Source organism: Drosophila innubila (assembly GCF_004354385.1).
Source record: "Drosophila innubila isolate TH190305 chromosome 3R unlocalized genomic scaffold, UK_Dinn_1.0 2_E_3R, whole genome shotgun sequence".
Lineage (NCBI taxonomy): Eukaryota > Metazoa > Arthropoda > Insecta > Diptera > Drosophilidae > Drosophila > Drosophila innubila.
The window spans coordinates 15296873-15865786 of NW_022995380.1; the positions used below are offsets into that span (position 1 = coordinate 15296873).

The following is a 568914-nucleotide window of genomic DNA, read 5'->3' on the forward strand; positions in this document are numbered from 1 at the left end:
GCACAAATGAAATAGAGATTGTAAGAAATGTATTTCATGTTGCGCTTACATAGATATTAAGTATACGCATTCTTCAACCCCATCAACATAATAACATTTTGTATTCTTTTCATGAAAAGGTGAATAAACTGACCTAAAGCACTTTAGGACTTCAATTTCTTTTAACTGCATGCTCTCCCTCTCTCTTTCTGTTGATTTTCTCTCTCCCTCCCCCTGTCTCGCTTATATTTTGAATTGCCAAAAAGCTTTCTATGCTTTCAGCCAATTAGAAATAAATGCAACCCACTAAAAGTCTACCTAGCTTTCTCGTGTTGTATAGTAATATGTGCAATGGCTTTTTGCTTTATATGAGCCATAAAAACAGTTTGCTCTAGTCTCTTTTTTCTCCATTTTCTAGCAGTTTCTTTTTAGTTTTATGACAGTGCGCCTACAACAGGAGGTGAATGAAGAAAAAGTTGCTATTGGTATGCTAAATTTGAGATCGTTAAAGGACCATCAAGCAAGGCGCTTTGTTGTGCATTGAATTACACTGGCTCTTAAGTTTTTGGCATTTGACATGATGCTGTTGGCTTACAATAGTCATAAGTAATCTAAATTCACAGTTATGCCAATGTTTATTTGGCTCTCTTCCACTCTCTTTCCCTCCTCGTTTCTGCTCGTTATGCAGAGTGTATAATACTAACTTTTGGCAGCACCCGTAAAACTCAATCGTGTAATGGTGTTGCCTGTTTGCTAGTCAAGTGATGTGCAACACACGAAAATGCAACGAAAATGACTTCTGACTCTTATGAGTAAAGTATTGTAAAGTATAGTACATACAGACACTGCCAAGTACTGTCAGCTGTTTGTAATTCACATTTATGGCTATTGTAATTATAATTGCTTTGCGACTGCTTTACACAAACTTTGCTAAAATGTATAATTTTAGGCGCATAAATATTATTGTGTGAAGTCTGTGTATAAAAGCCTCTCCCATTTGTTTATAATTAATTAATTTTAATTTCCATTTATTATTTTGCATTTAAAAATATTATGATATTGTACAGTTTTATGTTTCATGGTAACACTTAGCTAGCAAATTTCTTTTGTTGTTTCATAAAAAGTACAGATTGATAAAATTATTTTTTCTAAATTTTTAATACAATGGAAAAATATAAAACAAACAAGCGAGAGAGACTATTGTGAAGACTCGAACTATAAAATACCCGATACAGATTTTTAACCGCTAATAGTGCTCAAATATTAAATATAATGATAGAATTATATGCGGTTTTGCGGAATTTTGGGATTTCAATCATCTTAGCTACCTGTTACATACATTTCAACGAATACAATATCGCCTTTTACTTTTTTTTAGGATCGGGTGTAAAAACATGCCATTTTAACGAATAATTTAACAATAAAAATAAGCGTAGGCACGTGCAAAAAGTGGTTAAATTGTGTGTGCTTTTCATATGCATATCAAATATTTAATTAATTAAGTTATGGTTGCGCTGCTCCTTAAAATCCTGATATATTCAAACATAAATGAATTACAACAAAATTGGAGAAATTTTCATAAACTTTAAAGAAATGATATTAGATAAAAGTCTGGCTACTTTAAAAATTTAATCAAAACTTAACCTAATTGCCAAGTAAATACATTATAGCTACTTAGGAAATCACTAAATATACGAGTATATAGAAATTAATTAGAAATAATATAAGATAACTATCGAGACATTTTATTCAAGGAAATATTGAACAGAAAATATTGTGCTGTGAAATAATCTGTATCGTCCATGGAGAACAAAATTACTAAATCTAAAAACATTTTTGTTTATTTCAAATAATTTATTTTGACTTTAACTAAGCCAATGTTCATGCAATCATTTATCAAATCCAAATAACAAACACTTTTAGTTTTGCCAAGCATTTAAAAATGACTCTAAAAGTGAATTATTTATTTAGATAAATAATAAAACTTGAAACAATTGTTTTTTTAATTAAATACTGCATTTGCCAAAACTAAGCTAAAAGACTTGGCAGGCTATTTATTAAACAAATATTTACAACATAAATTACTGCAGAAAAACATTGCCAAGGAATAGTAAAGCCATAAAATGAACATACATGCATACAAGCCAAGAAGTATAATATTTGATACCCATTAAGTTTATCAGATTTTAATAATGTGTTGCATATTTTTTAATTATTAAAAAGATGAAAAGTTCAACAAACGCCTAACCTTATTTGAAAAACTGTATATTAAATGGTATGCGATGAGATTATTTTATCAGAATTTCTCTAAAAATATGTTTTAATAATACTTTAAAAATCTCCAAGCTTAAAAAAACATTTAAGATTTTAAGATACTGTTAATATTATATCAATCGATGCGGACCAGTTCCTGAGCTTTTTTTTTTAAATATTATCAATTCGCTTCTATTGCTTCTATTTAGCCAACACTTTGGCCACTATGATTATTTGCTGAGTGAGCCAACTCAAACGATTCTAATGCTGCTCGATTTTCAAAAAAAATGACTTGAAAATTGTTTTACATTCAACTGCCGACTGCTTTGAGCTATTGTGAATTGCTAAATTATATTTACCTGTCTGCCTCCCCGAATTTGACTATTGTTGTGGTTGCAGTATTTGCAAAGTTTTCATTCAGTCGACATGGCCACAATAAATACAACTTGGTTTTCTCTGTGAACACGTTAGTGTACATGAAAACAAAAATATTTGCTTAGTGTCAGTGCTAATGGAAATTTAATGCTGTTTAATAAAACTAAAGATAAATGTCATTTAAATTCTAAATATTTATGCGCCATGGCGTCTTATATGCTATATTAAATATATGTACAATAAGACTCTAGAACTTAAACAAATTTATAATACTTTTGGAAAATAAATAGACTTTTTAAAAAGCTGGAAAATCTAAACTGAAATAATAATGTATGCTCATTTCAATTAAAGTAAGAAAAACTTTGTATATAACATAGATACACATAATTCACATATTCTGTGTTTACGTATTACAGCAAATTATGAAAGAGTAATAAAGTATTAAAATTACAATATATTCATATGTTACTCGTTAAAACCTTACAAAATTGTTCATGCCCCTTTCCCCAGTTGAATGAACGGGCTTGTAATTGCCCATATTTGGTTGCTGTATATTCTCAAGAGTCACATTATAGTAGTCTACATAATTAGCTGTTGTTTTTTTTTCGTCGTAACGCCCACTTGCCGCAGCTGCTGACACGCCCACGCGTCGTTCGTCGCTCGTCGTTTGGTTCGCGAGACTCTATCAAATGTTTTCGATACAATTTGTGTTGGGAGAATGGGAAATGTTAAGTTTAATTTAATTACCACAACAAAAGGCCAAAAGGAGCAACAATGTGGCCCAAGGCACAAGTGGATGGAAACACACATATGATCATGGACAGACACACACACACAGACACACACACTTGTAGTTGCTTGTCATTATTCACGCACAACAAAACAAACGCACGCACACACAAACACATACGCAATGCCATTATTATTGTTTCGCACATTTGTCGTTGTTATTGTTGCTCTTGTTCAGGATACGTGTATATGCATGTACATATGCATAACCCGTGTATATTGGCCAGACATTTCAGGTTTGTATGCGTATAGTATACATGTTAATAATCGTACAAACACACACTCTCTCCTTTACGTACACACACATATTCATATATACGCCCCAATGGATATTATTATTGAGCCGCATTTTTGGCGGTTGTTGGCGTAAACGTAACCACACATTTGGGAAAATTATTGTTAATTTGCAGCTGCGAATCAGCAATATATACGCTTTCCTGTATAAGTTGCTACAACGAATTCGAGGAACACCACAAAATACTACGCTTATCTTTAATAACATGATTTTGATGCCGCTCCATAATGCGGCAAAACCACCTTTACATCATCCAGAATTTAATGTTCCTAAATATTATATGCCACATTTTAATTGATAAAGATAATTTGACAAGAGGTTTTTAATGAGAAAATAATGACAACCCTATATAGAGCCAACTGAAACAATATAAATACTAAGTGCAAAAAATCAGATAATCTCAAACTAATAATATTATCAACTCTTTTAAAATCTTTCACATTTTGCGACTAAATTTTAATTTATATATAAAAATATGTGTAATAATTACGATTGCCATATTTAAGAATCTGTCAATTTACATACCTTTATATCCAATCATCTTAATTTAATTTTGATATTTTAACTTATACGTTTTGCGTGGAGTATTCACATTGTTATTTCAAAAGATAATTAACATTATAATATTGTTTACAAATAGGCAAACAAACATTCTTCCATACAAACTCTTATTCACAGTCGTTTCTATTGAAAAAGACGCCCAGTGAGGTGGGTGTGATCGACTAGGAGATTTTCTGTAATGACCATGTTATTTTTTTTTTTTTTGATTATGCTTATTAGCTGTCTCTTATTGACTAGCAAGTTAATGATTGAGTTTTAAAGTATTCACTTAATTGACAGTTTCTGTTTACAATTCAATACGCTCTTTTGTTCATTCTATACAGGGTATAGTAAGAGGCAATATGGAACTTGCAAATAGCGCAACGAGTGAAATTTATAACAGCCGACACACAGACACACATGCAACCGTGGCATAAAGCACTCGGTCACACACATACACGCACAGACACAGTTACATGGGCTCACATTAGCGCTTGATATCAACTGCAGAGAATTTGCATGTAGCTCCTCTCCGGCCATGAAACACTTTGGCACAAATTTGAATTTTATTTGCTACTTCCGTCCTTATATTGTTTGAGTAGGTGCAGCTGTGCATATGCATGTGTGTGTGTGTGTGGGTGTGAGTGTGGGTGTATGCATGAAACTGATGAAGTTGCATACGAGTATTATTGTTAGCCTTGGGGCACTTTGCTTTTGCCAGGCAGCAACTAAAAGTTGTAAATACGTCATGCTGCTAATGTGCCATAATTTCGCATAAAACCAAAGAAATAAGTAAAACTCTCCCAACATTTTATACCATAATCGTACAAGTCTTTTGATAGCTAGAAGGAAGCACATAAATAAGCACTTTACCCACATGAATTAAAGTAGAATATAACTTTATATTTGTTTCAAACTATTTATGATACCTCTACACTGATCAGGTAAAGCGAAAGTTTACTTTCTAAAAGACTAGAAACTAATACGAGTAATTGTATCAATTTTAATACTTATTTATCTTTGGCTAAAAGTTCAGGTTCATACAAATATTTTCTATAGATAAGGCAACTCCACGTCATTATGTTGGCAGCATTGCAATGGAGAGTTTTTGTGCCAATCGAAGAAATTATTAAATACCAATAAATTTCTGGTGAAATTTAAGTGAATACCTGATAGACCTGATTGACACACCTGTACCTGCTATCCATCCTTTGCAATAGGTAATAAATTAAGTTGTTAAAGGTTCGTCTATTAAATTAAAATTACGGCATAAATGTACTGCGGTAAATTGCATTTTATTTTGTGTAGGCAACAACCATAGAAAACGAGCAACGCAAAATATTTCTACAAATTATGCGACTAAAAGTAAGCCATCCAACGGACTAAAATGTTGGGTTTTTCAAATTCACTTTGACTTGCGTCATTTCCTGCAGCTAAATCACTAATTAAAAACCGTTGACCGTGATAATGTTTACACGCTAAAAGCCGCCTATTCAACGGCCCCAGCGGGACTTAAATCGTTGGTCAAAAAAAAAACACAAAAAGCTAAAATATCTGCAGGACTTCAGCTATGAAAACATGTATGTGTGTTTGAATAAGTATGTGAATGTTTAAAGGCGTGGTAAATTAAGAAAAGTGAATAAATAATGTGCAATTAACGGTCAGCTTAATTTAAAATGAGCGTGCGAACTTTAATATTATCTTTTATAGGAAATTATAACATAGAATAAATCATTAAGTAAAATTATTTTTTCTAATTATTTTCTTATTTAAAATCTGTAAATAAAATACATTTTAAATAATTAAAGAGTACCAAAAACCACAACTTCTTGAATATATTCAATTTATGTATACTACAGTGTACAGTCATATATTTTAGATTGTAATAAACAAGCATTTTACATTATAACTAGATATCTGCTTATACATCCACAAATATAAAATATAGAATGTTTTTCCGTTAGCTATGCCAGTTAAAAAAATATCTGTGCTAACTATTCTCCTAAAGTGAGCTAGTTAATAGTTTATACAAATCTGTGTACTTCATAAAAGCATTTTTGACAATTTATAGTGAACTCACTAAAACCAAAAAAAAATCGAAAAGTTGGAAATACAAATATGACTTTTCGTAGAAATTTTTAATTAAATCGCTCAAAAAATATATACAAATATCTCATTTCCATGTTTGCACAACTGCAAACAAATAAAGCAAAAAGGACTGATATGCCATATGACTGTAAGCTTCTGTAGAGGACATTTTATTTATATAAATATTCATATACCCTGTACAATGTTTACATTGACAGAAAGAGTAAACTAGCTTAATATTTACTTTATCTTCTTTTATTTATTTATTTACGTTGGCAAAATTGTTCTGGATTGATTAAAAAATAAAAACAAATAAATACGTGTACAATACAAAATGCAATTAAAGTGATAAAAGGCTATACGAAATTACAGTTACATCTGCATACATATGTAAATTAATTAACTGGCGAAAGGTGGCACTGATCCTATAATGCATTAATTATCGTATTCTAGATCATTATTGACCATTTGAAACTATCAATTATAATCAGTGCACGTTTCAATTCCTGAGACAGAGTAAAGGAAGAACAGCGTTGTGAGTCTTTCTGAGTTAAAAGATGGCAGCTTGTAGTCGATCACTACGACTGAATAATATGGGAGTTTATTTTATATAGTTTCCTTTTTATTTTGGGACTAACTCGCACAATTGAATTACAGCGGCTTTTCATATGTCAGTGCATGGGCGTATGGATATATAAGCTAATCCCCTTTTCCTCATCGTTTTTTTTTTTTTGTTTTTCGTTTTTTGCGAGAGTACGTAATTTGCACATACGATGCACTGAAATTCGCGGACAAATTACTAATTGAAAGCGCGCGGAAGCTGTGCATGTTGTCGCAGTCAGGTGGGCGTAACCAGCTCTGTTTCACCCACAGGGCTCTCAATATTCAGTCACCCGTACGGTCCACGTTTGTTTGCCCAAATGCACGACGTGCATGTGGTGTGCCTAACGTTTGACTATACTCATATGGCAACTACAACCAACTACTACTACTACTACATCTACTAGTTAACTAGTATGGCTCTGTCGCTATATGAAAATGCTGTTTGTGGTGCCCAAGGCTACTGCTAGCTGCCTGAACTGACTGCCTGAATGACTGACTGTATGGCTGACTGACCGATTTATATGCAAAACGCGACGAAATCAGTTTTTCAATTAAATTCGTTTGAGTTGTCGTCGCGGATTTCAATTTGAAAGCTACCATATAATTTATTAGCATTAGCCACACAACGACTTGAGCCGCGCTACCAAACAGACACACACAAAAATGGAAATAAAAATCCTACACAAAAAATATAAAAACCCGTATATAATGAAAGCAGAGCTTCATCAAATGCGGCTCAATCCAATAACACAGCAAATGAAATTGTGACAAATTTGCTTTTCACTTTGGAAAATTAAAAACGCGCACAAAAAATACACACAACGAAAAAAAAAAATTGTTCATTCATCATCACAAAATTTCGCATAATGCGCTCTTCAAATGGGCTGCTCTTTTTCTTCTGATTTGGGTCTTCTTGGCTGCGCCATAAAGTATTATGCGTAGAGAGGAATTTATCTGACATACATAGGCAAATAATATACCATAAGAGTGCTCGCAAAATGCAGAATAGAATAGAGAGGGAGTAACCCAAGTTAAAGGAAATCAACTGTTTTATCTATCTATTTAATATCTAAATATCTGATTTTGTCTAAAGATACACACGAATATATGAATATGCATCAGTTATCCTAATAATGAATATCGAGTAATCTATTGGAATTAATACCATAATTTGTATACAATATTAGAATTTTATGTTTCATTTAACATGTTTCAAAAACCACATACAAATTTTGTATTCCTTTAGGCTATTTTCACCAATAAATTCATCCCTGGCAGCCCTTAATTTGGAATATGTGAGTGAGGGCAATCAATTGTCGGCATGAATTTAATGAATTTCTCTTTCTGAATTTTATTCAGAATTTTTGTTGGTTTTTTTTTTTTTTTTCGTTTGCTTGGCAAACTTAAATCCGAGGCATTTGATATTGATTTACTTAAAAGGCAATATCAGTTTGCAAAGCAGCAATTGTTAGCAGTGGCAATGTGGAAGTAGCAACCCTTAGCTCAATATTCGGATTTCGAATATTACAGAAGGACCTCGTGCCCCCTGCCATATTGAAAAATGCGAAAATTGTACAATGAAAATTGGAGTGAAATTAAACTAAGGCCCGCAGGCGATAACGTCGCCGCTGCCATGGACTAAGGATGAGACACAGACTTAGACCGAGACTGACTTGTTGGCATTCATTTCGCTATGTGGCCGGCGTAACTTTGGGACACTTAGGCGGCATCGGACTTGAAAATGTCTGGATCTATGGAGTTGGGAGTAGGCAGCGAGAGTTGGGACCATCATGTTTCAGGGCCACAACATCATTGCTCCTGCCTTTTGTAATGAGACAAAAATTGCGATTTGAATGCAAATAACTGCAGGGCTGCTTCAGACAACCTTCTAGCCGGACAACAATTACATGGCATTGAAGTGGACTCCGATTGGGGTGTGAGCATTTGGGGTTTTTGCTTTGTCAACTGCCATTTAAATTTACAAAATGAAATGCAAAAGAAATTTCTGGGCTTTGGTTTTGTACGAGGCCGGTTGGCATTTTAATAAAGTTCTTTAAGGCCATATCTAGCAAGCAGCTACTGGCACTTGACCACAGAATTTTTGGGAGGTCAGGTAACGTCTGTTTGCATTTAATTAAATGCCAATATTTGAATCAATTTGCATTGTGAATGTGAAAAATGTTCGGCAGGTTGACTAATCAACTCTTGGTTGACATTTCTGCGTTACTTTGCATATTTGTATTCTATTAATTTTGGCTTGCCAAACTGCCGTTCCAACAGAGGCAGAATGTTGTATATTCCTGAACAGAAGTTGGTAATAGTATGACAAGCATTTCATTTAACTTAACCTAACCTGGCAAACATTTCGTGGTTGATTTTGATTGGAGTTGATAAAGTCTATGTCAATTTACCACACCAAGGAATTCAATATATCAATTAAATTTGACAAAATGTATCCGCTGTGAGAGTATGAAAACAAAAGGGATATGGATTCCAAAACTTTTGTTGCCTAGAGGGTATATTCTAGTCAAACATTTTTACTTGGTTTACTTTACTTAGTTTATTGCAACGGCAAATTCAAGATTCATACTCGATTTCATTTTTAGCTCTATCAATTAATTTGAATTTTTTTAATTTGGAATTTTAATAAAATTACTTACTTCCTTTTATGGTTGGAAATTTAAATAAAACATAAGGTAAATTCGCAAAATTGAGATTTTACTATTTACGTTACTTGACTTCTCATTTTAAAATAAAATAAACTTCATATTAATTTTATTAAAAAAAGAGCTCTTGTTTAAGGCCAACTAACATACATACGTGTAGATTTTATGCATGTATTTTATTATAACACAGTTTAATACATACTTGGCTAGAATCTTTTATTAATACTAATAAAATGGGAAAACCAACAAACCGTGAAATGGACAGTGTAATTTGATTTGATTAAAAGTGAACAAGTTAACGTTTGTAAATTAATATAAAATATACGTACGTTTTTTCTATGTTGGATTTTAAAAATGTATGCAAATCATTTGTAAATCTCTATAATTTAATTTACGAGTAAAATTCCCATGCATATGTCCACACGAGCGATGTTAATTTATATAAATGTTTTTATTAATCCAACTTTTTTCATAAGAATTTAACGACTAGTAACGATGGCCAAACAACATATTAAAACATTATTGGTTTTCTTCAACAAATTTAATTATGTTGATTTTCGTGAATTAATTACTAATTTGTTTACATGTTAAACAAAAATAAAAGAGATTTATAAATAATTTGAGTTCGCACTATGCAAACAAATAGCCAGTTATACACTTACTGAAAGTTTTCACCATTAATCATAGTTTTTTATTGATTGAACACTCTGTGCCAATGGATTCTAAAAGTTTTTATTCAAAACTATTTAAGCTCGAAACAGCTGCTGTCCAAATGCAACTAGAAGAATATAAATAGCTTTTTTAGATGCGGAAGGTTAAATACCCTTTAAAATTCGTATTTTAATACTCTTATTTTATTTATTTTTCCAGAATTTCCATTTCTTGAAAGAAAATAACTTAATATACTTTACTATAATTTCAGTAAAATAATTTAATAGCTTAACTGTTAGCTTCGACATTAAATTAAAATAAATGTTAGCCTAAAATAAATAAATATGAGTAAATTGCGCATACGATATGTGGTACATGCAACAAGAGAAATTAGTACATTCCAAAGAAGTCTAAGCAGAAAAAAGAAATTGCTCAACTGCGCATAAACTCGTTGGTTTCTGCTCAAGTTGGCTTCCATTTTTGCATGGCATTTGCTTTGTTGTGGCCTGTTGAACAACGGCCAACACTTTGGCATTTCTTTAAAATGATGTTTTGGCTTTGGCCAAAGCTATGTCTTTGGCTATGAAATAATATGCTCACCGCAGGCTTTTGCTGTGGCTTGATTGCCAATACGAGTATAGCACAAAGCACAATCAGTTCAGTCTTAAGAATCCATAAAATTCCCCACAGATCCCAATCCCAATACCATTCCCGATTTCAATCCCATTATGAATTCTTCTGTAAAAAGGCGTTTCAGCTGCATTTGAACAAAACTCTTCACAAGTTGTGACGCATGTCCTGTGAACGTGTCTCTATAACAAAATTAACAGAAAATCCAACATATTGTGGCAGGATGTACGACCGTTACGTGCGTATGTGCCTTCTACAACAAATTGCTGCAAAAGCCAACGAGGCGGTCAGCAACTGTGTCAAAAATGGCATTGAGCAACTTATTTGGTATTCGAATTGAAATACTTTTATTTATTAACAATTTATATAAGGCATAGGCTCACTTTGATTTCTAATAATTTTTTAATTGTTATAAAATTAAATAAATTAACGACAACCGAATTTGTAACTCCAAAAATATGAACCAAAAATGAAAATGCTGTTTTGTTATGTTGTTTTTAAAAAAAAATAATCATTAATATTCCTACGAATTTATGGAATACATCTATTAAATATGTATTATAATCAAGCTAATCTGCGGTTTAAAAAAATAGTTTATTTTTTTAAAGAATTCAAATCGCATATTGTGTAACCTGCTTAATTTAGCTGGCATTGCGGGCAGTGTAAACCACAATCAAAAACTTCAGATGCAACTTTTACACAATCCGGCACAGCTTGAGCTCCACAACAAGAACTACAACAACAACAAGACAAGTGCTTAATGAAGCGACTGCTGCTTTCCTCCTGCCACCCGTTAGGCAACAATGACAAAAGGGTCGCAGTCTTTGGCAACTGTTGCCTGAACACAAGCCAGGGACAGAGTTCGTTTCACGCCCATTCACACTGACAGACGGACAGACAGACAAACAGACGGATAGCAAAAGAGAGTCAGTGTCTGTATGTGGAGCATGAGGAGATGGTAGATGGAAGGGGATCAACACATGTGACCAACAGCTGGACCACTGGCATCACCAAAAATTGAAAGGCACCCATTGAATATCATAGAAATAGAAATACGTACGTGCAAAAATTTGTGCGCTTGATTAAATTTGAGTTGGTATTGGGTGAGGCAGGGAGAGAATGGCAGGACGAATGGCAGTGGCGAGTCCGTGACCAGTGGCAAATGCCACAAGTGTGATTCAAGTTGAAAGACAATCAGGCGGCAATTTAAACCCATTTTCACTGTGGGCAACTCGCCACCAGAAAGTCACCACCTGCCGTGGCACAATCAGGCGGCAGATAGTCGGAAACGAAAATTACCAGCTGATACAGTTGCAGTAACTTCTGCTCGATTAGATTTCATTTGGTTATTTGGCATTAGGCAATATGCTTTTTACTTGGCCCAATTTCTTTCATTTTCCCCATTGTTGACTTTCGCTGGCCTCGGCCAAACAAACTAATTCTATCGCCTAGATTGATCCCAGCTGGGTTTCGTGGCTAGCTGAGGTCTTGTTGTACCCCCAGTTTTGATACAAAGTTGTTCATTGTGCGATTCGCCATATGCCACACACACAGTCGCAGATTTCATTAAGTGAGACAATTTGGAAAGCTTTGCCCGGGTTGGAATATATTAAATGACAACGAAAGAGATTGATATTGATCAAGGCATAAACACAGATTTTAAAACCTGTCAAACTATTAACTTGAAAAAATGCAAATATAATAACATTTTTAATTTTCAATTATAATAAAATATTGGCTCTAATTTTTGACTTATTGTATATTTTCAGTGTCCTCTTATTGAATAAGAGCACATGGTACCCAATTGGATTTACAATTTTTGGATTTACGTGCGTTCTGATAATGTTGCAACTTGTTGGTCACACATGGCGTATACTTAATATCGGTTAGTGTCACGATTTTATGCCAAAATCAAAGCATCAAATTGTTGGATTGCTACGTGGCAATAGCTACAAATTACAATTCAGTTTTTGTTTCTTCTTTTAAGCTGGCAAGAACAAGGATTAAGACATTAAAGAGGCCAGTACGAGGTACATACAACGTGACCAGTCCACGTGCCTCGTGCTACCTTAACACCTCTGTAATTTGACATAAAACCAGAGCCAAGCTGAGAGCCGAGATCGTTTGTCGCGCGTGTTGTTGGGCCCTGAATGAAAGGCATTACACTTCCGTTAAATGTCGCTATTATTTAACAATTTTGTTTATGTAAGCTGCCCATGCAGAGACCCCTTCTATTTCATCCTCATACATGCATACATACAAACACTAAGTAGTATGAAAAAATATAATTTATGGTTACCCAGACAACCCCTAAAAGAGGGTGTCGGTGGGGGAAAACTAAATTGTCGTCGCCGTTGTTGTTGTTGTTGTTGCTTGAGTCGAAACAAAAAGTAGGAAAACAATTACAGCTGACTTAACACTTCCGTTTCTTGTTGGAAAAAGCCGCACACGTTTATCCAGCCAACGACTTGCTTCTTGCCACTTGCCACTTGCCTCTTGCCACTTGCCACTTGGGAGGGGGCGAACAAGAGTGCCGTTAACGCACTACCCGTCAAGCACTTGAAATTGTAATTTAACACGTGCACAATACACTTTTCTACTTCGGGAAGCGTTTTCCGTAACTGGCCAGTGATGGTTTAGGTCGGACTCACAAGTACCTGGTTGACCCTATTCAAATGGGGGAGCCCTTGACAACATTTCATTTTTTCTTCCTCAAAATATAGTGTTCAAATAAAGAATTATTTTTGCGCCCACAGCTATTAATATGTATGCGAAAGTAAACATGTATATATCAATACATATTCATTTTTAAATTCACTATATATCCACATGTCAACCCATTAAATAACACACAAATTTCTATTACCATAGTGTTCTTCACTTATGATAACATTTTATTGGCTCCATTGCGATGTAAAATCAAGAAAAACTTTCTAAAAATATTCACTGAATAATAATATAAAGCACCTTAACGAAATTATTTATATTACGATTTGATTTGTGCACTTACTAACTAAAATATTATCATTGTATACTAGCTCGTATACAGATTAATGCAAAGTTCGTTTACAAAATATATCGATCAATACTTTTATACTTAAAATCGTTTCAATAAGTACACAGTAGTGATGTAAATTCAAACTGTAAAACGAGCTTAAAAACGAAATGTAAAAATCGTAAAAAGAAAGAATCGTGTTGTCGATCAATCGGTATATAACACATCCAGTTAAAACTATCGAACCTTTCCAGATCACCATTTTTTTTGAAAAGTGTTTATAAAATTGTATTTTCAAGTTTTGATAATGATATAAATTAGAGTTGAGTTGTCAATTTTTCATGAAAGTCGATTAAATTTGCTTCATTGATCGTTAAAAATAATAATCGGGTTAAAGTAGTTGAAAATCGATTCAGCAAAATTCGAGTTTTCGGTATTTGGTTTTTTTTTTTTACATCACTACTACACATTAGATTTCTTGACATAAAGCATAAATAAAACTTAAATATTTGTCTATACAGCCGCATCGAAGTTATATTATTCGACTCAGAAATGATTCAAAAGTGAATTTCAGAACAATTGTCTTAGATAAAATGGATTTTAATGTGGCGCAAAAATAAATAAGTTCAATAATAGTTTTTTTATTGAAATGATGAAGACATTAAAATTAAAAGAGTATATGCCTGACATGAAAATGTTTTGTGACCTTAAGAAATGAATACAGAGCTACAGAGCTGTCTTACAATGGTTAAAATTGTCGATAATTCTATGCGCTTAATTAAAATAAACTTTTTAAAAGCTGTCACAATATTTTGTTTTTTGGTAAATTGAGTAAAAGTTAACACAATATTCGAGTCGATAATTAAATGAAAAGTATGATATCAATATAAAAGTTTATAAAAAAGAATGAGTGAAATTTACGAAAATTTATAATAGTTAACGATATTGTGTAAAATTCGTTTAACTAATTATTTAAATATTCAAATAATTTGAGTAAGTCTAATATTGTTTTTTTTTCTTTAGAATTGGAGCCTACGCCTAATAAATTTGGTAAATAACTTGTTAAGAATGAGAAATTCTTTTTTTGCAACGCCTTTTTCAAAGATGCGTCGTGCGAACACAAGATTGGCGTTAGTCTGAACGAGCCAAAAAACTACAAAAAGGCAAATCTATTGGCCAAAATAATAACTTATACGTTTTATCCAATTTGTGCAAAGTATTTGTGTCTAATGTAAACTTAATAATAAGTTAACTGATGAAAGTATAAACTAAATTCATGCGAAACTTTAATGCATAGTTTTACAACTGAGATGTTGTAAATATTTTTGATTAAAATGATGGCATTGATCGTTTAGTTACGGTTTGCTCATTCGAGATACAATTTAAGTATGAGTTCAGTTTGAGATACACAACTCGAGAAGTGATAGGCATGGTTGTAAGCTCTATAAAGTAAACCTGAAGCATTTATATGCAAAGCTTAGATATAACTGGGCGGCATGAACTACGTGTAGTGTGGAGCAGCGGAGACAGCTCACTTTGGTGACTCCGGTGGAGCATTGGCGCTGCCAAAGAGCTCATCATACGATGGAGCTGCAATAGAAAAAAGATTCAACATTCATTTGACCGCCTAATTAAATAAAACCACTTACGTAGAGCCTGTGATCCGGAGGCTCCGGAGGTGGATGGCAATTGGGTATAGCCACTAGCATACGGCATCGGTGGGTATGCGTATGGTGGGGAGCTTGATGTCATCAGATGGGGTAATGGATGCGGATGCGGCGGTGATGGGTATTCAGTTGCCGTTACCTCATGGGCTAATATTGAACGTCGATGCGACAATGCTGGGGATACACTCGACGGCAGCACATCCTCGGCTAATTGAGGATATGGCGCTGGACAGGATTGCACCATCATCGGACTGGTCGAATAAGGCATGTAGGGAAAGTTGGAGTTGCTTCGCAAACTGGTGCGAGCTGAGGGACTGCCAAATTGTGAGGATTGCGAGCCAGAGGTGTACGACATCTCCACACCGCCAACAGCCGGACTTAATGTGGAGTCCGATGTGGTGGAGTTCAAGGAACTACATTCGCTGTACTGCGAAGAATGCGATGGCGAGCCAATGGAAGAGTCTAACGTTGGATAGACAAACGATGCAGCAGCTGGCTCAAATGGATTGCCAGGAGCAGTGATCGCATCATCCGGTCCGGGCGGTCCATTATCGGGTCTAGGTGGCAGCGATGGCCGCACAGAGCCAAGTCTTGACGAAGTATCCTGCGAATAGACCTTAAATGGCAAATTAAGCACCAGATTCTTGAAGAAGCCACGCAGTACGGCCTCCACGCGCAGCTCATAGGATATGGTTATGACACCACTGTACTCTTGATCTGTCGGCTGTGCTGTGTCCGGCATGAGCAGCTCATGGGCAAAGCTGCGCTCGCTCTTCTTGTGCACCGAGCCCGTCTCCTTGCTGGCAATCCCAATGCACTCGACCTTTTGCACTCGCAACGGCACGTGGCTGTAGTAGGTGACATACTGTAAAATGCTAAACACATAAATACATGATTAAAAGTATTCAGTCACATCTTTTGTAACAGCGATCACAATTAATGTTTATTTTTCTTTTTTTATTTCAAGAAATCAACTACAAGGAATAAACAAGCAAGAAAAAGAATAATGATCGTTTACCGTTAACTTTCGCCCGGATTCTTAAATTTTTGATTTGATAAAATTGAAGTCAATAACAAGAATAAATTTTGAGAAATAAAAATAAAACATTTTATTTTTATGTGAAAAAATAATTTATAAATTTCATTTATTTTTAAGGTGGCTTCTTAGGGTTCTCTAAATAAGGACACGTTTGTACCGGTACGGTTGTGGTAAAGTTGCTAGATGTCCAACTTCCAACTGTCATAACTTGATCAAAACTGAACCGATTTTCAAACGGAATGTCATTTTGATCATGATTTGGCCTCTTAATTCATTCTATATTCAATTTTTGTTCATTTAGAAAATTTAATTATTTTCGACCAAGATTCGATTTCGATGCTAAGGGTCCCCCCTTTGAAATTTCGAAAATTCAAAATTTTAAATCTCAAGTTTTCACTTTTAATCAACTCCTTATATCGTAATTAGTATAAAAAAACACTTTAAACTTGATTCTGAGACCTTTCACTTTTTTGTAAAAAATCATGTGAAATTGAACAAAAATTTGGACTTGTAAAGTGGCTAAATCCGCAATCTGACAAACTTCCAACTGTCATAACTTGATCAAAACTGAACCGATTTTCAAACGGAATGTCATTTTGATCATGATTTGGCCTCTTAATTCATTCTATATTCAATTTTTGTTCTTTTAGAAAACTTAATTATTTTCGACCAAGATTCGATTTCGATGCAAAGGGTCCCCCCTTTGAAATTTCGAAAATTCAAAATTTTTAATCTCAAGTTTTCACTTTTAATCAACTCCTTATATCGTAATTAGTATAAAACAACACTTTAAACTTGATTCTGAGACCTTTCATTTTTTTGTAAAAAATCATGTGAAATTTAACAAAAATTTTGACTTGTAAAGTGGCTAAATCCGCAGTCTGACAAACTTCCAACTGTCATAACTTGATCAAAACTTAACTGATTTTCAAGCGGAATGTCATTTTGATCATGTTTTGGCCTCTTAATACAATCTGTATTCAATTTTTGTTCTTTTAGAAAACTTAATTATTTTCGACCAAGATTCGATTTCGATGCAAAGGGTCCCCCCTTTGAAATTTCGAAAATTCAAAATTTTTAATCTCAAGTTTTCACTTTTAATCAACTCTTTATATCGTAATTAGTATAAAACAACACTTTAAACTTGATTCTGAGACCGGAACCGAAAGAAAAACACTGAAATAGAAACCTTTTACAGAAATAGTTATTTCGGGACGTACCGGGACCGAAACCATAACCTATATTTGTTTGGGTTTGATTCCTCGATATTTATCATTGATGAAATATTTTAAAATTTATCAAATAATCATCACAGTCAAACTATAATAATATTAACTTATGATAGCAATCGATGGATAGTAATGGACTCACTTGAAGCGCAGCTTCTCCACATTTGTTGTGCTGTTATTCATGACAGTGACGCAGATGCGCAATGGTTCACCGCGCACTGCGAAGTCTTCGGGCAGCAGGGCGACCATTGTGATGGGTCGAGTGCCAAATAAGCTGATTGTCTTGGTGATTTGCTTCTCCAGCGGAGTCGGATTGCTGCGAAATGTCGCGGGCAGCGGCATATTCTTCACAACCGTAAATGGTATGGTGTGGCGTTCATTGAAGGTCCAGGGTCTTTGAATTAGAATACGCATCTTGTACTTGATGCTGCCATAGTTGCCGCGAAAACTGGATGGCAGTTGACGACCCAGTGCCACACTGAAGGTAAAAGTGTGCTCGCCAGGTGAGAGTTCCATGCCGAGTGGCTCAAAATCTGGAAGCGGTGTTTCGCTATGCTCGTAAATCTCTTTGCTTGTGTAAAACAGACTGCGCGTATATTCATTGTTGTTTGAATTTTTGCGTAAGATTTCCATCCACTTGCATTTGCCCTTGCCAGTTACTTGAATTTTGATGGCTGCAAGGAAAAAGACATTTAAAATTTCAACGGTTAAATAGACGCCCCTGGCGTAGATTTTACGAAACATCATAGAGCGTTGGCATATAATGGTTTGTGTATTGGCTTAAAGTATGCTTAAAGTTGGCTAGTTTTTAGCTATTTTTCCTCGCAGTTTCAGCTATTTTTCAGATGCTTTTTAGCCAGAAACAGCTGGCAGCACTTTATATATTTATTTACATATTGTCAATTAGCAGATAAATCCACGTAAATAAATAAACATTTATATATATTTTTATATTAATAGGAATTATCTTCGTGGAATAATCGCACCGGCTGGCCTAGCCCAAAAATATCGATATATATATTGAAGCAGCCCTAAAAAAAAACCAGAGTTGCCACGTAAATTGGGAAACAGAAAACATCATTTTTCATTCTGGCATTGTGGAAAAGTCTGATATTTAATTTAATTGTCTACTTTAAAACAGGCAAGTAATTGTTGAAAACATATGCGTAAAACGTTCCCTATAATTGAAAATCTGTGCAACAAAAGTGGCACAGCAAAGGCAAGCGTATTAATTTAGTTATTGTCATGCCGGATATTTTTCATGTGCTTTCTACAACTACATTTTTTTTTACAGAACGCCAGACAGTGAAATTCAAATGGAGTAGATATTAATATTCGTGGACTTAAAAATGAATGCAAATTATATAGCACGTGCACTGTGCTATCACGGACAGCCACTGCAAAAAATCTGGGACGATGAACGAGGTGTTGAGGATTTGCGGTGCCTGAATCTGACGCAGCCGAACTACGGCGTATACCAGGAGCGCCAAAAATTCTTTACGTTTCAGGAGCGAGCGAAACGCTTAAAAATCCATCAGTTCCTTGCGCGCAAAGCATGTGATCTGTATGACAAGCAGCTGGTGGGCAATGTAATGGAGGAATCATGGCTAGCCCAAATGAGCGACTGTTTTGTACCCCAACCGCCAATTGAGTTCTTCATGAATGTGAAGGACAAACGCAAGGCCTGGGCATATCGTATGGGCGCACTTAAGCAGGGTGACATCATATGTGCCAGCGTGCAGAAACTCATGACGAATGCCAATCGGATTGTGGTCAAGCCGCTGTGCACCGCGGAACCTCTGCACTTCTATCTGGCCGATATACCCATCAAGGTGAGTTTGTTCCGCTGAATCGATGGAGGATAAGTTAAAGCAATCAATGTTATTTCTTTCCTTCTAGGCAATCATATTTCAGGATCAATGGGGTCCACTGCCGCTGGACAAACAGGGTAATCCGCGCTCATTTGCAGTCAATGACTTTATACGCTGCGAAGTTTGTAGCGTGTCCGCAGATGTTGAACGTTTGACACTGGGTATGTTGGGTGTGTACAACAAAACACCCGATATCAAATTGGGTTTATGCGATCTGACTGATTTTCCTAAATACTATCGGTATGTGAATCAACCATGTATCCAATAAATTTATCACTTATTTAGTCTATTATATGCTCTTAGTCAAGTGCATAATCAGGAGCATCCGACTATGTTGCACTATGAGGATCAGTTGAATGCAGCCCCAGAATTTGAGAATCCAAACTATGATGTGCTCTTTCAGCTAAACGGATTGCAGCCCAATGAAAACCTATCATTAATAAACTATATCAAAGTTGGCTTCCCCGAATCGGACTATGCGCCTGAGCTGCGTCAGAAACAAGCCTCACAATGGGCATTTCGGTAAGTTTTACGGCTGTAATCACGACTGGCCGCTCATTGTCCACATTGTATCACATGTAACTAAAGTTTCGGCTCTATTTTAACGCTGATAAGAGCTCGGGTCATATAAGGCTATTTCTTTTTAAATGAGTATTCTTATCAGTTATTGTGTTGCTGAGCAGCCAGTCGTGAATGGAACATATTGTAGTTAAAATGCATTAAAATTTGTGTGTATAATTGTCCATATATATATTCATTGCACTCCGTTAAAAAACTCGAACAAAACTCACATATTTGACAATTAAAAAAAACATACAATCAGCTCCGTGGCTGATGGCATTGAGCACTTTAAGAATGGCCAACAAGTTGAGGCCTTTCAGTGTCTGAACAAGGCCCTGAACATTGATCCGCGCAATGTCGAGGGTTTGGTGGCGCGCGGTGCACTCTACGCGAATCGGGGCAGTTTCTTGAAGGGTCTCAAAGACTTTGAAAAGGCGCTATTGTTGAATAAATACCATGTGAATGCGCGTAAATATATGGGAGAAACGTTGGTGGCGCTCGGACGCAGCTATGAGGAAGAGAATCGCATACCAGATGCCATCAAGGCGTACAGCGACTGCCTGAATCTATTGCCACAGCATGAGCAAGCGCGCATATCACTGGATGCCTTGCAGCAGCGACCATCTGTCCTTATGTCCGTGCAACCAAACCCCGAGGTGCTCAATTTACCCAGTGCTGGCAACACTGCCGTCACAATAGTCTCCTCGAACGACTCAAGTTCATCTAGTGGAAGTGAGGATAACGAGGAACAGGGTAAGTGTCAGCCAAAGCTAAACTAAATTTACCAAAAACCAACCTATTTTTTATTTTAGCCGTCAAATCGCGCAACAAGCAATCGTTATTACCCATTGAACAGGATAAACGGGCTGTCAGTGATGCCCTGACCATCAACGAGTTCAAGTTGGACGACGATGAGACCATGAGCAGTGTGCGCAAGCTTCTACGTGAGGCTAGCAAGCACAAAAGATCCAAAAAGAGGGGTAAAAAGAAGAAGGACAAAGACAAGGACAAGGAGAAGAAGCTCAGCAACAGCAGAAATAGAAAGAAATCAAAAAGCAAGTCTTCGGATGATGGAACGATTACGGCCGCCGAGGCTGCTCTGGAAATGCTCAAAAAGATTGATTTCGCTGAAGCATTCAGGTAACTGCGTATGATTCATGATAAGCTGGCAAATGTAACCCTAGATCATTTAACTGCAGCTACTATTTGTGTAGTTTAAACACAATCCATTTCCATTCCAATGAATTTTGCTATAAATAAGTGTAAGAAACATGATCTAGGGTCATTTGCCTCTTTTAATGTGCTCGCAATCAATTGACAACTGCCTTGCGCTCTCCTGCATGCATGACGAATTAGCCGGGATAAGTATGATAAGTGAGTTGATTCCTTTTGTGCCCATTTTACACGTTTTCTTTTTACCAAACCTTTGCAGGGTAATGAGTACTAGCAACAGCGATGAGCAGCTCAAGTCTCAGCTGAAAAACTATTTCAAGCGAAAACAGCGCTCGGAAACGCCTCCGCCTCCACCAATTTCCACAGCAATGCGTAAACAGCCGTCGGCAACCGCTTATGACCTAATGATGGGGCCCAGCACCTCGAAACATGCTTTAGCTGCTGCTGCTGCCAGCTTCGACGATGAGCAGCCTCCGCCCGCGCCCAAGTTTCATCAAGAGGATCATAGTTCGCCACAGCAACCACAGAAGTTCTCCTTTCAAATTAATCAAAAGCAGCAACATCAGCAGCAGCAACATCAGCAGCAGCAACATCAGCAGCAGCAGAAGTTCTCCTTTCAAATTAAGAAGCGTCCGTTGCAAATGGACAAATTTGGACTGTTACGTTTGGCTACGCCGTTAAGCTCGCACTCGCACAGTCGTAGCCGGAGTCGCAGTCGATCAGTCAAACGACGTAATAGTCGCAGTCGTTCGCGTGGCAGACGCACATCGAGACGCCGGATCAGCTCACGTTCCCGCAGTCGTAGCAGGAGCAGTCGAAGTCGCAGTCCCAGTCATTCGCGACATTCAAGATCGAGAAGACGACGTTCACGTACTCGCAGTCGTAGCCGCAGTCGCAGTTATTCATCACCACGGTATGTAGGTGGATCCCGCTACAGGGGACGAGGTGGTGGCTCCTGGTTTAAACGCGACAGACGATCCCGTTCACGTTCGTTTGGCCGAGGACGTCGAACGCCTTCGCCGTTTGTGCCACGACGCTCGCCCTCACCCTTTGGGGCACGTCGAACGCCATCGCCGTTTGTACCGCGTCGAACACCATCACCAGCCACTCGTTATCGACGCACACGGTCACGGAGCATCAGTCCGCGTCGTCATCCAGCGACGCGTTTTCAGCCACGTGGACGTGGCCGAGGATATATCCGTGGGCGGTTTCAGAATCGCAGCTGGACCTTGGACAATCGCAGCAACGGTAGACGCCATAGTCCCGAAGAGGAGTTGCGACCACCAGGAGTTGAGCCCACCGTCGAAGAGGTGGATGAAATGATCAAAGAAGCACAAAAGGAACGCAAACAGGGTATTATCGAGGGCGACAAGGAGATACTAAAGAAACGGGCCACAAACACGTCTAGTGATACCGCCTAGAGATTAGGTTTAAGCTACATAAATCCAGTGTGGAAATATTCAGCGTTAAGTTTGCCTCCTTAATACGTAGTTCTATGTATACTTGAATATTCATGCGAAATATATTAAGTAACTGATAAAACTCAAACACAAACCTGAGCACCAAAATAAAGAAGCTTACGAAGCAATTTTGCATGGTTTGCATGCGAAACAAATTAATAAATCCGTACAGTTCTTATAATAATAAAGTGAACAAAGCTACAGAAAGTAAGTTTTGGCAAGTAAGAGCTACTAATTTTTTTAAATTTGTTTTGCAATACAAACTTTATTATGAATTTATAAAAGTATTCCTTTTTGAGTAGTTGTTTAAAGGGTATATTTCAAACAGCGACAGACATATCAACAGTTGATACAGTTTGTTGTGTTCTTAGCTAATTGGCAATTGCATATACCCATGCCGTACACATTATTTGTGTGTGTTTGTGTGTATACTTTCTATTTATACCAAAGCGCGTGCTTCGCTCCTCTCACGAGCAACAACAAAAATATTACTCAAACCGGCTATTCACAATAGTTGACGCTCTCTCACACTCACAGACGCCCACCAAAGTGAGAGTACGCAAGGAGAGCAGTTTTTTATGTATTGGTGCACCCTATGCAGTCGTTCAACTAAAAATCGTATGAGAATTACGCATAAAAAAATGTATGGAAGCCAGCTGAAGTTAAAAGGCTGCCTGAGATAAAGCGTCCCTAGCATTCAGTTTATATTTGCCTGCCGGCAACAGCAGAAGCAACTTTGGAGCCCGCTTTGGGGAAATGTGTGGTGTGTCTGGTTGACTGCCTATGTTTGTGTGTGTGAGTGTGTATTTGTTTGCGCACAAGACTTTGATTTAGAATAATAAACGCGTCAAGTTATTGTAATTAGTACGTGAGCTAAAATTAAATTTCAATTATCAAGCAAAATAGACGACGAGCTCAATTTGACAAATATTAAAATATAAGCACACACAATTTTTAAAAATATTATACAATTTTGACGTGTAAGTGAAAAAGAATGAATATTTAGTGGCATTGCCAATTTACATAACTGTTGCAATTCGTTTTACAATAACTATAAAGTGCATAACGATGAAAACGTTCCTTCAGCAAAAACGCAATTTGCACAAGGAAATTGCAAATAGAAAAGAAAAATTCAGATCAAAACAACACGCGGCGTCGGAACTGGCTTTTGTTTGGACTTTGAACGATAAGAACGCACCCACAAAAACAACTATAACGACAACAACTACACTGGTTCTACATGAAGACAAAGAACTTGAAAAAGCCACGCTTGTTGTTGTTGTTGTCGTTGTTATTGTTATTGTGACTGCGCTACAGTGTCAGTTGCCAAGTGAGTCTTATGGCCACACATAAGCAGAATGTTTGCTAGTTAAAATGTACTAAAAACTAAATTCATTTACCGCGATTACGATTTGCAATCGCTTGTTTAACCACGTAGTATGCTTATCTTTTAATAGCCTTTAAGAATTAGTTAGATATGCGATATCTAAAATTATAAATTTGTATACTTAATATTGGCAGTAACAAAATTTTCAAATGTGTTATTTTAATTCTAATTACAAATCAATAGGAACATTTTGAATTTAAGCATACACTCTTTATCTTAAGCTCTTGTCAAATAATTATTCTCTCTTTTTTATATGTTTTCATATTGTACTTATCATAAAGAAAGAATTCATTAAGACGCTTTATTAATATGTTATCAGCATTGATAAATATTGACTTTAAATTATTTATAAAACTGCTTTTTTATATCTCTTGCAGCATAAATTCAACAACATTATCAATTAATAATGTATACAAAAATCTTTCGTGCTGTGATAATCGGGGCTCCTGGGTCAGGCAAAGGCACAATCTCGGAGCGCATTGTGAAAACCTTTGGCTTTCTTCACATATCCTCGGGCGATATTCTGCGCCAAAATATAATAAACAACACGGAACTGGGGAAGAAGGCGCAACGCTACATTGCCGACGGACAGTTGGTTCCCGATGATATTGTGACAAAGACAATGCTAGCTCGTATTACCGAGGTGGGCAACAAGTCCTACATATTGGATGGATTTCCTCGTAATAGCGCTCAAGCTGATATTTTGTCAGCCCGTGAACAGATTGACGCTGTCATCGATTTAAACATTCCTCATGATGTAATCATTGAGCGATTGAAGAATCGCTGGATACACGTACCATCTGGTCGTGTCTACAACATTGGCTTCAATGATCCCAAAGTTTCCGGGGTTGATGATGTGACGGGGGAGCCATTGACTCAACGCGAAGATGACAAACCTGATGTGGTGGCCAAGCGTTTGCAGCTATTTGATGAGCTGATGAATCCTGTTTTGGCCTGGTATGCGCAACGTGGTCTGGTAACCACTTTTAAGGGTCGTGAAACCAAAGAAATTTGGCCACGTGTGGAGCGTTTTCTTAAGGACAAGGTCAACAAGGGTTAAACAGGGTATTATATAAAGTAGAGACAGTTCAATTAGACATATGCAGAAATGATTTTTTTTATAAATGGCAGCTGATGCTAATAACGAAGAAGTGTTCAATTAAGGCGAAGCATACATATACATATATATTGCGCAAGAGGGCGGGTTTAAGGGGGTACGGCTTATTGTAACTAATCAAATGTAATTGCGAAGCCTTACAAACTATAAACGAATCAAAAAATTGTATGTTTCCCCCACATATACATATAGTATATACATTAATAATGACATCGAGGCTGGCAATCTGAAACCATCCAAAACATTCCCCTCATAAAAGTGTTTTGTTTTGATATGATTATTATATACATATACATATATATATACTTGTACTTGTACAAACGCTCCTAAGTTGGTGCTCTGATAATAAATCGTTTTCTTTTATATTACCTACTGATAACATTTTGCTGCTAATTTTGACATGGAGCCATAAAATGTATGGCTACAACTATTTGTGGCCTTCGTAATACAACAATACTTGGTTTTTGACGGTATCTTTATTCTTCTGGCCCAGGCTTCCTGCTGAATTGTATAGAAATGCCCGACAATCTATTGAGTAGCGCAGTTTTATTTAAAACCCAACAACTGCCTCTTATTGCGCTCTCCACTGCGCTCTCGCTCTCTCGTGCACATGCTCATTCTCAATTGAGAATGATTTAAAAAAATACAGTGATTGGAGCTCATAAATGTTAATGAAGTTAAACTAATCAGAAAGACGCCACACTGTTTGCCTCTCCATGTGAGTGACGTCACACCATGAGATATGAATACAGAGTCGCAACTGATAAAACAAATGACAACAAATAACAATTGGTTTTATTTAGTCAGCTGTTTTTGTGGACAACTGTATCTTAACCAGCTGTTGTTGATTTAAAAGTGATTTAATTTCTTATTGGTAGATATTTTAAACAGCTTTAAAATAATCATAAAAGCATATGGTTTACAAATGTATTAGATTGGAAATTAACAACAAGTTAAGTGGCGCTTTTAATTGCATAAATTAGAAAGCTGGTAATGCTTCGCTAAAATGTGCGCAGAATTCTATGCAGCACTGTATAGAGAGCAAAGCTCTCTTTGGTATTCTCCAATGTTACCGCATTTTTGACACACATACACACGCACACATAGAGGTCTACACCTGCCCCCGCTCTTTAAAAATACTGAGACCGACCGCGCGTAGCATTTCCTGAATTAAATGACCCCAAAAAACAAAAAGAGCAATTGCTGAGCAATTAAACGCTTATCGATGAATGACAATTTAAAGAATGTGCAATCGAAATATCACACAATCCAAGTGCAACGTAAAATGGCTGCGGCTGCTGAATTTCACTTTTGTTGTTGTTGTTGTTGCTGTTGTTGTCAAACATCTTCTTTGTTTATGCCAATGCGGCCATAACGAAACCAACGATGACAATGGGCAAAATAAACTCAGAAAAATTCACTACTGACCATTACTTATTGAGGTCTGGTCTGAGTCACCCATGATGCAAGCCGGGCTTGTGAAATAAGATATAATAACAGCAAAAATAATTCAAATTTACCTCGAATTTTGGTTCGCTTATTTAGATTCATCCAAATTTCGCCGCGTATGACCTGGCCGGCATAAAAAATGCGATCTGGGTTGTCTAGTCGAATGCACAATCGTTCGCTTTCCATGCTGCCGATGATGCTATCAATGCTCTTATTAAATTATCATCCAAAAATAAAACATACATATAAATCGACACATTTGAGCGGCCGCTATTGTATCACAATGCAGAACTACAACTACAATTTTGGCCACTTTTTATTACTTCAACTGCCTAGATGTAGCTTAAAGTTCATTGTATTTACGCGCACACCACTTTGTTTAAATTACATTAACCACGGCAACTATTTTAATAATTAATAAAAAGTAACGCGAATCGTTGTTGCTTTTGTTTTATCTTGCATGATATCGATAATCGATTACTCTAACAACATCAGCTGACGCCAAAAACTGTGAGGCGTTGCCACACATCAGGAACTTGAAGCGCAGAAAGCTTTGATTTGAAATTATTATTTGTTACAGCTGCCACCTATTCTTGTAAACTCCCTTCTTTATAAGTACATATGTATGTACTTCCCCGCTTATACAAAAAATAGTAGCAAGGAACTCTCACACACACAGAATACTTCTTAAGAGCATATAATAATTTATTAATCGGATTCTGCTTCAGTATTAATTTGCAGCTGCTTGCGTTCAGTTGTTGTGGTCGCAACGCGTTTACTAGTCGTTGTGCCCTGGCCTCGTGTGTGTTCTTTGTTGCTTGGCACAAAACTAAACATCCTGACACTACCTGTCACCAAGGCTCTGCAATTATTAGCTTGAGATATTCAAAGTATAACCGTAGCGCTAAGGATGAGCAGTAAAGTAAATTTTACCTTTGATAACGTCTTGGGTGTCTACTATGCTGGTCAGGTTGTGTCCGGCACAGCTGAACTCATCACAGAACGCTCGAAGACCATACGCTGTAAGTGTGTAGTCCAAGACGTAATAACATTGGATTTGTGTCTGTGGATGACATGACGTCATGGAACCCTCCTCACATCCATTTCCATTGCGTATTCAGAACTCTCAGGGCTTGACGAGCATTCGCTTCATTAGTATTCGAGCCATCGTTGTTGTTATTGTTATTGCTATTATTGTTATTTCTTTTGTTATTGTGCCGGTGGCTAATGTTGTTATATATTCGAGTGTCGGCACTATGATATTGCTGGGAGAGTAAAACAAAACTAGTTTTTCTTTGAAATTTGTGGCTGCTGTTTATTATTGTTGTTACTGAATACGAGTAGTACCAGATATTTGTCGGTCTGCACTGAACTGCGGTTTGTAAACTACGATTTTATAATTTTACTACAACAATAAAAGTCAATTATAAAAAACTGCATAGAACATGATACAAATATTATTTGGTTAAGTTTATTTCCACAAGCTTTGCTAAACTCTGATCTAAATCAAAAAAAAAAATTTTTGGTAATGCCTTTATGTCCGTTTTCGAGTGATTGTATTAATATGACATGTGTTATACTTATCCGATTTTAACCATTAATGACCTCTGCAAAGTTATGAAAAAAACTGTAATGATGCTTTAAAGTTTAAACTGGTTTTTTAAGGGCCTAAAATAATGTGTGTATACACAACATAATCGTACATATTTATAAAAAGTCAGGGACAAGTCAAGTAAAATTGAATTAAACAAAATTTAACTGGACGGATTGACACGCTTGATCTATGGACAGACAGCCCACACAACATTGCAGCTTAATAATGCTACAAAGAAATTAAGTCAATTACTTTCATGCCCCTGTCACTGCCTCTTCCCCTCTAGCAATCTATATTACTGTGAACGGTTTTGTGGAGACGCGCTGGCAGGAAAGTGTAGAAAAGCCCGGAGCCGATGGCAAGCTGGGGAAAACACTGGAGACGCATACGGCCACAGAGATCTATTATAGTAACGATAAATATGTGTATGGTCAGAGTGGTGGATCGCAGCTTGAGTTGCCCAAGGGCAAGTACGTATTTCCCTTTCAGACCACCATACCACCGCAGGCTCCCACCTCTTTCAACGGGACTCACGGCCAGGTTAAACACGAAGTGACCCTTACCATAGATCGAGCCGTGCGTTACAATAATATATTTCAGCAATGCTTTACAGTTATACTGCCCAACGATTTGAATGTAAATCCGGAACTTGTGGTACGTCTTACATCAGATGTTAAATTTCTATAAATCTGTTAATTTATATCCAAATATTCTTTTAGCAACCATTGAAACGCATTGAGGAAAAAACCTTTTGGTGGGGCTCAATTTTTGGCGGCAAAAAGCCCATGGTTATGGATGTGAGTACTTCATACAGCGCCTATGTGCCAGGCCAGAAAGTACACTTTCACATTGTGCTGGACAATCAATCAGATGTACAGTGTCAGGATGTGAAAGTGCGTTTATTTAGGAACATCACCTATCGCGGCAAATCGAATGATCAGGAGCATCTTATGTCCACGGAAGCTCGGATAGCCGATAAGCACTGTGGCGAGGTGGACAAGCATAACAAGGCGCAGTTTGATGAATATCTACTGGTGCCGCCCACAGCTCCAACAACTCTGAGCGATCGCGATCCCGTTCGGATTAGCTACACACTGCGTTTCATTGCGAAAACCTCTCGTTTACATGGTGGTGGTGATCTGGTGATGGATTTTCCACTTGTCATAGGTACTGTTCCGCTGTTGGCCAGTGCTGATGACAAGGGACCCGGACAGAAAACCAAACCTAGCAGCACAAATGGAAGCCAGCGTATACTGTGTAAGTAGGGTAAACAAATCGAGATCGAGATCCGTGTTCGAATTTTTTTAAATCCTTTCTGCCTGCAGCTGAGCCCAACTTCCAGGAGGATGTGAGCAGTGAACATTTTGAGTCCAACACTTTTAAACCACGCTATCCGGTTTATCTGTTCGATGGGCAGCCAGGAATTGCTAATGGATCCGGCGCTGTCAAATCACCCGTCCCTAGTCTTTATCCAAAAGCAGCGGACACTCCACCAGCAGCTCCAGTCCAATATACTCCAAATCCTGTTTCGCCAGCAGGGAAACCTTCAGCCGCCGAAGCTCTAAAGGTGCCACCATATCCCGTACAAGCACCCGCAGCTCTGCCAGCGACTGGTAATAATTTTGAAGTGCTTGGCTTTAGCATTCCACCGGGCTATCAGCCCACGCCCAGTGCACCAGCTGATGCCACAGGTTCAATAGGATGGAAGTAGTTAATATATTGATCAAGATTTTTTGAATATATATTCGCGCGCACTCATTTAGTGGCAACGCCACGCAATTATATCGACAAATCGTTGGCAAACAAGTAGTGTTTCGTTTTCGTGGTATCTTTAGAAAAAATATCAAAATAAGATTTTTTATATTTTGCTTAAATACGCCACCCTATGGGTTTGATTTAATTGAACTAAATAACCTTCAATCAGGGATTTAGTTCGTTTAATTAAACATAATCCATACGAGTAGATAAGAACTCTTTCTTATTGGACTTTTATATGAAAAATTTAAATATTTTCGATTTTTTTTTACAAGTTTCATTGCTCTGAAAAAGAAAATGCAATTAAAAATAAAAACAAATCAGGTTCATCTGAGATGCGGATTAACAAATTTACAATAAATGTGTTAATATATAAAAATATACTTAAAATCTGATTAGAATATAAACAACTCGATGTATTGATGGTTATCAATGGCTACGATGTTACCGATGGTCAACTTATTTTGTCGATATTGTCGCTCATCACTGATAAAATCACAAATTTAAAACGCAAAAACCAATAATTTTAAGTAAAGTAAAAACTCAAAATTATATAAAATTAGGGAAAGCATTTTAATGAAGGTTTGAATTTGCAATTTGATGAAAATGGAAATTTTGCAGGGTGGCAACCTTTCGGTCGGGTGGCAGCCTTTCACACCAGTGCTGCGAAGTTTTTAGGAGGAACAATAGCTGTTTCTGTCTGGAAAGCATCTAAATGTTTTATTGTGGGCACTTTTGCACAGTTTACAAAAATAAATATTTGGAGCAAAACTTGGCTGAACACATATTTAAAATAGGCAGCTACTGGCAATTTTGAAATTTTTCTAGCAAACAAACTCTGAAAATAGCCAGATGCAGCTATAAAATAGCTAAGTTGGCAACAGTGACTCTGTTGGACATGCATGCACTTGACGTAACTTGGAGGCCAAGTTTTGTTTTCAATTTCAATCGTGAATAGCCGAAAATTGTTTCGAAACCGGTTTCTGTGAATAAAGTCTTTGGCAAACTGCAGCGGCATCAACACCACTGAGCCGAAACTAAAAGTTATTAAGCATACATATGAACGCGTTCGGTAAAAGAAAGTTTTGACGCAATAGTATTGCCGTTACTTGTAATTTGTAATGAAGAAGCGTCGTCGTCGAGCGACCGCTCAACTGAACAGTAAGCGCTGCACTCTGGCAGCGGACAGTCGACTTTGTTGTTGACATATGTACATATGTACAGTGAATATTTGTAATTTTTGTTGAGGTAAGTTATTCATTTGTTATGCATATCGAATGCATGTGCTTTATCTTTGCTTTGGTTTGGCAGCATCACCTTTAGCATCAGTGGAATACCAACGAAAAAAGTGAAATCGCTGATAAAGACAAGACTCCGTTGACTGAATGAATTTGTATAGCCTAGTCTATTTCGAGATATTGTCGACTACAACAACATCGGGAAGTGGAACTCGCTCCACTGGGCATGACACATGACACCATGTAAGTTTGGCCTACGATCTTCATTCATCTCATCAAACTTTTATTTCACACTTAATTTCGCCATAAATTGTTGCTGAAGACTACGGACTGCGGCAAAATTTAAGTCAGTCCGGGGCGCACCTTGAATAATTTTTCAGTAGAGTGACGACAAATTGTGAAGCTATTTTGTTTGTCTAACAGCAAAATTAATGCCGCTGTTTTGTTGTTGTTTTGTATGATTTACAGAAATGCCATTGAAGACGCAGCCGCAGCAATAAAAGTGAAATCAGCACGAATACCAACACACACACAAGCACAAGTACACAAAGTTATACTCAAGCAGAGGCATTAACATCGGTACAGACAGTTGAAAAGACAACAAGCGATATGACGCCAGCGGTAACAAGCACCACTGGCGCCGCCCCAGCGTCTGCCACGCCCACATCCACACCGGTCAGTCCACGTCGCACACACAGCACCAGGGAGCAACTGCAACAGATTGTGGCCGGCGGTATGTCGGCAGCGATAACGCGTTCCACCTGCCAACCCTTGGATGTGCTCAAGATACGCTTCCAGCTGCAGGTCGAGCCACTGGGAAGCAAAACTCAAAAGCTGACGCTGCAGCCAGCCGGACATATTGTCAGCAGTCCAGCGGTCTTGCAGTCCTCCAAATACACATCCATAAATCAGGCTGTGCGTACCATTTATCGCGAGGAGGGTCTACTGGCCTTCTGGAAGGGTCACAATCCCGCCCAGGTACTAAGCATTATGTACGGCATCTGTCAGTTCTGGACGTATGAACAACTAAGCCTGCTGGCTAAACAGACTCACTACCTCAAGGATCACACGCATCTATCGAATTTCATATGTGGCGCCGCAGCTGGCGCTGCTGCAGTAATCATTTCCACACCGCTGGATGTGATACGCACACGCCTCATTGCGCAGGATACCAGCAAAGGATATCGGTAGCTAATTGGCTAATTTATTTTGTATAGTCCTACTTTACTCCATCTTCCATTATTTTGCAGTAATGCAACACGCGCAGTCACAGCCATTGTGCGGCAGGAGGGACCCCGTGGAATGTACCGTGGATTATCCTCGGCTCTATTGCAGATTGCTCCGTTGATGGGCACCAACTTTATGGCATATCGCCTGTTCAGCGAATCGGCGTGCACGTTCTTCGAGGTGGAAGATCGCAGCAAGTTGCCAACATGGACGCTTTTGGTGCTTGGCGCCTCATCAGGAATGTTGTCCAAGACAATTGTGTATCCGTTTGATCTAATCAAGAAACGTCTACAAATTCAAGGATTTGAGCGAAATCGTCAGACCTTTGGACAAACCCTTCAATGCAACGGCGTTTGGGACTGTCTGCAGCAGACGGTGCGGCAGGAGGGAGTACGTGGTCTTTATAAAGGCGTTGCTCCCACGCTCCTCAAGTCCAGTCTGACGACGGCCTTGTATTTTAGCATTTATGATAAGCTCAAACAGGTGCGCTTCTAGTGCAAAGTGAATCCATTGTCTATATAGCACTTAAGTAGGGGAAAAGTTGACACCACAGAATCTATTTTTTATATGCAAATTTACAACGCAACAATTTAAATGATATTAAGGCTAGTTTATCTGTTAATTAGTTGTCGTTTCGAGTACGGGTTTGTTTTATATTAATTTGTATCTTATTCTATTAAGTTATTCATGTATATTTCAATATACAAATGTTTCCATCAATTCGCAGAGTATTCAAAAACGCATTTACGCATTTAGTTTAAATTTGCAGACGCTTTTAACAGCTTTTGGTATTTTTTTATTTAAAGCTGGTCTCACTGTTTTCGGAGCTTTCTTGTGAAATGGAATGCTTAAAAGCGTGAGTAATATCGTTGAATTATTTACTTTATTGAGATTCGTTTGTATATTGATTTGATCATATATCGTAGAAGAAATGGATCCACCATTGGTAATGGTTACATCGATAGATACCAATGGTACACCTTCTTTAATCTGGCTACCTCCAACGAGTTCAGCATCGACTAGTCCGAAAAGGTTTGCAGGTGTGCGGATTGTCGCTTTTCATTACTTTGATCACCATTACAAGAAGCTCAAGAAATGGACTGATTTAATTGAGAAATTGGCACTGGAATATGTTGGAAGGATCAAGTTTGAAGCTCATGATATAAAAACGGTTAAAACGTTTCACAGCTCTTTAAGTTCGGATGATTTTGGAAGCTTTCGTGCAGATGTTCCACCTCAGCTCTTTGGCGTGGACAGCGATGGATGCATTTATACGATGCACATGCTCTTCAGCTATAAATATATTAAGGATTTCTGTGAGAAACTTCTGAAGGGCAAAATGTTTGAAGCTGTTGTATTGAATCCAATTCAAGACATCGATTTCCCGCCACAAAATTATTATCAACTGCAAGCTCAAAATAACAAGGATCTGTTTGTAATGTTCTACGATCCGTCTACCTATTATTGGTTCCTACAAATAGGAAAGTTACGTAAGCTGGCTAAGCTATTGGCCAATGAAGATGTCAACGTGGTTATCGTAAATCGAGGTCATAATTATCTAGGTGTCGATTTCGACAAATGGTCCGAACTGAGCAGCTTTCATGGCGTCACAAAATATGCAACAAAACGATCGAATGGCTGGATATCAAATCAATCTGAACCGCATGATAGCACAAGGGGATACTTGCGATATATTGCTCAGCACAGAAATCCAGAACTACAAGATTACGACAGGAAGGGAGAACGCAGATATCCGGAGGAAGCTCTGGAAGACATCCAACACATATACGAAACCTGATAGACCTGATCTCTTAATATTAAGAACTTTTTTGTTAAGTTTTTTAAATGGGTATACAACAATTATAACAAAATTGAGGTATAAACTAAAATCCTCCGTCTGATCAAATAAAAGCTTTTTATACCAGTTATTTAAAAAATAAGTAAAAGGGTATATTGTGTTAGTTGGAATGCATGTAACAGGGAGAAGAAGGCATCTTCGACCCTATGAAGTATATATATTCTTGATCAGCATCAATAGCCGAGTCGATATAGCCATGTGTGTCTGTCCGTCTGTCCGTGCGCATGAACAAAAGGATCTCGAAGACTATAAGACAGTTTTTAAGATAAAACGTTTTTTATGATAATTAACTTTATATTAGTATTATCTGAATCGCATCAAAATCGGACAGTAGAACCGCAGATATGGCGAATAAAAGTTTTCAGAGCAAAACAAGTATTTTCTTTAAAGTACTTGTATATAAATTGAAGTAAGTAACGGATATCCATCCTATGGTCGGGATCTCGACTATAGCCTTTCCGACTAGTTTTTTGTTTTAAATTTGCAGTATGAACGTTCTTGCGCACTAATGGTGTAATTATTGAAGGTACTTCACCAAAGTGGCATTCGTTACCTTGGTGTGTTTCCCCATGGACCAGTTGGACGTCTGAGACTTACAATTTACTGCAAAATTTGAAAAGAAAGAAACAAGAATACATATATAAAAGTGTTTTTATTATTCTTATTTTGAAGTTGACAACAAAATCGATGTGATAATCATTAGCTGGCTTGGCATTGTTGATTTTTGATGATTTACAAGTAGCTCATGCTGTTGAATCCGTATCATCTTCATCATCTTCTTCCTTCTCGCTGTTCTCTGGCTCTGGCTCCGGCTCTGGTATGGGCTCTTTGCGTGGACGTCCGCGTCCGCGCTTTTCTCCGGGTGATTTCACTGATTTGGGCATCGGCTGCTCATCATTGTCCTCGTCTTCATCATTGTCGTTGTCTTCGTTAGCACTTGATACTGTAGCTGCCTTTGGAGGTCTGCCACGCCCCTTGGACTTAGGCGGGCGGCCGCGCTTTCTTGGGATTTTTGGAATGGTTTCAGTCGTATTGTCCACTTCTGGCTCTGCGTCCGTAGTCTTCGCTTTTGGCGGGCGTCCACGCTTTTTCGGCACAGCAATATCCTCCATTCTGGCAATATACACAAGTTTTCGCACAGTTATAAATAAGATTAATTGCTTCTTTTTTATTTTTTCCCAGTAGAAATTCTATTACGACTTTCAAATGGCAGACGCACTAAAAATCCCTCCAAAATGAAAATCGACTCGGCATCTATGTATTTGATTGATTCTCACTTATTTTGTTCTTCGTTGCAACGGTGTTGCAGAGCCTATCGATATACACACACTGTTACCGATTCTTACAGAAATCTAATTGAAAATGTAATTTGAAATACTTTGCTTACTCGACTATTTTTTTTCTTTTGTAATATGTTTTCTTTATTCAAAAGAATAAAAGGCAACAATCAATTCGTTCTGGTGCCGGCCGGCATATGTAATTAGATGTTATCGACGCTAGCGTTGCCAACGTATTGCAGCATTTTCCATATGTTATCGATAGGTGCAATAAAATGGCGCCAAATTACGAATGCCACATAAAAGTATATGGTTTATTACCAATAATAAATAAATTATTTGTCTTAAATTCTATGAACGTCGGGGAATTCGTAAAGTGCACCGGAGGAATTTTATCAGCACAGCTATTTTAATCGATTGCTTTCTATCGATATTATGTTGAGCAAAACAATTTCAACATGATAAAGTTGCAATCAAAATATAACAAGGATAAGCATGCTTTGTTGCTTAATCATAGACAATTAATTAACGAAGCATACAAAGCGGCAGTGGCTGATAATGAGACTTATCAATTAAAGTTGCAGTTGTTCAATTTTCAACAAAGGACAACGGAACAACAGCTGCAGCAGAAGCTAAAGAAAGGAAAACGTAAATTGGATGAGGCAGCCAATGATGACGAAGTGGACAACATTAAAGAGTACCTGGAGCTGTTGCCCAAGGCAACTGAGAACAATGCAAAGACAACATTGCCACGCCACTGGGAAGATGTGTACAAGCTGCCTCAGCTGCACGGCAGCAACATAAGCGGGAAATTTCAAAAGTTCCAAGTACCTGGAAGTAATTTCAACAGCACCAGCCGCACTTTTATTATACCACAGTCTGTGCGGTTTTACAATCACGATGTGGAACAGATGACTGCACTGCTACCGCAACTATTGTCTAACTATGATCTAATTATACTTGATCCGCCGTGGCGCAACAAGTATATCCGGCGGTTAAAGCGGAGCAAGCAGGAACTGGGATATGCCATGCTCGACAATGACAAGCTTGCACTGTTGCCGCTGCGCCAACTCACGCATGAACACACATTGGTGGCCATTTGGTGCACAAACTCAACTGCACACCAGCAGGCACTGGAAACGCAGCTGCTGCCAAGTTGGAGATTACGACTGCTCCATAAACTACGCTGGTACAAACTGAATACGGAACACCAACTAATTGGCAACTTGAATCCAGCTGATGCCACTCAAAAGCAGCCCTACGAGATGCTCTATATAGCGTGTCGTGCTGACAGCGATGTGACATATGCTTTGGGTGTGAAACAGACGGAGATGCTCCTCAGCGTTCCCAGCATTATACACTCGCATAAGCCGCCTTTGCTGGAATGGCTGCGTCAACACTTGCAACTCAGCGGAGATCAAGCGGAGCCCAACTGCCTGGAGCTCTTTGCCCGATATTTACAGCCTAACTTCACATCTATAGGCCTGGAGGTCTTAAAACTGATGGATGAGCGCCTCTACGACTGTATATTAACGAAAATATAGCAAAGGATATTTACATTCAATTTTTGTAATAAAAATTGCGGTCCCTGATGTAAATACATAAATAAAGAGTTTATAAGGTTTATTATCGTTTTTATTTGTGTACTGTTAATGAGAGCAAATGCAACAAAAATTTTGTATGTGAGGGTAGGCGAAATGTTAAACATTTGTAGTGTTGGGGGTGGTGTTGTGTGTGGTGTTTGGTTTTGTTGTTGTTTTGTGTGTTAAATTAAGTATTAAGATATTAAGCATTATTAATACACATGTATTTGATGTTGTTTGCCTATTCATGACCCTGAGCCATGGCTGCCGGGTTGGTAGGCTCGTTGCCACCACGCTTCTTTGAGCCGGAAACAATATCATCGATACGTAGAAGCAGAATGGCTGTCTCCACAGCAGTTTTGTAAGTTTGCAGCTTAACAGCCAGTGGCTCCCAGATGTTCTTGACATTCATGTCGACAATTTCGCCAGATTCGCCATCGATACCCCAGGCACAGACACCGGGACCAGTGTGGGAAGCGTGCTTGGCGCGCAGTGCAGTTAAGGCGCGAATGGTATTGGCACCACAGTTCTGGGCCAATGTGCGTGGAATGATCTCCAATGCATGGGCTACAGCAGTGTAAGGTCCTTTTACCTGTTTACGGGTGAGCAGCTGGGAAGCAGCCATCTCGACGGCGCCGCCGCCAGCGACAAGGCGCGGTTCAAGCACCAGATTACGAGCAACATGCAAAGCATCTTGGAGATTGCGCTCCGTTTCATTGAGTATGTCCTTGCTGGCGCCGCGCAGCAGAATGGTGCAGGCCTTGGGGTCCTTGCACTGTGTGACAAACGTGAAATATTCATCGCCAATTTTCTTGATCTCAAAGAGTCCGGCACCAGTGCCCACATCCTTTTCGGTAAGCTCCTCCGTGCGATTCACGATTGTTGCACCACAGGCACGCGCAATACGCAAGTTGTCCGTCTTGCGGAGTCGTCGAATAGCTGTGATACCTGCCTTGAGCAGATAGTGCTGTGCCAGATCAGAGACACCTTTCTCGGTGAACACCAGATCCGGTTTAACGGCAATTATATCTGCGCAAACTCGTTGCACAAACTCTTCTTCGATTTGCAGCATACGGGTAAAGTCCTGCTCGCCAATGATCTCCACATTTGTCTGGCTTTCACCCTTCTTATACTCCAGGGAGCAGTCCAACAGCACAATGCGAGGATTCTCAATGTAGCGACGCATTTTAGCATGTGTCACATCTTTGTTAATCATCACGCCCTTCAGCACGCAGGAATCTTCAATTGCGCCGCCGGGAATCTTCTCCACCTTAGCATAACTACATGGAAACAAATTGAGTATGATGCACACTTAAAATATTCATTCAGCACTTACCGCTTGATATCAACCTCCAAGCGACCATTCTCATTCAGTGTAACAGTCTCCACAGCATCCAAAGCGATTTTAACAGCCATATCCGACCACTTGCCAATGAATTTGGTGCCCACGCAGGCCTTGACCACATCAGCCATCTTGGCCTTATCCTTAACATCCAGCTGAACACTCAGATCGGACTGCAGGTAGTTGACAATGTCCTCGAGGGCCTCACGATAGGCACGGATGATAACGGTGGGATGGATTTGCTGTTGCAGGAATGGCTCGGCAGCGGCAAGCATTTCCCCAGCCAAGACAATGACAGAGGTGGTGCCATCGCCCACCTCTTCGTCCTGTGTGCGAGCAATCTCAATCATGCTCTTGGCCGCTGGATGCTGCACGGTAATTTCACGCAGTATCGCATTGCCATCATTGGTCATCACAATGCCGCCCATGGGATCCATTAACATTTTTAACATGGCCTGGGGGCCCAAGCATGTCCTTATCACATCGGCAATAGCCTGAAAGAGTCGTCATTAATACAAATCTTTAACAGATGGTCAAAAATTCACAACAAACGCAGACATGTGAGTCACAAGCGCTACACACACACACACAAAGTCTCACACGCACACTCATACCTTTCCGGCTTGAATATTCTCCAACTGCACTTTGCGGCCCGATTCTCTTTTTGTGTTTTGACCTAAGTGCACAGAATTAACTAGTAAATTGTTCAGGGTGTATTAAAAACATTGTACTTACTCAACACGAGGATTGGTTGCTGTCCACCAAACATGATTAAAGCGGTTTTTAATTAATTTCTATGTGAAAATAAAAGAACTCGTGCCTCGCGTTTTGCTGTTGCCGCTGTTCGATAGAGAATGATTGACGTTTATTTTTGAGGTTAGACACGATGACGCACGGTTCGAGAAGATTCGATAACATAAATTAAAATGATCTATTTTTTTAGATAGATAGCCTAATTATGACTTTAAAATTACCTTCGTAAATTGTAGATTAATTTAAAACAAAGTTTTTCAAGCTCAAAATATTTAAATAACGCGAAATCATTCGAAAGATATCGATAAGTAATTGGTAACTTTGCTCGGACTGGCAACGCCGGGACAACAGCTGTTGCGCTTTTTGTTTATAAACGTTTTCCAGCGGCATTTTACACAAACACTGCGTTATGGATGCCAAGAAGATATCCTTTGGCTTTAGCAAAGTTGCTAAGAAACCAAACATTTTGCCCATCAAAGCTCCAAAAGAAGAAAGCAAAGTGGAGCTCATAAAATGCCTCGAAGGCAAAGAAATCAAACTTGTCGCGTAAGTTTACTTTGTTTACAAATGCGCATATGTATATGTACATATAGAATAAAGAAATTCTATTTCCTTTCTTCGCAACTAGTGAGAAGCAAGAGATAGCACCGCTGGTCATACAGTTGGCAAGTAATCAGAAGACTTCAACGGCGCTAGCAAGTCTGATGAAAAGACGCGCTGTATTGCTTGGTGAAGATGACCCAGATCCCGAGGAGATAACAGCAGAGCCACAATCTATAGCTGAAGTCACATCCAATAACGACAGCACAAACCTGGAACTGCGTGCCGCACGTGAGCTGCTTGCAGCAGCACAGGATAACGGCAATGAAATTGTAGACGGTGAAAAGCTTGTATTACCAGCACTTAAAGCTGATGAACTGCCACTGGATGGTGCTAAGGAATCAACCATAGATGATTATGACTCCATTCCCATACAACAATTCGGTTTAGCAATGTTGCGCGGTATGGGCTGGGTAGATCCGCCGCCCGTGTCGAAGAAGAAGGGCACAGCTCCGGTGGACGATGCTCCATTCATGCGGCCCAAAGGCATGGGACTGGGTGCTGACAAGGCACTCAAGGCAAAGACCCTACTGGTGCAGCCGGAAAAAAATGAAGTGTTGGAGATTAAGAAACAAGCCTACGTACGGATCTTGGGTGGCAAGCAAAAGGATCAGTATGGACAAATTGAAGGTTTCGACGATCATGCTGGCCGTGTGATTGTCAAAATGGCCATCGGTGGCACAAAGGAGGCGTTCAATGAGTTTCTTTGCCAACCCGTATCGCGCAAGGAGTATTCCCAGTATGGAAAATGTATAAGTAAGCGACAATAAAATATATCCATGTTTAAACAAATTAACTATAATTGAAATTTCTTATAGATACGGCCAAGTACGAGCAGTTTAAGAAGCATGAAAATGAGCATGGTCAAATCATTATTAAACGCGAGAAGTCAGAGGAACGAAAAAGCACAAGGACAGAGCGTAGAGAAAGTCAACGGGAGGATGAACGTAAATCACACAGAACAAAGGATGAAGATCGCAAACCATATAAGAACGAGCAGCGCAGCATTAAGCTTGAGGAACGGCGACCTGAGAGCAGGAGTTATGCAGAGGAACGCAATTCTTACAAGCATGAGGAACGTAAACCGTACAAGACAGAAGATCGTCGTGACAATAGCAGCACAAGTCGTTATCATGATCGTAGACAAGAATCACGCAGCAACAGTTGTACTTCCAAATCAAGTAGCCGCCGACGACAACAAAGCACCTCTGACGAAGCGGATGACACGGGTGAATCAACAGAAAGTGATTCCGATTCAGCTTACGAGCGCAAGGATAAGAAAAAGTCGAAGAACCCCAGCAGAAGCAGCAGTAAATCGAAGAAAAAGTCGAAGAAATCAAAAAGTAAATCTCATCGCCATCGTCGGTCAAGCGGCTCTGAAGATTCCGATTGTAGTGCGGATGAACGCTCAAGACGTCGTCACCCAAGCAAGCATAAAAAGAAAACCAAAAAGAGTAAACACGCGCGCTCTCGCACCCGCTCCAGATCTCGGGAAGGGCGTGCCAGGTAGAACTAAGATAAAAAAAATTAGCATGCATCAGTTGTTGATTCATTTGAAAACTTTATTTAAATATGTATGTGTTATAAGTAGACGCCTAAGCTTGTATACTTATGCAGGATTATCATAAAATTTCAACTAACTCACAAATTAATCACAAAAATGTCTTTTCTTTGAGATTCTTAGGGCCCCATACAACATACACAATACAAACTTAAAGTTAGAAATGTGGTGACGTATAGGAATCCAAAATATCTTATGTTTAAGTCATGGCTTTACATTATTAGATGGATGATAATACTCTTAATATGCGCATAGTATACTTGGCTTTTATGATATTACTAAATATAATGTAATGTAATGTTTTGAAAATGGCAAGTATATATGACTTAGTTACGTGGTTTTTGGTCGAATGTAGGTGACTTATGAGTGTGTCTTTGTGCGTGTGTACGTGTGTGTATGTGTGTGTGCATACCAAGTTTTATTTAATAATGCATATTATAATCAAATAAATAATTAAAATCAATTTACTGTAGCTTCTTTTTGCCGTACTGAATTTTGTCATTGACTATTTTAGAAGCTTTCTGGATAATGGATTTGAATACATCCTTTTCATTTAATCCCGGCCACATGGCAACCAACACAGTGGCACAGTACATCAACAATAAATTGTTAATGATGGCACCAACCCAAGCCAGAGCCAATAGTCCAAGGCTTATGACAATCACAACCTAGTAAAAATATTCAAAATGTGAGTAGTGTAAATGTAACAATATATAAAGGGTATTTTCGGCACGAAGAAGATTTAATACGCTTGCAGAGATCTGTATTTAATTTTCGATATAGCAAGATTTGTGATGATATAAAAGATAGCCAACACATGAGACACAAGTTTGCATTGAAACAGACGGACAGAGGGACATGGCTATATTGACTCATATATCTATACATTATGGAGTCTGCCACGCCCTTTTAAGTGCGATACAGATTTTATGATATTCTACCCTCTGCAAGAGTATGAAAGCCTTACACAAATATAATACGCACCAATGTTGGTTTGCGCTCCTTGAACAGATAGTCATACCAGTCGGCGATACCGGACTTAATGCCGTACAATTGTCCACAGACTTCCTCAAACTTGGCCTCCTGTTCGCCATCCCATTTGCCACCGCTAGAGACCAAGCGCGATAGCACTGGAATAACAAAGTCCATGAAGAATGCCAGCAGTGCCAACAAAGAGAATAGCGTTATGAATGACAAATCCATGTACCAGAGCAACAGATACAAGATACTGATTGCTCCAAAAACAACACCGGCATAGTATTGCTTTTCCCAAGTTAGAACGCCATAGGCACCCACAATGGCATTGCGAAATGGTTCCAGGTCGTGCTTCAGCTTGATTTGGGCACGTTTCTGTAATTCAATGTTTGTGTTCTTTTCATGATGGCGGCATTTGTTGCGTGTGTAAATTATAAAATGCAATTGGAAATTGAGTCCTTGCTTACCTGGTCAACCTGAGAAGTTGTCATCTTTATTAGTCAGCCGCCTTCAAATATTCTTTCGATTGGGTATGTCGTTTACGAAGCAATACGCTACTTTTTAACGTTATTATTATTTTTTATTTTTTGAGAAAAATCAATTCGTTAGATTGAGCTTCCAGTAAGGATGTAAAAAGCATCGATAGCAACGATTGCCAACGAAAGCTATCGTCTTGACGTAGCAGTTTGGCCGAGCCGATTATACTCGATACTAGTGGTGAGCGATATTTAAATTCAATGATCCAGTGACTGCCACAATTGACAAGTACTTGAACAAATATCAAATTTTGTCAAAGGAAATTAAAATTATACAAGTAAGTTCAAATTATGTTCAAAATTAAAAAGTCATTGGTTTTCTGAAGGTATGATATTTAAAGCTGCGAAAAGTTATACTGTTACCTGCTATTTGGCCTTCCGTATTTGTAAGTGTGACAAGTAAGTTTAAAATACTTATCGACCGTACTTGATTGAAAATGACTTGAACAAAATTAACGCAAACAGAAACGTTTCGTTGTTTTTTTTTACAGAAAGCAACTTTTATTTTAAATAAAGCAAAATGAGCTGCCCAGGCTTTGGTGAAGTAAATATACCCTCGTCTCGCGCGTTTTGGGATGACTGCGAAGAGGATGAGTTTGACAGCATTGAACCGGCAGCAAAGTGAGTGTGAATTATTTTAATTTATAACAAGGTTTGGCTATTTGAATATATTAACAGGTTGCACCTCAAATTCAATGGTGGCGAAAATGAAGCACCCATTGCCAGTGAGCTTTTTGTGCTTGTCGAGGGACCGCATGCAACCGAATTTTGTAGCGGCTCGATGCTCCAAAATGCCAAACTTATCTGTGAAATACCGGCTAAAGCTTCGACTTTGCATTTAAATGGCTCTAGTGGACACTTGTTGGCCGCTCTAGAAGAGGATCTTACCAACAGTGGTGAAATTACAGAGTTGCTTATACCCTACGCTCAGCTGGCCAAACGGGTGTTAACAATCACACTGAAGCCAAAGGTCGACTATAAGAGCGAGGAGATCAACAGATACTGCGATGATATAGCCATTGTGCACAGCGTGGGTGGCAGTGGAGACGACAAGTCAGTAAGGGAATTAGAGGCGCCCAATTTCATAGCCGGAGTGGCAGCTGGCAGTAAGTTATATTGTAGCATTCACCAGATGAGACTTGATATATCTTCCTGTTTCCTTTCACAGTTGCGAGCTGGCGCAATCAAATGGAACTGCCTGTTAGTTCATATGTTATTTATGTGGATAGGTTGCCATTGGACGGAGTTGCTGCCCAGCCAGTGATCAAACTGTTGCAAAAAATGGGCGTGAAGTGCAGCGAACGCTATGTGCCGCCCACCAAGGACAGCTCCTACCTGTATATTTAAGCATTAATTAAAATAGACAGTAATATAGGTGGCTGATTATATTTTAATAAATTGGTGCGGTTGAAAACATATATTTCACTTATTTTAATACTTCAAATATACTCAAATTAAGATCCCTTCTGCGCTGCTCCATGTGCGCCTTGGCAATGGCTATGAATTGTGGCCGCGAGAGTAATGAATAAGCCGGAACCAGCAGCGAAGAGACCAACATGTGTAGCTCCTTATGTCCGCTGCTGAACAAATCGAGACCCAACTCCAAGGCTGTGCCAAAATCACATTCATCCACCGCAATGTTGGCCGCATTGGCAACCGGTTGTAACTTTTCGAGCACAGCCTGTTTGGCATTATCGCTGCCATCATTGAGATCCTTACGCTCAAATAGCGCCAGAATTTTCTTAAGCTCCGCATCACTAACAGTTAGCGGGCGGTAACCCTGCTGTGACTTCCGTTCATAGGGCACTACGATGCCAGCACGATGAAATGACTTGGCCATAACACGTTTGTTGCGCTCTTTTGTTAAATCATCAAGCTGCGCTAATCCCAAGGAATTATCACTGATGTACTGCTTTACAGCTTTCTTGGTAGCAGCCACTTGGGCCGCTGTGAATGGTGTGCCATGAAAATCATGCTCCAAATAGTAAAGGAACGCATCAAATACGTTGCCAGCGACAAATTGAAATTCACAATTCTGTGAGGAATCATTTCGTGCCAGTAGCAATCGCTCCTTATCCTGCGGCACATCCCGCCAGTAGCCATAGTGTACGCCAGTTCCTTTACGCACAAAAATGGTTTGAAACTCGGGTGGATCGTAATAGAAGCGCCAATGCCGCAGATAATCGCCAGGCTCACCGATCTTTGCTTTATGAAATTTACCAGCCAGAAACTCAAAGGGGCCAACCAATTGCAGTTGAAACACTGATTCAATGTGCTGAAGTGCGGCTTCTTTGGTCGTGTCCTTCTTCAGTGTGTTTATAAACTGCCAGAATTGATAGAAATCTGGTGGCATTTCAACTAGAAACTTATGCCTGATGAACTCATTGCTTTCACAGAGATTATCATACTCCTGTTGTACAGACAAACGAATGCGCTTTTCCAGTATTTCCATATAATTCTTGCCAGCTATATTGCCCATTGCCTCCTTGTGTAGTTGCGCCGTTTCCGACTCATAGTTGCCACAGTCCTTTTCTGCATCCATCATATCCTCAGTTTTATTGCTACTGCTGGTTTTTGGACTCTCTCCTACCTCTTCTTCCTTGTCAGTCGGCTTACGTTTTGGCGCCATTTTTGGCGTATCGGTTTCCTTGATTGGGTGATTGTATTTTTCTAGATGGGCCTCATTACGCTGATAGCATTTGTCCCAGTATTTACAGTCTTCCTTTGGCATATTTAAAAGATGCAATTAATCGGGTTTTCTTGTTGTCGGCAAATAGTTCACACTAAAAACAATAGTCAGCAGAGCTTTTTCTTCTTCTTGGTAACTGACAAACACCAACAAAAAACACGCAGGGTTGATAAGCTGCAGCATATATCGATGCTTTTTAAATTATCTGGACTACCAATGAGAAAAATACCCCCAGTTTACGCATTTTGGTCACACTTTCCACATGACTCGCATTTTAGCTTTTTTTGAACTGCGCGCGCAAATAGGAATCTGATAAAAATAATTCAGATATCTCGCTCGTCCCCTTAGTACATGTTTTAATGATGTTTGGTTTTAATTGTTGTAGTTCATTCAATGAATACAAAAGAATCAGTTTTATGTTGGTTAGTTAGTATTACAATAAATGTATGTATATGGGGGCAGGCGTTTCAAAAAGAAAACACAATAAAACTAAAATGCTACTAATCCTCGACAGCACACATAACTGAGTAGACGCACTCTTCCTTGTTGATCAAGTGACAGGTTTTGTTGACCAATGACATAAGCTGATTCACATCGGTTGCCCAATTGTTCAGTATATCGGATGCACTCTTCTTTGTAGTAAAGTAAATGATGCCAGCAGGTCGATCGATCTTGACACGTATTGTGTCGGTATTAGCCAACTTGGACAGATATTCCTCACAGCGATTTGTGGGCAAATTCAGGAGCTCACTCATGCGCGCCAAATGCAATCGTGAATAATACATCGCAATTATACGAATATTCTATTGAAATGTGATTAGTCGTTACAATTATAGTTTGAATTGAATTCTCACATTATGAACTTACATGCTCTATCAGACGATCTTTTAGCTCAGTGATGCATTTCTTTCCATGCTTGGTGCTATCCTTAAACATTTCGTTCTCGGCTAAAACCATGCCAAAGTCTGCATTAAAAGTATCGAAATTAATTAGCTCTTTTGACATAAACAGACGCAGTATTTCCCTAAAAATAGCAAGACACAATATTAATAAGCTCAATGACAAATCAGCTAATTAGGCATATTACTTATAGACAGGCACATCTTCCAGCTTTTTGTTCTTGGATAAATGCGCCATCATATCGCTCTGTTCGTTGTCATATGGAGCTAATACACAGTACAACACAGCGCAGACCAGCTTGTCTGTCAGTTCCTTTTTCTGTGCATCTGTCAGTTCGGTTTCGAGCTCAACAGCATTCGCGGTTTCCGACTTCTTATCATCTTCCTCCTTTACCTTCTTGTCCTCATTCTTTTTTTTTTCATCAGAGGTAGACGACTCCATGGGTACCGGGGCTTTTTTACGAGGTGGCTCGGCAATCGCCTGATAGTGACGAGATGTATTTAGGAACGATGTTTCCCGATTTAGCTGTATCATTAAATTGTAGAATTTTAGCTTGAGATCATGCTGAGCCGGATCATCAAAAAACTTAATGCTGATTTTCTTGGCAATGATCTGAGTAGACACATAGTCCTCCTTCAATAGACACAGGCGCATTTGCTCCAAAATGAGCTCAACCTTCTCACGCTTGTCCATGGAACCATAGGTCTCCACCTGTAGTTCTTCCATGACAGCCGCAGCGCCAGCGACATCGCCATCGGCTTCTTTAATGTCCGCCAAGATTTTCGTTAGACGGGCACGTTCAATTTCCACATAGATCTTGCCCTCGGTAACGGAACGCAGCGTATCGATCAGCTTCAGCTTGGTCTCCTTGTCGGGTGTCTTGTCTACATATGTGTAGCATTCCTGTATCATCTTAACCACCGCCTGCTTTAGCTGCGAACGACGACGCACCAGCAACGACACGTACTCGTTCAATGCATTCCAGTTGCCTGCCTCGAGACATATTTGGCAGATAGCCACAAGGACACGGGAGCAGGAGACCATGTCTGCGCCCAGACGGGTTTGTTTCTCCAACTGCAGCATCATTTCGATGGACTCGTGAAAGGCATCGGGATTCTTTTTGGCGAGTTCCTTGGCCAGTGGGATTTTCTCATTGCAGGCGGGTTCGTAATCCACCTCCATTTTGGTAATACGACCTCCATCAAACAAATATGTATCCATGATGAGCTGCAATGTGAAAATTTGCAGTTATTAAAGGATTTTTGTTGATGATGTTGTTGTTGTTGCTGTTCTTGAGTACTATGACAAGGCAACTTTTGCTGCATCGCTACTTACATTTTGTTACGTCGAACTCGAACGAAGCCTATTTATTAATATTTATAGAAGTAAATAAAACTTTTTGCCGCACTTTCCAGCGGTAGCTGTTTTAAAAATATACTTTTAATTCGGGCTGAAGCAAATAAATGCGGTGAATTTCGATTAAAACTCTGCAGAAATTTGCTTACAAATGATGTTAAGTTGGCTGCGCGTAATTTCAGTGTTGAGCAGTATTTGAAAAGCAATGCAGTTCAAAATTGAAATAAACATCAAAAATAGAGTGATTCAAATTTTTAGTATACAGATGAAAACGCAAAATATATATTCAGATTTTATACAATGACTACTAAATATAGAGATAAAATTTTAAAATTAAACAAAATGCGCAAACGTACGGTAAGTTGTGCAGCCCTAGTGTTGATTTTTTGTTATACTGTACAGCACTAGCGCTTCAGCCTTTGTTAAGCCGCGTAAAGTTTCGCAAAAATCACAATTAATAGCCAATTGTTTTATGAAAAACGTTTTTAAACTGTTTTTGTTACAAAAGACAGTGTCGTGCTATTTAATATTAACTCCTTTGTCAGTGTCGCAAGCGCTTGTTGTTTCAACGCTACAACTACGAACACATTTTACGCGCCAATTTGAGAGGCAGCCGAAAATCTAGCACCAAAATGGCACAAATTCAGGAATATCAAGACCTGGTTTTGGATGCACTAGAAACGGTGGAGTTCAAGCTGAGTAAGGAAAACATTAATAGTAGTTAACAGTGATAATTATCATGTGCTTGCTTGCAGTACGCGATAAGACGGACATCAACAATGACGCCTTGATATTTCACCCTGCGATGGCCCATCAGATATTTGGTGAGTCGGAAACCATTTTTGGCTATCAGGGATTACAAGTTCGCGTGCTGTACACGGCTGGACCGTTGCACATCTATCTGGGTATTGAGTATGAGAAGCGTGTAAATGAAATTTCCGGTGGGGAAATCAAAGCCGATGATGTTGTGGCTACCATTGCTCAAAGTCTGCCAGACGGCTGCTATTTCATCAATCTCGATGAGTTCCTGAAGACGCTGGATAAAGCCGACAAGTTCCAGCCATTTGGCGAGAAACTTAGCGAGTACACACAACGCGGAGATGATGGCAGCGAACGAGTTTTTGAAATCTATCAGTGCGACTACAAGATGTCTTCATTTTTGAAGTTCTTTGCACGCCTGCAAACGTTCATCTTGTGGTTTGTCGATGCTGCCTCTTACATAGACACCGATGATGCCCAGTGGTGTTATTTCATTTGGTAATTTCAATTTGGCTGCTCTATTTGTGTTCATTTTAACCTATAGTCTATTGCAGCTACGAGAAATATAAAAACAAGGATGGACAAGTTCAGTATGCCACTACTGGCTATACCACCGTCTATGAGTATTATGCGTATCCTCAAAACAAAAGGCCACGCATTAGTCAAATGCTTATACTGCCTCCATTCCAGAAGCTTGGCTTGGCTACACAGTTGGTGGAAACGATTTACAAGTTCTATCAGTCGCAAAATAATGTTGTGGATATTACCGTTGAGGATCCCTCTGAAGATTTCCAGCGTTTGCGGAACTTTGTAGATGCAAAATTGTGTATGGAACTGAAATGCTTTACACGCGACGAAATCTTCAAAGGCTTCAACAAGGAAATGGTGCGGGAAGCACGTGAAGCTTTGAAATTGAATCCACGTCAAGTGCGCAAGGTATACGAACTTCTGCGTCTATACTACACCAATGTGCATGATGAAAAGGAGTATAGAGCCTATCGCTTAGAAGTTAAAAAGCGACTTAATGCCGTTTACTATAAGCAGCTAAAGGATCTGCAAAAAATGGAACGCTACAAAATAGATACGGAAATGATGCGTGCTCGTTTGCCCAACATGAAACAACGCATGGAACAGCTTCAGGAGGAGTATGTCCTTATCGAGCAAGACTATAAAAATACAATTGATAAGCTGCGGGCTTAGACCTAACATACATAGTAAACAAATGCCATTTGGGTGTTGATTAATTTATTTACGTTTTTCGTTCTTCATATGTTGATTACAAAATACAATTTGTTGCTATAAGCCTACAGTAGGATTCTGTCGAATAAATATGTATTAAAAAGTACCTACAGGTGTATATGTGTTTGTGTGAGTGTGTGGATCAAAGTTTTCAGGCGTGTGGGCACTTGAGCAATTAGAAAAAACATATATATATGCAGTAAAAGTATAGCTAACATGTATTGTTTTTACATTAATTAAAAAAAGGAGGTTCGCGTATTGGAAGTACATATGGTTATAAATATAGGGGGGCATTATAAATCTGGTGCTGCAGCAGCACACAATCCATACAACTAGCATGAACCATACTCGTCCATCCACTTCTCGAAACGTGCAACATCGTCAGCGGATACGGACTTTTTGGTACGCAATTGGGCGTCCAGAAAGTCCTGCAGTGTTATGGGCTGGTCAACATCCTCGCGACGAATTTGCTTAATTTGCTGCGGCGTTCGGCCCGAGATCAGGCGTCGCATGGCCATCATGGAGGCGTCACGGCAAACATTGCTTATGTCTGAGCCGGAATAGCCTTGCATCTCATCGCCAATTATGGTCGGGTTAAGGTCTGGCGACAGCGAGACATCCTTGAGGCAGAGCTTGAGCAACGCTGCCCGAGTTTCCTCTGTGGTGATCGTAACAACAATTAGCTAATGCCTGGGAGCTTTTATGATTTCGTACTCACCATTGGGAAGTGGAATGTAGATGCGTTTCTCGAAACGTCGCCGAAATGCCTCGTCAATGTCCCAGGGATGATTTGTAGCTGCCAGCACCATGATGACCTTGTCGTCCTGCAGACTGGCATTGAGACCGTCCATTTGGATCAGCAACTCCGCCTTGAAACGACGGCTCGCTTCGTGCTCCGAATCGCTGCCGCGGGAGGCGCAGAGTGCATCGATTTCATCAATGAATATTGTGCTGGGAGCATAGAAACGTGCCATCTCAAACAGCAGACGGACCAGTTTTTCGCTTTCGCCTCGATATTTGGATGTTAGTGTGGATGAGGACACATTGAAGAAAGTGGTGCCGCATTCAGTGGCCACGGCTTTGGCCAGCATTGTTTTGCCCGTACCCGGTGGGCCTACCATAAGCACGCCCCGCCACGGTCGGCGTATTCCCTTAAAGAACTCGGGCATTATAATGGGCAACACAACGGCTTCCTGCAATATGGTCTTGGCCTCGTTGAGGCCAGCAACATCAGTCCATTTGATGCAAGGATGCCGCTGCAGTATATCTTTCTCCAGGGTATCGACCAGATGTCCCTCATAGCCGAGAGGCGAGAAATGCTTAGTCTTTGTCTTGGGTGAACATCTCGGTGTATTGTGCGTGGTGGATTGAGTGGCATGCGAGTTATCCTCTAGAGAAGTGGTCGCATCCTGGTCATCCGAATTCGAGTTCTCATCCAGCGAGTTCTTCTTCACAGCCTTGTGCTTCAGCGTCAGCTGTGTTGTGGTGCTCAGCTTGCGTGCCCGTAAACGCTCCACGGAGCGACTCTTCCGGACAGCCGCCGTTAGAGCAGATCCTCTGACCGGACGACCTAGACGCAATCCGACGCCGGCATTGCTGCCCGTGGAGCTTGCAGTGATGCCCACGTTGCCGGCACTACCATGATGACTCTGGCTGAGACTGTTGCTGTTCAAATTGCTGCTAATGGATGGCAGCGTTGGCTGCAATTCCGGATCCCGTCGACGCAATGAGGAAACCCAGCGACTATCCTGTTGCTGCTGCGAGGGAAACGACATTGCGGGCTGGTTGGAGCGTGGTTGTGGTGCTACCTCTGTTACGGAGACTGCGTTTAATTGTTGGGTGAGCAAGCAAATGAACATGTGATGGACCAACCTTGTGTGGGTAAACGTGGCTTGCGTAACGGCAGCGTACCGCCAATACCCAAGCCATTGGGTGCATTCGCTCCCAGATTGTTAATAGGCCGATAAGATGTCGCAGATGGATGTGAATGAGCACTCTCTGCCGCCGGCTTCTTGACGGCATTGCTCCGGGAAGGCCTGCTGGTGGTGGTGATTTTGGTGAAGGCAAATGGTGACAGCGAGTCCAATATCAAAGAGTCCATCATACGCGCCATATGCGAAAGGCTTGTGGGCGGCGTTGAGGAGCTGCAAAAGGGACATAACGGACATTGTTGCTGATTAATTTTATTGGCCAATGGCCATTGGACCGTTGGCATTCACATTCAACTTGGACTATGTTTAACAAAGGTCATTTGCTTTGCTTATCATCAACAACAACAACATGAATAACTCAAACAATTCATGTCCCTAGCGTTCAGTGCTGCCGTTTTGGCGATTTTCAGCTATGTATAGCGATTTAAAGTTTTTTTGGTTTCTTTTTTGTTTTAGTTATTATTTTCCACTATTTTTATTTAAACATCTTTGAATATCTGTATGTCCCTAGAGTGCAGTCCTGCCGTTTTAATGGGTATTAGCTATTTATTTTTTAAGATCTTCATTGTATATGTAACTTTTACCCGCACACGTCTGTATACGAGTGTATACTTGAGTGTATAGTGTATACGTGCAGTCAACAATTTTTTTTTAATTGTGGCATGTACATTAAATATGTTATATGTGTAATTTAATATGTTTCGATTTAAATTTCAACATCAGATGTTATAGCGATATTGCACTGTGTAATTTCATTAATCAGCAATGTTATGTAGAGTAAGATGAAGAAAACTTAAATTAATGTAATTTTCACACAATATTTTAATTATTAGTGTAAAATAAGTTTGGTGAATTTGTAGTTACATATGTAAGTATATAGTGATTGTTAGCGTTTTTTTTATATTTAGAAGCGGCAACACTACTTGCGTGTCTCGATATTTTGTGCTAGCGTTTAGTGCTTCAAGTCTGGCCAAAGCTTGTCTAAAGCTGTCTAGCCCTGTCACACACCCTTTGAGTTACACACACACAAAAACACAGATACTACTCAGGAATTTCTAGGAAGCCAAAGTTCGTGCGGCTCTAACAAAAACTACTGCCTGTCATATATGTAAAATAGTTCCGAGTTCAATAAACTTGAGTGGGGGAAAACACCGCCCAGGTTATTGACGTGCCGGCGACAATTGTTATTGTTGACATTAATATGCGTCATCGTCATTAACTTTAACTCATTTTCGACTACATACAATAGTGCAATTGCTATTTTTCTTTTTATTTTCAATTGCTATGTAAAGATTCCATCACGCTAAAAAGTATGCTACAAAGTTTGTTATTCCTTTTTGAGCTGCTGCCTAATTAAGTTGGCCGCAGTCGACCATATTTTTTCCGTTTTGCAGTAACAACCGGAAGTGTTCTTATTGCGCGCTCATAAATATTTGGGTTAATGTTTCTGATATGTGAGCTAGCAGGCACCCACGTTCCAGAGCTAGAGAGATTGCTGCTGATTAGCTGACCAAAACTGGGGCAACTTGTGTTCTCATTGAATCATTAAATTTGGCTGATCCGCCTTTTTGTCCTATTTATTTATTTATTGACTCTGACTTTCTGTCAATAGATTATTGTGTTGGCACACATTCGAACTAAAAAAGTATATTCATAGAACCGTTAAGTAATTATCCAACAATGGGCACAAGGCTGTTTTAGGAAAGTTACTGAAAACCACTGGAATCTAGATGGAACCGATAGCTCAAAAGCCCATTCTTCGAGTTTTTCACTTTAAATTTATGTCACTGAAAGAGGTGTTTATGCTAATTTCTTATAAGGTAAACCAGCGCGAGTGTACGTCTATTTATGCAAATTACTAATGGTAATTATGACAAGCAAAAAGTCCACTTCACCGGAAAAGCAAAGGTGTGGCGCACCTGATAATAGCTTACGGACTGGTAAAAGACAGTTTTAAGCTAGCATACTTGGCATATCGGTCAATTTTAAATTAAATAAACATACGCAATCTGTTAGGGGTGTAGGAAAAACACGCACCAGTTTGACGAAGGTTAAGGTTAAAAAATAAAATACTCGTATGCTTATCAAACTAAAGGAAATAAATTTAGTAGGAATTGTTAAGAGTCAAATGAATGCGGAAAAACATCGGTGATATATTTTAAGATTTAGTATGGTTAATAAAAGGATTGGAAATGAAGTCTTTTTCGACCCAAAAAATTCCTGTTAACTGCACGCAGATCATTTCGAATTTTGGATGCCATTAGAACAAAATGAACGATTTTCAAGAGCAAGTTTAAGTTCAAGCTCCTATGTACCTATCCGTGGTTCGATGTGTCTTGAAAATTGCATCACAATTGATCCCCCAAAATTAACTTGGTTTTCATATAATTACCACTGATGCAGATCCCATAGCGAATGATACGGCGTGTGTCTATATCCAGACATAAAGGGCACGGCTACTTCGTACTCCACTTGGACATTGGGCGGAGATTGTGGGCGTAGTGCCAAGGCGTTACGCTCCAGCTTCGGATTGGAGCAAGTCATCGAGCGTTGACGCATAAATGGATGTACATGGGAATGCGAGCTTCCATTGTCATTATTATTAGTACTGTTAATCAATTGGGCAACGTTGCCGCCAGTTGAAGCAGGTGCAGCAACCGATTGGGCCATGCCATACCAATTTTGTGCATTTGTATTGAACATTATTGCATGTCAGCATTAACGAAACTTGTAATTTATTAACGCACCAAAATTTCTATTGAAACTAAAGTTTGACGGAATTTTCTCAAACAATACGACGCAACGCGAGGTGGCATCCACCAAACGACTCAAGGGTTGTCCGCCAACTGACCACAAAACTGGACGACAGACGACGCGTCCACAACAAAAAGCAGCTCATTATTTACTTGGCGGGTAGTTTCTGTTATTTCTGAGTATGTGTTCTATGTGTGTGTGTTAGGTGTGTGTGCATGCGAAATGAGGTTAAAGGAAGTATTGCTTTGAGTTTTTTTGTTGTTCATTTATTGCCTCCACCTGAGTCCAGTGGTCAATGCACGCTAACCCAAGTGGACTCCAACTTAAACAAAAGATGCCATCGATTTCTATGGCAAACCAAGGCACTTTATATTTACATACATACATACATACATAGACACATACACCGAAAAAAAATTATTCTAAAATTCAAGTCTAAAATTCTATATTTTAGCATTTATTTAGAACATTATTGTTAAATTAAAACAATTAAAAAGTCTAAAAAGACTAAAATTTTTAATATAAATTAAAAATCCTACAGAATTAAGTATTTTGTACCTGGTTCAAGAAAATCCGCGATTACCGTACCTCTGACACGGCATTGGATTGAATATATCCCAGAATTTTTTCTCTCTGTACATATAAAAGTATACTTTGTAGTTTAACGTGCTTAAACGATTTCTTAATAATTATGAGTTTGTTTTTGCCGGCATTAATGGCACACTTGCATGAGGCCTAAGCAGCAAATTAAAAATCACAAAAAATGAATCATATAATAAACATATTTATGCAAATAAATTGATAATATATAAACAAAATAAATGCCTTGAGTGTCTTGTCAACAAAATATTTGACATAAGCATTTAAGCAAATGCTGCAAACGAAGGTCATTTTTATATAGTATAACTACTTATAGACAAATCAGCTGCCTGAGATAAAAATCGATATTACTGGAGAGAAAAATGCACTTGTACTTTTTTTGTTCTTGTGGTTGCCAGTCAAGGCACGTTGAAGTGGCCCGGCACGCCTTAAGAAGGCGGTATGTTGAATATGTGGAAAAATATGCCTCTAACTTACCCTGCTGCGTTCATCATAGGCAGATAAGTGGATGTGGAATCCACAGTGCGTATGGTGGTATTTCCACGCAGCACAATCTTTTCGCGTGTGGTGCGTCTGTAGGTCTCTTCGCAACGCATCTTGTTTTTGTTCTTTTTTTTTTAATTTTGCGAAATGGCCAAAATATAATAACGAAAATTTTAACAATTTTCAGTTTTTCTTTTTTTTTTTTTATTGTTAATTTTAATTTGTTTACTTTTGCCAAAATGATGAAAAAATTTTGCGTCTGCTCTTCCCACAGGCAATGTAAAACTGAGCAGAGAGCGAACGGAAACGGATGCTGCTGCTGCGGCTGACTGCTCTCTCTTTCGATTCTTTCTTTGCTCTCTTCGCTCAGCTGGCCAATTGCGCAACTTTGGATGTGCAGCGACGCGTCGCTGTTGCTGTTTGGCAGCACAAATGGTCACTAACTGGCCGCAATGTTGATGGTCAGCTGCATTCAATGTTTGGCCGAAAGTCAGCTGGTGCAAATAGCGAAAATTGGGGATGTTTTCAGGTGCAATCGTTTGTTGGGTATATTCACTCTTCCACTAAAAACAAACTATGGGAAAAATGTTTTTTATTGCATACTTTTAGTGAATTCCAGTGCAAAGTAATTATTTATTTCAATCATTTTTATATTTCAGCAATTATGAACTGTATATTGATAATGCAATACACCAATACAAAATAATCCCAATACACTTGTTGGATCAAGTTGTCTATCAATTTTTTTTAGTCCCTAAATACTTTCTTTTCTTTTTCCCCTTTTGAGTAAAAAGCTAATTTATTTTTTAACCCACTCAGAAGAACAAATAAATATGTATCTTTATTTATCAATTTAAAAAAGAACTACTTACAAATTCTGATAGTAAATAACCATTTGAAAATAGTTTTACATTTACAGTTTTACAAATTTGTTGTACAAATTAATGATTCAAACTTCGAACTTTGCTTAAACACTCAAATTGCACTTGAATAATCGTAATTATAAATATTTATGGGCAGTTTATGAAATAAATTGGACACAAGCATACAAGAGAATGCTGTGTACATTATGTAGTTGAATAATTCAAACAAAAATACACATATTAAAAACCATTTCAAATTTTCTTTAAAACTAATATAGTGTCAAATGTACTCATCCATAATATGTATCAATATAGACATATATTTTTACAAGTATTTTAATAAGTATATTAACCGTTTCTAACAAACACGAGGCACGTCAAAATGTAAGTAGAGCACAAAAAACAGAGAAATTGTTTATATCTTGTTGTTGTTGTTTTGTTTCCATTTGCTTGGGAAATTTGGTGGCTTCAGTTGCTTTGTTGTCGATTCGACTTTATAAGGTTGCACGTGTATCGTATTTATTTATGATAAATGTTTATAGGTTTTGCTGTTTCTAATATATGTAACGCTTAAACGTTGTAACTTTAACAATAACTTTAACGTTGATAGTTTTATTTTTTTCTCACGGAAAATATTAAGTCTGACTTTACTAAAAATGTGCGTGTATCTAACATTTGATTATTAATTCTTTTGCACTGTGCACTAGTTTCGATTTAGAGTTTTTCAATATCTTTTCAAATTATTTACAACTAGCCCTACAAATTCTTGCACTGACGTTTTACTAATTTGGCGAGTATTTAGTACTTTTCCACGACTCGATCAATTTACTGAAATTTACGCGTGGATGTGCGTGCCTTCCAGGCCTTGACTAGATTGTAGGCAAAATAGAGTGTAAATCCGTGTATCTGAAATCCCACAAAGCAGAAGGCATACCAGAATACGCCATAAGGGAATCCCTGAAACAGATATTAAGAAATATTAAAATTGTATTTGAATTAATCAGTTAATTGTTTACTTACATGCCACACAAAAATGTCTGTCTCCTCTAGTTCGACGGATTTGTCCATGGTCATAAATTCCCAAACGTCGGAAAAGTAGTAGGCAAAACAGTATAGTAGCGGGAGCATGGCCATTGTCAATATGGCAATCATATACTTTTGCATATCCCGCACCTTGTTGCCACGTGCCGCGGACAGACCCAGAAACGAGGTGAGCAGCGAGGCTGCCCAAACGTATTCCCACCACAGAGGCGGCGGTACCTCCAACTCTTCGATCTCTAGTACAAATATATCCAAGCGATCCAATATGTCCGACGTCAGCTTGGCCAGCATGACAAAGAATAGCAGGGCATGAAAGAAAATGCAGTACTTCAGGCGTGATTTGTTCAACAAGCTGTGAAAAAATAAATTTATGTTATGTAGTTTTGTCTTGGTAGTTTCCATTTGTTTCCCTTTAGATTGTTTGGTAGACCTTAAGCTATCCAAAATATGTACACAAACAATGTTGTTGTTGTTGCTATTGTAAACAGGCACACATGCTGAGTGTGTCTAGCTGGCACTTTGCCCACCCACTCTGCTGGCGCTGCCTGACTGGCTGGCTGCTTGTCTGGCTCATACACCTAATGCAGGAGCTGTAACTTTACTGTCTCTTGTCATGTCATGACCTTTTCATTTTTGGCACTGCTGTTGCAGCTACTTGTAAGTAATTAGATAATTTTGCGGGGAATTGATTAGAAAGTATTATTAACCTAATTTGATATGTGTTCGCCACTTTCTGCCTGAACTCGAAGTCATTGCCATCGGTGCCCGCGACCATTGGACCGCCGCGAGATGCCATTTTGGTGCGTCAATTTGATGCCGTTTTTTCACGTATTTTAACTATTTTAAATGAAACGTAGCTGTATTAATATTCGTAGAGCACAACATTAGAGTTGCATCAAATCGTTCGGGTTAGTTTTTTTTAGAGACGTTGCCACCTAGCTGAAAAAAGTTGCCGTTTATTTAAACACTGCCAGACCTTGGAAATTCATAAAAGATCCTGTAAATAAAGGCTCTTTTTGGCATTTAAAAATTTCGTTAAAATTTTGTCGAATTTCAGATATTTTATTCAGAATTGAATAATACTGTAAAATTTAAAATTTGTAATTTTTGTTTTTAAATTTAAATTTCTTAAGCTTAATTAATAAACTTTCATAGTTATCTTGACATATCGATAGCTTTAATATTGTGTGGTGGCTGGCCGATTATTAAAGTGCTGGAAAATTCGCTAGTGCTGTAAATCGCTGTCAGATTTAAAAATAAATTGCACCGAGAAATTACCTTCCGCAATTTATCCGTAAAATGATCATAATTGAATGCTTTAAATATGCAACTGCTTATAATAATGAGCTTTAATTTGGTCAGTGGGCGTTGTAATGACCTTGAACTCAAGCTCACTGGCGGGGCCACTGCGTCAACGGCACCTGTTGCTTGTTTGCTTTTCAATCCATAAATCAGTTCACAATAAAGAGTGCAACAAGCGCATATTTAAAAATAAAATCGTCCATTTATATATTTACATTTGACGCTCTTGCTCTTTGTTCGGTTCGATTGTGCTTGCTCTTTTCTCAGGTCTTCTCTCGCTTTATGCTCGTTGGGCTACAAAAGTCGAATATTCCTTAATGTGTCATCAGTTCATCGGCGGTATTCTTTACTACAACGTCTTGGTGCTAGTCGCATGCGATCGGTTACGAAGCTTTTGATTCGAATTAACTACACTCATACTATTTTAATGCCAGTTATTGATAACTATACTTTAACTGTATATGCAGAGATAGGCAGCTGAATTGACACCGCCCGCTTAACGGTAATTTTATGCCCTGTGCGAACTTATCTGTTAGTGACATATTTTATTTTTAAAATTATATTTATTATATTTGTGGGACCTATCATGTTTGCCTTTTAAGACTGACCTTCTTGGCTGACAGCCGATTTTGTTGATATTGTGCCCAAAATTTAAAATATTTCTAAGTATTTCGGTTTTATGCACCTGCGTCGATTTCCGCTTGTCATCAGTCAGTTTTGGCTCGAGTTTTTTCATTGTATTAATTTTATTCTTTTTGGCAACAATTATCAATGTTGAATAAATAGTACCATGTCAAATTATTTGTTAAGCTTAATTGCGCGCCAAAAATGTTGCTATTAAGTCATCGATCATAAGCTACAGATAGTAAATAAAATTCTCTTTTTGTCTCTTTGCAGCTGCTCTTGTGACAGTTAAAACATTGTACAAAACAAAGCGAATCAAACGAAACCCAAGTATATATAATTTTCAGACAAAATAATGTCTGCACTTGCCGCTGAGAAACGCGCCTCCTTTGCGCGTCGGGCCGAAAGTTTGGTGGAGCGGGTGAGAGTTTTGAATACCATCTATGAGGTAAACGGTATCAAGTGACCAAAATGCGTGAGATATAACAATTAGTTTGTTTGTCTTTGTTGTTGTTGTGGCTATGATGCTTGCATGGTTGTTTGCCGTCCAATTGAATTTTATTTACAATTATTACAAATGTGCTGCCAAATTAGCCAAGTCGTAAATTAACGCCAACCAGTCGATTCGAGTATCGGCCAATTTAAGCAAACAAAACAATAAAGGGGAAATGAAAAGTCATAACACTGACATTCGCACATACTATACATACGTAGTATATATAGAATTTTATTTGATTAGACGTTACGGGCGTGGGTGCAAGGCATTAAGAATTTAGACACTCAGGCGTGCCTAGTTGACTTGGCTCATTGCCCTGTCTTTGGTATGCTTTTTTAATTAATCTCCTATATGATATGGTAAATGCATATATATATTGTATAAATATGTTCAAATTTTACCCATGAAAAGTCTAAATAAAATTATGGAAAAAAAATTTAATTTCCCTAGAGTCGTAATTTGCTTGTAAATTTTTGACAAAATGTGAAATACTCTTAAAAATGGAAAACGAGTGTTCGCACTTGATATCAATATGATTATGTCAAGGATCTGCAATAAGCAGGTTGTTACCTTTAATATTTATATTGCTAGATAAATTACTTAGTATATAACATTTATGGGGCCATTGGCCACTGTGGCAACGAGTTTTTTTTTATCACATCATGTGTGGTTTTTCTTTGTTGCATGTAAAAATGTCGATGTACTTAATTTCTGGTCAAGCTAAAAATAATCGTCTAAATTTAATTTTAATTCTCCTATAATATGCTTAGTTATTGTAATTCTTTTTATCAAACTGCGACTCAGACTTACTTTGCAACGACATCAATTGGGTAATAAATATTTACATGAAAGTACATATGCAGTCCGAGCATTAATTAAGCGGTTGAAGCAACAACAAGTAAACTTACTGACAAATTATATACATATATGTACATTGTACATATATTGTATACATATATGTAGTTTGCCAATGACCGACCATTTAATTCACTTTGTGTAACAGAAAATTTAATTGAACACCAAATTGAGATAAACGAGGGCAGCTCTAACTGTTCATGTACCTAATATTAAACAGGAAAACGTGTGAGGCAGAAGCTCTAAAAGAATAGATATCCAAGGGAGCTGATCAAATATAAAGCATCAACAAATTTGCATTCATTTTGGGTAAGGTTAGGCATCCCCTCAACATTGTAAATAACTTTATCAGGCTCGAATATTTGCCTTAACAAAAATATCAGCACAAATAAAAGAAATTAAGCGGTAATAGAAAGAGAGATATATGAGCTGGCAAATAGTACGATGCGAACACAGCGAGTCAAATAAATGAACGATAAAAAGCTAATAAAGTGCAACATAAAAAATGTGTGCGTAAATATCGCGTGAATACATTGTGTAAATAAAATTCAAAGCGGAAAGAAGAAGAGAAAAGGAGAGGCGCGGGACTCGTATCTTGATTGTCAGCTACTGAGGAAGATGTCATTCTTTCGAACTTAAATTCTCTTGCTCCTCTTGTTTGAATCCTCGTAGTCCTGGCACGTGTGCTTGTGCTGCCCCTTGGGCTTAACGTGCTCTCTGTTTTTGTATGGGTGCCTGTACTTGTGTGTTTGCCTATAAGTAATTCACTTTTAAAAGCCATGCACTTGAATTTTCTCAATTTATTAAGCATTAGATTGCTTTCAATCATTTTTAGGGTATGATGTTACAACTAGCCAATGGTCTGTTAACGGTCAGTTACCAGAGATACTAAAATTCTTAACTTAAAATAACCCAAACTCAAATTCCATGGGTGACACATTAAATTTATACAAACTTTAAATACGCTTAAATTTTTGTAGAGAATATACGTACAAATCCGTAATCATTTCATGCGCTTAATACGTTTTATTGTTTTTCATATAATATTGTTTCAGCCTTGTTTACATTTTATATATGCACATTTTATTTGAGTTTAAACTGCTGTTGTTGCTGGCGTTGAGCTCAAAAAGAATTAAAATCGAAAAATAATGGATGTGTGAGACAGTGGATTAAAGAACACATTGCGTATACGCTGTTTGGTTCGCATTCATTGCATAACATTCGTTTTTATCAAGAGATAAACAGATAAACGCCAAGTAAAATGTTTTAATTTCGATTTAATTAAACAAAAAGCAAAGTTGGCCAAAGAAAGGGGATTGAGGATGCGTATGATTAAACGGACTGTGTGCGACAAGCGAAGAAAATAAGCACAGAAGTGAAAGTAAAACCACAACAACACAACAGCCACTGTGCACACACACGTATAAACAACACATTAACAGTATTAACAACAACGGCAACAACAATGTCGCTACAATTACATAGGCAGGTGTGCAGAACAAACAACAACAACGATTTATGTGCACAGGCAAATGGTTGAAAAACAAAATACAAAAGACGCATTACTTAAGCTTTAGGCGAGAGGCGTGTCAGGGGCGTTCGTAGGCAGGAGGAGGCGTGACAATAAGTCAACAGACAATGGCAAAAAGCTGCCTAGAGCTGTGTATTGCATACTTTAAGACGCCAAAGTGGCAAAACAATTGAAAACCCTGTAAGCCACTTGCCCTAGGCAATGTTAAGAAGTTTAACCAGCCGAGCTAGAGGCGTAGCAAATTCCTCGTCTCTGAATTGCTATTGAAATGTGTATAACAGCAGATAAAAGGGAATTGCCAAGTTAAACAGTTTAGAATAGAAAAAACAACGCAAATCTGCTGAGTAAATGAAACTGTGATTCAGTGTGAGGTTGATTGACTTGAATTCAATACCAGGGAATAGCACCGAATTGTACCGAAATCGGTACCGGAACCGTTAATCGAAAATAACCGTTTCAAGAAGAACCGAATACCGAAACCTTTGTACCGGTACGGTTGTGGTTAAGTTGCTGGGTCAAAGAGTTGTCCAACTTCCAACTGTCATAACTTGATCAAAACTGAATAGATTTTCAAACGGAATGTCATTTTGATCATGATTTGGCCGTTAAATTTATTCTGTATTCAATTTTTGTTCATTTAAAAAATTTAATTATTTTCGACCAAGATTCGATTTTGATGCTAAGGGTCCCCCCTTTGAAATTTTGAAAATTCAAAATTTTAAATCTCAAGTTTTCACCTTTAATTAACTCCCTCTATCGTAATTAGTATAAAACAACACTTTAAACTTGATTCTGAGACCTTTCATTATTTTGTAAAAAATCATGAAGAATTGGATAAAAATTTTGACTTGTAAAGTGGTTAAATCCGAAGTCTGACTATCTTCAAACTGTCATTACTTGATCAAAACTGAATCGATTTTTAAAGGGAGTGTCATTTTGGTCTTGATTTGGCCTCTAAATTCATTCTGCATTCAAATTATATTAAATTCTAAAAAAAAAATATTCTTCTCTAGATTCTACTAGATATTGATGTCGATGCTAAGGGTCCCCCCTTTAAAATTTCGAAAATTCAAAATTTTAAATCTCAAGTTTTCACTTTTAATCAACTCCTTAGATCGTAATTAGTATAAAACAACACCTGGCTTAGATTCTTTCTAAATATGTGATAAATTAATGTTAATCAACTTATTTAAGTTTATATTTACAAAGAGTACGCATATTTTTAAAGCACTTTAAATTTGTACACACTAATTTGAATTTTTCTCGAAAAACATCGTTAGTCATACGAGCGTGTTAAATTTTTTATGCAACTTTGAATTTCACTGCGTCGACATTACATTTTTGTGCTGAGTCAGTGTGGAAAAAAACTCATCAGACGAATGGCCAAGCTCATTGGCAGCCGCGAAACTTGCAGTGGAACGTGAGCAGCATTCATATTCATATTCACTATAGTACGAGTATTCGTATTCGTTTTCGTTATAAGCATCATTATTATTTAAAAAAAATGTTGCCAGTCGCTAGTAGTAAAAGTTAATATTTGAAATAATATTATAGTTAACAGATATAAAATAAAAATAAGAGAATTTTTAGTTTTGTCAAAACAATTACTTGACTAGCTGTATATACAAATAAATATAATTGAAATGCACATAGTTGTCATTGAGGCAGAGTGCACTTTCGGATCCGACTTCCGTTGTTGCTGTTGCTGTAACTGCTGCGACTGACTTTTGCTTGACCTACGCCACGTAAATTCTAAATGCGCATATCTGATGAATTTCAGGGCAGATGGAAGGTGGGAGACGGGATGGGTTGACTGTGTAGTAGACAAATGAATAGCTTTGGCATTCGAGCTTTTACCGCGCACGGCCAAATTAGCGCATCAAAACAAAAAGGCGCTCAGCACGGACAACAAGAACAACAAAAGCAGCAGTCGCTATGAAGAGTTGGCATAACAATGAAACCAAGAATGAGAACTAAAACAAAAGGAATTTTTCATATAAAATACACACACACACACACAGAAGCAGCCAAATAGACAGTCGACGCATACACATATAATGCGTGGGTGTCAAAAAGCATTGCGCTCGTAAGTAGACAACAGTATTTTGTAATGTACTTGGCATTTTGCGTGGGCGCTAAGGCCGCAGCGTTGCCAGAAAGTCTAAATAATAATAAAGATGTTGTGAGTGTTAAATTTATTTTGCAACAGCGATCATTTTTAAAAACTTTACATTTCTGCAGAATAATTTTAATATTTATTAAGTAATTTAATAAAAATAAATATTTTGTCCACTGTGTTTCGTAGATTTCAGATACAATTTAATCTTTAAATTTTAAAGTATTGTCAGCGTCAGTTGCATTTCCTTTTATTAAGCTGTGATTAATCTTTAACAATCTGGCAGCGTTAAGTAAACACCTGCCCAACGAACTGCCCTACGGCAACATATACACGCCCCCGCATAACAGAATTTAAAGCTTTTTTTTGCGTCGCAACATCTTGCCATACACAGAGAGTATACACTCTTGGGCCCACTTTCCCCTTACCCCGAGACACACACACACAACTACAGTAACGTTCACTACCATTACCATAACACTTTTCGGCATTTTGTTTTGCTAGCAGTTTCGTCGCATTCGCTGTCATCGTCGTTGGCACTCGTCGTGTTTGCTTCGTGCTGCTTACAGCGGCATCTCGTCCATCTCGGCCGCGTTGATAAGACCAGGCGGCGGCAGCAACAATAGTCGTTGTCGTACAGTCGAACGTGGTTGTTGCCATCGCAGTGCACCGAAAAGTTGACTCTAGAAGCATCCGCAGAGAAGTTAACGTGTTGTGAATTTCGTTGCAATTGCGTCTGAGCGCCTGATATACGCAAATCAAGAAACGTTTGTGTGTTGAAAGTTGAACGGTGCAAATTGTGTTGTGAATTTTAGGCATGTCTAAACCGGTAACACCACAGCATCGAGCCGCTGGCGCCGCAGCTTCCGGTTCGGCTGAAAAGATTAGTGTAAGTTTGTTGTTTGCAGACGTTTGCCATTTTTTAAATTGATTTGCTCAATTATTTTTGGCCGACTTTTTTTTGCACTTAATGTTGCCTACTTTGCAGCGTCATTTTGTTGAATTGCGCAGTTCTTGAGTCACTTCATGGGTTTAATTATATGTTGCATTCCCGTGCAATTTCTCAACTGCATCCGTTGCATATTTTAACCTCTACGTGACTTTACCAAGCTAACGACACATTTATAATGCTCACACCTAAAGCTGGGTCTAGCAAGATATATACGAGCATCAACTGCAGCGTCACAAAGTATGCAAAGGGTCCGCTGAATTCCTATGACCTTGTTCGCAGTTGGCATGTGTGTGTGGGTGTGTGTGTTTGTGTGGGTTGGTGGTCGCTTTGGAATTTGTTATTCGCTGTCTTTTGGTAGCTAGCAGATTGGTCTCAAAGGGCACAGCATACTTTTTGGCGTGCGACTCATAAAAATTGCATAATTGTCGCTACATCTGTGTGTAAGTATTAGTGTGTATGTGTGGATAACTGTAACTTTAATAGAGACATCTGTATGTGTTGGGTGACCATTACCGTTAACGGGCACATTTTACGTGCCATTTGCGTTCGCATCTTGCAGGCCAAGTAAATTGAGCAGCTCAAATGGCCAACGAGTGTTGCTAGCTGTTTATTATGTTTGTTATTAACGGCCTGAAATAATTGTCAGCCTTGACATCAGAGACTGCGCAATTAGGTATTGCAATAATTTACGGACTTTCATTTATTTCTTTACCTTTCCTAACGCTTCCTACCTTGGCATATAAATTCAACAGCAAATCTGTTATCCATCAGCAATAAATCTTATCGAAAAACTTATCAGTAAAATCGAATTACCGCTCATATGTTTCATTTTATTGTGCAGCTTAACTTGTGTTTAACTGAATCAGCAGCCATAAAGTATGCAGTGTTCTTGAAGCTTAATCCAGCGCAAATGTTGCATGCCTTGTGGCTTTTACATTCACATCCGAGTTCACATTCTACTTCAACTCCAACTATGCTGACAACCCAAACATATTTCAGTTGGCATCAGATTATAATAAAATTCTGCTTGCAGACATTTTTTTCGTGTTCCAATATAGCAACATTCCTCTTCTTTCTTTTCTTTTATTCATTTTTCCATCTTGACTTTGACTCTATTGTGTTGCGTCAACAACAAAGAATGCAAATTTAATTAAAAGAAGATTTCCTACAGACCCTGAAGTGATTTTTTTCAATCGAGTTAAGAGAGAGAGATAATTGAAAATATGATAATCTTTTGGTAATCATTCAATGTTCAATTCATTTCCATATAATGTGGTCTGATTATAAATCCATTTTGGAATGTGTTCAACCAAATTTGATTCATTTTCAGCAACAAGAACTTTGTTAAACAAATTTCCGTGGATATGGAATTCGGTCAAAATTAATATTCGAAACAAGTTTGCATATATGCGAGAGAAGCAGTAATTTTTTGATAAACAATGATAAAACTTTTAAATTAAACTTCAACCACATAAAATAACATTTCAATTTCGACTTCAATGCTCTTTATACGAGTATTATGCATAAAAGGTATATTAGCATTTATGAAAGTAAGAATATTAGATGGTATCTAACACTATTAGAGGTTTGATAAGATTTTAATACCGATCTCCGATGAAAATATATCATTGTAACATTGCCTACTGGGTATACGAATAGTCGATGGATAAAAGTTAAAAAAAGGATATATACTTTCATTTGTTTTTTATGTAATCCGGAATTACGCCGCAGGTTGCCATCATGGACAATGCACATACACACGCATAAAACGCATATTTACCCCCTCACATACATACTAGCACACACATAATCAAATATCTTCCATTTACATGAGTCTCGTTATTGCTGCATAAAAGAGAAAAAATATTCTGTCAATTTTTTGTGTAATTTGTTGACTTACACGGAAACCCAAAAGTGTAACAGAGATCAGAGTATTTCTGTTTTCACTCCTCTATCCCCTTTCCATACTCTTCGGCCACCATTTTTACGGGGTTTGGTTGCTTTTTGGATTGTCTAGGGCATCGGTTGGGCAACTTTATGACCTTGTGCATTGAATAAACTTTCATTACACCAAGATTGACAGTGTAGTGTAAAATGTGCCACGCCTCAATTGGAGTGTGTGTTTGTATGTCAGTGTGTTAGTGCGTTTGTTATGTGAGATCTGCTTAAAAGCATTTCTCTTTGTTTATAAATGTACACATAGTTTTGTTTGCCAGTGTACGCTGACTGAACATTCAACATTTCCTTGTTTTCTTATTTACTTGAATCCGCTTCAATATCAATTTGTTGATGTCCGTCATTTGATCAACAATTGCTGTTGGTTCTTTAATTGCATTTTTAATGAAGTTTTTTCAATTTCCATTAACGGCAATTGCCTTGCTACCAATATATATTACACATACGCAGCGTGGTCTCGACAATTTCTGGGCACAGCTGTTCCCGGGAAGCTGTCACATATTCCCACATTTTGTATTTCTGGCAAAATTTGCGACAACGTTGAGTATTTTTGTCTTTGGCGCTGGCTTAATTATTCACAAGGCAAAGTTACGAAAGTTTTCAAGGCTCTATTGCGCATACGACGCATAAAACAAGCAGCCTGTCAAATGCTAATGCCTGCCTGCTAATGCCATAGCTAGACTGCCAAAGACTGTTTAAGAAAATTTAAACGACCTTTAATTGTCGGGTTTTAGCTGGGTTTTGTCTATTAAAAACTCACTTACTGCGACCTTCAAAGTTTTTTCCAATTTATTGAGCTAAAAAACTTTCAGTATCACTATTACATTCTGTGATAGACACAAGTTTTGGCGTTCGTTTTCAGGAAGTTTTTTCAGTGGCAAAATTCTCGTTAGGATTCGTATTCACAGTTTTCCAATAAGCGTGCCGAAGCATATAAATATATCACGTATACGAGAGTTTGAACTTTGCAACCTTAAAATCAGCACATCGAGCATTTGCCATAATTCCAAACTGGGCTTAAAAGCTGAACTGCATGGCTAGATGGCGTAAAAGAGATATTTCCCAATTAGCGACGATTCCCATAATGAACAGTTAAGCTTTGCGGCGGTTAATCCAAATTATGCCGACGTTGCGATTAACGGCTTCCATGGACGAAAGAAAAGTTTATTAAGCTCACTAAACGATGCACTAAATGATTTAAATGCTCATAACACTAACACTTGAGAATAATTTTGTGATTAAGTTAATCAGTGAGTATTGAATTATCTGTGCTTATTGACATGGTATTTCAGCTTTTATCATGTATTTTAACTGATAAATATGTATGTAAATTATTGAAATAGTCTGTTTTGACTTATTTAAGTTTAAAATTCATTATCCATTTATTCATCCATTAAAATTCATTACATGTTAAATAATCTTTTTGTGCAGTTCAAATTCTGTGTTTTTTTTCGATTTATTGCAGTAATTATTTAGCCTGTGATAGACATCATATGCTGCATATTAAATACGTTATTTAATGATCCCTAATTGAATATTAATTAATATTAATGTGCGGCCAATAACTGTTAGTTAAGGGACTAGCTAAGGTTATATGAAAATGTTAAAAAAACATACAAAATAAATACGTGTTTATCGACTACGTATAAATAAAATGTTATTTTTGAAATAAAAAACCGCAAAAACCATTTTTCCTCTTTATGTCCATAATTAAATTTTCATTTTGCATGCCTCGGAGTCGTATAGAAATTTCCGCAATACTCTCTGGCATATCAGAAGTGAAACATCAATTTGATGTGCAAACCGATACATCCGGTTTGTTGGCTGGATGCTGTGGGATTGGCAGGCGACACATGACAGCACTTAACCAAATATAAGCACCTGTCGCAGTTGTCGCAGCTGAAACAGTTTCATTTTGTACCCTGTTGTGAATTAAATCGTAAAAAAAAAATGAAAACAAAGCTCTATAATAACTTATTGTAATGTTTTATTGTTTAAGAATCCTTTAAAAAGCTGTTTCTTGTAATGACAGCAAGATCATATATGCCTGATAAGACACATTTATTGTGCAGGGTATCTCCCAGTCGACAACACTCCTTGACAACATTCTTCCTTGTATATTTTGCCGGATGTCGCAAGTGCTGTGGGATTTCAACAATCCCTAAAGGATATGTATGTGTGTATGTAGCTGTATGTGTGTGTGTGGGTGTGCATGTGTTTACTATGAACCGAAAATCCATTTACACTTGAATACATATTGGTCATCATGAAGTGGACAAAAGCGAACAAACTTTGTGTTAGGCATAAACAAACAACATATGAGTGATAGAGAGAGAGAGGGAGTGAGGGAGGTAGAGAGACAGAGAGAGAAAAAGAGAGAAACTGAGAGAGGGAGAGAATGTTTGTTTAAATTATGAATGCAGTAAATGTAACTCAGTAAAGTCCGGGCGATTGAGTTAGGCGTGTCCGGCAAAGAGAACGCTGATTAGACCCACAACTACTGGACACAGAGGAAGCTGCGAATCAGAAGAGCGGAAAACTGTGGCCAAAACAAAGTAACAAGCACTTGGCTAGATTCACTTTTTGTGTTTAAGTGTTGCGCTCTTAGTCAACGACAATGCTTTCTAGAGCACTTGAAAGGATCTTAGCTTAACTTTGAGCCAAGTTGAGTTGAAGCAAGCATTCACAACAGATGGCGACTGTCTCTTAAGTATACGTAACTTCCATTTATCCATATATTTAGCTGTTGCCATATCAATAACAATTCCATTTGCAAATCAACAACAGTTTTTTACTGTCAGTTTTAACACGGAACACAAGTTTTCAAGAGATATATCTTCCAGAGCATAAGTTTTCATGTCATGTCGGTAGTATTAAAAACCAAAGCATTCATTTTATCCAAGGTGAACAACGACAACAGCATGCAAAATAACAATACAGTGAGATATAAAATATAACGCAAGAGCAATTGCATTTTCATGTCCACAAAGTTTTCCTTTGGCTTTGGGGGCTTGCCTGTTGTTTTCCACATTTCTATTTCTTGCCAGCTGTCGACAAATAAAATAACACAACAGGCTTAAAGAACGGCTAACAACAACAGTTGCTGTTGCACATTGAAATGCCTACATATATGTATATGTATGTGTGAGTATGTTGTATGCTGCTCCACTAAACGTTGCCTTTTGTTGCAGTAACTATGCCTGAATGCCTGGCAAACATGCATGAAACTGTATCGCTTGGTCATGATACACGTACATGAATACCTAAAGGTCTTTACACACACACATACAAAGTTCAGGCATTGCCCGAAAGCTAAAAGTTGCAGCTTTGTGTGAGTGTGTGTGTCTGTGTACGTGTCAACTCATTGACCTCATTGCTGTTACCCTCTGCCCTTGCCAGTTAGTGCCGATGCTGCGACTCCTGACTGACGTGTTTTATATTTTCATTTTCCTGACATCGTTGACGTTGGCAGTTTTCCTGCCACCTGCCTTCCCATTGCCTGTTTCCTGGCTGACTGCGCTTATACCCGTACATTCCTCCCCTTCACACATTCTATGATTCGCTGTGATTCTGTGCCATTACCATGCCCAGCTGACGTTTTAATGTCGTAATCGAATAGCATCAACCTCAGTGCTTGGAACTTCTGAGCTGACAGCAGTGTGTCCAGGTCTCTGATTCTGATTAGACTTCCCATTTCCAAGGATGTAATATCTGACATGTTGGGGCAATATAACAAATGATATTGGGCACACTTAAGATTGATTTTTTAAGTCAAGTTAGCTAAGTATTTCTTTAAATATGACTTTGTATTCCAAGTAAAATATATGTTTAAATATTTTCATTTAAATTCACTTTTTTAACATTGAATTTATATTTTAACAGCTCGAGACTTTTCTAGAAACACAAGAAAACAAACGTTTTTGGCAGTGCTCGTAATTAAAAAGTTTCAGTTTGCAACTCTTATTATATTACCTTAGATGTTCTATGAAATGTGTTTATACTCAAACCCAAATTGCTTACTTGACAGTTGTCAAACCTCAGAGCTTTCCCACACTCTTTCAATGAGTTGCATGCTCCAATTACCAATCCTTTCCGAATTTAATGAGGCATACATCAATTAGACGATTTCTCATCGTTAAAAACTTGTTAAACTCGTGTATATCAATTGACATAGAAGCACAAACAATTCAAAACATTGAACTATTGAAAAGTCAATTAAAATTCGTCCCCTACGGCAACGCAACTAATATAAACAAGTATTTGAAAATTGTTTGATACATGGAACAAAATATAAATCAAATGATTGAGCCACGTCGAGTTCTTTTTTAATTGATTGATGGCAATATTAAAAGTGCTCGTGGCAAAAGCGAAAATGCGAAAAAGAACAATTGCAATTTACAATTGAACAGAGGAAACCACAAAGAATACAACAAAACAAATAGAAATACGAGACACCTCAAAGAGCTTGAATGCCAGCAAAAGTTTTATTCATTACGTATACGACATGTACGGTTAAGAGTGCGTGCCATCGACTCTGACGCTGTTGCTGTTCTTGTTACTGTTGTTGTTACTGTGCCCGACAGCTCAACAACCACAACATCAATCATCGAATGCGTCAACCTCGTCGATAACAGATGACGTCGCGACGTCAAAGGGCTGAACGTTAGCTGGATAAGCATTGTCAGGTCGTAAAGTGCAGTCAGTCAAGTGGCAGGTGCTTGTACGTCAGCGCTCTTTGCAATTTATTACCGATTTCATAATTTACAAACGTTTCTTATGACATCACTCCAATGCTGCTTTATTTGATCACTTGTACGTTAGCAGCTTAAGGATATTTATTGCCAGCTATAGAACCAACAATTTGCATAACAAGCAACTGTTGTGTGTTGCAAGCAGCATATGATTTTAGAGACCGTAACTGTTGTAATATTTCAAATAAAAGTTTAAGTCTAGAAACTAATTTTAAAATTTTATTAAAAGTTACGAAATAACACTTAATTTTAATTGGCATTAAAAAAATGCCAATTCATCATTAAATATCTGTATTCATTTAATATAACGAAATAACATTTATAAAAAAAGTCAGTCTTACATTCTTTTTTTTTTTAATTTAAAAGTTATAGTCTTTTATTACTAAAATATTCTTGGTGTATGATTCAATACCTTTCATATGATACATATCATGTCCTTCAAGCACGAATATTAGGTATCTTTTTTTAATTTTCACTTTTCGTAACTTTTAAATAAAAAAATTATATTTAACTTTTATTTGGCATTTTTTAAATAAAAATTATTTATCGTAACACATTTTCTTCGCTATGATTTTTTAGTTATCTTATTTGCGGTTCTTGTATGATTTGATTTACGATTCCAACCGTGCTTGAAATGTTTCATAGCAAACAGCTTATAAATTCTGGTTGAATGCAATTATGAGTTTACGCTTCATAGCAATAAGATTTCCTTAACGCTCGCTCTGTTCAGGTTTTAATTAGTAACAATTATTGTCCCAGTTTAAAAAAGCTACCAGTTTTCAAGGCGCTCTTATAATTCAAAATTCAAACGATCAATTAATTGTAGTGGATTTCTGACGACAACGTGCGCAATTTCCATGTTGTTTAATCAGCAATAAATCCGGGTTGCGACTGCGACTGCGACACACTACAAACGTCATAGCCAGGCCTATTTTCATTGCCTGTTTCATTTGCCAATACCATAACCATCACTATCGTCATCGCCATCGCCATCGCACTATCCATTGTTAACGCCATTATTTGCGTTGTTTTGTTTGTTAGCACAGCACTTTGCAGCACAACTGCGTCCCCTGTGCAAGGACGTGCGCCTTAAAGGCGTGGCATTGCCATAATGTGCATTGCTTGTTAACGTCAGGCAACATTAAGGCTGAAACTGACTCTGGGCTCATGTTCACTGTATTTTTTATGGGACAACCAGCTACACGACCCGGAACAGTTATGCAAATTTACTGCAGCGGCCACAAACCACCATCAACATGTTTTATTTATGATTTTAATTTGAAAGTGCAACTTTTATTGGCATTTGACAAACAGATGACCAGCAGCTGCCTCTAACCACACCCACTGGGGCTGTCTGCTTTATTTGGTTTTGGTTTTGGTTTTGGTTCTGGTTCTCTTCTTCTTCTTCTTCTATTTTTATCCCTATGCTATGCGTTAACTCAACACATACAAATGCTATTCAGAGTTGGTGCCACATTAACATAATACTCATTTGTGTATCTAAATATCTATCTATTTACTGGCTTGCGAAAAAAATAAACACTTTAGACTACATTAAGGAGCTTAGGTAAATTGTGTGGCCCCTCTATGGGCAAAAGATATTGACGAGAGACCCTAGAAACGAGAAGCGCTATACTGTCTGGTCTTTTGACACTTTTATAGTTTCTATCAATTTCAATAAGTGTTTTTTTTATCAGTGTGTGCGTGTGTATCTGGGTGGGTTTGTGTGTGTGAAAAGGATGCTCGGTCTGTGGACAATGTCTAATGAATGAATTTGTGTGTATGAGGGGACTCGTTTACCTTAAGCTTAAATAAATTATAAATTTAGATAGCTATTAGTGCGGGTTCATTGTTTATCGTTTTAACAGTAAACATTGTCTAAATTACTGCAATAAATTAGCTGCAAGCCCTAAGCAAACTGAAAATTATATTATAATTGAATATATTATGCAATTTTATTCATTAATTTTAATTTATACAGAGCATTTCCGTTTTTCAACGCATCACAAATTCCATTGCCTACTTTTAGGTGGCAAATTGAAAATTCTAATTTGAATGTAAATGCAATGCATGTAATTGACAGTTAGCATTATCATTGAGCAAACATCACCCAGTTCCCTCTTATTTTCCTGCCTACTGACCTCGGTTTGCCTCTTTCCACTGTTTGTCGCGTTTTTTCCTTCTCAGTAACAAACACACAACAACATGAAAGCTTGTCGTTTTTTTTGGTCATTTCATGCCCAGTCATTTTTGACGCTTCAGTTTGTTTAAATGGCAACGTGGAAATGATTTTGCCTTTTAGCTTAATTTTTCCTGCTTTATGTAATTTATTTTGTGCCAGTAATGCGCTAACAGTGCATAATATAATCCAATTAGTATTTAATTCACAATGTCAATGGCGTTACAGAAATACAACATCAGCACGGAAAAATGCGGAGATCTGACCGTCATAGTACAGGTAAAATTTAAAATTCATTTAAATATGCACAGATAAAAATCGATTATTTTATTTCAATTTAAAGGGGGATCTGTCGCAGCAGGAGAAACGTGCTGTGTTCATTACAGTTCATGATCTGGGCTGTAATCGTATGTAGACAAGATTAGTTTAAATATTTGAACTTGAACTAATCATGCCGCATTGGCAGATAATTCGTTTCAGGAATTTGTGAGCAGTCCCTGCATGACGGAAATAAAGGAACGCTCTTGTTTTATACATGTTGATGTGCCCGGTCATGCGGACAATGCCGATGCATTGGCCGATGGCTTTCCATTTCCATCGCTTCAGGCTTTAGGCGAAGATTTGGTCACCGTGCTGGACTATCTGCATGTGAAGTATGTAATTGGACTCGGCGAGGGCGCTGGTGCCAATGTGCTGGCCCGTTTTGGCCTTGCCCATCCCAGCCGAGCACTCGGCCTCATTCTGATCAATGCCACAGGCAGTGCTGCAAGTGTTTTGCAATCCTTTAAGAGCAAGGTGCGATGAGGAAACTGTCTTTGTCTCTGTCTTTGCAATAACATACGTAATTACGTGTAATACATTTTGATCATTTGCAGTTCATTACCTGGAAAAGTGATGAGGTGGCCCAATCTGCTGAAAGCTTTTTAATTTATCACAAATTTGGACATGTAAGTTGTTGCATTTGCATTTAACAAACTCTTATATTAAGTGTGACTGTGTTTGTTGTGGTTTGTGTATTAATCTACGTGTTTTATTTCTATTTACTTTCCTTTTTGTTTTTGATCTGTTTTATGTTTAACTTGGGTGCATATTCCTTGCACTAAAGGTCATGGAGGTAAACGAGTTTTAAGTCTAATATCAAAGTCTCATCAGCTCTGTTTAGCCCTTTAATTAGTACAATGCTATCGTTTAGTCTCGAAAAATTTTAAATTTATTCAAATTTGACCAACCTGCAATTGTCTTAGGTCTTTGCAAAGCATGTTTATTAATATGTGTTTATTATTTACTTCTTTATTATCTTTCTTATAGCCCTCGGTACGTAAAGCTCAATCAACAAATTGGCCAATATGAAAATGCAAAATTCTTCCAAAACTTATAAAAATATTTTTGTTTAGCATGTTTTGTAAATTGCATTATTGTAGTATTGTAGAAAATAGTAGCTAATGTTAAAATGTTCTATTTGAAATTTAACTATTCTCTAATGCAAATATTCTGCTTACTTACACTGCACAACAAACAACACATAAAAATAATAACACATATAGCAAATTGTTGGCGAGAATCCAGATAAGGACAAGATTGTAGCCGAATATCAAAAACGTTTGCATCGATCTTTGAACAGCAAGAATGTGGGTCTCTATGTGAAGGCGTTTATGAAGTATGACCAAATGAAATATACTAATGAAAGACGCCTAGTTGATGTTATTTGTATCTTGTAGTCGTAAGGATTTGACACTCAAAGGATGCAAAGTAGATGTCATATTAATTACAGGCATGCTCAGCCCATATGCCTCAATGGTAGAGAAGTTGCATCGTGATGTGGAGAAAGAACGCGTTACCATCTTGAAGATTGAACGTGCTGGGGATGTTTTGGCCGATGCTGTATGTTTATTTGTTTCGACTCACGGATTTAAGTTCTGTTTTATTTTAAAAATGTTTAATTCCTTGACTTTTTCAGCCCTCAAAGGTGGCTCAATCTATACTATTGTTTTGCAAAGGACAAGGATTGCTTACTTCGATCGTCATGCCCGGCGTGGATCGTGGACGGTCCTACTCCACCGCCAGCTCAGGCTCTTTTGAGCGGCGCTTATCACGTGGCGTTTCTATGGAGGATTACGACAAGCCCAACATTCGTCGCCTCAGCATAATGAACAGTGAGTCGCCCAAAAAGGAGTAATCAACAGTACACAGTTACATACAAAAGCCAGGAGCAGTCAAATTCAACGTTGAGTAGAAAAATCAAGTTTAAAAAAAAATTATGCATATTTAAATTAAATAATTAAACTTGGTAACAATCCGTAAATAGACGGAGAGAAATGGTATTATATGTGAAACTAGAGGGCAAGCAATCATTCATGATGCAATCGTATTACTTTTAGCCAAATGAACAACATGAATTTTAAGCCAAATTTTTATTTCGTAGTCATTGTTTTTAATAAAAATATCTACAACAAAACACAAAAATGAAATTAGCAAATTAACAACTTGTATGTTAACGAACGTACTTTATTATGTAATTCCCATCGACCCACCTGTGAAAACCAAAGTAAAGCGATCATATCTCAAGTCAACTTCCAATTGCTCGAACTTCGACAATTTAACAACTACTTATACTGTATATGTATGTAGTATATGTATCTGTATAATCTATGTATACATTTAATATGTACAAGCAATCATCTATGTAATACCTCCGATTAGTACACTGTACCTAAGTAACAAAACAACAACACATTTGTGACTCCCATATTTACTTCGTTGTCCACTAATTTTTCTACATATTTATGTATTTGCAAACAGTTGAAAATTACTGTTTTAATAAACAATTATTATATACAATTATTATATAGCGTAAGTTCAAAGCACCAAAGCATTAAGCTGCTTATTTAAAAATATATATAACATATAAAAATTAAAAAGGCACACAAACTAAATATTGTGTTTATCAAACTAACGAAGCAATGAAAAATTAAATAAAGTTATTGTAGTCAAGCTTGAAAAGCTGTTTTTTAGCATAACGGTTACTATTTTGGCTTTTAAGTGTAAAGCTATGCTCTTTAAAAATAATCCACGCACTTAACAATAGATGTAGCAACCGTCAAATAATAAAGTTTAAAATTTAAAAAACCAACTTTTTAATTCTATTTCTCCACACAATCGGTCGGTTATTAAGCGCTGCCAATGTAACTTCCTTCCCCGAGGAGTAACGATTTTCAAACCTTCATTAAAATGAACACCTTTATTTTATATTATTTTGCATTTAAGATTTTCATTAAAATATTAAATTATTGCAAAGCTATTGAGTTTTGCAATTTTCATTAACTAAAATTTAAATTTAACATGCTGCGAAGTTACATTTCGTTCACATTTATTGTATTTGGTCACACTGGTAAGTGGTGCTGCCAGACTTGTGATTTTGCGACTCATTAATAAAACCAAAATAAAGGAAAACAACGCTGCCACACTGTTATGACCAGATCGGGAAGATCCCGAAAACGGCGCTCGATTGAAATTCACATTTTTAAACTACTAACAATTCTTTGAAAAGCAATGAGATTAATAAAAAGATAAGATAAAAATATATGTGATCATTTCTATGAATAATGGAAATCCGTCATCAAGGGGAGAAGTTGTATAAATTAATTCTAAATTAAAAATCCGAAATTCGTAAAAATTCTGGCAAGAATTTTTTCAAATATCCTTTTAGAAAAGTGCCAACATGAAAGCAAGGCTGCCAGACGTTCAAATTAACGGTAACTTTTTTAAGGGTGCCAGACGTTCATCGACTCAGATCAACGAACGAACTATGCAGAGATTTGAATCAACTGAACTAAGTGACCAGGGTCTAGTTCGTTTGTTCACTTTAGTGATTAGTTCAATTGAACTTAATCCGACTCATTTTATTAAAAAAAATAATAGAAAAATAAAACACTTTCAGTACACAATGTTTTAAAAATAATAAACACTGATATATTCGCTTGCAGTAAAGAAAACGTTCTCGGATAACTTTGAATTTAAACGCCTTTGCATGGACGCGCCACCGCCAACAAAGCCACCGAGAGGCATTAAATATGGAAAGGATGAGGTACATTTATTCAATAATTTATCGAAAATTCTTAATAAACCCTAAAAATTACCGTACAATAAAGATTTAAATGATTTCGAGATGTTCATTGCTTGCACTGAACCTTTAGATTAGTACTCAATGATGACCTGATGACGACATCGCCGCTGATGCGGATTCCTTTTGTTGTTGTTGTTTTTGCACGCCCTCTTTGAAATTTGATAATAACAAGAAGCGAATTCATAATTTCTGGGCGTGTTTTTTTCAGTCAGCTGGTTGTGGCTTCCTCGTCAACGTCATCAAGTCGCTGGGCTTCAGCGAGACCAACGAAGAGCGACAAAAGGAGAAGCAAAAAATTGAACAGGAATTCAAGCGTTCGGATTTACGTCTAAATGAGTTGGTCTCTCGACATGACCAGCAACTTACCCAAGTACTGCCACTATTCAGTCAGGTGTCCACAGAGGTGACTGCCAGTCGCGAGCGTATACATGCTGTCAAAGAGAACTTGGGCGCCTGTAAGCGCCTTCTTCAATGCCGTCGTGATGAGCTCAAGAAGATGTGGACGGACGCTGTGCAGCACAAATACGTGCTAGAAATGCTGGAGCAAATGTAAGTGGTTCCTTCAACTAGCCCGTAATGTGTGTAATTTATGCATTGTCTTCCAGCCAGGAGTTGCGCAAAGTGCCTCAACGTGTGGTCAGCTACACTGCCAAGCGACAGTATTTGCACGCCAGCAAAGCTCTGACGGATGCCCTGGCTACACTTAACGGACCCCTGTTGGGTGTCGATGGATTGGCTGATCTGCGTACCGACTTGCAAACGCGTCGACAACAGCTTTACCAGCGTCTGCACGAGGAGCTTGTTACTCAGGTTTACAAGAATTCGGCTAATGAGGCGTTTCAGCGAAGCAATTCAAGTCGCCTCAATTCGAGTTTCACTCGTGGCATTGCTGCCCGCCGCTCAACGGATCGCATTGAGGCCAATGCTCGGGTGCGCAAGGCATTGAGTGAAATGGCGCAGGGATTTGACTTGGACAAGGCTGAGATCGTTGAGGATGCAGATTTGATCGATCCAGAGCTCAGTTTGACCTACTTCATTGCCATTATTGTTGAATGCTTTGGCATGCTGCACAAGGTGCCCGATTCGCTGGAAACGATTCGAGTACACATTCAAACCGAGCTGCTAAATGTGGTACGTCAGACAACGCATCAGCTGGCCACTAGTGGATCACTTCAAACTGGAACTGGTGAAATCAATCCGCTGCTAACACTGCTGGAGATCATATTCAAGCAGTTCAAAGCTATCGCCAAGACGCACACTCTGCTGCTTAAGAACTATTTGGCTGTGGGTCAAAAGTATGCCGTTGTCGGTCCGCAGTCCTATGATCTTACAGACTTTTGGGCCCAGGCGCAGTCAGTGGTATTTGAAAATATCAAAACATCAAATTACTTTCAATTAACATGTTTTTCCTACAGCTGCAACTGCTACTGACGGACTATTTGGATATTCAGAATGTATCAGCGGATGAGGGCGCCCAAACAGGATTTGTGGAGCCTGCAAACAATATCAACTCTTACTTTCTAAGACGCAAAGTTCCAAGGTATGTGATTAATAGATACTTTTGTACACATTCATAATCCTTTGCTTGGCATTAACAGCACCAAGAAGTCCATGTTCAAGTTTGACAAATCCTCGCACATTGCCAGCAGCAGTAACAGCACGCATGAGAACTTCAAGGAGCATCGGCGAAATGCCTCTGACGCCTCTGTTGATGACAATTTAGGTGGAAATTTGCTTGGCAGCGGCAAGGGCTCCGTAACTGGCCTGCTTCCGCATGAGAAGAAACAGCGGGCAAAGCTATTAATATGCACTCCCGATCAGAATGTGATCACCAAAGTGTATCTGCCTTTGATGGGATACATTCAGGAAATTGAAAACTTTATGAAGTGCAAGCCGGGGTAAGTTAACAATTCTTTCACATTTATGTCGTATTAAATCCAATCCTAACTCATATATTTATGTTTTAGTCAACCCTGCAGCCTGCATGATTTTGTGGATAACTATATCAAGGACACATTCCTATCCAAGGGTCACAATCGGAACTTGCAGTTGACCATTGAGTCGCTGTCAAAGAATCAAGATGCATGGCGTACTATTATCACGCCCGAGGAAATGAAGTCACTAAATTTGAGCCGGCTACTCTTGCAGTCCACTGTCATGGTAGAGCGTCGTCTGGTGGAAACAAAGAATCTTATTGAAGATTTGCCCTGCTACTCAGAAGAGCTGCTCAAAATGGTGTGTGCACTGCTGAAAGCCTATCGCGAGATTTGTCAGTCGGCATACAGAGGCATTGTGCAGCCGGACTCGGAAGATAAGCGTATTTATAGCGTTGCTTGGTTAAAGGATGAGGATATCAGTAGATTTTTAAAGTAAGTACCCAGAATTGTATTACACCTATCTTTCAGTTTACAAACTTGCTCTGCATTCTTCCTGAAGAACACTTCCGAATTGGACTGATCTGAAGACATCGTGTCAGCGATCACGACACACACGGAAGCTGCAACATGGCAGCTTTGAGCCGTCCGAGGAGGAGAGCCCGCTGCAAGTGCAGCAGCGAAACATTCGTGAAGCCGAAATGCTAACGAGCAATTTGGGCGAAGGCGGCATAACCCAACAAGAAATATTGGCTGACATAAGCGTGCTCAAGGAGTTGGCTATACTACAAGAAAGCATGGAATGGTTCTCGGTTCGCGTCTCCGAGTTTGCCAACGAATTGCGACGTCCTTTGGTGAACGGTTTGAACTCGGCGACGGCCGAATGTGCGGCGAATGTGGCCATCAAGGATGGCACAATCAAAGTAATGACTAATCTGGCATTGGAATTCGATGAGCTGGCCAATACGTGCCTGCTGGTGCTGCATCTGGAAGTGCGTGTACAATGCTTTCACTATTTGAGATCGAAGTCGAGCATTCGAACCAATAGCTACGTCGGCTCCAAGGATGATATACTGGAGCCAGATCGCCAGGTGTCGGTGCTAACCAAGCGTCTGTCGGAAATGGATGAGGCATTCAGTTCTACGCTTCATCCGCGGAAGACGAGGGTAACTACTATCGACTATTTCGTTAAAATCTTTTTCTACATTTGGCTTTTGTAGTACATCTTTGAGGGCTTGGCACACCTGGCCGCACGCATACTTATACAGGCGTCCAATTATTTGGAGCACATTGATCAGATCACCGTTCAGCGCATGTGCCGAAATTCAATTGCCTTGCAGCAAACGCTTAGCAACATAACAGCATCCAGAGAGATTGCCTTGGATCAGGCGAAACATTTCTACGAGCTTCTCTGCATGGAACCGGATGTAAATACTAAAAATGATTCACAGATGATGATAGTTAAAATACAATTATTATTTTTTTAGGAAATACTCAATTCACTCCTGGAGCGTGGCACAGAGTTCTCGGAGATGCAATTGCTCAATGCATTACAATTATCCTGCAGGGCCTGTGGAATTTCCGATGCCAATCTATTGGCTTCCTATCAGCAAAAACTTTCCGATATACTGGGCACCAAGCCCTCCAAGGGTGTTGTCGTATAATAGTAACAAGCAAGTGAAATACCAATTTTAAATTAATTGCGCCTTGTATGCCCACTCACACATGCATACGTACATCAATAATAGTTTTTAACGTGTAAGTGCAAAGAGTATGGTAGTGTTAAGCCCAATTGATTATAAATGTTTTGAACATGTTGGCATGCACTTGGTGTCGCGGTATAGTCCTTTATAAACTTATATTCTAAAGTTCATGAACAATATTGTAATATGGCCTATACACAATAAATTAAATAGTAACAACGAATTCAAATTTTTCTCTAAACTGGTTTAAGAATTGGATTTGAATGGGGAAGTTCTGCGGCGACGTCTTAAACCGAAAGGCTGCCACCTTTTCCAGAAAAAAATTCCCTACATGGCAAGTCGTACCATTTTAGTTCAATAACTATTAGCAGGAAAGCCGTCTGTTTTGAATATATATTATGTTAGCTATGTTTTGCTATGAATATTTTTTTTTTAACTATGCAAAAGTGTATGAATTAGTTGAAATAATCGATTTTTTATATATAAAAAAAAAAAAAAAATTATGCTTAAAAGTTGGCTATTTTGCATTGCAATCATAGCTGTTTTTCGGATAGTTTCAAGCCAGAAACAGCTACTCTGTCGTCGAAAAAGTTGGCAACGCTGCATGTTTGTACTGTATAAAAAAAACATAAACTTAATAAAATGCCCGAGCAAATTGAGTCAAGCGCGAAACTAAATGTTAGCAGTGAGATTAAGTCTCCAACTTACGATTTAAAAAAGTTCCAGCTTAAGCGCATACTCAATAACAACAGTAAATCCAAGAGTATAACATTACTGGGCACTTTTCCGGATTTATCAGAAACTGACGCGGCAATTGTAGTTTTTGAGAAAAATGGTAAATGACATAAATTTTTAATTTAAAAAAATATCAAAAAGTAATATATTATTGCCTAGCTTACCGGGAGAGTGATGTGGCAACTGAAGTGCCAGTGGAAAAGAAGTCTGAGTCCGAGCCGAAGCCTACTTATTTTAGCACAGATTTGAAAGTACGGACTGATTTTGTTAACAATATCTATGGCAGTTTCCAGTGTGTACCGAACCCAGAGCTTTGTGGTAGGTTGAGAAACCATTAAACTGCGAGAAATGTACACAGTTCTACAATAACTATTTCTTAATTAACAGCCGTAAAGAGCACAGTAATCTACCCGGCAACCGAAAAGCACATTGAGAAGTATTCAATTTGTCAGAAGTACCTTATTAATGAAACTCCAGATCTCTATGAAACCGTAACGCTCCCTTATATTACCTCAAGCCAATTCTCACTGGATTGGGTATACAACATTCTCGACCACAAACAGGAAACGGAACGTATTGTTTTCGAGGACAAGGATCCTGAAACTGGATTCATATTGCTCCCGGATCTCAAGTGGGATGGACGTAATGTGGAGAACCTATATTTACTGGGGATAGTTCGTAATCGTGGTATCAAATCGCTTCGAGATCTCAACGACAGTCATCTGCCGTTGCTGCGAAATTTACGTGTGACGGCCAAGCAGGCAATACTCCAGCGCTACGGCTTAAATCCCTCACAGCTTCGAATGTACTTCCATTATCAGCCGTCTTTCTATCATCTGCATGTACACATTAATCCCATTAGAAACGATGCGCCCGGCATTTGGTGCGAAAAGTCGCATATGCTGGATACAGTCATTAACAATTTGGAACTAGTGCCGGACTACTATCAACGTGCCTCCCTGCCATTTGTCTTGTATGAGGGCAACAAGTTGTTAGACTTGTATGACAAGCAGTTGGCTGTGCGAAAAGTAGCAGCCCAGAAGGCAGATGATCCCGATACGGTTGCTACTGATGAAGCAGCAGAAGCGTTCACTGACGAGGAACCGGAAGAGGCTCGACAATGCAAGCGCATTAAACTGAGCACCCCAGAAAAGGAACCCGCTGACACTGAGCTCGTGGTAACACCGTGTGCCTAAGTTGGGAAAAAAGTATTATCAATGTGATTTGATAAGATAATAAATGAAATAAAGTAAAAATGCATATAAATTTGTCAGTTTTTTTTTTGCATTCTTTATTTATTTATTTATTAATAGTGTCGCTATGTCTGTTGTGTATTGTTTTTGTAGTTGTTGCTGCTTTACGCTACGGGTTTGTCTGTAATTTGCTTTTGTGGCCTTTGTGTATTCTCATATTTGTAATACGTTGAAATACATCCACTGCCTTTGAGAATTTGTTCTTTTGTTTTGCTTGTTAATGATCAAAAATGTATATTTATATATATATATATCATTGCAAATCATATACATATTTTGTGGGCGCCTAAATGCTATTTTTGAAATAGGTCGTTTTTTTTTTATTTGTTTGCATGGGATTTGTGTGGCAGCTGCCTTTGAAATGTTTTTTTTTTTTGTTTAGTTTATTATTTTTTATCATTGTTTTTGTTTATAGATTAAATTTTCTAGCGTTATATTGAAAAATGCCGAATTCAATTCGGTATTTTCAAAAGTCGTGCTAAGCGAATGCTTCGATTTTATAAGCTCGTCTCGGCTTACGAGTTACAGCAGCTGCGTGTGTGTCAGTGTCTGTATGTGTGTGTGTAGGTGAGAATGAGTGTAGGAGGATACACATCTTGAAAATCTCTAGCCTGGAAGCCTGTTACAACATCGTTTAAATATACATACATACATAAATATTATTTCAAATACATACATACATACACACATATATATATATATATGTATATATATATAGACATGTACATATGCAATACATACATATATATATATAAGTATATAAAAATAACAAAAATAATAGTAGCAATAAAATCGTAGTGTGTTATTTTTCCATTAATAAAAACAATGCGCACCCCGTCGGCTTTGCCCGAATACTCTCATCATCTTCAATTGCTGTGGCTGTGGCTGTTGTAGTTCTGCGCTCCCTCGGCATCAGCCTGTCCCTGTTGCACATACATCACCGCAGAGCTGGGAGATGTGTTCACAGACATACTGCTTGTCATCGTTTTGTCAGCATCAGAAATTGACCAATTGCGCTCTAGTTGCTCCAATGCAGCCATCGTTGCCGTTGTGGTTACACCGGCGCCGGAGCTTTCCGAGCCAGCGCCATCGTTTAGGACGCCTGCTCGCAGTGTCTCTCCGAGTAGTACCTCGATCTTGTCTTGATCGTCCAGATGCACAAATCCCAGGCGCACCAATTCGCTGGTCAAATCGGCAGCCGTATCCTCCTCGTTCACCTGACACGTCAGCTGCCTATTCATTTTGTCGTCCATGCGCAACAGTATTGTCATCAGAATATCGTTGCTATCTTCCTTTAGTTTCTTCACGCTGCACATCATGTTCACAATACGGCGCGACTCGGTGTCCACAGGCTCCGGAGTAGCCGACTTAACGGAATCGGCGCGTTCGGGAGATGCGGCGCGGGAACGAAAATGTGGTGGTTTCTTGCCGCTGTACGTAACTAAAGGATAGACACCATACTTCACGTCCTCCACAAACTTTTCCAGCTTGTCGGCGCCAGGCACATCTGACAGTCGAAATTGGAGCTCATTGCTGCCGGACATTTTGAGCTGCGCCATAATCACATCCGGGTGATTATAGCGCTGCATCAGACCATCAAAGGCTGTCTCGGAAAACATGGTTTTATTGGCGGGTGAGAAGACCAGACAGTGGGCGGCCAGTAATTTTAATGCATGCACCTGTGAGGATTGGCTTTTATCAGTCTTGTTTCTCATAAATAAATACTAAATTGATATCTAAAATAACTAATATATTTGTAATGATTCATAGGCATGATCATAGATAATACTTGAAGATCCTAGATCTTTGTTTTAATTCACTCACCTCAAAGAGCAGTGGATGAAACAGCAAATCACTGGCACTTGGTCGATCCTGCGGTTGCGGATTAAGACATTTCAGTATTAGATCCCGCTGCAGATCATTGTCCAGGCTATTGATTGTGCGCTGTATGGTCTCCTCGTTGATGGCAGTCGATTCGCTGTTGCTGGATTGAGGCTGTATCTCCAGAGCGGCCATTTCTAGGGCGCACATGCCAAAGGCGTATATGTCAACGGCGGCGGTCAATTGATCCGCCGCTCCATATTCCGGGGCATGGAAATAGTGACCGCCACGCTCCTGCTCCTGTTCCCGTTCTGTTGACCGTTCGGGCATCTGCTCCAGTTGATCAAGATGCTGACGTCGCACGCTATAATGCACCGCATCCGGGACCACAGAGCCAATTTTGACCAGGCCATTGTGCTGTATGAAAATGCTATCACAGGTTAGATTGCCATGAATGATGGGAGGCGTGCAGGAATGCAAATAACTGAGCGCGGACAGGATCTGTGTACACCATCGACGCCATGACTCAAGCGGCAATCGCTTGGCATTGCGCTTGGTGCGCTTGAGGAACTGTTTCAGTGAACCCGACGACATGTACTCCGTGATGAAGATGACGCGCGGTCGCTCTGCCTGTTGAATGTCCGTCCAATACCGATGGAACTTGACAATATTTTGATGGTCCAGCTGTAGCAGATTGTCAAACACCTGACGCATCTTGTCCTCCTGCGTTTTGAGCTCCTGCAGCTGCGCATATTGCACCTCATTCCAAACGACCTCAACACCCTCCTCGGTGTCCATAGCCAGATGCACACAATCGATACCGGGCACATCGCGCTGATCCACCTCTTCGCGTCGCTTCAGCCATCGTCCACATGGCGACTCTTCCAGTATTTCACTCTCATCCTCTGAGTCATCGCCAGACTCGCGCGGCGATGAGTCCACAGCCAAATTGGGAACAGCTCCTTCAACTGGAGTTGCTGTTGTGGTTGAGGCTCCCACTATGTGCGGTGCAGCGGACCCGGCTACAGCTGCAGACGACGGCAGCACTGAGGAGGACTGAGATGTACTCGATGCAGTCGTCAAGTTGATGCCGCTGACGGTGGCGGCGATGGCGCCGGCGCCCTGTGTCGGGTTAGCTGCATTTGGACTCGGATTGGGATTCGTTTCATCCACGATGCTACCGCTGCTGCCGGCATTTACTTGGCTATTTGACATTAGGGCGCGGTCGTCGCTTGTTATTCACAAAAGCAGTTCAACCGCTGTTTTATTGTTGTTGTTGTTATTATTATTGTTGTTGTTGTTCAAGTGCTGTGTTTAATCAACTTTAATATTTGAACTTTTTCACTTTTTGCTTAAAATCGTGGTTCTGTGTTTGCTCTGCTCTGCTCTGCTCCAACTAAACCTGCCGCTAACGCCGCCTCCGCTCCACAGCCACAACTTCTGCCCACACACTCACACACACAGGCACAGGCACACGTACACACACATACACAAGCACGTAGCTCACTCTCCGCCACCACCCTTCTCATACAACCACAGCCTCTTCAGTCGTTGTCCAATAACACACTCTTTGTCGCTGAGCCTTTTTATTGCGGTTGTCGTCCTCGATTGATAATACCTTCTAGTGCAGCAGTTGCGTTTAATAATTAACTACGCTTATTGGTCCTGATATGCAGCCGTTTTGGCTTGTTTAGGCGTTTTTTTCACGCTTTTAAAACACCCAAAAAATGTGAGTAAATCGATGCATCGATGATATCGATAATTACAATTCGATGTATCGCTATATCGATAATTTGAATGCAATATTTAGCATTAGATTGATCGATTATAGAAGGTTACGTCTATTCATGTTGTGACGTCAGCAACTCTGCTTAGACTTATTTTATTCTCTTAATTAGTGTACATAGCTATTGAATCTTAAGTCATATTTTACATGAAAAATATATTAATTAAGATATTTAAGAATCATTTTTCTTAAGAGACGAAGATGAAAATATATATATATATAACGATATTTGAGTTAGAGTTGTGTAATCTCTGAATTGCTTAGTTTCGATTTCGAGCACTTATCGCACACTTGACAGTCCACCTTTAGAGTTATCGAAAACTGGACTCACTCTGTCGGCTTGCACTCGCGGCTTTTAGAAATAAAAATTTGTGTCTAGAATTACTTGACATATGCGAAATGGATAGCATTATTGGACGCAGCCAGTTTGTTTCAGAGACAGCAAACCTTTTTACAGATGAAAAGACGGCCACTGCGCGAGCAAAGGTTTGTTATGGCTGTCATGCCGAAATTGATACGGCCGCCAATTGATACCAATTCTCTCTTCTTTCCATTTAGGTCGTGGAGTGGTGCAATGAGTTTGTCACAGCAAATGCTACGTTGAAATGTGAACTTCTCGTTAAAGTGCAGGAAATCGTGTTGGGCTCGTGTATTGAATTGGCTGAAGAGTTTTTGGAACCGGTGCTATCTCTAGCACACGATCAAAATCAAGAAGTACGCAAGCAAGTCGTCTCCTTCATCGAGCAGATATGGTATGTTGGGCAAAGGAGTAGGTTTGCAGAGCCAACAATTGCAGATACATCAATTTTGCACCCTTAATTAACATATTTTACTTACAGCAAGGTCAAAGTGGAGCTGTTGCCTTACGTGATTAATGTGATCTCTATGATGCTGCGAGATAACTCGGCACAAGTTATCAAACGTGTGATTCAAGCTTGTGGTAGCATTTACAAAAACGGTTTGCAATATTTGTGCAGTCTGACTGATCCAACCGATAGCGCCGAGCAGGCGTGGAGCGTGCTGAGTTTGATCAAGGCGCAAATTCTGGACATGATTGACAATGAAAACGATGGCATTCGCACAAATGCCATAAAATTCTTGGAGGGTATAATTATACTGCAAAGCTATGCGGAAGAGGACAGTATGAAGCGTGATGGCGACTTTTCATTGATTGATGTGCCTGAGAATTGCAAACTGATTAGACGTCAAAAGCTACAGGATGAGGGCACCAACATATTTGACATAATGCTGCAGTTTCATGGCACCACACACATCTCATCGGTGAATCTAATTGCATGCACGAGCAGCCTCTGTACGGTTGCCAAAATGCGGCCCGTGTTCATGGCCCCCGTGGTGGAAGGCTTTCGACAGTTGAATAACAATCTGCCGCCCACATTGACCGACTCTCAGGTGAGCTCTGTGCGAAAGAGTTTGCGAATGCAGCTCCAAACACTGTTGAAATTGCGAGGCTCCTTTGAGTTTGCTGGTACCATACGAAACATTTTAATGGATTTGGGAGCCAGCGCTAATGAGATACAAAAGTTGCTACCTAAAATGGACAAGCAAGAAATGGCACGGCGACAGAAACGAATCCTTGAGAATGCGGCTCAAAGTTTGGCCAAGAAGGCGCGTCTGGTTGAGAAACAGCAGTCGGAGCAGCCGCCACCGCGTGAAATGGAGTTGGATGAGGATGAAATTGAGCGACAGCGTCAGAAGAGCTCTCGTGTTAATGAAAAGTTTCTTACCGAACATTTACGTGTTACCGACACGGTAGTCAGTCTTGTAGTTGAGTTTTTGCCCAACTTGCCTGAGGAGGCACCAGAAAAGTTCCTGGAAGAGTACACACCTATCAAACAATTATCCCTACCGCAACAGGTGAGCAACATTGCACGTCAATTTGGACAGCAATTGACTGAGTTGCGCCTTGGACCAGGATCGGCTGCCTTCAGCAAAGAACCGCCCATGAGAATAAAGACTCATACTCAGATTGAGACAAGCATTGCTCCAGCAGAGCCATCACCTGTGGCTATGGAGGTGGACAACACGCCTGACAAGCTGAGCGAACAAGAGCTGCAACGCAAGGAGGAGGCCACCAAGAAGCTGCGCGAAACAATGGAGCGATCAAAAGGAGAACAGACGGTTATTGAGCGCATGAAGGAGCGTGCAAAGACGCTTAAGCTGCAGGAGATTACCAAACCCTTAGCACGTAACATTAAAGAAAAGTTTCTGTTGGATGCAATCATGCGTATACTCAACTCGGAGAGGCAGTGCATTATGGGTGGAGTGGCAGCCAGGCGACGCAAGTTGGTCACGGTTATTGCAGCCACATTTCCGGACAATGTCCGCTACGGTATAATGGAGTTTATTTTGGAAGATGTCAAGCAACGCATAGATCTTGCTTTCTCCTGGCTCTTCGAGGAATACTCTTTGCTGCAGGGCTTCACTCGCCATACCTATGTAAAGACGGAGAATCGTCCGGATCACGCCTACAATGAATTATTGAACAAACTTATTAGTGGAATCGGCCAACGTTCGGATTATAAGGACAAGATTATTTTGCTTCGTCGAGTTTACTTAGAGGCGCCTATACTGCCCGAGGAGGCGATTGTGCAACTTGTACAGCTGTGCCTGGTCGAGGAGTTTATGCCGCATGGCCTAGAGCTGGTCAAGGATCTGGCTGTGCTGCGACCACCGCGCAAGACTCGCTTTGTGCGCGTACTTCTTAATTATGCTGTCCACGAACGCGCTGATCTCCGCGAGCGTGCGTTGGCCCATCTGGTCACAATATATCATGTTCACAAGATTGTGCCAGCACGCATTGATGAGTTTGCCATAGAGTGGCTCGAGTTTGTGATTGCGGAAACTCCGCCAAAGAACGTATTCTCGGCGGATTACGGTAGGCCAACGCCGGAGGCAGCTTGGAAGGAAGATACAGCTAAGGTGTGTCTGTTGCTAGCTCTCACGCTGTTGCCATATAAGCCAGAACGTAAGTAGTAACAATCAGTTAAAGTAATTAACAAAATGAACAAAAACAAATTGTGACCATATTATTGCAGTTTACCTGGAGAAGATCTGTAAGGTATTTTTGGAGACCTCTGCGGAACTGAAGCGCACCATATTACGCAGTTTGGATGCACCTATTAAGAAACTTGGCGTGGAGTGTCCAGTATTGTTGAAGCTACTGGAAAATTGTCCTAAGGGACTGGAAACTCTGGTGATACGCATCATATACATTCTGACTGAACGCGTGCCCACTCTTCATCCCGACCTAGTTCGCCGAGTGCGTGAGCTTTATCAGAACAAAGTCAAGGATGTGCGTGTGCTCATACCTATTTTAAGCGGACTGTCGCGTTCCGAACTAATCGCCGTGCTCCCCAAACTGATCAAACTAAATCAGGCTGTGGTTAAGGAGGTGTTCAACCGTTTGCTGGGCATTGGAGCAGAATTTGCCCACCAGCAGATGGCGTTGTCACCCACAGATTTACTTGTGGCATTGCATACCATCGATACGAATGTCTGCGACCTGAAAGCAATTGTAAAGGCGACTTCCTTGTGTTTGGCCGAACGTGAAGTTTATACGCAAGAAATTCTAATGGCGGTACTGCAGCAGTTGGTTGAGATTAACCCTATTCCCACACTGATGATGCGCACAACCATTCAGAGTCTTACCCTGTGTCCGCGTCTCTCCAACTTTGTGCTGAATCTCTTGCAGCGTCTGATCCTGAAACAGGTGTGGCGCCAAAAAGTTATTTGGGAAGGCTTCCTGAAGACGGTGCAACGCCTCAAGCCGCAGTCGTTACCAGTAATGTTACAGCTACCACCGCCTCAACTGGCAGATGCTCTGCAGCAATGTCCGGATCTCAGGCCCCAGCTGCTTGAATACGCAGAGAGCATACAGGACGAACCCATGAGCGGCATCACCCAGCAAATACTGGACATCATTTCCGGTAAATCGGTGGATGTATTTGTTACGGTAAATTATTTGTAGTTATTTTATGTATAGCCAATTCTGAAAAAGTTTCTATTAATTTACAACAGGATGAAAGCGGCGGCTACATCAATCCAGACAACATTAAGAAGGAATTAGTGGATCCCTCAGACATCGGTGTGATTTCCACGGTACCCGTTCTCAGTTCCCTGCCAGTGTTGAATCCAATGCTTGTGTCCGCACCGCAGCCTGTTCCAGCACCGTCATTAAGCGAATTGAATCAACCGCTGCCACCTGGTGAAGATTAGTCTAATATACTTAGTATTAGTATCATTTGTTAACACAAATTGGAATAAACTCGTTGAAGCTTAAATTTATACAATCGTCGCGTACATAATTATTTTTCAGCTAATTCTTTCTAGGGTTTCAAGGGAATTTAAAGAACAATATAGTTTTAACTATATTTTTAAAATGGACACCCTTTAAAAGCTTAATGGCCGCCTTGGTCCCATTGTAAAGAAGCTTATCCTAACGCTAAAACTGAACTCTCTGCAGTCTGTGAAATGAAATAAGCATATCTGTGAAAGACGAATTCGGTAAAATCATTTGGACATTTTCTTTTGATTTTGAAAATTCTTAAAAACAATACCAATCAATATATTATGGGTAACCATATTGTGTGTGCAAATAATCATTTCTTTATTAGTGTGATTAATATAATCTTCGATGGGGGTAAGCGAGATTAACGATTAGTTAAGCATAGCTAATTTGATAAGTATGTGACGTTCGTTATTCTAGGAATAATTATAATGTTTGTTAGAAACAACAATTAGTGATAGAGATCTATACCCTGCTTGAATGTGTTGAAGTGTTACCACTTGACAGTGTTTAAGTGTTCGAGTGCTTTCTTACTTTGATCACTTCTTCTGATCCCCTTATTATTGTTAAATTAACAAACGTTTAAAAGATAAATACAGTTGTCATGAACTATGTACCTTAAATATTTTAAATGAATTATATTCTTCGATCTTTTGCGAAATAAAGTCACCTCAGTTCGTATGCCTTCCTGTTAAGAGCTATTTGTATTTTATTGGTGTTTTGATGTTCCTTCTTATCTTAAGATTCCTTATATATAAATATTCCTGATAGTCAGTGCCCACTTGTTGATAAGCCTTGATCAGGCTTTTACAAATATTAAAGTGCAACGTTTGACCAAATTCAGTTGTTGCTCGGACGTTATACAATGGAGAACAGATTTATCCCGGCGGTAGTCCTCCTGGTAGCCTCATTGGTTGCTGTGAGGTCAGCGGTTATAAATGTACAGTCAAGCGACATTGACTTTTACAAGCTGTATAATAACCCAGAGGCGCACATAAATATTAGATTATATTATCGGCGCACGACGCGTGATCGTATAGCTGCACATGGATATCCTGCGGAGCATCATCACATTGTCACCGATGACGGCTATATCGTGGGCGTATTTCGCATACCCTACTCGCACAAATTGAATAATCAGAAAGAACTCCGACCCATTGTACTTATTCAGCATGGTCTAACGAGTTCCTCAGATGCCTGGATCCTTAATGGTCCAAACGATGGTCTGCCTTATCTGCTTGCTGATGCGGGTTTCGATGTTTGGATCGGGAATGGTCGTGGAAACACATACTCCAGGAATCACACATCACTATCCACAGAGCATCCTTATTTCTGGCGTTTCAGTTGGCACGAGATTGGCTACTATGATATAGCGTCCATGATCGATTATGCACTTAAAACAAATGGACAGGGTCAGAAGTCCATACACTACGTGGGTCACTCTCAAGGCACCACTGTATTTTTCACATTGATGTCTATGCGTCCCGAGTACAATCAGAAAATAAAAACGGCTCACATGTTTGCACCTATTGCGATTATGAGCAATCTGCAAAGTAAATTGGTGCGCACAGTGGCACCTTATCTAGGGCCCCGGAATATCTACTCCTTGTTGTTTTCCAGCCAAGAATTTATACCTTATAATGAATTTTTGTTGTCGTTGCTGTTCAATCTATGTGAGCCGGATTTGAATTTGCGGCCGGTTTGTGACAAGGCTTTGGATCTGTTATACGAAGGTGGACGTGTAAACATGGTAAGGAGTAGCAATTAGAAATTCTTAATCATATCTCAATAATTTGTATCTTAAACAGACTGCCATGTCAGAGGGATTATCCACACATCCAGCTGGTTGTTCAACAAATCAAATGCTGCATTATCTACAAGAACATTTGTCTGGACATTTTCGGCAATACGATTACGGCACGGAGAAAAATCTGAAGGTATACAAATCGGAAACGCCACCGGATTATCCCGTTGAGAAAATAACTGCCGATCTGCACCTGTGGTATGGAGAGAGTGATGATCTGGCCGCGGTAGAGGATGTTTTGGCCCTGGCCGATCGGCTGCCTAATAAAAAGGTACATCGCATGGAGGACCCTTTGTGGAACCATGGCGACTTTGCGCTTAACGTGGACGTTCGCAAATATTTAAACGAACCCGTCATTAAGATAATGCAGACTTTTGAAAATGCGAATAATTAAACCAAAATATTTGGACTATAATGGACCTTAAAACAGACTTTTAAATGTGCTATTTAATCTGTAAAAATATTTGCACTTAGACCGAAGGTATAATCGTGTGTAAGTTATATTGATTTGGCACACTTCGTGGAGGTAACAGTAATAAAAATGTTTGAGACTTAATGGAAATTTTGCATTTATCAGCTAATTATACATACACATGTGAAACATTCCATTTTAAAGGCAACTAATTATTTTTTTTCGAGGTTTTCCCTTTTGTTTATGGATAAAACTAATCAATTTTCGAAATCAACTAGACTATTGTGCTTAAAACTGCTAGCCAAATGTCGAACTGACTGCAGTTGAAATCCACTTGTCGTACGTTATGCAGAAACAATTGATTTTGGCCTTAATTCTTATGGTAAGCTCGGTTGATGTAGCCCAGGTTTTGTACAAATATAAGCAAAAAACTACGGTAAGTCCTTGATACAAAAATTCCTAACTTCTTTTGAAGATTGACTACTAAAGAGGTTATTTTAACAGCATGACTTAATTGTTGAGCATGGGTATCCAGCGGAGCATTATAAGATTGAAACCGAGGATGGTAACATGCTTGCAGCTTTTCGAATTCCCTTTTCGCACAAGCTGCAGAATCAAAACACGAAACGGCCCATAGTGTTATTACAACATGGTCTGTTGAGTTCCTCGGATGTCTGGGTAGTCTCTGGACCCAATGATTCTCTAGCCTTCTTGCTTTCCGATGCGGGATTTGATGTATGGATTGGAAATAATCGAGGAAATGAATACTCAAAAGAGCTCAAAAAACCTTCTTGGAATTTCAGTTTTCACGAGATTGGTTACTATGATTTGGCAGCCTTAATTGATTTCGCACTAAAAACAAGTGGACAGGAACAGAAATCTCTCCACTATGTGGGTCACTCTCAGGGCACCACTGTATATTTCACATTGATGTCCTTGCGACCCGAGTACAATGCGAAGATCAAGACGGCACACATGCTTGCTCCTGTCGCGATTATGAAAAATATACATAATGAGTGCATTACCTGTGCGGCAAACTTAATACCTGTAAATGGCTGGATGGCACGGTATTTTTCCCACAAAGAGTTTGGAAAAATAATAGGATCTAGATCGTTTTCATTATGCTTCGATAAGGAATGCAAAAATGTGCTCGAAAAATTATCCTCAGAGCATTCTAATAAGGTTGGTACTTACAAATTAACTTACATGCGTACATGAATTTAAATTGAAATCCTTTACATATATGGCTAAAAAGACTGCCCTCATAGAGTCCGCAAAAATATCCCAAACCGGCTCCTGGAAACAAATTTTTCACTTCTTGTTCAACTATAAGTCGGGAAATTTTCAACAATTCGATTACGACACTGTAAGGAATCTGGAAGTGTATAAAGCGGAGAAGCCTCCGAAATATCCAATTGAAAAAATAACCTCTGAAGTGCACTTGTGGTACATAGATAATGATGAGCTCGTTCCTGTTGATGACGTCATAGCTTTGGCAGACCGTCTGCCCAAAAAGGTACTGCATCATATTGAGCATCCCTTATGGGCACATAGTGATTATTATTTACACAATGAAATTCGAAAATATCTCAATGAGCCCATCATTAAAATAATGCGGCAGTACGAACTGGACACAAAGTGATTATTAGCTGTTCTTTAATTACACAAATATGTATTTATATTTCTCTAAAAATATTTCATATTTTTTCGCGTTAGTCATTGACGAAAATTTGAGTGTATTATTAATATATTAATAATATTAATATAATCAAGAAAAATAATAAAGATACACTATCCTTCAATTGTGCCCTACAATTGACCACAATGTTAATATGTTTATTTACATTCTTACGAAATGTCACTAATGCATATGCTTTCGCAAAATCTTTCAAACTTTCTAGACGCGCACAAACATATGAAGTTAGTTTAACTTTGGTCGTGTCTGTCAAGTTCAAACACAGTTTACTTTAAAGATATAAATATAACTTCGAGAACCAGAACATCACTCAAAAAAAAAAGGCAGTTAATACTAAAGACTTGCGTATTTCGCAATCATGTTTGTCTTACTTTAAGAGCTTTTCAGACCATTTTTGCCCATTTACTTTTTCATACTTCAACATTTAGCTAAAGTTTACTAGAGCACATACAAGTTTTAAAATAGTCGTAGCGAAGTGCCAGCGATGCATAGCTAGTATAAAATACACGGAAGTGTTAAATTGGCGCAAGTGTGCACAGTAAAAAAGTCTAGATTTCTTTATTAGCCGATGCCCTCTAACAAGTAAAAGTAGAATCAGAGGACTGTCAAGTTATCTTAATGCCAGTTTTTATGGCTTGATATGATCTAAGAAAATCAGTTATACCCATTCAACTATTTTTGGATATAGGGTATAACAAGCAAACGACACAAAAAAATGGTACCAGTGTTAAACAAAATGAGACAAGAATAAGAGCAACATTTTTGGATCTTTTAGAACTGGAACAACAACCCAAAAAAAGGAGCTTAAAATAACAGTTGCGAGAGTAAGGTCAAGGTATTTAAAGTTACACAGGCGTTGATTGTATTCGGCACTTGCCATAAAGTAAAACTAAAGTCGACCCCAGACAAATTAACGCAGAAATAAGTGAGGTTATTCATTATTTTCCATATGCTTTCTCATTTTGTTTTTTTCATCCCGCTGGCGCTCATAATTTTATTTAGTTTAATTTTCATTAAATTTTAGGGAGCTTTTTTCATCCTTTTGATGCCCGTTAAAAATAAATTCGTTGTGTTTTATTGTGGTCGGCAAGTATGGGTCGCTGAGCTTAGTCTAAAGGCTGTAAATGATAACGCCTGGCAGATTAATATTTACAAAATTGTATACAAAGAATTTAATTAAAATTTTTAAACATGTGTTTGCTTATCTTCAATTACAAATTTACAAACATTCCATAGTAGTTAAGAGCTTGACGTAATTGAAAAAGTCAAGTTTGGTTGCAAAATTAATCTATACTATTCGTACTTGAATCTTTAACAAAAATTCTTGGGGAGTTGAGGAACTTGTTTACTGTTATTTACTTCATTTTAAATCCTTTCTATTTCATTCATAAAATTTCAATATTACGTATACGTCATGTTGAGCGCTTCGAGTGCTGCCAAATTGAGTTTCCGCACGAATTTATGTAATTCACGCAGAGTTGCGTGCAGCATAGATTAAAAGTAAGACATACAGCAACCACTGAAAAAATTCGACATGATTTTCTTGCCACACATTATTTATATCCCCATATATCTATTAAGTATAAATTAATACACAATTCATGTGCACATTGTGCATTATGCTATTGTACGGCCATTTATGTGCATTATTGCATTAGTTGAACTCAAAAAAAAATCACACTGAATACCCTAAGAATATTAACGGAGCTACAATTTTGGAATGAAGGCACTGTGTAAATATATTTGGTGTAAAACTCTTGTATTGGAGGAAATTTAGCGAAGTCTATTGAAAGAAATTTTCCACGTAATATGTTTAGAATATGTGTTGATTTTAGGAAATAACTAAAATGAATTGCTTATAAATTCGGTAATAATTATCACGCATACGCCATGTATGCATAATCCTTTTTAAGTAGATGATGCCAAGAATCATTTCATTCTGCAGACCCCTAAATTTAATCAGACATGGCAAATACAGCTGATTTTTGAAAACTTACACTGGTTAACAAACTAGAACAAATGAAGAAAACAATTTTTATTCTTAATTAAAAGAGTTTGGTTAAAATACTTATTGTTTTTGTGGGCCTAAGTGGTTCATAAAACTTTTAGCCTTTCGAAGAGACAACTAATTTTTTTCTACTTTTATTTTTATGTTAACTAATGTTAGATAAACCAGTAGCCACTTGTAAGCAGCCAGTTAAAACCAACTGTATATGGTATATATATTAATAGCAATCAAATCGCTATCAGAACTGTCAACACAACACCTGTCTGACGTTGAATGCCAAACTGTGAGATGAGAGGAAAAAAACCTAAAATAAAATAAAGATAATTATCTTATACCAGACGACTACTTCTAATCTAACGGAAGACCTAAGATTACAGACGACACGAGAGTCGGTCATGTTGTGGGGGTGTGAATTTATTTATCTTATATATGTACGTACTCGAGCTAAATCTGGTGATAAGTCTACACACAGACAGGCATTCTTATACGATTTACATGAATTATGAGATCGTCGTTGATAAGCGATGCTTATTTCAAAATCATTGAAGATGCCTCGCTTGTGTCGACTTTAAGTTTAGTTTTTTCTAGCGGTCTGTGCGGTTCACTTGTGTCAACGGAGTCAGGTTCATAATATAAAATTCCGAATTTACTTTTATCATTATCCTGATGATTGAGTTAGAAAAATATTTACTAAAGCAGTGTATGTGCTGATGTTTGTCAGCACATTGCTTAATTTAAATATAATTCTTATTTTTGTTATCTACTTACATTTATTCAAAAAATCTAAGCTGCATAACATTAATATTAAACACATTTAATTAGCTTGATGAAATTTTAACTTGCTTACAGTTTATTTAACTATTTATTATTTATAAAAAAATTATTGCAAGAATCTAAATAAGTAGAAATAAAATGGTTTAGCCATTTGCAATTATTTGAAATTACACTTATATGATAAAAGCAGTTAAAGCACAGTCGACTTATTAAATAGCTGAAATTTTATTTTGAAACAGATGATGAAAGTTGCAAGTGGTTGTCATTAGGATACACAGCGAACTAGTGGCAAAAACTTAATGAAAAATCGAAGAAAGCTGCAGCAATTGTAGTTTTGTCTATGCCTGAGTGTGAATGTGTGTATGGCTTAACTAATACAAAAGTAATCAAAGTTGAATGCTGAAAGTGCGCTTAGGCAACACGACAGGAAGTCAATAAAAATAAGCACATTAAAGCAACTTGCGGTCTACGAAATTATGTCAACGACTATTGAGAGGGAGGAAGCGACGGCCATGGACGCGTCGACGACTGATTCAACATCGACCGTGGGCAATGTGATTGCTAAGACAGTCCAGTTCATAATTAGCAGCACAACATCAAAACCAATGGCAGTAAGTGGCACAGGCTTATTCAGCACAGCCAGCACTACCATCTCTACGGCAACAACAACTACAACAACAACAACAGCAGCAGCTACAGGAACAACAACAAGCGGCACTGAGAAGCTCAGCGTGAATGATTTGAGCAGCGCTCTGCAATATTTTGGAATTGTTGATTACATTGTTTTCATAGCCATGTTGGTGGTCTGCGCCGTAATTGGCTTCTATTTCGGATTCATTGAGAAGAAACAGAAAAAGCAAAAGGGCCAAGTACCCACTGATGAAAAAGATGGCGCTGGTGGTGCTGGCAACGAGGAACGTCGCGGCTCGGAAGCATTGGATTACTTGGTGGGTGGACGCAAAATGAAAGTGTTTCCGGTCTCGCTGTCACTGGTGGCTAGGTGAGTTACAATTACAGCTACAGCTGCTCTATGTAAATGTGGTGGAGGGGTTCGTTCCTTTGGACACTAGAATAAACGACTTTCATTTAATTGCTTGTAGGTGCGTGAGATTGGTATAGGTGATATGAGTCTTGGTCAGGCAGATTTGTAATTTAGCCTTAAATTGAATTTTACACGAACTTGGCCCAATTAATACAAATTTTATAAATTAAGCCTTGAAAAAATAGGTAAATTTCTACCCAAAAAAAAAATAAAGAGAATAATATTTATTTTACAAAATAAATATAATTAAAATGTTCGCTGTAAATACTTTAGACCTTTAGTCGTCTGACTGCTTGGCCAATTTTCATTCATTTTCTCAAAAATCAATCAAAAATATGCGCCTAATTTCACTTGATTTGTTTCAAGAGGCCGCGTTTAACCGTGCGTATGCGTAATCTAAAGAAATCTTATAGAAGCTGCCTGCCCAGCGGCCGCCGTGGCGTCTGGCTTGCTGTTTGTCAAGCCAAACAATAGGATTTTATTTAAAGTGCCCAAAGAACCTAGAAAGCAAGAATATCATATATATGATAAAATATTCAGTGTCAGGGTCAATTTCATTATGCCTGATGATTATGCAGATAATGCTCTTTGATATGGCTCGAAACTTGCGGAACTTTCTCGGTAAATTCGAGAATCTGACGCATAAATACAAGTTAGCAGCTCGTTTCGCTGCAAAGCCGGGCCCACGAGCTAAGCCTGATTGAAGTTATTTAAACTTACGGCAGCCGCAAACTCAAATAATTTGCCAAATTACTTTTTTGTTTTGGCCCGACCTTGGTTCTAGGGGACATTCTATTTGACACGTTTGGTCAAGCACCTTTTAAGGCGTGCTTTTGTTGTTGCCATTGCTGTTGCCATTGCTGTTGCTGTTGCTTTGTCCTGGGCGTATTGTCACCGCATTAATGACTGGCAATAGGAATGCTCCTGATTCTCCTGTACTACTCTTGGTCATTTGCCTCGCCCGACAATTGTTTTGTGCGCCTTTTATTGTTATGGCATTCTGTTTGTAGTCGTTTGCTTTCTGCAACAAATTTGGGCGACGTGCTCTGAATTACAATTTGATGCCAGCATTTTTCACAGATTCTTTTGAGATGTTCCATTATGTTTTTCGTTCTCTCTCTCATTTGCCCTTTATTTATTAAATAGGTTCTGCATCTGCATACTTCAACGGCGCTCGTTATAAACTTTTAATGGTGTTTTGGGCCAGCAAAATAAAACTTTTATTTCACTTTAGTTTTGGCTGCAGGATATGCATACAGGCTAAGCTGTAATGATTGTTATGAACACTTATCATGAGACTCTGATTATGATTATGCTCGTCAAACATATATCAAATAAATTCAGATGTTTATTAAAAGGGAATGCCCAGAGAATTATAATATTTATATTTTAGTTTGTAAATTATTATTTTTATAGATATGTAATTTAAGTTATTAATTAATTTTGCTGTGTTTTAATTTTTAGCTTTGTTTCGGGAATTTCATTGCTGGGCACCTCGACGGAGATCTATGTCTATGGCACTCAGTACGCTTTCATACTCATTACGCTGGCCATATCGGGACTTATATCATGGTATATCTTTTTACCCGTATTCTGCAATCTACAATTGACTTCCAGCTATGAGGTAAGTTGAACGTTGTCTGATCTCTGTATTTTTGTATCTGTCTGTGTGTTATTCCGTTTATTTAAAAATGTTGTATAGCATGCGATGCTTAACAATTGTTATACATTTAACTCCTTTAAGCCTGGCTCTTGTCTGTAATTGTAAATTGTGATTAACTTTTGCATGCATGTGTAAATCGAAAATCTACATTATCTCATACTGCAATGGCATATTTATGGTGTCGTTATTTAAATCGTAGTGAGAAAGCATGCTTGGTCATAATGTTCAGACAGTTCAACTAGAGCTGTAGATGCAGCTTAATTCAAAATAGATGCTTCGACTAGGTTTTTGGAAAACAAAGCATAGACCAGAAACTAGACAAATATGTGTACAAGTTATTTGGCTGTCATATTGCAGAATTATTCGTGCCAGGAAAAGCAGAGCATTGTTTTCGCTGCTGTATTTGTTGTTTCATGTGAAATATTTTCGTGTGCGTCGCCAGAAATTTCAAATTGGACCAGTGTGTACGTAGTGAACCGAACAATTGTTTTGGGTGGATAGTCGGAAATTTGCTTGTTGCTCATAAGCTAGCTGGCTGCATGGCGTATGCGTAATATTCGATTATGCATGCGCCACGCTGTCAAGCTCTGTAGGTTTCTGTGCGTGCGTGTTTATGTGTGTAGCAAATGAAAAGCGAAAACAAGAGAAAACAAATCAAAATATTTACAGTACTTTGAGCTGCGCTTTAACCAAACCGTCCGTGTTGTGGCCTCGTCACTTTTCACCATTACTACGGTAAGTAAATCCACATGAATTTGCTTACTCCTTTTTGTATATAATATATTATTTAACTATCTAGTTAATCTGGCTACCCATAGTTATATATGTGCCAGCGTTGGCCTTTAATCAGGGTAGGTATTCAACCTGATCCTGATCCAAATCAATCGCTGAGTTCGTTACTTTACAGTGACTGGCATAAATGTACATATCATCACGCCTGTGGTTTGCATTGTCTGCATATTTTACACCACTGTTGGCGGTTTGAAGGCTGTCGTCTGGACGGATGTCATACAAACCGTAATTATGGTGGGCGCTGTACTCTTTGTTGTCATCAAAGGCACCATTAACGTGGGCGGATTGGGTGTGGTTATTCAACGTAATCTGGAAAGTGGACGCCTTGAATGGCCGGAGTAGGTGACAGTTAATTAACGTGCAAGATTAAGATCATTAATCTATGTTTTACATGAATATCCAAATAGATTCACACTCGATCCAAAAGTTCGCATGTCCGTTTTCTCTGTATTTGTGGCCTATACGGCTTATGGCTCATACAATTTGGGATGCAATCAGATCATCACACAACGCTATATGTCGCTGCCCGGCGTAAAGGAAATGAAAAAGGCATCAGTTCTGTTTGTTGGAGGTTATATCCTATTATCCGGCATTTGCTTATATAATGGATTGCTACTCTTTGCCAGATATTACGACTGTGATCCATTGACCACAAAGGTATGTGTTTTTTTTATTTAATTTAATTGGCGGATTTAACTGTTTGATTTGCAGCTGGCCAAAGCCAAGGATCAATTGGTGCCATTGCTTGTGATGGATACGTTGAGCATGATTCCCGGTCTACCTGGCATATTTGTGGCTGGTGTGTTCAGTGCAGCGTTAAGCTCGTTATCCACAGGCCTTAACTCACTGGCCGCCGTCTTTTTGGAGGACTACATCAAGCCGCTTTGCCGCAAACCTTTGACTGAGCGTCAAACAGCCATAACTATGCGTCTCTGCACTGTCATCATTGGAACGGCGAGTGTCGCCTTGGTCTTCGTTGTAGAGCGTATGGGCACACATGTGATGCAGTTGTCCATGTCGTTGAGCTCCTTAGCTCAGGGACCATTGTTTGCCCTCTTTGTTATTGGGCTATTGTGTCCACGCCTTAATGCAAAAGTTTGTATTTCAGTTTGCAAATGGTTTTTGTATGCAAATGTGATTAATCTATGGCTTGCTTTTTAGAGTGCACTGTTCGGGACCCTTTGTTCCTTCGTCTTCATGACTTGGCTGTGCCTAAATGCCCAGATGGCCATGAACTCTGGCGAGCTGCACTACGAAACCAAGCGTTGAGGGTTGTCAGTACCAGTTCGAACGGCCCTTGGTTACGCCTGCGAATGCCACTCTCACTGAACCGGCGTAAGTTGTGGGAACGGTCCTGACCTGATTGGATTCTAATCTCAGTTATTCTTTTCCATAGTTCCCTCAGCATTTTCCAGGAAATCTATCATATATCCTTCATGTGCTATACATTATTTTCTTCTGCCGTGGGCGTCATTTCTGCCTACCTGTCGGGTTTCATATTCGGGTTCCGTAAGCTTGAGGATATCGATGTGGAGTTACTAGCGCCCTGTGTGCGACGATTTTATAGAGTCAACTATACCAGCGTAGAACTAGATGAGACTCGACTTAAGTCAGGCATTCAGAAATCTTAAATTGTACTTAGCCATCAGACTTACAATAAACAATTTGATTAAGTATACGCCATGCTTAACTGTCACATGCAACCAAAAGCTTGACTAATATATATTAATTTTCATCTGTTTTAATTTTGGCCTGTCACTAACAGCTACAATTTATTTGCTCACAATGGATTAACTTGTGCTAAACTTTCATTAAACTTTATAATGTACCTATATATACTTGATTTTGGATGCATAACTGTCTATTGTGGGACAACCAATTGCATTTTGCATATTATTCTTATATGATATTTTATCTATTCTACAAGTTAAACATTATTTAAACTTCATTTAGTATTTTGAGCTACGTTTTGGTGCAAGCATTCGTAAACTGGGATCTGTTCTGTTTACTATAAGTATGGTAAGTCTAGCATATATTCTCCAGGCACTTGATTTACACACTCTCTGTGATCCTTAGTTGCTCTGGCTGCCAGTTGCAATGTATGTACCTGCCATCACCTACAATCAAGGTAAGTTTTGACGGGAGAATTTCTTGAGATACATGTGAAACTAAATGACTTGCAGTTACTGGAACGAGCATTCATGTTATTACGCCCATTGTGTGCATTATCTGCATCTTCTACACGTGTGTGGTGAGATTTAATTAAATTGCTGAATAAATGGAACCGTTTCCAAGAACCAAACACAATTCGTTACAATGCTAGGGTGGTCTGAAGGCGGTCATTTGGACAGATGTTGTGCAGAGCTTTGTCATGTATGGATCGATTTTGACAGTGTGCATTAAAGGCACCTATGATGTGGGCGGTTTGGGTGTGGTCCTGCAACGAAATCAGGACAGCGGACGACTCAATGCACCGGAGTAAGTGAAATGTCATCTACTAAGAATTCTTCCACTAAAATTGTATAATATGTGCATAGATGGACCTGGGATCCTACCGTTCGCTTGTCCATGCTGTCTGTCATTGTTGGAGGAACTTTGCATAAAATCCAAGGGTCGGATGTCAATCAGGTGTCCATACAACGCTTTTTGTCATTGCCCAGCTATAAGCATGCCAAGCAATCAATGCTCATCTTTACAATACTCCTCATATTTCTGCTGAGCTGTTGCTGCTACATTGGCCTCGTGAGCTATGCCGTGTACCACGATTGCGATCCCATCAGCACCAAGGTAAGCTAAGCATATAAGAATATTAGAATCAGAGAATTAGAAATATAAAGCACATACTTTCAGCTTGCCAAGGCTAGTGATCAGTTGCCCGCGCTGCTAGTGATGCGTACACTGGGATCGATTCCTGGACTGCCAGGACTCTTTGTGTCTGGCGTTTTTAGTGCAGCGTTGAGTTCACTTTCCACAGGACTCAATTCGATGTCATGCGTGATTTCACAGGACATGGTTCGACCAATGTTAAAAAAGCCACTGACTGAGCGTCAAACTGCTTTTCTGCTTCGCTTTATTGTCGTAATATTTGGCATATTCTGCATGAGTCTAGTTTCCGTTGTTGAAAAGCTGGGCATGGTTCTACAGCTAGGTACTATGACTGGGGCTGTATCAATGGGCCCACTGCTGGGCATTTATACCATTGGTGTATGCCTGCCTTGGATTAATGGAAGAGTATGATATATTCGTTCTTCAGTATACAGGGTTAAACTGACGTATTGTATTTTATAGAGCGTCCTTACCGGCAGCATTGTATCCTTTTTTACATTGGCCTGGATCTGTTTAAAGGCGCAATTGGCACAGATGAGCGGCGAAATTCGATATCCAAAGATGCCAGTTTCTATAGAAGGTTGCGACTACACTTTTGACAATGCCACTGTATGGGAGTCAATTCATAACTACACGTAATTATAAAAGTAAAAAAAAATAGGCAACTTCGTACTATCTCTTCCATTGCAGACCCTCTACGGATCGTAATATATATCATTTATCATTTTACTGGTACACCGCCTTGGGAGGTGTCATTTGCATTGTAGTTGCCTTCCTGGCGAGCCTTCTCTTTGGCTGGCAGGATGTGTCCCAGTTGGATCCAGCTCTACTTACACCCTGCATGCGTCGCTTTTTGCCAAAGAAAAATTATGAGGCAGTTGACTTGGAGGAATTGTTCAGCCTTAAGACTAAAACGGAAGCCAGAAAAATGACGGAGAGTTCTGAATAGTTTCTTTAAAAAATACTTAATGAGTTAATAGTTTAATCTAATAAAATCATTAATAAATCTTTCTTAAAAAAAGCGTTTTATTTTTTGTTGTTGTCGAATTTTATAATTCTTTTGTTCTTTATATTATGGTACATCTATTACGCTTCGATTGTATTTTGTACATTTGCCGTACTTCCAGTACTTTGAGAGACGCTTTGATCGACGGGTTCGCATCTTTGGATCTTGTCTATTCGTACTGATGAATGTAAGTTCTTAAAACGTATAGCTACACATAATTGTTTTCTGATATTAATATTTTTAATTGTGGCACTTTTACAGATACTTTGGCAACCCATTTGCATCTATGTGCCGGCGCTAACACTAAATCAAGGTGAGTGTTCAGACAACTGCAAATTAAATTTAGTTAGCATGAGAGGAAATAAGGATTTTATGGTGTCTGTCTCGACTCCTGTCTGTTAAGCAAATTGGGCACCACACTCACAACAGAATTTTTTCTTTTATTTTTTTGTTTAGTTTCCGGCATAAGTGTGCATACAATAGTGCCAATCACCAGCCTCATTTGCATTATCTATACCAGTGTTGTAAGTAACATTTTAATGTAAAGATGTATCTTTTCTAATATGTACATTTATGATATCTAATTCCATAGGGTGGCATTAAGGGTGTTGTCTGGACAGATGTTATTCAAGGCATTGTAATGGTTGGTGCCATGGGATTTGTTATTGTCAAAGGCACCTACGATTTGGGTGGCTTATCAGTGGTTTTGGAACGTAATCGAGAATTCGATCGTTTAGTGGGTCCTGAGTAAGTACAGTATAGCTAGCTTTTTTAATGTAAATTAACAGCAACTTTAGCTTACAATATATGTTTCTACTATATCCTGTTTGTTACTAATTTGTGCCATTAAAATTTTCAGCATGACCTTTGATCCCACGGTGCGTATGGGCGTCCTTGCCCTGCTTGTTGGTGGTGCATTTTTTAAGATGCAAGCTAATTGTATAAACCAGGGGGCAGTGCAGCGGTTTATGACTTTGCCGAACATTAAGGCAGTCAAACAAACATTAGTAATATCCCTAACAGGCTTCATCATAGTCATGGCCATGTGCATTTACATTGGAATGCTTGCGTTTGCAGAATTCTATCACTGTGATCCCATAACCACGGGAGTGAGTAACACAAATAATGTTACAAGGTGAGGGTGACTCAATTCTGTTTTCCTTTCTGCAGTTGGCACGCGCCAAGGATCAGGTAATACCGCTGTATGTCATGCAAAGTGCTGGTGCCGTGCCCGGCTTTGTGGGTCTCTTTGTGGCAGGAGTGTTTAGCGCTGCACTCAGCTCTCTCTCCACTGCACTCAACTGCCTTTCCGCTGTGGTGCTTAAGGATTTCATCGAACCCCATCGCAGTCGTCCGCTAACTGAACGCCAGACGGCTTATGTGCTCAGAGGAGTAGTCATTGTCTTTGGACTCATCTCGATGGCCAGTGTGCCCATTGTACAGAAATTGGGAATGGTCATGCAGCTCTCTTCTACAGTGGCTGCCATCACCTGTGGACCGCTTCTAGGCGCCTTCTCTGTTGGCGTGCTACTGCCTTTTGTAAAAACAGAGGTTTGTCCTAGCCTTAATAAGAGATTATCCAATTAATGACCACAATGACTGTTTACCATTGCAGAGTTTACTTATTGGCATTTCATTCGCTACGAGCTTTATTTCCTACATTGTGGTGCGAGCTCAGATTGCCATGGCCAACGGTCAGTTGAGCTCTCCCACAAAACCTGTGTCTATTGAGGAGTGTGACTACAGCTTTGAATTGCCCGATAAATGGAATGCCACTGGCCATAGCAGTCCGTGAGTTGTTGCTCCAGCTGGTGCTGGGTGTATTCTATTTGAGGATATTCATGATTTGTCTTTCAGTGATGCAACAAAGTTTAACGGCTTCAATCTGCACGAGATATCTTTTCTGTGGTACACTTTCATTGGCTCCATGGGAACTATACTTTGCTCACTGCTGGCAACATTTTACTTTGGAAAACAGGATGTACGACAGGTGGATATGGAGCTGGTTGCACCTGTGCTGCGCAAGTATTGGTATGGACACTATAAGAGTGTGTCCAGCGACGAGGAAATTGAGAAGGACATGGAGGAACTTAAGCTCCACGAATCCATAACACAACTCAAGCTCGATGAGAATTGCCCACAATAAATTTAATTAATTTACTACTAAATGATTAATAAATATGTTTAATACAAAAGCAGATACGGTAGTTTTCTTGTAGCTTTAAAATGTGTATCTAATCTACATATATATATCTATATCTAATCTTAAACTGAGTTTTGAAATTTCTCTATAGTTTATTAAACTAAACCGAAGGATTCAGAGTTCTTTCCACACATTTACTTACACAAACTCACTCTTTCAGTACTTTGAGAGACGTTTCAGCCGACGAATGCGTATATTTGGAGCCTCCCTCTTTGTCCTGAAGGCGGTACGTATTCTATGTACAACTATTCCGTATTGTATACAATTATATCGTTATGATTATGATTGCAGATCATTTGGCTGCCTATTGCTGTTTATGTGCCAGCTCTAACCTTCAATCAGGTCAGTGGTATAGGAATCCATACCATTACGCCGATTGTGATCATTATCTGCACTTTCTATACCACGGTCGGTGGCATTAGAGGTGTTGTCTGGACGGATGTTGTACAGAGTATTGTAATGTACGGATCGCTAGTTGTCATTATGGTCAAAGGCACCCTAGATCTGGGTGGATTTGATGTAGTCTGGCAACGCAATGCAGATGGCGGTCGTCTTAATCTACCCGAGTTAGTAATCTAAGCCTGAATTTATTAAATTATTATTATGTTCAATATTCCTTTCATTGTTGAACAGATGGAGCCTAGATCCCACAGTGCGTTTGAGCGTCTTATCGGTATTTTTGGGCGGTACTTTCTTTAAGCTGCAGAGCACATCGATCAACCAGACCACCATACAGCGTTTCATGTCTTTGCCCTCCTTAAAGGAAATTAAACAGACGCTTTTCATCTTTAGCATTGGACTGATTCTGCTTTACATGGGATGCATTTATGTGGGTCTTGTGTGCTTTGCCACCTACTATGACTGTGATCCAATGAGCACTGGTGTGAGTATGCTACTGATGATAATGAAGATCTGGGCAGTGTGATCTACAGTTCGTCCTCTGTAGCTGGCTGGGCGTCGGGATCAGCTGGTGCCGTTGCTGGTGATGCGGGTCCTGGGAGTTGTGCCCGGACTGCCGGGTCTCTTTGTTTCCGCCGTTTTTAGTGCTGCTCTCAGCTCGCTGTCGACGCTGCTCAATTCCTTGGCTGCCGTCATATTGGAGGACTTTGTGAAGCCCCGCATGAAGAACAAGCCCATGTCGGAGCGCACAGTGGCTTTGACAATGCGCCTGGTTGTGATTGTATTCGGTATCAGCTCTATTTTCATGGTGTATGTGGTGGAGCATCTGGGCATGGTGCTTCAACTATCCGCTACATTACAGTCCAGCTTGTATGGTCCCATGCTAGGCATATTTACCGTGGGCATGCTAATGCCCTGGGTGGACGAAAAGGTATCTAAATATACAACCAATAAATGGAATGTATTGTAATACCCTCTTTATTTCCAGAGCATGTTTATTAGTAGTATTTTCTCATTTGGCATTATGGCTTGGATCGCTGTCAATGCACAGATCGCCAATGTTACCGGCTCTTTTCGTCACACCAAGCTGCCGGTTTCTGTAGAGCATTGTGATTACGATTTCGATATGAATCGTTATCTTAATTCCACAGCCGAATAGTAAGTACTACTTGTTAACATTAAGTAACTGATTTTACACTAAGTCTTGATTCATTTCTTTGATAGTGAACCACACAGTGGGACTTCTGTATATCACATGTCATTCCTGTTGTACACCTTGATTGGCGCCTCCCTAAATATTTTATTCTCAAACCTGGCTACGTTCATATTTGGACGTCAGGATGTACATACAGTGGATGTGCAGCTATTGGCTCCAGTTCTTCAACGCTATATGAGCAAGAATAAGGATTATGAAGCTGTTAAGCTACAGAAGCGATTCATAGGTGTCGATAACGCGGACTGAGCAGTTGAAATAATTTTGGTCTCTTAAAAAGAGTATTTATTCTATGTCTGCTTTATTTTTCACAATTATTTTCTTTGATTTATCTTTCGTTTCACAATTATTATCAGTTATTTCTTTGATTTATCTCTCGTTTTATATCCATTTCCTTTTTCAAAATTTGAAAATAATGTTATTAAAATTAACCTAGCCTAACCCAACCTAATTAACCATTTACAAATGTTACCCATCTACTTCCTTCTTCCCAAGAAATTCTTTTTGTATTTGAGCCTTACGTCATGTCGATTCATGATATTTCGGAATGTCATTTTGATCATGGATTGGCCTCTTAAATTATTTTGCACTCAAATTTATGCAATGAGTCACCCTGTGTTTTTTAAAAATTCAAAATTTTAAGTCTTAAGTTTCCACTTTCAATCAAATTTGTAAGTAATAATTAGTATAAAACAACACTTATTAATTTTTATTTTTTTTTTAATTTACATTGCCATTGTTTATCAAATCTTCTCCAAGGTAGACCTACAATAAGCTTATCAAATCTTATGTTTAAAGCTTAAGCCGAGAAGATAAAACCGATAATAACTTTTTACCGAATTTACCGATGTTTCGATTCCTTGATTCGCCCTAGATATTCGATTTATTTCAATGTTTAAAGGCTAAGAAAAAATAAATAATGTAAAGACATGATAGATTTTATTATATTCGTATATTAATATTAAAAATGTAAGACATTCAATTTGCAAAAGACTTACAATTTTGTAAAATTTTATTATCTACAGAACTCCAATCAGCTATGGCTTCCATTTGTGCTCCACTTTCATTTTAATGGAGCACAATTGGAAGCAACAGATGATTGGCGTCCAAGTGTACTTCAGAATTTGGTAAGAGATTATGTGTGCGCTCTGTCATCTTCCATATTGGGCAACGTTTTGCTCAGAGTTCGCAGCTTCCGACCCAAAGAGCAGTTATTGCTCAGCAGGTAGTTGATATTCTGTGATGGGGCGGGTGAATGACATTGGCATCTGCACTTCTTAAAGTTGGATGATGTTGGAGGCGTTGTTTGATTCACAACACGCCTAGTACCGAATTGACTCCAATTACTTGGCGTGGGTGAGCGCTGCGGGCGTTGGGCTTTATTCTTATTGTTGCTATTGATGGGAGTGGATGATGAGAATGAAGCTTGATGCAGATTGGGCATGCTGGCGGTAGAGATTCCCTTGGGCGTTCGGCGTAAGATCGTACGGTCTGGTTTCAGAGACGACTTTTGGGTATTACAATTTTTACAGGATGGTTGCAGATATGTTAAAAGGTTTGCATCTTGTTGTTGCCACAGCTGATGCTGTGGTCGTTGAGCCTGTTGTTGTGGTTTGGCGTTGACATTAGCGTTCTGACAACGACTGCAACCACCCGTAGGTCGCTCCGAGCTGGCACTTCTTTTTGGATGATCCTGCTCATTTGAGTTTTGCTGCTTCAGCTGACGCTGCTGATTGAGGGATCGATAGTGAATCGTCTGACTGTCAATAAGCATCTGTGCAATGAATTTGAATTGATTGAGGTTCGTCTCATTAAGTTCGGAGATTTCTAAGGAAGTCGCTAGAGGATGAGAACCAGTTTCACTTAAATAGGTGGCATCTATTCACTTACTAGCCATCAGTTCGCTATTGATTTGCTTAAGCATATTTTTTTGAACTGTCATCTCCGAAGTTAGCTGATTCACCTTCAAGAGGATGTCCTGAAAGTGCTTCTCCACCGTTTGTTCGACAGCTCCATTCACTGCCTCCAAGACATTTTCGTAGATAATGTTAAAGAAATCTGCGCAGGAGTCTTGTAGGTCGCGAACAGATTCGGAGCCACTCGATGGCATATCAGTGGGTGAAGCTGATTCCGTTTGCTGTTGTTGTTGCTGTTGTTGATGTTGTTGATGTTGCTGTTGTTGATGTTGCTGATGTTGTTGCTGCTGTTTCCGGTACAACTCTCGCTCCGACGATGCCGATCCTCCGGGCTGACGCATTGAAAACTGTCGCTGCTTGTCCAATGGAGGCAAGCGGAACTCCACACTTCGAACCGGTGCATTTCCCTGAGCTTTCAGATTAGACCGTTCATTTTGCTCTCGAAGAGCCTGCAGCGTTATAAGATCTTCGTAGCACATTTTCGGGCATTGCTGAGCTCGCGTTCGAGATCTGCCATGAGAATGGTTCATTGGCCGGTTCGATTGAATTGTATTTGGGCCATAGTTGTTTTTGGGCATATACAATACCTCATAGCCAAAATCATCGGCACGTTTCTTAAAGCAATAGTTGGGAAACATTGTTAACTGTTAGAGCTGCACAGAAATTTAAAGAGTCAGATTCCAAAAATATGAAGTTACACTGTGATTTTAAGTATTTGTGACACAATCTACGTGTACGGGCGTATGGCTACAATTTCACTTTTATTACACAAATTTTGAATTAAATTCTGATCCTATATGTGATTCATAATCATTTCTGAAGGAAAAAGCCAGCATACGTAAATAATATGTAAGTGATAATAAATTAAATTGTTTCCTTATCAAAGATTCATGTTGCACATGGTTTACCATAATTAAAAATTCTCATTTTCTGTACGCCTTCAAGCAAATCGACTCATACCTAATGCTTTTGAGTTTGTTTACATTAAGAACATAAAGTTGGCTTTCACTTTTTCCTAAGTGTTGTTCGTCTCTAATGACTTTTCAATTAGAAGTTGTCAAGTAAAAAAGCAAAAGACTAATTGCAAAACGTAATCCAACCAATTGTGCTGAATTTAAATCGCATTTCAACAGCTTTTAATTTTAAATGTGACAAGATGCACTTTCTTATGGTAAGTAAATTGTTGACTGTCGATTTGTTAGAGAATAATTATTGATTATGTCAACCTACATCATAAGTTTCCTTTAAGCTAAGGAATTTAATACAGGGAAACAGCAAAGACTCAGATGAATGTATGTGTTGAATCAGTCCTAAGGTTATTTTTGTTTCTCTTAGATATAATAATATTTGCAAATTATATAACATAAGGAAAATAACCTTTGGCTGTTTGCAAAGCCGGCAAAACAGTATCAAATATGTTCTCATATTTTCGTCAGAAAGTCGCTCAATTTGTTGTGTTGACTTTTCGTATTTGCTCGTTGACGTCAAAAGCCGCAGTCCTTATAACAATTATAAATGAAGTGAGAATGAAAATGAACTGACTGCCTTGTCCTGTGATGCGCCATATGTCCTTTTGCCAGACTCGCCTAGCACTCTCTTGCTCCTGCTCGTCCTTGAGCCCATTGTGCGCTGAAGCATTGAGACTAAAGAATGAAATTTGTGGCGCGTGCCAGAATGAATTAAAATACTTAAAAGACCACAGATTCGACTATTTTGACCTTTATTCTTTGAATTCGCCTGCTTTGTACACATAATTATGAAATAAATATTAGCTTAAACCAAATTGACTACAACGTTATGCTCTATTAACTCTTATGTTTAAGTTTAATTTTAAATAGATTTTGGTTTTAATGCTTAGACAACCAATAATATATTTACAGAAGAAGAAATTGTATGTATAATATATATAGTGGGCAGAATAGAGGTACGATTAAGATTAGTTTGAAATATAGTATAAATACTTAGTTGGTTTAACATCTAGTTGGGCTTAAAAGAAATGCAGTTATTTTTAATTTCATGTAAATAAATAATATCAGTCTGGTAAATAGAATACGAGTAGGAATTGTTTCTATAATGTATCGAATGCCAATCTAACATCACTGAGTACTGGAGTCCATTGCAGAAGGATATTCATGTAGTATTTATTAAAAAAATGTGTTTTTTTTTTGTAGATCGTTATTAGAAGAGGAACACATTCTTTTGTTGTATTGGATGGAAAATAATGAAACACTTTTAAAATTGTGCAATTGAATTGTGATGTTAAATTGTCATTCATTTTACAAATGTATTGTTTAAGAATATTAAAAGAGCTGCTTAAAATCTAATGCATAAATACTTAAGATAAATTGCAATGGGAGATACTTGTACTTGCATTGAAATTCGTAGCATATCTACATATATTCGAATTGAGTTTCCGCTTTGCATACACACAAATATCGCACTTATTGTCTAAGCCTCGCATCACTTCAGCGATTTATTTAGAGGAACTCCGCATCGCTAAAAGATGTCGGACCATGGATGGCAAACGATGAACGTTTACGGGTCGTATGCGCCAGCTATCATACCTCTGACATGGCCGGAACTGTAATCACCTTTGTGGGCCGCTCGCAGATGATCACCCGGGCATTTGTCTTATTCGTGGAGCGACGTGACACTGTCAGGGATGTGGTCAGTGTGCGCATGGAATCGCAGCTATTGTGCAGACGTCGACCCACTGTATGACAGCGGTTCTGCTGTGAGTTGTTGCGATAGGACTTGCAGCAGCAGGTGAACCACTTGAAGGGCGGAAATCGGCTGAGGGGAGAGGTAGTTGAGTGGAGTTAGTTAAGGTTAAGGGTACCTTGATGATGGTCTGCTTCTTACCTGAGTGTGCGAAAGACTTGCGAGGAGAACAGACAGTATATAAGTGGATTTGCTGCCGAGTTTAGTGGTGCAAGACTCTGTATGAATGTGGCTATGGCAATGTTAGTCTGAGAGTGCGGTATCTGGCCAAAGACTTGCAGCAGATCAAATATGATATAGGGTGACCAACATATGATAAACACAAACACAATCGTCAGTGTCATCTTGACCGTTTTGACCTTGGCACGAGGTATTATTCCCCTGGAGCTGGCACGTCGCGTTGCAGCAGCACCGAAACCTACACGTTCTAGGCGAGATACCAAATGAGAAGAGAATACCAAGAGATGGAGTGAATCCACTCAACCTACCTGTGGGCACAAATATAGAGCCCTTGGCCCATATTGTTTTTACAATAATTGCGTAGCAGGCGGATATAATTAGAGCTGGGACTGCAAACAAAGTGGCGGACACGAGACTCATATAAATCTGCCAGGCCATGGGCGAGCCCAACTCAATCCAGCACTGCGGATGGCCCTGTATGAGCTTCTCCTCATAGAGCACCAATATTGGCAACGAGAAGAGCGCGGAGAGAATCCAGGCTCCAGCCACCAAATGACGAGCCCGTTTCCCTGCAAGAGAAGCACAAACATTTTGCTTGTTAAGCCAAGTGCCAAAGATTTTCCAATTAAAAAAGTTTTGTGACTGAGGGACTTACACGACTTTGAGAAGTTCATTGGATGCGTTATTGCATCGTATCTGTCAATGCTCATGGCCACCAGCACATAGGTGGAGGAGTACGTCACGCACACCTGTGAGAACCTAATGACCTTGCAGGCCAGATTCCCAGCCCGCCACGATATTGTAATGCGCCAAATAATATCCGTCAGCACGTTGAGCAATCCCACGCACAGATCTAAAACAATAATATAGTGTATACTTTAGTTACATTTTGGGGGATTCCCTCACACACTCACCTGCCAGCGCCAGTTGTTTGATGAAGTAGTTCATTCGCGACTTGCGGTTCTTATTGATGAACATGACAAACAACACCGCCGAATTGCCTAGCACAATAATAGTGAAAAGTATCCACAACACAGCAAATTGTTCCGTCTGCAAGAAGAGCAAAATAGGGAAGAGTAAGAGAAAGGAATGGACATGGAGAGATATGTTTGTGCATGATTTTAAATACGCTTCACTAACCGTCCATAAAATTCATCGTCAACAAAGTGTTAAGAGCGGAAATCACGCATAAAACTCAATTTAATATCAGAGCAATTTTAGGCACACACGCACAACAGACACATACATTGACTACCACACACAAGCGTCTTTGTTTATGGCCCTTTAAATAGCCATAAAAATGATAGACACTAACTTACGCGTAGGGGCATTGGGAGTTCGGGGACAATGTGGGCGTCTGGGAATCGACGACAGGATGTGCCATCGGAAGTTTAGTCTTCGAGCCAACAAGTCACGTCAACAGCAACAACAACAGCATACATACATATAAACATTGCCCGTGGTAATGATAGAAAGCAAACAACAAAAGTTGTTGCTATCAATTGAAGCCTTCACGTTCAGTTTGTGGAGGTAATTAGGTTTGCAATGTCCTCCTATCAGGAAATTGCTGCCGTAATGAAGTGCCTAGAATTCAAGAGCTTGACTTTTTCTATAGGCTTTTTTAATTAAACCGTTAATAATTTTATAATCTTTACATAGGTTCAGTCATTAGTTATACTTAAATTTCAAGGAACATAACATACTCGTACAGCTATTAGATATCAGTTTAACTTTAAGCTTGCCTTAAGAAAAACACCGTCTAAAGGGTAGCCAAAAGATAACCATGCGCTGAAAATAAACTTGCCCTCAGAAACTTGACAGTCATGACGTTTGCTTTTGCCTGCCGGCAGACTAAAGACGCCTAAGTTTATTCTACAACTTTTTGCCTGTAAAATATGGCACAGACTTGTATTTTTATTTTTGCGGCGTCCGTGAAAGAAGTATGTAAGTATATATTTGGCCAACTGCTTGACGCGTGGAAGCTGGAAAACAGGCCACGAGCTGCCCTTTTTCCTGGAAGTTGATCGTGTTGCGCAAATTGCCGCATAAATCAACCAAAACGCCAAATGAGCAGAAGTGTCCAGACAGACATTTATTTTTAAATAAGTCTGCTTGATTTTTCATTCTTATTTTGCATTTTTTTTAATGCATAATTTAAATGTGTATCGCTTTAAATTTTAAATTACATTTTAGGAACCTTTAAACATGTTGCAATGATTTTCATATTTTTTTATATTCTTGCATCAAAGTCCGTATTTAAATTCTTTGCTGCTTTGTGTCGTGAAGTGTTTGATCCTAGTCTGAAATTTTCTAGCATGACTTTGACAATTTTTGCTGAAGTCTGAACTCCAAGTAAAACCCGGCAACGCCAAAAAAAAGTTGTTGGAACTTTGGCCATTTAACGTACGCTCAGCTCTTATTTTTATTATAGCCCAATTTTTTGTTTTTGTGTAGGTTTATACATTTTCACACTCTTTTGGTGTTGTTGTTGGCAACTGTTTGCAAAATATTTGTGCTGTGTTAAAAGCTTCGCATATTTGCGGCTCGTTTATAAAAGTACATAAATACAAAACAAACATTTCAGAAAACAATTTCGCTTTTATTTCTCATTGAAAATTCATGAGGTTTAACATAAAAACTCCTAGTCATATGGATTTAAAAAAGAAACGTATTTCTTAATTTTATTGCATTAACTGAAGTATATTGTGTTATAGAGATATATACCTGTTGTTTTTTTATGGATTGACTTTATATTTTCATCGAGTAATTTTTTAAGAAATTAAAATACAGCTATAAATCTTTTTTAATCGGTTACCAATATTTTTTTTTTTAATTTCGTTATATACATACACTCACTTTTTTTTTTTTTTTTTTATGAAGAAATTGTTTTTCGAAACTCATTCGGGAATCTGCTTTTTATAACAATATTTCACTCAAGTTCCTAACTCAGTTTTCCGAGTACCATGCTGTTGGGTGTTATAAAAATGTAATAAATGGCACGTTCTAAGCCTTTTTTAATGATCAACCAATGCTGGTTTTGTGTGTGTTTTTTTGCGAAAGGTTCGTCCTTTTTTGTGCTTGTTTTTTTTAGCAAGTCATTATGCCTTTTTCAATTTCGCTTCGCACCTCAAGGAAATTGCTTTTTGTTAGGAGCAATAAAAGTGCCAAAATTTAATTTAGAGTCTAAAGAGTTAAGTAAAAAGCCTAAGGTCTAACAGCTTAACCGGTTGCAGATTAGACTGCTTGGTCAACCGTAAGTTCATATTAAAAGGCAATTTCGCAAGAGGGTAGAGTCATGATTCCAGTTGCAAGGGGCAAGCTGCAAGCCAACAATAGCTGCCACCTGTTGTGCAACGTTGCCTGGGCACCGCAACTATTATGTCTGGTTATTAAGTGTGGCAGCTATAACAATGGAAGGTACTTGAGACCGCGGCTGTTGTGGCCTTGTGGCTCTCAAGTGCCACATAGCCTGCATTATGGTACTAGCGTGGCTTTTACCCTAGTAGAAGTAACTTTAGTTGGAGCTGTAACTGTAACTGTGCCTGGGATTGTGGCTGTGGCTTAAAGTCGTTCCTAATCGCATTGGTTGACAAATTTCAGCAGCTACAAATTGTAAAGTGCAGCAGCAAGATAAATGTGTGGTCACAAAACACTGGCAATGCCAAATTAATTTCATTTCACTGCAAAGCAATTACAACAATAGCAACAACAACAACATCAACTACAATAACACTAATAACGAAAGAGAAAAAACAATACACTGTATTTGCAGATGCAGCTGCTCCTGTTGCGCTTATAAATCAGCAGCTGTTGCAAGGTCCGCAAGCAGAGTGAAAATAGAATATTTTCAGTTTAATCACACACTCACACACACACCCACAAGTGCCAAGTAACATGTGGGATGCTCTGATTACAACTGAAAAGTGAGACACTTCTGACTATATTTATTCAGCTAATAACTGTTTACAGCAAATTGGATTAAACAGATTTCAACCAAAAAATAAACCCATTTTAATATCATTATTTAGTGAATTAAATAATAATATCTTGTAGGAAGTTTTTTCAGACTCGAATATATTGGTGGAAAAAATATATCACATTTTTTTATATTGGTGGAAATAATTTAATATTTTTGTTTTTCACTTTTATTATGTGTGTAATAGGAAGGACTTTTAAGCTTTGTAGTTATTTAATTTTAAGTTTCCCATTGATAGCTTTTTAAAAAGTGCTTCATTGGAAGTAGTTTTCCTTTTCGTACTCGGAGCGTTGCATTTTCCTTTTTATTTCAGTTTCCATTAATAGCGATTACATTGTTTTCAAGTCGGCACTCGAAAGAAGCATAAAGTGAAATTAAATGTAATATTACGTATACGAAGCTTGGTAAGCTAGCAAGAATTGTCTGAGATAATAAGCTGAATGATGTTGTTGCCATAAAAGCGAAGTGGCAGCTTCTTGGCTTGCACGAAAGTTCGATGAACTCACGGCTTGTTGGGTGAGCAATGCTGTTTAATATTTAAGCAGCGGCATATTGTCCACGCACACACATACACACACACACACAGGCACGTACTCACACACACTCACGCGTGTGTCGTAAAGGAGATGAGACCGAAAAGGCAGCATATCTGTTAAGTAGGTATCAAAACATGCATTTGGGTCAAGCCGTGCGCATCAATCATGGTTTTTATTATAGCTGTTGTTTGGACAACAATGGTCAGTCGTTGAGTTTTATGAACTACGCTTGAACCAAAGCCACAAAAGCCAGACCCGTGCCACATTTGTAGAGTCACTGGATGGTGGCAGGAGCAGGAGCAGGAGCAGGAGCGGGAGGCACATGAGTGATGTGTACCACACAGCACACCACAAAAAATGCGCTTTAATTCGCCTAATGGGCAACATTTTGTCATCAGCTGGCTTAAATCATTTCGCTTGGCTCACTGGCTGCGCATATTTGGCACTGATGTTGACACAAATTGAAATTAATAAAGCGACCCCTCCATTCTGTACATTAACATTGGGGGAGAGATGAGAGAGATGCAAGCTGAGTGTTGGGTGCGTGCTTCTGTGAGTGTGTGTGTGTGTGTGTGTGTGTGTGTGTGCATTATGTTTGTTTGCATGACAAACTGTTGACAGCTCGAGTGCGAGTGAGAGCGAAAGTGAGACGGATAGAGCGTAAGCAACTGGCGGTTGTGAAAAATTACCAAAATTATGTTGGCCAAAATTTTGGTTAGTTTGTTGGACACAGCTGCTTTGCTGGGGCTTCGAAAATGTGGTTAATGCTAAACGGGAAATTGTAAATGTCGGTAATAAGCCATTATTAGCCCATTTTGAAGCTGGTCTGTGAGTTATTAAGCTATAATATTCTACAGGGTGCAGATTATGGTTTAAATGTGTTGCATAAGTTACAACAATTATTTGTTAAGTACATATATAAAGATGTGCAACTCTTTTAAATATTATATTGTTAAAGAGTCTTATAAACTATAAGCTTTATTTAATTGTGCAGAAAAGGCATTCTCTTAATTCTTAAAATTCAATGCTCTCCAAACAATAAATAAAAAGTCAATTTAAGAAACTTATTTATTAGAGAGCACAAAGCAGCTTGACAACTGACCCAAAAAGAACACATCAATAAATTTAAAACCTAAATATTACAATTTTGCACAAGCGACTGGTAGATTCCCCTACCCCACAAGGAGACATTAATCAAATGAGCCGTGCGTAAATCTAAACGGCATGAAATACAGAAAAAAGATAAAAGCCGCAAAAGAAATAGATAGATGACTGCAAAAGAAATGAAGGACATTGGACATCAGTGCTAAATGTTGTTGTTATGCAAAAAATGAGCATAAATAAATTAAGGAGCACATAAATATTTACCCAAATGGCCAAAGCGGTTCCTTAAATATCGTGAAAAGGCCAAATTAAATTTGGCCCAAAAATAGCAGGAAAATAAACATAACTTACGCGCAGGACGAGGCACATGCCGGATTGACCAGACAATCAGTTTGTTGTCGAGTAAACAATAAATAGGGACACGCGCCTAGAACTATGCAAAACAAATTACACACGCAGGAGACTCCAGCTGAATGGAGGCGTATTTAGTTAAAATTATGACCGCACAAGCACATACGAGTACGTGGTATAGCAATTTGCATATATAAAAACAACATATACCCATAGTCGTAGGCAAATCATGATAGCCATGTTTCGAGTGCCGTAGTCAAGACGGGCATAAATTTGAATATTTTCCTTGCCATTTGACTTTGAGTGAGGTCTTGCTGAGGATGTCCAGTGCTAATTAACACATAAGCAGCAGACACATGACTATCTTCCTAATTCTCTCTATCTTCTTGCTTTATCGCTCTTACCATGCATCTAAGTATTCTATTGTAAGTATATCTGCCAAATGAAGCAAGCGTGACAACAGATTTGGCTGTCGTTTCACATCGCGTTATGTGTTGGGTCAGCAGATAAACTGTTGGGCAAAGTTGAAAACAAGACTGAAGATGCTGAACTATTAAATACCCTGCATAAAGATCTAAAGAATTCTATATATACTGTTAGACATTTTAATATATTGTTTACTTAAGAATAAATAGCATATATTATTAATAAAACACATTTACAACCTACATTCTAATTGATAAGTACACAGTTTTATTATATAATACATAATACACAGTAACAAAATTCAGGGAATTGTCAAACTGCATTGTTTTTAAGTAAGCAAACTTTCTGCTTTGATAACCTAAATATCATTAGATGCCAACACCAGTTTCTTATCTATCTCACAGGAAACTTTCTTCGCGAAAATCTTTGAAACTTTCGTAACTACCAGAAAGTTGCGCGTAAACAATTTTTAGTGCAGATTATTTGGTTTAAAGCTGCCAAAATCAACAATAAAATGTATTGAGCTGTTCTTCAAGAGCTGTCACTCGCATTTTGGCTTGACCATCAAACAAATTTAATTAGTATTTGTTGCACAGCTGAATCTTATGATTTATCAAAGCGCAGAGAACGTGAATGCTACTAAAGACGGCTTTAAAGAAAAATAATAGAAGAAGAATGCTGAGGAAAACCAAAGCAGTGAGTATAAAAACGGTGAAGCAATCGGCATCATAATAAGGTTTTTTTTTAATTTGAAATTCCACAACTGACAGTTGTCATAGGACAAACATATAGACCAACAGACAGAACAACAGCAACAAGAATCTTGCAAATACAACTACACTAAAATAAACAAAGATACACACATACAAACAGTCATACACAAACGCAGCAGGAAAAACGGAAGCTGGAAACGCTGCCGGAAATGCAGCAGCTTTATAAGGAAACAGCCCGGACAAGTTGGCAATTCAGAAAAAGAGACAGACAGACAGACCAAACTGAGAGAGCTGTGCAGGCAAGAGAAGGCTGACAGAGTACAGTGAGTCCTCTGGCAGTCAAGTGGCCATGGTCGCAACTAAAACTAGAAGCCCGAGTTGTTATTTCTGATTTTGTTGGTTTAACAGTTAACGGACTCACAGCTGTGGCAATGGGCGGCACTTGGCGGCTGACTTTGATTCTATTTAAAGCAAACAACTCGCAAATGATGCCCGTCTTTGCCTCGTCTTTGCCTTGCCTTATCCTTGTCAGAACAAGTAATTTGGTGTGTAAATGAAAAGTGTGTGTTGCCAGCTCGTGTTATGCAAATTGCTGCAGTGTTGTTGCCGTTGAGGGATTTACTACGTGTTAGCCCTTGGCCAAAATAGTTATGTGCAAAAAACTTAACTTTCTTCAGTCTTAGGTACTTTAAATACATATGCTCTAGAGTCAGAGTTGCCTCAACTGATGGCACTTTCTGGGGACTGCCAGTTAATGACTTGGCTAAAACTTTGTATTTTGGATTATAATTAAATCTGTTTCGCAGTTGAGAGAATTTTGCATAAGTTTCAGTTTAGAAGTTCAACATGAAAGGAAATATCTATTTACAAGTACTTATTTTTTGAAGTTCCTTAGCGAGTTAAAATATATGTAGAACGATTATTTAAATTGTGGTACTAATAACAAATATGAAAATATTAAGCAAGAATCCCAACGTTAATTAAGCAACTAATAAATTTCTTTTTAATTGTTGTTACGAGTACGATACAATTTTACATGAAACCTCAAAGTGAATCAAACAAGCAATGGGTTAATTGAATAATGTTATTTTTTTCAATATTAAATGTGAATCAAATGTCTCAATAAGTATGTGTATAAGTGTGTGTGTGTGGTTGTGCCAATGTGTGTGAGGGAGGGCATTATAAAGTGCTTTGAGTCATAGAAAAAAATGCATGGAGTGTACGTGCGATGCAAACCAAATACAAGCACGCACTTCATCATTTATGCACTCAGACACACATACACATACACATGCACACAACCACACACATAGTGCTAGTATGTCTGTGTGAGTGTTTGTCACTTTTGACATTGCTCACGTACTGTTACTCGCGCTGGCAACATTTTGCTTTTAAGTTTCTATTTCTTTCTTTTTGCGACTAAAATACCATTAAAGTAAATTATGTGGCAAATGACAAATGCAACGTTGAAAGCAAAGAGAAAACCGAGCCAAATGATAGAACCACAAAACTTTGGAATGATGTATAACAGTTCATGTATTTCGACAATTGTTTAGTTTAACATGGAACGCACCGCAACGCAAAAGTTTCTTAAACATTTTCCACGCTCGTCATCTGTCAGAATGAGTAGCGCTCATAAAAACCAAAAAACACCTTCGGGCCAATGGAACTGTCAATGGCAATGAGCTCTGCCAAGGGGATGTTTGTTCCAATTTTATTGGAATTCCGTAAATGCTGCTCATATCGCATCCCATATGACGCTTTTCCGTTTTACATATTGTTTACCCCTGTTCTCTTTTTTTCACAGTTACTTCCGTCACTTTGATGTGGCTGCTGGCAAAGGCGTTGAAAATGCATTCGCTGAATTGTCGAAATTAAATTTCCACGAATTTGTTAGTGGTTCTTTTTTATGAAGATGCTGTTTTAATAAACAACTGATTGATGATGCTGTTAATGAATTATATGGATATTGTTGAGTGCAATATTGAAAGATATAAATTAATGAATTCCCTCTTCATGAGATGTACTTTTTTGTTTGTTTTCTGTGGCCTTTATTATAAACTTTATTTGAATATAAAATTTCAATAAAAGTACGGCGTGAATGAAATTAAATTACTATATCAAAAAATATGCTGCAGATTGCAGTGGTTCACTTGTTCCTCTCCCTCACCTCTGCGCTCCCTCCCAATCTACTTTCACGTTTTTTACTTCATTAACTTCAAAGTGTCGCACAATAAAAACAATATTCATCATCATGAAATTTTCTGAAGTCATTTAATTTAATTTAATTTAATTTAAAGTGCCACAATTCATTGCATACTTTGGTGCGTTGTCAACTGCTGACGCTGACCTAGTTCCGCTCGGACGACTAGCTGTTGTTGACGGGTTTCAGCTAAAGTCGAGTACTCGTATTCGAGTTGAAAACGAAGTTTTTGCCATAGTTGTATTTCAAGTATTTACTGAGCATCATTTCGTTGTTGGTTGTCGCCTTTGCGTTTTTCATTAAGCGCATTACGAGCTGACATAAAAGCAATTCAAGAAGGATAAAAGGATGAAAATTTGCCCACTTTAAAGCCATCCTCCAAGTATCTCATCTTTTATGCTTCCTCGCTTTGCATGCAATTTATGTTAGTATTACTTACGAGTATTATTACTGCAGTTCACATTCTGTTGCAATTATCTGGCTTGGTCTCGGTCCTTAGGCGCGGATTTCAACGCTTTTGCCATTTGCATAATTTACAATTTTCGCTTGCGTTTCGGCAACCATTTTTACGATTTTTTAAGTGCCCCTGGGTCGCGTCTGCATTTCTTTTTTCTCTTCTTTTCTCGTTCTTATTTTGTTTTTGTTTGTGTTTCAACGACCTTCTGGCTGAGTTTATTTGTATTTTTTTTTTTAAAGTTTCTTACAGCTGCATGCACCTAGACAAAACAGCAGGCGACTATGTCTGTTGTCTGTGAGTGTGTATGAGTGGGCGCTTCCGTTTCCGGCAAAAACTTGTAGCACACTTTGCTGGGCTTGCTCTTGCCTGCATGTAGCTCATACGCACCGTGGCCGCGGTGCATGGCAGTTAAAATGTAATTGACTTGGGTTATGTTAAATTTATTGCCTGGCAGCTCATTCGCTGTTGCCAATGCTTATGCATGCAAATTGTCATTGCAATGACGTGCAAGTGTTGCTCCTTTTTTTCATCCTCACCAACTAGTTTTTTTCATTTTCTCACATTTTTGTGCAACGCTTTCGTATTTGTATTTGGAATATTGTCAGTGCCTGCCACATGAACTGAGTGGCATTTTGTGCTTATGAAGTAAAATTAAATTTTGCTTTTTGCATTATATTTCTCTCTTTCCGGCTGACAAGTGTGGGTGTATGGGTGTGTGTATGGGTGTGTGCCAGCAGTTCCATTGTTCTGGTTGTACTCTTATCTTACCAGAGCTTATTGTTATCCCCGCCTACAGAACAATATGCTCTTGTGTCTGTCATTAGGACAACTTCCGCAATGATTACAAATAGCAAATGTATCTCAAAGACAAATGTGCACTTACTTTCAGTGATAACTGCCTTTTACTGGCTATTTAAATACCCATCCCGTGGTTTCTTTTGTGTATTTTGTTAAATGATTTGTACAAGAAGCTGAAAAATACATACAATACATGGAATTTACCAGAAATGTTTTCTATATCGATGTTAGAGTGTAGAAATTATTTAATGGAGTCAATGTTTATTTTTCTGCATATTGAGCTATTTGATACTGCTTGGATAAAACAGCATTGGTGCTCATCAATCGGCATAAATTATTCTTGAGAAACATTAGCAAAGGCAGATAGATAATACAGTATCATTACAACAATTTGTATAAATTTTAGATTTTTTAAAACCTATATATTTGAAGCAATAGCGATTATCTTATTGAGCAAAATGTAACCTTCGTCAATAATCGATTCATTTTTGGCATTTAAAAGGTTAAATTAATGAACAGAAAGCATAGAAGTTGCATACAAAAATAAACTCCTTTTTACCATAAATGTGTAAGCTTTATAAATATATTGTGTAATTTTATCTTTTTATAAAACTTGCTTAATGTCAAAAATATTGGATTTGTTTATTTAAGGTAACATTTAAGTATGTGTGTATTTAGGTTACCTTTGATTGGATTCTTATTTGTTGTTATTTTACAAAAATTCCCTTTGCTAAATACAAACATCAGAAAAATTATAAGAAACGAGTACATATTGTCAACAAACAGGACATCAGATATGCCTTTGAGCGCTGATTGTGTTTTGGCAAGCATTCCAAAATGATAGCAATAGCAACAATGGGCTGGCAAGAAAAATGTCAACTCCATGCTTGTGGCGTGTGGCATGTGGCATGTGTCATGTGGCAGTTTCCCCTCAGTTATCTTCATCCCCACCCTCCCCTGGCGACGTCTGCACCCGCTCCCTGGCGAGCTTGCAAAATACAAATCAATTAGGCGTTAAAAAGAATATACAAATGGCAGGGTACCAAAGACCCAATCCCTCTAGACGGACAAACACTCTGACATATGTACATATCTGTGCGTGTGTGTGTGCGTGTGTATGTGTGATTTTTATTTATTTGCTGCTCCAGATCTTTGTGGAAGCCCTTGGCGACGCCTACTTAATGGTTATCAGTGAAAACGCCATTAACGCCACGTTGATTTATTGCAATTTAATTTTGTTTCAATTTGGCCATGTTCGAGTATTTTATTTCACAAATTATGTGCAGACACGATTGGGGCGTGGCCAATCCCTTAGATGTGTAGGCGTGTAGGCCACTGGTTATTTATAGCGCCGGGCACATGATTTACTCTTAATGTGGACAAACTGCAAACTTTTCTTAAACTTTGCTTACAGATTACCCAGTAAATGTAGAAATTTTTATTGCCAGACAATAAAATGACAGACTTATCGTATTTCCAATTTGTCTTTAATTGATTTGCTTGTTTATTTTTTACGGCTTTTTTATAGCTTCACATTAAGTTTCCGATTACTTTGCAAATTTGGCACATTTATTGAGCAAATGCTTTCGATTTCTTCAGTTTGAATTTTAACTTCCTTTGTTTTATTCAAAAGCTAAACATTTCTTTGAGTTGCAGCTCAAATAGCACAACTAGCGTACAGCAATTTAAACTGAGAGAAAGTCGAGGGAAAGCACTAACTTTTCGCCTTTGTGTGCTTAACATATAAAGTTGCGCCTTTGTGTATACTACACATCTTGGCATGTACTTAGCATGTCCTCGAAAAGAAACATAATACGAGTATATGCAGAATTGTATTAAAGATTCTTGTGGTTTCATTTAATACCGAAAAGAAAAGTATTCTAGCATTTTCCCGCGATATTGATGGATTGTTCTTTTTATCTTTAATTATTTATTGCTTTTATTTCGAAACTTAAAGTATATTTAAAGCAAATATAAATTGAATCAAAATAATTTGCCATAATTAAAGACAGTAAAAAGGAAACTTTATCTATGGTGTAAGACAGTATTTATATTTGTTTACTGTGCACTCCATTAGCAGTTTTACAGTTTGTTACTCACACAATCAATTGGAGCTTTAATCACCACTCGGTATTTGTCAGAAAAGTTGAGAACCCCTTTTAATTGTGTACATTAGCCAAACAAAAATATGGGGTTCAAAGTTCAAGCATGACAAATAAACCAACAGTCATCTTTAATAGCCATTTCCCCCAAAACAGTCAGCAAGATCCATGGGAATATATTTGTGAAATTAACACTTTCACTCATTCTTGAAGTTATTGCCATTGTTTGTCTGTCGTATAATTTGACAAAACGTCTCAAACTGGCCACTGAATGGGGGCTGATGGGGTGTTAATGGTAGATGCCAAAGTCAAGTCGCAAATTATTGCAATTAGTTGGAGAAATCGTCTATTGATTTCGTTGGTCAAGTGACACTTGGGAATTTGAGCTATGAGTTTGTTCTTAGCTGAAAAGTGTCAAATATAAATGATAAGGGAAGACATTTCAAAGAATGATAGAGAGAAGATAAGAGAGAGAGAAGAAAGGGGTCATTGAACCAGAGTAAACGTGGCGTATGAGCAATGAACTATGGAATGTCAGAGACCGTGCTAATGCACGGTTAATGAGTTGTCAAAAATCAGTGAAGCTAAAGATAATGAACTCGAATCAAAGAAAATGAAAGTACACTTCAAGATACAACTGGCGGAAGTGCATTGACACTGAGAAAGAATAAATAATATCCGTAAGACGACTATTTCATAAGGTTGCCAAACAACAGCAACAACAACAACAACAATCATAGGTACATCATCGAGAGCACGCACAACCACAGAATCGAGAAGCTGAGCTGGACACGACCAGATCTTGATGGCAACAAATCCTAATGCTTATAAATCGCTATGACGCACATTCAGCTTGCCGAGGCGACGTGCCAGATAAAACTCTTGTCAAAATGTATTTTATGGCAAGCAGAGCCTTGCGGCTTGCCTCGTCCAATGTTGCACGTTGCCTGTCGTGTTAGTGTGTCTGTGTCTGTCTCTGAGGTTAATAAAATTGATGTTGCGTCCATTTCATTATTTGGCTAAGGGCAAATAATGTTGTTAACTCATTTTTCGCCTACCAGTGCACACTTCCCATGGGTAACATTGAACGCATTCCTAGCTTATTGTCCTTGTGGTCATCTTATTGTGTCAACAGAGGTACGGGCTAAATGCAATTAAGACCAACTATGCGAGTCTGTGGCTGTTGTCTCGAAAAATGCTTTAATTTGTGTTAAAGCACTGCAAGTGTAATTAATGCCACGCCCTCCTCACATATGCTTATTTACAGCTCCAAGTGCTGGCCAAATACTTCAAGCCCTGACAATAAACAAGATGCCAGCTCAGCTCAGCTCCTCTGTTCCTGCCTCCATCTCCGTGGCCTGCCCGTCTGTTGTCCTTGCGCAAATTCACGCTCACAAGCCGCTTATTTCTGCTGCCCACCAGTGATGACAATTTGGCCTTTTTTCGGATAGATTCGTACAATTTTTAACTGCTTCTATCCGAAAATCAGGCCAAGTTAATTTAGCAATAACAAAATTAAGAAATTTAAATGATATTTTGACCATAAAGTAATTGTTTATATCATACAATTTTCAATTATATATTAAAGTATATTTTATTTTCTGAAAATCTTCAGATTGCGTCGGCACAAGTCGTGTTGCCATCTTTGTCAATAACCTGATAAATACCTAAAGCAAATTGGAGCCACGGCGGCATATGACTTAAAAGAAAAGGCAGAGGGGAAAATATTAATTTCAAAATAATCAGGGGTACCCTAAAACTGTTAAATTAAATAAATAAAAAATTTTGTGCTATTTTCTGTTCCTATTTTTTATTTTTTCAGCCTTTTTTCCCTGGCATCACTGCTGCCCACTGCCACAGCATTGCCGACTTGTGGCAAATTAAATTGTTAAAATGGGACTAACGTCTCTTTCCCACTTTTTCAACTCACAACCTTCAGTTAATGATGACGCTTTGTGACCGCTAAGCGTTTAACCTTCAGACACTGCGTCGTCGAGACATGTGATATATATATATTATTATATTTTACATTTACTTTGCTTTCTGCTTTTTACACATGCTAAATTTTTTTGCTTTGCAAACAAGCTTAAGACACATTTTGATGGCAGATTAATGAGTTCTTGTGAGCAACGCCTTTCGTTTAATCTTATTACTTCAACAGACTAACTGGTATTATCGGTATAAAGAACAGTTTTTAAGCTGAGTAAAATACAAATTTCAAGTTATTTAAGATAATGATTTTGTAATACAATTTCATCTACTTGTAGATTATTATGTTAATATTTGCAAAGTCCAGTCTCTTAATTTTGAATCTACTTTTGCTGATTAAACGTGAACCATAAGTTCATTCGCTATTATATAAGCTGTCCTCAAATTTCGATAAACAGCTCAGAATGAAGCCCGTAAGAAACAAAGTATATTGAATGTGATGCCGTCTTTTGAAATATTAACAGGTAAACACATTTATTAAAATTTGCAATATTTTTTGTAATACTTGACAAAGCGCCAATTATTGTTGGCCTTTGAAAGCCAAGGGCCGTCCTTTGAATGGCCATTATTTACTTATATATCAAGTAATAAATGCATATACATATATATAGCACAATGTGACATCGAACATGAGCAGACTAAAAATAAATGTGGAATATGAAGAACAAGTACTTTAGGTCCTTGAGACATCTGACGGCGCAGAAGGCTCAGCAAGTCTGAGTATAACACCCCAGGAGGCGGCATTGAGTAACGACCATCAGGGTCATTAGCGCCACACACATATGTGATTATCTGGCCAAAAAGCCTGACCAGTGGGCGACTATGTCTGCTGATTAAACTGATAAAAATGGCCACTGGCAAAATTAAATTTTTAAAGTCAAGCCGAAGAGTTTGTGCGTGCTTAGAAAACAGTATGTAGCAACAGTATTCGCCCACATGCCAGTAAGTAATAAGCTTGGAAACGCGCTCGTCATTGGCCAGCGCTGGGAAAGTGCTACAAATGCTTCCAGGCCAAAGTATCCTATTTAAAGCTGGCGCTCAGCACACAAACAATACGAAGAGCTCTGTGTGCGTCTGCATAATATGGTTCGATTTTGCCAGCAAACAAACATAAAATGGCGCAATGTTTTCCTTTTTGCTGCTGGCTAATCGAACGTGTGTGTGCGTGTGATTGTGTTTGATTGAGTCGAGAGAGAGAGAGAGAGAGAGAGATAGAGTGAGAGAGAGCATGTGGAAAGTTACAGCAGCTAGCAAGGAAAAGCTACATGCACATCAAATGAAATTGTAGCTCATTCCACGCAGCCACCTTCATCGGGCTGGGATACGTACGAGTGTAAGCATTCTCGCACATTGGCAGCATTGCAGTACAGTATTTGAGTTGGCCATGGTCAAAACTTGCTCATGGATTTGGCTGCGAGCTGGCATATTTGACTTTGTGTAACCTTTCGGACGTCCAGCTTAGAGTATGGTGCAGTTGTAATTGGCATATCTGTGTCAGAGTCGTCAACAGCTCGATGTGTCAGGATTAGACCTCAGGGTGTGTGTCCTTGCAAATGCGTATGTGAAAATGGACTTGTTGATGGGCTACAATGAATCTAATATACTAAATCCAGCTACAGTTTATTGCGCTAATTTTAGCTACGCATCCATTTATGACAACATTTCCAAATTCAGGTTCCACGTGTCGTATACGCAATGTAAATGTTGTGTAAGCTATCATATACTGATTGTCTTATGATTAACTACTTGGCCTGTGCTTACATTGCATAACAAATCACTTCATAATGGTTGTAAATGTGTTAGATTGCCATAAAAGTGGTCAAGTATATCCACACTTAAACTATTTATATTTTAAATCTTTTGCAGCTGACAGTGGCCATCAAAGGCACCTCATCTTAAAAGAATCAAGTAAACAATACCGGTTCAGTAACCTCTTCATGCCAACAATTTTTATAACCTTTTATCCTGCAGTAGAGAGTTGTGTTGATAGATTATCTCGAACCCGTCACCTATAACCCGTTATCCAATTATGTGTCACACAGACGTTTTTGAAATTCTTTACTTCTTTTTCTAGGTAAAAAGGCGAATATAATTCTATTTATTTATTTTTCATTTTCTAATAGCAAATTGTTTAGTCTACGGGTTGAGCGTTGAGAAAGGATATATCAACAGTTGGGCCTTGCAATTTTTTCTAATAATGTGATACTTTTTATTTATTTGTTTTGCTTTACCTTCACAAAATAACTCCTATGTCTGCGCAGAAATCAAAGAAAATATTCTCTTTTTGGTAAATAAAGAACGGATTCTATAAAGCTGACAGTAAATTCATTTACCTTTACTTTGTAAAAAATATGTATTACCAACTGTTGACCTATGACCACAAATGTATTGAAAAGTAGCTGTTTCTTTTGACAAATACAGTATCTCAAAGTGTGAATGAAAAACCAAACTTGAAGAGCGTTGAGTTGAGATGAAGTTGAATTACATACATATATGTTTACCACTTGCGGTTCTCTTCAATAAAGAATATCCTCTCGGATAGGTCTCATAAAAACTATTACTCAAATCAATAAAGGCTTGTGTTCTGGACCATCTTTTTTTTTATAACTTTGTTTGCCAGACAGGATGGAGAGATCTGTCGGGTCTTTAATTTTACTCTGTGTTTGCCATATGTTGTCTGGATTTATATGTGGATACTGCCTCTCGTTTTCTCAATTTTTTTGTTGTTGTTTGTGGTCCTCATTTAAATAAACCCAAATTTATGGCGTACACACGCACACTCTTTGAGCGATTGGTGCGTTTTAACTTGGCTTACTCTGCATATATGGTGGAAAGTTGGAGACATGGATGTTTTTTTTGGGTTTGAGGCTATTTCCGTTCTAACAATGGCTGCTCGTTGGCGTGATTTATACGACGCAGCGTGTGGAGATTTCATTACATTTTCAATGCGTGCTACACTTACTTGGGAGAGTTTTTTCCCCATATTTTTAGTCACGCCGCCTCCGTTGCAAATAACGGAAGTTTAGCCTAATCGAAGTTGTTGTCACGACTTGCGACCGCTGATTGATTGCCGGATTGATAAGCCAGCCGACTGGCATGCAAATTGACTTAAAGTTAGCCCGAGATCGTATTGACAGTCTGCCCAATTTTAATTTGCAGCTGAGAAACAAATGACATTTGCCTTTTATTGTTTGTCGTTGCCGTTTTGTCTCAAATTGAAGTTTGTCTCTCACACTTACCCACAAGAAGTCGAGTAAAATTCAAATTTGTATCAAAAACATGGCAACATCTGCGTCTTCTGCTGTTTCTCGTCTTTTTCACTTTGTGGCAAACGAATAAAAATATAAACTTTGTAGTTTGAAATCAAAGTCATGCAAATGCATAAAGAATGCGAGGGTGGTATGAACAGTTTTTATTATTAAATACAAAAAAAGCCTTAGTTACGGAACTGTTTTCTTCAGAAATTTTCAAGCGACCCACGTAGCTGAACTTTTTGAAATATCAATTGAATTGATAAAAATTGACACAATGCGAGTGGGCAGCTGCACTTCCAGTTGGAGTAGAGTCTTCGTCTTTGACTTCTTTCTCGCATTCAATGCATAAATTATTGCTGGGGCAGATGAGCTCCCTCTAAAGACAATGATACTGTAGAGTTTTGCGACACTTACCTCATAAAAGTAGAACGAGTTCAAGTTGTCCAATTCGCCCGCATGTGGCGCTGTTAAGTTGTTGCCCACAGTTGCCGTCTGGAAGTCGCTACCTGTGGATGTTGTTGTAGCCGTCGCTGTTGTTGCTGTTGCTACTGTTGTTGTTGTCATTGTCGCCGCTGTCGTCTGGACTGAGCTTGCGGTCGTTGGCGTTGGCGCCAACATCACGTGTGAAACCGCAGGTGTGAAATATGTCAGATTAACTGCAGCCTCCACTGGCAATGGAGCTGCTGTGCCACTGAACGTCAACTGGCTGGCATTGGACGCTTGCGGAGATGGCAGCATGCCCGACGATACAGATGCCAATGTATAATAAAGCGAGCTATCGAATAGCCTCAGATGCAACATTCTGCCTTTGTTTGAAGCTCGACTTAAGTGTGAGCCATTGCCACCTAGAGATAATACCTGTAATGTAAATTAATGAAATATTTAAGATAATTGTCAGAGAAATATCAAGTAAACTACTAAGTACAATTGCTTTGCTTTAAGACCCCCATAAGTACTAGTATTTAAAAGGCACTCAGATGACTCAAATAAAAATATGCATAATAAACGATTTAAGTACTTGCCACATATTTGCCACTGCCAGCATGGCTTTCTGTTTATATATTTTTGCCTGTTTCGCTGGATTAATTTAGCTTATGACACCAACGGGCAGGTTGTGTACTGAACCTTGTTATAAACCTGGCGCCGTATGTGACATTTACAGGTGCCAAAGTTTGACGCCAAATGAGGCTTAGGTGCGATGAGGGTGAACATAAAAAAAACCCCAATGTTCAACTTTTGAACTTATTATGGTATGAGAAAATAAATTAATTGCTAAAATTGTTTCAATATTGTTTGAAGCTTAAAGAGCAACTAAATAGATTATGAGATTAAATTATTGAGAGAATAAGAAAATAAGAACTCTTTCATTAAAACAAATTGCTATATATGCTATTCAAAAGTTTCTTTTAATTTCTATATTTGCACCAGAATGATTCTGTAAGCATAATGCGTATGTTGTCCAATTAAACCCATATTATCACACACACCCACACGTTCATTCAGTGAGCTGGAATGGCACGTATCAGGGTAAATTATCAGCATGTCACTAATTGAATTAAACATGTGCAAGACTTGGGACCTTTGGCCATGCAACTGATTGTTAGATGTCCATTGCTGATAACAATAACTTAAACAATTAGCTTGTTACCAACAATAGCCATGTCCTGGAGACACGCACGTCTGTGCACCCCAACGTCAGCCAAATATATTCTGAACTTTTCTGTGGCCTCAAAACTTATGCATACATATGCGTCGCTGTCTGTGTATCTGTCTATCTGTCTGTCTGTCTGTCTGTCTGTCTGCCTGCTGAGCGCCTGTGTATAACTGTCTGGTGTGACCTTTGACAGCGGCTTAAAATTAAAAACGTTAGCGTTACAATATGTCAACTTATTAGCCACAAACTGTGGCTGTGGCTGTGGCGGCGCAGCTGCGGCGAAACGTGCATGAAGTTTGCAAATAAATTTTATTTTAAATTCAAACTTTGTAGCAAAGTATTTGGCTCACTAATGCGAGCACGCAACTATTTTGGCAATGATTTATTAGTACATACACCTCTTGGGAGGAGGCGTGTCTAAATTCCCTTGCACCCGAGGGCTTTTGTGCTGCCTGCCTTCGTTTTGACAGATTCAATTTAGTCGAGTGCCTGCCACTTGGGAGGCGGTTGGAAATGCTCACATGTCGCCACTTTCGATTCTTATAAATTTATCACTTTTTATTGCATTTTAGATGCGCATAGTTTCATTTATTATTTGTTTTTGTTTTTTTATGTCGTTGTACTTTCATTTTGGCGCATTGCCAAAAATGCTTTGCAGTGTCTGTTTTATGTTTTATTCACTCGTGCTATGTATAAATGTCATCCAAGTCGTTACCCATGTTTTATCTCCCTCCTCTCTCCATCCTCAATCTCCCTCTCTCTGTGATGTGGCGCCTTTGTGGGTGCTGAAAATGTGACGGGCTACCATTAAATCATTACACAAAATGCGCCACTAAAATGTCATTTAAGTCCAAACGCTTTGATGTGCTTTATAAAATATTGCGCATACGCAGAGCTGCATTTCATTTGCATTGTAATATTTTAAAAACTAAAAACTGAAACTTATAACATATAAACGAAACTTAGGACTGCAAATAGTGTAACTTTTTGTTTGACATTGTGTTGCGTTTTAACTTAGATAAAAAGAGGAGTTTTAAACTAAATAAAATTGTATTCAAAGTTAGTTAGTTAATTAAGCTTATAACACTTTTAATACACTCGTACTCTTCCAATTAGTTTTATACATTTAAATTTGATTGTTATGCATTATAAATCATATAGTGCTCACTTCTGCCTAAAACTAATATATAAACCTTTTTTTACCAATATTTTTTTAAGTGTGACTGACAATTGGCTATGCAAATTTGCAGACTATATTTCGACTTATATATCGCCTTACTGCGTGCATATGTAAATTGGCAAAATCGCTTTGAAGAATCATTCAGCTCAACCCATTTGGACTTTGCATAATAAGTTTGGCATTAAAGTTTCAGGCTGCTGCTGTTAATGCGCATTTAATTTGCATGCAAAATATAAGGCAAAGCTCTTTTCATCGGATAGACCCGATTTGATATTGGAGTGAAAAGAAATTGGTAGAGAGAGTTTGGGAATGATGCCAAGACGTGGTTGAGTATGAATTTTATTTTATTTGTTTTGCAATGCGCTTTGGTTCAAATTGATTGACATATTTTGACTAAGCTGTCAGCCAAAATGCAGACAGTTCCAGACTATAAGAAGTCAAATCTAAGCTACGACATTTTTTTATATTTTTATGTATATAAAAATGTTTTTTGGAGCTGCCTTTGGCAGCTTGTCGTTGTTGCTATCACAATTGGCGTTAGTGTCAAGAAGCATTCAATTTGATTGGAGAAATCAGTGCAGAAATTGCTCAAGTGAATGCAAGAGCATTTTGGATTTGTTAGCATTTCCACTGATGCTGAAGCTGTAACTTATGATACTACTGCTAGAGTGCTTTAAATCTAAAAACTTTAAAGAAATGCAGAAGGAGAAAGAGCGAGAGAGTTTGGTGTGTAATCAATGCAGAGATTCTCACTAGAAATCCGACAATCTGACTATCAGACAATCTGACAGCTTAAGAGCAGACACTTTTGCCTTGCTTTGTTGCAAAAACATTCAATGGAACACTGTGCAACGCTGCGTATGCGTCATAAAACTCCAATGCAGCTGTTGCTGTTGTTGCTTACTGCTTACTTTACTGCCACTTGCACCATATTTATATATTGTTTTTTGTTTGTTTCTTTTGAAGTCAACCGCTTTGGGTATGCCATTAAACCATTACGTTGTCTGCTGTTGTTGCTGTCGCTGCTGTGTTGTCTTTAATGTGTCCTGTGACAATTGTCGAGCACATATTGCTGAGTGGCGGAGGTCATGTCGTGGCGACGCCATTCTGCCTCAAAATGATAAATTGATTTCATTGCTAAAATATGACTGCAACATGGACGGAGTACCAACTTTATTGGGTCAACAGATCGTCCACGTTGTATCTGTTGTATTTCCCTTTATTTTCATTCTTTTTTTTTATTTTAACTTATGGCTTGCTTCGTGCACTTTACGTTATGTTTATGGCTACTACTCTGCAATCCTCATCATATGTGCAATTGCAGTTCATGGCAATAAGCACAATAACGACAAAAGCTTAGTATTTCATTTCAATTTTATGGAGCGTGACGTGTGTTTGCGGCATAAAGAATAATTGGCAGAGAATAAAACCATGGGGAGTTGACAGGACCGAAATCATTTTTTGTTTTTTTCGCTAGCTCTTCTCCAATTTCATTTATATATAAACTTACTTAATAAGTAACAAACCACATAAAATTTAAATATATTTACTTTGGTATCGGATGGCACCGCTGGCGTGCCTTTGTCTTCTAACTGATTTGAATACAGTCTCTAGAGTCTCTCTCATAGAAATTTGTATTCTTGTAGCGATTAGATAAATGTAAATTTTTAATGCTTTTAGCTTTATCGAAATGATCTTGAATCTACAAAAATGTTCATGTTTCAAAGTTAACGCAAATGACTTTCCATAATTCAACTTAATATTATATTATTATATAATAATATTAATATTATTATTAAACGAAGACTATAGATGATTAATTTAAAAAAAAATTGTATGTATTAAACTTAACTCAAATGACTTTATTAACATTTCAAGTATATTTTAATATTTCAATAATATAACCCATTATTATTATTGTTAATGGTATCTAAAATTTTATCTGTCTGTATTAATAAACGTGGTTTATGTATATTGTATAAGCTGTTTTTGGGATGATTTATTATGTGCTTCACGGCTTATCTCTTGTTGACCACAGTCTTTAAATACCAAAGATAGCACTCTCTTTGGTAATGGCAGATTTCAGTTTGTACTGGCAAACACTTAGAGCCTGTTAATGCGACTGTCGCGCGACTTAAGTAGCCACTAATTTGAAATCCAAATGACAGGCAGACATAGTTGCACGTTAAGTCGAACAAAACCTTTGGCTTATAAATGCTTTGGATACAGCCAAGTCGGCCCGTTATGCTGTCTCGACGGTAACAGCAAATGAAATTTGCTTATGCCGTGTATTCTGAGAGTAAAATGGGTATATTGACTATCATGAAACAGGAATTACTGATAAGAGAAGAGTTCGCTTATTTTCGGTATTTAAATATATGTAGCATTCTTTTAGGCGTTCAGTTTGTTAACATACCCAGCTAGTTCTCTGTAATACCTTAGGGTATCTCTGGGTTGTGCACTTAGTTACAGCAAATATTCTTAGTTGCTTAAATGGTAAATAGAAGACGCAACAAAATTGAAAAAGTCGTGGTAGGAGTCGTGAATGAAACTTTTGCGGCGCCTCGTCCTGTGTCTTAAACTTCGTTCGGTGTTCCCAATGGCCAAAATGCCGACGCGTCTTTCGATGTGCGGCATTGAATGGCGTTTTATTTTATTATTACACACAGGTGCTTGTGCATTTATATTCAAATTTGTAGCACCTGTAAAACAGTTTGCGAAACAATGATGCCACACCAGACCAGACTAGGTCAGACCAGACTAGAGCAGACGAAAGCCAGAGGACGAAGGGTACTCGAGGAGTATGGGTATGCCATCGCTGTCTGGCTGTCGGGCTGTCATCTACACACACCCAGCATGTATGCACACACACACGCGTACACACAAATGGTATGCGTGTGTGTCTGTTGCTACAGCTGATGCAAAGTTCGACAAATATAAATATGTAACACAAATCGCATCAAAACATTTGCCACTCGAGATTAAGTTTACATTGAGAGGCAACGGTAAATTTAAAGTTTGTACTTTTATCAATGAACAGACATTATGATTATGACTTGGCCGAAAAGGTTTTTGGCTTACACGTGTCTGGGACGTCGGTCCACTTGTGAAGTTCGGTTAAGGCGAAATACATGATTTTGCTCTCTAAGCTGACAGCCAAAGTTGGGAGCACTTAATATACCAACTACGACAATACCAATGCCAAAAGAGTAAAAGAAAACGAATATGCGAATAAGAAAATAAAAATACGTATACGACATGTTGCCTAGACATTCTGTGTGGGCGCTGGCTTTCTTTTTGCTTTGCCATGCATATTCCTGAGTTTATTTAAAGCCTGGCTAAACAAAAAAAAACAAGAAATTGATAAAGCCATGCCAGTGCTGATATGAAGCTGATTTATTAATAACTTTCAAAAAATATTATACTTATTATGTGCTCTTATTTTCGTCTGCCTGTCAAAACGTCAACAGCTAATGTTATTTTGTTTTCTAAAGACACTTGTGTGTCGCTCTAGGCCAAATAGAAAAACATACATTTTGTATGAATGACATTTGTTGAAATTTAAATGAAAAGCTCATGTAAATTGATACTTTAACAATGCCTTGAGCTATGCATAGACGTGTTTGTTTGATCCGAGCATTAAATGGACTTTGCTAGACAGTTTTCGAACAGTTTAAGCGCCTGCCAAGTGGCCAGCCATATAACCAGACCGAAAGCCAATTCCGAGGACGAGTTAAAGCTAAGGGATAAGAATGAGAACGGAGAGACACTCGAGTGTGGCCGCTAAGCGCCTGTATTGAATGTTTACATAAAAACGATTCGCACCTGCACGAGGTGGGAAAAAACAAAGGCATAAATTAAGTGAAATAATTTAATTCATAGGAAGAAATGAACAAATGAATGAATGTCGGTTGCGGGATGCTGCCCAGCCAGGCCCATTTGGCCAAGCCTCTTAAGTCAATTATAAATAAATTATGCTGCCTTTAACAAATACTTGACTGCTGAGACTGCTGAGGTATAAACGGGGGTCGTTAATTAGCGAGGAGTGGGTAAATGTCTGCCGAGAAGGTCTTATTATTATTATTTATGTATGTTTCAGCTATGCAGTGCAGTTAATTGTTTCACAATGCGAATGAGTTGTGAGTGTTACATTAATTTTCTCTACCCTGACAGCTAACAGAGCAAGTTTCCTTTAAGCAATTCCCAAACCTAATCAGCTTTATAAAATATGCAAGAATTCTATAATTTGCTAGTCCAGCCAATAGAAGTTGCTGTTGCTAATTAAACCAATGCCTCGAGCCTAGCCACTGCTCAAAGATGCCACAATCTGAGTCTCAACTTAGTCAGACAGACAGACAGAGAGACAGTTGGAAGATCTAAAAGATACTACCACCATTTATATAAATAAATAATTTATGCGGTACACACAGTTGGAAAGCAACGCGTTTTGTGTTAAGTAGAATTTTGAACTTGACTTAATTAGACATAAATGCATAAAATAGCAAATACCACACTCTGAAGACCACAGTTCCCTAGTGGCTTTCAGAAAGGCTAAAACTCTTGAATTTGATAGAAAGTTAATTAAAATTGTAAGAAATTTCGTGAAAGCAACAATGTTGAAGTAACCTTATTCAATTCTATCAACATATAGCTATAAATAAGCCAAATGAGCATCACTCAATGTATGCGTTTGTGGCTTTGACAAGCCCAGACTCCTACAACGACAACGACTGCGACTCAGACTCAGACTCAGACTCAGACTGAAAATCAGAGACCCATCCCCGAGTCATGCGTAAAAGGCCGTCGCACGTTAATTAATCAAAAAAACCGTTGATGGCGTTGCCAGCGGCTGCGACTGCTGATTTTTGGTGGTGCTTGTGGTGCTTCTGCTGCTGTAGAATGGCTGGTCAACGAACCTGGTGCAGAATCAGTCGCTGTGTGCAAACAATTAAGAGAACGGTAGCCAATCAAAGTGCATTACATTGAGTTGAGAGAGTGCGTATTTAATTAAATGCTAAATAATGACTATATAGCACGTGTTGTGCCAGGAAGTGTCACAATCAACTTTACAGTCAACATCGTAGTCTTCGTGAAAATATCAGAAAAGCAATTTTGCTTAACGTAAACAAAACTTGCAATTGTCGGTCAACAGGTCATAAAAAGCGCCAAAATCCAAATTGAATAGTCACGAAAGGAAATGAACGCGACGTGGCCGATGCCAAAAAGTTGAAAAGAAGAAGAGCAAAAAAGACAAGCCAAGCGACGGACAAGTCAACAACCAGCAATAGAGACAGTGAGACATCGAGACAAACAAGAAAGAGATGCAAATAGAATCAACACCTACAATAGCTGCGACAAAAGCAGCAATGGATAAATCACAAAATTCACTCGTTTTGAACTGTAATGCCAAAAAGTCGTCTTGCCACATGTGGCATGGGAATATCAAGCTGTGAGTCGCCGCCGTTTTTGGCAGACCTGTAATTAGAGCAAAGCGGGGACTGAGACGGAAGACTGGGCGTGGGTGTGGGTATGGGCGTGTCGAGACACAGCAGCAGGCAAACGTATTTTAATTTGACGAAATGTATAAATTTAGAAATCAAAAGACGATAAACCGAAACAGCGCTTTGTGTTTATATACCCTCTACTGTAAATATAATGAGGTGTATTCATCGTAAAAACTCAAACTTAGAAACGCTTTATACGTTTATTTTATAGCATACTGTTAAGCTTACGGTGAAGCTTAATAGGATAAAGCTTAGTGTGTATTTTAAGTTAAACTTGAACATGAGAAAGTGTCCATAAGTAATTGTGTTTCAGCTTCAGGTGCCAAGTATTTGGTTGTCTGGAAAAGTAGCTTTTCTTGCCCAAATTAACATTTTCTGCCAATCACTGTCAGTCAGTCAGTCAGTCCGTGAGTCAATCAAGCATATAGCCAGCTTTTAAGTCAGCCAAGAGGCAGACATGTCTCAACACCACTCATGTGTAAAATAATTTGCTTCGTTTTTGCTAGCGAATCGAATCATTAGGCGTTGCGGTTGTTGCAAATGTCATTTAACCAAAGAAAAGTAACCAAAATCATTTCCATTTGATGCCGCTGCAACTGGCACTTGACACTTGACACTTGGCACTTGGAACCTGTAGTTAATGTCGCTTAATTGCCATCGTCTTTCTCCTGCGATCGAGTCCTCTTGCCTGAGTCTGCTGCAACCCATCCTTGTCAATTTGATTTCTCTATGCCCAGCACGTACGCCTCGACGGGACTGCAAAGGATTTTACTCCTTTCATGTGAGCTTAGCGCACTTTTATTCCAACTGTTTGCATACCTTGGCATGTGGCATGTGGCTCGTGTGTAACCTTTGATTGCCGCACTTTATCCCTAGACAAAATCAACTCGAGGTAAATAGAATTGAGTGCCGAACGTGAGCACAGCATTAAAGGAGGAATCGGTACACATATGTTTTTTAAATTTGAGATTACATTTTTATTGTTATACGAGTAGAATATGACATTAAATTATCCAATTTTACCACCAATTTTTAACAATATTTTCATTTAGTTATGTCAATAAAACTATTAAATATATATATTTATATTGCTATAGCAATCATTTACAAAAATTCACTATCAACATTTCTAATAAATCAATATATAATTTATAAACACTTTTGCAGATTATTTGAAACCCGCTCTGCCAATTACAGAAGTTTTTCTCGACAGTCTCATAAGTGAACCAAGCACTAAAAATCCTTTTTCTACCCCCAATTCTATCTTATACCCATTCTCACACACTAACAATAAGCGAGGACGTTTTTGCCAACTTTATACATTTAAATAAGTTGCACAAAAGTTTACTTGCACTCGATTTCAGTTAGTCTGTGCCACGACCAAGTAAGGCGAATGAAAGGCTAACAGAATAGCAATCTATAAGAAAAGAGTTGGTTGCTTTTTCACGCTACTTTAGTTGTCGCTACGCATAACTCAGAGATTCTACTCGTATTCAGTAAACCGCAGTTGGAAGAAGATGCGATTCAGCCTGCACTTAAGTGGCAATAATATTTATATTTGCATGGTCGCAGCAATTCGTTCTTAAGTAATTGCTTTGAGCTTAAAGGAGCATTAAGTGAAAGAAATACAGATGGCAATGTGGTTTGACTGATAGACTAAGCTCGAGGCTTATAAACAGCTTACAAAAGGTCGTTAATTAATTATGAAATTTCATATTTATACTTCTCTAACGCAAGTCTTTCTCTTCAAGAGCTACATTTAAAATATTGTTTGGCAACGAAAACCTCATTGAAACGAAATGACTTTTATATCAATTGCAACTGAGATAGTTGGAGGCCTTTTCAGACTATTTGACTGACTGGTGAATTGGTTGTCGGCTTGATTGCAAGAGTGCATGATTGCATGATTGCATGAGTGCATGATTGCCTGACTTCACACGCGTGCAACATGTTAATGAGCTGTCGTTCAATTAGCAAATTGCAAATTGCTATTTGGGACTTTTCTTTGACTGCTGTTGCTTTTTGCAATTGTTGACGTCATATGCCAGGAAAATTATCAAAACTTTAATGCAGCTGCTCGCATTGTTATTTTTGTTGTTATTTTCATTGGCACACAGAGAGAAAAAGCTGTCTAAGAATTTAGTTGGAATGAACTCGAATTAAGTATTTTCTAAGTATCGAAAAAATATATATGTAAATACGAATTACTGAAAATTGGCGTACAAATTCTATAAGATCAAACAATCTAGAATTAAGAAAAACTCTAAAACTAAACTAAATCCAGCTCATTAATTTCGAATTTTTTATCCAGTTTCAGAATTAAAATGTCGTGGATCAAGTTTGAATTTAACTTTAGATATTGTACATGCCTCAAATAAGTTTGAAGTACTCGACACTATTATTTTCCATATTATTAAGAAAATATGTTCAAAATGTGGCGATTTAAGTACGAAATACTAGACTTTTTTCCCTTTGTGCATGGGCCCCCTGACAGCCATTTTGGCATCATTACTGCGGCCTGCGTTTTACATTCCCAGAAACAGCTGCAGTAATACCACCCACATGCCAGCCCATGAAAGCAATAATAAAGCAGGGCAACTGAACTGGATTTTTGCTGACATTGCTATTGTCAGCATTGACAACGCAGTCAACCTGCTCAGTTTACATACAAACATACATCTTTGCTTATCAGGACTGCCTGTCAAACAGCACATATGCGCCAATTAGCCAAAACAAAAGTGTTTAAATCATGGCAGCGATAAAAGTGTAAAATATGTTGTGGTTTTTTGGCCGGGCCATACAACTGGCTGCAAGCCAAAGATTTATGTGACATTTTAACTTGAATATGCGGTTTTGTCATGCGGGCAACTAGATTTGTTCAACACTTTATTGGTTAAACGAACCACTTTAAGCCTTAACTCGTTAAAGACAATTTTACTGTATAACTCGTTAACATGAGAGGAAATCCATCGTCATTTTAAGGAAAATTTTTAATAATAAAATCTCTTGTTCACATTGCTGGGGCTTTAATTTTTAAAAACCACACTTTTATAATGGATTTTATTAAACTTCGCTTACACCAATACTACCACAGACCATATTTGCTTAGTTATTATTCTTTGTGCAAAATGCAAAATGAGTATTTAAACCTTATACATATGAATGAATATATGCTTAATGTTCTACATTACGCATACGCAACGTAAAGGAGAAAATGAAATGCAAGTTGATTTTGCATACACACGCGCACTCACATCCCTTGCATCCACACATTGCCTAGTGTGTGGGCACACATGACGTATGATTAACGTGGCTACCAAGGAGAACTGACGTTGCAGCAGCAACTAACATATATGGTATATGTGTTTTTTATATATCCCTGTCTGTTGTTGTTTTTTTTGTATTTTAATCATATAAATAGCATTTCACACGGATTGCAGGGATATGGAAAGCACTTTAAATGATATGATATTACCATTAAAAATAATAACAATAAAAAATTATTGGAATGTCAAGCGCCAGGCGATTTATGAGTATGCATAATTGCATGGCCAATAAAAGTTAAATACGCATTCAACTGTCAAGCGGCCATTATTGGCCTCAAGTGCAGCCGATAAATAAGCTCAACGTGTTAAGAGTGCATTAATTATAATGTAATGAGCAAAATTAAATATCTCATATGAAAATATCACTTAAAGACACGTCGAAGTAAGCAAAGTAAATTCGTAGACGAGCACCCTATGAGACAACTTTCCGCCCGGTATGTGGCTGTGGCATCATTAAAAAAGTGCCGTGTACAGTACAAAAAATAGCAGAGAAAAATAAAAAAAAGTGCGGCAGACACCCAAAAGACAGGCAGACAATAGGACACCCAGACTTTTCGAGCATTATTGGTAATCACAATATTTATGTTCGTTTAACGACACGACGGGCCAAATTGTTGAAACAAATCATTGACAGCTGGCACAGAGCGGAGCAGAGAATCCACACACTTTTGCGGTGGTCTTCACTTCACAAAAATTTCATTCTTATCTTACTTTTGCTTATGTTATTTCTTTTTTTTTTTACTTTATTGCCAAAAAAAAAATTTGGGTAATTTTTGCAAATTTTTTTCTTTTACGAGACTTTGCTTACAATAAATCAGTTTTTTGTTTCGAAGAGTATGAAATGGAATCTCATCAAGTCGTAAGCTAAAACAAATTTAACTCTCCTGACAAATAAAACACAGCAGTATGAAAGTCAAGAAAAACACAATATTTCACAATAAATCAAATAAATTTTTTAAATTCGTTTAAATTAAAATTAAATTGTGCATTTTGTATTAAATATATGTATTTAGTTTGATGTAATTCATACAAAGATTTAAATAGTACTAGATACTTTAAATAGTCGTTATATACTTAATTGCTGACCTCATTACAAAAAATTTAATTTATTTGACAATTGCCTTTTGGAATTGAATACCCTGCACATGCGAATTAAGGATATTCAGTAAAATCTAATTGTTTTATATTTTTAGCTGAAGAATCAATTAAATTGATATTCTGTCATAAAATCCATCCAATTTTGATAATTTATTATAAAAAAAATTAAACTATTTAAAATATGTAAAAACAAGTGTTATTTTAATATGCAGTTTAAAATTAAATTGTTCAAATGGTATATTTATACAGAGTATATCGTAGTCAAACAGTGCTTAGTAAGCACTTTACTCTGAAGCGTTTGTCCTTGTATTTGGGAATTTGTAATGTTATTTTTTTGGCAGTTCTGTAACAAGAGCAATTAGCAATATTGTAGAAAAACCTTTTATACTGTGTAAATTTACATATGTACATATATATGCATAGCATGATTAAAATTGCTTAAATTTTTTGGGGTGCGGCCTATTTAAAAGAAACTGGCAAAATTAATAATAAAATTCCCACAAAAATTCAACTGTACGAAAACTATTTATATAAAATGTTAAAAAATTAATTAAATATTTAAATGGCTGGTTTTGTTAAGGCGGTCATAGTACAAATTTTCTCGGAAGTGACCCAATTACTGATACAATTTAACTTGTCTAAATAAGCCACACTTAATTTAAAATACCGACGAATACACATACAAATTCACGTTGCGCACTTCAATGGACTCTGATAAGAATTGGTGTAACTTGCAAGCAGTCAGATAGACAGACAGATCGACTGTTTATATTGTATATGTTTAAAATGTCTGTGTATGGCAGAAAAAGTGATGTAGGTGTATGTACAATAGATGACTTCCTGTTATTGTTAGCCAGCAATGAAGTCAATGACTTGTAAAATTTGTCAACTGACTTTTGTCAAGAAACCCGGATATGTTGGCTTTTAAGGCCTTGAAACAGTTTTGATTACGCTTAAAAAGGAAGCGCCTTGCCTGCTTTGAAGTCCCATTGTATTGAAGAACTGATAAGTATATGCAATAAATTTAATGCGAAGGATACACGCACGTGTGCGCTAAAATAAAGCTACATAGCATCTTAAAAGTCACTAAAAAAGTAACCTAGAAATATGCTAGAGTTGACGGTAATCTACATCGTATCCAAGTCTCAAGTATGTTTAGACAAAAAAAAATATCAACAAATTTTGACCCGACTCAGTTTATTAATATATGTTTTTCACATTTTTTATAAACACAGGGTATATAATTACAAAAAAGTACTGCTAGGAATAAAGAATACGCACGACTGACAAACTAAATGCTTTCAAGTGAAAAATGAGAAGAATGAGCCACATAAGTAGCTGCTAAAGCTGTTAGCGAAGCGTATAACACAACAACTTAGTCAGCTTGCTGGGAAAAAGCATGAAATATGCTTTAGACACCAATTGGAAATTGAAAATCAGAAGGAAGGCTGCCAAGCAAATCGGCACATACGAATGCTACAAATGCCATATTCGAATTTACACGCACGTATGTATTTCTATTTCTGTATGCGTCTAAGCATTACGGCTACTATGAAAAGTATGAGTATGAGTATGAGTACTAGTCTTTGCATAGATATGGGTATGAGGAAAAATACGAGCATGAGTGTGCTCTTACATACGTGATCTGGCTGGTATTTCTGTTGCATACATCTCAGCAGCTGCGAGAACTACTGAATTAAGTTTGCTTACGGTTCAATGTTGGCTTTAACAATCTTTTCGAGTTGATTGCCTGCATACCAAACCTATTTCATGACTTTGATAGTTGAGTGTACTTGTATTCCAGGAATTAATAAGTTCTGTTCAAAGGCAACTTTTCAGATGGTTACAATTAAGCTATTCTGAATGGCTTTTCTTGGCAATTTTGTGTCAATTAAAGAGTTCACTGAACAGTTTGCGAAGTATGGAAAAACAATAGTTTACGAATTTATATAGCATTCTCTAGATTAGTCTGCAACGTATTAGTATAAGCTCCTATGGCTTTCTCCACTTTATCCCATGTGTAATTGAAAGGAAAGTGATTTCGGGATTGGAATTTTTTACATCCGCGCAGTTTACAGCTGCCGTAAATCAAAGCAAGGTCTATCAACATTGCCACACATGACCACGCCCACATACTTTAACATACAAATACACACCCACCCACTGTGCCAAAGTGGCATATGAAAAACCACATGATTAGCTTGTGTGTATGTGTGTGTATGCTATGTATGCGAGTGTGTTGAAAAGGCGTTTGCAAAAACTTCGAGGGACAACTTCACATATGTTGCTAGCTTGTAGCTTCGTTCGTATTGTATATCAGTGTCGGTGTCCAGCTAACAACTTCATAAATATGTCGAGCTTGTATGTATCGTATAACAATCCCTCCCTTCATTTCTATCACTCCCTCCAGAACACTCTAGCTCTCCAACTTCTAAGCAGAGATTTGTGCGTGTCATCGTTCAAAGCAAACCATTTTTACGCTTCCGTTCAACAACAAAATGGCATTAAACGCAGATCAATCACAATCTAGACACCAAACTGACCCACATAGTCACCGGATGTGAGTTGAGTAGCAGGGGCATAGTTTGGGTCTGTCCGTAACTGACATTTGAACTTTGACGTACGCACTTTTATTATCTTCCATTTTTGTTGTTGGCTTGAAAAGTCGATCTACTTGCTGGGTTTTTAAGTTTTTCTTTTGGCCTGCAAGTGTGCAGTTTGCCTTTTGTTTGGGCTTATTTAGGTCTATCCGCTACATTTCACACAGCAACGGAGAATGTAAAGCCACTCTCTTGGAACTTTTTGCTCTTCTGCACAAGAATTTCCCCCATCAATTAGTTACGTAATTAATTGGCAAAACAATTTAAAGCCTTACTAAATAACTGTGCTCCTAATAGATGGCTATTTGGAATGCTTGCGTTGAGTAATTTTAAAATTGTTCGAAAATATGGAAGCCACAGTTTGGCACAGTTCGGTAAACAAATTGTAAACTATTTGATGCTGACCAAATGAACTGAAATTTCATAACAAAGTTGAGAAAACTTTAATATAAGTATTTTTTTTTCTGAAGATATGCGGCTTGTAGATTTTCCAATATGTTGTAATAAATGTGGTTAAATTTAATTAAAGTGCTGTTATTTCATTATCATTTTAGAGATACTTATCAAAATTACAGATCAAGTCAATTGTGTTGTTAAATTCATTGGCTTCTCATCTTTTGTAAACATTTTCAATTGCTTTTGCCACAAAGTTGATGCAATGCCAGAAATTTTCGTATGCACCATAAATTAGATTTTGATGATAATATGCGTATTTTATTAGCAATTCCAATATGCAACCACATTTTCAGTATCAAACAAGCACACAAAATACAAATGAATGCATATGGAAACTCAGTTTACAATTTAAAATGATTTAGTTGCATTCTCTGAAGATATGTATAAATTGGTGACTGCACTTTTGACACATGACTAGAAAACTACTTAAATTAGCCATGGATACTCGTATGTGTTTAATTGAATACATGACTAAGTAGAAAATCGTAGGCATTTGGCAACACGTTAAATTAATTGCTTGACTTTTTGCATGGCATTTGAATTGAATTCAAATGTTGAGATTAATCACTGTCAACTAAACATAAATTGAACAGATACTTAAGAGCTAAGACTGAGTCCAAGGTATGGCGCTTATAATTGCGCAACTCAATGCGATACTTACTCAAGTATTTGCCGTGGCATGAATTGCAATTGCAATTTAAATTACGTTCGACTTAAGCTCGAATTCAAAATTGAAATTGTTATATCAATTGCAATTGCTGTTCAAATGTTAAACAAGCAACACCGATTTGCACCAACAATTTGTGATTTGCACTTCAATATTGCAAATTTGGCACGAAAATTTCACTTTGTTGCCACTTGAGACTCGATGATTTGGTTTTACGAGATGCAAGTAGATGCAACTTGTCTTTGTCTGCAGTCTGTCGTCTGTAGTCTGTCGACTGTCTGCCGCAGCACGTTTTGTATCTTAAAGATGCACACACAAGTCGACCAATTAATTGTTAGCCTCTTTGCAACGTCAACAACTTTGAAGCGTGCTGCAAATCGGTTAACAACGCTCAAATATTGACACTTTACTTCAGTTGGTAGCAAAATTCCGACCGGTACATAAATCTTGAATATCGTTATGGTCAATTAGCTTTTGGCAACTGTCCTTCCGTTTGCCAGTTGCATTTGGCTTTGTCTTAGACTTTCCCAAGGTCGTTACAACACTAAACACAAAACACTTTTTATTTGTACTTATTACGAATATTCGCGCTATTCCGTCGAGAGTTTTGACCGCGTTTTTGTTCGGGCCACGCAGCATTAAGAAATTCACCGTCTGGCTTATTCACAATTTCGCATTGAACTGAACTTGTGTGTGGCATCGTCGTGCGGATTTTCCTGTTTGCTGCTGCTGTTGCTGCTGCTGCCGCTGCCAACGCACAGTGGGCTTTTTAGAATGAAAGAATAAATGAAAATGATGTTTTTGTAAGGAAATATGTATTAAGCTGCAGGATTGAAGAAAAATATATATTATCATTCAGATCAATAACAACTAATATAAATTAAAAGTAAAAAATGACTTAAGATATAACAATGAAATTACAATTTTAAAATAAAAATTAATTTTAAATCAATACATTTATTATAACGAAACCAAGCGAATGTATTATTGAACCGTAGATATTATTTGGTAAATTAAAAACTCTTTTTATCTTTTTGTCTTTAATTATTTTATTTACTATATTTGCTATACACACATGTCATATACTAAGCAAATTTTGGTATAATATCTTAACATTCATTCGAAAACTGAATTTTAATTTATATAAGAAAGACCACTGTGCAACGTCGACGTCGCTGCGCGCTGCTTGATTTCACTTCAAAAAGCTTTGCCGGCGCCAGAAACCGAAACTGAAACAGCTGTTTTTTGTTTATGTTGCCCAACTGGTTTTCGCACACATGTTGCATGTCAATATGTTGCTTCTGCACTTGAATGTTGCACGTCAGCGACTGCCACTGCACTTGATAATGAGGATGCGCACTGCCAAGTTTAGTGCGTCAAGTGTTTAGTTAATATTTGTAATGATTCTGGCATTTAATTAAGTTGTCTATGTCGCTAGCAACTTTTGTTGAGCAACAATTGATGCCAAGCAACACCAGAAAGCTTTCAGTAGAGCAACACTTTGTGCAACATTTCGCTTAAGCTTTCTTATCAATTGGTTACTGAGAATTAATTTTAATTGTAATATTTTGAGTTTGCAGGCTTAATTAGAAAAGACATCAGATATTATGAAAAATAAAATAAGTATAAAGGGCATGTTTTTAATCATTTTCAAATAAACTTATTTACATTGTGTTTTAAACTTTTCCATTTGACTATTAAAAAATTATTATTTATTCTAGAAATAGATTTTATTGCTTTAATAAAACAAATTATGTTAAAGATAAGAAGAAAAAAACAAAAAAGAACATTTCCCATATCTTTTCTTTTTATCCAACATATTATTTATGTATTTAATTGATTTGAGAGACGCAATGCTGTTGACCCAAATACCAACGGAATTAATTCCATTCTTTGATGAGCTTTACGCTGTATTCGTATATTAAAGACAAAAGAGCAATGCAAGCACGCGACTGATCCAGAAGAAAAGCCACGAAAAAAGTCAGTAGACAGTATACTGGAGTTGAAGTTATTGCTCTTGTTTTAATATTTATATTGTCAATGGTGAATGCTTCATAAAAAGCATTCAAAATACGAATAATCGTCAACAATCAAAGCCGAACAGAGCAATTTGCTATTGCAAATAAAATGGGAACAGCTGCGTTTATGAATATCGCATTTAAACTCAATTCGAACATGTTTGGAAACTTTGGCAGCATCGCATAAATAAGCAAAGTTTTTTTTTTTTTGATATATCTGCTGCAGGCAAATTTATTGTTGTAGTATTTATTTATTACGCACATTTAGTCATAAAACACAACGCAGAGAAATGAGACAACGATTCTAGCGAATACGATGAATGCCGACAGTCGTCATGTTCTTCTGTCAAGTGGAAATGCTTTAAACAACAGACTAACCAAAATATGTATAAATAAAAAGCGCTCAAATTAAGTAAATATATAATCGCGAGAATTGCAAAAATAATAACATACGGGTAGTAAATACCCTGTAAAATTATCAACAATCAGCATAAAGGTTAAATAATTTTGTACCTTCATTAAAATACTAATTAATCCTGTAAACATATTAAGATATGATTTAATATCGCATTAATAAAATAATAATGAACTTGAAATTAATTAAACATTTTCTTGAGTGTTGAAAAAATATTACTTTAATTATTTCAACATTTCCAAATAATACATAGAATATTATTATATATATTTTATACGACTTCTTAATTACTTTGGAATTTTAATAATACCCCACAAATGTTTATTTCAACAAATTTCAGAATATATTTTTGCGTTGTCTCGGGGCGTAGGTGTTGCACGTAAAGAAATAGCTTGATCTTGGCGACAGCTGACAAATTTATGCATCTGTAAGATACTTATGTACGTGTATATGTTTCTTTGCCTGCTAATTGGCCAGCCCATAATTTTGGCATACACTTGTACCCATAAACGTACTTGTTTATTTATTTATTTTCTTAAGACTTAACACGCTTTTTTTATGCACGCGACAGTTTTCTGTTTAGTACAATTTCTTTGATTTATGTGTAATGCGCTGGGGATTAACTTAGGATATTAAATATATAAAAAGAATGGAGACCTTAAGCTGATTTAATGCCCGAAATAAGGATGTCGTTATTCATAAGTTCTTATGAGTAATATCTATTTAAATGCTAGCTCATGCTGGTCAGACTAATAATACTCTAATGAACATATAATGTTCCCACAAGTCCAAGGAATCAACAAACCAAGCTGATGAGTATTACGCATTGCTGGGAAATCAACTGACTGTCAAACTGACACATATAAACAACTAAAGGCCACACAGAGAGCATTACGGTCATGCCAACTATGGTACACAAAACGTTGCAATATAAGTGAACAATTGTGTAGAAAAATTTAAATCTACACACACACATATACAACGTGATGAACTGCAGGAATGTCTGCCATGGAAATCACAAGTTATCAAAAAGTCGACTCTCATTGGCTCTTTCATAAGTATTTATACGTGTATGTGTATGTAGATCACAGTGAGTCAATTAAGTGAGTGAACATACAGCTGTAAATATTTGTATATCATTTCATTTTATAGTAAGTTTTTGACAAAAATACAAGAAAAAGATAGTTTAGAATGATCCTTTTTACGATTGCCGTGTGCATTTTTTTAAGAGTCACTGTAATTGTAAATGTGCGTTAGAGTCCTTGCTTATCGCATGCAACAGCTTGCCAACTACATTATAATGCATGTATAGATATATACACAAATATGCGTGATAGTGTGTCGCCCAGCAGTGTGCACATGTCGTATGCGCAATTTGCATAATGAGCAAAGAATCAAAATGGTGCCGCATGTGCCATGGTTTTGATTTCAAAGCATCTCAAGGCTGTAAACATGCCCAACAACAGCCAACTGACCCAATTATGATGCCTTCTTTAGTTGTTCTCGCAGCCATTCTTGAAGTCTTTGGCGTCTGTAACCTGAGGCAAAGTGCGTTATTTTCACAGCACAGACTTTGGATTTTTCTGCCTTAAAGCCATCACGTCAAAAGTGTAGCACTTAGACGGGCATTTAAAATTCCAAATGCGTTCAAGATCTGCCAAACGCTCAGATGATACACCCACAAAGGTTCAAAGGTAAATAATCTGATAAAAATAATATAAGAAACGTTGTACATATTTGTGTTGATTATAATCATTATATGCGCAAATGCAAGAAGTCAACCAAGCAAGTAACCACTTTAAACATCGCAATCAGCTGAACCAAAGGACTAGACCAGAGCGGCAGTAAAGCAAAGCTCATTAGCATTTTGATTTGAAGAAATCAAACACACATTTCCGGCAAAATGGTTGACAAGAAACAAGAACCTCGCCGCATGTCATTGGCTCTTCACACATGTCGTCATACATAAAAAGATAACTTGACAAATATTCAAATATATATTTGCGGGGTAACTAAAAATTTAAGATTCAAATGTGGCGATATCTATCTAAACTTCTGGTCATTTAATATCATTCAGTTTGCAGGAGCTGAATTTTGTTTAATTTTATTCCAATAAATTTTAATAAAGATAACAAAGTTGGCAATGGAAATATGTTCGTAAAAAGACATCGTTTATTGGCTGTCAAGTCATTTTAGCTTACCCCTCAGTTGGATATATACAAATGTGAAACAACAAAAAATTTTTATATTTATCAAGATTTTAGTTTACAAGTAAAAACTATATTCTGCATTAACAAAACAATACGTTTTGTTGATGAAATTAGCACACGAGCACCTTGTTTCGCATAGCAAGTTGTGCTATTTTTTTTTGGCGGTAAGTTTTTCATTGCAAAAGAAAGAACAGGATATTTAGGGAAATTCAGAGAATGGTGCGACCAAATCGACGTAAGGGCATTGAAGAGGTCTATGGCACCAAATTGGAGGCCATGCAAACCAGCCGACCGCAGACAATTCCCCAACCGGGCATGACAAAGACGGCAACAATGCGTGTCGCTTCCTCGCGTCAAGGAGACGCTCGCACCCAGCGTAGTTATGTCACAGCCAATGATTACTATATTACAACGAATGTGCCACTGAATGCCACCAACATGAGGGCTGCAAACAGCAGCATTGTGGCACAGCCATCTAAGACGTCACACATGCCGGTACAGATGCAGGTGGCATCCACACAGGCCATGTCATATGGTTCAGTGTCGAACCGACGAAGCAAACAGAGTGCTCGCCAGCCGATACAGAGCCAGCCGCAGAAGGTTCACTTTGTGGCATCGGATAACAACAACAACAACCACAACAACAAGGGACTTGGCCATATGCATCCCCATGGTCACAATCATCCACATGCCAAGCAAATGCCTATGCAAATGACACAGCGAAACGCCTATGCACAGAGCATGGAAATGGAAACCAATGTGGCCGAACTCTCAGACAAGGATCTAATGATCTCAACGAGCAATCTTAATGCTCGTCGGCCACATACGCATTCCCATCAGAGCCAGCCGCATCCACATCCACATCCGTTGCAGCATCAGTTGCATCAACAGCAGCAGTTAAATAATCCGATCAACACAAACAACACCAATAATTTGCATCACATGCATCATTCGCAACAGCAGCATCAGAATCCGAAGCAGCATCAACAACAACAGCAGCAGCAACAACATCAAAAACATCAGCAACATCAGCAACATCCGCCACATCAGCAACATCAGCGTCAAAATCAGCAACATCGTGGAATGCATTTGTCAGCTGTAGCCGAGGAGGAGGAAAAGGATGATGATCCCGAAGAGTTTTTTGAGCTTATACGCCAGACTGTAAAGACTGCAGTTGGAGTAAGTATCACAAATTTCATAAAATTTCTCTTTCTTATAAATTATATTTTGGTAGACAACCATTTGTGATGTGGTCAGTCGCAATTTTCACGATTTGTCTAGCAAAATGGAACGCTTTTCGAATGAACTCAAGGTGACTAATGATCTATTTTGTAAACTGCACGAAGAAGTTACCAACAGTAAGTATGCTCCCTTGAAATGGTCACACTAAGGCTTATCGAAATCCTTTCGCAGAGGTCATGCACTATGGGGAAGAGAACACCCGTCATTTTCGATATCTGTGCATGAAGTCCGAATACGACAAAATGTTCTATCAGCATCAGACGATGATAACCAGCAAAAACTCCTCTAACAAAGTGGCCGCTGCATCACAGGCGAATCTTACACCTGCTGCAGTGCCCACCAGGGTTGCTAAGCAGTCAGCTGCATTGAATCAGAAGAGTGTTAAGCAACAGCTGGCAGCTGGAAAGTTGGGCCAAGGCAATCTGAAGAAATTAACCAGAGAATGTGTCAAAGCGCAGAATCCTTGTGCATGTCGCAGTACTTCAAAGTCACCACCCCAACCGCAGATGGAGGAGCAACAGTCGTCATCGGAGCAGAGCGTCAATGTTAAGTCCTCGGAGCTGGGCGTACGTGAAGTGTTGGGGCAAATACAACGCTTTTGCACACAAATGCAGCTGAGCGATCTTAAGGATGAGCAGCCAAAATACAACTCAATGACTGGCATATCCAACATTGAAATTAGCAAAATCACAAGCTCGGGTTCAGGAACTTTGGCTGGTGATCCGACCGTCAAAGAGGCCAAGGGAAAATCCCATATTAATTTAGCAACTGCTGGTGGTGATGCCCTCGAGGCTGAGAATGAGACACCAGTTGATAGCATGGACGAGATCGAGATTGATAACTTTCAATATAGCTCCGATGAGATGTCCTCGTACAGTGATGACAGTGATGTCAAATTTAGCGGTACCACCACAGCGCGAGCTCCACTCCATCAGCCATCCAGGCCCAAAACTTCCATTCAGCATTCCAACAAAGGCGCCGGTGATGGACAGTAGAGTCTGCTATTAAACCAAACTAACCAATTACAAATTCTAAACACAAAACAGCACAACAATCCAACTGAATAATTTAGTAAAAAGATTGAGTTACGGTTTAGTTTATTTGGATCGCGCAAAATTTAAACGATGAGTGCCAAATGCAGAGGGCAAAGAATGGATACAAGCATAGGTACAACAAAAATATGTTTGGATATTTTTACCTCAAGAAATTTGTTTCATGCGTGTTAATTTTATTGAAATGGAAAAACTATGTAAAATATAATCATAATCATAACATTAAAAAAATTAAATCTAGGCAAGTTTTATTTAATGGTAGGCTTTTTGCGGAACTTATAGCTTTGTCCACTTGAAGCTGTTTTTCTGTTTACTTTTTTACTTTTGTATGTTTTTTATTTTAAATCTCTTGTATGCTTTTGACAACTAGCGGACTTCAAAGCAATTGCTGTTGGCTACTTAGGTGCTGCTCACTACTGACCCATATAGTGTCAGACAACCCGTTAAATACTAGTAATGCCCATTGGTGTCACTAATAACAGCATAATATATTGACTGAGAAATATGGAAACGCTTACAACGCTAAGCACAAAGTGCAATGCATATGCTGACACGAAAACTAGGCATAATTACAAGTCGAATGAATGACTGAATGACCGAATGAATGTGGGAATAAGTGAGTGACTGAGTGACGGAGTGAATGCAACAACGCCCACGCACTCTAACCCTTAAAGTCAGCTCTTGCATTTTTATGGGCTTAGGGTTGTGTCAGAGCTGCGAGCGTTACGGCCCAAACAGTTGAGACAGAAACGTGGACGTGGTCGTATGCATAACTAACAGTAAAGCGAACAAAGTACCGTTACTCTATCTACCTTTAAGCTCGTGTGTGTGTGCTCAATTTGGTTATGTGTATATAAGCAGCTCGAAAGGATCCTGCTGAAATTCGCATATTCCCCTGAAAATTGTATCAACAATTTGAACATTTCGTGTGCCCAAAACTGACCAAAACTGACAGCTGACATGTCGCCTGGCCCAATTGCAATTAAAGTGCACAAAGTCAGCGGAGGGACAGCAGAAACTAAATTAAACTTACGCAATGCCAATGACGAGTGACTCGGGGCCAAGTGATTTGGCTAGTTGCAAATACAGCTCACGTTGACATTAATTAAAAGTGTTGCGCAAAAACCCCTAAGCCGGAAACGCGTTCCAAGTAGAATTGTCAACAATGTCAATGCCAGTATCGGGCTATAACAACCCGTTATTTCGCATTACCTTTGCCAGGGGCGTTTGCTAAGGACACAGGCAGCACAGTTTATTCGATATTCAAGCGATAGACTGTAAAAATTTTCATGTTTTATTAAAAAAATATTATAATTCAAAATATAAAGTATTTAACAAATGATCAGTCAGTGACAGGACAAAGAGTTTTATTTATATAGATAAACCTTAATCACTATTTATTCTATGGAATAATTAACAGTCTAAAAATGAATAATTTGAATAACTCAACAATTCACAAAGTTCACCCCCCTTCGAATCCTGTCAAGTATTTACACGTATAGACATATTTGTACGTTCGTGTGTGTAACTCAAAACCTGCTCCAATCGGCTGCCTAATTGTAATGACCAATATTTGAACTTTAACTTGCTGCCACCAGTCAGTCAATAGAAAGGGTTGCAGCAACTCAAACATGTCATGTTTTACATGTAAACAGTTTGTTTTTGTAATTATGGAAAACATTTGCACTCAAATTTCGTGGCAAATTGAGTGTGTTCTCTGTTGAGTGTATTCGTATAACCATAACAACGGAACCGTAGTGGCCAATATGTCGGCCTAAGCCAACTTGGCCAAAACAAAACAACCAAAACAGGTGCAAAGCATTACGGGGGTGTCTCTCTGGTCTTTCTGGAACAACATTGGGAAGAAAAAAAAAACGCAAAAGCCAATAGAACATAATTGCAACGCGAGTTGGTTTGTTAACAATTTGTGCGGTGCCACCACAGTTGTTGTTGCCGTTGCCGTTGCAGTCGCAGTCGGAGCGCTGCACCCGTTGGCAGGTGCAACGCAAATTGATTGTCTATCCGCAAATAACAAAATACAGAAAATAGAATACAAATAAAATAAAAATAAATAAATCGAATTGTTTTTTTTTGTGCTACGTCTGCGTACTTCAGTGGACAAATATAAAACGACAACCCGAAACGTTTAATTGACCCTAAAATTGCTCAAGCGTTCAGTTGTAGTTTTTGTTATTGCTTTTGCTTTTGATTCTGGCTTTGGTAGTTAAGTTGAGGCCCAGCTCAGAGTAGTTACAGATCATAAAATAAGCGTGTGTAGTACTCATAAAAATCTTTATACGAGTACTCTATAAATAAATTTTACATATTTGCAAGCAATCGATTTTAGTGAAAAACAAGTGAATAAAAAGAAAAAACTGCGACCCATTAACAAGCCAATTTGCATGGAATATCAGTGCGAGTCTTAATAATTTCCGCAGAAAATACCTATCGATTTTCTTTTTGTGGCTGCCACATTTTCTGCGGGCCATTTACCAATGATATGAAAATATGAAAAACTAAAATGTTGGCCAGCGCACATTACTTTGCACTGCTGAAACGGAAGAAACAAGAAAAGCAGGAAGAGAACTATGCCAAGTCAGAGCTTTGCCACCTCAATGTGTACTTGTGTTTGTGTAACTGTGTACACTGAGTGTGTCTGTATCGCGTTAGTGTGACAATTTTTAATGCGATTAAAGTGCAACACTCTTCCAAAGAGTCCAAAGCAAAGCAAAATAGCAAAAGCTAAAATTAAAGAAAAATACAAAACCATGTTTTTCCATTTCTTTGCGGTATTCATTTTAACAATTTGCTATATTTTCATTTTTTTTATAGAGTATATTGTGCAAATATATGAAAATGGTGTTGACTGTCCGTAAATTTTGAGCGCATTTAAAAACAAACGACTAAACAGAAGTAAACAAAATATTGCAAGAATTTATTTGCTTTAAAAATTATTTAATTTTACAATGAAGATATCCAAGAGGGGCATGCAGCGTGGTTGCAAATCGCCATTAGTTTTCGGTAAGCATTTTTAAAAATGTGACACAAGTTTAAACTGCAATAAAATATAAATAAGCAAAGAACATTTTATAAAATTTAATTAAATATTAAATACCAATAAATAAGCAGAATGTGAAAGGATTTTATTTATTTGAACAATTAAATGTTTGTCTTAAATGTTAAGAAATCAGTTTTTTGTCAATTGAGTACGATTGCTGATCTAAAATAATCTGTAAGCTTCCACATACTAAAAGCATATCCAAAAATCTTTGCAGTGTCATTATATCTGCTCATCACAGCGTCTTGCATAGATCAATGCCAAGGGGCTGGGTCTGAACCTGGCGCAATACCGACTAAAAAGCCGTCACCGCTCCGCATAACGAAACCACAACCTGTAAGCACCACAGTTAAAACAACCACAACAGCATCATCAACAACTACCAACGAAGCCAGCACCACTGATGAGCAAGTGGCTTCACTAATATCCTCCACCACGGAGAGCACAGCCGTCAGCAGCGATGCCAGTAGTAGATACGGCACAACTGGAGCCGGCAGTTTGGTGCCAGAGATTTGCATTAATGGAATTCAACAGGCGATAAATAGTGCGGATGGAGAGACAATTGTTCGCAGGCAGCATGAGCTGGTGCAAGTTATTGAGGGAGATGTGCTCCTGAGTGTATTAACAAGTGATCCTGCATCGGCGCTGTTTGTGATTAATCGCGTGAATCAAGCAAATCTTATTTCAGCTGACTTTGAAGTTGGTAAGTATTAAAATGCAAATCAAAAATACCATGTAGCTATAAGAGATTTGTTTGTTTTTCCTAGGAATTCGGGCGATCAATGTGGATAATGCCAGTCTGGCCGAGAATCTGTTGATTCAGGAGGTGCAATATTTGCAGCAGTGCACGCAGTATTCGATGGGCATATTCCTGGATTATGATCTGTATAAAAGGCTAGAATCAATCATCCGGGACTTGGAGTACAATGTGTGGCCCATACCCACAACGCGTTCCCATCTCTTTCCCAAGGTGGCACACTTGCTGCATCAAATGCCTTGGGGCGAGAAGATTGCCTCTGTGGAAATAGTAGCCGAGACTCTGGATATATACAACGAGTTCATGGATGCAGCACGACAGGAGCACATGTGTCTCATGCACTTCAAGAGTGATGACAATGTCTACATCTTGTTTGGCAATAAGATGCCCAGTCACTTCAAGGAGAATGGCACTGTGTTTGCTGTGCCCACGGAGCGCACAGATCACGTGTTCCTGGAGGGTAAGTGGGATTTGATTTGTGACACTACCAAGTGGGATTGATTACTTTGCCTTTACAGAGCTACCCAACAAGGCGTTTATATTGATGGAAAATGAAATTGAACTACGCACGACTGACTTGGATTCCATACCCACAACGCTGGATGAGGTGCTCATTGGTAAGACTGTGCTGCCCTCTCGAGTTCTGGCTCTGGCCGGTCCCATTGTGGATCTGATGAACTGGCTGCGTGGTTCCCTGGCCAAGCATTGCAAGCGGGATGAGGATTTGCATGTGTTGGAGAGCTGTTTTAACTTTCTCAACTTCATTGAGGATTGGCGCACTCCAGAGTATCGTCATCCACATGACACTGCCGAGTTGCTGGCGCTGCTGCGCATGCGTAAACTGTCCACGACAATGACCTTCCAGATGTATCAAAAGAAACTGGAAACGCTGGACGTGATAACGGGGGAGTCACGCATGGAACTGCGTGAGATTGCCTCCCAGAACTTTGTGACGAACGTGACCACCTACTATCATTATAATCGGGATAATCACACCAGTCTCGAGCTGAAGACCAAGTTCGGCTTAGTCTTCAACTGTCAGTATACAGCGGGAGACAATCGACGCCATCCGTTTCTGTTTGATGGCGAATCCGTAATGTTCTGGCGAATCAAACTGGACACATGGGTGGCAACGGGCCTAACGGCAGCCATACTGGGCCTGATCGCCACGTTGGCCATTCTTGTGTTCATTGTGGTGCGCATCTCACTGGGCGATGTCTTCGAGGGCAATCCAGTCACCTCGATATTGCTGCTGCTATCACTCGTCCTTGTTTTCTGCTCCTTTGTGCCCTTCTCCATGGAGTATGTGGGCGAGCAGCGCAACTCGCACATCACCTTCGAGGATGTCAACACACTCAATACACTCTGTGCCGTGCGAGTGTTCATCATGACGCTGGTCTATTGCTTTGTCTTCTCTCTGCTGCTTTGCCGTGCCGTTATGCTGGCTTCCATTGGCTCCGAGGGTGGATTTCTCTCCCATGTCAATGGCTACATTCAGGCGGTCATCTGTGCATTCAGCATCTTTGTCCAGGTGGGCATGTCCGTCCAGCTGCTGGTCGTCATGCACATGGCATCGGAGAGTGTATCCTGCGAGAACATCTACTACGGTCGCTGGCTGTGGGGACTTATGGCTTATGACTTCATCCTGCTGTGCTCTTTGGTTAGTCTGGTACCATTCATCTATAGATCGCAGCGTAATTATCGTGAGGGAATCCTGATTGTGATTGGAGCTGTGCTTATGCTGATCATCTGGTCGGTGTGGATAACTCTGTCGCTATTTGGCGATGAATGGCGGGATGCGGCTATTCCTCTGGGACTGCAGGCCAGCGGCTGGGCTGTTCTTGTGGGCATTCTCATACCACGTACTTTTCTCATTGTACGCGGCATTGAACGCTCTGATATTGCCCAAGCGTTGCCCTCGCTCACTTCCCTAGCCTTTGCCCAGAACAATCAGTACTCCTCGGAACAAGTATGTTAATCAATATCTAAATCATTCAATATTTAATTCATGCTGTCTATTTACAGAGTGTTTATGAGTGCGTGAATCCCGCCATGCGACACTGCTCGCAGGAGGAGATGAATCATCAGTCACCAAGTGAGATACCCACTTTGCCTTTGCGAGGCGGCGGTCCACGGCGCCAACAGTTCTTTGCCAATCTTCGCCAGGCCAATGCCAACATTAATCCACAACGTCCTCCACCGCGTGCACAGCAGAGTCCTTCGCGGTCATCTGTCTGCTCCTTGCCGCCTTCGCCAGAGAATAGCAAGATAACGCGATTCTAAATGAATCCAAGTTCTGTCCAGCTCCACTTCTAGTCAAAACCCCAAGAACGTGCATTCAGTAATTTGCTGAAAAACTCTATTTGTTAACAACTTACCATCCTAATTATTAACGAACCAATAACTAGTTGCCATTTAAGACTTGAACATAAATAAATGGGAATAAAATTACATACTTACAAATTATATGAGCAAGAATTTTAATTTGGCAAAAGATATGAATACCATGTTTCTGGATTTCTCATAATATTTCTGTTTATTTAGGGACTGCATACAAGAATTCCAATTTATTTAATTTAATCATTTTAATTCTTATTTTTTATTTATTTTTAAAGGTTCAAAATGATTATTAAATATCAGGTTATTATTTGACAGTCATGACAGTTTTTGTTTTAAAAAAGCGTCCAGTGTGAAGGTATGAAAAATAAAATGTGCAATAATGGAAAAAAATGTATTATGCAGGGAATAACACCGTAAGCGTTATCGAAACCGTTAACCGAAACTAACCGTTTCATTTTTAGTACTGGAACTAAAACCATAACCGAAATTAATTCCAATATACTGTTAGCAGGGAGGCTAAAATTCAGCAAACGAAATACAAAAACATATTCCACTCAATTGGCACCGCAATATTGGTCTCTTTAAACGACCCTGTTCTCTTGCTTTGAAACTGTGTACTCGGTTAATTGGTTTGTGTATTTGCTAAACATAAAGCTTGCCGCGTAAAGCTTTGTAACGGCAACTCTAATTGGCTGTGTCAACACGTGACAAGTGAATGGCTATAAAAGAAAATCGTCTAAGGCTCCTACAGAGAAAATACAAGAAAACTCAATATCCTTTTGCGTCACGCGACACTGGCGCTGGCGCCCATTGTTTGGCCTTGAAAGTGGGTGAAGTCGTCCAATTGTGTGTGTGTGGTGCTGACGTCAGGCCTCCGATGTCCACCCCGAGCATTGACCGTGGCACATGAGAGAATGCGCAACAAGATATGAACTATATGAAAGTACATGTTGCCAAAAGAGTGTCCTGCGTCCGCCAAAAACCAAACACGCGACCATCCAAAATGGCGACGGTTTTAACCGTCGTCGCCACGCGCTCAACATTCGACGATAAACAGGGGGAGGGGTGTGCGCTGGGGGGGAGGGGTTACTGGGGTGGCCAAACCACAGTTAAATTATGCCGACAAGTTTTATCTGGATAGCAAGTAGTACGTGGTATGCTCGAAAATTTTGTGCTGCATACTTTGTGGGACAACAGCTTGAGGTCCACCACCACAACAACAACAACCACAACAACAACAGCCACAGCAACAACAATGAGAAGAAGAAGCAGAAGTAAATGTGTGTAGGCGCCTTGTTTCCGCACTTTTCCAGCGTAATTTGCACACCATTTGCCGAACACACACCGAAAACACACTGTACGGAAAACAACGCAAGGACATTCGCGACCTGCTCCTCGAGCAGCTTTATTTGTAGCTGTAGCTGTAAGTTGAGCAGATTTGCTTTTCCTTGAATCAGATAATAAGCAAAATATTTTGTTTTTCGTATTTGCTGTTGCGCATGTTTGTGCATAATATTAAGCACACTTATATACCCTGTACACGATGTTGCTAAGGTATATTGACCCAGTGAAACTAAAATGCGATATGTATTCACTTTTATATAACGATCGGTTAATAAATAGACAAATTTATTATATTTCAACAAGTATTTTACATTTGGATATTTTAGAGAAGAAGAAGCAGCAATATCAAAAACTAACGATTATTAAGAAAGGATCATAATACATATTATTTATAATTATTGAGGAAATAATTAAAATAATAATAATAATAAACAGAAAAATCACTACTTCATCCTGCCGTCAGACCTTTCTATCTTAAATACTTTTACTTGTAATTTAATTTGAGATCTCAAAAGCGTATGCTCTACTTTATATATGTATACATATATGTATTACGCAATTTAGCTAGACTGTTATGTGTACTATTCAGTCTATGGAGAGCTTATTAAATTATGCGTGGGACTCAGCTTATTTATTTTTAAGTAATGCTTTGCTAATTGCACTTAAGAACTAAAGAGTTGACAGGATTGCTGTCATAAATGTCAGCGTTAAGCTAAATTCCCAGGATTGGTAGGGGGTCGAGTGGGGTTTTTGCAAATGAAGTGTGTGGCACTCGACTGTCCAAAGCTCTGCTACGTGACATTATTAGCAGTGCAGTCGTTATCCTGCATATCCTGATTACCCTTGTTCCATATAAGTATATTTTCTATGATTAATGACTGGCGAGCAACTAATGATGCCGCATTCGTTAGACGCCAGCCGTGCCAGGACAGGCTTTCAAATAATATAAAACAGTATACATATAAAGATGCAGATGCTGCCAATGCATAGATGATACTATTTCGATTAGCATAGTATCATTAGATCCTCACACACACACACACACACACACACACACACACACACACACACACACACACACACACACACACACACACACACACACATATTGTCAATGGAAAACTTTTACAATTTTAACTTAACATCAAACAGTTGCTAAACTTGTAGATTCTTGTACAACAATAACAATTGAGACATATGGTTATTGCATTTTCCTACTTTTCCTTTTTTCATTTTGCTATGCTATGCGTGGGAGGAGTGTTGAAAGGCTAAAGAAATGAAAGGACGGTGGCTGCCTATCATTTGTCACATGCCAAGAGAGCAATAAAACGTTACGGAAAGCAAACATTGCCGGCTGTATGAATCACCATGGCTTTTGTGACGACATCAACACATGCTGTTGTGCCCCACAGTGGGGGCATAATATTTTGTTTAAGGTTATCTGTCGTCGGGGGCGCTCAACTCGCATTTGGTAAACTCATTGGCATGTCGCCAAAAATGTCGACGCCATATCCAGAGCCGCGTTGCCCATTTGATTATATTAGTCATGCTTACAAAAAAAGCCATATGACGCTAGGGCAACCAGTTAAGCCACCCACCCAGCTAGCCAGCCTCAACCAGGCCCAAACTAGCCAAGCAAAAAGCAAAAACTCACACTCACTCACTCACTCACTCAGCCTTAGCTTTTACTATACAACGTCAGTGGACTTTTATTTTATGAATCTACAACGAAATTTACCCACTTCGTTGACAAAAACGGGGCCTCAAGGGGTAAGAAGTTGCCACCCTATGAGGCAGATAGCGGGAGACCAAAGAAAAAGCTTTTCATTCATCAAAAATAATCGGACGAGAGGAGGGAAAAGTATGCGAACGTGTGTGGCAGTCAGTGTAGAGTCTGCGCTGCGCAAAATATCAAGAACTCTGTGCTATTTTTCGCCTATTTTATCGGAACATGTCTATTTTGGATAGCCTCCCCATTTACCATTTGACGACAAGTCAACTTGACGAAACTTCTCTTTCTGTTTCTCTTTCTGTTTCTGTTTCTGTTTCTACTTCTGATTCTATTTGTGTGCTGCCTATGTCTTTGTTGCTGTCTTCAATTGCTGCGGGGGATTCATTCATGAAATTTGACAGTCTGACGTAGGGAAACAAACAAAGCCATTAAGCTTTTTATTTTAATTGGCACGACTTTTGTTATTTTTAGTCAGCGACAGCACGAAATCCAATTTGCAACTTATGAAATGCCATTGTTCTTTAATCTTTAGCTGGGAATAATTAAAATATCTAGATTTAATGAACAAAAGATGGCAATCTAAAATAATTTGTTTAACAATATCTTTATAAGATAATTACATCCATTTAATATTTACTGTATAATTGATTTTATTGATATTATTTTGAAATCAAATTTTATATTTAAATGTTTGTTAATTTTCAGAACTTAAAATAATAATTACATGTTATTTAAAGGATCATAAGATTTTTTCCTTATATTTGCGTTTTTCTTCTCTGTCTCTCTATCTCTCTTCCATTAATTTCCCAAGCACTCTCCTTCTCTGTCCGTAACACTTTCCCTCTCTGACAACAGCTGTATGTTGAAGCTTTCGTCAAGTTATAGGCGAGCTTTGCTTCGAATGCAATCCACATGGTAACAACATCCTTGAACAAAGGGATATGCGCGTGCTTTTGTGGCCAGTACGCGACTTTAACTCATGGCATACACATGCGGCAGCGGCAAAACAGGACGCGCACACCAAATATACACAGACAGAGACATACACTCTCATACACACACACACACACACATACACGCTCACAAAGAGAAACAGTTGCACGTTGTATATATTAATAAAATTAAAGCGCCAATTGCCCATGGCCCTGGATTAAAACGAGAAGCACAAATTTGCAGTAAATATTAAAAAAGCAAAACAAATGCGAAAAGTTGCTGGGGAAAAGTGCAAGTGAAAAGTGTCTATAAGAAGCAGAAAATCATCCACAAACACACATACGTTTACACGCATACGCAAGCAACACACACACACACACACGCAAAGAGAACGTCATATGCCAGAGGCAGGCATTCACATTGACAGCAACAGCAACAAAGGCAGCACAAGGAGCAGGAGCAAGAGCAGAAGCAGGAGGAATCGGAGACGGAGCGGAAGCGGGAGTGAAAAGCATTTTGTGTATCCTATTTTGTGTGTGAGCGAGCGCGTGTCCATGCCCGTGTCCGTGTCCTTTGGCACAGCAGTAGCAAGCAGTAACAACAGCAACACCAACAGCAACAGCAATTACTGCTTGTAGTTGCTATAATGATAGATTTCAAAACAAAATTGAGCAAAATTATCGTATAAAACGTGCCTCGGTTCGAAAATCTAAAAATAACACAACATCGCGTTGTTGACTTCGCAATCGGAGTTTGTTTCTTTGACGTAGGCGATATCAGAATCAGAATCCAAGTGCCGCCTGCTTTGGGCCCAAACCAACCAGGCAACGAATCAAGCAACTGGCTTTAAATTATGCATGCACATTGATTTTCTGACGCGCCGCCGTCTTTGTCGTTGTCAATTTCGTTTTTCTCCTCATCGCCGTCAACATCGTTATCAACAACAGCAACAACAACAACAACAACAACAGCAGCAGCAGCAGTAACAATAACAAGAACCGCCTCTGCCTATTGTCAATCTCGTAAAGTCATTTCTCGTTCTACGTCCTGCCCGCGTCGCATGTTATCAGCGGAACTGACGTCGACGGCGTTGTTGAATGCGAGTTATCAGCGCACCAACGGCCTAACAAAAGGTAGGTCCCCTTTCACACACACAAATACACTCGTAAACAACGGTAGAAACCGCACTTACAAGCCACAAAATATTATGGGGCGTATGTGTAATATTTGTAGTCAAATTGCTAAAAATATCGACGTTTATGATGATGATATTAATAAATGTTCATTATACAACTGAAGGGAATATTCAATTCACGGATTCCTTGCTATACTTAACATTGTTAAAAGGAAGTGAATATGGCAATTTAAAATGATATCGATTTAAAAACCCAAATAATTCTTATAATAAGCTTATTTAATTACAACGGCAATATTAAATAATTTAACTTAAAATTTGTGTAATTCATTTCTGGTGTAAAAAGTTACATAAATGATTAATTGCAGAAATATCGTTATGTGAATTCCATGCTACGTTGAATTCCGACTGACAATTTGTATAAATCGATTCTGAAGTCTTATTGAGGGGACAATTATTGATAGAATTTAAATGTTCTATAAACGCTTATTTAAATACAAAACTTATATGTTCTCAGAGTAATTATAATCAAGTTTATTGATCGTTCGTAGCTCCTTGTTGAAAAGGTCAGTGTATTTAATTAAAATGTCATAAAATATATTTACAGCTCATTTGCCACGCTTATTAACACCCCACATGCACTCATTAACACACACACACACACACACACACACGCACACACACACGCACATACTTCTCTTGTATCCTCCCACTAACTGCATTTGCTGCGTCATTGTTGCCATTATATTCGCTTTTAATCTGATTTCAGCTATAATTGCATTCGCCAACTCGCTGGCTACTACTGCAGCTTACCCTTCCACTACCCCTGCCCCTGCCCCTGCCCCTATTCCTTGTATCCACCCACCCCTACCATTGGTCCCTGTCTTAGTCAAGTTCCACGTATTTCTTGCGCCTCGTTTAATGCAATTTACCGTGCTGACAAGTTCTTAGAAACTAAGGCAACAACACTGGCAGCAATTGTAGCGACAACGGCAACGGTAACTAGTACCGGAAATACAGTTATAAAATGTCAACAACAATGCAAACTCATGCCATGCACTTTTACATTTCCGGTATGCAAGTTGCCCAATGACGGCGTTGACAAGAATTTTCCATACGCTCGTGTGTATGTGTACACTATACACATGTGTGTGTGTGTGTGTCCGTGTGTGTGTGTGTGTGTGGGTTTGCTGACGTTGCTGTAACGATTTTACGACTTGATGTCATGCATTTGGCATCAGCAACAACACTTATAACAACAATATTTCGAGTTCACCACAACACCCACACAGGCAATAGGGCGCAATTTTTGAGTTTATGGTCCGTATTAAGCCAACCAAATTGCATTAATTATACAAATTGCTAGCACGTTATAAATAACCGTGCAGTTTGCATACGAGTATTGTTTACCAATGCAATGTATTGTTTACCTTTTGTATTTCAGTTTATGGACTTGAAATAAAACTTTATTTTTGTTCATAAAACTCCAAATCATTTATTTCCTAGTGTTACAAGTGTTTGAATTAATTTAAGGCACTTCTGAAAAAAAAGGTATTTTAAATCATTATAATTATTGTTTACAATACATGAGGTAATATTTTAATTGATTAACAAGTTCATTCAACCTTTCAGCAACTTGTTTATTAATTGTTTTGCTTGTATGTGTTTCATTATTTCTATGTTCAGTGGATGGTTAATCCAAGTGCGAAGATTTAATTTTTGTAACAAAATTTATACTGTAAACTGCATAAGTACAATCAAAATATATCGAGCTATCGATTTGATTGAAAGACATGCTTTTAACATTTATCGTCATTGTTTTTTTTTTTTAATTATAAATATCGCCATAATAAAAAATGCTATGTATAATGTAAATAGAAGAGATTAGTTTATAATTGATCCAACTTTAATAATTATGCTAATAACAATTAATATTAATTACTTCTATCTTATTATTTAATTAGTAAAATAAATTATCTATGTACATATTTTGTTAAGAATTTTATTACTAGGATAATATTTGAAATTGTATGCATAATTGTATACATATAATTTTATATATACATTTATCTACATAACGGTACCTTCTTTTTTTTCTAAGAAGGTTAAGTAATCAAAGCAATGTCTATTCCATTTTTTTACCTACAGATGAGGATTGCCAGTCAACGTCCTTTGAAAAGTGCACATCAGCAGCAGCAGAGGCAGCAGACACAAGCGAAGCGGCAACATCAGCAGCAGCAGTAGCAATGACCAAACAATTGACAACAGCAACTGCAACAAATGCAGCGTCAAGTATAACACAAACGGCCAACCTAGCGCCCACGGTAATATCGCCCACAACAACGAGCACGACAACAACAATAGGTGCAGAAACAGCGGTAGATGGCGCTGTTATTGCGGCAGCGGAGACAACAGAAACACAGGCACGGACACAATGCGTTCTGTTGCAAGCAAAAACCAAGTCTAGAAGCAGTGCAGCAATAGCAACAACAACGACAGCAACAACAACAGATGCATCAAGTGATGCCAACGGCCGTTCAGCGGCATTGGAACGTGCCTACGTCCACGATGTCTACGAGCACTGCGAGGAGCCCACAAGACCAGTGCGTCCTAGAGTGGCACAATTCCTGGGCAGCCTGGAGCCAGGCTCAGTTGTCTGTGATGTGGGCTGCGGCAGTGGGCGTTACCTAACACAGTGTAATCCCGCTATATGCACCATTGGCATAGATCGTTGCTATCGGCTCAGCAAGGCAGCACATGAAAAGGGCGGTGAGGTGAGTGTGAATGTCATGAGCGCAATGAAATTGTAATTGATGTCAGCAAATTACTGACACGGAAAGGTGTGTCAGTATGTGTGTTTGTGTGTGTGTGCCACTTCTTTGCAAGCCAACAATTATTCATTTCCTCTTTCTCTCTCTTGCTCTGCCTTTTGCCATCCTTTTCCGTTACTGCATTGCTTGGCCATACAATTGACCCATTTTGCCTCAACGAGCAAACACAGTTGGCGCATTCAAATATTAGCCAGGGTCCAGGGCTCAAGTGCCCCTCGATGCTCCTTGTTAGCCCAGTTGCCATTATTGCAACGCATAAATTATGCTTATCATTGAAATTATTTGCACATGCTTTCCATTATTGCCAGCGTTGAGCTTTAATGCCCACATAATTGCAATGGCCAACAATGGAGTCATAAATGAGCAGCGTTTTGGTCATTAGAGAGATGTGTAATAAACTGCAACCGTCTCTGCAATAAACTTCACCACTCCACTTGACTACGAATCGATTCTTAGTCACACTGCGAATTAGACCAGTTGACAATTAAATTGAAAGGCCTTTAAAATAAAATCAATAAAAATATTAATTCAGTTTGTTAAGGACTTATTATACTTTCATTTTTTATGGTTGCTTCTATTAAATTCTATTAATATGTATACAAGTCGACAGTTGAGTAATATGCATTGTACTCATTGTTCCATTTATTGTTATTGTTATTGTTGTAGTTGTGGACCACAGCATTTCCTCTTATTTATTACTGCGAACAATAAATTTTGCGCCCCAAGTTGTTCCTAGAAGTATGCAATACTTTTTACAATAATCTATTACAAACGCTTCGTTTCGCAATGCTTATTTATGGTGCCATTTCCAGGCAAGAAATGCTTTTTTCCAAGAAATGCACAGTATTCCTTACCTCTATCCCACCCTATTCTAGGCTCATTTGCAGGAATTTTTCGCATTTAAATTGCATTTACTGCTGGCATTGCGTGGGATTGAACTTCGAATGAAATGACGGCGAGGACGCAACGAGGACACGGCGACTTAGTTGGTTGCCTGATACAATGGCATTGCAATGGCTGCCAGGGTTGTCAGGGTTACCAAGCTGGTTACATGCTACACGCTGCAAAGTGCTTTTATTTAATAACCTGTCCCATTATCATTATCTTGGCTGGACAGCAAAGCAATGTGTCTATGATTGCCTGATTGTTACAATGGCCAGGTCCTTGACATTTTATTGTTACCCATTAATAAGAATTAAACGCATTTCATTTATAATTCAGATATTATTATGGAAAACAAATCGAGTCCTTTCGGTTTGACAATACAATTAGATTAGTTTCCATGTAAATTTTATTTATTTATTGAAATCAATTAGTGATTACCCAGCCAATATTATACTTATTCTGATCCCAGTCTGAATTGGGAGTAATTTTTAAAGATCTTTATATCCTAAATAATATCACACTCGTAGTTTTGAACATATAACTTAATTATTAGAAATTAATTATTCTTGGTGATGAGTGTAACTTTTATTTATTATCTAATATACTTCATAACCGCATGAGCAGAAATTTTTTTTTGTTTAGTTCAAACATAGTTTCATCTGTGAGCTTCGTATAAAAAGAAATTGAAGAGTAAGTTTGATGATAATATTAACTACCCGTATAGAAGTTTGAAACAAGCCACCAAGTCATGGTTTTTTGGCAACATTATTCAATTGAATGCTTCTCAAAGTATGTCAAATTTGGCTTTATTTAATCCTGATGACATGCATGTTGTTCGTGTGTTCGTTTGTATTAAGTTAACTCAAATGCATAAAATGCAAACGCACAAGTGAGTCACGTGACTTGAAAGCGAATGCAGTTGCTGTGTGGCTAAGGATGTGGCAGAAATATAACAAAGAGAAAAAATACAAAACAACTTTGTGAAAAACCAATTTAAGTTTGCTTCCACTGTATCTGTTGATGGAAACTTTTAGTTGTTGCCTGACAACTTTGATTCTTCAACTCGTGCATGGCCTGATTTACTATAATTTTGTAAAGCAATAAACTGCCAAGTGGGACAGACTATGCAGCAGGAATTCAGCTGGCCGCATAACCAAACAAGGGGGCTCCGCCCCCTGCTCGCTTCGCTCGCCTACCCCCAGCTCGCTTCGCTCGCGGTGAGGTGCGGCTACAGTCGAGCACGCTCGACAGTAGGATACCCTGAGCCCATGTACTCTTTTATAAAAGTTGATTGTTGCCCATTTTCAATTGGCTCAGGGTATCAAAAATTACACACGCGAAACTATGAACAACTTTCGGTTTTCTGAAGTCACTGTGCTTATCACTGCAGACTACGTTATTAATGCCTCACTGAACTAATACATCACTCGATTACGATTACGACTTGCGATTTACCAATTTATCAATTTCTAATTAATTTTAAATAAGTTTAATATAATAAACTTTAATATAATAAACTTGTTTAAAATTAATTAGAAATTGATAAATTGGTAAATCGCAAGTCGTAATCGTAATCGCTTGCAATCGATGTAGCGTGTGTCAAGAGTAGCCACAAACTACAACTTTGCTCAGCCTGCAATCTGGCAGCACCCATTTTCCTCTCTCACTTTCTCCCACTTACGCAACAAATTCAAGCCTGCCAAAGGCTGCTGCAGTGCGCGCGAAATTTGAAATAAAAGGCAATGTCTAATTTTATGAGATTCTTAAAGCGGATAATGCTAAGTTTTTTTTTACAACGCTAATAAGCAGATACTTATTATATATATGTGTAAGGAATCGAAAATATTAATAACTAAAATTATTATTTTGCAGCTTTCAGTGCTCGGCAAAGATGCAAGAGTAGTGCTGCATAATGATCGCTATTTCTCTCATGCAATTTCATACATACATAGCTATCAGCTTCTGCTGATTTTTGCCATGCAAAAATACATATTTATATATTAACACAATTATATTTTAATCAAATTGTATATTTGTATATACATAAATTATACATTAACATTTTCATTACATGATATCGATAATATTTTTGCTTATCGCTTAATTCTTATTTGGTACCAAAAAAAAATTGGTACTAATTCGTTCTGTCTTTGTGCGCGCCTTGCATACAAACGTGAACATGCTGTCTCGCTCGCACGTTTGATTTGCCATCCAAATGTAATTATTCAACTAAATCTAAATTCCGAAATAACTTCTTTATTTATGGGTCAATCGCTTTGAAATTTTCAGGGTCGTTTAATACGCATACTTCTCAACTGATTGTTCAGTTAGGGAGTGCTATGTCAAAAATTGCGCCTGTAAATCGTTTTGTGCAATTTGTGGGCGAAGGGGGCGTGGCACCTAAAATTGGAAACAAACTTGACCTGCGTATGGTATCCAGGAACCTACATAACAAATTTGAAGTCTCTAGGTCATATAGTACTTGAAATCGAAGCCCAAAAGAAAATTTGTACTATTTCTTACTGTGTTTGTGCGCGCCTTGCATAGAAACGTGAACATGCTGTCTCGCTCGCACGTTTGATTTGCCATCCAAATGTAATTATTCAACTAAATCTAAATTCCGAAATAACTTCTTTATTTATGGGTCAATCGCTTTGAAATTTTCAGGGTCGTTTAATACGCATACTTCTCAACTGATTGTTCAGTTAGGGAGTGCTATGTCAAAAATTGCGCCTGTAAATCGTTTTTTTTCAATTTGTGGGCGAAGGGGGCGTGGCATCAAAAATTGGAAACAAACTTGACCTGCGTATGGTATTCACAAACCTGCATTCCAAATTTGAAGTCTCTAGCACTTACAGTCTCTGAGATCGACGCGTTCAAACAGACGGACAGACGGACAGACGGACGGACGGACAGACGGACAGACGGACAGACAGACGGACAGGGCTAGATCGACTCGGCTGTTGATCCTGATCAAGAATATATATACTTTATGGGGTCTGCCACCCCTCCTTCTGCCTGTTACATACATTCTGCCAAACACATTATACCCTTTTTTGCCCATTTTCAATGGGCTCAGGGTATAATAACATACATACAAGCTGCAGGCGAGGGGTCATAAATTGCTTTTTTTTTTGCTGCTGGCCGGAAAGACGCATAAAACGTGAAACATAAAAAAAGGCACAGAAAAGGGCGCAACGCGAGTCTTTGCTCTTCAAGAGAAATCGTTCAGTTCGAGGCTCGGTTCCACCTTAAACAAGCAGTAGTTTTACTGTAAAACTTGGCCCTTAATTTTTTCCGCTTGTTTGTGGTTTGTTTAAGCGCCATTTAAATAAGCTGCGAACCAAGAAGGCCAACACAAAAGTGCATACATAAGTGCTTACTTTGCATAAACATAAGTATATTTTCAGTTGACATTTTTTTTTTTTTTTGCATCACTCTTTCAGTATGCATTTGCTGCGCTTTGGCCTCATTAGTGCGCAACGTGGCGTATGCGTAACATATTCCACCTGACACTCGCAGCGACAACTGAGCTTGCATTGAAATCCTGTCAACATAAATTTCAAAAAGCTTAATGTGACCGACCAGTGTGACATTACACACCCACAAAGCATGTGTGCTCAACTGTTTGTGTATAAAAAATGGCAACTGCTATAAATACAATTTGTAAAGCGCATAGAAAAATGTGAGCATGTGCATTCGTGCATCAGAACATATAAGTTCAAAAACAAACAAATGCACAAAAACTAGACAACTTGAATGCTGTTTGAATAAAGAACTATAACCCAAAGCAAGTGCCATGCATTTTTCATGCTGCGATTTATATAAATGCAAATGTTGTCTAAACTACACACATACAGTACATTCGTTTGTGGGTAGAAGACTTTTTTATGACCTGGTTTCTGTCCAATAGAATGCCATAAAAAATTTAAAGAGTCTATAATTGCTTAAATATTTAACTGGATTCTGAATTCTAATCAACTCAGTTCAATTAATATATTATTAATGGTAAATATCATATAATTTCTGGCCTTTACCAAGCGCTGTTACATTCTGTCACATAAATAAAGAAAATAAAAACTCAATGCATTGAAACATACTTCTGAAACCAATTTACACAGCAGATAAGCATAAACTGCAGCTGACATCGCATTTAATTTGTTATTTAAAAGATTTTCTTTGGCCAGTGCAAAAGCAATTGACATATCTAAATTCAACCACTTATATTAAATGATATTTGAGTATAAAATAGTATTGTTGTTTGTTGACTTACAAGGTCTGCTGCATAGGCTCTTTAGCTGACATTTCCAAGTACCTGGACAGCTGCTGTTACAGCACATGCTAAAGGATAGAATAAAAAAAGAGGCAGAAAAAGGGAGAAGAATACTCTTTTTTTATTTGGTGGGTCAAGGCTGTAGCTTTTTGCAGTTGCAAGCACTCACACAGAAAAATATGCTATCAGCTTTATTGCAGCGTTCAAATTAGATTTGTGGAACGTGTAAAAATGAAGTGTAATAAATATTTTAAAAGATTGTACATTTGAGAAAACATATATCCTCATAGAGATTAGATTGTGAATGCTGCAACAGAAGGGTACTTTATTAACTCTCATAAGATGCTATTGATTGTCGTTTACAAAAATATTTAAAATTAATGTAGAAACGATTGCTTGGAGATAAAAGTATACTTCGAGTAAGAATATCATTTGTATTACCTCCCACATTCACATAGCGTTAAAAGATTTTCGTTATCTAATTTTTCGTGTGGCTTAATTAAAAGTATTAGCGTTGTCCGTGACACGAAAATTAATATAAATGACACAAATACGAGTATAACAGCAATATAAACAAGGACGAAAGAATCACCGCTTACACATACTTATACACATACACATCGCAGAGTTAGGTTAGGTCAGTTTGCTGGTCAACATTTAAAAAAAACAACAACTTTTTCAATTGAAACTAACCGAAACAAGAACTCAGCGACTAAACTATCAGTGTGTGTGTGCTTACACTTCAACGGCAAACTGAGTAAAGGAACTGACAATTTTCATCAGGCGAGCACCAAATACAAAATTCTTGCTGCCAACAACTACGAGTCCTCAAGCTGGCTCCTGGCAATCTATGCAAACGGTGTCAACGCTCCACTGTGGTGCATTTGCCCATTTTTTATGAGTTAATGAATAACGCAAGAACGAATCATGATTTGTTGGTCTAGATTTTTATTTTTGTACTAAAAATTTATTAAAACAAATCATATAAAAAGAGTGAAATTTTGTTAGCTTTATTTTTATCTTATTATTTTAATTAGTCATACAGAAAACAAGAGCGCACTATCCGGTTTCAGAATTGATAACTCTACAATATAAACCAAATTTTTTTAAGCTTTTCACAAAAATACAATTTTTCGCAAAAAATATATTTTTGAAGCAAAATCTGTTAGTTTAACAGTGCAGGCCATTCTGGCTAAGTAACATTTCGAATTTATGTATTTCCAGTAAACTCTGACTAAATATAAGCCTTATATAAAAACAACGATGTAAAAGATCGAACAAATGCACCACAGTGCATTCTCTGCGCCATTATGTTACACACACACACGCTCATATGTAGGCTATGGAAATTTAATTAATTTTCAATTTAAAAAGCATTTATTGCTGCATTACATTAAGTGCTTTCTGAATGGAGAACCGTACATTATATTGTTTAACTATATTGAAAAACAGCAATTAAAAATAATATGCTTATTTCTTTAAATCAAAAACATAAATTTTTCACTTATAAAATTAAATTTGAAAAACATTGTGATAAAATGCATTTTACCTTTATTGATTTCATTTTCTCAATGGTTAAACTTAAAGGGACATTTAAAAGTGTTTACTCATAGTTCTATAGCAATATCATTATTGGGCAGTGTAATCCATATAAAAGTAGTTGAAAATTATTAATTTGAAGACGTTATGATTATTATTTGGCTATTTATTCTGGGTCATGAAAAACAAGCATCTAATTTTTTCAATATGACATTAAATAACGGAGATAATAAAGCTGTCGAAATGTTAAATTATCGCTTAAAACTAAAGAAATTGAGTTTGTAATTAAAGCAAACCTGTACAATGGACCGCTCAATTTTTGAATATAATTATGTACTTTGTATAATACTTGAATTTAACTTTTCACTCCTTGAACTCTTGCAATGCGTATTAACAAAACGACTGCATAAAATTACAAAAGCATCTTGGAAATTTCATTGGTTAAGTAACCAACCATGACTTACCCAATGTTTGCTGCAGCTTGCGCAATTTTATTGCATAGTTTGCGGTTAGCTCAAGGAGGGGCTAAAGATGACGGTGGGAGAAGGGAGAGATGGGAGAAGTTGTTTTACTTAAGGGATCCGATCTGCGGCAGCAGTGCAAAAATGTGCGTGGGCTCTTGGAGCTTTCCTCTTTTGTTTGATGTGGGTTATTTAATTGGCTGGTGGTGCAGTTGCAGCGTACACTTCCTTAAAGTCATATTTCCCCAGTTATTTACTTAATCATAATCATGTTGTGCTCTTTGGCCCACAGGTGGCGCTGTGCGACAATCTGGAGCTGCCGTTTCGCGACGATAGCTTTGATGCAGTCCTCTCCTTGGCCGTAGTACATCACTTTGCCACCACAGAGAGACGTGTCCGGGCTCTCAGGGAATTGGCGCGTATTCTTCGGATTGGCGGCCGTGTTGTTATTACTGTGTGGGCGCTGGAGCAGCGCCATCGACGGTTTGAGTCGCAGGATGTGCTCATACCGTGGCAACCGCCCAAGAATCGCACCCACTCCAACGCGTACTCCGATGAGGACGATGATGTTGACTTCTTGCCGCCGTATCACGCCTACACGGAGGATTCAACAAACTCAAGTCGGTCTGCGGGCGATGGCGACAGTTCCAGTCTGAGCTCATCCTCACCGGGCGAGTCCTGCTATAGTTTTGTGCGTCGTGCCATTCAAGTAAGTTAATTGTTTTTTAAGTTTCAATCCAAAAAATTATTGGACTATATTTGTTTACACAGAAACTTGCTAACGGTCGCCGACATGCTTGGTTCCTGGACTCCTGGACATCGAAGGAGACTAGAAACAATAATAGTCTGGACTATGAGGATGCCAAGGATCTGCCCATAGAGCTACGTCGCCTTGAAGATTTTGAAGACTTTCCCGATCCGCCGCTCTCAGCTGGCCTCAAATCTCGCAGTCTTGGCAGCATTCTTCACACACCCCCTCGTCAAATAGTGCGCTCTCGCTCGAGTGTGCCGAGCCTTGGGGGTCCCCTGGTGCCTTGCGAGACTAAGGCCAGCGCGACAGCTGCTCTGCTTCTCAGTGCTCCCGAGGCGCAATTGCAGCTCAATGGACGCCAGTCACCTCCGAGTACGTCCAGTGCGGGCAGCACGCTCAGCCGTCGTCCGAAGCTCATCAAGCAGAAGCAGTCGCTCTGTGAGGACGACATTAACCAACACCTGGACGATCCAAACGGCTCCCCCTCAAATTCCACTGCCTCCTTTCAAATGCTCAGCAGCTACAACAGCGCCAGCGGCGGCGTCAGCAGTAGCCTCTACACGCGCACCGGTTGCTATGCGTCCAGTTATCATCAGCAAGCCTCTTCGACGGCCTCTCCTCCGACTGGAGCTGAAGAAAATGGGGGTACTGCTGCTCCTGCTAGTTTGCCCAGTTTTCTGCGAAAGCAGAGTTCCCTCAATGAGGAGCTGATGGCCGAAAATCGACTGAGGGATAAGGAGCGCGTACGCAAACGTATTCAGAAGCAGACCTCACTCAATGAGGCCTTTCTCTGCCGCTCGGCATTGTTCTCCAAGCGGCTGCAAATGATACGCGAAGGGCTCACCACCAAAATTAAAAGCTCCACCGGCAGTCTGGAGCGTGTGACCAAGACGGGCATCACAAAGCTCATACAGAATATCAAATGCTCCCCTCCGCCGCAAACACAACCCCCCAGCCCCGGCAGTCAGCAGCAGCAGCAACAACAACAACAGCAGCAGCAGCAGCAGCAGTCGAACAACAACAACAGTAAGCAACAGATGGCATCCCCAGCAACGCACACACATCCGCATCAGCATCACCATCATCATCATCTGACGGGCAACTCTGGCAGCCTGTTTCCAGCGCATCTGCTGCTGTCCGACGCTTCGAGTGGTCCAGTGAGCTACTGCAGCATCGTGGACTGCAGTGCAGAGAACATTTGCCACTGCAGCGCCTATCAGCAGGACTGCGCCGCCTGTGCGGATAGCGAGCAGGCGAAGGCACGTCGGCATTCGCGGGAGTCCGGCTCAGACTCCTCCAAGGACAGCAGCCTGCAATCGGACACGAGCATTGAGTCAGAGGATAGCTTCGCTTCGGTCATATTTATACCCAAACCGGAGCAGCATCAGCAGCAGCTCAACTATCAGCAACAGCATCAGAACTCCAATTCCAGTTCCAGTAACTCCAGTTCCAGCAATGGAACTGCCGCCCAGACAGCACTTGCCGTCGGTGCAACAGGGGCAATAACAACAACAGCAACCACAACAGCTGCCACACCCGGCAGCCATTTAGCACGTGTGCCTCCCACGAACTCAGTGCCAACCTCACCGCTAATAATGCCCTGTCCCCCGACACCCGCTCACTCGCCAGCGGCCATTCTGGGCACGGTCACATCGCCTCCACAGTCCACGGCAGCTGTGACGGCGGCAATGGCCATTTTTACGCCAGCTGCAAAGCCAGCGCGTTTCAGCTTTGATGAGGCTCACATCAAGGAGCAGCGGGAGCAACAACAGCCAGCAGCAGCAGCAACAACAACAGCTGCAACAACTGCAGCAACAACAACAGAAACAATAGCAACAGCAGCAACTACAACTACAACTACAACCGCACACAAGATAACGCGACAAACGATCCGGGAGATGCCACCCATACCCAAGTTCCGGAAGCAACAGTCGCTGCAGCTGCAACGCCAGAGTTTTCCCATTGTGCGACGAGCGTCGGGATCTGGCATGGCGGGCAGCAGCTCCAAGCTGCTATCCCTGGAACTGTTCAATCCGGCCACCGATGATCTGGATAGCGACTCTAGTGAGCCCTCATCACCGGACTCTATTGACAGTGTGATCAGCGCTCCACGCTCGGCACAGCTTATATCGGCGACCAGCACCGGAACAGGCAAATCCAGCGATGAATCTGACACGGCGCTGGCCCAGCTCATAAGTATCACTCAGAAGCAGTACCACAACGGCGAGCTGCATGTCAACAGTTCCACGCCCAATGCCAATGATATTATACTTAATGCGGACAGTGCTTCGTTGCTGCCGGAGAAGCGTGAGTCTGGCCAGGCACAGGGTCAACGACCGCAGGACTGCAACGAGTTTGCCGAGCAACTGACCGCACAACTTCAGCGTGAACTGGATGACAAGTTTAATCGCGCCGAATGCCGAAGTCTGGATGGGATTGGTGACATTGGCGAGTTTCTGAGTGGCGGTCGCAGCTCCAAGAAACGTTCCAATGGCGATTTAAGTGCATTGCGTGATGAGCTGCGCGAGCGTCGTCTAATGCTGGCCAATCTATCCACTCAACCGAGTTTGCAGCAGTCGCCCAATTCATCGTCCACTTCATCGCTGTCCTCGCAAACGAGAAGCTTCACCATACATGAGGAGCAGGAGGGTGAGGAGGAGGAGGATGAGGAAAATGAACGCAGCTACACGCTTGGCATCTATGAGCACTGCAAGCTCTCGAAATTCAAATACAAGCGCAATCGCCACTATAATCTCAACCCGGAGACGGCCTATCTCCTAGAGGAAGATGGTGACAGCGATGTGCGGGATGATGAAGACCGTAAGTATACAGTTGTAAGAACCCGAGTGATTAGTGTACATCAGGACTCTGCATACATTGCCACAATTGCCCTGCATGGGGTTTACAGAAGTTTGTCTGCCACATTTGGTTCCTCTAGCTCTTTTAATCTATGAGATCTAAGCACTTAGACGGACGGACAGACAGCCATAGCTATATCTACACAACTGTTGAAGCTGATCAAGAATACCTATACTTAAGACGAGATTTCCCATTTTCCCTTTTACATGCATACGAATACAATATATCCTTATAGTTATTTTTTGAGAAACATACAATATGTAATTCTTTAAAAATTTCAGACATACTTGAGGAAGATGAAGATGCCGAGGTGCTGGAAGCACGTGGCGGCGATCAACTAGGCGAGGGAATGCACGAATACGGACAACGAAGGCGTAACCTTAGCACCATCAAGTCGGTGACATCCAGTGCCTCTAGCTCCACAGAAACTGTGTCGACAACATCGCAAACACAACATCAAGAGCAGTCACTGCAGCAGCGCAACTCCACCGAGTCCCTGGAGCACTCGAATAGCTCAAACACCTCGCTGGATAGTCCCTCTCAGGGTGGTGGCGCCACCACGCATCATCGGTTTTATCACGTGTTCCGTGAGGGTGAACTGGATGCGTTGATTAATCATCATGTGGCAAGTCTGCATATCGTTAGCTCCTACTATGAGCGAGCCAGCTGGTGTATTGTGGCCGAGAAGGTGCAGGTGTGGACGATCTAAGTTAAGAACCTATGAAAAATTAAGAAATTGAATTTGGAAAACCCAATAAGTCTCTGAAGCCCCCAAAGGAATTGTTAAATTTAGTCTTTATTACTAGTCGAGAGAACAAGAAACGCAAAATTCTAGCACTAAACTTAAGTATTCGTAACGACTCTTGCTTAGGGTTGCCAGGCCTGCTCAACGGCAGGGCTGCCGCACTGCATTGAAATTTAATTTCAAGTTAACCGTTTAGTTTTTAAGCGCATATCGACGACGCAAACGAAACAACGCAAATTATTACAAGTATAGTATTGTATCAAATCTATTTACAACGAGTATCATTTTTTAATTTAATTCCGTTTTCTAGATTATTTAATAATTTCATTTGTATATATATTTCCATACTCATAGAATACGTCCATTTGCAACGTGACATTCCAATAAAAAAATTATAAAATTATAGAAAAAATATTAAAGAAGTTCAAGTGAAAATGGCTTTAAGAAATCAAAGTAATAGAAAATGCAAAAACCATATCTAGTCATCTATAATATACCAAAGCTTTATACACGAAAAAACAAAAGAAAAAAATATATAAGCTCTTGAAAAACAAATTGCCATCTATATAGCTACATAAATTCATTAGAATTATGCAAAGAGGAAATCAAACATGTTTTCGAATATCAATAAATGCATTTAAAACGATATTTGCAACACTCAGTAAATTCAATGCATATGAATAAGAAAACGGAACAATTTGCAATACATATGTACATTTTGTTACCTAATTTCAAGCTCTCAACAATAATTGTACAACAATTTCAATAATTTTGTAAGTTTCGTAACTCGAAATTTTATATATTGCACATATTTCTTTAACTGATATAATAAAACCTTACCAAAGAGAAAACGATTCCCAAAAGGCCAACAAACCCAAGTAAGCATAATTCTATGTTGATAATATTTTTTTCACCTAAGGCGATGTTATTTAAAAAATAACGCAAGTTCTCAATAAATATATTGTACATGTGTACATGTGTTTTTTAGATAGCTAAAATAAACTTTATACCGTAAAAATATTAGAAAATGAAGTGTTATAAAAATCGTATTAAAAGGCGACTTCAGAAACTATGAAATCGATTTACAACTACGTATATACGCTCGATATGCTGAATATGTATTTACGAAACGTTAAATATAATTAGTATTATCTAACTTGAGATGAGAAGACGTATTATGTATTTGCACAACCCACACAGAGATTGACACAACTGCAAGAAGTAACATACACTACCAGACAAATTCAATAACTTCATAAAAAATCATTTGTTATGCATAAAAAGGAAACATTAAATAAACTACAACTACCAATACTTACAACTTATATTCTTATCAACTTATTTAAATTTAACGATTCCTTTTATACAATTAATACAGCTTGGCAGTACCATTTGTGCTTGGCAGCACTGTTTCGCCTGCACAATAGTATCGATATACTAAAATATCGAAATCGTCAATGCCACAAATTGTTTCCAGCCCTGGATTTAAAGTTGTTAAAAAATGGGATTAATTTAAGTAACAATTCTCAAAGCAGCTCCTAAATATATTAAGAAAAGAATATTAAATAACTTTGGGTAGGAAAAAAAACGGTAGGCAATGAAAAATAAGATGAACAGCTTTGTAGAATTTCTTTATAGAACTGCTTGTTGTTCAAATCGATGTTAAGTTGAATAAAAACAAATATATATAGCTGTGGTGAACGGGAGTTGTATACCGAAAGCAGCGCAAACATTTAATTGAATTTAACTTGTTTTGTGTGGCTCTCTAATTACAAAACTATCGATAAATATTAGGCATGGCAAACATTCAAAAGGTAACGCAGTGCGTAGGACAGCAAGTTGGCTCGTGACGTCATATTTGCTAGATTTACTGCGGATGCACATTATAAATAACACTGGAAATTAATAAAACTTTTCATAATTTACTTGTTCTACACCATTAATTGTGGATTATTCTTTCCAGCGTTTCAATTACTTACTGTACACAACGCATACACATAGAAATAGTGAAATGTGACGTCATGCGCTCTGAGAGCCAATTGGTCCGCACATTTGCATAACCTCGGTACCTCTCAATCGTTCTTCACTCACGCACACACACACGAAACCGCAGCCATCGTTTTGACAGCTACATTGCAAAACTCTGTAGTTTTTATTAAAAATGCAGTGAAAAAACGTTAAATATTTCTAAAACAATTGCACAATGGCTACACAAAAGCCTGGAGAATGGGCGACAGGTCTGCTAGCAAGATTCGAAGATCAGGTACGTGTTTTACAGCACTTTTAATATGCTGCGTCGCATTGCTTTCCGTAAAGTGAAAAAATGTACCTGCTGCTGGTGTTGTTTTGGTGTGGGTGTTTGTGTAAAGGGGGCCTCGGTCGCTGTGGGGCCGGCGACAGCTTCATGAATGAACTGGCTAGCGGAGTCGTTTGTGACGTACCGAAGCATACATACCCTTGTAGTGCTCTTGAATTAATTTTTCTAATGACGTTCATAAGGTAGGCCAGTTTGTAATCTGAAATTAACTAATGTGCAATATACAATTCTCTTAGATTAGCGTTTGGGAAAGTTGAGCGTAGTAAACAGCGTAAGGGGTGTAACACAGTCAATGGACCTAATATAAAAGTATCATGCGAAATAATCAATGAAATGCGTTTTATCCGCAGCTGCCAAATAAAATCGGAGCCTATGGAACTCAGGCACGCATGAGCCAGGACCAATTGGTGGCATGCCTCATTCACATCTCGCGATACCGCTTCTCTCTGGTCATTTCCGGTTTGACCAAGATGTTGCAGCGCGTCAACGAGGCTGTAAGTAGCTTTAATGGACCTTTAATTGATAATTGAAATATCTAAAAATATGCATCATTAACAGGCACTGCAAAATCGACATGAACCGGAACGATGTTACTTCGAATCCTTGGTCATAATATTGACCACTCTGGAACGTTGTCTGACCAATCAAACCAAGGATACGGCACGCTTCGAGGAGGCCATGAATGTAAAACTCTTGCTTCGCGAAATATCACAATTTGTGGACGTGCAAAGCGACAACAATCCAAATGCAGCCCAATTGAAAGCGCTTGCCTCGAAGGTGCTCTTTGCTCTGTCTCAGAATCACTTCTCTGCTGTATTTAATCGAATCTCGGCGCGCATACAGGAGCTGACATCATGCTCAGAGGAGAATCCCGACTATAACGACATTGAGTTAATACAGCACATTGATATGGACATGATCAAGCTAACCAAGTTGCTGCAAGGTAAGTGTGAACACTAAGATTTTGTTTATAAAACTTATACATGTCTTTTGCAGAAACAATAAATAAATTTCGATCAAAGCGCGCGCCGCCACTTATATTACTTTATTCACTGGAGAAGGCCATATGGAACTGGATTGAATATCACCCACAGGAGTTTCAGGACTTGCAGCGTGGAACAAATCGCGACATATCTACGTAAGCTGTTAAGAATTAAAATAAACCTACGTTTCTAATAGAACACTTTTTCCTTTAGTTGCTGGGAACCCCTTCTGGACTTTGTTGAGTACTTCAAAACGGAAAACAAGAAAAACAAAACCTTAGTCTGGCCACTGCAAATGTTGTTGCTCATATTGAATCCCTCGAGCCTAGAGGCTACCGTTAACGAGCTGCAGCAGTCGGAGAAGGAGAAAGAAAAGGAGAAGGTGCCCTCAAAATCCACACAATCTACGTCACGCGACAAAGACAAAGACTTCTCGGCTAGACAATTCATTGAGAGTATTAAACGTGGACTGGGTCCACATTCTCCATCAAAACAAGTGACGGAATCGTCGGCCATTGCTTGCGTTAAACTTTGCAAAGCGTCTACGTATATCAACATCAATGATTCTAATAATGTGGTCTTCAAATTGGTTCAGTATTTCATCAATGATCTCAAGGCGCTGCTCTTCAATCCGGTGAAGCCATTTTCGCGCGGACAAGGCTACAATTATGCCGACATCGAGCTAATGATTGACTGCTGGGTATCCTGTTTTCGCATCAGTCCGCACAACATTGAGGCCCTCAAGGTTTGCCTTAATTTGTCGTCACCGCAGGCCTACCATTTCGTAATCGTATGTTCGCTGCTGCGGTGAGTAACGACTCAATGAACTCTTTATATATTACTTATACTATTTGCAATAACATTTTATTATTTTATATAATTAGATTGGCGCATATCTACGTAGACTTTCGGCTTCAAAACAAAAATCCGTTCCGCATTGTTAACCAGCCGCGTCTTCCTTGGTGGCCACAGACCGATGTTGTTCATTATCGGTCCGCTGAGCTGCGTGCTCTGTTCACGGATACGCTCAACAAGGCTACACAGGGCTATATAGCTCACACGCCACTCCGTTATATAACTTCACTTACGCTCAAGTCTAAGGACACACAGAAGGGTCTAGCCCGCGCCGAGGAAGGACCCGCTCACAAAATGCTGTTGCTGCTGCTTGTACGGCTTATACACGCTGATCCCACTCTGCTATTGAATGTAATTTAACGCTAATAGCAATCTATATGGGATCTTAAATTCATTTATGTTATTATTGCAGACACAAGGAAAAGTAGCACACGAAGTGCAAAGCTCTACACTGGAGCTTATTAATGGCTTAGTCAGTCTGGTGCATCAAACGACTTTGCCCGATGTGGCACAGGAGGCAATGGAAGCGTTGTTAGCTTTGCATGCGCCTGAAAAAATAGAAGTTTGGAATCCAGAGGCGCCAATCAATACATTCTGGGACGTCAGTTCGCAGGTGCTGTTCTCTATTTCGCAGAAGCTCATTCAGCATCAGATAGCCAACTATACGGATGTGCTGAAGTGGCTGCGTGAAATACTCATTTGCAGGAATACATTCCTGCAGCGACACAAGGATTATGCACATGTTGGCAGCCAAATTGCCATATGCAAACAGGCGCACATTAAAATGGAGGTGGTCTTCTTTATGTACCTATGGAGTGTCGACTTGGATGCGGTGCTGACATCACTCTCGTGCTTTGGCCTGCTCTGTGAGGAGGCTGAGATCTGTTGCAGCTCCGATGAACTAACCGTGGGCTTTATCATGCCCAATTATCACATCTATCAGGAACTGGCCCAGCTCTCCTCATGTGAGTTAACAAATCATAGATAATTGTGAACAATATTTCAAATTTAGAATTATAATTATAGCCGCAACGGACACACGAATCTGCTTCTTTGAGAACAGTCATGGTAATGTGCTCAGTCGCCAAATTTTACAGAAGCGTATTATGACACTGTTGCGTAAGATAGAACACTGTGTTCACGGAGTCCAGCCAGCCTGGGAGGAAACTTTTCGCAATTGGGAGGTGTCTAGTAAGGTACTACAGACATATCCCAAGCTAAAATCCGAAGATGCTCAGGCGGAAATGTTTCATCGTGGCATGGGCAAGCGACGAGCCAGCCATCAAAGCTCTGAACATGATCTAGAAGAACAAATCAACGAGTGGGCCAATATGACCTGGTTTCTTTTAGCACTAGGCGGTGTTTGCCTACAAAAACGAAACAGCAGTCGTCAGATTTTATTGCAACAATCCCAAAACAACTCATCAGTGGCTTCATTGGCACAGGCTTCGCTCTACTCCAGCTCAACCAGCTCTGGACATGGCTCACTGCATCCCAGCACAGTGTCCTTGTCCACCATACCACCAGCACCTCCACAAGATGTCAGCTACTGTCCAGTTACACAGTGCGTATTGTTTCTTAGCTTAATTAATTAAAGCTCAAATATTTTCATGCCGTCCTTACAGATTCATTGGCCAGCTGCTAAGGCTATTAGTCTGCAGCAATGAGAAGATCGGCCTCAATATACAGAGGAACGTCAAGGAGTTGGTAGGAGAGGAAATGTCGACACAACTGTATCCCATACTCTTTGATCAGATCAGGGCCATAGTGGAAAAGTTCTTTGATCAACAGGGTCAGGTCAATGTGAATGTTACGGATATCAACACACAGTTCATCGAGCACACTATCTACATAATGAAATCCATACTGGATCCTAAGGCAAATAAGGATCCTAACAATGATCAGCCATCGCCATCGGAACATTTGGGCGTAACAAGTATTGAGGGCATGATGTTGGGCATTGTCCGCTACGTGCGTCATTTGGACATGAATGTATACGCTATCAGAATCAAGACGAAACTGTGTCAACTAGTGGAGGTAATGATGAAGCGACGGGATGATTTGGCTTTCCGCCAAGAGATGAAATTTCGTAACAAGCTTGTTGAATATTTAACGGACTGGGTGATGGGCACTTCGCATCAAATAGCACCACCGAGCTCAGCAGATGCTTCCATATTGACCAACACTTCACTGATCTTTCGCGATCTCGATCAAGCTTGCATGGAGGCTGTGGCTGCTCTACTGCGTGGACTACCACTGCAACCTGAAGAGTCAGATCGCGGCGACCTCATGGACGCCAAGAGCGCATTGTTTTTGAAATATTTTACGCTCTTTATGAATCTTCTCAGCGATTGTATTGATAGCTCCGAAGCGGAAAAAGAACTCAACAACACACCACTGATGCCACCACGACCACGCATGGCAGCCGGCAAGCTCACAGCTCTTAGAAATGCAACCATACAGGCCATGTCCAATCTGCTCGGCGCCAACATTGATTCTGGCTTAATGCACTCGATTGACCTGGGCTATAATCCGGATTTACAGACACGTGCCGCTTTCATGGAAGTTCTCACTCAAATTCTACAGCAGGGGACAGAGTTTGACACGTTGGCTGAGACGGTTCTGGCCGATCGCTTCGAGCAGCTTGTCCAGCTAGTTACGATGATCAGTGACAAGGGTGAATTGCCCATTGCCATGGCACTAGCTAATGTGGTGACCACTGCGCAAATGGATGAACTGGCTCGCGTTCTCGTCACGCTTTTTGATGCTAAACATTTGCTTTCCCCTCTCCTGTGGAACATGTTTTATCGCGAAGTAGAAGTCTCGGACTGCATGCAAACGCTCTTTCGTGGTAACTCGCTTGGTAGCAAGATAATGGCATTTTGTTTCAAGATCTATGGGGCCAGTTATCTACAAATGCTGCTGGAGCCGCTCATTCGGCCACTACTCGACGATGAGGAGGAGACTTGCTTTGAGGTGGATCCAGCAAGGCTAGAGCCCACCGAAGACATTGAAGAGCATCGCAACAATTTGATCGCCTTAACGCAAAAAGTATTTGATGCCATTATCAATTCCTCGGACCGTTTTCCGCCGCAGTTGCGTTCCATGTGCCATTGCTTATATCAGGTGCTCAGCAAACGCTTCCCAAATCTTCTACAGAACAACATTGGTGCCGTGGGTACGGTCATCTTTCTCCGCTTTATCAATCCGGCCATAGGTAAGTCTCTGATCAAACTTTCGCATCATAATCATTAATATATTTCTTTCTTTCAGTCTCTCCGCAAGAACTGGGAATCGTGGGCAAACAGGTGCCCAGTTCCGCCAAGCGTGGTCTGATGCTTATGTCAAAAATATTGCAGAATATTGCCAATCACGTGGAATTCTCCAAGGAGCAGCATATGCTCTGCTTCAATGACTTTCTGCGTGATCACTTCGAGGCTGGGCGACGCTTCTTTATTCAAATTGCATCCGATTGCGAGACCGTGGATCAAACATCGCACAGCATGAGCTTTATCTCGGATGCGAATGTGCTGGCTCTTCATCGATTGCTATGGACGCATCAAGAGAAGATTGGTGACTATTTGTCAAGCAGTCGCGATCACAAAGCCGTTGGTCGAAGACCCTTTGATAAGATGGCCACACTGTTGGCCTATTTGGGTCCACCGGAGCACAAACCAGTCGACTCACACATGATGTTCAGTTCGTATGCACGGTGGAGCTCAATTGATATGTCTTCTACAAATTTCGAAGAAATTATGGTCAAGCATCAAATGCACGAAAAGGAAGAGTTTAAAACGCTCAAATCCATGAATATTTTCTATCAAGCAGGCACCAGTAAGTCAGGATATCCAGTGTTCTACTACATAGCCAGGCGTTACAAGTGAGTTGCATAATTTAATCATTATAAAACCTATTAATATTGTACTATGTCCTGCAGGATTGGCGAAACCAATGGCGATCTGTTGATTTACCACGTTATACTCACGTTGAAGCCCTTCTGTCACTCGCCCTTCGAAGTAGTCATCGACTTTACACACACCTGCTCCGATAATCGCTTTCGAACGGAGTTTCTGCAAAAGTGGTTTTATGTACTACCCACCGTGGCCTATGACAATGTGCATGCAGTTTACATTTACAACTGCAATTCATGGGTTCGCGAATACACAAAGTTTCACGATCGCATCCTGGCACCGCTTAAGGGCAACCGTAAGTTGATGTTTCTCGAGTCGCCAAACAAGCTAAGCGATTTCATTGATGCCGAGCAGCAGAAGCTGCCGGGCGCCACGCTCTCACTGGATGAGGATCTTAAGGTGTTTAGCAATGCTTTAAAACTAAGTCACAAAGACACCAAAGTGGCCATCAAAGTGGGTCCCACAGCGCTGCAGATTACATCCGCCGAGAAGACCAAAGTATTGGCACATTCCGTACTGCTCAACGATGTTTACTACGCCTCGGAAATTGAGGAGGTTTGTCTGGTTGATGACAACCAGTTCACCCTATCCATAACCAACGAGAGCGGACAGTTAAGCTTTATTCACAACGACTGTGACAACATTGTGCAGGCCATAATACACATACGAAATCGCTGGGAGCTTAGCCAGCCGGATTCGGTTACAGTGCATCAGAAGATACGACCTAAGGATGTGCCAGGCACTCTTCTCAACATGGCACTGCTTAATCTGGGCTCATGTGATCCCAATTTACGTACGGCTGCCTACAATTTGCTATGCGCTTTAACTGCTACATTTGACCTTAAGATAGAGGGACAGTTGCTGGAGACGCAAGGTCTTTGCATACCCTCTAACAACACCATTTTCATCAAGTCCGTCAGCGAGAAGCTTGCTACCAATGAACCGCATCTGACGCTTGAGTTTCTCGAGGAGTCCATTCAAGGCTTCCAGCGCAGCACCATTGAACTGAAGCATTTGTGCTTGGAATACATGACGCCCTGGTTAAAGAATCTAACCAAGTTCTGCAAATCAAATGACGATGCGAAAAAACTGAAGGTCTCACAGATTCTGGACAAGCTCATTTGTCTGACTATCGATCAGAAGGAAATGTATCCCTCAGTACAGGCTAAAATATGGGGCTCAATTGGTCAAATTCCCGAGCTCATTGACATGGTGTTGGATAACTTTCTCCACAAGTCGATTACCTATGGTCTGGGTTCGCCGCAGGTGGAGATTATGGCCGATACGGCTGTGGCACTGGCTTCAGCCAATGTCCAATTGGTTTCGAAGAAGGTTATTACACGTATGTGTCGCGTCATGGACAAGTCATGCACCAATCCCACACAATACTTGGAGCAACACATGATGTGGGATGATATTGCCATACTCGGACGCTATCTGCTTATGTTATCCTTCAATAACTGCTTAGATGTAGCCACATCGGTACCTTATCTCTTCCACACCATCACATTTCTGGTCTGCTCCGGCTCGCTCTCTATGCGCGCCTCAACCCATGGTCTGGTCATCAATATTATACACTCACTGTGCACCTGTACGAATCCCTCGTTTGGGGAGGAAGCTCAGCGAGTCCTGCGCCTTTCACTCGACGAATTCTCGCTGCCCAAATTCTATTTACTTTTTGGCATCAGCAAGGTCAAGTCGGCGGCTGTGACGGCCTTCCGCTCTAGCTGTCGCCACCCGACAGACAAGTGGCTGGGCAATGAGCGGGTCACTCAGCCATTGCCAGCGGATCGTGAACGCCTCTCACTTCCCTCGTTGGAGGTAATCACAGACGCACTTCTTGAAATAATGGAGGCATGTATGCGCGATGTGCCCGACTGCGAGTGGTTGCACACTTGGACTTCGCTGGCGCGCAGTTTTGCCTTCTGTTACAATCCAGCCCTACAGCCTCGAGCTCTGATCGTATATGGATGCATCAGCAAGAGTGTGACAGATCACGAGGTTAAGCAGCTACTGCGTATACTGGTTAAGGCACTGGAGTCCTTTAACGATCTAATTTTAATTGAGGCTTTGGTCATGTGCCTAACACGCATTCAACCACTTCTGCGCCCAGAGTCTCCTATACACCGAGCACTCTTCTGGGTGGCCATCTCGGTGCTGCAGCTGGATGAGATTACACTCTACGGGGCTGGCCTGGCATTGCTTGAGCAGAATCTGCATACGCTCAAGTCACAGGGTTGCTTTGACAAGAAGGAAACCATAGCGGAGGTCATGATGAAGACTCGCGAGAAGCTCGAGTGGCACTTTAAGCAGCTAGATCATGCTGTGGGCCTGTCTTTTCGTAGCAATTTTCACTTTGCTCTGGTGGGACATCTTATTAAGGTAAATCCTTTATGCACCATATGTGGTCCTAGTGTATAGCTACCTGACATTTCAGGGTTTCCGTCATCCCACACCTACTACGGTGTCACGTACGTCCCGTGTACTTACCATGCTGCTCGGTATTATTGCCAAGCCGCTGCATCGTGACAAATTTGAGGTGACGCCAGACAGTGTGGCCTATCTAACAGCTCTCGTGGCAGTTTCCGAGGAGGTTCGCTCCCGCTGTCATGTTAAGCATGCGCTTCCCCGCTGGCCTGCAGATCTCAGCAACAGTAGCATGGACAACGGCGAGCTCCCCAATGGCGTACAGACTGTAAGTACAGAAACAAATATAATATATTGGCCCGAAATAAAGTATTAATTAAATAAAACCTACTATTCAGATTGGCCAACCGTTGTCGCGGCGTCAGAAGAGTTGGGACATTCTGGATCAATCAGCTCTGCAGTTTGCGCGTCATCATAAAGTACCTACACTTCAGGTTTGTTGATTAATTTAAACCCATCAATTCCGTATGCAACTATTCTATTTGACGAAAATTTGTTGTACAAAAGTTGTTATAACCATTTGCTATAGTAACTTTTGACTATCCAGTTGTTATATTAAGACTATATATACATTCTGCCTTTGTAATATCGACTCTATCGAAATCAGCCTTTGCATAACTAATTAATCGTTCAACGACATTTTTTTCTTATCTCTTTTTATGTTTGTTTTGAAAAAAAAAAAATATATATATATATATATACATATATATAAAATATAAAACCGTAACATACATTTATCACAATGTAACTTCTATATACTCTATATACTACTATAATATGCCTGCTGACTCTTACATCTAATTGGTGCTTGTAACTCTCATCAATATATTACTATACTTACATAAATTACTTACGCATGAACATGTCATTTGAGTTTTGTTTGATTTAATTACAAAAAAAAATAAAAAAATACAACTATAACCACTACAACGACAACAACACAACTGTGATATACAATCGTAGAATGCGCGAGTTTTGTTCAAAACTCAACGCTCATTTTCGGTACCAACCACCAAGGATCCGAATAATGCTAGCGGCATCGAAGAACGTCAGGTATTGCCTAACAAAACTCTCTTTCTCTCCTTACTATACCATTGACTAATACCCAATATCATAAGAACCCTAACCCACTAATTAATAAATTTAACTGCTAGGATTTTCTTGTGTATTATATTTCCTTCTTAAGACATTCAAACTGTGCATGGCTCGTTAAAAATTCTCATTAAATTCATTAAAAACTTACTAAATTTACATAGTATTTTTAAAGTAGTCAACGTTTTAAATATTCTTTTATCTTTCAACTCTCTTCATGTCTTGTATTAGCTGATTTGTTGTTAATTAAATTTGACTATAATATATCATAATACGGTTTCCAACAGGAGCGCGGTTCACGTTCTTCGGTGTCAAATGAATCTAATGTTTTGCTTGATCCTGAGGTTCTGCCAGATTTGTCAATACAGGCACTGGTTCTAACTGTACTGGCGACCCTTGTCAAATACTCATCTGATGAGGGCGAAACGCGCGTGCTTTATCAGTATTTGGCCGAGGGATCCGTCGTATTTCCCAAGGTCTTTCCAGTCATGTAAGTTGTACTCTAAATGCTTTACAAAATATCTTTACTATTTAATGTTCTCCTGCCTGCAGTCATTCATTGTTGGATCAAAAGATCAATAATATACTGTCAGTATCACATGACCAAGTTGTACTGAATTCAGTGCAGAGTATTATTCAGAACATGCTGGCAAGCGAGGATCCATCGCAGCAACAACTACATTTCCTGCAAAGCTGCGGATTTGGTGGACTTTGGCGATTTGCTGGACCCTTCACCAAGGTTAGTTTAGTGTATGCGACTAGTTAAATATCTGATTGACTATTAACTATTATTTATTCACTGCAGTACAATATGATGGGTGAATCGTCGGAGCTGTTTGTCAACTGCTTGGAGGCCATGGTGGAAACATGTTTGCCTGGCGATGAATCAGCTCCAGTCCCACCCTCACCGCGTCCCTATAATTTAAGCTCCAGCTTAAGCAGCCTAACGCTTGGCTCACCCACTGATAAAGGTAAGCGAACAATTATTGTAATGTAGTTTAATTAAAGTTCTAATTAGCTGCATAAATAATTGAAATTGCTTTTAGCTTAGAGAGTTAATTAGCAACAATTTTGAAATGATAATTTTGATACACTTGAATTTGATAATCGTTATATTCTCTATTTACTCTTTCTTTATGCAAACACCATTACGTTAATATATAGCATTCTCATCGGAATCATTAGACTTTTATGAAAACTGCTCGGGTAGCGTCACCTCGCTGCGACGCGCCTCACACAGCAAATCACGCGCCAAACATCGATTGAACGAAAGTCCATCACATTAAATGCTCCACCACTGCAATTAATTTCAAACCAATTAAAAATTAAACAAGCTTAGCTAAATTACAAACACACACACAAACGCACACAAATACCGCACATTTGCATTAACATAAACATCGTGTGCAACAGAAACTACTTAATTTACGAGTACGATTAGTAGTTATCTAAGCGCCAACTAACTAAATTGTCACTACACACGACACATTTGACAATTTCTAATTAATATTATTGAGTATGCAAATTGTTATCAACAAAACAAACAAACAAGAATAAGAAAATTCAGAAAAAGTAACTTAAATGCACTTTATTGTATTAGCGAATTGATATTAAAATTCTTGAGAATTGTATTTTATGATACTTATCAGTACCTTGAAGCATTTACAAAAATTTTTTAATAAATTGACTAGCACTTTGTAATGTAGTGTATATGTCGTAATTGTTTGCTTCATATATTTATTCATATCTATTAAGTAGAAACTGCAGTAGAAACCGGCTCATGTTACTAAAAAACTATATAAAGTTGATTGCCAGTTTAGTAACTTTGGCTCCATATTTTATTATGTTCTATATTGTAAATTATACATATATAGAAAAAGTTTAGCGAATCGATTTTCGAAAAATATTAAACTACAAATAACGTACCTAAATAGCTGCATGCGATTTAAACGTCAGTAAAGAACCTGCAAAATAGTACTAATCCAACAAAAAAGAATTTGGTTAAGCAAAATTTTTAGTTTAAAGACGTTTTTTGTTTACAAAAGCTTTAAAGTAGACTAGTTAAAGCAAAAAGTTACAGCGATATTTTATATACGATTATATAATACATAGCATACAAATATATATTTTGAGTACTTAAACAGCATACGAAATTCCAAAAACGTAGATAATAGAATTTTTGATATGATCAGATTAATGGCCCCAATAGACAAGCTCACTTTTTCCATTTTTCAGCTTCATATTCTACCGATCCCTGTTCGAATGTCTAATTCTATGCTTATTATTTTTGCATAATTTATGTATATGTTTATGCCTCTTCTATCTTATTTTCAGCTGCATGAATAACAACAACAAACCCACGCACTAGACGTACCACACGAATCGCAAAAGTTATGCGTTTTTTTAATCTGTTTAAAAAATGTTTCTGAAACAAAAACCAAAACCACAAAATGTACAAAACGATTAATGTAAAGAAAACAATGCATATGTATGATTATATGAATATGTATATAAAGCAGAGCGCAACAGCTGGTTAAATGCAAGAAACCCCACGAAAATTACAAATAGGAAAAGATAATATATATATACATACATACTATATTTTATCAGAGATACGACAAACAGGAAAACAATTTTAAAACAATTATCGATTCGATGGAGTTTTTATTAATACGAGTGTATATTTATGTAGTTTTAATAATAAGCACGTAAACCTACTCACACCAGTTCCTGAGATGACCACGGCCAAGACTGGGCGTAACGGCACCATTTGTTCCAGAGTTGATTATACGATAACGACAAAAACAACAACAACCAGAAGCTTTAATTCATTTGTATTAAATGAGAATCTCCCGCTCCAACAAACAAATTTGTAAATAATGGCATTTATTTTTTTTTTTTATTTGTAAGCTCATCTACCATACAAACGTTTACCTAATTTATTTCATGGACATTCTTATATTATTACAATTTTTTTTCTTATTAATACAATTGTCAAACACCAAAACCACTTTACAATTAAGCAACAAAACGAAGTCCGCTTTAAATGCAAATTAGCTTTAATTGAAAAAAAATTTAAAAATCGCAAATCGAAATAGTTTAAGCGAATCGAACGTTATAATTACATTTGTACATCTTATTGAACTGTTTAGTAAAATGATAAAGCGCAACAATTATGTCCGTTATCTTCCTTTCCTTATAAGTCAAACTAGCACAAAAATTTACTTAATTAATAACGAACGCAACTAATAAATTTTAAATCAAACGAGTCTTTAATGAAAACTACTTAATATTCGAATATGTATGTATAACAAAAGAATTTGAGAATTGTTACTTTCGCATATAAGTATGTATTTGTGCTTTATATGTATGTGTTACTATATGTGTATGTAGTTCAAATCGAAATTTATGTGTTTTATTTTACAAAACTACGGAACAAAAACTTTTGCACACATATGCATCTAACCAATGATATTTATGAAATCAATGTTCATGTTTCAAATCTCTAGTATCAATGTACAACTTACTATGTCAAGCTAATTAATTTACTCTCAATAAAATGTTAAAACAAATATAAAAAAAAAAGTGTGATATTTGAATTGAAATTTATAGTTGAGACAACGATTTTGAAAAATGCATCAACTTGAATAAAAAAATGATCGTACAGAGATTTATTTAATGATATAAAAGCGATAATGCAATGATCAGTATAAGATCCAAACAAAGTATTGACACCCATATATCAAGTTGAATACAAAATCTTAATCTACCCTTGGAATCTAATTTTGGGTTCTTTTTAAATGCAAATATTTGCGCTGTATCCAAGAACGATTGCCAAGTAAACCCATTTCAAGTATTTGTGAAAGATTGAAAACCTCCCCCACGACGAAGCGGAATCAGTACCATCATAAAGTACTGCTGATGTTGTTGTCTTTGTGTTAACTTCTCGATTTCATGCATACGATTAAGCAACCCTCGGTCGAGCTGAGGACGAGCACACACTCACCCTCAGCGCTAAGGATAAGGCTAAGACTGAGCCTGAACCAAGCAGGTGAATTTTGTCAATGGGCTCAAATCCCAGTTGCAATCGCAAACGCGCCAATCGAGCAAGTGCCACAGCTGACCGACCGGGCCGAATCTCGTAAACCCAATCCCAATACTTGTGGGAATGCTTGAAGTAAACTTTCTCACGATGCGACGCCAACGGCACACCGGCTGGCAAGTGGCTGGCACTGGTACTGGTACGGGTGGTGGTTGCTTTGTCGAGCCCGACCCGTTCTCGTACGTAAGTGTAACGCAATGTCGCACCAAAGAGGAAATGAGGTCTCGATCTGGCTATGTTGCCTGCGACAACGACAATGCGCCAAAGGGAAGAGCGCAAAAAAACACAGACATACACATTTAGAAGAAGCAAACAAAAAACCAACAATGCCGAAAGTGAGGGTAGCAAAAGGGAACGGGAATGGCACGCATGGGGCACGGATGCAAGAGTGTGCGCAGCACAGACACACAGCCAGGTCGAGGTCATGTCGTTGTCGTTGACTGAGTTAAGCGTTGCACGCAGCCAGCCTCGTGTGTGTGTGTATGTGTGTGTGTGCGTGTGGTGCTCGGCTGCTGCCGATGGTGGTGGTTGCTCTGCTTCTTCGGGCTTTGTGTCTGTGGCTCATGCTGATGCTCTTGCTCTTGTTTTTGCCTCTGTTCCTGTTGTGCAGGCGCACGGCTACGGCACGAGAGAAAGAGAGAGCAACGCATCGCTCTCGCAGAGGCACTGAGAACTCAATTGCACTGAGAAAAATGTTAAATAACTTTCGAAAAGACACTTCAGAATACTTGCCTCTATGTAAGCTTGTATTTGTCTAAATATATAAATTTATAGAATATTTTTATTTTACAATAATATTTTTATGTAATATTTATAAAAAACGTTACAATAAAATTAGTTGCAAATTTTATAATATTTAAATGTGCACTTTTAGTTTAAGCTTCTGTCAGTGTAATTGAAAAGTCTTCCGCTCTTGTGCTATAAACCTAATACCCTATACATAAAGGGAATATACAAAACAGAGTTTTTAGGTGGAGTTATTAATGCTGAACTATAAGTACTCTCAAGCTTTTAGTAATTCGATATAGCGACCTACGAGATAGTAAATATAAACCTTGCGAACACGACACACTTTCAACAACAGATAAAGAGAGGTTTATGATCTAAAGATAATGAATAAGAGAAATACCAAATTATACAATCTAAATTGATAAAAAAATGCGTTTGTCTTTTACAAGACTTAAGTGTTTCACCAAAAAAAAAAAAAAACATTACATTCCAAACAGGGTATCTCATAGTTTGGCATTCGTACACATCATCTTGCTAATGTTGCACACGTGCAGTGTCGAGTGAATCTTGCCACAAGCAGAGAGCCAGCCATAGGCACACACACGCACAACGACATGATTGATGATCGTCTCGATCCGATTCGATGCGATCCGTTACTCTCTGCTCGGATCGTCTTGAGCGTTGCGTGGTAGCAGTTAGGGGAGGATTTTGCAAGTGTACGCGCCGCCGACGCTGCTGCAGCTACAAAAAGGATCAGTTTACCTTGCGGCAAGATCATTTCTTAAGCGACTACCGTTCGGTGAACAGCAGCAAGTGCCCGTTTCGGAGCAGTATTTGGCCAACTTGAAGAAAAACTACTTGCAACAACTCACAACAAAACAGACACTCACAGCCAGTCAAATTAGTACAATGGCCGTGGAGGGTCAAAGATTTATGACCAAGACTCAGCACTACCGCAAGGTCACCAAACCGTTGCTGGAGCGAAAGCGACGTGCGCGCATGAATCTGTACTTGGACGAGCTGAAAGATCTCATTGTGGATACAATGGACGCACAGGGTGAACAGGTCAGCAAGCTGGAGAAGGCCGACATACTGGAGCTGACGGTCAACTATCTGAAGTCGCAACAGCAGCAACGCATGGCTTGTGGCAATGGTGGTAATGGTGTCAACGCTCCAACCACACCCACAGCCACTCCCACATCTCCACCAGCAACCCCATTGAACTTCGATAAATTTCGAGCTGGCTACACACAAGCTGCCTACGAGGTTTCGCATATCTTCTCCACGGTGCCTGGCTTGGATCTTCAGTTTGGCACTCATCTAATGAAGCAACTGGGACATCAGCTGAAGGATATGAAGCAGCAGTTGAACAGTCCCGTGCCCAGCGAAGAAGCCACTGAACCAGTCAACCTGGCTGATTGTAAGCAGCAACGTGCCACATCCCCTAATGAGGACCTGGAGAAGGGCGAGGATGTCTGGCGACCCTGGTGAAACCTCGTGTTTAACCAATACAATAGCTTTATTATCATGGCACATTGAGAGCTTTATTACTCTGGTTTTAGTTTTATAAGTCTTGACCAAGTTTTCCAAGGATTACTCCAAACATTTGCCTCATTTTTATAACACATATATAGACTTAAGATATGATGTGATGTTCCTGTGATAGTTTTTAAGTGAGTTTTTTGTATTTGATCTCCAATAGCAAATAATACGATAGTTATTTAAGTAATTTAATTAATTTTGATATTATAACATTCAGCTTCCCACTGAGCTTCCACTTAGTTTTAAATATTGAACGCTTTAAAATAAATATTTTATATACAAATATATATCATTTAAATATATTTCTAATTTGATACCCAATTAAACAATACAATTTTTAACATAGACGTAAAAGTACACCGAATAAATTCTTTACATGAGGTTATACCATAAATAAATGAGTTTTTTCATAATTTAAAGAAAAATGGTATGTTGGGGATGATGATGGTAGGCCGCGAATTTAAATTGCGAAAAAATGGTCAGTAATTTAATTTCCGATCAATGCTTGCGTCGGATATTTATCTAAGCAAAAATTTTATTAATTTATTAAAAAAAATTATATAATAACTTTAAAAAAGTTAATTAAAGACAGTGATGGATATTTTTAATTCAAAAATAATACATTACATTAAAGCAAATACCAAGACATTCCAAGATTCTCTTAATTTATTAATATCTATTATAGCTAGATCCATACAGCACCTATAAAAAGCAACAAGTTTATGTTACCCTTAACAGAGAGTTGAATTTATGAATACCTCTATTTTTAAACATTTTTACTATACAAAGAGGTAAATCGGACAAGACATTCAGCGACAAATTTAAAATATATATATTTATATATATATATGTGTTTTTTTCTTTTACTTATTAAAAATGTCGATAATTTAGCTTTAGTATTTTAAAAAAAATACTGGAAATTTATGAACCAAAAAGCACACATCCCCATTTAAATACTTTTACTTTAATATTAATTAAAAATCACTCCAAGATCCAACACCACCTCACACTTCATAAACCAAATTCCATAGCCCACTTACAGGACACTGGAACGCGCACGACTTACAATCAAGAGTCGGAAGTGTGTCCACCGTGCGCCACTCGCGAGTAACGAGCAGCAAGGAGCAAGGAATGAGGTACGAGCATCGAACAGCATCGCTTGGCCCCTGGCCGACCTCGACTTACTTACAAAAAGGTCTACAGGGGCCAGGAGCAGGGGGACAGAGCCTAAAAGGCAACGGGAACACACACATTAAGCACACTCGACGCACACGAGCAATTTTCCCACAGGATCATAACTGGCACAAAGCCAGCCAACAAGTGCAGGAAGAGCCAGGAGAAACGGAATACCAATAAACGAAAACAGGAAGTGCTTCTCGCTGCTGCTGCTCCGCCTAAGTGAAACGCCCCAGCTGAAATATGCTGTTGCTTGTGGCAATGTCGTTCCCACGCCAATGGGCACAAATGAGATGGCAAGATGAGTGTGCAGTTCAGTTCATTATCCTTTCGCTCGCCCATACGAGCATTCTTAGGCAAATCATAATACAAATCTAGAAATGGCAGCTGCGCCACAAAACTGCAAAAATACAAAATTCCCATGGTTTCGGGCAGCGCTACGTTGCTCATTGAGCAGGTGAGCCCAGAATATTGGTGTGAGAAACCAAGGAGGAAAGTGTTTCCCACGATACTGGCACACACACACACACGCACACAAAGGTAACGCTCCTGTGATCCTGCTCCCTGCAATGCTGATGATAAGGGTGCCACAATAAGAAAGCGAACCAACAATAAGAAACAGCGGAAGGGTCGAGGCAACGTACTCAAGCAACCCTCATGCCAGCACACTCGTCACAAAATGCCAGCACAGTTGAACCCGAAGCCGAGCCCAAGACCGAAGAACAGAAATATACGAGGGATCATTTGGGGGATGTTTTTTTCGACTGGTTTCCTATAAAAGGCATCGGCCAGTCGAACAGTCCACACACAACGTCTTACACACTCAGAGCAGCAACAGCTCAGCAAAGCAAATACCAAATACCAAAAATATCCATACAAAATGTCCTCAATGCAAATATCGGAAATGTCGAAGACGTATCAGTACCGCAAGGTGATGAAGCCGCTGCTGGAACGCAAACGGCGTGCACGCATCAACAAGTGCCTAGATGAGCTAAAGGATCTGATGGTGGCCACGCTGGAGTCGGAGGGCGAGCATGTTACACGCCTGGAGAAGGCCGACATACTCGAGCTGACCGTCACCCACCTGCAGAAGATGAAGCAGCAGCGCAAACACAAACGCGCCAATGGTGGATCCGAGACACTGACACCCGCTGAGGGATTCCGTTCTGGCTACATCCACGCCGTCAATGAGGTCTCCCGTTCGCTGTCCCAACTGCCCGGCATGAACGTCAGCCTGGGCACACAACTGATGACACATTTGGGACAACGACTGAATCAACTGCAGCCTGCAGTGAAGGAGGTGCTGCCAGTGACATCGCCGCTCTCCGTGCACATTGCCAGCCGTGATGCCTACTCAGTGCCCATTTCACCCATCTCCAGTTTCGCTGGCAGCCCCAATTCCAGTGTGGTCAGTGAACACCTGGGCAGCGCCTCCCTCTTGACCACTTGCTCCAGCAGCCTCAGCATCGATGTTGGCAAAATGGATGAGGTCGACAGCGAGGATGAGGAGAATGTCTGGAGGCCATGGTAGAACCACAGCACAAGCAGAACGATAGAAAGAGAGAGTTATGAATTACAAAAGTCTTCCAAGTCAATGGGCCAATTGCCGGGCACCATTGACTCCCAATTAGTCTTAAGTTTATATAAGAAAGAGAGAGAGAGAGAAAGAAAAGCTTTAATCGAGGAGTTCATGTGATAACTAAATATATATTAAAGAATTAAATTATATAGCAAAAATTGAAATTAAACAATTCTTTTCATTACTTTACTTGAAAGTTTGTTTCCGACAAACTTTAGATCTAAGTAAGACCAGTTACTCAACTGTCCAATTGGTCAAACAGCTTCTGAGAATATGAGTCCAGGTACAAATACAAATAGGTTTCCATAGCGGAAGTGCCGCGGTCTAACCATAGCCTCAACTGCTGCTACATTTTATTGAACCCTCTGAGTCAATTCGTTGTAATTTTCTGCCTCTTTCTTATTGTTACGAATGCTGGCCAGAACAAACAAAAAAAAGAAGAAGATGAAATCTCGTAACAAAAGAAAGCGAAAACAATGCCAAGGCCGGAGAAGACAACCGACAAAAGCATAAAAAAAAGTAAATAAAATGAAATGAAAATAAAACGATGTCCATCACGAGACTACCGACGCATCGCATCGGCCACATGGGGCACCCTTTGAACACGTGTGCACACAATAAGACTCGACCCAGAGAAATAAAAAATTAGAGACTTATCTTTTGGCGTGTCTAATCGAGTTACGACAATGTCGCTCAGCCTTAGGCCCAATCTTGTAAAGAAAGCCGAGACGAGACGAGACTAGACGAAACGAGCCGAGCCGATCCAAGCCGAGTCGAGCTAAACAAAGGGCAGAAAAGGGATCAAGTCATTCCATTCTCAAAGCCATCTTTTTTAGCCACTCAGCTAGAAAATCATGTGCACAATGGTCAAGGCAAGACACATACATACACACAGATACACAGACACACATAATTGCTTGGGCTGTCTGTCTGACATTCAGGTAAAGATTCGAGTTAAGTAAATGATTGCCTTGCCCTGGGGCAATCTACAACTTGGTCCCAAACAGGATATCACATTTTGGCTGACCCGCATCATTTGCTTATCTGTTGCTGCTGCTGCTGTAGTTGTTGTTGTTGTCGTTGTTGTTGCCCCAAGACCAGTAGCCTCGACGCCTGAGCTGTTAACAATCAATGAAGTTTAAGACAGCAACATAAAATAGTCAAGACAACATGGAAATTATGGGGGCAACTCGAGGGATGCATAACTCTGACCTTGATTAAGATTAACAATCTAGTGTTTTAAAACTCAAGACACTTTTAAAATCTTTCACTGAGGGTTAGGGTAAAAACTAACTACTATATTAATTTTAGTATAGCCTTTTCCAATTGAATCTTATACATAAACGATGCTTAACTAAAATTTAACTTATACATCAATTGTAATTGATCGTGCAGTCAATTTTTTATTTTATTTTACATTTGCTAAAAATTAAATTTTAATAATTTAATCATTAACTCTGTACCTTACTTGTAGCAGAAACTCATTAAGAAAATGCATATTTCTAATAGAAAATAAAAAACTTGTGCAAATTTGCATATTGTACAATATGAAAACCGTGAAAAATCACAACTCAGTGCTGATCCTCATCCATCCCTAGGCAGCATAATTGTGGCACGACAGCAACAACAACAACAACAACAACAAAGACAACACCCAGAGACGACAATAAGCAGAATATGACAAAGAGGCAATGGCAACGGCAAAAGGAAATGCTGGCACCAACAAAAGATACTTAATCTTAAAGGTAAACCCGATGAATGATGAACGAATGTGTTGCAACGTAACCGAAACCGAATCCCAAAACCCGAAACGCTCAAGATCTGCAACGATCGAGCTCGAACTGAAACTCCAACTCAAACTCGAGCTCTCGAACGCAAGCCCAAGTCATTAAAAATCTACAATACACAAACTGCATACGAATCACTTGAAGGGTCCCAGCACGCGCACACACAAATAGACAGGCAGACAGACAGACAGACGGACAGACGGACAGACAGACAGACGGACAGACAGACGGCGGGGCTGAGGGATGGAGGGCTGAGGAATTGTGGTACAAAGAAATATCAGAAGCGAAGATCGTGAGAAAATGGTTTGGAACGTGGTTCTCACACGATCGACACACCTGCCCTTTTTTATATGTAAGCGTTTGTCTGTGTACAAGCATGTATGTGTGTCTGCGTGTGTGTGTGTGTGTGTATCCCTGTTGTACGTTTTTCTGTATTCAAGATACAAGACCACTTACGGGCAAGATCACGAGCGAGGAGGAACGAGGAGGCGACTTGCAGCGACTTGAAAGAGCAAAAGCAGCGTGCGGTAAGTGTGCGGCAACTTCGACGTCAGCGTCGACTGCGACTGCGACTGCGAAGTCGTCGCATTGGCCAACATTGTAATGACTGTGGACACACGATCGTTAAGACCAAAACGTAAGCCCAAATATATAAAAAGGGGTCGGGGCAGTGGCCGGGGCAGGGGCATCACAAGAGGAGGCCTGTGGCGCGGCGCATGCGCGAAGCGACTCGCAGCTCGCAGCTCGAAGTCTCAGCGTTTTGTCGAACGAACTCAATTTAGTTTGTTTATGGTCAGAGTGTGAGAGAGAGAGAGAGAGCTGAGAATATGTACTTGTGTGTGTGTGTGTGTGAGCCACACTTATATGGTGTGCTATTGACTCTGTAATATCTTTAATATGGGATGTAGTTACACTGCATTGGCACACGCGCACGTTGCCACTGGACAAGCTGCCCCAGAGCTCTTTGCCTGTGTGGCAGAGATGCTGGCACGAGTTGCCGTCTTGCAGCTCAACATACACACACACACACATACCACACTGCACACCACTCCCCAACCTCATCTCAATCCACCAGCAATCGCCTGCTCATCTCAATGATGCCTGGCCCCATGGCCAACCGCCCGCTCCATAGCTTTAGTTGCCCGGGTATTTTTTTATTTTATTTTCTTTATTATTATTATTTTTTGTTGTTTCTTCTTCTTTTTTTTTTATTAAGTGGTGGTCTTGCGCTTACTTTAATATGGCTGCATTAAATTTTGCGGCGTGTGTGTGTTATGACTGCAGTAGGTGGCACAGCCTGGCCCCGGGGCAGCATCAACTCCAGTTGCTTGAGTGAATGTGAATGCGAATGCGAATCTGAATCTGAATCTGAGTATGAATCGCAATCTCAATGTGAATGGAATGGAATGGCGTTGGTGTGGGGCCAACACTCAGAGGTCACGTGATGTGCCACACTGTACTGTACTTTACTCCATTTTCTTAGAGACATCTTTAATTTGCTTTGCCATAAGGCGCTTATGAACCGTTCAAGTCGCTCAAATCAAAACCGTTAGCGAATGTCCCATATAACATAATACCATTGTCATCATTGTCAGCTTTTTATATCACATTGTTGCACTGTCAAGGTCTCGCACCTGTAAAATGAAGACGATTAATTCGCTTTGCAAATAATTGAAGACAGTTTAACAGAAATACTAAAAACTTTTATAGACATTTTTTTATGACATGCTCAATCAATATTTGTACATTGAGAAACATAAAAATTTATTTATATTGTTATCTAGTTTTTGTTGAACAAAATACTTTAATCCTTTGACATAATCATTAATAATCATTAAAAATGCATTGCTTTATGTTGAAATCCTTAAAAAATCGAAAGATTAAACAACTCAAGTTCTTTAATGATTGTCTTGCAATCTAAGTTTACTTTATTTGTTTGCTGTTTTTTGGCCAAAATAAAAAAGAAGCGCTAAAAATAAATATAAAATATAATATGTATCTATGTGAGTGTGTGTGTAAGTGTGTATAAATAGCTTGTGCAGGTCGCTGTGCCAATGTTACGTGACTAATCACATTTGGCAAAGATTAGCAGCAATCAGCATCAGTGGAGAGTAGGGTAGATAGTCATCATCATAGTTGTCCACACCAGACACAAAAGCGTTCAATTTGAAGTTCCGTAACCAAACCGCAAACTCACACACATTCAATATGACCAATACAGATATCACGTATACGACTCATATACCTCGATCATACCAATACCGATACATGACGAAGTTTTAAGTGGCTGGTCTGGTCGCGGTCGCGGACCTTAATTTGCGATGTCTGGAGGTCTGACCGTTTGTCTGACAACGGCCCCGGCGCATGTGCCAAACGGTCAAGCGCAGTTAAAGCTGTCAAAGCAACAACAACAACAACAACAACAATAGCAACAACAATGCGAGCCATTGACAGGCGAGTCGAGCGGTTCTCACACTCAAAAAACTTGTAATAAATGACGTTTCCTAGAATTTAGTTGCTGCTTTTTTATTCATGTCGAGTATGTCTATATACAATTCATATATATATATGTATTTTTTTTTTTTATTATTTAATTGCCGCAGCGCCAGCGCAAAAGGCTCCGCAGTTGAATCAGAGAACAGAGAACAAGCCGTCATTTAATGAGGCCAACTGGAGAGACCCCGAGAGTGTGGGAAAATATTTAGCGACTTCCGGTTGAGGTTTTTGATTTGGATTTCTATGGAGCCCATTATAATTATTATTTTGTCGCCTCCGGAAGGGTTGCATTAATGATTGTGCTTATCGCTGGACTCGATGACGCAGACAGGCGTCTGATGAAATTCAATCTCTGGCTGAAACTTGAGCTGGTCAAAAGTAAAAAAATACAACTTTTTTTGGGTCTTATTTTTTTTTTATTATTTTTTATACAAAATTTATGAACTTTTCTCTGGGTACTTGAGGCTTAGCCGCACTCTTTAGCCAATTTGTAGGCTCTAGCAGAGTGGGCACAGTTCCCTTCTTGGCCAGATTGTAGACTCTAGCATAGATTCGCTAGCGCGCGCGGCTTCCAATCCAGCGCGGATGTGTGGACAGCTGTCCTGGTTTGTGAGTAAGTTGTCAATGCCTTTCGCTTCAAGGCTGCCGCCTGCATTGCCTTCACCAGGGACGCCACATGGAACCAGAGCTGGTGCTGGCTTCGCTTGGCGCTGGACTGCAGCTACCGCTGGCACTGCCGCATTCCGAAGGCGGTGGTGTCACTAGCACTGGACTCGGACTGCTGCTGCCGCTGCTGCTGCTCAGCTCATCGGATGTCTGCATTGGCACGGTGACGCCAATGGGCATGGTGGGAACCACCACTTGCAAGTAGTTCAAGCGATGGCCCAAGTGACTCATTAGCTGAGTGCCGAGATCCACAGTGACGCCGGGCACCGCTGCCAATGTTTTGGACACCTCATTCGCTGCATGCACGTAGCCGGCACGAAAGCTCTCCGCAATGCTCAGCTTGGAGTCGGCACTGGCATTTGGGCTGCTTCCCAGGCGTAGTTGTTTTTGGGCGCGCAGCTTCTTCATGTGCTCCACGGTCAGCTCGAGAATGTCGGCCTTCTCCAGGCGCGTGATGTGCTCCCCCTCCTGGGTCAGGCACTCCACCATGATGTCTTTCAGCTCGTCCAGGCACTTGTTGATGCGGGCACGACGCTTACGCTCCAGCATGGGCTTCATTACCTTACGGTATTGATAGGTCTTGGACATTTCCATTTCTAGTACCATAGTTTACTTGACGATATTACGCGTAATCCACAGTTTATTTGTAGTCGCTCTTTCTGTTCTCTCTTTCGCTCTCTGTCTCTTGTGTTGTCTCTGCGATGTTGACGCTGCAAAGTTGTAGCTTTGAATGATTCAGCTCGCTGTTCTCGTCGTGCTTTTTATAGGCTCGGCCTCAACTGCGCTGCGACTGCGAGTGCGAGTGCGCGTGCGAGCGAGACGCGCATTTTGCCTCGTGCGCGAACTAAGTTTCATTTATCCTTCTCCCTCTGGCCTGCAGCAGCTGTTGTTGTCGTTGTTGTCGTTGTTGTTGCTGGCTTCTGTTTACGTATGCGCTGTGTGTGCTCTCTCTCTCTCTCTCTCTCTGTCGCTCTGCCGCTCTCTCCAACTCGCCGTGCTTGTTTGAGGGCAATAAAATGACTTGAGCTGCGGCTGCGCCTCTATCTTGTTTGTGTGTATGTATCACACGCGCGTGCATGTGTATGTGTATGTGCGACTGTGTATGTGTGCGGTTGTGTGTGTTGTGATTGTTATACCGTGGGAAACTGTTTCGCAGCCGATTTCCACGACGACGGCTGACTGCCTGCCTGGCCTGACTTCTTCTGATTGTGCATGCTTGGGGTCTTTGGTCTGTCTGTCTGTCCGTCTGTCTGTCCGTCCGTTCGTCTGTCTGTCTGTCCGTCTGCCCGCCTTAAGAGCTCTGACTGTGGCTGAGCGGCAGCCAAGCGAGCACATGCCTTCCATCCATAACAAGATGTTTGCATTTCAATTCATTTGTATGTGGCCGGGTATTTGGACTCGGTCTGACTCGGTTCGTCTTGGCTTCAGTTTGCCATGTGCCTTTTGCCTTCGCCTTCACCCTTGCAGTAGCTTATGGCACGCTGATAATTGTGGAATCGTCATCGCACAGCATTTTTGTTGTCTTCCATCTCTGTCTATCTGTCCGTCTGTCTGTCTGTCTGTCCGTCTGTTTAGCTTTTGTTTTTGTTTTTGGTTGTATGTATTTTTTTAACGCTTTATGGATCATTGATTGGGATCGTGGGCTTCGTGGGCCAAGCATTACGCTTTTCGTTTACATGATTATTCTTGATTGCCCATTGCGACCACTGCGACCACTTGGCTTTGGGATCTGTCGGTGGTTTTTTTTTCTTCTCTTGCTTTTCAGTTTGGGTTGATGTATGTATGTTCATATATATGGCTTATGCCTCGAATACTACCACTTCTACCATTTGTAGACAATTACCGGCTTGACTGGGCAAAAGGCAAAGTATTTTTATGCGACGTGTGCGCGAAAGTCAGTTACGAGTTGTTGTTATTGCTATTGTTGTTTTGTTATTGCAATTGTCGTTGTTGTTGTTGTTGTTGTTGTTAGCACACGCTATAAATGTTGTTGTTATGACTCTATGTCTCGCGTAGTTGTTGCAGCTTTTGTCACGTCACAAATGATTTGGATTTTTAGCACATATGTATTTATATTTAGCACGGCTTCAATCTGTGATGTGATTCATCTATTCGCACCATAATTATCGCAGTTTCAACTATGTATTTATTTATAGCAATCTTTGACACACTCAGCTCGAATTTCACAACACTTAATTAGAAGTGGCGAACCGACGAAATCACATTGAATATGACAACACAAGAGGCGACAACAGCAACAACAACAGCAACACTAACAGCAACAATTAACGGGGCACAAGACAAATTAAGTTGGCGTTTTGTACGCATTTCAAATGAGCTACAGTTAACAAACGTTAACAACCTCATCTTCAGTTTTGTCTGTCTTTGTATGCCATTGTTGTTGTTGTTGCTCACATTTGGACCGTTAAATGAGGAACGCGCGCGAGGCTGTCAAAAAGCTGCCTGCTCCGGAAATGGCTAATTGGATTGAAAGTGACGTGTGGAGAGTGAAAAGTGTCTGATTGTTAGTGTTGTAAAACATCAATTATGCTTATACTCGTAAATAGGGGTCGCAAATGGAATCCATTTCATGAGGGTTGCCTTCGCTTGAAATTAATATTAGATCAGGCATGTGCTAAATTGATATACTTACTGAGGACCCACTGAAGATAATATGAATGTGTTTAATCATATATGGAATTCTTTTATTTCAACATTAAATAGTTTTTTAAATATTCATAAGGATTGCATAGCCCCATCTAAGAGCTATTTAATAACATTCCAATAATAAAAAATATTAGTGCTAATTTAAAGAAAAGTCTTATTTTAAAGTTTTTAAATCGGTTTCTTAATTCATAAAAACGCGAATATTTTCTTGAACCAATTTAGGTCGTATTGGCATTCACAATACTTTAAAATTATCTTAATTAACTGTTAAATTCTGTCAGGGATAAGAGTAGTTCCAATTGGAAATTTAAAATCCACTGTTTTCTAGAGTTTATGAAAAGTATTTGTTTACTTATGATTGTAATTATAGTAAACAAAGCACGAATGTTGCAGCTGAAAATCAAATTTCAGCTTAAGACTCTAGGGATCTTAAGTCTAAAGTATCTCCGTAGCTCTAGGGTCTAATGGGATTATATATGACTCATACGTACTGTGAGCATATGCAATTTCGCAATATGTGTAGCTCATTCCTTAATGTCGCACAAGACCAACTTAAATACACACTCAGTCACACACACGCACACACTCACAACACATACATTAGTTCTCGGCTCAGGCACAACGAAGACCTCATTTCACCCATTTTAGTCGATTTTTCTATGTTCTTTTTTTTCTCTTTTTCATTTTTGTAAAACAATTTTTATTTTTTTATCGATGGCATACGCACGCGCGAATTTTAGTGCTCCCGCTGCGACGGCGACCAACATTGGGCCAACAACAACAGCAACAACAACAGCACGAGAGCGTGCACAGGCACAGGCCCAAGCCCAGAGACCAAGTCGAGCAGCAACAACGGCAACAACAACTATAGCGTGTTGTTGAATTAATTTATATCCAACAGTGCGCTTTCAACTTTATTGCGCCGCGAAAAGCAGCCAGAGCAGAGCAGAGCCCCGAAGCCCGAGACAGAGACAGAGACAGAGACAGCCCCCCTGGAGGCCCCCTCCCTCCCTGCACAGCAACCCACACAGAGACAGCGATGGCAGCCCATCCATACCGACAAAAGGCACAGCGGAGCACGGGCACGGGCATAGGCACTGGCACACACAGATACTCGACAAGGCACACACACATGCGCAGTGCCAGACCGTGGGAAACAAACTCGTGCCAGTCGTTTCATTGCTGTCAAATAATATCTTGATGGGGATCAACTTGAAAAGATTGGTTGGGGCTGGCTCGTTGCCGCTGCTGTTGCCCCCATCTCGTTGTTGTTGTTGTTGTTGTTACTGTAGATGTTGTTGTTGCTCTTGTTGTTGTTGCTGTTGTTGCTGTTGCTGTTGCTTTTGCTGTTTGGCGAGTCGTTGCTGGCCGCTGTTTAGGATGCGGTCGACGCTTTTGTTTTTTTCTCTTTTATTTTTTGTTGTTGTTGGTCTCTTTTTTTTAGTGTTTTTAATACTTTACACATTTGTTCGTCATACCCCAACCGTTGAGTGTCTTGCTGCCTGCAAACATATACATATATATGTGTATATAGTTATAGCCATGGTCGTAGCTTGGCTTTAAAAACCAGTTTGCCATCCGCCAAAGCGAGGCTGCGTCTACATCTACGGCTGCTGGATGCCAGCACATACTCGTACTCGCTAAGATCACATAAAAGACCCGGCACGCCCCACATACCGCCCCACTGTCCGCAGTGGCCACAGTTTGGTCTCAACTTTCGGTCAGCTCATTCGTGAATGGTGGCTCGCTTTTATGATGCACTGTTTGTGTTGTGCACACCACATGCGAGCACTTGGCACGTTGCCCATTATCTTTGAGTCCGCTGGAGGCAAAAGTTTCTCAAGTGCACATATCATATTACCACCAGGACGGAGACAAGTAAAGGCTTACAGCAACTGCACCCCCAGCTGAAGTGTAAGCTGTCAATGCCCCCCAACAACAGCAACAACAACAACAGAAGACACATGCAGGCGCTTTAGTTTCTCCACATTGATAAACAGTGTCAGCTTGTCTTCTTTTCTTCAGGGGGGACCATTTCACGCACTCACAAGCAGTCTATCCATTAGCTGCCCCGATAACATAAACAGAGCGGGAAGAAGACAACCCCCTGGCTGGGATCTGACATATAATAATACAAATAGGGAAAAAAAAGTATCTTTAAGTATGCATCTATTGCAACGTTAATCTCACAACAGTCAGCGTGCTTCACACACACGTCCCAAGGCGCACTCAACTTATTGATAGTTCCCCCTCTTCTTAATTAAAATATCTATAAGATTTCAGGACAAAAATAAGGGTGCATTCGAAATGAAATGAAATCGAAGACAAGTGGCAGCCACATTTTATTGCTGCAGGGTTTCATGTTAAGGTCGGGGTCGAGTTCGAGTTCGAGTTCCACCACACAAAAGCCGTGTGGGAAAGTTGGAAATCAAAACAGCATAACAAGTGATTCGAAATGCCCATACAAATACATATAACAGGACCCTAAGCAGCAGCAGAAATACAACCACCATCACCATAACCACCATCACCAGGACGAATGACTGGCAATGCGTGGGAATGCAGTTGAGTCTTTGGGCATTGCCTTTATGTTGATTGCCCATTAGGACTACAATTTGCACTCCTTTTAACCGTGTGATCCCATCCACAAATATTGTATGTCCTGTCTTCCTTCGAGTCGTGAGAAATTTTACGAAGGAACACCTGCCCTTTGTTTTTTTTTCTCTTTCATATACACATATATATATTTTTTTTTTTGCTGTTTCCCCACTTGAATATATTTCCTTAAAATTTCAGGGCACCGAAAAATTGTTTCCCACACTTCGTATGGCCCGAACAGTTGCACTTTTTGTATAGATCGGGGGTACGTATTATACGTTTCCTCGCTCCTACACACACACACACACACACGCATGGAAAGGAGAACAGGCTCTCGTCTTCGTTTCTGGACTACCTGCTGCCCTTACAAGAGCCTCATATTTCAGGTTCTCGCTCACCAGCTAACTATCTTATCTCTCTCTCTGTCTGACGCTCTCTCTCTCTCTCGATTCTCCAGCCTTTTTCAATGAGGGTGAGGTGCGTACCACGTACGCGTGTCTGTCGGAGGGTCTTTTCAACGTTTCCTTAACTGTGTGTATCTCTCTCCCTTCTTTCGTCTCTGATTCTCTGTGTGTGTGTGTGCCACAGGAAATGCATTTTGTGTTTGGCTGCGCTGCCGCTGAGCGAAGCGGAGCGTTGTGGCAGCTATAAAAGCGAGTCGCCTTTCGGTTGGGAAATCATTCTGACATCGTCAGCGTTTCAAGCAACACAAACAACATTCACACACGCTTTTCCATTTCAATCTCAAAAAATGTGCCAACAAGTCGCCATCAACAACAACAACAAAATGAAGAACAACTACAGCATTAAGCAGGTCTTGAAGACGTTCTTCAAGAAACAGCAGAAGCAACAGCAGCAATTGAAACAGCAACGCCAGAACTCACTGGAATCACTTGAATCCGTTGACAATCTGCGCAATGCCGAAGTCGAGGAGGTCTACTATGCCGAAATCGATGAGAATGCCGCCAATGAGAAACTGGCCCAATTGGCCCAAGAGCAAGAGATGGAGACCGAAGAAGACATCTATGTGCCAGTACGATTTGCACGCACCGAAGCCGGCACCTTCTTCTGGACAACCAATCTGCAGCCAGTTGCCAGCGTCGATGCCGATCTGCTGCAGCCCGCCTACTGCTATTCCAGCGAGCAGCATCCGTTCATGCAATATCAGGATCGTTGGGCCCAGGCTTAAGACAATAACCTAGCCACAGCCAACAATCCTCAATCATCAACAAGCTTTAAACGCATGCAACATTGTGATAGCAGCAGCAGACGCAGCAGCAGCAGTACTTAATCTTAACTCAAACCCAAACCCAAACTCATCTCAGCGGCACCAGCGCTTCCATTAGTTCTTAAGATATTGTGATAGTAATTCAAAGCTTTAAAAAAAAACTATATAACAAAATACAAAAGATATATAAAACTCAAATTACATTGGCTTCTAATTGGTTCTTTGGGGTTTTTCAGTTTTACGAACTCAACAGATCATTCTTCAGCATATCTCATTCACTCTCGTGTTATGACGTCTGGCATTCCAATCCATTGAGTAGCTGGCCCAACTTGTTTACGATATGAGTTCTGTTTATGTTCGCTCTTTCATAAAAATTGTTCGAGTCGTTCACGTGACAGATAAGAACAATGTGTTTTTAAGTATTTTTGGATGCTACGAGATGTTTCTTGATAAATGTTTTCTTTTTTGAGAAAAATACTTGTTATACATATGACGTCAATGGTGTTTTTGGCATAATGATATAGTGTCATGTAGCTGGAGTTGTAATAGATACGACAAAAAATAATGTTGTCAGTGTGCACAATTTTTATTTCGAATTTACAGCGAGGCGAATGATATTGATCTGAAGTTAATAAATTATACTTTAATATTAGAAACTGCATTGTAATTTATAGAGTGGTTATTTTAAATATGTTTTTGTATAATAACAAGATTGTGTGACTGTTTTTCAGTTACATTATCCTTGTGAATCAAATAATTACTGATTTACTATCTCTTATTTTATAATTAAAAACAATGAAATCAATAAATATAAATATTTTTTACAGTATGAACTTATACAAAATTTAACTACAATATAATAATAATAATAATATAATCCGCATCAAACTATTTTAGTCTTCAAATTTATCTGTTAAGTTAGATCAAGTTCAATGACCTCAAAACACTTATTTTTCTATAATTCTTCAACATAAAATGACCTTGCCTGAAACTATTCGCATACCCAATGCTGTGATAATGCTATAGCTGGCATTCCTTGACTCCAGTCGTGTTGGAAGCTAGCCAATATGCTTAACTTCTCACTCCAAGCAGTTGTTGGCAGTTGCCTTGGTTAAGGCCACCGCCACCTGTGTGCCCAAATATGGAGATGGTGTGCATAACTTCACGGCAATTTCTTGCACGGGCTTGTCGCCGCGTGTCGTACAACTTATTTATGTGCTTTTCCAGAAAGAAGAAAACAGTCTGTATGACGAAGGAGTCGCGGGGAAGTAAGCAAAGGAAAAACCCATATCAAAAACGACAATTAAAATGCAACATGTTGAAGTCAACACCTTTCAGTCACGGGCCAGTCACAGTCCCAGTCACAGCTCACAACTCACATACACATACACATACACATACACATACTCAACATTCAAATGCCAAGGCGTTTCAAGGCGGACGTTGAAATTGGGCATAAAAACAGTACCGCAAAAGATAATCGCTCCCATGTTCCCAACCCATATCATTATCCCTCTCTTTTTTCTCGCTCTCTCTCTATCTCTTTTTCCTTATTTATCAATCACAAACGCATTTCTCCTACACTAAAAATGCAAATTGATGCCACAATGAAAGGAATAAAGAAGTAAGAACAACTTTTATCTAGAAGCCGAAGCTTGAATACCCTAACAGATAATTTTTTTTTAAATAAAAGATATATATATTGAATCAAAAAATTTTTACATTTTACAACAATATAGTGGTCTATTTTATGTTTCGCCAAAGTCTGATCAGATCGTTTTAACAATATGTATTGGGGTGAATTGAATTTCCTTTAATGTTTTTAATACGGTATAGTAAACAAGTGGATAGAAAACCAGTTGTGATACAAATAAAATTTATTTTGTTAAAATACAAATTTAATGGGATCAGTAACAAAGAATTGTCTTAAGCGCAAACGTTTCTTATACGAAATTCAGTATACTTTTCGTAAGGGTATTAAGAAGTTGAATAAAATTCTGGTAGCGCCGTGACGTAAATTAAGTAGCAATATAAGTTTCTGTTAAATTGACTCTGACAGCGCATAATGAATTTCGTATGCGTAGCGGCAAAGAATTGGAAGAAAGAACCATCTTGGAATGCCGTTGTTGATGTTGATAATGCTTATGATGATTGCCACCGCTGCGGCCCCTGTACCGATAGGCATCTTCATCGAACCCGTGTACCCTCAGCTCATTTGCATTTACAAGCAAGTGCGAGTACCACACTTGCATAGAGCCCTCTATGTGCCGCAATGTCTCTGATACTGGTAAACGATACTTGGGGCTGGGGGCCTGTGGCTAGAGCTTATACTGAGGTTTAACGTTCGCCTCTGTGCCCAATTCTCGACATGAGTTAACCACAACGACGACGGCCTTCGCGTGCGTGACCGGCATGCGCTTAGCGGTCATTGATTGGCCAACAGCAACAGTAACAACAACAGCAACAGCGGCAACAACAACAACAACAACAGCACTATTGGACAGTTCTTTGACCATGTCTATGCTCTATGACCAGCCGTGTGTTAGATGAGGGCGCCGCAAGCAACAAGTGTGTGAACACATTAAACGGTGATTAGGCCCGACTCTGGGCCTTTCCTACTGTTGTTGTTGTCTAAGCACTTTGACTCGTTTGTTTATGTGTGTGTGAGGTGTTTGTAACCTCAAATTAGCCCCTAGAGTTTCATCAGTTGAGGTAATATCATTAGCCACATAAGGGTTAATGTGGGCGGACTGATTGTTCAAGTATTTAACAAATTACTGAGATCTAAACGAGAAAGACAATCATCCATCAAAACAAAATGAGTTATAATGGTAATACTATTAAAATAGTATAATTGTAAAGTTATCTTAAGTTGAAAATAAATAATAAATATGTATTATCATTTTCAACTCAATGCTCAACTTAGTTGAAATAAAGTTTAGTTAAATGCAACTATAAATAATCGACGAGTTGGCAAGGCTGATTTAATAGATGGCAACACCAATTTCGTTTGATATGGCAGCACTAGGTGGAACCAAATTTAGTTTAGCAAAATTTCAAACTGTTTTTAGTATTTATACTTATCAAGAAGATTCACTATCTAGTTCTTATTTTCAAGTTGATTAATTTAAATTTTGCACATATTAGCAGGTTAAAGTTAAAGTTTAAATAGCTAATACAGCATACTTTTCAGCACAGTTTGTTATTTCCAACTTGTATGGGGGCTCGATCTTTGCCTGTTGATTGTCTTAAAAATTCCAGAGTCTTATCGCACCATCAACTTTAATTAACTGAAAGTGGTTGTAACTGCTAGACTTGGAAAACAACCCATTAGTTCTGTATAAAGTAGTACGCATATCTGTTCCAAATAACATGTGTTTGTTTACATAAATGAAGAAGTAAACAAATGCAGTGATCACGATCGCAAATATTTGCCTGTGACATTAATGAGTTGTTTATAGCGAATACTTCCCCGAAGCAATCTCCAAAATAATAATACCGAAACGCTGTTCCGATGAGATAAATAAGATAACAGCAGCTAGCACAACAATAATGATGTAGATTCTTGATTGGTGATGGTTGATGGGTTGATGCTTGATGGTTCGTTGATGGCATGTGGTTGACAGGCATCGGCAATACACGTCAATTAAAGCGTAACAAAGTATTACTCACCACGGCTACAGTTTTAGCCAGAAGTTTGTAGACCAATATAAACAAGGTTCATGTTGCGATTGCGTTATCAGCCAGCACTGTTTGATAAGAGAGCGTCAGTTGCTGCTGAAGTGGCCGTCATATATAAAAATCAATGAAATTCTAGACAGTCACAGCAATTGTAATCGAGAGCTAACAAAAAACACACGTAGTCCACAGTTCATAAAAATCGAAAAGCGAAATTTTTTAATTTCCCAAGAAAATCAAATAAATAAATACAGAAATTATTATTTAAAATGAGATCACAAGCCTTGTCATTATGCTGCCTCCTGGCACTGTTATCCTGCATAGCTGCCACAACGGTGTCCAACAACGAGACGGATTGTCCACAAATTTGTCCATCTGTCTACAAGCCGGTTTGTGGCTCCGATGGCTTCAATCTTAAGGAATTCGCCAGCCTCTGCAACCTGAAGGCCAGTAACTGTCGCCGCGAGCGCAATGCTCAATCAGGTAAGTCCAAAAATTGCTTCAGGTGATTGACTTAGTTCTATATTCAATTTCTACTCGATTGTTTTAGTCTTTGCCCAGACAGACATGGCTTGGTGCAGCTCCGAGCAGGTTGAGAATCTGCATGAAAAACTGGGTAGCATTAAGTTGGATGTTGCTGACTGCCTGAAACCCTGTGGTATGATCTATCAGCCCATTTGTGTAAGCAATGGCAAGTACCGTGGCCTCGTGTCCAATGAATGCGCCCTGGAAACCTTCAACTGCGCCCTGCAGGCCAACGGCGCCCAACCCGCTGAGCTGTTGCGCATCCTGCGCGCCGATACCTGTTAACTCTAGCCTGAATACTGCCTAATAAATCTGAACAGCTCTTTCACTTACAGACAATAGTTTTTCATTTGCCAAAATAAATGGCCTTAACAATGTGAAAATTGCTTGAAAGGGCAAAATTATTCGATCAGTCTCAGCGGGGAAGAGGACATTGACTTAAAAGCGAAAGTCTTCCTACCGAAGTACATTGTTAAAAAGGTCAATATACCTCTCGCTCGAGTCGAACGATCTAAGTTCATACTTTACTGATCTTAGCCTTTAAATCCCAACTAAAGTAGAATCCTAAGCCTTCAAAAGATGATTGCAGAATTTTGAGCCAATTGTTCGCAGTCCAGTTAAATTTTAACTGATCTCTCATCTTTTAATTTGGCAATTATTTTATTTCAATGTTAACTAAGACAAACTTTCCGTAAGTTTAAAATTGCTTTGACTATTTTATCCATTAGATCAAGAATATCAACAATTTTCTTCAACCGTTGATGCAATCCTGCTACACAAAGTAAATAAAAACAATCTCATATTAACTGTAGTACAATAGTTTTTCATTTATTTGCAAATTGATATCACATTGACAAAAGTAAATATTGCGCAAAAAAGAAATAAATAATTGTGTGAACAAATAACTAATAAGAGAATTGGAATGCACCATGCTGATCCTCGGCTGGCTTGGTAAATTGGTAAGGTAATTAAGGACCACGAGAGACTCAGTCACGAGCATACCAAATGAGATCTGTTATCCGGTTAAGGGGGCGACACATTAAGACTCTTGGCTCTCAGGCAGTTGGCTAGCAAAGTGTGCCGGGCAATTGGCTAAAGCTTTGACAGAGCCAGGCGTGCAACAGATCATCGTCCACGCGTTCCTGTGTGTTGGCCCAGAAGAAGGTGCCGTTGTCGGTGCTGATGTACTGCAGCGGGAGTTGCAAATCCCACAGTGTTGACGTAGGCGTAGGCGTCGACTGAGGCATCGTGTGTGTTGCAAGACTGTTGTTGCTGTTGTTGCTGTTGTTGCTGTTGTTGATGTTGTTGCTGTGATGTCTGTGCTGACAGTTGCGTCCATGCTGGCAGGCATTGCAGCTCTGTGTGCTGGCCTTCTCCACGTACACGCTGCTGATCAATGTGGGCGTATTGGGCGGTGGTGGTGTCTGTGCTAACTCCTCCTGCAGCTGTAGCTGAACTCTCTCGGCAAACTTTGTGATAGACTCATCGGGCGTTGATTTGCTCTCGTTGTCATCGACGCTGTGCAGCAACTCCAATGGCGGCAGCAGCGTCAGCTGTGTATTATTGAGATCCACATTATTGGGATGCGGCTGTGCGGTGGCTCTACTTTTGCCACCCACTGTCAATAGTTTGCGCAGTGGCTGCCAAACTTTACGCATTCGTCGTGTCGCCTTAGGCTCCACTGTACCCATTGTTGTTGTGATGTTGTTGCTGCTAGCTGTCAAGTTTTTCGTATCCAGATACATGATGATAGCTTTTTGTATTTATTATTTATTGTGTTTATTGTTGCTTTTGGCCAGCGAGCGTTGCGTGTGCGCACCTCGCGAGAGTCGTTCGGTTTCTGATGCTGCTGCGCCAACCGGCGCTCATATTTATATATGAGGCGCTGCCGCAGCGCTGCCAATGGCCAGTCAAGAGTGAAATCGTATTCCGGCTGATCTCACGAGCCCGAACACCGTACGAAATTTGAGTGCACTCTCATGCACACACACACAGTCACACACACACACAGACACACACACATGTGCACAAACAAGCAGACGCACTCACACATTGGTGTACACTTCTCATCGATCGTTGAGGGAGAGGGAGATGTGCGCGTATTTCCCAAATAAATTCCAACAGGAATCCACAAGCTTGTGTGTACTTTTCCCATGCACGTACAATCGACAAGGGCCGCTTGATGAGTTTTGGCTGCAGGTAGATGAAGACGACTTCGCTTGCACAGTGGTTCGACTGCAGTACTAAAGTGAATCGCTCAAGAACTGATTGGATTTCAATTGTAACTTAAAATCATGCAAAAAATTTTAATACAATACATTATTTTCTTTTATAATATCGATTCTAATGTTAATATGAGCTCAAATTTACGACATGGCAAAATAGATAGTTTACAAAATATAAAACTTTATTATAATATTCCTCTTATGACAACAAAAATCACTTTAAGTGTTTTAATGCTTGTTTTATTATAAGATCAGTTTTGAGCAGACCAGAAATTTTCCCCGGCGGAAAGTTTTTTATTGAATAGTTGTCAAATTCTTCATCTCTTTACGTCACCGAAATTTGTATATGGAGTCTAAGCCTACCAGAACGTTTTCTGGTCTACTCGATACGGGCCTATAAGAAAGAAATGTACAAAAAATAAACCAAAGTAGCAAACTTTATTATATGCAGAAGAAATAAAGAAATTTTTAAGTATACTGCCGCAAAATTAATCAAAGTGAATCTATCAAGGATTTGGATTAATTTATCAACTTGTAGGAAGTGCGCTTTGATTAGCTTGAGATAAATTGATCTGCAACCACTGTGCATCGCCTGTTCCGTCATTTATGCACGACTGACTTTGTTTTCACATTCACACGGTACCCGAAGCCGGAGCCAGAGCCAGAGCCCAGTCGTTGTTGCTGGTTGCTGGTTGCTGGCTTGTCCAGCTCAAAGCCGGTTGGGCGCAGTGACGTAGCCTTTTTCGTCTCACTGTTCGTTCTGGGGGCAACAGCTGCACCTGTTCCATTGTAGCCCCTGCAGACTAAGACGCTGTGCATTTCCGTCCTGGCGCAGGCGGCGCACCGTTGCGAGTGTGGGAAAGGGCTTATAAGAATTTCACTTGGGTTATTCGGTTTTTGGGTTTTCGGGCATTGTTGTTGTTGTTTTATATTTTTGTTTCCTTTCTTGTGATTTTTTGGTGTTTTGTTGTTGCTGGTGTTGTGAAGAGCAGCTGTTATTGCTACTTGTTCGCCTGTTTGTTGTCATTTATAATCAAGGCTCTGAGCCCTGGCGCTGATAAGTTCATTTTACGTTTTACGATCCCCGATCCCCGATCCTAGCCGAAGGGGATTATGACATGTTGTTCACACGCTCAGCACAAAGGCAGATCTAATGAGGCCGTGACCTGATTCCACACCAGTCCTTTTGCACTTTCCCACACAACAGCCAACAGTTGGGTCTAGTCTTCAAAACTAGTCAGCCCAGTCAGCCTGGCCATGGAACAAGCAACAAGCAACAAAGACTGAGAGTCTTAAGCCAGAGTCAGAGCCTGGCCGGGGGCCAAATGCAACAAACTCGTGCCAATCGCGTGTACACCGCATGCCTGCAGTTTTGTGAGCCACCGTCTCCAACGCTTTGGTCGCCATTAATCTTGAACTCTCCACTGCACGTCGTCGTCGTCGTTGTTGTTGTTGTTGTCGTCGTTGTTGTTGTTGCTGTTATTGCCCCGCACATTTGCCCCCAATCAGCGCCTAGCTTTGAACTGCACGTTTGCTAAATTGAAAGCGACTTTGACTCCATCTGTGACTATGACTGCCACTAAGACGCTCCGTTGCCAACTCCAACTGCAACTCCAACTTCAATTCCAACTTCGACTCTGAACGAGCTGCGCATGCGCCTGCCTTAACGCCTTATTGATAGACAGTGGGACAGACTAACGCTTAGTTGGTGTCTTTGCCATTTTATACACTTTCTTGATACAGTACATGCAATCCTTCATGAATTATATAACCTTACATAGTTTTGAGTGCTCTACAAAGCTCAAAGAGGTGCTTAGAATGTTTGATATTTACTTTGATAAAATTCTTAATAAATAAACTCCATTATTAAATGGATTCTTACATTTGTTATTTTGCATAAATAAGTTTAGGTATATGTTTTAGTTTAAACTTTAATTTCTTACAAAAACAACCATAAGCAAGGCTTTTATGCTTATTTTATTAAATTTATATAAATTTACAATTAAGAATTAATTCATTAAATCTCTTTAAACTCCCTCAAAGTATGACTATTCCTAAGTGTTTTAAGACATTTTGATTAGTATAAATAAAATTTTAACTTAAATAACTTTTAGCTAGAGTGTGTGCACTTCGAGCTTTAGCTTTGCATTTTTTCAGCTTTTTTAGCCGCAAGCATCCAGTTGGCTTTTGGCTTTTGGTTCACACGGCAGGCGACCAAAGAGGCAACAAAGCAACGACGCAGGGAGGCAAAAGGGGCAGACAAAGCAGCAAGGCAACAAGTTTTGCGCAAAGTTAGCGCAAAGCTTAAAAATATATATGACAAGCAATTAGTGTGCATTGAGGTTAGTTGAAAATGGATTTTGGTTGCGGTTAGCTATGTGTGTATGTGTGTGTGTGTGTGTGTGTAAGTATTTCTGCATGTACATTATGATTGGATGCAACTGCGTTACTCATACGACACGTGTGACGACCAAGTTGAAAGTTAAGGCAGCTTGAAAGCTGAATCACAGCATAAATGTTTTGTTTTTGTTATTGTTGTTGCCACTGTTCGATGTCAGCAGAAAAAGGCCAAGCAAGCAGCCAACCACAAACAACAGGCTAACGGAAGTCATGGGCAAAGACAAACAAACAAGAGATTCTGCAGCATCATGGGAACTGCTTGGGATGGCAAAAAAACGTCGCGCCAAGCACAAGTGTCATATTGCTGGGATGGCGATAAATAAAAAAAAATACAAAAAAGTATAAAAAAGAAGCAACATTTTATACACAAAGTTGTGTGTGTGTGCCAGCTGTCCAGTTGCCCGGCTGCCCAGAAGCTTGAGCCGAGATCAGCGAAAAGCAAAAAAAAAAAACAGAACGAAAACAAATCTCAGAACGACAACCGGATGTTGAAGTTTATTGCTATGGGGACGAAGGCGACAACATTGCTATGCAAAAGTTTTGTTTCTTTTTTTTCGTTTTGTTTTTGGAAATCTCAAAGCTAAATACTTATTTTTAAGAAAAGCTCAAAGCTGAAGCTGCTACTCTTAATCGATATGCTTCAACGAAATGTTGGCCACTTAATGTTGTTCTATCTATTGTTGTTGTTGTGGTTGTTGTTGTCGTCGTAGTTGTCGCAGTCATCATCATCAGCCAAGCATGCGACATAATTGCGCGAGTTAAAGCCCCCCCAAACAAGCGGCAGCTACAACAACAACGGCAATCAACAGCAGCAACAGCAGCAGCAGCAGTAACAGCAGCAACAACAACAAGCAGCAATAACAACAAGCAGCAAAACATTTCAGCAATCCATCGGATCGCATCACAATCCAGCCATCCGTCCAACGTGTGGGAAACACACGACAAATCTGTTTCCCACGGTCTCGTAAAGTAGGCACAACACTACACACAACACACACTCTCAGACACAGTCGCAGTCACAGTAGGCTCCCATTTGTGCATAGGCATGTGTGTGTGTGTGTGTGTGTGTGTGTGTATGTGAGAGGGAGAGAGAGCAGAGCACCAAAGAGCCGACGACGACGACGACGAATAGGAGCAGTCGTTGAAGCAGCAGCGCAACTGTCATCATTGACAATAAGTATGACATGGACGACGGCAACATCGACGGCGACGGCGACAGCGGTGGCAGCGAGGCAACATCGACGGCACACTGAGAGCCACGCGCAGACCCGTTCTCATTCCAAATCCAAAAAGCAAAATCCAAAACCTCGACTTCGGCTCCCTCTGCAATCAATTTTGAAGACGAACGCGCGCCAGAGAGCAGCCAGGGCACGCTCTCTCGCTCACGCTCATGCATCGTAGAGGCAGTAGTGTTGTCGAGTTTTTCGAATACGTAAACTGGCGCAATAATATTCCAAAGGGAGCACAGTGGTTAATCGTTTGAAAATTTAAAAACTACAAGTTGTTTATGTTCCTCGTAGGTTATTATATATCATATAATATCATATCAATTTTAATGTCCAAAGTTAATTATTGAAAGTGAAAACGCTAACAAACATTACTATATAATAATATCAATAATCAGATCAATAAGCATACAACTTAAATATATTACTTTGCTTAAAAATAATATATTACTACTCGTATAAAGAAGTACATTTTTTTAATGATTTTTACAGGGAAATTCAGCACAAATTTGGACTTACCCACTTTAAACTGTCATAACTTTGTCAAAATTCAACCGATTTTCAAACGGAATGTCACTTTGACCATGGATTGGCCTCTAAAATTATTTTACATTCAAATTTATCAAAATTCAATATTTTAAATCAAAAGTTTTAAGTTTCAATCAACTTCTTATGTCAAACACTTAAACTTTTCAAATATTTTTAAAATTTATTTGTTGTATCGGTTTTAACATGGCAGATCTTTATATTGCATACTTTTGGGATTCTCAGCATTATCATATTAAGGACTTAAACATACAAACTTTTTATAAATTCACAAATTTATGGTTGTGAATAGCAAATTGTAGTGAATATTAAATAATTGTAAGTCCTCTATTATTATAATTCTGAAAGCTATTAAGAATATTTGAGTCCTTATATCCTTTTTCTTTGTACTAAAAAGTATGCAACAATTTTTTTCCGGTTATATTCGAATACCCAAATACAATATCCAAGTAAATGAGAAAGTAAAATATGGATAAAATGCTAAAAAGAAATCAGTAAAGTAAATACAAATTAATGACATTATTTAAATGTATTTGTACATATTTCTGAGACAGAAAATATGATCAATATTTGTGCAATACATTAGCACAATTTTCTAAATCGAATCGTTGTCAACTTGTACCCACTGTGCACAGTGTTGCCTGGCAACTTGGCAACCCCAACCCCAAAACCTGTGCATGCAACGGACTTCACAGTAGCCTCTCTTTGTGCGCGCTGCCGAGTGCCGCTACCGAGCCGACACCGAATCCGAGACCGAGACCGAGACCGAAGCCACGAATGCCGCCACAGTGCTCTGCATGTGTGTTAATGTGTGTGAGCAGACTGCATGTATGTGTGAGCGATCATGCGGGAGCTCAGTGGCTCAGTCGGCTGTAGGGAGAGCGTCGTATAAAAGTAACGTTGGGAACTTGTTTGCCACTCATTTCACAAACGTGCCGCCTGTTGAACGCAACGTAAAGCGCGACGCACGCGCAATTGCCCCAAAGAATCAAATACAAAATCGTACAAAATCGACGTGATAATGTGCGCCTAAAGAACTCGGAAAGTAAAACCAAAAACAAATCAAAACTGTAACCGAAAATTGTGAACGTGATTGGAATCACAACATGGTAATGGAGATGTCCAAGACGTATCAGTACCGCAAGGTGATGAAGCCGCTGCTGGAGCGAAAGCGACGGGCCCGCATCAACAAGTGCCTGGATGATCTCAAGGATCTGATGGTGGAGTGCCTGCAGCAGGAGGGCGAGCATGTCACACGCTTGGAGAAGGCCGATATCCTCGAGCTAACTGTGGATCATATGCGAAAACTCAAACAGCGCGGTGGCCTCTCGTTGCAGGCCGTCGGCGGTGGTGGCAGCAATGTTGCCGCCTCCAGCACCAGTGCCGCCCACGTCGAGTCCTTTCGCTCCGGCTATGTGCATGCTGCCGATCAGATAACTCAAGTGCTGCTGCAGACGCAGCAAACCGATGAGATTGGCCGCAAGATTATGAAGTTTCTATCGACACGTCTAATTGAACTGCAAACCCAATTGTTGCAACAACAACAACATCAACAACATCAGCAGCAAGAGCAACAACAATCCATGCCCGCCGTCGGCTATGCATCAGGACGCTTGGCCTTTCCGCTGCTGGGCGGATACGGAGCTGCCGCCGCTGCCAGTTACGGCGCCTTTCTGGCGGGCAAGGACGAACTGATAGACGTGACATCCGTGGATGGGACGGCGATATCCGAAACGGCGTCGGTTAGCTCTCAGGAGTCGGGCAATTCGGAGCCCGTCTGGCGGCCCTGGTAATCAACTTGGCTGCCCAATGATGTCCGTCTGTCCGTCTGTCTGTCTGCCTGGCGACATCAACTAATTTCTAGATCTTATCTTTAGTATTCCAAATGGCTATTAACCGTTCGCTGCAACAGCAGCAACAACAACAGCAAAATCCGTTGTCTTCCAAAGCAAATTGACGCATCTAATCGATCTGTTGATCTGATTCGTTGCACTGTGCATTGTTTTTAAATACTTTTAAGATATTATTAATATTTTTAATATTTTTTGTAAATTTTGTATTTCAACTGTGATATAACTAAAGTACGTTGCGATTCAATTTATATTGAACTTCGCCAACTTCCTAATAATTTTGCTAAAGTTTCCTAGAGTTACGATAAAAGTGTGCGATGTTTATATATAAGTAAGCAATTGCACCCTAAGTAATTAAATTAAGCTTTAAATAATTTTTAATTGTTAATTTATGAATAATGAATATATGAATAAACAACAATTCTCATATTGAATAATAAACGAATTCCATTTAATTATTTATTTAACCCCATATCAGACTTTTAAAAGGATTTTAAAATATTAACTGTATATATTAGAAAATATCAACTGACAGACAAACTTTGCTATTATATAACTGAAACTATCAATATATAACAACTGGAAGCATTTCTAGTTTGTAGCATGATATCTATTCTCTGAAATCTTTGAATTAGTTATAATTGATTCATTGAAAGGGAAACCTTATGAATATGCAATTAAATACGATTAAAGTCGAGTTGGATGAGGTCAGTTCAGACTCACACAGTAAGAATATTCGAATTCGAATTGAAAGGGAAAAATAATACAATGGGACTTACTTATATCCGTGAATAGTAGATTAATACACATCAAACAATGCATAATTAATATTAAATTCATTGCAAAGAAAGCAGAATTTTACGATCATAATCAGAATACAATCATATTTAAGTCATAGCTAAGGAATTTAAATTTTCTTAAAAGATAAGATTGTAATAATATTATCTATTGATAATTCATAAATATTTTTATTACAACAAAGTTTTCTGTAACAATAAATTTTAAAGATAGATAATTGAATAGTTGAACCTAGCTTTACATATAATTCCATTGAGAATATATTTACACATATGTCTGCATCTCGTATTCAATCAAAGCCTGGGGTATTGAGTTCCATATAGATTGTACGAACTGATTCTTATCTGTGGCCACAAAATACATATGTGCTGAGTATGCATTCAATAAATTTTCAAGCATATCTCCAAAGTAAGTGCTCTTATTTCGAAAGTGATCTATTGCCACACACAAGCCAAAATGAACACACACCCAGATACTTAGATGTGTTGACTTTTACTTTTATCAGTCTGTGATCTTCACATTACAAGCCACAACTTCAACAGCATATCAGAAGTTGCCGTCAGACAAGCAATTAAGAACTTGTAGCTACTGTAAATAGATGAAAATGTATACGTAAATATATAGTATATTCAACTTGTCCGATTATATTATCAATTCTGACTTCAATTAAAAAAAACGATGTCTAATTGGATATTGGTTGATCAATGTCTGATTAGACAGACACTCGTCGAAAAACAACCCCTAAGTGCTGAGTTGGATGCTGTTGCTTTCACTCGGATTTCTACCTGCGATCAGGTAAACAATCAACAGTTAAATAATAAGGTAAGGGTACCAGTTTAGGGTACAGGTAGGCCGCAGACAAACAATCGTTACAAAGTGATGGCCAGTGGATTAGGCTGTCACGTTTATTAACAAAAGATTGCAAGAATATTATTTTAGGATTGCTGAAAATTGAATACCATTGAATAATGAGAACAAAATTGTTTTTTTTTTCTTTTAAATTGTATATATATTTTTGTAAAAATAGGAGTAAAATTTATCACAATTTTCATAAAGCTCAGTTGAGTGTTGCGACTTGCAGTTAATTTTGTTTTCGTATGTGATTTTTTTCAAAAATTAACAGAAGCCGCTTTAAAGCAGGAAGCTGGAACCGCTGGTCCCAAATGGAAGACAATGTTGAGTTGTTTTGAGGTTGAGGTTGAGGTTGCTTTTTAGGCTTGCACCCAGCGATCCTGGAACTGAGCGACGGCAATTTCGTTGGCGGTGCTGCAGTCTAGTGGCTCCACGAGATCGTTGTCGGCAGGGAAATCGGAGGCGGCGGTCCAGAAGAAGGTACCATGAGCGGTGCGCACAAAGTGAACGGGAACTGTGGGCAGTTGCTCGAGCTCGTAGTCCTCAATTTCACAGGAGGCGGAGAGACGCTCATTGGCTTCATTTTCGTAGGACTCCAGGGAATCGGCGCAGCAAGATTTGTTGGCGATGGACTCAAGATCAGCATTGCGGCTATTCTCAATGGATTCCAGAGACTCCAAAGAGTTGGCCTTGTGTGTGTTTTGCATGTTCTGTTGCTCCTCGACCTGCTGCTGTTGCTGCTTAAAGATCTTTTGCAGCAGCTTCTTCACGCTGTACGATTTCTTGTTGGATTTGATGTTCATGGTGTTGCTGTTGTTGTTGTTGATGATGTTCTTGTTCTGGCACATCTTGAATTGAGGTTGTGTTGTAGCTGTGTTGTTTACTGTACGAAGCGTAGTGCTCGAATGATGTCTGATCCTCTGGATCGTCTGCCTTTTATACCCGCACAGGACCAAAAACGAAACCCAAGCCGACAGCAGGTCGAGACAGCGAAACACAAGGGACGGGGGCAGGGACAGAGGCAGAGGCAGGCAGGCAGAAAGATACACCAGATATTGTGCGAGTGTGGGAAAGTACAAGGATACGTGCACAAACAAAACAAGTAAACGAGAAAATCCTGCACACACACGCACACACACACTGACAAAAAACGGCAGGTGTGTTTCGAAACGGACGACTGGGACGGACCTGCTCGCCATTAACCTGCGTGCGTTGGAGTGTATCGGCATGTGGTGCTGCACTGCTCCCACCTGCACTGTGTGCATAGCAATTTTATCCTGAGCCAGGATCGTGAGAAGCGAGACTTTCTACCAGTTCCCACAGTTTTTCGAAGGATCCTTTTTCGAGCCTATTGAAAAAAAAAAAAAAGAATCTTTTTGCTGATCACTTTTGGTTTTTATATGCTCCTCAGTTGTTATCGTTGTTGTTGTTGCTGTTGCCGTTGCTGTTGCCGTTGTTATCCTTCATTGTTGTTGTTGGCTGGCAGCTCTTTATGCACTTATCTCGTTTTGGTTGGCATAGAAATCCCTTTTTCGGGTCTTGAACACGTGTGCAGCGTTGCCCCCGAAATCGTGGGAGAATATTTTCAATTTTCAACGCTCCGAAACGACCCAAACAATTAATGGTCTGACAGTAGAGGCCCAGATCAACTAGTTGAATAGGCACTGGGATCATTTAATGCGCTGTAATTTGAAATTTATAAAAATTTGTGTGTGTCTGTCTGTCTGTCTGTCAGTCTTGAGGCGTTGCCCAAACGAGCGAGAAAAAAAAGGAGGATCGTAAACATTAAAAAAAAGGAAAAGGAGAAAACATAACTTAAAACGTGTCAGGCATTTTGAAAGCCAAAGGAGTTGCTTTTAATTTTATTTCGATGGCACACAATTAGCAGGCGACTCGAAATGGTTGCCCCTGCCCCCTGTCTGTGCCTTATTAAGGGGCACTTTGTATGCTTCCTGGAGGAGCTAACACACACGCACAGCGGTGCGCCAGCGTTGTCCTTTTTCAACTTGGGATCAGAACGGAGCGGATCGGTCGCAAGTTGGACACGTGATGGCGCGTGAGACGTACAGCCATGGGAACTACATTTTAGGGACGATCCTTTACTTAATGGATTGCCATTGACTGGCCCATAAATAATTGTAACGTATGTGCGTCCTTACTTTGGAGCTAAGATTTCTATGCCTGAAAGACAAATTAAGATTCAAGAAGCGTCTATTCTGGTGAGAAGTTGTAGGCTGGCGTTAACAGTTCGTTACAGAATAGTGTGTACCAACAGATTGCGCAGTCTTAGTCTTATAGATGCAACCCATGATTGTTAGACTTGCTTTGGTCATATTGTTGTTGTGGGTTGGACAAACTGATTGTGTGTGTTTTCTTCTGAGCTCAGCTCAGCTCAGCTATTGAGGTTTAATTAGAGGAGAAGGCAACAATCTAGTGATTTGTTGGGACATTTAAAGAATAAATAGTTCAACAGATAAGGCAGATACTGAAGAAATGAATGCTTGAGGTTCTATAGACATTTTAAAAATGCAGTTAACAAAAGAAAGTAATAGGCTTTGACTTTGCAGAAATGTTTTGTAGAATACAAGTATATCTCTAATTATTTAAAAATACTTTTTGATAAGAAATGCAATGTTTATTTTCAATTATATAATAACTCAATTAATTAGTAGGAATTAATGAACATGATTTGATGTTTTCAAAAATAAACGAGTAAGTTATTAATCATAATATATATAATTATCATAAAAATAAGGAAAACTGAATATGCTCTGCTATAAATTACAATAATATATAAATTCAGTATCATTTGAATCTCGAATCAAATTTATTTAGATATTCCACTAAGTTATATTTATGAATACTCATTTATAATATACCAAATTTCAGATATTTATTAAATTATTAAGTAATTAGATAGCTCAATTTGCTCAACTCAAAAACTACTCCCATCTGTAGCCAAGTATCTTGATGACTTGATCATTAATTTGGTAATGTTGCCATAAAAAAGAGTCCTGGCCATATAAAAGAGTCCTGGGTTACCAAGAATTCATTTAATAAAGAAAGATAACTCCATAGTAAACTTGCTGGATTTGTTGTGGACCCATTTCATGGAATTAGGAATTACGGCCTTGAATGTTTTGGTCGATTCATGCTACCATATCATTATTATGCACGATTGTGTGTTCTAATTGTGTTTCGTCCTTGGCTCTATTTTGGTTGACTCATTCCCCTAGTTTTCATTTCATGGCCCACGTGCATGCCCAAATCCAATAGAATAGCCACCAAATTTCTATGGCAAACCAAAAATAAAAAATAAAATTAAATGTTCGAAAAGCCCCGTTGGGGGTCTATAGACGCAGGGACAGACCAAAAGATATACAGATAGCTGCTACCACTGTAGCGGTTTTTGGGCTACCGTGGTGCCTTTTAGTCCAAAAATCGTTTCCAGAGAAATCTCTGACCTGCTCAGTCGATGAACACGTGCACTGATTTCTTATCGTTACCGATCATTTAAGGTTCAGAAAATTGTAGATTAGCTCGAAACAAAAACCTGGAACACAAAAACCAAACAAAAAGGAAAAGTAAAAATAAGAAAAAAATATATATCAACATTAACCTGACCCCTCACCGATTGCCATTGTTGGCAAGTGTTTAGATTCCTGGCCCAAGTGTGCGTACACACACGCACTGTCGGAGACGGGAACGGAGATTGGGATCGTGGAATGAGAACGTGAATCGTCTTGTTTGAACACGTGACGACCTCGTTTTCGATCGCAGCGGGGAGTTGGTGTTACGAGGCCGTCTCGAAATCGCATCGCCGCCAACTGACACGTCTGCTTGATGTATGTACTATCCGTACCATATTCAGCAAGTGCGAAGCCTGACCAAACCCCAGGGACAACTCCGATAGATCCATACACTACGTGCGTAACTTGTAAGCGGCGAATTTTCACACATGTGGCCAGCATAGTGAGGTCGGGAAATGTCCGCAATCATTGGTTCGCGTCAGTCAGGTCCAGTTACAGGACACGGATTTTCCACCAAAACCTTGTCGGTGTTAACTGTCCCGATGTTACGGTATTTCCGTTTGCTGTTTCGCTGGTCAGCGTGAACTTCAAACGAGGCGTGCGAAAAATTCAAAGGAATGTAACCTTAGAGACAACGACACCAGTCACTTGAGTTGTCTAGTCTATCGCAACTTATAGCCTATGTGTACACTTAAAGAAAAACTGTGCTAAATCCTAAAGCGATCGGTAAAAAATGTATATTCAAAAAAATCAAATCAAAAAATTTGAGTTCTTTATTTTTCATGCTTATAAAAATACTTTGAACATTAAATTAAAAACTCGTTAAAATAATATAATAATATCTTTATAATACACACAATTATTTTTCTCAATGTACGCTCATAAATGCTTGAAAGCAATTGATAAACTCATGTGCACTGCAGTTAAGATAACAACAACCGATACAAATCGCTGATATATTTGAATAATGACCCACGCGGCGGCAACGGCGGTTTTTGTAATGATAAAATAACACACCATAGCACACACAATAAACACAGAACAGAGCAATATAAAAATACGGAAAAAAAAAAAAAATAATAATAATATTGAAACTGGCAAACACATGTGGGGTCCTTTTTTGTCATCATATTACATGCGAGACATAACGTATCGCACTTGACACGAGACAGCGCGACATGTTGAATTATCTTTTAGTTTACAAATTAGAATGTGAGATACATGCGGGAGACAGCATTCCTGGAAGACAGGCATTGTTAGTTTAGGACATGCACCAACACCATGCACCATGCAGGATCAATATCCAATAGCCCAAGTGAACACCAATTGGCAGTTGGCAAAGGCGACTTTTCCGCCCATCACTCAGCGCACGTGCAAGGCACAAAAGGGGTTGTAATTACAGTTTAACTCTGTGTTGCCGCCCTCCCTAAAAACGAGCCTTAACAACACCACATAGACACCACACACCGCCGCAACCACACACCAAGGGGTCCGAGTCCGGTTTATGCAGATTCGATTCCAACACAGCAACACGTGCAACCTGATCAACTGATGAGCATGTGAGGCGTGGACAGGTCTCAGACTCGTTTTTGTGTGTTGCAACTCAGGGGCGTCACCGATCGTTGCAGCTAAGGTTTCATACCACATAGCTTACAGGGCAGGACCTCCTACTTGAGACCCAAGGGAGTTTGAACTCGAGTTCCAGCAACAACACTCAGTTCTGTAGATCACAGCTGGGGTGTTTGGTTCCATTGACACGTTTCGGGGGAGCATAAACACGCAAGCAACAAAACCGAATCCCCTAAAGCATTAAATTGAACACTCATAAAAAGATATCTATATTCCATTCCCTTTCAGTCTTTTACACACACATAAAACCAAAAAAAAAACCAATAACGAAACCCTTCATTTATTTTAATGCTTGCATGTCTAGTTCCACTTAATCCTTTTCAAACTAATTATAAAACTACAGACGCCGAAATCCTTTTAACAACTAATTATTTTGGAGCTGTCTCTGTTAGATAGCATATCTTATTTTCATATTAGGTTTCAGCTCAGACATTTCTCTTAATCCTGGGACTGCGTTAACAGATTCGGAAGATTGATCTTGATAGCTGGGAAATACAAAGAATTGTGTTAATATTTTGAGGCAACATTGACAAGTCTAGACTCTAGACATCTTTTTGTGCAATTTAAAATATCCACTTTAGGCTATACGTCTTGATGTGTAGGACTTTTTCAAATGACTTAATTAGGAACTGCTCAATTCTTATAATAATAATCTTCTACGGTGATCTAGTTTGGATCTTTGAAGTTTTAAAGTACAGTAAATGCACACAATAATACCTCAACATCTAAATTTTGTAAGACATGAAATAGTACGAATCTTAATTATATATATATTATATCTCTTAAGATTTTATATATACCTAAATGATCTCTTAATTGGAAGATAGAACTTCCCAGGTATAATCCAATAATATATACATTGGTTAAAATCTAACTAAATAGTCCTGCTTAAATTTTGAATCTGTTAACAAATTTCAACAGTTTTCAATATTTTGTAAATCCAAAAAATAAAGAATTAATAAAGGCAATCATTGAAAAAAGCTAAAATATATTTAGAGGAAATAAAAAGTCGCATAATATTTTCTTTTTCAAGTTTTAGTTTTAATACTATTAAAGCTTGTAATGTTCTCTTAATGTCTAAAGTTAGTAGAATCTCTCTTATCTGTAGGTCTTAATACTATTAAAGCTTGAGATTGGTGCCTAATTAGTAGTAATCATTTTGCTTAAATCTAAGTAAAGCTCTTGTTATCACAGTTTTACATCGAGTCAATTGGAAGACATGATTCGTTGTTGTTATGGTTGTAGTTGTTGAAGTTGCAGTTGCCGTTGCAGTTGCAGTTGTTGTTGCTGATTACCAGGGGCGCCACATTGGATTGTTGCTAGCTGGCTGGGGACTGGCTGCTGCCTCCGATTCCTCGGCATCGCTGTGATAGCCCGAAGATGCTGGACTGGCAGGACGGCTGACTGAAGAAGATTGCAGGTCGTGTTGTTGCTGTTGAGGTTGCTGATCTGACTGCAGCATGCGCTGGAACTCAATGCCCAGATGCGTCATCACCGTTTTGCCGACATCAACGCTCATGGCCGGTGTGCAGGCCATCACACGAGAGATTTCACTGACGGCATTCATGTAACCATTCTTGAAACTGTCCATGGGTACAGGTGAGACCGGCGCCTGTTGCTTGATCAGCTGTTTGCGCATGAAGACAAGTGCCGCCTCGAGCATTTCAGCTTTGTCCAGTCGCAGTATGGCATCGTCGCCCTGGAACTCGGCAACAAGTGTCTTCAGCGTGTCCAGGCACTTGTTCATGCGTGCCCGACGCTGACGTTCCAGCAGCGGCTTCTTCACCTTCAGATAATGCTGTGTCTTCGAGACGTAAACGGATTCAGTTTGTGGAGCCATTTCTTTTTTTTTTTTTATATTTCTGAGATAGAATTCAAGAGAATTTCCTGAGATGTGCACGGCTTGCAGGATGCTGTGTGAATGATGCTCTTGTCGACTGCAACGTCGCCTTTTATAGGCAGCAGTGCAACTCGACTTCGGGTCCTGCAGCCAGGACCTGCAGCAGGTAGAGCCGAGTTGTAGAAATCTAGAAAACCTCTGTGAGTCTCGTGCGTGGGAAAGGAAATCGTTGATAGACCCTAAAACTGAGACTCATACACGTACAACAACAATAGCAATAAATACTATAAGACGATTGTCTAGTTGCGTGTCTGACGCATTGTAACTGCAATTAAACCGTAAAATTCTGGCCAAGAACAGAGAATAGACTGGCCAGACAATTGACCGAATCGTTGTGATTTGTCCTCCTGGGGCCAAAAAGTAAATTACTGAAAGTTATAAATGTGTTACGGCAATGTGGTTGTATTGGGTTTGTCGCTCAAAGTAGTTACTAATATTGTTTGAATATTAAATAGATAGAAAGTATAAATTTTTGAAGTATATACTTTCTGGTTTAATACTAACGCATCCAATCTCCAGTTAGCATTTATGCTGATAGGAATTGGTGCCTTCATATCGGTTAGTTGCACCCGCAGTTCAGCACTCGACAGACGGCACTCGGCAGTCGTCAGTCGTCACTTTTGAGTCGTCAGTTCGTCGTTTGCTCGATTTTCGTATCGTGAGAACCGCTCGAGAAGCGTCGTGTGTTTCCCACGCGATGTGCACACCTGCCATTTAAGTCGCTTATATGGTTACGATTACAAACACAGCAGCAGCAGCAGCAATAATAACAACAACAACAGCAACAACAACAACATGAGGGCCTCGTCTGACGACGGCACACATTTATTGCGCCGGCGCGACGCGCATTATCAGCGTCGTGTGGCTGGCCTGACGACTTGACTAACTATCTGACTGACTGACTGACTAAATGGCTGACTGACGGACTGACTGTCTGTCTGACTGACTGATTACTGACTGCTTTACTTTAGTTTTTCACTCTTGTCGTCATCAAGTTGCTGCTGTTGTTGCTGTTGCTGCCGTCGTCTTTGTCGATTGTTTAATTTAAATCGCCGTCGCAATGTCGACGCTACTTGGCTTCAGCTTAATGATTATACCTCAGACTCTGCCCCGAGGTTTCTGCGGAATTGTACGCAATAGTTATTTGTACTTTACGACATGCGCTAATTGAACCACAGAAGACTTTATGAGCCACAACATCAGCAAGAGATTCAGCTACAGCAACAGCTACAGCTTCAACTACAGCTTTAGCTACCGCTTCACCTGTTGATTGGCCAAAGCCGAAGGTGAAAAGTTGGCGCTACCATTGACGTGATTGGAATTGGAATTGACTTTTTTATTGGCGCTGCTGTCGGGCAACATCAATAGAACTCAGTTGTGGATTTGATTTGATAGACATTGGGTCATGTGGCAGCTCCTTTAATCAGCAGGTGCTTAATTCAAACAAATGTAATCAATCAAGCAGGCCTAAGCTTCTGATTTAAAGTACACTCAGAATAAACAGGAAAGATATAAATATTCAACAAATTTTAACTGAGGATAAGTAAAATCTACCTTAAGAATAATAATATGCTATGAAAGAAGAAGGACAATAAAATATATACATAGTATAAAATAACATAAAATGATGTACGAAACGTTCTTATTTAATAAATGCTTTATATTAATAAAAAGTTCAATTAATGGCCGGCTTTTCAATATCTAGTTTTGGTGTTTGATAACGATATCAGAGATACTTTGACGAAAAATGTACAAAAATCAAGGTAAAAATTTAAAATATCTCTTCTATAAAATTTAAGGACATATTGAAAAAACGGCCCTAAGAGTAAGAAATTCACAATAAGTATTATACAAATGTCTTATTACTTTTTTCTGTATTTTCTTTTTAAATTTATTTTCCAAGTAGCTTTGATTATTTATTATTTTTTAGTTTTGCAGTTCCCATGTTGTATCACAATAGTTGCCCTTGATTTCCAACTAGAAGAGAAAATTAGCTGAACGATAAGTGGACAATTGTTGTGTTCATCTTTGTTAGAAGATTTGTTGTGAGATAAGATTCGAGGCAGTATTCCCAGCATAAACATCTAATTACATAAACTTACTTAAATCTAGCTCAACTCTAGATTGACCCACTGAAGAAATCCACCCCAAGCCCTCTCTTGAATAGCTGTGCACTCTACAATAATTGTTAGCCAACCGCATTAAATTAAATATCAATTTGCTAGACAGCCCCTAAGGTGTCGCGTGCCACACGACCCTCGAGTTTGATTAAAAGTAACTGAAAAAGCACTTAAATTATAATCCAAAAAGTGCCCAGAAATGCAATCAAGTGGAGATCAAATAGTGCACCTTGCGCAACTGCAAATCAAACTCATAAGTGCCACGTGACCGCCCAACGTCCAACGTACAACGCCCAACGCCTGCCCAGCACGAGACAAGTGCGTCTGCCACGCGGCGGCAGCAAGCAGCAGCAGCAGCAGCAGGCGGTGTAAGCTTTCCACAAGTGGTCAAACCCAAAAATATATATATCAATCAGGTGCAAATTGGGGCAGCGGGCACACATTCGGGTAGCGCTTTCGGATTTGATAAATGAACGCGTGGCAATTAAGCAACGCGAAATACACACGCAAACACTTGTTTAAGGCTTTAGAGGTCGCTGATGTGGTGGCTGTGTCAGTGGCAACAAGACTTTCGCCTGGCAGCAAGTGCAATATGTGTCAGGCAGTTAATATCCACCACCAAGACAGCAACGACAACAACAACAGCAACGACAACAAAAACAGGAGAGCAAGAGCAACACGAACCGGGCTGTGGCCTAAATTGCAAGCAGCTGCCACTCGAACCGTGGGATATATTTCCCCTAACCAACCGAGGGCCATCGAACCTTATCCATGGGAACCACAACTGCTCGACGCTCTCAATATTTATTTTGTGCGTTCGTTATATTGAATAAGATAAAAAAAAAAAAAGGAAAACGGCAACAACAACAGCAACAAGCCCGAAGGAAACCTCGACAATGAGGGGTGCGGACGGACAACTGACAAGATTATCCTGCACGTGTTGAGCTTGCTCTGTTCTCTCTTATTCTTCATTCTCCATTCTCCATCCCATCCATGGGCATGATGATGAGCCTGCGCTGAAAGCGTGGCAGGCAAGCGTTGGGCGGCTGTTGCTGCTGCTCTCCATGTTGCTACTCTGAAAGTTGCAACATCAGTCAGCCGCGTGCTGGGCACATGTGTTGCCCATGTGGCACTTGTCGTTTGGGTGGTGCTTTGGGTGGTGTGGTGTGGTGGTGGATTTTGGATTCTGGGCGATGGCGACTCGCTATAAAAGCACGACACTTGCCACGCCAGCAGCACAGTTGAAATTTGCAACGCGACACGCAAACAGCATCAAAAATAAACAAATATTATGTCTAAAGTGAAGAATCTAATTGCCAAAATGTTGCAGCGACGCAACAAGTGCAACAGCAGCGGCAGCATCAGCACTCATAGCAATAACAACACTTATTGCCAACACTATGAGAGTCTGGAGGAGATAGCACAGAATCTGGCTAACGAGCGCATGTTACAAGAGACAGAAATGGCCACACAGCAATTGCTCTTCTGCCTGGAAACCGCAGACGGTTGCTTTTATTGGCATGCACAGTAGCAGCAGCAACCACAGCATCAGCAGCAGCAGCAACACAGCAGCAACAACAACAACAACCGGTAGTTAGAAGCGGTCAAATGAATGAATGAATGAAAACAGTTCTTCAATGGAGCTACCCACCAAGACAACCAGTCAGTCAGTGAGCTAGTGAGCCAGCCACAAAATGCGAAACGAGTTGCATGCAACAAAGAAGGAGCAAATGAGGAACTAGTTGTCAATGCAACCAGCAATCAACGGCAGCATCAATGCCACTGACAACGTCTTTTGTGGCAAGGTGTTAATTAAATATTTAATTCCAACTTATGCCAAGCTTAAATACCTTGTGATATACTAGTATGTTCTCTTACACATGCTCAGAATCTATTAATGTTTAGTTCATAGTGCCATTAGCATAAATGTTGTTACCGTATAAGCTAATAATAATAAAAAATTATTTCAAAGTAAAACACATAATTTTTAATACATAATTATTTATGTACCTGTTACATTTTTTACATGTAAAGTGACTGTTGATCATGTCGTCTTCATTTAGTAGACATTCCAATCGCCCACTGCCTTCAACTGTCTTTTATTTAGCAAGTTATATGGTTTTGCAGTAATTCAGCCCTGGTGCAGTGTTTTTTAAGAATAATTTATCCGTACATATCGGTTAACATAAAGAAACTTATACTTCCAGGACCTGCCAAACTAAATCTTTTTGGATCAAAATTTGCACAAAATTTTAATAATAGTGAACATACATATTTTATTACGTAGTGCAATTTTAATGATGATTTTTCATCATAATATCTAGCCACTCTTTATTTAAAATAGACTCTGAATTTACTTTCTATATTTTTGCTAATAAATAACATACTGTCTTAAGAAATTTTGCATTTGACTTAGTCAAATACCTTATGAACACTTCAAAATAGTATCCTTTCGGGATAAACTCCAGTGCTTTAAGCATGCGCCCCTTTCTGCTTTCCCTTTTTGCGTGTGTCTGTCGTGCGTTATTACGCGGTCCAAGCATGCGCACATATTCAATTACACAGCCACAGCTACAGCCACAGCAACAACAACAACAACGACGACGAGAACAACAACAGCAATGACAAGAGCATTGCATTGACAATAAACGAATAAGCAACCCCCAACCCCGTTGCGTGCCCAAATGTGCCCCTGAGTTGGGATCGTAGTCCGATCTCTGTTCGCCATGTGCAGTTAAAAAAATTTTCTCACACTCGAAAAAATTGTAACGGCTTGCTGTTGAGCACACTCTCAGCACGCCATGCTCATCATCCCCCTTTGCTGGTTATATTTGTCTGTCTTGCTCTGTCGGTTGATCGCCTGCTCGCACTTCCTGCCCGTGGCCAAACTGGCCACGTATATTGTTTATATAGTTAACGAATGCGATACATTTAATCTTTAGTGTGTGTCAATTTGCCGTACAGTCATTTAGTTTGCATGCCCCTCACAGCGTCCCTACATTCTCGTTACACAGTGCCCGGTTTCAGATCCCTGATATCTGGTCCCACGACGTGCCCAGGCATGCCACTTAGCGTGGCCCAAGTGTTCAACAGAAGCTACAATTCAGCATTCATAATTGACAACAACAAGAACAACAGCAACAGCGACAGCAACAACAGCAGAGAGCAACCTATGGGCCACGTCTTCTGACAAGAAAAAAAATTAAATAAAGGGCAGGTGGTAGTTTTTTCGGTAGTACTGTCCTCACAACTCGCAATGACTCGGTCTTAAGTTCGGTCAGATTTACAGTGGGGCAAGTGCATAAGTATTTGGGACAAAATTCTTATTAAATATAATTAATAAGAATATAATTATTTTTTTAAATATCAGACCAATTATATTTAATTTATATTTTTTTATTTATAATCTGCATAAAAAACTTTTCCATAAATAACATTCTAATTGGTTAAATGCATCGATTATAAATTCCACAGCTATATTCACACGCACAAGCATTTCTAGAATCCCTAAAATCAACCGTAACACATTAACACCGAGTTTTACCAACGCCCACACCACCTTACACCAAAATTCCCTATATTTCCACTGATATTGCCTAGAAAACTTCATACCCACGCACAGTCATCTTTGGAATTTCTGTGTAAAGTCCAGAACAGATTTTTACCTTTACATTCACCACCTTACGCTTAAATTTTCAATATTACCAGAGAGGCTATTCCGAAAACTTAATTCCCACGAGCAGGCATCTGAAGAATCCCTGAAACTAATTGTATCAAGTAGCAGGTATGTCGTGAAAAATCCAAAACACATTTTTATCTTTACATTCAGCACCTTACGGCTGGTAATATTTCCAATATTCATTTATGTACACTGGCAAATTTTTGAAAAGTCCATTCCCACGCACAGGCATCTGAAGAATCTCGGAAACTAACCATATCAAGTTGAATTTATGCCACGTAAAATCCACAACAGATTTTTACCTATATCCAAAATTTTCACATCAAGTACAACGAGCACGTAGTGGAAAATCCACCAAACTCATTTAGTGGAACTGTGCACAATATTTCCACATGTGTTTTGCCCACTGTGCAATGTGCATAAGGGCTCGGCTAGGAGACTCGACCTCTCTCTCTTTCTCGCCCTACACGGCCGACCGATTATAACTTATAACACCAACGAGCGAGAAAAATCTTGTGGGAAACTTGAGGGCAAAGTGTTTCCCACGATTCGAACGTCAATGTAAAAGAAAACAGAGAAGAGCTAAAAGCAGCAAAAACAACAACAAGCTGAACATGTGCAACAAACAACTACCACCACCACCACCACCAGCAGCAGCAGCAGCACAACCACCGACACCACCAACACATAGACACACCATCAGCTTCATCCCCTGCCAAGACAGAACTTGTTTGTCGAGCCAACAAGAGAAAAACCAACCACCATCAGCAATCGAGGATCGTTGCAAGTCGCAGGCGCAGCGAGAGCAGAGAGTCGAGAGTCGAGAGCCGAGAAATTCGAAAAGACCCGATGACTGAGTAATTTGCTCGGCAGGTGGTGTTGTTGTTATTGTTGCTGTTGCTGTTGCTGTTGCTATTGCTCTTTCTCTCTGCTCTCTTGTTCTCTGTTCTCTGCATGCATGCGTGCGCTGAGCACGAGACGTGACGCAGGCACGTGCAGCTATAAAAGCAGCGGTAACTGGAGACGGCAGCAACATTCTCAACGCAATCGTCGTGAAGTACACAGCAAGTTTAAGCAACGCATACATTTCTTGCATCACAAAAACCAAACACAAGCAATACCATGGCCACCAAATACGAGTTATCGAAAACTTATCAGTACCGCAAGGTAATGAAGCCACTGCTGGAGCGCAAGCGTCGCGCACGCATCAACAAGTGTCTGGATGATCTTAAGGATCTGATGGCTGAGTGTGTGGCACAGACTGGCGATGCCAAATTTGAGAAGGCCGATATATTGGAGGTTACCGTGCAGTACCTGCGCAATCTGAAACAAACCAAGGCTGCCAATGCCACCGCTTCCGCTCCTCAGCACAGTTTCCGTGCTGGCTACATTCATGCCGCCAATGAAGTCTCCCGCGCACTGGCTGCACTGCCCAAAGTAGATGTCGCCTTTGGCACCACACTGATGACACATCTCGGCATGCGACTCAATCAGCTGGAGCAGCCCGTGGAACAGCCAATGCCAATGACGCTGCATACACCACTCAGCATCAACTGTGGCTCCGCTTACTCCACCGCCAGCAGCAGCAGCAGCAGCCGTGATGCCTACAGTCCCGTTTCTAGTGGCTACGCCAGCGACAGTGATTGCTCTTCCGGCTCTTCCACACCCGTAGCTGCACAATCTCTGCTCCAAATTAGCAACACTGGCAGCGTCTGGCGCCCCTGGTAAAAAGAGAATACAGAAGAGGACCCGCCTGTTATCGGGGCAAGCGCGCAATTCAAATGTAGCTTTACAATGCTTTACAATGATCTTCATTTTGACTCTAATTAAGTGTTACGCAGTTTTATAAGTTAAGTCTGTGATAGGGCACGTTTATTGACTCCATTATATCAATTAGCCAGAAGTTTGTTAGCCAATATAAATGTTTATATTATAAGAAGAAAAACACTCGAATCGTAAATACAAACAAACAACATGAAAACAAAAATATCTTAATTACTTGTGTCTTTTATTTGCAATTCCACTTCACAGCTATTTATTTCCACAGGTTTCCGATTCCTGTTCAGAAATGTACTTATTGTCTGCAGCCTTTTCTGATAATGTTATAGCTGTTACTTATAAGCAGCTTGTTTTCTAATCGGAAAAATTGAGGGTCCACTTGTAATTGCTGATTTATTTTAAGAAAATTTATGAACTATCTATAAATTATATTCAAATCTTTTCTCCTATTTGAATTCTAAGATTCAATTCTTATATTTGATTATTTTTTTATTACCTTCTGGTGCTTTCATTTCTTATTGTCAATTACTTAATATTTTATAATATTTCATTTTGAAAATTGTCTTTTCCCATATTGACATTCATCCATATTCACATTCACATCTAATTGCTGATTATTTAGTTTTTAATAATAAATAATTTAAATAATTAAATTTTTTTAATAAACATTAACCCTAACATCCTAAGCTTAAGTTTAATATTTATTTATAATTATTTTTTATTACGAAACTCGTAATGTTATATTAAATTAAGCTTTTTTCATACGCGTTATTTCATTCTTTTTAAGCCAATTATCAATCTATTGAAATTCTATAGCTAAGAAGCACGCCAGTGATTTTCTGCCGTAAGAATTCTGTTAAAAATGTATCATTTTTTCTGAAGATTTTGTATATAATAGTATATTCCAGATGATTGCAGTATATTAATTTTTTGCGATAAATCTGTTTGATCTATTAAAAAATAAAATTATTTACGTATACAATAACAATACAATACAATATACAAATATTATACATATTATACTAATATTATACTAAATCATTATCTGTGTAATATCTTCACCTCGTCAAAACACACTTTAAATCTGCCCATCAAAGTTAGAACTTATCTACCCATATTTCATATTAATTTATTCGCAACGAGCTTCGAATTAGTAAAAATCCTTAAGTTAAATAATGAACGTAGCATATTATCGACTTTATTAACCGCGTACCTCATAAATTATTTACACATCTATTATGTAAAGTAAAATGTCTTGGTATCTAAACCTGATATTACGCCCAATTAACGATCAATTTATCAATTAGCTGACAGAGCAAACATCAAAAAGTAATTGATAAATTATTAATGACACTCGTACTACTCACACGAACAATATTCAAGGGGGTTGCTAGGGGCTATCACCTCAGCTCACCCAGTTTCACCCAACATCACCTCAGTTAGTCCACGCGCCGATTGCTCAGATCACGCTTTTAACGCCCGTGTGACCTGGCGACCCAAGCCCGAGAGCAAAGCCGAAGCCAAAGCCAAACGAAGCCAATATGCCACACTAATTGTGTCCAATAAACACTCATCAGGCAATGGGAACGAGATATGTAGGTACCAGGACGGAGACCGCATTATGCCATCATCATCTGCATACATTGATGAAACAATAAGTGAGAGATGGCACGGCAGGATAACAATAAGAATGGGAACGGCCCACGCACACGCACAGGATGAGGCAGTGAAGTATGCATTAAGGATAATAACACCGGTCTAAAGAGCAACTACAGCAGCAACAACAACAAGAACAACAACAACAACAGCAACAACAACAACTGCATGGCGATGCCCAAAACAGCGACAGCTGCAAAATTTGTGCTCTGATCCTTTAAAAAAGCGAAGCATGTGGCCAAAAGGAAAACAAACGAGAAAAAATTGTGTGAGAAACTTACTTTCAGGTCGGTTCCCACGCCACGAGCCACAAGGATTGCCGATTGTCCTCCATACCAGCCGCACATTGCAGCTGTTCCTCTGTTCAACGCCTTGCCATGCCTGCATGTCAGAGGGAGAGCCCTTCGATGGCAGCCCCGGGCATGCGCGTGTGAGCGAGACGGTATGCGCTCATGCGTGCCGGTTGCCGAGGGTGGATTCTGAACTTGGACCCAGCTATAAAAGCGTTGCACTGACAACCGAAGAGCATCATTCACGATACAGCCAGCAACAAGGCAACATCGCAACAAACTCGAACAAATTTTAACAATTTGTACAACTGAAATTTACGTTAAAATGGAATACACCAGCAAGACACAGATCTACCAGAAGGTGAAGAAGCCGCTGCTGGAGCGTCAGCGTCGGGCGCGCATCAACAAGTGCCTGGACACACTAAAGACACTTGTCGCCGAGCTGCGCGGTGATGATGGCATCCTGCGCATGGACAAGGCCGAGATGCTTGAATCAGCTGTGGTATTTATGCGCCAACAAAAGATGAGCAAATCAGTAGCAGCAACACCACCAACAACAGCAACACCAGCACCACCAGCAATGCCATTGGAGAGCTTCCGCAATGGTTATATGAATGCCGTCAATGAGGTGTCACGTGTTATGGCATCCACACCTGGCATGAGCGTTGACCTGGGCAAATCGGTGATGACTCATCTGGGACGCATCTACAAGAATCTACAACAGTTCCATGAGGCACAAACAATGCCTGAGTCATATCCAGCAACTGAGTTGAGCATCAACTGCAACTCGGCCCCGCTCAGCCCCGCCTCATCTGGTTATCACAGTGATTGCGAGAGTCCTGCACCATCGCCTTTGCCAGTGGAAGAGAAACTGTGGCGCCCCTGGTAAAGCAACTGGCAATTGGCAGCGACTTAGAAGAAGGCAAAATGTAACGCAACTGTGATAACCAACTGTGATGGCAACAACAAAACAATTAGCAAAAGCAAAACAATTAAATAAATGCAATAAGAAATAGAATATTATTTGATATTTAATTACTTAAGGGTGGGCATAAAGAAATCGGTTTCAGCTTTAGGTACATTCTGGAAGAAATTATCAAGCAAGGGAGCTCTCTATCAAAAATAATATCTCATCTTGTTAGAGAATTGGCAATATCCACTATTTATTATCAACTAATTTAATAGAGTTAGTGGGTTTTGCCTGCCGCGAGACAGCTAAACTTATCAAATTTATTCAAGAGATATTTACATTAAATTATGCTTCATGCATAAAATGCAACCATACATTATATTTAAAACTGTCATTAATAATATTTTTATTTTACTTTCTTATAACTTATCATTTTAAAATCACAATATTTTTCCTTTAATTATAAAATTAAAAACTATTTCTTTGTACTTGGATTTTGTTAACTTCAAAATTTCATTGGGCGCCTAAATAATCGGATATCTTTGGACACAGGCTGTGTCCACAGCGTTGCTTATACAATAATTGGCAAAATATCGATAGCATCAACGTTTGAAAAATCAAAGTAGCCGGCCGATAGGTTGTGGAGGCCAGTCGATCAATCTAAATAATAAAGTGATGAGATATATCTTACGATATATCGTCGGCGTTTTACTTTTTCCACGCATCAAAAACACGTTCGCAAATTAAAAACAAATCGGCAGTGCACTTTATCAACTTCTACAAGTAATTATGTATAATGTGCAGTAAAAAACCATGCCGGATATCAATTAAATGCAGCCGAATATCAAAGTGCAAAATAGACGGCTAAAGCAGATGCGAAAAAATAGAGACGAGAACGAGAACGCCACACAACACATACACGACGCGCAGGCTGGCTGTCAGACGTAGCGAGTTGATCGGTCGGTCGGTCGGTTGAAGAGGCCAGTTTTTACGGGCAAAATTCGAGTAAAAATTGCGTTTTTTTTGCACTGAAAAAATCGGTTTGTGCAAATATCAGTGCTGTGTATATATGCGCACACAAAGTGGCAATAAAATGTGCAATTGTGCGGCTAGCTAAAGGCCTAAATGTAAATTGGTATTGCCAACTACTCCGTTTTTTAATTGCTTTTGTTTATTTTTTGTAGGGCCAATTTTTCTTTTGCGCTGCGCTCGTGTATGCCCCTGTGTATGTGTGTGAGTTTTGCCACTCGTCCGTTTTGGGTGCGCGCGCGTGTATATGTCTGTCTGTCTATTAATTGTGTCGCTGTATGTGTGAGCGAGCAACTCGCTGCCGTACCAATCGGAGTTGCCAGGAAATTTAAATTTTTGTGGAATTTTCTTTTTGTTTTTGCCAAATTGCAGTTGAATTGAATATACACTAAAAACTACAAAGTGCCTCAAGTGAGCACGTCATCATTTGAAAAATATTTCAATAGTTTGTGTGGGTGTTCAATTGAAATAATTTTACTTCGTTCAAAGGTGGCAACCCTGCGTAATTGCAGTCTGTCTGTATATGTATTGCACGGGGTACATTTGTTTGTGCAGAGCGTGCGGCCAGCGTGCGTTGCTTTTGCAAAAATTACATGCCGCAATAATGTGGAATTGTTTTAATATAAACTGTATAAGCTGACAAAAAAGTGAACGATAATTTTCTTCTATATGCTGCATGCCTGTTTTTTGCGTAACATTTCTCCCAGGCACATGCAACTGTGCGTTTGATTTTTTCGGCGGTAAACACTCACACTCATACCCTTGTACGTGCGTCGTTCTCTGTATGTGTGTCTGTGCTCACTCGTTGTTGCTGGCATGGCTGCCATTGCTGAGATGCTCAAAAATATGTGAGCGCGTGTGTGTGTGTGTGTGCTAGTGTATATGTGTGTGCGTGAGATTCTACGTATCGAAAAAATGGTGCAAAATAACGACCAATATAACTAAGAAATATTGTAAAATTCCATTTGCAGGATACCCGCAAACCGCTAGACAATATGGAAACGCTAGAGTTGAATTAAACATATAACCACAACAAAAGCAATCAAACGCTTGCAAAATCTTATACATGCTCCGGTGCTAGTGCTGCTAATTTAGGCAGAGGAGAGTTTAATCTCAGGGTGCCAGCAGCAGCGGGCAGCGGCGCGCTGTCAACAGGAAGAGGAAGCATAATTTACTAACTTATCCGCAGACCACAAATAAAATACAAAACCATTTCGGTACAACTAGCTACAACTGTTATTTGTAGTTGTCCATCTCATCATTTGTACTTGGGCAACCATTAAACAGCAACAATACAGTAACAACAACAACAATGTACCCCCAACCGGTGCGTCACCCCGCCGCCGGGGTAAGTATACTACAGATTGCAAAGGGACCCAATCAAGTGTTTGCTAATTGTGTTTCGCCCCCATGTCCATCTTCAATCTGTACAGGGACCACCACCTCAGGGCCCAATCAAATTTACCATTGCCGATACATTGGAGCGCATCAAGGAGGAGTTCAATTTTCTGCAGGCACAATATCACAGGCAAGTATCTACGACCCATGATAGAAAACCCAGCAGAGAATTTCAGGCAAAAAAATGTTATTGTATTTGTACCGGCATATCTCATAGACATAATCCTATTATATAATATGTTATTCTAAATATGTGGTAGGATGTCGGCGAAAGTAAAAATCACTTCACCCAGTAGAATATATTTAGGGAAATTCTATCTATTCCGAATTTGATTTGACAAAGCTATATTACTTAAAGTTCTACTTAAATATTTCTAAATAATACGTAAATATATTACACGAGTAGAATTTTGACTTATTTTTAAATATCATCTTCCGGGTACTTTGTCAATATTTATAAATACAATTCCCAACATAATTGTTACGAAAACTCAAGTAAAAATGTCGATTAAGAAGAAATATACTTATGTAAAGCAAAGTAATTCATAGGAATGTGCTTTCTGTTTGTCGACTTGTATGATTCATAAACAATGCCAATTTTAAATGGACTACTCAAAAAAACAAAAAGAAGAATGTCGATTTCTGTAGGTTTTTCATGCTATAATTTTTTGCTGGGCTGTCTCAGCCTGCCTCAGTCTCAGTGTCTTTTGCTGCATAAACCGGTTTGCCAGGCAGCGCGCCATATGCGTTGGTCATAGGATTTTTTGCCGGCAAGACGGCGGAAACGTTGCCCAAGATTTCTTTCTTTAAACTAAACTAATTTGCCCTTTTGATTATTTTTCCTGTGAATTTCAGCATCAAATTGGAGTGCGAGAAGCTGGCAACCGAAAAGACCGAAATGCAGCGCCATTATGTTATGGTAACAAAAAAAAATATATATACAAATTAATTACTTTCAATTTCAGTATATATTCTAATATTTTCTCCCACACATGCTATACACAGTACTATGAAATGTCCTACGGCCTTAATGTGGAAATGCACAAACAAACGGAAATCGCCAAGCGTCTCAACACACTGATCAATCAGCTACTTCCATTCCTACAGGCCGATCATCAGCAGCAAGTGCTCCAGGCGGTTGAACGCGCGAAGCAGGTCACAATGCAGGAGCTGAATCTGATCATTGGGGTAAGTTTGGGCTCAATCATTTTTCAATCAAGTAAAGTTTGTTAAAGAAGAGAGCAGTGAAACAGTCTTGAAGGACTCTTGACCATTAAAATAAGTTAGTTTTGGAAAAAAAAGGAAAAGAAAATAGTGAAATATAAAAATTTGTCAGATCTGCTAGATCTAAACCGGAAACACTGCAGAGAACTTTTGAGGGTTGTGTCTTTGATCAATATATTTGTATTGAAAATTTCAGTGGTCTACTTGAAGTAAAATTAGGTATTCCGAAGTTACATATGTTAGTTAGTTACATGTTGTTGGTAATTACAACAAAGAAAATACAACAAAATACAACTGAGTTAACTGTGCTTTTCTGATTTTTGCACTGTTTCTGTCTTATACCACAAGTTCAAGTATCTTCATAGACCTGTGTTTATTTTCTGAACTGTGAACAAAAATACACTGCAGTTCAGTCAAAGTTAATTTTCAAGTGAAAATTGTTTAATAAATATATATATTTTTTTATTTATAAAAATTAAAATAAACTATCTCCCAATTCAAACAAAAAATGTATATGAATTGATTATAAAACGATGTGCATGCGTGTATGTGCGTGTGTATGTGGCAGCATCAGCAGCAACATGGAATACAACAACTTTTAGTAAGTTATTTATTAATTTTTTTCGTTGCAATTTGCGTTAATTTGTTTGTTTGCTTGTTGCGCTAATTTCTTACCCGCTCGCTCTCCACAACGTGTTTATCATTTAAGTTGAAGTCGCCGCTTGTTGTTCTACTTGTTGTGAATGTTGTTGGTGTTGTCTGCACACACACACGCACCTACATCAAAACAGCTTTTGTGATGTCCCAGAGCCAAATAACAGAAAGGCTGCCAAAACACAACATTTGTATATCTGTTATTAAAACTAACCGATTACTTGTGACTTTTAATTTGCAGCAACAAATACATGCACAACAGGTGCCTGGTGGGCCGCCACAGCCGATGGGCGCCCTGAATCCATTTGGAGCTTTGGGCGCCACAATGGGTTTACCACATGGGCCACAGGGTTTGCTGAAAGCGCCGCCAGATCATCACAGGCCGGACATAAAGCCAACTGGCTTGGAGGGACCAGCGGGTGCTGAGGAGCGCTTGGTTAGTAACAATTTCATTTAAAGCCAATCGATCAAACACTAAAATATTCGAATATTACAGCGCAATTCGGTTTCACCAGCGGATCGGGAGAAATATCGTACGCGCTCCCCACTGGACATTGAGAACGACTCGAAGCGTCGAAAAGATGAGAAACTGCAAGTAAGTATTGAAATACATATATTCAATGATAACTCATAGTATACTCCTCGTATCATTGTGTCATCAGCTGTTGCTGCCTCTCAACTCACCAAAACGTAGCCTATATCATATGTAGTTGTTGTCGTTGTTACTGTCTATACCCAATTCCCAATCTATCACTTCATGAGCTTCATTAAATTCAAAAAATCTATAGCTAATCTATAGTTATAGTTGTAATTATATATATATATGCATATATTCGTAGACTAGTGCAATATACAATTAAATTGCTGTTTGTGTTGTATTATTATTGTACGCATTTTGTTTTATTATGTTTGTTTGTTTTCTTTCAAAATTATTTGCAGGACGATGAAGGCGAGAAAAGCGATCAAGATTTAGTCGTAGATGTTGCAAATGAAATGGTGAGTTGAGTGTCGGCCCTGATTCTCATGCAGCAACAAACCAATCTACACACGCCACAGAGACACACAGAACACAATTATAAACACATGAACAAGCAGCAAATATAACAAACGTTTCAATGACCCTTGCAGGAATCCCACTCACCACGTCCCAATGGCGAGCATGTGTCCATGGAGGTGCGCGATCGAGAGAGCTTAAACGGCGAGCGTCTGGACAAACCGGGCAGTAGCGGCATCAAGCAAGAGCGCCCACCCTCACGGTCTGGCTCCAGTTCGTCGCGTTCCACACCCAGCCTCAAGACAAAAGATGTAAGAGTTTGTTTTGTTCGTTTTATAGGGGAACAGATTGATGTAGGCCAGTGAGGGGATATCACCTAGTTTAATATTGTTAATTCAGGGAACCTTAAAGATCTCTGAGAAATGGTTATAAGTTGCTTCGTCGTAGTCTCACCTTTGGAATGTTCTAAACAAACCTGTTAGTAATAATGAGCATTTGTTTAATTATATTAAGTGGGTTGCAATTTTAAGTGTCAAATGGCTTAAGCAATTATTTATTACTTGAGGAAAACTTGATGACTAAGTTGTGTGTTGACAAATTTGAAATAATTGCTGTTTTATTTGCAAACATTTAATAGATGGACAAGCCGGGCACACCGGGAGCGAAGGCACGCACACCGACACCAAACGCTGCCGCACCATCTCAGGGCCCAAATCCTAAACAAATGATGCAACAAGGTGGCCCACCGCCAGCTGGTTATCCAGCGTCGCCCTATCAGCGACCGGCAGAACACTATCAGCGTCCGCCATCGGATCCCGCCTATGGACGACCGCCGCCTATGCCGTATGATCCGCATGCGCATGTACGAACTAACGGCATTCCACATCCCTCGGCGCTAACTGGTGGAAAGCCGTAAGTACACATTGATCGTCTGATAACAATTGATATAACTGATTTGTATATTTTTTGGCGAACAGGGCATACTCTTTCCATATGAACGGCGAGGGCAGCCTGCAGCCGGTGCCATTCCCGCCGGATGCGCTTGTGGGCGTTGGTATACCGAGACATGCGCGGCAAATTAATACGTTATCACATGGCGAGGTCGTCTGTGCGGTGACTATTTCAAATCCTACAAAATACGTTTATACGGGTGGCAAGGGCTGCGTTAAAGTATGGGACATCTCACAGCCGGGCAATAAGAATCCCGTTAGCCAACTTGATTGCCTGCAACGCGATAATTACATACGCTCGGTGAAACTGCTGCCGGATGGACGCACACTTATTGTCGGTGGGGAGGCATCGAATCTATCAATATGGGATTTGGCCAGTCCAACGCCACGCATCAAGGCCGAGCTAACCTCAGCGGCGCCTGCCTGCTATGCGCTCGCCATCAGTCCCGATTCGAAGGTGTGCTTCTCGTGTTGCAGCGATGGCAACATTGCTGTCTGGGATTTGCACAATGAGATACTGGTGCGTCAGTTCCAGGGCCACACAGACGGTGCGTCGTGCATTGACATCAGTCCGGATGGCTCACGATTATGGACAGGCGGTCTGGATAACACAGTGCGCTCATGGGATCTGCGCGAGGGTCGCCAGCTTCAGCAGCACGATTTCAGTTCTCAAATATTCTCGCTTGGCTATTGTCCAACAGGTAAATACCACAGCTCATACTTTGCTGTCAACACATGCTAAATTATATATATGTATATTTTTCTTACACTTTAAAGGTGACTGGCTGGCCGTTGGCATGGAGAATTCACATGTGGAAGTATTGCATGCATCAAAACCGGACAAGTATCAGCTGCATTTGCACGAGAGCTGCGTTCTGTCGCTGCGGTTTGCCACCTGCGGCAAATGGTTCGTTTCCACCGGCAAAGACAACCTGCTTAATGCATGGCGAACACCATACGGTGCCAGTATATTCCAGGTGAGCTAAATCTTAAAAATTCATTGATTCGAAATTATTTCAAAAGTAATCTATTGAATACACTATTCAAATGAGTCATAAAATTAAAACAAATGTTTGGTTCATATCTGAGGCCTGTTCCGGATTTTACTTTCACAAGATTTATTGGAAATTAAAATCATTAACGTGTTATAATTTCATTCTGGTAATATTTTTGGTATTTAATTCACTTTGAGTTAATGAATTTCAGTCTGATATAGTTAAAAACGATCATTTTGCAATACTTAGACTAGATGCAACGTGAAAAGTACATTTTATGAATTTCTATAAAATTAAAAGGGATAAACGGATATATAAAATGAATGCTTAATTATGCGTATATTGTGAATGTATTTATAATCAATTGCTAATTATTAAATCATGTTGTTTATATCGCTTGCAGTCAAAGGAAACATCATCCGTACTTAGCTGCGACATATCAACTGACGACAAATATATTGTGACGGGTTCGGGCGATAAAAAGGCTACTGTCTATGAAGTTATTTATTAAATGAAAAAACACACACAGCAGAGGAAATTCACACTTTTCATTTTGTAATAAGCGCATATAGGTTTTTATTACAATTACAAAAACAACAGAGAAAACAGAAGAAATACACTATGTTCGATCGATAGCATGCAAATAAAAACACGAACATAAGCAAACAACAACAGCATCAATACAAGGCAGCGGCATCAGCGCAATGCATTCAAGAGCAAAGCAAGTTCTATAATATAAATATATTAAAACAAAAAGAAAGGAAAATATAAAAATTTAAGCGTACTTTTAGCTACTAAGCTTAAGCTAAGTCCAATAAAAAGTTGAACACAAATTGCAAAGTAAAACAATACCTAAACCTACAACAAAATAATAAAAATAATATTGTAATAATAATGATGCAAAGCGAGTGCAACAGAAATGAAAAAAAAAAAAAAAAAAAAAAAAACAGAAACAGAAAGAGTAATAACAGTCGGCGATACCTAGCACGCTCATCAAAAGAATTAAGTGCCGGGTTCACCCAGCATGGATTAGTCATTGCAGGAGCGTTGAGATTATAATTACCAGATGAGTTACGAGATGTCAGATATGTGAGTGCTTTTAGTTTGTCTATGTGTTTATAAGTTGGCAGTGAAAGTTTGTAAACAAAAAACAAGAAAGAATCATAAATCAATAATGCAAATGCGAAACAAAATTATAGGTTTTAATTTGTCAATTTATTTAAATTAGTGACTGCTACCCTCCCACCACTGTCCAATACTGTCCCGCCCTTCCCTCCTCTTCGCACACAACACACATTTGCATGCAGAAAAGTATATATATATTAATGAGTGTATATATATATATATACATATAAATATAAATGAATATAATTAGTAAGCAGTTTAGTTAAGAATTTTACACTATAAACAAATACAACAACAACCGAAGCAGGGCGCCACCAACACATAAACCATAAACCTACATCCACACACATATACACACTCTCACGCCCATCAATAACGGGAGGCGCCAAAGCAGCCAGCTTTTGCTTGTATGTAATTTAGAGAATGATAAAAAAAAACCCAACCTCTTGTCTAAAATCAACAACTGTAAAATCCTATGTTTAATGCAGCTAAAATAACAACAGGAACCACAAAACAAAAAACAAAATGATAAAGTAAAACAAAAAGAAAACTTGTTTACACATTAGTTTATATAGAAATGAATCGTATATATATATATATAAATATATATATTATATATAGAATGTGGGCACATCTCGCGCCCAGCGAAAATTGTAATAAGCAAACAGAGAATAGAGTGCAGCACACGCTTCGATTTTTAATTTTACAAATATTATTATTATTGTGGTTATATATGTATATAATTATATTATAAATAATTGAAGCAAAACGAAAAAGAAAAATAAAAAATTATATATGTAATCAAAGTACATTATGTTTATCTAAAACACATCTGTCGTATAGACACTGCGCTGTCGAGGAACTGGAGCGCCCTGTTGTCGCGTTAGCTTCGTATGCAGTTCGCGAAGAGCCTCGCACTGACGACCCGATATCTGACGGAACTTATCGATGGCAATGGGCAGAAGATTGTCCACCAGAAAGATTTTGTTCTTCATCACAAAGTTGGGCTGCAAATTTAAATGTTTTATCAGCATTATAGAGTGTTAAATGTAAGCAATGGTTCAACTCACATCTACGGCCATGTCGCTGGGTGGCTTCAGAGCATGCTGTGCCAAAAAGAGATCCCGCAGCAGCTGTTCCAGACTCTGCATCAGCGCTTCACCTTTGGCCAGACAGCCGCAGTACTCGGTCAGTTGGAGAAATTGTCTAACAAAGACTAGCGTCGATTGTGTCAGATTCAGCCAAGTATCGCCCGTGGTCTGGACGCGCATATCAATGCCCAATGAGTCTAGTTCGTGCAGAAGTCGCTTTAAATTCGATTTAGTTTGCAGATTATACGGCTGCCAGCTCTCCTCGGTACGTCCCACTGCGTCCAGCAGACGCTGCTTGGACTCTTCAATTAATGCCTCCAGCGTTGTGCGCAGCAGACCCTCCAAATGGTAGCTTATGTCCAGACCAATCTCGGTTAGCTTAGTCGCGGGTTTGCGCACGCGCTCTACGCACTTGGCCACAGACTCCAAAGATGTGCCTTTCGTCAGATAGTGTTTAATCAGCTGGCTGGCAAAGTACTGCAACTCTGCATTGCACCACACGACGAGGGCTGTAAGAGGTTTAATAGACTTATAGAATCGCTCGCTTAGATGATAAATTGACAGATGTACTCACCACTGACGCATGCCGGCTGCTGTTCAAAGGCACTGAGAAAATCGCATGCCACCTGGGCAAGATCGCAAAAGAATAGCTCCGAGATTTCAGCATTGTTCCGGCGGGCCTCACGTTGTGCCACGCGCAGGCTAACCGTGCACACCTTGAGCAAGGTGGCACTAGCCTGTCGGGAGCGACCCATTTCCACAAGTATCTTGAGTGGTCGTTGAGCGGCGCGTAGTGCAATCTGTAAATTGCGATGGTGACTGTTGGAAAGTTCTTGGATAAGCACATTGGTTAGCTTTTGTTCCTGCAGTTTCACTTTGCTCTCAATCGCTTCTATCAAAGGCAACCTCTTTTTGTTCTCGGCAAGGCGAAGGTAATCCTGGGTACGCTTAATCTGCAATTGGGCGTCCTCGAAGTGACGTTGTGCCACCAATGTTTGAAGTTCCTCACTGGCAGTGCTCAGCCACTCGGGTGTTTCATCCTCGAGTGATTTAGGCTGTGCGTCACTGGGACTCTGTGCCGGCACCTTCTCAGGCGTAGCACCTTTCGATGGGGTCTGTTGTTGTTGCTGTTTGGCTCTTCCTGGTGGCTGTGGAGCTTGTCCCTTCTTTGTTTTCTTTTGTTGATCGAAGCGAAACGCTTCTTCCAACTTTTCAATCCACTCACTTTTTCCAGCAGCTGTTATGCTCTGATAAATCTTGGAACCGTCCGGCGTTATGATGTTAATGGCATTCTTGACGCCATCCAAATCCTTAATGTTTATCACAGCTATCTTCTTGGGATCGTATTCCGTGAGAAACTCCAGGCGTCTGTTAAAACATAGGTGTTAATATTTATATATTAGGTGTGGAATGTAGCTTCATACTTATCATGCTTGACTTTGCACACAATGAGCACATCGTTAAAGAGAAAGAAAAAGACACGCTGTATTGGACGGTAGTCATTGCCATCCAGCTCGATAAGGGCTCCCTCATTGAGGAATGTCTTGCCCTCGAGATTGCCATTAAATCCCTGCACCATTTCCTTGACAGCTCTTGTCGCATGACTGTTCTCCACATCCTCAGTAACTGCACTTCCCGTCTCCGCCTCAATGCTGTCCGCCTTTAAGTGACTGCTCGCCTTGCCATCTGTCATGGTGGCCAAAATGTTACGTTGCTCGATAAGAATATGCGACAGCTGATACATTTCCGACTCCAGATCTACATATATATTGTAATTGGATTGTTGAGATGAGCTTTGAGTGGAAAATATGGTTTGTCACCTACGTGATATCTCCTTAGCTGTCTGTATGAACTGCATATAGTTCTTTTTGCAGGTTTGCTTGAGAGTTGCCGACGTCTGTTCATTGTACGCCTCTATTTCCTTCTTGCGTTGTTGTAAATCACTCCCACCTACACATTCCCGTGTCAGTTCCTTTGTATCTGTGCGGGAGTGTAGTAAAATGTTTTATTTACATGTGGCCACATACACATTAAGTAGAGCTTACATTTGTCAACGCTAAAATTAATATCGTCGAATTCCTTCATTATTCACAAAATTAAACACAAAAATCTGCGAAAATTAAGGTGAAGTTTCTTGGGTGCAACCAAATTTTCAATTTGACTAAAATGGTACAAGCTGCCAGATCGGGAAATTTTGTAGGGTGGCAGCCTTTGCACCTGGTGGTAGTCTTCCACACCAGAGCTGGCACCCCCCCGGGCACAGCCGTCTCAACACTGACGACCAAAGCCTGCCATCACCGACAAAAAATGCAAATTTTAAAATGCAAAAAACTCAATAAAAAATTAATAAATTTGACGAAAATTAAACTTTAGAAATTAGACAAAATTAAGCTTAACATATGAAAAAAGGTTTGAAGTTCGTCAGCCGTCGAGAAGAGAAGTTATCTAATTTAATTCTAACCAAGAAAATTCTAAAAAAAATTATGCAAAAATTTAAAAAATTCTAGAAAATAAAAAATCCGAAATTAAGTACAAAAATAAAAAAAATCCAATTTCGGAAATGTACTTGTTTTTTTAAGTACAAAAAATCGAGCCAGATCGGAAACTCTTACCGAATGGGCAACCATCATAAAAATGAGTAATAATTTTCAAGCACTTCATTCCAATACAAAAACAGTTCTCAGGGCGTAAATAAATAGTTATTAATTTGATAAAATGGATTGGCTCTTTGGTAAGAAGATCTCGCCGGATGAGATGCTCCGCAAGAATCAGCGCGCCCTGAACAAGGCGATGCGGGATTTGGACCGAGAGCGCATGAAAATGGATCAACAAGAGAAGAAAATCATTGCGGACATCAAGAAAATGGCCAAGGAGGGTCAAATGGATGCGGTCAAGATCATGGCCAAGGATCTGGTGCGAACGCGTCGCTATTCCAAGAAGTTCATGCTCATGAAGGCAAACATTCAAGCGGTCTCCCTCAAAATACAAACGCTCAAATCTCAAAACACAATGGCCCAAGCCATGAAAGGTGCGTCCAAGGGGAGGAGATGGAGTCTGGAGGAGATTCACATTTTGTTAATCCTTTTCCTGCTCTTTCAGGTGTCACCAAGGCCATGCAGAACATGAACCGACAGCTGAATCTCCCGCAAATACAGAAGATCCTGCAGGATTTCGAAAGGCAGTCAGAGATGATGGACATGAAGGAGGAAATGATTAATGACGCCATCGACGACGCCATGGAGGATGAGGGCGACGAGGAGGAGACCGATGCCGTTGTCTCCCAAGTGCTGGACGAACTGGGCCTCCAGCTGGGCGAACAACTAGGAGATCTGCCCTCCGCCTCCGGCTCGCTGTCCGTTGCCGGCGGCGTTGGACCACAGAAGACACCAACGGCCGTAGCAGCTGGCGGAGTGGGCGGAGGAGCAGCTGCAGCTGGCGGAGGTGGTGGAGCGGGGGGAGGTGCGGCTGGTGGTAGTGGTGGCTCCACGCCCATGTCCGATGCAGACGCGGATTTGCAGGCGCGTCTGGATAAGCTGCGCAAGGATTAGTTTAGCACCGTTTCCGTCTCCTGCCCACTGTTGTTTTTAAGTAACACACAAAATGTTATTCACTTTGATATTCCTGTTTTTTTCCCCCGTCAAAAAGAAAATGAAAATCGCCTTACGAAATGTGTAAACTTTGAATTATGCTAACAAGCCTATATATTTCAGATAATTCAGATACGGGGGGAGGAGGATACAATTAGAATTACAATTAAACACAGAGGCATGCACAGAAAAATGAACCTAGTTAAGTAAGAGAGTAAGTTTCACTGGAAGCCGTGGGATACAAACACACGCTCCACATCCTGGAACACCTTGTCCGCATCCGGACTGGCGTCGATGGACTTGACCTGGCCGGCATTCTCAAAGTACTTAATGATGGGCATCGAGTCGTTGTTGTAAGTCTGGATGCGCTTCTTTAAGCTGTCCATGTTGTCATCGGATCTGCCGGATCCGCTCTGACCGCGTCCCAAGCAACGCAGCACACACACATCTTCGGCGCAGTCGAAGAAGAGCACAAACTGCATCTCCGTCTTGTCGGACATTTGACGATTCCAGCCATCCAAGTTGTCCTGGTTGCGTGGGAAGCCGTCGATGAGAAACCGCGATTTCCCGGAGTTCTTCATGGCATTTTCCAGCAGGGAACATGTCACCTCGACGGGCACAATTTTTCCATTGCGTATGTAATCCTCGATAAGCTGACCAAACTCGGAGCCCTCGCGTGCCCGCTCCTCTCTCAGCAGATCTCCGGCGGATAAATGGGTGAATTGAAAGCGTTCCACAATCTTTGAGCATTGCGTTCCCTTTCCAGCCCCAGGGCCACCTAATACAAAAACAACCTTTGGCTTTTCGCTGGACATGTTGTTGTTGTTGTTGTTTATGAGTGTTACGACCGGCGCTTGGTTGTGCAAGCTAAGGTAATTAGTTTTGCAAACGTTGTACTGATTATGGGAATGTTGGAATTGCTGACTCAGCAGTGCTCCTCCTTGGCCACAAGACTCAAGTGTTTTTGCTATACGCGTAAAAGCGCGCCACATTGACAACTGAGTGAACAGATGAAACGTGGAGGTGTGTAAACTGGGTATACCTAATTATTTCCAGTGGAAACGGAAGTTGTGACGTCATCGTCATGCGCCAGCTGTTCAACAATGTACCAATATATAGGTGGCGTATTTATATTTCTGCAACAAACAGAAGGTGGCGCTAACATCTTTTCAAATGAGCTTAAATTCGTGAACCAAGCCTGCGAGCCCGTTTATTGTTGCAACGACTATTAAAACAAGTTGTCAGCACTGCATTTACATTTGTAAATCAGCTGTGCGAATTTCGCGCCAACAACGCTTAAAATATGTATTAGAATAAATTTAAAATGTGTGTATTTATTGAGTTGTTTAAATGAGCTGCGCTTGATTTTTTTGAATTAAATCGGCCACCAACTGATAGGGTATTATATGCTGAGAGCCAGGCGTCAGATCCACCTCCTCATCGTCAACTCCCACGATAACGCCAGACACTGGACAAAAGACGGGCAATAATTTAGTTAAAAAAAAACACATTAAGCAATCGGAAACGTACCTGCAATATTCGCTTTCAGAAAGACATGGCTCATGAGATTGGGTGTGACAATGCGTTGCTCTGCTTCTCCACGCTGCTGGTTGGGCATATACTGAGTGGCCACTTTGTTGAAGTACTCATCCACATGCCCGGCAATGTCCTGGGCGTATTTCGCCTCCTCCGGGGACAATCGCTTGTCAGCAGCATCATGTGCCGCATCCTGATTGAGTATGTGCTGGGTGTAGGTCTCGATCTTTTGCAGGCGGCATCTCAAGTAACTGGCCATAATATAGCGAATGCGTTCCAGCTCCATTTGATGCACCACAAAGCGAAAGTCGTTCTTGTCCAGATCCTTCATTTGTTCCTCCATGTGTGCCACCTGTGAAAGCATCAATTCAAGCATGTCCGTCTGATGCTGCAGTAATTCCGGTGCATAAATTTCATTTGTCCAAGCGGTCTCCAGTATTTCCAAAACCTTAGCAAAGATAACGCCACAGGTTGCAGTTGATTTTGGTATGTAATTAATTGTTTACCTTTTGTGCGGTTATTGATTCTGCATCCTCATCGTCGTCATCCTCTTCATAGGCATTGGCTAAAGCAGCCTCAGCACTCAAGTCACGCTCATTTAAATCCTGTTCTACAATTTCGCTTTCCGACATAATTTTTTTTGTACTACTCTGCAATTATTGGCGCGTCTGCAAGTAAACAAAAGGAACAGCTGTTGGGCGCGATTATGTGTGAATGGCAAGAGCGTGCACAGTAAACAAAACAATTGCTCAACACTGGCATTGCACGCGATGGCAGCGACGACGACACAACAAACAGAATTTCAAAAGAATTTTCGCTTAATTGTTGAGAAAATCTTCAACAATTGGCAAAATTTACGTCTGGCTGTTGAGCATGGCATGGGCGGACGCAATGGCCAGCAGGTGAGACTGTGTTCCTTTCACATCTGTTTCAATTTCTAACCTAACAACAACAACAACTCGTCAGGTGGCCATACAAATCATGGAGTACACTTTTGAGTACTGCGTGGGCAACGAGAACATAACGCAGGGCGAGCTGCAGGAGGTGATCGAGGAGCTCATGGATCAGGAATTCAATACGCTATGCGACGATCACTCGATACCAGAGATTTGCCGCAATTTGCTGCGTTATAAACAAATGGCACTGGCGTCCCAGTATTCCCAGATTGAAAATGAGCTGAGCAAACTGCCACAGGGCAAGGATTGGTTACGTCCCGACGTGAAGATCACATACACACCCGTGGAAGGCGACTCGTCATCAGATGAAGACATGGATGAGGACGAGGATGATGGCGACGAGGCCATGAATGGCGATGAGAGCGAGGAGGAGCAGGCTGCAACCAGTAGCGGGCGGGTAACCCGCTCCCAGACCCGCAAACAGCAGGCGGAACAGTTTGTGGAGCCGGAGGATGGCTGGACGACTGTGCGTAGAAAGTAGAATAAATAAAATCCACATCCAAATCAATTTGTTAGTTATAAAAAGTGGCGTTTACTTCTTGCAAGTCTAAAAATCTAAGTGGTGGAATTGGCGATCGGGTTTTGGGTCTGTGCGTAATCTTGCACAGATTACATTGAATTGGAGGTGCTATTGGTGTATTCCGATGACCCGGAAGCTCTGGACGTTGACATTCGAGCTGCGACCAGGAGGTGAACTGTGTTTCCTTTGGCAGCACCAATTTGAGATCAACAACTGATGAAATGGAATCAATGTTGGGCGTCAACGACAGGTTGATGGCGGGATAGATGATGAAGGCGAAGGAGGCACCCACTAAAATCAGTATCGGCACAAATACTGCAAAATACTTGTCCGGCAAATGCGAATGAAGTTCCAGTTCCACGGGCAAATAAGCCCACGCCACGTATATAAAGAACAGCACTGTGAAGAGCATGTAAAATGCAAATCCATAGATCGCTCTATGCGGTGTCGGAGCTGGACTGTGCTCCGGCATCTTTGGGGACTTCTTCCCCTCCAAACAGCTTAATGGTGTCCTGGCAGAGCAGCAGGCTCTCGAAGAACGAGGTGATTGCAGTTCGTAAACTCTTCACTTGGTCAGCACTGAAGTGCACCACAAGCACATCCTCCTCCAAGCTCAACGTTTTCCTAACAAAGTTGCGACGCGGTTCCTGATCCACACTGAGCACGCGATAAGCAATTTCGGCGTGCCTTGGAGTGTCAAAGGGCACTCTTAATGTGCTGCAAATGAAATTACAACTTGATAATACAATAGCCAGCTTACTAAACTGCACTTACGATTCATTTGCTTTACTGACGGCGACCTGCTGTGGCATTATTAATTATTTTATGACGAGCAACTAATTTCTTTGACAACAGGCGCACATGCTTGTCTGCTCACACTGTGAATGGCAGTTTAGCAAAAGTCAACAGCTGTTGAGTTAGCAACGACACGAACCACAATTTAAACACCTTCACCCACCAATGAAATAATTAATGATAACGTTTCCAACTTGTATTTTCTTTATTACAAAATGCTTCCACGTCCAATTCTTAATTCAATGAATATCCTTAGCATATTTACTTCTTGGACTTGACAACGCCCTTGGGTGCGGGTTTCTTGGATGCAGTTTTGACAGCGGTTTTGCCACCGGTCTTGCCAGCGGGCTTCTTGGTAGCCGCCGCCTTGGTTGGCTTCTTCTCCACCTTCTTGACGGGCTTGACGAGCGCATCGCGCTGGCTCTTCAGCGCCTTGACAATCTTCTGCTCCTCGATGAGGAAGGCGCGCACAATGCGCTCACGCAGGCAACCGTGGCACAAGACTCCACCGTATGTGCGCGACACGGTCTTGTGGCGCTTGGACATGCGGGGACGCTCGCTGGGGCGGGATGGGGTGATGCCCTTAAGCTTCTCCTTGCACTGACCGCAGCGTGGCACGGTCTTGTTCTTCTTCACGTACTGGTACACCAGACGACCGCCAGGAGTACGCACACTGTAAACAAAAACACATCCAATTAGATTATATCAAAAGTTGGACTCACTGTTAACTTACATGCGCCTCTTGTTGGATCTGGTGTTGTATGACAGACGTCTCCTCAAAGTCAAGCGCTGGACCATGTTGCGGCTGCTGTTTCCGATTGTTTCCAATTCACATTACAGATGTTATTTATTCAAAAGTTCAGGTAACAAGATCCCATCAAAGATGCATAAAATAAGCAGAAAAAACAATGCGATTTACATAAGTAAGGTGGGATAATATGCGACAATTAATTGTCAATCATTGTGTAGTAAAATTTGCAATAATTCGTTAGCCGTTTTACGGATGTTCTTAGATTATTTGGCAAATTCACAAAAAGCAAGCTTTACATACTTGTAGTTAAAAAACCAAAAGAGGGAAAGAAGAAGCAAATCAACGTGAAGTTGGCTGCTGCTCTCTAACAGTGCTGCCAACTTTTGGGAGGAAAAAATAGCTGCTTATAGCTGGAAAGCCTCCGAAAAATAGCTATAATTTCAACCTTCCTGGCAACTTTTCTATGCAATTAAAGTGCGATATTCAAATTTAGTAAGATTTTCCAATTGTATTTTTTTTGTATTTTTCTTAATCTTGAAGCAAGAACTTTGAAAATTATTGCAGAGTTTTTTTTGCTAGAATTTTGTCGAAAATAGGCTTTAATTCGTGAACCAAGCCTGCCAGCCCGTCTTGACTATTTAAGCAAGATGGCAGCACTGACAATATATTTGGAAATCAGCTGTGCCGCTCGCGGTTTTACTTGGCCCACGCGTCTCTTGTTCCGGCCGCCGTATCCTGACATCCCGTAGTAACTGACATCAACAAACAAAACAATGAGTTTCCTGAAGCCTAAGACACACATTGAGCAGGGCGACGTAGTCATCCTCTATCTAAGTGTGAATTCCATGCACGCAATCGAAGCTGTACCCACAATAGTAAACAAGAAGGGCGAAACCATAGTGCATATCTTTCAAACACCCTACGGTTCACTTAAAGTTCAAAGTAAGTTGTGAGGTTTGATTACCACTGTAGATTCTGTTAATTTAATTCAATTTGTATTGCCGGCAGGTATTATTGGCGTGGAGTATGGAAGTCGGGTGGAATTGTCTAAGGGATGGGCGCACGTGCTGCAGCCAAATCCCGAACTGTGGACACAAACACTGCCTCATCGTACACAAATTATTTATACGCCTGATATAAGCATGATACTGCATCAGTTGGAGGTGCGTCCCGGTGCTGTGGTTATTGAATCCGGCACCGGCTCCGGTTCCTTGTCTCACTATTTTCTGCGCGCGCTAAAACCGACTGGACGCTTACACACATTCGACTTTCACGAAGCTCGAGCGGATCAGGCGCGCGACGAGTTCAAGCGACACGGACTCGCTGACTTTGTAACGGTCTACCACAGAGATGTGTGCAATTTGGGTTTCACCAGCGAACTCGATGGTGTCGCAGATGCAGTGTTTTTGGATCTACCCGCACCGGATTTGGCAGTGCCACATGCATTCAAGGCGTTGAAGTTGTCGGGTAAGTGAAATGCGACTGCCCAGTCACCGCTTGACAACAAGTTGTCAGCGCCCTTTGGCGCGTCGCGTCGCCGACTGCGGCAGGCAGGCACAGCAATCAAGACTTGCTTGCTTGGTTGCTTGGTCACTCAGTTGTCTCTCTGTCTTGGCCATTTCATTGTGTGTGACATTGAATGCGCCCGCTTTTGGCAGTTGACGTGGTCAGGCAGTCCGCTGCCCAGGTTTGTCACTCATTAGTGGAGCCAACTAAACTCGGCACCATTGCGCTTTTCGATTGCTGTGAGGATGATTACATCGCACTGCTGTACTCGTATCGATATCGATAATTACATAGCAAAGAAGCTGAATATTTAACATGCATATTTTAAATGAAACGTCGGAAAAAGAGTTATTGATAGTGATAAAAAAAGGGACGAATGGTGATTTAATCAAAGTAAAACTACCTCAAACCCAAAGTTTTCTGAAATAATTGTAAGAAGAAAAATAAAGAAAAAAAGAATTTTATTAGTCTAAAATACTGAGAAAGGCATTGAGAGTAAAAAAGTTGGGAGAATTCTATTTTTAAAAATTAAATATTATTTTGGATAGTAAAACAAATTTCGCATAATATTTATGATATTTTGAAACTCCTTAATTGTAGATATTTCTAAATACTATAAATGGTGCGATGTTTGTTGTTTTTCTGATGATTCTTTTTAAAACGTAGTAAAATTATTTTTTTCTCATAATTTTAATGTCCTAATTGAATTATTGATTTCCTACATTTTTATTTTCAAATTACATGCTGAATCGAAATAATATTACAATCGAACCTTTTAACAATTCGTTTATTTCAGGCGGTCGCTTTTGTTCGTTTTCGCCCTGCATTGAGCAGTCGCAGCGGTGTATTAATGTCTTAACCAAGTTGGGCTTCAATGAGATTTGTTCCATGGAGGTGCTGCAGCAGGAGAGCGTGATTAAAACCCGCACATTGCCCGTCATTGATCTGGAGTTCCTCAAGGCGCCCAAAGAGGTCGAAGCAAACACAAACGAAGACAGTAAAACAAAGGAACCCAAGGAGCTGAAGAAGTATTTAACTTCAAGTAATCCCCAAGTGCTGCCCGGTCATACGGGTTTTCTAACTTTTGCCACACTGCCTCCTAACATACCCAAAGCATAAGAGTATGATTTATTTTTGATAAATAAATTTATAGTTTTAATTTGCCTGTTGGATTGTTATTCGTAGTCAAAGGAGTAATCATCGAAAAGCTTGCGCTCCATACTCTTGACGCCGCCACAGTGATAGCAACGTTGTTGCAGCTCCAACTGCTGGCTCTTGCGGCTCGAGGATTTGCGTGGTAGCGCCCATGGCATGCGCTGCTCCGGTATGGCAACCTGAGTGCGTTCCGGATTGCCGCTGCACGTGGGACAGCGGCCCACAACGGTCGGCTTGGGCAGCATGCCATAGATCAATGGCCCTGGCGGTGGCACGCCGTAAACGGTCACAATCTGTGGTAGGCTGGAGTACGGACGCGTTGGAAATAGTTTCTCTCGATTTAGGAAACTGTGGAGAGTTGAATATGAGTTAGTTGCTGTTGCTGTTGTTACTTAATTGATTGTCATACTTGGGTCTGGGTTGTAGCCACAGATTATTCATACGCTTGCTGCTCATGATGTCACCCAGTTTCTGCAGCAGCCGGAGATTTTCACGTTCAATTTGCTGCTGGCGTTCCCGTTCGTTCTGCTGCTTCTTCCACTTGCGCTGGACATGATCGTGCTGGCGTGGCGACTTTGTATCAATTGCCGGACGTGCGGACATCACTTTCTCGCGATGCTGTGCATACCGCAATTGCTCCCAGGGCTGCTGCAGCAATTTGTCGCGTCTCGAGATCATTGTCTGGTGTTTGGTGGTTGCAACCGAAATGGAACCGCTGTGAATGGTGGATGGTTTGGGGGTTAAGCGGTTTTAACTGCATGTTTACCATCACAAACAAACATTGGTGCGTCCATAACAACAACCTTGCCAGGACAACGCAAGCTCACTCCGGGGGCCACTCAACAAATATTGCACAATCATGCTCACAGATTAAGTTCAGCTCGGCGGCGGCGGCTTTGCTCAGCTGTCTCGACTGTCTATCCAAACAGTGACATCCCTTGGACTTGACTTGCAAATTTGCAGACCAAGCAACACTGTTACATAATTCTCATTGCTTTCGGTTCTGATTCTGATTCTGGTTTTGGTTTTGGTTTCGATTCTGTTTCTGTTTCTGGTTCGACTCCTGCCGCTTGTTAGGCAGCCGGCGGCTCGTTCCCTGGTTCTTGTGTAGTAGCCGCTCTGTTCTTGCGACTTCACTTGGTGTGGCGGCAAATTTTGCTTTCTTCTTTCAGCTTCTTCAACTTGTGCTCTGCTGTTGCTGCTGCTGTTGCCGCTCATATGTCAACCGGCAACTCAGTTGCTGCCGTTCTAAACTCTGTTTAGTGTTTGATTGATGCTAAGTGCTTCTGCCTAGCTCATATGCAAGTACATACTTAATGCTCATACCAAGCTTTCAATAATTTCTTACTAAACTTTATTTGGTTCGCCTCTAAAGGAAGTTTATTTCCCTATGTACATATAGTATATTGAGACTCTTTTGATAGGTATTTCACCACTAATCGATCTAACTGCCGGACTTGGTTACAAGTATAACAAAATTGATCTACTGATAAATAAAATGTTTGTGTAATTGTTTTAAATTATTCTTTATAAACATTTTCAATAGTAAATAAAATTAACTTATCATAAAAACAATTTAATGACTGATAAGATAAATAAATAAATAAATAAATAAATAAATAAATAAATAAAATATATCGAGGAGTATGCAGCATTTTCACTTTTCTGGTTTCAAATTCTTGATATATTTATTTTATAAAAATAAATTTAATTTTACTATAATCAATTGAAAATATTATTATTTAGATTTAAAAAAAAATTAGAAACAAATTAAATTAAACGTATAAAATTTTAAATTAAGAACATAAGAGATTAAAACATGTAATTGATTCATTAAAAATGTCTCAAGAGGAAAAAATGGAGTGAATCAAATTAAATGTCATATATTGAAAAAAATGACATTCCGCCAGAAAATCGGTTAAGATTTAACAAAGTTAGGATAGTTTTTGGGTTTTTGAAAAACTGTCAAGTATGATATATGACAATGATAGAATAGAATTAAAATTTTAAATTTTGATTCTAAATCAAATTAGAGTTGAGATGTAAATTTTAATGAATATCAATTTAGCTGATTCGATTTATCGTCAAAAAAATTAAATTAAATTTATTGTTGAAAATAGCTTCCGCAAAATTGACATTTAAATTTTCGATGTATTTTTCTATTAAGCTTAAGTCTTTAAGATTATTTTTTGAGTTACAATACTATGTATATATTTTTTTTTGTGAACACATACTTGTTAGTTATTTTAATTGTAGACAAAAAAGTATAAAAATTTCTAGGTAATATGATGGGCCAGTTGATGGGAAGTCATCTTATTGTTGTGTAACACTTCAAGTGCGTTATTGTGTGTATTTGTCTATTCTATTCGTAGCTATATTACTGTCCCAAAGGGTCCAGCAATTGTTCTGCTTTTGAGTTTATTAGCCCCCCGTTGGGGCGTCTTACAAATGCGTCTATTGTTTTTGCCTGCCTTCGTGTTGCAAGCAGCATTGCGTGTTGTTGTTGCTGCTGTTGTTGCCAACAAGTTGCTGGGCCAAGTGGCCAACTGTAGCCGACAACTGTGTTGCTGCCATTGGGCGTGAGTTTGCACTATTATCAAATTAAAAGCAACGCCGCTTATTGGTCAGTTAATTGGAAGATCTGTAATTTGATATTCGTAACGTGTTGCTTATCACAGCTCTTGTTGTTGTAGTTGCTGTTGTTGTGTTGTGTTTCATTGTTGTATTTGTACAATTACCTTGTTAGCTGATCGACAACTGTAACGGATTGCCATTCAGTTATGCCTATATACCATCAGCCATAACCCATAGCCCATCGCAACCCACAACTCATAACCATGGCCAGTATGAAAACTCGTCTCTTGGGCCCCTATCTTCGCAATTTGTTGCTGCTGGCAGCGTCACAACTAAACACCTGCTTATTTGTGCATAAATTTCATATAGAAATGCTCATATTTATTGAAAATACTCGTATTTATAAAATGGCATATAATTGCGCTCGATGTATGCCAGTGTGTGTCTTGGTGTGTGCAAGTATTTGTCTGTTTGTGTGTGTGTGTGTGTGTGTCTGTGTATATAAGGGGGGTGCATTGCTGCCCGCCAGCAATGTGGCCAGTTTCTCACCTTTAGAAGCCGACCAACAGTCGCAGATGGCAAGCCAACGACAGCAACAACAACAGCAACATCAACAGCAACAGCAACAAAATGATGCCAGAGGTTGCTTGCTGCTACTCTTAAGTTGGTTATGATGAAACCTTGAATGAACTACAAACTTAATTGAAATTTGTAAAACATAAATAAGACAAGTTAAATATTTTCAGTAATTTTAATTGCCAAGCACCAACTGGCTTAGATTAAATTATATATATATCGTAGCCTTTACACAAAAGTGTAACAATTCTAAATCTGTAACTTAAAAGTTTTTTTTATGTTTCTCTAATTAATTCTGCCATCACAATAAAATATGATTTCCTTTTCTGGTGTATATTACTAAAAATTAACAGTTATTGCTCTTTTCATTGTACTGGCTTTAATCGAAAACCATAAAAGTTGTCTGTTTTTCTTACGAATTTCAATATTTTAAGTTGCTAGACACTTATGGATTAAAATTATAGCAATCGACTATTTATCTATATAATCATTTAGATTATATTCGGAGTCAAATAATAAATAAGCTGCTCTTTAAACCTCAATGGAAACTGTTTTCAAACGACCCTTCAAGTTTTTGTGACTGTTGTTAATTTATTTAAAAACCGTGGTTATAGAAAAAAGTGATAAAAAATTACTTAAAAATTTATGAAATTGAAATTTCATATTCATAACTCTGCCTATAAATATAAATATGTGTATAATTTCATAATTATTGCAATGTCCTTGCTTATCTATAACTTTTAGCAATTTTTAAAGTTTAACATTTTCTTAAATCGTTTAAAGACATATTGCCCTAGTCTGTTTATTTGTTTTTGATATGCTGTGATTTGTTACCAACGAGTTTCCCATTTTTGATGCCACCGCGAATCGAACAGGCGGTTGTTAATGCTCGGCTATTGTAGAGTGCAGTAAGTTTTGGGTTAGTACTCGCATATCATATACAAAGTGCATACAATAACTGGCCTGTCCATTTATTACAATATGCGCCGGCAACGCCAGGCAACAACAGCAACAGTCGAAAAACTGCGATTTGCTGTCAGCTAATAATAATAATTTCGATATTGAAAATACGTTTTCTTAGTTAGGTACGACACTAAACGATTTCGCCCATTTGGAGTGATGTTGTTGTTGTTGTTATTATTCAAGGATCGACAGTGCTAAAAGTCAGGCAAGCACTGCAGTAACAGCAACATCAACGGCAACGGCAACGGCAACACTTGCAACAGGCAACTTGCAACGGGCAATACCAAGAGGCAAACTGGCAACTGGCAACTGGCAAACAGGCAACATGCAGCGTGCAACGCGCTCAAAGTTGACCGTTGGTGGGGGCGGTGCTGTTTGCTGCTGCTTCTTCTTCGAGCGTTTTGCAGACAGGTGGTGTGTTGGTGTCGATGTTGCTGGGTCGCCGCTCGCTTGGTGTTCAATATGAGCCACAATTGAGGCATTTAATCGAGCATCTCTTAACACGCCTTGGAATGTTGACTTATTATTGGCCATGCAGCCAATGCAGTTGCCACAGTTGCTGTTGCTGTTGTTGCTGTTATTGCCGTTGCAAGTTGCCAGTTGCCAGTTGTTGGCTCTCTCTCTACGGTTACGGGTCCCAAAACATTAGTGTGGGCATCGCTTGTGTGTCTTCGTCTGCGTCTGCGTCTGCCTCTGCGTCGGTGTCAGAAGTCTGTAGTTACCTCACAGTAAAAGCGTTTATCATCATTAGACTCAATCTAAAGACGTTTTGGCTGGGGTTATCATGTTGATTATGTTGTGTGAAAACAAATTACATTTTCTGCTCAGGCTTTAACACCATTTGTATGCGCCTATGTTGTCGTTGCACATTGTTGTTCTTCTTGCCGTTCTTGCTGTTGTTGTTGTCAGCTATGTTGCTGCTGCTGCTGCTGTCGATACTGTTGCCAAGCTTAGCTGCTGCTGGCTAATTGTGAAACTGCTCGAAAGATTCAATTGTGCCATTGACAAACCAATTGGTTGCTCAATTTTGTGAAAGCCTTTTACCAGCTCTCTCTCTCTCTCTGATTTGCTGGGCCGTGAGAAAATTGCAAATCAAAAATATTTCTGCTATTGCCAATAATTGCTCGATAAAATTGTGCTCGCTAGAAGCAAACTCAGCAACAATATGAGAAAGAACTTGGTAATAATTTTGCTTTTGGGCCTTGTCTAAGACACAGCTGTGTTCTATATTGTTGTTGTTGTTGTTGTTGCTATTGTTGCTGCAGCTGCCAACATGCCACTTGCAACTGCAACGGCAACGGCAATGGCAACTGCAACAACAACAATAAAGTTAAGCTAAGTTTGACCCTGACCGTCTAATGACACTGTGCAGCAAAAAATGCAAAGTTTGTATATAAAAAAAAAAATTTTAATTTTATTTCTTAAGTGCAATTTAATTTAAAAATTATCAAAAAACTATAATTTTGCTTTCTGGATTTTTATGTTTTTGTTAAAGCTTTCCATAGTTGTTTATTCCTTAAATTATCTTTAAAAGAGGTATACATTTAATTTTAATATTCGGTTATGTATTTTTAAATGTTCACTTTGGCTGTTTAGTGTTTTTTTTTATCGTCTTGGCAGAAAAACAAAAAGCGAACTTGATTTTGCCCAGCCAATAAGCATTTTTATGCACTTTTAAATGTAATGTTTGTTGTGGTTGCTGCTGTTTGTGCTGTTAAGATAACATTTTCTGATTTGTGCCACACACAAATACAAATACAAAAAAATACAATTAGAAACACAGGCCAGGCCGTTAACTATTTATCGAGGGTCAATGTCACGCCTTGACGCCTTCGCCAATATATTTAAGCTGACTTTTTGTCACAATTTATTGCATTTGGCTATATCTTGTCTATGTATATGTTGTGTGAGTGTGTGTGTATCACTGTGTGTGGCATGTGCGCAGTTTTCTTGACTTTGGCTTGCCGTTTTATCTTGTCAACGCAATCGTCTATTAGTTTTTCTTTTTTAATTAATTAACAATGTTCGCATGGGTATCAATGGCGAAAATGGTGTGGCTTGGTTGCTTGGCCCAGGTTTATTTATTTATTGTATTTATTTTATATATTTATATTTTATTTGATTTTATTGAATTTTTGGATTTTTTTCGATATATTTGTTAAAGACTGTCGCTTGCAGTGAGTGGAAAAAAATGTACATGACTTTTAAAGGGGCCAATTAAATGTGGAAATAAAGAAATTAATTAAATAGAAAAGAAAGTGAAGTGGTAACTGAAATTGTCCTGGCATTTAATACTTGTCTATTTAGTCTTACTTTTTATATTAAAATGGAAAGTTAATTTTATTTGTGAATGTCCACAGCCATTGGTAAGCTGATTAAGCTTCAGTTCACTAGACAACTGGCACTATTAAGCTGACACTTGAGCTCCTGGTGGGGAACTATGTTCTTGGTAACCTTTTTGGATACCCCTTGCGGAGATTAGCGTGTTCAACTTGCATAATCAACGTATACAGTCAAGTTTTAGCTGGGAATTCAAGACTCACATACCAAAAATAGTTGCAAGCTCTGAGTAATAAAATTCAGTAGGTAAAATAAACTTTGTCAAGACGCCGCCATCAGACTTGCCGTCAATAGTGGACTACGAGAGCTAATTGAGCCATTTTGAAGTCGACAATAATCGGTTGTGAGTACCCATTGCAACCTGCATGGGTATTCGAAATGGGCAAACCCACACTCATTGGCCAACGCCTTCACAGGCCAGAGATGCTAACTGATCCGCTGACTGCTGACTGTGTCAACTCGAATGTGCAATAAAATTAAAGTTTTGTTTATGAATGGAATTACACGGCGTCCTGCAGACCAACTGCAATGGCAAAGGCATCGACAACGGCAACGGCAACAGCAAAGACAACGACAACGTCGACATTTAGCAAGAGCAAAACGCAGCTGGAGCTCTGTCCAAAGAGACAGATAGTGAGCGAAAGAGAGAGGGAGAGACCCAGCTCAGATTCACAGACACTTCATCTAAATGTCAGGCCATATCTAGCGACATTCGCACAACCTACCAGTCCGCCGGTGTTAGCCCTCAATTTCAACACTCGCATTCGCACTCAGTGTTCAGCGTTCAGCGCTCGGCATTCGGCTTTCAGTTTGGACAACGTCGTCGGCGGCTCTTTGGCGGCTGCTTTTGCCAAATCAATTGAGCCGCCTGCAAACGAGCTTAAACAAATGACTTGAGAGTTGCTAAGGCAAACTGGCCCCGAGGAGCGCTCAAGATCATTAGTATAATTTAAGTAAATTAAACGCAGCGATTAGGCCAGGATGCAAACGGCAACGTCGTCCACATCTACATTCACAACTACACAAAAAAAAAAACACATCTCCCGGTGAAGTCAAGTTGGCAAAACGCTTGTGTTTATTTAAATTTATTGTAACATTGACTCTGGACGCGGCGTGGATGGCGATTTCAATTTGTAAAACAAGCGAGCAAACAAGCTGTTAAAATATAATGATTGGCACCAAAAGATGCAACGCGTCTGTTGCAAGCAGATCCGATACTCCGAATACTCGTACTTGGTGCATTTGTATCTGGGTTAAACTATCCGCATATGCATATCGCTCTCCTAACTAGCCATTTGTAAATTTATGTGGCGTTTGCTCATTGTCCAAAATGCTTATGCTCATACCTTATGCTTATGATTGGTAATACAGCGATGCATAAACCATTTGGCATTGAAAACTTCGGACTGTGGATATGCGGATACTACATTGTTCGCCAGAAGTTTTTACAAGCCAAGCGCGCCAGTTTCCCACACAGACAATGGACACTCCAAAAAAAAAAAAAAAAAACTGTGGCGGCGACAACCACAGTCAATGCAACAGCAACAACTGGCAGTTGCCAACGACTGCCGGCTCTGGTCGCTAGCTACAGCAGAGACTCCAGCACACAGAACACAGATCACAAAGGCTGCCCCAGACAGAGTTACAAGCGCAATGGAACAATGAATGCAGTCAGCACCATTCGAACAGTGGTGAAAGTGCCAAACTGGCTAAATGAATATTCGATAGTGGAAAGCGAATTGCCATCAGTATTGTAAGCGTCTTCAAATACATACACTGATCCTAATTGGCCTATTAGAAAACGATAGTAAGACATACGAGAAGATGGCTAATAAGATCTTACAGTAACTGTTGAAGCGAACAAAAGAGGGACTTGAGAAACTCTTTAATGCATATCCCAAAAGTAAAGAATAATATATTTTCGGTCTTTAACTTTACATATGTTTATGAATTAGTCTTAAACAATTCGGAACCACTTTACGCATAACTAACTTTAAAAAGAGACCTAATAAATTATTCAAAAATGCCAAAAATAAATCAGAGTGCAAATTCACAACTATAACGACCTTCTGAATATTATGCTTTGCTAAAATCCCTCAAAATATTTCCAGTATGCATTTCACATATTTGTTAAAATATTTCTGCGCATTTAGTTAACTGTTTTGCCACACTGTGCTTGGTCCAAGTCTTTGGCAATTGACAAAAGCCAACGTAATGCAGCAACAAAACAAATAAACAGTCAGCACTGAGAACAGACAAAACAGCAATTCATATTTGCTCTGATTTATATGGCGTCTAGAAGTTTTCCATTTTTATTATCATTATTATGATTACGATACTTTTTTTCCCAGGCACAAAAGACGCTGTGGAGTGTACAGCAAACGGACTCGGTTGTAATCAATCAGGCGGAGCAGACGCTTCAGAAATCTGTTTGAGAGTTTCATCTTTCTGTTCTGTAAAATAAATGTGCTTTAATTTGCAAGTTTGTGTCCTAAGTCTTTCATTTAACTGCCAAGTTTGTGTCCTAAGTCTTTTATTTGGCCTGCCACACACAAAGTGCTGGGCGTTTTTTGTCTGTTTGTTGTTGTTCCACAGAATTGTCATTAAAGCACCACACACAAACTGACACACATACACACACACACACACACACGCACACACAGATAAAAGAAGAGGGTGTGCAAGCTGTATTCTGTGATCTGGGCAATGTCAATTGCTGCAACGCCAAAGATCTGCATTGCTTGATATTCTAATTGCTGAAATTGTTTGTGGCAGACAAGTGTGTGTGATTATAGTATGCGCCATGCCCAATGAATAATCATTGAAATCCGTTCGCTGTTGCTGTTGTTGTTGTTGTGGTTGTTGTGGTTGTTGTTTTTGCTGTTGACAAGAGCAAACACCCGCATGTAGCCAGAGTCTGCGACACAGCCTGGTGGTGGTCCTCATTGTGTCGCACTGATCCAAATCGCTGAGCCAAAGCAAAGCATCAAATTTTAGCAATGCTCGTTTTCAGTTGTTGCTGTTGTTTTTCTTGTTGTTGCTGTTGTTGCTGTTGTCGCTGCTCTTGCTTTTCCATCAGATATGAAAGCTGGAGCGTCGTCGTCGTCGTCGTCGTTGGCGTCGCTCGTCTGCTCCTCGCCCAACGCAGTTTTCGGCTTGATTTTCTTAATTAAATTTTTGCTACGCCGATGCCAAGGCTTCGGAACTACATAGCTGCAGCTTCTCCTGTCCTGCTTGTTTAACCCGATTGCCTGCTGATGATGCCGCAGCTGCTGATGCTGCTGATGATGATGATGATGTGTGCTTTATAAGTCTGTTGTAGCGCTTCGACGCAGTCGCTGATTTGACGTTACCGATAGGGTTTTCGGTGCTTGTTGCTCTTGTTGTTGTTGTTAACACACTCCCACATTTTCAGAGGATTTTTTTTTGTTTTCATTTATATATTTATTTTTATTTTAAGGAGTAGCTGTGAAGTACTTGAACCTACTTAAAACGTTTTATTCCTGGCTACGTCGAGTAGCTAGTTATTATTAAATATTTTATATTCTTTTTAATGGGCTTAAATCAACAAATTATGTTTATTGTAGATTTTTAGATAACTTTACATTTACTAAATAGTTGAAATATTATATTTAATGAACTGGCAACTTATTAAAGCCGTCTCGATGTGTTATCTGCTAACAATTATCGCACTTGCCTTACGAGTATAAAAGCCACAGCCAGTTTAAGCCATAATTTAATAGCCTTCAAAGGAGGCTTCTCTCATTAACCCATCACCCATCTTGTCGCCCAAAAGTTGACCCGCGCTCAACTCGACCCACAGCTCGACCCGAGTCTCTCATTTTGTGCAACGAATGAAGAAACAACAACAGCAACAAGAGATACAACAACAATATGAAAATGCGCCTACCAACATCATTTACATCATCATTCACAATAAAATAAAAGTGCACACGCCCACTTAAAGGGCCTCATAAATTGTGTCGAATAATCAGTTTCAACATAATTTATTGTAATTTACGAGTGCCGGCAACGTGGCAGAAGCAGCATCAGAGAGTAGTAGAGTAGAGTGGTAAAGAGTTGAAGCCAACAGATCTATAGTAACTTAGTAACAACATACAGTCCAGTTGCTAGATTCCAGACCCAACCTGAATTCGTATCCGAATTCACATTGCGCTTAAAAGTTGAGTTGGTTGGTGAATTTTTTTTTATTATTACTATTTTTTTTTTGTAGAGCGTCTCGCAACTAAATGCTACAAATGAAAATCCTAAACGGCACATTGAAAGCATCTTGATAAGAACATTGAAGGCAGCAATGAGCTCAAGTTGTAGGTAGAGTTTGGCTTATACTTGTAAAGTTGGCGTGCGAACACCTTGGAAACACAATATTTCAATGCCTAATAATATTTTTAGCGCTGCTTTCAATATGGTTTCATAGCCCGCAGTAGAAAAGCCTGGAAAGATTTCTTAACCAAAGTATTCCCTCCAGTTAGTTGCGGCTATTGTAATTGAAACTATTGTTTCCTTTTGTGTACTCACTTGAAGCTCTGCAATTGCTGCCAAACAGCATTTATATCAATCACTCAATAAAAATACAACGATCAATCAATTTCGACAATCATAGCCAGAGACGATAGAGATAGAGTGAAAGAGAGAGAGAGAGAGAGAAATCTGAATGCAGAGATTGATTTGAGCGAGTTGACTTTGTGATCGGGCCAAACCTGGCCTCATCTGGTCGGATCTGCAGCAGGTATTGTTGGCCCGGTACCGGACCGGAATCATCCCAATCAGAAGAATTGAAATGTCACTGTAATAAACTTCAAGCGTCAGCGCGATAAAGCCTCGTTCATTTCCACTTGACGTACTGACAGCACACTGTCCTGGCCTATTATCGCCACTTGCAATCATTCAAAGCATCATCCAAGCGACAGTAGCCCTATTAAATACTCTCCCTCTCTCTGTCTAACACTTAACTTGGTTAACCTTGTCTCTGATTTGACCAAAGATATTCCCCCAAGCTCGTTATAATATTTTAAAGCCATAAGAGCAAAAGGCGGCACAACAAAGTTTCAAGTGTTTCGATTGTGCAGTTTTACTTTTAGCTCATTTAAATAATTAGAAAATAAATAAAAAGTATGAAACTACATACTATTAATATAATCATTGTTTTAATCAAAATATATACTTTACTGGAATTTAGGATAAGATTTTTTTGTGATCCAAATAGTCCTGACAAAAATTTAAGAAATAGACTGTGAAACCAAGACAAAGTAGAATTTATTATTTAATTTTTCAAAATATTAGTAGATAAGATTTCTTCGAAACTGTAATTTCAGTCTTTTTTAAGTTATCACAAAAATGCTAAATAAAATTTCGAATAGTTGGGATATAAGTGCAGCTGTTACTTCTTGTTATATTTGGATCAAAAAAATTATTTTCCAAAAATTTACTTGCAACACTTTTTTGGTTGGATTAGTTAATAGTTGCGTAAATGACGTTTCAATACAAAAATAGCTGTCAATATCTCTAGCAGACAAAACTAGCAACTTGTCTAACTTAATACTCCGTTCAATTTGGGGAGTTTTGCACGTTCCGCTTACAAATATTTGTTTACAATATGTAATGGAAAATCTGTTCTTTGCGGTTTTGTGGCTCGACAATTACTCAGCTGGATAGGCGTGTGCAGAACTCAAAAGAGCAAGCAAGTTTGTTTAGGTTCAAAGTGCTTAGTCTGAACGCTGATTGCCCGACTGACTCGGAAGACGGTCAAAACTTGAACGCCTTGTTGACCAGGCCATTGCGCATCTTCCCAACGTAATTTAAACTAAATCGGTGCGCTCGCCAAACTGCGTAGAGCAACGTAGCAGCAGTTGCCCCCAACAAACACACGCATACAAACTATAACTACACACACAAACACACACACACACAAACAGTATGAACTGGGGTCTTGTTGGATCTTAAGTGCGCCTTGACTCTGTCTTTGGTCGCTCTGTCTACTCGTAATAATCAATTATTTCTGTGTAATTTATGGTAATGTTCAGTCATGATGGATTGACTGCTCTAATGTCGCTCTAAATCTTTGTACCTGGCTTGGGCTATGCTGCTTGTAGCGGCACCGCACATGGCCACAGTTCAAAACAGAGCAGGCTCAGACTCAGGCTCATGCTCAGAGAATGTTTCAGGCAAAGCCTGAGACTGGGACGACGACGACGACGACTGCGACTGCAACTGCGACTGCAACTGAGGCTGAGACTCAGGCAGGTGCAATTGCTCAGTACAGAGCTACAAACTAAGCTCTCCCACTAAAAGCAATCTGAGTCTTTCAACCTGCCAAACAGCTACGTTTTACAATGGAGCAAATTCAGAAAGAAAACCAAGAAATTATTAGAGTAAAAATAATAACAAAATTGATTATTTTGCTGTAATTAGGACATACATAACAATTTTATTATTTAAGAATTTTTTAAACAATCTTAAAATAATAAATATCTTTTGAATTTAATAAAAAAATTTATGTTTCTTAACAAAATTGGAAATTCACTTTTTTTTATAAGTACAATTTATAAAGTGTATTTAAATGGATAGTAAAAATTAATATATTTATGTTAAAAAATTAACTTGCAGTGTCCACTGTGCACCTGCTTCTTTACTTCCGTCACTGTGCGATGCGAATCGTCGCTCGTCCCGCTTCACTTCGCCTCCGTCTCGGTTCAGTTGGGATCGGCTGTAATATGTAGCATATGTTTTCGTAAGTTTTTCTTGTATTTTGTTTAATGGCAGCTTAGATTACAAGAGCTGCTCGAATTGTGCATCAAAGGGGAAGCTGAACAGGCAGAGGCGAACGATTCTCTTGGGCACATTTTCGCATGTTGCGCCGGCTTCCAATGGGGTTGGCTGCTCGGAGTCTCTCGCTGCCCTGGTGCGCCATGTAACTGATGTTTAAAATTGCTGTGTGATTTTCGTGGCGAAATTAATGTTAAATAAGCTTTTAGTTTATGTCCCGCCACAGCGTTGATCAATTTCTTCTCAGTCACCCGGTCTGGCCCCATCTTCTGCTTGGCCGCTCTGCATTCTAATCGCAGCACCGTTGCCTTCTCCACAACTGTTTTGCTTGCCCTTGTGCCCCTGTCCCCCTGTCCCCTTTGTCCTCAACCCAAAACAGCATCCGCGTGTGATGATGGTGCAGGTTTGCTTTTTTTTTTTTGTGGCGCGTCGTCTTGTTTATGTGTAAATTATGCTTGTACACATTTTATTTACAATTGTGTATAAATTATAGACGAATTATTATGTTTTCTTACCCCCTCCCAACTATCCTTTGCGGCTTACATATTAATATAGCGTCAATGCACACTCTGACTTGGCATTTTCTCTACGGTCTGTGGCCTATTTGAAATTCAAACGTTTGAGTTTCAATATATGGGCTAGTTAGACTGAGGATTACTCTGTGCTTTACAATCAACTGGGGAGTATTGGTTGCACTGAAATGAAGAAGTTTTCAAAACATTTTTATTTATTTGAAAATATTTTATTGATTTAATGATAAATTAGATATAGTTATGGTCACTAGAACTCTGTAAAGACTAATAAATTTGAAAAAAATCAATCTTCTCTATGCCTTAACAGGGTATAAATCAATGTTTGAACTAAGCTATTGTGGCTTTAGCTAAGTTAGTTGTAGCATGTTGCTTTGGGTGAGGGCGTAGCGGAATATATTGTTCATAGAGTTGAGTTTATTTGATAGCCTTGGAATATGAGTACATTAGTTCCGTGGCAAGTCCATAGCTGCCGCTTTATTCGGGCCCATTGCAAGCTAAGCAATTGCTGTGAACTGCAGAAAAAGGATTTGGCATGCAGTGGCAGAGACCCAGTCAGGGATTTGCTATGCTTAGAGTGCTCATCTGGCAAGCTGAGAGAAGAGACATTGGGTGAGAGAGGGATGTAATGGGGTTAGATAGGAAGTTTACTAAAACTTTGAGCTGGCTGGCAGCCTGGGAAACATCCTGTGTTGCATTCTGGCTTGTTTCTGCCATTTGGTTTGCTTTGCTTTAGTGTTATGCAAATGCCATGGAACAGGAACAACACCGCAACACAACCACCAGACAGCATCAACACCACCACCCTGTGTGCAGCACAATGGCTACCGTGCGCGTGCAATGACAACAACAACAACAACGGCAACAGCGACTACAACAGCAATAGCATCAACAAGAGGAACACGTACAAAACAGCAGCTGTTTAACATTTATTTGCCTATTTATTAATTTCATGTAACATTTTTTCCTAGGAAATGGCCACAATGCAGCGAAATCAAAGCCAAGGAACAAGCGCAACGCATTCTCTTGACGCCAGGCAGTCGCTGTGGCTGTGCTTGTGGCATTTGCCATTGCCATCGGTCAGACCCTGGCCAAAATGTCCAGCCGCGCCAACTGTTGCCAAAACAATAAGGCACAGGGGCAACAGGCAACAGGCAACGGCAGCAGTCAGAGTCGCAGTCGCAGTCGCAGTCACAGTTGCAGCCTTAGGCCTTGTTGCCTTTTGCCATACTTCTCCCACTATTTGACTGCGCTGACTCGGCTGCCATCGTCCATGGTTGCCACAAAAAGTGTCGTGACCCCGGCCGGGCCTCGCCAGCCATTGCATATGGTTAGCTTTGACTCTCGAGCTGTGCTTTTTGGGGGCAACGGGCGGAATGTCTGGGTAGTCTGGCCAGGAGACTGCGACTGAAGCAGCTCAAAAATTACATGTTGTTCCTGTTGAAATGTTTTGTGTTTTGTGTGCGCAGCATTTCCATTGTCGTTGACTTTTATTTCTAAAATTTTTTTTATATTTATTTTTTGTTTTTTTAATACCCTGGCAGTGCTTGAAAGAATTGTTAGCATATATTCTGCAAAGGATCTATGAATTAAATATTTTAGCACGTTCAAAACAGGCTATTAGAGGTAGATACTATTACTAATATTATATTATTTAGTAAACATTGAAACATAAACTGAGACCAGAGAATTTATTTAAATTCTAAATAAATTAATATAGAAATTAAGTTATTCAATAATATATTTATAATTTAGAACTTGCTAAGAAAAAAATTAATTAATATTTTACTATTACTTTAAGATTAAAATTTTCGTAAGCTGAAAAATTTCAGAAAATTTATATTTTTCTTCCCAATTTAGAGGGCATTTTCGCTTCGGTTTAATTCAAGCTCATTTGCTTTTTATTGTTTTTTTTTTTTGTAAGCAGCTATCGCTAATAACACACACATTGAAGTCTGAGGGAAATATGTAACAATCCTCGTGCTCCTTGCGGTCAAAGGAGTCGTCGTTTTCGCTTACATAAGGCTTGGACTAGGACAAAGGAAATGCAAAAATGCCAAAAATCGCACAGCTCAAAACCCAATGCGAATGCAATGGTGTATGTGAATGTGAATGTGAACGACAACAAATACGAGAATGAGTTTGAGTATGAGTAAGAGTACGAGTACGAGTACTCGCACACAAAACGATTCTGGCACCCATGAGCAGGAGCATCATCAGCATCAGTCCCTGTTGCAGTTGCAAGTTGCAGCATCAGTCGGCCTGGGCGGGTGGTGGCTCATCGCTCGTCGCTGATCGTGGCACATTTGCATACAATGAGGCCAGAACTTAGACCCAATCCAGCCAGCCAAAATACACAACAACACACACATATTTATATACACACACGCTGGCGCAGCATGTTATCTCTGGCTGTGACCTACACCAATATTTCTGAGAATGCTGCTGTGGCCCGTCGTCGCCTGTAAGTGTGTCGTTGTCGTTGCCGTTGCAGTTGCAGTTGCCTTCGTCGTCGTCGTCGTCCAGTCCAAGTCTATAGCCAGTCAGTATCTCAGACGGCCGACGACGAGGAGTCATTCAATCGCGCCAGCTGCGGCGTCTACGTCGCTTTGGATTTTCGGTCTGGGTCTCAGTTTTTGTTGGGGTTTTGTTTGCTTTTGGCTGCCCATTCTACTTACAATATTTGTGGCATATCACCACAGATCTCTGCAACTGCATCCGAAATCCCAAATAAAAACAAAATAAAGGAGCCTCATCCCATGGACAGTGACTGCAGTGTGTGAATTTCGAATCCGTCTGGCGTCCGTTCTGCGTCAGCAGCTTCCAGCTCCAAGTAGCAGCGTCGTCACCCATCGTCGAAGTGGTACGAAAACGAATACGAGTATGAGTACGAGTACGAGTACTAATACAACTCGTAGACTCGTAGAGTACTCGTAGTTTCAAACTGAAAATGTCTATGACTGTGTCCCGAACTAGACACTAGACACTGTGCTTTGGGGAGTGGTCTTTGCTTATGGTTTTTCAATTTTGTTTTTTCTGTTTTTATTCAGTTTTTTCGGCGAAAGCGTTTTTAGCAGATTGGCCAACGGTCCAAGAGCTGCGGTTTCGGTGGCTGGTTCAGAGTGCAATGCATTAATGGAAACTTAAAATCATGACATTTACCATACAGTTTTTTTCCCTCATTTTTCTTCAGACGGATCATAAATTTCAGAGTCGCCTTGAGAGCACATAAACGGAAGACAATGAGAGATATTTGTACATGTGATTTGACAACATGAAGAACTTTTGACTATATCGGTAAGCTAAGATTATCACGAACACTTAAATATATTTACTCATAAATAAATTTGATTTTAGATTGGACATGTTAAGGTAACTTAAAAATTATGTGGGAAATTTGGTATATCATAAATGGAATTTTGAAATATTATAATAAAGTTAAATTAAACATATTTACAATTAAATTTGGAGTTTAGCTGGCTCCCATCTTTAGAACCTTAGGATATATTAAATTTGCTGTCCATAGTTCATACATCATTTATTTTACTCACCCGCTGAGACATTTGAAAATAAAAATCTGTCTTATTATTGTTGTTTTTTTTTTTTAATTGTAAACTCAATGTACCTTTGTTTATTTATTGTATGCGCAAAAGCAAAAGGCATAAGTGTAATAAATATTGTGTTTATAAATATGTTTTCATAAATAAAATAATTAGCCTAATTCGTCTAAAAGAATATGGTACTATAAAATAACATAGTATATATACTTTATGCTATACATGTATAAACAAATTTGAAAGTACTCGTAAAAAAGACGCCATAAAAACGACACTAAAAATGTTTTTACAACTAATAGAGCTCTTCTGCTTTTCCAGTTGCTAATCGTAAAACTAATTTCCAAGTAATGCTTATATAGTAGACGTAGCATACAGTTATTATATTTTAATGTTTAAGCTTTAAACAAAATTGCACAGAAATATTGTTGTTATATGAACATTACTTAAACAAATTAGTTGGTTGGTTAGTAGATAGCTAGAGCTTTGCTTATAATGATATCTATACTATTACTATTACCATTGTTATTGATGTTATTGTCTTGTGTGTGTGTTTGTTTTTTTCTTTCTCTTATTCTTTTTTTTTTTTTTTTTGTTTCGAGTTAGATAAAAATAATTTAAACGCTAAGATGACAAGTGGCAATTAATTTAAGTGTGATTATCACCTGCCCGTTGCACGCCGAGCCGCGCTGGGAATTTCCGAGCTTTGCATAATACGCAGGTCACTAATTTTTTGGATCTGAAATAAATTGAAGGGAGAAAAAATCAATTTGAGAGCGGGAGCATAAGCGTGTCACACAACTGGCGGAAGCGCCAATTGTCCCCTCGAGACTTCTTTTGATATTTAATCAAACATTTATCTTGAATTTGTTGTACATATGCTTTTGTTTTTGAAACTTAATTAATTAGCGAGAGGTTGCGAATTAAATGCGGATTGAAACGTGCCAATCGAAATGTACTAACCTCTATCATCGACCGGTTCCGTGGCATCAGCACGGCCCGTGGCCACCATCGATTCCGTTGCTAGCTCCACACGCGCCACGTGAACACCATGCAGTGTTAGCTGTGCATGTTGTGGATGCTGTGGATGTTGATGCTGTGGATGTGGATGCAGCTGATGTTGGTGTTGCTGCTGTGCAGCTGCTAGATGCTGGGACAGATGCTGGTGATGATCGCCCGTCGCTGGCGGCCATTGCTGATAGGCGACAGGCACCAACGGATCCGACATCCATTCAAAACTGAATGCTGGTCCGATTGTCTGGGCGCTCAGTCCGCCATGTTGGGGCGTCGCACTTGTGGGCGTGGGCGGCGTTGTGGTAATGCAGGGACTCAGTTCATGCGAGGAGCCAAAGCTATCAAGCGATGCCTTCTGCGCAGACTCCGACCAGGGCGGACTGGGATTCCATTGTTCAATGAAATCCGCCGGATCCGGCGGTAGCGTCTTGTTCAGCAATCGCGGACGTGTCGGCACAATTGTCGCATAAATAACCGAGGCGGATGCATCGCTACTACTGCCCGTTGCCGCCCCAGCTGTTGCAGTGGCATAAGCACTACTCGGATGCAGGGCATAGCAGTCAGGCTCCGGCGTTATGGCCGCCGCTGGAGATCGCTCTGCGTGCAAATAAAGCGGCTCCAGTTTGTTGCGTGCTCGTTTCTTGGGAGGTGGAGGCGTTGCCGACTGCGTGGACTTTTGACTGCCGCCGGTGCCGCCATTAACTTGACTATAGTCCACAGGCTCCAGGCCGCCACTGCCCGTTGCCAGCGAGCCCGGCTGAAAGCCATACAGCTGCTGATCCTCCTTCAGCTCGAGTGTGGCCTCGGCATGGTAGACGCCACCATAAGCGGCGCCCATATGCGGATGATGATGATGGTAGGATGCCGCTGAAGTTGTGTGATGGTGGTGATGATGCGCATGATGGCTGCCAAATACGCTGGACATGCTGCCAGCCCCACTGGACATGCCCAGACCCACGCTAGCGGCGCCACCTCCAAGCGGCTGCTGATGCGTACTGTAATAGCCGGCGGAACTGCTGCCCGGCGGTACACGCATTGCACTGTCCAGCGGCATGCCAAACTGTATTTTGGACTGCACCGTGTAATAATGATAGAGCCAGGAATTGGCCAGCATTATCGAAGCCTCACGATCACTGAGAAGTTGGAGCCCCGTTAGCTAAAGGTTAAGATCTATATGAACCAGTTTACTTACTTTAGCACCTGATTGGTGCACACGATCACAGGCTGCTGTGTGGAATCGGGACTATCTCGCACTTGAAGCACCACATGCACCCAAGTGTAATCTCCACTAGAACGCTGCATCCGAACGAGAAGAATACAACTGCGATCCTGTTCTGATTGCGTAACTGCATGAACGGAAGAAAGGAAAGGAAAATGATAAGACAACAAGTTAAATAATAACTAAATCACTATAAATTGGATTATAATCAGGAAATGAAAGCGAAACAAATATCGGTTTCAGTTACGGTTTCCATTATGCTAGAATCTTGGTTTTCGCTTAACGGTTACGCAAAATCCTCATCTCATATAGGTTTTGTAACTGTTACCGGTTGTTTTTTGTTTCGGTTCAAAAAAAAAAAAAAAAATGTTTATAAATGTTGATACTAAAACGACTATTTTAATTTATAAACTAAATTTCTTTGATATGAAGATCTTTTTAAGGAGATCAGTATTTAAATTCAAAATATAATTAAAATTCGTTTTAAATAACAACATACGTAATTTTAAAGTTGAAAAAATAATAAAATAGATTCATCACTTACTTAACCTGTGTTTGCTTTGAGCTTCACGAAGATTCTCACTATGTATCAGATTGTACCAGGATGTGCCCTGCAGAGTCGCCTTATCATAGCCCAAGTGAAACTCGCCGCTGCAATTGAAAGGGATAGTTAGTAAAAAAGTTATGCACAATACTATCTTTATAACAGTCACATTTTTGATAATTGAAAAATTGTATAAAAACGTAGAAACATGAACATACATTTTGTAGAGTTAGGATTGTATAAAATTTGATATTTTATTGGGTACTTTATTGTGTACTTGTTCGACTTACTTTTTGTCAATGTGCGCGATTTTCATGTCCATGGAGTGTATGGTGGTAAAGACATTGGTGGCGCCCTGAACCACACACTCACGCGTCTCGGGCATGGCGATGGGTGTGCAGGTGGCAAGAAAGACGGGCTCATTGCGACTGCAGAGCGGCAGGAATGACAAATAGTGACCCTGTACCAGAACGACCTGTGAAACGGACAGAAGGATAGAACGATGTAGAATCGAATATTTGGGATCGCATTCGGACGACAACGATGACGACGCTGGCTCCCACGAAAATTGGCGCGCACGTTGTCGCCGCTGGTTATGGCCATTTTTGGGCTGGCATGCCCCGACTTATAGACATTTTACTCTGATTCCATAATTTAAAAAAGGCAATCACTGAAATGTTTTTGCTAGCATACGCAGAATGGAGTCACAGCCTCCACACAAATACATATATATACAAAAAAAAAAAAAAAGCAAAAAAAAACAATCACACACCAGGCAGTCTCAATGGAAGTCTCAGTCTGTGTCTCAGCCATTGTCTCCCAATTAAAACGTGCCTGCATTTAGTTTTCCATTGCAATTGCATTTCGTAGCTTATGGCCCGTTCATCTGCTTAAATGCAAATGCAGCCCCGACTCCAACTCCAACTTAAACTTCGACTCCGATTCCGATTCCGAACCCGATCCCAACCCATCGATGACGCAGACGCTGTCGTTGTTGTTGTTGTAGTTGTAGTTGGTCTTTTTTTTGTATTTTTTTCTTTGGTAAATGAGACGACCTTAGACTGGGAAGCAGGCGCCACTGCCACAGCGATGTCGCCATCTCCGTCTCCTGTTCTCTTTGTTGTTGCTGGGGGTTTTTTCATTTTGGTCTCTTGTCTATGCTCTATCCTCTGGGTACTAGCTCTGAACTATGCTGACCTCATTCATAATTATTTATTGGTCCATTTTTATTGCATATTAACGAATGCCGGGTGAATGTGCCGCATTTCAGTTTTGCTCTATGTCTATGGGTTATCGCAGCCAGTTCACTTGGGTCCAAGTCCCCTGACAACATTGTATAGGTTCCATAAGCCTGCTAGTAAATGTTAAGCTATCCATTTATTACACATTTAAGTATCAACTTATACCCGTATAAATATATATTTTATCATAATACTCTATGAATCAGCTATGTTACTCAAACAAAAATACCTTTGTTTGTATCATTTAGAATGAAAGCATTTTAAAATACATTTATCAATCGACGGATTGAGTTCAATCAGAAGCATGTTTAGGTTAATCCCAATTCATTCCAAAAGCTAAGTTAATTTGGGTTTATATGTGTTTTAAGAAATAGTCCAAACTTTTTCCCAGCTTAAGCTAGTTTCATTGGTGCCAAAGCCTGCGACCTAAATTACTTGCGGCTATCTTCATTTAGATCTAACGTCTGAAAAGCCCAAGAATGTGTGTGTGTGGGTACATGTGGTGTCATAACGCTGGGAAAATCTAAACCAAGTGGCAACACTTCCTGCACCTCATTAAAGTGCCAGCTTGCAACTTAATTAAAAACGTTTGCAGCAACTGTCAACGCCTCGCTTTATCTCCATAACTCTCAGCGAACATCTGCGCACTTCAAGCAAGCAAAAAAATATTAAAAGGCGCAAAAAGAGAGAAAAATAAAACGAGAATTAACAAAAATAAGATATGCTTGCATATAAAAGACCAGCGACCGCCCACAAGATTGTGACAGCACTCTGGCAACACGGTAGCATCCACATGATCTTCAACGCGTCTCTTTCCCTGTCTCTCTCTCTCTCCCTCTATCTACGGATTCAACACGTTGACAGATTTGGTCTTGTCTGGTTGAACCTGCCGGTTGCCAAGTACTTGTATTCGTACTTGGCTGACTGGATGGATGACTCGTTGACTGGTTGACTGCTTGACTGACTGACAACTTCATATTGTGCTCGTATTCATTTATATTGCTGATGGGCATACGACTTGTAGTCTTCTTTTCACTCCCAACATCATTATAATGACTGCATGATGATCATTATGATGATCAGAGGAGGCGGCCAATCAGAGCAGTCAACAGCTATGGAGCACCCACCCGTTCCACATCAACTGTCATCGTTTGTCAGCTTATAGTAAAGCGTCTCACTGCCTGACTGGCTGCTTGGCTGATTGTCTGACTGTCTGAGTGTCTGGCTAGCTGGCAAGATGTATGACCAACCAGTCAGCCAGTCGGGCAGTCGGACCAGCCAGTTGGCAGACGACGCATGCGCCCGGCTCATGCATAATTCATTGCGTGGCGGTTTACTCTGAGTTGCGACTGTGTTGCAGGCTCGCTGGTTTCCAAGTGTTACACGCAACACGCTTTCAGGTGATTCATTCATCAATTGCTGTCAGAGACTACACGCGCTTACTCATACAATCACACACACACATACATACACATACAGATACTAACCTTCTGATCACCGAAACGCATTTGCCGTCGCGCATTGCGACTAACATTCATGCGACAGAGAAACATGCGATGCTCTCCCTCCAGACTTGAGGCGCCTCCGTTACCATTGCTGGCTGTCGAATCTGCAACGCCGACGCCGACACCAACACCGACATTGCTGCTGCTGTTGCTGCCACCTGGCTGCGGTGGCACGTTCCTATTTAGCTCGGCCTGTATGGTTGCGTGATCCTGTTTGTCAATGATATCGTAAACGGAATCCCCATGTATAAGTAAATCCTCCTGTGAACAAGACAGTGAGAGGGAGAGAAAGTTAGAAAGAGAGCGTAATAGGCTTAGGAATCTGTTGCATGTCACAATTTCAAAGCATACAATTTGTATTAAATAAAATAAAATATAATCAATCAACAAATTTATACTTTTTTTTTGGTTTGTTTTTGCCTTTTTGCCTCGCGTACGAATGTGGCCAGATTTTTCAATTTTTAGTGCTGCCATATCAGCTTTTTCATATAAAAGGCAATGCCAGAGGAATTTTTTTTTAAATCTTACTAAGTGTACAATGCGATAAACTGAATTATATAATTATAAGTGAACAAGCAAGTAAACATTGATGATTTATTGAATCATTGTAAATATGAAATGAATTTAATTAATTAATAATTTATTGAGAAGTTATCATATTGAAATAGACTTTAAGAGTTTTATTTTAGTATAAATCATTTGGGACGTCAAATTTAATTTGTTAATGATATGTCAGGTGAGAGTTTCGCACGGTCATCAGCATCCCCGTCTAATGTCATGTGCTTGTGTTTTTGTTTTTATTATTGTTACTATTTTTTTTTTTATTATTGTTGACAATTATGGAGAACATTGACGGACCGATAGCTCGAACCAGGCGATCGGCCAATTTACAATGCCATGTTGTTGCATTTGTAATTTATTTATGGTCGCTGTCGCTACATGACACTTGACAGTGGCAACTTGTTATGGCAATATGCAAAAATCCAATTGGAATTATGATGCCCAAGCCACAACAACAACAATTATATTAAGAACAACTATAGCAGCAATTGCAACAACAAGCTCTATTGACATTTTTGGCAGTTTGTTAATTAACTTTACTTGTTGTTGTTACCGCTGCCGTTTTGACCGTTAACTAACTGAGAGCTTGGACTGCGGTCTGCCACAAATTAAAAGGTTGGGCAATCCACTTTTGGGCCTGTTCATGAGCACAGCTATTGTACCGCAATTATGCCAACACATGCCATACGGTAAATTTATGAGCCCACTTGACCATTTAGTTGCTATTGTTGTGGGTGTCCCCTGATAAGGCCTGGCCTAAAGGCCAAAGGCTGTCAAGTGTCTTAAGCTCTGTGGGGCCAACAGCTCTTGTGCCACACTCGCCTCTGACAGGCTTTAAATGTTCAGCCACCATATGGTTCCCTCAACTTATTCGATATGAAAGTAAGTAAGTAAGTAGTCCTTGTTAACTGACATTGGGTGGGTAACAAGCTGCCGGAAACATTTTTAAGCTCGACTTTGAGCTTGGCTATTTTGATTATACATTATACTAATATTCGCTTACCCGATGTCAGAGGAGTTTGACAAGACATACAAACAAATTCCCAAATTACACATATTTAAAAAATTTGTCCCAAAAATAGATTATTGTCATTTTGAAATACCTACAAATTTCCCTTGCTTCACAAAGTCAAAAAGATCACTCACTGATAAATTTTATATAAAAACAATGCATAAGTTCAATTTCAGTTCACCATTTGTAGAACAATCTTCAACATGAAACTCTGTACAATTATTTCTGTCCTCGTGCTCTGTTTTCAGACTATGACTAGTAGTAAATATCTGTCTTAACTTAGTTTACAATCAACTCTTAACACTCAACAGCTGATCCAAAGATTGGTGACACGATCATTCAAGGAGACTTGAATTACTTGAGTTACAATTAATTAATTTTCGTTTATATGTCAATTAATTTTAGCAACAATACAAATGGCAAATGTATTAAAAAAAGGATAATTTGAGTATACATTTTAAGATATTTTTTAAAGAAATATTTAATAATTCTCTTTATTTGTTGATTGCATATAAATAATATTAACAACAAACAATATATCTTGTAGTTCTATTGAATACAAGTAGGACAGCCTAGAATATGATTTATTGGCAAAATGATTAGATTTCTCACAGGTTTTTGACAGTTTTGCTACAGTTGCACTCGGATAACTCATACGCCCCCTTTGCCGGTTGGTTAATCGCGTTGAAGCTGGAGAGACACAGTAAGCGGCAAAGCACATCAACAGACTTGCAACAATCTCTTGGCATACGCGAGTAACAGTACCTTTGTCAATGTCTGACTGTTTGTTTTAGATGAATAAGTAACTGCACTCGCAGTCGCACTCGTATTTATTTGTGTATTTGTATGTGTTTATTCGTATACGTTATGTTATGTAGAACGGAGATATGTCACACATGTGCTGCATGCGAGTGCATTTATATGCAGCTCAGGCATATTTATTTAGCTTTAGTACTTCAATTGCAAAGTGAAAGGCCACGATGTATAACCTTGCTATTTAAGCAGCGTAAACGTGCGATAAACCAAACTTGAAACAGCCGCAACAACAAATGCAGCTTAAACTGCAACTGAAACAACATCAGAGGCAGCAACAAAGTTAAGCTGTTTGCAACAGTTTTAAGGAACTTTTATGTAGTACAAGCTGCAGATTTATGTAAGCTCAATGAATCGAGTCTGTGGCAGTCAGTTGTTACTGACTTGTCAACGGGAGCAGTATAAGAAAAACAATACAAAAAAACAAAAAAAAAAAAAAAACTGCAACAAATATTTGCTGTCGTTGTTGCTGCTGGGTTGATGTCGATGTTGTTTGCTGCTGTTGTTGTCTTTGTTGTTGCCTGTTGTCGCTTGTCAGAGATTTGTATCAACGGCTGTACCAATTTTGGCCAAAAACTTTCGTCGACTTTGCTTTTCTAATTATTCGCGCAAATCGCTTTTACAAAACCAAGAAAAACGAACTCAATTCACGAAGTAAAGAAAAATCTAATGAGACTTACCATGGAATGTCCCAGGTACTCGGCAGCATTATCTGATATATAGAGCAATTTGCCATTTTGTGTGAGCATCATCAGAAATCCTGAAAGTGCCTGTGGGAGAAATAAATCGATGTAATTAGTATCTATAGCTTGACATTAATTATGTATAATATTTCTTAATAATTTTATATATTTTCGGAAATTATACAAGACTATTTAATTAGGAGATTATAAAGTAGTTGTCTGGTTAAATAATTTAAAATTGACTTAGAGCTTGACATCAATTATGTCTTATATTTCTTAATAATTTTATATATGATTAGAAATTATACAAGACTATTTAATTAGGATATTATAAAGTAGTTGTCTGGTAAAATAACTATAAATTAACTAAGAGATTCAAAGGAATGTTTATTTATTGTATATTTTGACTGTAAAATTGCTAATTCAAAAAAATCTCTCAGATAAAAGTAATGAAATCTTGGATAAATATTCGAGCAACATTTTAATTCAAGGATATCTATTGATAGCTGATCAGGAAAGCAAATTAAAGCATTTGTTAAAGCAACACTCTCAATTCAGTGTTGGAAATGCAAATTCATTTTCGCGTCTGCGCACTAATAAATTGTTAGCCCAAAGAAGTTGCCACAGTTGACAGTGAAAATTGACTATCGAGCTATAACTATGTACATATGTATATGTATATATGTATATTCAATGTATATGTATATTTGTACATATATTTGTATTTAATTCAGTCACGAGTGCACACAGGTATGTAGATCAATCTGCCGACCATCGCAGAGTTGCCACAGTCAGTGGCAGGCAGCTTGACTGACTACTGACTACTGACTACTGTCTGCTCTTTACTTTTGCTGTTGCTGTGCTTGTTATTGTTGTTGCTTAAGAGCAGCATTTATTGTTTTCTTTTTTTTATTTTTTTTGTTTTTTTGGCGCAGCAAGTGGCGGTAGCTAAATGATTTCTGGCTTATGATATGCCACAGTTGTGCCATTAATAGAGTTGTTTTCCCTGGAACTTTCGGTTCACTAGTTGACTTGTCAACGCGCCTCACTTAAATTGAGTTGTTTCCCCAGCTGTGGTCACAATAAATTGGTAATTGGGTTGGCAACGCATTGATTCTGAGATTAAACTGCCTTTCTCTAAACTAGACTTTTAAAACTGAATCAATTATGGAATACAAAGGCTTTAATTAATAAATATAATAATATTATAGATTTATTAAGTATGTACTTTTATTTTACTTACCTTCGAGAAGCCAATATTTGGTGTAGCTGTCTGATGATGTTGATGCAGCGCATTGTGACGCTTGAAAACTGCAAGAGAAATGCATTGAGAAATGTAATTAAGTTAATTTAACTTGAACTATCGACCTTTTGCGTCTATTAACAGCCGCGCCCAGAAAACAACCGGGCTTTAAGCATCCGCTTAAGGAGGAAAATCTGTTTAAGTGTTTCGAGTTTTTCCCATGGCTTTGTTTGTGATTTGTTTGCATAAAATTAAGCGAAGCTAATTAAAAAAGTATCTGTTAATAATACACTTGGTCTCTGACGGCAATTGTTAGATTGCAATTGATTGCAAATTCATTGATTATATTCTACATACAATAAGCGACGATCTTGCCATACAAAAACAAGTGAATCACAAAAAGAAAATGTGTCATTGTCACTGAGATGGCAACAGCAGCATCAGCCTCAGCAACAACAGCAACAGCAACAGCAACAACACAACGACAACAACAACCAGAAAATCAACAGTGATCACTGAGTGCAATTGCAGTTAGCAGTTTTGCAGCTGCGCCGCAGCCAGCAGACAGCATCAAGATCAATTATTTTTAAAACACTACGAGATACTCCCGCACCTGGCAAAAGGCAACAGAAACAGTCACAGCAACAGCAACAGCGGCAGCAGCAGCAACAGCAACAATCACCGCGGCAGCAACCACAACTGGTAATTTCATTGAACTTGAACGGAAAGGCCATGAATGCACTCAGATTTTTGCAGTGTTTTAATATTACAACAATACCAAGAAATCCGTTTGCACAAACAACTCGAATCGATTGCCCAGGTTGGCAGTCAAATAAAAAGGGCGTGGCTGCATGCTCAGACAGTTTGGGAAACTGATTGCAAACTTATTTAAGCTGTTGCTGTTGGAAAACTTGCCAAAGGTTGTACTCCTAATAATATACTTATTTTCTAAAAGTATGATTTAAATAAGTTCTGAAAACTATTCAGTGAATAGTTAAACAAATCAAATTTTTATTAGCTTTTTTATTTTCTCTTTAAAATATCATTAATAGTATTGTTATGAACTATTCTAACTATTAATCTTTCAAATATACTAAGGCTGGTTTTTCAATGTTTAGATAAGGTGTTTGATAACTATATCAGGGATATTTTGATGTACAATTTATAGAAATTAATGTCAAATCTGAAAATATCTATTCGATAAAATTTAACGAGCCCTAAGTGGGTTTGTAATTTATTCTTAATAGTTTTTTGATATTCCATAAAGTAATTTTAAAAAATCAACCTATGCTACGAATATCTGATATTTTTCATACCCAATCTGCTGGATATATCTTTTACAGATCCTGGGAATAATGAGTTCATTTCAAGATTTAAAAGATTAAAGACTTTAACAAGTTCCAACTGTGTGTAGTTGGACATTCAGCTATCTATAGCCTCTTAACAAGCTTAAGCAACGTTATGATTGTCTAGATAGCCTTATTCCATTGGCAAATATGATAATATGGCTAACAACTATTTCTGGGATGCAATTCAAGCCGTCGGCTAATCTAATGCATTAATAATTGTTTGTGAAAACTCAATTTGGTTTTATAAATATTTCATTAATCGCATAACTCAGCGCGCCGGCGCAGTCAGAGCCACACCCACCACTGTTACCCACCACCACCAAGCCCCACCGTAATCCACACCCACACCCACAGCAACAAAATATAATGCCATGAACTTGAAGATAAGCCGCGTGTGTTCAGAGGCTTCGGACTCGATAGCGTGCCAATATTAACACAATTTGTGATTATAAATGCTTTTAAACGGTGCAATGACAATGAACAATAACAAAACACACACACACAAACACACACACCCAAACGAGAAGCTAACAAACGCCGACAATTTCTCACACTTAGTGCTCCAAAAGAAAAAGGGTACAAAAAATAGGTAGATGCAAGGCAAAAAAAAAAAACAGTACTTAAGTTTAATTTTTTGCAATTTGTAGAACACATAAATCGCACATTTTGATTTATCGCAATATTTATAGCAATGCCAGGAAGACGTTGCTGTTGTTGTTGTTGCTGTTGTTGCTGTTGTTGTTACCATTGCAATTGTGAAATTGCCTTGACTAAGGGGGATCGCAGCTGTAGCTTAGCCAGAGCTGGGCTTGGGTTCACATGGACTGGCAAAAGATGCTAGCCAAGTTAAGAGCTCAGTCCTCAATAGCAAGTACTTATGTGTGTGTGTCTGTACTGCTCTCTCCCTCGCTCTCATGCTTTATGTGTGTGTGTGTGTGTGTGTTATCTATGGGTCTTATATACCGCACAACGCTAATTTGAAAAACAATTTTCGTAATTATCCACAAAAAAGAGAAAAAAAATGGAAAGAAGCAGAGTCGGAGTTGATCTCGTTCAGTTGCGCCTGCGCATTGACCTGTGCGCATGCGCATTAAAGGAGGATGAAACGCAAACCAAGCAGGACAGAGTGCAAGAGAGAAAGAGAGACAGAGAGAGAGAGAGAGAAATTGTAACTGGCTGCGGAGCAATTTGCAGCATGGGTGCGTGCCTAGACGCTTAGGCAATTACTTGGCCGAAAACAATTTCAGAGACGGAGACATAGACATATGAATGATGTGATGCTAGTACTCGTAATCGTACCAACTCGTACTTGTACTCGTACTCGTACTCATACTCGTATTCGTACTCGAGTGCTCGAACTATGCGCCTAGCGGTTATTTGGCGTATGCTGTTTTCATTTTTCCCCCATTTTTTGGCCGCGTGGGGTCCATTCCAAAACGCCATGACTCATGCATATTCAATCAACGTGCAGCCAATTATCAACATGCATATGCATTAAGCGAACTTCCCCCGCCGCCGCCGCCCAACAAAAAAAAAAAAAAAACAGCGCACTCACCTTGTTGAAAGTAGTTGGCTTTGCGGACATAGACACAGACCAGGGCCATCAGCTGCAGCTGCGACAGTCTCTGTCGCGTCGACTGCGGCAGCGGCAGCAAATCCCGCAGATTGGCAATCTCTGCATTTATAAGATCGCGTCGCATTTTCGAGGCGCCCTTTGTCGATTTGTTCGCATCGAATCTGCAAAGATGCAAGAAAAAAAAAAAAGTGCAACACAATGTAAGAATAATATCAAAAGATAGTTACAAAAACAATTAGAATATATATGAGCACGTTCACAGCTACAGCTTAATAATAGACAGTGCCGACACTGGCCCACAGGCGCATATGTTTTCACAGCCTCCAACTCGTTACTTGGCTGTGCGCTTAACCCAACACAGACCATTGTGCCACAAATTCTGCGCAAAAAAAATTCAGCAATTTTTACTATAAATAAATTTAATAACTTCTCATGAAATTTAAATTTTCAAGTTTCCACGAATATATAAAAATTTTAAACTTCTATATTAAAGGTAAAAGAAAGACTACACAAACTTAATAACTTGGTTTATTAGATTTTGACAAACTGGATATCCAAATTGTTTTATAAAAACTTTAGCCTGCATTATTTAGTGTCCGTAACAAAATTATTAGCTTAAGCACTAATAAAACACCAGACAAATATTGTTCTGACAAAGATGAGTTGCATGATGTCAAATCCTTAACATTTGCGAGTATTTGTACAAATAAAAATTAATTGAAATATATATTTATTTATTTATATGTTTTTTATATAATAATCAATTGATCAACATTTATAAAATCAATAATTTATTTATTCAGCAAAAATTTGGAATTAATATAAGCAATTGATAAATTTTTGTATAATTTCTAATATTTGGTTTTTGCAATTTACACATAACGCGCTGTTTTTAGTAGAGTTAAAAACTCAATTCTGACTTCGAAATTAGCTAGTCTTAAAGAGATATAAGCTTTTAAGTTTTAACTAATTTTTAAGATTGTTCTTTTATATATTTAGTTGTGATGGGTCATCGGTGGGTTAAGATGCTCGCACATACCAAAAGCGTATGCGAGATGCATAAATAACTCATCGCGCATTTAAAAATCATGCAACAAGCAGTTAGTTGTTGTAGTTGTTCTTGATGTTGTTGCTGTTGTTGTTGTTGTTGTTGTTGCAATGCTGGTCGATGTGGGGCACACTTGCCACATGCCTTGTGCGGAAAATTGTGCAAGTAGGTTGGTCAGTTTGGTTGGTAGGTTGTCTGGTTGTTTGGTTGTTGGCTGGGTTGCTTGGTTGTTTCGCCGAGCAGCTGTGTGGCTAGCGAGGAGCGGGACGCAGCGAGCGGTACAAGCGTTTAGCGATCTGTCCGTGTGTACTTTTCTGAGCATATTATTTACAAGGTTGAATTCATAAATCATAAATTTGTCTTTTTATGCAGCGTCGGCGGCGGCGCACGCGGCGTATGAGCGATGTTGTTGTTGTTTTATTTGTAGTTTTGTATTTATGCTGACGTTGCTGCCATTGTTGGCCCGACTGGGGGATTTTGCAAGCGCTTGATAAATATTGGTAATATTGTTGTAATAACAGCAAGTGCCCGCGCCTTTCTGGCTTTCTCGACTGGCTCTTGTTGGACTGCCATTTTGCCGCTGTTATTGCCTCTAAATGGCCATGTTAACATTTAAAACAATCACACACATTTATCTATCAGATACTCATACGTTTGTGTGTGCAGTCGCTTGTTGCATGCAACAAAATGTTTGCCGCATGCAATGCAAACGAGCGCCACGGCCACGGACCGTCTGTATTTTTTTGTTTTATTTTTTGTTTTTTTTTTTTTTTTGCTTCTCTTGGCCTGCATCCGTTTGCCTTTGCGGCAAGGCGGCGGCATTTTCCAACTGCCCATAATAGAACAGAGATTTAAGCCGAATTGAGTGGTCCGTTCTGAGGGGAGACTCACACAAACACTCACTCACACACACAAACACACACACACAGTGCACACACAGTCACAATTAAGTCAAGGTGATTTGTACAATTAAAACGAATATTGATTTAAATGCTGTGATAGTCGGTCGTAACATATGATTGGATTGCTTTCAGTTGGCATTGCCACTGGGACTGGGCACCAACTGGGCGTGGTCGTGGTTGTTATGAGTTGGTGAAGGGTCCATTCTTGTTGATTGGTTGACTGATTTTGTCTACGCTTTACAATACACGTTATTTGTCTGTGTATGCAACTGAGCTAAACTTGATGTCAAATGACATATGATATATTTTAATATTCTATTAAATCGACTAGTTTTAAATTTTAACACATTTTTGACAATAGAAACAAAATAAAATAATATTATTGAAATTTTACATAGTTTAAATCCTTATATTTTTTAAGTTTGTTTAAATCATAATGATTTTTGTTTGATCGTTGCCGTCTTCACCCATCTCGGCTAGTTTTAATATAATAAATTGCAAAACTTCTAGCAAATTATGTATTAAAAATTGTAAACTCGAGAAAAAATTTTGTGTCTTTTTAATCAAGATAAACAATAATTTTTATTTAAAAAGAATTTTATGGTTTTGTTTGATTTAACGAACTTTTTGTTTTGAGTTATATTGATAATTATAAAGTGAACCTTAGTCGGGTTTTACTTTTTAGTTAATATTGTTTATTATTAATGGATTAAAATAATTAAATCGACATATAAACAATGCTTATTAGAATTAATTTACTTATATTGATGAATCTATTAATAAATATGCATGAGCATGAATTGCATTTTATTTTAAGTATTTGTACTTAAAATCAATATCAGTTTGGTTACATCTAAAGTTGTTGCTGTGGCCTCTGTAGGCGATTCACATCCTCCCACACTCGATGGTGAATCGCATGCCAAGGTAACCTGAGCATCTGCCAATTAGCTGAGTAAAATGCCAAACAGTTGGGCTCAAAAGCTGGCCAAGTGGCAGCCGCACTGCCTATTTGTGGCATAATTAATAAGTTTTTTAAATATTTATCATAAACAAGATGCCTGGTCAGGCGATAATATGATAATGTCCATCCTTCCTAAAGCTCCGAAAACGTGTTAATGGCTATACCAACAACAACAACAACAACAACAGCCTGTTGTGCTGAGATTTATATAAGTATAGTATAGATGGTTTGGCAGAGAGAAAACTCCCGCGCATCTTTGGCTTGTAATCTACATCAAAATTTATCTCTAGACCGACGATGAGGTGGAGTGAGCGAGACATGTCATGTCATTTCTTAATATATCTATCGGTACCTTGAAATCTGCACCAAGTAGCACCAACTGCTTGCTGTTGTTGCTGTTGTTGTTGCCAGCAGATGCTGCTGCTACTGCTGCTTCTGTTGCAACTTGCAACTTGCAACTACTTACTGTACAAGTTGTTGTTGCTAATTAAAAGCATAAACACGATTCTTAGCGAGGCGTCAGCAGCTAACCTGTGGCAAGTTGAAGGCGGCGTAGGAGGAGCAACCACTGAGTGGAAGTGGAAGTCGTCTTCGGAGTCGCAGTCGCAGTCGCAGTCGGAGCTGGAGTTGGAGTTGGAGCCTCCCTCGGCGCACTGGCACATGTTTAATCTTAGTGTGGCAGTCAAGATCTTAATCAAGCCTACTTGGCCTGCAGTTTGTTTTACGCTTCACTAGAGATATCCAACAAAGTTTACGTGCTCCACAGAAATTAGGCTCAAATCTTGTTGTTGTCATCATCTTCATTCTGGCGAGGGGGAAGTTCGAACACAGTCCGCAAAAATTTGAAATGGGGGTTCAACTTAAAGCTGCCCCATGGGCCCACTAATTAGCACATAAAGCTTAAACATAATGCGAAACTATTAACTAAAATGCATTTTAAATGCCACTCTATGGTCTTCTTTTTTTTATTGGCGTCCCTCAGCGCCATCGTAAAATTCTCGGCAGCAAATAAATCACAGGCGCCCAAGGGCTGTATCTGTATCTTTAGCTGCAGCTGTAGCTGTAGCTGTAGATGTATCTGTATCTGTAACTCATCTGCAATACACGTATCAATCTAAGGCAAGATTTTAATATGCATGGGGCGTCAGTCTGGCAAGTCTCAGACTGTAGGATAGCAAGTCCATCAATAGCAATTGCGGGCCAACAGAAACACGAAATTTGCGCAAATTTTTATTGCACTTTTCCTGGAGCGACTGCTGGCTATGCTTTTTCGAATTGTCTAGTCACTCGCCTATCTCGCTCAATCGCTCTCTCCCCATCTCTTTCCCTTTCTCTCTGTGTGTGTGTGTTTGTGTGTGTGTATATAATTTGGGCGAGTTTATTTGCCATATTCCCACGATATAGTTTGGTCCAGCTCAACGCTGCGGGCACCTCTAATGATTTTCTCTGAGGAAAATAGTGCAAAACGGCGCATAATGAACGCTGCGTTCAACATTCAAAGCAAAGTTAACTGACAGACTGCCAGACCGCTGGACAGTTGGACTGTTGGACTGCCAGACTGACAAACTAACTGGCCTGGTGGTAACCCTATACTCTGTCAGACGTCTGACTAAACGAGCTACGTTGAACCCACGCCCGACCACCGCCAAGTTGGCGCACAATTAATTGCCAGGCGCCGCACAATGCTTTTCTGGTACGGCCCCAAAATTTCTTGGAATTCCTGGGAAACACTTGTCGGTCAGCTGCCTCAATCCTTTGTGATTTCTGTTTTGCCCCCAAAACGCAACGCGTCTGCGTAAGCCGGTGGCAGTAATCGATACCTTGCTGTGCCAGTTCAGCCGCTTTAGCTCCACAGATTAACATCGGCGACGTTTAGCATGCAAAAAAAAAACAAAACAACAAAAAGAAAATAATAAAAACGATCCTTTGCCACGGTTATGTTGGCCATCTAATAACCATGGGGTGCTGTTGTTGTTGTTTTTGTTGTTCTGTTCTCGGCCTTTAACCAAATTATATGGCCAGGCAGAAAGAGCAGAAGCTCGAGGTATTTCCTATATGAGCAAAGGTGGTACCTCTTTGGGCTTCTGTTCGGTCTTTTCAAGTATGAGTTTTATGGGTTTGTGATTTCATACGTATCTGCCTGCTCTATCACATATTTAGGCTAAAAGACTGCAAATCAAGCCTACAACTGTCATTAATTGATGATGAAGTTTTCAGTCTACAATAAAATAAAATTTAGTGGATTAAAGTATAAAAAAGAAAAGGTAACGAAGGTAAAGAAGATTTACGAAATAATACAAATATTTTATAAAATTTTTTTTGAGGTTATAATCAAAATCTGCTTTCTTTTTAATCAGTTTTCATTTGAACTAATTTAAAACAAGGCTGCGAACCGGTTCTGAACCGAACCTCGGATTTTTAAGCAGCCTGAATCGGATCAAGAACCGAACCCTTGAAATTATTTACTTTGCGAGCCCGAATCTAAGCCGAACCGCTTTCCAAAATAAAAGGTTCGGTTCGAAAAAAAAATAGTTACATTAGTTTTATGGTTTCCTAATATTACGCAATGATTTGAGACTTCGGATTAAAATAAGTCATATTTAAATCTTAAAATAAATTTAAATTAACATCAAAATTTGATTTCTAAAAAAATATATATGTAAATAATTAGTTAAAAATGTAGAGAAAAATATATAAAAATAAAAATATTTTTTTATATAAACCAATTGGCGAACCGAACCGATGTCTTGCTCTATGGTTCGAACCGCCGAACTGAACCTTTAAATTTTTTTTGGAGGTGTGCAGCCTTGATTTGAAATAAATATATTTCCTTTTTTTATTTTAAAAATATTTGTTCTCGACCAAATCTTTATCTTTAATTGGACTCAAAATATTTTTTTTTAAGCTTTTATAAAATTTAATAAGCCTCTCATTTTAAATTCGATGGTCTCATTTGCTCCATTTTGCTATGACACCCTGTATTGTTTCTTAGAATAATATAAACTTATCTCTATTTTAGCTGATGCTGCTGCTGTTTGCCACAATCAATTAAGAATCTAAAGAACTGCGAGTTCGACGGGAGCCCATCCATATAATTTAGTGAGCATACTCGTAAAAGAACTTAATGTGGTTGCTACTGTTTTTCTTTATATATGGATGTGTGTATATTTTACTAAACAGCAGACAGCATCACAGGACCACAAAACAGCACCACAAAAATAAAGATCAGAAGCAGCAAAAGAAAGAAATCAATTCGTTGATTCTGCTGCTGCTGCTGCTGTTGTTGCTCTCATTGTGCACTTCGGTGTGTTGTATGTCCGATTGGAATCTTAGCCACAATTTAATGATGGACTGCCAAAAGCACACTTCGACGTCATCATCAACATCGATAAAGTCGCCGTTGTTGTTGCCACCAACAACACCACCACCGCTGACGTCGACGTCGACGTTGCCGCATAATTTTTCATATTTTTCTGATTTGTTGCTACCGGGTAGTAAACCCGTTTGCAGAGCGTTAACCATGGAGCTGCTACCGTTGCTGCATTTGCTTTCGATTATCTTAATTTGCGTGCGAAACTGACTTTTTTGTGCCGTAGTCGAGGCGAAGTTAAGACAGAGACAGAGGCAGAAGCAGAGCTGCGCGGCTGAGGCGTAAGCCAAACCCCAAATTGTGTGTGTACGGAAATTTTCCCATGACTTGAGTTCTGGCTCTGTGGCCTGTATATTTTGCCCGGCGGTGGCTTGGCCAGAAATTACCCAACTTAGCCAGAGCTCAGTCCCAGACGCTGGAGCGCTGAAGCATCGAATCTCTCGGGATTGATGGTTGTTGCGGCTGCTGCACTTTACCGGCAGCGACTGTGGCAGAGGCTGTGGCAACGTCAGGCAATTAGCACAAGGATGCCGCAGCTAAATAATTTGACGCGCCTTGGGGCAAGTTTTTTGGTTTTCTACCTCACTCTCAGCCAGCCAGCCTCAGCCGCCTCCTCCCAATATCAACTCCTCCCCCTGCGGTGGGAGCACATGGCGCACTTACATATTTGCTCTGAATATTTTTTGAGAAAAACTGGAGGCACATCAATTAGCTTGAACGCGCGTCATCAAATATTAGTTCAAACAATTAGACGTATTGCTGGCAGCCAGATACAAGATACAATATTTCAGATAGTAACTGGTGCAACGCTGCAGTGGAAGTGGAGCTACAATTTATTTGTTATTACTGCGATGCGAGGTAAATAACTTGCGCCGATACCGATACCGATTCGAAATGTGTTAATGAAATTAGCAGCATAAAATGCTGCTTGCAATGTTACAGATACAAATGTATCTGCGCATGCTAATTGACAAAATTAACACCCAATGGCCGGTTTACTTGGACGGTTACTTGGTTTGCCGGTCGCCGGTCGCCGTTCCGACCCTATGGTTGGCCGCACAATACGCAACGGTTTTGGTTAGTTTCACCCAGGAAGCAGCACTTGGTCAGAGCGGTTTTTATGTGGTCTGTTTTCCTTGGCTTTGGCTTCCTTTTGGAAGTAGTTCGCTGACTCTATTTGTTTGTTGCTGTTGCTGTTGTTATTGTTATTGTTGATGTGGCATGTGTTAAAAATTTCTTGCTTTTAATTAGTGTTATTTATTATTTAGAGCATATTGATATAGTTTTCGTTGTTTAACGGTTGTTTGTTTCGGTTTCACGGCATTTGTTATTTACCTGCCGCTCAGCGCACTCTCTGTCTATAGTATATAGTAGTACAGGTATTTATAGAAATCCATGGGATTTATTTTTCTCACTATATTTACACGTTTTGAGTCTTCTTTTATGTGTGTTGCCTCGTGCAAAAGAGACGCGCGCCAAGTTGTAAACACAATGAACTCGGACCAAGTGAAAATCTTTTCTCGAATTATTGATGGATTTCGATATGGGAATTCGAAATATTTCACGTGCTAAGTGGATGCCCTGAATGAAAGCTAATCTACAGTCGAAGCATGAGACTACGAGTATGAATGAATGCTTGCCACTTTCCACTATATCTTTTAAATATCAGATATATTTTATTAAATATAGTATAGAATAGTATGAATCATTCAGTATCTACTTTTAGATACTGTAAGTGAGATATTCTGTAATTGGAATGTGGCAATTTTGTGCGATTCTTAGTGAGAATCTGTTAAACTTTAGAATCAATAAATCATAAAACAAATACAATCAATGAATAAGTGAAATAAATAAATGTTATTAATTGCTTTGCCTATTATTATCTTGATTTAGTTTATTTACTGACTGAAATTAGTTATGTCATAATATAAAGAAACAACTTTGGTAATCAAATTTGCACTCAGGTTGTAACAATAATATTTCAATATATATTTTAAATTTACTTATTAGATTTTGTTTATGTATGTATGTTTGACAATTTTTTGCTACTGCAAAGTTGTCCTGTTTTTTTTTTTTTGAGATTAAAAGCTGCTCTAATTTTTCCAATGGCTTTCGCTAACCAATTGGCCGCCTATCAAACAAACATACACCAACGACACAGCAACAACAATAACAATGAAACACCCACTGGCAACACCCACACATCAGACAAAGGAATGGAAGAGGAACCAAGGTTCATTGTGATATTCGTACAAGCAAAGTAGCAGCCTGGGGGAGGAAAGGGGTGAGGAGAGGGATTGGGGTAGATGGAGGAACCATCAACAGCATCACACGTGAGTTTTACACATTTCAGAAGCAAACGGCACTGAAGTGGATGCGCCATCTCGTTTCTGGGGTTATCCTCATCCTTGTTTGTTGTCGTTGTTGTCGTTGTTGTCGTCGTCGACTTGGTCTTGGTCTTGGTCCGATTGCCAATGTGGTAATGTCAATCGCACTGTGCGGGTTTAACTTATGGCAAAACATTTGAAGCACTAATTAATTGGAGCTAAATAAAATGGCACAGCAGCCGCGAAGGAGGCGAACTTTTCTCCTGTTGATGTTGTTGTTGTTGTTGTTTCTGCATTTTGTTTTTGTTGTGTTTCTTTTGCGAGAATTGGCTGAACGGCGTTGGCGCTGTTTGCTGTGGCTGTTGCTGTGGCTGTTGCTGTGGCTGTTGCTGTGGCTGTGACTGTTGCTGGGTACGCACGGTACACTGCCATGTGGAGACCCGGCGACTGTTAGTGACTGAGAAGATTACGAGTGCCAGATAAATGTGAACTACAAGTTGCCAATACAAGAGGCCATTAAAACCGGCAGCATTGGCAACAAAAAAAAACAAAATAAAAATACAAAAAACATAAAACAAAAATAAAGCAAAGCCAAGTTAAAGAAATTGAAAGCAGCGCGAGAAGAAAAGCTACCTTTTTGCAGTTTTCAGAACACTTAATACACACACGCACACACACACTTGTACTTTAAATTGTATTGACAAATATCGAAGCGTGCGAAACAAATTGAAATTAAAAGTTTGCATGTTGCATGTTGCACATTTTTGATGCGTTGCTGCCGCTGATTTGTTGGCTGCTGAAAGCTAACGAGATGTTGCGCGATAAACTCCAAATTGGATCTGTTTGGGTTTAGGCTCTGTGGGCTACAATTGGCGCTAACTCTTACCTTGTAAACATGCCGGCTGTCTGTTGCTGCTGCTGTTGTTGCTGTTGCTGCTGGCTTGCCTGTTGCTGTTGCTGCTGCTGCTGTGCGGCTTGCTGTTGTTGTTGTTGCTGCTGCTGCTGCTGTTGTTGTTGCAAGTGCTGCTGCTGTGACAATGTGGCTGGCTCATGTTGTTGAAAGTTATGATGCGTGTGCATATGTTGCTGCATGTGATGTTGTTGGTGTTGCAAGTGTTGCTGCTGCTGCTGTTGTTGTTGTTGCTGCTGCTGCTGGTGTTGCAGCTGCAGTGCATGATGATGTTGCTGCTGCTGTTGCTGTAGGGCATGCACATGTGTGGGCGTAGCCAAATGCGTGACTGCCACTGCTGCCGCTGCCGCCGCTGCTGCTGCCGACAGAGCTGAGCCGGGCTTCTCTAGGCCACGTTTATCCGCATACATTTCGTAGCTGACACGTTTGCAAATATTTGTGCGAATGGTACTAAAATTATAAAATGACATGGTCAACATTTTTTTTTTTAAGTTAATAAACTCGTTTCATATTTTGGCTAAATTCTTAAACCAATACTAATAGTTCAATCATAATATCAATCCTAATAAAAGTCTGCAGTCTTTTTGCTCTGATAATGAAATGAAACAACAATTGTTGATTAGTGGCACCACACACACACACACATGGAAACACATACATATGGACACCCTGAAATTGGTTCAGTTTTTGTTGGCATTGTTTGAATTGTGGCACAATAAAAGGCATATTTTGAGGGCGAGCCATCTAAAGAATTGATTTGCATTGTTGTTGCTTGGCCAACAATTGAGCCGTTGAAATCGCTCAGTGGCATTGGGTCGTTTGAAGATATATGTATGTATGATAGAAGTACATATGTTTCGATTTATGTGTTTGTGTGTGTCTCTGAGCACTCTCCTAACTCTCATATCATGTGCTGCGCTTTGATGAGTTGGCAGTTTAGCAGCTCTTTGCTGGATTGCATAAGGAATATGATTTATGGCATGTGATTCGACATGGTGTTGGAGAAGTTGACGCCGAGGTTAATAAAAAAGCGTTACAAGAGCTATACTACAGCACTGTTTGTAAAAAGGTTTTCAAACTCCTTATTAGATAATTTTGCATTTGTTAAATTTATGTTCATTTTTCTGGCAAATGAGTCAAGTTAAATGTCGAAAACACACGAAAAATTTGCTTTTAGGCCTGCTTTAAAATCAATTTGGAGCTCTAAACTTGTTATGCTAAATGGCTTTACAAATTTATCCATAAATAGGAAATAATATAGATTTGATGACGCATTTAAATTTAAATAAGTAATTGTCTTAGAAAATAATGGAAAACTTGTCACTTTATAAACGTGTATATATATAAAAATCAAAAAGTTATTTATGGTGTGTTAAATTCATGTAATATATAACTTTTGTTGAATGCAAATAAATGAATAAATAGATAGAATATATATGTAAGTGAGCCCATTGATTTAAATTTTAAAAGATTGGTCTTAACTGGCGTATTTAAATTTTAATAAAAGATAGACAACATCTTATAAATTTAATAGATGATACAATCTATAAAATGCCTTAAAAATATATCCGCTCAGAAGCTAAAACATATCTTTGTCTGTTTTATATTTTCACTTTAAAAATTTAATTTAAAGAAAATATATTTTATAAAAATAAACAGATATTGTGAAATAATACGAAACTATACGAGTCATTTAAAATTCAACGAATGATATTTATCAAGAATAATCAAATGTCTTTCAAATATATCCACTAGAATATAATAAGCAACATTTTCAACTTTTTTATCATTTGTAATTTTTTTTTTCTACTAAATATTCAACTTTTTCTTATTCACTTACAACTATCACTTTCCATGTCAATACGCTATGCAGTTGGAAAATTTTGATGGCACTTTAGGTGGCGCCAGGAAAAATCTCGATATAGTACTCAAACTTGTATTCATACTCATACTCATACTCATACACATACTCAGACTCGTATATAAATTCTTGAAAATGCAACAATTGAAATTAGTTTTGTAAATGAATTTCAATTTTGTACTTGAATATTCACTACCGGCTGTGGGCATCTTCTGTTTGGGGCCCGGCTTTGGAAGTCTGTCCCTCTATTTGTCTATCTGACTGTCTCTGACTTTGGCTTTGACTGGTTGGCCTGGCTTAGTTGCAACTCATTGTCAAGTGAACTTATCAGAGCTAAAAAAAATTGTTCGAGTTGACGTTTGGAGTGTCATCGAGTCGGTGCTTGATTTGTTTGGAGTTGTTTGAATAGGGACCACCAAAAAGTCATTGAATGAAATGAAGAACGCCGTAGATACATTTATCTATCTTTGTATTTGTATGAGTGTTGATTTTGTTGCTCTATAGCTACATTTGCTCTGTTGGCTGGCTTTTTAAGTATTTTGTTATTTGATTTCTATCAAAGTTAATAATGAAATTGGTAAATGGCGTTTTCAATTTTTGGGGTTTCTTTTTCGTGTGTGTGCGTGTATACGGGTGCGGGTGCGAGCTTTAACTGGGGCCTTGAGGTCTTACCTTTATTCGAAAGATTTAATTTGCGATATCCATTGGGTACAGCAGGTACAGCCGAATATAGAGTATTTGGAAATGTATTTGCATAAATAACAATTTATCAATTTTTATTTTGATTTTGTTTTGCACAATGTTTGGCACTTGTATCTTTTTATCGAAATTATATTCAACCAATTAATATTTCAATTATTATTGAAATATTTTGCATAAAGATCTCAACTTTCGAATGGTTTTTGTTTTGCACAATAAATATATTTATTTATTTAATTTGAAATCATTTGCAGCATTGCATATTCATGGGATCTCACAAACACTTTGATTATATCTGTAGCTCGACAAGATTTATGGGGTTTCTTAGCGACGAACCTCACAGAATCATTTGCAAATCTAATGACGCATATACATATGTATGTGTCTCACATAATAACAGCCGCTCACTCAATAAACTTTTGCACTTATGTTTTGGGTTAATTGAAGATAACAGAACGAAACGCAACGAAACGATATACCGATTGTAGCGATACCGATGACGATAACAGTGTGCAGTTCCGACGGCTTTAAGTGCTCGTTATTTTTGTGCCTTACTGGCTTATTGAAAATCCGTTCAGCTCGCTCAACAATACGCTCTGTGTAGCCAACCGTGTAGAATGCGCGCTTGCACCTTTCTGTGCGGATCACCGAAGCGACACAGAAGCAACAAACTTGATTTCGAAACAGGTAAGGTAGCTTTCGTTCAGTTTCAGCTCAAGAGATCCCACACAGGCTTAAGTTGCGCTTGTGTGTGTATTAGTGCGGTTCATCCAATGCGGTTGGCGATCGTGCACTGAGAGAAAAGCTCAACTCTTCAATTTATAATACGAAAATAATATAAACTGGATATTAAGAAAGCTTATTATTAAGTTTTAATATATTATTAAGTAACGGGTAAAAAAATCAAAAATATAAAATAAAAATATTTATTTAGAATTGAAAGCACATTGCATACTTTGAGTATTATGCATACAACATAATTGATTTATTTTATCTAGCCTTCCACTTTAAATTTAATAATAAACAAATACTTTTACAAGTAAAAAAATTATAATATGGAAATATATTTAATTTCTCCCCGTTAAAATATAATTAATTGCACTAAAATATAAAAATAACATTTATTTTATACAAAGACACGACATTTTTACCATTGTTTTCCACTTTGCTTACCTTACAATTAAAACTCAACGTTTGTAGCAGTGTAAGCGCTCGATCTATCCCAGGTACTCAGACTCACACACACAACCAACTGACCAATACAAAGAGAGCGGCGAGTCAATTGTTGACGCCCCATTTGCACTTATACAAATATCCACATGAAGTATTTACTCAGCGAATTAACTGATAGAATCGGAAATTAGTTATAGAATGCATAATTCCCGGGTATAAAACTCGTATTGCCATGCTAACCAATACTTAAAAAGCATTTTTGCAATGAGTTGGCAACTCTGCCGGCCTCAGTGTGGTAGTAAGTGTGTATGGTTGTGTGTGTCTGTGTTGCTTTAATGCGGCCCGCTGATTGGTCAACATTCGTTAAGCTTTGTTAAGAAACTATTTACAGTTGTTGTTTTGTTTTCTTGTGTTTTGCTTTTGCTTTGTTTTCGCTTTTCACAACAAAACTCAACGAATTTCTGTGTGAGCCAATGAGGCAACGAATTCGCCTTATGCGTGTGTTTATGCTTGAATGTGTCTGTGATGATTAATGTTTGTATTTGGTTGGGCTTTAATTGCGTTTAATTAGTTTTGTAAAATGGACATAGTGCTTACAAAATGGTTATTAAGATCATTTTAGTAATAAATAATAATCTTAGATATTTTAGTTGAAATAATTTATTCACTATAGATAATAAGCGTATTAATAAGACATTTTATATTGTATTAATAGACATAGAAGACATTTATTTATTGTATAAAAATTCAAATTCAAAATTGTCAAAATTTAAAAATCAATTGACATTAAAATGTCTACAGTGAATTTTTTTAATTGATATAAAGCATTTATGTAGCTCAATTTTTGGATTAATTTAAGGAGCAGACCAAAATCTAAAATTTGTTTTAATTCAAGATCATTTTTAATCATGTCAAACAATAAAAGGTCGACGGTTAGAAAACTTTCTTTCTTTTAGTTCCTGAAAGATATATATTTAATAACATGAATAGTTTTACAATATTTGAATAGCTTGTAATGAGACATGATTTAGTTATATTGGCAATTCGTTGGGTATAATTTATATGTCTGACCCATTGGTAGAAGCACGACTGTTCGACTGTTCTGCGTAGGGAATATGCTAAGAAACATAAATCCAAAGTCAATGACTGAAAAACAGGACTCGTGTCTTTCATTTGATGGCTTAGAATTTCAGCTATCAGTCAGTTAAATGGGTAATGTTGGACTTTCATGAAATGAGAATTAGCATATTGGGAATGGAAATTAACAAATCGTGCTTATGTGTGACGCTATATGCAATGCATATTCAATTAGCCAAATCAACGAACGGATCGAACTTATATAGGTGTAAGACAGCAAGAAGCCATCGATTGAATACAAATTACACCTTTAATTGACTTCAAATAGGAGCCCAATGTGATTGAAATTAGAACAACTACAATAAGGAAAGGCGACTGAGCGTTAGATAAGAAGGAAAAGTTAGAGAGTTCCTTAAAATCCCACAGCTACTGATTATAAATATTTATTTTTTATTTGAAATTGGTTTTTTACTTTTAAACCACGCCACATTGTAAGAAACAAAGACTATTTTTTTTAACAATGATCATCGAAAGTCTGTTTAAACAGAGACTTAGAGAAAAATGCACACACAATAGGAATGTCAATAAACTATTAAATTATGTATAATCTTAAGTAGCAAAGTTTTGGGCATTTCTAAACATCAATGATGAGTCATTTAACCAAACAAATCACATACAAATCGATCGGTCACCCTTTGAACTTGTCGCGTGGCAAAGCGACACACTGAGGAGACATTGGAACGTGGTGAGTCAAACACGTCTGTTTGGCTATCAGTTGACAGTATGCATATTAACTAGGGATACCCGTGGAAGAGTGGAAGGCGGGGATCGAACTAGGATGAAGCCCACATTGTCGCCGTCTGTCGCAGCGTAACAGTTTTGGGTCAGTCATGGAGCGGAAGTCTGGCAGCACGCGCCATTCCCTTGGCTGGTTGAGGCGTTTGATGGCACCGATGAGTGTGCACAACAACTGAACTGGGCATGTTTTGGCTATAATTGTGAGGCCTGCGGGCGAAATGGTGTATTGTGTATCGTAAAACTGGGAAGATATCAACGCCTCTCTCACACGCATTCCAATACTCCAGTTGGTAAGAATTTGGCCAAGAGCAATCCCACGCCTATAAATACGGCCGCACGAGTCAAATGTCGTATTTCATTAGCTCATGTTAACGTTGGCTCAGCGGTGGGCCTTCGATGGGTCCTAACTCCTAACACCCAATGCCAATAGAATTGTAAAATGGCCAGTTCAATGTGCCTACAAAGCTTAAGTAAGCGTAAACGTAAACTCAAACCCTAACCCAAACGCAAACCTTAAACCCAAACTGAAACCAAGCCCGAATTGAATTACATGAAAATGCGCATTGCGTTGCGGAAATCGTACAAACTGGTCATGAAAAATGCATCACCCGACACTCGGACGGGCGAGACAGACGGACCACCAGACGGCCAGACCATAAAAGTTAAGTCAGACAATGACGACAAGCTCTTCATGGGCCTGGATTTTAGCCTAGGATCTGTGTCTGCTTCTCTTCCTAGCCGAGTGATGAAAATGTACGACTTTTGCTTGCGGCGCTAAGTGAGCACACAGAAAATGTTACTTTGGATGCTAGTTCAAAGGGTATTACAGCTATGTGAATTAATACGTAACATCCTTTGTTAATTAAAACTATCATTCCATCACGTTAATTTAGACATTTTCGAATTGAGCTTACCAGAATGTTAACTTACCAAAATTTCGACATGAAATTAAGTAAATAACTTATTTAATTAAGCAACGCAAATTTAAAGAACTGTATCGACTTACACTTTTTATATAATTTCATTTTATTAAATCTTATTAATCTTTATCTTACAAAATCTTTATCTTATTACAAAAATAATATATTTAGTATCAGAAATTAATCCTAATTTACAATATGCACAGTAAATATAATGTATTTTTTTTTTATTAATATGTCGTTTTTAATTTTATCGAAATAAAATTGTCAAACCCAAAGTGTAAAATGTTGCCGAAATGAAAAGAAAACAGGTTAAAAATATTATAAAGATGGCGAAAGTAAAAACCGGAGCAGTCCTGATAATAATAATTGAGTTCATAAGGGAATTCCCATATCGATGAAACTCAACTCGACTTAAAACTCTCGTATTTAGTTACAGTTTCACACACAAACGCACTAAGATTGTGTACGACAGAGCGCGAGAGAGGGCGACAGCGAGAGAGAGAGAGAGAGCAAGAGAGCGGTTTGTTGTTGAGTGGTGACTGTCTGCTCTATGGTCCAGAGGCCCCCGGGGGCAAGCAAACTTGACCAAGTCAATTCGATCCAAACGGAGGACGACCAGCCGTCTAGGTGGTGCAAGCTGGCTGACTGGCTGGCTGGCTGGTGGTGCTTGAAGTGCTTGGAGTGGGGGGCTAGGCTGCATTCGCTGAAATCAATCGATTCGACATTATTATTAATTTTTCATAACTTCTGCTGGCGGCCGGCGGCTGGCGGGTCCAGTGTGCAATATGGCGCCCTAAAACCCCAACTCCATGCCATGTGAAACTAATCTATTTGTGCGGGCAAAAAAGGGCCGCCACTGCTGATGCAGTTCGTCGTTGGCCTCTTCATCGATTGCCGGTGCTGGTAGTATCGTTTTAAGCGTGTTATCTGCTATCGCTGCGCTTTGATCTTTTACCGCTTCTGCTTTGCATAATAAATTCGCTATCGATGAAAACTAACTTGCAACTTAGCCGTCGGTTGGTCTTAGCCCGGCCTCTTTGGCATCTCTTTGAGGGAATTGGGATTTCCCGGCAATTTGTTTGGCAGCGCTTTACCAACGCCTTCGGCCATTGCCTGTTTAATTCGATTGACTGTGCGATTTCGGCTTCGGCTTAACCATTTTATTACAATAGCATAATTTTTTACTATGCTTAATGAGTTCTGCTTTGATTAGTTTTACAGATTTTTTTCTCTTCGGCTTCGATATTTTTGTGTTTATTTTTTGTTCAGCTTTGCTATTGTGGATGCAACTTTGGTTTTGGCTTTGGGCCTTATTTGTTGTTTGTTGGGTGTCGTTGGCAAAGGCTCAATTTGTTGAGGTGAAGTCTGAGGTGGAACTGGAACGGGGCCGCAAGTGGTTAGCATTTGCTTATTGAAATGTTGCAAATTGATTTTTCTATGTCGTTTAGGCAACACAATTAACTTACCAAAATATGTTTTTTAAAGAAATATTGCATTTATTTTTGAATGATTGGTATAATAAATGAAAAATTGCTTACGTTTAAGTGTTATTTGGTTGATCCTATCAGATTTGATTTCTGCAATTTGATGCAACTATTGTAGAAACAACAAGATGATCGTGTAAATCTAAAATAAATAAAATATTCTATTTAATTCAGCGAATTCAATTTTGTTTTGAACTTTACGTTATGAACTGCTTGGCTTATTGTACACTGCTTGAAGTGCGCACTGCTTCTTTTTCCACTGCTTATTATTACTACTTTATGTTTCACAGCAGACAGCTTTTATGAACTGAGCACCGCAGTTACTGAAAAGCTGTTTACCATATCACCTGTGACGTTAAAATCAAATTAAGATATTATACAAATGTGGTTTTAATAGCAAGTATAAATATTTAAACAAGCCATTTAGGTGTATTAGTGTGCTGTGAAAGCGTCATTATCAGTATCAAAACATGTGTACGCATGAACATGATTTATTTTACTAAGCACATACTTAATCATTTATATTTTTATATATGATACGACACCAATATTTCAGCGCGTGTTTCCACCTAAGCAATTGTTTTTTGGGCACTTCAGAGAAGCCTTGACATTGCGCGTGTATTATAAGTACCTGCAATACAAAACAAATTTACCATAAATAAATAAACATACGAAAAAAAAAACCGAACAATTAACTTTAGAGTATGCAGGTAAAACCGGTACACAACTCGAAGCGTTCGACTTATTGCTTATTTTTATTTATATTGTTATTGTTACATGCGCGAGTCGCTGACATGTCTAAAAATAACGGCCGGACATCTATTGATAACCGAATGTCGCTGACTGACGCGTGACACACAAACATAGCCGACATTATTTTGGCAAGCGAGAAAATAAAATCGAGTTATATTCGCACATGCTATACACTAACTTGAACTGGTATCTTTGAATTGAGTTTAGGTTTGCAACATTAGTAAAACATTTCTCAAAGGGAAAGTATTATGTCTTTTGAATGGTTTGCTGCTTAATGTTGCAAAGTACAATAATTTAAAGAGTATTCAACTGGCGGTGCAATAGGCCGTTTAATAAACACTTTCCTGTTTTCGTGCATTTTAGTATATACAAAAACCATTGACCATGTGCTGGAGAGAGGGGCCAAGTGTGGGTGGCTTAGGGGCTGTTGTCTGATTACGCATTTTTTTTTTTTTGCTCATCATATCTGTTATGCTTATAACGCGTTTTGCATTGACGTAAGTGCGAGGCAACCGACTGCCACGCCCCCATTCCTCGGGCCCTTATTTAGTAGTAGCTCTACCATCTGGTACAATGTACAGCCATTTGAGGGTGCCGAATGGTTCAAGACTTCTTCAGTCCCCTCTCCCTAGCCTACACATTTTAACTGCTCCATTTGCTTTTTCTACTTATTGCCTCTTCCTTTTGTTTTGCTTCACACGTGTTGGCAATTGAAATTGAAAAGTGTCTGACACTAAGACAAAAAAACAACCCACGAGTCCATTAAAATTATACGTAGACATAAGGACAGGTTGAGGTGGGAAGAAAGAGTGAGAGAGAGCGTGAGAGTGAGGAAGAAAAAGAGTGAGTCGACGGACTACTTATGTACGTGTTATGCAAATTTCTATTTCATTGTTTTCGCAATGCTTTTTGCATTGAGTATTTTGCTTTTGTTAATGTTGGTAAGACAAAGCATCGAAACCGGAAATGAGACTCGCTGCAATGTTTACCGTTAGTCGGCGAACTGCTTTACCTGCCCGCCAAATGCCCGTGGCATAGGGCATTGAATTACCTTTTCATTAGCACGCGCAGAGCACATCAACCGAGAGAATCTAACAAAATATTCACACCCACACACACAAGCAGCAAAAGCCACACACAGACACAGACACACACACATACATAACAATGGAAAAAAGCAATCGGCCGTAACAAAATTTCCGACACGTGCGACAAAATTGGCCAAGAGAACTGGCAGAAAGTGAGTAAGACGGACATATAGAGAAAGAGAAGAGAGATAGAAATTTAGGCAAGAGATGGGGCAAATCAAAATGTTTACACGTTCAGTTTACATCGTTAATGTTGCCAGAGACATTTGTGCTTAGGAACATAAGTTGCTGGCAACATTCTCTGTTTGACAGCCGGCAAAAATATGCGTGGGTGTTTCAACCAGAAATATGTGTCAATAAATGGCCAAGATTAGATTCGATGCTTTAAAAATAGTTGCACGTACTGGCATTAATTGTATTTTTGATTGCGCACGATTTGATAAGTTTTTAGCATAATACGACAATGTAAGATAAAACTAAAAATAATGTGCGTCGGAAATTATTTTATGGTTTGCGCATGCTTTTTTATTTATTATTATTTTGAAACTTTAAATTAATAATACTAGTTATAAGCTGAACATATAAATAGGATGAGCTGTTAAGTCTGGAGTATTAAAAAATATTATATTGATACAAAATTAGTTTCAAGAACTGGGAAAGAACCAATCAGACCAATATGAGAATATATTGAATACCTTGTCACGGGCTAAAGTTTCTAAATGGAAGAAAAATAGGAAACTTAATAGATATTAAATATATAAAGATTAACTTGATAAATAAATAAGAAATATATATTTAATTATTATTAAATAATTAATTCACTATTGAAATCCACATATTTATTTAAAATTTCAACTTTGTTTATGCATTCGTTGAATTTCAACTGTTTCGGCAAAACACTTTTGACACTTGTGTGGGGTGTACCACAGCTGGTGCTGTCGACGGCCATTTAAAAGACGTGCAGCTGGCAGCGCGGCTTCATTCGGCTTTGCGCTGTCGTTCCATGCGCCTCGCTATCAGAACGGTATTGTTAAAATTCAGAGCTTTAAAGCTGCAAGTATCAAGCATTTACGTACTTCTTCTTTGTGTGTCTGCGTGTACGTGTGTGTGTGTGTGTGCCTGTGTGCTTGTGTGGAACTGTGCTAGTGTGAGTGCTCGTGTCTAAAGCGTAACGAAATCGAAAGTTTTGTTGCGCGCGTGTTGATAGCAGCAGCGACGTTGGTGTCGTTGGCTTCGTCTGTCTCCTATGATTGCACACACGTCGGCGTCGCATTCGTTGTCGCTTTCGTCATTGTTGTTGTTGTTCATACAGTTGTTGTACGTTTTCTACCTACATATAATTGATTAAGGGCGTGTGAAAACAACAAAAATTCTCATTAGTTTCAATGAGCGCGCAATTAATTAAATAAAACGTGTTTTATGCTGCCATATTCAGCGTATCTGCCTCTGTCTCTCGCCATCGCTATCACCATCTTTATCTGTGCTTTGCGTGAGTGTGCTTCAGTGACAGCAGCTTCTGCCCAGCAACAAAGAAGTCAACAGCTGTTAAGCGACATCGACATCAACACTAATCGCAGTCATTCCAACAACATTTACTGTTAAACGCTTTTAAACAACCAACGGGTAAGTCTTACATACATATGTACGTAATAAATTGGGGCATAAATCTTCTAGCATCAGCCACGCCCCCAAAACGTCCAAAATAGCCCAAAAAAAAAGGCCACACGTGTCGCCCGTTAAATTGCATGTCACAAGCAACGTTCAATATTGTCGAGAGCTTTTAGCGTCTGCCCTCTTTCCCTCCCTCTCTTTTGACTCATACACACACACACACACATTTGTCGATTATCAGTGTCATGTGTGTGAGTGTGCATTAAAGAACTTTCTGCCTTCGTCGCGTACTCACTGCGCTCTTCCTTTGCCCTGCATTATATCTCAAATCAGCTTTCCTTCACCTTACCTTTCCAAGGACGAGTGTGTTTGGCACTGTACTAGTATGCGTGTGTGTGGGTGTGTGTGTGTGTGTTTGAGTGTTTCTTGGCTGCTGACGCATCATCTTTGCCCTTTGGCCTTTTGCTCACTGCACATAGCGGTGACTGCAGTTTCCCAGCTGGTGCACATGGCGTATGCGCAATATTGATTTCTCAAGGTACTATAAAAAATTGGCTAAATTTGCAATGTAAACAAACAATATTCGTAAAGCAGAAATTCAACCGAAGCATGATGAAATAAAAGTCATTTGCAGTTTGTTTTGCAATTGAAGATTTATTATCCATGAGTTCTTTTTTTTTAATGTACAAAAGCAAATTGTTCCTTTACACCATTTCTGTGTGTTTATTTATACATAGAAGTGAAACAGCGTCATTTGTGTGTGTGATTCCTAGAACTACTCGTATGTCAATGCCCCGTCAACCGTCAACGGGCCAGGGTTGCCAATAGCGCACACACTTAAAAGAGTTCTCAATGGAAATTGCCGCTCGTAAAGCGGAGCGTGTGAAACGCCATAAATAGAGAAACCTTCGACATTATCCCAAAAATCTGAGCAAAGCAAAATTTAACAAAAATAAATAAACTCGACTTGTAGCTGGTGTTAAACGTGGTTTGGTTTTAACGTCAATTCAGCAGAACTTTGACAACAAAATATTCAATTCGCTTAGTGACATCTGTTTGTTTACTTATGTATGTGGATCAATTCCTTTTGTTTTGATTCGACTTTGAGTTTCAATTGTTTCAACAAAGGAAGCTACCTAATGCAAAGTAAATAAATTTATAAATAAAACATACGAAAATAATTAATGCTTGAGACTTTTCGACTTGAAGATACCTTGTATAAAGAGCAGAAGTTTGATGTGGACAGCTTTCTTCCTCTGTTTCGTTCAGATTTACTTCAGTAACACAATTTTAAGATAAAAATAATATATATATTTTAATATATGATTTCACACAGCAGATTCAGGCATTCAGCACACCTAATAACCTTTGTAAGGATTAACTTTAAATAAGCTGGTTCAATAACCCGATTGCGTATACATAATTTTATTAATTCCGAGAATTCATCAAACCGGAAGCTCTAAAAGTACACATGCTATCCTCTACAAACTGTAAACCCAACGCAGGCTTCTTTGAAATATTAATTTGGAATATTAATAGCGTTTGCTCTATACATTACACCCCATAACATGGTGTTCATAATAATAGATTTTTAATTTGGATTTCAACGCGTTGCGCATTAAAACTTCAAGATTAACCAAAATTATAAAAAGCCTCCATTAATATAAACAAACAGTGGCAAAAACAAAGAACAACATCAACCACAATAACAATTCTCTGTTCCAAATTGTATGGCCAAAGGGGAGAGGTGTGTGGTCTGTTCGGTTTCCCCCAACAGCAACACGTGCGTCGTTAATTCAATAAGAACAACAAGAGCAAATCACACACGCTCTCCCTCTCTCTCTCTCTCTCTCTCTCTCTGATACACACAGGCAGCGAGACAATAGCATAAAAATTTATTAACACATGTGAGCGCATTTCTGTATCAGGGCCTGTGTAAATATCTGTGTATGTGTGTGCCGACCCAGTAGTTTTTTCGCGAAAAACATTGAGAAATCTGCATTGCTTTCTATGTTCTATAGTAAGGTGATTTTTCAGGGACTTTTTTTCGGTTTTTCCTGTTAAATGCAAAGCAAATACTTTTGATTGATATATCGATTAGTTATAATACATGTACATATAGTATGTATATAGACTTTTACCCTCTTTCCCTTACTAAATTCATAAACAAATGTCAATCTAAAAAATAGTACATTTTGTAGTACAAAAAGAGGTTATTATAAAACGCATAATCTCACTGAATAAGCATGTACTTGTTTTTTTTACGATAATACTGAACCATGGATTACAAAGTGCATGAAATATTTCGTTATAATCTCTTGTACTTCTAATCAAGTCGATTTTGCTTCAACTGGGTAATTTAATTGTGACTCGCTCGTTGCTACTCAATGGATATTCCCTCACTGCCCCGGCAAACCAACACATATACACACACACACACACAGACGAACTCAGAGTTTGTAAGTCTGTGCCAAGCTCGTGGCAACGAAATTATCGCCATTTCGCTGTGGCCGTCGCAGTTGTTGTTGGCATCGACGCCGACGGCGACTTCGACGCCGACGTCGCTGTGAACGGCAAGAGCGTTCGCGTCACGGACTGCGATTGAATGACAAAGTTTTTTTAATTTATGCAGGCAACTACAAATTAATTCGCATTTGGTTTTATTTTTTAACCGGCTCGGCTCCCACACGTGCCTGTCAAAGCTGTATCTGTTTGTGTGTGTAAGCTCACATTAAAATGTAGCAAACAGCTGTTGTAAAAGCCCCATAAAAGTTAAATACGATACACGTTTGTAGTCTCTGACAAACAGTAGCAATAACAATAAAAAATTGGCTAATTTTCAATGACACACTTATTTTTTTTAATTATACATATACATGTGTACATATGTACATGTATTATATTTGGTTTATTCGGTCGGAATTGGATTCTCTCTAATTTTTTTTATAAACATGGGATATGACGGAAATTAGCTGTAGCTCAAATATGGAAGATTCATTCTGTTCTGAGCACTTTATTGAGCAGTACACATTTGTTTCTTCTTATCGTTGCCAACACTTTTATCAAAGAATTTTCTAAAAATAAACACGATATGCGTAAATACCAAAGTTGGTAATAAAATCCTCCAACTTCCTCTGTACCAAATGACTTTTGTATGGGTAATAATTTGATTAGCTTAAGTAAAGTAAATATGAGTGAAACTATAAATTTAAGATTCGCACGATGCGATATGCAAATCGTTAACAATAAATAATAGAAGCCACAATAACGACAAATGCAACGATAAGCACTAGAGCTAATTGCTAACCCAATAATGCGAGTCACACGCGGGACTGTATGTATGTATGTAAGTATGTAACTGTAAATTACCACACGCGCGTGGTTTACGCCACTGTATGTGTGTGTGTGAGTGAGCGAGTTCAAAGCGGCATCTAAAATGACTCTATAAACTTGTTCCGCCTCTTACAAGTTGCACTTGTCACATACACACATATGTACATATGAACATACATATCTTGTGCACATTCATACATATATGTAAGTATGTACATCGTCTGCTCATTGTCGTGACCGTCTACCACAAAATGTCACACGTGCCGCACTTTTGTCATGATAATATACATAGGTTGGGGCGCAGCCCAGACGTTAAAAGGTCTTTGAGTTCGGTCATACCCTTCAATTATTGCTCATTTGGTCATTTCAGTTATGTAATCAAGTTCAGCACGCCATTGAATAGACTTTATGAATATTTTATTAAGTTAAAGCTAAGCAATCTTTAGTGTATCAATTATTAGCAAGATATATTAACGACCTAAATCAATGCTATACACCTTTGTTTCAAAAACTCTTTGATCTATCCTTAAAATATGCACATGATGTTGGAATTGATGTGCCCATTTCTCTCACGATGCTAGTATAACTTATTTACTTAGCTTATTAATCTTAAAAATTAATTTTTCGCAATATAAGAATAAGAATATAAGAATATAAGAAATTTATACTCAATCTAAGGGCAATTCTAATTTTATTTTCTTAAATATCTATTGCAAGGGCTTGTCTGCATTTATTCAACATCTGAGCTAGAGCATTTAGTATTCGTATTTGTTTCTGCATTGTTGGTATCTTGGCTAATTTTATGGTTACATTAGCGAATTATTTTTGCTGTTATTCGCAGCAGAGTTAAGACAAACATTAATTAAATAGACAAAGTCGCAGCCCTAATTCCACAATAATGACGGTGGTGGCTTGGATGATGATTATTATGACTATAATGATGATGAGCAAACAATAATAAAAGTAAATCCACGCGCAGTTCGTGGTCGGCGTTTTGTTTGTGGTTGTCTTTGTGTCTCTCTTTTCTTGTAGCCGCGACAGCTGCAGCTTTTTTAGTCCCACGAATATTTTGGTCAAATTGTCTGTCCAGGCTCCGCCTGTAAATTGAGCTAGAAAACCATGCGGTGAACTGGCTTAAACAGTCAGTAACACTGAGTGACTATAACGAATGATTGACTGGTTGTGGATGCCTTAAATAATACTAAAATTAATGTGATTATTACATATGATACAAGTATTTAAAAATAGTTTCGTGTCTCGCATTTTTAATTAGTTTTGTTAAGTTTTTAAACTGTTTCAAAGAAAAAAACTACTAATTATAGTACTGTGTTCTGTATTTTTATCTTTTGTACATTTTTGAGAGTCAACATTCATGATATGAATTCTGTCTGTTCTATCTAATCTGCGGCATTTTCGATCATGTCATTTTGTGGATTCATACACACACATTTTTAAAGAAAGCTTATCGATTCTGAATTGGAAGTAAAAATTATTATTTTCAGTATCAACTTAATAGTTTGGCCATTAACATTTAGATTTAAAGCTAGATGTAAAATGAAAGGATTAAAAACAAATTAGTATTTATATTAATATTTTTTGGATTTGACTGCTTTTGGTAATTATAATAAATAGTTATTTACTTTCCGCCACACGTGTAAATATAAACAAGTGTTACAACTTTAATTGGTTGTTGTTTACTTTTTTTTTATTCTCTAAAACAAATATTATTATTTTGTTTATTAATAAAATTGTATTTTTATGCAATATATAAATTAATTGACTTTATTACGATAGTGCCACTTTTCTCTTAACTCACTACATTTTGTGAAAATTTCAAAGTCTTTTTAGATAGCTAGTTAATAGCATTTAATAGTTAAACAATGATGTGCATAACTTTTCGTAAGAGTCTGTAACTGTTTGATGTCTCAAACTGTTGTCAGGGAACATGATTATATTTGTATGAGTGTGAAAAAAGTTGTGGGTGTGCCAGAGGCGGAAGTAATGCGACATCAAGTATACGCCCCAATGCACAGCAATCGCTACACGTGCCAGCCAAGATTGTAGGATACGAATGAATGTGTGTGCTTAAATGTAAATAGAAACCTAGTATAACGTATGCAAAACTAATTAATTACGTTAAATGTTTCGTATTTTATGATGTGCCAATTAAACGAGCGAAATAAAATTCTCGTGATTAAGATGAAAAAAAATAGCAAATGAATGCTCTAATTAGCTATCAAAACATAAAAACAAAAAAACAAACAAATAGTTTTTATAAGTCATTTTGAATACATCGAATCTAAAAGTAAATACTTCTTTTAATGGGCGATGAATCGCAGCATCGTATTGATTCCATACGCAACATTTATCAACATCAATCGAATCGATTGTAACGAAACTGATTCGGACTTTGTGTCAAGTTTCACATTTGAATTTTATGGATTTTTAGAACTAGTTTGGCTTAAGTCAATTTTTATTGCACTTTAAAGAATAGAAATGTTTAGCTAATTTGATTGTATATTGCTTACTGTATTTATTTGCATTTATTGCAATAAATGACGAAATTTAATGGTTCCATTTTTTGGTACTGTTGACTTTAAGACAAATAGAATATAGAATATTTGTTTTAACGATTGTGCATATTGTGCATGCATACCAATTTCAATTCTGATAAATACGTGATTAACAGGATATTATATATGTGTATTTACATACATACTTTCTTTTTATATGATGGTTGAACTTACTTCTTTTTTACCAAGTTTGACGTGCTTGTTGTGCTTGGTAAGTAAATAAGACGCAGACCTAATTAATAGCATTGCTTTTGCTGTCATATATTTTTTTCGAAGCTCAAGCTTTGTTTCTCTAACGAGCTGCTGTCTGTTGAACCTATCGTGACGGTTTTGGAGCTATGGGGTCTAAGGGTTTCGGGGCTGGGTAAAAATTGCGCGTGGCTGGTTTTTGTTTGCCATTGGCAAAGCAATTGGGTCATCGTTTGGCACACGTGTGGCTCGTTTAATGTTTCGCTTTTTCGTTTTTATTTGTTTAGCTTGTCACCATAATAAATTTTTATCGCCTAGCTGGCAATTCAATTGCCAATACTGCACACTTCCCACTTTCCAATACTTCTCGCCCTCCTAAGGTATCGCACATACTCACATTCAGAACTCTGGTTGTGTTCTGATTCTATCATGACGGTTAGATAATTTTTTTTTTTGGCAAGTAATTTCCTTTTTTTTTTTTCAAAGTTTTGGCACGTTTTGTCTAGCTGCAGACTTCTCTAAATATTATTACGGCGGATGTTTATTGTCTTAGCGCGGGAATGGGAATTTTTTGCTTGGCATTATTTTTATAATGGTTTGGCAGTGTTCCACCCATTCTAGAGTTTGTTGTTTTCTTTAGTTAACTCAATTCTTTGCACAACTTCCACGCGCATGTATTGAGATAGCAAAGAAATTAGCACAATTTTGTTGTTGTTCTTTTTGCAGTTGGTCGATGTTGTTGCTGGTAGATATTTTCGTTGGCAATCAACTTGAGATATATTATATAGATATGAGTGTTAGCCGAAATCAAAAAATTTGAAATGAAACATAAGTAACAACATAAACTTTGTGAATTTGTAAAAAAAAATTTTAAATTTAAATAAAATAAATGTAAGACTTGCATTGGAAATTTAAAAATAAATTAATTAACATTAATTAGTTTGACGGAAATGTATAATAGAAACATTTATAAGAAGATGCACATAATATTAATAGTCTTACGAATTTGTAGATAAAACTTTAATAGTATCTAAAATGTATTTATGAAAATTATTTTCTTTCGTAAATCAACAAAACATTAAATATTCAGCGCATAAACCTTAAATATCTTTTGTAGAACTATACAAACCTGACCATAGACCCAAACAAACAAAACTAGAGTAAACAACGTAGACCTGCAATGGAAATTTTTTTGTATTATTTTGTTGAAACTGAATTGTTCAAATTTTTGTCGGTAACGGCGCCCACATTGTTGTCGTTGTTAATGATACACGGCACGTGTAAAGGTGTAAGATAAAACTAGGTTGGCAGAGCGGGGAATAACATTTATGGGCCACTGATAAAAACGACGCGTCGCTGCTCAATGACGGTCTGTGTATATCACGTATACGCAGTTTTGAGTAAACCTGTGAGATAGTTGCAATTGTTAAATATTTTTCAGTGTGAAGAACACAACTGATTAATAAGTGCTAAAATGTTATTTAAATAATGTCGCTTTTCTCAGAAACTCACATTGCGTATGCTTGATATGTTACGCTTCTAGCGATACTTAAGTGTCAGGCATTCAGGTGAAATTTAAGGTTGCATTATTGGAACCATTTAACGCTCTCAAGGTGGCCTTAAATATGTATTAAATTATATTACATTCCATAAGTGCAAAAATGTTCAGTTAAGCTTCCTCTCACGTGCAAAACTGATGCATCAAGCTAATGAATGACAAGTTAACGTATACGAATAATGATACGATTGCGAGTATGTGTGCGTATGAATTTATAAAAATATAAAGGCTAATGTGAGTTGGGAATTGCCGGCGACATTTAAGCAAATTAAGCCCAAGTGCAATATAAAACGATTTCATGACTTACGTGTTCTCAAAACATAAACAAGAAAGGCAGACGTCTCATCTGCCTTATATATATATTTGTGTGTGTAGTGCAGACGTCACAAATAACATATCATATGCATGACAATAGCCTTTTGTTGTTGTGCCTTTTGCTGTATTATACGATATACTCGTAGCCCCCGCAGCGTAACATGTACGCCAAATAAACTTCAAAATGACAACGCCTTCAACATCAACTGCAAAGCCCGAGAGTTTTTTGAACTTGAACTTTTTTTGTTGTGCGTTGGCAATTACAATTTAATTCGTCGCCTTTGTTTGCAACTCCCGGGGGCTCTATGCGAGTAATTGGCCTGAGAACGCACCAATGCCCTAACAACTGAAACCACGCCATTCCCAGACTTATTTTTTTTTTTTTGTTTTAGAAGTCAATGAGCTGTTCTATTGGTTCATTGTTTCCTTGTTGAGACCAACTTTAACATCAATTCGACAGCTAGCGTGTCGTGTTGTGTGTTTGTCGTGTCCAACAATTATTTGGCTAATTTATGCACACGCAGTGGCAGTTCTCATTATAGCCATTGATTGACATGACCTCAGGCAAAGGCAGCAGGTAGCAGGTAGCAGTTAATAGCTACAGGTGATGGCTTAAGCGTGTTTCAAATTGCGAGAACACTTGATTCATGTAGCGCAACTCACACACAGAGAGACTAAGACAACTAAACCTTTTTTTATATGTAGTTGTGTCTACATGTGTATCTCTCAGATATTACGAATGAGTCAATTTATTTTTATTTTTATGTTTTTTTTTTAGCCTGCAGCGGCACGTGTTGCTCGTTCAGTTCGAGTTGAATCCGAATCATCAGACTACTTTTAAAATAAAAACCCCGAAAAGGGCTTTTATATCATACTAATATCTATTTTATTTATATTTATAAAATTTGAGGAAAGAAACTCTGGACTATAAAAGCAATCACAAAAAGTAAAGTTCATTTTTGAAAGCCAGAAAATCTAACAAATTAAAACGGCCTAATTTTCACTAAGATTAGTTAATAGATAAAAAATATTTTGTTTTAAATTTAAAGTATTAAATTCTCGGCTGTTGTGAATAGTTAGTTTGTTTGACTCTATTTCCCATCGCCGTATTATTTGCTTATGACTCAGCTCGTCTGGTCCCACTGTGCCATGACCAGCTGAGGGGTAAGAAAAACAGCGCGTGTACGTCAAATATGCCATTGGGGCCATTCGTTAGGCTTGGTATACGTTACGCTCTTTGGTTTTTGTTACATTTTAATGTTAGGCATGTGGCCAAGATGATGATGGCTTAGCCATGATTCTAGAGGTTAGTGAGAAGTGCTGTGAATGCGAATAATACCGGATGTTGAATGAAAGCAGAAGACATAATTTATAAAATGTAATTTTAAGCTATGCATATTGGCACATCGACAACAATTCTCTGTTGGCATTGTGAAATCCGCTTAGATGACACGCCCACTCAACCATACGGCCGTATGCCTCCCAAGTACTTAAAATGAAAATGCCTCTTTGAGGCCGCGATGCCGCACACTTTCCAAATGTAATTACACTCAAGAGATACACGTGCCGTCAACAACATCGTTGTTGTTGTTGTTGCTTTTGGGCTTTTTCAATTTGAATTTGACTGCCTCTGCCTCTGCCTTTGGCGGCGACTCATCTGACTGACAGCACAACAATATTTAGAAGAGAGAACAACTGAGATGAGCACTTGAGCAATTTGCATGCGCTCCAAAATGTTGACTATACGAGTATATTCGAAGATGTCTATACATATAAATATATTCTTGTGGGATCTGCAACACAATACTTATTTGCCACAGCGATTGCTGCTTTAAGTTTGTTTACCTCTTGAGGAATTGCCCCTGCAGCAACATGTCTAATATAAACATATAGTAGTCTTGCCATTGCCATTGCTAAGCGTAGATTTGAGGCATGGTTAATGAGCTTCAGCTGCGTTGGGACTGCGAAAAATATTCTTGTTGTTGCCGCAGTTGCCGCAGTTGCTGCGTGTTGGCTTCAAATGACAGCTCAGTTGGTTCCGTCAACGGTTTTGGGAATTCAGGGCACCGTTACTCAAGGGCAATATCTTGTTTATCTTACTGAATGACTAATGCACTGCAAACGCCAAGAGATTAAATAAAATGATAAAATATACATGCTTAATAATAAAGATGTTTGGCACAGCTTAGTAACTAATACTCAAGTCATTTATTTCTAAGTCGCTTTCGACTCCACCTTTGAAAGCCGATTAACAATAAAAATAATTAGTGACAGCATGACATTTAGATTTCTCTATAAAAATTAGCTAATATACAAAATTGTAGACAAGATTGTATATCAAAGTACAATAATAATTCATTTTAAAATCTTAACTGAGATCATGAAATCTGTTTTGTTTTGTTTTGTTTTGTAATTTATGGCACGTGCAATATTTATTTTTAAATTGTTTATTACTCACCTTTGACAATGATGAGCGACGATGATCATTGATTGAGCAAAGCACAAATAATTGTTTAAAGAAGTTGATTGAACTCGCTACAATATTATTTTTATTTTATTTTCGTTGCTTGCCATCGTGCACGACATTTTGACATAGAGTCAATCAATCAATTAATCAATTTGATGGCCAATTAATTTTAAATTTTTCCCACTTTGCTTGCAGTTCAAATGCCGCCCACCGTCTGCTCGGAGAAGAAAGTGCACGTGGCAGTCATGAAGGAGTCACGACGACGAGGCAGCATGGGAGTGTCCCGGTCGAACACAAACACAAACACAGTAGCGGGAGTTGCACAGAGCAGCACCGTGCTAAGTTATGGTGAGTATAGCTCTTGACTGTCCCACAAGTCGTATACGTAACACGAGTCACATGTGTTGTCGTTGTCATTACTGCTGCAGTGCTGTTATTTTATGCCATTTATTACTGAAGCTCACGTTACTTGGACATGATTAATTAATTTATGTAAACTTGGTAAAGCAGCGCTGTTAACCAGATCCGCTCCACTGCAACGTGCCCCCAATGCAGTGCAATGTTCACGTGTTGCCTGCTTCATATTGCCGCATGTTGCTGCTGTTGCTGTTGCTATTGCTGTTTGCTTTGGCACGCGACTTTGTTATGGTAACAATTTGCGTCAGCAATACAATGTCTTAAACCAAAAAATGACGTCTTTTTGTGCTCTGCCTGGCAGCAGACAGCTTCCTTGGAAATTTATAGCATGACACATTTATATAAGCATTCCCCCAGTTGCAATTCTAAAGGCAATCGAGTTTCTTGTATTAAATCCCTATCAGTAAGTTGCTAAAAATATATTTGCTTTCACAACGAGAAAGCTAAATTTGGTTGCTAAGTTTCTTAAAATAAACAATATATATGTAAATAAAATTAAGCTTATACCCTTATAACAGTAATATGGGAAAGTTAAACTATAAATGCCTGCATATCACTTAAACAAGACTTTCAGCATTCGCAATTGACCACAATATTGTGTTGTTTTCAGGGAAAAACTAAATGTGTTAAATAGCAACTATAATAACAAAGAGCATTGTAAATAGCTAAAATGGTCGACCCTCAATGGCCACAAGAAATAAATAAATATTGTATGAGCATTTATTTTCTTAAAATAATATTTTGCACACACAGCGAATGAATGTCGTAACCTTTATTTTGCTGCCATTTGGTGTCACGTTTTTTTGCCCTGGTTGGCTTTTCGTGTTGTTGTTGTTGTTGTGCTACTTTCGTTGGCGTATTCGCAATTGTTCCACATTTGTTGGGTTGCTTTTGGCTTTTGCCGAGTTTGCTTTTCCCTTATTGCCATGTTTGATGATACAGCTGCTCTTGTTACTTTTGTTTTTGTTGTAGCTACTTTTATTCGTGCCATATTCAAAGCAATTCATTCAAAATGCTTTCCTTTTTGTTTTATTTATTTTCTTACTAATTTCCATCAACACGTTAAAATGTTGAATGCTAAATGGGTGTGACGAAGCCACGTGCAGTCACCTAAGAATAATTTAGTTCCCTGTGTCCCCTTTACTACGTATCAACGTGGGAATTGAGGGTATTTATTCACCGGCGTATCGGAACTACATGTTTATAGTTGTTTGTTGTTTCATTTGAATTTGCTTACAAATTCGTATGAGTTCGTGTCAGTGTGTACTCTGAAGATTCAGCGTTTGGCCTGCTGACTTTTGTACTTATAGATGCTTGTAGTGACAATAAATGACATACATTTGGAGGTGACTTTTGTGGGCATTGCTTATGTCATGGCTCCGCCGACATTTGCCTTAATTAGGCATAAATAGTAACTAATTTGAGTGGACGGCACGTGTGTGAACATCGTGTTGATGCTAACGAGGCCAAAGACGCCCCCAAAATGCCATACCACAGACTTTTATACGTGAGCCAAGTCAAACGAACAAGTTCATATGTACATATGTAAACATCGAGGCAATGTGCTAGAAATGAGAACAACAACAACAGACACCACAGCAACAACAGCAACAGCAAATAGATAAATGTTCATTGACGTTGCTCATTCGAGTAAAAATGCCTCGTGGGGGACCTCGACACTTGCATAAGTCGATGACGAACAGTGGCATTGCAGGAAGTAAACACACAGACAGCTTGGATGGCGAGTAGCATGTGTTGTGAGGTGTGCGGGGGTGGCAATGTTATTATTTGAAGGGGACAACAACAGCAATATTATGGTAAACTAAACATTTCCGTAGAAAATTGTGATTGCGGTTCATGCCTTGTCTTAAGTCGCATTGATATGCACATGTTTGGAACACGCACCGGGAATTGCTTACGTATTCAAGGGAAGCATCTGATGCAACAGGGTGGCAGCCACGGGGCATTTGAGTAGATATGAGTTGCTCTACATAAATACACCGATATTAAGGGGGACACCTGTCTGTTTCTGTGTGATTCTTCTTTTGAAAAAACACAGTGCTATAATTAAACCACGCTCGAAATCTCAATTAAAAAGTATAAGATCTGGGAAACCGACAATTAAAAAGTGGGCGGTTACAGTCGAGCACGCTCGACAGTAGGATACCCTGTGCCCAGGTACTTTGTACTAAAAGTTGATTTTCGACCGATTGTTCCTATGGCAGCTATATGATATATGTAACCGAATTAAACTAAATTTGGTCACAGTGTACAAAGCCAACTTAAATGCATATTTAAACAGTTTGGTTAAGAAATCTCAAAGAACATAAAACTTTTTCATACTAAAAGTTGATTTTTGACCGACCGCTCCAATGACAGCTATATGATATAGTCGACCGATTTGAACGAACTTCAATCAGGATGGACAAAATCAAGTTAAATGCTAATTCTATCAGTTTGGTTAAGATATCTCAAAAAACCTAAAACTTTTTCATACTAAGACTTAATTTTCTATTGAGCGTCTCTATTGCAGCTTTATGATATATGGGACCGATTTGAACCAAATTTGGTCAGGATGTATAAAATCAGCTCAAATTCATATTCCATCAGTTTAGTTAAGATATCTCAACAAACAAAATACTTTTTGTTTGTACAGACGGACATGGCTCAATCGACTTGCCTCCTGATCAGAAATATATATATAAACACATTACACCCCTTTTTGCCCTTTATGAATGGGCTCAGGGCTTAAAAATAGACACAGAGGAGGAATATGTAAAGAATTGATTGTAATCATAAAATTGATAACTATCAATGCTCACCAATGAGTTGCATCATTTGCTGACTTTACAATGTACTTAGCACCTATTATAACAAAGGCCCCCCATGCGTCACCTTTTTTTAAAACACAGAATACTTGGAATACCTGTCTTCTCCCCTTCAACACGCTCTTGGCCCAATGGCCGTGCTCACGTTTCATTACACTTGTGCAGCGTATCGATATACTACGTTATTTGCACAATGCAAACAAAACGCTGAATGCCTTGTATTACGGTACGGTACGGCCACTGGCTCCGTAACCAACGGATCTCGGCCATGTGCTTCGAGTTGATGCGTCGACGCTGCAGCGCTGCCAAGTGACCCTGACCATAGACACAGTGACGGAAGCTCTAATCGCAAAAGGCCTTTTCTGCGGTTGGTGGTGTTGTCTCGTACTATCTGTTGTTAGTGTTCAAAAGTGTTTATCTGTGTGTAACATCCATGATTTTAGCAAGTAAAGCCTATTGCAATGTGCATGTGCTTGGTTACGAGCGCTGCAAATTGATGCGTAAAGCTTTGAAATCGCCAATGTTGCTGACAACTGTTGACCCTGAGCTGTGGTCACGTTTTCCACCACACGCGATGATAACAAGACCCCCTGAACCGGGTCTAGACTTCAAGATCTCCGGCCACAATTAGACAATCTCCCTAGTATCACCACTCAACCGCGCCCTTATAAGTTATATTTAAATCATCGTTATGTTCTGTCATAAATAATTTTTTTTTTATTTTTAGTTTAATTTCTGATTAGTTTAAGTTGCCTAGCAAAACACCTATCTTTGTAAAAACTTTGTAATATTAAAAAAAAAAAGAAGATATATATATATTTAATTGAAATAAATATAGTCTACTTCTTATTTAATGCATATAATTTTGTGTTGCATACTCTTGGGCTTGCTTTGAAAAGGCTTCACTTATTGATGTAATTTCACCCATGCACTATGGTCCGGATGACGATTTTTTAGGAATAAATTAATAACTCGAAAACGAAGGAAGATATTTTGGTCTAGTTTCTTGTATTGGGCTTATGATATCAATACGCAAATGGCCTAGAAAAGTGGGCGTGGTGCCGCCTTTATTTTCGATTCTGCGATATTTAAATTTTTTGTTTTTCAAGCTATCAGGACCAAACTTACAGGTTAGGCGTGTTACTAAGCCCCTAACGTGTTGACAAAATTTCATTCAAATCGGACAACTATATCATATAGAAATAATAGGAATTATCAGTCGAAAAGTCACTTTTTTTATAAAAACGCTGTTTTTTCCAAAATATCTGACCAAACTGATCGTATATAAGTGATATTATGCTACTGACATTCTGACCAACATATATCAAGATCGGAATACTATCATTTATAATATCATATTGTTCAAATAATTAAAATTTATCGTGAACTAACTTTTTGTATGAAACTAGAATTTTTTATTTTTTGTCGATTGTAAAGATTTATCATTTATTCAATACGTAAACACGAGTTTTTGTAATTTTCGCCAATGCGCACAATAAAACAAGCCAAAAAATCATAATTTTGGTCATTTTGACTCATGTGTTGTCGCCGCATTTTAAACGAATACGCATTTTATAACGTGAGGTTAGCTGAAATAAAGTGAAATTGTGAAAAATGCGCAAAATTGCGCAACTTGAGCTTAATAGTACAAATTCAGAATTGATTTCTCTACAAAATGCATATAGTCGCATTGCTAGCATATGCTAGCAAAATTGGTTACGGCTTTTCAAAGCTAAAATTTCATCGAATAAAATTTTTAACAAGTCAATTTTTTAAATTACAAGAAACTATACATTGCACTTTGATTTTTAACAATGGAGATAAATAAACACAAAGTGCAAGCCATAATGAATATAATCCATGATAAATTTTTTTAAAAAAGCTTCTTAGCTAGAGCCACCAAGTAATTAAATTTTACCTACAAAATTTCAATAAGAGCTTCATGTGCGCTTCGTTTAAATCAACTCTGTTTCACAGCTGATTGCTAAACAGTGTTGGAAAATGTGAAAGTTTTGGTTATGCAACATTTGAGGTGGAAGTATTTTGAATGCATCGCCATTAAAAAAACGTTAGTTTGAACAACTTTAAGAAACGACTTTTTTCCAAAATAATCGTCATCCGGACCATAGTGCCATGTATGTAATTATACCCAGCAAGCATTTTATGAAATTACTTTTGTCGGGCGAAAACGGTACCCACGACTCTATAGCCCGTTTTTCTGATAAGTTTCGACTTATTTTCAATTCATATATCTAATCATTACAATAATAAATATTAAATAAAATAAGCAGACTCCTGTTTAGTTCGTTAAAGTTAGTAATTAAAGGGACTGAAAAGGGCTCATTCTATTATTTTTGTTAAAATTAACTTTTGTATGATATTCTGCCTTAGTGTGTGTATTGTCTTGCTTGCGTTTGCATTCATATTTATTGTTTTCTTCGCTTTCATTGCAGTTGCTAAAGGTTCAATGAACCTAGCGGGTCGTCGGCAACGGCGACGTGTTGCCCGGCTGCTAACCAGAATGGAACAAATCTCGACACCGTCAGAGTTCGAGATGAAGCAGAGGGTTGGTATGGAAACCGATACGGACGATAGTGGAGATAACAATGAGTCCACCATACAGACATCACGCACACATTCCAGCAGCAGCAACAACATCGAAACAGTATTACAACCCACAACAGCCAACAGCAATAACAAGAACAGCCACAGTTGCAACATTTATAGCGGCAACAACAAGACATCAACTACAGCCAATCTCTGTGATCAAATACCAAGTGAAGATGATGATGATGATGATGATGACGACGATGATGAGGAGCAGGATCAGGAGAGTGACAGCGGGTATGAGTTTGAACTAGAGCCAGTTAAGCAGCCGGCAAGTCTTCAGCAATATCACACAAACAGCGAGGGACTTCTTTCCATTGCCCTCAAGACTCTCAAGCTTGTGCAGCGCAACAAGCTGCTGCAGAAGCGTTTGGCACAGCTGCAGCTGGAGACGTCTGAGTTCATTGCCTCGGTGCTGGCCAATCCAGAGAATCGTCATTTTCGTGACAAAGCCACTGTAAAGGCGGACGCACCCAACAAAGTTACAAACGTTTTGCTGCGTCACTAAGTGACTAACAATGTAAAAAATAGTGCTGCATACTTTTGGGCGGTATCCAGAAAATGGCCCATTCCGCTGTGTCACAGAGTTTCATTTCACCAATAAATATATTTGGTCTCGCAAAAACGATTAGTAGTATATTAGAGCTCTTGAACTACTATTTGATTTTCTTTTTAATTAGTATTACAAATGCATATTCAGATTCAATTGTCTTTTAAATAGTTCCCTCTCTTAAAATATGAAGTTCCCTTAAAGTATTGCGACTCGAATTACGATTAAAATGAAATGGAAATCTGTGACACAAGGAATTGACTTCTGAGCAATTTGTACTGATTATATTTATAATTATAAAACAATGAAAGCAAGATGAAAGTTCAACATTTTGTTTACACAAAATCAATACATAACATATACATGAATATCTATTTATAAAAATCAAAAAAGTCAGGACATTTATGTAAGTAGTTGCTAAGTATGATTATGTTAAATATATTTTACATCCAACAATTTATTTATGAATATTTAAAAAGTCTATTAGTAATACCTAGTAGTTTAGGTTTTTACAATAAAAAACTGGCATAATCATTTTAGTACTACAAAGCTTTTGGCTTTATACAGCAAACAGTTGAATTATTCAAATGCAAAGCAATTTGTTTATTAAGCTAAGCCTAGCAAAAACAACTATACGTAATTTACTGATTGTTAGAACCATTACCAATAATCTACAAACAAATCGGATAAATTAATAGGTGTCCTAAATCATTAAATAATAGCATAACCAAAACAATTTTAAGCTAACTTATTTAAATTCTGAACACTACACGCATACACATGTATTTTAAGAATGTTTAAATTTAATTTACATTTTCTACTTACCTTTATGTTATAAATATGATAAATTAGCTTAAAGAGAAAACCTTGAATATTCATCATACAAATTTCAAATAAATTTCATTTTATTGAAGTGAAAAATTATTCACATGATTACTTATTTTATCTGATAATGTAACCTTTTAAGTAGTCCTGCACCCAAAGAATGTTGCTTTGAGCCAATATCAACAGAAATTAGAACAACAATAATACAAGTAGATAATACAAGCTATTGTAAGGTTAACACTTATTGGTCGTGTCAATAACACCAATCATAGCGTTCAAATACCGTCTCAAAACATGATGAGGCTCAACGTCAACTCAATCATACAAATTATGAGTGTTGGGGTGTTCTAAGAAACATTAGCCAGAGTATAATGCGGAAAAAGAGTGAAAAATAAGTTAAATTAAGCGAAAGAAAATTATGTTAGAGATACAAATATTGTTAGACCTCTAGTGGTAATACTTTTGATCATTAAAATAATAAGCAGTTTTTCGGAACACCATCAAACAATTTGCAACATATTGTCAGCCAATATGAAATTACACTTGAATTGCTTCAAGTTCATTCAAATACCACTCCCCTCCAAAATGTCTGCTCATGACCAAAAGCATTTCGAGTACCATTCAGCGGGTTTCTTCTATTGCATTATGAGTCTTCTGTCTTCTGCACGTCGTTCAATCTATCGTCTCTTATATATTTTTGGCTCATAGCTCAGTTTCTGGCTTTCAGTCATCTTTTAGCTTTGAACCCATAAATATATACCACTGGCATTTAATATTTTACCAAAGAGTTTGACACTTACCATTGTTTTACATACCCTGTAGCAACAAAATGTGTAAGAAAGGTATTTATAAAAAAGTTATTCAAAGTTATGATAAATTAAGCTAAGTTTCTGAGTCTATTAAGCACATCCATATATGATCTTGATGAAAATGTAGAGTATCTCCTAATCGAGTAGTTTACATGCTATATATAAATATATTTTTTTTATTGTACCATTTTCAGGTATTGTTTATTGTTGCAACTGTTATTATTATTAGTTTTAAAGGTTTTTTTCAGTTTTATTGCCGTTGGCTGTTTTTGCTTTTTGTGTTCGTTGCTCACGTCTTCGTTTTTAACGGCATTTCGTGTTAGACACGTGATTTACGAACATCAGACAAATTATAGTGACCAGACTCAGACTCCTACTCCGACTTAAAGACTCCACTTGACACTGAGTGGGCGTTTATTTCAACAACTCAAAGAATTTGAACTTGATTTGTGCTTTTACTTATACAATTAAAATTTGGAGATTCAGCTTTTTGGGTTTTTGATAGTGTTTGTGTTTGTAATTTTAATGGAATCAACTTACAATGAGCTAATGTTTTTAATGTACAGAGTGCCGCGCTGACCAGAGTTAATTTGTTAACATTAAGACATTAGACGATCTTTTTAGATGGCCTTGACAAGGTCGTTGGCTAGCCTCTTATTTGGATGTCCGATTAGAGTATTATACATTTATTTATTGTTATTTATTTGCACTCCTATTTTTGCGATACACTTTTATGACCCAAAGTCGTCTAAGTAAGTACATAAAATGTTTAGCATCACTCACCGTCTCTTTATTTATTTTACAGATTTTTTTGTGAGCATTGAACAGCCGACAGATTATATTTAATTTATGCATTGCATTTGCTGAGCTGTGCCCGAAACATACATTAGTTTACCAATTAACATGTGCAAAATGCATGCAAATATTTAAAGTAATTTTATATATTATAAAATATTTCCCAGAATCTAGCGAAGTTCCACAAACATTAGAACACGATTGCTTGTGATTGTGTTTGTACATATGTACCTCCTGTCTTGCCAATGGAAATGATGTCATTAAATTTAAAATATTTGGGAACATTAGTAAATAGGGAAGTGAAATTCAGTTGTGTAGACAAACTTTACATAGTTAATATTTAATTAAGCGAACTTAAATATGATTATTAAGCTTTATAAAATAATATAAAAAATATTGATAATCATTTGTAGTATATTTTTAAATTTATATAGGGTTGCTATTTTTATCTCTGATATAAGTCGCACATCGAAAATGCAAAGTCACTGTGCGTTATGAGATTATTATCGAGGAGACTAGCACATTTTTTTTGACATTATCAAAATCAATGATCGCAGACATTCGTTTTTAATTGTTTAGCGTAATAAAATTAAATTAGCAAGTTTTTGTTTCAGTTTATTTTCTTTTTTTTTTGACAATTAGGACTATGGACTATGTTATTCACTTGAATGTGAGTATGAGTGCACATTCAAATTAAACACTCACCAATATGTGACAGTTGCCAAGTCATGCAAAATGAATATGCATAAAATCTGTGCAAATATCAACTATGGAAGCTTAAACAAAGGCAACACAAAATGCAATTTGTTTGAATTTTTAGCAATAAATCCCAAAGGAAAGAGAAAAAGAAGCTGAAAAAATAAATAAAATGTTGCTGCGTCTGTACTGAAGGTCGAAAGCGCCAAAAAGTTGATTATGAAAGTGGCCACAAAATTGGAATTCAAACGAGGAGTATATACTTTGTTGTTGCTTATTGTGTGGCCATTAATGAGTGTAACTTTAATGTTGTTCGTATGCAAATCATAATGTCAGTCATGAAGTCATCAGCATTTAAGCGCATAGATACAAGCGACAAGATACAATATACGCAAAGATCTCCGTCAGATACTCAGACATATAAAAAACAGCGTTGCATGACATTGAACTTGAACAGTAAACAAGACGGTTAAATACTTGTACAATTCGTAGCGGAAGCACTATAGATCATAGCACTATTTGTTCACATCTATTTGTTAATCGAACACCACTAAATTTTGGATTAACACATGCTTGACACGGCCAATATTATGGACATAAAACGAGTGCTAATGAAATGTTGAGCCAAAATATGCAAAAATTACGAATGTGACTAACAAAAACCCAACAAACTATGCCGCCTGGCGAAACGGGGCAACGTCAAAATGCCGAAAATAGTTTTAAAAAGTAAAATGAAAAAAATGCAAATAATCTCGCCAGAAATTTGCAAGTTCAGATGATGAACTTGAAAAAAAAAGCTACGCACCAAAGCCTGCCCAGCTCTTTATCTGTATCTTTGTAACTGTGGACATTGGTCCGGCACTACGAGTTGCGTGTCGTCCCAAACGTAGCGCCAATCTGACCGACTTAACCGGCAGCTACCTGTCTTGACGCGTCCGGCATAAGCTTCAACGTTGCACGCGTCGCCAGCCGCGTTTCATTCAGTCAGTGGACAGCAACGCGCGCGCATGCGCAGTAGCAATCGAGTTGAAGCTGCCCAATAAAAACAGTAACAACATCTAAAAGTCGCCTATAATCGCCTATATTTGGTATCTCAAAACACTGGTCTATCCAACGAAGGAGACCAACACGTATATTGCGTAAGTGCATTCTAAATGCAAGCGAAAAAAAAACGTGTTTAGAATTTCACAACCCTTTTAAAGTGTCCTACATAAAATTGAATACTTTAAGCCGGATCTGCGGACTTGTGTGTGTGTAGTTTTTGAGCTGTGTTGACGCAAATTGTTATTATTATAGAAGTGATAAACATGAGTGACTTACATATATAACAAAGTAATAATTGCTGATAATTAGTGTTCTGCAAAAGGTGTTTAAATAAAGAATTTTCTTGGAGGCATTAACTCAAAATATAAATAATATTCAAACATTTTGGGATGAGTTTAATTAAATACCATCAAAAAAAGTAAACAGACAATTTCATAATAAAATTTAAAAATTCTTTAGAGTTCATTTTGAGTTATATTTTACACAACATGCCTAATCATCAAGGAAATCCTGACATTTTACAGTGTACCTAAGTTTTGCAGCAAATTTATATTTTTTAAGACAGTTTAAAATTTGTAAATAGTTTGATAATAATTCTTGTAAAATCTGATAACAATTCTGCAACTAATTTAAAACATAATTCAATCTGTGATAACTTGAAGCCCTTTAGACATTCGTCTCGCCAGCTGTAAATACTGTGCTAATTGGACACAGTTAATAAACTTAAATTAATGGCGGGCCACAAACTCAATTATGGCAAGACGCAAGTGGAAAAACGTGAGCTGGTATCGCTGATTGAAAAAATGTCTGCTATAAATAATAATAAATTGTTATGTTATTATTGCTTACCTGTTTTTTTTTATGTTGGTCTATTTTCGACACTTGCTTTAAATTACAAATTGTTGTAGGCCAGACAAGAAGAACATTAACGAGCGCATCGCCCTTCGTTCGTTAATAAGCCATGAAACCCTTGACGTAGGTCAGTTCTGTACGGGAGACTGTTGACCGGTTATTGATTGCCTTCTTTTAAGCCGAGCACAACAAATTGTTGTGACAAAAGAAGCTAACCTGCTCAGACATTATTATGTGTGTTGCCGGGTATGATTGTGTGTGTCGAAAGCATATTGAAGGCTGAACACGTACAAGAACTTAAGCTGAGACAATGGCAGATGTATCTGTATCATTGTTATTTGTATCTGTAACTTGAAAGCATTCACCTTGTTGCCCGCCAATTCGAATTTTTGGCAGCGTATTTGGGTTAATTGAAAACCTTCTTTTTTCTGTTATCTATTTTTCGTGCAATATTTGCCTCTAATGGACTTAAATGCTGAAAAATCCCCAATCCAGATATTCACATTTTAATTTACATATGAATCAATTTTTTTTTTGGGTAAATTCAGCACACCCACTACTTTGAGTAGTTTAATTTAGTTTGCAGTTCACCAAATGGGGGTATATAAATTTAAGCATTAAAAATGTTGCATAAAAATGAATAACAATTAATAAATAATTATTTCATATAAGTTATTTACAAAATAAATCAAAATAAAAGACACCAACCATAGTTGGAATCATTAAAATAATAATATGATAATTAAAATAAATTTAAAAAAAAATAGTTATATCAATTGCAAGGGTATTAACTAGCCGCCTCTTTGTAAAAATATATATTATCGGCTTTTATACATTTTGTTTATATTTGTTATTGATTTTGATTGTGTTTTTGAGTCTTTTTTTTGAACATCCGCGTGTGTTTTATGGGTCAACGTCAACGGGTAAATATTTTTGCTTGGATTCCGCTCGACTTACCAAACATATTTGTGAATTTTGCTTTGGTTACTTCTTCAGTGTTTCTGTTTTGATCGCGAACCGGTTGGCGATCTTTTGTCCACACATGTGTTTGTTATTGCTACTCTGTTTTCTTTTTGCAAATACATTATTATTTTTATTGGCTGCATTGATGTAAACTGAAACTAGTTGAACTTGAGCTAAAAATAATATTCAATAGCCCGCTATCAGAGAGAGAAAGAGAAAGAGAGACGGAGAGGGTCAGCAGGGCGTGAAAAGAGTTTTGGCTAGAACCAACTGCAAAAAGTGAAATCGAAGGTCGCTGCAATTTGCAGCTTAATGTTAATATGCAAATAGAACGTTTCACTTATTGGCATTCACAATTTATATGTGTGTCTTATGTTATAGATACAGATACTGGCAGCTTATAAAGATGCGATCAGCGTTCCTGCTAATACTCTGGACATGCTTCGAGTGCAGCCATTGCCAGTTGCTGGTCGATTTGGTGCGAGACTTTGAGACTTCATTGCTAAACACTCGCATTCCGGACACCACAGCCTTTCTGCCGGAGTATGATTTCATCATTGTGGGGGCAGGATCCGCGGGATGTGTGCTGGCCAATCGGTTGAGCGAGATAAGCACAGCTCGAGTCCTGCTGCTGGAAGCCGGTGATCAGGAGACATTTATCAGCGATGTACCGCTAACGGCGGCTCTCACGCAGACTACGCGCTACAATTGGGGATACAAGGCGGAGGCCACGCCCAATGCCTGCCAGGGCCTGAGGAATGGCGTCTGCAATTGGCCCAAAGGACGCGGCATTGGCGGCACCAGTCTCATTAATTTTATGCTATACACACGTGGACATCGTCGGGACTATGACGGTTGGGCAGCTGCCAACAACTCGGGCTGGTCGTATAAGGAGGTGTTGCCGTATTTCAAGAAATCGGAACGCATTGGCATCCCAGATTTATACAAATCGCCGTATCATGGCCGGAATGGGCCGTTGGATGTGCAGTACACGGACTACAAGTCGCGTCAGATGAAGGCGTTCCTCAAGTCGGGTCGAGAAATGGGCTACGAGATAACCGATACCAATGGGGAGCAGTTGATGGGATTCTCACGGGCACAGGCCACCATACGACAGGGCAGACGCTGCAGCACCAGCAAGGCCTTCATTCAGCCCGTGTTGCAGCGTCGCAATCTGCACATTTCCATGAAGAGTTGGGTCACCAAGCTGCTCATCGATCCCAGCACCAAGATGGCCACCGGAGTGGAGTTCACCAAGCAGCATCAACGGTTTGTGGTGCGTGCCAGCAAGGAGGTTATACTGTCTGCTGGCGCCATTGCCAGTCCACAGCTGTTGATGTTGTCTGGAGTGGGTCCAAGGGCTCACCTCCAGGAGCACAATATACCGGTGATCCAGGATCTGTCAGTTGGCTACAATCTGCAGGATCACATCACACTGAACGGCCTAGTGTTTATGGTCAACGATTCCACAGTAAACGATGCACGTCTTCTCAATCCCCAGGACATCTTTCGCTACATCTTTAACGGCCAAGGACCGTATACTATACCCGGAGGAGCTGAGGCATTTGCCTTTGTGCGCACACCCAGCTCCACTTTTGGTAAGTCTCTTTACAAACTTGATCATAGGGTATTTCTTATCAGCTCAATTTATAAATTACAGCTAAGGATTATGCGGATATGGAGCTGGTTTTGGGTGCAGGGTCTCTGAGCGGTGATCGCTTTGGCACGCTCCGTGATTTGCTGGGCATCACGGATCAGTTCTACGAGAAAATGTTTGGAGATATACAGCACAGGGACACGTTTGGTCTGGTGCCGGTGCTGCTGAGACCCAAGAGCACTGGACGAATCTCTCTGCGTAGCCGCAATCCCTTCCACTGGCCACGCATGGAACCCAACTTTATGCAGCATCCGGACGATGTGCGATCCATGATCGAGGGCATTGAAATGGTACGTTCTCACTCTTTAGTATGCACGAGTATTTCCTGCAATTGTTCTAAACATTTCTTATACTCCAGATCCTGCAACTGTCACGCACGAAGCCAATGCAGAAGATTGGCACCCGTTTTCATGACCGCGCCTTTCCGGGCTGTGAGCACCTGATCTTTGCCAGCAACGACTATTGGCGCTGTTGCCTGCGGCTTTACGGCTCCAGTCTGCAGCATCAGTCCGGAACCTGCAAGATGGGTCCTTCCACAGATGCTACGGCTGTCGTAGATCCTGAGTTGAGGGTTCATGGAATTCGGCATCTGCGAGTGGCAGACGCCTCGATTATGCCACATGTTCCGGCCGGTCACACGAATGCAATTGTCATCATGATAGCCGAAAAAGCTGCGGACATGATCAAGAATGCGTGGCGCATGAAAATTGTCCCACTAGATAAATAGGCGTAACCAAATATCCCATAATAATTTATATTTATTGTTCATTAGTCATTAATTTTAACGGGTCATAGTTTAAATATTGTAACAGCCTCTTGTCATGAAATATTTCTCGGAAATTCGTTAGTCAGGCAATTTTTAAGGCAGAATCAGTGGCTTGTTGTGAAAAAAGTAAATTGGTTCTTCACTTATTCGAATGTTCTATTATAAGCTTACCCCATAAGTATTTACCACTCAAATAAAATACATATACATAAATACCATACATAATTTAGTTTCTGTTTGGAGCAATTTAAATTTGTTTGTTTGCCCGCCAATTTTGAATAGCAGCCCTGCCATTTAACGACATATGGTTGTCTCTCTCGTTCATAGCCGCTCAAAAGGGAACTGGTTCGCCATTTCATAGCAATCAGCTTTAAGTTGTATACACCCGATAGTTCGCATTGAATACCAGAGATGGCGCTGTTTAGTTGTATAGTCTGGCAGCACCGTCCGCCACCAATCGGTGATTTGAATGACAATAAGTGACATCAATACTCTCTATCGGTTTTTTAGCAACGAAGAAGCACATCTGCTTCACTTGGAACTTAAACTCGCTAACTGAACATACGTTTTAACTTAGATTTCACGCTTTATCTGCAATTAATTATTATTATTATTATTATTAGTATTAGTTATTACACTTTCTTGTTTAACGATTGTAACGCTGTATTTTAAAAAGGTAAAAAAAAATGTTTTAAATTACCGTATGACTTAGACAAGTTTTTTAAATGATTGCTGGCCAAGTGTTAAGATTGTTTTGATTTTACGGCGCGTTCTTTGCGCAGACGCCGCAACTGTCAATTGCGGTTGACGTTGCGTCGCTGCCGCTGTCTCTGCCAACGCTAGCAGAAAATGTACCGTAAGTTAAATTCAGTACTTTGTCGGCTTTCAAATGCGGCGCTGTATTACACTGAAAAATATATAGAAACGGATAGTAAGAAGCTGATAAACTTGCGTAAATTTTGTGAAATTTAGTATCAACCAAATAGAATGCAGAGAAATTAAAGTACGTGAATAAACGCTGAAATTAACTAAAATAGAAGTAAATGAGTGTTAAAGTGGAGGTGAATTCCAATGAATAATAAATATTATAATAACATAAGTACATGCACATCTACATAATACCAACACGTGGTGCCTGCGTGTGTGTGAATGTGTGTGTATGCGCGTGTGTGAGACTTTGTGACTTGTGTGCGTGTGCGTGTGCCAAGAAATAGAGCAACACAAAAAACTTTATTACATTTGACCCCACTGCAGTGGGCGTTTGAACCAAGTAAAAGTAAAAGCAATTTAGTTTCAGTCTGTACCGTTATTGTTTTTGTTTTAGTGAAATTAACTATTTTTATGAACCCATACACATACCAACTCATACAACTACAGTGTACACGGCTTTGCGTGCTTTGCTGAGGATTTTTTTTTATACCTTTTGCTTGGTTGTAATTGCCGCTCGGGAAATGTCCAGCCCAAGGCCTTGTCTGGCAACAGTCGCCTTTTTACAGGTTTTTTAACCCAGAATAACGTAGGAATTAATGTAACCTACTTTGCCGGTTGGCCACGTGGCGTATGCGCAATTTTTTTTAAATTAAATGTTAAGAGTCCTGACATAGAAAAAGCCGCAGCTTGCAACCACTTATAATTTCGCTCAACTCGAACTGCTCGAATTCGCGATTGCTTTTACATGAATATATGTACTAGAGAGTTTTCCCACCGTCGGCAAAGAAACACGCATACAAAGAAACTCGTATCTGAGCCGTTAAGTGTTTTGCTTAAGCACAAGAAAGCGACGTCAAGTGGCTAAGATTAAAACGTGGCACATCAATTATATGATTTAATCGGCATTAGCAAACAGACAAGTGAGTATTCGTATCTTTTGTGTACTTGACAAATGCTAATCCTACTATAAATCAACAGATGCTTCTGCATAATGTCGCGATTAATTTACTCTTAATTGCTTGTAGGCAACAAATTGTTAAATTATGAGATTATCATAAGAAGCTAAATATCGAATGTAACATACAATGTAAAATGCAACTGTTACATTCAACACATTCTTTTTATAATACGTTGTAAGATATTTAATGACGCCAAAGAAGACATCTCTTCTTCTGTTATATTTAGCATAATTAAATTGATTATTTTTCATACTACTACATTTGTTCAATACAATCGTCCTCTGCTTTTGTCTGAAGATACAAGAATAAGTTTACAAATCCTATGATTAGGCAGTGTGACAAATTTCCATTGAAATCAACTAATTTGCAAGCAATTGACGCTTAAATCTAAATGCTAATTTCGCATTCGCATATTTAAGCTCCATTTTGGGCTATCTGTTAAGCTGTCATTCTGTCATTCTGTCAACCTGACTGCCTCTTTCTCCATCACTCTATTGCTGTCCTTCAAGCAGCCACAGAGCCACGTTCATTTGGCATATTTAATTATTGGACAATTCATCAGTGAGTTTTGTGTGTATGCTTTGTCTTTAATTTGCAGTTCCCAGAGCCAAAATAATGGCACCCGCATAAAGGCAGGAAAAACAAACAAAAACGCACAGTTGCGATAATAATAAAAGAGTAATAAACAATATAAAAAGGGAGAAACGCAACAACAGGCTGAAAGGCACGAAGCATTTCCAAGTGAGGCAGTCGCATAAATGGAATGACAATGAAAGCAGCCACAGTTGTTGCCTTTTCACACACATGTGAGCAAGGTGAGAAACACACACACACACACATACAAGTACGGGGCAGCCTGTGGCTGTGTCGGTCCAAAAAAAAAAGGCCAAGGCAACCGGGGCGGTCGCAAATGTTGGCACAAATGTCATGTGCTTGCATTGCAACTAAGCTAAGTAGTGACTGAGTTTTGAAGCACGTCACATTACGTATACGCCTCATATTATGTTAACCCCATGCCACGCATATTGCGTATACGCAAAGTTGCCACAAGAATATTACCAACAGTCACGTAGCAAAGCAAATTCTCCCTCGCTGTTTTAGTATGTGTGCGTGACTTGCCGTGTGTTTTCTCTCCCACCCTCCCTCTCACAAGCTTCCTCCCTCTCTCTCTCTCTCTGTCCGAGTCCCTTATCAGCCATCATAATAATTGTTGGGGCAATTCTCTGCCACTAAACTCACGCTATCCGCAAGTACGCACACACATACGTCTACATACATGTACATTGTTGTACATGTGTGTATGTTTTGCAGTAAACACGCAACCATTTGGTCAGCCAGTCACATTTATTGTGGCCAGTTGGAATGTTGCCCATGGCACTCGGTCCGAGGCATAATTACACACGCATTTGGTGGTCATAAAAAGAACATTTGTGCAGAAATAAAGAAAAAACAAATGCAAATGAAAAACACATGCGGGATAATGAAAGCTCAACAGTTATACAACCATCAAACGAATTGTACGTTCGCTTTAAATTACAATATACACGTATTAGTCAACCTGTGATAGGCTATACTTTGCCTGTATCATTTATTTAATATTAAAAATTAATTTAAAGCTAGCAACGTTTGCTCGCAACCTCTTATAATCTGTGAAATCGGATTGGAATCGAACATAACATTTACAGCTTTAATTTACTTTTATATATTTTAAAAAGCTCATAAACATCTTCTGTCATTCTCGTTCTGCAAATAATGACAAATGATTTTTAATTTTGTCTACATAATATTGAGCACATCTTTAACGAGATTCAGGGAGTTTTAAGCCCTTTCTGAGCCATGTCGTAACCAATAATGATTTATGCTTAACAACATATTCGTTAATCATTTTGAGTTTTAAGCATAGCTAAGCTTTAAAATGAAATTATTTACATGCTTTTCGGTAAAAGCCAATGTCTAGGCACAAAACCCAAATTTAATAAGATACAATCGACCAAAGAAAACTCGAAAGCCCTTTTACTTATTTGGTTCTCTTTTTATCGCGCCATGTTTTATGTCAAAACCATGGAAAGGCAACATCCTTTGACAGTCCGTTGTGTGTCCGGCACTCTTTGTCTATTTGAACAGGCTCAAGGCCCACGGCATCCAAACAGTATCAGAGTGAAAGCAGAGCCAAAAGAAAATTGCAGTTTAAATGCGGACAGGCCTGGAGACTTGGTCAGGCTGCGGAGTCAGATATGGCAACTGGTTAAAAGTGTAGTAAACTCGCAAAGCGAATGTCTTAAATTACACCACAACAGCAGATATTGGCTGAAAAGGAAGGATAACTTTAAAGGGCACTGAAAATGATTATTACTTTTGATCCAGGCAATAAACAATTCCATTAAACGAGAAAGCCTGACTGCCTGAACCCACGCATAGCTTGCGAACTTGCCAATCAAATTGCAACGCCTGCCATGATATATGACAAGTAAACACGATCCATGTCACAGTAATATTGTAGACTGAAGGCTATGGATAGCAAGGGGCTCAACGCAGTGAATGGGGCTATGAACACAAACTACTGAGCAGAAGCAAAAACATTTGCAGGGGCCAAAATCAAATATGTATAAAGCAAACACGCTGCAGGCCCATTGCTGACCATGTGGGAGGTAGTATCACATCAATATAGATGAATTCAATGGTCACTCCGTCAGTATACTCATAAATATGCTTTCATGTTGAAATTCCAACGATTGCTTTATAACTTTAATATATCAACTCATTTCAATTTTACAGTCAATCATATCAAACGAGTATGATTTTGATGACTGTACTTCCGTCTATCTGTCTACAACTGAGGTCATCTCTACTCAAACTATATTTTAATTTGTTATTCATGGTCGAATTGAATGCTGAATGCATTTGAAACATGTAAATTCTTCTGGCATATGGGTCGTATGATTGATATCTTGGCACATTGACCACAATTGAATGCATTAATTATGCGCCTTGTGATTTTATGCAAATTGATTGGCTGTGTGTGAATGAGAGTCTGAATACTTGTTCAATCGCAGATCGAATACCGTCTGAATGTTTTCACCTATGCACAGAGGCAGGCAACAAACTGTAATTAAATTGCAAAAGATGTTCTTCTCCTTTGCTGATCTCCCTCTCAATTCTATTTGCAAATTAGCCACAAAGCAGACTAACGGGCTGACTGACTGTCGTTCCAGCAGGAAACAGCATTCATTGCCAGTGTTGACGGAAACGGAAGTCAACCATTCCACACCTTTCATTCTCTCGTCCTCCTTCTTGTTTCTTCTATTCTCTGACCAAATGAAGTTTACCATTTGTGCATTGTATTGCTGTATTCTAGTCTGTGGCTCATAAATATATAAAACGTTGTGGCTGTCTCTCGCATCCTGGCAACAGTCAACTCGGCAGACATCCTTTGTGATTGTCCTGTTTTAACGACTGTCAATGTGCTTGTTAGTTGCAGCCTTAGTGCAGACTTCTTTGTCTGTGTGGCAAGACTTATTTAATTTTGTGGCTACCTTTATGACCAACAGCTGAACAGTCCAGTCATTTGCCTCATTTGCCGGCCAACCTCAGACAATGGCAACTCAATTAGATGCTTTCTTCAACTCATAGATTGTACTTTTCTCCACTCAACATCTGAAATCTTTAATGCCTTCAGATTTCTTTTTTTTCTTTTGTCGGGTGTTTCTAATCTGGTTTATGTGGGCGGCTCCTTGGACTACCCTGAGGCGCACATTAAAAATGAAAAATGACAAAGCGCTCGAAGCCAAAAGTCAGCCAAACAAACCTCTTCCCTTTCCCCCGTCTTCAAATTGTCTTAACAAAGAAGCCTCTTCAATGGTATGCCATTAATTTCTTAATCCGCTTGTAAATGGCGGATAAAATAGGAGCAGTGGAAGAGGGCGGAGGTACTGGATTTAATGCCAGGCACGAGCGTATATATTTCATGTGGATTGTAATTGCGGGTGTTCATTAAGTTCAGGGTCAGCTTAGGTAAGTGCCTCCTGGTGAAATAATGTGGTTAGTCATTAGGTTGCGAAAGGAAACAATTAAATGGCTAATAGATTTGTACCTCATAAAATAAGAATACTAAGAGATTTCAGGTACATGCTACTTAGAAACTCTTTAGAGAAGATTGAGAATTTCATTTTTTTGTTGTTGCTGAAAACGAATGATTTATTGTGTTTTCAGCTTTGACAATGATAATCTGCACATAAGAAGGCTTTGACTTGAATTTGTTCTGGATGTCCTCTGCAGTAACCGAAGGCTCCCATCTGTTCGAGCCCCATGATTAAGCGTTGTGCAAATTCGATATTATCGGCCAAGTCATCACTCCCCTTCCTCCCTCTAACAGCTGACAAGGGTTCAAAGTGTCAGAGGCGACAAAAAAGCCAATCCAAGGGCAGACAAGCAAATTCAGGCCCAAAGTTTAGACAAAGGTCCTTTTCCCATCCCATCCCTTCTTTTAACAACCGCGTGTGTCATTGTGCCTTAATGGCCTGGAAGTAAATGCCACATAGCGTCCATTTTCCTGCTCAGCTTTGAATTTCAATCAAAGTTAACAAAGTTTCTCCATCTTTTTGTTTTGTTTACACTTTTTATACTTTGTTTGGCCATTTCACTGACTGAATTTCAATTTCTGTCAAATTAACTTTAGATAAATTAAAGTTAAACAAAAAAAAGAGCAGCCATTCATCGTTTAATTAAAATTTCCTATGGAAATGGCCAATCGTTAAATTAGCTTTTCCTTTGTCTGTAAAAGTTTTAGGGAACTCCCCCGGCAACATTCTCTTATTAGTATCAAACATCAGGCTGAAGTGAAAAATAACTTTGTTAGTTAATTTCGATTACACTTCGCTTCCCAATTTTCAGAGCACACTTTATAGGGTCCATATTTTATTTAGCGTGCAGGTTACACCATGGCAACAAGGGGCAAATGTATTTCATACAAACACACACACACACACACACACACATGTTGGAAAATGAATTTTCATGGTTGCAACCTAAGTGGCAACTTTGTTGTCGCTGGAAAATGGTAAAACTGTATTCGCAATTTGCAGTTACACTACATGTATGTGTGAGCGGGAGTGTGTGTAATTGTTGTGATCCTCTCACGTATATGCATAGAGCACTGAATGTGACATACGTGTACCTGAATAAAAAGCAGGTATGAAAAGCTGGTATGAAAAGCTGGTCAGTTAGTTTTTTAGTAACTTTTTTTCCCATAATTTCAATAAAAATGGTGCAACGCTAGCTTAATTACTTTTTATTTCCATTTCATATACATTTTATCACAGAGTAAACAAAAAACTTATAAATATGCAAATGAAAATCAGGTGCTGAATAAACATTTCAATTTATTATTTCAATTTAAAAGCTTAAAAACATTTTCATTGTCAGATATGGAATAATATTAAAGTTCTAGCAAAAAAACAGCTAGATTCCACTTTATATCGAATGTGTCTCAATGATACCAAATTCCATTCCCCTCTCAAATCGAGCCTTTTCGTGTGTTCACTTTGTAAGCCAATTAACTGTGTCCTGTTTACTACTTAGTCGTCCTGTCCCTACTATTTATGTGCCATGTCCTATGGGCTATCAACGGAAAACAGGAAACGGAAAGCGTTTTATGGACGCACACTCAAAAAATGTTGGAAGCTCACGCAAGCGACCTCTTTCTGGGAATCGTTCACCCAAAAGTGGCAGGAGACTTATGTCAGGCTCATGTGAGGGACTTATTTTGGGTGGGAGGATGTTTGTGGATCGGCTTATTGCCATGCTTACCATTAGTTAAGCACTTAAGCCAATTTTTTCAATCAGTGCGGCCTTCTGAATTGGCTCTCAAAATACCATATACCAATCTGAATGTCCCCTTTAAAAAAGGCTTAATCTCCATTTATTGAAATATTTGTGCGGGTGTTAAAACGAATGCAGCCTGCATGTAACCACCCAACACAACCGTTAAGCCACCAAAACCACAGATTCCACTGCAGCACGCATAGGCTGCATTTGTGGTTGCTCTGAGGCACCTACTTTGTAATTTGGCTGTCCGTCAGACTGTCCCATTATATGGGCGCCCACTGTGGCCATAAATCAACAATGCGACATGTGGATTGTTGGCAATTTCACGCTGCATCCGCAAAACATTCCAATTACAAAATAACCACAATCAAATTGTTGCAATTGACGGAGAATTCGCTTATAATCAAGTTGTTCAGCAATTTTAAGGCCTTCAAATATAAGTTCTTCTGACTCATAAGTTGTGATTCGCCCGGGATTCAATTCAAGTTCTAGTTGAGAAGTAATCTGCAATAGCTTCGAACTTTTATTTGAACACAACTTTATTTAATTCCATTAAATGGTCTTTTTCAACTAAATCTGCGTCACAAATGTATTGGATTTAAATGCATTGAACCTTGGCCAACTCAAGGAGGCTAAAGCCAGTTTGCACTTCAGAAACGCTTAAGACTCCTGCGTTGATCCTGGTCCAGTGTCACTCAAATGGAAGGAGGCAAGATAAGAAAGACTAAGACTGCATTTAATAGTTGCTGGGTGGAAAAGCAGCTTAAGACATTTCCTACTGCTGCTTCAGTTGCATGCAAAGCAGCTTGACAACCCTGTTCTTATTCTGCATCCCTTTTTCATAAGTGCACTCGAAAAATGGCAGCTGATTTCTAAGCTAATTAAGAACTTAATGATGTGGCAAACTGGCTGCAAAGGGATGCATCTTGGGGCATCTAATCTTCTTCCATTGACACCAATAGTTGTTTGAGTGTGACTGTTATTGTGTGAGTGAGTGTGTGTGTGTGAGTGTGTGTGTGTGAGTGTGTGTGTGAGTGTCAACTGTCAGTTGTGCTGTGCTCGATGACTCTCGACCGCAATTGGCCAACCACAAAAGCGACCCTCTGCCTGATATTCGAGTGCTGAATGTGTTTGCCACTCAATAAGTGCCACTCGCTCAAAGAGGATGCCTCGACTAGAATCCTCTTGGTCTTCCTCTTTCTCCATCATCTGTTCACACGGTTCAGTGGCCAAACGAGGTTGTTCACTTTCTGTTGCCTGAACTACAAAGAGGTTTCAGGGAAATGTCAATCCCGCGACAGATGAAAGAGAGGCAAAGGAAAACAAAGGTGATTCAGACAGAAGCATGCACCCAAGTAGAAAGTAAACTTGACCAATGTTTGGGTCTCCTTTCTGGCTCACTATTCATCTAATTGTGTGGTTATCCTGTTGCTCCAGTTCGTTGACCAGCTAAATTAATGAATTGGCTTCACTTTACAGTTTTATCGCGTTCCAACATCGAAGAGGGAGAAGAAATGAGGATGGGGAAAGAAATTAGGGTAGGTAAAGATATCCTTAATGAATTGCTGTACTTTAGGTTTCATTTACAAAGTCCCTGTTGCGGTGCTCAGCTAATTGACATGATACATAGAATAGAGGTAGGGAGAGGATTGGGGTTAGGGCTTCCTTCTAATTAATTAAATTATGTCTGCAAAAACTTTGTTGTTCAATGTTCATATTTTTACGTGGAATTTTAAGAGGCTTTTTTCATTAACTTGAAGTGTGTGTGCGCTGCAGGAGAAGGGATGATGTTCTCTTATATACTACTTAATTTCTTAAGGAATTGACTTGGAATTAAAATTTAATGCGTCTGAAAATAAATAGAAGATTTATCTGGTTACACTCTTGAGGTGATTTTTGAAGTTGAGTTTAGATATAATGTTTTTCTATAATTAAGTTTTAGCACCTAACAAAACTATGATTGACTATTCTACCTGCACCCTAATCTGATTTAAATCTCAAGGTGCGTGCCAATTAACACGACATAGCAACAGGAACAATGACAGCAAGTGTCATTTGCAAGTCTCGTAGTAATCTAAATTTTTGAACAATTCCATGAATAACAAAACAGCAATCAGCACATCCACACAGCGTGCCACACCCAGAAGGAAAGTTATCTATTACATTCTTCTAAAGTCTTCGCTCTGTGTGAGGAAATTTACCCAAAGAAAACTCAATTTAAAGTTGAGTTCCTGAGGCTTCTGCCACATGACTCAACGACAGATTGAAGAACTGAGCTGCTGCATATAAAGTTCGAGTTGTTTATGTATATGTGTGTGTGATTGCGTGTGTGTGTGTAAGGGTCACAAAGGTGTGAAATCGAGTGGTCGAGTCGCCCAGGGGGCAGGTGTCGCCTCACAGTTCCTCAAGGCAGAAAAGCTTAAGCTCAAATAAAAATGTAAAGTTTTCCGAGGCAACACAGAAAAGTGAATACCAAGAGAGGATAATACATTGACACACACACAAAAGCAGAGAATAGCCGACAAGGCAATTAATTTGATGTAGTCAGCTCATAAGGGACCACACAAGGATGCACAGGGAATTCAAAATGGCGACATGAAAACTTAAGCTAATTAAAGCGCTTATCAAATTGTTGCTCTCTGTGTAAGCATATATGTGTGTATGCGTGAAAAAATTAAAATTTCACACAGAATTTTAGGAAATTATGTTGAAGCACTTAAGCGCGTGTTAAGGACTCAACAAAAAGATTCGTTGACTGCGGTTCTGGATGAGAATGCGGATGTGCGTGTCCTTGTTGATGTTTATCGTTCTGTTTCCTGTCACTTGATCCTCTTTCCGCCCCCTCAGTCACCACTTACCAAGCAAATATTTAAGCATTATGAGAATCTCGTATCACCTCAATTCTCTGCTTATCCGTCAAGTTTTAAAAGAGGTTTATCTGTGGAGTGTTGAATTTGCACATCTAATTAAGATAATCGTCTCAAGTACATTTCACAGCATGCGTGTTGTACTTTAAAATTACTGTGAGGCATTTGAAGTGGAAGTGAGATAATATGACATTTGATAGTTGAGACTGAAAGAGAGACAGGCATAAAATGATGTCTTGATATAGACAGGCAAACATCACCTGGAGAAGTGTCCCAGTTAACCAACGTTCAACAATTGACTGACCCAATTGACTCACTGGGAAATGGAAACAAGTCAGAGACGTGAGACTTGCATCAATAAAGAATGGGATATGAACAAGTGACTGAATTTTTATAGGAAGAGCGCGTTGCATTATTCTGCAAAGCACTTGGTCTTAGGGTTTGCATTTCACGAGCTCCCATAAGTCACACGGGATAGAAAACATTTTCAATTTATGCTTCAGCCGTAAATTAAATCAGCATTTTACTACACGCTGTAGCCACAATGTTGCACAAGGCCGATGAAGTGTAAAGCGGCAGCAAAGACCCAGATTTTGTTGCACAATCCACAATATTTGTTGGTGTTGCGGATAATAAATAAGGTAGCAACATTTAAGCTGCCTCCTATGTCAAGCTGTTTGCAATTTACACAATCAGAGAAGTATGCAAATACCTTGCAATATGTTTGAACTATTCTAAGCATTTAAAGTTTTATTTAAGAGATTTAAAGTGCAGCTGTAGTAAATTGTCGCCATGCAGAGTCACTTAAATGCAACTTAAATTAATTAACCTGGTAGTGCATACGTGACGTATACGTAATATGAGATATCCACAATCATTTATGTCCATCTGACGGGTTAACGAAAGACGACTCCGTCAGTCGTTCGTCTCGTGTCGCATTGCGCCAATAATTTCTCATTATTTTTTCACGAAGCAGATTTACAGCATTCGGAAAAGTAGCATCGCAAGGAAAATAAAGAAAAGCGGCCTGTCAGTTGGCATTATCCATGTCTGTGGCCTTCTTTAAAGACCGGGCTGTCTGCTCTTGTTTATATCTGTTTGCACGTCCCTTATTGGCATTTTCCAGCCCTGACTCAGTTGGCCAAGCGACTGTCGCTGTTGCTCATCAAACAAAGTGCATTTTGTCGTTATGCAGCAAACAAGCTTCACCCAACTACAAAAACATAATAGACAACAACAACAAAAATACAATAGCTCGTTTTTCTTGTCGCAGCTTCGTTTTGCTCATAGTTTATTTGGTTGTGCTGCGCTTTTCAATCTTAAACTTTTACTGCCGAACATTTCTTTCATTTTCAACCAGCAAAGAAGAACACAAATATTTCATCTCATTTCTCTTGAAAGTATTTGAGAAGTGCGAAAAACGCCGCAAAGTATGCAATGCACAAAGTAACTGTTAGAAGTTCTAAACTTTAAATGCTTCAAGCAAAACCGGATGCGGGAAAACTGATGCAAGGGGGTAAGAAAATTTAGCAACAGAGCAAAAAGCAGCTAAATGAAAGGCAATACTCGTAATGGCAACTTCAGTCTTTTCTTCACTTATTTGGCACATACAAACTGCAATACGACAAGTTCTCGTGTTTGCCCAACTTAGTTCAACTGCAGAGAAAAACACGAAGCGCCAGAAAGGAGAAAGTTTCTGTGCCTTTGTGCAAATATTTTGCACGGAAATTGCATTTGCGGTGCCGCTTACAACAATCACAACAACAATGATGAGGTTGATGAGGATGGCGTGATAATTAAAATTGTGCGAAAATCAGAAGGGAGAAAGGAAGGGTACAAAGTTGTGTAATAGAGTCTCAAATGCAATGCGGCATGTTAAATGTGGCAAGCACAACGGGGAGCTGTGCCAAATTGCAATGAATAAGTAATGGATACGCACAAGGAAAGGGAAGAGAAGGGAGGGGATCAGAGGCGTGAATTCATTTAATAATCATGATAGCTATTCTTACAAAGTCTTCGGTTAGTAGTCAATTAGTCGAAATCATTTGAGTATTTTAACTACAATGTTCTTTTAGTTCTCTAAATTACAAAACAATTTCAAAATTAGTAAAAAAAAAACGAATCACGTTGCAGGGGACTCAACCCCAATTTTGAGTTTGCAATTGCAACTTCGTACATAGCTCTTAATATCCTGTCATTTGCATAAAACTTAACAATATAAAAAGGAATTCCAAGCAGTTAAGACCCTCAGTTAAGACATTTAGAATAACAAGGCCAACAGCTACACTAAAAGAACAATCCAATTTGTCGTAGTGGCAAATGCAGAAATAATTAAGGCGCACTTGGTATAAATAATGAAGTCGATAAAGTTTTACCAGTTAAATAAAATATGGAAGAAACGGCATGAAATTATAAAACGCTCCAAGAACTGAAAGTTGTTGCCGTTTAACTGAAAGTTTTTCTCAAAAAATAAAGAAAGAAGGCATCCAAGTCAAAGTTTTTCAATAAGCGATGCCGAAACAAAGCTCAACATGTGTTCTACACAGTGAGGCATTCAAGGAGCAGTCGAGGGAAAGAAAGAACTACGGAACTGTGAAATGTTTTGAGGCAAGTGAAAGTTGAGTGAATTTCGGAGTAGTGGCAGTCGGGGAAAAGGCAGGAAAATATGGAACCCAAGGCCAGAGGACATTATAATTTATGGTAAGCCAATAAAAATAATTGAAATACATTAAAGGCAGGCAGCGCTCAATGGCAGCCACACATCAGCCCAGCAATGAGTTCATATGCGGGTACAACGAACCCAAGGAACTCGCACTGCTCCCCATTCATAGCTCCTTCATCGATTCCTGTCGATGAAGAGGAAGAGAATAAAAATGGAGGCACGAGAATATTAAAGTAATGGCACGCAATAAAAGGCGAGGCATAAAAAACGACACGGAATGTCAAAGTTGAGACGGAGACCTCAAGGTATTGTGATTGCGGCTGCTGCCGTGTGAAAGGTTTGAAATAAATAAATAAAACATTGCGGAAAGTAAAACCACTCGTTGATTTCAAATTTCAATGCATATTATTTCTGAAAGAGGACACTCAACTAAGTGATTGCTGTTTGAAGATTTATTCACCTTCTGTTGTTTGTTACAGATGCTAAGATGACAAAGGACTTTGATTTGCGTGCTTCATAAAGATTTCCCATGTGATTCACCTTTCTGTGGCTCATGCTGCGTATACGTAATGTGCGCACACAGCAATAAAGTAAAAAATTGCACACGTAATTCACATTACTTTGAGTTGTTTGTGACATGCTCAAATTACGAGTATAATTGAGTGTTTTTATGTGTCGTTTTGACATTGATGTACCGTAAGAAGATGTTCTTCAAGGCAAACGCATTTCTTGGGACACTTAATTCTATTGTAACACTTTTCTATGGCCAAAAGAGTTGCCTTGTTAAAGAAACTCAGTTTTGCTCAACATTTTGAGCATTTTCATCAATTTTTCGTCAGATACTTGTCGAATATTTATCTTCTGTGAACTTGGAACCAGGAATAACTTAACCACTTGAGCATTATTCTCCAGGCCACAAAAAGTTTTACGCGTTAAATTTCACGGCTATGGCTTGTTAATTTTTTTTTTTTTACATTATTTTGTTGAAATACCGTTGATGGTTAAAGCTTGACAGAGCAGTTTCAGTTATTTGACTTTTTTTTTAATTTAAAATAAAAATATACTCCCAAATATTTAATTCTGCTTATAAGCTTGATAAATATTTTTATGTGCATTCTTGTTCAAGTAAATAATTAATTGCATTTAGTTCAAAAGCAACACAAAGTCAACCGCTGCGATTAATTTGAAGCTGACAGCAAAATATTTTTGCCACATCATCAAAAATGCATCAGATTAATAAATGTTATGAAATTTCAATCTGCTGCTCTTTTGTGGGTTTAAGCGGATGCCAATGACAAAAACAACACAAACAAAAACCTTTCGAGCTATTTTCATTATAATTTTTATTATGTGCCTGCTTTACATAACAGAAAAAACAGGCAAAATTCCAGGGACAACAAAAGCAAAAAGTATGGCTATATTTTTTTTACATTACTTTTGACGGTAAGAGCATAGTATGAAAAGCAGGAAAAATGGGACAACAATAACAATAATTATAATGGCACGAAGAATGAGGTGAGACAGCAGGCACGTGGATTAAAACCACGGGGCGTATGACAACTTTCACAACTACGAATACAGACGTATACATATACAAGAAAAAATATGTAATGTAGCTTGCATATGTTAGTTAATCGAAACAACAACTTTAATTCTCTCAGTCTGCCGAGTCAACGTTGCAGTTCAGCTTACTAACTTCTGTAACAAAACTGCAGTTAACCTGGCCAGGAGTCGCAATAAGAGCCTGACGTTTTTAGCTGACTGTGCGCTGTAGAGCGTGTCTCCTGACAACCCAGAGAGATAACAACGACAGCAGAATGCGGTTTTATTTGCCAAGCAAATAGCAGCAGTTAAGGGAGAGGTTGAGATAAAGGAAGTGGGGAGGGAAGCTGTGTGGCTAAAAGTTTTCGTCCAAAACCAGAACAATGTGAGATGCCTGGAGCTGGAAAAAGTTTGATGAAAAGGCTTTGGAAACATTCCGGAGACTTAACTCTCTTCTGTTGAAATCGGAAATCGAATGAAGTCGGCACTTGCACATTTGATGCCGGATATGGGTCTAGAAAATGGCAATTAAATGGATTGACAGTTCGACTGTGGATTGACAATTAGATTGAACTTCATTCCATTCCATCTGGAGATCAACAAAAGATGTTTAGTTATCTCCTATATACTGAGTGCTAATAAATTAGTTCTCCGTTTGCTTACGGCAAAACACTTTATGTGTTTTCAGATAGAAGTCAACAAAGCAAACTAAATTCGAAATCAATTTGCTGATTAATAATATAATAATACAAAATACAGTATATTTATTGTATATTTTATATATGTTTCTTGTATCAAATATGCTTTAAAATTCTCGAACAGAACAAATACTCGCACCCAGCCAATTTTCAGCAATATCTGTAATAATTACCATTCTCTAGGTTGACCCCTGCGGATATGCATCACTTTTGAGGGATGCAGAGGAAGTGTTGCGGCTGCTCTTGTTGTTGTCGGTTTCCCTCTCGCCCGTTGGCAGCTTTTGGCATCTGGTGTAAATTTAATTCAATTTAAATTGAAAATTCCTGCAATCATTTATTGAAAATGTATTGCAGAACATGCACGTGAATGTCCCATCATTCTGTTAAGACCATTGTCCGTCTGCAGCAGCAGGAAATGCTTTCAGTAGCACAGTTAAATTGAACAATTTAAGAAGCAGTCAAAGATCCAAAGTACAGTGCTTCAGGTATGCATGACTCCTGTTGCGGACAGGCTGAAATCCTTAGAGCCAACATATGTCTCTGTCATCTGTTATACTTGACTCTTTGCATTGTTGTCATACACACACTTACACTCACACACACACATACAAAACTCGACAAACAGCTGCGCAATTTGGTAAATAACATTACGCATAATTCACTCGCTGTGATATGTTTGCCTTTAATGTGTATCTTGCGCAGATAAGCACGCTCACCACTCCGCTTCTTTCATTTCGGCTCAATCATTTTCCTAAGCGAGTTTGAGTACAGCAACAGTCTTCTCAGTACCTAGTCGACCGGCTGTGCCATTCTCAGATAATTCAAATCTGTTTGACCACTAAAAAAATTCAGCAAACTGTTTGTAAAATAAAGGAACGATAGGTCAGTCTTTAGGTTCAACTTAAATACCTGGTAAGGCCTCAAAAATGCTGACACTTTAATGGGTTTTTATTTCCACTCATTTCATGTTCTAATTCAAATTTCACCATGTTATTTGGGCTCCCTGTTGCTTGTTTTGTAATTAAATAAATATTTACCTGGTGAATTTTTAATTTAGGATTTTTTGTGTGCGGACTGGGACCACATCAAACGCACACGCCCCATCAAAACCCACCGCTTCCATGTAGTAAAGGTTGCTTAGACCACCACTGAGCCTGGTTACCTGTTTACTTTTTGCCTTTGCCTTTTATTTCAAGTGCCAGACATTCACAGTGCCTATATGGAATCCTCTTAAGGAGGGAACGCGACAGAACTAACCCATAAAGCTCAAATTCAATACAAAAATATAATGAACGTAAATTTTTCATTATTTTCCGTTTACTTTAAGGGTATTGTTGAAATACATTTTAATGTTTCTGGCTACATTGAAGCATGTCCCGATTTACATTAAAATATCCCCACATTTTCCTTCAAGAGGATGGGGAGGGTGAATTCATTGCCACGTCAAACGACTTAAAATTTAAAGAATGTTCTTGGAATCAAGCTCGGGTAGTTTCCACTACATCCGTTCCCTCCGATTTGTCCGTTCAGTTACCGTAAACGACAGCATTAATGTCACATTTTTGACAGCTGCTTTTCGTATTAAATTGAGTACTTTGTGGCCCAGTGTGAAGTTATTAACTAGTTGGTCATTGACTGAGTTAATTGAAGGGGCTTATGAGCCACACAGAAATCACAGAATCACGACAAAATACATTTGTTCTATAAATCTTCAGAGGCGACAATTTTATTTAATTTGGACTCAGCTAAATCAAGTATGTAAATAACTATACGATTTCTCCCTAGCTTGTTCAATGTTATTTCAGAATTCAAATGTAAACATTAAAAATAAAAATAATAGCAAAATGCGATGAAAAGCCAAAAGTCAAACAAGACGCCAACGGCTGGAAATCAACAAATAAATATATGAGCTGCCAAATAAAGCAAACAAAGGAAACACAATTGAAATAAAGAAAATAATTATACAGTTCAAAATTTATTAACCAGCTTTAATTAGATGGCAACGCCTGAGAGTATTTCCACACTTGCGTCTGTTTTTTGCATTTAAATAAATGTAGATTGACCTTAATCCTATCTATATATTTAAAATGATTTTCAAAGAGTTAGATTAAATTCAATTGGAATTTTCTCTCAGTGTATTTGTGCCTGGCTTCTTCTTTCTTGGCATAATTCAAGATTTTCCTCATCCCTTTCACTTGGCTGAGAAAAACATGAAACAACAACGGAAGCAATTCACACAATGCAAATTTGTGAGTCAAGTTGAGCACTTCCTGCTGCTGTTATCCCTTTTTAGACTTCCTTTCATCTACAGTCAAAATATGAGGAGCCTCTTCGTAATTTCTCATCAGCCCTACATCCCATTACGCTTTGCATATAAGCAAAGTCTATTAAACTTGATTTATGTGGAGCATACATATGTATGACTACCTTGCCGTTGTGAATAAACTTTTCCAGAGGCAACAAATAAATTCTTAGCAACGGAATGCAAATCACCGCAAACTTTTCCAACAGCCGACAAATTCATTTATTCAAAATCTCGAAGGAATTTCTTTTGTAAATGTTTTTCTTTCACGACTTTATAATATCATTTGAACTGTTTTTCATAGTATTCCAATCACAACAGGGGTCTGACACCTGTGCTAAGTGGTTCATTCAGCTGTGTCCACCGCCATTTTGAGATCTCCATTCGCTCAGCTAATTTTTCATTTTTAATGAGCTCGGGCCTTCCAACAGACTGTTAGGTGATTATCCTTCGCCTCTCTCTGCGCTTCTCAGTAGCACGTTTATCAAAATGGCACAGGGCTTTAAACTGCACAACTCTGTTTGTCGCCTTATTAATGACAGCAATTCAAGTGCTCATTATTCATTGTCCCCTCCCTCCAGTTTACACTGCAACGCCTTCTTCGTCTGTTTCATTGCCATGGCCTGAGGAAATGATGTTGTCACCAAGTCAAATCGCTTTACATCCGTTGCGGGGGAAATGATTCGGACGTGAACTCACCTTTCAGTTAACTGTTTTGCTTTGCTATAGTTCTGTTCTGCTCTGTCCACTCGCCGCCCTCTACCTTTTTGCTCTTGGGAAGTTTCAATTATAAACACTCTGAAATTGGCTTAGTGCGCTGCGCTTTACGGTCAGAGCGTGCGTGAAACGGAAGCGACTGCAATCAGAACAGTGGCAAAAGAGAGATGAAAAGAGAGAGGAGAAAAGCGTGGAATAGTTTCTCTAAGGAAGAACGAAAAGTGAGTCTGCTCCTGTCGAACTAGACATTGAAAACATATAGAACATTTTTGGATTCCCAATAAGCAACCACATAATTAAAATAGTCGATTGATAGCTAACTAAATTGGCCTCAGCTGAGGCTACCAGCAAAACCTACACAAGGCATTTAAGTTTATTGAAAAATAACTTGGGTCAGTTTATGAGCCTATTTTAAGGGTTGGGCTGGATTGTGCGGTTGTCCAACAAAACCAAAAGGAAGGCAGGTCAAGTGGCAAATGAAAAACGAAACTTATACCAAAAGGAAAAAATCCCATATAGAGTAAAAAAGGAAAGACGAAGGAACAGGACAACACACTCATATCCCTAGTTGACCGTAAAAAGTTTAAATGCGCTGAAGTGGCATCTGAAAACAGAATCAAAAAAAAGTGAAACAAAAAAGTGTAATATGCAGCAAGAAGCATAAACAAACAATACAGAAACTGAAACACAACAAATTGTGAAAATTCTGCAAACTTTTGTAATTGGGCAGCGCTAGAAAACTGAGAGCACATGATGAGAGTAGCAAAGAGGGAATAAGAAAGGAAGAGGGGAAGTTGAAATGAAATACTGTTGCAGATAGTTTGTGTTTGGACTCTTGCAACATGAGAATGAAACCAACTGAACTAAACACAGCAACAGCAACAGAAAAGACAACAGACACATAAAACAACCCGATGAATGTCCTGCCAAAATCCTTAAGTACTTGCAACAAAGTGTGTGCAGCTTGTTTGCAGTTTAAAATGTAGATTTTTGGCTTCATCACACACGAATATAATGCTAGCTTGTGGTTTCTCTCTCTCTCTCCTTCTCTTTCTTTCCCTGGGGCGACCATATCATTATTCATCTGTGGCTGAGCACAATTAATGAGCTCGGCTGAGAGAGGCAGCTGCTCCTGCGGTCTGTTTGAAGTGGTCTGGCAAATGAACTTGTTAAGGATTGTCCGGTTAGTTGACTCTGCAAACTTAAACAAGGACAAATGGGACATTAATACTTGCGGATTTGGTATAATTACTGTTGAATTGTAAGGAATAATGTATGTACCAGTAAGTAAGAGTTATGTAAGGAAAGTGTTCCATCCGTGAAAAGGAAATTTGTGGGTATATTAAACTATCAATGGCATCTAAACAGAGCGAGAGTTCCTCGAGCATATGCGTATCACTTATGCTGTCCCATTGTGAATGGAAGAAAATAGGTCAAATGTTTTCAATTGCTTTGCCCCTGTTTAAATTCTTACGTGAAAATCGATAAATGGCAAAGAAATTGGTTCACAAATAAGCAACAGAAGCGAAAACTAGGAAACTTATTTTAAAAATGTAGATTTAAATTTGAAATTGGTCTTATATTATTTATTTATCACTTGCCTATTGCTTAAGACATCTCGATAAGCTTCTTCGACTTATATCCGAATATGCAGCCCAATCAGAATAGTTTTCCGAGTGCTCTTAAAGTCAACCAAAATGTTATCCAATTTCTATGCAGTTTCCATAAAAACAACGACTGATTGCTTGTATTGTGTGTAGGAAGAAGTGCCAAATAGATCTGTTGTGGGTTCCAGTGGAATATTGACTGACTGCTGTGATTGCTATTCAGAGGGTTACGCGGTGGTTTTTTGTTGTCCCTGGCACGCACAATTAGGCTCCTCAAAAACAAATCAGACAAAGCGATGAATTCTGTTGGAGAGCGGAAAATTGCAATAGAGTGGATCACGAGTGCGTATACGTAATTTCCGCTGCACTTTTTTCTGGTCTCAAACCATTGAGATGCAACTCCCGCATAAACTCTGATGCCAGCAGGGAGGATTTAACAGGAAGGAGAAGAGTAGACAGAATAGGAAGGTAGCTTAGCATGGGGAGGGCAACAGGAACTGAGTGCTATGTACGTCCTGCATAAGCCAGCATAACCCACACCATGGCCTCTGCCGTACCCTTAAACCGCATTGAGAAATTGAATTTCGTATTCATTCGCGTGTGGAAATCCACACACAATTGATGAAGTGCATTACACGCGAATCTTCATCCTGACATGTTGTGTATGAGTATTGTACGAGTATGAGTTATTCACACACTCTTGCAAGAGGGATTCCACATTGTGGGGCACCCCGAAATTAGATTCACTTGCAACAAGAACAACGAAACACGCCATTTCGCAAGTCATTCACTTTTTATGGCAAGGGGTGAGGATGGAGGGACGAAGAGAATAGGGGAGGAAAATACTTGGGTGTTCGCTTAATGCTCGAGTAGCAGCTGCTTATCGGGACACATCATGCACATGTTATGTCATTCCTTCTTTCCTCTTCTGCTCTCACTTTCCTTCCAGTTTATTCCCTCTCATCCCGATTCTGCCAACAGCTAAGTGCCTTCCATTTTTTCGCCCGTTTTTCCCTGTTTACTCTTTAGCTTTGTTTGTTGACATTGCAACAGATACAACAACAGCAATAACAACACAACGGAAACACAACATCACCAGAAACTCCCCAATGTTTCTTTGCTTTTCGAATGAAAAGTTAACATTTCTTCTTACACAAAACTGCATCAGCTTTGACACTATTGTAATTTACTGAAAAAATATGAGAAAATCTTGAAAATTGTCGTGAAGTTCGTAAAATTGGTGAAATTTGCAGACTTGCTTCGAATGCTTTTGAATAAAAACGCGTTTCGGTTTTATTTTACAAAGTAATTGTCTTGACATTGTTACTTTGAAAATGAGTCTTCTTGACAATTTTCATGCTATGATCGAATATAACTATTTGACTCCAATCTAATATTCATTCTACTGCATAGCATATTTGTATTTGTTCTGCCTGTTTCTATCATTGTTTACTCCTCTACTTCAGATATTTGAATAATTGAGCTGCTCTCTGCATGCAATTTAAAGTTTTTCCTATTCTCTTTTGTGTTGTTTGCTTTAAGCTCCAAGCAAGCTAACGAACTTGGGAACCAAATCACAAATCTTCTTGAGGAAATAGATATTTACTTGTTACATAACTGAGCAGAGAGGTGAAAAGCCTTGATGCAGAATCCACATAATGTTCCAGAATGAAATTTCTTGCACATTTTTCTCATTAGTTCGTGCATAAATTGTGCCACTTATTTAAGAAGCTTATGTGTCTTTTTATTGCACAATTTGATTTCATTGGCAATTTCTAGTCTATTTTTATCAGGTGAATTTATTATTGAACACCCATAAACAGGCATAATTACCAGAGAGAAGAGAAGCCTTTGTTCAAGCAAATCTTTGAAAAAAGTTTGTGGGTCAAGCAAACAACGACGAAAACAGACAGGACGAAGACGACATCGATTAAATTAAGCAACACGTACATTTGTATTGAATTGGACGTGGGAGAAAATATTAAGGGAAAAGAAGAACAAAAGGAAAAGCAATATCGAAGAGGAAAACTATTAACAAAGCAAACAAAACAAAGTTCAACAAAAGTCTACAGAAACTGTGGCATGCCAACAGGCACAGCACACACACATTGACACATATAAACACACACACACCCACATACCCACACTCAAACATAGAAAGACACTTGACTGCGTGTAGGGACAATGTTAGAAGACAAAAGGAAACGTAAACAGAAAAGGTTGAAAACAACGAAAACGTGAATCAGCAGGACTTAGTTAAGAATACTCGCCAAGCAGACACCCTTTAGCTTAAGTTGAACTATTTCAAAACTCAGTTAAATGAGACTTATTTACTTTACATAACAGCTGAGCAGCATCATCAAGCTCTTGAGTTCATTGCAGGGGATATCAACAACAACTAAAATACGCCCACTGCAAATCTGAAACATTTTGTGAAAATGTTGTTGAGTTGTTGCTGTTGCTGTTTCTGCCTTCATCTGTGCCAGCCTCAATCTAATGCCATATTTCTTCAGTTTCTTCAGCCTGTGACTCCAACTCCGCTCTGAGCATGTCAATTGCATCATTAATAATGGCATTTGCCAGTGGCCAAGGAGGAGGTCAAGGAGGAGGTCGAGCTGCCTGCATCTACATTAGGTTACGTGCCCAAGCCTCTGCCTTGGCAGTTGACTAATGGCTCACACATACGCCAAGAGGCTTACAGACAATGAACTCAAACTGAGCCAATGTACAGGAGAAGCACCTAAGTCGACTCAGCAGACCTCGGACAAAGCAGTCCGAATGAAGCAACTTTGCTTGAGCTACCTCCTCCCCCAAAGTATTGAAGTGAGAACGTGATCTGCATTGCAAATCAGCCTACCCAACTCACACTCCATTCCCCACTTGAACTCCCTTTTCCGTAGTCCCTCTCCACTTCCATGCTCCATGCTATTCACCTTTCCATTGCCCCATTGCGTATACGCAATTTTTCAATTAACTGCAATTTAATTGATTTACCAGATTTTCTGCTGCTCCATAAACAACTCTTACTTCTAATGCACACTTTAACAAATTAACAAGACTACAGTGGCTGCTGAATATACTCTCCTGTTACTTACACGCTTCACTCCACTTTTGAGGTAACCACGGCAACAACAAAATAAGATTTATGTACAGACACTCGAGCGTACTTTATCCTCTCGTTAATAGCAGAAAAATTTACGCATTATGTAGTCAGAAACACATGTCCCCCTCCCTTGCCCCACCTGCAGCACATTCCCTTACTGCCGATCACTTTGTGGCCTGTCCGGAACAGGCAAGAGCTATAAATATGTTGATGTTTGTTACGGCTAGGAGCCTTTCACAGCTGGTAGGTGTGTATGGATGTGTTACACATCCTAATTACATTTTAATGCCACGGCAGTTGGCACTTTTTATACCAGACCTTAAGGACGATCTCCTCTTCCTGTTCCACTAATGGGCTCTTTAACACAGTAAGCTTTCTTACAATTCAACTTAAAGTTAAAGCTTTCCCAACGATTATAATTATCAAATATGATGCATAGAGAAGTGTTAAAAAATCATGAATAATTTCAAGTCGAAATTAATTCTTAATTGAGTGCTTAATGGAATAGTTTTCAAGTCAAGTAAATCAATTACTGTCTGAAGACTTACCTACTTCTTATTTCGTAATAATATACTATTATAATTGGCAATATAAGGAAGGATGTTGTAATCAAAAGCTGTGGAAAATACTTGATTTTTACAGCGACTACTCTATTTAGGAATTGATTTAAGTCTCTTGAGCGCACGACTTATTCACAATTTACGCTTTCAAATGCCAGGGGCAGAAGAAGATACAGATACGATGACAACAACAACGATCAAAGCAGCAGGCTGTTAAATTAGAAAACTTCCCCTTGGCATACAAATGAAGCGTTTAAATTGCTCCCATTTTCTCTACGGCAAAAACAGTCAACAATTGTCCTCTTAGCAGCCAATAAGCCGCACCCGAAACCATTGTGAGAAAGTATGCAACACGGTTCTGATATTCCAATTGGATGACAGTCTGCCCCAGACTTTTATTGCGGCCCGAGATTGCCACAACAGCTGTTGAGGAGCTCAGAATGGGTACGTAATTGTAACGGAAATAGTTGGACTGGAATCAAGAAATGCGATGGTTTTTGGCGCCTTTCCAAATGGGCCCCTCAGCTGGTGCATGCAACCCGTAATAGTTGTGGAGTAGATCCTGATGTTGCCCTCCTTTCAGCAACCATCTCCATTAAAGTCGAACCATTTTAATATTTAAAATATCATTCAAAAAGCGAAAATAGCGCAGACCAGAATTTTACGACGGGCTGAATAATTCAGCAGGCGACAATAATAATAGTTAGGATATAGCATAGGCCTTGCCAGGACTCGAGTATCAGTCTACAGTCCTCAGACCCGTTGGCTTAAGTGCTTTGTGCTTTGCATGTGAAAATCCCTTAAAACACACACACATTGTGATAAGTGGAGCCAACATGATACTCAATTCGGATAGACTTGGACTGAGCCTTAGAGGTGGTTTTGTTGGTGGTATCAGTTTTAGGTCTAGGCGGGATGAGGGGATAATTTCAAGGCAGCATTAAATATGCAAATTAAAGTGCAGCCAGGTGAGCAGTTGGCATCAGAAGAAGTCAGAGAGGAAGGCAGAGACTCCGGTGAGCAGACCACGAATGTCAATGCTCTGCCTTAAGTTTAAGACGGCCTGAAGTATGAAACGCTTTTATCAAAACAAAACTTAAATACGACTCAACATTGCGCATACGACACGTGTGCTCAAGGACAGCATGGGTGTGTGTGTGTGTGTGTGTGTTTACAGCTGAAAGCTATAAATATTTCTGGCTGAGGCATGTCGAAATTCAAATTTACTTCGTTGGCACAGAAATCATTTGAATGACATTCGCCAGCTGTCCCAGTAAGGGATATTCTCGTAGTTACAAGGGAAACCACAACAGTTCTTGTCCGGTCGTTGTTGTTAGTCTTGTTTTATTTGTTTTGATGAAATGCAAATTTATAAGCAGTAAACTTGAATTGAGTTGCGAGCAAAACAAAAAAGAGCAAAACGGAAACAGAAACACAAGAACACAGGGAAATATTGTACTAAATGCTCGCATGAGAAAGCCGCTGGGCAAAACAAAGCTGAAATGATATGCATGAGTTTTCCGAGCGGATTTGGGTTTACAGAGATTAAAAATATAACTGAACTTTGTTTAATATCAACTATCGATCTAGCATTGTTTTGTACAATATTTTATTGCATCTTTTTTAAATTATACGGATAGTGACTGCACTCATATCCTTATTCTCTCCAGCAAGTTTGTAAATTATTGTTTTAGGGGCTCTATGGTTTTAAATCCATAACAATTGCTTTACACAAACATCGAACATGATTGCACCTATTCAAAAATATTGACTCAAAGTAAAATTTGTATACCGTGTGCCATTTTTTTTAATGATTGAATATTTATGTACATAAAGTGAATATGTGTATAATGTATAGACTTATTTTTAAAGTAATATATATAGATATGTATTTAATTGCTATGAATATGTATTTAATCATAATATATTTTCACATATGCATCCACTACGTACATATTAGGCATGTCTGTCCTTAAACAAATATTTGAAATTTATTATCAAAATATTTTTACATAGACTATCACGATCAATATACTACATCCTTTAAAAATTTTTAAATTTGAAAAGAAGGTTGGGTCACAAAAAAATTCTTAATTTGAATTAATCCTTAAGGATTAATAGTAGCCAAGAGGCTGTAAAAAAATAAGGAACATATGAAGCAGACTGATCTGAGTACCATGTGGCCCACCTGTTGCATTTTTCTGCTTATAATCTGGCAAATCCTTTTATTGTGATCCATTCTCAATCCAATTGGAGGTAGAACACTTTCAGTCAGAAGTCAATGTCGGCTTTCAACGGAAAAGAACAAACTGAATAAAAGACTTTTGTACAATGAGCATAAAGGCAATACAATTTGATATGTGAATGTGAAATGTATGAGCGAAAGTTTTTCATATTCAATCTGACACTGAACAACGATGTCAATCTTTTGCCTGTCTTCCTCACCTCAGTTTTTCTTCTTCTGTCCCACAAGGAAAACTCAATTTCTACTAAGACGCCTCTTGGCACAATTCAAGAAAATAAAATATCACGATGATTTCAGCATGAAAATCCTTCTCACAGCATCTGCTCTTCCCCTCTTCCTCCAAGCCTCTGAGGGAGTCTGTCAGTTGCGTACCTGCCCGTTACCTCTCGAGTGGATTCCGTTCTCTTTCCTGACGATTCAGAATTTCGGCAGCTACTGAAGTGAATTGTATTTTTCGTTTCAAATTCACATCAATTTCCAAATCAGGATTTTCGTTTTCTCTTCTTATGCGGTGGCTTTCAGGGGGTGGTGCAAGTGGTGGCTGTTGAAGGCCTAGTGGGGCAATCGAAATAACATGTTTTTTGCACTGTTTTTCATTGGATTGGGAAGGTAGATAGCAAATTGTTTTGCAGTTTAAATCGCTTGCAATCAATCCGTAAATTGCCAGCTGTTAAAATGATAAACGCTCCGTCGAGCTGATAGACTTCAGTCTGTAACACCTGAGTGGTTGTTCTGGAAAAGGAATTAGAAAGAGGTAACAAATGCACTACATTTGCGGTTGTCCAAGCATTGTATGAATTTTGTGCAGATGAAACTGAATTTCAAACAGATATTTTCTTCAGCAAATTGTAAAGAAACTACGATTAGGGAGATAGTTACTTAATTGAAATGCTTATCAACTTAATGTATTATTTCACAAAATTTTTAATAATATAAATTGCAGGGTTAACAAGTTAACTAAGTTAAGAGTAACCACTTTTTTATAGTTTTACTCTAAGAGTTTAAAAGATATAATATGGGCTGTTTCATCTATTTGTGAATCTTCGACTAGTTCAATATGGAAGCACCTGAATGAGATTCAAGTGAAAATAAAAGCAAATGTTTACATTATTTGGAATTGTTTACAATTTGGCATTATAGGAAGGTAGAACATGAGGAATTGTTATTTTTGGAATGCAATTGAGTACACAGAATATTCACTTAGGGAGATTATTTGCTTAATTTACTTTGATACATCACAACAAATATTTCAATGCCAGTTTGCAGATGTGAATTTCTGTTTGAATCATCACATTGATATACGCCCTGTTGACCCTGTACACAAAATGGTTCCCTCACATTCTCCTTGAGTATCTTCTTCTTATCTTTCTCTTTTCTCATTTTCATTTTCGTTTTGTTTGTATGACAATTTGTGTTGCCAGCAGCAAAAAAGTGGGAGTCAAAATGTCATTCATTTTAATGTTTACCATCAACTTCTGCGGGCTGTTTACTCTAATGTAAACTTGGCTCTTTAATTTGGTCAACAACAATAACAAGAACAACTAATGGCTAATTGATGTGTGCATTTGTGTTACTGAGTTCAATGTTGAGGCAGAAATGGGACAAAAAATTAAAAATTTCAATTCCTAAATTAAGTATTTCAGAGAAAGTGTCTAGACTTTAAATCGTGTCCCACATAACATGACTGTCAGATTGACATACTGACACTATGACAGTAGCAGAAGAGACAAACGTTTCAGTCTTTCCCGAGGCTGACACTGAGCAATGTGCGCAAGTGTCGACCCAACTTGACTTCTTTTCTGTCTCCTAGTTTCCGCTCCTTGGAGTATGCAATGTAAATGTGTCACATGTGCTGCCTCCCACTCACTCCTCTACTCCCCTAGGACAAATGACAACATCATCATTACGCAACATCTCCAGATACTTGGTATGCAGCACCCTCATTGCAAGCAGGAATACATCCTGGAGGGGAACAGCAACAGCAGCTGGGCTTGAGGTGCCCCCATTTGTTTTTTTTCATCTTGCGGAAGCGATTGAACCACAAAATGACAAGACGACAGGCAACTATCAGCCAAATCACATTTAGCCAGGTTTCTTGTTAATGATGATGACAGCAGAAGGTGTTGGTGTTTATGTTTGCGCTGTTGTTGTTGTCTTCTACTTGACATTTTCAGCGCTCGTCTACAGTCATATCAACGCTGACATATGTCACTCCGAGTGTCGCTCACACTCAGGCACCCTCAGTTGCCACATGTGGATACGTGCAACCAGAGGAGGCGACACGTGTTTGTCAGCGTGTCAAGCGGTCGAGTGCCCAGCAGGAGTGCAAAATATATAATACAAAATAATGTGGTATGTGGAATGTAGAATAGCTTTGATATGCCTTGAAATATGTTAACAAATTGTCACAGATTGTTCGTGTTCGTGCTTTCTTGCCTCAATGTGGATTTGTCTACACGTAAAGCATGATGCACGCCATGCAAATAATAATACGTATGAAACAAAATGACTAAACTGCGTCAGGTGGATATTATAATGTAGTAAATAATATTATTTATATTATTTTTAAAATAAATATCTATTTTTCTTTTAATTGGTAACAGCTGAATAACAAAATCCCTTGCTGATAGAATTTTTGCTGATTCCTATAATTCGAATTCAAACTTATTTGCATATGTTGCAGACTCACAAAACATAATTCAATTGGCAGCCTGCTGACAATAAATTACGGTCTTCCTTTTAGTTCGCTTTCAATTCGAAACCGGCAGCTGACTGTCAAATTGCAAATTTAATATAATGCAAAATGATACCAAAGAAAGCTACACAACAGATAAAGGTAGGGAATAACACCGGCACCGGTACCGGAACCGTTAAACGAAACTTACCGTTTCATTTTTAGTACCGAAGCTAAATACAAATGAAAATAATCATAGTTTGACTTCTTCAGATAAGTCAGATTGTATATATAAATGAAGTGGATATCTCTCATATTTTTGATTAAAATTATATTACATTTTCTTAAAAATGTTGAAGAAACTTAATAGATATATAACATTTAATAAATGATCCTAATATATTTGTTCTCTATCTAATTTCAGTGACGTCCAAGTGAAAGCACCGCGCACCATCTAAGTGTTAAATTTGTTTTGATTTAACTGCGCAAACTCCACAAACGTCAAACGTCAATTATTGGCAGCGCTGCTTCAGTCTCTGCGTCGTACGAGACTTCAGTTAGTTTGCGGCATTTGTACACAACGCAACGGAACACTACGTAGTGCCAAAGAACGGTTCGACGTAACGGCAGACGTATATAACGTAAGCGCAGCAACAAAAGCAACAACGACCAGAACAATAACAAATAGAAACCATTCAGCATTAAATAAAATAAATGCTTGCCATATGTCAAAGACGAGTAAAAATAGCAAAAATCGAAGAGAACTAATAAATAAACAACTAACGAACTGCGTGTAGTTGTGGATGCGTGTGTGCCTTGGGCGTGTATGGTATACACAACAACAAATAAACACAATCGCATTTCTTGCAATTGTGCGTAGTGTTTGTAGAAAAATAACAAACCAAAAGAGGAAAGTCGTTTGTGTAGTGTTAAAGCGTAAGCAATGAAGAACAGAATGCTTCTATTGCGGATTGTAGTTTAAAATACTTAACAAGTCATATAAACATTTGAAATAAATAATTAAAAGTGGTAGCCTTAATGAAGAGCAGGAGTATTATCTAGTCATGAATTAAAAAATTGCTGCCAGTTTTTAAAATATGTTGTATCAAGAAATATACAGTAAAAATACATGTTAAGGGATCTCATAAGGACAAAAATAGGGTATACAAATACTAGTATTAATGACAATAGAAACTTATTGTTTCTGTTTTAGTAAAATTAACTCTTTGAATTCAGAATCATACACATATACAAAGTAAATAATAATTATGCGTGCTTTGTTATAGTAGTGCCTTTAAATTTCTTTTATTACTTTTTTCATATTTATATTTTTTGTTTAAGTTTTTCCGCATTTGGCATCCTGAATTAATAATTGGTGTTCAACGACTGGCAACGGTTACGACGAGTTGCACAATACAAAAATTTAAACGTACAATTGTGCCCATTTGGATTTAACCTACTTTGCCACACATGGCGTATGAGCAATTTTTTAATTAAATTCTAAAATAACTCAAGCGTTAAAGGCTGCAAACTGTCAGAGTCGCTGCTATGACTTCTAATTGTGCTCCTCAGAGTGTGTGCTCCAAAAAGCAATAATATTTATACATGTACTCGTATTTACCATTGCAGCATGTTAGTTATAGAGTCATGAGTGTGAAACAGAGTGTGAGTACTGAATAACGCTTAATGTGAAAGCAAACAAACAACGTAGCGAGAATTCAACATCAATAAAATAACAAACAACTATAAAGTCAACTCATAAATAATAGAGCTGATAGCGAAAATCAATTGAATGATTGTATTCCAAATGAACGACTGACAAGTGAGTATTGCGCTCTTATATACCTTACAATTAAAATATATAAGAATAGTTTATTACGAAAACTGTTAGAGGCAAAAAACCATATGAGGGGATAGACTGCGAGAATAAAACTTTTTTATGAAATTTTTTATATAATATACAGATTTTATTCAACAAAAACTTTTGCTTTAGCAGAAAATAGAATTTTAAAGCAGACATAAATCAAATTATAATTGCAATTTTATAAGTCTAAGTCCAACCAAATAGTATCATATTGGATTTAGTACCTATGAGATGGTTTGCCTTTTAAACATATACTTAACCTCATTATATGTTGTTTCATTGAAAAGAGATCCTCATTTATTTAAAAAAAACCTTAATATTGTGAAAGTGATTATGCCTGATGAGCTCACAGAACTTCTTGCTGGAGTCCTTGAAATCAATCAACATTTGCAGCTGTCACAATTTGTATTGAAAGCTATTCATTTGCAAGCGATTGCCATATGAATCAATACGCAAATCTTACTATGTACACAAGTCTCAATTTGCCCGTTTTATCCTCTCTCTTCTCGACTCTCATTCTTTATCAATCTGTATGCCAATTGGATTGTCATGCTGCCAATGTTTCCGCCTGCCAGTCAACCTTTAAATCATGCCACCCACATGAGGCATGTTGCCTTCTGCCTTTAGTTGGCATTTTGGTATATTTAATTATCTGCCAATTCATCAGCGCGTTGTGTTTATGTGTATTGTTTGCCTTGGCTACAGTGAAATGCCGAAACAAAGAAACTGAAACAAAAACTCACAGCAGCTATAGTAATAATAATAAAAACGTAATAAACAATAAAATGAAAGCAACAACATGATGAATGTTGCTGGAAAATTACCATATATGAGGCAGCCGCATTTGGAGTGACAAGAAAAACAAGGTGAATACAGACATGGGCGTGTGAATATGCCCACAAGAAGGCTTCCGAATTGAATAGAGAGGCGGAAATACAGAGTGTAGCGAGCAAATACTGAGCTTAGCTTTAACCCAAGTCTCATACCATTAAACACAAGCTCGGGCATTACGTATACGTAGAGTGTTTACAAACATATACACAGGCAGTCACGTTTTCTGCCTCTATTTCAGTGCTGTTCCGTGACTATTTTTATGTGGTGTATGGGTGTGTCACTTATCTGCCATCATAACAATTGTTGCGTCATTTCAGTGGCACTTAAATAGTGCATTTGACCATTTTTGCGGTCACTCTTAATGTCAACACGAAACGGTTCTGAAATGCTCTCTCTTTTGACCATGTTTATTTAATACATGGTGTAAACGTCAAAATTTTTACAGTTCAACCTTCTTAGATACTTTGTGGAATCGATTTTAAGTGTCAGTTTAGTTTTCAATTTGTTTCTTCTTGTTTCTTTTTAAACATTCGGATTCTTCGGAATGTGTTATCCAAAAATTTAAAAACGGTTCATATCATACGATTAAGCCTTTGATATTATGTGAATGTAGTTATTTTGCACTCTTGTTATGCTCTCAACCAATTGACACGCTAAGAAAACACGTATTTAAGGGAAAGATTTTATCAGTAGAAGTGGCATTTGGTGATGACAGCAAAAACGCAAACATAAACACCAACACCTTCTGCTGTCATCATCATTAACAAGAAACCTGGCTAAATGTGATTTGGCTGATAGTTGCCTGTCGTCTTGTCATTTTGTGGTTCAATCGCTTCCGCAAGATGAAAAATAAACAAATGGGGGCACCTCAAGCCCAGCTGCTGTTGCTGTTTCTCCTCCAGGATGTATTCCTGCTTGCAATGAGGGTGCTGCATACCAAGTATCTGGAGTATCTGGAGTTGTTGCGTAATGATGATGTTGTCATTTGTCCTAGGGGAGTAGAGGAGTGAGTGGGAGGCAGCACATGTGACACATTTACATTGCATACTCCAAGGAGCGGAAACTAGGAGACAGAAAAGAAGTCAAGTTGGGTCGACACTTGCGCACATTGCTCAGTGTCAGCCTCGGGAAAGACTGAAACGTTTGTCTCTTCTGCCACTGTCATAGTGTCAGTATGTCAATCTGACAGTCGTGGTATGTGGGACACGATTTAAAGTCTAGACCCTGAAATACTTAGGAATGGAAATTTTTAATTTTTTGTCCCATTTCTGCCTCAACATTGAACTCAGTAACACAAATGCACACATCAATTAGCCATTAGTTGTTCTTGTTATTGTTGTTGACCAAATTAAAGAGCCAAGTTTACATTAGAGTAAACAGCCCGCAGAAGTTGATGGTAAACATTAAAATGAATGACATTTTGACTCCCACTTTTTTGCTGCTGGCAACACAAATTGTCATACAAACAAAACGAAAATGAGAATGAGAAAAGAGAAAGATAAGAAGAAGATACTCAAGGAGAATGTGAGGGAACCATTTTGTGTACAGGGTCAACAGGGCGTATATCAATGTGATGATTCAAACAGAAATTCACATCTGCAAACTGGCATTGAAATATTTGTTGTGATGTATCAAAGTAAATTAAGCAAATAATCTCCCTAAGTGAATACTCTGTGTACTCAATTGCATTCTAAAAATAACATTTTCTCATGCTCTACCTTCCTATACTGCCAAATTGTAAACAATTCCAAATTATGTAAACATTTGCTTTTATTTTCACTTGAATCTCATTCAGGTGCTTCCATATTGAACTAGTCGAAGATTCACAAATAGATGAAAAGGCCCATATTATATCTTTTAAACTCTTAGAGTAAAACTATGTAAAAGTGGTTATTCTCAACTTAGTTAACTTATTACCCCTGCAATCTACATAAATCGATATTTTGTGAAATGAGACATTAAGTTGATGAGCATTTCAATTAAGTAAATATCTTCTTAACCTAAGTTTCTTTACAATTTGCTGAAGAAAATATCTGTTTGAAATTCAGTTTCATCTGCACAAAAGTCCTACAATGCTCGGACAACCGCAAATGTAGTGCATTTGTTACCTCTTTCTAATTCCTTTTCCAGAACAACCACTCAGGTGTTACAGACTAAAGTCTATCAGCCCGACGGAGCGTTTATCATTTTAACAGCTGGCAATTTACGGATTGATTGCAAGCGATTTAAACTGCAAAACAATTTGCTATCTACCTTCCCAATCCAATGAAAAACAGTGCAAAAAACATGTTATTTCGATTGCCCCACTAGGCCTTCAACAGCCACCACTTGCACCACCCCCTGAAAGCCACCGCATAAGAAGAGAAAACGAAAATCCTGATTTGGAAATTGATGTGAATTTGAAACGAAAAATACAATTCACTTCAGTAGCTGCCGAAATTCTGAATCGTCAGGAAAGAGAACGGAATCCACTCGAGAGGTAACGGGCAGGTACGCAACTGACAGACTCCCTCAGAGGCTTGGAGGAAGAGGGGAAGAGCAGATGCTGTGAAAAGGATTTTCATGCTGAAATCATCGTGATATTTTATTTTCTTGAATTGTGCCAAGAGGCGTCTTAGTAGCAATTGAATTTTCGTGTTCTATGAAACAAGATGAGAGACAGAAAAAGAGAAACCGAGGTGAGAAAGACAGGCAAAGAATTGACATCGTTGTTCAGTGTCAGATTGAATATGAAAACTCATTCACATATCAAATTGTATTGCCTTTATGCTCATTGTGCAAGAGTCTTTTATTCAGTTTGTTCTTTCCCGTTGAAAGCCGACATTGGCTTCTGACAAAAGGTTTTCTTCCTCCAATTGGATGAGAAGGGATAACAATAAAAGGATTTGCCAGATTATAAGCAGAAAGATGCAACAGGTGGGTCAAATGGCGCTCACTTCTACTTAGATCAGATTGCTCCTTTTGGTTCTACTTTTGTCACAGCTTGTAAGCTATCATAAATCCTTAAAGATAAAAGTTTATGTGTGCGTGTTAAGTAAATTTAAGTAAACATACTCATTATCCTCCTCATTCTATCGAACACAAGTCTACAGATGTCAAAAAATTTATATTTTGACGGCGACAAGTGATCATTGAATTTTGTATTATAATGCTGCAGGTCAGAATCATTGTCATAAGTTCTTATTATTCTGGGAGAATGTAGGCACATTATCAGGCTCAGTACCTTTCTCTTGGATATAGAGATTCAAGCTTCTTAATACGGCAGCCTTCAATTTAATAATAAAAAATTTAATTTTTTAACCAAATAAATTTCTTATTGAAAATTTTGATTTTGTTAATAATCTATAATTTAAATTAGTATCAGTTATATGGAGATTTAAGTTCTCAGTCAAAAATGATTATATATCTAAAATATGTAATGGGTATCATATAGTCCGGATCTCGATTAGAGTACACTTACTAGTTTTTCTCTCTAATCTCAATATCGCTCGAAAAACTCATGCATTTCATTTGTTATTTTTTTCTCAGCTTTGTCATGTTTGTTCTGCTTCTTTGCTTTCATGTTTCCGTTTTGCTCTTTTCTGTTTTGTTTGCAACTCAATTCAAGTTTCTGCTTATAAATTTGCATTTCACCAAAACAAATACAACAGCAGAAATGGGAGGCAACAGTTGGACGAGGACTGTTTGTGGTCTCTTGTGACTACGAGAATATCCCTTACTGGGACAGCTGGCGAAAGTCATTCAAATGATTTCTATGCCAACGAAGTAAATTTGAATTTCGACGTGCCTCAGCCAGAAATATTTATAGCTTTCAGCTGTAAACACACACACACACATAGAAACGCACACCCATGCTGTCCTTGAGCACACGTGTCGTATGCGCAATGTTGAGTCGTATTTAAGTTTTGTTTTGATAAAAGCGTTTTCATACTTCAGACCGTCTTAAACTAAAGGCAGAGCATTGACATTCGTGGTCTGCTCACCGGAGTCTCTGCCTTCCTCTCTGACTTCGTCTGATGCCAACTGCTCACCTGGCTGCACTTTAATTTGCATATTTAATGCTGCCTTGAAATTATCCCCTCATCCCGCCTAGACCTAGAACTGATACCACCAACAAAACCAACTCTAAGGCTCAGTCCAAGTCTATCCGAATTGAGTATCATGTTGGCTCCACTTATCACAATGTGTGTGTGTTTTAAGGGATTTTCACATGCAAAGCACAAAGCACTTAAGCCAACGGGTCTGAGGACTGTAGACTGATACTCGAGTCCTGGCAAGGCATATGCTATATCCTAACTATTATTATTGTCGCCTGCTGAATTATTCAGCCCGTCGTAAAATTTTGGTCTGCGCTATTTTCGCTTTTTGAATGATATTTTAAATATTAAAATGGTTCGACTTTAATGGAGATGGTTGCTGAAAGGAGGGCAACATCAGGATCTGCTCCACAACTATTACGGGTTGCATGCACCAGCTGAGGGGCCCATTTGGAAAGGCGCCAAAAACCATCGCATTTCTTGATTCCACTCCAACTATTTCCGTTACAATTACGTATCCATTGTGTACTCCTCACCAGCTGTTGTGGCAATCTCGGGCCGCAATAAAAGTCTGGGGCAGACTGTCATCCAATTGGAATATCAGAACCGTGTTGCATACTTTCTCACAATGGTTTCGGGTGCGGCTTATTGGCTGCTAAGAGGACAATTGTTGACTGTTTTTGCCGTAGAGAAAATGGGAGCAATTTAAACGCTTCATTTGTATGCCAAGGGGAAGTTTTCTAATTTTACAGCTTGCTGCTTTGATCGTTGTTGTTGCTGTTCTTGTCATCGTATCTGTATCTTCTTCTGCCCCTGGCATTCGAAAGTGCAAATTGTGAATAAGTCGTGCGCTCAAGAGACTTAAATCAATTCCTAAATAGAGTAGTCGCTGTAAAAACAAGTATTTTCCACAGCTGTTGATTACAACATCTTTGGCAATTATTATAGAATAATGTTACTTTCTCGTATATTACGAAATAAGTAGTAGGTAAGTCTTTAGACAGTAATAGATTTACTTGACTTGACAACTGTACGATTAAGCACTCAATTAAGTATTTGCTCGATGCATCATATTTTATAAATATTATCCTTGGAAAAGCTTTAACTTTAAGTTGAATTGTAAGGAAGCTTACTGTGTTAAAGAGCCCATTAGTGGAGCAGGTCTGGTCTGGTATAAAAAGTGCCAACTGCCGTGGCATTAAAATGTAATTAGGATGTGTAACACATCCATACACTCCTACCAGCTGTGAAAGGCTCCTAGCCGTAACAAACATCAACATATTTATAGCTCTTGCCTGTTCCGGACAGGCCCCAAAGTGATCGGCAGTAAGGGAATGTGCTGCAGGTGGGGCAAGGGAGGGGGACATGTGTTTCTGACTACATAATGCGTAAATTTTTCTGCTATTAACGAGAGGATAAAGTACGCTCGAGTGTCGGTACATAAATCTTATTTTGTTGTTGCCGTGGTTACCTCAAAAATGGAGTGAAGCGTGTAAGTAACAGGAGATTATATATTCAGCAGCCACTGTAGTCTTGTTAATTTGTTAAAGTGTGCATTAGATGTGAGAAGTGTTTATGGAGCAGCAGAAAATCTGGTAAATCAATTAAATTGCAGTTAATTGAAAAATTGCGTATACGCAATGGGGCAATGGAAAGGTGAATAGCTTGGAACATGGAAGTGGAGAGGGACTACGGAAAGGGAGTTCAAGTGGGGAATGGAGTGTGAGTTGGGTAGGCTGATTTGCAATGCAGATCACGTTCTCACTTCAATACTTTGGGGGAGGAGGTACCACAAGCAAAGTTGCTTCATTCGGACTGCTTTGTCCGAGGTCTGCTGAGTCGACTTAGGTGCTTCTCCTGTACATTGACTCAGTTTGAGTTCATTGTCTGTAAGCCTCTTGGCGTATGTGTGAGCCATTAGTCAACTGCCAAGGCAGAGGCTTGGGCACGTAACCTAATGTAGATGCAGGCAGCTCGACCTCCTCCTTGGCCACTGGCAAATGCCATTATTAATGATGCAATTGACATGCTCATAGCGGAGTTGGAGTCACAGGAGTTGGAGATTGAGGCTGGCACAGATGAAGGCAGAAACAGCAACAGCAACAACTCAACAACATTTTCACAAAATGTTTCAGATTTGCAGTCCCTTGCACGTGGGCGTATTTTAGTTGTTGTTGATATCCCCTGCAATGAACTCAAGAGCTTGATGAAGCTGCTCAGCTGTTATACAAAGAAATAAGTCTCATTTAACTGAGTTTTGAAATAGTTCAACCTTAGGTAAAGGGTGTCTGCTTGGCGAGTATTCTTAGCTAAGTCCTGCTGATTCACGTTTTCGTTGTTTTCAACCTTTTCTGTTTACGTTTCCTTTTGTCTTCTAACATTGTCCCTACACGCAGTCAAGTGTCTTTCTATGTTTGAGTGTGAGTGTGTGTGTGTTTATATGTGTCTATGTGTGTGTGCTGTGCCTGTTGGCATGCCACAGTTTCTGTAGACATTTGTTAAACTTTGTTTTGTTTGCTTTGTTAATAGTTTTCCTCTTCGATGTTGCTTTTCCTTTTGTTCTCCTTTTTCATTGACTTTTTCTCTCGCGTCCAATTCAATAAAAATTTAGTACGTGCTGCTTAATTTAATCGATGTCGTCTTCGTCCTGTCTGTTTTCGTCGTTGTTTGCTTGACCCACAAACTTTTTCCAAACATTTGCTTGAACAAAGGTTTCTCTTCTCTCTGGTAATTATGTCTGTTTATGGGTGTTCAATAATAAATTCACCTGATAAAAACAGACTAGAAATTGCCAATGAAATCAAATTGTGCCATAAAAAGACACATAAGCTTCTTAAATAAGTGGCACAATTTATGCATGAACTAATGAGAAAATGTGCAAGAAAATTCATTCTGGCACATTATGTGGATTCTGCATCAAGGCTTTTCACCTCTCTGCTCAGTTATGTAACAAGTAAATAGCTATTTCCTCAAGAAGATTTGTGATTTGGTTCCCAAGTTCGTTAGCTTGCCCGGAGCTTAAAGCAAACAACACAAAAGAGAATAGGAAAAACTTAAAATTGCATGCAGAGAGCAGCTTAATTATTCAAATATCTGAAGAAAAGGAGGTCGATGATTGGGGAGCGTGCAACACAGTAAACAATGATAGAAACAGACAGAACAAATACAAATATGCTATGCAGTAGAATGAATATTTGATTGGAGTCAAATCGTTATATTCGATCCAAGCATGAAAATTGTCGAGAAGACTCATTTTCAAAGTAACAATGTCAAGACAATTACTTTGTAAAATAAAACCAAAACGCGTTTTTATTCAAAAGCAAGTCTGCAAATTTCACCAATTTTACGAACTTCACGACAATTTTAAAGATTTTCTTATATTTTTGCAGTGAATTACAATAGTGTCAAGTCTGATGCAGTTTTATGTAAGAAGAAATGTTAACTTTTCATTCGAAAAGCAAAGAAACATTGGGGAGTTTCTGGAGATGTTGTGTTTCCGTTGTGTTGTTACTGCTGTTGTTGTATCTGTTGCAATATCAACAAACAAAGCTAAAGAGTAAACAGGGAAAAACGGGCGAAAAAATGGAAGGCACTTAGCTGTTGGCAGAATCGGGATGTGAGGGAATAAACTGGAAGGAAAGTGAGAGCAGAAGAGGAGGGAAGGAATGACATAACATGTGCATGATGTGTCCCGATAAGCAGCTGCTACTCGAGCATTAAGCGAACACCCAAGTCTTTTCCTTCTCTATTCTCTTCGTCCCTCCATCCTCATCCCTTGTCACAAAAAAATGAATGACTTGCGAAATGGCGTGTTTCGTTGTTCTTGTTGCAAGTGAATCTAATTACGGGGTGCCCCACAATGTGGAATCCCTCTTGCAAGAGTGTGTGAATAACTCATACTCGTACAATACTCATACACAACATGTCAGGATGAAGATTCGCGTGTAATGCACTTCATCAATTGTGTGTGGATTTCCACACGCGAATGAATACGAAATTCAATTTCTCGATGCGGTTTAAGGGTACGGCAGAGGCCACGATGTGGGTTATGCTGGCTTATGCAGGACGTACATAGCACTCAGTTCCTGTTGCTCTTCCCATGCTAAGCCACCTTCCTCGACTATCTACTCTCCACCTTCCTGTTAAATCCTCCCCGCTGCTCACTGTCTGGCATCAGAGTGTATGCGGGAGTTGCATCTGAATGGTTTGAGACCAGAAAAAAGTGCAGCGGAAATTACGTATACGCACTCGTGATCCACTCTATTGCAATTTTCCACTCTCCAACAGAATTCATCGCTTTGTCTGATTTGTTTTTGAGGAGCCTAATTGTGCGTGCCAGGGACAACAAAGAACCACCGCGTAACCCTCTGAATAGCAATCACAGCACTCAGTCAATATTCCTCAGTCAACAACCCACAACAGATGTTTTTGCTAGGTGCTTTTCTTTCTACACAAAATAAAAGCAATCAGGTGTTGCTTTTGAGAATTTTCATGGAAGCTGCATAGAAATTGGGCAACACTTTAAGAGCACTCAGAAAACCTTTCTGATTGAGTTGTATATCCGGGAATTTGCCAAACGATTCTGTGATTTCAAAATCATTTTGCTATTTGCAACTTCAATAATTTCAGACTTTTTTTAAATTAAATGCATATTACTTATATTTATAATCTGATTTCCATTGCTTTTATGTGATACATTTTATTATTATTGTATCCGAATCTATCTTTCAAATAGGGACAGCATTAGGCAAACACAAATTGTAAACTATGCTTAGCTGCCATTAATAGTGCAATATGTCCCTTTCTTTTCACAAATTATTCAAAATCCGCAACTACTTGCGACCCATTTGTCCTATTACATATTTGAAAAGTCAACTAACCGGACAGTCCCCAACAAGTTTATTTACCAGACCACTTTAAGCAAACTACAGGAGCAGCTGCATCTCTTAGCCAAGATCATTAATTGTTCCTCTACAGAGATGAATATGATATGTATATGATATGGTCAACCGAGAGATGGGGAGCGAGAGAAAGAGATAAAGGTACAGAGATTGTGATGAAGCCAATCTACATTTCAAACTGCAACAAGCTGGACACACTTTGTTGCCAGTACTTAAGGATTTTGGCAGGACATTTTTCTGGTTGTTTTATGTGTTACTATGTTTGGTTTAGTTGGTTTCATTCTCATGTTGTACGAGTCCAAACACAAACAGTTTTTTGTACAATTTGTTTCAGTTTCGGTATTGTTTGCTTCAGCCATTTATACTTTTTACTTATTTATTTTTTATGATTTTTTTAAGAGTATCATGTTTTTGTAATGAAGCATGATAGATCCCATAAAGTATAATGAATACTTTTGGCCAGGGCTACGAGCTGAGTCAATATAGCGATGTCCGTCGTAACTTTGTCAACTCGCCACCGATTTCCTTGCGAAATTTCAATTTAAACTTTTATTTGATCTCTATTTAGATTATGCATAAAACTTAAAAATAAACTCAATTTTTTCTATCACTTTTCTATCTATTTAAAATAGCACAAAACTTTCTAGAGATTTCTCTAAATAGCTCCCAGCAATCTACAAGGGTATAGAATCTTCGGCGATCTGAATCTAAACTTCTGTTTTGTTATTTATTTCTGTTTTTGTTTTCTGATGCCACTTTAGCGCATTTAAACTTTTTATGGTCAACTAGGGACATGAGTATGTCGTCCTGTTCCTTCGTTTTTCCTTTTACAACTTTCTATATGCATCTTTTCTTTTGGTATAAGTTTCGTTTGCAGATTTCTACTTGACCTGCCTTCACTTTGGATTTGTTAGACAGCCACACAATCCAACTTTTCGCGGTTCTCTCCTGCCTCGCCATCTCTCTTCTGTCACTATTCTGATTGCAGTCACTTCCGTTTTTTTCCAATCCCACGCACGTTCTGACCGTAAAGCGCAGCGCACTAAGCCAATTTCAGAGTGTTTATAATTGAAACTTGCCAAGAGCAAAAAGGTAGAGGGCGGTGAATGGACAGAACAGAACTATAGCAAAGCAAAACAGTTAACTGAAAGGTGAGTTCACGTCCGAATCATTTCCCCCGCAACGGATGTAAAGCGATTTGACTTGGTGACAACATCATTTCCTCAGGCCATGGCAATGAAACAGACGAAGAAGGCGTTGCAGTGTAAACTGGAGGGAGGGGACAATGAATAATGAGCACTTGAATTGCTGTCATTAATAAGGCGACAAACAGAGTTGTGCAGTTTAAAGCCCTGTTCCATTTTGATAAACTGTGTGACGTCGAATACGTGCTACTGAGAAGCGCAGAGAGAGGCGAAGGATAATCACTTAACAGTCTGTTGGAAGGAACGAGCTCATTAAAAATGAAAAATTAGCTGAGCGAATGGAGATCTCAAAATGGCGGTGGACACAGCTGAATGAACCACTTAGCACAGGTGTCAGACCCCTGTTGTGAATGGAATACTATGAAAAACAGTCCAAATGATATTATAAAGTCGTGAAAGAAAAACATTTACAAAAGAAATTCCTTCGAGATTTTGAATAAATGAATTTGTCAGCTGTTGGAAAAGTTTGCGGTGATTTGTATTCCGTTTCTAAGAATTTATTTGTTGCCTCTGGAAAAGTTTATTCACAACGGCCAAGGTAGTCATACATATGTATGCTCCACATAAATCAACTTTAATAGACTTTGCTTATATGCAAAGCGTAATGGGATGTAGGGCTGATGAGAAATTACGAAGAGGCTCCTCATATTTTGACTGTAGATGAAAGGAAGTCTAAAAAGGGATAACAGCTGCAGGAAGTGCTCAACTTGACTCACAAATTTGCATTGTGTGAATTGCTTCCGTTGTTGTTTCATGTTTTTCTCAGACAAGTGAAAGGCATGAGGAAAACTTGAATTATGTCAAGAAAGAAAAATCCAGAAGCAAATACACTGCAAAAAAATTCCCATCTACTTTTATTAAAATACAAAAAGAGACCCAAGTGTTGCCATCTCATTAAAACAACATGTCGCTCAATTAAATGTAAAACGCAGCATTAGCTGATGCTTAATAAATTTTAGACTGAATAATTATTTAAATTTGTGCTCTCTTTATTGTCGTGCTTTGTTTTAATTGTGTCGAATTGTGTCGGCCTTCTTTGTTTTATTTGGCAGCTCGTTTATTTCTTGATATCCGCTTTTTTCCTTGCTCTTTATCGCATTTTCCTTTTGTTTATATTTTTTATGTTTTCTAGTGAACTCTGTAAACAAGCGTGGGGTGAAGTCGTGTAGTTAATTAAAGATATTTACTATATACAAATGTGCACATGATTTGTCTGTGTTCTATTTATTGAATATGATGAAGCTCATATTGTAGTCTGTGAAGATTTATATAGGTTGTATTAATATTTATGGCATTTCGCCTTGTCATGCTGAGAGTGATTAACAGTGTTCTGTGTGCTCAATAAGCCCCTTTACTTAGTCAATGGCCACTAATTATTTACTTCATGAGAGGCCCCAAAGTTCTTAACTTAATGCGAAAATCAGCTAGCGAGAATGTGTCATTAATTCAGAATTAAATTGTTGCTGTGTTTGATTGTTTACGGTAACTGAAGAGAAACATGAGGGGTGCAAAGGTAAAACAAACTGCCCGCGATTGATTCACTTGAGTGCCTCTGTCGAAGAATATCTAATTTCCACCCGTTAAAAATGTTCGTTTAAGTCACTTACGTGGCAATGAATTGACCTTGACCCTCTTCATCCTCATAAAGGAAAAAGGGATATTTTAATGCAAATCGGCGCAACCATTAGAACTTAATCTAGTATCAACAATGCACTTAAGGCAAACGGATTACCAGGGAAAAAACGTCCAAAATCCACTTTAATTGCATTTTAAATTAAAAATGGACTGAATAATTGGGTTCTGCTAATCCCACAAATGTCAACAAAGCGTTTTCTCTATGGAAAAGATTCCGTATAGAAAATGTCTGTGCCTTTCATGTGAAAATGAATAGAAGGCGCAGAGTAAACAGTTAACCAGACTCAAAAGTGGTTTAAGCAACCTTAACTCTGAATCTGGTCTCCTTTTTTTTTCGTTTCGTGCGTTTGATGAGGTCCCAGCAGACACACAACAAAGTCCTAAATTAAAAATTTGTCAGGTAAATATTTACTTAACTGCACAACAACCATAGCCAGTAGCCGAATTTTAGATTGAATAAGAAGATCAATTTAGGCAAAGAAAACAGACATGAAAACGGCAGCTTTTTTAGTAGGAATACCATAAAATTTCAGATTTTTTAAAGCATTAGAAATCAAAGAAATTGGCAAACAGCCATCTCTAACTTGATTTTCCTTCTGTTTTCGCCGTATGTTCAGCTACCTACTCGGTGTGGCTTTTACGAAGCCACCATAAAATATATTTTATTATAAGTAGTACAAACAAGAAACCACACGACAATCAGTTTATCCATTTAAATATTTTAAGAGCCTCCATTCCCTTTTTATTGTATTATATTTAATTTTGTTTTGTTTTCTCTTTGCAGGCACCCCTGGGATAATGCATTAGAGCAAGGCGAAAGACTTGGTAAATATAATTTAGCAAATTATTATGGGATAATGGAGAAAGCTGGTTGGGAGAGTGCTTATCTGGGCAAGGTAAACATTTCAAGCAAACAGAGCAGAGCGAGTGAATTATACGTAATGTTATTTGCCAAATTGCGTAGCTGTTAATGGTGTTTTTGTGTGGGGTGTGTGCGTGTGTGTGTGTGTGTGTGTGTCAACAATCCAAGGAGTCAAGTGTAACAGATGACAGAGACTTATGCCTGTTTCCTCAACAGATTTCAGCCTGTCAGCTACAGTAGCCATGCATAATTTTAGCTCAGTTCTCCCTGAAAGGTCATCTAATCCCCCTCCAACCATCAGCAAACTTAAATCCACAACTGCCCCTTACATTGATCAATATAACATTGCTACAAACTGAAAGCGTGTTTTGCTGCTGCAGGCGGACAAGTGACTTGCCACAATTATGGGACAAATATCCTACTGCATCCTGCTCATTTCCTCTTCTCAGTTTGCATGTTCTGCAATGCGTTTTCAATAAATGAATATAGGAATTTTCAATTTAAATTGAATTAAATGTACACCAGAAAAGCGCCAATGGGCGAGAGGGAAACCGGCAACAACTGGCAACAGCAGCCGCAACACTTCCTGTGCGTCCTTCAAAAGTGTTGCATATCCGTAGGGGTTGTACTGGCAAATGTCTCACCCCGCAGGTGAGCTCGACCATTATTCGACCATTCGTTAAATTGCTTACTTGGTTGTTGCTGTTTCTAATTGGCTGGCTGTTAAATGTGTTATGGGAATTAAAATTCCCAAACTTAAATAATTCTTATCATTTGTTGATTTCCACCGAATTCGGCATTTGCTTAAACATTTTCCACATTAATATTTCAAAATGCCCACAGACTAGCTGGCAGGACACGCAGCCTAATCACATAATTCAACTGAGTTAATAAAATGCGCTGTTAAAAGCATTTTAAGTATGCGATTTTTCTCATCCCTTATGGGAAGCTTACTTGGGAATTTATTTCCCAGCTGGAGAGTTTAATACTCTCACCCCCAAAAGCCCCTTAGCCATACACAACAAGGAGGGGAATAAAAAAATTTATGAGTTTTGATTTATGTCTCAGTATCAGACACCGCTATGTGCTTTAACCGCTACCAGCTTATATTTGTTGTCCATGGAGGCCCATTCAGTGAACTGCAAACAAACAAAGTACAAAATAAAAGGATTATTTTGCATTTAATTTATGAGAGCGGAATAAATAAATTAGACCGCTATTATATTATATTTTTAATTAGCTTATTGTTTGGTCTTGTTTCCCTTCGTTGGCTTCTAGCTAATAACTTTTGCCTCTACTTGTCGCACTGTAGGTTATATTAAGATAATAATATACCAGATGTTATCTTTAAGCCGAGAACTAACTTTTAGCAGTGAGTAGATATGTAGATATTTAATCAACTTCATTGGATCTCCAACTGAAATGGATTGAAACCCAGTCTTTTCGATTCGATGCAGTATGTAAAATCGAACTAAAAATCCATTTGATTGTCATTTTCTAGGCCGGGAATCATGTGCTGCCTTGGTGACTTCATTCGATTTCCGATTTTAGCAGAACACACTTAAGTCTCCAGAATGTTGCCAAAACCTTTTAATCAAACTTTGTCCAGCTCCAGGCATCTCACGTTGTTCTGGTTTTAGGCCACAACTTTTTGCCACACAACACACGCTTGCAATTTGACAATCATCTTCCTCTCAGCTTCCCTCCCATTTTGCTCTATCTCATCCTCTCCCTTAACTGCTGCTGTTTGCCTGGCAAATAAAACCGCATACTGCTGTCGTTGTTGTCCCTACGGGTTGTCAGGAGACACGCTCTACAGCGCACAGTCAGCTAAAAATGTCAGTCTCTTATTGCAACTCCTGACCAGGTTAACGGTTGACACTCATCCCCCTTTAGAGAGAGAATTGGGAGCAGGCGAAACATGTGCAGTTTTGTGACAGACGTTCGTAAGCTGATCTACAGCGATGACCCCACAGATTGGACGAGCCATCAAAAAGTGTGGTTTTGTGGAGTAGTACCACAAACGCAGCTCAGATATATGTACGAATATAGATTCGTAGTGGCAAACGAAACCGACAAAGTGTCAATCATACGCCCCGTGGTACAACGTGCTGTCAATATGATTATCATTATTGTTGCCCAAACGTAATGAAAAGAAAGTTTACCTTTGCTTTTGTCGTCCCTGGAACTTTTAGGATTTTTTTCTGTTATTTAAATCAGGCACATAAAAATAATAATGAAAATAGGTTTTTGTTTGTGGTATTGTTTTTGTTGGCATCCGTTGAAAACCACAAAAGACCAGCAAATTTATATTTAATGAAATATGTTAATCTGATGAATTTTTGATGATGTGGCAAAAATATTTAGCTATCAGCATTAAATCCCATTGTGGTTGATTTCGTGAGGCCGTCGTAGTAAGCTCAAATGTGTGTTTAGTAAAGGACCAGAAAACATACTTCAGGTTAGTCCGGAATTTAACATTTGGGAATGTAATTTTACTTTAAGCTAAAAAGCTTGTAAAATTAAATAAAGCTGTTTTGTCAAGCGCTAAACATCAACAGCAAAAACTCATCAGAATAGTCCAAATAAACCAAAAGAGACTTAACAAACCAAAGCCGTGAAATTTCACGCGTAAAACTTTTTGTGGCCAGGAGAATAATGCTGAAGTGGTTTAGTTGTTCCTGATTCCAAGCGGTCAGATAATAAACATCCGACAAGTATCTGACGAAAAGTTTATGAAAACACTCAAAATGTTGAGCAAAACTGAGTTTCTTTAACAAGGCAACTCTTTTGGCCATAGAAAAGTTTTACAATAGAATTAAGTGTCCCAAAAAAATGCGTTAGCCTTGAAGAACATCTTCTTACGGTACATCAATGTCAAAACGACACATAAAGACACTCAATTATACTCGTAATTTGAGCATGTCACAAACAACTCAAAGTAATGTGAATTACGTGTGCAATTTTTCACTTTATTGCTGTGTGCGCACATTACGTATACGCAGCATGAGCCACAGAAAGGTGAATCACATGGGAAATCTTTATGAAGCACGCAAATCAAAGTCCTTTGTCATCTTAGCATCTGTAACAAACAACAGAAGGTGAAGAAATCTTCAAATAGCAATCACTTAGTTGAGTGTCCTCTTTCAGAAATAATATACATCGAAATTTGAAATCAACGAGTGGTTTTACTTTCCGCAATGTTTTATTTATTTATTTCAAACCTTTCACACGGCAGCAGCCGCAATCACAATGACTTGAGGTCTCCGTCTCAACTTTGACATTCCGTGTCGTTTTTTATGCCTCGCCTTTTATTGCGTTCCATTACTTTAATATTCTCGTGCCTCCATTTTTATTCTCTTCCTCTTCATCGACAGGAATCGATGAAGGAGCTATGAATGGGAAGCAGTGCGACTTCCTTGGGTTCGTTGTACCCGCATATGAACTCATTGATGGGCTGATGTGTGGCTGCCATTGAGCGCTGCCTGCCTTTAATGTATTTCAATTATTTTTATTGGCTTATCATAAATTATAATGTCCTCTGGCCTTGGGTACCATATTTTCCTGCCTTTTCCCCGACTGCCACTACTCCGAAATTCACTCAACTTTCACTTGCCTCAAAACATTTCACAGTTCCGTAGTTCTTTCTTTCCCTGCTCCCTGAATGCCTCACTGTGTAGAACACATGTTGAGCTTTGTTTCGGCATCGCTTATTGAAAAACTTTGACGTGGATTTCTTCTTTCTTCATTTTTTGAGAAAAACTTTCAGTTAAACGGCAACAACTTTCAGTTCTTGGAGCGTTTTATAATTTCATGGCGTTTCTTCCATATTTTATTTAACTGGTAAAACTTTATCGACTTCATTATTTATACCAAGTGCGCCTTAATTATTTCTGCATTTGCCACTTCTACAAATTGGATTGTTCTTTTAGTGTAGTTGTTGGCCTTGTTATTCTAAATGTCTTAACTGAGGGTCTTAACTGCTTGGAATTCCATTTTATATTGTTGAGTTTTATGCAAATGACAGGATATTAAGAGCTTTGTACGGAGTTGCAATTGCAAACTTAAAATTTGGGTTGAATCCCCTTCAACGTGATTCGTCTTTGTTACTAATTTTAAAATTGTTTTGTAATTTAGAGAACTAAAAAAACATTGTAGTTAAAATACTCAAATGATTTCGACTAATTGACTACTAACCGAAGACTTTGTAAGAATAGCTATCATGATTATTAAATGAATTCATGCCTCTGATCCCCTCCCTTCTCTTCCCTTTCCTTGTGCGTATCCATTACTTATTCATTGCAATTTGGCACAGCTCCCCGTTGTGCTTGCCACATTTAACATGCCGCATTGCATCTGAGACTCTATTACACAACTTTGTACCCTTCCTTTCTCCCTTCTGATTTTCGCACAATTTTAATTATCACGCCATCCTCATCAACCTCATCATTGTTGTTGTGATTGTTGTAAGCGGCACCGCAAATGCAATTTCCGTGCAAAATATTTGCACAAAGGCACAGAAACTTTCTCCTTTCTGGCGCTTCGTGTTTTTCTCTGCAGTTGAACTAAGTTGGGCAAACACGAGAACTTGTCGTATTGCAGTTTGTATGTGCCAAATAAGTGAAGAAAAGACTGAAGTTGCCATTACGAGTATTGCCTTTCATTTAGCTGCTTTATGCTCTGTTGCTAAATTTTCTTACCCCCTTGCATCAGTTTTCCCGCATCCGGTTTTGCTTGAAGCATTCAAAGTTTAGAACTTCTAACAGTTACTTTGTGCATTGCATACTTTGCGGCGTTTTTCGCACTTCTCAAATACTTTCAAGAGAAATGAGATGAAATATTTGTGTTCTTCTTTGCTGGTTGAAAATGAAAGAAATATTCGGCAGAGAAAGTTTAAGATTGAAAAGCGCAGCACAACAAAATAAACTATGAGCAAAACGAAGCTGCGACAAGAAAAACGAGCTATTGTATTTTGCTTTCCCATTTCTCTACTTGTTGTTGTTGCTGTCTATTATGTTTTTGTAGTTGGGTGAAGCTTGTTTGCTGCATAACGACAAAATGCACTTTGTTTGATGAGCAACAGCGACAGTCGCTTGGCCAACTGAGTCAGGGCTGGAAAATGCCAATAAGGGACGTGCAAACAGATATAAACAAGAGCAGACAGCCCGTACTTTAAAGAAGGCCACAGACATGGATAATGCCAACTGACAGGCCGCTTTTCTTTATTTTTTCTGATGCTACTTTTCCGAATGCTGTAAGTCTGCTTCGTGAAAAAATAATGAGAAATTATTGGCGCAATGCGACACGAGACGAACGACTGACGGAGTCGTCTTTCGTTAACCCGTCAGATGGACATAAATGATTGTGGATAGATCATATTACGTATTCGTCACGTATGCACTACCAGGTTAATTAATTTAAATTGCATTTAAGTGACTCTGCATGACGACAATTTACTATAGCTGCACTTTAAATCTCTTAAATAAAACTTTAAATGCATAGAATATTTCAAACATATTGCAAGGTATTTGCATACTTCTCTGATTGTGTAAATTGCAAACAGCTTGACATAGGAGGCAGCTTAAATGTTGCAACCTTATTTATTATCCGCAACACCAACAAATATTGTGGAATGTGCAACAAAATCTGGATCTTTGCTGCCGCTTTACGCTTCATCGGCCTTGTGCAACATTGTGGCTACAACGTGTAGTAAAATGCTGATTTAATTTACGGCTGAAGCATATATTGAAAATGTTTCCTATCCCGTGTGACTTATGGGAGCTCGTGAAATGCAAACCCTAAGACCAAGTGTTTTGCAGAATAATGCAACGCTCTATTTTCCTATAAAAATGCAGGCACTTGTTCATATCCCATTCTTTATTGATGCAAGTCTCACGTCTCTGACTTGGTTCCATTTCCCATTGAGTCAATTGGGTCAGTCAATTGTTGAACGTTGGTTAACTGGGACAGATCTCTAGGTGATGTTTGCCTTTATCAAGAAATCCTTTTAGGACTGTCTCTCTTTCAGTCTCAACTATCAAATGTCATATTATCACACTTCCACTTCAAATGCCTCACAGTAATTTTAAAGTACAGCACGCATGCTGTGAAGTGTACGTGAGACGATTATCTTAATTAGATGTGCAAATTCAACACTCCACAGATAAACCTCATTCACAACTTGACGGATAAGCAGACAGATACAAGATACAAGAGGATTGAGGTGAGACGAGATTCTCATAATGCTTAAATATTTGCTTGGTAAGTGGTGACTGAGGGGACGGAAAGAGGATCAAGTGACAGGAAACAGAACGATAAGCATCAACAAGGACACGCACATCCGCATTCTCATCCAGAACCGCAGTCAACGAATCTTTTTGTTGAGTCCTTAACACGCACTTAAGTGCTTCAACATAATTTCCTAAAATTCTGTGTGAAATTTTAATTTTCTCTCGCATACACACAGAGCAACAATTTGATAAGCGCTTTAATTAGCTTAAGTTTTCATGTCGCCATTTTGAATTCCCTGTGTATCCTTGTGTGGTCCCTTATGAGCTGACTACATCAAATTAATTGCCTTGTCGGCTATCCTCTGCTTTTGTGTGTGTATATGTGTGTGTGTGTCAATGTATTATCCTCTCTTAGTATTCATTTTTCTGTTTTGCCTCGGAAAACTTTACATTTTTATTTGAGCTTAAGCTTTTCTGCCTTGAGGAACTGTGAGGCGACACCTGCCCCCTGAGCCACTCGTCCACTCGATTTCACACCTTTGTGACCCTTACACACAAACTCGCAATCACACATACATATACATAAACAACTCGAACTTTATATGGACGCAGCAGCTCAGTTCTTCAATCTGTGGTTGAGTCATGTGGCAGAAGCCTCAGGAACTCAACTTTAAATTGAGTTTTCTTTGGATAAATTTCCTCACACAGAGCGAAGACTTTAGAAGAATGTAATAGATAACTTTCCTTCTGGGTGTGGCACGCTGTGTGGACGGGCTGATTGCTGTTTTGTTATTCATGGAATCGTTTTAAAATTAAGATTACTACGAGACTTGCAAATGACACTTGCTGTCATTGTTCCTGTTGTTATGTCGTGTTAATTGGCACGCACTTTGAGAGGTAAATCAGAATGGGGAGCATGTAGAATACTCAATCATAGTTCTGTTAGGCGTTGAAACAAATTTATACAAAAACATAGTATCTAAGCTCAACTTCATAAATCACTCCAAGAGTGTAACCAGATAAATCTTCAACTTTTATTTTCAGACGCATTAAATTTTAATTCCAAGTGAGCTCCTTAAGAAATTAAGTAGTATGAAGAAGGACATCATCCCCTTCTCCTGCAGCGCACACACACTTCAAGTTAATAAAAAAAGCCTCTTAAAATTCGACGTAAAAATATGAACATTGAACAACAAAGTTTTTGCAGACATAATTTAATTAATTAGAAGGAAGCCCTAACCCCAATCCTCTCTCTACCTCTATTCTGTGTATCATGTCAATTAGCTGAGAACCGCAACTGGGACTTTGTAAATGAAACCTAAAGTACAGCAATTCATTAAGGATATCTTTACGTACCCTACTTTCTTTCCCCATCCTCATTTCTTCTCCCTCTTCGATGTTAGCAACGCGATAAAACTGTAAAGTGAAGCCAATTCATTAATTTAGCTGGTCAACGAACTGGAGCAACAGGATAACCACACAATTAGATGAATAGTGAGCCAGAAAGTAGACCCAAACATTGGTCAAGTTTACTTTCTACTTGGGTGCATGCTTCTGTCTGAATCACCTTTGTTTTCCTTTGCCTCTCTTTCATCTGTCGCGGGATTGACATTTCCCTGAAACCTCTTTGTAGTTCAGGCAACAGAAAGTGAACAACCTCGTTTGGCCACTGAACCGTGTGAACAGATGATGGAGAAAGAGGAAGACCAAGAGGATTCTAGTCGAGGCATCCTCTTTGAGCGAGTGGCACTTATTGAGTGGCAAACACATTCAGCACTCGAATATCAGGCAGAGGGTTGCTTTTGTGGTTGGCCAATTGCGGTCGAGAGTCATCGAGCACAGCACAACTGACAGTTGACACTCACACACACACACACACACACACACACACACACCCACTCACACAATAACAGTCACACTCAAACAACTATTGGTGTCAATGGAAGAAGATTAGATGCCCCAAGAAGATTAGATGCATCCCTTTGCAGCCAGTTTGCCACATCATTAAGTTCTTAATTAGCTTAGAAATCAGCTGCCATTTTTCGAGTGCACTTATGAAAAGGGATGCAGAATAAGAACAGGGTTGCCAAGCTGCTTTGCATGCAACTGAAGCAGAAGTAGGAAATGTCTTAAGCTGCTTTTCCACCCAGCAACTATTGAGTGCAGTCTTAGTCTTTCTTATCTTGCCTCCTTCCATTTGAGTGACACTGGACCAGGATCAGCGCAGGAGTCTTAAACGTTTCTGAAGTGCAAATGGCCTTTTTCTCCTTAAGCCTTGAGTTGGCCAAGGTTCAATGCATTTAAATCCAATCCATTTGTGACGCAGATTTAGTTGAAAAAGACCATTTAATGGAATTAAATAAAGTTGTATTCAAATAAAAGTTCGAAACTATTGCAGATTACGTCACAACTAGAACTTGAATTGAATCCCGGGCGAACCACAACTTACGAGTCAGAAGAAATTATATTTTAAGGCCTTAAAATTGCTGAACAACTTGATTATAAGCGAATTCTCCGTCAATTGCAACAATTTGATTGTGGTTATTCTGAAATTGGAATATTTTGTGGATGCAGCGTGAAATTGCCAACAATCCACATGTCGCATTGTTGATTTATGGCCACAGTGGGCGCCCATATAATGGGACAGTCTGACGGACAGTCAAATTGCAAAGTAGGTGCCTCAGAGCAACCACAAATGCAGAATATGCGTGTTGCAGTGGAATCTGTGGTTTTGGTGGCTTAATGGTTGTGTTGGGTGGTTACCTGCAGGCTGCATTCGTTTTAACACCCGCACAAATATTTCAATAAATGGAGATTACGCCTTTTTTTAAAGGGGACATTCAGATTGGTATATGGTATTTTGAGAGCCAATTCAGAAGGCTGCACTGATTGAAAAAATTGGCTTAAGTGCTTAACTAATGGTAAGCATGGCAATAAGCCTATCCACAAACATCCTCCCACCCAAAATAAGTCCCTCACATGAGCCTGACATAAGTCTCCTGCCACTTTTGGGTGAACGATTCCCAGAAAGAGGTCGCTTGCGTGAGCTTCCAGCATTTTTTGAGTGTGCGTCCATAAAACGCTTTCCGTTTCCTGTTTTCCGTTGATAGCCCATAGAGCATGGCACATAAATAGTGGGGACATGACGACTAAGTAGTAAACAGTTAACACAGTTAATTGGCTTACAAAGTGAACACACGAAAAGGCTCGATATGAGAAGGGAATGGAATTTGGTATCATTAAGCGTGTACTTCAATGTGAGACACATTCGATATAAAGTGGAATCTAGCTGTTTTTATTTGCTAGAGTTTTAATATTATTCCATATCTGACAATGAAAATGTTTTTAAGCTTTTAAATTGAAATAATAAATTGAAATGTTTGTTCAGCACCTGATTTTCATTTGCATATTTATAAGTTTTTTGTTTACTCTGTGATAAAATGTATACTTAATGGAAAAAATGTAATTAAACAAGAATTGCTCTATATTTAATTATATTATGGAAGAGAATAACTAAATAACTCATAGAACAGCTTTTAGCTCAGGTCTACCACATACTTGTCTGTACCTGAGGGAACCACAGCAATTACAATTACCCACACACAAGCTGAGTGGGTGCTTGCCACACACATGTTCTATATGCAAATATGGAATACAGTTTTCACCATTTCCCAACGACCACAATGTTAGCCTTAGCGTTGCAGTTTTACAAATGCATTTGCCACACATGTGTGTGCGTGTTCACAGGGATGTGTGTCTATGGTTATGGAGAAATTATACTTGCCCTGAGATTTGTATCAAATAAAAGATGGCACACTTAAAATTTTCAAGCGATATATAATGAAAATTAGCTAACAAAGTTATTTGCCACTTCAGCCGAATGTCTTATAAGTGAAAGTTGCCGACAACTTTTACAAACAAATAAAAATTTAATTTAATGATCAACCATTTCCAGCGGAAGTTTTCATTAGGCGATGAATAGCGGCTCTTTTTGGTTGTTTAACTTTAATTTATTTTAAGTGATTTTGACAGAAATTGAAATTCAGTCATGGAAATGGCCAAACAAAGTATAAAAAGTGTAAACAAAACAATAAGAGGGAGAAACTTTGTTAACTTTGATTGAAATTCAAAGCTGAGCAGGAAAATGGACGCTATGTGGCATTTTCTTCCAGGCCATTAAGGCACAATGACACACGCGGTTGTTAAAAGAAGGGATGGGATGGGAAAAGGACCTTTGTCTAAACTTTGGGCCTGAATTTGCTTGTCTGCCCTTGGATTGGCTTTTTTGTCGCCTCTGACACTTTGAACCCTTGTCAGCTGTTAGAGGGAGAAAGGGGAGTGATGACTTGGCCGATAATATCGAATTTGCACTACGCTTAATCATGGGGCTGGAACAGATGGGAGCCTTCGGTTACTGCAGAGGACATCCAGAACAAATTCAAGTCAAAGCCTTCTTATGTGCAGATTATCATTGTCAAAGCTGAAATCATAATAAATCATTCGTTTTCAGCAACAACAAAAAAATGAAATTCCTTATCCTTCGAAAGAGTTTCTAAGAAGCATGTACTTGAAATCTCTTAGTATTCTTACTTTATGACGTACTAATCTATTAGCCATTTAATTGTTTCCTTTCGCAACCTAATGACTCACTACATTATTCCTCCAGGAGGCACTTACCTAAGCTGACCCTGAACCTAATGAGCACCCGCAATTACAATCCACATGAAATATATACGCTCGTGCCTGGCATTAAGTCCAGTACCTCCTCCCCCTTCCACTGCTCCTATTTTATCCGCCATTTACAAGCGGATTAAGAAATTAATGGCATACCATTGAAGAGGCTTCTTTGTTAAGACAATTTGAAGACGGGGAAAGGGAAGAGGTTTGTTTGGCTGCTTTTTGGCTTCTAGCGCTTTGTCATTTTTCATTTTTAATGTGCGCCACAGGGCAGTCTAAGGAGCCGCCCACATAAACCAGATTAGCCACACCCGACAAAAGAAAAAAGAAGAAATCTGAAGGCATTAAAGATTTCAGATGTTGAGTGGAGAAAAGTACAATCTATGAGTTGAGGAAAGCATCTAATTGAGTTGCCTTTGTCTGAGATTGGCCGGCAAATGAGGCAATCTCAAACTCTCATTTTGCCCAGTCATAGCGCTGACTGGACTGTTCAGCTGTTGGTCATAAAGGTAGCCACAAAATTAAATAAGTCTTGCCACACAGACAAAGAAGTCTTCACTATGGCTGCAACTAACAAGCACATTGACAGTCGTTAAAACAGGACAATCACAAAGGATGTCTGCCGAGTTGACTGTTGCCAGGATGCGAGAGACAGCCACAACGTTTTATATATTTATGAGCCACAGACAAGAATACAGCAATACAATGCACAAATGGTAAACTTCATTTGGTCAGAGAATAGAAGAAACAAGAAAGAGGACGAGAGAATGAAAGGTGTGGAATGGTTGACTTCCGTTTCCGTCAACACTGGCAATGAATGCTGTTTCCTGCTGGAACGACAGTCAGTCAGCCCGTTAGTCTGCTTTGTGGCTAATTTGCAAATAGAATGGAGAGGGAAATCAGCAAAGAAGAAGAACATCTTTTGCAATTTAATTACTGTTTGTTGCCTGCCTCTGTGCATAGGTGAAAACATTCAGACGGTATTCGATCTGCGTAATGAGAATTGCGTGAAATTGATTGATAGTATATTTTATCTCAATAATATTATAGCCAGCAAATTGTTAAGAGATAAACAGACACATTGAGTTCATTGAAGAGTGTTAAGATTGTACATGTACTTAGACTCTCATTCACACACAGCCAATCAATTTGCCAAAAATCACAAGGCGTATAATTAATGCATGCAATTGTGGTCAATGTACCAAGATATCAATCATACGACCCATATGCCAGAAGAATTTACATGTTTTAAATGAATTCACCATTCAATTCAACCATGAATAACAAATAAATATATAGTTTGAGTAGAGATGACCCCAGTTGTAGACAGACAGATAGACGGAAGTACAGTCATCAAAATCATACTCGTTTGATATGATTGACTGTAAAATTTTAAATATTTGAAGTATTAAAGTTATGCCAATCAACATGAGTAAACTGATTGATTGACCATTGACTTCATTTATAATGTATGCATGGGATGCTTTGTACATATTTGATTTTGCTGCATCATTTGTTTTCATAGCGATAGTGGCCCTACTCTCTCTAAGAACCTTTTCATTACTCTCTGTCTCATTTGATACCGAAGTGAATCGTGTTGATTGGCAATTGAGAGGAATGGAATGGAATAATATATTGACAGGATCACAATGGAAAGTAATTAATATGTTTACGCAGTAGGTCAAACTCATTCCCAACTCAAATTTAATCCACACGCTTGGGTCACATAAATTATGTGCTCCTTACTTAAGTACAGTACTGTCAGTTTTTTGCTCGTAAGTCAAAATCATTTGTCATAATTTGCACAGGAGAAAATGTAGAGGAAGGAGGAATTGAGAAAAAAAAAGTAACCAACCCAATCTACTCGGCCATTAAACTGCCAATAATAAAAACAACAACTATTAACAACAACAACAATAAAAAAAATAAGGCGCGCATTCGACACGAAAATCGACTGAAAAGCAATTATTTACACTCCTGCAATAAAAATATGCCACCCGCTGCGTCCGCCAGGAATCTGTCCCTCTCCCCGCTTCTTCGCAGTCTTCTATCCGAGAAAGTTGTGTCCAAAATTGGCGTTGGGAAATTTATTACCTTTCCTTTTTGGCTGGCTGCGCGGCTTCTTCGCTGGAATTGCATTTCGCGTGTCCCGACGAGATTTTTATGGCCTCCGTTTGGAAGTTGTGACGGTGGCGAAAGATGCGGGAGGCACGCGAAGTTTTTGATTTTTACGAGCCTAATGCTTTCAACCATTGAGTCGAGAAATCCGAAATCTGAATTGACTTTTCACATGAATAGACCTGGGATTTGTACAAAAGCCAATTATGAAAATGAAGAACTCAGCACACTCAACATATGCCAAGCTTTTGACTTGGCATTTTCAATTTGTTGGCAACCAACTGAAGCCACATAATCAATCAGTCATAATGTCTGTTCTTTTCTTTGCTTACAGGCAAAAAACATGTTGCAGCGTCCCAATTGGCAGTGGGCCACATAACGTTGCCCCATTCAGCATCGTACGAATCGAATCCCAAACATGGCGACGCCCACGTCAATGGAAGTCTTCAGCTGCCTGGCGCTGCTGCTCGGCGCGTTCATCAGCAGCGGTAAGTGGACAGCGGATGATACGACTGCATGATAACGATATCATCTTGTCAACTGTAATCCTAATACGTATTAAATTCTATTCCACTCCATATGAAAGGCTACTGCATAGACTGTTTCAAGTGCGTTTCGTATAACGGCGCCAATAAGGCATGCGATGATCCATTTCATAATAATTATTCCACCGCCATACTGGAGTCACCCTGTATGGGCGGTCGCAAAGGCCGCGATGGACTTTTCCCAGCGACGGCTTGCATTAAAATCGCCGGATATTATGGTGAGTGATGAGATCAAATATGGATAATGAGATTACAATGTGATATGATTGAGTTGATTTCAATTTGCCGCAGATGACACTGGCGAGACGATAACTGTGAGAGGATGTGCCTTGGACAGTGGCACTCTCACCACAGACACAGAGATTATAAGAATGTCGCATTGTGGTAAATTCTACTATGATAACAGGTGCGTTACTGGCTCACATGAAATGAAATTATATCACATACACAAAATTAATTGACATAACGAGTGACATAACATTTAAAGCTCTGATTGAATTATATAACATTTTGACAGGTTACTCATTTTATCTTAATATGTACTATTATCCAATGCCGTCTCTTGCTATTATTATAAAATATTACTAGATCTACCTGAGTAAAGTTCACATAACAATTACTCTACTGGAGTTTTCAAATGTTAGGCTATTAAACTAGTAATTCATATTATTCTAGCCCAGATGCTCTTCATAATAAACATAAATGTGAGTAAAAGCTAGCTATATATTAGCGCTTTCACTTCACATATGCAAACATCTGATATATACCAGGTTTTACCCCGTCGCTTAACGTCATTCCGATGTGTTCCATTTCTTTGACGTATATTAAACAGCGCACAGTTGTGCACTAACAAATTCACATGTTACCGTTGTGTGTAACATGCTGACATTAATATATTCGCATTGTCGCAGCCATAACTTAACATTATCACTCTATCCCTCTTACCCCTCTCTCACTCTCTCTCACTCTCTTTCTATCTCTTTATCGCTTAGGTACGTGCACGGATGCCTTCAGAGCTGCAGTGATGCGGATGCCTGCAATGGCAGCCACCCAAAGGACGTCGAGTCCTTATTACTTAGCGTGACGCTGCTGCTGCTCCTCGCTGCAAGGTAGCATTGACAACAACAACAACAACAGCAACAAGGATACCAACAACAACAGCCCCAACAACAACAACAACAATGAGACGAGCTAAAGCTGGCATCCCATAGAACTTAAACGGACTTAGCTAAAGTGAACGTAAAAAAGCATTTAATATAATTCCGCTGCGCGAATATTTTTACACATTTCATACGCTATTCTCCTGACATCGGCTATTCCTTACCCTCTCAGTGTCTACAATCGCACCTTACCGTAATTGCACACACTCACACACAAAAATATATACAAGGATAACACAGGATAAAAGAAGGCAGAAGAAAAGCAAAAATATTTATATGGAATTCATCAAGCAATTATGTGATTTATAAATGAATATTTAACAACTATTTAACAATAATTGATGAAAAGCAAGAACTAATTTAAAACTATGTATTAACGCCAAGCGCTGCTAGTCAAATATTGAGTCAAAAATCAAAGCTAATCAAATCGAGAATTCAAATTCAATTGCAATTATTTTTATCTAATAATATTAAGTATTTACATTTATGTACTTACAAATCACCTGAGTACTATTGTTCGACTATTGTAAATAGATTGATTTATTCGTTAGAAAATGCTGAATTTTAGGCAAATTAATAAGCAATTATAAATAATTAAAATTTATTGGCCACAAAGATAGAGTTAACAAATGCTCTAAACTGCGAAAAAAAAAAATTAATTTTACGAGCTCTAAGACAATTTTCTCCATCTTCATATTAAATTAACAATCCACTTTGACATGCTGTCAAAATTAATTTGTTCGATTGACAATTTTCACTTTCTTTTATCACCAAAAATAACCCAATTCTTTTGCCATACGCACCCTAAATTATGTCGTAAAGTTCCGCGTCTATCGTTCTTTTATGATCTGATATGAAAAGTTGATGGGCTTGACTCACCAGCTGATTGTAGACTGAGTCTTATCAACAGCCGGGTTTATCAATAGACTTATCGCTGCTTTAAACCTTCATAAGAAAAATTCCATGTCCCACTCTTAGTACTAACTTGAAAGTCGAACGAAATGGATGGTAAGCAGATGGGCCCTCAACTATATCCGTTGGCTGACTAACATTGTGATTGATCCTTTGTAGGAAACAATTGGTTACACTATAGCCACGGTGCTTTGCCGCAAGATGCTGTTGTTGCTGGCCACGATTCCGATGGGGATACCATATTTGTTGGACGTGCCTATCACAACAACGATCTGATGCCGGCAAAGATAATTCCCAACAAGGGCAAGGCGTACGTGACATTTGCCGGCCAAGAGATTGAGCTGGAGAACTACGAGGTACTCAGCGGTCACAACTACGAGTGGCTGCCCGGTGCAAATGGAGAGGTGCCAGCTGGTGCTGTCCGAGTGGGCCGCAATGTGGATGGCGAAGATCTGTATGCTGGACGCGGCTACCATGCCGGCAGTCTGACTGTAGGAAAGGTACATCCCTCCCACGGTTGCCTCTACATTCCATATGATTCCGATGAGGTCAAGATCTTTGAGTACGAGGTTCTTTCTCGCCGCATGGAAATGCGATAAGCGTTTCTTAAATGAATGTCCACAGATAGGTAGATTTTGTACAATAAACTGAAAGTTTTATAGATGTTTCTTATCTTATCTTTTGTTTGTGTAAAATACCTACTGTTCAGCCAATTTCTAGGTAATGAAATAAGCTCTTAGCTGTTAATGATGTCACTATATGATCGACTTCCTATTTTCGCAGTTCGTTTTATGAGTTAACTCCATAATGGCCCGTTTATGAAGGAATTTAACATGATATGCAGTGCTAAGTTAACAAATTAAAACGAAAAAATAAATTAGATTATAGAAGAATAGCGAAACAAAATTAGGTTCTCAACTTGGAAAATAACGTTAAGCCTAAAAGTTTAATTATAAAATCTAAATAAATTTAACATACTCATATGATAATGAAAAACCAATAGGACCAAGCTAAATCTATGTGCAAAGCTTAAAAGATCAAAAACAATAGCATTTTATAAAAGAGAAAGGTTAATGATAATCATATAAAAATGTAATTATTGTTACGAGAACAGTTTATATATCTGTTTTTTCGATCATCGATTCTTTTTAATTTCTCACACAAAAAGAGAGCTTGCAATGGTTTCTGCATTAAGAAAAAAAATTCACTATGTAAAAATAAAATAGTTAAAAAAAAGAATGTTTGCACACGTTTTTGATAAGATAACATTTTGCTGAAATTGCTTGCTTTCGATGCAACGAAAAAAACAAACAAGCTATTTAATCAAAAGCAAAAGCTTAAGCATACTTAAGGCACCTGATTGGCTAGCAACCGATATATGCAGAATTTGAAATCTTTGACTCACACACTCCTACACAAACAGTTCGCATACTCGAAAGTATACAAATATATAAGTACATACAATGAACGACCAATCAAAGTGTATAAAACATTAAAAGTTTCATGGCAATTGCAATTGCTAAACATTTGTATTTAGCACTTAAGAAGTTTATATTTACAATTAAGCGCAAACGGATAACTGAATAACTAGATAAACGAAGCTACTAAAACTAATCGAATTGAATTAAAATTTTCTGTTTCTTTTGCATTTAAATGCGAGTGTACAACTTTTCTATCAAACACACAAAACTATTAACATTTCTAAATAAAAAATGCATACATATATTGAAAATTCAATATGATTTCTGACTTTAACTTAGGATATAATTATTTACAGTCTGAGACGATGTGTTGCTTAATCTAAAAGACTCTTAACGTAGTCGGCATCCTCCTGGACAAACTTTTCCGCATGATCAGCTGGCACTTCGACAGTCTTATAGTTGTCAAGGCCAATTTCTTCCTCTTTTCTGTAAGAATAGGGCTTTTAGTTGAGTATTTGCAGAAGAAAACCTTGAACTCACTTGATTAAAATATCCACAACATTCTCACAGGCTAACACACAGTCACTGTCACGACCCAGCTTGGCCTCCCATTTGTGGTACTCCCGCAGAACCTCATAGACGCCTTTGGCGCGCAGCACCTCGCGGCAGCGTCTAGTCGCGCACAGTTGCAGGAGGCACTCGAGCAGCATTTTTCGCAGATCCGGATCCGTTTCGCGGGTTTTGCTTTCGGGCAGGTACTGGAATTGATCGATCGATGAGAACACATATTACATTTCATCTATTATGGCACAGTTGTTGACTTACTCACCTGCAATTCAATCGGTAGTTTGTCATTGTCCTCATCACTGAACTCTTCGGGTCCACACAACGGTTGTAGTATGGCGACCAATATGTCGTCCTGTTCATTTAATATCACATCATGATATACTGCATCAAAGCATATGTTCTTAAGGATGCCAATGGTGCCGCCACGACGAACCACGCTCTCCTCGAACGAGGCAAAGGGCAGCAGCTTCTCCAGCAGCCGATACTTTGGCTGGCAGCACAACTCCCGACCGCGCGGCACTTGAGTAAGATTGCAGAATATGGGTGCCAAATAGTGGAGTTTGCACTTCTTCTTGTTGTAGTCTAGCTGAGCAAATGCTTTCGCCAATTGGGACAGTGTTGGCTCCAAAGAGTCAAGTACGGCATGAACGAGCGACTCGACGCGAGTTAAATTACTCAGCACCATACTCCAGGCATCTGCCAGGTCCGCCTGTTCATCCGTGATCTGCTTGACAGCGAGATCGACAATGGCAAAGGTCTGCAGAGGCAGTGGATTAGTATTAGTTTAAGTTGGAGTAGTAGTTTAACTTACGGGTTGCACTTGCTTTGCCAATTCGTACACTTTGATGGCTCCCTCTTCCTCTGCTGACAGGTTTATCAGGCTCAGCACCGCATCCTTTGCAACTGTAGCGTTGGCATCGAGGGTCAGCCCAAAGATGGCCATTAGCATTTCATCAAGCGATAGTATTGCTTCCTTTCCCTCCGCACTGCCAGTCAGACCTATTTAAAAACAAACACAAGCTCTATATAAAAAGACCTTTTCTGAGCACGTGTTGCACTCGCCGCATTTTGTTTACACCGTTGGGCGTTGTTTGCGCTTTTACTTACTTAGAACATGTGTTAGTGCCACTGCTTTAAGATCTAGCCGCTGATTGGGTTGCATGAATTGTATTAACTCCCTTACATTGTCCATTATTTATGTTTCTTTTCAATTATTTAAAAAATTGTAGCACGGCATGCACTAAAAACTAACTAAACACAGCAACACTGCTACGCGGTCCAAAGGCTGCCACACTGCAAAATTTCCCGATCTGGCAGCATGTACAATTTTAATCAGATTGCAAAAACAGTTGCACCGAAGAATATTTACCTATTTCTTAACATTTCTTAAAATCGAATATTGAAGATCGAATTTTTTAAATTTTTGTAGAATTATGTCGATTTTTTAACATTTGTTAAGAATGGAATTTGTAACTTCTTTTTCCTGGGGGTGACAAGCTTTAAACCTTAATTAAAATGCTTTCCATACGCGACCAAAAACGCGTTCTAATAAATTCAGTATTTATAATTACCAGATCGTCTGGTATATTTTAGGTATAACATTTAACGACGTTACTCCTCATTAGCAATTTGTTCCTAACTTAACATCTGCAAACGCGCGCAGTTTAAAAAAGTAATTCTTCATGGCTTTATAAAAGATACTTATATGTATATATATAGACACAGCTGAATATAGTTAGCTAATAACTTACACAAATTTTTAAATTTTTCTATCATCGAACTTTGGCAACGGTAACCAGAAGACCTAACAGAGTTAAAGGAGGAGCATGCTGTTAAGTGGAGTAAATTTCTGTTAATCCAGGAGCATTTATATTAAACGGTGGAGCTTTAGTTCAGTTGAGTAATTTCTGTTAGTGCAGTCGTTATTTATAGTGTTTCATTTTAGCTTTCGCCAAAATGAAATGCGATTAATTTCATGCCATATTTTACTTTTAATAATATAATAAGTGATTACATACCATGAAACTGTATCGACTTTTCTATCGAGACATATAATTCTTATCGATACAGCGCGCAACCGCGCATTCATTTAAACTTAACATTGAACATGAAAATGTTATGCGGAGGAGCTCTCTGTTAATAAAGATATACTCACTTTAGCATTCAGCTGTTAACGTAGACTCATACATAATGAAAACCTAAATGCTATACAATTCAGCTTTTGCGAGACAACAAGAAAAAATGCTCAAAAAATGCAAACGGCGCGCAATTTGAATATTTGTATGGTTTTTTGGAGACTCATGTGAGAAGCAAATGGTCCAAGCTTTAAAAATAATAATAACTGTGTATCACTTAAGCATAAAAGAAAGATTTTCTATGTATTTAAATTATTTTTTCTCTTCTTATTAGAGGCGCCACAGAAAACGAAACCAACCGAAAATCTCCTAAAACTCCATACATTTTTGGAATTTTTCGTTTGGTTTCGTTTTTTTGTGTCACTCTTATATATCTTTGTTGTATTTTCTATTTAAATTCTTATAGGGAGACAATGTAAATAATCAATTTTTCAGGAATTTTTCAAATTTTCTTTTAAATACAGCTTTGTAAAGGCAAAACAATTTTAGCAAATCGAAATAATGCTCAGTTGACTTGAATTGAATTTAAACTTTAGCGATTTCATTGCAAACTGCGAACTGTGACAACGATACAAACCGAATACCTCACAGTTGCAAAAGGATCAACAATTGCAATTGAGAAAGGATTCGGCAAAAGAGTTTTGCTCGCCTTTGGATTCGCTGAATGAATCCCCGAAGCGGCTTTATGCGCAAAACTTTTGCTTGTTATTTTTAATGGCCGGCAATAATCGTTAAATGTGTCGACTGTGTCCTCGCCGGCAACGTCGGTGATGCTGCTGCCAATGCCAACGTTTCAGTTTCTGTTTGGATGCCAGCTCCGTTGCACTGGCAACTCAGCAGTATACCCCATTCCAATGCTTAGCTCAGTCTCAGCCCTAGTCCCAACCCCATTCCCAGCTCCAGCCCTGGCCAGGAGCGTTGAATGGGCGTGCGATGCTGGCAACTCAACTGAAAATTTCATTTCGTTTCGGAAGAACTCCGCACCGCAGCTTGGCATTGGGAGACCGAAAACTTTTTAGACTTTTTGTCGACTTTTCGCATTTTTAGTTGCGGCCAACTGGCAAGTGCTGGCTCAGCAGGCCAACAGGGATGGGAGAAGGGGGACGTTAGCCGTAGCCTCAGCTTAAATGGAACTCTGCTCGGGCGCACGGCAATGCTGCAAATGTTAATTTCATAACCCGATTCGTGCACGGCTAACTGTTGTTTCATTTATTTGCGTTCTATGTAAATTTCATACGCCCACAGGCGGACCTCATTTGGGCGTGGAGCTGGAGGGGCAACCGGGAATGGCACCAAAGTAGTTCGGATGCTAGCTGGAATGCGAATCTACCTGTTTGCTTTTGTTGTGCCCAATGGGCCATGCCATAGTTGTTGTTGTTTTTATAAATATTTAAGAATTCTAATCAAGATCCAGTTGCTGGGAACTCGCCAAGGAAGACCTGTTCCACCCCCACCCCCACACCTCATATTCCTATCAAATGGCGAAAATGTCGTGTTGATTCTTTTTTGGTGGCATTTTAATGTCCTGCCAAATGTGCAATTCTAAAACGAATTACAGCCTCAAAGAGTCCCTGACTGAATTCACTTTCTAGCTACAATTCGAATTGCATCGGAAGCTTGGAAAGTTCAAGATTTCCTTAAAATGCTAAGGAATAAATTTTATAAGTAATAAGTAATCAAAAAAAATTGTCTTTCGACATTTACAGTTATTTATTAGTTCATAATTCATTTATTTATTATAAATTTATATACAATTTTTAATTTGTTCTGAATTATTATTTTACATAAGCTTATAATCGATCAAATATTAATAGAATTCAGTCCTTAAACATGAGTATCTTAGAGCAAATTCTTGTTAGTTTATAAAAAGGTTTCAAGTTTCTCATTTCTACCCCAAAGCATTTGTTATTTTAGAAAAGTTTCAGCTAATATGCACTCTCCTATGAATATAAAATTTGACTCACGTGTGGTCCGTCGTTCAATTAAGATAAAGACAACAACAACAGCAGTAACAACAACACAACCGCAAAAAGAAGAACAAAGCAAAAAAAAAAAATTGAAATGAAATGGTTTCATGAAGAAAAACGCCATTAAAAGGAACGTTGATTGGATTTATGGCTTAAACTCGATGGGGAGTGCAAAGACGCAACGGAGAAGGCAGAGACAAAGACAAAGAAACTAGTTTTGGGCCACTCCTCCGCCTTTGTTGCCTTAAGTCATACACTGGTTGGGCTTGTATTCGACATGGACCAATAACAATGCTGAATTCGGCCATAACTTCCATTTGTCGTCGACAGTCGCGGCAAACTCAGAGGTGAAAACGGTCATAATTAACTGGTAACATGCCAACCAATCCGCAGCGTAATTAATTTTCAGTATTGCAACTTGTCAGCGTTGTTATTGTTGTTGTTACTGTTGCCTGTGTTCATTAGTGCGCAGTGAACAGGTAACACAGGTAAGTGGACAGATATACGAGCGAGTATGGCGATTGTTATGAAGTTGACATTTAAATTAATTAACAACAACAACTCCTAAAGCCTTATGCTATATTTTATACCTTTAATATGCATTTAAAAATATAATTACACGTAATACTATATAGTAGATGTGTAAAGTTTGGTAGACGGTTATGTAAAATTATGAGAGCTGGTAAATATTAAACACATATTTTAAGGTCATTAAATTAAATGTAATTATGTACTAACAAAATCAGAAGATATATATCTTAAACGTGTTTCAAATTTTCTAACTACTATATTTCTTAAATTTGAAATATTCAAAATTAATTGTGTTTTCATTATCCGAAACAGTTGTACCGGTACGGTTTTGGTACAAAAAAGGGACTTCAGTTGTGTCTTTCGAAAATTTTAAATTTTAGATCTCAAGTTTCAGCTTTCAAGCAACTTCTAATGCCATAAACACACCTTAGCATTTTTAAAATATTTAAAATTTGATTTGTTGTACGTAGTTTATTGTTGTTTATAAAACCTTTTACAAAAATTTGTTTCAGAACTGATACTTGTTTCGATTTTGATTTAAATATGTAATATTTAAATATATAATATTATTTTAATAAGTTATGAAATGATATTTGTAATAAAATATGTTTATATAATGCCGCAGAGCTTCACAATATTTCGTAAATGTAGGAGAGAGAAAGAAAGGCAGTTTCTTGGATATTTTGCATGTTCTGCGAATATTAAACATATAAATGAGAATTTTCGAAGACAAAGCGTGCGTCTTAACGATCCCAAATGGCAATGGATATGAATACGGCTGTAAAGGTCGAACCCGTAAGGAACACGACGCGCAAGCCAATTGAATGGGGAAATATGTAAGTAAGTTTAAGGAAAAGGGGTTTGTTTCGCCAACTCAGCTCGTTGTCATTCATATTTATGCTTTGTTAGGACATGTGGACATGAGGACGCACATCCTGCGATGCTACACATGTACGTGTTAATATCCTGCCTGGTACACAGAGCTTTGTGCGATGCCGTTGTAAAAATGAAATGCCGCTGCAGTTGTTGTACGAGTATCTCGGTGTTGAAGGGGGAATTGAAACAAGGAAAAACAACGTGCATCCAACTCAATATTGCCATCGATGTGGAGTTGAACGACGCAGTCGGTGGGAGGAGGAGGAGACGACGAAGGTGGATGGGGCAGGGGTAGATGTGTTGCGTATTCATTAAAACTTTATAATCACCAAACATGAACGATACGTGTTTCGATTGCAAAGTGCGTTATATGCAGGCACATGTATCTATCTATCGAGACATATATGTATATGTGTATGTTATACAAAGAAGAGAACCATTTATTGTACATTAACCGAATTTGAAGGAGTGTAGGGGAGTGTAATGCAGCATATGTGAAATTACTACTTACTTATTACTTGTGGCGTGTATGATGTTATAATGATGTCATAAATTTAACATAATATAAAATAATCTACAGTGACATTTGAGCAATTTAGATTTTCTATTTATTTTGATTCACTTTTTGTGCATTTTGTAATGAAACTTTTGATAGATTTTACTGAGAAACTCTTGTAATATTAAACATTTATATATTTAAAAAGACTTTTCCATAATTAAAAGAAATATAAAATTATCGAATTGTAGTTTTTTTTATTAATATTACAGTATATTACTATTATTATTATTTTACAAATCTATTAAGATATATTTACTCAAAGTTCCAAGAATTGCATTTAAAAATTACTAATGTAAGTCGGTGAAGAAAAATTATATAGACAGCTCCAGCAATTAAAGATTCTTCAAGTTTATTATACATATGTATTCGCATATTTAATTATTGAAAACGAGAAGCTGCTAATGAGTTTTGTCTTCTCCATGAATTTCAATGCGGTTATTTTGCTGGGACTTGTACATTTAATTCGTGGAGTATAACGGGGTCTTCAGCATAATAATTTCAATTTTCAAATGAATATGGCTGCTTCTTGCTTCTGTATTTTTTTCCGTATTGAATGCAATTTTAAATTTTCCGTTTCATAATTATATTTATGCAAATGTGCAGTGCCCACACACTTGCACACACACACACACACACATGGGAGTCAGGGTGAGCTGCTATGAATATACATAGATACATATACATTTCATATATGTGTGTGGCTGGCAACTTCTGGGTAGAATATAATTTTCGTTTTTAATATTCTCTCGCATGCCCGGAGTTTGTACATTAAATTTATTTATTGGCGCAAATATTGGATCGGATGCCGTTGGCTCGTCTCTTCTGCCATTTGCATTATGTGCCCCAACGTTGCCCACTGAAATACATAAGTAGACATGCACATGCAACATGAGGCATAAGGCATGAGGCAAGTGTGGGATGCAGAATCTGTGGGTTTTTAATGTCAAGTGACAACTCGTTGCATGTTCACATGGAGCGTAGGGTGTACCACTGAAGTTATATGACAGAGCGCTATATATAGCAGATGCTACGCTCCGATTTAACCCAGCCATATATAGAAAACTTGGAAGATTCGTGTAGAGCACAACTTGCTAGAGCTACAACCGAAGCCAAGTCCAACTCAAAGTCCTTCGTTTCACTTGGTTTGTGTGTGTGTGTGTGTGTGTGTGTGTGAAGAAAGGGGAAAGGGAGGTGTTGCCTGTTGTTTGCTCAAATGGAATTTCCAAAGTCGTTTAGCTCCTTATTTTTCTCGTTTCGCTTTTCTTAAATGCCATTTTTTTCCATTTCATGCGTCCGCATTCAGACAGCTGCCGTCTCCATTGCCGGTGCTGGTGACGGTGCTGGTGCCGCTGCCGTTGCCATTGCCGGAAGCTGCTCCGGGGGTGGCTGTGCGGAATTCCTGAGTGGAATAACAGCAAATGCGAGAGCCACAACGCTGCCGAGAGCAACATGGCTGACATGGTTGTGCTGGCACACACACAACCCACCCCTAACAGCAGTGCCATGGCCACTGCCATTTGTTTGCTTTGCCGCATTTCTTTGGTTGCTCAGCTCCTTGTGCTGCCAACTGTTTCTTCTTCATCAGCAGTAAGAGCAGGAGCAGAAGGAGCAGGAGTAGCAGCAATATCGTCTTCGGTTCTTCCTTTGCCCCTGAAATGCCATTCGAATAGTTTGCTTAGGTTCATTTTCCCCTTACCAGAACTCTGTTGGCAAGGCTGTGTGGCAAAAGCTGAGGCTGAAGCTGAAGGCTGAAGGCCAGCAGCAGGATGAGGGTGGGCACGGCCATTGTTGCCAGAGTGTGCGCTCGTAAAGAAGATTTATTGCGAAGACGCGCGCTTTTCTTGGTTGGGTGATGGGTGGTGGGTTGCACGTAGCAAGCAGCATGCCACAGCAGATTCCATTTGGCCGGGCTGCGTCCCAAGGAGAGAAATTGGGTTTGCTTTTCCATTTCCCGTGCCGCCACTTGGCCTGAGACTTGGCAGGCTACAGCTTGCTAAATTGCTTTTGTATGGATGGAGGGAGGGCATACTAGGGGTAGTGGTAGTAGTAGGGGTAGGGGGGCTGGGACTCAAGAAAAATTACTTTGCTCACAAAAACAAAGATTGTATCTGTGAGTGTGTGTGTGTGTGTCTGTGTCTGTATGTGTGTGTGGGTGGGTAGATAGGAATACTCTTATTCCTATATCACATTTCTCACATCTGAGACTAATGCGATTGTATTTTTTAAGACTTTTTCTAATTTGCATTTAATTTTTTGCAGCTGTTACTTTCTGCCGGCTGCCTTCGCCTAATTTTGCCGCCTTTAAGTCGTTAAAAATTCTGAAAACGTTTCGCTTAAGTTTAATGATGCCTCACATTGAAAGATAAACATTTGAATGGTCTCGGATTAAGCACACAGAACCACTTTGTATGCAACAGGATGCCGCTAGGTGGTGTTTCAGTGCTTCGACCGGTGAGTCTGGCTCCTCCTCCTCCTCCTCCTCCTAAACAAACTATGGTTACGTGTGTCTTTTATTATAAACATTATGCAGACAACTTTTATACTTTTAATTCAGGTAGAAATCACAGATTAATTGGTAATCAGTCAAATAAATATATGCAAGTAGAGAATAATGATTTACTTATTTTTTAGAATTTTAAGCATTGTAAAAAATTATTAAAAAGTAATTAAAATGCTATTATATTGCTCAAGAATTATTTTAAATTTATATTTTGTTGTTATTATTAAAAATTTAATAATATATATAATAAAATATAATCGTTATAATTATGTTTTATAATAACTTATTAAAATTTTAATGCAATTTTATATTATCAAGAAAATATAAGTTTTACCTAAATATATATACACTAAACTAAAGACAGCGCCTCTTCAAGGACACTCTTAAGATTCTTTCGTGTAATTTCTCTCCAGTAAAAATGCGACCAAGGTTAATTGTCAAAGGCAATAAAAAACACAAAGCAGCTAAGAGGATATCATAATTCACGCTTATTTACATCACCTGCGTACGTTGCACATCGAATTGTACTGAAATAAAAAACCCAAAACAGGTAAAACATAAAGGTGCATATGCCATGAGTGACCTTCTAACACAGGACACAGCGCGGAGAGCAAAGTCGAATAATTCTAGTCTAAGTACCATTTGCTAAAAGTAAAAAATAAGCAAAAAATGAGAAAAAGAAAAGGAAAACTAAATATTAAAATATGCGAGAGAAATATTCTTAAAATTTTTCACAAGACCTATAGAAGAAAATCGAATCCAAGTCACGAACCGGCTGCTCCAATCACCTGGCCCCGTTTCCATTTGCTTTACTTGCTCCTCTTTCCTGCCCCTGCTTATTTCCTTTCGGTATTTGCGCAGTCTCAGCCTCGTCCTTAATCTCGTATATACTGCTCGCTGTACCGCAGCGTTTTTCACGGGAACAGAGGTAAAGGGTCCTGCGACGGCGCCGGTGGAACGCCCATTACAATAAACAACACGGCAGCGACGGCTCCATCGCGTATCGCGTTCGTATCTTCGGATGTCCTCTTGCCATCATTGGTGGAGAAAAAGTCAAACGTTTTTCTTCCACTTTTTTTTTTGTTGCCATTTTCCTTTTTTTTTTTTTGGCGCTTCACTCGCCGCCTTATCCCTTTGGGATTTTTGCGCCATTAACGTGAATTGCTTTTTGGGGAAATTATGTGTACCCCGCACACAGAAGCTTTAATGTTTTGTAAATTCACATAAGGAAACCATTATCACCTGAAATATGAAAGCAATTTTCCTGCATGCTTTCCTTTTTCAAGTTGTTCTTGTTGTTGTTGTTCGTCCCTTGGCTCGCTTATCTTCATGCTGTTTCTGTCCCTTTGACAGCGATGCTATTGGAATTTGGAAGTTTCCATAGCATGTTGTGTAAGCCGACAGAATGCAAAGGATTGCTTTAGCCGCTCAACATAATGTATCAAAATTTCTAGAGTTTTTGAACTCAAAGAAAATGTACTTATTTCTGTACCTCAAAATCTTTTATGATGACTATGAATGCATTTTAAATGCATAGTATACAGAGTTGCAGATCTGTACGGTATCTTTATACAAATAAGAAAATATTTTTTAATTTTTTTGAAAGATTTGTCAGAAAATTGTTTAAGTTTTCTCAAAGATGTTTATATAAGTAGGTATAAATTATTAAATATTTGATTGGCAACAGCTTCAAAAATATGTTGATATATTTCAATGATAATATTGGAAGTTTATTTGAAAGAGTTCTGTTAACTTTTCGATAAACACCGACGGTGCTAAGATGCCAATTTTCCGAAGCAACAACTTGAAATGCAGTCGACGAGACAGAAGAAGCAAAAGAAGACGACGACGAAGAAAGAGAAGAGAAGCTGTGTGGGATGGGGAGGGGAGGGGAAGGGGAGGGGCAACATCAATTGCTGGCAACATCGTGGTATCGTGTCGTTGGCGCTATTTCGGTGGCCATAACAATTCTCGTAATACTTCGGGCATCGCCGACTAAACGATAATCGCGCGTAAATGCCCCACTAAAATCAATACAACGACTGCGACGACAATAGCAACGAGCGCGTGGACGAGGACAAGACGAGGACAAGACGAGGACAAGACGAGGTCCTTGGATGCTACAACAAAAGCAACAGAGAGTGGCATTCAGCTTCAGCTTCAGCTTCAGTTTCAGTTTCACCTTCGTTGAAGACGCCTTTCCATGTTGCCATCCTTTTCACCAGCAGCTGGTTATGCACATGCGCTTCCCAACTGCGACTTCGTTTGTTTCAGTCTTTTTCTTGAGCACTTTTTTTTTATTTTCCTCTTCTTTCATTCGCTGTCGCTGGGCTGGCATTGGGCATGACCATCTCCTAGAAGTTGAGTCTATTTGGAGTGTATCAGCAATGGATTTATTTAAACGTACTTGTCCGAATCTTTCCATGTGATTTCGAGTCAATGATAACTCAAGTCGAATATTATTTGAATTCGATAAAGCTAACAAGCTTTTTTAATATTTTAATAATTATTATATTATTATATTGGCAATACCTATAGCTTAAATATATTTTAAAATATTTCTTAATGTCAATTTGTACATTTTTTGAATTAATTCATATTATAAACAATTTTTCTGAGATGCAAATAAATAATAAAAGCTTTTTTCTTTTAAATATAAATATTTCCCTTTCTTTGATCGAAATAAGTCTATATGTCAATACTTAGTTAATTTATTAATAACTTAATTTTTTATATAAATAAATATATACTTTATACATTTTTCTATACATATCTTCAGCTTCATTGTCAGACTTAATGTGCATATGTATATTTATTCACTTGAGTTGAATTGTTGGTATTTGCGGATATAAACTGAGAGTAGTATGTGACGACTGGTTAAAATAATTAGAAATTATTTACTTTCACGCAGAAAAAAATGCATATAAAATGTGGCACATTTATGAATTTATGCCCCTCTCATTAGTAGCACTAACCACAGAAACAACACCAAATACAACCACAGCAGCAACACTGATTGGACGGTCAACTGCAACAACGACAACATCAATATCAACTATAAAATCGCATAAATATTAATTTGCATTTTTCTTAAATGATTTAGTTGCAGTTTAATTTCAATTAATGATGATTTCATTTGCGCGATCCATTCAGATAAATACAGAGAGTTGCTGAGCGAAACAACCAACATACAAAGTAAGCAAGACACTGTAATTGCAATTAATTTGTTGATAAGTGTAAAATTGGCATTCCAAAATTTGAAAAAATGTCTTGAAATTTGTAAATTAAATTATTACTGAATTGATGTTTTTAGATAAAGATTTAAACACTATTCAACAAAAAAAATTTATAAATTGTCTGTTACCTCTATATATTCATAACCATCACATATTCATAATTCGCCATGTTGTTAGATAGTGTAATTAATTGTATTAAGTCGTCTACTCACCTGTTGCTCTATGAGTGTGTACGAGTACCTGTCTCAGTCTCAGTCTCAATCTTAGTCTTAATCGTAGTATCAGCTTCCCACGAGTTTTGCTGTCAAAGTCTCAGTCTCAGTCGCAGTCGACGTCGCTGGCGGCGCATGCAAATCGGACCAGGGACAAAAAGTTGACATTTTGTGGCCGCAGCTGAGCGACAAATATACGAGTAACCATAAAAATAGTTTATGACTTTTAATTACGGGCTCAGCATGAGGTCGCCGAGTGAATCGTCGTTGTCGAAGTCGCTTCTGAGCAGCAGCCAACCGCGGGCAACGGGAATGGGAATGGGAACAGGAATGGGAACAGGAACGGGCATCTGCCATTGGTAGCAGAACCCGTCAGGAATTAACCATGAGCCATGTTGTTGCCTGGAGGAGACGCGAGTCCAGGGATCAGAGGATGGTAGGCTGGCTCACAGTTGCTTTTGTTTCTGCGTAGTTATTTATTGGTTTTTTAAGCCACCATTTTTTGTGACTGTGCCGTCTTTGTAATTTCTTTGAATTATATCTCAATTCATTCCCGGCAATAAATTTGATAAATTTCTCATTTTGTTTACCTGCTCGTTGGGTTCTTCGAATGGATCGACTGTATCGCCATGTTCCATGAGCCGGAGGGTGGAGACAGTGACAGTGACAGGGGCAGGGGCAGGGGCATAAATTAATGAACAACATCGCCATGTGCGCTGCAACCCGGCGACCAGGGTAGTCGCTGATTAAAATGTTCGGATCGTGTTCCTTGATCGTTAATTACGAATGCGGCCCGATCACATGCGATGCAAACGATAAAAAAAACTAAATTTAAATGTATAATTTAAGTGACTCAAATGGAAAATTAATTACAAGTACGAATATGAGTGCATGAATATGCAGTGACTGAATTGAATGACTAAATATTCATGAAATTAATTTGTTACTTGAATCGTTCGTTAATTGAAATGCAATTTAAAACAGGGACTGTAAGTAATGTGAATTTGGTTTTTTAATTGAAAAAAATCACATGATCTTAAATCTCTAAGAAAATGTCTAAGTCAATGTTAAGAAACTGCAAAATAAGTTGTTTATTCATTGAACTCAATTAGAATAAGGATGATTTTCCAAGCAAGTCATTATTTTACAGTTTTTAAAATGATAAATTATTTTATGTTTTGTAGTTTTTTTTAATTTCCGCTTTTATTATGGCGTCGCCAAATGCCAACAACCCGCCAAAGTTGATTTCCTTCTCGGCTAGTACGAGTTCGAACCACAATACTCATCAATTGGTCGTGAAAACCCGAAATCTATATATTGCGGTGATCATAAGCAGTTTTTGCGCCTTCTGTTTTGGAACCACTGTTGGCTGGACAAATCCGGCGGAGAATCTGGTCTTGAAGAGGAATGCTCACAAGTTTAAGCCAACGAAAACTCAGTGGGATTGGATATGTTTGATGCTGCCATTGGGGGTAATAATTTGGTGTTTGCCGATGGGTGCATTGATGAAATATCACGGCTGCAAGCCTCTGATGTTCCTTCAAGTGGTGCCCTACACAGTGGGCTGGATTCTATTCATCTATGCAGATAACATCTATATGCTCTACGTGGGACGCTTTCTACAGGGTATGTGTGGTGCGGCTGTCTCCGTGGCCGTACCCGTGTATCTGGACGAGATCAGTCAGTGGCAATATCGTGGATTCATTGGCAGCTTCTACTTTGGCGCCTTTCTCTACGGAATAATCTACAGCAACATAATGATTGAATATATTCGATTGCAGACCGTATATGCCATAAATATTGGGTTGGCACTCCTTTGTCTATTACTGAAGATAATACCCGAATCACCCATGCGATATGTTTGCAATAACAAACTGGACAAGGCACGCGACACATTGATTTGGCTGCGCGTCAAGGATCATGACGTGGATAAGGAGCTGATGGCACTATCCCGAGTGATAGAAAACGAAATGGAACCATCCGTGGGTTGCTGGACCGAACTGAAGCGGACCGGGAGTCTGCGAGCTGTCTTAAAGAGCTCTGTGCTCATGTGTCTGCACCAGTCCGGAGGCGGCGTAGTCATCATCTACTACTTGGACAATATCTTGAGCGATGTTGCCAAAGGACAGTGCATGTCCTGTCGCTTGTGGGTGTGCTTCTTCATGTGTCTCGGCCATCTAATATGTGTGCTGTTGGTCGAACGAACTGGTCGACGTCCTCTCCTGCTGGTCTCCACGGTAATCATGAGTATCAGCTCTCTGTATCTTTGCTGCTGGTTCAGGTGGTCAGCCTCCAGTGGCTGGCATGCGTCAACAAGGATGATTGTGTATGTATTCGTTGGAGCCTATGCAATGGGCCTAGGACCAATTGCCTGTCTTCTCAATGTGGAGCTGATTGTGGCTCCTGCTCGACCTTATGGATGCGCCACTGCCAACTTATTCTCCTGGCTAACAGTCTTCCTAATGGTCACTTGGCTAACATTCCGACTACACCATCATGTCGTTTTCTATCTTATGCTCGTTATCTGTTTGGTGGTATTACTTTTTGACATTGTCTTCCTGCCGGAGACCAAAGGACTGTCACCCCTACAGATTAAACGCAGGTTGGCTCCCACTTTTGTCGAATATTCTAGTGATGAATCCTCGTGAATGATTAAATGAAATCGCTGTTTTATTTTCTAAAAAAAAATAGACTTTGAATATTGGATCTTTCGACAAGTTGCTCACTCCGAGCAATATATATTGTCGTCTGTAAATATTCAAGTGTGCCCAGAGTCCCTTAGCTAACATACAGACTCACTTATGTGAGTGCACATATGTATCTGTATCTGTATGTGTATCTGTCTGTGTGCGTAAACTTCAGGCAAGTGCAAATATTTATGCGTATTTGATAGCACTAATGGGCCATTAAATGCGTACGCAAATACACACACGCCAACATACATAGAGGGTGTGGGTGTGTGGGTGTGTGTGTAGAAGGATGAAAATGTACCTAAGCGAATCTAAATGGCATCAGGGGCACAGAGAACATGCAAAATCATGTACTCGTAAATCTCTTTAATGCCAACGGCCTCCGGCCAAAGCTGTGAGACACCGAGAATGGGCGCAGGTGGAGGGAATGTGGGAGCTCGATCCCGGTTCCCGGTTCTCAGTGCTCAGTTCCCGGGTCCGACTACGACCCGCCCACATGCAATCACATGGTAGATGCTTGTTTACCCCCGGGCCAAAAGAAGCGCTCCTGCATGTGGTTGGGTTGCTTGCGTAATGAAACTGGATATGTGTGTGTATATGTGTGTGTCCGGATGCTGACGAGGGTGTGTGTGTGTGTGTGTGTGTGTAAGGTGCTTTCGAATACGTATTACGTAACTAACGAAAATTAACGTTAATAGCCCTGAGTATCAAAATAATGGCTAACAGCTCCGCTGCCAGTTGCCTGTTGGTTGCCTGTTGGTTGCCCTCTCAGCTCGGCCGTGTTTCGGATTGGATGGGTCGTCATTGGGTGCAGGAGCTGGGCCACGGATTGTAGTCGGGGCTGGCAGCCATATAAATTGCAAAAACTCATTCCGGACTTAGGCAAAACGTGAAAATATTGTTACGACCTCTTGTGCTGCTTCTGTGGCCTTTTCCCCATCTCCACCTGCCACATTTTGTAGATGCAGCTTCGGCAGATTCCGCCCATCGAAATAAATTTGATTTTAGTCGCAAAATTACGATATTCGTGCACTTAATTGAGAAAAGTGAAGCAGCGATTTTTAATGATGTTGTGATTGCAAAACAGCAAACTCAAGTTCACATTTTCGTGTATCCGGAGAGCCGATGATAAAAGAAGATGACGACAATATTTAAAAAGGCTGATTCAAAATAAACATAATATAGACTACATTATTTCTAGTTAGAGATGTGGGGAATCCTGTTTTAATTGCAACTTCTCCAAGTCGTCTTTCTCAACTTTCAGATAATAGGATCACAACTTTACGCTTAGATATATTTTTATTAAGAAATAAATCTAATAAATATTATCACAAGACATGTTATGTAATGTATGCAATTTAATAAACTTGAATACTTCATACTTTAAACTTCAATGCATGTTCAATTAGATTAAAGTATTGCATATTTACACAGTGCAATTGCTTTTTCAACAAAATTAAAATTTCAATTTGAAATCCAAAATGTCGAAGTATCATGTAGAACCATCCCGGCCTCACATCCGGAGTCACAGTCCAATATTTTGCGCACTTTGTGTGCGTACGAGTATATCGTTAATTTTTATTGGACAGCTTTTGAGATCCTTTTCGCATTGAAATCGAATGAAATTCAGTTGGTTGTTTGCTTGTTGCTGTGGCTGATATGGTCTCCCGGGATGGCTGGATAAATGGAAATTGCGTGCAGTGGGATGCGGGATGCAGGATGCGGGAGGAAGAGGAAAGGACGACGACCAAAACGCAATAAGCAGTTAAAAAATACTCGTAATTGCAACGGGAGCCATGCCACTCGAAACTCCCATGGTTCATGCCCCATATGAGTTGCTGTTGTTCTTGTTGTTGTTGTTGTTGTTGTTGCTGATGTGGAACATGCGCTGTGGCATCTACAACGACAACAACAAAAACGATACACTGTGGAATCGTTTCCCGGCAAATTCATTCATGCAAAAATTAAATTGCTCCGCAAGTTGCTTTGGGAGATTCTATGCATATTATTGGCCAATCCTACAAGTCATTCAGAAAATCTTAAATTTTTGTTTTTTTTTTAATTAAAATTTTGAAACTTTAAACTCTGAGCTTGTTGCTATTTTCGTAGAGTTATCATTGAAAAAAATACACGAGCAGTGTACTTTGTGTATAAGAAAGTGTAGACAAATTATTATTATGGCTCAGTTAATGTATTTTTCTAAAATATAAGAACCGTTTTTGTAACTTACAAAAAAGAAAGGAGAAAAAGCGCGCTCACACAATTTTCCCATAATACTCTAAGATATCGACATTTTTCTGGGTCTTCTGGCACTTGAGATTTTCTTTAATTTAGTAAATCTATCACCTAAGATAAATTTATTTTTATTAATAATAATATATAATACTAAAAGTAATCAAATAAAAAGATAAAAATAATTTTTACTATAACTAATCGTATTTAATTACTATGAATCCAAGCAAAAGTTAAATAAATAAATGAATATATTGAATGAATGTTCTCAATAATTGCAGCGCATTCGTGTTTCGGCTATTTTCAGTCGTTTTTCTACTTTCTCCTTTCTACTTTAGTTTCAGTTTTCTTTTAGTCCGTTCGTTATTGCCATAATATTGTTTGGCCGTGTGCGGACCTCACTGTAGCTCTATTTGTTGCTACTGCTGCCCTTAGTTGTTCTTGTTGTTCTTGTTGTTGTAGTTATAATGGGCTAGTGGCAACAACGGCAGTGGAAGCAGCAATGGCAGCGGCAAAATGTTGCTCAAATGGGTTCATATTTTGACGTTTAATGTAGCGAAAATGAAGCAAGGATTTATGAAATGCGCACGTTGCCCTTACGGACCGTGGACTAATATCAAAATGGAAGCGAAAAGTCGCCCTTAAAGATGGCGAAAAGTGCAAATCAAAAATCAATTGCATTATTAGAAGCCATTGGAAATCACAGGGGCGTACAAATAAAAGTCGAGTAACTCAATTGGATGCCTGGCGGATTGTCTAGAGTCTAGACATTTTGGCTCTAGACTTTGCATTGTCTGCCGCAATTAGGTCTTTAAGGAGATGTGTAACTTTAGTTAGGCTTTCTATAGATTTTTCCTATGAAGGCTGTCAGGTGCCACTGGTGGCTTTTATGGGCCGTAGGAAATGATGAAAATGCCACTCGAAGCTGGCTTAAATATGTCTAATCGACTGTTTTGGGCACTTGACGGCAGCAGTTACCAGTGTATTCCCAGCCTGGCACCCTTAGGGACTCACCCGTGCCAGACGCCCGTCAGGGGATCAAGCAAAATGCGAAAACTATGTGCAAGATGGGCTGTTATTGCAGCAAAAACGCTTGTAATGATGACTCTAAGTGCCGTTTCCTTGAGTGTATTACCTATAAAAAATTTATACAAAGATGCTGCCAAATTACCCGTACACAAAACTGAGACTGTGTACGTTCCACCACCCAGTCACACCATCCCCTCTCTCTCTCTCTCTCTCTGCTAGCGAAATAGATACAACTACAGCAACCGTGCAACGGCAGCCACCTCATCAACTTCACCTTTGCCCCGAGCTGCGTCGGTCTGCGATAAGAAAGCCAACGCCAAAGGCAGCCGCCACTTGCTACTTCGCCCGGCGATAAAATGCAACATTAAATTGCTGATTTTTTCTTGTTCTGCCCCGAGCCGAGCCTGAGTCGCAACCGGCGACCCTCAAGTGGCAGCAGTTCATTAGGGTGGCATGCAGGGTTGCATGCCAAAAGGTTTCTAGCTGGGGACAATCACCACAAGTGGCTCTCTGCTACAATTCGTGCTGTGATTCTCAACTCATGCTAAGAAATGGTAAATTATAATTTTTGTTATTATTAGATTTCTTAGCTGAAGCCCTTGTTTAAGTTATTCATTCTATATTTACCATGGCATATTAATGCTATATCTATACTCTTAAATATTGCATATAGAGATGTGTGTATATTTTTATGTACTTAAACATGACAGATTGCGTCATTAATATTATTTAATATTACTACTATTTGAATATAATATTATAATTTGCTTTTTTAAATAATAGGTACAGGGTCTCGCACAGTCGGGCTCTCTCGACTGTATTTTTATATACAATAGCTCGTTTTGTAAATTTATTAAATAACACAAATTTTATTAATTAATTTGTTAGATTTGAATATTAAGATATAAAAATTGTTCAATTTAATATTCAAAGCAGTAGTTTTTTAAATAAATTTTTAAATATTTTGCAGACTTTTTCAAAAAATATTTAATTTGCATATTTAATGTCAAGGTATTAACTAATTAAGAAATTCATAGATTTTCATTTTCTTTTGCCATTTTCATAAACCAAATTAATTGGATTTTCTTTTAACTCTTCTTCAGCTCCGCAGTAATTGCATATCAATTCTTATTTGAAAGCACAAAGTTAGAAAGAACTCGGCAATTTTTAGATGTAAAATGTTTCACATGCTGGAGATGGTATTCCGTGGTGTATCCCGCAGTGTTATCCCTTGGCGCTCGTAGTTTATGTTTACGTAGAAATTAAAATAAACGCCAGAATGAGATTTATGCAATGTTTGTATTAAGCCGCTGTCCACGCGAGCAGCCAAAGGACAACAACAACAGCAACAATCAGGAGCAACAAGAAGCAACTCAAACCCACCACCATGGTGGCTCAACTCGGGCGGCCATCACAAGTCTGTGGCAGCATAAAGCGCAATTCAAACCCATTTAGGGTGATATCCATAATGGTCGAACCAGCGACTGCGTCAGCCGCCCTCTTTGTGTTTGCTTACACGCGCCACCAACTCCAACGGGTGGTGGTGGTGGTTGTTGTCTGTTGTCTGCTGCTGCTGCCAACGGATTTAAATTCTAATCTAAGAGGCACAACAGAGCCCAGACTAGAGTCCGCTCCGAGCACAGCGCACACTTATCCGGCATGGCGGTAATAGCTTTATCTGCCGACAGAATTATGGGCAGCCGCCTGATTCATGATCCGGCATTGTGGACTTTGTTGCGCCACTGTTTGTCTCTCGTTCCATATCCCGTTTCCGTGGACCTTTCACGGATGGTGTCCGTTCGGGGGGCAGGAAGCGCTGGTGCTGCCATTGTGACGTTCAGCCGTAAATTTGAATGGATGCATTGGCTACGGCTGCGATACACTGCCTGACATCAGAATAGTGTCAATCAGATTATAGATAAAGATTAATAAATAGGTATATAGATATATATCTAGATCTAAATATAAGAAAATTAGATATAGAAACAAATAGGCAACACTTTATGGTATTTGCAGTTGTATATAATTGTCCATATATTTATGGACACTATTGTGCTGCTCATAATAATGCGCTGATCGACTATGCAATTTTTGTTGCTATCTGCACGCTCAACAGAGGATATCCTGTATCGTCAGGGAAGAGCCAGACTCCACTCAATACACACACAACACACCCACACATATTTGAGCCGCGATACGCGCACACGGAAAATCGATATACATACACACTATATGTATATAGCAATGGCCACCCATGCTTGGAGTGGGGATTGGATCTGGGGTTGTTTGTTTAATTTTCCGTAGTGCAAGTGATGAAAATCTATTGAATGTGTGGCCATGCTGGAGTTTCCGTCATTTCGGTAGCGCACTGTGGAAATATTTACTCAATGCAGCAGCTCAGCTGCCAGCGCGGATGGAAACGGAAGTTGATTCAAGACCCAAGGCGATGACGACGATGATGATGATGAGCGGGGACTCGGCCTGCCAATCTTGTGCTTTAAGACGTACAAGGGGATGGGACAGGGACAGAGAACGAGCAGGACAGGCCGTGAATGATACGCACTCGTTTAAATTGCCATTTAATGTCAATCCAATGACAGTTATTTTAATTGTGTTTGGGCACTGCGAGAATTTATGTAATGACTGTAATTGTTATGGCAACGAGGATGCGTTTTCGATGGGAGTTTCTGATATTAAAACATATGTCTAGCAACAACTTGTAAGATTTAAAACTCGAGGGTAAGCGGACAAACAATTCTAGAAAGCTAAAAAATTATTTTTTATTTAAAAAAAAGTATATTTTCAAATAAATTTATTTGAATTTATTATTATTTGCGGAATTTTCATATAATAATTAATAATAGGTTTAAAGTTAATTTTATACAATTATTTAAAATTATAAAAATCTAATAAAACAAGTCGTAAAGGCTGTAGTCGAGATCCCGACATTAGAATAACCTTTACTTATTCCAATATATAAATAAGTAATTTATAGAAATAACTATCTAATTAAAATTACTGCATACGTTTTAGATCTTGAATTGCGTTATCTATTAATAACTTCATTTTAGCCATTTCTGCTGTTCTACTTGTCCAATTTTGCTGCGATTAAAGCGGATAATATATTATATAATAATAATAGATAATGTTAATTACCAAAAATAACTGTATATATATTGATTTGTTTCCAATTTGATTCACAGATATTTCGGATCACATTTTTAACGTATTTCTATTTATATTGCGCTCCCAAGAACCCGCAACACTAATAAATGCGCTCCTGTTGTGATGGTCAAAAACCAGTTTCGAGCCTCTATGCAGAAGTAAGGGCAACACAGGAGCGGTCAGGTAGCTTTGTTTTATGGTTAAGACAGTCTCCCTAGTTCCAATTGCGATCCACAGGCATTCCATCAACATCCACAACCACAACCTCATTCAGACACATCCACAGAAGCACAAGCACACGTTTTAAAGTTTTGGTGGTTGGGGAAAATAAGGGGTACATGGGCTCCATGACCAACGCTTAGTGCACTCACATGCCGCTAGATGGCGCGCGGGTCAATTTAGTGGAATTAATGGAATTGAAATTCATGGCGCGGAAATTGAATTTATGCGCCTCGATGAACCGCGCCGCCGGGCCGCCGGGCAATCGGATTTTAATGCGCCATTGAACGCTTCGAAATGGCTGCGATTTTCAGCATTGGCATTGGCATTGGCAAATGCAACGGGACTTTGTCGGGTCCAGCACTCTCGTCCCCCACCCACAAATAGAACCACCTACCGACTGGGCCAACAAAGTTTGTCGAACTGTACTCATACTATGGCTAATGTCACAAATAACGAAAGGGGCGTCCTGTGGAAATGCCAGTGCGAGTAATTAAAAACACGTTTGTCCTTTTTGGGTGTCCTGGGTGTCCTGGGTGTCCCAGGAGCAGGGCCATTAGACAGCAACAAAAGTTGCTCGCATTCCGTTGCTGTTGCAGGGATAAAGTTGAAAATAAACTTTGCGGCATGACAACGACAATAACAACAACAACAACATTGACAACAAAAACATATACACACATTACTTGGTGATGTCAACTCTGGCGTTTGGTTTCGCATTCTCCTTTTGCTTTTGTCACTTCCTTGTCTTTGTTTTGGTTTGTGTCCCGTTGCCGTTTTTCACCTTTTCTAGTTTTGTCGTTTGTCAGTTGTTGGTTGTTGGTTGATTAACGCCAAAAGGACACGATATGTTTTTGTTTTTTTCGGCACTTTTCTGACCGAATCAAAAGAAAACATTTGAAATATGCGAAAAGAAAACGGCAATGAGAACGTGTAAGATCGATAATAAGGGTTATTTTGAGCTAGAACAAGAAACCTGATGAGTAAAAAAACAGATGTGTGAGTTGTGTGTTACTTGTATATTGATTTATAGGCGAACTTACCTAGAATTCATATAATTATATAAGTTATACAGTTCTAAGTTTATTTTGACTAGTATCTTATTTTTTTATACATAGCTAATAATTTAAACAAGTTTGATTTATATGAAGTTAAATTTCTAAATTCATTTATATAAGCTCTTTAAATGAATCTAAAACTGCGATGATTTTGCGCTTTCAACAAAATGAGTATAGAAATTTAGTTTGTTCATTGTTTAATTTAAGTCTTTTGCTGGGTATTTTCATAATTTGGGGCGACATTTCCGCTTAATGCAATAAAACACTCGAAAAGCTGAATTTATGCCAAGAATTTGGCTAAGAAAAGACCTTTGGCAAAGTGCTGAATTGTGCTGTTAGAGACAGGACTTGCGTTCAGTCCTTTGGGCCGTGGCCAAATTGTGCAAAGTTGCGAACTTTGTACGAATTAATTTGTTCAACTTTTCTTGATATATGGAATGGATAAGTGAGGGTGCGAGTGTGACCGCTAAGACCGCAATAAACCCACATGAGCCCTGGAAAATGATGCCGAGTGTCGGCCAGATATCCAATCTCACAAATCACATCGATAAAGCGCCAAAAGGCACGCAACCCTTTCGACGCCACCAATACACACACACACACACACACATACACACACACACACACATACACATCACATCTAAATACATATATGGCCGCTATAAGCTCGCCTTAATTACACTTTACAGGACAACCCTTTGAGCCGCTTTGATGCTGGAGAAGCCCGCCCACAATGGCCGACAACCCGAAGAGAACCTGAGGAAGGGGGAGGGGGGGGACAATCAGGGTCGCCATGCGAGACAATTAAGCATTCATGGTCGGGCTCATGGTCGGGCTTAAATTTTGACATTTCGTTGTTTGTTTTGGGTTGATATGGTCCAAAATCAGACACACACGTCCTGTGCCACTCTCTTGATCCTGGCGACCATTTTATAATGTGTATATAGCAGCTTAGTGCACCCGGGAGACCCATTGCCGTCGGCACTAAACCATTTTATCATTTTTAATCATCAAAGTGGATTTTTGCCCCTTTTGTCCAGATCCTTTGCGATGACACAGAGTCGGATTAAAAAGACATATTAAGTTATTATCAGACTGTGGAGTTAGTATTAGAAAGGGAGTTGCAACTGCGACAAGGAGTTGGACCATTCATGAATACTCCAACTCAGACTCAGACAGTATTCACTGGGTTGTTTTAAAGCCCTTTTCGTTGCCAAATAAAAATTCATTTGGCGCAGTAGAGTGAAAATACCTCAGCGTATGTATAAAACATGGTCTGCTCTACCGGGGAAGGGGGCAGGTGCGGGCACGACTCGGCACTTGGAACAAAGGATTGCTGCCAAATTGGTCTTGGCCAGGCAGCTGAGCTCACGAGGGAGGTTGAGAGAGGCGAGAGGAAGGTGCTAGCGCTCATGGTTAATGCATGATTTAATGTAATTTGGACGCTTGCACGCATTCTCCAGTCTCTCCGACCATCATTCTCCTTGGGTATATGTTGTTGTTGGCCTGGTCCAGCCAATTTGGCAGCGCATCAACACGCCATTTGGGAACCAGAGTCAGAGCTGGCACTCGCAGTTGTAGCTGGAGTTTGAGGTGCAGGTGCGGTGCAAAGGGACGCGGCAGGAACCGAGGTCGGACCAAGTTGCTGTCTCAGCTGGAGCATTGCGCAAATTTCCATTAATGGTCACATCCTTGGTGGCAAATTGGAATCAGTTTCAGCGGCACATAACTCTGCCCCGTCGGCTACTTAACTGCCGTTTATAGCGTTGAAGCAACACTAGAGATGCCTCCACTTTGAGTTTTCGTGTCTGTTCCTGCCCCTTCATCCCTCCTGTCCCTCGTCTCCCACATTGCTTAGGGGCATCAAAGAGCCATTGTTTTGGTCATAGCACAGATAAGCTAATTTGTTAAACTATTGCCTTAAGCTGAAAATTACCTTAGCAATTCTACGAATTCATTATATATATATTTTTTCTGAGTTAGAACTTGGACATATTATTGTTTAATATATCGAAAGGTTAACTGTGATCAGATACTACAAATTTAATAAAGAGTATTATAACTATCCCAGATAAATTAACGACTGTTAATAAAAGCAAACGTATCTTTAGATAGAAATAAAAAATAATGTTAGTTGACTGCGAGTTCCTAACATTTTTACAATATAAATACCATTAATATAAAATTTTTGTTATTTTTAAATATGTTATTTAATAACAACTTCTAAGATCTATTTGACTACAATTCAATATAATTTTAAATAAAATTTTTTACTATCTTTTTCAAAAAAAATTTCAGTGTGATTTGCTACATATATTTACTAGTATAATTTTTTATTTGATTAAACCAATATTTTAACGCTACATTCCATAAGAAAATCCACGTTTATGCTGTAATTTAAATTTGAGACTCAACAATTGGCAGGACTTTGCCGTATCCGTTGTCCTTGGCAAGTCATTAAACTAACCAAAATGCATGCAGAGTAAGAAGAAGTTTTGTGCATTTAATTGGCCATTTGCCTGGCCAAGTTGCACGTGGTAAGTTGAGTAAAAGTTTTAGATAGAAACGTCGTAATTGCAACACGTTCAACGTAGACCGTTAGGTCCATTAGGTGTACACTTCGAGTGGGAGTACAAATAGTAAACGTATCAGTATTGTAGCTATATCCGTATCCGTAACCGTATCTGGCGTTGCCTGTTGTGACTCACAATTTTAGAATTAAAACCCCAAATGCATAAATTGCTGCAAACCGCAAGAAACTTTGGCCTGCTTGGGGCTGCCTGGGTTAGTCTGGGTTAGCCTGGCTAAAACGATGGCTCCTCCGGCTGCACGGAGGGCAACAGATGGAGATGCTCTCGAAGACGCAGGCACAAAAAGTTGCTTAATTTAATGTTATTTGCGTTTTAGCATATAAAGAATTTTGTGTCTTAATCTTTTGACTTTGCGGCAGCATTCGACTCTGACGCTTTGAATATGCTAGCACTATTTATGCCTCAGACGTGAGTCGAGACGAGAGCCAACCTTATATCCATTGGGTTCCAGTCCCAGTTGAGACTGTCGTGACTGGCTGCACTTTGAGAAGATCCCCCTCTGCTCTCTCTCTCTGGCTCAATCCTCTGTTTGTGCATCACAAAAAGGGATGCAAATTTATTTCTTCATTTGCATATTTTAAGGAGCTCGATACGATATATATTTTCGCCATCTTTTGCCGAAGCCTCGATTTCCAATATTCATGGGCCTCCTCGCATGAGGCTCCTTTGTGCACCTAATCCCCAGCCCAATCTTTCACTCGCTCTCTCTCTCTCTCTCGCTCTCTCTCTCTCTCTGTCTCTGGATCTGTCTCTAAAAGAAGCCCAAGTCCTTCTCTACCTACTGCCACCTTGATGAAACTTTATGAACTTTGGCTTTGCCGCTGCGAGTGTACTATAAATTTTGGGCTGTTCGCCTGATTGCCATTGTCGTTGTCGTTGTTGTTGGCTTTGTCGAGCATGTAAATTGTATCTGTATCTTTTCAATTGTGCGCAATCAGCGAAATTGTAACGCAGCTCGTTTTTCACCCGAAGAAATCCAAATCCAGCACTTTTAAACAGGCCCAACATCTCTGACTTTAAGCATTCGCTGTATAGTCTAAAATGTTTTAATTAAATTTAGAATGAAATAAAGAGTAGTATTATAGCAAAGTACAGTGAAAACACTTTTCAATAAGCTTCAAATAATTGCGTATTCCATTGAAATAAAGAGCGGCATAAAATTATGCGCTAAACTACCCGGCAAGTAGCATTGGTTGGACAGCAATCACATTAGAATGCTGGGCATATCCTTATTGATTTATAATACGAATGGGAATCGACTCGGCGACACTCACTAATAACTCATTTAAGGCGAATGCCGTGCGAGGAATCGAAAGCGATTATGCAAATGCCTGGAAAGGGGCATTTAAGACGAGGGGGAAGAGAACGCGTCACGAGGCGCATAAATATCTGCGAATGCTTCTAATAATAGCACAATGGAGGACTGAGAACTGGGACTGGGACTGGGAATGGAGCTTGCAATTGAACAACCATTCGGCTTGCCACTTTTGCATGGACGCCATTTGCTGACGGTGGCAAGGAGGCATAGAGTTTGCAGGTTGTGTTTTTTATTTTTAAATTTTTAATCTGGCAAAATTTATTTCACACTCGTTGCAAGCACAGCACAAGCTCCCCTCAACATCCCCCTCCGCCCATGGCATTTGCAATTGTGTCAGCGGCTTCCGGGCATATTTATGAGTTGCGGGCCGGGACATTTGAGCCATGTTGATGTGGCCATGTTGATGTTGTTGGCATGGCAAATTGAAACTCGGATTTAATTTCAGTATGCTGCTCGCCCGTAAATAATGCAATTACTCATCCGCATTGCAATCTACTGATAAAAATATTTAATTGGCTTTTTACATATTTTTTGTTATTATCTTTTTTTTTTCGCTGCCGTTGGAAATATCGAAATGCATTTTGCCACCGCTTTTAAATCTTTGAATATATATTTTATTCCACTGGCCGATGCAAAAAGCAGATTAATATTTTAATCGAATTTTTTCCATTACACAGTAAAAAGTGAAAAACATGAAATTAATGGCAAAAAAAAAAATAATATCACGCACTTCATTTAATTTAAATTTATAATGACGCCGCTGCCTCTAGTCAAAAGACCAGCCCCAGTCATGTTTTATGTCTAGGATCCCCTCTGGCCATATCCGACTTGGCTCTAGCTGAACAGATTGCCAACTTGCCCGCCTCTTCAGCCAACGATCTCATCTTACATCTTACAGCGTTGCATGTTGCATGTTGCAGTTATTTTTATAACTAAATTATATACGCCATGTCTATGGGCCGAGCATGAGTCTCTTAGCCAGACTCAGAGCCTCTCATTGGAGTCAGCCAACCCAATGCGGACTCGTTCCTCTGTTTCCTGTTCGATTTATGGCGCACAAGGAGCGCGAAACCATAAACAGCTTTTATGGCGTTCTACTGGATTATGGCCAAGTTAGTCCAGCCCCAGCATCAGTGCGATCCTCTCTCTATTCCATCGACCTGGCCTGCAATACTTCTGATTTAATCAAATCTATAAATTTATTCAATTGTTTTCCTTGTTTCGCATTGAGTTTCAATTAACTTTGCAAGTTGTTTGATTTTCTTTAGCAACAGTTCGCATTAGAAATCGCTACGGATAAATTCTATAAATTTACGTTCTATTCTCTCCTTCAAAATTACTCTTGAAATTCCAAAGGTTTTTCATTTTTCACTATTCTCTTATAAAAATTGTACTGATATTTTATGCTTCAACAAATGACTTGGAAAATCAATGACGAACACGCCCAATATTAATTTTCCTAATATGTTTATGCATTTATATGCATTTGTATAATGAGAAAAATGTACTTTGGATTCGCAATATAGTATATAGTATACTAAATATCGTCTCCAGTTTCGAGGAAAACTGTAAGCCAGAGTTACTGCTGTTGTTGTTGCTGGCTGTCGTGTTTTTGTTGTTGTTTTTGGCTTGTGCTGTTACAGTCCCTGGTGCCCCCTTGAGTTTATTCATGACGCATAAATCTGGTCGGCAACACTTTATGCGAATACACAAACAACACGCCACCACTCGCCATGTACTCCTCGTAAATTTCGCAAGAGCAACTTTTTTACGAAATTAAATCTTGTTACAGCAACAACAGAGTCAGCATGTAAGTGACTCCAACTACATATATATTTTATGTATATATATAAATGTACACTGATAAAAAAAATTGTTTTAAAATCAAGATTTTTGACTCAAAACTAAGAAGCTTGGTCTACAAAAACATGTCGAGAACACAAAATTCTTAAAGTTAGAAAAAACATCTGGTTTCTAAGAACAGTTCAAGTATGACCAAGGTCTTAATTTAAAAATAAATGTACTTAAAATTTAAGTCAAGAAAAAAAATTAGAAAAGATTTTTTAATTTGTAATGTTTTATTGCTGTTTTGTATTTTGATATACATAATTTTATTTTGGCTTAGTAATTTTGTAAATGGTATTTTACTGTGTGTTTTTGGTAGTAACGAGTGGAACTCGAACCGGCGGTCTTTTTTTCAGTGTATACATACATATATATACGTGGTTGATGTTGGTTGCTACGCAAGTCTCCGCGCTATCGTCTAAGGCAAAGTTTTTGGAGCCAAATCTGAAATCTGGTCAAGCTTTGAGTGGTGCCAATGGGGCGAGGAGTGGAGCGACGGGAGGGGAGGGAGGGGATTGACTTGGTGGGTGTGTTGACTTGGGCGTACGCGTGTTTATTGCGCCGTTGCTGCCGCCAGAGGCAAGAGATTTAGCATTCGAGCAGCCGTGCCACATAAATTGCCACAGCGCAGAACCAAAACCGTGCCCAGAAGGAAAAGGTGGGCGGACAGAGCATACAGCTTTTGTGTCTGTATACACTGATCTGTAATACCAGCTCTAGGATCTGTAGAAGCAGGATCTATGTATACTGCAGCATTCGAAAGGTCTGTTGTAACTGCTGATTTTGTTGCATGTTGCATGTGTTGCAAGGGCCCCAACAAACAAGAGCATAATGAATGCGGTCAGCTAATTGTTAATGCACTCGCCATTATGGCCACACAGCGGCAACTCGTAAATGTAAAATGCATTTTAATTAACCCTCATATATTTCACTTAAAGCATTTCAATGCAAATTGCAACACCTACCCAACCCACCCGCCCCCACCCCTTGCAGAAGCTCTAGTTGCCACATTAAATGTAATTATTTGGCACAAATTGCGTGTTTAGGATTAATTATGATATGGATAGCCCAATAACGTGCTTCCAAAGTGCAAAAAACCACATTTCAAATTATGTGCCGCTTTAAATGCCTGCTGATTGGTGGATTTCATATTATAGAAATTAACCACACGTCTAAATTGAGTCCGACCTATGCGTGATCTGAATTTAATAAGCTCCTGACTTAAATGCACCAAACAATTTGTTGCTTTTTGAGGCTTATTCTGCAAACACAAAAGCAACATGCAGCGAAAAAAGAGGAAAGAAAAAAAAAAATTAATCCGATTTTGAACAAATTTGGTCAGGGTGTAACATGTGGTAAAAAAAGACATATTCTGTGAGTTTGGTTGAGATTACTAAAAAAGTTTTTTATACTAAAGGTTAATTTGATATGATATGATTTGATATGAATATGATATAGATCGAATTTACCAAAGCATCATCTTATCCTACGATGAATTTATCAAAGCTGTGATGTGCCAAAATTTTCGTCTTGTACGGCAAGCGGTTTGGCCTGATTAATGCTCAGTCAGTATATGCGGACAAAGAATTTTATATATATAGATAAATATATACCCAGAAAAAATAAAGATTTCCGTTCTTAAACAGGGGATATTCAAGTACAAACGATCTCAAGAGCTGTCTAAGTTCGGAATTTCTAAAACTGAGAACATAAAAGCGAGTCACATTAAATACATTTTTAATACACAAATTTTTATTTAAGCATTCTCAAAATACATATTAATTTCTCAGCACATTTCCGTATAAAAAGCTTCACAATAAAGTGCTCACAACTCTCTCACACAGCTCCTTTGCCGATTAACTCCTTTTAATTACGCATATTAATTTTCATGTATGTAACATATTAATTCTGTGCTGGTTCATCGTTAAGTGAAAGCCAACACTTGATATTGGATATAGTCGCTGGAACGGAGGGAGTTGGAGGAGGCACATGGAACAGAGGTTGCCAGACACTGAGTGGTCACAGGTCAAGCTGTTGCAGCAGGCATTCAATTTACAGTGAACTTGCAACAAATGCAACACACGACTACGACAACAACAACAACAACGAAAACGACGTCGACATCGATAAAGACTACAGGCTTTTAGAAGACTCGAAATATGCACTAAATAAATTGAAATTGTGTTGTGGTAGGGAAAGCGACTGTGTGAGGTTTATGGAAGGTCAATTGAGTACAGCTGGAACCTTGGCAATAAGCATTGTGCACGACTCTCACAGCAAATCTGTAAAGGGCAGGTTGCATAATTTTCCACACCTAATAAAAAGATGAGCCCAAAATATAAATCATAATTATGGCAAAAAACACCGACAAGGTTAAGCAGAAGGTGAGGTCAGGTCAGGTTCTAAATGCGCTTGCAGCTCATTAAAAACACACAAGTGCAGGTTTCTAACGATCATTAACAGCTGAATCGCAGTCTGTCCGTCTCTGTCTAACACTGTGTCCCACGTCTGTCTGTCTCGCTCTGGCAAATGGCAAAGGTGAGTGTGCGTTGCACCTTTTTTTAATGGCCGACGGTGTTGTTGATAAGTTGACCTTGGTGCGAATTTTAAGCGGAAATTTCGAGCAGACGTTTTTTTTACGATCTTTTTATGGCAAAAAATATTAAAAAAAAAAAAAAAAATATTCCCGTCGCGTTTCACGGCGCGTAGCAAACAGTTTTGGATTTGGTTTTTTAGCTGCAACCTCTGGAAATTTATGATTTATGATGATGTCCGTGACCCTTTGGCAAACACACAAGCAAAGATCGCCATCGGGTATAGCATCGGTTCAGAGATCGGCGACTGCTGTTTTGTAAACACTCAGTTTGAATCCCAGTACCTGACCGCCAGGACGTCCCGCTTGAACTTAAAAAATAAAACTAAACTCGCGACGGCAAATGCATTTTCCATATACAAAATGAGTTATGAAATGTTAAAAATCTGTCACAAATGTTAGCAACATATGGTAACTGAGTAAACATATGAAAATGTGCAGAAAATAGTTTCAAAGTGCTTTTGTGAGTGTCGAATTCGGTAGGCAATAAAAAGTGCTTTCAAATCTTGAAAATCAATACAATTGATTGTGTTAAACAAGTTTTTTTTTTATTGGAGGCGATCATTTACAGATCTTGGAATATTTCGAAGGTGGAGCGAACAACATAAATTTGTGAGTCAGTGTAACAATATTTTATACAATGCTTGAAGCAATAATAAAATCAATTTTAATTAAAAGTCACTTAAGTTGTATGAAAATCCAACTATGTTATAGAAAAAATCGCTCTAAAATCGAATAATTTCTTTTTAAGTTGAACTGCATTCAATAGCACCTTTAAAATATCCACTGGAACAGAAGAAGCAAACAAATAAAGAGTGGATGATGGAAAAAAACTAAAATGAAATGCTGAAATAAATCAGAGAGGCAGCAGATTCATCTGATTCTTTACTTCTCATGAGTTTCAGAGGCGTTCGCTTTGAGTTTTGAGTAATTCCGCGGAATACGCAACGAGGCAGCCATGAATTCTTTGTGAAAGGAGAAAAATAAGAAGACGAAGAAGCAGAACAGGAACAAAAAACTGAAACAGAAACAGAAACGGGGACTGAAGTAAAATCTTAAGAGAGCAATAAACAACATGGTTGACAATCTTAAATCTTGCAACTTACAGGGCACCGCAGCAGATACAGATACGAATGCGAATGAATGTCGCAGCCATTATGGTAGGTTTTTGTTGCTGTTGTTGTTGTTGTTGTTCTTCTTCTTCTTTCGAGTTGGTTGTTGCGACCAACACAATCACAAATTCCCAACAACAAACCCAATGTCTGCTGCGGTCAATGCTATGCTGGAATGCAGCAACAACAACAACAACAACAACAACGACGACTTCTTCCAGTCTTCGAGCCAGGCCAGTTTAAAGGCTTGGCCATGCTTTGCCCGGGCCAAGAGCCAGGCCAAGACCCAGACCCATGGCCCTTGTCTCTTGTCTCTTAGGTAGAAACAACCACGATTTGGGCTGCCTGCTCCAACATTGTTTTAGCCCGAGTCCGGACGGGTCTGGGTCGGAGCCTGGTCTGGTGTGCTTGGCCATTGCCTTTCTTGTTGTTTGTCTCCTTTATGGCTTCTTTTCGTACCCTTTTATCCATATCTGTGATTTCTGATTTTTCTTGGCATTGTACAGTAGGTAAAAACGGCAGAATACTGCCTTTACAAAATTTTTTTTTGATGAGCGCGAATAATTTAATTTAGTACAAAATAGATTACTTATCAAAACATTGGACTAAAAATATTAACAGTAAAAAAAAGATGTTTAATAAATCAAAAACAATTGTTACACATTGACTTTTCACATTTTTTTTAAAGATTTTAGAACATCAGGGGATATTATACAATTTATTTTTGTTTAAAATAATTTTAGATTCAAGTTTTAATGCATTTTACGATTTAATTTTTAATTGGTGGTCTTAGACTTATACATGTATATTCATATTCATACCGCAGATATATTATGCATGTGAGCAGGTCTGATTTGAATAGCAAATTTGCTCAGATTGCCCACTGTGCTCTTGTCGCTTGTTGTCTGTATTTTTTTTTGGGTCACATTTTCGTGCTTTGCAGGTAAGCTAAAGAAATGAGTTTTCCCCTGTTTGGCTGATATCGTGTGGCAGCGTCTTGGCCATGGCTGATAAGCGGCACGCACACACTTGAGTTATGGCTGCCAAGTTGCTGGCCATTAAACTAGTCAACCCGTTAAGCCGATCATAATTGGCAGATAGTCCCTGGCAGCTCTTCTTTCCCCTACTCCGACTGCTCCTGCTGATGGCAACTGTTTAACGACATTTTAAACACTTGTGTTCTGGGGCATGCCACAAGCGGCAGGCATAAAAATTCAATGAGCAACAATACACACACACCAACACACACACACACATATTATAGGCCGTGACGATGACAGACACAAGACCATTTGGCATTTGATGTTTATTTAATTTACCACAATTCATAACAATTTCATTTACGACATTTTTACTACTGGAAACGGCCGTAAACCAAATGCGGTCGTCGATTTGTTTGATGGCACGAGTCGCATGCCACAAGTTGCGTCTCCGTCTGGCTTTATGTACCACCTTGTAGTACACAACCTCCCCGCTTTGTTCCCTTCACCTCGGGGCTCCAATTGAGCTCCTGGGCGAGTGCATTGGTCTGGGCCACCGGCAATTAAACGCCAAGTGCTGCCGCCTCTTTTCCCACCCCTCGTCATCAGCCCTCGTCATCACCCGCACCCCGGCGATTTATGTGCGTTTTATAGATCGTAAAAGCAACACTAACAACTAACAAACAACAAGACCGTTGATTTTATGATGTGTTGAACAGCAACACAAAAAAAAAAGGATGACTGCCAGTCACTTGTCCACATCCAAGTTCACATCCACATCCAGATTCCAGATATTTGGCCTTCGGTTTCCCTTTGAACTGCGTTCCTGATTGGACTCAAGTGCAAACGCCATCGTAAAACTCTGTTTAATGTCTAAAACAACCATAAAGCGACTATAAACAAAAGTGTATAGTCGAAAAATGAGACAGAGAGAGGGAGAGAGAGAGAGCAACAGAGATAAACGCCATTTACAAAATTATTTGTGTTTCTTGTATTTTTATTGTGATTCATGTGATTAGGAAGTGTTATAGATGACATAAAAACGCTATAAAACCAGCTATAATTATGGTTTAATGATCTATGAATTATTGATTTATTGCAATTAGCTATGATTTACGATAGCAAAGCCAAATCGCTATGTAGTTTTGATTCTAATTATTCTATGCAACCTTCATATTAAACAATAACTATATATATCTACAATATATATCTTTTTTTTTTGTTTGACTGGGAAGTTTTATTTTATTTTTCGTTTTATTGAATATAAAAACATATTTATTTGATGGAAACTCTGACAATTCTATAATATTAGTGATATTCATCCCAATGAACAAGTGTATGCATATATTTTTATCCATTATCACAGTCCTCATTTTTTAAATCTTAAAGTAATTTGTTTATATTCACACAGACAAATTATTCATCCACATTTTTATCAACCCCTGTGAGTAAATCAAAATTTCAAATTTAATTTTGTTAAATACTACCCCAAGACGTCTTCTTGGTTTGAATATATTTAGAAATATACACGAATTTTCAAAAGACATGTGATTAAATTTAGAATATAAATTTAAATTCGTCTTAAGTTGGCAAGGCAAACAGACTTGGTTGCATTTATGGCTAATTACAGGCAGCACAAAAACTATGCATATGTATGTGTATTTAAACATTCGTATCTATATCGTGTACGGGCTGCATTATTAAACCCAACGAAGACGTGTTGATAAGCAGTTTCTGACGCACACACAGACCCAGATCTCGATCCAGAGCCGGACCCAAAACACAGACCCACGAAGCTTATACGGCAGACAGAAAACAATTGAACTAATGACGTGACTATGGACAGTCGGCATCGGTCTGTGGTTCATTCGACCATTCGACCATTCAACAGACTGCCCCAAGTGCCCCAAGTGGCCAGTGGCAATGCGAAAGCCAGTTGAACTGGCGACCAGTTATCTGCTTCATTGTTATCATTCGGAATGGCAGACTTATGCATTGAAAGTGTTGTTAAATTACGCCAAATTGCTTAATTCCAATAATGAAACGGACCGACTCAACCACTCAATGAAATTATAAATTTTCGCTTTTGAATGGAGCCAAAATGATATGCAAAGCACATGAAAATGAAGCCTCATTCGCGTATTCAATTTTGTATCTGTTTCGGGTCTCTTTTTCTGTTTCTGTATCTGTGTCTGTTTCTCTTTCTGTGGATCGCTTTGGAGGCGATCGCACCTCATTGCAAACGCCTCGCCGTTCGTAACAATCCCGATCCCCGATCCCCGATTCCGATCCCGGCCAGACGGCGACGGCGACGGCGACGCGATGAGAACCGTTTAATGGGCCAATTCAATTGGTCGTTAATGTTGCTTTTTATTTGCCTTTTATTATGTCTGTTGTTGTTTTTTGTTTCTGTTTCTGTTGCTGTAGACTTACTCAATTTTATTATTGTTTATTTATGCGATTTTAAATAATGCGCCGCAATTCTTAAAGATAAGACGCGGCCCGTGAACTTTTTTTCTTCGTTTTTTATGTACATTGATTTACTGCCAAATTATTTATTAGACGGGTGCGGGCGGAACTGAACTTTTGCTTTGGATTGTACCAACTACTTTGGTAATATTTTATTGAGCAGCGCTTTTTTTTCTCCGACTTTTTGTTTGCTTATTCTGTTTACCAAACAAAACATGATGAGCTTTTTGTATGCTTTTTGTTTTGATGTCAGATAAAAGCAAACAACAAATCTAAAGTCTATCTAGAGTTCGTTTTTATTTAAAGTATGTCTATTGTTATCGTTGGCGTATACGCAATATTTCATAAATTTATATTTGTGCCAAAGAATTCGTGGGTGGCTCAATTTGGCTTAGCTGAACAATGGAAACTATGTGATATTTTGAAACAGTTTATGAAGCAGATATTCTTGGGATTTGTGAGTCATTTTGATACGCAGTGAATGTTCATGGAATTGGTTGGGATGAGGAAGAGAGGGGAGAGAGGGAACAACAATTAAATTAGCTTATGTAGTCAATTTTTTATCTTATGGTACGGAAATTGTCCATAAATCTATCTCAATCTTCTGAACATAACTGAATACTATTTTATTATTTGAATTTCTTTGAATTATTTGAAGGAAGCATAGGACAAAAAGCATTTATAATTTAAAATTTAAAAGTTAATATATAAGAATGCGATAATTAAAAGTTGCTAATATCTTTTATCTTAATGTTAAATTTACTAGAGCTGTTGCAATTTCTAGATTCGAAATACTGATAATATAAAACGTTTTTTTCAAAAGGTATTAAAAAATGTCAAATTATATTCACAAATTTACAGAATTCAAGATATAGAAAAGTAAATTTGCAAGTAATATTACAATTATTCAAACTATGCATATGTTAAGTTTTGAGTGCGCTTTTGAGTTTCCCTCCCTTTTTTCCTGGCGCCATTTAATCAGCCAGTTGCATTGCCTAAGTGCAAATCTGACGACTCACGTCCTCGTCAGTATTCACTATTCGGTCCACTGCGGCATAGGTAATGCCCGGCCCTGGTCAGAGCAAGACGTTGTCTGCGAGGGCGTACAGCGTACGTCAACAACAACAACAAGAATAACAACAACAATAACAACATGAATATCAACAACGTGCACAGCAATTGTGAGTTGGTTGTGGTTCTGGTGACGTTTGTTGCCACTTTATCATGGTCGCGTATCATAATTTAAGCGAATCGCATGCAAACAGACAGACAGACCGACAGACAGACAGTTGGACATACAAGTCGTTACCTACACCCACACAAGCTGTGTTGTTGTCACGCTAACAACAGCAACAACAACTGACAACTGCAATGAATAAAATTCGTTGACATTTGTTGCGCTGAGTAAGCGGACTGTTGTGGCAAGAAGAGACCCAGGGAAAGGGGACAGGGGAATGGGGAATGGGGAAAGGGGACACTGAACGTGTGCAATCTTGGCCCTGCTTAGATGCAGATGCTCGTCCTGTTGATGGACAAAATGGCTGACCACGCCCCCCATTCAGTCATTGACTTCCTGCGACATGTTTTTGTGCTAAAAACTCGTATTAAATATTTAATGGTTTTGTTTTCATTATGCGGCCTCCCAAAAAAAAAACGTCTGCAGTTTACTGGCCATTGATTAAATGGCAATGCCCCTCACCTTAGTCAGCTCAGGCTATCAGCTTTAGGTCCAAAACACTGGAATTAGTTGGCATTTTAACACGAACACCTGACGCTAACATTGTTCCAGGGCATCGAAGCTCTTTGCAGTCTCCGGTGAAATGGGCTGGTACAAGTATCTCTTTAGTCAATTGGATTATATTACCAGTAGTACGAGAGGACAGACGGAGCACAAGTGTACATACATACACTGAAAAAAAAGAACAACCCCTAAATCAAAAACATTCATTATAAGTTCTTTAAATAAGACAATTTTAAACAGGGAATAACACCAGAACCGGTACCGGAACCGTTAGCCGAAACTAACCGTTTCATTTTTAGTACCGGAACTAAAACCGTAACCGAATGAAAATTCTCTGTCACGAACCTAATACCGAAACGTTTGCACCGGTACGGTTGTGGTAAAGATGCTAGATCAAAGAGTTGTACAACTTCCAACTGTCATAACTTGGTCAAAACTGAATAGATTTTCAAAAGGAATGTCATTTTGATCATGATTTGGCCTCTAAATTCATTCTGTATTCAATTTTTGTTCATTTAGAAAATTTTATTATTTTCGACCAAGATTCGATTTCGATGTTAAGGGTCCCCCCTTTGAAATTTCGAAAATTCAAAATTTTAAATCTCAAGTTTTCACTTTTAATCAACACTTTATATCGTAATTAGTATAAAAAAACACTTTAAACTTGATTCTGAAACCTTTCCATTTTTTGTAAAAAATCATGTGAAATTGTACAAAAATTTGGACTTGTAAAGTGGCTAAGTCGCAGTCTGACCAACTTCAAACTGTCGTAACTTGATAAAAACTGAACCGATTTTCAAGCGGAACGTCATTTTGATCATGATTTAGCCTCTAAATTCATTCTGTATTCAATTTTTGTTCATTTAGAAAACTTAATTATTTTCGACCAAGATTCGATATCGATGGTAAGGGTCCCACCTTTGAAATTTTGAAAATTCAAAATATTAAATCTCAAGTTTTCACTTTTAATCAACTCCTTACAACGTAATTAGTTTAAAACAACATTTTAAACTAGATTCCGAGACCTTTTATTTTTTTGAAAATAATCATGAAGAATTGGATAAAAATTTTGACTTGTAAAGTGATCAAAGCTGAACCGATTTTCAAGCGAAATGTCATTTTGATCATCTTTTTAAATTCTTTTCTTTCTTTACTTAAATAATAGGAATATTTATTTTTATAGTAAGAACATTTATTCCTATTATAAGAACTTGGTCTTATTTAAAATGTTCTTAAAACCAAGATGTGTTTTCTTATTGTAAGAATTTTATGTTCTCGACTTGGTTTTATAACATCTTATTTATCAGTGTACTCGTACATGTGGCTGACTTTTATCGATGCGGCTTGCCACAACAGGCACAGCAGCAACAACAACAATGGGTTATTGAACGGTAATTCCATTTAAGCAAATGTTCGCGTTGAGCACCAGAATTGTCCAAATTATACCCCAGTACCCCTTAACCTCCTGTGCCCCCCGTGCCCCTTATCCTATACGCAACTGTTGTCCGTATAAATTAAAAAATGTAAGAGTTTTCTCAAAATCAACTCGATTGCAACTCTTTTTGCTGAAATGCTCGTAATAACAGACGCAACGGGCAAAAGAACAGTACAAACGGTCCATTTGTCCGAACTCCTTTCACCTTCTCCCCTTTCCTGTCCCTTTGGCGTTGCCACATGTTGCCACATGTGTGCGTTTGTCGCTGGGGACTGCAGCATCCAATCCGTTGAGAAGATGCATTTTCTCTTAAACGTTTTACCCATCGCATAATGGCTTTAATGACTTTAATGGCGTACGGATAATTTGGCCATGGGGCAGTTGAATTCACTTCCCTCCCAATCAACTAACCTCTTCTCAACTCTTCTGCCTTAATTGACGAAAGTTACGAACCTTCGGTGAGTTACACACACACACACACACACACACTCGTTGCAGCTCCTCCCCCTTTGGCCAACATAAATACCTGTAATTTGTTATTGCTGAGTTGCGTTTAAAATGCAGTTGATTGGCTAAAATACAGATGGCTATGATCTAGATTCTAGAATATGAACTCGACAGAGTCTTAGATTAATCAATGAAATTCAGCAATGGTTTATATAATTAAATTACATTATTATAAAGAAGTAATAACAATTTCCGCATCTTCAAAATTGTAAGATGAATGAACTTGTTTGTTAAAAAATTATATATTTCAAAACTAAAGATTGTCAATTGAAATATGCATCGTCGAGTACTCGTAGATATAGCCAGAGTAACCTTGAAAACTCAGAACGGTTGAACGTACATGACGCTACCATAATTAAAAAAAAAAAATTGGGAATATATACCTGTATAAATACCTGTGGACTTGTGGAAAAAACAAGACCCGAAAAAGAGATACAAAAAGAACGAACAACGTGACAAGGTGACACAAATCAAAAGGTGCAACATAAAAAATGGCATTGAGACTAAAGATAATTAAGTAAAGTGGAAGAAGAAGAGGAAAGTGCCAAATGGCCACCGACGCGTCGGGTGGAATGACATGAGACGAAAACAAACGAACTGCAAGTAGAGGGAGAGACCGTAAGAGACCGGGAATTTGTTGAATGACAAGTCGCTCATTTTCAAAGAAATTACAAAAAAAGAAAACATGAAAGAAAGAAAGAAAACATTGGAAAATGCACATAAATTTTGGGAGACATAACCAACAGTCGCTGAGGAATAGAGGAAAGTGGAGAGGCGAACAGCTGCCAGAGGGGAGGGGTGCAATTCCCACTGTTGATGGACATGTGTGCTCTGGGGGTGAGGGCGGGACTGATGCCAATACATTCCCAAATTAGTCAGAGAGAAGTCAATTAAAAAGAAATTTATATAAAATTCAACCGATCGAGGGGAGTATTTAAAAACGCATTTATTAAGAAATATTTTTCATAAATATTTACAAAAACATTGCCGCCGACCATTGGAAATGTCGCCCGGCCAAATTTATAAGACAAACCAACGAAATGCGATTTTTTCATTAAAATTCCAGAGGCATCCAGCGAAAAGAGACGAAAAAATGCTTTTATTATTTTAATTACCAATTTCGTGCGGACTGACAAACTCAGCTGGCACTTTTGGCCAGTCAATATTAATTTCATAAAAATAACTTTGTTGTGCCGCCATTTCGCTCTCTTGATATTTGTTTTTCTTCATTAATGTCCCTTACTGAAAACGTGTCTTTTGTTTCTTGTCGCACAGCTGCGCCCCAAACTGTGGCTTTAGTGTGAGAGAGAGGGGGGTGTTGGGGAGCGGGAAAAGAGGGAATCTGACAACTGGGAGCTGGAACAGCGGAATGTTTTCTTTATAAAAACTCCCAACTGAGCGCGACAGACATGCCAAACATTCATAGATACATACATATACATATACAGTAGATAGATGCGCATTTGTGGCCCCTTCGATAAACATTTATTGGGCAATCCAATCACGGAATTCACGTTCTACAGTCGTGACAGTTTCGTTCAAATGCTTTTTGTTTAATTTTCTTTTCAGTTTTTTTCGCTATTGGACTAAAGAATTATGTTTGCTTTATGAAAAACAAATAAATAAACGTATATAGTATGTGCATGGGATTGCTAAAAACAATACCAATACAGTAAATGAAGACGAAATTGATTGTGATGGGAATTTTTGAATTTAAGGAAACAAATGAATTATTTAGAAGAAGATCTTATTATTAAATATTTAAGCCTATAAGTCTTTTGAATACTTCTTCAATCTTTAAGAGTTTCAGCTTTTCATATGATTATTACTTTAAATATTTTTCCCATGAAGCACTTATAATTATGTAAGATCTGCGGTTCTTTTAGGGTATCTCTTAAGTACTTCAGACCACTTGACATTTGAGTTTTAATTTTCATTCATATATCGAGGCAGATAAAACTATTAACCTAGCCCAATAATATTTTTCAATGTGCTCATTGTCATATATTTTAAAACTTTATTTAGGTTTAAGATTCACTGCATCGAGTCAGAATTGTCACGGATTTGAGCGTTTTTTTTAGTTTTTATTAGGGCGCCTTAATAATCCATTTATTTTCTTTCTTGGTATCCAATACTTTCTGTTTATTAGATTAAGTCTAGATTTTCATAAAATAGTATAAAAATACATATTAAAGGGATAAAAGTTGCTTAGTTATATCTCATTTCATTAAATGCCAACCTCCCCAACATGCATATTATCAAGCAATTTCGTAGAATACTACAACAATATTTTAACGATTCATCAAGAATGAGGCTGAGACTCAGACAAATTGCCATTTGATTCAGTGAGGTCAAAACGACACACAAAACACAGTTAGCTCCTTGATGGGGCAAGTCGGTGATTAGGCGCATCATCTTGGGGCAATTTGTCACCACACAACGACGGCGACGGCAGGCAAATGGCCACTAAAAATCATTTAAAGCGAAATAAAAATATTTTTTATAGCATTTTTATAGTTGTTGCAACAATCTAATAACAATCCAAATAATTATCCAAACAAACAATTTCACCGACGCCAAAGCGACGGCAACGCTCAGAGCCCAGTTACAGTTACTGCAGCTCCGACGGACGACGAAAATGAGCCATAAAACGGACATAAAACCCCAGTGAGAAGCGCTACTGCTGCGATAGGCCACGCCTCCGCTGCGACAGCGCTGCCGACAACAACGATGCGTCGCGACGCGCATACGGAAGCCATAACGGCCATAGCGATAAGTCAAAGCAAATGGCGCGTGCAAGCGAGACAGATAGAGCAGCAAAGAGAGCGAGAGTGCGTGTGTGTGTGTACAATGGCAAGAGAGCCAAACTGCGCACACTAATGGCTGCGCATTAAGCGCTGACTGGTTTGTTGTTGTTGCTGCGGCTGCCTCTGTTTGCTCTCTCTCTCTCCCGCAGTCGACTCTCTCACAGGCTGAACCTGTGCCGGGGCCACGTGTCTCTCGCATTAAAGCAAGTAAATCGTCAGTTGAGCATAATCGATACGCAACTCGTTCTGATTTCATTCGTGAGAATTGCTTTTCTCACGCTCTTCGACTTCAGCTTTGGCAGCGCGCCGACGTCGCGTCGCGTCGCCGGCGAAGTGGCTGTTGTTGTAGCCATAACTGTCGTCGTTTATGGCCGTTTTAAGTGCGACTGAGATGGCCTCATAATCGTTTGCTGAATGTTGCTCAATTGTTTGCCGTTACCGACGCTCTTTTTGAGCGCCTTTTCCCGCTGCGCTGTTGCTGCCCCTGCCCCTGCCCCAGGGTATTTGCATGTTTGTTTGTTTGCCAATGCTGCCTAATGATGTTTGCGCGCATTAATTAGTATTGATTTAATTAGTGTGTTGACCAGTGCCTACTAAAAGTTATACTCCACTCTCTCTCTCTTTCCTCTCACTCACACTTATGAGACGTATGTGTCTCTTGCTCTCTTGGCGCTTTTTTTTGGGGGCGCTTTTTGCAACTGCTCCAGCAACAACAACAACAACAACAACAACAGCTCTCGCACGCGCATCTGCCGACTTAGCACTGCTGCTAGAATGGGACATAAAATGTGCCAGGCAGTTAAAATGTAGATTTAAGTAAGTGGAAACGAGATCGTTACGTTGGCGCATAAAAATAAAAATCATTGTTGTTGTGCACTGATTGAAATAAGCAGCAACAGCAACAGCAGCAGCAGCGGCACCAAGAAAATCACACAATTTTTCCGCCCTCTGTTGGCGTTCATTTCGTATGATTTCACTCGGTTTTTCTTTGAGTGGAAAAGTGTAGCGCTTTGAGTTCATTTCACTTCTGGGGGCGAACATGTTGCGACCATTGCTCCCTATTTCAATACCCCACTCTCTCTTTCTCTCTCTCTTTCCCTCGCTCTCTTTTTCACTCTCATTCAAGATCAATTGGAGCTTTAGGCATTCAAATGGAGCCACTTTAATGGAGCCACTTTAATAACACCTTAAACTTGTTTATTTCCAGTCTCTAGCCTCTATGAATGTTTCTTTATCAGCTCTGCGATTGCTTTTACCTTAAACACCTTCCCACTCATTCTGCCGCATCACTCACTCCCTCTACCATTTTACTATTCATTAATTCTTGTTGTTTTTTTTTTTAAGATTCTTTTCATTTTCATTTTATGCTTTTTATGCGGTCCTTTATGACTTTTATGGGGTTTAGTGCGTGCCAAAAACAAAAAAAAAGCTAACAACTTTTAATTGAATAATGCCCAAGCGGCCGCCGGCGTCGGCTTTTCGGTTTGTTATTGTTGTGGTTGTTCGTTGTTGTCTGGGGCGTTGGCGTCGACGCCCGCAACGGTAATTAGGCAGATAAACATTTAATTGGCAAATTCAAAATTGGAAGCCGCCATGAAATCGCCATATGCACTTTAATTGGGTCAAAGAACTGAGAGCCAGCAGCTTGAGTCTTGAGTCAGTTTTGCAGAGATTTCCTTTTTTTGGGAGATGAGACATTATAAATATCAAAAGCGAAGGTGAATCTGAGATCTGAAAATCTGGTACAAAGTGAGATGTTAATTAATATTATAAATTAATTTTATTTTCTCAAGAATAAGTTTGATTAAAAGTAATATACTAAGTATAACTTTTTTAAATTATAATCAGTTTATTTTTTTGAACTTAAACATAGCTTCTAATATTAAAAAGCATACAAAACTTGAATAATTATATTTTATTTAGGAAACTAAGACCTTTATAAAGTAGACTTACTTTAGTTGCCCTTATAATGTTGAACGGTTTATTGCCAGTGTTGCAACTTCACTCAACGCTCAGTTTATGGCCCCGAATAATGAGCTGTAGTTAAATGCAGGAAAAGGTAAATTATTAAATTATAAAATAAAGTAAAAAGTAGAAACTTAATAATATAAATACTCGGCAACTGCAACTTGTCGCACCCGGACGCAAACGGGTTGCATTAATTGAAGTTTTTAATAGGGTTGCCCTCTTTCTGGACAACGGACGGTGGACGGTAGACGGTGGTAGGGCCAACGCCCAACTGCACAGAAAGGGAATTGGCGGACGGACAGACGTTGGGATGGACGGGAAGTGAGTGTAAACACGACATGAAATGCTGCCATTGCCAGCTACTTACACGACTGCAACAGGAATTTGCGTGTGCAACACATGCAGCAATTCAACATGCCACATGGCCGGGCTGCTTCAACTGGAACTCGGACTTGGACTCGCACTCTAGGACCCCCTGGCCGGGCAATGGCAACTCCTTTGGCATGCCGCGCGTGAAAGGCTGCAAAGGATGCAATTTATGAGAGGCACAGAGTCATGTAATTGCACGCAATGCCGCAGCCAGCGAGGAGTCGAGGAGTCGCCGACCTGAACGGGTCGAGTCGCAACCGGTGCCGGTCACACGAGATTCAATTTTTAAAAATTATGAAAACAGCAGAATGCTAAATGAAAAATACAACAACAACAAAACAAAAATGAAAAAAGAAAAACACACAAAGCACACAGGATACAGGACACGTCCTGCTCTTCGTACTCGTCCTGGTTCTCGCTGTAGTACTCGCCCTGGCCGCATGTGGCGCTGACTGCCTGCAGCGAGAGTCCATTTGCCACACCAAGTGCCACACGGATCGGTTACGTGGAATGTCCTTTTAATGGACTTTACACACTCACACTGAGAGTCCAGTCGCATCCTTTTACAAACCTTTTAGTGCTTGCACTCGTGTTCTGCGCCGTTTGATTGCCGTGAATTGCTGCCGCATGATTTTCATCCTTTTCCGCCGGTTTTTGCCTCTTTTGTTGCCACAGTCGTCACAGGCACGTCATAATTTTACTGTCTGCGTCCTGCCAGGCAATTAAGGGACATTGTCCGAGCTAAAAGCGAGTGGACAGCAGCTGACGGGTTGAACAGTTGAATTGTGGCATAGTTGACCAGCTGACAGATTCTGTGCGGTCATTGAATGTACATAAAATGGAGAAACTCGATTGAGGTTGACTTGAGGCAAAATGTTGAGAATAACCCCATATTTTAAGATTCATGCATTAAGATGATTAAGCTATTATAATTATCAACTAATTGAGATGATGAGGATGGATAGATAAGTGGTAGGTCTTAGAGTAGTAGCAAGCCCTTGCTCACGCTGCTCAGACTGCTCAAAACGTTACAAACAACAACGAAATTTATATAAATACACCTTGGACTAGCCTTTTTCAAAAAAAAGCATCCAAATATTACTCTGAATCTTACAAATGGCTACTTTAATTATTTAGGGTCCTTGGCAGTTGGTCAAGTTGACATATCGTACTCTTAGCTGAAAGGGTCATGTGGTCAAATTCCATGTCGAGTGTTAGTTTTGGAGCTCTTCTGTGTAGAGAATTGCAATGGCGTTGTCTGTGTCAGAAGTGACGCTGAATTTATTACTGACTCGTAATTTATTAGCTTATCGTGTTGCCAGTTGTTGGCCTTAGCACGTTGTCAAGTGTTTATCTTGGCCCGGACACAGACAGGCACGCTGCCAGTTTTAAGCGAGAATCGCGCCAACCAACCAAATGAAATACCGAAAAAGCTTAAAATTAAATTTATGACTCCATCTAAATCATACGACGAATAAAAAAGAAGAAGATAAAAGATGGAAGAACAACAACTAAAGCGTGTAGTACGAGTATCTGAATCCGTATCTGTATCTGTATCTGTATATCTTGTAGGAGTGTTGTTGCGCTTGAATGAGTCTGTCGCATGATTTATGGTAGGTGCCATGCCAGATTCAAATTTAAATAATAAATATTTCATTGTTACAACAATGCGACACGAAAATCCAAAAACAAAAAGCGAGAAAATCTAAAACTAATGCGTAAAATATTCAAAGCGAAAAACACACACACACAAACACATACAACAAAAATGTGCGACTAAATCAAAATGTTGTCGAAATAAAACGTTTGAAAATTGAATTTCGTTTTTTTTTTCTCTTGTGCTCAACCAAATTGAAAACATTTGTAACGGAAATGAAAACCATTTTTCTTTCCCTCTCTGTCCCACTCCCAAGTGTCCCCTCATATTCTATCTCCCTCTGTTCCTCTGCCTGCTGTTGTTGTTTTTGTTTGATTTGGAGCTGAGTCGGCAAAAAGCCCCAAAAACTCGACTCTCTGCCAAGTCAACGTTGGGGTCTGAATTTAAATTAAGAAATTTATCTTTTGAATGCGTCTTTTTCCATTTCGAGTTTCTTTTGTTGCTGCCTTTGTTTTGTAAATCGTCTTTGTGTTTACACACCAACAAAAAAGAAGAAAAGAAACAGCTAAAAGACATAAAAAATCTCTCACCTTCTGGCAAATAAAGTTGAAAGACATTTGATTATTTTTGATGCTTTTACCAAGCGTATTTTATTATTAACATACATATGATATCATAAGGTAGATATATGCTTGGATTAGGAAATGCAATATCTGCTTCTTGGTTAAAAATATCTACAAATAATACTCGGAAAGCATTGCTTATTTGATAACTTACTAAAACGATCAGCTAAAATAATATTAATTTAGTCGATATAGCAATATTTCTTGATTTTTACAGCGGTCAGCAATCTCATAATTAAAACAAAAGTTATTCCAAAATTTGATCACCAAAATATGGCAAAATAAATTTAATTCTTAGACCCTGTTTATTTGGCATGCGCTAAACGAGTTGCTTCAAGTTGCTTAATTTAATTTCAAAGATTTATGTAGACGTGGACTTTTAGATCTGTTCGAAACGAATACTCCCCTGGGTAAACCCAAATTTATGGGAGACTTGAAACCAGAGTAGATGTGAAAATACATAAATTAGAGGTCCACTCAGATTAGCATACGAAATTACGCATCTTGAAAATAATTGCCTTAAATTTGTTGATATTTAGCATTCGATAAAATAAATCTATAGAGCAAATAATGTCATTTATGAATGGATTTTCGGTTGCGGCTCTGCAATATTTTCACAGTTTTTATTGTCTTCAATTGATTTAATGGCCATTTCATGCTAAGTTTTGTCAATAAAATGACCAAATTATGTGATAATGACAAAACAGTTAAATTAATTCACACAGATCTCATTCAAGTGCCCATAACAATTTGGAAACACACATTTAGCATTTAGCATTAATCGATATTTATTTCTCAACATATTCGATTCATTCACATGCTGTGTTAATTGTCGTGAATATTCGCAGCGAGTCACCAACTGAATAAATAATTTGATTTTATTGTGTGAAATAGTTCGTGAGAATTTCAAAGCAGATGGAAACTAAAATTTACAAAAAATCGAATTTGCTAAAACTAACCACAAATACTATGTTGATATCTGACTTTTTATTTGAAAATTATAAAATCATTATGTAATCTAATTCGATATAAATTCCAATTGGGCACTTATAATTATGAAAGATTGGACATCTGGAGAGTGGATATTTAATTTTAATTGTGATAATTATATGAGGGTATTTATTTCCTCAAAATTAATTTTTATGAGGGTACTTTTATCAATAGGTAAGGCTGAGGGTATATTGGGTATTATTATTTAATGTATAATAATATTTTTGGCGAAAAATTAGACAAATTTTCAAAAATATGTTCTATGTCATGAGAAATAGCTGTGACTCAACTTATTTTAGCTTTGAATTCTAAGTTTTAACTGTATAAAAATTATGGCAGACTTTTAGGAGAATTTGAAGCTTAAAAATTTAAAACAGCTGTAACTACTGTTGTATTTATCAGATCTTGAAGTGATTAAGTAGGATAATTATAGGATAACAATAAAAGAGAGTTATATCTTAAAAATTATGGGTATGGTACATTTTCCGTTTTGCGGACTGTTTTTGAATACTCTCTAATGTCTGTGGGCCTTAAAACAAAATAGATTTTTTTACTTTTTGAACACAAAACTAAACACAACTGTCAAGTTACAAATGAACACCCTTGACAATGTGATATCCCAACACTTTTTCATTTTCCAATTAGACGACAACACATATATAATTATACAACTTACTAACAGATGTAGTTAGATTTCCACCCCGAGAATTGTTGACCAGTGACAAAAAAAAGGGACTTTATAACATTTGAATATTTAAAATTCCAAACGCATTTTTGGTGAGTGCTTGTCCACTCACATATGAATAAATGTGAATGTATCTCCATATTTATGAGTCCTTCCATGCATGTTGAAAATGAGAGAGAAATCCGTTGAGTGTGTTGATGATATGTGGAGTCGAGTTGAGGCCATTGTAAGTGGCACAGTTTGGATGTATGTCAGTGTGCCTATGGGGTAGCTCAGCAAAGGATATTTGGGACACTCGGCAAGAAATGAGAGCGGGTTGAACGGACGTGCGGTCCAATTTGCGCCATGTGTGGCATGTAGAGCCCAAAAACAGGAAAAATAATAAAAAAAAAAAAAAAAAAAACAAGATACAGATACAAAATGTAGGTGAAGTCCGGACTCTGGCCGAAGCTCGTTGACCGCTGGGCGTTGACCGGGTTCAAACGAATCTCCGAGTCAAAGCGGGCGGCATAAAATACTCAAAGGCTCATTTGCATATTGTGGCAAACGGTAACTGTAACAGGGAAAGTGCCCCGAGTGGCTGAGAAATTCATTTGGTGTGTGCTTTAATTCTATTTTTGAGACTGTTGTTGGTTTTTGTAATTAACAAAATAATTTGGTGCGTTTCGTTGTTATTTACGGCCGCCATTGCCCAACCTTTTGACCTATCGCCATTCCAAGAGCTTCTGCTGGCTGGCGGATGGCTTATATATTGTACACTCGCTCCGATAGCGATCTAATTAAATGATTTATGATCTTGGCATAATGCTGAACTATTTTAGACTACACCGCATAATCCCCGACCAGACGCAACTGCAACAATCTTTCTCCCTCTCCCTCTCCCTCTGGCAAAGCAACCCACATGAGTCCCTCAGATAAGCATAGCTGGATAGATATGCTGCTGTTTCTGCAGTTCTGGCGATTTATGAGCTCGTATTTTGCATAGCTTCAAATGGCTGTTATTCTCCTCGGACTACACAAATTCAAGCGCAAAACACAATTCATTTTGGCCTCAGCTCTAAAACCAAATCCAAAGCGTCGTCCAACGGCATACAAATCTGCCGTTTTGCATTTAGCGGCCGTATATCATGCCAGACCGGGTCAACAGTAGCCTCCCCAAAACATCACGAGAGACAACTCAAAGTACAATGGGATTGCAATAAAACAAAGAGAATAACGCTTGGAGAATTATGTAGAAGAAGAGACTTCTTTATTATTAGATTCAAAAACTCTCTTCTTGAATATAATGAAATTTAAAATAATTGAATTTTTTTAAATATTAATATATATTTATTATTTTTTTTTAATAGACGACTATATGCAGTTGGCAAAGACTAAAAATTATACTAAGAATTACCAATTTAAATAAACATCAAATATAAATTTTGAACCAAAAATAAAAAATATTAAAATTAAAATATTTTTCTTAACATTATATACAATTATTTTTTATATAATTAATATAAATTTTACAAAAATTACCAAATTCTAATTCTATTTTAAAATATTTCTAAGACTTGAAAAAATTTAAGAAAAATAGTTTATAATTTTACTTGAAATATATTCTGTTAATAATTTACTTCAATATTTATTATCTTAAGATAATCAACATTAATCGATATTTTAATAGGTTTTTGAATTTTCTCCATAAGGCCAACCTAATAGATTTGATATATTTTTTATATTTCTACGATTATTCATTTATCTCCATGGTATTGATTCTATAGGACTGATATGTGTTTTAGCCGTTAAATGAGTGGATCCACACAAGCTAACTCCCGGTTTCGGTTAGCCGTTGAATGGCAACAAAATTTATGCACATTTTATTGACCAACACTGAGAGAAAAACACAGTTGAGTTGTTGTTGCTGTTGTGGGTTGGCACAACAACATGTCCAAAAGTGTTTTATGGTCGTTGTGGGTGCTCAAGTGGCCATTTTGGGCTGGTCTCGATGTGCAGGGACCTGCATATATGCACTCGCCCATCTTGTCCGACAAGCACTTGACAGAGCAATGTGTGTGAAACCCTGAATGCAGATTAGCTGCGCCCTGTTTAGTAGAGGGATCCAACTAAATACGGATAGTAGTGACTGGGAATTCGTTGATTTATTCGACTTGGATTGGATAAGAAACGCTTTAATCTAATCGTATCATGTCAATGACCTGGTTCAATCAACGAACCGCACATCCACACAAAAGCGGTTCAAAGTCAAAAACTCAATTAGCTACTTGATGGGCGGGATGAGGTACCGAGAGGGTTTGAACAGAGGTCGGAACTCTGACCGTGGCGTCTTCTAAAAATAAACATGGAAAAGCGCAATGGAGTCGACGGGCGGGCTGAAAGTGGAAATCTCGTTAAAAGTCAATAACAGACGCCATTAAATGCGCATGAAAATGAAATGAGAACCGCTTGATGATGAGGCAGTCTTTTGACTGCAGACTGAAGCATGAAGGGAATGGAGGGAACGGGAGGTCTCTAAATGCCGCAGAAGCCACGCGACCACTTGAGCCGCTCCACCACTAATGTCCATATAAATGTTGTGGAGTAATTTGAACTGACCTCAGAGCAACCAGACAAGTTCAATGGCATTTATGCACAACAAAACCCACGAAAGATAGATGGAATACATTTTTAAATAATTTTGAGATAAGAAATGATTTCTTATTCTGTGAAAATATCAATATAGCAATAAAATGATATTTTAGTGAGTAAGCTAAAGGCACGGAAAGTACCTATTGTACTATATTATTTTATGTTCATTTACTATCATGTCCCTACCTTATTCTTACAATCAATGTTAATTTCTGAAATATGCGACACATTTTAAATTTGAAAGACTTTAGGACTACAAAAATTGTTAACAAAGCAACACTAACAATTTACTTTTATTTCGAATTTCCCAGTCTAGCAACAGATTTCACATTGATAACATTACAACTCGTATTTGACTCTATACAATAAGTTTTCCATTCGTAAAAGAGAAATTCTAATCGATAACAAAAATGAATCGCATGCTGGAGGATGTGATCCATAAGAACGCCGCGAACACGGAGCGCATAACTGCCGAGAATACATTGGGCTATGTGGTGTCTGATAATAGCACCGGAAGTGTGGCAGCAACTTCTTTTGATAATACCACCGCTCAGGGCATTGTGAAGCACATGAATGGACAACTCGTTGGTGTAGTACAGAGCGCCATTCGAGATCTAGATCCGTCAAATAAACTCTGCTATTTACGTGTGGCAACACGCAAGTTTGAATATCTTGTTGCCCCAGAGGATGTATTCACCATAACCGTATTGCAGTGAAGTTTGAGTTCAGTTTCCGAGTGTGTGTGTGTGTGTGTGGGCGTAAAGTAAATCAAATTTAAAATGACAAAAAATTAGATGGAATATCTTTCTGTCTGTGTGTTTATCTGGCATATTATTTGTTCAATTGAGTTGAGTTACGATTAGAAACTTGAACTTGGCCAAAGCGTATCCGTGTCTCTTTGTCAGGGGAAGAAATGCTTGAATCAACAATGAAACTGGAATAAATGGCAGACCGAAAATCCTTTTATAATACCCAAGTGACATTGGCAATATTTACGACATGGCTTCATTGGGCATCAGGCAACGAAATGTATCCATGAGAATGCGGCATTCTAATGCGATAATTCAAAAGATTTACTTCTGTCAACATGACCATTTTGTTAGACAAACTTGGGGTGGAAATGGCCTTTGACCTTTTTGTTGTCTTTCCATCTTGGATGCTGGCTGCTATTTTAATTTAAAATGGCAGAACTCGTAACTCATTTTAACGGCGCACCCTCCAGTGTGTGTGCTTGTGTGTGTGTTGTCCGTGTGTGTGCATGTGTGTATGTGTGTGCGTGAACTTGTCCTATTTTTACAGGCCTAGGCCCTTGCAGGGGTTGCTCGCTCGTTACAATAACTTATCTGCCCTTTTTTTATCCCTCGGCCTCGGCAACACCATAATCACCACGACGCAAGACGCTCCTGGGGTGCGCTTTGTAGTCTATTCTCATTCTCATTTCCATTCCCATTCCCATTGCTATTTCCTCTCCATCTCCCTTCTCCTTGTTCAATTTTATTCTTCCATTGCTATCTCAAAGCAGTTGGCCATTGTCTTGAGTCGTTTTGTGGTACATACACGATATAGAAATAAATAAAAATTTGTACAATAATTTTAATTCATCCAATGGCAAAAATTCCTTGAATATAACTGGCTTTTCGTCTCGGGGGTCTCACCCTCTATTGTTCAGAATGTCGGGTTCACACTGCCACTTCATTTCATGCAGCGTGAAATCATATTAATCCATGGACCATTGCTGATGACTTCATTTCAAGAACTCGTCTTGCCGCTCTTCCTCAAAATGTTTCATAATTTATCCAGAAATTAGCAACACTTTGAATCATATTCAAATAAAACGTATTTCCTTGCTTCAAAATTTAATTTGTAGCGAATATATTAAAATATCTTTTACGGTAGCCCTGCTAATGTCCCCAGGGGCGTGTCCAGCTAAAGTGCGAGCTACTCTATGAATTTAATTAAGTTGTACTGCAATACGAATCACTAGCAAATAAACATGAATCATATTTACATATACATATGTACATTGTACTTTTATGTATGTAATATTCTCGTATGAATATTTCTGAATGTGCGTGAGTATGGGTTGATTTTTAAGTCGATTGTCAAATCCAATTTGACATCTGCTATTGGGAAATACATATTATAAAAGTCAGCACAATGTTGGTATTCTTAAATCAGTTTTATATTCATCTTAAGAATACCTATAATTTTTTATTGCAAATAAATAAAATGATTATGCGACTCTTTGTCATTTTTATTAGTTGTGGAGTACATTAAAAATGATAAAGAATAGCAAAGTTTAACTCATTTTGATAGAGAATTGTGTTTTTTTGTTTCTTTAGGCTTTTGCTTTTGACTTCCATCGCTGTTATGTTCTACAAAGAAACAAAAAACAAATCTTGAACGCATTCAGCAGCCTGTAAGAAATCAATTAAGTTAATTCAAACATCGAAATGCTATATCACAGCGATTTAAATGAGTGCTACAAGAAGCTAAAGCAACTGCTAAATATAGAAGAAAAAGAAAGACACACATACACTGAGTGAAAGACAGAGACGGAGATGGAAACTGAGACGGAGCTAAATGAGCAGAAATCCTCTCACTCAAATGCGCAGGCCAAGCCCATTTTGCCTGCTGCTGGCTCTGCCTCTACCTCTACACTGAGAGAAAGAAAGTTGTTGAGCTATTTGAATCAAACAAAAATATTCAATATTCAAAAATATTCAATAAGATTATAATGTATAACTTTAATATAAGTTTCGATTCATTCTTATACAATTGTATTCTAATTGTACAATAATTTATTAACTTAATCAATTATTATTAATTTTAAAATTAATTAAAAACATTTATTAATTTGTAATAGTACATCTTATTTTATTTCTTTGAAAATATATAATTTATTATTAATCAAAAAAATATTTTTGTACCATACGGTGCTTGTAAACCTCACTTTTCCTCAGTGTAGCCATGCACGAACCCGTTTTGATGAAATGTTGGAATTTTTCTGACTTGTTCAACCACCGAACATTTCCAGTTGAGACTCGCAGCGGCGCAGACGTCGACCACGAAAAACGGTGGATGCCAAACCAGACATTTTGTTGCTTAGCGGACAGACGGACGGACGAGCAGACAATGAAGATAAAACAATAGAAGTAATAAAAAGCAATTAAATAAAAAAAAAACCAAATTTTTGATAACTTTAATGTTATCTTATAAAATAGTAACAAATTAAAATATATAAATATTATAAGCAAAGTGTAGGTCAGACAAACGGAAAGTGTCGATAAAGTGCAGAAAGAGCTCAAAAAACAAAAATAATAAATTATACTACTTAAATAATATAATTCAAAAGATAATGATTAATGATACAAACAATTGTATATTAATTATTGTAAATAAAACAAAATAAACACAATTGGAAAAATAAATATATATTTTTCCTGTATGTGTTTTCTCTTCAGCTTCAGCTTCTGCCTTTGCTTGCTGTCCACCATTTTTGTGACGTTCAGCAGTTGCAGCAGTTATGCACTAGATGGCAGCAGCATGTGGCGTGCGCCATCTATTTGTCGTTTCGCGCTGATATCAATGCTGGTTTGAGAGTCATTGCGCAAGCAGTTCGACAGTGACTCCTTTAAAGTTGCGCTGCTAACTAACAGCCGAGGTATCTAACATTTCTGAAACTGTTATGCTTATCCCATTTGCAAAAACATCATTTTAATCATTCAAAATTAAATACATTTTAAACCAATGTCCTGATTTTAAAATGTATGAATGAATGAGAGACATATTTATTAGCTTTCAGGAAAGTAAAGCTATTAAAAATATGACATTCCCGAGTACTGATGACAAATGCATGGTAACTTCTGAAAAAGCCTACAGAAATACGATTAACCCAAAATTTGTTTAATGCCTTACTAGAAAAACCTTTCAAGTGTTTTTTTCTTATTTGGACCGCATATACTATACATATATCAGAAATAGTGGGTTTGGTAAAAAATACAATCTGGTTGTTACTTAGACTTTTAATATTATATTTTTGACTATTTGATACATTTTATTAGCACAAAAATTGCATTATGAATTTTTTATAAGAAAATGATAAACCAATTTTATTAATAAGAAACTCTAATAATTAAGCTGAAGTAAAGCAAATTCAAAAACATAAAATTTACAATTATTATTCCGCATTCTTCCGCATGAATCATTTAGGTCAACTATATTAGCCAAACCTCTAAATACAAAATGTAGTTAAATTTAAAAATGATTTGATGGGCGATGTGCTAATAAAACGAAGCACAGTTAAGCCAAGTATCTTAGCTTGTTAAGAGGGAAGAGTCCGTCCAAAGCATATTGCCAATCAAAGATTTCAATTCAATTTCGACCGCTTGTCACAATATTCGAAATGGGGCATAAAACTAAATAGCGGGTGATGCAACGCGAACCATTTCATTCAAAATCGGAGCAATCGAAGCAATCGAAGCATCAAGATGTCAGTAAACGCGGTTAAGACAACAAGATTGCATCGGGCATCGTTAGGACCATGGCTCCATTCCATTCCAGGCGAAACGGGCCAACGGAATGGCCATTGGCATGGACTTCAGCTTGGGCTTGGGCTTGAGCTTGGGCAAGCGGATGAGGGCAGTTTCTGAGGAAAAACATGAAAATCATCTTTCAACGCGTTGCGCTTGCAGTTGCTTTGATGGGAGTGCTGAGGAGTGCTGAGGAGGGGAGGTTAAAACCAGGTGAAGTGGGCGATGGAGGCCCTCTAAAGCTGTGCGCTGGCTCGAAGGATGAGGGGTGTGTTGGATGCACATGTGATGCCAACAAGTGCAAAAAGGCAAACTTAAACTGAGACGGAGGTGGAGTTGCAGATGGAGACTGAGTCTGTGACCGGGAAGGGAGTTGGTACTGAGATTGGAACTGAGACCTCTTCGACTTGCATTTCAGCTTTTCATTTTGTGGTTGTTGTTGTTGTTGCCGACGGCGCTGTCCACAAACTGCGCTGCACGCGACGAGACGCGTCGCTGCACATTGAGCAAAATGAGCAAAATAATCACGAGATGGCGATGCAGCCAAAACCCAATGCAAAACCCAACTGGTTTTCTGGACAATGTTACGCTATCTACCTTTCTCCTTCTATTCTTGTCTCGCCCTTTCATCAGGCACCATAGCTAATAGCATTTAATACCATATATAGTATATATATTTAAGTACTTATATATTCTTTTTTAGCACTTACAAAAGAAGAAATATTTAAATATATCCCCCGCTGTAAGGAATGTATTACATCATCGATAAGGCTTACAATGGTTCAGCTTTCTTTTTTTATACAGTCCTTTTAAAATCAAATATAACACTTATTTGAAGACGTTTATTTTCACATTTAAAATAAGTGTTATTACATCACTTTTAAATAGAAAAACAAGCTATAAAAAAAAATAAAAAATGATTGATACTATATAAAATGAGTACAGAAGTTTATTGTTAATTTTGGCTAAAGGAAAATATATAGATAAATATTTGCTTCTCACTGATATCTTGCTGAGTTTCACTTTGTTTTTTTTTTCTTAATAATATTTACTCTGAATTTAACAAATGATATTTACAATAAAATATTTTTGGTACTCGTATTTTTTTTTTTTATCTTCCCATCACTCTAGTCTATTTGTACTTTAAGGATTTAAAACTTCGAAAGCTGTATATGATTTTGATTTATATTCTCTTCTTTTCAACTATATTTTAGAGAGTATCTGTTTGCCACCATTGTAAACGTCTTCACGTAGTGCCTTCATTTTTGAATGTCTCAGTAAAAACTAACACCCACAGTCAGCTTGGGAGCAACAAAAGAAACCACAACATCATGGCTATCAAAGCTGCATCGATACAAATACAGATACAGATACAGTTTCTAGTGTTTCCCCTTTTAGTGGAGCTAAGTACTCCCTCTCGCTCTCGCTCTCACTCGCTCTGTCTTACTCTTTCACTGTACAATATTTTGTCTCTGTTTTGTGTGTCAGTTCCGTGTCTCAGTTCGTTTTTGTTTTGTTCCGTAAATTACACTTTTGATTTTTAGTGGCCGTAAAATAATCGTAAATGTCGTGGTTATTGCGACCGAAAGTGCCCATTTTGAGTGGTGCTGCTGTTGCCAGTTGTTGTTGTTGTTGTTGTTGTTGTTGTTGTTGTTGTTGCTGATTCCGAGCTGGCATTAACTGATATTCTCGTTTCGCTCAGTGCAGCGTTGCTCGACAGCGACTGAGACGTGCTGCCACTGCACAAACAGTATCAAACTTGTATCCCGCTAAGAACTCTCCCACATCCCAGATTCCTCTCTGTCCTCATCTTTCTAGTTGCCAAAGCTCCAAGCTGAGCTGCACTTGTTGTTTTTAATAAGTTTATGCTTGTCGTTGTTGCTGTTGTTGTTGCTGTTGTTGTCGTTGTTGTTGTGCCTTGGCTTTTCTCCTTTGATGTTTCGATTAAGTTCGGAGTTCGCGTTGTCGAACTGGTTAGTTGGGTCTGCCTCCTGCCAGCTAGCCCTCTGCCTTCCCTCTTCTCCCCCCTCTGCTGTCGCCCCTGCAGCCATTTGGCTTAAGTTTATGGCCATTTCGTTTGCACTGTCTTTGCCGCAGTTGCCGTACTCGAATTCGTACTGTTGTTGCTGCTCGTTCAGTTGATTTTCTTAAGCATTTCACCCATTTACCTTTATGCTTTGGCTTGTGCAACACATTTTCTCACATTCACATTGCCTACTCCTTCTCTCTCTTCTTTTCTCTCTGTGTTTTTGGGTTTCTCTCTTAGCTGATTCCATGGTTATTCTCCTTTCTCCTGGCTGCTGCTCTGACGCAACTGGTTGCCGATTGCCCATTGTCAATTGCCAAGTTGCCAAGTGGCCAAGTTGCCTGTTGCGGTGGCCGATTCGCTCCTGCTCCTGCTCACAAATTTCGAATTTGATTTTATTGTTATGATTTCAATTGTTCCCGCTATGTAAACTCTAGAGATTGCTAGCCATTCTCGATGAGAACATGTTGATTTCTCTACTCAATAATTATACGAAAGTTTTAAGTATTTCAATTCAGCTTCCATTTAATTGTTGATTTAAACTTAAACTAAGCAGAAATTAGAATCTATCAACATTATCTTTGAAGATCACAATTGTTACCTGTAACTGTATTTAATTTTGAAGCATTCATTTATTCGCTGATTTATTGCACTGATAATTACTAATTACACATTTCCCAAAAGTCACATCAGAACGCCCAGTTTTCACGTAAAACATGAGAATAAACAAAGATTCTTAAAGATGGCAAGTTGGGCTGTTAAACTGTTTTGAGTTCAGAGGTTCTTTCAGTGCATTGAAGGTCGCGTTCCCAAAAAAGTCAAATGACAATGGTAATAAACGGGATGATCGGCGTTAAAGTGTCCCGACTGGGAAACCAAACCAATTCATAAATCATAAAAATGTGTCATAAAATAAAAAAAAAAATAAACTACAAAATGGAAACAACATTAGATGCGATGCAGTTTGAAGCTGCCTTTCAACATGTCCTCGAAATTGGAAGGAACGAGCATAAAAAATACTCAAGGCGAAATACTTTTTAGACTGACCTTAGAGTCTGTCTGAGGATTTGTTTTGACTCCTGGCTGAGGCTTGTTATCTGGCCATGGCTCACACATATCGCCGGCATAAAGGACACACACATACACACCCAGTCGCATTGTCCTTACCGCCTGTTCGATTATTGCCGGCGTGGTAATAAATCATAAAAATATGTTTCAGTTACCCAAAAGCCGACGGTTTTATGCCGATCGCCTCGTTACACGGTGGAATTCGAAATGCCTGTAAAATTGGGACTCTAGGTAATTGGGACTCAGAGTTGATTCTGTCTCTGTCAGGAGACTGCTGCGGTGATCGCGCCCTCGTCCATCTGATAACAAAAACCACTGGCAAATGCCAAACAAAAGGGCCAACAACTTTCTCTTTTTTGCTGTCTGATTTGGGCCGCATTATTCTCCTCACTCTCTCTTTCATATTTTGCATTGCCAAATATCTACAAATTTTGATTTATTTCCCAAAAATTATGTGTATTTGTATCTGTATCTGTGCTTGTGTCGTTGTCACCAAAAGGCGCCTAAATTTGTTTGCGATTGATTCGTTCTTTTGAGTGTGCAAATCTGTTGGTACTTTAGAGCACTTTGAAGAAAAGATTTTATAACAATTATAAAATTAGGAATTTATATGAAAATACATTGTATAAATAATTTACGAAATACTAAATTGATTTTCGCCATTCATTAGTCATAGTTATAGTCATAACAAAAAAAAATCGATGAATTTTAATTATTTTACTGTGTGTTAAAGTAAGATCAACTATAACAATTTAAAATATAATGTTTTTACTGAAAGATAAAGCAATAGTTATATTGCAAAATAGAAATTAATATTTTTAATTGGAAGATAAACAATATAAATATTTTTTATTGATGTTTTAATAACCACTGGACTTTTGAACAAATCCAATAAATAATATCTAAGTATCTGAACAATCTAAACTCGAGTAATTTATATATGCAACAATTAAAATTTTCTCAAGCTGCATCTTCATCTAAATTAAAATGATTTCGTTGAGTTCATCGAGATACAAATACGCAGCTTATTTATTGTTCTCATTGGATGGCGATGAACATGAAGATGACTTCATTTCCAAGTACGTCTGTGTGTATGCGTATTTATGTGTTTGTGAATGCATATGTGCTACTTATAAATACGTAGAGAATATTTGTGAGGCCTGTACTTGTGACACTGCCTCCTCCTACTCTTTCTCCATTTCGAAGCGGACATGATATACTACAAGCAGATGATTTAATGTGACCGCATATTGTGCAGGCACTTAAGATGCAGCAGTCTGCTCGAACCCGTACCCTAAACCGAACCCAAATCCGAATCCGAATCCGAGCTCGTAATGCGCTCCAAGTGCAGGCGTTCCACATATGTTTCAATTCAAGCATCCAGAGCTGAGAAGAGCTGGCGTCCATCTTGAAAATTGAGCCCTGAGAGAATTCTTGAAAAATGCATTAGTAAGAATTTATTTTGATTATGCATTAAATATTTGAGAATTGCTTGTAATACAAACAAATATCTATTTATTTATATCTATTAAAAACTAATGTAAATCTCTAACCAGTCATTGCCGTAAATCTCTAACCTATTTTCTTTATTTTATTGCAGCTAGAAAAAGCTGTTCCCAGGCTGTAAATCAGTGTGGTAACGAGCTGTAGCATCGCACGCATAGCTCATCATCTAGAGTCTAGAGATTGGCCAAATCCGCAGACAAAACAAATCGTTAAAATGCTATAAAAAGTCCATATGCACTCCAGATTGGTAGAATGAGAGAAATGAGAGGAAAGCAAATGCATTCGAATAAAATTTTACCACCATTTCCTCAAACATCATCAGCATGAACATGAAACTAACGGCGGCAACATCCGAGTCACCTCATAAAAGTAACGATGTCTATGAAAATGTATCTGATGGATACGATGGCAGCCTCCATTGAGATGCTGAGGGGTATCACACAATAATTATGGCATACGTCACGGAACTTGGGTTTTATGTCTTTTATATTGATTGTCATCATGTCACACTAACAGATCGTAAAAAAGTCGTAAAAACCATGGACGGCACTCACTTGAGTGCAAAAGCAAATGAACGCACGACCCTCGCACTGCACTCAAACATCAGGATCAGGCTCAACTTTAACCTCAGGCTCTCTCGCAGGACACACAGGATGCTGAGGGATCGCTGCCGCTTGGAGTGAAACGATTGAGCAACTTACAGACGAGTTGCGAGTTAATTTGGACGAGCTCGTTGCTCAAGTGGCGTCAAGTCGTAAAAAGAACATAAAATTTGGACTGCTGTTGGTATTAACCGCAATTTGTTTATTTAGTTGTTAAAATGCCATTTTAGCTTGTTCTATTCGGCTTGGCATTTAATTGTCGGCTGCCGGTATTTCACTGCTTTCTTCTTTTTACGAGCACACACAAAGTGGGCAAACCTAATAAAATTTATTTTTACGACAATTTAAATGGTTTCATTTCGAGTGCGGCATGCGACAATAGATGACAGTGCGACGGAGCAACAGGTCGTAGATTAGGTAAATTATATCTGGGATTAATACAAGAAATACACTTGCATAATTTAAATAGATTAAAGAGAATTATATCTAATGCATAAGTAAAAGTAAGGTCGGAATGAGTCGCTTTTTTTAAGTATACTTAAGTTTTAACGATTTGTCTATTTATTATTTATTAAATATTGATTTAAATTTATTTATTAATATAAGTATACTTAAGTTATACTTATAAGTATACTTAAGTTTTAACGATTTGTCTATTTATTATTTATTAAATATTTTTTTATATTTATTTATTAATATTTAAAAATATACATACTTCAGAATAAATAATAATTTCCTATTACTTGCATTTATTTGGTTACATTATAGAGATGCATAATTGATAAACTCATTGAGGCATAATAAATCTAGTATATTTTCCTGAGAATTCAGTTGGCTAAGCTTTATCATTCAAATGGCTTAATTAGAAAGTTTTCAAGTGCTTGTAAACCTTAGAGGGCAAGTGCTGAGACACGGAATTACCCTGTGGGCGTCGCCTACCCTCTTATAATGTTCAAGGGAGTGGGAAAGGAAAAGGGAAAGAGAACGGGGGCGGTCTGGTTGCAGTCATCATTGCCGCCTTGGGCATGTTTGTGTGCAAAGCAGTCATAAAAATTACAATAAACAATCATCATCGCGATCCGTTTACACCCACTTTGCACGTTTTCGCCAGCGTCGTCCATGGAAAGTGAAAAAGGATTTTCCACTCACCCAGGCAAGCAGGTAACCCTGATTGGTAGTAGGCGCAAAGTGCGGGGATTTCAGCGCCTAACAAGTAGGCAAAACCGTGAGCTAAGGCAGTCAACAAAAATGCTCAATTAGTTTGGCTAAAGGACTCACTGCCATTTGGCTGGATTTGATGAGCAGAAGGCAAATGCTGCCAATTGTTTGATGAATGAAGTCAAGGGTTCATGGCCTGTGCTACTCCTAGGATTATGTAGGTAAGTCGAACCGAAACGAATGTCTTCATTGTGCTACCATCATGTCCGGCTGTCTTCCTCTCCCTATCCCTATCCCTATCCCTCTCACTGTCTATAGCCAGCCAGCGGCGAGTCTTTTGTCTGGCCATTACTGTTTTGCATAAGGAGGCGGCTGATTTCTGGTGTTTGGACTGCAATTGATTCTTGACCTCATAATGAGCTGTTTGCGGCTGCGCTGACTCAGTTGAGCCACTTTGTGGTTTTCCGAAATTAAGTCATCATCTCGGCGGGTTTTTCGAAAAACCAAGAAACCACTTTTGACCGCGTTCGATTTGAATTTGCATATTAACCTATCGAATTGAATGAACTAGACGAGAAGTCAGATATAAGTAGTTGAATATAATTGAGATGGGTAAGATGCTTCCCTGACCTTACTAATAGACTATTTCCACGACCACTCACATTTGGCTCATTTGGTCACATTTGGATGTGGCTCATTTTTGGCATTCCATGACCAAATGTGAAACTGTTAAGACACTTAAAGCAAAGCAGCTGTTCGGCTTCTGTGCACAAATGACAAAAAGCAGACAATAACAACATTTTATTATTTATTATGATATTATAATTGGCGCAAATTTAATGCCTACCGATTTTATTGATGAAAACAGCTGGTTAAGGTGATAATTGCTTTTTTTAAAAGAGTTTATCGATAAACATCGCGTGTTCGATAAAAAAATACTCAAATTCACAGGGTCGAATGACAAAAAATCAGCTCATTTATTATGAATGAGCCAAAATGATCATCCGGATTTTGTACTGAAATGAAGTCCACATTCGGGCCAGATGATGAAAATGGCGTCGAATGAGCCAAATGTGCTGTCGTGGAAATAGGCTATTATACTAATAACTTGTTATGCTACTTTATACTAATCTAACATTCATACTATTGTTATTAACAATACTAATCTTAATTTATCTGATTGGGTTTTTCTGGGTTTTCCCCAATCCTAGCAACAAATGTTGGATCATTTATAATTTTTGCTTACCCCAGATCTAACATTAATTTTTTTTTTTTTTCGTTACAGTTCATAATTTATTTTTAATTGTATTTGTATTTTTAATCTTTAACTTAATTTTTATACTTGGTAATTTTTTGTTTGCCGACTGCTTTTAGTCGTGCATAAATAAATAAATAAATAAAAAAAATTAATAAATAGCTGACCATTTTAATGAATAGTTTTCATAATTTTCTTGTTGTTCTCCATATTTAATTTGAGTTAATATGCAATATTTAATCAGGCAATGGCTGCGATAGTCATCAATCTAACAATCCAACTGGCAATCATCCCGTAAGTGCAACAACTGAATTGAATTGAAAAGAAAAGAAGCAGCAAGTGTTGGCTACCACAACAAACCAGACTAACACGCACCAATTAGCTGCTTTTGGATTGACGACTGACTGGTAGCAGTTGTGCTACAAGTTCTGGTTTGTTTTATGGCCAAGACGCTGATGGGGCTGATGGTTTAAGCCGTGAGTGGAACACCAGTGGAGAGCATAAATTGAGGCAACGTTTATGAAATGGCGCTGGGGGGCGTTTACGATGCATTTTTAATTGACGTTCATTTGAAGAAAGGCGGAGAGAATGCTTCAATTCAATTATGCGACGCCCCCTCCTCCCCTCTCTTCACTCCTTCCCCTCTAAGAGCTGGTCTGTCCACCATCAACCAGCAGCTGCAGCTTGAGCTGTGCTTGGGCCCATAAAAGGCACTCGCAACGGTTTTTAGGCCAAATTGCCACTTTGTGTGCAAATTTGAATTGTGGAAATGCTGGGCATAAAAATGAAAATAGCTCTGAACAATTGTTGAATTGTTGGATTGTTGAATCGCCGTATCTCTCGCTTGCAATCTCGCAAATATTTTAAACGACGCAAGAAATCAGTGAGCCGTCGAGCTTCAGCAAAGTGGGCACAACTTGGGGGCATGCAACGCGTGGCATTTACCTTTAGGGAAACACGGTCTCAGTTGGTTCTAGGCTGCTCGGGTTTGCTAGGACTGCTCCTGCAACCAGCAACCAGCAACACGCCCCGTTTCGCCCACGCCCAGGCTGATTCATGCCGCTTGGCAATTACGAGTACCGTGCCACCAACGTTGGTGGCAACCGCCAGCTAACTCTCCTAACGAATGCACGCCCAATTGTTGCACATCCATTGACAGTCGATCGCTCTGCAGTCAGTGGCACGTCAACTTATTCATTAATTCATCAAAATGAATGCTCGTATCTACACGTAGCTCCCCTTGCCCCGTGCCCTCCCCCTCCCTCTGCCCCTAACGATTTATTTGCAATGCAGAGTCGCATTCGCTGTTGAATCGTTGATAGTCTTAATTGGCTTCGTTTCTTCGTTTCGATTGCATAAAATAATCGTTAGAAAACGTGTTTAGCTTAATTGGAAAATTTGTATGTCTTGTCTGTCTTCAACTTTGTCTCTCTCTCTCTCACTCACTCAATCTTTCTCTCTCTTGCTATGCTTCTTCTACGCCTCATCTACGTCTTTTGATGCGTCTTCCTTCTGGACTCTGCTTGATGTGCGTGCTGGTCGCTCAGTTTATTGATTTTCCACAGTTTAATGAAGAAAAATGTTTTTGTCCAGTTCGCGAACAGCTCCATTAAACCAAAAGCAACTTTAGAATTCTAAATAGTTTTGCAAAACTATTACGAGCAACAGTTGAAAGCAGCTAATGCCAAACGAAAATTCATAGATACATTCTGACAAGCATATTATCAATTTATTTTAGTTAATATTATAGCAAACTCTTAAAATATCTACGAATTATTTAAGGTTTTATTTTTCGAATAAATAGAAGAATTTGTGAAATAATAATAACATGTATCTTTTAAGCTCAAGGTTGGTTTTTTGTATATTTTATATTAAGAGTGAATCTTTGAAGTTACAACTTACAAATCTCGATTTATTTAATGAATAAATCCATCAATTTAATTAAATTTTGCTCTCAACAACGCCAAATAGTATGCTAACTAAGTTGCCATTGAACTTTAAGTTCTCCAATTAATGTGTGTTGAACTTTAGGCATACCCAAAAGTGGAAAGCGGGGATAACGCTAAGTTATGGATTTTTGGGTGAACTTGCACACAAATCGGCGTTAAGTTTTAAATCCGCAAATATTTATAATTCTGTATTAAATTCATAATGTAGAATGCTTAATGCATAAATACATAATAAAATTTAACGGCTTTTACCTTATCTTGTCACACAAAAACAATAATAAACTTTCATTTCCAAATGACAGAGGAAAATGTTTCGCCTACCTTTTGTTGCTCGCTGCATTTTACGACAATTTTATTGTGACTAAATGCAGCGTGGCATGTTGGCAGGTTGGCAACATTGGATTGGGTTGGGTTGGTTTGGTTGCAAGTAGGCAATGCACGTGCAACTCCACGCCGGCGACATGGATGTGAATGTGGCGCTCAATTCCTGCGCCAATCGAGCGCCAAACAATTTGTCATTTTTTACGTCAGGCGGAGTACTGCGGGGATTGCGGGGAACTGCAGCGATGATCAATGCTTTGAATTATGATGAGGATTTATGCTTGACACTGTCGCAGTGTGGCAGATAGCGCCGGACAGACAAACGTCCAATTGGACAGCCGGACACTGGGACAGCTGGATGAATGGATGAATGGACAAACATTTACAGCACTCAGTATGGAGCTGGGAGCCCTGTCCCTCTCCCTGTCCCTGTCCCTGGCATTGGCGCTAGTTCCCATGCAACACCATGTCAGTCAAAGTCAGTCAGGGGGACAGACGAGGAGCAACTGTGTCTCCACTCAGATCTGTCTGCCCGCTGCTCTATGATTTATTAAGTGTTAATAAAGAACTTAAATCCATTGGATTGCATTTCGTATTCTCCATTTTCATAACACTGCTTTACTCTGTTCTGTTTCTCTTCTCTGTCTCTGTCTCTATCTCTGTCTCTATCTCTGTCTCTGTCCCTTTGCCTTTCTCCTTGCCATTTTGCATTGGTGTTGCAGCTTTACGCTCAGGATTTCCTTATCAATGCGATTCCATATTCGCGGCGCACTGATTTCATTTTTGCACCCAGCAATTTCGCAATAAAATTTCGCCAGCCTGCAAATTAAAATTGCAATGTAATTGGTTAATCCATGCGTACATTACGAGTCCTGTTGCCAGGACATCATGCCGACTGCCAGCTGCCAACTGCGAAGGAAGTTCGCACATTTTTGCATTGTTTTTGCTTGCATTTTCTTTTTTCTTTCTTTCATTCTTCTTCATGCCAACATGTTGGTATAGAATGTAATAAAATGCATTCGATCGGACTCAAATTTGAATTTGACTTTACTTAATATCAATTTATAAATTTTATGAAAATTTGTAAAAATAATAAATATTATAAAGTTTATTTTGAAAATCAATTTTACTAAGTATTACAGCTATGAAATGAATTATACATTAAGTTACAAAATGTTTTAACCTTTTATTTTAATTTGTATGTTAAGGAAAATCTTAATATGATAAGTAGATAAAGTTTAACCATTCTATTTTCTGTCAAGAATGCAGAATCAAAAGGGTTGTTGATTTCAACATTTTGCGAATTCTTCTGATACTTATTTAGCTGCGATTCCGATTTGCATACAAAGCGAACTCATTACCATATGCCCCACCTCCCTGTCACGACTGTCAACGGTAGCCGAGTATGAAATTTACGAGTGCTACCGGTCAGATGCACAGCGAGATATGCTTCTATATAGACAGAGTACTATCTACAGGAAGAAGGTGAGAGAGAAAATGATCTCATTCCCTGTCTTTGTGGGAATGGGAATCGTAGTCACAATAAGAACTACAGTGGCTGCTCGTTTATGCTGACCACCTTTTGATCAACTCCATTTAACTGGGCGCCACACCTGATGATGAATTGCGTTTTAATTTCCAAGCTGATTGCGCTTTCAAAGTATATAGCTGTCAGCAATTACACGGCTAATTTAATTACCACTCCCACCTACTGTTTAATTGGCCATAATCGCTCAAAACGAGCGCCAGCGTTGATTGCCACGCATTCGATACATCGAGACGCCCATTTCGAAAAGTATCTGCAACTAAATGTATCTATGTATCTGCGCCTATGCTTTTGTAGACTGTGCCTGTGACTGTGCCTGCCACTTACGCAGCTAATAAAGCAGCAATTTGGCAGCTGACGCCGCTGCCAACGCAAACAAAACATCAAAAGGCAACAGCAATGGACCCCACTGTACCCCCCAACCCCCTTTGACCGCCCACACTGAGATCAAACGCCAACTGTGCTGAGGTTTATTTACAAAAACAAAAAAAGAAAGAAATACAAAAACAAAAACAACTCGTTGCAAGTACAAAACACTCGATCGTTGGATCGCTTGCCCCTTGTTTATGTGTGTGTCTGTCTATAAAGATATTTGGAATTTCGGCTACTGCCCGCTACTTCGGCACCTGTTGGATGTTTTGAAGGGCGCTGTTATCGCCACATCCCAGATTTATTCCAGCAATCGTTCACATTTTCAAAGTCAATACTTTTACCGTTGCCTATTGTGCCTTTGAAGCCACAATCATCGCCACAGACATTTTTATGGCCCGTCAAATGATCGTATTTGATGCATTGCCATTGAAATGGGCTAAAACTTCACTTCAAGTGCGTCCATATCGAAAATAATGGCCAATTATAGTAGATACTTTATATTAGCTTGTTGCAGTCTTGGGAAACAAATAGGGAAAATAAAACTAATAAATAGATATTTAAAGTCTTGTTTCGAATAAAAATACTCATATTTCTTTAATATTAATGTATCTTTTTATAATAAACTCTTACACTGCTAAAAAAAAATGTTTTATATCCTCATACTCATACTTATTTAATATTAATGTATCTTTTTATAATAAACTCTTACACTGATAAAAAAAATGATTTTCTACATAAAATTCTTAAATTAAGAAAACACATCTTAGTTTTAAGAACTTTTAAAATAAGACCATGTTCTTATGTTAAGAATAAATGTTCTTGAAATTAAAATCCAAAAATATAAAAATTAAAAATTAATTTTGTTTATAATTTTAATTTTTGTTGAGATTTTATTCTGTCTTGGTAATTTTATAAATGATATTTTATTTTGTTAAGAGTGGGATTCAAACTGGCGCCTACAGCTTTACTACTACAGCTCATAATTTTTTATGGTATATTTCTAAATATTCATAAATATTCATTATTTCATATTAAATTTTAAAAATTTGAATTTTAAATATACAGCTAAGAACTAAGTGATATTTTTAAGAAATGAAAATAGACTTAATCAATTGAGTTATTAGGTGTGATGAATTTATAAAACAATCAGGATACGATGGTGCAAATATTGCTAAAATGTGCAACTGCTGCCCGAGCAGGGAACAAGCAGAACAATCATCGATTTAAGGCAGCATCTACTAAACTGAATCTCACAATGGGAGCAGCATTCACATTCACATTCGCATTCCGACAACAGTTACAACACCAACACCAAAATGAACAGAAATGGGGCAAGCAGCAGCAGTGGCAGCCACATAACGAACCAAGTTTGAATATACTCGTAAGATTCCTGAGTATATTAGGTAGCAAAATTTTTACGAGCTCATTATGGCTCATTTCGGCGATTGTTGTGATCCTTTTATGCGCCTTCGAATGGCTTCAAATGGTTATGAGGCTATTTTGTCTGTCATGGCGTCCCAGTGTCCCAGCTTCCCAGCTTCCCAGCATCAAAGCGTCCTGCTCCAGCGCGTTTCCTCGCAGTCGTCCTGCTTGTCTTGTCCCTGCTACTCACGATATTTAGTTTGCAGTTGCGACTGCGATTTTTACTTTTGCTGCTTTTTACGTTTTGTTTGCTTTGCTTTGCTTTGCTTTGCTTGTACTTTTTGCTCGGCTTTCCGCTCATGTTACTTGGCAGTTTGTTTGGTCCTCGCATATTTGGGGAAAATGTCGCCGTCTGTCTGTGCCTGTATGTGTGTGTTTGTGTGTGTATGTGTGTGTTTGTGTGAGTGACATCCGTGCGCTGTGTGCAAGTTTTTGTATCTTTCGAATGTTGTTGATTTTAGAGACTTGGCAACGAATGAGAAAGGCGACTGTGACTCTGTCTCTGACTGAGACTGAGACTTTGTATGCCATTGGATGGATCAGGGGGCGAGGGCGATGGCGAGGGCGGGACAAAAGTAAATTTCTTCTTATAATAAGTTTATTTTGCAAACACTTGTGGCAAGCAACTTTGTTTGTTCGTCCTCGGTTTTGGCCTCTAATCTACGAGCCGTTTGTGCGAATGTGCAAACTTTGACAAATATTTGCTAAAGTTGCGGGAATAGCGCTACGATCTCTTTGCATTATGCATATGAATTTATTACCATCAATTTGGAGACACATTTGCAATCGCATTAATAACAAATCTCAAAATATGCATATCCATACGAATTAAATTATTGAATATTTAATAGCAATATTTGCGTCAATATGCATTTAAATAAATGCATTTATACACAATTTATTTCAACTTGTTGCCATATTGGAATTGAAATTATCTGTAAAATAATTGCTAAAAAAAAAAAAAAATGCAATTAACATTGCTTTGTCCCTCTTGCAATTAATATTCTAAAATCAAATAAATGTTTAATAAATAAACCCTAAGTGTTATTGGTTAAACTTAACTATAAAATTGAATTCGGTTAGAATTATTACTTTGCAAAGTAAGTAAATTAAAATATATGAATGTGCTTTGTATTTTGATAAAAAAATTCATTCAGAGCTTTTTTGATTAAGTAAATAAAATAATAGATGTTGCCTGAGACGGATTTATTAGAAATTTATGCATTTGTTAAATTGTAAGCTTAATTGTATTCTGTTCATTTCAAATCAGGCGAATTTACTTGAAAAATATACTTTTAAATATATGTATTAACCATTTCGAGAAATTCAATTTACTGCAAGTTATTTTAATTTTCTGTAATTTTCCCAGACTCTTATACTTTTAAATTTACATGTTTTTAATATTTTCTTTTATTTTTTCTGTTTTAATTTTTAATGTAATATATTTTTTATTATTTTATTTGAGTTTTTATCAACTGTTCTTAGTTGACAATAATTAAATAAATAAATAATAAAGAAATTTAATTTTAAATGGACTTACAAATCTTATTAATATAAAATAAAATGTGTCATTCTTATTAAAATAAAAATATGTTTAAATAAATTGATTTATTTTAATTAGTATTATATTTTAGCAAGCTTAGTAAAATTGTTATATCACATTAATTAGTTACATATGAGGTATTCATATAAAATTAATAAATTATTGCCGTCAAGCCAATTATGGAAACATAAAATAAATTTCTACATACTTCATATTTAAAAATGTTCCGAAGAGTATATTAGTAATAGTACATTGGATATTCAGATGCAAAAGTGAAGAGAATACAAAATTATTTGAAGTTATACATAGTTAGTTTTTATAATTTTAAATATTTATGCATCATTATAAATATTTAAAATTATAATAAAATTTATAAAAAGCGGACAAAATGCAACGGGCAAATTTATAAATGCGATGAAAGTATCTGAAACTGAATTTGTATCTGCAGCGCGTGCCGTGCAATTGGCAACTGCCAACTGCCAACGGTCGACTGTCGACTGGCAACTGGCGAGCATTGAATTGAGTGCAAATGAGTAAAAATCGTTTGAGCACAAATGAATGCGTGTATGAACGCTCGCCTGGCCTATAAGAAAAATCAGCCCTCCTCCATGATGAATTTCCACGGCACTGAACTCTGAGTAAATTTTCCATACGAGCAAATGATGAATACCAAACGAACTGGCCACTCAAACATGTTCGAATGAATGCGCTCGAACACGGGGAATGAATACGTTATACTGAGTGAGAGCGTCAGCGAGAGAGAGCGAAGTGGTTTGAGTGGTTTGAGTTGCCCTTATCACTTGCTGAGAGCAGTGAGTGAGGCTCATTCTGTTTCAGTTTCGCTCATTCATTTTGTCGTTTCGCCTCTCTGTTTTGGCTGCTTCTTCTTCTTCTCGTTGGTGCTGCTGCTGCTGCTGCTGTTGGTTCTGCTGTCGCTGTCGCTGCTGCTGCTGCTGCGTATCGGGGGAGCTCTACAGGCAAACGACGCTGCCGACGCTGCCGACGCTGCCGTTTGCTGTTGCCGTTCGCTGCTTGTGGCCCGTTGCCATTCAGTTGAGTTTAGTTGAGTCTCAGTCAAAACACAACCAACTGCGATTTGGTGGCACATTCGTTCGATGGCAACGGTTTGGATAACAGGCGCGCGCTTTGTTTTATTATCCCACATTATCAGCGGCATTATTGTTATTGGTATTGTACGCTCAATTTTAATGTTGAATGGCCCTCGCGCTCTGTATTCGCATTCGCATTCACATTCACAATCGCATTCGTATCTGTAGTGGCCAGTGAATAGTATCTCAAGTTGAATTTGAATTTCAATCGGAATTTGAATTTAGTATCTCAAAACTGAAACTGAATCTGAAACTGAATCTGAATCTGAATTTGAAGCGTCAGTTGAACGTGTAGCGTGAGCGCGCGTCGCCGTCGTCGGTCGTTTCGGACAGCGCTAATAACAACAATAATAATAACAATAATAATTATAATAACAATAATAATAACAGCAATAATACTAATAGTTTGTAATAACAATAATGATAACGCTATGAATGCTAAACGAGTCATTGAGTTCAAAATGATTGAATAGGCGCCACTTCAAATACTTCAAATCAATATTTACTTATTAACCAACGAGTGTCAAGTGAATAAAATATGAGTGCAATTTAAATAAATATACGAAACCAAAATCAAGTATACGCCACACCAAACTCTGTTACAATTAAATAAATAATTAAACTAAATTAATTTATTGAATTTTACAACTTATACGAGCCGGCAAAAGTGCAATAAAAATTTAAAAACTAATTTTGAAAATTTCAAAATTTCAAAATTTATTTAAACAACAGAAAAAAAAATTTAAAAAAAAAACAGAAATTAAGAATAAAATATTTTGAAACTAAATTGTTAAAAACTTAAGCGTGTTGCTTCTCCAAAGAGAGAGTTAAAGTTGCGTATACGATTGTAGTGTGTGCCGCGTGCAGTTACTTTTAGTAGCTGCTGTAGCCAACCGCCAAAATTCTCACCGCCAGCAGCAGCCACAACATGAACTCCTATTTTGAACAGGCCTCCGGCTTCTATGGCCATCCGCACCAGGCGTCCGGCATGACAATGGGCACGGGCGGTCATCACGATCAGACGACGGCCAGCGCCGCGGCGGCTGCCTACAGAGGCTTCCCGCTCTCGCTGGGCATGTCCCCCTACGCCAACCATCATCTGCAGCGCACCACACAGGACTCGCCGTACGATGCGAGCATCACGGCTGCCTGCAACAAGATCTACGGCGATGCTGGCAGCGCCTACAAGCAGGACTGCCTCAACATTAAAGCAGACGCCGTCAATGGCTACAAGGACATATGGAACACGGGCGGCACCAACGGCGGGGGCGGCGGAGGCGGTGGCAACGCTGCTACCGCTGGCAACACCGCCAACGGCTCCAATGCGCCCAACGCTGCCAACGGACAGAACAATGCGGGCGGCGGTGGCATGCCCGTCCGCCCATCCGCCTGCACGCCCGACTCCCGCGTCGGCGGCTACTTGGACACATCGGGCGGCAGCCCTGTCAGCCATCGCGGTGGCGGCAGCGCTGGTGGCGGCAATGGTAACGCCGGCGGCGTCGCACAGAACTCCGCCAGCGGCGTGGGCGGCGGTGTGGGCGCGGCCACAGCCTGGAATGCCAATTGCACCATCTCGGGCGCTGCAGCGGCCCAAACAGCGGCCGCCAGCAGTTTACACCAGCCCGGCAATCACACCTTCTACCCCTGGATGGCAATCGCAGGTGAGTCCACAGCAGATCCAATCAAAAGTGAGTGTCCAGCCTAGTGGCAACCTCTCTACTCGAACCAACTTTAATCCACTCGTAACCTAAGATTCAGTTATGTTTTGCTTTAGTTTTTATTTTCATTCAATGTGCGTTGTTGTTGTTCTTGTTGTTGTCACTACTGTCTGTTTTCATAGTTGTTTCTCTGATCGAGTGATGAGCCATTAGACACCCACTTGGCCAAGTGATTAAGCCAGAATAACAATTTAAAATCATGTGATAAACATTTGTTAATTGCTGGCAAAATATAAACATATTGTCCATTGAGCAAAACAGTTTAAGAAACAATTTATTAAGCTATAATAATATTGTCAAGTGTTCAAATAAAATAAAGCTAAAATTCGTATTGAAAATACAATTAAAAATTAACTTTTATTTTTTTCAAATGAAATTTCTATAATTTTTTTTTGTTTCTGCAATTTTTAATTTTTTATTTGATAAATGTATACAGTTAAACAATTTAATTCTTAATTCATATAAAATAAAATATTTAGCTATTTCCACTGCCATAAAAAATTGATATTTTATTTTATTGAAAACCAAAAAAAATATATTTATTTCCAAAAATTATGAAAATTTTACGCCATTTAAAACATAAAAATTCGAACATATCTTCCCAAAATAAAATACTTTATTGTCAAGTCAAAAAAGGCAACAATAAATCAAAGACTATTCTTATCCATATTTAGCAGTTTATATAAAAATTTGAGAAAAGAAAAAAAATAGCTAACAGTAATCAGACAATATTAATTTTTCATTATTACCAAATTTTTTTTGCGAATAGAATACGTTTTTAAAAATTTTGAAACATTATTCTAAGCAAGTTAGCAAAATTGAAATGAGCTAGATTTTATAAATTCGGATTGCGTAATTTAAATGGAATGTTTAACACTTTTAAAACGCTGTCCATCAATTTGAAGTCTAATCACAGGTTCGCTGAGCACAAAATTCGCTCGAAGTCTGTGCAACAGACTCATAAACAAAATCAACCACTCGAACTGGACGAGGGGCAACCAATTGAGGTGCAACCACTTGCGTCTGCTTGCCACTGCTGCGTTGCCACACGCCTTGCAGCAGCTGCACTGCTTGTCTCATAATTTTCAACACTTTGTTTACTAATTTTTGTCACCTTTGGTTTTAATGATGCTCCACAACGTTGTCAGTAATTGTTGCAGCAATGACGACGGCGACGGCGGCAAAAGTGGCAACAAAAGTGTGCTGCAATTTGTGCAACAAGAGGCAGCCAACTGGCAATGGCAATGGCAACAGTAAATTATGACCATGCGGCTAAAAGAGCTGCGAAAATAGTCAAGCAACGGCAACGGCAACGGCAGCGTGAAGAAATCCTTTTGCCAGGACACACACTGAGCGCGTCGGGCGGTTGAGCAGAAGTTGCGCTTATTACAGTTAACAACGCCATTATGTAATTATGTACAGCACGTCGCAGGAGCAAAAGACTCGACAGCCCTTTCAAGTGGCAGCCGAGCATGGCCACCAGCCGAGCAGAGTCCTCACAGCTCCTTCCCCCTTTCCAACACCACCTGCCACTGACTGCTCTCCCTACAATCCAACAGCCTTATCAGCTGCCTAGCTGTCTTTCTGTTTCAGGTTAAAGTTCGAGACACTGATAAGCCTGAGCGTAGTCGTAACACCTTCAACAATCATAAGCAACATTTCATTTCACAATCAATTACATGGACAATGCGAGAAAATTAATTCCCGAATCGCCCAAAACTGAACATCCGAACATCTGAAATTTATGACTGCTCTCATGTAGCTGGTCAACGGGCAAACATAAATTTCATTTCTCGTTCAAGTTTATAACATTTTTTTGAACCCCTTTCAGTCGCAGAACCACAATCGCTTGGAACAGAAAAGCACGGTTCGAAATCAATCAAATTTCACTTGGGCTATCGATAATTACAAAACTTGGCACCCAGAGTCCATAAAAGGCGACGCAGCTGGTTAAAAAACAATTAAATTTGAACTAAATACGAGCACAAGGAACTTGCAGGCGACAGGTTTTTTTTTTTGACGGGACTGGTTTGATCTTCGACTCGATCCTCGACTCGATCCCAGACTCAGTATGCTCCCTACGTGTGGCTCAATCTCAATCAATCGATTCTGATATAACACCGAGATGATCGTAATGAAATTTATGCGTTTCGCAAGCCTGGCAAACTGAAATACCGATGATGTATTGCGGTTTCCATTATGCTGAAAATTCAATACAGGGTGCTACAGTTGTGATTACGCGTTTCATATTGCTAACAGTCAAAGTCTGACTGATATGCTGGTATAACAAACTGCAAACAAAGTTCAGTATAACAGAAAATATCTAATGGGAACTCCAGGAAATTCTTATGTAACAATATTTACCTGTGTTTCATCCTTAATTAAGGCCTAGGTGATTCTAATAAGAATACGATATGTGATTCGAGTTTACCATACCTTTGAATAATGCTAGTTGAATTTGTATGTAGGGAAATTGTACAAGATTTGAATGATTATTGGAATTTCAGAGCTATTTAATAAATTATTTAGAAGTTTCTCAACTTTCATTTTATTTCAATAAAAGTTTAATTTCTTTCTTCTTTATCAACATTTTTTCTATATTTATTTTACTTGATTTGCTATCAAAATCAACGCACAAATCTCGATTAAAATCAATATCCATTGCAATTTGTTGGCTTTTATGATTTATTTCACACTCGAAACAATTTGCAATGTGAAAATAATTCAATATGAAGTGTTTTTGGCTCTGAGCTGAACTGAGCACTGAACTGATTCCATCGCACAAATATTCACAGAGGAAGGAAAAGCAAATCAAGCCATAAATAAATCGGCGCACACTTCCAGCGATCATCGATCATTTGCAGCCGCCTTCAAAGCCAAACAAAATCAAGAAAAATAATGAAAAATTCCGTTTTTATCGTATCTAAACATGGTTTAAGATTTGAGAACCTACTTCAACATTGTTGTCTCCTATGTGTGTGTGTGTGTGTGTGTGAGTGTTTCGATGTTGTTGTTTGTGTGTTATGTGTGAACACGTTGAGCGCGGAGCCATTAAATCATTGTCCTGAAGGCTTTTAAGTCATTATCGATAAATTTCAACATAAATTCGCAAATTCGTAAATTTGCTTTATTTGCCTGGACCCCACGCACATACACAGGTTGTGTTTGGCTGCGTGTGTTTGTGTGAGTGTGTGTGCGTGTGTGTGTTTGTGACATGTTGTGTTTTGGGGCTACATTTGTTTGGCTAATTTCTTAGCTTATCTTAAGCAAACTGATCGATATCTGAGTCACAAACAGACGACTCGCACATGTTCTTCTTTCTCTTGATTTTTTTTGTCCGAAAATGACCTTGAGAAACTTCTAGCTGATCCTGCAATTGACACGTCCTGTGGCAATCATAATTCATATTTTGAGGCTGATGCCTTGCTGCGTCTGTAAATGGGCGCAATTATCAGTGGACATTGTTTGCTGGACTCAGGTAGGCTGACCTATCGACCTATCGACCTTTGTCTCAGTTCCGGGACTCTGTCAATTAGTTGCACTGCAACGCAATTGTGGTTCACACGTACAATGGGAAGAGTCACGTTGAGTTCTGATGCTGTCAAGGTTGATGTGCTCTTAGCCATTACAAGTCCATAACTCATAACTCACTAACATAGTCAAACTCGCAGCTAGACGGTTCAAATGGCAATGTACTGCCAGCATTGGCATGTCATGCAACTCGAACTGCAACTGCAATGCATGTAACATACAATTAATAGGCCACAAGTGGCACGCACCCCCAACCCCAACATCAACCCCAAACACCAACATCAAACACGACAACAACCAAAATTGCTTTTGTGCGTGCTTTTAATCATATTTGCAACAAAATGCGAATGGCAAAATGCAAAATCAAAAGCAAATCAAATCCGCTTTCGGAATTGGTTCACAATTTGCAGCGGATGCAGCAGCTGATGAATCCCAATGGCTTGGTCTGTGTGGATTGGTCTGTGTTCTCTGGGGCAGCTTCTTGCATTTTTTAATGTATTTTTAAATAAGGAATTTAATAAGCACCTTGGCGGCCGTCGGACAACGACTCGAACGTCTCGAGCAACTTGGTCGACCGACGACGACAACACAAAGTGGCCCAGACACATGGCCCAAAAAAAAAAACCAAAAAATATATATACAATATGAAAAAATAAGACTGCAGGGCGAGAAGCAATTTTTGGTTATACTTCAGACCAAACAGTGGATACAAGTTGTAGTTTTCAACACAAAAAGCTAAATCAATTAAAAGAAAATAAATAAAATTGAAAATAAGATTTTACAAATATAAAAATTATATAGAAAATATGCTAAAAAAAAAAAAAAAAAAATAAAAAGAAAAATTCAGTTATCACCAAATTACCAATTGCCTTTCAAATTAACATAATAATACATATATGAATACAAAAATTGTTCACTTCAAATGAGTCAATAAAACAACAGATCATTCAAAGAATTATACAAGAGACTGACAAAATTGTCTTAATATTTCAAAGACTTAAATAAACGGGTTTGCTTAAATGATTGTAGTCGGTATTGCAAATTTTATTGGCAAATTGGAACGAATGATCTCATTTAGAAAAAATATTTGGTATTTTCTTTAAGTACATATCTCATATTAAACATAATTTCTGAATTTTCTTTTTAATTTTATTCAATATCTTTCCATTTTTTGTAAATATTGTTAGCTTAGCTTAGTTTAAGCTCGCAATCTCTCAATATTTTTAATATTTTGAAAGCATATTTCTTTGGTTTTGCACCAATGTTCATTGGTCGTTTCTTGGCAGTTGCAAAATCATGTTTTAAGGTGTTTTTGATACCTAATAAAAACAACAACACGGCCCGGTAACAAACACACACACATACACACACACACATACACACACACACATACACACACACACACAGAAATGCAACGAAAAAGCAAAGGGTCAACTGAAGATGGCAACATGGTTAAGCTAGCGGGTTGCAAGGGGAGACGAGCTGGCCTGCCTATAAGCGCAGCGAGCGCCGCAGTGGCCAACACACACACACACACACACACACATACACATAAGAAAAAAAAATACATTTTGGGGCTCAGGTCCCCCATCATACGTCATAGCCACGACGCTGACTGCGACGCCGCTCGGCGTGTTTATTATAAAACAACAAATCATTCATTATAACCACTTGTGTGTACAGATACACACACATACACACACACACACACACACACACTTACACTCACATCATATATGAGAAAGTGGCGTAAACATGAAAAGAAACACAAGTTGGCAACGCCATGTAGTTTTTGGATATGGCCATCTATGTATCTGTATCTGTATCTCAGTATCTGTCTACATGTATCTGTATGCTTATGTGCTTGCTGTCGTTTAATATGCATATTTGCGTATTATTTTGATTTTAATAATGATTTATTTATTATTAATAATTCATTGGTGGTGGGCCCTCGCCTGAGATCGCATTGGATTCGATATATGCTCTGTGGCCGCTGATTGCGATCTGATCTCCAAGCTAACCAAGTGCAAAAGCTACGCACAAGTTGGACAACTCGATCTCCAGCCAGCTTGCCATTTGAATACAAGTATCAGTTCCGTTGAGTTCGAGTCTGAGTCTTAGTATGAGTCTGAGTTTGAGTTCGACTCCATGAATGGACTTATGCCCAGCTGGGCTGATCACCGGCGATCGGTTTGGTAACACAAGTTGCGTTATGTTGGTAGGAAACGCATATTATAATGAGCTTCAATTAAGATAGAAATCTTGAAAACAAAAGAGACAAAGATTTATAGGTTCACAATTATTCAGTGACCACCTTGAGGCACTAGACCAAAGACTCCAAGCTAACCAACTACACACACTCAAACACACACACACACTAGCAGTTGAACTATTTTGAGAACGTTTAAACTACTGGAAACACCTTGAATATGTGTAAAGGGTTTCAGATCATATAAGATTAAATATTATGGGAAGTTTTTGTAGCAACAAAATTAATGAACAAGCAGCCAAGTGTATTAAATTATTAAATATTACTAATTTCATTTAATTTGAAGAACAGCTGGAATATTTATTATATTTATTTTGTACTATTTTTTGCTTATTTGAATTTTAAAGTTATTCAATATGCTCAAGAAAAAAAGCTTATGAAAACCCGGATTTCTAGAGTTCAGTAAAATAATATATAGTTTTAAAAGAAATATTTATATATTTTAATTTACTCTTGATTTATTATTTTAAATATTTTTCAACTTGGTTAGGGCATTTCACTTTCGACCAGTAGCTCCTCCTGTTCTACGGTAGCATTTTCAGTGTTTGCCAAGTCTTTGTGATTTACGAGTGCTCCATGCAAAACTGGGTAACTGTTATACCAGTTTAAATATTTGGGAAAGCGAATCGATGTGCTTCATGCATGAATTATAGACTAACTATTTTGATTTAGAGCCGTACATTGAACTCAACGAAGGGCTTTAAGAAGCCGCTCTGGCGCCTCGGGTCAACATAACAACAACTTCCATTCCGATTCCCGCTCCGACTCCGTTTCTGCCCACTTGAGGGCCTCCATCTTCGTCTTCGTCTCCGTCTCCACCTTCAGCTCCGACTGCGTCTTTGCACATTAATGTCAATTTAATGTTTCCTTAATGACTTCTTTCGTTGCAACTTGTTTTCCTTTTCATATTCTTGTTGTTGTTGCTGTAGTTCTTATCAGTTGCTGGTCAAACTTGTCGCTTGAGTGGAAAGTGTTTATGCTAAATAGCTAACGAGTTTTCTCCACGAAAGTGAAGACACTCTCTGAAAATATACCAACTAAATAGTTTCATCTATATCTTTGAGTTCGGCATGTAACCTAAGAGAGCGTCAAAGTGCTACTGCCATGTTATGATACGAGTATAGACTCTAGACTAAAGTCTGACATGTGCTCCACTCGTTCGTCTATTTATTTGGGTCGGCAATTAAGATTTATATCGTCGCCTTTGATGGGGCTATAAAAACTCGGAACACAAGCTGCAGCCAAAGTGCAAACAAATGAAGCGAATCAGTAGCTATCTGCCATCTCTTTTTCTCTAGCCCAGCCTCTCTGTCTCTCTCTTTCTCACACAGTATGCAGCTCATTTATGCGCCTGGGTATTCTGTCTGGAGCGTGCGGCGCTTTAAAGAGTCATAAAAAACAGCTAAATGCGCGTCCAAAAGGTGTGAATTGCCAGTCACCCACTGGTGGGAGTATGGCAAGGGGAAAGGGGAAAGGGGGGCCAAGGGGGATGCTCTGCACTTGACGAACTGGTTGGCAACTCGAGCCGTTAGCAGACCACAAACTAAATGTTTAATTTTTCTGAAGCGCCACGTCGCATGTAAACACTATTCCTCTCCCTCTCCCTCTCGCTCTCTCCCACTGTCTTCTGCTCGCCTCCTGCTCGGTTCACAGATTCCCGCTGCCAGTCCCTAAACCAGCTGACTGTCTGCCGACGCTACGGCGACCCGCCAACCATTTGTTTGAATTTGTCTAAAGTGGCTGCCCTTTTTTCTGTCCCCCCTTCCCCCTCTTCCCCCTCTCCATCTCCCTCTCTCACTGTCTTGTTATTTGTAAAATTTTCATAATTTTCATTGCTGCTGCTGCAAAAAAAAAAAACATAAGAAAAAAACGTTTGTCAAATTTTCCGTTTACTTTTAGTTGGCGCCCGTTTGGCATCCCACACCACTGCACCACCACACCACTGCACCACATAGTTGTGTTTCCTTTTCTTTTTAATTTAATATGTTCTTTGTTTTTTGTTCTGTTTGGGCGCTGTGTCTGCTGTCTGCATCTGCAACTGGGTGGGTGTCCGTCTGGTCCTCTCTATCTCTCTCTCCCTCTCTCTCTCACTCTCTGTTGCTGTCTCTCTTTAGTGGAAAATTACGTTTACTCAGGCGCCAGGCGCGCATATTTAAATACACACGTGTTTTATCGCTGCCATTAAATCATATTTTTATACTTTACCTTTTTGCTGTGCCACCTTCAACGACTCCAATCCCCCTCCCTCTCTCCCCCTCTCGCCTTCCTGCACTGTCCTCCCGCTCTTGAGCGCGTTGGCATTTTGATTGTTTACATTTTGCACTTTCACGGCGTAAACAAACAAAAAAACGATGCTAAATATTGTGAATAAAAAGGAAAAGAAATACGAGACAATGAGAAGACGCTGCGAAACATTTGGAGCAGAAGTGGGGGAATTTGTGGAAGGGGAGAAGAAAAACTAAGATAGGGTTGCTCATGAAGAATCTGAAGACTCTTGTTGTGCCAGACGAAATGTCAAGTGGAAATTTTGAATCAGCTAAGAGACATAAGTGACTGTTGAATGGCTGATCTCACACAGCTTCCGATCTCTTTAAGTTTATCATTATTTTAAAAAACTAGAGATTATGGGCAAATGAAATGAGATTAATAAAAATTTTAATGAGAAGAGCAAGCTATCTTTCTATAAAAATATGTTTCATGCCTTTCAAACACAAATTGTACTGATAAATCTTTCTAAAATGCCGAACTATCACATAACTAGAATAACAATTTGAAAAATAGCTGGATTCGAACCCGACCTATCACATAACTAGAATAACAATTTGAAAAATAGCTGGGTTCGAACCCTGCCATGTTAAAAAATTATCTGTAACTTACCTGTTCTGTTAGCATATTCATAATATTAATAAAAAACGTATCAATATTTATTTAACATTTTTCATGAAATATATTGTTGGATCTTCATTAACTACTTCTAAACTGTACTTTAACTATGCTTATTATATTTTGATATTGATATGACTCCACAAATTGAGCTGGAAAGTATTGTCTTACTTGAGTATTCGTCGGATCAGTAACATAGTTTGAAGATCAAAGGAACGTGCCTTAAATTGGCTACTGTGCACTATGGCTTTCCTTTCAACTCTTCCTTCGCTCCTCTGGTCGTACTTCTGATCTAGCAAATTTGCTGCATTAAAAGCAACAACAAGAATTGCAACAACTACAGCTACAACAACAACAAAGCTTAGTTTCAATTTACCCAAGTGACCCACCACGTGCGGCTGCTTAACCTTAATTCCACACAACAACACACTCTCTCTCCCTCTCTGCCTCTGTCTCCCTCTCTATCTCGTTCACTCACTTCCCCGACACCTACCCCATTAGCTGTTACCTCGTCTCTGGTGATGGCCAAGTGGAGATGAGATGTGGCGATGTGGAGCTGTGGCGATCTGGAGAGTTAACAATTTTTTAACATTTTTTAAACGTTTCTTTTCTCTGGTCTTCTGCATTTTCAGGTAAGATAAGATCTGATTTAACACAATACGGCGGCATATCAACAGACATGGGTAAGAAAATTTCCACATTACTTTTTTTATTTATTTATTTATTTAGTTTTGTTAGCGTTAGTCTTCTAGTTTAACTTGCAAAAGAGCTCTCGTCTAGACCCTTTTGACTAACGTAGCGTTGACTACTAATTACATAAGCTAGATCTTAGTTAAGGTGTTGGTTCTAATTTCTAGCATACATCTTGGCATTGGCAAAGCAAAATCTTAAGTCTAAGACACGCCCCCATGTATATATTTATGTGGCAAGCTGTGGGCGTCAAACGGCAGCCTCAAAGTGTGCAAATGATTGATTAGCCGCGGCTCTATGAGCCTGCCACCTGATTAGACCAAAATGCAACGCGTTGCAGCACGCAACGTTGCGTCGTTGCAATTAATGTTAACATTAAACAGCGCCAAGTTGCAACAAGTTGTGGCAGCCTCTACTCATACCATACTAGCTCGAGATGCGGCAGCTTCTGTGGCTCTGGAGGCGTTTAATTTTCAGCCTGTTGCATGAAACCTTTTTGCGTTGCAAGGTTATCAATCAGCTCGTCGTCGTCGTCGTCTCAGCTACTTCTTAAAATCCAATTACACGCACAGACTGACAGACGGACAGACTGACAGACGGACAGACGGACGAGCTGACAGATTGACAGACTGAGAGACTGAGAGACTGAAAGATGGCAAGACTGATCAACGCTTGTTGTGCGGAGCACTCAAATTACATGAATCGCTCGGCACAAGGCATGAATTGAGACTCAAAATTACCGAGACGAAGCCACCCAGACTTTGACTGCCTACCTACCTACCTGCCTCCCTCCCCATTCTCACGACTGTGCTGCAGCTTATTATTTACTATATTCAATTGATTATCTCGTGCAAATCGGTAGCTAAATATTGGCACAGGCGCAACAAGTGGGCAGCCAGACTTGAGAACTGAGACTTGAGAACGGAGACTTGAGCGTGAGCGGTTGCAAGTAGTACGATAGGTTGCCCAAGGATTCCAAAAGGGGTTTCCAGTCAGCATCCTCATTGCGGTGGGCAGCACTTTTGGCACTTGGCAATTAAGTGCCCGTAGATAAGATGCGACTTTTAGATTAAACCTGGCAAGTAGGTGCCACCGTAGAGAGCTACCACTTTGCGTTGTAAAGTGAGTGGGAATTAGTTAAGCAACTTGACGGAACGATCACTGGATTTGCATCTAGTTAATCATACTCATGATCTGCTTTTGTAAAAAGTACATTCAATTTATTGTGTTTATATTATTATAGCCAAAGAACTGAAAAATCATATGAAAATATATTTATAGAGATGGTATAACAGTTCTTAATTCACTTGAATTTTATTTGAAACTTTGACATCGCAGTAGAGTTTAAGTAGAATTATATGATATGATATATATATAAAAAAGTGAAATTCAAAGATTTTCGGAAATGAAAACCAGTTTAAAAGTTGAATTAAATATGATTTCTCAGAATTAATAGATATACCAAAAGTAAGAAACCAGTTTATCGCTTAACACCTTCCGTTGAATATTACAGAATATATTCAGAATCATTTTATGCATGCTTTTTCGTAATCACACCATACACATTAAATTGTATTTTAGTGTCTGTCTAAACCCTTTTACTAAGTAATGACAGCTTTGACTGGCTTTTAACTAATAAATACAAGAACTCTACAATTATTCCCATCGATGTATCGTGCAAAACAGTTTAAATCACATAATTTCGCTGTCATTTCTCACTCATTTCAACTCAGGACAATAGCAGCGGAGCGGGGCAGCTGAGAGGGGGCGGGGCAGTGCGGGCTTTCAGCCATCGCAATGCTGCTGACATTGAACATGACATTTTCCCCCAAAGAGATAATTAAATAGCGGGCTTAATAGAATTAAATGCCGTGTTTGCATTTCAAAATCCAAAACGTGCCTCAGTTGCATGCCCCACACCGCATTCCAGCCTGCTGCAGCGACGCGTCGCGGTTCGCCTGGTTGGTCAGACAGAAACACACAAAAACACAAAAAAAAAACAACACAAAAATAAAGGAAAAAATGTCAATTTGGACAAGTTTTGATAATTGCAGGCGCGGCACAGGGTCCAAAGCAGCATTTGGCTTTTGTGGTGGCAGCTACTGTGCTGCATGTTGCACGTACCTATGCTGCTGCTATTGTTGTTATTGCTGTTATTGGTGGTGGTGCGTGTGTGGTGCTCCATGTTGCATGTTGCAGTTAATAATTATTGAAATGTGCGGCCGCCAGGAATTGTGCTCGTGCTCCTTGTGCTTCCTGCGCGGCTTCCGTCAGCAGTGGCAACAGTCGGCAGTGGCAATGTGGCATGCATCGTTACCTTTAAGCTCTGCTGCTGTTGCTGTTGTTGCTGCTGTTGCTCTTGTTGCTGCTGCTGAGCAAAAGACTAACAATGCTTGCATTTTCCCACCTTTTTCACATAACTTTTCAGTTGTTGTTCTCGTTTTCTGTTGCTGTTTCGTCTTCGCCTGCCGTTGCCACTGGCAGGGTAAACAAGTCGGCCACCAACTCGTTACCCCTCCCTCTATCCTCCCTCCGCCATCCTCCATCCTCCTCGACACTCTTAACCCTCTGCACACATGTCCATGTCGATGTCGAACTTGTTACCACTTTGAAAGCGGCCCGGCCTCCGTTCGGACTGGCCCCTGTAATAAATTCATATTCAAATTGTTAATTGAATATTATTTGTTAAATTTGCAAGCATTAAATGTAAATGTCGGCTGACTGGGCAAATGTGGCGGGGGCGTAACCGCAGTCCGTGTAAATTTCTGTTTTATTATTTCCACTTTTTTTTAATAATTTTTTTGTTTACTTTTAGCCAGTTTTTAATTGAATTTGTGCGAATTTAACACATTTCACAATGGAAGCTATGGGAAAATTGGGAAACTGCTTAGCATATTTGTTGTTTACTGTACCGAATTCAATTGTGTGTCAACCAAATTTGGTTACTGTACCAACGACCTGCATAAGGCGACAATAAAAAAATGTTGCATCGATGAGCAACGAGTACGTGTAACTGTAACTGTAACTCTCAATGTTGTTGTTGTCGTTGTTGTCCTGTGCGGCTGTTGTCCTTGTTAAAGCTGTTGTTGTGTAATTTCCATAATTCATATTCATAGACATTACAAACGGCCAGACAAACAAACAAAACGAACCAAATCGACTCGACGAAACGCGACACAACACGATGCTACCTGCACCTGCAATACGGACAAATGTCCGTCCTAACGTGGCCAAAAAAAAAATGTAGAAAATAAAAAAGAAAGAGCGAAATCTGCAAAGTGTAAATGCGGACAAAAGTGCAAAAATAGCACATATGCTTTTTGGTCGAGGCAGCCAAGGGAGCAAAAGCTTTTGAAGTATCTCACATAAAACGATTCCAGCCAGACTCAAAGTAGAAGAGAGAGTGAGAAAGATGGGGATAGGGATAGGGACAAGGCAAGAGACATTTGCGGCACGCTTATACATAAATTATACGTTACGACCTCAACAAGTCTGTGTAGAACTCAAAGAGTTGGTCATTAATTTGATTGAGCTTTGAATTACGAGTAATTTATGCCCAGAGACTGAGACAAATATACTCGTATGTAGATACAGCAAGAGAGAGTCTCGTTAAATCAACAGCAAATCAAAATTGCCATTATTATGATCAACATCAACAGAAGTATCTGAAAGATACTCTCCCAGACAGCCAGATACTTTCCATGAGCAGCAACAGAAATGAATTCAAGTGAAGTAATTCAAAGATACACATAACGTGCCACATTTGATTTTACACACTTCGAAATTACTAACTGGGGAGCATTTTGTAGTTCGGCAAGTGTAAGTGTTGTCCTGTCGTCCTCCTCTCATCTACAGGTCCTGTAACTGAAACTCTGTAACACAAACAACAAACACTTCATAAAATCGCACACGACACTTTCGTTTTTACCGTTGGCATTTGCAGCACGTGGATGGACATGAACAGAGCATCGAGAGAAGCATGGAGAGGCAGACGGAGGGTTAAAGGGGAGATGGTAATGGAAGGATGCCACATGTGCTGCCAAATGGCAGTGGACATCGCCAGCTGGATCTGACCATTGGGCTTCAATTAATGAATTAGTAATTTCAGCTTCATTGCTGTAATGAACAGGTGGTCTATTCAGTCCAGTGGGTGGATGTGTCTAACATTTCCAGTTAATGTTATAATGATGCAGGTGGTCACTGAAGATAGTTACAGCCTAGTATCTAATGGGATGGAAACAATGTATCTTTTTAAAGTGAAGTTGAAAGCCTGCATAATAATTTGAATAATAAAGTGAGATTAAAAGAAAACAATGTATCAAAAAATATAAATATATTTTTAAAGAAACCTGTGCAAGTATTTTAGATCAAGTCAATCCAAATTTTATTTATAAAAAGTTCATATATTTGCTTATAAAAATTAACTGAGCTTTTGTGGCATGGAATTTAATTCTCAAGCACAAAATATCTTTAATATTAAATTCAAAATAAAAATATGCTACTCAATATTTCGCAGCAACCTCCCAAAAGGGAATTTCCGTGGATATTGTCTTTTATTACGCGTTCTATCAGTACGTCCATTGCATTGCATAATGGAGCAGGGAATTGAGTGTATCCATTAAAAGTATTAATACCTTTAAATCATTGATAATTTTGCTGTCGTAGAGTGCACATTTACTCGCATTTACTTAGCTCCATTTGCTGCATTTGTTTACATCGGCTAATGAAAGGTTGCACTTGTATCTTGGGTACACACCTCCTATTTTTTTTGTATTTGCATTTGCATTTGCATTTAGCAGAGTTGTTGTAAATGTTAGGGAACCCGCGGCCATTTGTTTTGTATCTGTGCAACATGACAATTGTGGCATTAGAGCCGTAATATTAAGCTTACTTAGCAATTATGGGCGATAATCCATAGATGGTCTCTCGGGGAGTTGAATTCATAGCTATCGATAAGAAATCAGCGTGCGAATGCTTGAGATACTTTTGTATCTTTTGCTGTGCTGTAGGTATACAATTAATCAATTAATTTGAAAATTTACTAACCGCCAAAAAGCAATTTGCTGCACATCAAAATGTTAACACACACACACACACACACTCACATATATACATACAAACGCGGATCGCGAAATGCCGGCGGTAAATTGAAACTGAAACAAATTCTGGACGCCGCTCGATAGCGACCGCGATATCGACTGCGATAGCCCCCTTCCAATAGCGATAATGTTACGGGTATGCGATTTGGCAGCCGGATCGTTTCACGTTCTCGTTCGGCGGTCAGTTGGCAAATGAAGGAATTCTATAAGAGATTGAGATTGTAAACTTTTGGGTTACTGTGAATTTTTGCTTATGTTATGACTTTGCAGCTAAACTTGTTCAGAGCTGAGCACACACACACAGGGAGAGATACTCATAAAAGGAGTAGAAGTAGTGCAGATAATTTATGGGTTCAGTCTTGAGGTTCGCCGGCGGTTCAGCCCCTTTGGCAGCGGAAGTGCGTGCGGCTGTTTTTGGTGGGTTATGAATAAGTATTTGTATCTTGCAGATACGAATCGCAGCTACTCGGCTTACACACTTTCTAGGTCAATTTGCTGCTGCAAGGAACAAAGCAAAACCAAACAAAAACAAAAACCAAATAAATAAATGACTTTTGTGCATGTCGCGAACTGGCATTTGTCGGCTTCTGCTATGTCCATAAATTTATAGCTCAAAAATCAAAATGTTTTCAAACTTTCAAGTGATTCACGTGTTCGCTGACTCTCTTCTTTTGCTTCGTTCTCTCTCTCTCTCTATCTCTCTCTCTCTCTGTGTGTTGCTCTCGCTGTGCGTGTTAATGATTAATAACGTGAAGACTGAAACCTGCTTTTAACTGCGAGTCTCTCAGGCGGCCATCATGGCGATCAGCTGATCGCCGTGCAGTTGATGCGGTGGTGGGAAAGACAAGTCATGTCACCGCCATGTCCGCCAGCCAAATGTGCAGCTCATCAGTCAAAGCCAAAGTCAAACTCAATATACGTACCTGTAACTGCTTGTATCTGTAGCTGTATCTGTATCTGTGTGAGCCCATTTTGAATTACAGGTACAGAAACAGAAATAGAATGAAAAACTACACTCACAAGCACACACACACACACACGTATACTCAGCTGATGACGTCTGTTTATTTCACTGAGAGCACATGCCGCTCTCATTTACGCTCTCGCTCTCTGCCTCTCTTGCTTGCGCTCTCCAGCTCTCGCTGCGTGATGATTGATCATCTTTTTGCTCAGCCACAGCCGGTTTGCTTTTAATTTATGTGTGCGCTCAGCGTTTCAACTGAATGAATCTCACCTTTATTCGAATTGGAACATTTCGCTCGCTAGTTGGATTTAATTCTCTCATTGATCGTAAACGATATTCGCAGCTGCTTGGAGTTGAGTTTGATGTTAGAAGACAACCAGAAAGTGTTATACAGGACAGATCACACCTGAATCAATTTCGAGTGTTTTCTCATTTGAATTGTAACTCATCTGATTAGCTATTTAGATTAGCAAATGGTTTTTTGTGGCAATCAGCTTGTGTACGGGTAGCTTGAAATTATTATAAATAGTCAGAGTTAAATGGCTTGTACTTAATACAATTTTAATATAAACGATATTATTAGAAATAGTCAGAGTTACAAATATATTAAATGGCTTGTATTTAAAACAAATTTTAAAGGTTCATTATTATTACCTCAAATGAAGAATTATTTTTTTCTGTAAAAGTTTTTAATATTTCGTATTAAACATTGTTTTTTAAAAATTTTATTCTTTGTATTATACAAATTGTTTGTTTTTATAGAATTAATTGTATAATATAAAAGCAGAATTTTTTAACATTTAAAGTGCTTTCAATATTTTAAAAAAAAATAATTAGCTATTAGTTTATAATTGTATTTTCTTGAGAATACGCTTTCTTAGTAATTTAATAAAATTGCTTAAGCTTCAGCCCGCATATCAGTTGATTGCCAGCGTTGCCACCTTGTCAGTTGCTACAAACACACAGCTGAGTTTGATTTTGGTTAGCAACCACTGTGAAAACCACATTCCTAAACGTTTGACAAGTTCAAATGAATTCGAATGAGACCTACCACGGCTGCTCGTAATCGAAATGGTTTCCAATCTCAATTGATGATCTATTAACGAGCGCACATAAAAATTATGCAACTTTCCAATGGCAGCTACAACAAAAATGGTGCCCACATGGGCAACTACAACTATTACAACAACAACAGCAGCGGCAGCAACAACAACAGTTAACATGCAATGCCATTTCCTTTGTCAGCAGAGCCTCAAGGCAATAAATCCTGAGCATATTAACATGGACGTGCGATGAAAGTGCCAGGCAAATATGTCATTGTCAGTGTTTGGCTTTGACTTGGGTATGGATGGGACTGGGATTGGTATTGAGATCGAGACTGGAGCAGGGACATCGACGGGAACAGGAGGAGGGGCAGGGGCAAGGGCAGGGGCAGGGGCATGTCCAATGGCCGCCTCTGCGGCTACCAAATGCGAGTGTATTGACACCTGAGCTCAGAGCTAAACCCAAACAGAAACAGAAACTGAAATTCAACCGAAGCTGTAGCCTCTGGCGCCAATTGCTATTGTCATTGTTGTTGTTGTTGTTGCTGTTGCTGCTGCTGCAAATGAAGTGAAAGAAAAAGAAAGTGTCAGAGAAGCAGGTAACAAAGTGGGAATAGAACCAAATGCTCAGAACTCTTCCAGCTACACTTTCCAATGAAATCGGTCAGACATAAATCACTGATTGGATGGCTAACTAAGTGTATGCATATACCTACTTGTATGTGTGTGTGTGTGTGAGATAGTGTGTGTGAGTGTGCTGATAACTGACAGAGTCAAGCATTTTCGGGCTTATCGTGCATTTGAATTGGTAGACAACGCATTTTTATTTATATATAAAATTCTCTCTACGTCACAAAACATGACAACATTTTGGGCGTGAACACACTCACACACACACACAGATGCACTCGGCTGCCCAGCAACAACTACAACAACAGCAACAACAACAACGAAACATGGCTCAAAAGGCAGCAGCAGCATCGTCGTCCGTGGTGACAGCGCACATAAATCTCAGTAACATGACACTTTTGGCAATGGAAATAAAATATGGCATACGGCGCACCAAAATGTCGCACCAAAAATTGCTGCCGCAGCAACAGCAACAACCTAACAGCAACAGCAACATCATCAGCAGCAGCAGCAACAGCAGCACTTTTTTTTTTTTGGCACTGGGCAGCACTTTTTGGCCCTATGCGACCCACTGTGCCATTTGAGAAGCGACTCATGCCGCATTCAGCTAATTACAAATGAAATTACACCGCTCGAGTCACAGTTGCAGTCGGCTTTTGCGTCACTATGACACTAGCTGAAAATTTAAATTAATATAAGGGGTGAAAATTGAGATAGAGAAATTAAGGGTAAATAAATAAATAATAAATAAATTTAAAATTTAAAAATATTTAGTAAATAATTAGAAAGCTTTGAAGCTTTTATCTTCATTGTCAAATTAAGGTCTTAATTCAAAAACTTAAAGATACATATTATGTAGCATAATGCTAAGAAATGAATGAAAAGTATCTTTCAGATATATAGAAAAATAAAATGACAAATATTTAGGATCTGACTAATTGCATTATTTGATTTGGAAATAGCTTTAAAAAGCTTGAGAATCAGTTTAATATGTACAACGCAGTTAATCACACTAGAAGCTTAAGGATTAATTTCTAGGCCTCAATCTGACACTGCACTGACTTGATTTTAGGACTTTTACACTTCGGCAAGTTGATTTCAATATTTAAGCTAGTGTCATTGGTAGCTTTGGCAATGTTTTGCCTCTGATGGCGACGCTGTCACTTGCCGCTGTCATTTTCATTTCGTTTTCATGTGTCACTTGGCGCGCCTGCGCACGCCTGCCCAGAGCCCAACTCCAACTCCAGCTCCAACTCCAGCTCCAGCTCCAACTCCAACCTTAAATCCAACTGCAACTTCAGCTCCTTCTCGTTCTGCTTCGCCTTCTCCTTGTAATAAAGCAAAACGGCTGCACATGCGCGCAACTTACTCACCAACAAAAGCGACAACAATAACAGCAACAACAACAGCAACAACAACAGCAACAACAACAACAGCAACAGCAACAATAAGAAGCGACTAAAGCCGTTGCCTCTGTCAGATTTTGTGAGTGTCACTTGGCTGCTTTGTTGTTGTTGTTGTTGACTGGAACCTGGAACTCCAGACTGAGACTGAGACTGAGAGTCGTAGCCAGTCTTGAATCTTGGGTGTTATCTGTCCCGTCGACCGTCTTCAGTTTCTGCCGGCTGCATTCCTCGCACAACACGCAAAATCTGCGCGTCTGCGTATAAAACTGTTAACTAACTCAATTTTGTAGCTGTCAGTTGGTATCCCCCCTCCCCCTCCCTCTGCACTCTTCCTGTCTCCTGCTTCTGTCTCCTGCTCTATGCTCTCTGTTGCTTACAGATGTTGGCCGGTTGACTTGGTTAGTTGAGTTCGGGCTGCAGAGTTCAGCATGGGTTAATGAGTTGTTGTTGTCGCTATAGTTGTTGTCGTTGTTGTTGTTGTTTTTGCTGGCGTGCCGCTTACACATGTCACAACAAATTGCTAACCGTTGAGCGTCCCGTGCCCATAAACAAATCACTTGACCTTCGCATTGAAAACATTTGCGTAAAGTGTTAAGAAACTCGGCCAGCTTGTTACGGGAATAAATGAGAAAGTAGAAATTAAAGCACAGTGGAATAACAAAAATAGCTATTTGAATAAATATAAATTTCATTGAAAATTTCTTTCAAGATAATTCAAATGCTAGGTCAAGGATTCGACCAACTTTTAGAATTCATAACTTTGTCAAAACTGGAACGATTTTCTTTTATATCATCTTTTATATCATGGCTTGGACTCTAAATTCATTTCGCATTTAAAATTAAGTTTGTGTTTTTCGAAAATTTTAAATTTTAAATCTTAACTTTTAATTAACTTCTTATGTCATAAGTAATAAAACAAAAAATAAATCATTTGTTTAATAATTTAAAGCAAAATTTAATAATATCATTATTATTGAATATCTTGGGAAAAGTTGAAAAAAAACACAAATTAAAGTGAATTACTCAATCATCGGTCACTTTTCTATAGATTAATATTAGCCATTGTATTTCTTGAGTGGTTTCTTCCCGCCGCTACCCGCGTGACACGAAACCGGACTCACGGATGCACGGGCATGTCTGTCACACAAATGTCACTTAAAGTTGCAAAACTCAACGCACGCATTGCAATTTCATAACTTTATTAAGCATAAGGAAGGGAGGAAGGGAGGGGGTGAGGGAGTGGGGGCGGGTTACCGACTGCTCCAACCGACAGCTGAGGCGTTTTGGCGATTCTCGGCACGTTTTGCCATCTAAACGCCAGCAAAAGGCTATAACTACGATATGCCTGAAAGAGGCACAGAGTTAGCTGAGAGAGGTGTGGTGATAAAGCGGATAGAGGGGCAAGACTTAGGCCTAAGTAGCGCCAGTGGCAAGAGCGAAGAAAGAGGAAGTGAAATGATATAGAGTTGACAATTCAATCATTTAATGCCATGGCCCACATAAGGCTCTAAACAACAACTACAACTGCAATGGCAACTGCAATGGCAATTGCAATTGGAAATGGAAGTGGAAATGGAAGTGCTTTGGGGTAGTCACAGCCCTTCCCAAACCCTCCTCTCGCTCTCACATTCCCCTCTGTACTCCTCTAGAGTTGCCATGGGTTCTGTGTCATTCCTTGGCTTTCCTTGCTTTTCTATACTTGTATTTTTTTGTACTTTCATTTGTTTGTGTCACTTGGCAGTTGCTGGGCGCAGTGACAACAACAACAATAGCATTAGTTGTAACATGGGAAGCACAACGAACCACGCGGTAATTCTACAATGAAAGCATGGGTGTGCGTGTTTGTGTGTATACAAACAAAACTTGTGGCAATAAATTTCAAACGGATCACATAAATCACATTCAAGTGAAGCTTAACACACGCGCCCAACTAGAAGAGACACAAATACAAGCAGACTTCACACACACGCACACACACACACATAAATATACATAAGTGTGTGTATCTGTGCGTGTGTGTGAGAAAAGATACTCGCACATTTGTGAGCTTGGCATAGAAAACATTTATTTCCAGCTTGTAAGACTCAAAGACTTCTTGTGCTCACCCAAAAATGCAGTTAAATATCTTGTTGGGAACCACTCGTATTTTTGGTTGTCAGTAACAGATATATTATAATATTTCTTCAGAAACTCAAGAAGATAATAATGAAAACAATAATAGTTATATTTATTTAACTAATATAAATTTATATAGGGCCAAAAGAAAATATATGTATCAGAAACAAATACAAAAATCCCAATAAAACCTTTTTTTTAGTCAGTATGTGTAATTTAATAATAACCATATTATATAATACTCCAAACAATATTTTTATTCATATCAGAGATACTAAAATATCTAAAAAGATATCTAAATTTACCATACTATTTTCCGCTTTAACATAATTAATTTTTGTTTTTTCTTTACAAAGTAAATTCGTTTAATTAAGCTTTTCAACTTATCCAAAGCACAAGCCCCAAATATAAGCTCTATTTAAACACCATTGCTGAGCAGCCCAGGAAGTTACCTCCACTCAACCCAATTTGACCCCAAAAATGTTGGCCAAGTAAAAGTTGTGCGCCAAATTAACTAAACGGTTAAAGCAACAACTGCAAATTGGCAACAAATTCGCAGATCATAAAGTTGCCGTTGCAACAAGACAGACAACAACAACAACAACTGGAAGAGAAGCATCATTTCATTTGAAGAACTTTGGCATTTGAACTTGACATTTAGCACACGGTTCGGGGACTTCTTTGAAAACAATTGCAGGCCACACACACACACAGATACAAACACACACACACACTCGCAATGCACTTTTGGCATTCCTCGACTGTCTGCCATGGAATGCTAGGACACACCACACCAAAGAGCAACAACAACAACAACACGAACAACAACAACTGGGAAAAGGGATTCCAATGAGAATGAAACAGTTGCCAGCGTGACACTGCAAGTGCGAGCGAGAGAGCATATGCGTCTGCAGCAACCCTCTGTAACAGCTGCGGGGTTGAGTGTTGACCCACACACACACACAGACGCTCACAGACACAGACACAGATACATATACACACACATATAAAGCACAGACAGACGGCCATTGCAGCACCTGTCGGCCATGCAACATGGTTGATTGTGTGTGTGTGTGTGTGTGTGCGAGTGTGTGTTGGGTGTTTCTGCACTCCGGATTTTGCACCATTAACAATATGGTTCGCTTGGTTCGCTCCGCTGCGGTTCGGTTCGGCACGCTCGCCTTATTGAGGAAATGAGGCACAAATATTGTGTCCATTACCTCTTCCCCTACCCCTAAAGAATGCTGGCAGTTCGGGGCGAGGGGTGGACGAGCAGTTGGGTGTTGCTTTAATGCAGCGCCATTGATTTGCTTATAAATTAACCCATTGACAAATGAAAATATTGTCTGTTAATTGATCAATGTGTATGCAGAGAGTGCACAGATTTTGTGTGTGTGTGTGTGTGACAGTATGTGTGTGTGGATTGCAGCTAAAATTTAATTAGATGCGATATTTGTATTTGTATGCGCCAAATGCGTTTTGGCCATTTCGAGGGTGTGGCTACTCGTACTCGCTAACTGCATTGCGTGTGAAAGCACACACACACACACACAGATTGACACCCTCGCACACATACACACATGCAGCGCATATCTCATGTCCTGTGTGCTTAATTTATTGTTATTGAAATACAATTGCAAAATTAACTGTCAAAGTGTGCGACCCATCGCCAATTTAGTTCAACTCCATATGTTACACCTATCTATATATATACATATGTATGTTTGTCTCTGTATGCACATAGCAAACACATGTGTTCTTAATTAGTTGACCTGAGTTGTCTTTAAGAAATATGTTTGGCATTTATCGAATATATCAGTTTATTCAGCTCGTTCGATGCCGCCGAAAGCGGATCACCCTGTAAGCCGTATTGACCAAAAGTCGTAGCTAACATGGCAACCTGCCTGCCCTCACTTGAACCAGCCACCCCCTCCCTAAAATGTTACCCTTTATTTACACCGCTAAACGAGCTTTGCATATTTACTGTACTAGCAACAGACATTTTACGATATATTGAGAATTATTTGCAATATATTTGGCGAAGCTGGCGAAGGGTGAAGGCAGCAGCAACAAGGACGACAAATGTTCCAACGACAACAGCAGTAGCAACAACAACAACAACAACCAGCAACAACAACAACAACAATAACAACAACAAGTGCAGTTCAGCGCAAATGCAGGCAGAAAGCTTCTAATTCCGGCACTGAAACCATAAGTCTTTGTCGCATTGTACACACTCACACATGCACACTTAAGCACATACATCTACTACATTAATACATACATATACAATCTGCAACCCAGTAGCAAATTTACACATGATTTTAGTGGGTAAATTTCAACTTAACATGAAGGAAGCTGCAACTTAAAGTGGCTGGAAAAGCAACTTATCAGATAAACAAGCTGAAAGTACATTTTTTAGATAAAAGAAAATTGTATAATTAAAAATGGTAAATAAAATTATTTAATTTTTATAGGAATTATAATTTTTGAGTACAAGCAATTTTTCAAGAACACAAATTTGTCAGTTAAAACATTTTATAAAAAAAATAGGTGTATGCTATTTGCAAGTACTTTTTCACGCTCAGATTTCCTGCTGGGCTATTGGCAAAGTCCTCTCGCTGGTCGAGTCATAGACAGAGTCTTTGAAATGCAACAGCAGCAGCCGCTTAATAATTTAAGTTCGATACACAAGTTTGGCATTGTAAATACTGAAACTTATTTTTCTGTTTTCCAAAGATTTTGTTTAATTTACGTAAATTTGCATAAGATACAATTGCAACTCTAGCCTGCACTCTGCACTCTCTAAATTTGTTCGAAAATTGAGCCAAACTTCAGTAAAAAAAAAAAAAAACAAAAATAGGAAAAAAAAAATAGAAAAAATGGTAGAGTTTATTGCCTTTGGCCTGGGATGTTGGGCTGTTGCCTGGGCTAAATTTGAATGCAGTTCAAATTGAAAGTTAGCAAAGTCACCAACACCAATACAGCAGACGTACACACAAACACAGCTACAATGCCACATCCTCCTCTGCCCCATTTGCCGCTCACTCTTCCAACTCGATATTTATGCCTTTTCGAATGCAGCTCAGCTTTAATTTAAATGGATTTCTCTGGCAGACATATGGCAGTATTCGCAATTTCCATTGGAGTGCCCCCAACCAGGAGAGGAGTGGCGAGGAGAGTGACTCCCGACTGTAGCTACCGACTGGCGACTCCTGCAACTGCTGAGGATTGATTGTGCTTGTTGATATTTTGTCAAATAACGCAAATAAATACACAATTACACACTCAAGTGAGTTCGAGGCAGGGCCGCAACGAGTTGAATTTGTGGGGTTAAACGGGCAGATCGCCCCACACCCCCTTCCACCGCTTCGCACCCCTGGCCATCGCTCTGAGTTATCCTTGTTTAAAGGATTTTCATTTGTTTAAATGTGTTTTATCGAAAATGGCCAAATGGCCGCTGGCTGAAATTTATTCTAGCCGCACAGTGGTACAGAATTCAAGCATTTCTTAAATAATAACATATTTTTCTGATTATTTTATTCAGTCTCAAACATTAATTTGAAAATCAATATACAATTTAAATTGTTTTTATTTTAAATAATTCTGAATAAAGTTTTGCAGGCCATTCTTTGAACATCTGAACCACTGTGCGGCGACATTTGACTTGGTTACTGTTGCTGTTTTTGTTTGGTTGTTGCTTTTTTGCCACACGCCCGTAAATTCCAATGTAAAATGTTGCATTTATCTTGTAAAAATAATAAATCCAGGCAGAGGGACTTTACTCTTACGCTTGGCAGCACATCCAGGACTAATGGCCAGAGGGGTATAAAGAGTGTTTCGACGTTTCGGATAATACAGAGGGCGGGGAGGTCATGACTATTGTTAGCTAATGGCCCAATGTCCAAGAGTTACGTAAATTTAGCTAATTTTATGAACAGTCAGAGCGACAGGCGAATTTCAAACAGTTTAACCCTTGACTAGGGGTTGCCATGGGGGCTGTGGCTGCAAAGGGGTAGCCAGGGCAGAGGAAGTAGTAGGGATGGAGTGTAACAAAAAATTATACACACTGCCATTAATTTAATTTATTTATTGGCTGCCGTTTCATTGGCGCAAATCCCGAATGCTCTGCGATAAATTTAGTCAAATGTGAAAATTGTGTGTGCATTTTGGCGCATGCAGTTTATACACAAGCACACACACACACTCACACACACACACTGTCGTACATGTATAAATCTACTACAACTACATACACACATCGTATGTCAAACGAGGATTTTCATTATAAAATATCGCCTGGCCCGAATATGGAAATGCAGTTAAACCAAACAGAGTCGCAAAAGAGTTTGCAATTTATTTTAAAATAAAAAGCAAGTAAACAGTGAGAGGGAGTTCAACTTGAAGATACCCTGTATATTGTATAAGACACGTGCAGAACTTTTATGTTTGGTTATTTTACTCTCAAAGTCAGACTGAAGATATATAAACATGCCAAGCGATGCTACCCTTTCACTACTTGAGTTGACTGCAGGGTATACAAAGTATCTAGTGTGACAAATAGTGTGAGATATGTTTTTGCGCACTGCAGCCAAAACCTACAGCCTTTAGTTACGCCCATTACGCCCTTGTCCCCCTTTCCCCCCTACCCTTCACCACGTCTCTGACTTTCCCCACTCCGCTGACGCTCAAATACGACATGTGACGGGGCGCCGCTGATTTATTTGCATACAAAAGCGCAGACGTGCAGAAAAAATACAACATAAAAAAATAGAGAGCTCGAAAAAAGTAAACAATATGAAACAACAACAAAAAGTGCACTCAAAACGCCCCTTTTCGACGCCAGATTCGATGGGATTGTGGGCAATCGATTGGCCTGACATCAGTTGCCAAAATGAAGAGCCAAAATGGAGCTGGTTGGGAGTGAACACCGGAAGCGACATTTTGAGAGTCAATAAAAAATACATTTTAAATCAAAAATCGGAAGTACAATTGCCAAAGGGAATTGAGCGAAAGGTGATAGTTGAACTAAAGCTTCAATGGGATTTATTAGAATATAATTCATAAATTGTGGTACAAAAAATTAAATGCTATTCTAATCTGGAAATTGTATTTCTTACATTCTAAATGCTGACTTGATTCTGCTATTATAATTTTGATTATCAGTTGAATACGCATATATCAATTAAATATTGTATTTGTATTTTTAATCTTTAACTTAATTTTTATACTTATAAATAAATAAATAAAAAAAAAAAAAAAATGTACTGAAACATTTTGTAGTGACTTTCAAATTTGTATTTGCCTTAACTAATCTGCTGTCAAAATCTCTAAGTTTGTCTGGCAGTTGCTGCCAAATTGCCAAATTGATATCCAAGTTGCAAGCCCTTAAAAATACACTTATTTAGACGTTGAGTGTGCCCCTGCCACCGTTGCCCCAACGCAATTCATCATTTGGCGCCATTTTGCGTAGCGTCAAGTTGCATTTACTTGTTATTTATGCAAATTTTGCATGTTTCAACTTTTTACCAAGTGCGTCGAGTCGTTTTCGATTATTTAAAACTTTAGACGAAATTTAGTAGAACGGTAAAAGTAATGGTTAAGGTAAAGAAGGATAAGGGCAAGAGGGAAAGTCCTTTTAATGCGCGCACCTGACGCGCTTCAATGTCTTACTGTCGAGATCCTTGGTACATAACGTTGACTAGGAGCTGGATTAGGTCTGAGGCAGAGACTGAGACTCTGAGGAAGAGACTTGGGTTGATGCTGTGCTCTGTGCATAATTTTGTGCGCTGCTGTTAGAACAAATAAATTGTAGACGGCTAAAGTTATTAGATTAGCATAAGGGACGAGGACGAATTCCTTCCAGCTTCCCTCCCAGCTGTTCTCTAAGCTTGAAATTATGATTTACCAGCAATATTTACATGCTTATAAAGGAAATACTGCAAGCAACGCGAAGTTGCGCCAAATTTATGAAAAAGTTGCCATGTTTTTCTGGAGTCATGTGCTTTTTATAGTGACCTCACCCCAAATGTAGCTAAATAAATGGCCAACCAGGTGGATCCTTATATTTATATAGCTTTCACTGACACAGCTGTGTATTCAAAAAGTGTTAAGACTCTATTTCCTTATATGTATCATTTTTATTTTCTTAAATAAAATGTGGAAATTTTCAAACAACAAATATATTTAATATAATACATAATTGTTTTATTATTTTGTGTTAAACAAAGTTTAATAGCACTCTTTTAATTTTGCTTTGCTGTGTCGCCTTTTTTATTGAATAATGACATTTTATTTAATTTTAATATTAATCTTTTTACATTTTAAGCTTAAGCTAAACCTATTTTGTTATTATATTTTAAAAATGTTTTTATCATTAAAAAATTAACCATACATCTTTGTACTTGTTATTTTATTATATTATTTTTTTATTTTACGTATTGAAATTTAATTTAAATAAATACAATATAATTTTTTATTTTTGGATATTTTTAATAATATATATAATTGTATTTACATTATGTATAACGAATTTATTAGTTTATTAACACCTACTAATCTATGAAAAATCACCTTACAAAATTTAACGAAATTTTATCTATCTTCTATTTTAGGTAAGAGATACACAGAATCTCTTGCGGGCTCTCTTCTACCAGACTGGCTAGGTAAGTGCGATTTCTTTATATTTTTTCCGTATACTTTTAGCTTTTAGTTTACGACAATAGTTTTATTTTGATTTTTGTCAAATAATATTTTTTTACATCATTTAGTTTTTATTTTTGTATTTTTTGCTGATATTTCTTATAAGTTGCACTCCAGCTGCGGCGCTCAAATATTTGAATTTTGATTTGACCAGTGCCAACATCCAAATCCTATAAGCCATGATAACCCAATCTATTGACAGCTTCTCCCACACCCAAAAACAATGTGAAATACTCAACCCAAAAAATCCGTCCTGAAATTTATGCGATCCAAAATTGTTGAACCTATTAAAAAAGCTTCTTAAACTTGAATATAATTTTGTATTTTGTTGTTTTTTCATCTTGAGTGTTATTGTTGTTGTTATTGCGCATATTGCATCCTCTTGATTTAGTGTGTCCAGTGTGTCAGTCAAAGGAGCGTGCCCCACAGTCCCCAAGAGAGGTAAAGCCAAAATACAAAGTACTCAAATACCAATAAATCGTAAATGTTGTGTGCATTTGCCCAATTTCAAATCTATTTTATGTATATATATATAAATAAATGTTTGTATGTATATACTGTATATATACTCAAATCAAAGCTAGCATGTGCATGTCCCAAGAGAGAGCGAGGAAATTTACTGCAAAACTGTTGCAATATGAATTTAACAATATAATATGTGAAATTATCAGCTCATAAAACTTGCCAAATAATTGGCAATTATTCAGTTTGTCAACTCGCACACACACACACACACATACACATACAAACAGTCATTCACACACACATATGCGTCACACATACACATTTACAAATGATTGCTCAAAGGTTTTCTTTGCTGCACAATTAAAGCCGCCTCCCAAAAGTGGGCGCATTTTCTCGATATGTTGTTGGTTTTCTTTCTTGTTTTTGTTTCATTTTTTTTTTTTTTGTCGTTTTGTGGCACTTGGAAAAGTATCACTTGGCACGCAAAGAAAACGAGTGAGAAAATTGCAGAGCCAACTACAATTTACAAAGCGTATCATTTAGTTAGCAATTTTTCAGCATGCTGCACTTTACAGGAATCGCTTTAAGGCACGCAGCACACACCCCCCTCTCTACTACCCCCTCTACATTTACCATACCACCTTGCACATTTAAATCGCATGTAACCTATGTACATAGTCATATAACACTTGTACTCATATATAACCAGCGAGAACCCAATTAAACACACTTTGCCTGCCTCAATTGAGATAACAACACTCGGGTGCTCGAATCTGAAACAAAAACAATTAAGTATGTTCCCAACGAAAGTGTGCGATTGAGAGATACCCTGTAATCACTACAGAATTTATGAATACATCTGAATAAATTAAAAAACTCTGCTCTTTATTAATTAATCCTTATCAAATTTGAAGATTTTCTAGCTGATATACTATATTATTAGCTTTTCAAATGTGTTGTTTTATAAGCGTGATTTACAGGGTATTTTTATTAATTGTTGTTAATGTCTGTTTTTAGTTGTGTTTACCAGGCACTTCAGAATGTCTGTCAGTTTCAGTGACAGGCACATTTTGGGCTATATGTGCAACCTTTGCAGTTTTACGCTATGCTCTATGGTCGTATGTAGTTTGTTTATTGGCAATTTATACAAACGCATAAATTACCAACAACAACTATAACAACACACATAGACAATGAGCCACAGGCGAAGAAAAAACATAAACAAAGTTCGCTCACTAAATGCCACTTGCCAATCGTAATCAATTCTCATGTGTGTGTCTATAAAAAAAGGGCCAAAGCGACTCAAAGACTGTCGCAGACAGAGTCAGAGACACAATGTCAGTGTCAGCATCCGCATCCGTATCTTAAGTACTCGTATCTGCACCCTAACAGGCCAAGACAGCCCAGGACAGAAAGGCATAAATATTTATTTGTTGAAATCTTCAAATGCAGAAAACGTAAAATCCATTAGAAAATTAATAAAGAGCAGCCGAAACGGCACATAGAAATATACTTACGAGAAAATATATACATAAATGCGGTTTACTTGTAGCTCACCCTATGTGAATGCTATTTTGGTAGAGTGAGAATGGGGGAAGGCTAATAGAATGAAATTAAATTGATTCTAATAAATGTCTGCGTAATGTTTTCCAAGGCCCGAGTTCTCAGTAACTTTTAGTTCAAAAGGATATGGGATATTAAAGAATAGCTATTTAATAAATATATTCTGTTTTTGTAAATAAGAATATTTTCTTATGCATGCTGATTTTTATAATAATAACCAAACATTTACTTTGTGCATATATGTATCAAATATATTATTTAAAAACTTACATTAGCATGTTCCAAACTCTCGATGTTCATAACAATTCCAAAATAACAGTTTCAATAAAAACTTAAATACTTAAATATTTATAAATATTGAAAATAAATATCTAAAACAACAATTTCAATTTTAAAAGCTAAGCAAACTAAAGTGTCTAACTTGATATGAAAGTGTTTGTATTGCCTAGTATAATACAATCTATATTATTATACATTTGATATTGATGCATTAATTATAGCAATTCAAAATAATAGTTTACAACTTGAAAACATGGCCGTTAAACTTGTTTAGAGACTAATTGATCTACTTAATATATATCTGAAAATATCGTATAATCATCGTAATAATACTTATATATAAATATGTTGTTTGAAGAGAACAATGTGAATATTTTGAATAGATTCACGTGATCGAATTCAAAGTCTCGTGGCCATATGTTTGCGCACACTTGGGATTGGGACTTGTACACATTATTAAAACAATGTGTCTATTTATAAAGACGGAGACGATAGAGTTTGATGGGGGAGAATGGGCTGAATGGCGGAGGGGCGGAGGGGGCATGGCAAATGGCACGCAATTCACAATGAGAGCATAATAATGTGCAATAAACTATCTAAATTTGTTGAATTGTTGATAAACTTTGGCGCCACTTTGTGGGAAATACATGAAACAAGACAATTGGAGAAACGCTCTGCCTTCTGCCTTCTCCCATTTCCCCCTCCCCATTTGTGGCACATCTTTGAAGTGGGAATTTCGTGAGCTTGTGGCATATATTGTTTATCAAATTTTTAAATATTTTTTTATAATATTCAGTTTAGTTTCGTTTTATTGTTTTTATTACTTTGAACTATCGTACTAAGTTTCCATTAGGGAAAAGCATTTTAAAACAACTTTGAAAAGTTTTGTAGCCATATCCGGTTTGTGAAACTGTTTCTACCTGTTCCAGCAACAAAAATTTCGAAATTATCAGTTCACTTGACATTTGACTTGCTGCCGAGTCGAGTACGAGTAATCTACATATAGTATGCATGCGTGAGTGTGTGTGTGTGTGTGTGTGTTTGTGTGTGTGTGTGTGTGTGTGGTTCTATCTTAGACAGGTCGCTGGCTGTGTCCGTTTAATTGCCCCTCGGCGTAGCTTGGCAAATTAGTTAATTGTCGGACAGTTTATTGTGGACGACGTAAATGGCAAGTACTTCCCTAAAAGACAATCTAAGCGGGCATCTACGTTATCTTAGCAAAGCATTTACACTGAACTAAATACAAACATAATTACAGACTTTGAGATCATACTATGTGTAACTCTAGTGCATTTAAATATATAAAAAGAGTTTATTTGTAAAGTAATAAATTTTTAATTCTATTTGTAAAAGAATTTTAAAAAATTGTTACTAGAAATATTAAAAAAAATATATATTTGAATACAATTTAAAGTTTTATGTCCTTAAAAATAAATATAACACAATCTAAATGACCTTTTATTGTTTTTGCATTTTCGGATGAGTTTTAAATTTGTGTTTCTTAGCTTGTTATTGAACTTTGCACTTGATTAACGACATTGAATAACAATTTTTGAATAAATAAGCTACCATTTAGCATTAACAATATACGAAATGCAATAAAATTATACAAAACACAAACGTAGAGTTGCCTTTTGGGTGGTCGAATTTAAAATACTCTTTGGAAATATTGTATTATAAAAGAATTTTAAGCAGTTAAATAGATTGACTAAAGTATGTTGCATATATGTATACTTTTTGTTAAGGTGTTAGCCTAATTCTGTAAAAAATGTGTCTACCTGTGCTTTGTCCGTTGGCAGCCAACTGCGTTAACGGCGTCCTTTTTATTGATTTTTGTACGCCATTAAATTTTGCACAGTTACCCATATTTTCCGCCATTTGCCAGGGCGAGGACTTACCCCCAATTCGGATGTGGCAGATACCCCGCTTCGGGGCAATGTGGCAGATATTTTTCTTTTGCCAGCTCAGCAGATGAATGCGTGTAATTTTCGGTTTGATTTATGCCCGCTGACCCCGCTCCAGGCCTTCTATTCGCATCCACCCGCACAGACGCACACATGGCCAACCATTCTCCCCACCTCACCTCCCCCATTCCCCACCCACTACGCCTCCGCAAGGTTGGCAACCTCAGATTTGTTACGGGAGCAGCTTCTCTATGTGTGTGTGTGTGTCCGTGTGTGTGTGTGTGTGTGAATCCTGATGCTGGTCGTCCTTTTATCGCCCAAAATGCTAAACGCAGGCAATACATTTGCTGGCAGCCTTTGGCTTTCTCAGGGCGGGCTTTATTACATTAGGCGTTCGTAAAATAAAAATTGTGCCACTTTCTCAAAAACACGCAACGACAACAACAACAACAACACACACACACGCACACACGAGTGTGTATCTGTGTGTATGACATCGTGGAAATCAACCTGCTGCGGCAAACTGCCGAAAAAGGGCAGGACAAGCAGAAAAACAAGGCCTCAGGATGGTTGGGCCCAGGAAAATAGGGGGCTAGGGGGTTACGAGAGTTTCCGAGGGGAAGGGTGGAACACAAATGTTTTGTGCTTTGTTCGTGGCGCATTTGCTTACATAATCAGTCATGTTATCCTTGTTTCGCATATCCTGCGACCCACTCACATATATATACTACATAGCAGGCCATATAAAAATTATTTATTTATGCCGCTGGCTTTGGCTTTGATATCTTTTTTATTTTTTTTTATTGCGTGTGGACTGTATGAAGGTTGTGTGTGTGTGTGTGTGAGTGTTGTCTTTAAAATCGGTCAGCGATCAGCTGAAAAATATTTGAGATCACAATGGAGTTGGATCTTTGATAAATGAAATTATGCTAACGTCATTCCAAATCGAATTTAAATCTAAAATTTTCAGTAGCTGAAATAATATAAATTTTATTGAAGTGAAAGTTAAAGAATTCTAATATAATTCTATAGTCATAATTTATCACTGAAATGCTTATCAAAATAACACACGATAGTTATCCACATCACTTAACAATCTTATCTTTACGAACCATATTAGTTCCAGATCAATACGACAGCACCCCTTTAAAATGGCTTATAAGGGATGTTTCATATCAAACGAATGAGAATATTGCTATCTCTATCTAATTATAAATAAGTGCTGGCAACCCTATAGTTATGCATATATCTAATAGCCATAGTCCCACCTCTCATATTTAAAATTAATAATACTAATTCCATGGCATTAAAATCAACAGCTCCATTAGAAACTAAGCGACCCGCTTTCTGTTACCGATTTCCACTGTGTCTCTCAAACTGTTCCTAGTGCTGTCTCTCTCTCTAATACTGACTCTCTCTCTCTCTCTCTCTCTCTCTCTCTCTCTCACTGTCTTTCAATTGCTGGTCGACAACATTTTGTAGCTTTCCGCACCAAATTCCGAATTCCTTTGCCATTGATAAATGGCATTTTGCGCACTGTTTGTTGTTGTTTTCCTCCGCTCCTTCTTCATGCTGTCCTTCTTGTTCTTCTTTATGTTTGCTTTGCGCTTTTCGCACAGCGTTTTAGCAGTTTGTCCTTTCGCAGTCAGCCAAAAAGCAAAAGCAAAGTTCTGTTTGTTTCTGTTTCAGTTTCCACACGCGTTGCTTTTGCTTTTCTCTTTCTCTTTCGCGTTCACGTTCTGTTTTTTTTCCATTTCATTTTCCCTCCTCGTCCTTTTTTTTAGCTTGCCCAACGGAATCTGGGCTATTTATTCACCCAATTTCTTTTTTTTCTGTCTTTTTTGCTTACCGCATTTATCATTGTGCCTTCAGACACACACACACACACACACACACACTAACTCACGCACGTGGAGTCGAACAGACGACAGTTACACCCACCAAGTCGTACACTCACAGAAATTAATCAGTTAAATGTTGTTTGACCTTTAAAAAATGTTTGTTTTTTTATTTATTTATTTTTTACTATCATTTATTGCAAATATAAAGCTAGGTTAGGTTTGTCTGTATTTATCTGACAATTGCTTCGGTGCTTTTCTATGGCACCACTTTGGGGCCTACTAAATTCCCTATAGACCCGCCGATCGTATCGCTGGCGCAGGGCAAAAAACGTTTCTGGCGTAAATCAAGCGCGTTATCAATGCTGAAATTGAAATGTGACAGATGTTGACCTTGGGGAGGTTAAATAATCGAAACAAAATTTTTAAAAATATTTACAGTATTCATAAAAGATTATATAATAAGAGAGATCAAACTTTCATCTATTATTTTGAAAATTTCGCGCACCTTAACAAAAATTTATTAAATCGAGGACCGCAATTTAACAGTTTTTATCCACACTTAAAATATGAACAGTATAAGCACTTACAGTTTTTTTTTAATTAGTTATAAAAACTAAACTAAAAGAGATATCCACATTTCAAATTTTTTTAATGATAAAGAAGAAGTTTTTAAAGAATATACTTTATAATTTAAAGTAATTACGTTACAGTTTTAAACAAATTATACATGATCCACATTCGATCGTCAGCAACTTTAAAGTACACACCAAATTGTAAATGGATTTTTGTGCCCACGTTTCGTATGTTTTACCTTGACGAACTCGTAAACTTTCTCAGTTTTGTTCGGTGTTCGAAATTACGTCCCGTATTGAAATTTGCGCATATGGAATTCGCACCACTGCATCCCTTGTCCCTTCTCCCTTATTTGAGTTTCAGTAGTTCACATCATTGTGCGTGTTGTTGGCTGGCCCCAAAAATAATTTAAAGGCTTGGCCGTTGCTCAACCACTTTTCGAGAGCCACAACATGAAGTGTTGAGAAGAGTTAGAAGCAAAGGAGACCGATAAATGAGTCAAGCTGTACGCAGTGCCATCTGTTGGTCATTAGCGGCAACTAAGAAGGGCAAACAACAAGCAAAGCTTTAAATTGAGCGCAAGCTCTGAGGGATCGTTATCGGTTTTGTTTTGGGCTGCATTTTATATTGAATCGCACATAAATTGCCCACACCCATACAAAGGCACAACATCCTCTCACACACACACACACACAAACACACATTGTGGCAGCTGAGTGTAATTAAAATGCATTGCATGCGCCCACGCATGGTGGAAAAACATTCGTTTTGATGAGGTGTTGACTGTAATTTAAATGACAACGTTAACGTTCAAAAAAATAAATTAATAAAATAAGTTTAAAACTGAATTTTAAAGTATCTAAATGGGGAGATTATATAATGCAGCCACCGACGGCAACTAAGCACATTCAATTCTCAGTGGAATTGACCCATATAACAATCGAATGCTCTGCCCTTCCAGCGACGGCGGCGCTGCTCTGCTGATGATGATAATGATGAAGATGATGATGATGGTGAAGCGAGGCAATAAATGAGTGCTTTATGGGCCGGCAGCTTATGCAAAAAGCGCTCAAGCTCAAGGCGAGCACAACGCTCTCTTTGCCGCTTGGCTCTGCTCTGCTCCGCTTTGCTCAGACAGAGTCTGAGCTCTTTCAATTTTTCGGCGCGCACACATAAATAAATCGATGAGCGCTCGAGCCGCGTCGCGTCGCGCCGTGAGTTGTAATATAGTATTATTGATTTTGAGCGTTTTGTTGTTGCTGTTGCTGTTGTTGAAATCGCAGTGTTTATGCGCTCATTAAGTGTCAAGTGAAGTAAGTTTTGTAGGTAATTGCTTAAAATAAATAAATACAATTGAGTGTTGATAAAACATTTATAAGTTTCGCCTCAAGCACAGACTCACCCACTCCCCCTCTTTCACTCACTCTCGCTCTCGCAGTGTCTCTTATTCGCTCTGGGTTGGAATTTATTGCGGCGCATAAGAAAGCGCGGCAAGTGCGATAAATTTTGCAGCCCTGCGGCCATAAAACATGCGACTTGCAGTTGAGTAATTTTTGTTGGTGTTTATTTTGCGGCAACATTTACGGAACATGCGCAAAAAGCAATGCCGCAAAACGTCGAAGCAGCAGCTGAACAAGAAGAAGAAGATGAAGATGAAACAGCAGCAGCATAAATAAAAGTAACGTAAACCGTCGCGTGTGTTGCAAATTAAATTTATTTATTGTATTTAAAATTATATTTAAAATGCGAGCAACAATTCTTGGTGTTTTTTTGTTCGCACATAAATTTCCAGTCAAAAGACGTGCTTAATTCGCTTTATGCGCATTTGTCGCCTTTTCAAAACAAACCAAATTATTTATGTGCACAAAAATTGAGCGATTGTCGCTCGTAAATCGCGCCGCACTGTGAGATATGTATGTTATAAATATTGAATAAATTTCATATTGTTAATTAATAAACAAGCTAACAACTAACAGTTAACAGTAAGTACGTGTGAAGAGACCAGACCAACGTTTTGTCACTCATTTCGTGTCTCTGCTGAGCAAGTGCTGGAATTCCAAACACCAACATTTCCCCTCCACTCACACACACACACAGACAGACACACACACACACACACTCATGCACAATAGTAAGCGCATACAATGTCTGCCTGATTTATTTGCCATAAGTCAAAGCAGGCGCGCGCACATGTACGTTGACTATGCGCGACGCGTGTGCCAGAGCGAGAGCGCAAAGACATGAAGAAAAGGCTGGGTTATTTGTCTTGCGGCAACGCTATTATTCATTTGGGCTGTTGTCTTGCGCTCGCTCTTTCACTCACTCACTCATGTTCATTCTTGGTCTGGGCACTCATTCGCTCTCAGCAAACTGGCTGGCCAGCGTGCATGTGTTTATCTGTGTGTTCGCCTTTGATGGTGTCTGTGAGTATCTTTGCGCTCTTGCGTGCGTGTGTGAGCGCGCGCTCTCTGTTGTTCTCTCTCGCTCTCTCTCACACTCTCTCTCTTTGGCTGATTTTAATGGCCGAAGTGAAGTGTTTATCGTTGGCACACAATATTCGCAAGTGGCATTTCTTATGCCGTCGGCCAAGCCCGCCCCCTTTTTCACTCAGACTCAGTCACACACACACACACACACTCACATTCGCACACACATATAGAGTGTCGCATTCTTATGCTCTCAGTTAGTGCGCTTTGTTTTTGTTTGACTGTTTTCCTGTTGCTGCTGCTGTCGCTGTTGTTGTTGTTGTTTTTGTTGTTACTGCAATTTTCCTCTTGGCTTTTCTTGGCAGCAGTTGAAAAACCGCGCCACAATTGGCAAAGCGTCGTTGCCTTTTCTTCTTCCATCTTCATCTTCAACTGCTTACGCCCTCCCGCCTCTTCGTGTTCTCCCATCACACAAAACTTGGCAAAAAGAGTTGTTTTAAAAATTGTTTATGACCACAAACGCTGGCGCTGTTCATTTTCCGCCAACCAAAGGGAAAATGTTGCCCCGTCTTCGCCTGCAACATTCCACTGATTAATAGTTTTATTTATTTTTAGCGCTCATCTTCCAAGTCGCAAGTCGCTTTTGTTGTTCTCTTCGTCTTCTTCTTCTTCTTCTCTTTGCTGTTGTCCTCTCTTTTTGTCGTCGTTTTGAATTTATGAGACTTTATTAAAATGTTATACGAGTTGAGTTTGTTGTTCCCCTTTTCTCTTTTTTTTTTTCGTTTTATCAGCTCTGCGTATATATTTTTTTTTTATCAAATTTTCTGTCAGTTTTGCCTGATTTATGGCAGACATTTTCCTTAAGACTCCAATGAAGTGGATCAGTATCTTTGCAACTGTAGAATGTTGTAGATAGTAATAAATACATCGAATAATTCGAAGAAATACTGTACTTTGCTACTTGAGATTTAACCTAGAGATTAGAAATTAACTGATGACTATTTTAATGTAACAATTTTTTTATTCTTTAATATGTATTGAGTACTATTATAATGATTACAACTGCAGAATTACATATTAATTTTTTAAAATGTATTCTGCTTAAAATAATTCAAAATATTATTTCAGTCTTGTATTTTATGATTTTCTTCAGTAGCTAGAATTGAGAATTGGGAAGTATAATATTATGTAGTATATGATTAAAGTCGTTTAATTCAGTTGAAATTTAATTGGATTGCTCTTTCGATCAATTGGTTTTGTTGCTGTTGCTGTTGTTGTTGGTGGTGCAATGTTGACAATTCTCTCATTGCTTAAGTTTGTTGCAAGTTGCTTTTTGCTTTTATCTGAACCACGACGGGAACTCTCAAGCTGAACCTGAACTTTGTTGACCCCCGAAGTGCAACATGTGAACGTTGTCTGTTCTTCATGTTGCTGTTGTTGTTGCTGTTGTTGTTCTTGTTGTTGTTCACATCGTGTCCGTGTCCTCGAGTCGATCGAATCATGACAAGAATTTCGTGCTGCAAACGCCAAGCGAATGAGAAATGTTGTTCATGCCACGTTATTTCTGTGCATTTCGGCGGGAAATTGTCGTAAATTGCAAGCGGCACGAACTGCAAACAGACGGAGAAGTCAACGGCAACGGAGATGTCTTCGAAATCGGATACAACATTAGAGTTATCCTTGAGCCAGTCCCTTTTTTCCAGGTTTTTTATGCCATTTTTTAGTTGCAGTTGCAACACATGCGTCGCAGCATTTTTATGATTGATAATTAACTTTTTAATGCCCAAATAGTCAAGGTCGTCCTTACTTGTCCTTAGCCCAGTCCTTGAGAACAATTGTTTGAATGTGTTGTCTATTTTTTTTTTTTTAAATATTTTTAAGGATCTGCGTGGTCATAAAAAGTGCATTTCCAAGTGTCATAAACATAACGCTAATTTGCGCTTCCGTTGAAAATTCGCTCTCAGGATGCTGTCAGACAAGACACACATAAATACACACACACACCTTTCTGTTGTTGTTGCTTTAGCATTGCCATTTAGGTAGATAGGCTGCGAATTGTGCCTTGTATTTGTCAGTTTTTTACCGAGACTCTTGCCAACTGCCAACTGTCAGGACCACAAGGAAGAAAAATACAACAAACATCAGGTAAATGCGGAGAAAATGCAAACACTTAAGAGAAAGTTAGCTGAAATTAAATAATGGGCAAGATTTTCAGAAAGAGTAGTTCAAACGTAGACCAAATATAGTTTAAAGTTGATAATAGAAAAATGTTAGATTATTAGGAACTTTAATTGCTAAAAATGTGAATTATTTATATACTAATACTTTAAAAGGCTTTTAAGCTGAATGAGCTTTTCTAATTTCTTTTTTTTTGGGCTTAAAAGTTGCCAAGTTGGCTTGGTCACAGCTTATTTGACCCACAACGTTTTTAGCTAAGCTTTGTTTTTATTGTTTAATTACAAAATAAAATACATATAACAAAAAAAATTAAATAGAAATACATATACTTTTTTTTTGGCTTTAAAAAAAATTAGCAAATCTGTATTTAAATTTTATTTGTAAGAGTTGTGGGTCAAATAAGCTGAGAGCCACTGTGTCTTGAATAATACCTACAGTATTAATATTAAATATGATATCAAATTTATTTTGATTTATTATATACGAATTGCCTGATTAGATTTTCACCAGAAAACGAAATTTACTGAATATTATTAGACAGTGATATATGAGTCACGCCTTCAAGTTGAAGTAATTAAATGAAATGTCGCTTTTAGTAATTAGAATTCAGTTGACAATCTGGATTAGTTTGAACCTTTAACTCGCTTTAACAACTAACAAAACCCAACTTGACAGTTTTTGCAAATTAACTAAGGCGCAATTCGAGTGGAAGCTTATCAGATTTCTAATTAATTTAATTTTGCGCCGTGTGGCTTTCCCGTTGAAAGCCTGAGTCGACACAAATGTGAGGCGGGAGGGAAGGGAGGGTGGAAATAGGTGTAGGGCTAGGCAGGTGGTGGACGAGGCGACTTCCTGACTCTTGTCAAAGTCTGCTGATTAAATCAGTCATAGAAATGTCGAGAGCCAGCACAAAAAAACCAACAGAAAAGGAAAAGCAAAGAAAAACAGAAGAAACAGAAAAACCTTTAGACCAAATCAAATATTTGCCTGTGACTGGGCAGAACAGGACGGTGACAGTACAGGGAAATGGGCAAAAGGAGAGACAGGGTGGCCGGGGGGAATAGACCAGCATTTAACCGTTAGTTTTGTGGTCTTATTATGCAAAAAGTGGCAGTCAGAGTCGGACCACCACCGGGCCAAGCAGCCAAGCAAAGAGCCACGACACAAAAACCAAACACGAAACAGTTAAAAAGGCCAAGTCAAACGCAGGGGTGCAGAGAGGGCCTAGTTGGAGTGTGCAGACAGACGGACAGACGGACAGACGGACGGACGGACGTACAAGGAAAAAAGTCATCGTCATCGTCATCGGCAATTCAAACATATGCAGACCTCCACTCTGCCTCTGCTTCTGCCACCGTCTCTGTCGCGGCTGGCGTCGCTGCCTGGCTGCTTAGTTAGCCTCATTTAGAAAACGTTTGTTATGCAATGCCAACATTTGTATTCGAAAATGTTTTTTATTCAGTTGTTGACTTTTTTCTCTCTCGATTCGTTTTTGTGTTTTTTTTTTTTTGCCTGCCTGCCTTTTGTATTGTAAGTTTTTCGTTTGGCCTGGCGCGGCCTAAATGGCTGACGCGGCTCTTACCCAGGCCCTGGGACTGGAACTGTGACTGAGACTGAGCCAGGGACTTGGATGGCGACAGCGAGTGGGTCTGGGTCTGGGTCTGGTTGCCTGAGAACGATGTGGACGACATGGCTTTGTGCCGACTTCAGCTGTTTTTCCAACGAGTCGAGTTTGAATTTTAAATGCAATCATTTCCTTTGCCGCAGTTGACTGTACCCTATCCCCTACCCCTTGATCCCCTGTACCAGCTGTACCCCTGTTGCATGGATTGGGCTAAGGACACTTCGTGATTTTCGCTATGATTGTCTGAAATGTTTTTGGCTGTCGTTGCTTTCTTAACTAACGAGCCTCAAATTGTTTAAATATGCGCGCGATATAAAACATTTCGTGAGCTACGAGAGCTCATTCGAATCCAAAACCGAAATGGCCAAAAACTCAACGGGACACCTTGCCCCAAGATGGCCAAGAGGCCATATCATAGTATCTTGCTTTCCCCTTTCTCTTCTCCCTCTCTCACTCTCTTTCACAGTCTTCATCGGCAGTTTTCAAACTGATTTCGATCGCGGCTGCACGCCCGCAGAATTTCCACAAAAAATGAACTTAGAGCTGGCAAATGGAGTATGTTAGACTAGCAAATACCCAGTATTGCAATGTGACGTAATTGCTAAAATGTTCATAAATATAAATATGTTGAAAAACATTGCTAATCATATTTAAGATTTATTTAAAGTCTGTTAAATTGTGTTATTCATCTCTGGCATTTACACACATTTTATATACCCCTTCAAGCGATTTGCCAAGTGTATAGGGTATGTTAAATCCAAATATCTGATTTGATTTATGTTGAGCGGCTTTTTTGGCGCAATTTATAAAGATGTCGACTGCAAGCTTGGTTACTTTTATATAAATATAATTTGAGAGATATAAATTTTGGAAGTTTCACGTTTTACCTGAGCGACCAGCAACTCAATAAGATACCTTAAATAAATGTCGGTGCTTTGTTGTTGCTGCTATTGCTGTTGTTATTGTTGTTGTTGTTGTTGTTGTAGGTGCTGGACCCTGCGCTGTCAACCCAATTCAAATTGTGTACAAAATCGTGATGCGCATAATTAAAATGTATATGTTTAATTCATGGCAAAGGTGAAGAGATGAGGTAGGTGGAAAGGAAGGGATGCGGGGAGGACGTGAGATGGGAGGAGTTCAAAAACCAGCGGCAATTGAGTTGTAAACAAAAAAATACCAATTTCAACAGCTTTTAAAGTATTTATAAATTAACTTTATAACAAGTTAATTTGCGATAAACATATTTATTGATTTCATTTAATCCATTTATTTACGCGCAATCATACAATAAATTTTTAAAGCTAATGGTTTTATTATAATAATAAATAAGATAATTAAATAAATAATGAAAAGTGTGCGGAAAAAGGCGAAAGATTTCCACAAGGAGATTCCAAAAAAATTTATATATAGTATACCTTTGGAGATATTAAAGATTTGTCTGTGACCCAATAGTATTGTTATCCAAGGTCCTAGTATCGCTATCTTCCACTGTCGATGCCTTTATATTAAGCTCGTAAATGAGGGTATACAAATGGCGCCAGTTTGGTCAGAATCAGCAAGGAATTAAGCCAAGTCATGGGAAGTGGTCAGGGCCAATCTGTCCAGTCCAAAAGACGTTGAAGGCGCTGCCATTTTTGGTGCGATGCGAAAACTTTACAATGGCAATTAAAAGTAATTACTAGAGCCATTAACGCAGCGGCAAAAACTGCAGCAAAATACAGAAAAAAAACAGCATTCAGACGGCCTCGAAACGGCGATACCAAAAACGGGCAAAGGCAAAGGCGGCTAAAAGGAAAAACGGCAACTAAAATGCAAGAAAAGAAGCAAAAAACAAACAAAAAATAAACACAACAAAAATGCAGGTAATTTATTTGTCATCAATTGGCTGGCAATAAATCAGACAATCACAAAAATGCTGTCAACATTAAGACATGTGAATACGAATACATTTGCAACAACAGCAACAGTTGCAGCCACGACAGCAACAGTTGCTGCAGTGGCTGAGACAACAACAGCAACAGCAACAACAACAACAAGATTGCAAGATTTATGGGCGTGTAACCTGTTTCTTTAATTGCACATTTGCAGCCCCCAAACGACAACGACAATAACAGCAGCAGCAGCAGCAACAGCAGCAACAACAGCAACAGTCGCAGCAGCAGCAACAGCAAAAACGTGAAAAATGAATTAAATAAATATACACACACATGGCAAACGAAACGATTCGAAAATGAACTAAAAACAGTAGCAAAAACACACAAAAAGTTGACTTGTTTCATCTGTTGTTGTTGCTGCTGCTGTTGTCGCCGCTTCGTTGCACTGCATCAAATTTGGTAGCAAGGCGGCTGCATTGCAGCAAAGGTTGCAATTTTTTGTTTGTATTTTATTTTTCTGTTTAAGCATTTTTTTTCGGCTTGCCACATTCGTCAGGCTGTCCGACATGGCGGCTCAATTGTCGCCATTTTGGCTTTTTGTTACATGCAACATCATTAATTAGTAGCTGCCATATATGAGAAACAAAGAGCGGAGAATTGACGGCAGTCAATCATTAAAATCAATTGCAGCTTGTTGTTGTCTATTTAAGGCTAAGCTGAAGTGCAGGCTGAACAATTGACTAAAACTTACTCAATTAAATGCTCAGTTAAGGCAGTTAATTGTTAGTCAATTTAAAACTAAGAATTAGTTTGAGAATATGTTGAAAAAAAGGAGTGAATATCTCAAAGTGGGGCAATTAATAATTTTTTTAATATTATTCATCATTACATTATCTTCCTTATCAGATCAAAATAATGAGTGTTCTAAAACACAGTTAATGAATAAAAAAATTAAATAAATTGGTGAAATTTATGAAATTTTGCAGCTAATTAGATAATTTTTCAAATCAAAAATATGAAATGCATTTCCAAAAAACAAAAAACGTTGCAAGTAAAATGTATTTTACAAAAAATAATAAATATAAATAATGCTGGATGGAAAAGTTTACAATTTGGGGCAAGTTGCAAGTGGCAGGCAACATCCAATAACAATTTCAGTTGCATGTTTTTGTCGAATTAAAATTTGCAACGTGGCACGTTCGCAGTTAGCCGCCAAAGTTTGGCGCTGATCCTGCCACAAGCACACACAGAATCAGCCCCTTCAACCCTTAACAATTCCTTGCCCCGCTTAGTTATTCATGTACATTTGTATCCTGCGCATAAAATGCGGCTGTGGCTGCTGTGCGGAAAGGCAGCAGACAAATAGTAATGAAACTCTTCTCTTTGCCAGCCAGGACACTACTTCTTCTGTTCTCCATTGTCTCACTGCTGTGTGTGTGTAAGTGTCTGTGTGTGTGTGTGTGTGTGTGTGTGGCAAGGCGCGCTGCGAGGCAGCAGCTACATTTCGACATAATGTAAACTAATTAAAATTCAAAAGCCATAAACAGATTTTGCCAATAAAACTTTGCTAGCAAAATATTTTTTACACACACACACACAAGAGAACTAATGGAGAAAGGAGCGAGATGAAATCGGGGGGAAAACAAAGAAAACTTCAGACAAATACAAGTGCGGGGATTTTTGGAATCAAGTTTTTTGGTTTTGAGCCTCGAGCGAGCAACTCAAGTTAAAGACAACTCTTAAAGCATTTTGTTTTCTTTTTGCTTGTTGTTATTGTTATTCTGCATTGTTAGTTGCAGCTATAGAAACATATATGTATGTATATAGCACATATATATGTGTGCTTAAGATGTGCTCTCAAGTCGAGTCGAGTTGAGTCGAGTGCAGGAAGTGAAACGTAGGAAGTGTGGCCAACAACATTTTATACTCGAGCGCATAATATTCATATGCAGGCCATAAAAAACTTTGGCAGCTCAACGAGAGATCTTCCTCTTCTTTGGCTACTTCTTCTTCTACCAAGTCCTCTTCATTTTATCATCCTCTTCGTGTTCGTCCCAAAGTCTGTCCGTACTCCAAGCGAAACCACCAAGTGTAGCAATGATTCTGCCAAGTGTTTGGTACAATGGAGCAATTCCGGAGTGCGAGCGAATTTACGATTATTTTGAAATTTCTTATACATAGATTTGAGATTGGGCCACTTGAATTTTAATTTACCTAAAATGTGTATGCAAATCTTTTACTCAATAGTTTAAAAAATGTATTATTGATTGTTGCGAGAAAAGTAGTTTAAATATCAAACTTCTTTAAAATTTATGTCTTTAATAAATGATATAGTTACTTTCAGTATTATTTAAAAAATTTTGTTAAATAAATATAACATTAATTGTTGAGAGACTAGCACAAAAGTTGCTTAAATATCAAACTATTTTAATAAATGATATAGTTACTTTCAGTTTTATTTTAAAAATTTTGTTAAAGAAATATAAAAGTTGGAAACTTTTTAAGGAAATATGCTTACATACAGTCCTGGGTAGCAAAAAATCGTAACAGAGTTTTTGTTCCAATATAACATTAATATTTCTCAACCGATTTTTACAATAAATAACTCATATACAAAATAATATACCAATATTTCGTAATTGAGAGATAAAAGCAAAAAATTCAAAAAAATATATTATATGTTTTTTTTAAAATAATTGAAATAATAATCAAAAAAATTATAATAAAAATGCGTGAATTGTTAAAAAAAAAAAGAATAGTAGTGATGATATTATTAATTTTATTTCAATTTTAATTTAGTTCAATTGAAATTTAACATTTTCCACATATCGATAAGTTGAATCTTTAAGAATTATGAGATTCATTTAATCTCGTATGTCTTCCATTGTGTCATATTACTAGAGTCGATTCCTGGACAGATATTTGTGCAATATACGAGTTCAGCTTGGCTTTGGTTTGGTTTTTTTCTTTTTTTTTTTTTTTGAGTTGCAGTCTGAATTGTGTTGAGTTTGTGTGCTGGGGTTTATGTTTGCTGCTGAACAATTGAAGTTCGTCGGGGCAAATATAAAAAATGAGCGTTAGAGTGGGACGGAGATACAGATAGATGTTGTTATTGTTGCTGCTGCTGTTGCAACGCCTCCATTTGCCAGCAAAGTTGCAACATGAGCAGGGAAGGGGGCAACGGCAGTAGCAACGGCAGCGGCAGCTTAACTTAACTTTGCTTTTACTGCGATAAAATGAAAATTGCACACGCGCCATAAATAAGGATTCTCACAAGGATAATTTATAAAACTTTGCTCACAACGTTTTACTTATGAGCAGCAGGCGACGCCAGACAAACTCATCCAGCCCCACTCCCCCCTGCCCCCTCAGTTACCTGTGTGGCAGCTACGTCTGCCTTTTGGGGGTAGCTGCTGCACTTTGGTATCTCTTTCCCCAGTGACGTCTTTCTTCAACCCCTGCCCAACTCCCCTCTCTTGACAAAGTTGAGTTTGTAAATTCCGCAAGTGTTGAAACTATGACGTATGCACAGCCCATAGACCGCAGCCTATCTTCTGGTAATAGAACGTGTGGCACCGACTGACCACTGGCGACCTGCCCCTTTTTGTTGTTGCCATCCAGCCAAAAGTTCCGACTGCCTCCCACAACGGCAGTCGAAATTGTAATCGATGTGTGAAATAAACAAAAGCGGACATAATTATCGAGTTATCGCGCGGCGATGGCTGGCTGCGGGTGTGGCATGCCCCCAGACTGACCCCACATGCAATGGAATGTATGACCCTGTCGTTCCGTGCTAAGCCCGCACCGAAAATTGCGCAATGGCAACGCATCGATATTTATGATGTCATGGATTTTATTGTTGCCTGCTGCAAAATATTCATATGCGTTGCAAGACCGGCTATGGCTTGCCACTCGGAGTCCGGCAGGGCACGGAAACAGTAAAACGACCATCAGCCGTACAGGATGTAAATTTTGCAGCCAAACGAGACGCACAAGGATGTGAGCAGGCAGCATCGACTGAGAGAGAGGGAGAGAGTGGGAGATTGGGTGAGGAGAATGAATGTCGTCGGGTGGCTTGTTATTGACGTTGGCGATAAGGAGATGGTGGCTGGACGGGACTGAGCTGGACGGAGCAGAGATGTAGCTGCTGCGATAGTCCAGTTACCCATAGAGTTGAAGAGAGAGGAGAGAGAGAGAGAGAGTACGGAGAGGGGACAGCGGAATGTGCGGAGTCAAATTTCGAGCAGGTTCAGGACCAGTGGCTGCCACAGATGCTCTAGGTCACAGTGCAATAAAATGTTGCCAATATTATTTCGCTGTTGTTGTGTTCTATTGCTTCTGCTGCTGCTTCCTCTACGTCTCTCTTTTTTTCCTCTTCTTTTTTTTTTGTATCTTGTGCTGCCTATTGCCAAGTTTGATGCAAACTGGGCCCGCAGAACGAAGGCCAGTGCCCGGATCGAGGCGCAGCATCAGTTAAGAGAGCTCTGCACGGAAGTTGCACATATGCCTCGAATGAGGCGAGAAGAGTTGTATAAGAGAAGAAGAGGGTGGGAGGAGGACGGGGCAGGGGCAGGTCGCGGAGTGTTATGCGGGTTTGGGGTCGTTTGGGGTGTCGGGTTTGGTTGCTGCGCCGACACTTGAGTTATGCGCATAGATTGAAAATTGTCGATAACCGAAAAAAGAATCGCACGAACTGCAGCAACAAACAACAAACTGAAACAACAACAACGACAACAACTCGCGGCAGTTTGCAATTGTTGTTTGGCTTGTGTTGTGTTTTTGTGGCCACAGGGGGATGCAGCGAGAAGCAGAGAGAAGTATTGGCTGGCTGGCTTTTTGGAGGCGTGTCCAAACGAGGTTCGAGCGCGTGATACAACACGCCATTATAAAGTTATTAAAAGACAAAAACAACAACAAACAAAACAGGTTGATTGAGGGAACACAGAGATAGAGACACTGCAGTCTGAGGATGAAGTTCCAACTGAGAATGGTTATGAGACACTTTTGTAGGCACTTGAATTGCATTAAAACACAGCTCTTTAGTTAATCAAAATAGCTAATAGACGGTTAAGGAACTGGAGATTGATCATTTACGATTGAATATTGATTTGAGAGACAGCTTAAGGCTACACAAAGAGTATCAAATTAAACTGAGATTGATTTTAATAACTAATTTTCATAATTATCTTACGAGTTATTCAATCATTTAAGAAACGTAAATAAATAGAAGAATCAGAGTATGTGCATAATTCAATCTTATTTCGTGTAAAGAGTTTGTAAAAAAGTTATATCATTATATTTTACGATGGGCCTAAAATTCCTATTGACAAAAGTGAATAATAAGGATTTAATAATTATTCCATTTTTTTTATTTGATTATGTTAACAACTATTATCTAGTTTACTCTCTTTCTATATACAAATCTCTGTCTCTCTTTATTTACCGCAAAATATTTAAACCTTTTGCTGACAGTCAAAATACGCGAGAATAACAAAAAGAGTTTGCAACAATACAGAAATTGTTTATGAGATTAAGCTCATAAACTGCGAAAATGCATTTTAATTGAAGTGCAGCTTTGGGACTTAATAATACATTTTTCAGTTTTCCAATCATTTTTTTTTCTCTTTGTTCATGCCACAACGCCAACGTGCAACGAAGCTCAAAGCGGCTTTGCTGTAGTTGTTGGTGTTGCTGTTGTTGTTGTTGTTTCAGGCTGTTGCTGATAGTAAATTGACAATATTGTTATATGAAAACTGTGAAATGTAGACAAAATGAACAGCATACTGTGTCGCAACAATGGCGTTGATTGTTTGAACTTTGCTGGCGCTTCGATGCAATTTCCCCATTTTTTATATTTTTTTTTTGCTGTTGCTGCTGCCAATAAATTGGCAATAAGCATAAATCGTTGAAGATTTATGACACGCATGCATATAAAATAAATTATTTTTTTTTTACACAAAAAAATAAAATAAAACGGCGGAAAATAATGACCGTAATTAAGCGCATTGATAGACAAAGCTATGCTGGGAAAATAAGCAAAGATGAAATGCAAATGGTTGATAACAGTGATTAACATTGATGGCAGTTAATCTACAAAAGCTTTTTATGGATTAAAGTATTTCCAGATCATTTTCCAACTCATCAGAGTTGCAGACACTTTTGCCTAATTTGCCAGCATTTGATTTATAATGCTGTGCAACGGATGTGGCACTCAAGATGCAGCGGAAGTGTCTGCCCGACATCCCACTAATTGCCAGTCACCCTTGTCACCAAGGGGGCGGGGCTGTTAGGGATTGGGGCGCAATTGGGCGACTCATAAATACGACATGTTTGCATGCATTTTCAATGAGAAATTGTCTGTGCCGAAATACAGACATTTAATTTGTATGAATCCATCAGTAGCTCCTTTGTCTTACCCAACAAAAAAAAGAGAAACGAAATAAAATGAAAGAAAACCAGACAGCGACGCGACAAGTGAAAATGGAGGAAAATTCGCAGTCCTAAGTCATGTGAATCCCCTTTCATATGTAGTGGCTCATTCTGTTGGCAGTTTTCATTGCTGTGTTCAGAATTACCATCAAGTTGACAGTTCTATGGCGCGTTGACAGTTCACACACACACACACACACACACACACACACACACACACACATTCACACACACACATCATATATGTACATATGCAAATATGTCGCCAACTCGCTGGACTCATTCTTGTGGAAAATGTGTCGTGTGAAGAGCCCGCAGAACGGAAGGAAGGAAGGAACTGGGCGAACGAAACGCTACGAAAAGAACTGAAATGAAATGAAATGAGGAATGTGCTTCACTAAAACAGCACAGGAAAAAAAAACGTGCAAATGTCTGTGGCAAGAATACAAAAAAAGAGACCAACAGGAAAAAGAAAAACTCTTCGCACACTGGCCAAAAACTTGAAAATGCAAATAAATGTAAGTTGGCCATTTTCATTTTTATTTCCATTTCCATTTTGTTGTTTGCCTTTTTTTCTTGCGTTGTCACGTCACGAATTCGTCACGTGAAGTGACCCCGCCCACTTTAACGCCTCCCATTTCCCCTCTTTCTCAGTTGTCTCGCCCGACTGCCATTCAAAACTATTTTGGTCGTTGGCATTTAAAGTGTCACATTTATATGGCATTTTTATGCGGTCCTCAGAGTATGACTAGCCCCCCTCCCCTCCCTTCCTCCCCCTCTGTTGTAGGGATATGTGTGAATTTTCCTGCGCCTGGTCTGGCATTTCAAAACGAGTCATCTCTACACAATGGCCACGTATAAAAGTCACTCACGTGTTAAAATACAACGACACTTGAATGGCTTGACTTGCCACTCATTGTCGCATCGGATGAGTGCAGCTGACAGCTGTGGTGATTAGACGTTGCCCCATGGACAAGCCAAACATGCAACCAATGCCAACACGATTATAGACAGGACTTTAACTCAAAGAAGTTACTCAGTGAAGAGCGTCTAACTAACAGATGATAATTTGAATTACAGTCAAAAAGAGGTTATAGATCGAATTTATAGATCGAACAACAGGCAAACATATTTCGAAATATAATATATGATTCCATAGACTCAAAATTCATAAATCCATTAAATGTATCTTAAGGACTTAAAAAATAAATGTTCCTTTAATACAATTTATCATAATAAATTTTATGAACCTTTAACATTTTCTAAAACTTATCTCCAGAGATTATCTCAAGATTATAAATTTTCAGATCTTGCACATGAATTATCTTGATCTTTAACTATACTTTGAAGATTTTTCACATCCTGTGTGAGTATTGAGTGGCATAATGGGCTAATTGTCAGGCCATTCCAGGCAATCCAATTGCAGCTCCAATTACAAACATTGACTTGTTAGACACATATGCAGTGCCATGAATATATGTATTAAAGAAAATGGAAAATATGTATGGGAATATATTGTGTCCTGCACGCAAAACATGGCCACCGTTTTCGATTTTCCATTTTCCATTTCCATTTTTCTCAAGTGCCGCGCACAAATGTCGCTATTTTTGGCCTTCAACCACTTCAAGTTCGAACTCCTGACTTTGCTGAAACTGCAGCAAATGTCTCGCTAACTAGCGCATATGTGCACATTTTACACACACAGACACACACACACACACTCATACTAACACGTTTGTATTCTAAGTACCCTTGCGCCAGTTACAACATGTTCCAATCATAAATCATAATTCAATATGGAGTACAACTCCCCCCCAAAAAGAGCAGCGCGGAGTAGGAAGGTTTGCCTTGGGAAGGAGCAGGGAAAACATGGAAAGGAGGAGGAGGAGAAAGAGCAGAGTTTAACATGAATTCAATGGGACAGCATTATGGACAGGCATTATCCATAGCCAAGTAATGTTGTACTACAATGAAATATGCATTAAAATTGCCCACCAATTGGCAGGCCGTAAAATATAAACCGATCAGAAAAACGAAGCCTTGTCGAATTACACACACACACACACACACACACAGTTTTACACATGCTTTGTGGATTTTTCGTGGAAATTCGATGATGTTCTGGGACGGGCAACAGAGCGTTGAGGGGATTGTACTCGTATGTGCATCTGCATCTGTATTTATAATTTGATTTTTGAATGTCTAAGCGGCCATTGGTGGCGCCACGGTTCGTCGCCTTGCAACGGCAACGGCAAGGGGAATGGCAGCGGCTAACGAAGTCTTTTGGGGTCTGCCAGAGTTGCCAACGTCATGTCGTACATTAACTAGACTTAGTTGAGTGCTAATTGCATAAATCACATGAGGATTTGAGTCGTCTGGCATTGCCAGCCATCTCCACACTCCCCACTCCCCACTCTCCACTCCCCTCCCCAAAATGTTGTATGTACTCGTACATTTTGAAGGGGTTGGAGGGGCTAAATAATAGTTTTTGGCTTGTGTATGCTTCAAGCGATTAAATAAATGCACACTAGCTAAGTACATAAGTCCACTAGCCACAAACAAAGATGCTGCAGACATGTGCCACTAAAGTATCTTGTGGATAGCCGAGCTTCTGTATCTGTATCTGTATTTGTATTTGTATCTGAGTAACCGCAACAACTGAACTCACACTTGGCATTTGATTGAGACCAAAAAAAGGATGTCCTAGAGCCTAGAAGGATTACAGCAATCGAGTTACGTGGCCAAAAACTGTTTGGGGCAACCAGAATAAAGTCAGAGTTGTCGATAGTTCGATGACATTGCCACAAAACAAGATGAGACAAGTACAGCAACAACTAACAACAGCTACGATGACGACAACTATGGGGAACAACATCATCAAGCTGCGTCTGGGTTCGAGTTGGAGTTCGAGGCCTGAGAGACTTGCCACTGCCACCGCTAAAGTGCCACAAAAGACCCGCATCCGCAGCAACAACGACAATATCCATTGCAGGGAGTGTGAGGGGGGAACGTGCAACAGAAATGCTTGTTTAAGATTTAAAAGTAAAAATAGCTCCTTATTCATCTTCGATACACGAAGGCAGCTGAGGATGCGGATGCACCCCGACTCCGTTGTTGTCTGTTCCTCGGTCCCCCTGTCCCTCTGTCCCCCTATCCCTCCGTTGCTCCTACTGTCTGCACTGGGAGCCAAAGTCAATGGCTGCCTCGAGTCGCATGTTGCGCCGCATGTTGCTTTATTTGCATATGTGCGAGGGAGGTGCTAGGCAGGCTGCGGGGGGCGGGGCGGGGCTTAGGGACAGCGTCTTGTTGCCGCCAGCATAAAACGCAATCCTGTCGAGCTAAACAACAACCAAGAAGCAGTGGCAATATAATGTGGGGGCAATAGGCGAATACAGCAAAATGCAAATCAAAATACGCCTCCAAAATCTCTAAGCGTTTTCTGCGCGTTTTCCACGCGATTTTAAAGCGACTTTTGCAATAACTGCCATAGAAAATGGTTTAAATACCCAAACAAATATAAATATTAAGAAAATATAATTTTTATTAATAATATATTCTTTTCTGTTATATATTTCTTTATTTTTGATTTTTAAAACAGTTTGAAGTTAACTCTAAAGTCGCTTCTCTCTCTCTGAAGTATTTCTATTGATTTTATTTCATTGTACTCTTTTTTGGGTTTCTCTTCTGTCTTCCATTACTTAACTATGTATTTTCAGTTCTTCTATGTGTGTATGTGTGTGCTGTTCATGTGTTGCTTCCTTGCTTTATTCTTGTTGTCTTTTGCCCTCTTTTATCTGCAGTTCGACTCTGGCTAAAGATTCGCTTTTGAGATATGCCCACAATAAAACACACAAATAAAACTGGCGAAACCTGCAGCAACTGCGACTCACCTTTTACAGGGGGTTGCCCCCTTCTACCTCTTCCACTCCTTTACCCCTTTGCCCTCCCTTACCCCCGAAGGGGTCGCTTCAGCTACTCGGCTGCGTTTTCTTTAGAGCTGGCCAAAGCTGGCGGCAAACCTTTTGTTTATTTTATTATCGTTGGCTATTTGGCTGATGTTGCTGATGTTGCTGCTGCTCCTGCAACTCCTTTGTATATGGAGTGTGGCGAAAACGCTTAAAACGAAATTTATTTAGTCGGCCCAGAGACAACAACAAAACACCGCCGCTGAGAGTTCAACAGAGATTCGCAATGCGACAAAAATGCGACTAAAAATAAATTTATATTAACAAAAAAAAAAAAAGAAAATGAAAGCATATTTTCGACGCAAAAGCCAAAAAAGAAACTAAAAATAAATAGTCGAAATGGTCGAAATGTTGGCTAAAATTAAATTTAATTTATATATTGCAGGCCAAAATTTTAATTCAAAAATCGTGCGCGAAAAATGCGGCTTAAAATAGCCGCCAAATCAGCTGCCAAATCCAATTTTATGATGGTGCGTCCGACATTTGCATAACTGTGTGTGTGTGTGCGAGTGTGTGAGCAGGTCAGCATGCTGTGTGTGTGTGTGTCTGTGCGTGCAACAGGGAAAACAACAAGAGCAACGCAGCATGTGGCAACCTTGTTGTTGATGTTGCCTCTGTTTGAGTAGGCTAAGCAGGGTTAAGAGGGAAATAGTGTGGTTAATGGCTGAAGGGTTGGGGTTGGGGTTGCGGGGGAGCTGCCTTCATGCCGTTGCATGTTCGCCGTGTTTTGCAATTCTCACATGCAAGCAAACAACACGCAAAGACAGATTAGAAATCCGCCTGCAGTTCCACGAGGCAGCCCACTGTGTTTTCTAGAACTGAAATGCGGCGATACTACAGACAGACAGCCAACTGGTACTTCATCTGGGTGTGGGATGGGGATGGGGATGGGAATGGGGAATGACTCTGGGACTGGCTGTTATCATTGCAAACACAGCGGGAAACTGAGCAGCGGCAGTCGGAATCGAAATCAAAACTACAATTGAATGTAACGGGCGATGGGAGTGGAAATAGATGATGTTGCAGCCAGAGCACAACAGAAACCAACAGATCTGTTGATCTCAGGAAACTAGCTTCAATGCTAGATTTATCTGTAGCAAACTTTATATCTATAAATAATTTAATATAAGTTTTCACAGACTTGCTTAAAGTCTGCCTTTATATAAACTAGAACTATCGTCGTCTTTCAAGTTTATTTCTTTAGTATTTTCTAATGAAATTTCTTTAATGCTGTCAGCCTCAAGAGAAGCACTCGAATGATTTCAGACTTTCTAAGAATTGCATAAAAACTTCTACCTTGAGTTGTGAATTATTTGCGCGAGCCCCAATGAAAGGAAACTCCAACTCCGAATCCGACTCCAACTACAACTGCAAGTGAAACAACAATAATGCAAACATTTTCCTCAAGGAGTGCCCAACAATTGTGTCTGTTTCTTAAACATTTCTCTCTCTTTCTCCGTGTACTCGTATAATTCTTAGCGAGTTTAGCTTGTGGAAATTTGCATATGCTGCCTGTCGTCGCTAAAAGAAAAAACTTCTTAACAATTTTCTTTGTTTTGCTGCACTTGTCTAGTTGTTTGGCTTACAACTGTCGGCATTTCCATTTGCCCACTAAAAAGTAAATAGAAATACGAGCCGCGGTGTTGAGCCATGGACAAGGAGTCGCTTCTTCGAGCTCAGTTCGAGACTCATTTCTTTAATTTTCTAAACGATTTTCAATTTATGGCTGAATGCAGTGGAGATCTTCAATTATACTCGAGTTTGCTTGCGTTTCCAGCTAAGGTAAGGATGTTGCAACTGCAAGAAAGCGCGTCCCTTGGGGCATGGCTTGTTAGCCGTTGCGTTGCCTGCTTCGAGGCTGCGAAAATTGCAATAATGTTAATTTTTTGCAACTATTTGCCGTACCTCACCCGCTCCCACTCCCGCACCCACTCCACGCTCCCCTTATTCTCAAGCTCATCCTCTGGCCTCTGGTTACGAAAAGGGTTTAATTTCATTTCATGGCATTGCCCCAAGTACGTGTAAGTGTGTGTTTATGTTCAGCAGCTAAAAAAGGGGAATGGAGGCGAGACGCAGTAAATAGAAGGTAGAGTTGAAGCTGCTGTTGCCAATGTTGCCGTTGTTGTCGTTGCTGTCGTTGCTGTTGCCTGTTATCTGCAAAACTCCATTAGAAAGGCAACGCGGCGGCACGCAGGAAGCAAATGGCAATGGCGCGCTCCAGCTCCCAGCTCGCTGTGTCCCTCTTCCTGCTCCCTGTTCCTGCTGCCTGTTCCCTGCTGCCAACTCCATTGCCCGACAGCTAACGAACAGAGGCACAAAGGCCGAGGCAGGCGCAAAAAACGACGACGCTTAACGACTTTAAAGAAAAATTAAAAACATCCCAAAAGGAATACATCTTCGCCCTGCCGCATACATCGACTCTGCAGCCCGGTTGAAACTGGAACCGCCGACTTGGGTCTCCTCTGCTTGTGGCAGCGGCAGCCGTTGCATGTTGCCCATTCGTCCAGCCGTCCGTCTGTCCATCCGTCTGTCCGTCCATCCGTCTGTCCGTCCGTCTCAACATTGTTAGTGGCTCTCGAATTTATTTTAACGAACTAGTTTGGTCACTTCATACAACATCTTTTTTTCTCCAGATTTTTTTCTTCTCTTTTCTCTCTGCGTTTTTGTGCCGCGTTTTTGCGCTGTGCTCGACTGCATTTGCTGCGGGTTATAAAATATATTCGCCTTATATAAATAAATAAATTGGTAAATGGCGTTTCATTTGGAGCTCAAGTTGGAGCTGGAACTGCATGTGTTCTTGTCTTTCTCTCTCTCTCTGTCTCTTTCATCTACAGTCCCATCCTCAGTTTTGTCCTCTGTGATGTTGATGCGATGATAAATGCGGCAAAAACCTGTCGCCGTTTTGCCGACTAGCAGCAAATTGAATTTATTTGCTCGCAAATGTCGCCAGGCATTGCCCATAAGATGGAAATGGACTGAAAACGAGTAGAAGAAGCAGAAAAACAAATACAAATACGAATACAAATACGAATCGGAATACAGAACGAGTTGACTTTTTAATGGCTTACAGCAGTTTGTCTGATTGCCAGCTATGTGAAGTATTTTGGCCAAGATGCAGAAATGTCGACGAACAACTCGATGGCAACTGAAAGATTGAGGAATCACATAATAAAATCTAACAATTTTTTCAAGCGAAAATTTTTATGGGAACTTTTGGCAAATATATAAAAAGAAATAAATAAGGCGAAACGATATTAATTTGAGAGAAATCCTTATGACAAATTCGATTGGCTAGAGTAAAAAAAAATATAGTGACTTAATATTTAATACAAAATTTGACATAAAAGCTTTAAAGTTTTTGAATTACTCATCAAGTAAGTTGTGTGTCATTGACTGTATCATTAATCCGTCATTAGCTAACTTTACTTTCTCTCTCGCTCTCTCGTTGACGTCATTATTCCAACTTAGCCGATAATAATTCGCCTTTACTCATCGTATTATGTATAGAGAGAGCGGGCAAGGGGGAAATATTGCAGAACGCACCCAAATATGAGATAAACGAAACGGAACCACTTTTCGCAGCCGGCGCGCCCTTTTTATTTAATTTTTTTTTTCATCTTCGTTTTTGTATCTTTTTATTGTGGATGGCGCATTATGAGCAACAACAGCAGCAGCAGCAACATTGCGAGGCATCAACCAAATAAAAGAAACGAATATAAAAGAAATCGCAGAGCAAAATGCTTAACGAGCACGAAGCACTTGCAAAAATGTTGCAAGCAAAACGAACAGCGCAAGAATTATTTACTTCAAATTCCGAGTGCAACATAGAATTCGTGCAGCGGCAACATGTTACCCGAAAAGCGCAGCAGCAACAGCAGCAGCAGCAGCAGCCGCAAACTGATGCATATAGGAAAAATACAACAACAGCATTTTTTTGTTGAGAAGCAGAAAAAAAAGAGCTAAAACGCCGATAAAAGCAACGATGGCAGTTCAGCTTCGTTTGCTGCCCAGGCGGCCATGTTGCTGATTGCCATTGCTGCAGCGGCGGCAACAACGGCAACAGCGGCAACTCATTGCGAATGCAACAACTGCGCGCCTTTCTCAAGACTTGGACAACGTTTGGGGCAGCATCATTACTTCCATTCAAGCTGTTTGGCTTGGCGTGTACATAAAAAAAACTGCTGCACGCTGCTGTTGTTGCTGCCACAACCATTTTGGACAAAAGCAACTGGGCATTGGTTGCATGCGGCTGCTGTTGTTGCTGCAGCTTCCAACGAGTCACTGCCAAATAAAGCAAACGCATTGCAAATTCCTTGTCGACATTGCTCGTTGTTGCTGCTGTTGCTGCTGTTGTTGTAGTTGCTGCTGCTGCTGTTGACTTTTTTGCAGCGGTTTTTTAATGATTTAAAATTCCATTTTAAGAATTTTATACTTAATGATGTGTTTTGCGTTGTATAGCATCGTTGGACCATCGTTGTCCCTCTCTCGCTGGATTCCTCCTCAACCCTCTCTGTCCTCTGTCCTCTGTCCTGTGTCCTGCCAATGGCGACTTGCGACGTCGCGACGTCTTTGCTTTTGATCTAAACGCTGCGTGCTTTTCGTAAATTGCTTTTCGTTGTCGTCGTCCCTGGAGGGACACGGGTTTGAGTTTGAGTTTGGGTTCGACTCGACTCGACTCGATGCGACTGTTACCTTTTGTGGAAGCCGCATGAAATGTGTGCGACTTGTCTTCTTCCTTTTATTTTTTGCCTGTCGGGTTTTTTTTTATTTTTGTGCAGAAATTAAAACGAGCCCAAGTGTAATGCAATTGCCCCTCTTGTGCGTGGCATGAAATCGCTGCAACCAAAATATTTGCCACACACACAACAAAAAGTAGCGCACGAGATTTATGACAGTCATGGCAAAAACAACGGCTGTAAATCAACTGGTCTAACTGAATGTGGCAAGTTGCAACAGTTGCAACAATTCTCTAAATTTCATATTTCCATTGACGCATGCAAATTTCACGCCTGCCACCCGCGGCGATAGATACCTGTATCCTGTATGCTGTGTCCTGTGTCCTGTGCGAATTTTCCCTTGAACATTTTCCCGCCAAGTGCGTGCAGAAATATGAATTTTCATAATTTCTGCAACGTTTGCGGTTTCCGCTTTAAATTGTCGCAGTGTTTTCTCTATGACCCCTCATAAAACAGCTGCAGCTCCTATCTATTTTTTTTTTTTGTTTTGCTTTTGCTTTTTGTTGACACTTTTTCATAACAATTGTCGAAACGGGCCAACAAAACAGTTTGCTACGTTTTTTTGTACGGTCCAATTTTTTGTCTCTCTGTTTAGAAAGTGCGTTACATGGCCGAATTTGTAATCCAGCGTTGAACATCGTCTGATTTATGACACAGCAGCAATTTTGGTCATTTAGAAAGTTGGCAGCACAATTTACTGCGAAACTGGGCCCAATGAAGAACTGTTCAGCTCAGTTGGACAGACGTTGCAACTGTTGCAAGTCGAAAACTAAACGCGAATAAAATATTATAAATTGTTTTTTCAAATATTTTAAAAATTAAAGACTAGCTTGGCAACTTTGGGTGAGTTTTGGTAAAAACAAAAGCGTTTTTTATGTAAAAAGAAATCTTTTTCAATTAAAATTAACATTAACAAAATTATTGAACAATTTTATTGAATTCGTCTGCATCAGCTGTTAGTACTCTTAATTTTCTGTTAGATACAATAATATATTTGTATGAAATGTATATAAAAAAGTATCCTTTAGTTGAGCCAGCTCTCGCATTCTTACTGTGTCATCTTTGCTCCTTTCTGACCTTTCTGGTAATTGCAAATGGACCTGAAGTACATTTCATGACTGTTGGCCTGTTGGCGCTGGCATAAAAATTCAATTATCACTTAATAACAGCAGCAAATGAAATTGCGTGTGGCGCACAGTTGACAAGGCTGCCACAGTTGCAGTTGCAGTTGCAGTTGCACAGTTACGCATTCGCAATACGCATTGTTGTTGCATGCGGAAGGCCAGGCAATGTGAAACGTGCAACGTTCAACCTGCAACAATCAGCGAGAGGACATTTGCACTTTGCGTTATTAACAAAAGGTCGTTAAAACATTTTTAAGTTACTTTATGCGATGCATTTTAATTATTTCATTTTACTCAATTACGCCACAAATATATGAAGAGCAACATGCTGCGGCACACAGCAGTTGCCACGTAAAAATTAAAAATCAGAGAAAAATAAGATGAGAAAAAGCGAGCTTGAATAATAATTTCACATTTCTTATTCTTCCGATTGGGATAAATATATTTTGGAAAATTGAATACATCCTGAATGTCCTGTGATAGTATTTATATAATTATCTATAACATTTATTTTAATAATAAAACTGCATGTTTTTGCTGTTTAAAATTCAAGTCATAAAATGTAAAAAAGCCTTATCTAATTTAGCAATTATTAAAAAAAATTGATATATATTTTCTACTCATAATAAATCTGTATAAAAATCTGCTTATTTTATATTTTACTGTATAATACATAAATTTATATTTTCTTTTTTCCTTCCAGGTAAGTGTAGTGGTCTATCAACAATATCGACACAAAATCCCTTGAATACATTGACAAAGTAAGCGAATGCAACTTAGAGTGAGTAAATAAATAAATATAAAACTTTTCAAAGCAACCACCAGCAACACAAGTAGATGTACAAATAAACTACCCAAAACTCTCAGCTTCAAGTCGGAGGCAAAAGAAAAACCATTTTCCAGATTAGCTGCAAATGCGAAACAAAAATTGGAAAATTACTCATGCGTGTTTTTTCTAAGGCCCCCACAGTCTCGGAATCTGAATCTCACCCGGTTCCAATATGGGCACACATGCGGGGATTAGTTTACGTAGTCAAAGACAGACCAAAAAAAAAAAAAAAAAAAAAAATTGTGCTGCCTTGCCACAACTGGGCGGGGCAGCAGAGGCAGAAAACTCAACGCCCTCATTTAAATTTATTTGCGCAAATTTACTTTCCCATAGCATAAAATCAAATCCAATCAATAAGCATCTTAAATAAATTCATGGCGCCCTAACACACACACACTCTCACACACACACACACCCTCTTACATCCGTTGAGTACTCTTACCACTTCTCCTCTTCTCTCCTCGGCAACAGCCACTCAGCTACCTCATTTTTTGTAATGCTAAATAAATTTATTTGCTAATGTAGTTTTTCCTCTCACTCTCTCTCTCTCTCTCTCTCCCTTTCATGCCGGAGAAGTGCAGCAAAGTGGTAAAAAAAAAGAAACAGCTCCAAAGCAAAAAGAGAAATAACGAAACTTGGTACTTGTTAGTTTTATCTGCATATCATTGAGATAAATTTGGTGCCGATCAAATGCCGTGTCTGCTATCTGTAGGACTGACTGTCTGCCAATGTTGCCACTGTTGCAAGGGGGGTGTTGGGATGTTGGCGGGGGCAACTGTTGGAAAAAAAGTCTGCAGAAAAGCCGCTGATTTGCATACGAAAGTAATTTGATGTCTTGCGAGCAACTCACATACATACTCACACACTTATACAGTTGCTCACAAAAGTAAGCCGCCATAACGATACGTCACTAGTTAGATATCTCGAGCAGCTGATGAGCAAATCACATCCTAGATAAGAAAGCATGAGTTTCCAATTAATAAGTTCAACTCAGTATAAGTTCATTATAGTATAGTTCTCTTATTCTCTGTCATTCGTTAGCGTGTCCTTAATTTCATAACAATTTAGTTTGACAATTCATTTTTAATATGATTCGAGGAAGAATTTTCAATTAACCGTCTGTCTCTGCTGGCACCCTTTTTAGGGGTTGTGCCTCGGGGGCGGTTTTGAGGCCAGAATATGGTCTCGACCAATGCAAAATGGCCGTCAGGCTAGCAAATTGAAAATTTTCCAAAATATCCACAACGTTGTTGATGGCCCAAAAACAGAGTCGAGTCACATAGTTTTAATAGTTGTTTGGTCAGTGCATATGTAGATTTTCAGCTGACCTGACAATTTGCAGCAATGTCGCCCCTCTGCCCAAATATAGTTTAATGGGTGCTTGGGGTTGTTTGGGGGGCGTAACAATTTATGGTGCTACGAAATTCCTGGTACTTAATTGTCTGCGTTTAATGAATGAATAAATGCGTTTTCCTGGAACACAGGCCACAATCCACATACGACTAGGCCAGCATATTTATTAAGGACTGCATACAGTCGTTTGCTGAATGCGAACGCCAGGCGGCGCTTGAGTGCAGCAGCCATTAACTCGCGATTATTATTAGTTTTTATTGCGCTCTTCATTGTTGGTTTTCGATTTTAATTGAATTTTAATGGAATTCATGGGGCGTGCTTAAATTTGTTTTTTAATTTTTTTTCCCACTTTTTTGAAGCTTTTTTGATTTAATGGCTCGCTCATTTGGAGTTAATCAAAGGCAGCCTGATTATTTTCGCTAAATTAAATTTTAATCATCATTTTAATGGCTTGACGCGCTTTAATTGCCAGTTTGCGGCAACATACGAATATTTATTTATACAAATACATACGCGCACGTATTTGCCTACACATGCAAGCTGTTTAATTAGTTTACACTGCGCTACAACAAATTTTGTTTTTCCGTTTACTTTTTTTTTTCGGTTTCTCCTACTCCCCTCTTCCGTTACACCTCTGCGCCATGCCGACAAACGTTTTATTTCGTTATCTTTTTGCCGCAGGCAGTTGCAAATGCCACGCAAATTAAACATGCTACCTTTTTGGGTTGCTACTGCTGCCCCAAACCCCTTGGGCTGCCCTTGCCCCCCATTTGTTTTTTTACCTTTGTCGCTTGACAAACGGCACAACTCTCGCAATTTCTCTTACATTTTCGGGGTCCTGAATGCTCGAATGGTCGTTCGTTTGGGTTGTTGGTCTGATGGTCTGTTGGCCCGTTGGGCTGTTGGCCATCCGGTTATTAAACACCCACTTATTAGCTGCTTTTATTTACATATTCATGCGGCACACTCCCAGCTTAATTGGCAACCTGACTGCCTGCCTGCCTCGCTGCCAGTTTGCCGTAAATTTCGAGTGTTGCTTGCAACCTGCACAGCAACAACAACAGTAACAGTAACAACAACAACAGCGAAGAGAGGCAGCAGCAAGTTCTGCTAATCGCATCATAAATATTCAGCGTGGTTTGCTTTTTGGTTTTGATTCAAGTTTTCACACCCTCCGGCAATTCGGGGCATTTAACATATTTTATAAAGACTGCGCGAAAAAAAGTGTTGCATACTTCTCAGCACACGCATGAAGCAAAAGGATTGGCCTGGCCCATAACCAATTGGTTATGGAACCCGAAACTCCCCGACAGCAGCAGTCTGTAAATTATTTTTTGAGAAAAGTTTGTTGAACTTGTTCTCATACTAAACTGTGTGTATGTATGGGTGTGTGTTTGTGTGTGTGTGAGTTTGCTGCCTTTGCTCGAAAATTAATTGCTTAATTAGTTACGGGCAAACACTTTGAAATATGGCCGCGTCGCTTGGCTCAATGCGAGTTTTTCAGTTCAGTTCTCGCCTTTCAACTGGTCATAATTGCTCTATTAAATGGGGTTTACTTTTTTAAATTCTTTTTCTATTCCTGCTGTCTTTTTGTATTATTGTAAATGCAACCGCTTGTGCTAATGGCCAGACTGGCAGGAGAAATAGGGAGTGAGAGAGAGTAAAAGAGAGGGAGTGTGAGAGAAGGAGAGCTAGGGTTAGAAGTCCATTGAGTTATACGACTTTCGGCTTGGCCATTAGGCATGCAATATTTCTATAAACTCACACATAGATACAACTACAGATACTTATTGCCATTGCAACAAAAACATGTTTTATGTCGTCCTTAATGACCCCCGAGTCGAGTCAACTCGACTCGACTCGCCTCGACTCGCCTCGAGTTTTGTCGCGTCCTCTGCATCGGCGTCGTCGTACTTAATCGCTTTGAATTGCAAAAGCAAATAATGGGCAAAAAAGCATAAGGATAAAGGATAAACCATAGCGTCGCCAGCAGCATCATGTTTGTGTTTGTGTTGGTGTTTGTGTATGCTTTGGTCCTGGCGGATCCTTGCTGCCTTATGGCATCTTTGTCGGCTCGCAACTGCCGCCCACACTCACTCAATTGCCTGGCCCCCTCCTCCTTCCCGCTGCTTCGCTTTGGAGACCACTGCAGAATAACGCCATTATTTTGACAAATTTTTTGGCAATGCCAATGTTGTTGTTGTTGTTTTTGTTGTTGGCTTGGCTTTTAGCTTGACTGCTGTCAGCTTTTGTTGGTTTTTTAAATTGCATGCAATAATTCAATTTTATATTTCCGCAAAAGAGAGCAAAAAAAACATCACGAGAAAATCTTTATCATTTTTATTGGCGCAAGATTTTGGTCTTTACAAACTGTTTGCAACTGCAGAGAGACAATGAGGATATATATATGTATGTATATATACTTGTATTTATTTTGGCACAGATCTAATGTGGCTGAAATAAAGTGCAACATTGTATGAGAAATTAATGTAAAATTCAAATACATATTTTCTTAAACTAGTCATGTTCTGAGTCATACATATATCGATACTGTCTTGGGAGTATAATTTGCCTGATCATTATTAATACTAATACTAATAATACTCACAAAACGAAAGCAAATCAAATTGTGGTTTTTTGTTTTATTTTATTTTATTACAGTTGTAATAAGGTTTTCCACACCTTTCCACCCTTTCTGGTAGCGGCATATGCTGTTGGAAAATTTATGCAAATTACTTAATAAAATGTTGACAACAACAAACTGCATAAGCTTAATATAATTTCAATAGGCCAATATAAACATTTCCCCTTACATATCCCATTCCCACACTCTGACCATTCCGGTCAGCTTTAGTTGTCAGAGGGCGTTTTTTGTTGGCCATTTATGGGTTTTTAAGGGCGGCAATCATCCCTTCTTGCCAGAACAACAGCCCCCGTTGCTTTGGTGGTTAAATCACTTGTATGACACAGTTTTAAGCAGGAAAATGAAATGATGGACCTGTCCTCAAGGGGAAGGTGGGTTGAAGTTGGGGGATTTCGAGTTACACTTGCCTACAGCAATTTCAGCTGACGGTGGCACATAAATTTCGTATTAACCTGACACGTGAGAAGTAGTGTTAAGACTGAGATAGAACATAAATTAAACAGCGGCTAGTACTCTAGTTACAACCCTCGCATTCGAGACGCTCACGTGCCAAAAGGCATCAACTGCTCCTGCGCCTGTTTCTGCCCCTGCCCCTTCCCCCTTCAGTTGCCACACCTCTGCTCTCTGCTCTGCTCCGGTTTCTGTTTGGCTTCTGTGCCGATTTCAGCCGAAAGATAAATAATAAAGCGCTTCCCAGACGCAGTCATATTTGCGGTTGCTCCGCTGCTTCCATTGCCTGCCTTCCTCCCCGTTGCCCCTCCCCTCCCTTGCGGCAGGCTGACTTCTTCGCATTTTCGCAATAAAATCGTAATAAAACACATTGGTCACGTAATTTCGTTTGTCTGTGGGATTTTATTGCCATTTTTTCGTGCAATTTTAAATTGTTATAAATGTGACGGCACACAGAAGCCGTGTGTTTACTCTCCGTTTCCCCCAACGTCTGCTCCCCCTGCCACTCCCCCTTCACAGTCGATGCGTCGGCTCTCCTTATGTATTTATGATGTGGAAAATATCTTGAAAACTGCAGCCCAGGCAAAATCGATGATTATGTTGATGGGGGGAAGGTTGCTTAAAAATGTCCCACAGCATTTATCATTAGGATTGGGGGGGCAGGCAAATGAACAACCGCACACGCCCTCGTTTTCAGAAATCTCTCTCCACTGTAGAAACTGTTTCGCAGGACTCTCGAAACGGCAAAGGGACAACTTTCACTGCCAACACCGCACAGACGACAATTAAGCAACAAAACTTTGATAAATTGCTTCCTTTCTGGCATTTTATGAGTTCTCCAACCCGTACTCCTCCCCCCCGTTCCAGGGGCAATTCGAGAGAGCTGAGAGCTTCTTTACACTAATTAAGGGGCTCATGGTTTCCTGCAAATATTTGTTATCTGCTTTTGGGGCTGCCACATTCAACCAGACAGCCAAAGAGCCAGTCAGGCCGCAGTCCACAGTTCACAGTACGTCCAACCAAAATCCAATAGCAAACAAGCAACAACAACAAGAACATGAACATGAGAAGGACGAGAGGCAGGAGGGGCAATAACAATGAGGCAGCCATGTGGCGCCACTGGACGATGTTTGCTTCATTGGGCAACTTGGTTATAAAGTGTAAATAGTTGAAATAGTTGCCATTTGTCGTCGTGCACTCATCGAACTAAAGACCTCAACCATTTTGGCCATTTTCTGTCATTTCTGAAAATTATTGTACGAAAAATAAAAATAAAAGTAGCTTAACTGTTTTTATTTGAGAAATATTTGTATTTAAGATAAAACAAAAAATTAAGAATCTTATGTATTTCTCATTAAATGTTTTCAAGTTTAAATATTAAAAAAAAAAATTAATTTCTAAAGTAAATATTTGTATTATAGCTTCTCTTTCGCTTTGTATCTTGAGATTTTTTTATACTTTGCACATTATTAGGTGCCCTTCACTCGAAAATGTTTTCAAAAAGGCCTTTCAAAGCAATCCATCATTTATAATAATAGTTAGTAGAGTTTGCCATATTGTCTATATTGATTGAGTGCATTTCAGTAAAAAATAAATTGCTATCTTGTTTTTTTTTTTTTAACAAAAATGGGGTTGGCTGGTTGTAGAGGGGGGGAATTATGGTTATGGATAAAACGTAATCTTTAGCAAATTATAGCAATTTTTATGCTTATAGAAAAGCGCATTGCATTCAAGTCGCAATTTGCTTCACTCGCTAACCCTAAAGGGTAAAGATGCAATTACTTTTATTATAAAAACCAAGTGGTGGTGGACTCTCTTGGTCTTGGACAAAGCTTCGCCTTCACCTTCACATTCACATTCACCCCGAAGCAGCTGAGCTAAGTAAAGTGCAGTGCGGTCCAGTTCAGGTCAATTCCTTTGAGCCCCGACTGATTGATGACTGTCTAGGCAATTTTATATATACAAGAGCCCGATATTATTATTATAATGCAAAATGTATTATTACGACAAGTAAATGGTCAGACAAGGAATTTCAGCAACTTTTTATCCGTGGGCGTTACTTACATATCATCTTCTCTTTCTTTCTTTTACTGTCTCTCTCTGTCTTCCTCGGACCATAAATCGCAATGAGTCAACGACTTGCAGAAACTGTCCACAGTTCTTAACTCATTTTGGCTGAACGAGCGTTGAACGCACAACGCGCGACGTTTATTGGTTCCGTCTGGCCATTTATTTCACTCCTATGATCCGCTGGCGGAAGCCATTAAAGCCACCACCAACATGCGAGCCACCACGAGACTGTAGCACAGTAGGCGACCACTCGGAACCGGCTGCTGCTGCTGTGGCTCTACCTGTATTCGAGTCGGGTTTTTAAGATAACCAAAAAACCGGTTAACTTCTCGTTGTTATAGCTGCTGCTGCCATGGCAACCATAAACATGGCAAAGAGCAGCAGCAGCCGAGGTTGCAATGGCTCTGGACTTGAAGCAATACATCAAGACGAGCTCATCCAAGTAGAAGTAGAAGCCGCTGCCCATTTGGCGACCCATTAGACAATCGCGCACATTTCATCAGGCAACCACTTTGCGGTGCACGTGGCAGCGCCAACTCACGTATTAAGCAACACCGAACCACCGCACCACCACACCACCATTGGCATTGCCTTAGCTTAGGTTAATCATATGCACAAGTGCCAAAAGCCGCCTGATGAACGAGCCACATTTGTTTTGTTGACGGAGCCAGAAGAACCGGTGTCTTCACTGTCTTCGTCAGCTTCATCTTGTGTGGTCCAATGTGGTGTGGCTACAATGTGGTGCCGTTGGTCAGTTTGCAGTACCTGGCACAGTCATTAGTTTAATTGCATTGTTTATGAAGCATTTTCATTGACTGCTGCCTGCAACAGCAACAACAACAACAAAAGCAACAACAAGTGGTTGCAGTTGCTCCCCAACTCAACTCGACTAACTGATTATCATTTAACAATTTTGTTGCTGTTGGTTTTTGCATTTTGCATGCAATGCGCTCATTTGGCCAAGTTATGTATGTTGTTAGTTTTATATTAAATTAAATTTAACGTCAGTTAATAGAAATCTTCATTTATGCCCCCTGATATATGTAATCATGGGCGGAAATTGTGGAAAACTAGACGAACACATGTGTAATTTAAGTCAAAGTACAACATCTATATTTACACTAGAGTTTAGCATTTCTAAGCCATATACATATGCAGCATGATAAAAAGTTTATTAAAAATTAAAATAACATATCTAGATAGATTAGAATATTCTGAAAATGTTTACTAAATATTTAAAATGAACTCTAAATTGTTAAATTTATATTTTTTATTTTATTGCAAGTTATTAACATGGTTTAAAATTGAATTGCTGCTTTTACGTGGCATAATCTTAATTGCAATATCAGCTTGCAACATATTATGCAGCACTTTAGCTGCGGCATATCTAAATGGCAATCGCAAGCAAATTGCAGGTGATGTTAACAATCAATTTTTAGTGCTGTCGCAAGTTGGTCTTCAACTCCATAGTTCCGGTTGCTCTAACAAGTGCCACAACAAAAGCCATATTTATATGCATGTAAATTGTTAGAAAGCGAAAGAAAAAAAAAAAAACACAGCAAAACATTTAGAAGTAAATAATTTGGAAACATACTTAAAATCAATTTACTTAATAACTGGGCAATTTGAGTGCGCGCTGAGGCCGCTCATTTAATGCGGCTACTTTTGAATATGCCGACGCACTCACACCCCAAGTGAGTGTGTGTGTGTGTGTGTGTGTGTGTGTGTGAGTTTATGAATAAACTAAACATGTTGCATGCCAAGAGTCGAGCCTCTGCCACGTCTCGACCAGCTCAATTCATTTTGGCATGCGAATAATAATTTTCAGCCAAAGCAGAACAATGGCCGCAACAACAGCAACAACAACTTGTTTAAATATATATATATTTATATATATATATGTATACTAACAACAACAAGAGGAGCAACAACTGAGCGCGCTTAATAATAGTTGTTGCAACACATACGAGAGCACTCTAACCGAAGCAGGACTAGCCGGCGGGTAATCGTTTTACTCACCCGACGAACGTTCAACGGGCAATTTGAAAAGCGCGCAACAACAGCAACAACAACAACAGCAACAACACCGGCAACTGGCCAAAACAAATCAACGACAACAGGCAGAACAACCTGCTGACCAGTCGCCTTGCAACAGAGCTTACCAACTCTGACTCTGGAACGTGTCCCATCTGCCCCTGCCAGCCCACCTTCCTGTCTGCTGTTTGCTGCATGCAACTGCTGCAGCTGCAAGGTAAATCGGTTTGCAGGGCCAAGCTGTGGCAGTCTTTCGTCTCGCCGCATAACTCGAACTTGCAAATATTATTAATACGAGCAAACAAAAGTTGCACCAAGTGCCTGAGAGTTGCTTATAAATTAATTTTAATTAAATTAAATATGTGCGCCTCAGTTTTAATGCAATTGCATTTCTCAGTCTCTCAGTTCTGCATCTTTGAATATTCTCTTGCAACGTTCGTCTTATTTATGCGCTTAATCTGCAAATTTATTTGGCCAAGAGACCATCTTAACACATACTCAACAGCCATGAGTTATAGCCGCAATTTTGCAGCCCCCAATTCTCACCCCTTTTGCCAGTTGCCCCCTGCAGATGTTGCCACTTGGTCTGCCCCGCTGTGCAGGATGCAAGTGCCCCAAAAACGTTGCAATGTTGCAGCTTAAAAGAGTCTCTTAACCAAGTGAGACGTGAATTTATCTGATTCTGTGACTTTAATGATACTTTATACAGGCAGAAGAAAATGTAGCTATAGATCTTTTATTAAATAATTCATTTGCATTTTTAATGCTGTTTAAATTCCCAATAAATCAAATAACATGTTCAATTAAAATTGAGACAATCAATTCATATTTAAATCAAATTATAGAAAATTAATATATTCAATATTTTTATATAAATTCGTAGTTAAATGACTCAACTACTTAATTACCTAAAAAGAGAACTTTTAGTTAACTAAACTGCACCTAAATTCCATTTCATGGCCTGTAAATTGTATTGCCAACTTATTTGTCATGCCATTTAGGTACTAGCCAGAATATGTTGCTGCTTCTTATCAGCGAGTGTATGTGTGTGTGTGTGTGTGTGTGTGTGTGTGTGTGTGTGTAAGTGTTGGTGGGTTTTTGTATGTGTGTTGCTTTGGCAGTTAGTTTTCGAGAGCAGCTTTTGGGCAGAGTTTGTTTTGTGGTTATTTTATTGCGTATACATATATATATATTTTTGTATAATACACAAACACCAGCATAAATATCAAATATATATGTATATAAATATGTATACTATATGTACATATGTGTGTATTTGTATGTGTTTGTTTTTGTTTTTGTTGCTGCTGCTGCCTGGCTGCAAAATTTGTGTGCCGAGAGATAAAAGTGCCAGAGCAACTTGTCATAATAAATTAAAGCGAGCGCTGCGTCGCCTTTTTGCCATTTTATTTATGCGCTTTTCATAAAACACAATAGCTTTTGTTTAATAACAGTGAAATTTATTTTTAAACATACACCAGTAGCAGCAACAAAAACAAAAACAACAGCAATTTTATTTCGCCTTAATGAAGCGCCCGCAGACAAATTTCATGCACTTCGATTATATACCCTGTAGCTGTTGAAGAAGCTATGCTGGGTATAACATCATACCAAGAAATCGAAATATATTTAAGTTCATTTAATTGTTTAGAAAAATGCGTAACTTTCAGTGTTCTAAATGCATTTTAATTGTTTTATAAATATTTAACAATTTCATAGCTGCGTATCTACTAGTCTAGTATTCACAATTGATTTATTTCAATTTTTTTCTTCCTGTTTTGCAATCTTTGTGCAATTATAAATTTGCATCAATTTATTTTCATTTTAATAATCTGTTAACAATGCAATTTGGATTGCAATTTTCATGCTCGGTCGATTGCATGTGGCAAATGATCAAAGCGAAATCGAATACTATGGAATACCAATTGCAATAATGTTTATCAGTCCCGATACACTCACACACACACAGAGACACACACATACACGCAACGTTGCAAATAAAGTGCAACAGTGTTTAGAGGCGGCATTGAAGGGGAGCTTGAAAACAATGTGCAGCATTCAAATGATTAAAACAGCTCCAAAATGCTGCAGCCACAGCCCAAGCACAACTCAACTCACACACACACACACATTCACACTTACACTGACAACAACTACCACAACAACAACTGACCAATGACTGTGTGCGCCACGTTAATCTTTGAAAATCCGAGTGCTGTATGCGGTATTATGCGAAAATTTATCTGATTTAACACCTAATATACAATAACTTAATATGCAGTGTGCTCCAAACGCTTGCACGAGCCTGCAGTCATCCAGCAGCCATACCAGAGCTCCACTCCAGTCCCCTCCCAGTCCCCTCCCAGTCCCAGTCTTTAGCCTCCCCTTACAACACTTGGTTATGGACAGGGCTCGGCTAGGCTAGGCCAACAGTCAGCGCACAGTGGTTCGCATGCAGCAAATTTAGAATAATTTCATCATTGTACCACAATTTTATCAGTCTAAATATTAGCATAATCAAAATTATTATCATAAAAAATTATTTTTACAACACTTTTTAATAGAATATATTTTTTAGTTACTCGTTCATGTATGTATATATGAATAATTATTGACAATAAATATAAAAGAAATTCGATCTTGATTTATTCAGTTTATTGGATATTTATTAAATGTATTGTGAAAAACAAATGAAATGTTGATTTGTAAATTTCTTAGAATTGCACACATCTTAATGTTGTACCACTGTGATGTGGCGTCGTTTTTTGGAGACTAGCAACAACAACAAACTGCAATGCTCAGCGCACATTTTGCGCCCAAAAAGCTTCAACAACTGCGACTGGCCTTTCATATGCTTCTCTCTTCCTCACACTTTTCTCTCTCTCTCTCTCTCTTACACACACACACATGCACGCTTAGGCACGTTTACAATGTTGATATCCATGTGCATGCCGCAAACCGTGCATGCCCCCTGCGTTCGAATGCTGCGCCTGGTATGCGGCGTTTGGAAAATGTGAATATGAACTGCATAAATCTTCCAGAGGCAACGGCGGCAGTCTTTGCCAGTGCGCCAGCCCTGGTCTGGTGCCTCGTCCCGCCATTGGCTTTACGGCTTTTCGGCTTCGGACTCTACACACACACATGCACAAAATAACAGTCCTAGTCCGACCATTGGAGATATATGGCCATAGGTACTCGTACTCGTACTCGCACTCGCACTCGCAAATGTGAATAGAATGTGGCGGCATCAAAGTTCAGCTCACTTACTCACCCGGCGTTGATGGCCGGACCCAGGGCAAGGCAGGGGCAATGAGGGGGATGGGTACTGCACTTTGCGCCTGCCGCTTAGTTCACTGCAATTTTATGCGTCAATGGGAATGGCTCTGAGTCTGAGTCTGGTTCTGTTCTCCTTTTTTTTTTGTGCTGCGGCCCAACACTCATAACTCTGGTATTATTATGCATTCATATCGCCATTTTAATCACACACATGTATCTGAGCATGGCGGGATTAAGGGGAATTGCTATCGACTTTGCTGTGAACAATGCCAGGTGGGTTGGGATCAACCTATCAATAGATGCTCCGATAATGGAGTAGGAAGTACTTTAAATAGAATTTCATAGCAATTAAAGCCGTTTTATTTATACTCGTGATTAGCTTGAACACTTTACAGATGTGACTCTTCTATCGTTGTTATTTGCTCTGAAAATGTCGCAAAATCTATATAATTTGTAGCACAACAAATTCCAACTGTGATGTCGCAGCGCAGTATATAAAGGCAACACTTTGAGAACCCCCAATGATTTATTACCCAATTTTACTGCCATGTTTTCTTAATTTCGCATTCGACATTTCCCCTGCCCTCGTCGTTGCCGTTGCCGTTGCCTCAGCTGAGGCGCCTCCTTTAGCTGCGGCAGCCATGCGTACCAAGACACAACTAGTACACACACACACAACCCCCCCCGCTCCTGTGCAACCCCTAGGCAAAGGGAGAGCGTGTACCGTTAGCTGGCGGGTTGTAACTCAACGAAATAAAATAAAACACGCACCAAAGCACATTCATCCCTCGAGAAATATCGCTTATTTGGTCGGTAATAATTCTTGGGTCCACCCTCTACCCCCCTGGCACGTCTTGGCAGAACAACAACAGCAACAACATGGCGAAAAAACAATGGCAACAACAATGAAGGCAATGCCAGCAGCATCTTCCAGCAACTTGCCTCACATCTGCCACGTGCGTGAGCTGCCGGCGAAGGCGTGGCACTGTAGCTGAAGCTCATGAATGCCGCAAGGAGAAAGTTTTGGGCGACCAGGACCAGGACCAAAGTCAAAAGAAAGAAAGCCAAGATGAAGCCAAGACATTGGCCAAAAAGGTGAAGCTAACTGAGAATAGAAGAGGCTCAGTCTCGCTTTTTTCGACCGTAGACACTTTTTACGAAATATTTCATCGAAATGTGTCCCTGGTGTAACATTTAATATTAAAGGTGGGCGGTGGGCGGTGGGTGGTTCAGTGGTTCAGTGGTGCCAGCGACTACTTATAAATTAGCTTTACTTTTAAGACATTTTGTTGCGAATAAAGCAGCGAGCGGAGAAAGTTTACGAAATGAACCAAAAAGCGCGACAAGTGCCCAGTCAAAAGAAAGGAACTGCTGTAACAGAAGATGGAAGGCAGTGAAAGGAGCAAAATGAAAAGAAAATGCAAAGAATATAAAAGAAAAGAGCGACCAATGAAGCGTTGCCGTAGCGCTTAAAACTTGAACCAATAAATCACAAGTTAATTACAGCCGCGTATTAACTCAGTGCACTGCATTGAGAGGGACCTCCTTCCCTCCTTCCCCCTAACCTCCCATGCAGCCCTGGGCCACATGGCCAACCGCCAACCGCCAACCCCCATTCCCCTGTAGCACCCCTCGCTGTGGGCAAACAAGCTACAAATTTCATAATTATATTTTATGCGATTTATTATTTGTGCCGCGTTGTCATGTCTGTTTGCCCAAAGATAATGCCCAAGCTGCGTCTTCAGAGCCACTTATCTTGTTTCTTCTCATTCCCATTCCCATTCCTTTTCCTTTTCCATTCTCCTCCATTACTTCCACTCATTTGCTACTTGCATTTTACCCCATTGTCGTCATGTGTTGGGCCAATTTAATTGCCGAACTTTTGTTCGAGAATGGGCAGGCGACAAATGCGGGCATTTTTAATATGGCACCCGAACAGGGACAGGAACATCCAATGGGGTCCCTTCGATTTATGTCGAGCAAATTTAATTGCGCGCCTCGATAAGAAGAAATCATATTAATTATGATTATTAATTTTATTGGTTTCATCTGCTGCTGCTGCTGTTGCTACTGTAATTGTTTTTGTTGTTGCTCTGCTCTGACAGACAGCAGATGATGGGAACATAAGTTTTGGATATATTCCTTTAGTTTCACTGAAGTTTCTTGATATTGATAGATAAATGTATAACAGGAACTGTAATCATTATAAGTTTTATTATAAATCATACATGATTTTTTACATTTATTTTTATGTTTTTTTTTTTCAAAAATAATGAAAGAAAAATTAAGCTGCAGAAAAAATCATTATTTTATGGGATTCATGCTGAAAAATTCTGATTATTGTTTAGATCTTAAAGTATACCTCATAATTAATTTAACCTTTATTTTGTAGTTGTTTGACCATAATTTTATTTATCTCAAAAGAAGAAGATTGATATATTTCACGCTCTTTTAAAGTTACACTTAGTGTATTTAAAAAGAAATATATAATTATTATTTACATTCCCTGATAAACGTCATAAAAACTCCAGTAATTTCACTCTATAATCCCAGCATTTACTTAAATATTTCACTTTAAAATTGTCATAATTATGTTTATTCACATAATATTTTGATACAGTCCCAATTTAAGGCTTTTACTTTGAGACAAAGTTAAATATTTTTAAGGACTGTTCATGTAATTTGAGGTATTCGCAGCTGCTGAAACTCAGGGCCCAAGTAATTTGCACTTTATAAATGGTAATACGAAGTATAGAAAAGTTTACATTACCCTCTAAAGATTGCGTGTGGCATTTCTTGCATGTTTCTTATTGTTGTTCTTGTTGTTATTTTATTCTTGAAGTTTTTTGTATTTTGCCAAGTAATTTACATATTTCCAAGCATGGTCGGGCCATTCGTCTAAGCGCCCCCGCCATTTATTCATTAATTCCAAGTCGTCCGACATAAATTAGTTAACTTGGACTCGGAATCGGACTTGGAGTTGGACTCGACTTCGACTGGGAAGAATTTTAATGTAGCGACGCATGAGGGGCTGCTCAGTATTCCCCAAAGGAAGGCAGCAAAGAGAGACAGATAGAGAGAAAGAGAGAAAGAGAGGAGGGGAGAGCATCGTTCAGTTTTGGGAATGAATCCAACGGTACCAGGACCGTATCGTATGAGAAGGCAAAGCCAAAGATACTAACATAAGCTGCGGTTTCTTTTGCCAGCAAGTGAAGTGCATGTTGAAATGGCAACAACAACAATAACAACAAGAACAACAACAACAACTGCAGGGCAGGCGGTGCTGCCAACTCAAGTAGAAAAATACTCGTACAATGCAATAATAAAAAAAAATAAAAAAAAAGAGTATATAACCTGGAAAAAAAAAACATTGTAAAACGAAACAACGGGCGTGAGCATGAAAAGCGAGCGGTTGTCCGTCCGTCCGTGTGTCGGTTTGTCCGTCTGTCGGTTGGTTGGTTGTTTGGTTGTTTGGTTGTTGGGTTGTCTGGGCCTGCTTTGGGTTGGTTGTTGCAAAGTTTTCCTCGACTTTTTGTTTTGTTCGCAACAATCTTGAACATTTTTTGGCGCTGTCTTTTTGTGCCTCGCGTTGCACAGAGAGAGAGAATGTGGGCCGCAGGCGGAAACACCCAATACAAGTCACATCTGGATTTATGTCATGCCTTTAATTGGCTGCTGTGCCGATGCCGCTGCCGATGCCGATGCTGAAACCCCTCTTCCCTCTCTCTACTCCTCTGCCTCCCCAGACCCAGGACAGGCCAACAGTTTTGCCGTCATCCATTAGCTGCAAAATCGAGTTTGGGGGCGGCCAAAGACTAAAAAACACAAGTGGCTAGGTCTGTGCTGGGCTTTAGGTTTGGGTTCTCTCCGCCGCTTTGCCAGCAATTAAAACCAAATTTTTCTGGCCGCCATCTTCGGGATTTTCAGTGGCAATTAAAAACGAATTTCGCGCAGCTTCATTAGGCGAATGCCAAATGCGAGTTTAAATATTCATATGCCGGGCTGGCTGCAAGCTAAGACTACGACTAGAACTATATCCCCAGGCTTGGATCTAATGATATATTAGTGGCAACATAAGTAACAGAATATCGGATAATAGGAGTATCGAAGTATCAAAGTAACATATCTTATTGCCAGCTGTTGTCGACTCCTGTGCGATTTCAAATTAAATTCAATAAATTCAAATTCATTGTTTTTTGTTTTGCACATGCAAAAACTTGGTGAAATATCAACACTTGCAAGGGTTGCCACCGTCTGTGCTGGTGTCTGAGGCAGGGGGTGGGCGCAGGATCCGGGGACTGTTCTGAGTTCCACTTGAAGCCGTCGCCCAGTCTGTGGCCCCATGGAATTTATGCGCTCCAGCGACAACATATGGTCACGTAAATTCATGCGACAATATACGATATGATGTCACACACCAACACACATGAGTCTTTATATTTGTATGTGTGTGTGTGTGTGTGTGTGTGTGTGTGTGTGCTTTATTTTTTATGCAAAACGTTGTAGGGATTTTTTAATATGTGAAAAAGAGTCTTGAAACTGCCGCAAACTGTCGCAACTTGTGGGCTGCCTGCCACACAGACTCCTCAGCCAGCATCAGCAGCAACTCTGACTCCAAGTCTGACTTTGATTTACAAGTGACAGCCGCCATTCGCTTTAGTTAATAAGCGTGGCAGGCGTTGAACAATATTTTCAAAACTGTGTGAGGTTAAAGGGAAGCAAGAAGCAGGAAGCAGGTTAGATACTATCTATTAGATAGGCAGCTAGAGAATCGTAGGATAAAGTCATATAAATTCAACAGATAAAATAAATACCCTTTAAATCATAAAAAATTGATTTTTTAGAATGAATACTTAATATCTCTAGATGTATAGATATGATAGAAATATATGGATAATTATATATCTAGATTTATTTGAGTTAAACGCATTCAACAAGAGAAGAATAACAAGTTATAAATATATACGTATTGAAATATTTATATAATTAAAATTTAACAAAGTCAATCAACATATTTCGATATTTTCAAATATTTTAAGCCAATAAATAGTGACTTATATTTTTTAAATATTTACAAATTAAAACAATACCAAAATTCTTGACTCTAGTATTTGTGGTTCTTCAAAGATTTTCTCGTTTCAACGTTTTACAATTTGGCCCTCTTTCTCAGTCTTTGACGAGTTTATATAACTTCAGATCTTGCCGATCGATATTGTTTTGTTTCTCCCAAGTGGACAGCTGTGGGTGGGTCAGTTTTGTCTCTGTAGTTGCCAGAATTTTTGACTGCCTGCTGCTGACCCCTTTTTTTTGGGGGGGGGCAGCTATTGGCCAAAACTTATTGCTGGCCCAGCAGCGTTTGGCAGAGTGTGAAATTGGCAAACAGCAAAATAAAGAAACTTTGCCTTGTGGCCAGCTAAGCAGCTGAACGGACAGACAGGCAGAGACACATAGAGAGAGAGAGAGAGAGAGAGAGAGAGAGAGAGAGAGAAGGAAGAAGAGATAGACAGTTCATAATTTTCAGCAAGATTTTCGAAAATATTAGTTAAACAAAGCATAAAGCAAAACGTTGCAGACGTTTCTGCATACAAACGTGTGCTAAATCACCTAAAAGCATGCAACATAATTCAGCAGGCAGCTTCTTGCCGCAAACACACACACACACACAGGCAAGTGAGCTTAGAGAAAGACACAGAGAGAGAGAGAGAGAGAGAGAGACAAAGACGTAGACTTGTGACATAGCAGCCCAAGAAGCGACGAAGCTTAACGTTTCCGTTTCCTTTATGCTCAAGCAGCATACGAAGGCTCACACTGCCACTCCCCCTGCCCCAAACGCCCCCTTTTAATGTCAGTTTCGGTGGAGTGTATGGGAAGGCAAAGGGAAAGGGAAAGAGGCGCCTTTTGAAGTACGTTTTGTTTTGCATGTGCATGAGCTAAGTGAATCTCAAGACTGGGACTGGCACTAAGACTGAGAGTGGAACTGTAACATGGTCTGGGACAGGACAGGGACTGAGACTGGAACTGAGACTGAGACTGTTGAAGGGAATGGGGTCTGGGCAAGACAACAAGGTTGACATTAGCGTGCTCAGCGCACAACGAAACCCAATTAGAAAGGAGATATATGACACCAAAGTGAGGCGACGAAACAACATGAAAATGGAGCTGCTCCCCATTCTGCTTGTCTCCTCACTCAAGGATGCTGCCAGGACACAGGACTCCGGCTGCTTCGCGTATGCTGAGAGGCCAACAATGAAGCGTGTAATTACAAGCGTAAACGGCGCCCAAAGACGCAGCGGTGGGTGGTGGTTGGGTGGTTGGGTGGTTGCTCCTTGTCTCCTGTCACACCTAAAATGCTCACATACTCGCAAGCGCGAAAAAGACGACAAGCATTTTTTGAAAAGGGTTGCGACTGAGTTATAGTAGGGTGGCAATGAAGGGGGTGGTGAAGGGGGTGAGGGTGGTGCACAGGAGTGAAAGCGTCGCGGCGCATAATTACTTTACAAGTTCATTATAAACCATCATAAATCTATAAGAACAGCGCCATGAAAGGATGTTTTCAAATGAAATGCTCAACCTTTGCCACTTTCTTTTGCCCCCCATCGGATCGGCGGCAACTGTAAGTTGTGTGCCACATCTGAGGGATGAGCAAAGAAACAATAGCAAGTAATTCACTTGCGAAAATGTTATTGATTACGAAACACACGAAGTACGTTGACAAAAGTGCGAGCCCAGCAACAACTGCGTTAGGACAGAAGCCAAAACATGCAGCAGCAACTGCAGCAGTACAATGATGCACAGTGGAACACATGCACAAATTTGTAATCAAAAATTAATATTTCGGGTAGATTTGTAGAGCAAAAATGTTAAAGTAAATTTGCTTAAGCAGTGTATTCTCTTTTGTGAGTCAGTTAACTTGCAGTTTGTGCCCACTGTGCCTCTCTTTTTGTTGATTTTGCGCAAAAGCAATTTGCGCATAAATCTTCCAAACGACAAACTCGCCAGCACACACACACAAACACACACACACACACTCAATATGTGCTGCAACTTTCGAAATGGACGAGACAGGAATAGGAAAAGGAATTGGAAGAGGAATAGCAATAGCAATAGGAATAGGAATATGAACGCCGACTGCAGACTCGGAAATTAACTGCTAGTTTCACACGTTCCAGCAGCCAGCAAATAGAAGGGAGCAGCTGAGAAGCTGAAAAAGTCGCGCAAAACGAACTACAAAAAAAAAAAAAAAATAGGAAGAAAAAGGAAAAACAAAAATACCTAAAAGAAATGTTGCAGTAAACTTTCACTTTTGCACACAGCAGAAACAATGGCAACAGCAAAAAAAAGGAAGCTAAAATGTTTGGCTTATGCCAGAAAGCAGCTGCTCTCTAACCGAATTCCCCCCCTGCCCCACCGTCCTGCCATTCCCAATGTGGTTCACCCACACAGTTGGAACATAAGTTTGTCGTTTAGTTTGTTTTTCGGTGGGTTGCAGGCGACAAATAAAAATAAAACTTCAAGTGCCAATTATGTGTGAAATTCCGACACTTTTGGCTTGTTTACTTTTATGCGCCCTTAATGAAGTTGCAGCTTCCACACACACACACCCACACACATACTCGTACACATACTCGTGTGTAATGTGAGTAAAGGTGTTGTCGTTTAACTGGATACTTGTACTAATTATGTGGCTTATGAGGTAGTCAAAGATTAATATCCAAACACTTTTGATAGGCAAATGTTGCCATATTCTGAGGCGCCTCTGCTAAAATGGCTGCCAGCTAGCAGCAACAACACAATAAAAGAGAAGAAAAAAACCAAAAGCAATTAAAAACGCATTCGATGCGATGCCCCAAAGCGATAAGATGTGTTGCCACAGCGGCAACAGCACGAGCAGTGGCAACAGTGGCAGAGACAGCCAGTTAAGCGAGTGGGCGTGTCAAATCAGAGGGGCGCTCTCAAATGCAATTAAAAGATACAGATACCGAATGTATCTGGAAGATTGCGTGCGTGCACCCTCCGCACCCAAACCATAAATAATCACATCTGCTGCTTATCAAAGCCACTGGCAGCCATTTTGTTGCACAGTGTAATTTATGTTTGACACTTGCGACTTGCTGCTCATTTTTATTGGGCAACACAACAACAATCTTTTCGAAGAGCCTGCGGAAATGTTGCACATTTCCGTTTCTAGTCTTGGCTTGTCCCATAACTCCTCGAAGATAGACATCAAAAGCTGTCGATGATGTCAGAGAAACCCAAGCAAATTTTTAGTTTTTGTCTAATGAACTCTGAAATTGAAAATATATATCGTCCCAAAACTGGTCACTGGACAATATCATCATCATCATTATAATCATCATCATCATCATCATCATCTGCTACAGACTCCTTCTGCTTCCTCTTCAAACTCTGCAGCTGCTGAAGCTGAAACTGATGCTGCCTCATGATATGGAACAGCTTGACATCGTGCCACTTATTTATTTATTTATAATGTCCGACTTGGAGTTTTGTTTTTGGATTTCAGTCCACTGAATAACTGAATAACTTCATTTGATGCTTTTGCTTGTGCTTTTGAGCTGCTAACAGTATCGTATTTGTATCTCTGTCTGTGTAAATGTATATGTATCTGTATCTGTATCTGTAGCTCAGTGCGTTCCGCCAGCTGTCGCTTCTTCATGGAATCGAGCCAAAATAGAGTCGTTGATTATTTAAATGAAGGCACGACACAAGAAGGCGTTCCACACACTCACACATCCCTCGCATCTATCTCTATCTATTTCTATACATGTCTATGTTTCACTATCTCTATCTGTATTTGTATCTGTATCTGTAGCTGTATCTGTGAATATGGAAATGGCGTGTTGCGTGTTCAAATATTGTATGTTTTTTTTTCCTCTCATTTTCGTGTATTTTGTTGGGGCGTTCGCATCGCTCATTAATTGAGCTATTAAGATAAACCCGCAGCGCTTTTTGTTCGGCTTCGTCGCGCTTTTAGAGTTTCAGCATTTCAGTGGGTCAATCGTCATCTGGTGGGGCGTCAGTCAACGTACCCTCCGAACCAATGATGGAATTATTATACAATCCAACACCATTCAAAGCTAGACCATAAGTATTCAACCAGAGACAATAAATTTCTGATGTATTCATTTGGTTTTGTTTCTCGAAATGTTATTTTAATTGCCGTAACATGGCGGCCAATTCATTGCGACGGTTAAGCATAAAACATGAAAGTGAAACCCACAACTTGATGGAAATAATTATATCAAAACACGTTCTCAAATTTGATTAAAACTATTTTCAAGCTGAACTCGAGATCAACTAAATTATCATCTGGTGGTTTTACTTATTTGGTGATGAAATCTATGAATAGAACGTATTTAAAAGGGGTACTTGATTCTTTTATTTATAGATTTATGTTTTAAATTATTGTGCGAGAAGAAATAGCATTTTTAAAGTATTCAATGAAATGCTGTACGAAACAAATGATTATTATATATGGATTATTTTATGCTGTATCAAAAAATCTCTTCCAATTCTCCCGTTGCTTCAGCTTAATTGCAATACCGTAGGAGACTCAACTCATAACTCAAAATGAAATGCAGTGCATATTTCCTCTGCCTTTTGCCACTGATCACTGATGATCACATGGCCAGTGATCAGTCGTTACGGAGCAGGCACAGGAGGCTACCTGTTGGCACGGCAGCTCAGGCAATGAATTACTTTAATGACGAGCAAAATGTCCGTCTGCCTCGAGTGTCCTGCGCATGCGTGAGTTGCAGTTACCGCCATGCCATCAGCAAACCTGTTTCCCCAACCCTCTCCCCCACTCTTCTCCATTACAAGTGCAGCTGATGAGGCGGCCATTGAGCGGCGCGCTTGCACCTTAAAATTGCCAAAAAAAAAAAAAAAAAAAAATTGCGTGCGAGTTGCCCCAAAATAAAAAAAGAAAAGATAAAAGAATTAAGTTGAGCCTTAAGAGCGTACGTTAAGCTGATTTTTATCGGTTCGGCAATTTCAGCTGAGGAATGGGTTATACATACGAGAATTCGCAGTGCTACGCTTATGTGTGTGTGTATATCACAGCAGACCGATCCACAAAGTGAATTCTCGACCACAATTATGCTCAGTTTCCGACAATTTGGTAGGTTGAACGCGCCACGAATTGTGCCGCACTTGAATGCTCAGTGCTCATCCTCGTCTGTACGCTTAATCATATTTGGCACATCATTTTGGTTGCCCTCGGATCATGGGAATGGGAACGGGAATGGGAACGGACTTGGCCAATCGGTGGCTTTCAAGTGCAGTTTGCAGATGTGGCATAAGTCGCAGCACAAACTCAAACAAAGTCAATTACCAAAGTGTCACCAGAACTGGCAGCAACTCCCTCTAGTTGTCGGTGTGTGTAACTGTGTGTGCGAGTGTATCTGTGTGCAATTAAAAGCTGATTGCCTGCGCCTGTTACAAGTATATGAGTTTGAGAAAAATTGAAATTCCGAGTGTTCGACTGCAAGATATAATTGCAGGTGTGTGTATGTGTGTGAGTGTGTGTGTGTGTGTGTGTGCGTGTGTGTGTCTGCAGCTGTGCACACCCAAAACGTGTAGCTCAAAATTTGAAAACCACACACGCACACACACAAACAGATACATAGATACATACATATGCACATAGATGCAGATGTATCTCGAAGATTGCGTTCGTGTTCGCAATTGCAACTCAATTGCGCATTTGCCACCGCAAGCATCAATATGCAACATGACCAGAAATGGAGGCAATGGCGGAGACATAGGCATAGACATAGACCAAAAACCATAATCACGTCTGAGGAAACTGTGGCATGCCCCGACTCCTAACGCTACTCCTCCTTCTACCTCCTACTCCCTCTCCCTCAGAGCTGTACGCACTGGGGATTTGCACTCCCTGCGGCCAATTTAATTGACAGATTTAGTGCGACTCGATTGGCAGTGCGGAAAATTAGTTTTCCGTCTCGCAATCAGCCTCCGACTTTGACTTTCTGCGGCTTTTGTGCGTCTCGGGCGCATTTAATTGTTTTATCGACACACTCGAGAGTAAGCAAAATATATTTATACATATTTCCCCCATATCTGCGCGCCCCCAATCGTGAGGTGAAACACGCCCACGAGCAACACGCACGAAAATAGATTTAATTAAATTGCGAACAAACTAAATAACTAAGCCCATGGACAGCAGAGAGGTGTGAGAGGAAAGCGAGGGGAGCTGGCTATCATACACTCAATTAATCGATTTTCTATTGATCTGCTTTGCCTGTGTATTCGTGTGTGTGCCAAAGGGTTTCTGTCAAGACAATTTCCGGTTCAACGACTTCCGGACAGCTTTCTAAAATGGCCTTGACTCAAGTCCAAGTAAAAGGATAAACAAGTTAAAGCAGACTGTTGAAGTCAAATAAACAACACGAAAATTTGATGATTAAGTAATTTACAAATATATGTGAAGTATTTATTTTTGATTCTTTACATATTCTTAATATATCTTCATAAACTAGATAAATATATCTTAAAATATATATTTAGTTTATATTTTAATAAATATTTTATGAAATTTGAATCGATAAGAGTTGTTCTTCCCTTTTAGATCGTAAGCTAAGATACACGAAGTAGCAGTAGTTTATCGACAGTGTACACTGTACAGTGAACACCCCTTTTCCAGCTAAGAGATTCTAATTCCAACGAATTAAAGGGAATAAAAACAACGATATTGTTGTCTGATTAGGAAAAGTGTTCTGGGCATGTGTCTGAAGACGTGTTCCACGATGGATTCTTCTCACTTTTGGGCCATTGGCGGACGCGTGCGTGACAATTTTGTATGGTGGGAGGGGGTGGGGAAATGGAAACGGCGACGTCAACATCAAAACATAAATTAGAGCACGCAGAGGGAGCGTTCCGAATTGGGAAGTTGCCTCGACATCGAATTAAATATAAGTAGTAGCCGAGACTAGATAGCACACATGCGCAATGACTGTGTGTGTGTGTGTGTGTGTGTGACTGTTTCCCTAAATGTATCTGTATCTGTATCAGTGACTGTGAATGTGTATCTGTATATGTGTATATAAATAGTTATAATAGAAGCATAGATCACACGATGTGCCGCATGCAACATGGAGTCACCGTCACCTGAAGATTTATTGGCAACGCCCTGGCCGGGGGTGAGTCAGTCACCAGAGGGAAAGAGAGAGAGAGCGGGAGAGTGAGTGAGATAAAGCTACTGTGTGGCAGTTGGCCAAAGACGTGGGACTCTCCGGCTCTGGTTCAAAGTTCGCTGCAGAAGGCAAACACGTAAACTGTCAAAACTTTAAATCCCGCAGGAATTTAAGTTAAAAAATACAACACGTACTGCGCGCCCAGGCGCAGCTGCTACCCAGAAGAAACCCCCAGTTCCACTCTCCCCTCCCCTCCACCCCATGCTTCAATCTCCATTCTAACTTCCCCATTTCCACACTGAAATAAAAAGGAAAATCAGCCGTCAGCAACGTAGACAGAACCTTGAAATTGTATCTCAAAGGCAACGAAAAAGAGAAAATACGAGTGTTCCTCCAAAAGATTCTAGTCTTTGCCTCAACTCGCGCTCGTCTAAATAATCTAATATAAAAAAAGGCGCGAGCCTTGCCATACAAAGTTTTATTGTCTAGTTGAAGTCATACCTCTTCCCCCTCCTCCCTCTGTCGCACATACCAGCATTTAAATTATGTACTTAGAAATACACAAAAATGCTCTGAAAGTCGACAAAAGAAAATGGCGCAACGCAGCAGGAGATGTGGCATCAGCACCAGAAGAGGCAGCAGAAGAAGAAGAAGAGCGAGCCAGCAAAATGAATTTCGCACTTTTTCGCATAATAAATTTAAAACTTGTCCAGAGCCAAAAAAAAATAAAAAACGAAGTAGAAGAAAACAATAACCCAAAGCTGGAAAAAAATAGAAGCAAACTTTTGGTAAAAAGTTTATTTTTGCATATACTATATATAAGTATATATGAGTATAGGGAAAGGATAATGGAGAGGGGGGCTTGAAAGGAAGGCGTGGCGAAGGCGCGTGACAAATTCCATTTAAAATTGTTGAGCTCAAACTCACGTACTGCTGCCTTCTTGCCAGTTGCCTCTTAAATAAAATGAAACTTTTGCCAACCTCAGCGTGATGTATTCCACAGGCGCAGGACATGCGCCAGGACCGCCTCAGTCAGAGCGAGAGGGAGACAGAGAGAAGGAGTGAGGCAGTGGGAATAAGCAAAGGAGCATACGAATAAAAGACGCACTGAGATTTAAGTTAATCAGCAAACAGGTTTAGTGTTATATAAATTTATGTTTATACGTTTACGTATTCAAATTTTATTTCCTATATTTGCATTTTATGTCTTGGCTAGGGTAGGAGGGGAATGTCAAGCGAAACTCTGTCTCAAATTCCAGTCCATCAATTGACTAATAAATTCACAAGTCTCAGAAATCACAGAGCTATCTTACAATAATCATAAATTGTGAGTCATATGTCTTAAATATGAGAGACAGTGAAGAATAGACAAAGATATGTTTTGCAACTCACCAATCTGACGGATTAACTGCTGTAAAGTATCTAATAAATCACATGTCACAAATTTGGCAATTTTCTCTCACATTAAATTAAATTGTTTTACGTTGTTTGCAATTTAATAAATGCAATAATAACAAACAAAATGATTTGTATCTGCATCTGCAGGTTTATTTGTATTCTTTGTTGCGTGTTAAAAATTATATTTTCATATCGCTTTTATAGACTATAAAATTTTCTCGCCATTTATTCAACGTGTTCAGTACAATGTATATGTGTATGTATATGTATTTATTTGTACTCGCACTCCCCTAAAAATGTGAGCAGGAGGAGGAATATTCGTATGCGAGTAAATGTGAAAGATAAATGCGTTTTCACTTTATGACTTTCGTGTCGGCATAAATTTGTTAATACCTTTAGGCCAAATTTATAACATAATAAATGCTCATAATATTTAACTTAACATTTTGCCAGTTCCAGGGCAACATGGCGAGTCGCCCCAATAAAATGCGAAAGTTACTTAACATTGTCCATTGGAGCTGAACTTGGGGGCAGCGAGACAACGAGGCGGAGAATTGCAGAGATAAAATCTCACAGCTCTTGTGCTTGTGATTGTGCATAATGCAGTTGCATTGAGTGTGCATGTGTGTGTGTGTGTGTGTGCACATAAAATTGAGTTATTGCACTTGAGGCAAATTAAACTTCATAAATATTTAAAATCAGAGATTAACACAACAGCAATAGCAGAGCACACACAGAGATAGTCAAAAGGCAGCTCAATTGTTGCTGTTGTTGCTGTTGCTGTTGTTGTTGTTGTTGCTGTTGACGATGTTGTTGTCGGGTTTGTGAGCTGCCAATTAAAGTTGCATTACAATGGCATAACTGCAATTTAAGTGGCACACGGCAACATCACTGAAAGGCCTGACAGTCCGCATTCGCAACGTGCAACGTGCAGCATGCAACATGCAACATGCAACATGCGGCACAGCAGCAAATGTTCAATTTAAAATAACGATCTCGCCAAAGATACAAATGCAACAACTTCAAGCCACAACCAGCCAACAGGCAACTGCCAATGGCAATAAAAATGAAATGTATTTTTTGTTTCTTTCTTTTTTTTTTTTATTTTTTTGGTGTTGTTGCTTGTTGGCTGCCTACGTCAAAATGTTGGCTGATCGTTGCTGAAAAATTTATATTTATGTTTTGACAACAACCAATGCACAACAACTACAACAACAGCAACAACACAAGCAGCAAATGAACAGTCTGTTGCAAATTTTGTGAAATGATTTTTCAATTTAATATGCTTGTTGAAATGTTTATAAACGATCCAAATGAGGCAATTGAACCCACATTCGCTGTCTTTTGTTTTGTCAATGTATTCGAGTTCCCCAATATAAACAAATGACACTAGCTGAAAGCGTCACTTGAGCACTTGAGATAAAGCTTGCAATATTGTTGAGCAATTTAAAGTAGAAGGGAACTTTTGAGAGTTATAAAGTTGATTAACGAATACTTCAATGCTCAAGTGTTGTTTTAGACTAGTGTAATATTAATTTTATTAGTTGGTGAATTTTTTTCTAACTTTTATTTACTTTATTCTGTTCAACAGGCACAAATGGTCTGAGGAGACGCGGCCGACAGACATACACCCGCTACCAGACGCTCGAGCTGGAGAAGGAGTTCCACACGAATCATTATCTGACCCGCAGACGGAGAATTGAGATGGCGCATGCGCTGTGTTTGACAGAGCGACAGATCAAAATCTGGTTCCAGAATCGGCGGATGAAGTTGAAAAAGGAAATCCAAGCGATCAAGGAGCTAAACGAGCAGGAGAAACAGGCGCAGGCGCAAAAGGCAGCGGCGGCAGCGGCTGCGGCGGCGGCGGTGCAGGGCGGCCATTTAGACCAGAATTAGAATGAATTAATCTGCATGCAGAGCAAAAATATTGTAACAAATAAACCATTTACTTAACTTAATTAAATATGAGTAATAACTGTACTGTGTGGTTATTGTACCATCAAGGGATAATTTCAAAAATGTTTTTTGAAAAGCAACCGAAAATACGTAAAAGCAAACAGCAACAACAAAATACAAATAAATTTACTAGACTCGTAAGTGACAGATTAAAGTAGTGGCCAGATAACAGATCGACTTATCTAGATGCATACACATACATTACTATATACGAATACAAATAAATACAAATACAAATACAAATTTAATTTAAATTAAATTCCTCAAACAACAAATGAATCGATAGAAGTAACACTATTTCAAAATTGTTTGCCTGCCTAAGATTTATGTTTAAAATACGAGCAAAAATTTTCATTTTCAAAACTCATGTTCAAATGTTGCTCCCCTTCTTCCCTAAGACCCCTTTGTTGCTTACTGCTATGTTTAAATTATTTTTTCGAAAAATATATAAAAAATACTCAAACAAAATGTTAAAAAGAAAACAAATTAAAATTCTGTTGATATGAATTTTTGTAAGGCGCGTTTTTAAACTAATTGAAACTTAACAAAAATTACTTGAAAAATTAACAAAAAAAAGCGAAAGAAAACTATTGAAAATTTAACTTAAATATAAATAGAATTTGTTAGCAAAGTAAAAGTATATTACAAAAACAAAAATAAATTATAGAAAACTAAAAAAAACATAAAATAAATATTATTATAAAAATTATGATAATAATAATACAAAAATGTGTATAGTTCGTGCTTAAAGTTAATGCAATTTTAGTTAACTCTGTTTAATTATAAATTAAATTGTTTAGTTTTCGTATAAGCCCGCAACAATAACAGAAACAACAACAACCGCAACAACAAACAAAAGGGAAGCTGTTTTCTTTAAGTAATTTTTAAAGTTTTTTAAACTAAATTAAATCTTTATTTTATTATGTTTAGTTTAATGAAAAGCGTTTATGAGATTATCTGAAAAAAATATCAGCAACAAGCAGAAAATAACAAATTTGCCACGGCAAATCTAATAAATTATTGGTTTTGAAAAAATCTTAAAAAAAAAATGAAGAAATCAAAGAAAAACGAATTAAATAATTGTGTTATTATTTTAGTTGCAATTTATGTTATTTCGTTAGTTTTCAGTTGTTTCAGTTCTATATAGAACCCTATATAGAGAGCTAATAGTTCTTGAAATCGGTGGGAAAGTGGCCCATTGCAAAATTGCTTTTGATCTCGTTTCGTTAATTGTTCGTAATATGAATCCTGTCGTTATTGATATCGATAAGACGATATGTACACACATGTATCACTGCTAAGCAACGAGCTGTGCTCGATACGAAACTCTGAGTTACAAATGTATCTTAAGATGCGTGAAAGTCTATTTTCAGTTTGATTCACCTAAGGGTTAACCCACAACCTACACAAGATGTATACGTAATTAGCGCATAAGGTTCAACAAATAAATTAATAAATATATATATATATAAATAAATTCACAGATATTTATATTTATGTATTTTACATGAAGATCGAGTATAAATGAACAACAATAAGAGAATAATTGCAAGAGACAAGAGAAAGTGCGAGATAAGAGATAAGTTAAATGTTATAGATTTTAATGGCAAACAAATGAAACATATACGTAAATATACAAAAGAAGAAGAGCGAGGAAGGAGAGTGTGGCGTAGAGAAAGAGGTCCTCCTCCACCCCAACCCCCTCCAAAAACAAAGAAATTGAAGAAGATGCTAAAAATACAATACTTAAAAATTTACATGTGAATTGTCGTAGCAACGGATATACGTAAAATGAAACGGAGCGCGTCAGCGTTAGAATTTATTCTACATTCTACAAACTTACCTACTACTTACACTTACTTATGTAATACATACGTACATATGTCCCCATATGTATTTGTATATGTATATGTATTAATAAATCGCTGCATTGCGAGTATTGTATTGTACATTCTTGTGGCTTTTTTACTTTACCCTCAACAGCCTCAACATCAATATCTAAGTGACATTAATAATGTTTCTCTCCAATTCTAAATCCCATGTATAAACGATGCATCCGATAGATTGATTTAAATACACCCACACATACATACAAACATATGTATTTGCATTATACAAGTGGAGAGATATCGTTTATACATACTCGTATACTATGTAATTCTAATTTAACGCCATTCTATGTTAGCCCTGTAAGTTGTAAATTATCAATAATAACTATACCTACTATAAATAAAAGCAAAACAAACAAAAATACAAAAAATTACCAGTGAGAATGTGGTAAACAAATGAAACCAATAAAAATTTGAACTAAAAACTCAACGAGCAAACTTTGATTTTATATTTTAATCAAAGAGGGCGCCAGTTATTACCGCCCTCTGACGGAATGCAATATGGAATGTGTGATGAAAAGCTGACTGCTACGAGTCTGCGCAGTATTAGTTGCACAATTGCCCAAAAGAGCGCGCCACGTGCAACGCACAAGTCTGGTCACCTTAAATCTGTCATTTCAATGACAATCAATAATTATTCAATTAATTCAAAATAAAAATATAAAACAAATTTGAAATTCGTCAAAATTCAAACAAAAATTCAACAAAATTTTAAAATTTGTTTAGGCTTAAAATTAGAAAAACTTCTAAACGAAAATATTTAACAAAGGATCTAGAAATGGATTTCGTCCTTTTTCTGTTAATCAATGCTGCCACACTTTTCAGCGCTGTGGCACCACCTTTTATATATTTTGCAATATAAAAGCGCCACCTGTAGTTTTGAGTTTTAAAGCAGATTGTCACAACTGTATATCGATCGAGTATATCGAGTATTAAATTTAGATTTTTAAAGCAATAAAAAGGTTTTTAATTGTCAAATTTCGCTGTAGTTAAAATGGCAAAGAATGACAGTTTTGTGATTTGTTTCGTACCTACAAATTATGGAAAATCAATTGTGTCTTCTCTTTACAAACCATATTTGGCTTGGATTTATCGAAACTAGATGAATTGTTATTTATTTATTTATTTAATGTATGCTGCCATATATATACATATATATGACTGCATATGTAATTAACTTTTCGTTAATAATAAATATGTTATTAAAAGTTTAACTTTGTATACGGCTTCGCGCTTAAATCTTTATAATTTCTTTTATCAAGATCAAGAGCTGACGTCTCTCTTAAGATTGCAGGTTGCTTGGCAAACGCGCTCTTAAAACGTGTTTCGGAGTTGAGCGGGCTTAGAGTTTTATACTCTATCCGATAGTATTATACTTATGTAGTGTGATTTAAAATAAAAACTAAAGAAGCTGAAACCAATATGAAACACTGAGATATAATATCAAATATAATGATAATATGCTAAGATTTCTTGAAATATCGTGGAAAATCAAACATATATAATCAGATTTCGCTGCACTAGGACTAATACGCCAGCAAGAGTATTTATATTTCGGTTTATGAAAAGTGTTTTTTGTACTTCTGTTTATATTAAATTGAGTTTTAATAATTCTCGTCTCAGTGCGGTTTCTGCTGTCGATCGGCTCGTTTGTATTTGCTTACTGAAAGTGCAATCAAATAAATATAAATACGCTTTAATATATTAACCAGTTTTAGTACAAATGCGGATATACATGGATTAATAATCCCTTTTAAATCATTTCGATTGTAGAGCAGAAAGTATGATATCGAAAAACTTCTTATCACATTTGCTGTCCATCTGCCTGATTCTATTGAGTTTGAATTCAAGTGAGTAAAGTTCAAAATGATAATGATTTCGAGCTAAAATTAAATAAATACATACACAATATAGAATGTCTATATGTTAATGTCATTCTGAATCTTTACATCTGTGTGTGTGATCGTGAGAGCCGATGCAAAGAAACTTGATTTGAGCCAACATTGGCAGATCTTGAATCTGGAGAAAAAGAGCGAAAGAGAAAAAGATCAAGGGAGAACTTGAATGTTAGCTCTCTCTTATTATTATTGTTTTTTTTTTCTTTATTTCTGTTGCTATCAATTTGACTTCAATGCGGTCTTTACTCTCTGAAGATTCTCAAGGTACTGTGAAACAGATAAGAATTAATGAAAGAATGAAACATTTTGTGAAATCAAATAATTGACACTCGATTTAGCATTAAGATATTGATATTGCTTAAGTGCAACATTTGAATAGCCACAAATTCCGTATTTTAAACTGTGGTTAATTGAGTAAATAAAGTTAAATTTATTTGTTTTGAAACTCAGGATCAGTCAATGGAGCATGCGGCGCTAACAAATTTGAATGTGACAATGGAAGCTGCATATCGATGTACGAAGTGTGCAATGGAGTTAAGAACTGTCCGGATGGCTCAGATGAGACGGGTCAGACGTGCATTAACCAGAGACAGTATTGCACGAAGCCGTACTTCCAGTGCAGCTATGGAGCCTGCGTGATCGGTACGGCCAAATGCAATGGGATCACCGAATGTGCCGATGGCTCCGATGAGACAGTGCTTCGATGTGGCAACGAGGATGATGTGCGGGAATTCGATCGCAGGCAGCAGGGCAACTGTCAGTAAGTAGTTGAAAGTAATTGAGAGTTCTTGGAGTCTAAAGTGATTTGATTTATTCCAGAGCGAACGAGATCAAGTGTCCATCTGGAATATGCATTGACAAGTTCCGGTTTCTGTGCGATGGCCACGATGATTGTGGGGATGGGAGCGGCTTTGATGAGTCCGTCACCATGTGTGGACACCTTGATTGTCCGGATTACGCCTTTAAGTGTGCCACCGGCAGCTGCATTTCCAGCGAACTGATGTGCAACGGCAAGGATGACTGCTTCGATGGATCCGATGAGGCACCACTGCTTTGCAACACCACCTCAGTGCCAAAGAAAGAGACGTCGGATCAGTTGCCTCCGCCGGATCAGGTCGGCTGTCCACTGCCAGTGGGTGATGAGCGGCCCATATTAACAGATATGCGTGGGAATGTATTGACGCCGCCCATCGTTAGAGCAACGGTGAGATTCGCCTGCAGACCAGGCTACGCTCTGGAGGGTGGTGAGAGCAGCCACTGTGCCAACCGGAAGTGGAGTCTGCCCGTTGTGCCAAAGTGCGTGAGTGAGTAACAAATGGTCCAACAACTGCCAGGATTTCTTCTCTATCCATATCTATCTTATAGAGTACTGCGACTCCAAGCGAGATTCATTTGGTAATGCCAAGGATCAGCTGAATGGCTATTCCACTAGAGCCACGTGCATTTATAATGGAGAGCAGGTGAACTGTAACGCACCCTTCCAGCCGCCGGGTACTGTGGTGAAGTTTGTGTGTGCCACTGGTTTCCGCTCGCTGAGGACTAGTCTGCCGGACTTGAAGTGCCTACCCAGCGGTCACTGGAATCGCGAGCGTGAGCCTTGCGATCAGGAGTGTGGGCAAATTGCCACGCCCATTAAGCAGTTCTCGGCCAATGGCTATTCGATCAACAATACGGTGGTTCCCTGGCATGTCGGTCTCTACTCCGAGCTCAATGAGAAGGGCTTTAGCTTCGTCTGCGGCGGTTCTTTGCTCACTCCGGATATCGTGATCACAGCGGCCCACTGTGTCTTCAATCAGGTGGCCTCCGCAGCCTACTCAGAGGAAATATTTCGAGTGGTTGCTGCCAAGCTGTACAGGGGCTACGATGTTCAAACGAACGAGGATCGCAGAAGACGTGTGAATCAGATCATGGTGGCACCGTAAGAATTCCATAAGATTTATTTCAATTATGTTTGAAAATGATCCAATCTTTAAATGAATTTATGATTATTCTTTCAATTATCTCCTATCAATTACAGTGGCTATAAGGGCAAAGAGGATAACTACGTCAATGACTTGGCCCTGATAATACTGCACGAGCCCTTTGAACTGAGCAATGTCATTCGACCTGTGTGCGTGGCCTTCTCTCA

At 38.9% G+C, this 568914-nt stretch overlaps 66 protein-coding genes and 2 long non-coding RNA genes across 92 annotated transcripts in view; 42 read left to right on the forward strand and 26 right to left on the reverse strand.

The window, feature by feature from the left end:
• Window positions 1-13725: 13725 nt before the first annotated feature.
• LOC117792461 (arrestin domain-containing protein 17) lies at window positions 13726-27133 on the reverse strand. Its single transcript, XM_034632618.1, has 4 exons — window positions 26889-27133; window positions 17942-18473; window positions 15514-16406; window positions 13726-15454 (listed from the first exon to the last, which is right to left on the reverse strand). Exons 1-4 carry the CDS (start codon window positions 27001-27003, stop codon window positions 15396-15398), a joined length of 1599 nt encoding a protein of 532 aa, XP_034488509.1. The 5' UTR covers window positions 27004-27133; the 3' UTR covers window positions 13726-15395.
• On the forward strand, window positions 18851-23027 carry LOC117792457 (tetratricopeptide repeat protein 14 homolog). The gene is made up of 8 exons (XM_034632612.1): window positions 18851-18940; window positions 19094-19631; window positions 19699-19910; window positions 19974-20192; window positions 20494-20984; window positions 21044-21371; window positions 21588-21596; window positions 21664-23027. The coding sequence occupies exons 2-8, from the start codon at window positions 19149-19151 to the stop codon at window positions 22823-22825; spliced, it is 2904 nt and encodes a 967-aa protein (XP_034488503.1). The 5' UTR covers window positions 18851-18940; window positions 19094-19148; the 3' UTR covers window positions 22826-23027.
• On the forward strand, window positions 23555-25744 carry LOC117792472 (GTP:AMP phosphotransferase AK3, mitochondrial). Of its 4 annotated transcripts, none has more exons than XM_034632631.1 (2): window positions 23555-23627; window positions 24629-25744. In XM_034632631.1, the coding sequence occupies exon 2, from the start codon at window positions 24658-24660 to the stop codon at window positions 25309-25311; it is 654 nt and encodes a 217-aa protein (XP_034488522.1). In that variant the 5' UTR covers window positions 23555-23627; window positions 24629-24657; the 3' UTR covers window positions 25312-25744. The 4 variants fall into 4 exon arrangements, with proteins under 4 accessions (XP_034488522.1, XP_034488521.1, XP_034488523.1 ...); XM_034632630.1 differs by having other exon boundaries at window positions 23570-23844; XM_034632632.1 differs by lacking the exon at window positions 23555-23627 and adding an exon at window positions 23644-23661.
• Window positions 27134-27562: 429 nt separating the features above from the next.
• On the forward strand, window positions 27563-30374 carry LOC117792464 (arrestin domain-containing protein 1). The gene is made up of 4 exons (XM_034632622.1): window positions 27563-27839; window positions 28698-29065; window positions 29131-29668; window positions 29737-30374. The coding sequence occupies exons 1-4, from the start codon at window positions 27728-27730 to the stop codon at window positions 30120-30122; spliced, it is 1404 nt and encodes a 467-aa protein (XP_034488513.1). The 5' UTR covers window positions 27563-27727; the 3' UTR covers window positions 30123-30374.
• A 697-nt stretch (window positions 30375-31071) lies between these two features.
• Window positions 31072-49911, forward strand: LOC117792469 (mitochondrial thiamine pyrophosphate carrier). The gene is made up of 6 exons (XM_034632627.1): window positions 31072-31414; window positions 31478-31647; window positions 31873-32591; window positions 32655-33320; window positions 48740-48744; window positions 49902-49911. Exons 3-4 carry the CDS (start codon window positions 32014-32016, stop codon window positions 33124-33126), a joined length of 1050 nt encoding a protein of 349 aa, XP_034488518.1. The 5' UTR covers window positions 31072-31414; window positions 31478-31647; window positions 31873-32013; the 3' UTR covers window positions 33127-33320; window positions 48740-48744; window positions 49902-49911.
• LOC117792470 lies at window positions 33446-34467 on the forward strand. The gene is made up of 2 exons (XM_034632628.1): window positions 33446-33487; window positions 33558-34467. Exon 2 carries the CDS (start codon window positions 33563-33565, stop codon window positions 34427-34429), a length of 867 nt encoding a protein of 288 aa, XP_034488519.1. The 5' UTR covers window positions 33446-33487; window positions 33558-33562; the 3' UTR covers window positions 34430-34467.
• On the reverse strand, window positions 35123-35982 carry LOC117792475 (chromosomal protein D1-like). The gene is made up of 2 exons (XM_034632637.1): window positions 35877-35982; window positions 35123-35602 (listed from the first exon to the last, which is right to left on the reverse strand). Exon 2 carries the CDS (start codon window positions 35599-35601, stop codon window positions 35233-35235), a length of 369 nt encoding a protein of 122 aa, XP_034488528.1. The 5' UTR covers window position 35602; window positions 35877-35982; the 3' UTR covers window positions 35123-35232.
• Window positions 36171-37400, forward strand: LOC117792468 (N(6)-adenine-specific methyltransferase METTL4). Its single transcript, XM_034632625.1, has one exon. The coding sequence runs from the start codon at window positions 36225-36227 to the stop codon at window positions 37308-37310; it is 1086 nt and encodes a 361-aa protein (XP_034488516.1). The 5' UTR covers window positions 36171-36224; the 3' UTR covers window positions 37311-37400.
• On the reverse strand, window positions 37382-39561 carry LOC117792460 (T-complex protein 1 subunit gamma). Its single transcript, XM_034632617.1, has 4 exons — window positions 39427-39561; window positions 39306-39367; window positions 38686-39185; window positions 37382-38629 (listed from the first exon to the last, which is right to left on the reverse strand). Exons 1-4 carry the CDS (start codon window positions 39458-39460, stop codon window positions 37591-37593), a joined length of 1635 nt encoding a protein of 544 aa, XP_034488508.1. The 5' UTR covers window positions 39461-39561; the 3' UTR covers window positions 37382-37590.
• LOC117792462 (G-patch domain and KOW motifs-containing protein) lies at window positions 39809-41693 on the forward strand. The gene is made up of 3 exons (XM_034632619.1): window positions 39809-39990; window positions 40073-40800; window positions 40863-41693. Exons 1-3 carry the CDS (start codon window positions 39854-39856, stop codon window positions 41552-41554), a joined length of 1557 nt encoding a protein of 518 aa, XP_034488510.1. The 5' UTR covers window positions 39809-39853; the 3' UTR covers window positions 41555-41693.
• On the reverse strand, window positions 41596-43336 carry LOC117792473 (ARL-6-interacting protein 1 homolog). 2 transcript variants are annotated; one of them, XM_034632634.1, is made up of 3 exons: window positions 43048-43336; window positions 42590-42976; window positions 41596-42273 (listed from the first exon to the last, which is right to left on the reverse strand). In XM_034632634.1, the coding sequence occupies exons 1-3, from the start codon at window positions 43069-43071 to the stop codon at window positions 42070-42072; spliced, it is 615 nt and encodes a 204-aa protein (XP_034488525.1). In that variant the 5' UTR covers window positions 43072-43336; the 3' UTR covers window positions 41596-42069. The 2 variants fall into 2 exon arrangements, with proteins under 2 accessions (XP_034488525.1, XP_034488527.1); XM_034632636.1 differs by having other exon boundaries at window positions 42590-42955; window positions 43048-43333.
• LOC117792471 lies at window positions 43563-44534 on the forward strand. The gene is made up of 3 exons (XM_034632629.1): window positions 43563-43737; window positions 43795-44222; window positions 44285-44534. Exons 1-3 carry the CDS (start codon window positions 43637-43639, stop codon window positions 44461-44463), a joined length of 708 nt encoding a protein of 235 aa, XP_034488520.1. The 5' UTR covers window positions 43563-43636; the 3' UTR covers window positions 44464-44534.
• LOC117792466 (histone PARylation factor 1-like) lies at window positions 44489-45955 on the reverse strand. Its single transcript, XM_034632623.1, has one exon. It carries the CDS (start codon window positions 45845-45847, stop codon window positions 44543-44545), a length of 1305 nt encoding a protein of 434 aa, XP_034488514.1. The 5' UTR covers window positions 45848-45955; the 3' UTR covers window positions 44489-44542.
• Window positions 46154-48205, reverse strand: LOC117792463 (26S proteasome non-ATPase regulatory subunit 12). 2 transcript variants are annotated; one of them, XM_034632620.1, is made up of 4 exons: window positions 48041-48205; window positions 46893-47932; window positions 46673-46829; window positions 46306-46608 (listed from the first exon to the last, which is right to left on the reverse strand). In XM_034632620.1, the coding sequence occupies exons 2-4, from the start codon at window positions 47924-47926 to the stop codon at window positions 46306-46308; spliced, it is 1494 nt and encodes a 497-aa protein (XP_034488511.1). In that variant the 5' UTR covers window positions 47927-47932; window positions 48041-48205. The 2 variants fall into 2 exon arrangements, with proteins under 2 accessions (XP_034488512.1, XP_034488511.1); XM_034632621.1 differs by lacking the exon at window positions 48041-48205 and having other exon boundaries at window positions 46154-46608; window positions 46893-47926.
• LOC117792467 (histone acetyltransferase type B catalytic subunit) lies at window positions 48479-50165 on the forward strand. Its single transcript, XM_034632624.1, has 3 exons — window positions 48479-48760; window positions 48817-49318; window positions 49375-50165. Exons 1-3 carry the CDS (start codon window positions 48694-48696, stop codon window positions 50018-50020), a joined length of 1215 nt encoding a protein of 404 aa, XP_034488515.1. The 5' UTR covers window positions 48479-48693; the 3' UTR covers window positions 50021-50165.
• An 87-nt stretch (window positions 50166-50252) lies between these two features.
• Window positions 50253-55955, reverse strand: LOC117792458 (katanin p60 ATPase-containing subunit A1). 4 transcript variants are annotated; one of them, XM_034632616.1, is made up of 4 exons: window positions 55822-55955; window positions 51932-52203; window positions 50778-51869; window positions 50253-50717 (listed from the first exon to the last, which is right to left on the reverse strand). In XM_034632616.1, the coding sequence occupies exons 1-4, from the start codon at window positions 55938-55940 to the stop codon at window positions 50392-50394; spliced, it is 1809 nt and encodes a 602-aa protein (XP_034488507.1). In that variant the 5' UTR covers window positions 55941-55955; the 3' UTR covers window positions 50253-50391. The 4 variants fall into 4 exon arrangements, with proteins under 4 accessions (XP_034488507.1, XP_034488506.1, XP_034488505.1 ...); XM_034632615.1 differs by having other exon boundaries at window positions 50778-51881; XM_034632614.1 differs by lacking the exon at window positions 55822-55955 and adding an exon at window positions 54383-54756.
• Window positions 55956-56990: 1035 nt separating this feature from the next.
• LOC117791598 (protein jagunal) lies at window positions 56991-58648 on the reverse strand. Its single transcript, XM_034631388.1, has 3 exons — window positions 58439-58648; window positions 57711-58083; window positions 56991-57647 (listed from the first exon to the last, which is right to left on the reverse strand). The coding sequence occupies exons 1-3, from the start codon at window positions 58525-58527 to the stop codon at window positions 57516-57518; spliced, it is 594 nt and encodes a 197-aa protein (XP_034487279.1). The 5' UTR covers window positions 58528-58648; the 3' UTR covers window positions 56991-57515.
• Window positions 58649-59366: 718 nt separating this feature from the next.
• Window positions 59367-82416, forward strand: LOC117789757 (exocyst complex component 4). Of its 10 annotated transcripts, XM_034628889.1 has the most exons (18): window positions 59367-59535; window positions 59931-60105; window positions 74722-74772; window positions 74837-74900; window positions 74960-75288; window positions 75369-75440; window positions 76038-76150; window positions 76212-76374; window positions 76451-76646; window positions 78477-78577; window positions 78825-79165; window positions 79222-79975; window positions 80032-80156; window positions 80215-80514; window positions 80584-80985; window positions 81053-81656; window positions 81711-81917; window positions 81978-82416. In XM_034628889.1, the coding sequence occupies exons 2-18, from the start codon at window positions 60013-60015 to the stop codon at window positions 82152-82154; spliced, it is 4092 nt and encodes a 1363-aa protein (XP_034484780.1). In that variant the 5' UTR covers window positions 59367-59535; window positions 59931-60012; the 3' UTR covers window positions 82155-82416. The 10 variants fall into 10 exon arrangements, with proteins under 10 accessions (XP_034484780.1, XP_034484770.1, XP_034484774.1 ...); XM_034628879.1 differs by lacking the exons at window positions 78477-78577; window positions 78825-79165; window positions 79222-79975; ... (4 more) ...; window positions 81711-81917; window positions 81978-82416 and adding exons at window positions 75599-75607; window positions 75802-75807 and having other exon boundaries at window positions 76451-77623; XM_034628883.1 differs by lacking the exons at window positions 78477-78577; window positions 78825-79165; window positions 79222-79975; ... (4 more) ...; window positions 81711-81917; window positions 81978-82416 and adding exons at window positions 75599-75607; window positions 75802-75807 and having other exon boundaries at window positions 59931-60078; window positions 76451-77623.
• LOC117789759 lies at window positions 78563-79075 on the reverse strand. The gene is made up of 2 exons (XR_004617929.1): window positions 78983-79075; window positions 78563-78868 (listed from the first exon to the last, which is right to left on the reverse strand). It is a non-coding gene; the product is annotated as an uncharacterized LOC117789759 (long non-coding RNA).
• A 385-nt stretch (window positions 82417-82801) lies between the features above and the next one.
• LOC117790176 (m7GpppX diphosphatase) lies at window positions 82802-84198 on the forward strand. The gene is made up of 3 exons (XM_034629494.1): window positions 82802-83028; window positions 83088-83246; window positions 83316-84198. The coding sequence occupies exons 1-3, from the start codon at window positions 82836-82838 to the stop codon at window positions 84122-84124; spliced, it is 1161 nt and encodes a 386-aa protein (XP_034485385.1). The 5' UTR covers window positions 82802-82835; the 3' UTR covers window positions 84125-84198.
• Window positions 84199-84265: 67 nt separating this feature from the next.
• Window positions 84266-87752, reverse strand: LOC117790175 (nuclear receptor-binding protein homolog). The gene is made up of 2 exons (XM_034629493.1): window positions 86006-87752; window positions 84266-85860 (listed from the first exon to the last, which is right to left on the reverse strand). Exons 1-2 carry the CDS (start codon window positions 87215-87217, stop codon window positions 85048-85050), a joined length of 2025 nt encoding a protein of 674 aa, XP_034485384.1. The 5' UTR covers window positions 87218-87752; the 3' UTR covers window positions 84266-85047.
• Window positions 87753-88118: 366 nt separating this feature from the next.
• Window positions 88119-92098, forward strand: LOC117791204 (symplekin). Its single transcript, XM_034630890.1, has 5 exons — window positions 88119-88274; window positions 88347-88540; window positions 88628-90774; window positions 90845-91761; window positions 91827-92098. Exons 1-5 carry the CDS (start codon window positions 88188-88190, stop codon window positions 92022-92024), a joined length of 3543 nt encoding a protein of 1180 aa, XP_034486781.1. The 5' UTR covers window positions 88119-88187; the 3' UTR covers window positions 92025-92098.
• An 828-nt stretch (window positions 92099-92926) lies between these two features.
• Window positions 92927-94460, forward strand: LOC117791553 (lipase 3-like). The gene is made up of 2 exons (XM_034631338.1): window positions 92927-93844; window positions 93903-94460. Exons 1-2 carry the CDS (start codon window positions 92960-92962, stop codon window positions 94290-94292), a joined length of 1275 nt encoding a protein of 424 aa, XP_034487229.1. The 5' UTR covers window positions 92927-92959; the 3' UTR covers window positions 94293-94460.
• Window positions 94461-94583: 123 nt separating this feature from the next.
• Window positions 94584-96175, forward strand: LOC117791554 (lipase 3-like). Its single transcript, XM_034631339.1, has 3 exons — window positions 94584-94746; window positions 94815-95492; window positions 95566-96175. Exons 1-3 carry the CDS (start codon window positions 94657-94659, stop codon window positions 95950-95952), a joined length of 1155 nt encoding a protein of 384 aa, XP_034487230.1. The 5' UTR covers window positions 94584-94656; the 3' UTR covers window positions 95953-96175.
• Window positions 96176-98572: 2397 nt separating this feature from the next.
• LOC117790234 (sodium-coupled monocarboxylate transporter 1-like) lies at window positions 98573-104030 on the forward strand. The gene is given in 11 exon segments (XM_034629589.1): window positions 98573-98637; window positions 99028-99788; window positions 101295-101454; window positions 102163-102228; window positions 102293-102344; window positions 102401-102623; window positions 102693-102942; window positions 102997-103380; window positions 103447-103547; window positions 103549-103620; window positions 103682-104030. Coding segments are annotated over 10 exon segments (2067 nt in total). The 5' UTR covers window positions 98573-98637; window positions 99028-99264; the 3' UTR covers window positions 103917-104030.
• A 171-nt stretch (window positions 104031-104201) lies between these two features.
• LOC117790237 (sodium-coupled monocarboxylate transporter 2-like) lies at window positions 104202-106066 on the forward strand. Its single transcript, XM_034629594.1, has 8 exons — window positions 104202-104304; window positions 104362-104413; window positions 104469-104536; window positions 104609-104763; window positions 104823-105072; window positions 105136-105516; window positions 105574-105746; window positions 105802-106066. Exons 1-8 carry the CDS (start codon window positions 104302-104304, stop codon window positions 106058-106060), a joined length of 1341 nt encoding a protein of 446 aa, XP_034485485.1. The 5' UTR covers window positions 104202-104301; the 3' UTR covers window positions 106061-106066.
• Window positions 106067-106298: 232 nt separating this feature from the next.
• Window positions 106299-108263, forward strand: LOC117792685 (sodium-coupled monocarboxylate transporter 2-like). Its single transcript, XM_034632910.1, has 8 exons — window positions 106299-106304; window positions 106379-106430; window positions 106574-106641; window positions 106710-106864; window positions 106977-107226; window positions 107288-107668; window positions 107733-107908; window positions 107975-108263. Exons 1-8 carry the CDS (start codon window positions 106299-106301, stop codon window positions 108261-108263), a joined length of 1377 nt encoding a protein of 458 aa, XP_034488801.1.
• A 244-nt stretch (window positions 108264-108507) lies between these two features.
• On the forward strand, window positions 108508-110181 carry LOC117792688 (sodium-coupled monocarboxylate transporter 2-like). Its single transcript, XM_034632919.1, has 6 exons — window positions 108508-108546; window positions 108612-108886; window positions 108954-109203; window positions 109267-109650; window positions 109708-109877; window positions 109944-110181. The coding sequence occupies exons 1-6, from the start codon at window positions 108508-108510 to the stop codon at window positions 110179-110181; spliced, it is 1356 nt and encodes a 451-aa protein (XP_034488810.1).
• Window positions 110182-110919: 738 nt separating this feature from the next.
• On the reverse strand, window positions 110920-112595 carry LOC117790236 (putative mediator of RNA polymerase II transcription subunit 26). Of its 2 annotated transcripts, XM_034629593.1 has the most exons (3): window positions 112436-112595; window positions 111823-112358; window positions 110920-111759 (listed from the first exon to the last, which is right to left on the reverse strand). In XM_034629593.1, the coding sequence occupies exons 1-3, from the start codon at window positions 112450-112452 to the stop codon at window positions 111068-111070; spliced, it is 1245 nt and encodes a 414-aa protein (XP_034485484.1). In that variant the 5' UTR covers window positions 112453-112595; the 3' UTR covers window positions 110920-111067. The 2 variants fall into 2 exon arrangements, with proteins under 2 accessions (XP_034485484.1, XP_034485482.1); XM_034629591.1 differs by having other exon boundaries at window positions 111823-112595.
• Window positions 112596-114206: 1611 nt separating this feature from the next.
• On the reverse strand, window positions 114207-149186 carry LOC117790235 (cardioacceleratory peptide receptor). Its single transcript, XM_034629590.1, has 7 exons — window positions 149138-149186; window positions 133073-133516; window positions 115664-115799; window positions 115405-115602; window positions 115058-115318; window positions 114711-114987; window positions 114207-114641 (listed from the first exon to the last, which is right to left on the reverse strand). The coding sequence occupies exons 2-7, from the start codon at window positions 133457-133459 to the stop codon at window positions 114407-114409; spliced, it is 1494 nt and encodes a 497-aa protein (XP_034485481.1). The 5' UTR covers window positions 133460-133516; window positions 149138-149186; the 3' UTR covers window positions 114207-114406.
• A 4567-nt stretch (window positions 149187-153753) lies between these two features.
• Window positions 153754-156316, forward strand: LOC117792062 (putative mediator of RNA polymerase II transcription subunit 12). Its single transcript, XM_034632018.1, has 3 exons — window positions 153754-154965; window positions 155021-155144; window positions 155200-156316. The coding sequence occupies exons 1-3, from the start codon at window positions 154003-154005 to the stop codon at window positions 156021-156023; spliced, it is 1911 nt and encodes a 636-aa protein (XP_034487909.1). The 5' UTR covers window positions 153754-154002; the 3' UTR covers window positions 156024-156316.
• Window positions 156317-159021: 2705 nt separating this feature from the next.
• Window positions 159022-162363, forward strand: LOC117792207 (protein bride of sevenless). Its single transcript, XM_034632247.1, has 5 exons — window positions 159022-159101; window positions 159356-159841; window positions 159906-160355; window positions 160414-161864; window positions 161921-162363. The coding sequence occupies exons 1-5, from the start codon at window positions 159047-159049 to the stop codon at window positions 162176-162178; spliced, it is 2700 nt and encodes an 899-aa protein (XP_034488138.1). The 5' UTR covers window positions 159022-159046; the 3' UTR covers window positions 162179-162363.
• A 4941-nt stretch (window positions 162364-167304) lies between these two features.
• LOC117791195 (chitinase-like protein PB1E7.04c) lies at window positions 167305-181706 on the forward strand. Its single transcript, XM_034630881.1, has 6 exons — window positions 167305-167377; window positions 169528-169840; window positions 169901-170153; window positions 177661-178077; window positions 178140-180939; window positions 181260-181706. The coding sequence occupies exons 1-6, from the start codon at window positions 167305-167307 to the stop codon at window positions 181685-181687; spliced, it is 4284 nt and encodes a 1427-aa protein (XP_034486772.1). The 3' UTR covers window positions 181688-181706.
• Window positions 181707-183815: 2109 nt separating this feature from the next.
• LOC117790229 (neurofibromin) lies at window positions 183816-196882 on the forward strand. 2 transcript variants are annotated; one of them, XM_034629584.1, is made up of 18 exons: window positions 183816-183986; window positions 184391-184534; window positions 184599-184983; window positions 185037-185178; window positions 185237-185830; window positions 185908-186229; window positions 186291-186843; window positions 186905-187442; window positions 187504-189095; window positions 189152-189758; window positions 189816-192171; window positions 192227-192484; window positions 192555-192650; window positions 193180-193269; window positions 193596-193798; window positions 193861-194047; window positions 194114-194279; window positions 195643-196882. In XM_034629584.1, the coding sequence occupies exons 1-18, from the start codon at window positions 183927-183929 to the stop codon at window positions 195648-195650; spliced, it is 8301 nt and encodes a 2766-aa protein (XP_034485475.1). In that variant the 5' UTR covers window positions 183816-183926; the 3' UTR covers window positions 195651-196882. The 2 variants fall into 2 exon arrangements, with proteins under 2 accessions (XP_034485475.1, XP_034485474.1); XM_034629583.1 differs by lacking the exon at window positions 195643-196882 and adding an exon at window positions 194473-195028.
• Window positions 196883-199048: 2166 nt separating this feature from the next.
• On the forward strand, window positions 199049-199922 carry LOC117791363 (enhancer of split mdelta protein). Its single transcript, XM_034631093.1, has one exon. It carries the CDS (start codon window positions 199049-199051, stop codon window positions 199628-199630), a length of 582 nt encoding a protein of 193 aa, XP_034486984.1. The 3' UTR covers window positions 199631-199922.
• Window positions 199923-201698: 1776 nt separating this feature from the next.
• LOC117791090 (enhancer of split mgamma protein) lies at window positions 201699-202422 on the forward strand. Its single transcript, XM_034630746.1, has one exon. The coding sequence runs from the start codon at window positions 201738-201740 to the stop codon at window positions 202386-202388; it is 651 nt and encodes a 216-aa protein (XP_034486637.1). The 5' UTR covers window positions 201699-201737; the 3' UTR covers window positions 202389-202422.
• Window positions 202423-207138: 4716 nt separating this feature from the next.
• Window positions 207139-208113, reverse strand: LOC117792329 (enhancer of split mbeta protein). Its single transcript, XM_034632406.1, has one exon. The coding sequence runs from the start codon at window positions 207989-207991 to the stop codon at window positions 207380-207382; it is 612 nt and encodes a 203-aa protein (XP_034488297.1). The 5' UTR covers window positions 207992-208113; the 3' UTR covers window positions 207139-207379.
• Window positions 208114-213340: 5227 nt separating this feature from the next.
• On the forward strand, window positions 213341-214025 carry LOC117790877 (enhancer of split malpha protein). The gene has a single exon (XM_034630484.1). The coding sequence runs from the start codon at window positions 213402-213404 to the stop codon at window positions 213837-213839; it is 438 nt and encodes a 145-aa protein (XP_034486375.1). The 5' UTR covers window positions 213341-213401; the 3' UTR covers window positions 213840-214025.
• A 3677-nt stretch (window positions 214026-217702) lies between these two features.
• Window positions 217703-218415, forward strand: LOC117791109 (enhancer of split M1 protein). Its single transcript, XM_034630768.1, has 2 exons — window positions 217703-218039; window positions 218107-218415. The coding sequence occupies exons 1-2, from the start codon at window positions 217826-217828 to the stop codon at window positions 218364-218366; spliced, it is 474 nt and encodes a 157-aa protein (XP_034486659.1). The 5' UTR covers window positions 217703-217825; the 3' UTR covers window positions 218367-218415.
• Window positions 218416-218883: 468 nt separating this feature from the next.
• Window positions 218884-219922, reverse strand: LOC117791108 (enhancer of split M2 protein). The gene has a single exon (XM_034630766.1). It carries the CDS (start codon window positions 219824-219826, stop codon window positions 219149-219151), a length of 678 nt encoding a protein of 225 aa, XP_034486657.1. The 5' UTR covers window positions 219827-219922; the 3' UTR covers window positions 218884-219148.
• A 5360-nt stretch (window positions 219923-225282) lies between these two features.
• LOC117791107 (enhancer of split m3 protein) lies at window positions 225283-226606 on the forward strand. Its single transcript, XM_034630765.1, has one exon. The coding sequence runs from the start codon at window positions 225585-225587 to the stop codon at window positions 226269-226271; it is 687 nt and encodes a 228-aa protein (XP_034486656.1). The 5' UTR covers window positions 225283-225584; the 3' UTR covers window positions 226272-226606.
• A 1524-nt stretch (window positions 226607-228130) lies between these two features.
• On the reverse strand, window positions 228131-228858 carry LOC117791435 (enhancer of split m4 protein). The gene has a single exon (XM_034631190.1). It carries the CDS (start codon window positions 228824-228826, stop codon window positions 228338-228340), a length of 489 nt encoding a protein of 162 aa, XP_034487081.1. The 5' UTR covers window positions 228827-228858; the 3' UTR covers window positions 228131-228337.
• A 5340-nt stretch (window positions 228859-234198) lies between these two features.
• Window positions 234199-234977, reverse strand: LOC117791484 (enhancer of split m5 protein). Its single transcript, XM_034631260.1, has one exon. The coding sequence runs from the start codon at window positions 234975-234977 to the stop codon at window positions 234429-234431; it is 549 nt and encodes a 182-aa protein (XP_034487151.1). The 3' UTR covers window positions 234199-234428.
• Window positions 234978-238448: 3471 nt separating this feature from the next.
• Window positions 238449-239098, forward strand: LOC117791737 (enhancer of split m6 protein). The gene has a single exon (XM_034631606.1). The coding sequence runs from the start codon at window positions 238449-238451 to the stop codon at window positions 238686-238688; it is 240 nt and encodes a 79-aa protein (XP_034487497.1). The 3' UTR covers window positions 238689-239098.
• A 2816-nt stretch (window positions 239099-241914) lies between these two features.
• On the forward strand, window positions 241915-242801 carry LOC117791159 (enhancer of split m7 protein). The gene has a single exon (XM_034630836.1). It carries the CDS (start codon window positions 241959-241961, stop codon window positions 242562-242564), a length of 606 nt encoding a protein of 201 aa, XP_034486727.1. The 5' UTR covers window positions 241915-241958; the 3' UTR covers window positions 242565-242801.
• A 2068-nt stretch (window positions 242802-244869) lies between these two features.
• Window positions 244870-245579, forward strand: LOC117791351 (enhancer of split m8 protein). Its single transcript, XM_034631079.1, has one exon. The coding sequence runs from the start codon at window positions 244887-244889 to the stop codon at window positions 245448-245450; it is 564 nt and encodes a 187-aa protein (XP_034486970.1). The 5' UTR covers window positions 244870-244886; the 3' UTR covers window positions 245451-245579.
• Window positions 245580-246125: 546 nt separating this feature from the next.
• On the forward strand, window positions 246126-253866 carry LOC117789577 (protein groucho). Of its 3 annotated transcripts, none has more exons than XM_034628616.1 (14): window positions 246126-246606; window positions 247472-247848; window positions 247934-248028; window positions 248754-248817; window positions 248904-249086; window positions 249691-249723; window positions 250018-250212; window positions 250273-250371; window positions 250716-250772; window positions 250905-251081; window positions 251408-251682; window positions 251748-252421; window positions 252498-252697; window positions 253119-253866. In XM_034628616.1, exons 2-14 carry the CDS (start codon window positions 247813-247815, stop codon window positions 253224-253226), a joined length of 2196 nt encoding a protein of 731 aa, XP_034484507.1. In that variant the 5' UTR covers window positions 246126-246606; window positions 247472-247812; the 3' UTR covers window positions 253227-253866. The 3 variants fall into 3 exon arrangements, with proteins under 3 accessions (XP_034484507.1, XP_034484509.1, XP_034484510.1); XM_034628618.1 differs by having other exon boundaries at window positions 246127-246606; window positions 250276-250371; XM_034628619.1 differs by lacking the exon at window positions 249691-249723 and having other exon boundaries at window positions 246127-246606.
• A 770-nt stretch (window positions 253867-254636) lies between these two features.
• LOC117789578 (exocyst complex component 8) lies at window positions 254637-257065 on the reverse strand. Its single transcript, XM_034628620.1, has 6 exons — window positions 256977-257065; window positions 256756-256911; window positions 256356-256689; window positions 255506-256299; window positions 254911-255440; window positions 254637-254847 (listed from the first exon to the last, which is right to left on the reverse strand). Exons 1-6 carry the CDS (start codon window positions 257014-257016, stop codon window positions 254662-254664), a joined length of 2040 nt encoding a protein of 679 aa, XP_034484511.1. The 5' UTR covers window positions 257017-257065; the 3' UTR covers window positions 254637-254661.
• A 508-nt stretch (window positions 257066-257573) lies between these two features.
• Window positions 257574-258607, forward strand: LOC117789405 (charged multivesicular body protein 2a). The gene is made up of 2 exons (XM_034628421.1): window positions 257574-257959; window positions 258031-258607. The coding sequence occupies exons 1-2, from the start codon at window positions 257647-257649 to the stop codon at window positions 258477-258479; spliced, it is 762 nt and encodes a 253-aa protein (XP_034484312.1). The 5' UTR covers window positions 257574-257646; the 3' UTR covers window positions 258480-258607.
• LOC117789404 (UMP-CMP kinase) lies at window positions 258604-259542 on the reverse strand. Its single transcript, XM_034628420.1, has one exon. It carries the CDS (start codon window positions 259508-259510, stop codon window positions 258740-258742), a length of 771 nt encoding a protein of 256 aa, XP_034484311.1. The 5' UTR covers window positions 259511-259542; the 3' UTR covers window positions 258604-258739.
• Window positions 259543-259832: 290 nt separating this feature from the next.
• On the reverse strand, window positions 259833-260738 carry LOC117789406 (DNA replication complex GINS protein SLD5). The gene is made up of 3 exons (XM_034628422.1): window positions 260561-260738; window positions 260049-260502; window positions 259833-259986 (listed from the first exon to the last, which is right to left on the reverse strand). Exons 1-3 carry the CDS (start codon window positions 260684-260686, stop codon window positions 259865-259867), a joined length of 702 nt encoding a protein of 233 aa, XP_034484313.1. The 5' UTR covers window positions 260687-260738; the 3' UTR covers window positions 259833-259864.
• A 59-nt stretch (window positions 260739-260797) lies between these two features.
• On the forward strand, window positions 260798-261535 carry LOC117789408. The gene is made up of 2 exons (XM_034628423.1): window positions 260798-260956; window positions 261021-261535. The coding sequence occupies exons 1-2, from the start codon at window positions 260825-260827 to the stop codon at window positions 261489-261491; spliced, it is 603 nt and encodes a 200-aa protein (XP_034484314.1). The 5' UTR covers window positions 260798-260824; the 3' UTR covers window positions 261492-261535.
• On the reverse strand, window positions 261519-262025 carry LOC117789409 (phosphatidylinositol N-acetylglucosaminyltransferase subunit P). The gene has a single exon (XM_034628424.1). The coding sequence runs from the start codon at window positions 262000-262002 to the stop codon at window positions 261523-261525; it is 480 nt and encodes a 159-aa protein (XP_034484315.1). The 5' UTR covers window positions 262003-262025; the 3' UTR covers window positions 261519-261522.
• Window positions 261854-262425, reverse strand: LOC117789410. Its single transcript, XM_034628425.1, has 2 exons — window positions 262305-262425; window positions 261854-262247 (listed from the first exon to the last, which is right to left on the reverse strand). Exons 1-2 carry the CDS (start codon window positions 262340-262342, stop codon window positions 261968-261970), a joined length of 318 nt encoding a protein of 105 aa, XP_034484316.1. The 5' UTR covers window positions 262343-262425; the 3' UTR covers window positions 261854-261967.
• An 81-nt stretch (window positions 262426-262506) lies between these two features.
• LOC117790881 (60S ribosomal protein L34) lies at window positions 262507-263394 on the reverse strand. Its single transcript, XM_034630489.1, has 3 exons — window positions 263377-263394; window positions 263059-263133; window positions 262507-262998 (listed from the first exon to the last, which is right to left on the reverse strand). The coding sequence occupies exons 2-3, from the start codon at window positions 263121-263123 to the stop codon at window positions 262587-262589; spliced, it is 477 nt and encodes a 158-aa protein (XP_034486380.1). The 5' UTR covers window positions 263124-263133; window positions 263377-263394; the 3' UTR covers window positions 262507-262586.
• A 340-nt stretch (window positions 263395-263734) lies between these two features.
• LOC117790348 (tRNA (adenine(58)-N(1))-methyltransferase catalytic subunit TRMT61A) lies at window positions 263735-265739 on the forward strand. The gene is made up of 3 exons (XM_034629776.1): window positions 263735-264018; window positions 264085-264543; window positions 265379-265739. The coding sequence occupies exons 1-3, from the start codon at window positions 263850-263852 to the stop codon at window positions 265699-265701; spliced, it is 951 nt and encodes a 316-aa protein (XP_034485667.1). The 5' UTR covers window positions 263735-263849; the 3' UTR covers window positions 265702-265739.
• LOC117790349 lies at window positions 265721-266415 on the reverse strand. The gene is made up of 2 exons (XM_034629777.1): window positions 266147-266415; window positions 265721-266085 (listed from the first exon to the last, which is right to left on the reverse strand). The coding sequence occupies exons 1-2, from the start codon at window positions 266413-266415 to the stop codon at window positions 265758-265760; spliced, it is 597 nt and encodes a 198-aa protein (XP_034485668.1). The 3' UTR covers window positions 265721-265757.
• A 16776-nt stretch (window positions 266416-283191) lies between these two features.
• Window positions 283192-307930, reverse strand: LOC117792689 (neuronal PAS domain-containing protein 4A; the record flags this gene model as incomplete). Its single annotated transcript, XM_034632920.1, is given in 12 exon segments — window positions 283192-283799; window positions 284024-285207; window positions 285267-285420; window positions 285838-285944; window positions 286128-286312; window positions 288566-288844; window positions 291650-291739; window positions 292896-292963; window positions 295800-295981; window positions 305315-305361; window positions 305404-305788; window positions 307872-307930. Coding segments are annotated over 12 exon segments (2754 nt in total), but the record flags the coding sequence as incomplete, so codon positions are not given.
• Window positions 307931-316177: 8247 nt separating this feature from the next.
• LOC117791583 (WD repeat-containing protein 48 homolog) lies at window positions 316178-334556 on the forward strand. Its single transcript, XM_034631373.1, has 3 exons — window positions 316178-316218; window positions 327436-327588; window positions 332939-334556. Exons 2-3 carry the CDS (start codon window positions 327441-327443, stop codon window positions 333598-333600), a joined length of 810 nt encoding a protein of 269 aa, XP_034487264.1. The 5' UTR covers window positions 316178-316218; window positions 327436-327440; the 3' UTR covers window positions 333601-334556.
• Window positions 334557-337750: 3194 nt separating this feature from the next.
• LOC117790751 (glucose dehydrogenase [FAD, quinone]) lies at window positions 337751-342269 on the forward strand. Its single transcript, XM_034630296.1, has 4 exons — window positions 337751-337906; window positions 340008-341224; window positions 341287-341573; window positions 341642-342269. Exons 2-4 carry the CDS (start codon window positions 340033-340035, stop codon window positions 342008-342010), a joined length of 1848 nt encoding a protein of 615 aa, XP_034486187.1. The 5' UTR covers window positions 337751-337906; window positions 340008-340032; the 3' UTR covers window positions 342011-342269.
• Window positions 342270-386023: 43754 nt separating this feature from the next.
• LOC117789852 lies at window positions 386024-401056 on the forward strand. Its single transcript, XM_034629006.1, has 6 exons — window positions 386024-386039; window positions 393945-393954; window positions 399436-399589; window positions 399688-399864; window positions 399938-400052; window positions 400639-401056. Exons 3-6 carry the CDS (start codon window positions 399520-399522, stop codon window positions 400757-400759), a joined length of 483 nt encoding a protein of 160 aa, XP_034484897.1. The 5' UTR covers window positions 386024-386039; window positions 393945-393954; window positions 399436-399519; the 3' UTR covers window positions 400760-401056.
• Window positions 401057-401666: 610 nt separating this feature from the next.
• On the forward strand, window positions 401667-402386 carry LOC117789853 (natterin-3). Its single transcript, XM_034629007.1, has 2 exons — window positions 401667-401814; window positions 401878-402386. The coding sequence occupies exons 1-2, from the start codon at window positions 401808-401810 to the stop codon at window positions 402315-402317; spliced, it is 447 nt and encodes a 148-aa protein (XP_034484898.1). The 5' UTR covers window positions 401667-401807; the 3' UTR covers window positions 402318-402386.
• Window positions 402387-403217: 831 nt separating this feature from the next.
• On the reverse strand, window positions 403218-404967 carry LOC117789851 (protein HGH1 homolog). Its single transcript, XM_034629005.1, has 5 exons — window positions 404814-404967; window positions 404518-404705; window positions 403969-404463; window positions 403680-403897; window positions 403218-403625 (listed from the first exon to the last, which is right to left on the reverse strand). The coding sequence occupies exons 1-5, from the start codon at window positions 404896-404898 to the stop codon at window positions 403514-403516; spliced, it is 1098 nt and encodes a 365-aa protein (XP_034484896.1). The 5' UTR covers window positions 404899-404967; the 3' UTR covers window positions 403218-403513.
• An 11963-nt stretch (window positions 404968-416930) lies between these two features.
• On the forward strand, window positions 416931-418386 carry LOC117792690 (glucose transporter type 3). Its single transcript, XM_034632921.1, has one exon. It carries the CDS (start codon window positions 416931-416933, stop codon window positions 418368-418370), a length of 1440 nt encoding a protein of 479 aa, XP_034488812.1. The 3' UTR covers window positions 418371-418386.
• A 36317-nt stretch (window positions 418387-454703) lies between these two features.
• On the forward strand, window positions 454704-455169 carry LOC117791008 (dynein light chain roadblock-type 2). The gene has a single exon (XM_034630636.1). The coding sequence runs from the start codon at window positions 454787-454789 to the stop codon at window positions 455090-455092; it is 306 nt and encodes a 101-aa protein (XP_034486527.1). The 5' UTR covers window positions 454704-454786; the 3' UTR covers window positions 455093-455169.
• Window positions 455170-475571: 20402 nt separating this feature from the next.
• Window positions 475572-563562, forward strand: LOC117790057 (homeotic protein ultrabithorax). Of its 4 annotated transcripts, XM_034629303.1 has the most exons (4): window positions 475572-476446; window positions 485819-485869; window positions 503748-503798; window positions 562635-563562. In XM_034629303.1, the coding sequence occupies exons 1-4, from the start codon at window positions 475714-475716 to the stop codon at window positions 562937-562939; spliced, it is 1140 nt and encodes a 379-aa protein (XP_034485194.1). In that variant the 5' UTR covers window positions 475572-475713; the 3' UTR covers window positions 562940-563562. The 4 variants fall into 4 exon arrangements, with proteins under 4 accessions (XP_034485194.1, XP_034485195.1, XP_034485197.1 ...); XM_034629304.1 differs by lacking the exon at window positions 485819-485869; XM_034629306.1 differs by lacking the exons at window positions 485819-485869; window positions 503748-503798.
• On the reverse strand, window positions 530603-530900 carry LOC117790058. The gene is made up of 2 exons (XR_004617951.1): window positions 530867-530900; window positions 530603-530803 (listed from the first exon to the last, which is right to left on the reverse strand). It is a non-coding gene; the product is annotated as an uncharacterized LOC117790058 (long non-coding RNA).
• Window positions 563563-566513: 2951 nt separating the features above from the next.
• Window positions 566514-568914, forward strand: part of LOC117791896 (modular serine protease) — a 2879-nt gene continuing 478 nt past the window's right edge. The window contains exons 1-5 of the mRNA XM_034631824.1: window positions 566514-566738; window positions 567237-567546; window positions 567606-568090; window positions 568152-568704; window positions 568804-568914. The exon at window positions 568804-568914 is cut by the window's right edge and continues 478 nt beyond it. Coding sequence (XP_034487715.1) covers window positions 566672-566738; window positions 567237-567546; window positions 567606-568090; window positions 568152-568704; window positions 568804-568914 — 1526 coding nt within the window. The 5' untranslated portion in view covers window positions 566514-566671. The remainder of the gene's footprint in view (window positions 566739-567236; window positions 567547-567605; window positions 568091-568151; window positions 568705-568803) is intronic.

Excerpts from the sequence above, each read along its gene's own strand:
- LOC117792457 (XM_034632612.1), top strand. The coding sequence starts at position 19,149 with ATGAATGCAAATTATATAGCACGTGCACTGTGCTATCACGGACAGCCA. Across the intron at positions 19,632-19,698 it reads TGGCCGATATACCCATCAAG|GCAATCATATTTCAGGATCA; the intron begins GTGAGTTTGTTC and ends CTTTCCTTCTAG. Across the intron at positions 20,193-20,493 it reads GCCTCACAATGGGCATTTCG|CTCCGTGGCTGATGGCATTG; the intron begins GTAAGTTTTACG and ends ACATACAATCAG.
- LOC117792472 (XM_034632631.1), top strand. The coding sequence starts at position 24,658 with ATGTATACAAAAATCTTTCGTGCTGTGATAATCGGGGCTCCTGGGTCA.
- LOC117792461 (XM_034632618.1), bottom strand. The coding sequence starts at position 27,003 with ATGGAAAGCGAACGATTGTGCATTCGACTAGACAACCCAGATCGCATT. Across the intron at positions 18,474-26,888 it reads TAAGCGAACCAAAATTCGAG|CCATCAAAATTCAAGTAACT; the intron begins GTAAATTTGAAT and ends TTTTCCTTGCAG. Across the intron at positions 16,407-17,941 it reads GTGGAGAAGCTGCGCTTCAA|CATTTTACAGTATGTCACCT; the intron begins GTGAGTCCATTA and ends TTATGTGTTTAG.
- LOC117792464 (XM_034632622.1), top strand. The coding sequence starts at position 27,728 with ATGAGCAGTAAAGTAAATTTTACCTTTGATAACGTCTTGGGTGTCTAC. Across the intron at positions 27,840-28,697 it reads ACGCTCGAAGACCATACGCT|CAATCTATATTACTGTGAAC; the intron begins GTAAGTGTGTAG and ends CTTCCCCTCTAG. Across the intron at positions 29,066-29,130 it reads ATGTAAATCCGGAACTTGTG|CAACCATTGAAACGCATTGA; the intron begins GTACGTCTTACA and ends ATATTCTTTTAG.
- LOC117792469 (XM_034632627.1), top strand. The coding sequence starts at position 32,014 with ATGACGCCAGCGGTAACAAGCACCACTGGCGCCGCCCCAGCGTCTGCC. Across the intron at positions 32,592-32,654 it reads GATACCAGCAAAGGATATCG|TAATGCAACACGCGCAGTCA; the intron begins GTAGCTAATTGG and ends ATTATTTTGCAG.
- LOC117792470 (XM_034632628.1), top strand. The coding sequence starts at position 33,563 with ATGGATCCACCATTGGTAATGGTTACATCGATAGATACCAATGGTACA.
- LOC117792475 (XM_034632637.1), bottom strand. The coding sequence starts at position 35,601 with ATGGAGGATATTGCTGTGCCGAAAAAGCGTGGACGCCCGCCAAAAGCG.
- LOC117792468 (XM_034632625.1), top strand. The coding sequence starts at position 36,225 with ATGATAAAGTTGCAATCAAAATATAACAAGGATAAGCATGCTTTGTTG.
- LOC117792460 (XM_034632617.1), bottom strand. The coding sequence starts at position 39,460 with ATGTTTGGTGGACAGCAACCAATCCTCGTGTTGA. Across the intron at positions 39,186-39,305 it reads AGAATATTCAAGCCGGAAAG|GCTATTGCCGATGTGATAAG; the intron begins GTATGAGTGTGC and ends CGACTCTTTCAG. Across the intron at positions 38,630-38,685 it reads TTGGAGGTTGATATCAAGCG|TTATGCTAAGGTGGAGAAGA; the intron begins GTAAGTGCTGAA and ends GTTTCCATGTAG.
- LOC117792462 (XM_034632619.1), top strand. The coding sequence starts at position 39,854 with ATGGATGCCAAGAAGATATCCTTTGGCTTTAGCAAAGTTGCTAAGAAA. Across the intron at positions 39,991-40,072 it reads AAAGAAATCAAACTTGTCGC|TGAGAAGCAAGAGATAGCAC; the intron begins GTAAGTTTACTT and ends CTTCGCAACTAG. Across the intron at positions 40,801-40,862 it reads CCAGTATGGAAAATGTATAA|ATACGGCCAAGTACGAGCAG; the intron begins GTAAGCGACAAT and ends AATTTCTTATAG.
- LOC117792473 (XM_034632634.1), bottom strand. The coding sequence starts at position 43,071 with ATGACAACTTCTCAGGTTGACCAG. Across the intron at positions 42,977-43,047 it reads CAACTTCTCAGGTTGACCAG|AACACAAACATTGAATTACA; the intron begins GTAAGCAAGGAC and ends CATCATGAAAAG. Across the intron at positions 42,274-42,589 it reads AGGAGCGCAAACCAACATTG|GTTGTGATTGTCATAAGCCT; the intron begins GTGCGTATTATA and ends TATTTTTACTAG.
- LOC117792471 (XM_034632629.1), top strand. The coding sequence starts at position 43,637 with ATGAGCTGCCCAGGCTTTGGTGAAGTAAATATACCCTCGTCTCGCGCG. Across the intron at positions 43,738-43,794 it reads AGCATTGAACCGGCAGCAAA|GTTGCACCTCAAATTCAATG; the intron begins GTGAGTGTGAAT and ends ATATATTAACAG. Across the intron at positions 44,223-44,284 it reads AGCCGGAGTGGCAGCTGGCA|TTGCGAGCTGGCGCAATCAA; the intron begins GTAAGTTATATT and ends TTCCTTTCACAG.
- LOC117792466 (XM_034632623.1), bottom strand. The coding sequence starts at position 45,847 with ATGCCAAAGGAAGACTGTAAATACTGGGACAAATGCTATCAGCGTAAT.
- LOC117792463 (XM_034632621.1), bottom strand. The coding sequence starts at position 47,926 with ATGGATACATATTTGTTTGATGGAGGTCGTATTACCAAAATGGAGGTG. Across the intron at positions 46,830-46,892 it reads GAAGATGTGCCTGTCTATAA|GGAAATACTGCGTCTGTTTA; the intron begins GTAATATGCCTA and ends TGCTATTTTTAG. Across the intron at positions 46,609-46,672 it reads AAGATCGTCTGATAGAGCAT|AATATTCGTATAATTGCGAT; the intron begins GTAAGTTCATAA and ends ACATTTCAATAG.
- LOC117792467 (XM_034632624.1), top strand. The coding sequence starts at position 48,694 with ATGGCACAAATTCAGGAATATCAAGACCTGGTTTTGGATGCACTAGAA. Across the intron at positions 48,761-48,816 it reads AACGGTGGAGTTCAAGCTGA|TACGCGATAAGACGGACATC; the intron begins GTAAGGAAAACA and ends GCTTGCTTGCAG. Across the intron at positions 49,319-49,374 it reads CAGTGGTGTTATTTCATTTG|CTACGAGAAATATAAAAACA; the intron begins GTAATTTCAATT and ends AGTCTATTGCAG.
- LOC117792458 (XM_034632613.1), bottom strand. The coding sequence starts at position 54,693 with ATGTTCAATACAAATGCACAAAATTGGTATGGCATGGCCCAATCGGTT. Across the intron at positions 52,204-54,382 it reads CTATGGGATCTGCATCAGTG|CTCCTCAACGCCGCCCACAA; the intron begins GTAATTATATGA and ends TCCCTTTTGCAG. Across the intron at positions 51,882-51,931 it reads GCCACGTTTACCCACACAAG|TCTCCGTAACAGAGGTAGCA; the intron begins GTTGGTCCATCA and ends AATTAAACGCAG.
- LOC117791598 (XM_034631388.1), bottom strand. The coding sequence starts at position 58,527 with ATGGCATCTCGCGGCGGTCCAATGGTCGCGGGCACCGATGGCAATGAC. Across the intron at positions 58,084-58,438 it reads GCGAACACATATCAAATTAG|CTTGTTGAACAAATCACGCC; the intron begins GTTAATAATACT and ends ATTTTTTCACAG. Across the intron at positions 57,648-57,710 it reads CAGACATTTTTGTGTGGCAT|GGATTCCCTTATGGCGTATT; the intron begins GTAAGTAAACAA and ends TATCTGTTTCAG.
- LOC117789757 (XM_034628889.1), top strand. The coding sequence starts at position 60,013 with ATGTCTGCACTTGCCGCTGAGAAACGCGCCTCCTTTGCGCGTCGGGCC. Across the intron at positions 76,647-78,476 it reads TCGCCTCAGCATAATGAACA|TAAAGAAAACGTTCTCGGAT; the intron begins GTGAGTCGCCCA and ends ATTCGCTTGCAG. Across the intron at positions 80,986-81,052 it reads GATATCAGTAGATTTTTAAA|AACACTTCCGAATTGGACTG; the intron begins GTAAGTACCCAG and ends TTCTTCCTGAAG.
- LOC117790176 (XM_034629494.1), top strand. The coding sequence starts at position 82,836 with ATGCCCGAGCAAATTGAGTCAAGCGCGAAACTAAATGTTAGCAGTGAG. Across the intron at positions 83,029-83,087 it reads TGTAGTTTTTGAGAAAAATG|CTTACCGGGAGAGTGATGTG; the intron begins GTAAATGACATA and ends ATTATTGCCTAG. Across the intron at positions 83,247-83,315 it reads ACCGAACCCAGAGCTTTGTG|CCGTAAAGAGCACAGTAATC; the intron begins GTAGGTTGAGAA and ends CTTAATTAACAG.
- LOC117790175 (XM_034629493.1), bottom strand. The coding sequence starts at position 87,217 with ATGTCAAATAGCCAAGTAAATGCCGGCAGCAGCGGTAGCATCGTGGAT. Across the intron at positions 85,861-86,005 it reads TTCATCCACTGCTCTTTGAG|GTGCATGCATTAAAATTACT; the intron begins GTGAGTGAATTA and ends CAATCCTCACAG.
- LOC117791204 (XM_034630890.1), top strand. The coding sequence starts at position 88,188 with ATGGATAGCATTATTGGACGCAGCCAGTTTGTTTCAGAGACAGCAAAC. Across the intron at positions 90,775-90,844 it reads GTTGCCATATAAGCCAGAAC|TTTACCTGGAGAAGATCTGT; the intron begins GTAAGTAGTAAC and ends ATATTATTGCAG. Across the intron at positions 91,762-91,826 it reads CGGTGGATGTATTTGTTACG|GATGAAAGCGGCGGCTACAT; the intron begins GTAAATTATTTG and ends AATTTACAACAG.
- LOC117791553 (XM_034631338.1), top strand. The coding sequence starts at position 92,960 with ATGGAGAACAGATTTATCCCGGCGGTAGTCCTCCTGGTAGCCTCATTG. Across the intron at positions 93,845-93,902 it reads AAGGTGGACGTGTAAACATG|ACTGCCATGTCAGAGGGATT; the intron begins GTAAGGAGTAGC and ends TATCTTAAACAG.
- LOC117791554 (XM_034631339.1), top strand. The coding sequence starts at position 94,657 with ATGCAGAAACAATTGATTTTGGCCTTAATTCTTATGGTAAGCTCGGTT. Across the intron at positions 94,747-94,814 it reads AATATAAGCAAAAAACTACG|CATGACTTAATTGTTGAGCA; the intron begins GTAAGTCCTTGA and ends TTATTTTAACAG. Across the intron at positions 95,493-95,565 it reads CCTCAGAGCATTCTAATAAG|ACTGCCCTCATAGAGTCCGC; the intron begins GTTGGTACTTAC and ends ATGGCTAAAAAG.
- LOC117790237 (XM_034629594.1), top strand. Across the intron at positions 104,537-104,608 it reads GCATCTTCTACACGTGTGTG|GGTGGTCTGAAGGCGGTCAT; the intron begins GTGAGATTTAAT and ends TTACAATGCTAG. Across the intron at positions 105,517-105,573 it reads TGCCTTGGATTAATGGAAGA|AGCGTCCTTACCGGCAGCAT; the intron begins GTATGATATATT and ends TGTATTTTATAG.
- LOC117792685 (XM_034632910.1), top strand. Across the intron at positions 106,431-106,573 it reads GGCGCTAACACTAAATCAAG|TTTCCGGCATAAGTGTGCAT; the intron begins GTGAGTGTTCAG and ends TTTTTTGTTTAG. Across the intron at positions 106,865-106,976 it reads GATCGTTTAGTGGGTCCTGA|CATGACCTTTGATCCCACGG; the intron begins GTAAGTACAGTA and ends TAAAATTTTCAG.
- LOC117792688 (XM_034632919.1), top strand. The coding sequence starts at position 108,508 with ATGCGTATATTTGGAGCCTCCCTCTTTGTCCTGAAGGCG. Across the intron at positions 108,547-108,611 it reads CCCTCTTTGTCCTGAAGGCG|ATCATTTGGCTGCCTATTGC; the intron begins GTACGTATTCTA and ends TTATGATTGCAG. Across the intron at positions 108,887-108,953 it reads GGTCGTCTTAATCTACCCGA|ATGGAGCCTAGATCCCACAG; the intron begins GTTAGTAATCTA and ends ATTGTTGAACAG.
- LOC117790236 (XM_034629591.1), bottom strand. The coding sequence starts at position 112,486 with ATGTTTCCCAACTATTGCTTTAAGAAACGTGCCGATGATTTTGGCTAT. Across the intron at positions 111,760-111,822 it reads CAATAGCGAACTGATGGCTA|AAATCTCCGAACTTAATGAG; the intron begins GTAAGTGAATAG and ends CGACTTCCTTAG.
- LOC117790235 (XM_034629590.1), bottom strand. The coding sequence starts at position 133,459 with ATGTTGCATCTGAGGCTATTCGATAGCTCGCTTTATTATACATTGGCA. Across the intron at positions 115,319-115,404 it reads AATGAACTTCTCAAAGTCGT|GGAAACGGGCTCGTCATTTG; the intron begins GTAAGTCCCTCA and ends CTTCTCTTGCAG. Across the intron at positions 114,642-114,710 it reads CAAGTCTTTCGCACACTCAG|CCGATTTCCGCCCTTCAAGT; the intron begins GTAAGAAGCAGA and ends CTCTCCCCTCAG.
- LOC117792062 (XM_034632018.1), top strand. The coding sequence starts at position 154,003 with ATGGTGCGACCAAATCGACGTAAGGGCATTGAAGAGGTCTATGGCACC. Across the intron at positions 154,966-155,020 it reads CTGTAAAGACTGCAGTTGGA|ACAACCATTTGTGATGTGGT; the intron begins GTAAGTATCACA and ends ATATTTTGGTAG. Across the intron at positions 155,145-155,199 it reads GCACGAAGAAGTTACCAACA|AGGTCATGCACTATGGGGAA; the intron begins GTAAGTATGCTC and ends ATCCTTTCGCAG.
- LOC117792207 (XM_034632247.1), top strand. The coding sequence starts at position 159,047 with ATGAAGATATCCAAGAGGGGCATGCAGCGTGGTTGCAAATCGCCATTA. Across the intron at positions 159,102-159,355 it reads CAAATCGCCATTAGTTTTCG|TGTCATTATATCTGCTCATC; the intron begins GTAAGCATTTTT and ends AAATCTTTGCAG. Across the intron at positions 161,865-161,920 it reads ATCAGTACTCCTCGGAACAA|AGTGTTTATGAGTGCGTGAA; the intron begins GTATGTTAATCA and ends GTCTATTTACAG.
- LOC117791195 (XM_034630881.1), top strand. The coding sequence starts at position 167,305 with ATGTTATCAGCGGAACTGACGTCGACGGCGTTGTTGAATGCGAGTTAT. Across the intron at positions 167,378-169,527 it reads CACCAACGGCCTAACAAAAG|ATGAGGATTGCCAGTCAACG; the intron begins GTAGGTCCCCTT and ends TTTTACCTACAG. Across the intron at positions 170,154-177,660 it reads CACATGAAAAGGGCGGTGAG|GTGGCGCTGTGCGACAATCT; the intron begins GTGAGTGTGAAT and ends TTTGGCCCACAG.
- LOC117790229 (XM_034629583.1), top strand. The coding sequence starts at position 183,927 with ATGGCTACACAAAAGCCTGGAGAATGGGCGACAGGTCTGCTAGCAAGA. Across the intron at positions 184,535-184,598 it reads TGCAGCGCGTCAACGAGGCT|GCACTGCAAAATCGACATGA; the intron begins GTAAGTAGCTTT and ends CATCATTAACAG. Across the intron at positions 189,759-189,815 it reads TACATAGCCAGGCGTTACAA|GATTGGCGAAACCAATGGCG; the intron begins GTGAGTTGCATA and ends TATGTCCTGCAG.
- LOC117791363 (XM_034631093.1), top strand. The coding sequence starts at position 199,049 with ATGGCCGTGGAGGGTCAAAGATTTATGACCAAGACTCAGCACTACCGC.
- LOC117791090 (XM_034630746.1), top strand. The coding sequence starts at position 201,738 with ATGTCCTCAATGCAAATATCGGAAATGTCGAAGACGTATCAGTACCGC.
- LOC117792329 (XM_034632406.1), bottom strand. The coding sequence starts at position 207,991 with ATGGTACTAGAAATGGAAATGTCCAAGACCTATCAATACCGTAAGGTA.
- LOC117790877 (XM_034630484.1), top strand. The coding sequence starts at position 213,402 with ATGTGCCAACAAGTCGCCATCAACAACAACAACAAAATGAAGAACAAC.
- LOC117791109 (XM_034630768.1), top strand. The coding sequence starts at position 217,826 with ATGAGATCACAAGCCTTGTCATTATGCTGCCTCCTGGCACTGTTATCC. Across the intron at positions 218,040-218,106 it reads CGAGCGCAATGCTCAATCAG|TCTTTGCCCAGACAGACATG; the intron begins GTAAGTCCAAAA and ends CGATTGTTTTAG.
- LOC117791108 (XM_034630766.1), bottom strand. The coding sequence starts at position 219,826 with ATGTATCTGGATACGAAAAACTTGACAGCTAGCAGCAACAACATCACA.
- LOC117791107 (XM_034630765.1), top strand. The coding sequence starts at position 225,585 with ATGGTAATGGAGATGTCCAAGACGTATCAGTACCGCAAGGTGATGAAG.
- LOC117791435 (XM_034631190.1), bottom strand. The coding sequence starts at position 228,826 with ATGTGCCAGAACAAGAACATCATCAACAACAACAACAGCAACACCATG.
- LOC117791484 (XM_034631260.1), bottom strand. The coding sequence starts at position 234,977 with ATGGCTCCACAAACTGAATCCGTTTACGTCTCGAAGACACAGCATTAT.
- LOC117791737 (XM_034631606.1), top strand. The coding sequence starts at position 238,449 with ATGTCTAAAGTGAAGAATCTAATTGCCAAAATGTTGCAGCGACGCAAC.
- LOC117791159 (XM_034630836.1), top strand. The coding sequence starts at position 241,959 with ATGGCCACCAAATACGAGTTATCGAAAACTTATCAGTACCGCAAGGTA.
- LOC117791351 (XM_034631079.1), top strand. The coding sequence starts at position 244,887 with ATGGAATACACCAGCAAGACACAGATCTACCAGAAGGTGAAGAAGCCG.
- LOC117789577 (XM_034628616.1), top strand. The coding sequence starts at position 247,813 with ATGTACCCCCAACCGGTGCGTCACCCCGCCGCCGGG. Across the intron at positions 249,087-249,690 it reads AGCTGAATCTGATCATTGGG|CATCAGCAGCAACATGGAAT; the intron begins GTAAGTTTGGGC and ends TGTATGTGGCAG. Across the intron at positions 250,773-250,904 it reads TAGATGTTGCAAATGAAATG|GAATCCCACTCACCACGTCC; the intron begins GTGAGTTGAGTG and ends TGACCCTTGCAG.
- LOC117789578 (XM_034628620.1), bottom strand. The coding sequence starts at position 257,016 with ATGAAGGAATTCGACGATATTAATTTTAGCGTTGACAAAT. Across the intron at positions 256,300-256,355 it reads TGCAAAGTCAAGCATGATAA|ACGCCTGGAGTTTCTCACGG; the intron begins GTATGAAGCTAC and ends ATGTTTTAACAG. Across the intron at positions 255,441-255,505 it reads GCAGCCGGCATGCGTCAGTG|CCCTCGTCGTGTGGTGCAAT; the intron begins GTGAGTACATCT and ends AACCTCTTACAG.
- LOC117789405 (XM_034628421.1), top strand. The coding sequence starts at position 257,647 with ATGGATTGGCTCTTTGGTAAGAAGATCTCGCCGGATGAGATGCTCCGC. Across the intron at positions 257,960-258,030 it reads AATGGCCCAAGCCATGAAAG|GTGTCACCAAGGCCATGCAG; the intron begins GTGCGTCCAAGG and ends CTGCTCTTTCAG.
- LOC117789404 (XM_034628420.1), bottom strand. The coding sequence starts at position 259,510 with ATGTGGCGCGCTTTTACGCGTATAGCAAAAACACTTGAGTCTTGTGGC.
- LOC117789406 (XM_034628422.1), bottom strand. The coding sequence starts at position 260,686 with ATGTCGGAAAGCGAAATTGTAGAACAGGATTTAAATGAGCGTGACTTG. Across the intron at positions 260,503-260,560 it reads AATCAATAACCGCACAAAAG|GTTTTGGAAATACTGGAGAC; the intron begins GTAAACAATTAA and ends ATCTTTGCTAAG. Across the intron at positions 259,987-260,048 it reads TCTGAAAGCGAATATTGCAG|TGTCTGGCGTTATCGTGGGA; the intron begins GTACGTTTCCGA and ends TCTTTTGTCCAG.
- LOC117789408 (XM_034628423.1), top strand. The coding sequence starts at position 260,825 with ATGGCAGCGACGACGACACAACAAACAGAATTTCAAAAGAATTTTCGC. Across the intron at positions 260,957-261,020 it reads GCGGACGCAATGGCCAGCAG|GTGGCCATACAAATCATGGA; the intron begins GTGAGACTGTGT and ends ACAACTCGTCAG.
- LOC117789409 (XM_034628424.1), bottom strand. The coding sequence starts at position 262,002 with ATGCCGGAGCACAGTCCAGCTCCGACACCGCATAGAGCGATCTATGGA.
- LOC117789410 (XM_034628425.1), bottom strand. The coding sequence starts at position 262,342 with ATGCCACAGCAGGTCGCCGTCAGTAAAGCAAATGAATC. Across the intron at positions 262,248-262,304 it reads GTCAGTAAAGCAAATGAATC|CACATTAAGAGTGCCCTTTG; the intron begins GTAAGTGCAGTT and ends TTTCATTTGCAG.
- LOC117790881 (XM_034630489.1), bottom strand. The coding sequence starts at position 263,123 with ATGGTCCAGCGCTTGACTTTGAGGAGACGTCTGTCATACAACACCAGA. Across the intron at positions 262,999-263,058 it reads AGATCCAACAAGAGGCGCAT|TGTGCGTACTCCTGGCGGTC; the intron begins GTAAGTTAACAG and ends TTTTGTTTACAG.
- LOC117790348 (XM_034629776.1), top strand. The coding sequence starts at position 263,850 with ATGAGTTTCCTGAAGCCTAAGACACACATTGAGCAGGGCGACGTAGTC. Across the intron at positions 264,019-264,084 it reads CGGTTCACTTAAAGTTCAAA|GTATTATTGGCGTGGAGTAT; the intron begins GTAAGTTGTGAG and ends TATTGCCGGCAG. Across the intron at positions 264,544-265,378 it reads CAAGGCGTTGAAGTTGTCGG|GCGGTCGCTTTTGTTCGTTT; the intron begins GTAAGTGAAATG and ends CGTTTATTTCAG.
- LOC117790349 (XM_034629777.1), bottom strand. The coding sequence starts at position 266,415 with ATGATCTCGAGACGCGACAAATTGCTGCAGCAGCCCTGGGAGCAATTG. Across the intron at positions 266,086-266,146 it reads TGGCTACAACCCAGACCCAA|TTTCCTAAATCGAGAGAAAC; the intron begins GTATGACAATCA and ends AACTCTCCACAG.
- LOC117791583 (XM_034631373.1), top strand. The coding sequence starts at position 327,441 with ATGCCGCCCACCGTCTGCTCGGAGAAGAAAGTGCACGTGGCAGTCATG. Across the intron at positions 327,589-332,938 it reads CAGCACCGTGCTAAGTTATG|TTGCTAAAGGTTCAATGAAC; the intron begins GTGAGTATAGCT and ends CTTTCATTGCAG.
- LOC117790751 (XM_034630296.1), top strand. The coding sequence starts at position 340,033 with ATGCGATCAGCGTTCCTGCTAATACTCTGGACATGCTTCGAGTGCAGC. Across the intron at positions 341,225-341,286 it reads CACACCCAGCTCCACTTTTG|CTAAGGATTATGCGGATATG; the intron begins GTAAGTCTCTTT and ends TATAAATTACAG. Across the intron at positions 341,574-341,641 it reads TGATCGAGGGCATTGAAATG|ATCCTGCAACTGTCACGCAC; the intron begins GTACGTTCTCAC and ends CTTATACTCCAG.
- LOC117789852 (XM_034629006.1), top strand. The coding sequence starts at position 399,520 with ATGGCGACGCCCACGTCAATGGAAGTCTTCAGCTGCCTGGCGCTGCTG. Across the intron at positions 399,590-399,687 it reads CGGCGCGTTCATCAGCAGCG|GCTACTGCATAGACTGTTTC; the intron begins GTAAGTGGACAG and ends TCCATATGAAAG. Across the intron at positions 399,865-399,937 it reads TAAAATCGCCGGATATTATG|ATGACACTGGCGAGACGATA; the intron begins GTGAGTGATGAG and ends AATTTGCCGCAG.
- LOC117789851 (XM_034629005.1), bottom strand. The coding sequence starts at position 404,898 with ATGGACAATGTAAGGGAGTTAATACAATTCATGCAACCCAATCAGCGG. Across the intron at positions 404,464-404,517 it reads TGGCAAAGCAAGTGCAACCC|ACCTTTGCCATTGTCGATCT; the intron begins GTAAGTTAAACT and ends CTGCCTCTGCAG. Across the intron at positions 403,898-403,968 it reads AACTACCGATTGAATTGCAG|TACCTGCCCGAAAGCAAAAC; the intron begins GTGAGTAAGTCA and ends GATCAATTCCAG.
- LOC117792690 (XM_034632921.1), top strand. The coding sequence starts at position 416,931 with ATGGCGTCGCCAAATGCCAACAACCCGCCAAAGTTGATTTCCTTCTCG.
- LOC117791008 (XM_034630636.1), top strand. The coding sequence starts at position 454,787 with ATGAATCGCATGCTGGAGGATGTGATCCATAAGAACGCCGCGAACACG.
- LOC117790057 (XM_034629303.1), top strand. The coding sequence starts at position 475,714 with ATGAACTCCTATTTTGAACAGGCCTCCGGCTTCTATGGCCATCCGCAC. Across the intron at positions 476,447-485,818 it reads CCCCTGGATGGCAATCGCAG|GTAAGATAAGATCTGATTTA; the intron begins GTGAGTCCACAG and ends CTGCATTTTCAG. Across the intron at positions 485,870-503,747 it reads CGGCATATCAACAGACATGG|GTAAGAGATACACAGAATCT; the intron begins GTAAGAAAATTT and ends CTTCTATTTTAG.